We start from the raw sequence: 526,753 nt of genomic DNA on the forward strand, positions 1-526,753 counted from the left end.
CTGAGATCCCCAAAATATTGTATATATAATACGTGGCAGTAGTGGTCACAAAGGATTGTAGAATGAATACATGAATCAATACAATTCAGTAAATACTTTAAAGCAACAATTAAAAACTATTGAAAAGTTAGTACAACCCAAATGGACACATCATAGTGAAATGTGATCTACATAACAAGTTTATTTTTACAAAAGACTTCTGTGCTTCCGGTCTTGCCCCCATCATCCTTTTTCACTCTGCTACCAAATATTCTTCTGACAATGCTGTTGTGTTCACAGCCCTTCATGATCTGTCCTGGATTACTTCAGTTTTTTCCTCCCACTTCCATCCTCCCACACCACACTATGGCCATAGTAATTCACTCACAGTTCCCAGCATACAGTAGGCTCATTCTTGAACAGTGCCCATGTGCAGGAAGTGAAAAAGGCTAAGCATCTTGTGCTGTACTAAAGCTTGTAGATTGCAACCAAACGGGAAAATCTTAATTGCATTTAGGTTCAAAGCCTACTATAGCCAGGCACTGAGTTAAGGACCAGGCGGACAAAATCCAATAAAGCATGGTCCCTATTCTCACAGAATTTACTATCGGGAGTTTTTTAAGATACATAAATATATTTTTTTATTTTTAAAGTCGATGTAGTAAAAGAAAAGCTTGCACAGTTCAGGAAAGACTTCCTAGCAAGTCTTGAAGGATGAAGAAACCTACCAGTTTAAGAAAGGGCACTTCAGGCAAAGAATACAGCTAAAGGCGTGGAGGCGTGACATAGTATGGCATAGACTGAAAAGCTCTAAGTGATGTAAGCAAGAGATGACAGTGGCCTGAACCACAGCAATGGTACTAGCAATGAAGGTGGAGGGCTCAATTCAAGAAATAAATATATAGAGGATCATTGTAGCTTGGTGACTGGTGGAACGTGCAGAAGAAGGAGAAAGAGGAAGGTAATGAAATCATGGAGACGGAGCAGGTTTCTAATAGGATGGGGAAGACAATGAGTTCTAGTTTCAACATGTGGAGTTTAGATACCTGGGAGACATCAAGTCAATATAACCAGTAGACAGGTTGATATAGAAGTAGATATACACAGCAGGAAGTTTTATATACAACCTGATTAATAGCAGGCTCTGTTAATCAGGATGGGAATCTAAGACTCTAAGAGCAAATGGAATTTGTTAAGGAGAGCATGTACTGGGGAAGAAGCTCAGAGAGACAGAGGAGAGGCAAGGGAGTAACAGCTCAGAAAGACGACCAAAGAAGCAGGAAGAAGTTACCCAACAACAGCCGGGAAGGGGACTGAGAGGAGAGGTTCACAAATGCCAAAGGCACAGAGTGTGAAGAAGAAAGAAAATGCAGCAGAACAGTCCAAAAAGATAAAGGCAGGAAAATAACCAACGGGTTTGGCAAGATGAATGCTTTTGATGCTGACGTTGGCAGAGGATTTAGTGGAATGATAGGACTGAAGCCAAATCGAGAGCTGATAAGTGAAAGCAGGTGAGGAGGGGGACACAGTGAGAGTAACAGGACCCTCAAAGGGGCCTGAATGAGAAGGGAAGAAAAGCAGGACAGTGCTGGAGGTGGGCAGGGAGGAGAACTGGTAGTTCCACAGCCAGAGGAAAAATCAAGACAGAGGATCTGTGAGCAGGTTGGAACCTGCAGAGAAGCCACTCACAACAAAAAGATGCAAGATAAAGGAAATCTCACCCATGACCTCCTTGCTGCCTTGGAATGTATCCTTTTCTTGTCTTCTCCCCAGTCTTAATGACTTACCCGACACGTAGGCATCCAATACATGTCTGCTAAATGGATACATGAGTGAATAAATGATGAAGCAACACCACGGAGGAAACTGCAGAAAGTGATCAAGGGACTAGGGTGATAGACCGACCTTCAGCAAGAAAAAAGACACTTCTGGAAAGGTCGGGTAGGAGGGAAAAATGGATTTCCTTGCCAGAGCTCTCTCACATTGATAAATTTTTTGATCTGGTGAATGTGAGTATTTATGAATCTGCTAATTATTATGCGTTAGGGTTTTATTTACTGTTTCAATGCTTCTTAAAAATGAACATTTTCAGGAAGGTAAAATATATTTTGTCTGGCCTTCTGGTCTATTTTACTATCATACTACTCCTTAAAAGATATTTAAGCCCCCTAAGAACATAAACCTTGACTCTTTTTATCCCTTGCAACAGGGGTCGCCAACACCCAGTACTGGTCCGTGTCCTGTTAGGAACCGGGCTGCACGGCAGGAGGTGAGAGGTGGTTAGGTGAGCGATCATTACTGCCTGAGCTCCACCAACTGTCAGATCCGTGGCAGCATTAGATTCTTGTAGGAATGCGAACCCTGTTTTGAACTGTGCATGCGAGGGATCTAGGTTGCATGCTCCTGATGAGAATCTAATGCCTGATGATCTGAGGTGAAACAGTTTCATCCTGAAACCATCCCTCCACCCCCCGTCTGTGGAAAAACTGTCTTCCATAGAAATTGGTCCGTGATGCCAAAAAGGTTTCAGGAGAAAGGCCTGGGCTATATAAATATGGGAATCATTGTCATATAAATGGAACTTAACACAATAAGACTAGATGAAAGCATCAGAGATAAGTATAAATAAACAAGACAAGAGCTTCAAGAGTGAGACCTTGGACACTCCAAGTCTGACATGAGCACTCCAACATTTACAAGAAATGACCTGTGAAGTAGGAAAGTAGGAAAAAAAGGAAAGCAGAGCCTGGTGGCCTGAAAGTCAAGTGGGGGAAGTATTGCAAGGAGGAGAGAGTGATCTCTTTGAGGAAAGCCCATTGAATTTAGGAAATTAGAGAACAGTGGATGTCACTGATAACTTTGATTAAAAGGTTTTAGTAGACTAAAAATAAAAGATAAAAGCCCCGTTGGAGGAACAGCAAAGGAAAATGAGAGGAGAATCCTCAGAAACAGAAAGTGTAGACAAGTCTTTAGAGGACTATTCCTGTAAAGAGAAACAGAAATGGCACAGAAGCTAGAGGGGAATCACCAAAGGCTTTGTTTGGGTTTGGTATTTAACATGGGAGCTACTGCAGAATGCCTGATATTAATAAGAATGGTACAGTAAGAGAGGGTGAAATCAATGATGCATTAGAAAGAACTTGCATGAGGTTCGTAATTACTAGTAACTAGATTATTCAGTTAGAAGATGAGAAATGATGGGATAGATCTAGGAGACATGTGGAAGGGCTGGGCTTAGAGATGCAGAGTAACAGGAAGGAGAGAAGAATATGGACGTGCATAGGCTGATAGGTGCAGAAGCTCTCTTCTGAGTCCTCCTGTTTTCTTAGTAAAATAGGAAGCAGAATCATCAGATGAGAGTGAAGAGATGAAAAAGGTGATGGAAGTTCAAGAGAAGGAAGAAAATGTGAAAAAGTTGCCTAGAACTTTTTTTTTTTAATTCACAGCACATTTTATATCCCAAACTGGCACACACATGTGTATATAAATGTACATACACCTATAAATGAAACAAGCATTTCATTAGTGTTTATCCTTATTTTATGCTGTGTACCCTATTAAATTGTATTCAGCTTTAATCTTTTTAAGTTTTTTTTTTAGTTTTTTTTTAAATTATTATTATTATACTTTAGGTTTTAGGGTACATGTGCACAATGTGCAGGTTTGTTACATATGTATCCATGTGCCATGTTGGTGTGCTGCACCCATTAACTCGTCATTTGGCATTAGGTATATCTCCTAATGCTGTCCGTCCCCCCTCCCCCCACCCCACAACAGTCCCCAGAGTGTGATGTTCCCCTTCCTGTGTCCACGTGTTCTCATTGTTCAATTCCCACCTATGAGTGAGAACATGAGGTGTTTGGTTTTTTGTCCTTGTGATAGTTTACTGAGAATGATGGCTTCCAGTTTCATCCATGTCCCTACAAAGGACATGAACGCATCAGTTTTTATGGCTGCATAGTATTCCATGGTGTATATGTGCCACATTTTCTTAATCCAGTCTATCGTTGTTGGACATTTGGGTTGGTTCCAAGTCTTTGCTATTGTGAATAGTGCCGCAATAAACATACGTGTGCATGTGTCTTTATAGCAGCATGATTTATAGTCCTTTGGGTATATACCCAGTAATGGGATGGCTGGGTCAAATGGTATTCCTAGTTCTAGATCCCTGAGGAATCGCCACACTGACTTCCACAATGGTTGAAGTAGTTTACAGTCCCACCAACAGTGTAAAAGTGTTCCTATTTCTCCACATCTTCTCCAGCACCTGTTGTTTCCTGACTTTTTAATGATGGCTATTCTAACTGGTGTGAGATGGTATCTCATTGTGGTTTTGATTTGCATTTCTCTGATGGCCAGTGATGATGAGCATTTCTTCATGTGTTTTTTGGCTGCATAAATGTCTTCTTTTGAGAAGTGTCTGTTCATGTCCTTTGCCCACTTTTTGATGGGGTTGTTTGTTTTTTTCTTGTAAATTTGTTTGAGTTCATTGTAGATTCTGGATATTAGCCCTTTGTCAGATGAGTAGATTGCAAAAATTTTCTCCCATTCTGTAGGTTGCCTGTTCACTCTGATGGTAGTTTCTTTTGCTATGCAGAAGCTCTTTAGTTTAATGAGATCCCATTTGTCAATTTTGGCTTTTGTTGCCATTGCTTTTGGTGTTTTAGACATGAAGTCCTTGCCCATGCCTATGTCCTGAATGGTATTGCCTAGGTTTGCACAATTTGAAAAACACTTTTCTAGAGAGTGGGAGAATGAACGGACAGTATGATGAAGCAGAACTGCCAGGTAGCCCAAAGGTTCCACTTGAGTTAGTGATAATATAAATTTAACATGGGCCTGGTAGTCATGGCTATAGGTTTTTATCCAGTCACATCCAGCTGCAAGGAGGCAGGCATGGAATAGGCAGAGAGTTAGATGCAACCGGGTTGGGGTTTTCCAGGCACTGTAATAAAGGACGAAGCAAGGCTATACAGAAATATGCAAGAAAGTTATAAATAATGTGAAAGCATAGAATCCCTTCCACATAAGTCTGTAAAGTGAGGTGATAAGGAAGAGCAAGAGAAGGAGAAAAGGTGGTCAAAGCAAAGGACTGAAGGTCCAGTGGAATTGGTGGGAAAGTGAAGACAGGGCATCCGAGAGAGTATTTTGATAGAATGCAATGGTAAGGAAGTATATGCTAGAAACCGAGATGAAGGTAGGTATGTAGTTGTTGGTAAACACAAAGGCAAAAGTTGTGACCATTGGAATGAATGACTGAGGTAAGGTGCGGGGAAGATCCCTAAAGGAGAGGAGGTTAAGAAACCTGGAGCCCATGTTTTGAAATGATCATCTATCTGGATACTGAAATAACCAAAACTTGTCACAGGAGTTTTAGGGGGAAATGGACACTGAGCCAGGATCTAAAAATATTATAGAAATGAAGAGGAGGGACTAGAAGTAGTTGACTGCAGTAGGAAGGGGTTGTGCAATCATTGGAAGATAAAGACTTCAAAGCTGGGGGTTAGAGAGGTGGAGAGGAGAATGGTTGGAGACAGCAATGAGGGGCTGGCTGGCATCTACTGGCCCCCAAGGCCTCGTAGTCAGAGGGGTGTAGGAAGAAAAGCTACATGCAAGACAGCAGGCTTCTCACACTAGAGCCAGGTTTCCATTGAGCAAAAAAGCAAACAGTGTTCAGAGAAGAAATAAAGGATCTAGGAATTCTGCAGATGATAGATTTTGAATTCCGGAGAGCATGGTGGAAATTTTCCAAAGTAGGGAGGAGTGAGAGATGGGCCAGGGTAGCAGATGCACAGAGCCACGTGGGAATGATCTCCTATGTAACTGATGATTCTCTGCAAGAAAGGAATCTAAATTAAATAAGGTAAGACAAATGCCCTGAGCTTACAACGACGTCAGTCCTTTGGGTATAGAAATAATATGGAAAATTGCTTTGATTCTTTTTTCCTTAGACATTAGCATCATAGTTGGCATTCATGTTACATAGCTTACCATCTTTTTACCACTCATTCTATTTTAAACAGATTTTTCTCATTCTTTAACATTTTTAGTTTTTTACCTAGAAATAAGTACAATAAACTTAGCAACCTAATTGAATTGTGTGGAGAGGAAAAACAGTTTACTTGATATTAACTCAAGAACCAAATGGTTTAAATATTAGAAAGTTGTTCATTAAACACGAATATGCCACACTAAAAAGATTGCAGTTCTGTGACAATTAGTGCACTTCGAAGAAAATCCAAACTTATTACAGAGGTACTGCAGAACCACCTAAAATTCTCCCAAGGTCAAGAAAGCATTCATCAAAAATTTTCACTTTACAAAATGCAACGTGGGCTCCACCCACTGGAAATTTTATGTTACTGCAACGTTGCCCTTCCACATTGACAAATACAGATTTGCATTCATTATTATCGATTAGTAGATATTATGTATTGATTGTCTTCTGTATACCAGGTACTGTGCTGGATTTTGCAGATATAGTAAACATATAGTAAACATAAAACACAAAAAATATCTGTCTTCATGGAGTGTATATTTTAGTGTATAAGTATAAAATTTCATATTTTGCTCACTATGAAAAGCTACAGGCCAAATCTGTGTAACGGGTATCCTGGATAAGAATGAACTCTAAGACATCAGAAACTTGATGAATAAAAGCTGAGGGAAAAGCTTGTTAATTACATTATCAAAAATGTTCAGTTTCTAAAGTTAAAAATACCAATTCACCTTTAGGGCGTAATGTTCTCTGTGGCAATAAAACCACACATTCCATGTGACCGCTCTCTGCTTTCATTCTTTTTATACAGTTTTATGAATCTCTATATATGCATAACGTTTCGTATTTTAGTTTTCACTTTTCAAAACTGGTGTCATACTGTGTGTAATTGGGGAATGGCTTCCTTTTTCATTTTCTGTTATATTGTTGAAATTCTTCCATCTTAGAGTTCCTTTGTTTTAGCTGCTCTACAATGTTCTGTGGTGTGAATGTACCACAGTTCTTTTGCCCACTCTTCCACCAATGGGCATTTAGGTTTTCCCTATTATAAGTGTCACTGCTGTGAGTAGGCTGTACATATCCCCAGGTATAGGTGTATATGAGAGATTTTCCTAGATATATACTCAGGGGTGGAATTACTAGGTCACACCCAGTATGCAAATGTTCAACTCTGAGAGAGTGAAAAAATGTCATTTAGAATGACAACAACAAATTACACTCCCTTCAGAAATTTATAACAAATAATTTGAAACCAAAGCCTTTCAAACACTTGGTATTTTCAGATTTTAAAACATTTGGCAGTTAAACAAATGCAAAATGGTACATGGTGCCTCACTATGGTCTTAACTGGGATTGCCAATGATGTCAAAAATGTCATCGTGGCTTTATTTGCCACATGTGTATCCTCTTGTGCGGAATGTTTGTTCATGTTTCACCTCCATTTTTATGTTGTATCATTCATGTTTTTCTTATTATTTGTAAGAGTTCTCAATATATTCTTTTAACCTTTTATTTTAAAATAACAAACTTTCAGAAAAATTGAGAGAAAAATACAAAGCATTTCTGTCTCTATCCTTTACCCAAATTCCACAGCCATTAACATCTTATCACATTTACCTTATAATTCTCATTCTGTTACCCCCCTTTCTCCCTCTCACCCTTTTCTCTTCCTATGTATGCGTGATTTTTTTCTCTGAACCATTTAAGTTTCAAATATGAAGCAATATTATTCATTAATACTTTAGCATATGGTTCCTAAAAATAGAGATGGTCTTCTACACAGGCAAATACAACCATCAAAATCAAGAAAATAACACTGATATAACACTACTATCAAATCCACACGCTCCATTTAGATTTTGCCAATTGTTTCCCTCATGGTCCAGGGTGTAGTCCAGGATTGAACCCTGCAAAGAGTTCCATGTCTCTGCCGGGCGAGGTGTCAGAGCCTCAGCAGTGGAAAGTGACTGACTCACAGGGAGTAAGAATAATTTATCCACAACGGCACAGTTTTGAAAAGGAAAGTTTTGATAGATAGAATGCTACAGAATAGTACAGCCAGGCATCTCAGCAAGAGAGGACTGAGCGCACCATTGCAGATTTTTCCTTAGGGGTATTTATGGACCTTAAAGTGGGAGTTAAGGGTAATTTAAACCATATTAGCCACATAGGTCATGATACATGATTACATTTGTAGACATTTGGGTGCCTTGATGTCATCAAGGATCACACAGTCAGTTTCAACATGGATGCATTCCAGAGATGTATAGAAGTTCTAATTACTTACAAATTTGGGGTGAAAGAAGCCTGCTACCAGATGCCAGCTTTAGATAATAGAGAAGTCTAATTGCTCCTGAATTCCTCAGAAAAGGAGTTTTGCCTCTGGATGGTGTGCTTGATGGCCTCGTGGTGGTCTTTGCTCTTCTCAGTCTTCTTCGCTCTGGAGCAGCTCTTCTGTCTTGTCTTTCATGACCTCAAAGCCTGTGAAAAGCACAGGCCAATTGCTTTGTAAAATGCCCATTGTTTTGAGTTTGTCTGGGGTTTACTCATAAGCAACTTGAGGTTTTGCATTTTTGGCCCCAGAACACTGCTGAAGTGATACTGTGTCCTTCTCAGTGCAGCATATGAGGAGGCACATGACGTTGATTTGTCCCATTACTGGTACAGTGAACTTTTAATACCTGGTTAATTTGGTGTATGCCAAACTTCTCTACTATGAAGTTATATAATAAGAATTTTGAACTTATTACTTAATATCTAATCAATAAGCACTTGGGGAGTACTTTGTTATGATGTATATATCTACCCCATATCTATCCCTCTGCTGTTATCTCACTATCTTAATCACTACAGTGTGGGAGCCAAGGGGGAATCTTGACCCTCTGAAGTTTCACTGAAAAATCAACTTGCAAAAGGCAGAATACACGGGAGTCTTCAGAAGGAAGACCCAACCTCACAATAAGGTACAGAAGCTTATATACCATCTTGAGGTTATAGAAAGAATGAGGGCTCCGAACATGGCCAAGAACAGGTTATGTTGGTAAATCAGGTTTAATGAGAGGTTTTAAAAGGAGATGGCCTGGCTAGCAAAGGTGGCCTTGTTATGTGGCTGAAGCCTCATAGATAGCAGTCTTCAGAAAATAGATGGTACATGTCTCTTTTCAGACCTTTAAAGGTGCCAGACTCAGTTAACCTCACCTAGGTCTGGGAAATGCCTAGAAAGGGAAGGTCTGGCTACATTAATGAGGATTCCGTACAGATGCAGTATTCTCCCAACTCAATCTACTGGCCCTGCAGCAGCCATTTCAAAATAGGTCAAGAAAATATATTTGGGAGTGAAATATTTTAGTTTCCTTCAATAGCTACATATTAAATTCTGATACCTGATACTTCAGAAGCATTCTGGCTACTTTTGACCCTTTACCCTTCCATATAAGTGGTGAAATAAGCATAGAAAAGTTTTATGGTTTTGATTTCAATTGCATTGAATCTATAATTCAAGTTGGGAACAATTGGTATCTTTATTATTTTTTTTCCTTTCCATAAACATGATATGTCTCTCCATTAATTCATGTTCTCTTTTTAAATCTCTTATCAAAATTGTGTAATTTTTCCCGTGGAAATAATCTTGAAAAAAATGCCTCAAGCCAATTGTACAACTGGTTTTAGGAGATCTAGAGCTGAGATTTGAGACAGGAAGAAGCATATGAAAGTAGAATCCTCACTTCCAACTGGAATTGAGCCTAGATTAATCTAGGTTTGGTTCCGCTGTACTTGACATGTGTGTTGAAGTCCCATTTGTACATAATGGGTAGTTAAGCCTAACAGGGAAACATGCTTGGCTTTAGATACCTCAAATAGATTTAAAGCTCCACCACTGCCTCCTCCTCGCCTAAACTGAGACTAGTGTTCAGCTTTCCCTCCTGAGAAGTCAGTAGAAGCTGGAGTGGATACAGAGACTGGTGAGAGCCAGGAGAGAGAAGCCTGAGAAAGCTGAAGGGCCTGGGACCAGAATGCTTTTATCCCTCATGAATGATGTTCTGTGGAAGAAACAGGCAGTGCTGGGCTGGATGTGGTGGCTCACGCCTGTAATCCCAGCACTTTGGTGGCTCACACCTGCAATCCCAGCACTTTGGGAGGCCGAGGCAGGCAGATCACTTGAGGTCAGGAGTTCAAGGCCAGCCTGGCCAACATGGTGAAACCTCATCTCTACTAAAAATACAAAAATTACCCAGGCATGGTGGTGTGTGCCTGTTGTCCCAGCTGCTTGTGAGGCTGAAGCAGGAGAATCACTTGAACCTGGGAGGCAGAGGTTGCAGTGAGCCGAGATCATCCCACTGCACTCCAGCCTGGGTGACACAACGAGACTGTGTCTCAAAGAAAAGAAAAGAAAAAAGTAAAGGGCAGTACTGAGCAATGAGGACTGTGGAAGGGAACCACAAGGAGGACTGTGGGAGGAGATATTTAGGAAACAAGGCAACAATCAGAAGAAAAGATCCGAAGCCAGCCCAATTTTACACTTCCATCTTTTCTCAGGAAACCGATCACCAGGCCTCTCAGATGCCATCGGGAAGCTGAGGCTTTCTAGATCACTGCACCCAGACAATGAGATGCATCTGTTGCCTGTTGACCAATTCCCCTTCTTACCCCTCCCTAATTCCTATTTTCTTATACGTGGTTACAATGAGACGCTAGACCCTTCATTCAACCACCTGCTGCCTGTTGACCAACTCCTCTTCTGTTTTCCTTCCCAGCTATGTAAACCCCTGACCTTAGTTGAGAGGGAGGGATGGATTTGAGACTTGGCTCCCGTCCCCCTGGTTGACATCGCTCATAAAATAATAAAGCCCGTTCCCTGGCAACACACGTTGTTTCTTTTTGTGGGGCAAACAATGGGACCTAGACCAAACCCCTGGCGTTCAGTAACAAATCTTTGAGTAGGTATTCAGAAAGTGGTGGACAACTGTTCCACAAATACCCATTGTCACCAACCCACTTAATGGCAAATGACCAATCAGAGGGAATAACCAACCAGCAGGTGGCCACCAAGACCAGAGAACATAAGACAAACTCCCCTGGTTTCTGCCACTGCCACTGTTACCCACCAAAAGAGTGGCAAAATAAGCTTTATACAAGACAGGAGGAATCTTGCCAGTGGGTATAAATTCAACAGTGATCATTGCACATCTATTTAGTTAGCCCAATGAGATGCAAGAGCCAGAGAATCTGAGATCAATTCAGATAGTGCACTTCGTGAAGACCCACACTATGCTGGTCCTCATGATTTGGCTTGTTTCTGGGATAGAATTGGAAACACGAGGGGAATCGGTGGCTCCTGTCCTCATTGGCACTCCTTTGAGAGTTGGTCATCAGGAATTTGGATTTATGCTTCCTGGCAAAAATAGTTCAGTAAGATTTATCAAAGCAAGGCACGGTGGTGCATGCCTGTAGTACCAGCTACTTGGGAGGCTGAAGTGGGAGGATCACTTGAACCCAGGAGTTCGAGGCTGCAGTGTGCTATGCTCATCCTTGTGAATCGTGGCTGCACTCCAACCTGGGCAACATAGTGAGACCTCTTCTAAAAAAAAAAAAAAAAAGATTGATTGAGCAGCTGAGGAGAAGATAACACAAGCATGTTATCTTGCAAAAATCAAGATGCCAAGCCAGGGCTCATGTTCTTTATGGAGATCTACCTTACCTTTGCACAGAAATAGGCTGAGGGAGTCCCCTGGGCTGGGTCCAGCTTTCCTCAGAAAATAGTTCTGGTGCTGGTCCCACTCACAATTACACAATGAAAGCTCAAGATACTCCTTTAGCCTGAAATTTCCAAAAGTACCAGTTAACAATTTCCCACCACAGCCATTAAAACTTCATAAATGCTTGAAATGTCACATTTTAAACAATGAAACTTTCTGATGAGCTTTTTAACATAATTTAACTGAAAAAAAAATGTACTCCCAGGTAACTGAATATACTGACCAATTATATAAGCCAATTAAAGGCTGCTGACAAAAAATGATTATTTTTGCTTTAGAGTGCTATATTAGGTCATTCTCTTGTCAGAAATTAGATGCAAAACCAGTTGTCTGTGAAGGCAAATTTATGACCGCTCTCCTACACATTCCCTGCCTCAGTTTCAATCCCATTCTGCCACTAACTCACTTTGTAACCTGTAGATGAGTGCAACTGCATGATGCGTTCAGATTTAGAAGCTGTCAGATAGGTTTTTCTTTCATTTAAGCTTGTCAAAAACAGCTGCAGTCTGGAGATATCACAGCAACTACTGCAACCATCAGAAGTTAAACTACAATATTATAGTCAGCAGGGGGCAGGGAAAGTAATACAAGGCAGGGAAGGAAAAAATAAGAATCCCAGTAGAAAATTCAACTTTGGCAGTTAAGAGATTAGAAATGATTTATAGTAGATACAACTGATAAAATATTACTGTTTTCTAACCTAGTCATGTTCTATGGCACTTTACAATTACTTAAGCTTTGTTTTACAAAACTTGATATCCATGGATGTAAAGAAATTAAGATTTGTACTTGTAAACACATGAGTATGTGCCAAATAAACTTGAGAGTTCTTTTTAGACCATGGGTGGGAGAGCACAGAACATTCAGTAAATAGCAATCTGACTTGAGACCTTTGTCTTTAGCTTAATAAATCCAGCTAATCTTTCTAATGACCCGAGGCATTTTTAACATTTCAGGACATGGAAAAACGTACTGTACTGAACTTGGCTAAACTTGAGTAAACAGAGGTTGCTTTATTTTCATTTATCCAAGTGTAATTTCCTTTTTAGTCGGAGACTTATAATTCTGATTTTATGTTTTCCATTTTCAAAGACTTCCATTTCCTCCTCTGTAAGAAAAGTATTCTACAGGCCTCTAGTTTCCCTTCTAGCCTCCACATTCTCTCTCCTTGTTGCCATATGGTACATGTTGGTATGGCAGAAAGAACAGCCACAAACTGGTATCAAAACCCAGTCCCACTGCTTCTTAGCTGAGTGACTTGGAGCATGTTATTAACCAGGCTGTGCCTCATTTTCCTCTCTGTAATATCCATCGTTCAGAGTGGGTGTGAGGATTTGAAATAATACATGTACAGCATCTGGCTCATAACACTCATGTGTGTATCTCTTACCTCATGAGCACTGTCCTCTATGAATGTCATGCTGCCTCTCTCTAGCTGTATTCTTTTGTCTGACTAAACAATGTGGTCATTCCTTCTCATATAGTGTTCACAAGACATTTACATCCGCTATCTGATCAAATATACTGTGTGGATCTTTGACTTCATTTTAAATAAGTAATCCTTGTTCATTTGCTTCATATGTGACCTGGATTTTAATGTCACATCATTATTTAAATGAGCACACAAGGAATAAGCCATCCTAGAGGTTCCTGTAGGAGCTCAGAGATGTACATCACTCACAGAAGTAAAGACGAGGAGATGACAGGAGGCACGGTGGAGAAGAATACCTGGAACCCCTGAGGGGGCTCTGGAAATGGAAGACCCTAGCCCAGTGACCAGAAGAGGGATTTTGGGGTAAGAGAGTTTGGGGCTTCTTTTCTGCTCTGCTCTCCACATGCCACTTGACTTTGACAAGTCATCTTTCTTCTGTGCCTCTGTTGTGTTACCTGAACACTCAATATTATAATACCTACCTAGTGGTTCATTATGAGGATGGGGTAAGATAATGCATGTCAAACATTTTTTCCAAGAGTAAGCACTCAATGAAATGTGATAGCAGCAGTAGTCATGGTCATTCTTGATTCCTAAGATGCTACAGGATAGACGTCATGTTTTTAGTTCATTTCACTCCATTCTTTCACTGAACTGTAGGTGATGGTGAAAATGCGAATTGGCTATCTGTGTGAGGCAGGCAAAGCTTATTCTGTAATGTGTTCTCACTATTAATTGAAAATATCCAGTTCTGTTTTTGCAAACAAAAGCAAGTAGGATGGATAAAATTTAGACCACGTGCTGAACAAAGACAGTGAGTGAGCAGGTGTATGAGACATGAGCAGAATTCACAAGATTTGTTCACTATAGATAGCCAACAACCATTAAGACATGTTAAAGTAGAATGGATTATGTGATTTTTCAAAAGATGGAACACTCGGGAGTATTATAAAGAGAAAAGGTGGAAGGACTAAATCCTGAGGCATAAATCAAGCCACTTCCAGACTGATGGTTTTGTCATCTCTAAACTGGCCAGCCACTGGGGCCCCATTCTGGGCTAGCATGTGCTCTGCCCAAAAGACAAAGTTCAGGCCGGGTGCGGTGGCTCACGCCTGCAATCCCGGCACTTTGGGAGGCCAAGGTGGGTGGATCACTTGAGGTCAGGAATTCAGGACCAGCCTGAGCAACATGGTGAAACCATCCCTACTAAAAATACAAAATTCAGCCAGGCGTGGTAGGGGGTGCCTCTAATCCCAACTACTCAGGAGTCTGAGGCAGGAGAATCACTTGAACCTTTGAACCTGGGAGATTGCATCATTGCGCTCCAGCCTGGGTGACAGAGTGGGATCTGTCTCCAAAAAAAAAAAAACAACAACAACAACAACAACAAAAAGACAAAGTTCACAGCTCTCTAGCAAACTAGTTGGTGAAGTACAGCTGTAGCCAGGTGTTCTTGCTCCCCTGCCTCTTCAATGGAACAAACATGCATTGACTCCAGACATTTTCAGCTTTCTACATCCCTCATTGAAGTTCTGGTCCTTGTAACCACAGCTCCATTAGCAAAAAAACTGATGTGAAGGGGAGTTAGGGAGAGAGGAGAAGAAAAGGTAGAGTTGGAAGGAAAGAAAAAAAAGGGGATATGTGAGCAATTGTATAATACAGGATTTAGTATTGGTCCTTCCATGGTCCTCCCACCCTACCCTGTCATCACTCACCTCATATCTCTTTTCCCTTACACCTTGATAAATGTTCTAGATCCAATCTGCCATGCAATTTGAGCATCTAAATTTAGTCCTTGAGACTTTCTGTCCTGTGACATCTAGGATAGCTTGACTGGAGTAAAGTTGGAGGCTACCATCACACCAAGGTAATTTCCCCTGGGATCTATTTTTCCTTGGCACCAGAATTGCTTTTGAAGAAAAATCACCGGCTGGGCACGGAGGCTCATGCCTGTAATCCCAGCACTTTGGAAGGCCAAGCTGGGCAGATCACCTGAGGCCAGGAATTCAAAACCAGCCTGGCCAACATGGTGAAACCCCATCTCTACTAAAAATACAAAAATTAGGCAGGCGTGGTGATGGGCGCCTGTAATCCCAGCTACTTGGGAGGCTGAGGTAGGAGAATCACTTGAACCTGGGAGGCGGAGGTTGCAGCAAGCTGAGATTGTGCCACTGCACTCTAGCCTGTGCAACAGAACGAGATCCATCTCAAAAAAATAAAAACAGAAAAAGAAAAGAAAAAAGAAAAAAAGTCACCTACAGTTGGTATTCTTCTACAAAAACATTACATTGTAAGCATTTTGCACTAGAAGGGAACAAAGTTTTTTCCCACATTTTTTCCAGTGAGAGCAGTTTTGATACCTGGTAAATGTTTGAAGAACCAGTAATTTTATATGAAATTGCAGCCTTTCTTCTGGGTGACAGTTTCTAGCTATAATTTCTGCTGTAGTCTCTAGCAATATTTTCTGCTGTTATCTGATTTCTTTTTATCATCATGGAGTTTGGGGATGTTTGCTTTTTTTTTTTTTTAACTAATTGTCAGCACTTCTGGGTTCACCATTACCCTGACCAGGCTAGAGACACAGCTGCATTGGGAAAAGCAGCAGAATCTCAACCCCTGAAGATCACTCACACCCAGTCACATTCTTTCTCCTTTCCTTCCTTCCCCACACCTCCCCCTTTCTTCCTTTTTAGCTTCCTTCATTTCTTACCCACAGCCCTTTCTTTCCCATCTCGGGAACCACATGTGAGTCCACATGGCACTGTGCTCTGAATCATGTCTCTGCTCTAAAAATTGTGGTTTTCTTCACTATATCAAGCTTGTTTCCTGGACTTGCCAGAGAATGAGATATCTCCCCTAGAAGACTCTCAGCCCTCTGTGCATGTAAGCTCATGGCAGACCCATTTCATCACTTACTCGGATATCTTTATACTGGTCTGAATCACACTGATGGACAAGTCTTAAGCTCAAGGACCAACCTCTTAATAATGTACATAAAATGATGTCTTGACATCCAGGGAAGCCTTGGAACGGGATTGTGGCTGGGGAATGAATCAGAGGAAGCTCTGGCCCTCCCCACAGTCTGAAGGTCTTTCTCCCTGCTCTCTCAGGCATTAAGCGCCATCTTGTTTTCCCCTCAATAGACCCTGAAAAAGAACGTCAGATTTTTCAGCATGAAATATCTACAAATTAAAAAGGAAAAAAAATTATCTTGATAGTATTGCCTGCTAGAAAGGGGTAAGGGAAAAAACCCGTCAGTCCACAATTAAACTTAAGGATAGAGAATCAAAGTTAATACTTGTGTAAATGTAAAGACATAGAACGAAGCTTTACACTTCTGTTCATCCCCCTACCTCAGCGAAGCAAGCAAGCAACCAACCAACGACCTAACAAACAAACCTACTAGCAAACTATAAAAGGGATCTACTGTACCATGTAGTTGGAAATTCCCTGGGAAAGGCAGGCAGTGAATCTGGTTTGATCAGGACTCTGGCTCCACTTGTCTGCAGCTCTCTTGGCTCTCTCTCCTTCTTATATGGGCTTAGTCTTCAAACTAGCTGCTCTCATGATCAAAAGATGGCTGCCAACAGGAACCAGAACTGCATGCTTCCTTTTTCACATCCACGAAGCCCTAGAGCATCACATAGATTGAGCCACCCATGTGGTCATGGTCATATCATGCACTGATTGGCTCAGACCTGGATTCCCTCAACCAATTTTTGTGTCATGGAAGGTAAGAGTATCCTTCTGGGGTAAGCAGCTGGAGGTGGGTTAATGCAGCAGAATTATAGGGCTACTACATAGTAGGGAGGACAGTGATGCCCCAAAGAGAAGTTTGGGTACTGTTAGAAGGTGAAAGAAAAAAAATTGATGTTGCATAGGCAACAGGTCAACTGCACCCACTGTTGGGGATTGCCCAGAGTATCAGCGCTCAGCATGTCCCTGATGAATGTGGTGTTTCATGAACTTTTGTCAGCTAATTTCCTATAAGTCCACTATTTACTTTCTGAAAGTAAATGTAACTGAAAGTCACCTCGCTCCCATTACCTCATAACAGTATTAATACTTTAAGAGAATGGGGTGGAGTCATTTCAGAGAGAATAATGCAATTCTACATCCTGCCCCATAAATGCACACTGTGAAGAATGATTGTTAACATTTCAGTGTGACTACTGGTTGTTGAATTCAAAGGCATGCCTTTTCCTGAAGTCAAGATCATTTCAGCATCCTCATCTTCAGTGCCTCTCTCTTAATTTTATTTCCGTGTTGTAATTCCTTCAGAGTTAATTTCCTGCTGTAATATGCAATGATGCAGGCTTCTGAAATTCAAGTCCTGACTGTTTTCCACATTTCAAACATACTTTCTGCCCAGAGTCAAGTGGAATCAAAACTCAGGAGACATGGCCTTATCTCCCGAGTTTTTATTGTCATTCAACAAGTCTTTTCCCAGCAGTTTTCTGAAGACTGTGTTGTATATTTACCAGCCTTATGAGGAGGCTTCAGCATTTTAACTTGTAATATTACATTCTGTTGATCACAATCCGTGGTCAGAAGACCTGCAATTTGAATTCCAGTTTCTTGACTAATTCACCATCTGTAAATACAGGAAATTTCTTTTTCCAGAGAGCACTTAACTACCTTTTAGGGTGTGGTTTGTGCCTCAACAGTGAAAGCAGTGTAGTTTCACAAGTTGTGAATCAAATACACAGTTTGTGATTGAATGGAAATCAAATACACAGTTAAATCCATTTTCTCTAAGATGGCAAAAGTTTATGGTTGCTCTTACAACCAAGATTCATCTGAGCTATGACCCTTGGCTGGAGCTGACTGCCACTTTCAATTCCTTGTAGGAATTATAAGAAGTGAGAAGAGGTGATAAGGCATTAGCACTTGCATTGATTATGTAAAGAAGCAAGGCAAGCATCATGCACATGACTCACATCTGTCCTGGTCCACTGCTGAGCTTTTACAATGTCTTTCCTATGTGGTTGTTCCTTCAGCTCCCATACCATGCCACTTTGTTTTATACCAGGTCCCTCTCACAATCAAAAGCTTCTGTTTCCACCAAATTTAAAGCTCGTGTCTGTGGAGATTTTTTTCCAAAGTGGTTTGACCCTGAAGGTAGCTGGTCTTGTGTGAAGGTCACTTTGCTGCCTTCCTCCATCTTTCTGTCAATTGTACTGGACAGAGAAATGGGAGCAAATAACTGTTTGCCCCCAAGTAGCCTCAGCCATTCCATGAACATGAAAAATCTCACCACTTGATATGGTGCAAAAGGGAATGGTGATATTCATTCCTCTCTCTTCCTCCTGTATCCAGTCACCAAGTCCTGCTTTTGTCTTGTAAATATATTTTTAAATTTGTCCCCCAATCCTCATCTTTCCTACTGCTTCGGTGCTAGATTAGACCTTCATCGTCTCTCTCCTAGGTTAGATCATTAACCACATCAATGATCTCCCTGCCTCTGGTCTGGTCTGCCTCAAATTCCTCTCCACACAGCTGAAAAAGCTATTTAAAGTGTAAATCCAGCTATGCTATCCTATTGCCAAATCTCTCCACTTACTCCTTTCCCTACAGCAGTAGCTCTCAGTCTCTTCAATTTACAGACCAGGATAAGTTTTTTTAATATTAAAAACTTACAGGAAGATGCCAAATTTACATTTTGCTAAGGAAGGACTACTTTTTAAAATGTCGTCTTCAATCACAATCCTTTTAGAAAAGATCATTTTAAACTATACATACACACAATGTACAGTACTGTAATCTCAGGGAAAAAATGGCCAGTTTCTTCCACTGAATAAATTTAACTTGGCGAAAAAATACTCTACACATCCGCAAAGCAGTGAAAATGTTGCCTCCCACTGGCTTCAGTCTGCAGAGTCTAGCATAGTACACAAGACCTCCCACGAGCGGGCTCCTGGCTGCTGCCATTCTAGCTGGGTCCCTCCCAGCCTGAGCCCCAGAGACTCTAGGTGGCTTCGAGTTCACCCACACACTGAGACACTGACATGTTTCTCACCTCCCCCTTGGCTCCAACTGTCTCCATGGACTGCACATGAAGGGACTGCTGCCTCCCACCACATGCCAGTCCTTTGCTTGGCTGACTTCATGCATGCTGTAAGCACTCAGAAAACGAGTTCCATCCTCAAGTGGATGGAAACTTTTTTCTTACTCCTCCAGTATTCCTGTCCCCAGCCCTTGGGATGAGGTTAAATAACTCAATAATACCCTGTGCAAGTCAATAACATTGTTCCTAGCACGTGTAGCTGGCTTTTCACCTCTTTCTTCCACTAGTTGGGAGTTCTATAAGCCAGTAGACAGTGATAGTGTCTTTTCATTTTTATGTTGACAACACCTAACATAATGATTCTAACCATACACAATATGTGCTCCAAAATATTCACTGCCTGAAAAAGCTAATGAATAGATTTAAAGGACTACATGATGCATAACCTAATTATGAAGCCATTTTTAATTATTCAGGAGAAAGACAATATATAAATTAAGTTTTATTGGGACTTATTTTTGATTCGGCCTTCTAGGTGGGAAGCACCACCTCACAAAAATAGGACAGTACCCACATTTATTTTTCTTCTACATCTCATCGTATTAAGAGATCATTCAATTCTCTATCTATTCCCTAATCCACAGATATCATACCGTATGGAAAAATTTGAGGATGGGAAAGTTGTGCTTATTTTTCTAAGACTTTCATAGTAAAAAAAAAAAAATGCAGCTGCTAAACATGTTTTTGTTTTCGTGTTAATGCATCCCTTGGTGTAATGCTTATTCCCCAAAGAGCATGTCTTTAAAAACGATCAGCTGGCCACAAGATATTATAATACCCTGGGTAGTAATTACTGTTAACATGTGTATGCACTTTTCTGGGGATATTGTTAATTCTGTTGCAGAGATCCATTGTGGAACTAGATATTTCTAACTCTGTGAACTTTATTAGAGAAAACTGGACCTGAAGAGTATTTAACTTAGTTTCTCCAGCTCTCACAAATATGAGGGTATACATGAAGGAATGACTGAACAAGAGGGCTCTGGAATCAGATTGTTCAATTTGTAATCCTGGATCCTACACTTGCTGTCAAGTGACCTTGAACTAATTCAATTGCTTCTGCCTCAAAAGTCTTTTCTGGAAAATGAGGATAAGATTAGTATGTGTATTACTCTGTTTTCACCCAGACTTGGGAATTTAGAGACATACCCAAGACTGAGCAATTTATTTAAAAAAAGAGGTTTATTGAACTTATAGTTCCACATGGCTGGGGAGGCCTCACAATCATGGCCGAAGGTGAAAGGCACATCTCACGTGGCAGCAGATGAGAGAGCTTGTGCAGGAAACTCTCGTTTTTAAAACCATCAGATCTCATGAGACTCATTCACTATCGTGAGAACAGCGCAGGATAGACCCACCCCCATAATTCAGTCACCTCCCACCAGATTCTTCCCACAACACTTGGGAATTGTGAGAGTTACAATTCAAGATGAGATTTGGGTGGGGACACAGCCAAACCATATCAGTATGTAATCCATAAGGTTATTGTGTGGATTAAATGAAGGACTTTGCTCTCAAAAATATTGCTTTTTTTTACACATTCTTTTTCCTGTCTTCCCATGTGGGACTCCAGCTCCCTAAAGAATTCCACTACCTGCCACAAACAAGTGAAGTGAACTGGCCGTGGAGCTGCCCTGAAGTAGCCTGGGCTTCTTCCTTCTGTTCCAGTTCCTCGACAACTTACTCATTCACTTCACAGTATCCTCCAGACACCACAGTCTCCCATAAGACATCAATGCTGCTACAGTAGCTCCCAGGCATTGCCACCCATTGCTTGGGGAAGTGTGGTAGGAAATATCAAGATGTTGATCCTGGCTCTTAAGGTCTTACAGAATTTCTCATAAAATAGTCTTTCAGGTTTCACTGGTGATATACTGCCGTCACAGTTCTATGCAACGGATCCTACTTAGTCCATAGACTTTTGAGGCAGATGTAATTGAACTAAATCATTCAAGGTCACTTGACAGCAAGCATAGGATCCAGGATTACAACTCGAGCAGTCTGATTCCAGAGCCCTCTCTTTCAGTCATTCCTTCATGTATACTCTCATATTTGTGAGAGATGGAGAAACTAAGGTTAAATACTCTTTAGGTACAGTTCGTTTTCTCTGGGCTGACAGCTGGGGAACCAGCAACACAAAGTGCCCAGAATTACCCCTCCCTTCTGCCTTTCTAGGTCATGCTAGAGGTACCAAGAGGTACATTCATTCCCAGGAGATTCTTGAGTCACTCAACAAAGTGGGCATCTGGGGCCTAATTTTCTGGACATTCTTTACAAGTCAGAACCCAACTGCTGGTGAATAAGCTTCCCTAAAGAGGGGATGCTACCCCTTGATACAAGGACAGCCCGGAGCTCTTTCTTGGTCATTCCAGGCCAAATGCCATCTAAAGTATTTTGCAGATCTTGATTTTCAAATAATTACAGTAAAGATGAAAAGAATCCTTATCAGTTGGCATTTTGGAAATCAAACTTGTTTTTCTAGCAATGGTCCTGAGAGAGGAGATTATAGTTTCTCATATTCTAAGTCCATGGTGAATGCTTTTATGGCCTGAGGTTGGATTTTAGTGGGAAAGGGAAACAAGAGCAAGAGAAGGAAGAGTAAGAGAAGAGTAAGAGGTCAGGCTTCCTATCCAGTAGGTATTTATTCCAGAAAAAACCCCAGCCCTGGGTGTCTTGCTTCCCTTCCGCTGTTATCACCATAGCTCTGACTCAGCCCACTTCCCCCAACTCACTGAGAACCCACACACTCTCTCAGTATCTCCCCTCCTCTGCCTCTAAAAAAAAAAGTAGAGCTTCCTTTCAGGTTTCCCATAAGGATTTTTGGTTTTTGTTTTTCTGGAGACAGGGTCTCACTCTGTCACCCAGGCTGGAGTACAGTGGCGTGCTCTCAGCTCCTGCAGCCTCAACCTCCCAGCCCCAAGGAATCTTCCTATCTCAGCCTCCCAGATAGTTGAGACTACAGTTGTGCACCACACTCGGGTAATTTTTTTTTTTTTTTTCCATAGAGACAGGGGTCTGTCTATGTTGTTCAAGCTGGTCTCAAACTCCTGGGCTCAAGTAATCCTCCCGCTTTGGCCTTTCAGTGTTGGGATTACAGGCATGAGCCATCATCACCACCCTTCCGTGAGTTTTCACTATTACTAATATTGGAGAAAACAAGGAAAATGGTAAAGGTTCAGTATCTTATTAAAGATTCACAGTACAACTTGCCATAGGCATTCCGGGAGAGTCGTGAACACAAGTCCGGATCTTTCTCCCATTACACAACCTTGTTTTTATTAATTTTCTGACTGTTTACCTCCCCTAGACCTTCATTATTCTGGGATACATGGTCCTGAGTCTCTCTCTGTTGGATAAAGAGGGTCCCCTCGAACACTGCTTCTATCTGTTTTCTGCCTAGATTCAGGGTAAATAGAAATATAGGATGGGACTGAGATAAGGGAAAACTTGTCATGTTTACTTCAAAGAAATTTTCACACAACCACTCCATGGATATCTTCCTTTATCACAGTGTTTCTTCATAGATGTTACAAGAACCCTGTAAGAAAATGCCACACAGTTCTCTGGCAGGGGTAAGTGTGGGATGATGTAGAAGATGAGTTCAGGGTTACTATTACTTCTGCTGCTGCTACTACAACTAGTGGTGGTGATGATGCTGCTGTTAGTAATAATATTCCCATTTATTGAACCCAGATGCTTTATATTATTTGTATGCTCATATGAGTTCCTAGTAGGTACTTCTATTATCTTCACTTTTCGGATACAAAATTCTAGTCTAAAGCCAATAAATAGTAGAATCACAAGTTCAGTGCTGTGTTGTCTGTCAGTTACCAGTGGCCGCTGGCTGACTAGAAAATAAAACCAACATGCCAATGAAAAGAACAGAGTAGATGTTGAGGACAGTTTGTTCTTTCTTATTGCCTTCTTTTCCCTTCCTTCTACATTTTCCGGTATTGTCTACCATAACAGTCAAAAAACAAAAAACACCCCACAGCTCAGTAGCTTAAACCAACAATCAGGTATTCTTGTGCAAACATGTGCAGGTCAGCTGGGCTTGGCTGACCCAAGCTAGGTTTGGCCGGGCTTCTCTCCAAGCTCAGGATGGCCCAGGTCACCCCATACCAGAAGGCCAGGGGCATGTGATCTTTACATGGTATTGGCAAGAGTGGTAGAAAACAAGCCTAACCACATAAGCATATTGCAACCTCTGCTCATGTCACATGTGCTGATATCCCATTGGCCAAAACAAGTCTGATAGCCAAATCCAACTTCAAGCAGGGAAGTAGAGTCAATCCACCATGAAGCACAGCAAGCGATGTATGATACTAACAGATGTAAAGAATTATGAGCAGTAGTTTAAGCTACATACCCACCATACCTCAGACAAACAAAGAAGCAGAGGAAGGTCTGTAGCAGCAAGGGATTGGAGTGAAGTGCTGAAAAAGATGGAGTGAGAATTCCCAAGAGAAGCCCGTTAGAAGGAAAACAACTGTTCTTCCTGGGCTGGCCCTGCGTTTTACTCTGGAGGTCCAAAACAAGGATTTCCTTCTAATATATAAGCCTCAAAAGCCTGGCCCTCACAGCAATTTCAGACACAGCAAGCAGGGGCTGAAAATGCTCATTGTACCAAACAGAAAATTAGAAGAAAAAAAAAATTTTTCAAACTTCTCCATTTCTTCAGTGTTTATGTCCTTTGGCTTGGATTATTTCTCTAAACGTGACTAAAGTGAGACTCAGCTGAAGTGTAGCGTGTTACAGCTCCACACTTGCAAATTCAGGCTTTGTTGGTTTCCAAAAACTAAGAGAGTTGTACATTTCCCTGTTACTACATAAAAATGTCATCTGAACAAAACCATGGGCATTTATCAATGCAAAGTAATAACAATAAGCTCGGGAAACTTTATTTTTTTATTATAAGTCACCAAAAGTAGTCAGGCATGAGGCACTATTTTGTTTTCTCTTGCAATGTTTGTAATGAAACGGTGGTTCCTGACTATATTCCCATAAGCCTTCTCTGAAACTTAGCTGAAAACTATTTCCTTTTTGGTGAGTAAATATTTAATTAACTATGTGAAATACAGTACTAACCCAGATATCTGGTGGGCAGCTTCTGAGAATCTCAGATATTAGCAAAAGGGTTGTATACTCTGTTTAATACCCCCAAGGTATCATTAAATATTGAAAGTGGTTAAAAAAAAAAAAAACTTTGGTTCTTAAAGAGGCAATGTGGTTTTCTAAAAAGACCTTTCATCTCAGCTCTTTCATTAACCAGCTCTGAGACTTTGGGAAACTAATTTATGTAGATTTGAAGGCTTTTAACAACCTGGCACTGACCAACTTCTGCAAAAAATATTTTCAACTCCTCATTTTTACCCTTCACTCCAGTCTTTCTCACTCCTTTTTCTCTCCTGCCTTGCTGTCTTTTCATCCAATTATTTTGCAAAGCAGTTCATTTCTTTCTTTGCAGACTAAGTCCTAGAGAGCCTCACTCTTGACTCTCAAAGGGGCCTTCAAGGCATTTTCCAAAACAAAGTGACATCTCTTCTTATATAAATTTTTCTACGGTGCTAGTTATCAAAATGCTTATTTTTAATAGAGCAGCAACTTTTTCTCCTACCTGCATCAGTATAATAATATATTCTTGAGAAGCTTATTGAATAAGAAAAAAATTATTGTTTTTAGGCCTACTATATTTTAACCACTAATTTAGCTTGAGCGTTTGGATAAGTTCTCACTTCATCTTGACTATAACTCTGTTAACTAAGAATATGTGCAAAAAATTGGGCTTAGAGAGGTTAAGTAATTTCTCCAATGCCTCACAGTTTATAAGTAGTAAAATTGGAATTTAAATCCACATCCATCTGTTTTTCTTACCTACAAAAAATGAGATTTAACCAGATAATCTCTGAGGTTCCTTAAGATACAAATTTCAGTGGTTCTGTGTATGCAATAAAGGATTAACTCAGTAGACCCGAGTTGCACAAACCCTGCGTCTTCCAAAGAAAAGTTTGCCCCTTGACTGACTCCTGGACGATAACCTCTAAGAACCTGGAATATCCTGCCTGATAAGACTTTTTTTGGTTCTACCTTGGACCTTGGGTCATCCAGATAGTTTATGCCAATGGTCCTAGTTATGGTGGAAACCTTGGGCTATGCAATATCAGTTTGACCTCTGGAGGAGCCGGAAACTGAGTAAATAAGGTCAGCACGTGAGTTACAGCCATACAGAGTGACTTCTGATTTAATGACTGAAGTCTGGCTCTTCGAATTTTTGCTACTGGCAGCAATTTCAGGAAAACAGAACCTCAAAGAAGAGAATCCAGGATGAGTTCTCTGATTTGAATAGAGTTAAACAATGTAATAGCCTCATTGCTAGCAAAAAAAAAAAAAAAACTTTGTTGGTATACAATGTGCGGAGGCTAAATAATTTTTTAATTTCCACTTTTCGTTTCCTGGAATTATGAGACTATAAGAAAGCTAAGTGTTGAAAGACCATACGACTTCTTCAAGAGAATCTTCGAGCAGAAAGTTTGACAACAGCAACGATGGAGCTGGCTGGATATCTAAGACTGAAACTTACGGAAGGAAGATCTATAAATTCTCAAGCAAGGAACCAAAAAAGCTTCTAGGTTCTGAAAGAACGTTTTATTTCTTGTAGCTGCAGAGCTAAGATTTCTGAGAGCCAAATCTAAAATTGGATCCTATGGGTGACTGGATAACAATGAAAGCTGAACTCACAGTGAGCCTTGTCAAGCCTCTTTCGTAAAAGTTAAAGTGTTGCCTGGAAAAGAATGGGGACATGAAAATTGGAACAGAGCACTTGGGGAGATTCTAAAGGGGAGGACAGGCCATTATTCTTGAGTGGCAGTTGCAGGCAGATGCTGATCAGATGGTGGATACGAGGCACACAGCAGTGTCTGTGTCCGGCAAGGTCTTGAGGACAAGCTACTTCAGTGCTGCTGGCTGAGATTGTAGGTAGTGTGCTTCTTGACCTGCCCTTTCCCTATCCCATTTGATAGGGATGAAACCTTGAATCCCCTGTATTGAAATACAAAGAACAACTTCCATTTGCCTGAATGAACACTGACCAGTACAAGACTAAACATCAGTTACCCAAACAATTAGGAAATTTGTTAATATGAGACACTCACTTCTGAGCAATGTTAAGCAAAAGGGTCATATAGACATGAAAAGTAAGTGATGTCCCTAAACGAAGTAGGAGTGAGTGGATATTAGCGAGTGCTTCCAGCCATGTGCACTATAAATCATATGATAGGGTTCATTCGTATATGTTTAGTGGACAGATACTGAGGAAAGAAATTCTGTCTGAATTAGGAACTTCTGGGTTTTCTTATAGACCAAGTTCTTGTCCTAATGCCTGGCACACCCGAGTGCTCAATAAATGTTTATTTAGCATTTGGATTTGCCTGGGCAGGATGAATCCCTCCCTGTCCAGTTACTATTCACAACTTAATAGTCAATAGTTAATATTATCAACAGTAGTCAAAAATGTATCATTATCACACTAAAAGTCTCAAAGTCCCCCTGTCTCACAAAGACTTTCAGGCTGGGTCATAAATGTGTTTATCTTATTCAGTGTAAAGCAATTCAACTTCCACTTCCTATGTGCAAGTGTGCACGTTTCTAAACAAGAGAATTTTAAAACTTAGATGTGTTCAGTTACAGCTTGTTTACCAAAATGTATGTGAACGTAATTTGGATCAAGAAGAACAGCCTCTTTCTACTGTCAAGATTATTTTTGTTTTAAACATGATATGTCGTGATTTCAAGCTAAGTAGTTGTATCAGGGAGGCATACTTTTTTGTAGAATTGAGTTTCATATACTAAAATCTAGTACTCCCATCTTAAAGTTTTATTGACTATTTTAAAATTACATTTATAAGACTGCTATATGAAAAATGTCAGTGGCATATTTTGGGTACTAAATTTATTTTACACACACAAAGCCTCTCCTGGTGGCATATTTCTTCATCTAGTAGATAATATCTAAGAGGATTTTTGCTGCTATTAAAGTTCAAGAAAGAATATAGGCCGGGCGTGGTGGCTCACACCTGTAATCCCAGCACTTTGGGAGTCCGAGGCGGGCAGATCACCTGAGGTCAGGAGTTCAAGATCAGCCTGGCCAACATGATAAAACCTTGTCTCTACAAAAATACAAAAATTAGTTGGGCATGATGATGGGTGCCTGTAATCCCAGCTACTTGGGAGGCTGAGGCAGGATAATCTCTTGAACCTGGGAGGCGGAGGTTGTAGTGAGCTGAGATTACACCACTGCACTCCAGCCTGGGCAACAGAGCAAGACCCCATCTCAAAAAAAAAAACAAGAATATATAAGAGAAATACCATACCAATCAACATTTCTAGATATGCAAATATAAACATCTTATAGAAACTAGCAAAATTACGAACTTATGAACTATTAGCCAATAGAGCACTTAGACAAAGTCCTACAAAATAACAGGAAAAGCAAAATAAATGTGACATGTCTAAAACACTAAGATAAAATAAAACCAAATGTGATCTGTATATTTTTTCCTAAAGATAGCATTAACCATTTAATCTCAACATTGTGAATTTATTTCCACTGAGAATAGGAAATGTGAGGGTAGGAACTTTCTCTAGTTCACCACTTTAGTCTGAATCTAGAATAGTATCTGCATAGGCGAGACTCTGGATAATTGAATGAATCTATTTGAATGAACATAGGCATAGAGAGATGAACAAATGATTTTTTGCCTTTATTTTACCTTGTTTTCTTCCACTCCACCCTCACTTATTAAGGACTGCAGTGAAAAAAATTAAGTACTCTACGTTTGCTCTAATTACGATTAGCATTTCTCCAACCAAACATCTAATGCTTATTCAGTCTCATCACTTGGATTCTTTCTTACAGGCACCTCAAATTGAATTCGTGGTCCTTCCTTGCTCCTATTCTCTCCCTCCCCTGCCTCATCATTGCTACTACCAATGTGCACAGCCATCATCACCACAATCCACCAGCTATTCAGCCATCTTTCCTTACATCTCCCCTTCCTTACTTCCTAGATCCAGTCACCACCAAGTTCAATGAATTTTATTTCCAAAATCTTTCTCAAATCCATCCACTTTTCTCTGTTTCCATTGTCACTAATCCAAGCCACTCTTTCTCTATCTGGACCTGGCAATAGGCTTTTAACTCATCTCCCTGCATTCCCACCTGCCCCATTCCATTTCATTCTTTGTACCTCAGCCAGGAGGATCTTTTTAGAACTCACACTAGATCAAGTTGGCCTCCTGTTTCAAGCCTTTCAAAACCTAACCCACCTTTCTCAGTGCCGGGACCCTGTTCAACCTCTTTTTATGTCACTGTACCTTAATTCACGACCACTATTGTGCTACATTCACAAAGACAGATATTCAGGATTCAAACTAAGGACATTTAGATAGCCTTAAGGCTTGTGGCCTGGCCGGGAAGGAAGAGCTGAGATGATGCAGACAATAAAGAGATTCGTTTAATTCAATCAAGTGGTGAAGTCACCTGGGTTGAGACTTGCAGACTCAGATCAGACACAAAAATTAGATAATGCTCAATGTGAATCCGGGACATGTGTATTGGAAGATCACACCATTTGAAAGTCACAGAATAAAAAATAAATGGCTCATATAGGTCAGTGACGAGGAGAGAATCATACCTAAGACCAATCCAAAATTATGTGGCCAATGAGCACCTTCAGTGTGCTGGGATAGTTACCTCAATTTGCAAGAAAGGCTAACCTTGTAATTCTTGGAATAACCAAAACATGTCCTTGATAGACCCAGGGCCACCACATGCAATTGTGGGGGAGCTGTGCAGCACCCAACTACAAGATGTGCCTCTTTCATACCAGTTAATAGGAATGTTGTCTCCAGAGTTGTTCAGGAAACCATCTATACAGCCATATATAGCCGACTTCATGAATAAGTACCTTTTTCTCCAGGAAGAATATTAATACTTTTGTGTTAAGATCAAGAATAAATATTTACTGTCAATGGTTTAATCTTGATATAGTTACTACTTAAAGCATTTGTAATATTGAAGAGAATTTGGCATATTAGAATAACTAAAAAATTAGACTGTAAATCAGTAGGAAGCACCTAGCTGACTCACATTGGAAAAGTCTGAGGAAGGTTACTGAATGGGGTCATGGTAAGGGGTTAACAGTACTCTGAAGCTAGCAAGTGCCTCTTCAGGCTTGAAGAGTATGAAGAAGGGGTCATTGCTGAAACCCAGAAGCAGAGGACTGTCTGGAGGCCCCCTGAGCAAAACTGCAACTTTTAAAGGTTGCACTCAGCCAAAAGTGATCCTGAAGAGGGAAGCCAGGAAATAAAGACCCAGAACTCACTCTCTCAAATGTATTGCCTGTTCTCATTGACTGAACAGGAACCTGACACCAGAGGACAGAGAGTTCTTCGTGGTGTAATTTATGCATATCAAGACAAAGTGTATGGTGGAAAGGGGTAGAAAGGGAAAGTGAACAGGCAAACAGAAAGCAGCCAACCTATTTTGCGTCTCAGGATTGGCTCTTGTCCTCCATCTTGTAAAAAGCTTGTACCTCCAAATAGAAAACATGTGAAATATCAGCATATGGTGTTGTTAACTCATGTGCGCCCCCACATGGAATCTAAAACATTTGCTACTATCAATATGCTTCATATTAGTCAGCAGGGAGAGAAAGGGGAGGGGAGAATAAATGAACATAAACAGTAGCTAGTACAGCCCCTGCTTATGCAGCTGCTCACAGACCCAAGGTGGTGATCACAGCTGCCTTCTGTGACCCATTTCATGTTTACCCTACTCTTTGCTAGCACCTTCCCTAAACAGAGTCGCTTGCCTGAGGGATTTGCATCTTTGGTGGTCTTTCTATTGGGTTGGCACCGTATTTTCATGGACCACAACTATCAGGCAAAGGAGGCCTACGAGGTAGTCCAACACTATGCGTTCCCTGGCACTTTTTCTCCCCATGATAAAACAGTAACATGGTGCCCTTCTGGTAGAGGTAAATGGCCCCTTCTTTCCAAGTCTTTGAACAGCTAGCCAATCCACTAGCCACTGCTCATGGATCAATATAGAACCAGGTCATTTTTCTTTCCAAACAAATTGGACAACTAGACATTCTGCTCAAAATTCCGCACAAGAAGTCTTGCCCTCATCTCTGTCTGTCAGGAGCACTGAGAAGCAGTGGTCATCCATTTCTGGCTGGCGCTAACACGTATGAATGGCAACACACTTTTCTTTGGCTGTGAATGATCCACGGGTAATTCCCCTTGAGATAATAGGTAAATGTATAAGTATGGGTTTTCCAGAGAAACAAAATTAATAGGATATGGAGATATATATATATATGTGTGTGTATATATATATATATACACACATATATATAAATACATATATATAAATGCATATATATAAATACATATATATATTTATATCTATATAGACACATACATACACACATGCATGTATGTATGGCCCAGGGGAGCCAATGGTATAAAATCCTGGTCTAAGGGCAGGAGAAAATGAGATGAGATATCCCAGCTCAAGCATTTAACCAGAAAAAGGGGCAGGGTAGGGAGTGGGAATTCCCCCTTCCTCTGCCTCTTGTTCTGTTCAGGCCCTCAACTAATTAAATGATGTGCACCCACATTAGGGAGGGTAGTCTACTGAGTCCATAGATTCAAATGCTAATCTCCTCCAGAAACACCCTCACAGACACACTCAGAAATAATGTTTAACCAGACATCCGGACATTCCTTGATCCAGTCAGATTGATGTATAAAATTAACTATCACAGTCTGCATTTTAAAAAATATGATAAAACGGTAGGAGATTCCATAAAAATCTGAGTATCTTGTATTTTCAGACTCAGCATCACATAGCTGCTGTTTTCATTTATTTAATTTTATTTATTTATTGAGACACTCAAACCCTGTTGCCCAGGCTAAAATGCAGTGGTGCAATCTTGGCTCACTGAAACCTCCACCTCCCAGGTTCAAGCGATTCTCCTGCCTCAGCCTCCTAAGTAGCTGCGATTACAAGCGGGCACCACCATGCCCAGCTAATTTTTGTATTTTTGGTAGAGATGAGGTCTCACCATGTTGGTCAGGGTGGTCTCAAACTCCTGATCTCAAGTGATCCGCCTGCCTCACTCTCCTAAAGTGCTGGGATTACCGGCATGAGTCACCATGCCCGGCCACTATTTCCATTTAATAATGAAATGATACAGCACAATTTACCTTTTCATTTTGTTGAATAGATGACAAGTAGTTTCTGAGGAGCAGCTCAAGTTCATAAGATTTCGTGGCCCTTAGTCAGATATTCAGTCTCTATCAAAGTCCATAGAAAGTTAGGAGCTGCCTTTCACATGGAGAACAGTTGTCTGTAGCAAAGAACAGGCTTTGCTTAAAAGTCCTATGGTTCCCTGATGGGATTATTCTATTGGGACTTGCCAGAGGCTCTATACAGCATCTCTGATGAAGAATATATTTCTAATACCACTGGGTTGACTCATCATCAGGCTTTAATAGAAAAGTAAGTTCTAATGCAGCCTAGGCCTGCAATAGAACCTTTTCCTTCCTCTGAGTCCAATCAAAATATCAGACTTAATAGGCAAATGCATCAGACCATGTTCAAAGTGCAGTAAATCAGCCTCTGAAATCCAAAGATGTTCAATAAGCATTATGACTCTTATTTGTGGTGGGCAATGAATAGTGCAGACTTACTTCATTTTAGAGGGGATATCCCAATGTGTACCAGATCCCTAGAAAATTCACTGATGTGGTGACCCCTGAACTTTTGCAAGGTTTATCTTCCACCCTGTGGTACAAACGTGTCTTATAAAGGCTGCTTGCTACTGCTTGTTCACAAGGTCCAATTAACATGTCATCAATGTAATGGGCCAAAATAATAGGGCATGGGCTCTTAGGACAATCAGTGTTCCTCTAGATCATTTAATAGGGACGAGAGAGTTGACACATTCCTAAGTAAAACCTTAGAGTTAGACTATTGTCACTACCACATCAAAGCAAATTGCTTCTGATTGTTTTGACTGATACATTTGGAGAATGAAAAGCATTTTCTAGGTTCAGATGCCAAAGACCGTATTGATTTGGGATGAAGCTATCCCATCCAAAACACAGCTTTGATAGGCTTCACCCTCTGAGTAAGCGTGAGATAGTCTGCTGCCATTCTCCATAATCTGCTTGGCTTTTGCACTAGCCAAACAGGTGAGGTAAATGGGGACATGGTAAGAATCATCATCCCTGTGTCTTTCAGTTTTTTGATGGTGGCACTGATCTCTCTAATTCCCCCAAGGATGTGATATGGTTTTGAATTCCTATTCTAGTGGGGATGGGGGCAGTTCTAGGACCACTACTTGGCCCTTCTAACCGTAACTGTCACTTCATTGGTCGGAAGACCACTGTTGGGATTCTGCCAGATGCTAACCATAGCTATTCCTCTATAGATCCCAAGCCTAGTTTAATAACTACAAGACAAATTCATAGTCCACTGGCACCACTGTGAAACAGACTCCAGTCACAACTCCATTTATTGCCAGACTTCCACAAGAACCTGCACCAATAAGAAGACTCTCAGAGGCTTTTGGGGCCTCCAAGGATTGTCATCAATTTGAAGCCAGTATAAAACAACCCCTAGAATTCCAGGTGCCTCCTTTTCTCCAGGGCACAGTCCCCATAGTAAATGGCTGCAGATGCCTCTGGTAACATCTAAAGGAAGATTCATGTATGCACCTATGGCCACAGTGCAGGGTTTTGCCCCCGAGGAGACTGACCTTCCCCTCAGCCTGGAGGCTTTGTATCTTAACTACTTTAGAACTAGAAACTGGCAAAAATGTTCCATGGATCACCATTATTGCAACTTGAGTTAGATTTCTGTCCACCAGATAGAATTTTTTTAATCTGTTATGTTAAAGAGCATCTGACTAGCTGCCCATTTTGCTTCTAGAAATCCCATGATTAATTGTTATTTATTTTCCAGTGATCCTTTCAGGTAAGAATACTTTATCACTCTGTTCTTGTAGCTTTTAGGGTGGTTGTGCTCATCTTTTCCTCAAAGTTTAAGTGGCACTACCTGGTCTCCACCATTCTGGGGTCCCATTGTTCCCACTGAGCTCAGGAAACCCAATTCCATTGCAGCATCTTTGTCCATTATCTCCAGGCCCATTTGAGTGCAGGCTTCAATTAGTCAACTTAGGAGACAATTATCACCTTTCCTGGCTGCTTAATTTTCACATTAAATCCCAAATTCCAGGTGAGTGTTCCCATGTTAATATATTCTGTCTCATCAAGCTTTAAATTTTATTCTTTTTGGTCTAATGCCCTTGAAATCCACTCCCAAATATGCTCCCCAGACTTTTGCTGATACAGATTTATAACTACTTGTAACTTTTTCAGTATATAATCTCCGTCCTCCCAGAATAGGCCCATGTTTCACCATTTGGGATATAGTGAAATCTAACTCTCATCATGGGCCTAGAGAGTGATGGAGGTGAATCAGCATCAGCTTGCTAGGCAATTATTTGTAGACTATAATTATACAGGGGAAGGCTATTTCCCTCAGATGGGAGTTGGGGAGGCTGCCTCTGCTAGTAAGGGAGATTCGGGGAGATCCAAGGGTGTGAAGTTCTCAGTTTCATCTACGTAAATTTAAATCTCTTTTCTTCCCTTCCCTTCACTTCCCTTTATGTAAGAGGCCTGTCAGAGCTGAGCATGTGTTGGCATTGCAATTCTGCAACCTTTGTAACTGGGTCTGGTTCTTAGTCCTCAGCCATATCTACCCTGCAATTACAGGAGATAAGGGACTTCTTCAAAGGTCCATGAGGCTTTCTGATTTTCCATGCATGCTCTCAACTAGACAGTCAAAGTTTTCCATTTCTCCTTTTACAACTAGGTTTACTTGCTGGGTTACCAGAAGAAGCCAACAGATGCCTCATAGTGACCTAATGTAACAGCCACTTGATCTTTCAGCACATCAGCTTCCGCCCACATTTCATCTCAATCGTGTTCATTTAAATAAGCATGTGCCATCACATGTTCGGTTTCATTTCACTCCAATAAGGAGATCCTTAAATATATGAGCAACCTAACCCCACAATTGTATTTGAAGGTCTGTTTCCTGAGGGTCACTCTTTGTAGCAATTGCTGTATTAGTCAAGGTCCTGGCAGGAAACAAAGGGCAGAATAGAATAATATGAGGACAGCTTAATAAATAGACTATTTATAATGGCGTGGCTGTGGTGTATGGAACTCAAAAGGATTTGTATAATACTGTAAGGCTAATAATAGAGGAGTCCTGTAACCTTTGAGCCTGCAAAAGCAGCCAAGGGACAGAGAAGGCTTTGTGGAGAGTTCCTCTGATATGATCTGAGATCCTAAGTTGAGGGACCTTCAGTTGAGGAAATCAGCTAGAAGTCACTCTGTAGAGAGAGCTCTATCTGGGGAAATATGTACTCAGACCTTATTCTTCTCTCTAGAGCTGCTCTCCAACAGGTACGCCCCCTTAGTCAAACCTAACCAGAAGCCAGAGGACGTGGCCGCCTAATGATGTAGACCATGCCAGGCAACTTCCTCAGGCACAGAGCAGGGAAGAAAATGGGCCAACTATTGACCAACCACAACCTGGAATTTCTGTATAAAATCTATGGTTGAATCATTAATTTTAGATTTATAATTTTAGTTGAACAATGACCATTAGGCTAAGTTTTAGACAGTTTTGGAAATTTAAGGTGAATTTGAGATTCACCTTTACCTGTGAGCTTAACTTGTTAAGAAATAGTTAAATTCCTAAGCAGGTTTTCATTGTTGAGATAAGCAGTTATGTTACTTACGGAGCAACATGGAATAAATGAAATTTATAACTGCAGTTTGATAATTTAGGGTATTTCAGTCTTTAGGCCTTTGAGGAATCACCACACTGTCTTCCACAATGGTTGAACTAATTTATACTCCCACCAACAGCGTATAAGCATTCCTTTTCCTCCACAACCTCGCCAGCATCTGTTATTTTTTAACTTTTTAATAATAGTCATTCTGACTGGCGTGAGATGGTATCGCATTGTGGTTTTGATTTGCATTTCTCTAACGATCAGTGATGTTGAGTTTTTCTTCATATGATTCTTAGCTGCATGTATGTCTTCTTTTGAAAAGTTTCTGTTCATGTCCTTTGCCCACTTCTTAATGGAGCCGTTTGTTTTTTTCTTGTAAATTTGTTTAAGTACCATTCTACTCTCTCAATTCCATTACTGGGTATATACCCAAAGGAATATAAATCATTGTATTATAAAGACACATGCACATGTATTCTTCATTGCAGCACTATTCACAATAGCAAAGACATGGAATTAACCTAAATACCCATCATGATAGACTGGATATATACCGTGGAATACTATGCAGCCATAAAAAATGAGATCATGTTTTTTGCTGGAACACAGATGGAACTAGAGGCATTATCCTTAGCAAACTAACACAGGAACAGAAAACCAAATACCACATGTTCTTACTTATAAGTGGGAGCTGAATGATAAGAATTCATGGAAACATAGAGGGGAACAACACACACTGGGGCCTTTTGGAGGGTGGGGGGTGGGAGGAGGGAGAAGATCAGGAAAAATAACTAATGGATACTAGGATTAATACCTAGGTGATGAAATAATCCGTACAACAAATCCACATGACACAAATTCACCTATGTAACAAACCTGCACTTTTACCCCTGAACTTAAAAAATAAATGTAAATTGATGGTATTTATTTAAAGTACTTAAAAGCCTCTCTAAAGTAGTAGTTTAAATTCATCAGACTTATATGTCAAATAATAAGATTTTAGGTTGATCATAACATTAATAGGAAAACTGAATTTTCAAATGCTAAATTTAGCAAATTGCGTACAATTTTTTTTTTTGAGATGGCATCTCACTCTGCTGTCCAGGCTAGAATGCAGTGGTGTGATCTTGGCTCACTGCAACCTCTGCCTCCTGGGTTCAAGCAATTCTCCTGTCTCAGTCTCCGAGTAGCTGGGATTACAGGTGCCCACCATCACGCCCAGCTAATTTTTGTATTTTTAGTAGAGACCAGGTTTTGCTATGTTGGCCAGGCTGGTCTCAAACTCCTGACCTCAAGTGATCCGCCTGCCTCAGCCTCCCAAAGTGCTGGGATTACGGGCATGAGCCACCACACCCAGCTGCATACCAATTTTAAAATAAATGCCAAAAAAAGGTTTTCTGCTCCTAAAGGACATCAAATAAATCATACTGCCTTGCACCACTACCCAGTCTTCTTTCAGTCCTTCAAGAGCTTCATGCTTTGGGGCTTCTGACTTCTCACCGTCGGGTCCCACTGCGTGGATACTCTCCACACTCCACTTCAAGAGACCAGTGAGTCTTGTTCAGGTCTCAGGGTAAATATCTCTTCCTCAGAGGAGCCCCAGGACCAGGTCAGGTTCCCCAATACAATGCTCAACAATTAGAGTTAATTGTTAGGTTGGTTAAGAAAAAAAAAGTAATTGCCATTACTTTAAAAAAAAAAAAAAAATGGCAAAAACTGCAATTACTTTTGCACCAACCTGATATTCTTGAGCAACTAGTCTTTTCATTAGACTGTAAAGGAGAGACTTTGTCTTGTTTTTAGCAAAGTGCCTGGAATACAGCAGTACATACTCAAAAATATTTGTCAAGTACCCAAATTACATTATGATAAGACATTTGAAATAACAAAAGAATTGATATTGAAGTAGTGAGTTAAATCAATTAAAATTGTCAAAATTGTATGTACACAAGTGTAATTGGAAGGGAAGGTAATAATTAAACTGATTTTCAAATTTAGTCAATTAATCATTGATGGTTATTGATGATGAATTATCAAATTCTGAAGTCATTTAGTAAAGTTTATTGTAAAGTCACTTCAAAGGTTTTCTTAGCTCACTCTAGATTTTAATAACAGATGCTAAACAGAAATCCCACATCATTGCAGTTTCATTGAAATTTGTATTAAGCATTTGCTACAGATCTTAGGCAACTAACTACTATAGTCTCTAGTCCTAAATTCAAACACCATGTATCAGAAAAGACATTGCTTTTTGCCAAGAGCCGTTATAAAATACTTGCACAAAGCAAACAGTAGAAACAACACGATTTTGGAAATGTTATAAGCAAAGTTGACCAAACAGAACACGTATGAATCTAAAAACAGGAATCATAGCAGAGTTGTTCTCATAGAAGAAAATAACATACTAATATATCACTATTTAAACTACAGTAGCTAAAGTAACACTCTTTAAGCAATGAGAACAAGTACAAATGCGCATACTTTAAAAATGACAGAAGAGCTACCTTGAGGTGAACAAACTTTTTCAGTATAGGACTATATTGTAAACAGTTTAGTTTTTTGCCGGTCATATGCAGTTTCTGTAATATATTCTTTGTTTGTATTGTGTATAATCTTTTAAAATGTTTTATATGGCTTAAAGGTTGTACAAAAACAGGCTGCAAACCAGATTTGGCCCTCCAGCCTTTAGCTTGCCAACCCCTGGTCTCTACCAAAGGAGGCTTTCTTGATTGAGAAAGTTAATCAAAGTAACATAATTTTTAAATTATCTGTGCATTTTGAATGGGGACATTACAATGTTTGAATCATATTGACTTTAGAGATAACCAAAATTTTAATATGTTTTTCAGTTTAACTGCTGTGTATGTTTTGACCTGTCTTTAACCTACTGACCTGTCAAAATGTGGGTAGCTAAAATTCTTCATTTAATTTGCACTTTGTGTTTTTTTGTTGAGACCAGGTATTGGCAAACTTTATTATTATTATTATTTTTAAACAGACAGATGGTAAATGGTTTATTCCTAATGGGCATAAAGGTTTCTGTTACAGACATTAAATACTATCTTCACAGTCAAAACCAGCCATGGATGGTATATAAATGAATAAATGTGACTATGTTGCAATAAAACTTTACTTATTAAAAAAAAAAAAAAAATGACAGAAGAGCTCAGGTGAGCCCGAATCGTCTCTAAGCGTTAATCAGATCATGTCATTCCCCTTGTTGAAGCCCTCCAACATGTCCCTCTACACTTAGAACAAAACTCGAACACTTTGTGATGGCCTTCAAAGCTCAACATGTTGTATTCCTTGCCAAACCCTTGACTTTCCTCCCTGCCATTTTCCCAGCCCCTTGCCTACTGAGACAGTATCACCTCCTTTCTGTTCTGGAATATGGCAAGCTCATTCCTACTTTATAGCTTTTGCACTAAATGCTCTGTTTGCCTGGAATGCCCTTCCAGTAAATCTTCACATGGCTGGCTCTTTCTCATTGATCAGAAATTTTGTCAAATATCACCCTCTCAAAAGCAGTCTCCCCGAATACCCAATCTTAAGGAACCCCTCCAAACCTCTGCTCTTTAATTTCACATCAACCTATAAAGCAGCTATAGCTCTATTTATAATATAAGCTCTATGAGATTATAGGACTTTTCAGTTGTATTCACCTAGGGCCTAGAATACGTGGGTACCTGGATTTTAACAGATATTCAATCAATATGTGTTGCATATATGAATGACTAAGTTAAGCAATAAATAGCCCAGTCTGTTCTTGAATTCAATAGTTCCAGCAGTGTCTCCTGGCTTCCATTTCCTCAGACTTTCCAATAATTTTTAAGCACCTTATATCCTGTCTTAATCTCTTTCTGCTGTAAACACCTAGGCTGATTACTGTTGCCTGCACTAAACACAGACAGGGTTTACCAGAAGCAGTTGCAAGGACTAGACTCTCAAGGATAGAAATGTGGAATTAATTGTCAGATCTGATTGGATTGGAAGACGGGGATTGTCTGGGTACCATGAAAAATGAGACATGTGTAGTCCATGTGTTTGCAAGATGGTTGCTTAAATTATATCACCTGTGGTTTCTTAGGATGACGTGCCTATTGCCAGCATGGCTTTACCAGATTATCTAGCAATTAAAGTGGGAATGGGGAATACAACAACCATCCTAAAGAGCTTAGAAAGAAGACAACACGCTAAGGTTTTTCATTTTCATTTTAAAACATGGTCAGAAAACCAGAGATCTCCTCCTTTGACTGGTCTCAACAAATCTCTTATAACCATAGGGCTATGTACCCAAAAATCAATCAGAATATGATCCTGAAGAGTTAAGAATTAGAATTTCAGTTTAATTTGGAGGCTCATTAGGCTCTTTCTGTGAAATATAAAGAGATTGTTTGGGAAAACTAAAGCTTAAGAACTGGAATAAGATCGCTGGCTGGATTTAGATGACTCTGAGCACTTGGAACTCCCCAAACTTCCTGAGTCTCCTTTAGCAGTTGCATTAGTTATTTACTGATGCATAACAAATTACCCCAAAACTTTGTGGCTTAAAACAACAAGCGCTCATTATCTCGTGGTTTCTGAGGGTCGAGAATCTGGGCCCAGCATAGCTGGGTGCCTCTGACTCAGGGTCTCTTGCAAGGTAGCCATCAAGCTGTAGCTGGGGCTATAGTCATCTCAAGTTTCAGCTGGTGAAGGATTCACCTCCCAGCTCACTCACAAGGCTATTGGCAGGCCTTGGGTCTTCACTGTCTGTTAACCAGAGATACCAGTTTCTTGCTACACGGTTCTCTCCAAAAGGAAACTCAGAACATGGCAGCTGGCTTCCCCTAGAACAAGCCAGCAAAAGAGCCACAGAGGATGTCCAAGACAGAAGTCACAATCTCTTTTTAACCCAATCTCAGAAATGACATTCCGTGACTTTTTCCATATTTTATTATAAGTGAGTCACTAGGCCCAGTCCACACACAAGGAGAGGATGTAAATACCAGGAGGTGGGGATTATTGGGGGCTGCCTCAAAAGCAGCTTGGCATGGCAACAGAAGTGGTCTCTCCTCTCTTTGCTGTGGTTACTCCTGCCTCGCTTGAAGGCATTGTAAGAACCTCATGTGACTTTACTAAGTTAAATTAGGGAGGCTAAGGCAAAGAAGACAAAATTAGGGGAAAGGCGTAGAGATGAGGTCATGAGATCCCTTGAGATCTAATCTTAAAAGGCCTTCAAGGTCAATTTGTTAGTCTGGATCCTGGTTTCAAAGCAGTATGAGTCTATTTTTTTTGAAAATATGATATAAATCCAGTTTTAAGTATATACTTATCTATAGGAAACAAAATTTTTATAAAATAGTATGTCAAGTTTATTATTGCTATTTCCCTTCTAGTAAACTGACAGACAGTGACACTGACATAGTACAAGCTTCTTGTGTACCAAAATGATGACTGCAGTTTAGGCTACCAGTAGTGTCCCCTAGGACATCCGAACAACTTCCCAGCTATACTTAGCCATGAGAAAGCAATGTCATCTTCTTAACTACTATTCAAATCAAGTGTCTTCGGCCATGGATGTATTTGTATTTTTTAAGCTAATTCTACCAGAAAAATATAATATTGGCTGGAGATAGTTCATTTCTCTCCTTATCTGTATTCAATGGGACTATGCTTAAATTATAACCCATGTGATTTGGGGTAAAAATTAGGAGGAATATCCTGAGGAAATATGGTATAAAACATATGGAAATGGTACACATCAGCTTCTGTAGTCATTTCTTCTGTAAAGTTTTAGGAATATGATGGATGGCTTGTTACAATTGACCTAAGCCAATCTAACCACTTCACAATAGTTGGTTTCTCTTTGGTGACTCTGGATGCCTCCAAACATTAGAAGTAGGTGAGAGCTATTATCTCCTCCCTTATATCTTTGCTACCAGGTACACTATAATGAAAGCAAGGCTTAGACTTAATTCTGCTCCATGTACAAACATTTATTGTCAGATTCTTACACCCTAATCACGCAAGAGCTAAGATGCCTATACAGTATTTCCAGCCAACTACATGTCTCAGAAGCTTTCAGATCTCCAAAGAAATACTGTTAAATATCACTATGCTAATTAACAAACTCTATTGCAGATTTAGATAGCAATATTTGAAATGCTGTAGTCAGCCATTTCTCTAGTGTGGATTTCTGGATAGTCTTTTAAATGCCAATTAACCACTTATGAAGTTTGGATTTCTGGTCAGAAATACTCTGACTTATGCACTGTAGTGTTTTCAATAAATTACCATTGATTTAACAAAGGCTCAGCCTAAAATTAACTAAATAAATCCTGCTTGAGAAAAGAAAGTTTGACTAGTTGACATCCTGTGGTCTCCCTCTTCTTGTCTGGTGGTTCTTGACTGCCTTACAACCTAGACTTGGGCAGTTTCCAGAAAGAGCTTTACATTGTCATCTTAAGTAGCGTGACAAAAGTAGCAATTTTAACTCCGGCCGTCAGAGGTCAGTAAACCCCAGCTTATTCAATATTTTCCTTTTGAAGACTTTTTTTAAAACAAGAGTTATAAATTAATTAACATGCATTATTAGGAGAGTTTTCCCTCAATCTTTAAAGAAGTAAAAGAATAACAGTTCTCAAGAGAAACCTGAAGTGTGCTCAGCTCATGAGTAGAAGACATCCCTCACTGCCCCCCATCTTACATAGAAATAGCTTAAAATTTAAGGTCTCCAAAAGCTCCAATAGAGTAAGCCTAGATTTAAAACAGGGATGCAACCATCATCATTTCCATTTGCAGGGAAAAAGAAAAAAACCAAACTAAAGCTTGTAAAAGAATGTAGATTTCTAAGCTAAAATATAATTCCTGTTATGTGTATATGTTACATTAGGTTCTCAACTTTTAGTTATTTTAATTTCACAGTGATCTGTGAGGTGTATAGGAAAGTGTTATTATCTTTATAGACTAGGAAAGCAACACACAACACTGTGTAACTAGCCTAAATCTACTTTCCAGCCCATAGCTTTCAATATATTTACCTTCTCTAGACTAAACACATACTTATAATAAAGATGCTTTATATCTTTATTATACCACACATGTGCTTATTTATGTCTTTTGGCCCAATGACAGTGACATTGTAACCTCCTTTGAGGCAGCAATCCAGTGTCTTACTTCTCTATCCCTTCACCATGACTTGAGTACAGTTAATCAGAAAATTGAATTTGCTAACCAAATAACTAAATTGAATTTGTCTGGGTTTTTTTTTGTCTTCCTGTACACTCTGTAGAACACACACACACACACACACACACACACACACACACGAGTGCAATGGTGGGCATCCACTCCAACCTGGAGAAGCGCCTACTTGCATTTAAATGAAGCCTAAACAACATCAAAGAAACCCACCTATTATATTCTAGGCCACAGCCAGGCATTTTCATGGACTAGAGTAGATCTTCAAACAAGTTGATTTTGTACTCCAGCAACAGAAACATACAAGCACTCATCCCTAATATACAGATACTTTTTATAAATTACAAATATATATATGTATTAATATTGACTGAAAACAGAAAATGGATATTATGAAATGAAGATGAAATTTAAATGTATTTAAATAATTATATATTTTATTTCCTTTATAATGGCACAGAAATATTTTTGATTGCTGCCTTATAATATTTTGTGATTTCAATATGATTGAACATTTATGTCCATGTTCATAATTTATTTATAAATAAGTATTTAGGAACATTTTGAAACATACAAGAATAGAGTTTTAAAAGAGCTAAAGATGTGATAAAAATATTTTATATAATTGTATATCTTCTTTTAATGCCTCAAAAACACTTTTCTTGTTTTCCTATTATTTTTTCTTGGCTTACTGTAATTTAAAGGTCTAAATCTTTGTTGAATTTACTTGGATGCTTGGACTCTTGCTTTTAATGGGTATAATAGTTAGAAAAAGTAACTCCAGAGAAATATGTTGTAATATGTGCATTCCCCTATATTTCAAATAGTGTGTTTAATAATTTTAAATTTTTTAATATTAGATTAGCGTGTCATTGTTTTGAATTTCATAACGTGGAGGGAAAAGTTTGAGTAAAAAAGTGTCAGTGTTACCATTTTCTCACAGATCAGCTATGCTTGCACTATTAGTATTATAGTTGCTTTGTAGGAATCCTTTTAAGCCACTGGTCCACTGAAAAGACTGTTTTTGTTAAAGTAGGTAAAATAATGCATACATCCACTGTACTGGGAACATGTCATCTGGCATGTGTCACGACACACTACAAATGAAGGAAGGAAGGAGTAAGGCAGCTACTGTGAGCCCTCCTCCCTATGGACTTCCACTGGGCTCTAAAAAAGCCCCTAAACCTCCACAATTGGTGGGTTAAATTTCATCAATAGGAGGCACTCAGCCCAGGCTTGAAAGCAGAAGGGAGAAAGAATTCAGATCCTTGCTCCTCGCCAGTGAGGGCAGGTGTCCAGGTTCCCGCAGCTGGGAGGCTCTGCAGCAGCCTCCAGACATTTCCCCTCCAAGCAGGGGGGACCATCCCAGGTTTTTTCCTGCAACTTGCTGAATCGGTGGCATGCCTGACCACTAGTGTCAGCGTTCTCTGATCTTTGCTACTCCTGTCCTTTTTGTAAACACCTACCTGAAATCAAACCCCTCCTGCTTGAATCAACCCAGTAGTGTCTCTCTTCCTGACAGAATCGTGACTCTATGTAAGGTTAAATTCCCTTTTAAGGACCACCGTGTTCATGCCTGCTTGACTTCCTCTCTGACCCAGATGTAAATATTGTCATCATTTTAGTGTCTGTCCTTTTAGATTGTATATATACATATATAGACACAAATACAGATGGTATCTTATATTTTTTAGTATTTTTTCTAAAACACAATGGTATTACTGTGAGTGTTCTGTTTATCTACTGGTGCATAACAAACCACACAAAAGACTGACACTTCTTATGTTGTAAAAAGACTGACACTTTTTATGCTCACAATTCTGTGAGTCAAAAATTAGGGCAAGGCACAGCAGGAACAGTGTGGCTGCTCCACAATGTCTGGAACTTCAGCTGGCTGGCTCAAAAGGATAAGGATGGCTGCGATTGTTTGACTAGGGCCATATGTCCAGGACCTTGGCTATCCTCTACATGGCATCTGCCGGGACCATAATGTCCAGGATGCAGCCTCACTCACATGCCTATTGCCTGGGCTGGGGTGACATAAATGGCTGGAACAGCCAAGGTTGGCTGTCATCCCCTCTCCACATGACATTCTCAGGACAACAGAACTTCTTACAGAGCAGATGACTTCCCCCTAGAGCAAGAGTTGCAATAATGTGTTCCAAGAGACCCAGGTGGAATCTGCAAAGCTTCTTAAGACCCAGAATGACTTCCGCCACACTTTTCTGGTCCAGGAATTCTTTGAAACCAGCCCAGATTCAAGGGAAGGATAGAAATAGATGCAACCTCTTGATGGGGGAAATGGCAAGGGAAAGGATTCATGGTGCCACTCTGGAGATGAGTGATCACGATGAATACCATTCTGTAACTAGGTTTTACACTCAGCAATAAGTCTCGGTGATCTGCCAAGCTAGTCCATACAGATCTACCTCATTTCTTCTCATTCTTGTGTAATATTTGCTAAAATTTTTCCGCAATTTATTTGGACACTTGCTCCTTTATGGACATATACATGGTTATCATTTTTCTGTTTTAAAAACATTCTTGAACATATTTATTTCTGTTTATGTTCCAGTATTTCTCAGGTTAATACGGAGAAGTAAAATTATATTTTTAGCATCAAAGAATAAGAGCATATTTAATTAAGAGCACTACCCAATTACCTTCTAAACTGGCTCATCCAGTTTGTATTACGCCATGACTGTATCAGCACTACTTTCCCTAGTAATCACTTGACACTACCAAACTTTTGAAATGCATGCCAATTTGATTGGTGAAAAATGATACCTTTTTTTTAATTGACTTTTATTTCCCCGATATGGTGAATGCATATTCATCATTGGGTTCGTTCTTCTGAGTTGCGTGTTCACATCTTTTGCCCAGTTTTTCATTGTCATTTTTATGTTTCTATTTGTTTATAGAAACTGTTGTCTACTCTAAATCCTCTTATTGTTACTTATTCAGAGCAACTTTTGATGAAAGCCAGCACCCTAGCTACTTGGTTGAAGCCTAAATGAAGAGAGGGGCTCAGAGCTATGAGGTTTGGGTCTTCGAGTCACTGCACCTACGTCTCAATTTAGCCAAAGTTGTATTCCAGAGTAAATCAGGATCCCATAGATTCCTCAGGCAAAATCCTATCCATGAGGTTACAAATCATGCCTTTGACAGTGTTTTTCAAAATTTGCTTCTCAATCAATGGCCTCAGGATCATGTGGATGCTTGTGAAAAATATAGATTTCTGGGCAATGCCCCGGGTCTACCACATCAGAATTTCATGGAGTGGAGCCTAGTGATCTGCATTTTAACTAGCTATTTACTATTCACCACTAAAATTTGAAAATCACTACCCCGATTACAAGTCAGCAAGTTATACCAAGAGAGGAGGAAAGCAGGAGGTGGAATATTGTATCCCCTCCCTGGGTTGCTCTTGGAAGGAAAAACAGAACCAAAATAACATAGAATCTGAGAGCTAGAGGCATTTCAGAGGTCATCTAACCCAGTGGTTCTTAAACCTGCCAGGCATCACCATCACTTGGAGAAATTTACTTAGACCAATAAAGTCAGGATCTCTGGAGGTTGGATCAGACACCAGCATTCATAAAATGCTATGCTATATGTCATGCACCACAGTCAAGAACTACTAGCCTAAATCAAACCCCTTACTTTACGGAAAAGGAAACGGGCCACCTGAGTTTCCATCACTTGTCTTTTAATTTGTCTCATGGATTCTAATTGGCAAGAACTTAGGTTTTCTGACCATCCGTCCAGTGCTATCTCTAATACTTAACCATTTCTCTAGAAGGGCTGAAGATACTTGGAAAGGGTTAATGCTGAGAATACTCACCTGAGAATAAAGTGTTTTCACAATATGGGTACATGTTATTTCCTAAAACTGAATTCTGTACTTGGTGTCTGAAGGAAAGAGCTTCCACATCTCTGCCTATAACAGTATTAGACAGGAAGCACAGCTATAATTACACAATAAGCTCTTTCCTCAAGTGGTTTTAAGAACCAAACACTCCATGCTTATACATCAGCCACTGATCAGGATCTGGGTATTTGTATTAATTTTACAGCCTCAAACTACTATGTTCTCAGAGACAGGAAGTAACATAAAAAGTAATCAGGCATTAGAATTTTCATTTATTCTTTGCTCTTTTTTTTTTTTCATTTTTTACTTTCCCTTTTCTCTGTGTTTTGTTGTATTTTGTTTGTTTGTTTTGAGATGGAGTTTCGCTCTTGTTGCCCAGGCTGGAGTGCAATGGCGCAATCTCGGCTCATCACAACCTCCGCCTCCCGGGTTCAAATGACTCTCCTGCCTCAGCCTCCCGAGTAGCTGGGATTACAGGCATATGCCACTACACCCAGCTAATTTTGTATTTTTATTAGAGATGGGGTTTCTCCATGTTGGTCAGGCTGGTCTTAAACTCCTGACCTCAGGTGATCTGCCTACCTGAGCCTCCCAAAGTGCTGGAATTACAGACATAAGCTACCATGCCCGGCCTGTGTTTTTATTTTATATTATAAGATTTCTTATTTGTATTACAAGATACCCTAAAATATATCTTTAAAAAGCCCTGCACAGAGAGGCACATAAGCCTAGGTTTGGGAAGTGGAAGTCTTCATTCTAATCCTTACTGTGCTCTAGTGGTGGAAGACAAGACAATTAATTCACTTACCCTCCCATCTTCTTGTCTATTCTACAAGATGGATAAGATAATTCATGCCCTGTTCATCTCACAGGATCATAGTGAGGGGAGATTTGTCAAAGTATTTTATAAACACAAGCATTGTAGAAGCATCATCCATGCTTTTTCATGATGTACTTATGAGAGGGTAGATTTTGGTTTAAGACACATCCATTGGAAGCTACATCCAAAGGAGTTTCCTAAAATTGTCACCTTTAGGAGCTATGCTAGGTCGCACCTATAAAGTTTCCCCAAAGGCAGAATTGTAGAGAGGCTACACAAAACTGGGAAAGGAAAATTCTTGAAGAATATACAAATAGTCAAAAAGTCTTTTCTGATGACTGCTAGTTCCATACATAAATAATTACCACTCTGCAGTGGACTGAATGTTTGTCCCCACCAAAATTCATATGCTGAAATCCTCACCCCAAGGTGACGGTGTCAGTAGGTGAGGCCTTTGGGAGGTGATTAGATCATGAGGGTAGAGCTCTCATGAATGGGATTAGCGCCCTTAGAAATGAGACCCAAGACAGCTATCTTACCACTTCTGCTCTGTGAGGACACAGTGGGAGACGGACATTTGTGAACCAGAAAACAGGCCCTTACCAGCCAGGACCTTGATCTTATACTTCCCAGCCTCCAGTACTGTGAGAAATGAATTTTTGTTTGTTTGTTTAAAAGCCACCCAGTCTACGGTAATTTGTTATAGCAGTCTGGCTGGACTACGACACATTCTTAAATTCTACACCTTTTCCCCTAGTCTTAACAGCCTAAATTTTTGTTTCTGTAACTCTGCCTTGACATCTCATGTTTTAGTTTTTTCTTTAACCCTGTGCCATACACAACATACACAAAAACACTATGCAGAAGGAAATTAGAACTCAAAAGAAATCAATACCTTAGATGTTTATTTTTAGATTTTAAAGTGGTAACAAAATGGCATTTATCAAATAGGGTGTTATTCCTATATATGGCAAGAACTCTTGTTAGCTTTTTGTACTTTGAGGGGTAGAATGAAAAAGTACATACTTTTACTGATTATGAAAGTAGTCTGAGTTTGTAGAAAAAGGGAAGAAACTATGGAAAGAAAATAATATAATTCTTATATAATTTTTATTAATATCATTTATCAAGGATTGTTTTTAACATTTTAATATATTTTCTTCCAGACAGCTTTCTATATAAACAGACAAATAGACTTGCATATATGTTTTAAAATTTGGATGAAATTGTATATATAGTATTAGATCTTCATTTTTTAAATTTAGCGTTTTTATTATGATTATAGTTTTAAACCCTTAATTATTCTTCACAGTCATGATTTTAACTGTTTGTATCTTACTTCATTGTATGGAGTAATTGTGATGTAATTTTTTTTCTCCAGGTGTTGGATACATTAACATAATAATAACTACCATGTATGGAGCACTTAGTGCCTGTGATTGTGGTAATAACTTTAGTTACATTATCTTTTTATTCTCACAGCTGGGTTGAATCATATGAATTATCCAGTATTTGACTGGTTTTGACTTACGAAAGTGTTAATTTCATGTGATTCAACCTCATACATATTACCATTATACAGATACCAAGTTTTAGAGGTTACTTACCTGCCTAGGTTGCACAGCATGTGGGGAGCTGGGGTGTGAACCCACATCTGTCTGATTCCAAATCCTTAATCTTAACCACCACTATGCTATTACAAGTTATTGAATTGGGGTTGTCAAAATTTTTTTTTAATGAATGCTCTCCCTTCTGTTCCTATTAACATACATCTTTCCAATTAAAATAATGTTGCTTTAACTTCTTTAAATATATAACGTCATGATGATCAGAAAGATTTCTTCTTTTCCTGTTTGTTTATCTAATACTTCTATCCTTTATTAGAAATCTACCCTATTTAAACAAATTAAATTACATCAAAGTCTAACCATGGGAACATTGCAGAGCACTTCACTTTCTCTAGGTTCAAGACGCTCCCTCTTTATTCTTTTATTCTCTGACCTAACTCTTCAGATTACACATGTGGGTCACTTATTTTTACCATGATAATGCTATAGGATTGGGCATAATTCCATACAGTCTTCCTGTATGCAGCCAAGATCAGAGAAGTAAGGATAATGAAAAGTCACTCGTTAAGCATGTACTATGGGCGATTCATAATGCAAAGTACTTCACACATTATATTACATTCTCACTGTAATCCTATGGAATATAACTTATCCTCATTTTACTGATGAGAAAACTGAAAATTAGATGTGTCCGTTTGCTTGCAGGTACACAAGAAGAGACAGAGCTAGGATTTTAATCTGGGTTGGACTCCTGGGCAAATACCGGTTTTGTACAATAATATTGGACATAAATATTCATTTCTCTCAGAAAACAGAAACCAACTCATGCATGTTGAGTTTCAATCATCTTCTAAACACATCTTAAACATCCTGAATTCTTGCTTGGATGTTTCTCTCTCAGCACAGAAAAATGTCTTCTTCCGCTGACCTCCACACTTTTCTGGCTCAGGCTCCCCATCTACCAGTTCTTTTGCTAGACTAAGTGTGTAACTTTAATTCACTGAGCTTTGATTTGCTCATCTACAAAAATAGATCCAGTTCAGCTTCAAAACTCTACAAGTCTGTGTGTAAGAAGGAAGAAGACACAGCATCCATTAGACAAAAGGAAACAGGATAACCTTATCAGTAGTTTGTAAATTACAGCATTTTTCTTAGCATTTTCTTCTATGCTAAGAAAAAGCACAAACTCACTGAATATAATCTATTGCAGGGTCATCTGTAAATGCATAAGGTCAAGGTGATGAAATTTGTAATATAGAACTGAAAAATATGCAATGTATCTATAAGGAAACTACCGCACCTCATTGGTTGTTATCGCTTTTGTTTTTGTTTGGTGGATGGTGGGAGGGTTGTTTTTGTTGTCGTTTTGTGTCAAAGAAAGAACACTTGTTCTGGAAGAAGATAAACTTGAATTCTGGAGTCAGATCCAGCCTGTTTTTTAATCTCATATGATCCATGATATCCCTTGTTGTTAAATACATTTTGAAAAAAAAGCTCTGGCGTTGTCATTTAATTAAACCACCTTTTCCTTCTATAGCTATGGGAAAGTAAATTTTAAGTGTCATACTTTTACACAGTTCATGATTATTTTATTATACAGTTTGTGAATCAAAGCACCGTGCTTTAAAGAAAATCTATTTATATTTATGAAATTCCCATTTCTCTCTAAAATAACAAAATGTTGTGATATCCAGGAAAACTATCTTCTCATCATATAAAAAATGATGGGAGGAGAGTAAGAGTCTCCCATTATACATAAATATTCTCTCAGAACAACCTCTAGCTACCTCCACTGTCAGAGCTACCACTTAAACCTTGATAGCTATGAGGCTACCCTATCTAAAAAATAATGGAAACGAGGGTTGAAGAAGATGGAAAATATAGTCTTCTTGCATCTTAAGATGGCTAGAATATTGCCTCTTAAATAGAAGAAAACATGTTATAAAAGGGATGTAGCAGCTGATTGCTTGATCTCTTAACCTTCTGACATTTCATTTTGGAAAAATAAAATTTATGCCACAAGTGCAAGGCTCAGCTAACAGAGTAGTAATGACATGGAGAAAAATGAAAACTGTGGAGTATTTATTGGGCAGAAAGTAACAGAATAAAAGAGCCAAATACAGCATCATTTTAAAGGAACAGTTCTTAAAATAATAAGATTTAAATGGCCTCGTGGCATAAAGAATGTGTTAAATTCCCCTGTACAGTCATTACATCAAGCTGAAAGCCAAAAACCTTTCTTGTTGAATGAGAATATTTATGTTTGGTCTGTGGTTAATCAATATAATCAGATATATGACCAAAAAATATACTATTTTTATTTATTTATTTATGTATTTATTTATTTTGAGTTGGAGTCTTGCTCTGTCACCAGGCCGGAGTGCAGTGGCGTGATCTTGGCTCACTGCAACCTCCGCCTCCCAAGTTCAAGCAATTCTCCTGCCTCAGCCTCCCAAGTAGCTGGGATTACAGGCGCGCACCACCACGCCCGGCTAATTTTTTTGTATCTTTAGTAGAGATGGGTTTTCACCATGTTGGCCAGGCCGGTCTCGAACTTCTGATCTCGTGATCTGCCTGCCTCAGCCTCCCAAAGTGCTGGGATTACAGGCGTGAGCCACCGTGCCTGGCCCAAATGTTTTTATGAGTGAGAAAGAAATAGGACGAAGGATCCTTGGAAAACCAATATGATAGAGGAGAACATAACTGCATATTTCCAAACAGCATCTGGGGGCTTAAAAGGAAAGATACAGCTTATCAACCATAAGGGCTGCCCATCTACAGTGACAGGCTTCTACGAAACCAGGCTTTTGGCTTGGGTGGTAATGCTGGTTATTCTGTGATACAGTTCATTCAAGTAGAATGGAAGGACCCTCATTTAGGAACTTAAGTGCATCTCATTAAAGATAAGTGATAATGAAAAAAGTGAAGACGTTTGCATTTGAGCCATTTGAGGACAGGCTAAGATTACAATGTGAAGGGCAAGATGAGTGTGAGTTACGTGAGTGATACAGCACCTAAAGGAGCATCCAAGGTCAAAACTCCAGAGAAGCAAAAACCTTCTGTAAGGAACAAGAGAGCTTTCCAGGGACCCTTCATCTGAACTGTTTGCCTCATGAGGAGTGGTATGGTCCAGTGGAAAGGGTATCTCCTTGAGAGTCACACCGACCTGGGTTCACATTCCGGTTCGGCACATAATTGCTGCTTAGCTGGGGATAATATACCTATTCTGCAGGGTGGTTATGTTAACTAAGGTAGTAACCATAGACAAAGTACCTAACACGTATTAGATGCCAATGAATCTACATTGTCGTCTCATCAACAATGATGCTGGTCATCATTTCGAAGCCATTTAACTTTTCACAAATACAAGCAGGCTGTCATTTCTGATGCAGACCTTTATCCTGTGCTGTACTCTGTGCTGGAAATCCTAGAAAGGTAGAGGTAGAAAAGAAAATGAGAGAAACTTATTCTATAACCTCCACTCCAAAGGACTGTCATTGGAAATATCCTTTAAAAATGAATATTTCCCTTTTTAAGAACAGAGGTTCTTAAATTGGGTCATTTCTAGGCAGCTGAGTGCCTTGTGAAGAACTACTTTTCCTCTCAGTCACTACCTCTTAACCTTTCTTCACTATGGCCTCCACCTCCCACCAGCCTTTTAGACATTTTTTACTAATCATCACTCTCATAATATTTTAATGCAATAGATATACTGTATATCTGTGCCTATGCATAAAGAATGAGGTATTTTTGCCTCCTAGTTTCATCAGCCAAGTTTCACTCCACTGGAGGCAAGATTGCCTATACATGCTCAAAGTTTCTTCTCCAGTCCCCAACCACCCCTGCTCTCACCATCACGCCCCAAGCCAGGATTTGCCTACATTCAGCTTTCACCATAAGTCAGGGGTGCTGACACCAGTGAATCTGTCTTCACATGACAAACAATAAAAAGAGGAAGATAGGAGAAAAGGCAAGAGGAATTTCATAAATAAAGTTTTACGGACAGACACAAGCCAAAGGGAATGAAATCACCAGTTATGGCAGAAGACTGAATCACTGCTCAGAACTATCAAACCCCAAAACTTAATTCATGCCTACACTTACAGAAACTCATGGTACAGATTGGAAAGGAAATGGTATCTTAACCAATACTGTTCCAATGTTTTCCTCATGTCTTTACTTTTTAATGTGCATGTGCCCATGTGTGTGCATTATAAAACAAGTGTAAGTTAGATATTAGTTGATATTTCCCTCTAACAAATGTTTTTGGACACTTCCAGTATCTTCTACGTTATTAAGCTTGCTCACAATGTGCTCCATTCAATCTAATCTCCAGGTGCAACGTTTTTGTTGCTCTTCAAGCTTACTAATTTCTTATTACTTGCTAAATCTCTAAAACTGATTATTTAGGAAATGCCATAATGAGCAAACCCTCCTTATGTGATAAATTTGCACTTGACATCTGACCAAGAAAATTCAGTGTCTGTATGTGTGTTTGGAAATATTATTATATCGCGACACAGTAAAAAACTCTAACCATAGGTTATTAGTGTGTACATATACTGCTTTTCCTAATGAAGTACCTTCCCAGATCAAACTTTGAGAAAGTTATTTGTAGACTGGCTCTTTTTGGTTGGTATGATATGTTGTGTTAGAAATGATTTTCTCTCATGTTGGCATTTTAACTTGAATTAAATTCTTTGCTAAGTTTTTCTAACAACAGTGTTGTTAGGAATTACTTTGAGGAACGATGACAGGGTAGATTCAGTCAATGCAAGCTATATCCTTAGGCCACTAAATAACAGGATTTTCTGTACGTTCAAAGACTGAGAGAATCCTAAGCCAGGAACCTAGGATTTCATGGTTAAGCAGGATTAAGTTAACTGCCCTGAACTTCTTGAAGCATGAAGTTCTCAGTTTGATTTCTTAGCCCTTTGGTCTACAGTGGGTGTATGGTATATCCCTTGTGAAGTCTGCTCTTCACTGGGCTTTAAGCAATGACTGATGAAGGATCAAAAATAGTTGCAATTTAAGTGGTAAAAAAAGAAAAGTAAAAGAGAGATGGAAATCAGCACTCACAACACTGGTAGGAATCAAAATTGTTGCTACATTTCTTAGGGAAAAGGTGGCAGTATTTATCAAGAGACTAAATGAGCATACCCTATAACCCAGCAAATGGATGTCTAAAAACTTATCCTAAAGAGCTGACAATGAAGGGGCCTAAAGATTTACAATAAGGCTAATAGTTGCAAGGTTATTTATAATATTTTTTTAATGTAAGCCCCTAACTGTCCCACTGTGGGGAAATGATTAAATAAACAATGGCAGATCTAAATATTTCCATACAAAAACAGGTAACAAAACTAGTAAGAAATCAATTATAAGTGAAATATGCCAGTCACAAAAACACAAATACCATATGAGGCCACTTATACGAAGTACCTAGAATCATCAAAATCACAGATACAGGAAGTAGAATGGTGATTGCCAGGGGCTGGAGGGACTGCGGAGTGGAGAGTTGTTGTTCAATGAGTACAGAATTTCAATTTTGCAAGATGAAAAGAGTTTTTAGAGATTGTGTGCAGAACGATACAAATGTACTTAACGCTGCTAAACTGCACCCTTAAAATGGTTAAGGTGGTAAATTTTATGTTATGTATGTTTTGCCACAATTAAAAATTTAAAATTTTAATAACAATTGTATCTTGAAGATGACATTTGGAGTAGTTTTAATTTTCTTCATTTAATTTGTCTAAGTTTTCTAAATATTTTCTGGAAACCATGTATTTTGTTTGTAATAAGTGGGGGATCTAGTTATATGAAAAAAAACTCATTCTTTAGTTGATATTTTTAGTAGCTGATAGCTTTGTGTGATAAAAGAAAGATATTTGGTTATTGTCCTTGTGGAACATATTTTTTTTACCCAGAATGCTCTCACTGCAATATACCCCCATACTTACCTACAGAAGATGTACATACCCTTCAAGACCCAATTTGAGTCCACCCTCCCTAAGAAATATTCCCTTATGACATTAGTGAGAATTCATTCTCATTTTCAATAAGAAAATGAGTGATAGCAATAATAATAATACCTAATGTTATTTAGGTGTAACAAGCACTGTAACAAGCACTGAGATTAGCACATCATTTTGTCTCCTAAAAAGTCACACATGTCCCACCTCTCAAGCTTGGTGTTTGGTCAGTGGGGATCCATGCAGGTTCAACATGTGTATGGAGAAGTGTTATTTCTATTTGGGGCCCATTCACCCTGGCCACGGCATGATGTTCGTCCACAACAATTGCAAGGTGTTCAGATTTTGTAAATCTAAATGTCATTAAAACTTTAAAAAGAAGCGCAAGTCTCGCAAGGTCATGTGGACTAAAGCATTCCAGAAAGCAGCTGGTGAAAAGCTTACGGTGGATAATTCATTTAAATATGAAAAATGTAGAAATGAACCTATCAAATACCAGTGAGAGCTATGGAATAAAACTATTGATGCAATGAAGAGAGTTGAAGAGATCAAACAGAAACGCCAAGCTAACTTTACAATGAACAAATTGAAGAAAAACAGAGCGACAGAAAGTTCAGGATATATCAAAGAAGTAAAGCAAAACATCCATCTTATTGAAGTCCCTCTGGCAGGCAAAGAAAGCAGCCGGAAGAGAAAATGGTACAGCAATGATAACAGGATGTGGACATGGAAGATGCTTCTTAAAAACCTCACTGTAACTATTTCTATATGTACACTTGAAAATGTCCTTTGGAGATTTGGAACTGCTAAATTATTGTTTTTTTTTTTTTTTACATAAGGTCACTTAAATGAAAAGTGATTAAAATATATATTTCCTACATTACTGTCTACAAAACATCAGTTATTATAAATGTTAGATTGCATCTCCATGTTAAATCTTCACTGATAGATATAGTTATGTAAATCATGAAAATTCTGTTTATAACTATAAAAGTGAATTGTGGGTGTAAAATGGTCAGCCATTTGGATAATGTCACAAGGCAGCATTTATACGGTAACTAATGACAAAAATTCATGGCTAGCGAGATATAAAATAAAATATTCTTTGCAGTAAAATATTTCATTTATTGTTATGGAATCAGGGGGATACAACAAGGAACCAACGATTTGTATGACAGAGTTGAATATCTTTTATTTTGACTTCAGTATTTCCTGTTTTGGTTTATTAGCATCTTAGAACAGCATAATGGCATCGTTTGATGGGGCCTAATTATACTGGACTGTTTTGACCTGGTTACCTGGTTTAGCCATTCTGATAGGTAATGGTGGATATTGTAAATGAGAGCTGAATAGTCTCTGCCTGAAATGGCACTATACCCTATAATTTCCACTTTGGAGAATACTCAGTTCTAACTTGTGATTCCTGGTAAAACAGACTTCATTTTTCTAGCCTAGCAATGACCGAGAAGCAGAGGAATCCCAGTGCCTTTTAAAATGTATTGTGTGGTTTTCTTTTAAAAAGCTTCTAATTGTTTTTTGGGAAGTAGAATTTATGCGTAGAACATCTGTTCATTATTTGCAGGTAAAATAAAACCATTTTCAAAGTAAAAAAAAAATCACATATTTAAGTAGGTGTTAGCATCCCCATTATATAGATGAGAAAACTAAGGGAGTGACACAAAATACCTTGAATTGTAAAAAAAGATTACAATCTAGGTCTATCTGCTTCAGACTACATGTCCCTGTATTACCACCTGTATCTTGCAGGGCTCTGAACATTGCTACGCTGGCTTTCTTTCTGTCACAGAATTTTAAACCCATCTTTGGCAGGACAACATTTTTGAAATATTCATTTTTTCCTTTCTCCTCATATTTCCCACTCCATTGGCAGAGATAATAGGTCCTGAACTCCTTGCCACTGGGGAAAGATATGATAGATCCAAAAGGAGAAAATAGCTGAGGAGACTCTCCTGATAGACTGGAAATTCTGTGAACTGCAGGATTGATAGGATATTTGGGACAGGCTTCATGAAATAGAGCAGGTCTTCCCTTCATCAACAACCCCTCTTTCCACTCACCCACTCTTTAAAAGGGAAAGGGGGAAGAAAGAAGGCCAGGAGAGAAACAGGGAGAGCAGTGACCTAGATGGCTATCCAAGAGAGGAACCCTATGTCCCAGTTCCCAGGTTGGAGTTGGAAAGAGTGAATGCTTTGGGTACATAAGGAAGTAGACATAGATCTTAGAGAGTTTCAGAAAAATTACTGTGCCTCAGAGTGTCATGAAAACCTCGATTACAGCACTGAAGGAGAGGTAGACTTTGGTTCTGAAGGGACCAGAGAAGAAGGAGCTTCTCAGAGGCGATCAACAATTTAACCATTACCATCCCTTGGGTTGTACAACTGGGGCAACTCCCTGGCCTGGTACCAGGAGGGAGGTATGGAATGCTGCACCTGAACCCTTGTGTTAGTCTATTCTCATGCTGCTAATAAAGACATACCCGAGACTGGGTAATTTATAAAGGAAAGAGGTTTAATTTACTCACAGTTCCACATGGCAAGGGAGGCCTCACAATCATGGTGCTGGAGGAGCAAAGTCACGTCTTACATGGTGGCAGTCAAGAAAGCTCGTACAGGGGAACTCCCATTTATAAAACCATCAGATCTCGTGAGACTTATTCACTACCACGAGAACAGTATGGGGGGAACCACCCCATGATTCAATTATCCTCCACCTGGCCCCATCCTTGACATGTGGGGATTATTACAATTCAAGGTGAGATTCGGGTGGAGACACAGCCAAACGATATCAACCCTGTTTTCTGAACACCACTAAAATTCAGTGTTATTATATATGATCTGGGATTTAATCTAGTATAGTGGGAGTACAGGTGAAACAAAAATTTATGATTGTTGTATCTGAGTGATGAATTCAAGGCCCTCTATTTTGGCATATGTGTAAAGTTTTTCATAATTAAAAAAACTTCAATTTTAAAATTTCTGTCTTTAATAATATCCCAAAGGTCTTAGAAGACACCAGCAATTTAGTTTCTTTCCAACTGCAATGACCTTGGTCATTACAGGCCACACTGGATGAGTTGAACCAGGCCATATGCATTATTTAGGAAGGCCCTGCCAGCATAGATCAATGCAAGATTAATGATGGAACGATGAATGTCTCATTGATACCTGTAAGATACTGATAATTTATTGCTTCCCCTTTCTCTTTCATCCTATGCTTTAGGCCTTACTACATAAAGCCCCTCAATTTATTGTTATATAGGTACATGAGATATACAGTAACATCATAAATTGATTTTATCAAGGAAGAAGCTGAAACTACAAAAAATCCAAATATCTCGCACAGATAAGATAGCGACAGGGAACAAGTCCAGAGTTTTAACCTAGTTTTTATCACAAAAGTCTTTACTCTTTCTTGTATACCATACTCATTCTCTAGCTCCTTAAGTTTAGGGACTTTGTTTTAACAAATCTTTGTATATCCCACAGTCTAGAAATGGAAACCCAGAGTCAAGGTCCTGAATTTTAACCAGTTGCTTGGAGAAATCACATGACCTCTACAGGCTTCATATACTTCATTGATGGCTAGATAATAATAGTTAACATTTATGGACTACTTTATGGTAGACATTAAGCACATCATATACATTAGCTTAATTAACTCTCATGTCACCCTATACCTATGTAATACCTATAATTAAATCATTTATATAGAAAAAGAATAAAAGACTGAGGGAGATGAATTGTTTGGGCAGGTTCATAGAGCTAAAATTGTGGGATCATGAATCAAATGCAGGCTCTCTGACTCCATTCCAAAGCATGAACCCTTAACTACTTACTGTCTATACAGCCTTCTATAAGACAGTTCCATGGTCTCTTCCAGCTCTGCAGTCTGTGACCCTGTATAACTGCAGACTTTCTCACGTTGAAGAATCTTTTGGATTCCGTAATTTCCCTTATAGAAGCATTTCCCTGTAATTATTTTTAAAAATCAAGTTGAAGTTCAGAATCCCCTACAGTTAGGATTAACTCTCCACAAGTTCACCCTTAATGCTGCTCTTACATGTTTATCCTGTTATTCCATAGTTCCTTTTAGCACAGTTTACTGTCTTCAAATGATTTACACAAGCCAACCTCATGTGTACCATGAATTTACCTCCACCCTTTAAAAAAATATAATGCCTCTTCTTCTGAAATTCCTTTTTAACCCCAAACCTTCTTTTATCTATGGCAGACACACCAGAAACACTTACTTCCAGGTACAGCTTGTACTAATCCACCCAGGGGCTGATCTACAGGGCACTTGTCAGTGCTATGTGTCCTACTCCCTGGAATGCCCAGAGATACAAACGAGGGTGCTGCTGATGGGTTGCTGTTCTTGTGCCATGATGATTCCCTTCACTCTTTCTGGAGAAGCATATGAGAGCATGACCTCCACTGACTGACTAAGCCCGGCCATGGTCACGCCATACAGTAGTGAGAGACCCTTGGCAAGTTATAAAACTTCTCTGTGCCTCATATGTAAAGCAGGTATAATAATAGTTCCTTCGTAAGATTTGTGTGAAGATTCAATGAGTTAATACACACAGAGGTTTTTAAGGAATTCCTGGTACATTGTAAGTGCTTAGAAATTTTATCTATTATAAGGCCATTTAACTCCTTGGGTACCAGCCTTCTGTGAACACTTTACTAGGCTAAAAGCCTGTTTCCAAAACACATGGCAAGAGACAGTATATACCATGGTGGTTAGGAGTACAGTCTTTAAAGTAAAAAAGACCTAGATTCACATTCCAACTCTTTGCTTGCGAGTTGTGTGAATTTGGGCAAGCACACCTCTCTGAGGCTGTTTCCTCACTGTAAAATGAAGATAATAATACTATCTTTCCAGGGTGGACAAGATGATGAGAAAGAATAATATATAGGGTACTTAGCCCAGATTCCCTATGAATTAGAGCCTGAGACAAGCTTGTATACTAACAATTTATTGGAGGATACAATCCCAGGACAGAGAAAGTAAAGAAAAAGGATAAATGGGGAAAAGAAGGAGGGAAAGAAAATATAGATGGTGTGTAATCAATGTGGCCATAGCTTCAGGAGAAAACAACTGGTTGTACAAGGCACCTGCACGTGGGCAGAATTGTCCATCAAGGGAAGGAAGGAAGAGGGATTTATCTACTGGCTCTCTGTGGTTTTCTGCCTCGTATTAGTAAATCTTCAATCCGCATTAACTCCTGTGCACTTTTAGTTGTGTCACCAGGTCCTTCTGGGCTGTTACTGGGGAAGGCAGATCCCATATCCTGTCATGAACCTTCTGAACCTGAAAGTGATGTGAGAAACCAGCACCTCCATGGATCTGATGAGGTTGGGTCTTGCCACTGGGGCTGCCACAGCCATATCAGAACTCAGCCTTACCTCAGGGGAGATTGATACCTGGCTGTGTCAAGAGATGAGGCTGGACCCTCTTTTGAGTGAGCAACCAAATACCCAGGAAGAAAGCTGGGCAAAGAGAATTTGGGGACGTTCACAATTTGTTCCAGTATGGCAACCAATTCAGTGGGTGGTACTTAGTAAATAAATAAATGGTTGCTGACACTGTTAATGGTACCAACACATAATCAGAATGGTATAAATTCCAGAACTGTATGTGAAACCTGGGAATACCTTATTTCCCTGAAAACTAGTTCTGAATTCTCAAGGTGATGGGGCACTGAGGGCTACCCTCACCAGATGCCAGGACTGGCCCAGTGGATAGAAAGTGAATACTGTATGTTATGGTTTTGTTTTGTTTTGTTTTGTTTTAGACAGTGTCTCGCTCTGTCCCCCAGGCTGGAGTGCAGTGGCGCGATCTCGGCTCACTGCAAGCTCCGCTTCCCGGGTTCACGCCATTCTCCTGCCTCAGCCTCCCCAGGAGCTGGGACTACAGGCGCCCGCCGCCACGCCTGGCTAATTTTTTGTATTTTTAGTAGAGACAGGGTTTCACTGTGTTAACCAGGATGGTCTCAATCTCCTGACCTTGTGACCCACCTGCCTCGGCCTCCCAAAGTGCTGGGATTACAGGCGTGAGCCACCACGCCCAGCCTACTGTACGTTATGTTTTAAGATTCTTTGACTCTCAAATCATTTTTTCTCCTTATCAGCCTCACTGTCTAAACTTAGGTGTGCAATGTGTTTCTTGGGCATACACATAAGGGCTTCCAGTGCTCTGAGGGATAGCAGATGGGAAGGTAGACAGTCTCACGGCTTTTGTGTGAGTAGGAATGAGAAAGGGGACAGAATGTTATGCTTGGGAGAGTGTCTTGATTATGGAAGTGGAATTAGGGATTTCTTAGGAAAAGGACTTTAAAGACAAGGTGTGGGGAGGACTGAGACACCATATTGGGAAAAGAGGAATGAAGCTTGGGGGCTGAACACACACTTGACCTTACTTCATGGTTTTAGCTCGGTCTAAACCTTTGGCATTTGGCCCAAAGTTTTGTGAGTCTTAATAAGCCATGTAAATCAAATGTAATTTCTCTGCCCAAAGTTAGTGAGAAAAAATCAAGGTTTAGACCTGATTTAAAATATAAAACATTCTGTTATAATTCTCTATAAAAGGAACTAGTGCTCCCTTGGATAAATGGCTGATTCTAGGGCTGGGACAAGAAGTATAAAATATGAACCTGGAGCATCTTGTAGCACCAGAAATTAAGGAATTGCTCAAAAAACAAAACAAGGATTACATGGCAAAAGGACACAGGAGCCAACAGGAAGAGCTTCTAAAGGCCCAGCCTGGAATAATTTGACAACGAAATGGATACCATTGTATTAGATTATAACCCAAAGCATGCTATAAATATCCATGAGTCAATAATCATATAAATAAATAATTGAATATAGAATAAATATGAGGAAAACAAACAAATCTGTTGTGCAAAAGAATGCCAAATAACTTATTGATATCCCTTTCTCAAAGAGATAGAGCATAACTCCTCCCTCCTTAAATATGGCCTGCACATGGTAACTTCCTTCCAGAGCCAATTGTGTAAAGGAGGGAAAAAAGTAGTTTTACAGTGGAGAAATATGTAAAACACTACCTCAGTGAATCAAGGTTAACATCTACAGTGACAAGTCATGATGACGGGATGATGTGATAAAAGTGGCGCTGTAACTCTATGGCCTTTCTACCCCCAAACCCATAAACCATGTTTAATCATGAGAAAAACTTAAGACAAAACCAAATGGAGGAACAGTCTCCAAAATACCTGCCCAGTACTCCTCAAAACTGTCAAGGCCATCAAAAACAAGGAAAGTTCGAGAAAATGTCACAGTCAAGAGGAGTTTAACGGCCGAGCTCAGTGACTCATGCCTGTAATCCCAGCACTTTGAGGGGCCAAGATGGGCAGATCACCTGAGGTCAGGAGTTCGAGAACAGCCTGGCCAACATGCTAAAACCCTGTCTCTACTAAAAATACACACACACACACACAAAAATAGCTGGGTGTGGTGGTGGATGCCTGTAATCCCAGCTACTTGGGAGGCTGAGGCAGGAGAAGAGCTTAAACCCAGGAGACGGAGGTTGCAGTGAGCCAATTTCATGCCATTGCACTCCAGCCTGGGCAATAAGAGTGAAATTCCATCTCAAAAAAAAAAAAAAAAAAGAGTTTAAGGAGACACAACAACTTAATGTCAGTGCGATATCCCAGATAGAATCTTAAAAAAGAAAAAGGGCATTAGGATAAAATAAAAGAAATCTGAATAAAATACAGACTTAATAGCAATGTAGTAATACTAGTTTATTAGTTGTGACAAATGTGCCATATTAATGAAAGATGTTAACAATAGGGGAAACTGGATACGGTTTACACAAAACTTCTCTGTGCTATCTTTGCAACTTTCCTGAAAATCTAAAACATTCCAAAATTAAAATTGTATTTAAAAAACTACAAAAACCACTTATCTCACTCTATCACCCAGGCTGGAGTGCAGTGGCACAATCTCAGCTCACTGCAACCTCCACCTCCCAGGTTCAAGCAATTCTCGTGCCTCAGCTTCCCGAGTAGTTGGGAATACAGGCACTCGCCACCACACCCGGCTAATTTTTGTATTTTTAGTAGAGACGGGATTTCACCGTGTTGGCCAGACTGGTCTCAAACTTCTGACCTCACGTGACCCGCTCACCTCAGCCTCCCAAAGTGCTAGGATTACGGGTGTGAGCCACCATGCCCGGTCTTGATTTTCCTTTCTAACTTTGGGCTTGATCATTATGTTATCATTGCTTTTGTGGGGGAATCTTTGAATATGTTCCTTTGGCTTTGACTCAAACAGAGGTAAGGCAATTGACTGGTGTTGGCCAATGATAAACACATAAGCTAAATAATTTTGAAAGAATACTTGTCGGGTATTTTAGGAGTGAGCTTTGCTTTCTGGTATCTACCGTTAACACTGTTGACTACCCACCTGGTGAGACAACTCAGTAGGGTGCACGTGAGTGAGCCTTGACATAGTGACTAAAAATATGACCCAGTGCAGCAAAAAGTGTAGTTGTACATGGTGTCAGGAGACCATACCAGAACTCATATTTTTACAATAACAAGCTGTGATGCTGCAACATTGGATTGTGCTTTACAGATGAGGACTACACACCAGAAACAGATGATCCCTTGATGAGCAAGAATCCTGTTTTTATTCCCTCTGTGTTAAAACCATCTGTCATAAGAGAAAAAGCAAACAAGCAAAATAAATAAAAGACTATCCAAATCAAATATTCATTTTTCCCCTTGGTGAATGTAAATATGCTAAATAACATTTTGAATATTGAGGATTCTGAGCAAAATAATAACTTAATATTAGTACTTAAATATTTGGTCTTATTTTTCAGAATATACATGATTTTCAATTAGAGGTGATAGAAATATAAGTAATATTACTTATAAAATATAATATATAAATATTATAAATATAAGTAAATAGTGGAAGAGGAATATCCATAAAACACAATGAACAGATACTGAAAAAATCTCATTGTTGTCAAACTAGCTGTTCGATACCATATATTGAGACCCCTTTGTGTTTTTTATTAAACAATTGAATATCATTTCTTATATTTACGGTGCTTATTTTAATGACTCTTAAATTATAGAGGATGGAAATGTACAAGTATATTCATAAATATACTATGTTGTTTTATTCCTCATTTTGGTAAAATACTGCCTTTTTCTAGAAGCATATTTTAAGTAAATTAATTTGTAGGGAAACATACAGGTAAAATGTCAGAGCATTTGCATTTTGTAAAAAAGAAACTATAGGAAGTGATATTTTATGTATTTATCAGTTTCTCTTATTTACTATTTATCAACTTAAAAATATTGGAGTGAAACCCCGTCTCTACTAAAATACAAAAAAAATTAGCCAGGCGTGGCGGTGGGTGCCTGTAGTCCCAGCTACTCAGGAGGCTGAGGCAGGAGAATTGGTTGAACTCGGGAGGCGGAGGTTGCAGTGAGCCAAGATCGCGCCACTGCACTCCAGCCTGGGCGACAGAGCGAGACTCCATCTCTAAAAAAAAAAGAAAAAGAAAAAGAAAAACAGAGGCTGGGCATAGTGGCTCATGCCTGCAATCCCAGCACTTTGGGAGGCCAAGACGGGTGGATCACTTGAGCGCAGGAGTTTGAGACCAGCCTGGGCAGCATGGCAAAATACAAAAATTACGCAGGCGTGGTGGTGTGCCCTGTGGTCTTAGCTACTCGGAAGGCTGTGGTGGGAGGTCAAGGCTGCAGTGAGCTGTGATCACAGCACTGTACTCCAGCCTAGGCGACAGAGTGAGACTCTGCCTTAAAGAAAAAAAAAGATTGGGAAACTGGCAACCTTGCCTTAATTGGTTTCCAAGTATTTAATATTTTTTAAAACTAGTCTCCCACCCCACGGGAGCATTTGGTAAATGCGCCCCGTATAAATAAAACATTTCAGAAAATTTCCCTTGAGTGAGTGAAAATCAAAAAGCAGATCTGAGCCTTACCCGTATATTTTCTGAAAGATACCAATCCATACCCAGAAAGCTTCTTTTAAGAGAAGTGATGTGTTTTTCTGCTTCAGGAGTTAAAGAGGAGATTTGATTGATGTCCTCAAATACTGGTCAAGTCTAAGGGAACATTTTTAAAGATTGAAGGTTTAATGGGGTTTGAAGAGTTCTTTTTTTTAATCTACATTCAAGTGGATATATTTTTCTTCATCATTTTTCCTGGTTTTGTGTTTTCTGAAATTGCCTGCCTGCTTGTCTCTTGGTATTTCTGAATTCTTTCCAGTCATTGCTTGACTGGGAATACATTCCTTTTCTTTTATACTACTTTATTGAAGCTTTGTTGAAAAAACGATCATGAGGAGAATGAAGAATGCAAAGCAGGTTGGTAATGGTCAGAGCTGCTGACTTTAATATAGAAATAACCTAGGCCTCAGGTGGGGGTGAGTGGGTGAAAGAGAGATTCAGACACTCGCCTCACCACCCAGAGAGTGGAATGTCCCTAGTATCATGATTTCCTGCTTTCTTTGGAGGGCAGCCCCTATGGCTGTTTGGGGAAAAGAAAAAAATCATTCCATTACATTCCTGAAGACTGTGATCATGTATTCCTTTCCCTTGCTGGATTCTTCATAAACTTAACATGGCTCAGAGCCACTGCCCATCAGGCTGGTAACTGCAGGCCTGAGTTCTGAATTCTTATCTTCACTTGTCTGTTCCTGCACCATAATAGCAGAATCACAAGTCTTGGATACCCTGATAGTCCAGTAAGGGGTGTATGTGTGTGTGTGTGTGTGTGTGTGTGTGTGTGTGTGTGTGTGTGTGTTTGTGATCATAAACATAGTAATACTGACCCTCTATGTGTCAGGGACAGTTTACGGGCCATATATGTAGCAGTGATCAAGACATACGAGGACCCTTGCTCACACGAAACTTTCTGTCTTAGTCTATTTTGTGCTGCTATTGACCTGAGACTGAGTAATTCATCATGAACAGAGATTTATTTCTTAAGTCTAGATCCAAGGTTGAGGAGCCCACATGTGATGAGGGCCTTCTTGCTGCATCGTGCCATAGCAGGAGGCAGAAAAGCAAGCGAGCACATGCATGTGAGAGAAATGGGGTCAAACTCACCCTTTTATCAGAAGCCCATCAGCCTTAATCCATTCATGAGGGCAGAGCCCTCATGACCTAATCACCTCTTGAAGGACCCACCTCTCAACACTGCGTTGAGGATTAAGTTTCTAACACATGAACTTTGAGGGACATATTCAAACCATAGCACATTCTGAGACAGGATTTGAGCAAGAGTATAAAAATCAGATGGAGAAAGAGAAAGAGAGGAAAGAATGTAGGAAGGAAAAGAAAGAAGTGTTGGATATGGTAACTATTAGGGTGATGGGACGGAAAGATATTAGTGAGCAGGAGCTCCTGTAGATTGAGTGGTCACCAAGGGTCTCTAGGAGGAGATGAAACTCGAGAGTTAAATGAGAAGCTGTATACCATTATACGAAGAACAATTGGAAGAATATTTCAACAGAGGAAAATGCTAGTGCAAAGGCCTTTGAGTTGGAATAATCTCAATGTGTTTGAAAACTAATTCTATGGCTGGAGTGGAGTGGGCAAGGGAAGAGTGGTAAGAGATAAGATCAGAGACATAAGCAGGGCTGAATTATGGAGGGCTTTGCCAACTATTGTAAGAGTTCAGGTCTTGTTTTAAATGTGATTAAAAGCCACCCAGAGGTTTTCAGGTAGGATAAGAATTGGGGGTGACTCAATCTTAGATACATTTTTATAAGATCATGCACTGATGTACATTTTAAAAGATCACATATTTTTAAAAGAAAATATTGTGAAGAATATTCTGTAGGAGAGCAAGGTACAAGAAAGGCAGAAGGAATCCCCGTCGGGGAGATGTGGCTATAAGAACAGGTGTGAAGGGATGGTGGCTTATACTAGGGATGTGGTGAAATGGATGAGTGGAGAAACGAACAATTATAGGTGATAGAGATGACAGGACCAATAGATGGGAGGGGAGATGGGGAGTAAAGTAGATAAAGGTTTAAGTTAAGTTATACATTTTTGGTTTGAGGAATTAGGTGGATGTTGGTACCTCCTGCTGGGATGGGTAAGGCTGGTGGAAAATAAGACCAGGGAGAGCTGTGAGTCAGGAGTTGTTTTGACCATGTTATTTCTGCAGCATCTAATTGAAGATGTCAAGTTGGCCGTGGATGTACAGGTTCAAGGACTTAAATTTCACAACCAAGATTTGATTTGCCTCTTATATAGATGAGATCTGAGTGGGTTTTGGACATAGCCCTAGTTCACTCCAACATTTAGAGTTCAGGAGAAGAGGAATTATCAGCTCAGTGAAGTAAAAAGAGAACCAAAAAAGTCTGATGTTATGAAAACAAAAAAAGGGAGACATTTCAAGAAGGATGGAGCAGGCAATGTGTTGATTCTTGCTGAAAGAGGAGAAAGAAGTGACCTATAGAGTTAGCAACATGGAGATCATAAGAGAACAATCTTTGAGATATGGTGTGGATTGAAGTGTATTTGGAGTAGGTTAGGTATATGGAGGTAGAGATCTTAACTAGAAATAACTCTTCCAATAAGTTTACAGTCAAGGTAGTTTGTTTTTTTTTTTTTAAATTAAGAGATTAGGAGTATGTTTGTACACTGATGACTGTGTGAAATACAATTCGGTATTTGGAAAACATAGTGAAATATAAGTTTTGTAGAAATACTTAGAAATTTAAAACACCACTTGATCCCTCTTAGTGGATTAATATTTTTGTGGAAAGAAATTCCTCCTTTTCAAATGTGGAAAGTTTGTTAATTCTCAAACATGTTGAAGCCTAAGAATACCTTGTGAGTATTGTACTTCAGGGGCGATGTAGACGTCCACAGTCTGAAGTAGTTTTTTACACAAAGCAGAAAGAATGAAAGGTTCTAGTACTTCTGAAAGTAATGAATGCAGAATTGTAGACAGTTTGAAAAGAAAGAATATTTTCATAAGCAGAGAGTTAGGGAAGTATCTAATTCAAACTTTAGGAAAAGACACAAATCCAATTTATTTATTTTAAAAAATGAACATGTATGTTAGTCATCTGGATCAAATAGGAAAAGCAAAAGTGAGTCATTACAGAAGTAGAGATTATAGGCCGGTCTAGAGGATGAAGACCAATTTCATGAAGCACTTGGGGAGTGGTGAATAGGGTAAGTTCAAACATCTTGGTGGCATGAACAAAGGCAGGAAGACATGAGTAATACATAGGAGAGCAGAAGATAGTCAAGACTGACTGGGACAGGGACTATGAGGAGGTAAGAATATGAGGATAAATTAGGGCAATATTCTATATGGTTTGAATGTTGAGGCAAGGAATTAATTTTGCAAAAATGTACGGTTGGAAGTTTTTGAACAGAATAATGGCCTTTAGTGTTTCCTTTTGATATTAAAATAAATATTCTGGCCTAGACTTTCTCTAAGGATTTCATAATATGAGGCTTTGAAGTGGTCAAGCCAACAAGTGTCTTGGAGAATATGAAAACTAAAACAATAATAATGACCATGTCTTTTTTTTTTGAGAATTATCATATGGCAGACACCGTGCTAGGTGGTTTACAGTTAGCAATCACATTAATCCTGTGAGGTAGGTGTTATTGTTCTCATTTTATAGATAAGAAGAAAGCCTCAGTGAGGCTTAATAGCTTGCTTAAAGCTGCATAAATAAACCAGTATGAAAATTTAGCTGACTCTGTCTAAGAAGCCAGAACCAAATATTTCTTGCTCTTGAGAATTTTATACTCTTGTTGGGGAGATAAAACCTCTCTGTATGAAATGTTTATAACTCCCACGCTTACTGTTTTTTTATTCGTATGTAACTTTGTATGGATTACCTGTGTTCTTACTAAATTATCACTATGCAATGAATCCAAGCTCTTAGATTTTGGTATCAATCTGAAGTTTAAGATAGCAGTTCCTCTATGGATTGGAGTTCTACTTAAAACATTAGTCCACTTGTCTGGAGTCCAGTCTTGTATAGATCTTTTCTTGTTCTCTGTTAATTTTGTGGTTCTGATAACAGAGAACCACAATGCCCAGCCCAGTCCACTGCTTCGCAACACCAGGAGCATCATTCACACTATGGTTGACACAGTTGGCACTAGTTGCGCAGTTGGTTGGCCCTGCTTCAGGTCTCCTATTGTGCTGAAATTAAACCCCTACAGACATTGAGGACCAGATGCCCCAACCCAAGTGTGATGGTTAACTTATGTGTCAACTTTACTGGGCTAAGGGATGTCCAGATAGCTGGTAAAACATTATTGCTGGGTGTGTCTGTGAGTATGTTTCCAGAAGACATTAGCATTTGAACTAGTGGACTGAGTAAAGATCACCTTCACCAACGTGAGTATCATGCCATTCATTGAAGGCCCGAGATAGAACAAAAAGACAGGGGTGGGATGAATTTACTGTCTTTTCTTGAGCTGAAATATCTATCTTCTCCTGCCCTTGGACGTCGGAGCTCCTGGTTCAGGGGTGTTCAGGCTCTGGGAGTTACACCAGTGGTCTCCCCAGCTCCTCTCTGTTTCCCCAGTTCTCAGGCCTTCTCAACTTAGAGTTATACCATTGGCTCCCCTAGTTTCCAGGACTTCAGACTCAGACTGAATTACAGCTCTGGTTTTCCTGGTTCTCTAGCTTCCAGATGGCAGATTGTAGGACTTTCCAACTTCCAAAGTTGCATGAGTTAATGCCCATAATAAATATATTATTAATATATTTATAATTTATAATTTATAATATATAATAAATATATTATTATGGGCATTAACTATTATAAATATACCTATTGGTATTACAAATATATCTATTATAAATATACCTATTGGTTCTGTTTTTCTGGGGAACCCTATCTAATACTTCAAGTTTCCCATCGTCCTGTGGGCCCTATATCATGGACTGTTGACTCCATCTTTAAGGACCAGAGGACTCCTCTGGGCCCATTCTTTGAGCATTTCACCCTTCCTTCATTCCTGAACTACCAAGAGCCTCGTGTGCCTTCTACCTGAACTTCGTGCAATGATTGGGAAAAGGATTTAAGAACCTGAGCAGTGAATTCAGAGGACATGTCAGAAACATATGAAAATCATTAGAAAACAGAGCAAAGAGATGTATTCCTTCATTCACTTATTCACCCATCAAATACTATTGAGTATGTAGGGATAGGTCAGACAAGTCCAGCTTCATGGACGTAGAATGTGTGTAGTCATAGAGGGTCCCATGCTAAGAAGGGCCCTGTGGTTGGTTGAACACAGCGTTGTCACCATCTTGAATTTCTTTATAATTTTATGGTTGAACATATGTTGTATAAGTGAAGTCTAATGGGACAACAGAGCATTGACTGAGCAGAGGGGACATACACAACATGTGTGTCTACCTCATTTCTTGCTTCTCCATTTTCCTATAGCATTTGTGATGCCCATGAGTATTCAAATTCCAGTACGCCCATGGTATGTAGGAGTTTATTGAGACTCAAAATAAGTACAAGGTAAGTGTGTTATGTCTAGGACTGAGTATGTGGTGGTGCTGATGACCCCAAGGGACAGAACTTTCCATTCAATCCAGAATTTGCTTCAAACACAAAAAGGAAGCATTGGTATTCTCAGAAGTAGACAATCAAGGAACCCTATCAATATTCTTTCTTAGTTTTGTTGCACCACAAATGATGATATAGGAAGGGAGAGTTTCTTTTCCTTTCAATCATTCCATACTCATTAGATAGCATTGATAGACTGAATACATATATATATATATATATATATATATGAACTAAAACAGTTGAGTTCGTTTTGTGCAGCATTTGTACTATTCTGTTAAGAATATACACACGTAAGTGTGAGCTACAAAATCCAAACCATAATTTTGATGATTCCACACAAGTTAAATGCACGTGTATTTACATTTAGATCTGGCAATATACAACATAGAGATAAATGACAAAAACTTATGCTAAAAGTTTACAATTTAAACTTTTCTTAGGACAATATTAAGTAGCAAATGCACCATAGTAAGTCAAGAGAGCGAATGTGGAAAGGAATCACTTTATATTGTAATACACTTTCCTGCTTTTTGAAGCAAGGAGCTCTTCATTGTTATTTTGTGTGGGTCCCACAAATTATGTAGTTGGTCATGGGGCCAGGCATTGTGTTGGGAAATGAGGACAATGATGAACAAGTAGGCCACAGACTCTGTCCTCATGGAGTTTACAATTGAGCACAGATAATTACATAAGAACAATTGTTATAAGAGGTACAAAAGAAAGGTACAGGATGCTATGAGAACATATAAATGAAAGAACCTATTTTGCTCGGTGTTGCTGATTGCCTACTCAACAGCTCTTCTCCCTTGCCCACAAAATTTACCTTCTTTAGAGACTAAAACTGCCAGATCCTGACTTTCCCCAGCAGGTATGGGGTATGGATATGTGGCTAAATCCTATCCGGTGTTATTTGAGTGTAAGTCTGCTAGATACAGGGACACTTTTGGAAAAGATTTTCCTCCCTGATAAAGACAGAAACATGAAGAGAAAATCCTTCCCTTCTTTTCTACTTTAGCTATTGTTACATGAGGACCTGATTCCTGGAGCAGTTGTAGCCTTCTTGTGATTATGAAGGAAAGCCATGAAAATGGCAAAAAGCAGACCCAGGGCTCTAACATAACTTTGAACCTCTGAGTCAATCCAGAGCTGTCTGCATATGGACTTCTTGTTAGGTGAGGAAACATAAGTCCTCAGTGTTAAAGACAACTTTAGTTGAGTATTCTGTTGTTTGCAGTCAAGACTTACTAATACATTGATCTAGTTTGGGTGATCAGAGAGGCTTCCCCTGAGGAAGTTTGTATATACACCAGAACAATGAGCAGAAATTACATTTTCAAAAATTTGGGAGAACAGAGTTCTAGGCAGACAGAATAAACATATCTGAAGCCCCTGAATCAGGAAGATACTTGATGTGTTCAAGAAGCTAAGATTCAGAGGTGTACATGCTGGGGAACTAGAGCGGATGTTCAGCATTCTGCAAGTCAGGTTCTAGGATACACCAGCAGACAGACAACCCAACCTTGTCCTACTGGAGGTTGGTGATAAGCTTACTGCTTTTCTATAATGTGTCCGAGAAAGTTCAGGCTCCAGCACTCAGGGTGCCCATCAGCTTTCCCACAGCTCACTGGCAGCAAATGTTATCTTCGCATCTTTGTTGACAATCCCACTTGTAGAAAGTGGATGCCATGCCTGCATGTGCTACACTGAGTGGTAACACAAAGATTATCAGAATTTTTAGCAAACGGTAAACTCTTTGGCACATAACCTTCCTTGTCTTGATAAGTAAGCAACATGATGTGAAGGCAGCAGAGATTAAGTGTAAGATCCACAGAGGTGTGCTTCAGCAGACAGAGTTAAAAATATTTTTATGTAAGACTTGGATGATTCCCCAAATGATAAAAATAATGAGAAGGGCAAAGTCATCAGGAGTGTTTGTATAATTGCAGCTTTAATGGTTAGAATCCACTCAGCTTCCATGACTAAGGTATGGCCTAGGTGTCTGATGGTTCCCACAGATAATGACATCTTCAGGAATAAAGCTGTCAAAGCCATTATCATTATCGTGTTTATCAACATCTCATTATAGTCATCAGATTTGGTGCCAGAAGTGGGAAGAGCTGTGCTTTACAAAACAGACATATACCTCCAAAGCCTGTTTAAACTGCAATTACACAACGGCAGTGATTTTCTGTAATTTGTGGGAGGAAGGAGATGAAACCCTGGGCTCTGTGCTGGAAACAGAAAAAGAAAGAGAAAGAGAGAGACGAGAAGGAAATATCATTTTAATTATGTTTTAAAAAAATGTATATAGCACCTTCAGCATTATAAAAACATCATCTCATTAATCCTCTTAATAGCCATATTAGTTAATTCCACAGTTGAAAGAAGAGGAAATTAAAGTAATGAGATGTCTAAGTGGCTTGTCCCCAGCATGAATGCACTAGAGACATCAGGGAAATAAAACTGGCACTATTAATTTGATGAGTGGCTCTCTCTCATCTTTTGGTTCTTAAACCTTGCCACAGACTGAACAGGAAATTGAAGATCATGCACTGGAGCCAAAAGCCACTGTTGGCCTTGTAATGTTGTGAATCAAGTAGAAAGACGCAGCACGATTCAGTCATGAAATAGTCTGCTGAAAAGGAAGACTTTTGAAAGGGTACTAGATATTTCTGTGGATGTTAAGGAAACTCCATTGGGAGTATCCAACTTAAGAACTTAAACTAGAATGAACATTTACAGTCTTTCTGTATTAGCATTCTGTCTCTAGTTTTTCTGTCTCTCTCTCATTCGCTCATTCAACAAATATTAGTTGAGTGTCTAGTATGTGCCAGGCATAGCTCTAAACGCTGCGAATATAGCAGTGGCTCAACCAGCCAAGGTTCTTCTGCCCTCACCAAGCTGTCTTTCTACAGAAAGGGAATCAGGCAATTAACAAGTAAAAAATAAATGACAAAGAGAATATCAGAGAATGATGCCTGCTGCTAAGGGAAACAGAACAAGGTAAAGGAAAGATGGTGAGTCGGGGGTGTGAAGTTCCTTTGGTTAGGGTGATCAGGAAAGGATCTTTAAAAAGTGAATTAAGAGTAGAGACCTGGAGGAAAATTGGAGACAGATTCCTGGTGGGGAGTTCTGCAAGTGCAAAGGCCCTGAGGTAGGAACAAGAAAAGCAGGAAGAAACCAGTGTGGCAGAATCATAAGGAGAAAGACAGTGAGTGATAGAAGATGCAGTTGGAGAGCCGTTCATTCATTCATTCATTCATTCATTCATGAAAATTGAGAATTACAAGCCAGTTACTGCATGAGGTGCTGCTTCAGAGGAAGGGTCTATGCCTTCCTTCTTTGGTTGGCTCTTGTGCAAGATTCTCCAGAGTTATTTCATATGAAATGGAAGACAGAAAATGCCCTGCTCAGTGGGCTGCAGTCTCTCTCCTGTTTCTTTTATGCCTGTTCTGCACTGAGGCACTTAATGACCTTATTTTGCCTTAATATACTTCCAACTAACACATTATTCCATGCCTATTTTTAAGGTAGTTTATGAAATAGGAATGAATATAGGCACAGTTTGTTCAGTGAGTTTCTAATAATCAAATGCTTCCTTGCTTGGTGTAGCCTGGCTTCCACACAGGGATTCTAATTGAGAGGAGTTTTGCAAAATCAGCATTTAGTATTCTGTGACACTAATTTGGCAAATTCTTTGTTAGTATAATAGGCTTCAATATATAAAGTAATTTGAAGACTGCTTCTGAAAGGAAGCCCAACCAATCTCTGTGTGAATGCTGAAAGATGACACTGCCAAAGGTCTCATCCAGATAGAATCAGCAGGGATTTATGCATTTATGGACTCAGTATCAGCATATGAATCTAAACTACTTTAACAAATCCTAGATCAAAAGATATATATGACTTTCTTTTGCTATGTCCAAAGCCTTGATTATACACTGAATTTTTGAAATAAAAAGATCTACAAATCAAATATTATTTACTTCTCATTTTTATTCCTTTTTGGTTCAGGTTTTATGATCACGTGAGCCTATGGGGTAATGCTAGGTACATCCATATTATTTTAGCCTAGACACATGAAACAGTTGGCTAGGAGGAATGGAGAATGGTTAGCATAGTTGTTTGGTAGCATAGGTGGTTGGTTGGCATAGTTGATTTGCAAATATCAGCATACACTTAATGATTATTTTTAAGTGCTGCTTGAAAACTAATTATGTCTGTCCTGTTGAATTACAGGTGTGAGGAGGGTCACATAATTTAATTATATGGGAAATTTGCTGATTTCCATCTTCTACTACTGACAGCACCTTGAGTTGAGAAGCTATGCCTTCCTGCTGTTTCCCTCAGCATGTAATACAAATATGCACACTATTTGTTCTGACATATAGTAGGTGCTGACTAAATACTTGTTGAATGAGTAAAATTGAATAAAAATAGAAACTACAGTGAATTCATTATAATTAAGACAATTTACTCTTTGTATAAGCTAAGCCAATTAAAAAATTCATACATATTCACTCGTAGAATTTCACTTTCTTATTATTACAAATGGCTTTATATGTATATAATAATTTTTCAAGGGCATAACTGTGATGATGTTATAACACTGTTTTCTTTGTTCAACCAGTCTTTCAGCTCTCCAGGCTTCTACCCCTATCTCCAACTCATGTTAATAACCTACTAATGTGTCTAATTAAGAGCATGGACCTAAGAGGCAATATTCTTCTCATCCCAGTACCATCACTTACGACCTGTGTGACTTTGAAAAAGTTTTGTAAATGTCCTGTGACTCAGTTTCCTCATCTGTAAAATGAAGATCATAAAACCTACCTCAAAGAGTTATGAGAATTAAATGAACTAATATATGACAAGCTCTTAGAAGAATGATTGTTACTTGCTCGTATGCATGTATACCACTAACTGTAGGCAGGAGGCTTTAGTTCCTCACCACTTGGGCCTCTCTGTAGGGTTGCTCACCACATCGCAGCTAACTCCTGCCAGAGTGAGTGATCTGAGAGATAGAAGAGAGGACATTGCCGTGCCTTTTATGACTTAGTCTCTAAAATCTCATCCTTTGTAACACTGTAGCTTTAAATACGTTTATATTAATATTTTAAATGGCTGTATTTTAAAGAAAATATAGGTTGATGCAACAGTAATTACTTTTAATGGCAAACACTGCAATTACTCTTGCACCAACCTAACAACTTAGAGTTTTTAATCTTGATTAAAAGGTAACTGCTTGTTCATATATGTATTCACAAAGAGCTTTAACAAGATTTGTTTTATTTCTTAAAAAACAACTCTTTAGTCTATCTGCAACTCATTATTATTTATGATAAAGATCCTAATTTTATTTGTTCTTAATGGTTAGACAGTTATCTAGCTAAAATAATTTTAGAATCTATCCTTTATTCTACAAATTTGGATCTTTATAACTAACCACTGTAACATATAAGTCCCTCCAAATCTCGGTGGCCTAACATAATAAAAGATTATTTGCTAAACTAGTGGGGGTATTTCTGGGTGGGAAGGTCTTCTAGCTTGCTTCTCCCAAACAGTGATTTGGGAACCTGATTTCTTTCATCTTGTGGGCTCTCCATCTTCAATACAAGGCTTCTAGGGTGGCCCTGGTAGTCATCACTATTCCAACTAGTTAGCCAGAAGTGGAAAAGTGCATGGAGAATCAGGTATATAAGACTTTTATGGGACAAGTCTGAAGGTGGTGTACGTTTCTGTGCTTGTTTCATAAGCCAGAGCTCAGATGTGTGGCCACTCAATGACAAGGGATGATGGGAAATATATTCTAGTTGGTGTCACTGATCTGTTCGTCAGTTTCTATGCTAGTGTCATATTGTTTTGATTATAACTTTATGACTTTATGGTATGTTCTAATATTTCTTAAAGAAAGTCCCCCTTACTGGTTTTCTTTTTACACTTTCCTCCTAAAGTTTGAATACATTTTATCAAATTTCAAAATCAAAGTCAAATAGCCACAACAAAACTCCTTGTTGACATTTTTCATAGAAAATGTATTAAATTTAATATTATTTGTAGGAGAGGTGATATTCCTATGGTATTGTCTTCCCAACCAAGAACATGTACCTTTTCTTTTCTTAAGGTATAGTTTTATGAGTTCTCAAGATTGAATTTATAAAAGAAACTAGAAAAAAATAGAAAGGTTCACAGCTGAGCTTTTTTTTCTTTTTAAATTAAGTTATATTGTACTCATTATGAAAAGTACAGATCTTAAATATACAATTAGATGTCTTTGGACAAGTGTATACACCCCTATTAAGATATAGAACATTACCATCATCCCAGAAGTTTCCCTTGTGAGTCTTCCAATGAATCCCCAGAACCAAGGTTACTATTGTTCTGATTTTCAGCACTGTAGTTTTAGTGGTACTTGTTCTTGAACTTCATATAAGTGAAATTGTATGTATTTTTTTCTGGGTAAACCTTTTTTGTTTCATGTGGTAATTCACTCATGTTGCTACATCAATCAATTTGTCCATTTGTATTACTGAGTAGTATTCCATTGCATGGTTATGCCATAATTTATTTATTCACGTTTTGAATAACATTTGGGTTGTTTCCGTTTATTGCTATTACGCTTAAAGCTGCTATACACATCGATATGCAAGTCTTTGTGTGGACATATGTATTTATTTCTCTTGAGAAGATATTTAGAAGTGGAATTCCTAGGTCATAGTATAGGTGTATATTTAACTTTATAAGAAACTGACCAACAGTTTTCTCAATTAGTCAGCCATGTTTTACACTCCCTCTGGCAATGTAACCTCCACATTAATAGTTGTCACACATTACATCCTCAGAGACACTTGATGTTGTTGGTCTTTGGTTTTAGCCATTTGAGTGGACGTATAGTTTCTCATGTTTTAAAAATATCAAGTTTAGTGCAGTATAATTTACATAAAATGCAAACATTTTCAGTCTACAGTTCAGTGGAGTCTCACAAGTATATACACTCATATAACAATCCCAAAGTCAAAATATAAAACACGTCTGTTACCCCAAAATATAAAACATGCCCTTTATCCCTTATGCCCTTTCCATTCAATTACCACCCCTCATCCCCATTCATTCCAGGCAACTACTGATTTTCTTTCAGTCACTGTAGATTGGTCTTTCCAGCAATTTCATGTGAATAGATAAAGTTAAGTATGTCCTCTTTTGTGTCTGGCTTTTTTACCTAACATAACATTTATGAGATTTATCTACAGTATTGTGCATATTAATAATATGTTTCTTTTTATTGCTGCATAGTATTCTATTATATGAATATACCACAACTCAGCTGTTGATGAATATTTGGGATGTTTCTAGTTTCTGGCTATTGTGAATAAAGCTGCTGTAAGCATTTGTGTACAAATCTTTATATGAATACATACTTCTACTTTTCTTGGGTAAATACCTAGATGTTAAATTGCTATATTATATAGCAAGTGTATGTTTGCCATTTGGATCAAATTATCAAGAGGGGGAATCACATAGTTGCTGCTTAGCTCTAATTTTGCAATTCTCCTTTCCAGTTTGCACAAGGCTCGGCTCTACTTTATGTCCCAATTTTCAGGTCATAGTTGACTTTAGGATTATTCATCAAAACCTGATGATATGCTAATCAAACCTAATCAAACACAATTATTAGGAATTCATCCAAAAGACATTTAGGATTTTTTTTTCTCTCCACTCTCTTCTTACATTTTATTCAAGGTAGGAAAGTTGTTCCCCTGCCTCTGTTTGAAATTTCTTTCCTGATCATTTTCATATAACGGAACATCCTATGCTCGATTTAAATGGCAAAGAAGAGTCTCAAATCTTGCAACTTAGAAGGTCTAGTCTCATGTTATATACAAAGCTTTCACCTTCATTCAAAGTTATTGCTACTTCCTATGAGGGAGACAATTCATCATGGATCTCCCATGTTTCTGCATGTTTTGCTGGAGAGCACTGACTTTCCTTGGTTCTGCAACATCTTTTCAAGGATCCGCATGTAGTGAACAGCCTTAGAAGATAAAGATAGTGTCTACCTCAGGAATAAAGAGTAGACTGTTTACTCTCCAGTACAATAAAGATAATGTCTCCCTCTGGAGAAAAGGGCAGGCATATTTATTACCCATGAAAAAACATTTGGGTTCCCTAAACATAGAGTTCCTCTCCCATTGCACAATCCACTGCATGTACAGGTGTAATGTGGCCCTCTTTGTATCACCCACTGGAAATTAAGGTTCAGGAAACCACCATAAAAATGCTAATACTCTGATCTCTACTATTGCTGTGAGTAATAAACTGTCTTTTGTCTCTGGCTTGGGAATCTTATTTCCTACCAACATCCATGAAACTCTGTAAGGCTAACTTGCAAACAGGGTAAAATCTCAGACCCTTCATAGTTCTTGACACATTTTTCCCTGGGAAAGAGCTTCTGCCTAGAGAAAGAAATAGCAGCGGCCTTTTTACCACTTCTATGTCCTCTTTTATTCATTAGCTACTTTCTTCTATTGGCTACTCTCCAGTTTCTAAAGGGTTAGGGGAATGGGGAGTGGGAAGATGGAGACGTAAAGGAAAAGAATATTCTTACCTAACACTGCTGAAAGTTGGTCTCTCCCTCTCTGGGAGACTGGCATATGATTGAATTACTTTTGTGGGCCCCTTAAAGAACCTGTTGCTAGACATCTCTTACTGAAAGTTCCCCTAGTTCTGATGAATACATCTCTCAACAAAGTGACACCATTTTTTCTTTCATGGCCCATAAGAATCCTGTGGTTCATCTTTAGCCTCCATCTGCTGCATCCCCATCTCCCATTCTGAGGGCCCTGCTGAACGGAGCCTAATTCAACTTCACACTACCGATCTCATGTATGTGGTCCACGTCTGATCCTCAGAAGACACTTGTGCATCTTTGCTGTGGCAAAGCTGAGGCATGCAGCCTAAGCCCAAAAAAGCTCCTCTCATTCTGCTCCTGCAGGAGTCAGACTCCAATGCTGAGCGTCCTCCATCTGCTCTCTCAGGTAATCCTGTTGAAACTCCCTTTCCTAGGCTTAAAAAAAGATCAGACACCACCTACCTCTACCCTTTGAGGGAAGGGAAGGGAAGGAGGGAAAAAGCACCCAGCAATGCTCTAAGAAACACTTTTCACAAATTCTGGTTTCTTACCCCTTTATAAGTGCTGGATTTTACAACTTCCTTTTTTCTGTGTTTTTTTTTTCTTTTCAAAATTTACATATAATAATTGTACATATATATGGGGTACATAGTGATATTTTCATACTTATAATGTGTAGTAATCAGATCAGGATAATTAGCATATCTATCATCTCAAACATTGGTCTTTTTTTATGTTGGGAACATTCAATATCCTCCTTCTAGCTATTTGGAACTATATATTATTAACTATATTCATCCTATGATGGTATGAAACACTAGATGGTGTGGAACTATATACATCCTATAATGGTGTGGAACACTATGATGGTATGGAACTTGTTCCTCCTGTCCAGTTATAATTTTGTATCCTTTAATAAATCTCTACCTGTCTTCCTAGAATTTCCACTTTAACGTGCTGTCATATAATCACTCATCTTTTCACTTGAGCCAGTGAATTTATTTAGTCCGGATTTTACAGCTCTCCTTTCCAGTTTGCATAAGGCTTGGTTATATTTTATGTCTAGATTTCCAGGCCATAGATAACCTTCAGGTTATTCTTCACAACCTGACGATATGAATATGTTAGTGGGTTTCTGATAACCACATGATCCTTGAAGAAAAGATCAACTATGATAAATTTTTATTTCTGTCTACCCCAAATAATATTTATTTGAAGATGACACCACAGGTACATTAACATAGACTTTGTTATAGGTTTACTTCATTTTATAAAATGATCTCTTGGGGCAGTTCCAAGATGGCCGAATAGGAACAGCTCCAGTCTATAGCTCCCAGCATGAGCAACACAGAAGACAGGTGATTTCTGCATTTCCAACTGAGGTACCAGGTTCATCTCACTGGGACTTGTTGGACAGTGAGTGCAGGACAGTGGGTGCAGCACACGGACTGTGAGCCGAAGCAAGGTTAGGTATCGCCTCACCCAGGAAGTGCAAGAGGTCAGGGAATTCTCTTTCCTAGCAAAGGGAAGCTGTGACAGATGGCACCTGGAAAATCGGGTCACTCCCACCCTAATACTGCACTTTTCCAATGGTCTTAGCAAACGGCACACCAGGAGATTATATCCTGCACCTGGCTCGGAGGGTCCCATGCCCACAGAGCCTCGCTCATTGCTAGCATAGCAGTCTGAGATCGAACTGCAAGGTGGCAGCAAGGCTGGGGGAGGGGTGCCTGCCATTGCTGAGATTCAAGTAGGTAAACAAAGCGGCCAGGAAGCTTAAACTGGGTGGAGTCCACCACAGCTTAAGGAAGCCTGCCTGCCTCTGTAGACTCCACCTCTGGGGGCAGGACATAGCCAAACAAAAGGCAGCAGAAACCTCTGCAGACTTAAATGTCCCTGTCTGACAGCTTTGAAGAGAGTAGTGGTTCTCCCAGCATGGAGTTTCAGATCTGAGAACGGACAGACTGCCTCCTCAAGTGGGTCCCTAACCCCTGAGTAGCCTAACTGGGAGGCACCCCCAAGTAGGGGCAGACTGACACCTCACATGGCCGGGTACCCCTCTGAGACAAAGCTTCCAGAAGAACAATCAGGCAGCAACATTTTCTATTCAGCAATATTTGCTGTTCTGTGGCCTCTGCTGCTGATACCCAGGCAAACAAGGTCTGGAGTGGACCTCCAGCAAACTCCAACAGACCTGCAGCTGAGGATCCTGACTGTTAGAAGGAAAACTAACAAACAGAAAGGACATCCACACCAAAACCCCATCTGTATGTCACCATCATCAAAACCAAAGGTAGATAAAACCAAAAAGATGGGGAAAAAAACAGAGCAGAAAAGCTGAAAATTCTAAAAATCAGAGTGCCTCTCGCCCTCTAAAGGAACGCAGCTCCTCGCCAGCAACAGAATAAAGCTGGACGGAGAATGACTTTGATGACCTGAGAGAAGAAGGCTTCAGATGATCAAACTTCTCTGAGTTAAAGGAGGAAGTTTAAACCCATTGTAAAGAAGCTAAAAACCTTGAAAAAAGATAAGACGAATGGCTAACTAGAATAACCAGGGTAGAGAAGTCCTTAAATGACCTGATGGAGCTGAAAACCATGGCACAAGAACTACGTGATGAATGCACAAGCTTCAATAGCTGATTCGATCAACTGGAAGAAAGGGTATCACTGACTGAAGATCAAATGAATGAAATGAAATGACAACAGAAGTTTAGAGAAAAAAGAGTAAAAAGAAATGAACAAAGCCTCCAAGAAATATGGGACTATGTGAAAAGACCAAATCTATGTCTGATTGATGTACCTGAAAGTTATGGGGAGAATGGAACCAAGTTGCAAAACACTCTGCAGGATATCATCCAGGAGAACTTCCCCAATCTAGCAAGGCAGGCCAACATTCAAATTCAGGAAATACAGAGAACACCACAAAGATACTCCTCAAGAAGAGCAGCTCCAAGACACATAATTGTCAGATTCACCAAAGTTGAAATGAAGGAAAAAATGTTAAGAGCAGCCAGAGAGAAAGGTCAGGTTACCCACAAAGGGAAGCCCATCAGACTAACAGCGGATCTCTCGGCAGAAACCCTACAAGCCAGAAGAGAGTGGGGGCCAATATTCAATATTCTTTTTTTTTTTTTTTTTTTTTTTTTGAGACGGAGTCTTGCTCTGTCACCCAGGCTGGAGTGCAGTGGCACAATCTTGGCTCACTGCAAGCTCCGCCTCCCGGGTTCATGCCATTCTCCTGCCTCAGCCTCTCCGAGTAGCTGGGACTACAGGCGCCCGCCACCGCGCCCGGCTAATTTTTTTGTATTTTTAGTAGAGACGGGGTTCAATATTCTTAAAGAAAAGAATTTTCAACCCAGAATTTCATATCCAGCCAAACTAAGCTTCATAAGTGAAGGAGAAATAAAATACTTTACAGACAAGCAAATGCTGAGAGATTTTGTCACCACCAGGTCTGCCCTAAAAGAGCTCCTGAAGAAGCAGTAAACATGGAAAGGAACAACCAGTACCAGCCACTGCAAAGTCATGCCAAATTGTAAAGATCATCTAGGCTAGGAGGAAACTGCATCAACTAACGAGCAAAATAACCAGCTAACATCCTAATGACAGGATCAAATTCTATCATAACAATATTAACTTTAAATGTAAATGGACTAAATTCTCCAATTAAAAGACACAGACTGACAAATTGGATAAAGAGTCAAGACCAATCAGTGTGCTATATTCAGGAAACCCATCTCACATGCAGAGACACATATAGGCTCAAAATAAAAGGATGGAGGAAGATCTACCAAGCAAACGGAAAACAAAAAAAGGCAAGGGTTGCAATCCTAGTCTCTGATAAAACAGACTTTAAACCAACAAAGATCAAAAGAGACAAAGAAGGCCATTACATAATGGTAAAGGGATCAATTCAACAGAAAGAGCTAACTATCCTAAATATATATGCATCCAATACAGGAGCACCCAGAGTCATAAAGCAAGCCCTGAGTGACCTACAAAGAGACTTAGACTCCCACACAATAATAATGGGAGACTTTAACATCCCACTGTCAATATTAGACAGATCAACGAGACAGAAACTTAACAAGGATACCCAGGAATTGAACTCTGCACCAAGCAGACCTAATAGACATCTACAGAACTCTCCACCCCAAATCAACAGAATATACATTTTTTTCAGCACCACACCACACCTATTCCAAAATTGACCACATAGTTGGAAGTAAAGCTCTCCTCAGCAAATGTAAAAGAACAGAAATTATGACAAACTATCTCTCAGACCACAGTGCAATCAAACTAGAACTCAGGATTAAGAAACTCACTCAAAACCGCTCAACTACATGGAAACTGAACAACCTGCTCCTGAATGACTACTGGGTACATAATGAAATGAAGGCAGAAATACAGATGTTCTTTGAAACCAACAAGAACAAAGACACAACATACCAGAATCTCTGGGACACATTCAAAGCAGTGTGTAGAGAGAAATTTATAGCACTAAATGCCCACAAGAGAAAGCAGGAAAGATCCAAAATTGACACCTTAACATCACAATTAAAAGAAGTACAAAGGCAAGAGCAAACACATTCAAAAGCTAGCAGAAGGCAAGAAATAACTAAGATCAGAGCAGAACTGAAGGAAATAGAGACACAAAAAACCCTTCAAAACATTAATGAATCCAGGAGCTGGTTTTTTGAAAAGATCAACAAAATTGATAGACCGCCAGCAAGACTAATAAAGAAGAAAAGACAGAAGAATCAAATAGACGCAATAAAAAATGATAAAGGGGATATCACCACCGATCCCACAGAAATACAAACTACCATCAGAGAATACTACAAACACCTCTATGCAAATAAACTAGAAAATCTAGAAGAAATGGATAAATTCCTAAACACATACACCCTCCCAAGACTAAACCAGGAAGAAGTTGAATCTCTGAATGGACCAATAACAGGCTCTGAAATTGTGGCAATAATCAATAGCTTACCAACCAAAAAGAGTCCAGGACTCAGATGGATTCACAGCCGAATTCTACCAGAGGTACAAGGAGGAACTGGTACCATTCCTTCTGAAACTATTCCAATCAATAGAAAAAGAGGGAATCCTCCCTAACTCATTTTATGAGGCCAGCATCATCCTGATACCAAAGCCTGGCAGAGACAAAACCAAAAAAGAGAATTTCAGACCAATATCCTTGATGAACATTGATGCAAAAATCCTCAATAAAATACTGGCAAACCGAATCCAGCAGCACATCAAAAAGCTTATCCAACATGATCAAGTGGGCTTCATCCCTGGGATGCAAGGCTGGTTCAACATACGCAAGTCAATAAAGGTAATCCAGCATATAAACAGAACCAACGACAAAAACCACATGATTATCTCAATAGATGCAGAAAAGGCCTTTGACAAAATTCAACTACCCTTCATGCTAAAAACTCTCAATAAATTAGGTATTGATGGGATGTATCTCAAAATAATAAGAGCTATTTCTGACAAACCCACAGCCAATATCATACTGAATGGGCAAAAACTGGAAGCATTCCCTTTGAAAACAGGCATGAGACAGGGATGCCCTCTCTCACCACTCCTATTCAACATAGTGTTGGAAGTTCTGGCCAGGGCAATTAGGCAGGAGAAGGAAATAAAGGTATTCAATTAGGAAAAGAGGAAGTCAAATTGTCCCTGTTTGCAGATGACATGATTGTATATCTAGAAAACCCCACTGTCTCAGCCCAAAATCTCCTTAAGCTGATAAGCAACTTCAGCAAAGTCTCAGGATACAAAATCAATGTACAAAAATCACAAGCATTCTTATACACCAATCACAGACAAACAGAGAGCCAAATCATGAGTGAACTCCCATTCACAATTGCTTCAAAGAGAATAAAATACCTAGGAATCCAACTTACAAGGGATGTGAAGGACCTCTTCAAGGAGAACTACAAACCACTGCTCAATGAAATCAAAGAGGATACAAACAAATGGAAGAACATTCCATGTTCATGGGTTGGAAGAATCAATATCATGAAAATGGCCATACTGCCCAAGATAATTTATAGATGCAATGCCATCCCCATCAAGCTACCAATGACCTTCTTCACAGAATTGGAAAAAACTACTTTAAAGTTCATATGGAACCAAAAAAGAGCCCGCATCGCCAAGTCAATCCTAAGCCAAAAGAACAAAGCTGGAGGCATCATGCTGCATGACTTCAAACTATACTACAAGGCTACAGTAACCAAAACAGCATGGTACTGGTACCAAGACAGAGATATAGATCAATGGAACAGAACAGAGCCCTCAGAAATAACGCTGCATATCTACAACTATCTGATCTTTGACAAACCTGACAAAAACAAGCAATGGGGAAACGATTCCCTATTTAATAAATGGTGCTGGGAAAACTGGCTAGCCATATGTAGAAAGCTGAAACTGGATCCCTTCCTTATACCTTATACAAAAATTAATTCAAGATGGATTAAAGACTTACATGTTAGACCTAAAACCACAAAAACTCTAGAAGAAAACCAAGGCATTAGCATTCAGGACATAGGCATGTGCAAGGACTTCATGTCGAAAACACCAAAAGCAATGGCAACAAAAGCCAAAATTGACAAATGGGATCTACTTAAACTAAAGAGCTTCTGCACAGCAAAAGAAACTACCATCAGAGTGAACAGGAAACCTACAAAATGGGAGAAAATTTTCGCAACCTACTCATCTGACAAAGGGCTAATATCCAGAATCTACAATGAACTCAAATTTACAAGAAAAAAACAAACAACCCCATCAAAAAGTGGGCGAAGGACATGAACACACACTTCTCAAAAGAAGACATTTATGCAGCCAAAAAACACGTGAAAAAATGCTCATCATCACTGGCCATCAGAGAAATGCAAATCAAAACCACAATGAGATACCATCTCACACCAGTTAGAGTGGCCATCATTAAAAAGTCAGGAAACAACAGGTGCTGGAGAGGATGTGGAGAAATAGGAACACTTTTACCCTGTTGGTGGGACTGTAAACTAGTTCAACCATTGTGGAAGTCAGTGTGGCAATCCCTCAGGGATCTAGAACTAGAAATACCATTTGACCCAGCCATCCCATTACTGGGTATATACCCAAAGGACTATAAATCATGCTGCTATAAAGACACATGCACACGTATGTTTATTGCGGCACTATTCACAATAGCAAAGACTTGGAACCAACCCAAATGTCCAACAACGATAGACTGGATTAAGAAATTGTGGCACCTATACACCATGGAATACTATGCAGCCATAAAAAATGATGAGTTCATGTCCTTTGTAGGGACATGGATGAAACTGGAAATCATCATTCTCAGTAAACTATCACAAGGACAAAAAGCCAAACACCGCATGTTCTCGCTCATAGGTGGGAATTGAACAATGAGAACGCATGGACACAGGAAGGGGAACATCACACTCTGGGGACTGTTGTGGGGTGGGGGAAGGGGGAAGGGATAGCATTAGGAGATATACCTAATGTAAATGATGAGTTAATGGGTGCAGCACACCAACATGGCACATGTATGCATGTGTAACAAACCTGCACATTGTGCACATGTACCCTAAAACTTAAAGTATAATAATAATAAAATAAAAATTAAAAAAAATCAGATTGAACCATATGAAACTAAAAAAAAAAAAAAAAGAAAATTTAACTCATCATGTTGTTATAGTCACCAGGGGTCCTTTTTAGCAGTTATAGTACAGGGCCCACAGAGAAATCACATTTTCAATAATGAATGGGGCTATAATTTGGAGTCAGAACACCTTATCAACAAAAGAAATGTCTGAAGAGGGAAACATAATCTAAGCCTCCCAACGCACCTATAGTAGATATAATTGATAAAGAGATATAACCAGAATTTTTTTGTAATTTTTCTCAAAAGATTAATCATAATAGTAAAAGTCTCTCAAGCACCTACGTGTGCCTAAAATCATGTTAAATTATGTACATGGAGGATCTTGTTAAATCCTCACTTGAATCCTATGCATGAAGAACAGTCTTCCATTTTACATCAAGCCTCCATTTTACAAATGGGGAAACTGGAACTTAATAGTTGAATCTCACCTGTTGGGACTCAGCAAGCAATACCCTAAAGTATGGCACCTTGGCATGTGGAGTACTTTGAGCTGAAGGACATTAGAAGGACCTCATAAGCAGTTTCTCTTGCCCCCCTATCACCCACCCCTTTTTCTCCCCTGATGTGAGTCACAGAATGCAGAATTCCTTTTCCACATGGTGTATCGTAGAAACTAGAACCTCTCTCCCCAAAAAGCAAGCCATAAAACCTAGAAAGGTCACTCTCTCCCTTATCTCTTCTCTTTTGAAGACTCTTATTCCATGGGGGTCCTGTCCCATACCTGGGAGGGAGGAATGTTACACAGAGGCCCAGAAGAATCAGCACAGACAGGCCATGGTGGATTTCCTCCTTCAGCTATGATCTGTCAGATCATACCTTTTTGTCCAATCACATTTCTACATGGCTGCCCATTCTTCCTCAAACCAAAACATAAAAATAAATAATTTTTCCTCTGAGTCTTTAGGTCTTTATTTCTGAAGCCTCCTGTGTTACATAAAACTTTGATTAAATAAATCTGTTATGCTTTTCTCTTGCTAACCAGTCTTTCATTATAAAAGTGTCAGCTGTGGACCCTTACGACGGGTGAGAAAAGGTATCATACCTTTCTGCCCCTACACACCCAAAGTCATGTACTGGTACATAGCGGGCCAGGGTTTGACTTCAGAGTCTTCTCTCAATCAAAAATGCACCACAGGAATTTAGCTGCAACATGGTCAACTAATAACATTTTCCTTCACATAAGATCATTATTTTCACCATGAGATTCTCGTTACTAAACTGTAGCACCAAGGTGCACGCTAAAAATGAAATAAAAATGTTTGTTTCATGAATAGCTGTGCTCATCTACCTTTTTTTCTCCAACTGAAATTGGAGTATTGGTGCATTTTGTGCATAAATGGAAGCTGGCAAACAGGGCTTGGTTTTGAGAAAAAATACAGGTCAGACATAGGCTGTTCAGTAATTGAAAGAGAAGAGACTGTAGATACTGCAACCAGAAACTTTTCAAAGAAAGCCGAGTACCTCAGTTATTTCCATATAAAAGACGCAGGAGTTGAGATTTAATAGCTTTTATTCATCTTTGGAGAAAATGAATGCAGCTTCCACCAGCTGATAAAAATATGAGTGAGGGAGGAGGGGCCCCTGTGCATCTTCCAGGCAGAAAATAGGTCTGTAACTTGCTTTGTGTTTGAGGTCTTCCCATGTTATGTGGTATGTCTAGCAGATGATGTCATTAGCTTCTAGAGCAAAAGCAACCAAGGGCCCTAGTAGAGTTGCATGGCATGGATGGGTCATTTGTGTCCTCTGAATTTGCATAACTGAAGTGCAGGCCAAATTCTCAGCTTGGTGTTCATTTTGCTGGGTAAGTAGGGCCCAGCTGACAAACAGAGTTTGGAAGCTTCCAAGTTACTAAGGCAAAACACTGGGGCAAGAAGCCACATAACACAGGGCTTATGTGAGCTCAAGTCCCTACCTTTATGGATTTGTATCCCAGCTTCCTCTCTTTGAGGATGTTAATGTTGGAAAGGTCTTTTTCTTCTTCTTCTTCTTCTTTAAATGAAGGTTGGATGTATTAAAATATGTAAAGCAATCAGAATATTAGACAATTCATTTTAGCTTCACGTACATGCATGCATGTACACACACACATTCCAGCCCAAACCATTTAAACATTCTTAGTGTCCTTCCAGATTTTCAAAAAAGGAGTAAGCCTTATGTGATAGGCCCTGTGTAAGAGCTTAACTTGCTTACCCCTAATTCTCAACTAATCATACCAGCCACAGTTTCCCATTCTGCCCTCTCTCCGGGGCTGCCTCATACTATGTTAGTTAGAAATAACACAAAAAATATGGTATTTCTCCACCTTAGAGTCTTTCTTTTTCTTTCCATGTCCCTGGACATGGAGTGTTCATTATAGTTTGGCACCTCTAACTTGCTGGGCATATTTGTTTATTAGAGCTGGTATTTATTAAGCACTTGCTATATGCTAGGTGCTGTGTTAAATACTCTAAATAAATTTATAATATGAGTAGTATTGTGTCCATTTTACCTATGGAGAAACCAAGATCCAAATTAAGAAATCTATCAAGGGTCACACATCTGGAAAATGGTAGAGTGTGAGCTCAAGTTTATGCTGGCATGGCTCCAAATCCTGTACTCATCCTTATAAACCACATTCCAGGTAGCTTTGTTTTGTTCACTGGCGAAAGATTGAAGTGTCAACCCAAGCCAACAATCTTGTAAATACAATCTATGGTTCACATGGAAAATAAGTAAATAAATGTATGTGTGAATGCGTCTTAGTCCATTCTGTCTTGCCATAATAGAATACCACAGACGGAGTAATTTATAAAGAAAAGTAATTTATTTCTCACAGTTCTGGAGGCTGGGAAGTTCAAGGTCAAAGCACCTGCATCTGGCAAGGGCCTTCTTGCTGAGTCATAACATGATGGAAGGCTTCACATAGTGAAAGAGCATGAGAGAAAGCAAGACGGATGGGGGTCAAACTCATTATTTTATCAGGAACCCATTCCCATGATGACTAACCCATTCCCAAGATAACAGCATTCATCCATTCATGAGAGCAGAGCCCTCATGACTTAATCACCTCTTAAATGTCCTGCCTCTCAATACTGTTGAGTTGGGGATTAGGTTTCCAACACATGAACTGCAGGTGACACATTTAAACAATAATAATATGGATATAGCCCATGGCCACTACTGGAGAAACAATTCAAAGTCTACGTGTGTAGATCTGAGTTCTAGAGTGAGACCAGAAGCACGTCCCTCTTTCTGTAAAAACTTGGGCCTTAGAAAGAGTGTGGATCCCCAAGGTACAGGCAAACAAAAGCAAGCTTTGGGGCTGCGTCTTGTCTTCTCTGGACTTAGGAAGAAAGAAGAAAAAATTTAGCAGCTGGGGGTAAAGGGTTAGGTTTCTCACCCCCAGACTAATAGTGCAATAGCAGTACCTGCACATGGTGGAATGGGAGAAGGAGTTGTTCCAGCACCCTGTGGGTCCCCAAGGAAACTGAGAAGACCCCATCAGTCCTCATTCTGTCAGAGGAGTAGCTCTTCTTTCAGCAAGTCTGAGCAGGTACAACAGCAGTCGTAGGTTCAGAATCTGTGCTCTATTGCTCCAGGCTGCCCTGGGAAGACCTCTATTATGGGGTAGCTAGTATTTCTCTGACTTTCATCAAGACCAGTTAGGTATTTAAGGTCTTGGATTCCCAGGCACAAATCACATACCTATCTTTTAAAAATATATAGTTAAAAGCCAATCTCATCTTTTTATCCCAAACATATAATTGACACTTAAATTCAAGTTGTGTCATAATCGGATTGCATCAGACAGCTTTGTAAATAGCCTTAAAAGTTTTAACTAATTTGGAGAGCAATCTAATGACAAAGGTAAGGCAAGTAGCATTATAGAATGGTTTCTGTTTGGTGGAGCTTAAGCCATAAAGGGTATTTTTCCCAGGAACCAGGAACCCTACTAACTCCAAGCCACTTTTAGTGATAAATTAACCACCTCATCTTTGTATGTAAAGTATGATATATATCTACTTTTATTTATATTTGATTGGACCCAATGGAATCAGATATTATCTAGCTTACTATCCACTGGCAGTGTTCAGGGGTCACCTTGAAATATTTGTAGCAAGTAAAAGTTCGAGAGTGTGGGCCCAGGTATAAGAAACACAATATTATTTCCCTTTACTTTGCTTCTATTATGCAGAAAAACAATCTGTCAATTTGTGGTTTCCAACTTCCTCCTAGGATTGTATCTAGGATTGTTACTGTATCTCTCATGTACATATAATGCAGGGCACATGGTAAGTCTTCGATAAATGGTTTCTGTGAAAGAAATAAAATTGAGTTCACATCATGACAGCCTTCTTGCTCTCCTTGTCAAATAGGAAGTGAGGGAGTATTATAAGACATAGGTCATATTTACAAAAATAAGGTTAAATTAAATTTTTTTGGAAACTATTTTCAGGTTTGCATAATCCCTTGAAGTAATAAGTACTCTCAGATATCACAAAACCATGACTAGGACACGCCAATCTCATACAAGGAAGCCCTTCTCAGTGAAAGGCAAGGAATACTGGCCCAACGTGTTGAACAAACATTGCCTGATATGCAGTCACAGCTTGTCATCCCACCTCCAGTCACTGCTTGGCTCCACAACAAATGTCAATAGCTTTGTTATAAGAAAGCTGAGAGCAATAAGATTTTAGATAAATATGTTCAAATATTAAACCTAAATGTATTATTTAATAGTGATATGCTAGTTTGCAATTATCCATGCTAATAGGGAAATAGTTTGCCAAATAATATTCAGATACAATTGAAAAAAGCCTTATTTTAGTTGTTTGTTATTACCTCCTTCCCTTCAAACATTTGTAAGTGCTACTAACAAGGAAAAAAATTAACAAATTTTGACTTTTACCTCCATCTCCTTCTTTTCTCCTCTGATGAAAATGTTCACAAGCAATAAAACAGATACACACTAAAAGAAAATAAGAGGCAAGAAGCAGAAAACATGAGAAGCCATACTAGATTCCTAGACCCAGAAAAAGGCAACACTGGCAATGATAGCAACGTGTCATAACTGGCCAATTCACTCACAGAGAAAAGAGAACATGGCACTAGAAGCTCAGTGATGCTAAAATTTTAGGAAGCAGCTGTTTTTACTCTATCCTTTATATTTTGATCCATGGAGGGTGCTCGCACTGGCTCTCTCTCTCTCTCTCTCTCTCTCTCTCTCTCTCTCTCTCTCTCCCTCCCTCCCTCCTCCTGAGGGTTTCTTGGTAGCTAAACTTTGCATTAATGGTTCTCCTTATTTTTCATAATAATAGCCCAGCTGAGCAGGAAAGAAAATCCAACCATAGTTGCTTTTCTAACAGTGTCAATGGGCTCAATCTTTAACCAGCTGTTTGTGGTTCTCACGGAGCAGTGAATTAAACCAATACCTGTAGGACCTCACCCATTTCCCATTACCATTTGAGGGAAGTTTTCTACCATTTCTTCTTTTCACGAACACAGCCTCTTATATAGCCAGTTTCCCTGACCAGAAAGCATTTCTTTATCCCCTCTTAGCCTGGATTTTCATCTGTACTGATTCTGACAAGGATTTTCAATTTACTAAATGAAACATTTCCAAAATATTCACTGAAAAGAGGAAGATAGTCTGTTAAAAGGAACTCACAAAACCACGGGACTCACGGGACAAGTCACGAGTGGCATCTTGAGCTTTCTTGGGCCCCAGGTCATTTCAGTCGCTAAGGCTGATGCATAAGATGCAGAGAGAAATACGGGCCATGTGATAAACTAAAAAGCAAAACTAGTGATCCATGTAATATGGCTCATGCTTTACAATGGAATGAAACTCACAGGCCCTTTAAGTTGGAAACATCTGATGAGACATTGCTTCTAGGTGTTTTGTGGATTTTAGAATTCTGAAAGTGTGTGGCAAGTGTGTGTGTGACCTTAAGCTATACGTGTCTCGTTTGTGATGACTTATTCTAAAAATGCAGGGCCTTTACGTTTGAACAGTAAGTGCAGCTAGAGGCTTAAAAAAGCAAAGGCCATTATTTTATATAACTTCTTTTTAAGAACATGTGAAGGGGGCTATTTGGAGAATACAGTCTGAGCAATCCTAATGACTCAGTTGTGCCGATTTAAACTACGTAAGTTTTCAAAGTTTGTATTTCCTATTTTTAAACATTTTTCTGCATTTAACTTCAATTATTACTTGTAATATGTATCTGCATGCTAAAAAAAACCAGCACTTTAAGAAGTCAAACAATGTTTACAGCACTCAGAAGACTCTCTAAAGTATCCCATTGGTTTGTTTTTCAAACACAATAAATTTATATAATTACTGGGGTATATGTGTATGTTGATATGCAAATAACATATCTTCCTACTAAACATGCATTTGTTGGCCGGGCGCGGTGGCTCACGCTTGTAATCCCAGCACTTTGGGAGGCCGAGGCGGGCGGATCACGAGGTCAGGAGATCAAGACCACGGTGAAACCCCGTCTCTACTAAAAATACAAAAAAATTAGCCGGGCGTGGTGGCGGGCGCCTGTAGTCCCAGCTACTCCGAGAGGCTGAGGCAGGAGAATGGCGTGAACCTGGGAGGCGGAGCTTGCAGTGAGCCGAGATTGCGCCACTGCACTCCAGCCTGGGCGACAGAGCGAGACTCCGTCTCAAAAAAAAAAAAAAAAAACATGCATTTGTTTCTCTAAATTTTATACCTGAACATAGGACCCGGAAAGCAAATGACTCAGTTTCATCTTTTAGATATTCCTGCCTGGTACCAGTGTTACTGTTGAATAAATGTTTACTGACTGCTGAAACTAAAGCCAGCATTGCAGGTGTGTGTCACTCTAGGAGATCTGCTTTTGCATATTGCTTTCACTTAAAGAGAACACTATTCCTTCAAGCAGGTAAAGAAGTTACTCTCTTTCCCGTGATTATTTCACAGTTACAGTCAGGTAGGTTGTCTTGCTTTAAGCTGTGTTTCAATGAATTTTTAAACCGTTTCTCTCCTCCCTGGCTTTCAATGCCTTAAACTAGTGACAGGCCCAGTGGGGAAGAAATCTGGGGACAAACTACACTAATGGATGACTGCATGCCTTTAAGTGCTGAAATAAATAAATGACTTCAAAGAGAATACAGACAGGGAGGAAAAGGATAGGGCAGGAAAAGAGAAGGAAATGGGGGTAAAGGGCATAGGGAAATGTGAGTGAGTGGCACATGGCTCCTGACATGGAACTAGGGTACACCATCTAATCCAAAAAAGTTCATAAAGCACTTTCACATGCATCATTCCACAGTTATTAGATGAAGTATAGAATATCTTGATTTCAGAGATGAGAAAGAGGATTCAGAGAGGTTGAATATCTGCCCAAGGTCACACAGCTAGTACGCAAGTAGTAGAGCTGGCACATAACCTTCAACATCATCATTGTCATCATCACTGTCATCATCTTCACGCCAGATCATCATGTTTTCCTCTGAGCATATGGCCAACCCCTATACCATCCGTTTGCCCAGTGTTTGCAGACACCACAATTAAACAAATATATTTAAGTGCTGCTTAATAAAAGGTGAATGTTATTGAGGGGAAGGAGAAACTTTGTAAATATAGGGCAAAATGTCATTATTTTCTGAACTATAAATTGTTTATATTAGCCACAAGCTCTGATGGATAAGGCACTAACATTTTGAAATCTCTCACAATGTGTATGTAGATTGTCATTATATAAAATAACAACAATAAAAACGATATAGCATTACAGTGTGTAAGGCCCCATTTATGTCCTTTGCATTCTATGAGGAAAGAACTATGACTATCTTTATTTTACAGATGAGGAAACTGAGGCATATAAATTTCAGTTACTTGCACAGAGTTATACAGCTGTTAAGCAGTAACATCTGAAAGCATCCTGGCTCTGAGTCCTCTCTGAACTATATAATTTTATGTATTACTTTCAAAAGAAAGTAATTCTAGGTGATTATATTATCAGCTCAATCATTTTAAGTACCTGTATCTATGTTATTATAAATTCATTCCATTCTACACTATATTCTTGACATTTTTTAATTGGTAATTCTTGACAGGGAAACCATTTCCTTTATGATACTTAAAATATTTGTTATATACATTTTTTTAATCATTAAAGTAAATAACCCTGGTGTAAAAAAGAAACTAAAACATTACATAAATACATAAAAGAGACAGTTACAGTTCTTTGTAAATTTAGCTCCCTTCCACCACCATAATTACCATTCACATCATCAACTCACTTTAAACCATCTCAGTTATAATTAACTCACTTAAATCCTAAACTTTCAGCAATGCATATTTACAGTTCTCAGCTAATTGTATCCACTTAAAGCTTTTCCAGCAATGACAGCAGGTAGGCAACCCCAGATAAATGCAGACTGTATGATGAGCATTTCACCAAAGCTTATTTATCCTCAGCCATCGGCCTGCCCAGAGGTCCCCTTCTGGGGTCCGGGTCAAAATCAGCACAGCTGTGCCAGGTAACTTCTGGTGGTGGCTTCAACTGTACTGAGAGGAGAGGGAAAGCAGGCCAACTGAGAGGAGCTACGTGGAGCAAGGAGAAAGGAGAGGGAGAAAGGAACACAGCAGGCGGACCAAGAGACAATGCTTTCATGATCTTCAAAGCAAATTGAGAAATCCATTTTCTCTTCGTTGCCGGGAAACTGGCTCCAAAGACAATTCTAGAGGAGAGACTCCCAAAATATTTGGGTGAGGTTAAATTCATCCAAAACATACTAATTATCACCGACTATATGCCAGGTACTGTGTTAGCTACTAGAGACAGAAAGATGAGCCAGCTAGATGTATTTGCTGACTTGTGGTGCTTACAATACAACAGGGAAGACAGCTATTGAATAGTCACAAAATATAATGTAAAATTGAAACTGGCATCATTGTTAAGAAGGAAAGTGATGCAGTGATATTTTGAAAAGGATCTCATGTGGATGACTAAGTTGCTGTGTGCTGTGGGTAGGGGGGAAATTTACCCATTATTTTCAAGACAAACTTCATTCAATCCTTTACATGACTCAGTAAACAAAATAGAGAGTGGTGCTCTTGTTATGCATGCTGTCCAGTTGTAGAAAACACACCAGACCTGTGAAAGACTTGATTTTATAGATTCCAGGCCAAAAGCAATGCTGGGTACCTTTGAATTTGCCCACTTTTCAGCTGTCTTTTTGATATTGATAAATAGCAATGCAGAGAGGGATCAAAGGGTGGAAAATGCATGGCAAATGAGATTTGGATCAGGCAATTTAAAAGGCTGATATGTTTTGCATAACATCAAAGATCAAAATTACACTTCTGGCACTGAAATGACAGTTCAAGGAAGTAGTTGCTGCTAGAAAAACAAAAGGACTAACAATCTGACTTCCAGGGCTTAGATCTCATAGAGGAAAATTTATGGAAAGGAAGACAGCAAAATAGCCAGCAGATCAGCTTCCCAAAACAGCATCAAGGGATGTTATCTGTCCCCTAAAGAAAAACCTTTTCAACAATAACTGTAAGAGTCTACCCAGGACTGCTCGCCTGATTCGCTATATGGAAAAATAAGATTAATGTATTAATAATTTTAAAAGATGATATGATATTCAAATAAGCCTGTGAATGATTAATTCACTGGCTGTTTACATTCACTTGAATTCACTACAGAGAGTTTTGAACTGTGCAGAATATAGGTTTTATCATTTGTACTTTAATTGGCATTTGCAGGCATTTTGATTTTTAAAAGTTGGCGTCAAGTTGTTGGATGGAACAGTAGCCTGAAATTTCAAAATTTTCTATAGGAAAGTCTGCTTTTTCTTATGCCTGAGGTTTCTAAAACGTCACATCATTGGGTATTTTCTTAGAAGAGCTTCCACAGCTTTCCTTAGACTTTCACCTGGCGTCATGACCCAAAATAATGTAGAATCACAGACAATATCATGCATAACTTTTGGAACTTTTCTCAGAGATGTAATCTCTTGTATGTTTAAAGTTTTCTTTTTGCATAGGCATATAGAAGTACATTTTCCCATGCTTGTATGTGTATGTATATGCATACTAGAATGTTATAAATGTCTGAGTAACTGTGTATGTCTAGGTGGGTACATGCATCTACATACAGATATAAGCATGAATAAATTTAAAATAAATGTAGAAATGTATGTCTTATAAATTTTCTCACTACCAACAGGTACCCCCAATAATTGTAAACTCTTTGACAGTGGGAACTACCTTCCATTTGTCTATTATAAACATTTTGCCCAGCATACAGTAGGTGCTCAATAAAGTAATTGTTACAATAAAGTGAGTTACCCAGTACACCCAGTCTAAAGCAATATATCCAAGGAAAAAAATGGAGTTCATTCATGACCCTTTGACTATGATATCAGAAATACATGAGAATCCAGGGTGTATTGTTTGTTTTTGGAGGTTTTAACACTGAACTTTATTAAAATATATTTATAAAGATATAGTCTGGGCCTTTTTAAAAGATTTCTTTTGCTCAACTATATAAGAAATATATTGAGAGGATTAGGAGGTCCGTCATACAGTTTTCACTCCACAGTCCAGCCATTGCTTTTCAATATAGAATTTTACACAAAGAGTTAGTAACAAATAGAAATCATTCACAAGATTTGACTGGGGAGTGGGAAGAAAGAAACCCTTAATGGGGAATATTTTCTGCAAAGAAAGATCTTTGCCCATATTTCGGAACATCCCCAGCCCTCTTCCTGGTTGCTTCCTCTTGCTTCTTCTTTTCTTTTCTCCTTCAACTGCTTCCCTCTTATCTTTCCACCTTGGACTCCTTTTCTTCATCTAGATACCCATGAGCATTAGAAATAAAATGTAAACACATCCAACCTAGTATATTAAATTCATACCAAAGTTTTGGATTGAAAAAAAAACTATAACTGCATACTTGGAAGAGAACTTAAATTTCTCATTTATTCTGCTCATTTAACAGATGAGAAGACTGAGTGTCAGGCATTACCAACCATTATTCAACTAAAGGAATAACAGCAGAAGTTTTAAAATAATCTAAAATGATTATTTTTCCATGATATTTGCATCAATGTGATAAATTAACCAACCACTAAGTGCTGATCGATCCTCTGATAATTATGTAAGTTCTTACATGTGACAGATAGAAGTTTGCTGGAGCTCAAGAAGAAAGAGATTGGCTGGGTGCAGTGGCTTATGCCTGTAATCTTAGCACTTTAGGAGGCCGAGGTGGGTGGCTCAGTTGAGCCCAAGAGTTCAAGACCAGCCTGGGCAATATGGCAAAACCCTATCTCTACAAAAAATACACACACAAAAAAAATCAGCCAGGCTTGGTGACATGTGCTTGTAGTTCCTGCTGCTCAGGAGGCTGAGGTGGGAGGATTACCTGAGCTGAGCCCGGGAGGTCAAGACTGCAGTGAGCCATGATTATGCCACTGTACTCCAGCCTAAGCTTCAGAATGAGACCCCCATCTCAAAAAAAAAAAAAGAATAGGAAGAAAGAATTTTAAAAAAGAATAAGAAGAAAGAAATCACAGGCTGAGTAGTCAGAGAAGATGGATTGGAGGCAGCAGGAGAGACTGAGAAGACAACACTGTCAGCTTCGTAAGGGTAGGACTGTGCTTCTCACCTTCACTTACCAGAGTGAATAGCTCATTTTCCAGCATGCAGTGTACTTTCAATACATGTTGGTTGAATGAATAAGCAGAAAATGAGATTAAGCATGAAAAAACCAATATGATCTAAGTTACAGAGATGGGAATATGCACGATATTTATAAATCAGTCTAGCACAGACGGCTTGAATAAGAAGTAGTGGGAGGTAAGCTGGAAAAGTTGGTGCCCTTCTCTGAACTTCCCCAGCATCCTCAGCTCACTTCTATTACACCTTCACCACATTGCACTGTGAATGATGTTTTGCTTATCTGTCTGCCCCTCCAAAAGGTGTAAACTCTGTTTTGAGGGCAAGAACCATGATCTCCATCATGGAGATCTCCATGATCTCAATTTATATGATCTTGCATAATACTCACAAAGATGGCACACCTTGATGTCAGACTAAGTAGCCTGGTTGTCATCTTGAAGGCAATGGATAATCAATTAATATATTTGAGTGGGAGCCTAATGTTACCTAAATGATGAGGTTTGACATGTTAATGTCCTAGCACAGGTGAGAGTTGGGATGTGAAAATGGTAGTGGGAGCGAACAGAAATGGGCCTAGATATGCAAAAGATACTGCATGTAATCCCAGATACACACTGTAATGGACACCATGCTCCAAAAAACACTAACATTCTTACTCTATTGATTCATTTCCAATTACCTACATTACAAAAATATCTTATCCACGTTGAGTACATAATAATCTTGGCTCTTACCTTTCACCATCTAGACCTTTTACTTCCCAGAGTACTATTATCTAGGGCATATTTACACCATGTTCCATCATATCTTTAAAAAGTCTGATAATAAAAAGTCATCACAATTTTATTCAGAGGAAAAAAGAACCTTATGACTTAACCTTGTAATTTTCATTGATTCTGTCAACAAAAGCATCAACAAACAATAGGAAAACAGATCAAATCAGGTCACCAGACCTTATTTTAAAATGAGAAAACAATGTTCTCGCATTAACTCACCTTAAAATGTTGATATAGAAATAAAAGCATGCTATTTTAAGACGGTAATTAGACACAGATCATGAATATCTAAAATTTTTAAAAAGAAACTTAACTAGAATGGGTTTTTAAGGATCTACACAATAACTTCTTTGCCCCAACAAGAAGCATTTCCATGGACACAACACTTGGTCCTAGAGCTGATCAAATATAAACACAGTTAGCAAGGTCTAGGGAAGAAGTGATGTAAAACCATCAACTTTGCTTTATATACATTCTACTTACCAAGGATAACATGTTCTTAGTAAGTCTAGTCTTATCAAGTACTGAGAATAAAGAGCCTTTCTAGGGAATCTATCTGTTAATAAGTCAATATTTACCAAGCATTTATGATGTGCCAGGGACTGAGTTAAACATGGCTTTATCCAATTATATTTAATCCATAGAACAGCTAAATGAAGTAAGCATTATTACCCTCCATTTTATAGGTGAACAATGAAGCAAATCAAGTGACTTGTCCAAGGTCATACCCTGTAGCCAATGGAAAAAACATGCAATAGTGAGAAAGGATATGAGCCTTAAGAATCCAAAAACCTGAGTTGAAATAATGGTTCTTCTCATTAACAGCAGTGGAAACTTGGACGATTCACTCAATCTCTGCATCTTGGCTTTTCATCTAAAACTTGCAGGCAGTATGTATAATAATTAGACTATGAACCCTGGAGCCAGACTGCCTGGGTCTGAACTCAAGTACTACCACTTACTGGCTTGTGATCTTAGACAAGCTACTTACCTCCATACTTTAATTTCCTTGCCTAAAAAATGTGGATGATGATGATGATATTATTAAGAACTACCTCATAGGAGTGTTATATGAAGTATATGAATTAATAAAATGCTTACAACTATGCCTGGCACATTGTAAATATTGTGTGTGTGTGTGTGTGTGTGTGTGTGTGTGTGTGTGTGTGTGTTGGCTAGTACAATAATTACGACCTACCCCCCAGGATTGTTACAAAAAACACAAAAGAAATATGTGAGACCACCAAGTTCATAGTAATTTTCATTAAATATGAATCACAAAGGTTAACAGTTTAAAATTCAACGACAATGAGACCAAGAGATAATAAAAGACATTAATAAAAGCTATGCTGCCATCACCCTTTTATAGAAATTGTCAAATGTCTGTAGGCACATGGTTCTGAGTGAGACAATGCCCAAAAAACTGACTGAGCTTCTCCAGGCCATGGTAAGAAGTCTGCTTTTGTCAGTGGCACTGGTTTTTTTATTCTAAAGGCAGTGTCAGCTCACCCTCGCATTTGCACACAGAGTAGAGATGCTCAAAGTTTCACATAGGTATGGACAGACAACTACAAGCATCTGGTTCCTTCTGAGCCTCCAGGATCCAAATGTTGCCTCAATTGCAAAGACATTTCTAACACATGGGAGAATTCGGCTCCAGAAAGCTTCTACAGAAGAATTAAGAATAGGATCCCCGCATCTTGGAGGTGGCATTTGTGTTCAGCCGCTATTAACAGAGGTTCAGAAAACTGGCTTAAGCAAATTACTGGTAAGAAATTCAAAAGCTAACCATCCAGGGCTGGTACTGGAGTGTCATTAAGTCATTAGGGGTTAATCTGTTCAGCCATTCTAAATGTAGACAGAAACACTGATTGTTGAGATCTGTTGATGAGAAGACCCCAGGCCCCAGATTCAACCACCTTCAGTCCTTAAATTTTGGTTTATTCACTTAGGTGAGGTTACAAGAGTTCATGTCAAAATGGAGCTTTAAATCTTTCCTAAGTTTTTTCCACTAGGACAATTTCTTCCTATCTAGACCCTGAACATTCAATAAGAACAAGCTTGTATAATCAAGAGACCTGCCAGGACTTGTAGTTGACAGACTCCTCTTGCTGTAGCTCTTTGGAAGTTGGCTTAAATTTAGTAACAAAGCTTCAGTAGTGACCATGCTAGGGTCTAGGGTCTAGAATTTAATAGCGCAGTAAGAGTTCCATTTATTCATCACAAACTACTCTGTCCTGCTCTTTAGAAGCTTTAGTTCTAATATCTGATGCTTGCAACAACATTGTAAGGCAGGAAATCTTCATCCCATTTTTTAAATAAGTGAAGAAATTGAGACTCGGATTAAACGAGGTGTCCAAAATGACAATGCAAATAAAAGCTAAGATTATGATTCAAATCCAGTCATTATCTAGGTTGAGTAAACTGTGTGTGGGGAAGGTACAAACTTCTAGGCAGACTAGCAGTATGTCACTCCTTGCCTTCCCAGCTGGACCTCTGCTGTCAGAAAGCTAATCCCACCTCTGAATTCTCATTCATATCCTAACCTGAAGGGTGACATTGTATTGAACCCCTAACCTCAGTAGGGAAGCCACCAGGTTCAGGAGGCCAAAGAAGAGACCCAGAGCTAGTAAACGAGACATGGGGTTTTATCAGAGGCTAACATATAGGGGAGAGGGTCCAGTGGCAACAGGCTGATCAGGAAAACTGCAACTGCCTGTAAACATCATGCAGTTTATAGCATTTTCACTTAACACCTCCCCCTAACGACCTCCACCTGGCATTCTTCATGTAACTGAAAACTCAGGGCTTCAATCTCCTGTACGGCCCATGTTCCACGGGATGGGATGGGGCTCAGATGTTTATCGTAGATAAGGGATGAATCTCTAGGTTGGCCACTCCCATATTCCCTAGATTAGAAAACATGTTCAGGTGCATCTGCCATACAGAGTAATTCTAAGGGTATGCTTAAATTATTGCTACAGGTGTGTCTAGGGCCAGACCCAGTATGGTTGCAAGCATTTTGCTCATTTATTTTTTATTTGTTTGTGTTTATCTAACTAACACAATATGCTTATGAAAGCAAGTCTGTTGGCACTAAATCCATATGCTTTCCTCAGCTCCAAATATTCCCCCAAATCAATCCATTTAGTTCATATTAAAACACAGACAAACCTTTAGTCAAGTGAGAAGTCTGCTAACTACAAAATATCACTAATAGTATCGGGGTTTCAGTGTCACCAAAGGAAGACCAAGACTGGCCTCCCCAGAAGTTAAGGCAATCGAACCAGAGGTGGCTGCAGAAGCTGGTGGGGCTGAGCCAGGAACCCAGCCTGGCAAGAGTCTTGGGCCTTCGAAGCCTGCCTAGCTTCACACTGAACAATTACAAGCAACGGGAGTACGTTAGGGCTTGGACAAGTATCACCACTGAACAATTTGGTAGGAATAACAGGAAGCAACCAGGTGTGAAGCCTTGACAATCCAATGGCAGGGAAGAAACAGGGTGATGGGCAGGGTCAGGAACCCCTCTGTGGTGGGAACAGTTTAAACAGATGATCTATATAAAGAAGAAAAGAGTCAGGTGCTACAGAGAAAGCACTGTCCTGACATAGCAGCCTGAATCACTTTCCAAGGGTGAGTTGTGCCAATTACACCATGTTGACAGATCACTCATGATTTGCCTTGGTACCACCATCCAGGGATGGACCTTGTGCTGGGTTGTTCTAAAGCCAATTTGATCAAGCTACAAACTACATTTTCCAAATTTCCTGCCCTGTATGCTTCCAGGATACCATTGACTAAAAGAACTTGGGATTTGGGAGACAGAAATAAAGTAGCATCTATTATTTTCCAAAGGTCTTTGCAGTCACATAGCATGACAGACTGATGCAGAGGTGCCTGTCTGCATCAGAGGATCCAGTTTGCTCACACTCTCCTCTGCTCCCTATCCAACTCTTCTTCATGACTGCTGGCACTACTGCTTAACAGAGGCCCCATGCCCACCACCAGAAGCCCAGCTACAGACCCACAGAGGAGGTAGCTACATAAAATCAACACCTCCCATAGATTTCCCCCATGAACTTTCCCTTTGTGTTCCCACTTCAGGAACAGGATGTCCTTGACTGCTCTGTACATCCTGTCTTGTCCACCTGCACCAGGGTTTCAGGAAGACTGATTACTCCTTTAATTCTGATCTCCAACTCCTTCTGGACCCTTGCTTCCCCAGCTCTTCCCACAATTGTGTAAGGTCTTTGATTCCATATACTCGTGGTAATTGTGCTTCCTCAACTAATAAAGTAATTTCTACTCTAAATGGGACCTTGTTCATCTAGGAAGTAGTGATTTCTCCTTTGGTCCGGGGGGCTCCCTTGTCTATCTTAGCATTCCTCCTATATCCATAGAGAGGAAGAGAAATGAAGAAGGCTGAAAAGAAGCTTAATTCCCTAAGCCAATGAGGTAGATAGTTTCTGGCTTTTCCTCTAGTATGCGCAGAACTCTCATGATAGCATGTCCTACGTTTATTTCACCTCCTCCTTTACCCAAAGAGCAATTGGGTCTCCTGAATCTTCAGTGCAGGATGAGCAAACTCTGCCTTAATTTGCTCTGGCAAGCAAGAAAGAGCATGGCACCAGCAAGTGGCATAATGGCAAAGGACAGTGTTAGAATAAGAGGGAAACAAATAGGGTATTTTTCCAGACTTATGGCAAGTAACATTAATCCAATTAAGGCTAAGTTAAACAAAACTGGTAACTATTTCATTCAATTATCAAGTCCAATGATGAGTCCCATTTGAAGCACAGCTGGATCTGGGGGTCCTGTTTCTGACCATTTCCTGAAACTGTTTCTCTAAGAGAAGTGGCTTCATTCTCAAGCCAGCCATCTCCCAGTTGTAAAAAAAAAAAAAAAAAAAAAAGAAAGACAAAGATGGTGTGGATATACATTCTACAAGTTAACTACAAAAAGGAAGAATTCAGCTAGCTTTGGCATAAATATACAAAGAATGACTTTGATCTGGGTTAGGTCCAGTTCCCGGAACATTCATCATGGCCAGCAGAAGTGGGATTATAACTGAGTCCATGTACTACATTTTCCAGAATAAGGCTATGCTTCCATAGCAAAGAGACTTTAAGAAATAATAACTCAATGGCTTCAAGAAAATAGAGGTATACTTCTCTTTCATGTTATAACCTGAGGTGATATTCCATAACAGTAAGGGCTCTGCTCCATGGAGTCATTCAGAAATCTAGGTTTCTTCTACTTTGTTTTCCTATCAGCCCCTAGTGTCCGTGTGATTGAACCTGGAGGAAAGCAAATCCATGCTCCAGCTTCTAGGAAAGAAAATAGAGCACCAACGAAGCATTTCTGTTGTCTTCAGGCCTCAGCCTAGAATTTGTATACATTAATTTTGCTCACTGTCTATTGGTCCAACCTTAGTCACGTGGCCGACGCTAAATGCAAGGTAATTGGGAAAATATAGTCTAGCCATGTGCCCAGGTAAAAAAAAAAGGGAGTATGCACAATAACAGTCTCCACACCATGGACCCAACTCTGTGGCTAAGAAGAGGTGACAAATGTCACATCCAACCCATGTAGAATGAATTCCCCATGGAAAGGAGGATTCAGATACCAGAAAACAGGGAACAGATGACATTCAAGCAAAAATAACAGATGTCCTCTACAGATAAGTACAGAGTGGTACATTCAAGGACATGTTGAAGTCAAGCATGGTCAAAAGAGCAGGTCTCAGAATCAAGCACTCTCTAGCCAACCAGAGCAGTATTTCTGAGAGTGTGTGTTTCAGAACACCTCAGTAGTATGTAATGTAGGGGAGGAAAAATAATTTTATCTCTACCCTTCATAGTTGTTAGTTGGGATGGATCCCTGTAACAAAAGGCAGACTAATTAGAAAAATAAACAGAAGTTTAATAACATGTATACCTCATACATACCTGGGAGACAACCCAAAGAAGTAAATCTCAAAGGCATGGTTTTGAGTTCAGGCTTAAATACCATCATCTGCTGAAACAAAGAAAGGAAGGTGTGGGAAAAGCGTAGTTACGGAGTGATGCCCAGGAAAAGCACAGTAAACAAAGGTGTATTAGTGTGTTCTTATGCTGCTAATAAAGACATACCCGAGACTGGGTAATTTATAAAGGAAAGAGGTTTAAGGGACTCACAGTTCCACATGGCTGGAGAGACCTCACAATCATGGTGGAAGATGAAGGAAGAACAAAGGGACTTCTTACACAACAGTGGGCAAGGGAACTTGTGCAGGGGAACTCCCATTTATAAAACTATCAGATCTCATGAGACTTATTCACTACCATGAGAACAGCACAGGAAAGATCTGCCCCCATGACGCAATTATCTCCCATGGGGTCCCTCCCATGACACATGGGAATTGTGGGAGCTACAATTCAAGATGAGATTTGGGTGGAGTCACAGCTAAACCATATCAAAGGGCAAGGGTAGTTATGCAGATTTAAGTCAGTGCCTTCATCATTGATGAGTCTCCAGCGATTTAGTCATCCTTTTCTTGGTAGAGATAGAGCGACATCCTTACTGATAGGATTTCCTTTACAAATATAAATTTCCCTTATGAAAGGACAACTTCTACTCTGTTTTCAGAGCTTCCCCTGTGTCTGCAGTTTCTCAAATTAATCAGCTCAAAATAACCTTCATGCCAAACAGAAATATTTTGGGGTGGCATATTTTGGTCTCCTACAGTATCTTCATGCATATTTTTGACATATTTTTGGTCTCCTGCAGTAACTTAATGTTATTCTTTTAAAAGAGACTTGTGGTCAATTAAGCTTGGAAAACACAGGGTTAATCGAAATAAAGCAAGTCCTTTTGCTACAGTCGTTTTCAGTTTTTAACACAATAATCTCCAAGTTTGCAACTTGTGCCAAGCTCATGTAATGTCATTAAAGCATTAAGGCATTAAGACTATTGCCAGCAGAACAAGACTGCAAGAAAGTCTGCCCTGGAGCAAGAGACAGACAAGTTTCAGGGCTGCAAAGTGGTGGGCAGGGCCACCACTACTGGGCTGGGCTAGGACAGACACAGCAGGGTGATGACTGGAGCCAGCCACAGAGGTGAGGATGAGATCAGCTAAGCCACTGTCAACAGTGAGGGGCCAGAGACAGAATTCTGAGTGATACTTGAGCAGTGACGCAGTGGACGCCAATTCATAACAAAATTCCCTCTTAGGTTAAGCTTCACTGGTGAAAGATAAACTCTGGTCTCAAATCTCGTGAATCCCATTCTCTAAAACTGTGCTGTCCAATACAGTGGCCGCAAGCTACTGTCCACTGTGAGATTATTTAATAGGAAATCATTAAATGCTACTGATCATTTGCAATGAAGTTACTGCAGATTGACAAATTGAATTTATGTAAATGCATTAAAATTTAAAAAAACTGAAGCAGCGTAAAATATTTTTCTGTTAAACACAGATGTGTTTTGGTAGGTCTGCATTTCTCTTTAATCATTGAAAAATTAACATCTGAATTGAGTTGTGCTCTAAGTGTACAAAACACACCAGATTTCAAAGACTCAATATAAAAAGAGTGTGAAATATCTCATTAATAATTTTTATATTGATCACATTCTGAAATAATATTTTGAATATGTCGGTTTCAGTAAAATTCTTAAAATTAATTTATTGATTTATTTTAACAACTTTTTAATGTGGCTACCAGAAAATTTCAAGTTTCATGTGTGGTTCACGTTACATTTATGTTGGACAGTGCTGCCTTGATCTTGTAAGATCAATTCCCCAAAGCAGGTCCTGTTTCCCCAGATCAGTGATGATGTCCTCAGATGCCCTCCAGATTCTTGTTACAAAGCAATCACAACTAATGAACAGACTTAAGGTAAAAGTTTAAAAAAAAAAAAAAAAAGAAAAAACAATTAGAAAATCCATTAATTTGCATATTTCTGAACTTGAATCATTTGTCTGAACCCATCCTTCCTTTGCCTGCCTCATACAAATTACTACCTGTCAACAAAAGGAAATGTGTTTGAACTTTAGAGGAATGCATAGAATTCCCATGCTGTGTCTTTTCTAATGATGAGACAAGATCAAACAAATTTTCACCCCAAAAAAAGACAGTTAAATCAAGATCTGAGAAACGTATTAAGTTAAAAAGTGATTGCCCTTCAAGCTAAATCTCCAAACAGCACTTTAATTCTTTTGTTGGATTCTATATTCAGACATCAGCCACGTTTCAAAACAAAGAAATCAAGGAGATTGGAAGGGTCTATTCTGTGTAAACTTTGTGAGCCTGACATAGTAAAATCAACCAGTATATATTGAGAAACTGTTCTACGCCAACACTTAGGGACTTTCAGGGGTAAGCACCTCCCCATGCTGATGCCCATATTTGTACCCATGTTTGTAGGACATGACTCTTCTACTCCCTAACCCTGGCTGACAGGATGGGGGGGTCTGTATCTTACCAAAGCTGGACAATCAGAATCTCTTCTTGGAATTTAGAACTGGAACACAGAAACTAGACTGCACTTAGTTTCTGATGAGTGTTTGAGTTAGGAGATCTGGAAATGCAGAGGCTGGGACCAACATGTGCGGGCCAGAGCACAGTAAGATAATCTACAGCAAGACTCAGGAAAAATAAAGTTGATGTACCAATAGGAGCAGAGCCAAGAGATCAACTTTTCTGAAAAAAACAAAGCAAGTAACTTTGGATTCAAATTTTCTGGGTCCTGGATCCAGTACCAAATGACATATCTCTATAATTACTATTCTACAGTTATTAGAGATACCTTCAGGCATTCAATACATTCCCCACCGTTTTGTTTCTGACCTAAGCTGGTTTGAATGAGTTTCTGTTCTGACAACAAAGTGATTCCCCTCTTTATTCAACCAGGCACTGGTACTCCTTGTCCATTATGAGATTATTTAATAAGAAATTAATAAATGAAGTTAATTACAAGGAATTAATGATAAAATATAGTACCCTGATTGAAAAGGGCTAAAGGCAGATTATCTAGAATGGATATTTTAAGTTAAATTTAAACAAATATATGTGGTAGTCATAAATTCCTATTACTATATTAGAAAGAGGAGATAACAAAAGCAAGAGGAAGAAAATAAAAGGGGAAACCAAGGCAGCTCCTGACTTTTAAGTTCTTTCCTTCAGCAGTGTCTACTCTTCCCCTTTTTGTTTTTACAAAATCCTCCAACAAAAGATAAGCTGGGTAAGGATCCAAAAAGTGGGAATGTACAAATTAGCAAGTCGTTTCTAAGCATCTTATAGGAACTCAACATTATATAAGGTTGTTGGGGAATCAGCAGAAAAAAAAGCATTGATCCTTATGTGCAGAGATCTACAACTACAATCTAGTTAACAAGATAACACCAGCACCAGAGTCATTACATGGACATAGAAAATTGAGGTGATTGCCTTATGCCTGAGTCCCAGAAAACATGGGTGTGCCCCATGGTATTCAAGTATTCAAGAGAAATACATGCCACAAGCAGAATCAGATCCACAGCCAAATGGAATACATAGACTATCTTCTAGGGGGAGACAAACTCATAGTAAGGAAGGTAATACTGAGCATTAAGTCTGAAGAGCAAGTTAGAAAGAAGAGAAAGCATGTGTCTTTAGAGTACAATGATTTATAATCCGTTGGGTATATACCCAGTAATGGGATTGCTGGGTCAAATGATATTTCTGGTTCTAGATCCTTGAGGAATCACCACACTGTCTTCCACAATGGTTGAACTAATTTACACTCCCACCAACAGTGTAAAACGGTTCCTGTTTCTCCACATTCTCTCCAGTATCTGTTGTTTCCTGACTTTTTAGTGATTGCCATTCTAACTGGCGTGAGATGGTATCTCATTGTGGTTTTGATTTGCATTTCTGTAATGACAAATGATGATGAGCTTTTTTTCATGTTTGTTGGCTGCATAAATGTCTTCTTTTTTTTTGTATGTACATACTTTTATTTTTACATTGTAGAGGAAATTACCTTTTTACAGCATATAAATGAACATAGGTATAAGCCAGCAAGAAGAAATAGCATATATCTAATGAAAAGAATCAGAATTTCTCAAACACAATAAGTACCTACATCCTACTTTTGGGGAACCAAATGGCAACTACATATATATAACAAAGTAAGTGCTGCTGTATCAGCGGTACCAAAAACACTTTCTTTGGGAATTGTAAATAAGTATCATCCAGCACAGAGATGCTAAATAAAAGAGCTGGAAGACTAAATAAATAGGGAAGTCACTCTACCCACTTTCCTGTTTCCATCTTTTAGGAATTCAAGTTTATTCAAAATTTTGATATATAATCCTGTATCTATGATCTCTTCAATAATTTTGGAATGGTAGTTTTAGACAAATTTAAGGCTCAAGCTCCTTCTGAATTTCCCAAAGTGTTTTTGCACTCTTTTTCATATGGGCCTCCTCTTCAGGGGTCAGCTTTATCTTGATAAGGTTGGTAATACCCTTCTCTCCAAGGAAGGAATAGTGAGGAATACTTCTTCATTTATTCCATAGAGGCCCTTAATTATGGTGGAAACTGGATGTGTTCTCCTAAGATTCTTCAAAATGCTTTCTGTTAAATCAGCTACAGATAGGCCAATGGTCCACGAAGTAGAACTTTTAATCTTAATAATCTCATAGGCACTAGCAATCACTTCTTTGTGGACATTTTTCCATTGCTCCGGATCTTTATCAGTTCCTGTATCAGAGTTCAGATCCTTCAAAAGGACACCAGCTATATTCACTCTACTCCACACAGGAACACTTGAGTCTCCATGCTCTCTGAGGATCCATCCACGGCAGCTTTCAGAGTGGATACCAAGCTTTTGTCCAATGAAGAATTGAAAACGGACAGTATCCAGATTACAGCCGCTTCCAATAACACGGTTTTTGGGAAATGCACTCAACTTCCAGGCTACTTAAGTTACGATATCTACTGGATTGGAAACAATAATTAGTTTGCAGAGGGGGCTGTGCTGGACAACACTGGAAATCATTAACTTGAAGATGGCCACATTTCGCTGGACTAAATTAAGGCACATTTCTCCCTTTTCTTGGCGTGCACCTGCTGTGATAATCACTAGATTGGGGTTTGCTGTGACAAGGTAATCTTTGCTACAAACAATATTTGGCATTTTCATGAAAGGGCTGCCATGTTGAAGATCCACTGTCTCACCTTTCAGTTTGCCTTCATCAAGATTCACAAAGGCAAGTTCATCACTCAAGCCTTTTAATAAGATGCTGATAGCACAGGCCATGCCCGCTGATCCAGTTCCTATGATGGAGACCTTTCTGTGATGAAAGGGCTCCTCGGAAGTGAGGCGCTCAATAAGCTCACGCTTCACAGTCGCCATCTTGCTCATGGGGGTGAAGAGCCAGGTGCCCTTGAGCAGCATGCACGCTGCCTGACGGGGACACAGGGCCATCCCCAGGCACAGAAAATTCGCTCCCGCCGAGTTCACTCTCTGGCTGGCCCACACAACAGGCACGGTCCAACTCATAGCTGGCTCACTCAAGAAGTGGAGGGAGAGAATGGAAAAAAGCTGCTGACCAGAACGTCGAGACGCCAAGAGAGCCGTTGGCAGCACCTTCAGCCCTCTGTGGCGGGTGCGCACGACCTGCCCCCTGGCCCTCTACTGCGGCTGCGCGGGCCTTGCCAGCGCCTCCAACGCGTGCTTTCCGTGGGTGCTCAGACTAAGGCAGTGAAGGGCTGCTTCTCTAGCAAGTGATTTCTGGAGTTAGTTTTACATAGAGTATTCTCATCAATAGTTGACATGCTTAAGAGGCTAACCTAGATCCCTGGAATTACTAGTTTTCTATTTTTAGTATGAATGTCAAGGAAAAATGCTTCTATTAACTACAGATGAAAATCAGGTTACATCTTCTGAACTGTAACCCTGCCGGGAAGGATAGGGCACTGTGCTTTGCGTACTGGTGGCTGCCTGCACCCTCTCCCGGTGTCCCAGAAGTGGTTTCCTGCCTTCTGGTGTATGGCGCTGGAGGCCTATTTATAAAGGATCCCACGGCCTTGGTGCCATTCCTGGCCAGGACCCACATTGGGACAGTCAGCAGGAGCTTGAGCGGGGTAGGGGCCGGCTGGGAGTCACTCCAGCACTAAAAACTCACCAGGCGGGAATGCTACTCCTTTCTCATGCCGTAGGAAAGCCTTTGATTGTGGGTCCTGAAGAAAAACGACTTCTCGGGGAGAAAGTTGGTGATGTAGCGTTCAATTAAAATGAGGATATCTCTTACATGTCACTGTGAACTGCTAAAGCTTTCCAGACTGAGAAGCTAATCACACCAACCCCACACCATGCATACAGTGAGCCCCAGCCCAGAGCTTGAGAGGCAAGGGAAGACCCGCTTTCCGGTAATGCAATCGTGGCCATACTTCCCTTATTGAACCATTCAGGACTTTTCTTTTTAGCCAATGATAATGTAATAAATCCAGCTAGCATTCCTGCTGCAGCAACAGTACCAAGGAAAATTCCACCTTTAACCAGGAAAAGCCGGTCATCCGTGGACCCCGGAGCCTCCAGCAGAGAGGCCGGCTGCCCCGTCCCAGAGCCCGCTGTCTCCATGTTTAGGTCGCCTCTACTGTCTTCTTTGGAGAAGTGTCTGTTCATATGCTTTGCCCACTTTTTGATGGGGTTGTTTTTTTCTTGTAAATTTGCTTAAGTTCTTTGTAGATTCTGGATAGTATGTTTATTGCAGCACTATTCACAGTAGAAAAGACTTGGAACCAACCCAAATGCCCATCAGTAATAGACTGGATAAAGGAAATGTGCCACATATACACCATGGAATACTATGCAGCCATAAAAAAGGATGAGTTCATGTCCTTTGCAGGACGCGGTTGAAGCTGGAAACCATCATTCTCATCAAACTAACACAGAAACAGAAAACCAAACACCACATGTTCTCACTCATAAGTGGGAGCTGAACAATGAGAACACATGGACACAGGGAGGGGAACATCACACACCAGGGCCTGTCAGAGGGTGAGGGGAAAAGGGAGGGATAGCATTAGGAGAAATACCTAATGTAGATGACCGGTTGATGGGTGCAGTAAACCACCATGGCACGTGTATACCTATGTAACAAAGCTGCACGTTCTGCACTTGTACCCCAGAACTTAAAGTATAATTTTTTTAAAAAAAGTAGAAAACATATTCAAGTGTACATGAAATATTTATCAAGATAGCTCATACATTGCACAATAATAAAAGTCTCAATAAACTTAAAAAAAAAAGAAAAGAAAAAAGAGAAAGCAATTCAGTGTAAAGCTGAGAGGATGCAGATTGAAATAACCATGAAAGAGGGGTGGGCCAGGGTAAGCAGCTCAGAACAAAGACCCAGACAAGCAAGAGCTAGTGCGGTGCCCCTATGGTGGCAGAGTAAGAGATCTGGGAATGGGATGGCAGCTCCACAGGATGGTGAGTAATCTGACAACGGACATTGTCTGAGGCACATAAAGTCCAGTGCCAACCCATAATCCTACACACCCTCAAAGGCAAAATCTGCCCCCAACGAACACTTCCTATGTTTAAATTGCAGCTGAATGTTTGCATTTTAGCCATTGTGTCTAGAGATGGAATACGTAGTCCAAGACATTAATTTTAAAGATGAGCCTCTTGAGGGACAAAGAAGTTACATAACTTGATCAAAGCCAAACTGCTAGTGGCAGAGTCAGGACTAAAAATACAAATGTCCTCATATTTAGTCCAAGTTTTCTATTGAAAACTTCCTTTTCCCTTCTAAGCTGCTCTATTAAAAATTCATAGAGAGCCTTATACATACAAATGCTTCCAAACATATAGCACCTTAATGCCCTTTCACTATTTCCAACAATAGACCTGGGGGTTTTATCTCTCCAAGTATAAAGAGAAGTAAAGAAAAAGAGGAAAAGATAACTGAGAACTGAACTGGTCAAAAGAAACTTCAGTGTGAAAGCAAAATTTGATGTGAAAAATAAGTTCAATTTAGATAGAAAGAGGGAAGAAAAAAGGAGATTCCCAGGAAAATAAAGAAGTTCCTCACTGAGTTGGGCACAGTGGCTCACACCTGTAATCCTGGCACCTTGAAAGGCTGAGATGGGCGGATTACTTAACTACAGGAGGTCGAAACCAGGCTGGGTAACATGGTGAAACCCCGTCTCTACAAAAAATACAAAAATTAGCTGGATGTGGTGGGCACACACTTGTAGTCCCAGCTACTTGGGAGGCTGAGGTGGGAGGATTTCTTGAGCCTGGAAGGCAGAGGCTGCAGATCATGCCACTGCACTCTAGCCTGGGCAACAAAGCAAGACTCCATCTCAAAAAAAAAATAGCTCCTGACTGAGAATGTGACTTGTGGAGGCCCATGTCTTGCAACAGGATGAAGGGAAAAGACAGAGAAAGAGGTGGAACAAAGAGAGAGGGAGGGGAGGGAAAGACAGAGAGGGAGATCCTCCAGTCTCAGTCTTCCAGTTACAAAGGATACAAAGAGCTCCCAACATCATAGAGCTGAATAACTATTTGTTTGAGACTTTGAAAGGCAGAAATAGCAATGATTAACGTTGCTTAATCACTGAAATATATTTGAAATTGTAAGAGTCAGGATCTCTCCCGATAGAAGTCCTAGTGAAATGCAATAATATTGTTTTGTTACTTTTAATATTCTTCATGTTTTAAAATCCAAAGAAAATCTTTCATACTCCAATGGTTCATTCTGACATTGGGCATTCCATTCTAGAACCATGACTCCACAGCTCGTTGTTGTGTCTCTCCATTCATCTCAAGGGTTGCCCAAAATTCACCCAGAGAAGTAGTCCAGACATTCTCCTCTCTTATTTTTTAAAAATGTTTGTTTTATCAAATTAATATATGTACATAGTTTTAATTGTCAAGTAGTAGCACAGTTATTAAATAATATTATTTAATAATAATAAACAGCAGCCCTCTGCCTCATTCCTTTCCTCCCCAGAGTTCTGCTTTACTCTAAGTAATATCCTAACCTCCCATTTTTGAAGGCTAAAAACAGAACTTCCCAAGTTCCGACCACATTTCCTGCCTACTAGAGTCTCTCCCATTGCTGTAGAAGAGCTTAGATGAGGCCAGACCCCCACTTCTGCACTAGATCACATCCCCTTCCATCTGCTCAGTTGATGTGCTCCATAAAGTCTCCCCTCTCTCGTAGCATCCACATTTTCCCTCTCTATTGAATCACTTTCATTAGCATATAAACATGACATTAATTCTCCAATTTAAAAAAATAAAGATTTGCCTTGGTGCCACCTGCCCCCATCAGGTTCCACTGCTTTTCTTTCTGTTACACATGTCCACAAAAACTAAGATCACTTGAGCCCTCTGGGACCTTGTTTTCTAACTATAAAGAGAGAAGAACCTCTCGGCACTCATAGCTCCAACAGTTCTCTAACAGACTAGGTACAATGTCTCTCAGACTTAGATGTGTCTATGAACCACCTAGGGATCTTGTTAAAAATACAGATTCAAATTCTGATTCAACAGGTCTCGGTGGCCTGCATGAGCAACTAGGTGATGCCAAAGTCGCTGCCAGACCTGAGTTCCAGTAGCAAAGCCCCAGAGCATTAGCTGTGGCTTGCAGGCAATGCGAACACTCAGTCAAAGTTAGCAAAATGTGAGCATTGAGTGATTCACTTTATAGCAGTGATAACACTGCTTAAAACTTCGTTGGTGGCCCTGCCTGTTGTGAACATTGAAAGCATCAGCACAGATATTAGTGGGGTTTGTCCTTTGTGAAGGCAAGTGACAGATTTAATCCTTAATCTAATCATTAATCAATACACCAACTGAGTTTACCCATGTACTAATACTCTGAAGTGTTACCTAAGAGATTTACCATCAACCATATTTGGTACTTAAAAAGCAATTGATTCTAACTTTTGCTTAGAGCAAATATAAAAGATCACTTTTCATGGTTTTCATAATTAATGTAAACTTCAGAGAATTTTTCTGAGCTGTGGATCAATCCATTGTCCAATAATACCAGGACATTAACCAACAGAATTTAGCTCAGAAGGGCCCTAGGGAAGGACTAGGTTTTCATTTATAGCTATTCAGAGGTAAGTACACAGATGGCTTTCAATAAATAATTAATTATAATGGGACTAAGGTTCTCTAAAGTGGGTTGTGTATAACACTAAAAGTATTAAAATGAGTTTATCTAAGGTTGTACCTACATTAAGAAGTCAAATCCCCATCTAATAAGTTTGATGATGTTTAGTCTACATTAGGTATAATTTTAGAAGTCAAGTACTCGCATGTTAGATATTTTCCAAATTACACTTTCAGATAGAAACCACATCAGAAACCTGAATTGATTGAGACATTAATTACCCCAATCAAATATTCTCCTCCTCTGCTAGCTTTCTTCTGTTCTGTGTCTTCCCACTGGCATTATACTGCTATGCTTTGGGAACACAGAAGACTGGGAAAATCAAATGAGATAATTACTTACAAATTATTGAATAGAATGGTGTTCTGGACATTTTGAGTTATAATTCACCGGAAAGACATGAAGCAGTTGAGTTTTTTCTTCAATCTTCAAAAAGCAGCATTTTGTCCCAAGTGGTAGCTTAGAACCTCAGGTGCCATGTGATACTAGACAGTGAGAATTAAAAATAACTGTAAGGAAATGGCTTCTAAGTAATAAGAGACAAAATATGTGAACACATATTTAATATGACAGGTGGTAATAAGGACAATCTGGAAGCACTCAGCCCAGAAGGCAAGCTTTTCCCACTTAAAGACAGGAAGAAGGGCAAACCCTCTGCATCTGGCCACAGCCAGCATTCTCAGAAGGCTGTCAAAGACATCTATGGCAGAACAATAGAGAGAGTCTGGCTAGAGGAAAAGTGCACCTCCAGCATGTTAAGAGTGGAGAGAGATGTGGGATTTAAAAAGTGTGAAATGCTTACATTATTTTCAGCACAAAATCATATAACAGTGTAAACATTTTCAAACATGTATTTCTCAAAATGCTTTTTCCATAGAATAAGTTTTTTCCCAAAATCAGTTACTGACTTTGTTTAGATTCTGATTTGAACACATCAACTGAAAAAACAAAACCACATTTTTTGAAGCACCTGAGGAAATTCAATAAGGACTGGTTATTAGATGAAATCAAAGAAATGTTAATATTGTTAGATTTGATAATGGCATGGTAGTTACAGGAAATGTCCATGTTTTCTGGAGATGCATATAGGTTGACTGTCACTAATCTAAACATCTGAAACCCCAAACGCTCCAAAATCCAAAACTTTTGGGGCACTGAAATGAGACAGTGAAACTTTCGTTTTCTGATGATTCAATGTATACGAACAGAACACATTATTTTAAATATTGTATAAAATTACCTTCAGGTTATGGGTACAAGATATATATGAAACATAAATGAATTTCATGTTCAGGCTTGGGTCCCATCCCAGAGATAGCTCATTATGATATGCAAATATTCCAAAGTAAAAAAAAAATCTGAAATACAAAACACTTCTGGTCCCAAGTATTTTGGATTAGAGATACTCACCTGTACTAAACTATGTCCGGTGAAGTACCAAGGGATTTATTTAAAATACCTCAACAATAAAAACAATAACAAAAAAGGAAAACTAAAATAATATGGAAAAGCTTGATAAATGCCATTTCTAGGCAATAGACATGGGTGTTAGTTGTGGTCTTCTCTCTACTTTTCTGTATATTTAAATTTTTCAGAGTAAAAAGCAACTTGAAAATCATTTCCATTTTCAGTTATTGTTAAAACATCACTCATATCTTGAATCAAAAACAGATTAAGCACAAAGCTAAGGAAGTTTTTATTAAAAATTGGAAAAATGGACTTCCAGTTTCCAGTCCAGCATATAAAGGCTTGGAAATCACCACTCCATCCTAACAAGTAAAAAGCTGAACAAACTGAAAAATCAGCAATTCTTCTTAGATCCATAAGAAAAGTAGGGCCACAGGGCAAACCACTGCCCCTAAAATTGGAAAGACAGGCAAATACAGAGAATCACAACCTACCAAAGAAGAAACCCATGAACAGAAACCTCTGCAGGAACCATTTCCAAAGTAGGAAATCGTAAACTGTAATTGACAAATTGCTGGAGACTAATGTGGAAAAGCCTGAGAGTTAAAAACTCCAGGGGCACCCAGTCTTGGAGGTGGGGGCACACTTTTGTGAGTTTTACCTATAGTAGCTCTACTGGGTTGTCACAGAGAATAATGGAGACAAAGCTCTCATGTTTTCAGCAAGGGGAGCAGAAGGTAGCCATATTGAAATACGTCATATAATTCTGTTCTTAATAAGGTCTGCCCTTAGACCTTATTGTCAGAGAAACTATTTAACTAGAGCCTAATCTGCTAGGCTTTTCTCAGAACCTAACTTACCTGGAGGGAGGAAAATATCAAACTCTAGCCCACTATAGCAATTCTATGCCATCTGAGAGGGTAAAAATAAAGAAAAATAGTAAAAAGAAAAAACAAAACTGTGATGTACTTGTAAAGTTTACAGTGCAGAGACACAGGCTCATTAAAAGATTGAGATCTAATCAGAAGACTCTAGAACACATTCCCTCCCCCACACCTTAACACCACATTACTAAAGTGCAATTTACAGCAGTACTTTTTACCTAGTATGTTATATCCAGCTATGAAAAAAAATACAAGGTATACTAAAGGGCAACAAAATAAAATTTGAGGAAGCACAGCAGGCATCAGAACTAGCTTCAGATATGGCAGGGATGTTGCAATTATCAGACAGGAAATTTAATAAACTGTGATTAATATGCTAAACATGGTAATGGTTAAAGTAGACAGCATGCAAGAACAGATAAACAACATAATTTCCAGGAAAGAATCAAAAAGATATCTTATACATAAAAAACACTGTATCAGAAAAGAATTCCTTTGATGAGCTCATCAGTAGAATGGACACAGCTGAGAAAAGAATCTCTGATCTTGAATATATCTCAGTAGAAACTTCAAAAACTGAAAAGCAGAGAGAAAAAAGATTGAAAAAAAAAAAAAATACCGACAGCAGAACAGAACACCCAGGAACAGCGGAACAACTACAAAAAGCATAACATACTTACAATGGGAATACCAAAATGAACAGAAAACTGGAAAGAAACAGAAAAAAATATTTGAAGCAACAATGACAAGATTTTCCATAAATCAATGTCAGGCACCAAACTACATATTCAGGAAGCTCAGAGAGCACCAAGCAAGATACATGAAAACAAAAACAAAACAGAAAAAAAAACCCTATGCCTAGAGGAAAAATATAGCTTACCTATACAGGAGTAAAGATAACAATTACCTCTGGCTTCTCTTCAGAAACCATGCAAGCAAGAAGAGAGTAGAATTAAATATTTAAAGTGTTGAGAGGAAAAGAAGCCATCTTCCTAGAATTTTGTACACTGTGAAATTATCCTTCAAAATGAAAAAGAAAATAAAGACTCTCTCAGGCAAACAGAAATTGAAAGAATTTGTTGTCAGTATATTCAACTTGCAAGAAATGATAAAAAGTTATTTAGAAAGAAAGAAAATTATGTAGATCAGACACTCAGATCTACATACGTAAGAGTATCTGTGAATAAATAAATGAAAGTTAAATAAAAGATTTTATTTTTCTTGTTCTTAATTGATGTAGGAGCATTTTGTTTGAAATAATCATAGCAAAAATATGTTCAATTATGTATGTGTGTATATGCTTCCTTATGAGTGAAATAACTGCAGTAGTGATATGATGAGCAGGAGGAAGAAATTAGAATGGTTATCATAAGGTACTCTGACTACCCATGAGGTGTTATAGTATCATTTGAAAGTGGGCATGGATCAATTGTAAATACATATTGCAATATCCAGGATAACTATCAAAAATTGTTTAAGAAGAAGTATAACTGATATGGTAAAAGAGAAGGGAAAATGAAATAATATAAAATGCTCACAAAAGGCAGAAAAAAGTGAAAGACAGAAATAGGAACAAAGAACAAGGGCAGTAAACAGAAAGTAACGAGTATGGTAGAGATCAATCCAACTATATCAACAATCACTTTAAATATCAATGATCTAAATATACCAATTAAAAGACAAAGATTGTCAGAATAAACAGAATAATAAAATAAATAAAAGAATGAAATAATACAAGAATTCCACTTTAAATATAAAGACACATGTAGATTAAAAATAAATAGATGGAGAAATATACATAATACTAACATTAATCAATAGAGAGAGTAGCTATATTTCAGACAAAGCTGACTTCAGAGCAAGGAAAGTTATCAGGGAGGAAGAGGGGCATTACATAATAATAAAGTGGTCAACTCTTCAGGAAGACATAACAATCCTCAACAGGTATGTGCCTAACAACAGAGCATCAAAATATGTAAAGCAAAAACTTGTAGGACTGCATGAAGAAATAGGTAAATCCTCTATTACAATTAAAGGCTTCAATACTCCTCTATCAGAAATGGACAGATCCAGCAGGCAGAAATTTAGTAAGGACATAGTTGAACTCAAAACATAATCAACAAAATATAATTGATATCTATATACTCTTTCATTCTAACAATAGCAAAATACACATTTTTCTCAAGCTCACATAGAATATTCACAAAGATAGGCCACATTCTGGGTTATACAATATGCCTTAACAAATTTAAAAAAAGAGAAATCATACAATGTCTAAGTTTAGGCCACAATAGAATTGAACTAAAAATAACAGAAAGATAACTGGAAAATTCAGAAACACATGGCAATTGAACAACAAACATCTACATAGCACATGAATCAAAGAACTCTCAAGAGAAATTAAAAGTATTTTGAACTAAATGAAAATGAAAACAATTTATCAAAATTTGTGGGACGCAGCAAAAGCAGTGCTTAATGGGAAATTTATTATATTAAACGCATGATTAGAAAAGGGTACACTCTAAAATCAATAATATAAACTTCTACTTTGGAAACTAGCAAAGGAGAGCAAATTAAATCCACAGTAAACAGAAAGAATGAAATAATAAAAATTAGATCAGAAATCAATAAAATTAAAAATAGGAAGTCAAGAGAAAATTACTGAAACCAAAAGCTGGTTCTTTGAGAAGATGAGTACAATCAATAAGCCTCTAGCCGGGTCAACTAAGAAAAGAGAGCACACAAATTACTCATACCATAAGTAAAAGAGGAAACATTACTACAGATCCCATGGGCATTAAAAAAATAATAATGAACTACTACAAACAAGCCCATAAATTTGAGAACTTAAAGTGTATTAATACTAATACTTCAAAAGACACAATATCCAAAAACTCACACAAGAAGAAATAGACCATCTGAATAGGTCTATATCTGTTAAAGAAATTGAATCAATAATTAAAAACCTTCCAAAACAAAAAGTACTAGGCTCACAAAAAGCATTAGGCTCGAAAAGCACCAGGCTCACATAGGTTCACTGGTGAATTCCACCAAACCTTTAAGGAAGAAACTATACCAATTCTCTACAATCTCTTTTAGAAGACAGAAGCAGAGTGAATACTTCATAACTCGTTCTATGAGGCCGTCATTACCCAAATACCAAAAGCAGACAAAGACTTTACAAGAAAGGAAAACTATAGACCAACATTTCTCAGGAATGTAAGATGCAAAACTCCTCAACAAAATACTAGCAAATTGGATCCAACAATGTATAATGAGAAAATATACACCATGACCAAGTAGAATTTATTTCAGGTTGGTGAGCCTGGTTCAACATTCAAAGATCAATTAACATAATCCATCACATCAACAGGTTAAAGGAGAAAAATTACATGACCCTATCAATAAATCAAAAAAAACATTCGACAAAATCCAATACCTATTCATTCCAAATTTTATTTTTAAGATTAGTCTATATATCCAAGAAGCTAAATATAAACAAAATAAGATAAAGACAAAGAGATACACACCTAGACAACATCCTAGTCAAATTATTCAGAGAGAATAATAAAGAGAAAAACAACAAATCTATTCACAAAAGGGAAAGAAATATAATTAGCAGCTAATCTATCATCATAAACAATGGAATCCAGAAGGCAGTGAAATGTATGTCTCAAAATCCCTGAAGTGATATATTCAGAGTGCTGAATACTTTCAACTATTATTTCTTCAATTGTTTTTTCATAGGTTTCCAAGGCTCTATTTATTTCTCTCTATTCTTTTTTTCCTCTGTTCTTCATATTGAATAATTTTTATTGATCTAACTAAAAGCTCACTGTTCTTTTTTCCTGCCATCTGAAATCTGCTATTGAGGCCCTCTAGGGAATTTTTCATTTTAGTTATTGTATTTTTTTGTTTGGTTGGTTTTTGTTTTTTTTTTTGAGACGGAGTCTCACTCTGTCCCCCAGGCTGGAGTTCAGTGATGCAATCTCGGCTCACTGCAAGCTCCTCCTCCTAAGTTGACACCATTCTCCTGACTCAGCCTCCCAAGTAGCTGGGACTACAGGCACCCGCCATCCCGCCTGGCTAATTTTTTGTAGTTTTAGTAGAGATGGGGTTTCACCATGTTAGCCAGGATGGTCTCTATCTATCTCCTGACCTCATGATCTGCCTGCCTTGGCCTCCCAAAGTGCTGGGATTAGAGGCATGAGCCACTGCACCTGGCCAGTTATTGTATTTTTTAACTCCAAACTTTCGATTTGGCTTTTTTTTTCATTATTTATCTCTATTGAGATTCTCAATTTATTGAATCATTGTCATACTTTCCCTCAATTCTAGAAATATATTTTCCTTTGATTCTTAATGGGTGCTTTAAAGCCTTTGTCTTCAATGTCCACTCAGAGACAATTTCCACTGAATGCTTATTTCATACATATGGGTCAAATGTTCTTATTTGTCTCACACTGTTTATTGGTTGAATCTTTTGGGGTGCTGAAATATTTTTAAACTGGATTATAGTAATGGTTGCACAACTCTATACACTTTCCAAAAAGTTTGAATTATATAAAAATTCGGTGGATAAGTTTCGTGGTATGAAAACTATATCCCAATAAAGCTGTAAAAAAAAAAAAAACAGACAGTGGATAAGTGAGAAGGTATACATTAAATCAGATTAGCAATCTACTGATAATTATAGACACTGAATGATAGGTAATGGGAGTTACTATATTATTCCCTCCACTTTTGCTTATGTTAAAAAATTGTTCACAACAAAAAAAGGGAAAAAAAGAATCAATTGGTCTAATAATCAATAAGCTGAAACCATGGCTAGTGTGAGGCAATATTCTTTTAATTTAGTGTCTGGCAATAGAATGTAGCCCCAGGAAAACATAAAATAAGTATTACTATAACCCTAGGGAAAAAATACAACTATGAAGAAATGAATTAAATCCACAGAATCAATGCTTTTGAATGTATAAAATAAGTTTTATATTCATAGAAATAAGTAGTATTAATATTTACCAGTTTTAAATGCTTGAAACATGTGAAAGAAGCTGTTATGTTAGATTGGTGATACTGAAATGTTTAGGAAAGTTAAATGAACATTTAAATGTTTAAATAATTTGATTTATATAAATTATGATTTGATTGATCAGCTGTTTAGTATTTCAATGTTGAAGCATAGTTTGCTTAATCCATTTTTAGGATTAAGACACTGGGCATGAAACTCAGCACCAAATTTATGAGAATTTCTCTCCATGCATATATGTTCCACATATGTTACAGATCTGGGTGAGCTTTCAAAGATCTTCTCTCCTTTTTTCCCAAATGATCTCATATACTCCAGTACTTTCAATCATCACTGCTATGCAGATGATTTCCAAATCTCCAGACTCCTATTTCCAATAGCTAAATAAACATCTCTTCTCTGCTGCCACAAGCCCAAATTTCCTCCAACCAATTCATTTTTTCTGTGCAACTCATCTTCTTCTTCTTAATCCTATCTGCCTGTTTAACTTTCTCCAGTCCATGCACAGTTAGATGACAAGTCTAATTATGTCTTCTTCCTTTCCATTCCCATTGCCAACACCCACTTTCTAACTCATTCTCTTGTCCTGAACTATTAGAGCAGGCATCTCATTGATCTCACCCCTCCCAGTCTCCATTCTTTCAACCCTGGTCAACTCACTCATCCTTCCTATATAACACCTCAATAATACAGTGTTTGCCAAAATGTGTTCCTGGATGCAAGTAGCAAATTCAAGAAAAACATGTTTCATGGACAAGTAAGCTTGGGAAAAGTTTCATACTATAGCCCATTCTTAGACAGTTACAATGCTAGATTATAAGAATACAGAATTTCTGCATTAAACAAACAAAAAACAACCTATTTAACACAATTTCCAAAACATCACTGATCATGTAACTATTTTACAAAGCAATGTGTACTAGCTTGCAGTGGAACACATTTTGGGAAACACTGCCATAAGACAGTTATGGTATTCTCTGTCTAAAATACCTTCAGTGGAGTCCTGTCAATTTAAAGATCCAGTTATTTGGCCCAACATATACACATCCCACAGACTAGCCCTGAACTGTCTCTTTAATCTTCCCATGGTACTGACACTCTTAGTTTCATTAAACCTAAACCCTTTAGAATTTGTGGTTTCCATGAGGTCCTAAATAGCAATTCCTTAAATTGCATCTTTCAGTGTTCTAGGTAAAAACATAATTACAATCATGAGTGGAACCAAGGGTTGCAAAAAATCAAGTTTTGTAAACAACCAGATAGCTGGCTGTTGTAGAGGTGCACTTTCACCTCAAAACCAATATTTAGTCATCATGAGTTGTTTTATAGCTAAAATAAGTCAATTTGTATGAAAGTATGTCAGATGGTACTAAGTAAATATTTAATCTCAATAATAATCCATTATATTTTGAAATCTGTATTTTCTTTGATCCTTACTATTGGTGCTAAAATTAATTAAAAATTATTTATTTTCTCAATGAAATAACTATTAAGTTTTTCTGTTTTTTTTCTGCCTGAAATCCCAGTGCTACCAAAGTTGTTTAAACTTAATTTATTAGTCATTTAGAGTCCAAAGTATTTTTTCCTGTTTAAGAGACAATCTTATTGATCATATTATTTACTAACATCAGGAAGAAGGGCATACAACTTGTGGACTTTTAATAGAACACAGATGTATTTAATTATTTTGTGTTTCTATGGAAGTAATTATTCAATAATCACTCAAAGGCATATTATACAGTAGACCAACTAGTGATCAAGCTTTGATCATTCTAGGTGAACTTAATTTACCAAGAATATGGTATTAACAGAAACAGATCAAATAAGAAAATGGGAAGTAGTTCCTAAAAGTGCTGAGGAACTAAAAAGGAGATACTTCAGGCTTAAGCTCTAGAAATACACATATTTTGTAAATTTTTACTTCTAGATATAATTGTAATGGCTATTGCATTAATGACCAAACTTGAATTATTTTAAATTACTTAGGGTTAAAATTCAGCCAAAAAAAGCATTAATATACACATAGACTCATCATGGAAGTAGAAAACCTTACAATGGAATTTTATTTTTCTCTAATATAAAATAAGACCTGATTTATTTATTTTAGAAAATGTTTCATCAGTACCTATTATATACTAGTTCTCCTAGAGCACTCACTGGTGGATAAGAATTAATTTATCAGTTCACAGGGATATAAGAAATCTTTATATCAGGCCCTAGTTTCGATAGCTTGAAAGAGAAGCCAACAGCTGCAATGTCTGCTCATAAATTTTAAAAGAGAACTATAAATATAAATTTGTGAATCTTTACCACACCTATAATTTGAAGGTAGGTGGCAAAAAAAAAAAAAGCAAAACAAAGGCAGAAAATAAATCGTGTGGCTTTTTGCCATTTCAAATAGAGTAAACAAATAAAAATTGTAAATGGTAGTATACCAATAAAGATCTAGATCATGTTATCACCATAAACATCCCTGGATCACTGATCCTACCCCTCTCTGCTAACTTGATGCTGAAGAAATCGGCACTAGGGTAATTCATTTTGAAGCAGTCTTCCAAAATCTTTTCTCTGGCTTCTACCTGTAGTATATTATCTTTTTTTCCGTGACGTTTTATCTCTTTTGTTCTATTTGCTCCCATCAGCCTGAATTTCTGAATGTTTCATCTTTTCTTGGACACTCCCAGTATACAAACATGTCTTCACTTTGGACATAATCTTAGTGGAATTCAACTGTGAGTTGTATAAGTGTAATAAACAACTTAACTACCATTCTGTAAGGAGGCTGCTTACCTAATCCAGCAGGCTCTTGATGACAGCTGCTCATTGGATCCCCTCAACCCCAAATTTGTATATTACCACATATTTTTTAAAAAGTTATTTAATTCAGGATTTAACTATGAGAAATTAAGCAAGAATGGGCGAACCAAGTATACGGAGTGAGGAGTAAATGAGATAGAATTACTAAACTGACAATTTAAGCAAATACACGCATATGCATACATGCACATGTACTGAGTTTCCAGCCCTACGAAGCTGGAGGAGAAGAACCCATTTGTAAAGTCTGTACTCTGAAGTCCATCTTATACACAAATTAATACTTATAAACATCTATTTGATTAAGTTGCTCCAAGGTTCAAAAACCACAATTTCCATTGCCACACACTGGGGTACACAGTAGTGGGCCAAGAGGGACTTGGGATCATCGTTAAATGTGGTACATTTTTCTAGAGGGTCAGTTTTAATAGAAAATTTTAGAGAACAGCTTGCAATTTCTTTTCTTTGTGATTCACTTGAAATTTTTAAAAATCAAAATAGACACAAATTCCTAAGGAACAGAATGCATCTTCTCATTAATTTTTATAAAAGTTGAGACTTCATTATGTACTAAAGTGAGTTAAGGGATGCCATAAAGTAAACAAAAGAGAAGTGCTATAGAGCAGTGTCTATACTATGTATGTAAAAACATACCTAATAAAGTATGAATAGGAAATACACAAAAATATTAAGAGCAGTTATTATCAGAAACATTTTCTCATCCTAATGTTTCTGGGGAGAGGACTTCTGCCATGTGAACACTAAGACTCTTCTCCTATCCACACTCACTCCTCTTCCCTTTGTCACAGTGAGGTTGGGAGAAAGAATTAGAAATCTTGGTTCAGTGCCTTCCTCTTGCCTCTAATGTGCAAATCAAACAGCTATAGGCCAGCCCTGCACTTACTCAGCCCTCCTTAAATCCTTGCCTTAGTGCCTGGCTTGCTTCACCCTGGTCACATGCTAGTAGAAAGGGGGTCTAACTCTTCCCCGCAGGGGAAGCTGGAGTTGTCCAGCATGGGCCATGACTAAAGGGTAAGTTTAAGCCTGGAGCACAGCATTAGAAAGGCCACCTGGCTGCCCAACAAGAAAATCCCCTTACTCTAATCTAGGTTTCAGCAGTAATAAAGCTGATATTCCTAACTCACTTTATCTGACTCCTGTGTTTATTTTTCATTTGATTTTAATTCACCAAAAAAGTGAGGGCTGGGAATGCTCTTTTTCAGGGCCCTTTTACTTTTACCTTTTTCTAGTGTTTAAAAAAAATTTCATGGCCAGGCAAGGTGGCGCCTACCTGTCATCCCAGCACTTTGGGAGGCTGAGGTGGGTGGATCACCTGAGGTCAGGAGTTCAAGACCAGACTGACTAACATGGTGAAACCCCATTTCTACTAAATACAAAAAATTAGCCAGGCGTGGTGGCACATGCCTATAATCCCAGCTACTTGGGAGGCTGAGGCAGGAGAATTGCTTGAATCCAGGAGGCGGAGGTTGCAGTGAGCCGAGATCACACCATTGCACTCCAGCCCGGGCAACAAGAGTGAAACTTGGTCTCAAAAAAAAAAAAATAGTATGACACATTATTTTTAAAAGTTACTTCCATTTTTAAAAATTATCTGTCATATGACATTCAAAATTCTTTAAAATCCAGGCCTATGTTCCTTGCACAAAGCTATCCAGGGCCGTTCCTCCACTCACCCTACCCGCTGCTCTCGGTTCGTGGAGAACTGGGAGCTGTCCTCTGAAGCCCGTGCCCTTCCAGTTCACCCAGCCAAGCCCTTCACTCAAGCTTCTTCCTGCTCCTTCCATGTCTCTTGTTGTTTTGCTGAACTCCTATTTATCCTTCAAGACTCATTTGAAAGACCACATTCTCCTCAAACTGGTCATTGCTAGAAGACTACATGGAATGGTTAAATAGACCAGGTTATAACCACTGGGGCAGTGAAAGCAAAATAAAAGCTCAGGAATTGTTTTCTTCCTCAGAGACTCCCTTAACTAGTTATAATAACTGATACATTTAGAGGACATTTGAAGTTGAAAAGTCAGGTCTACTGTGGAAAAGCATTACCAATCTGTTGACAGCAGTGGTTCTCAAAGTATGGACTCTGGTCCAGGAGCCTCAGCATCATTTGGTGATGCAGTTTGGATATTTGTCCCCTAAAAATCTCATGTGGAAATGTAATCCCTAGTATTAGGGGTGGGACTTAGTGTGAAGTGTTTGGGTCATAGGGGTAGAGCCCCCATGAATGGCTTAGCACCATCCCCTTCATGATAAGTGAGTTCTGGCTGCAAGTTAACCCGAGATTTGGTTGTTTAAAACTGCATGGCACCTCCCTGCTCTCTCTTGCTCCCACTCTCACCTGTGACTCACCTGCTCCTCCTCTGCCTTCCATCATGACTATAAGCTTCCTGAGACCCTCACCAGACACAGATGCTGGCACCATGCTTTCTATACACCCTGCAGAACCATGAGCCAATTAAACCTCTTTTCTTTGTAAATTACCCAGCCTCAGATATTTCTTTATACAACATCAGAGTGGCCTAATACATCCAGAAACTTGCAAGGAATGGAAAGATCTCAGGTGCCATCCAAACCTACGAATCAGAATCTCTGGTGGTAAGACCCTGGCAGCTGTGGTCAACAAGAGCCCTTCAGGTGACTCTGAGGCATCTCGAGTTTGAGACACATGGGGTTACAGTAAGATGAAAAGAAGAAGTCAAGATGGTAAGGAATGGAATTCATTTTCAGTTGTAAATTTCCTGGTTGAGAGAGAGAAAGTTTTGGAAGCTGAAATATTTTAGTCTGAATAGCAGAAACTATGGATTAGCCACTGCTGTTATGTCAATGCCATGATGACTAAGGAAAGCAGTTAACATTCTGGGTGAATCTTCCTGGAAAAGAAAGTCGAGGCCCCTTCTCTGTGGATGTTAGGCACCTTTCATAAGATGAGTGAATATACAATTTGTAGACCATATCTCATCAGACCCCTGTCTGTCTCTGTGCCCACATTTTACCTTACAAATACTTCTAAGTTGTCATTTATTACAGTGTTGTAGTTAGGTATCTCCTTATTAGACAGAGACCTTTTAAGGGAAAACTCCACACCATTCATCTTTACATCCCCAGTCCCTGACACTGGACCTGGCATCATTAGATCTTACACGTTATTTGTTGAAAGAATTAATGGAAAACAAGGCATTAGAATCAGTGTGAGGTCTGCAGTTTCTGCATCTCCCATCTCCCCAGCAGGTTTATTGCTCACCCTTAGAGAGAAATCGTTAAATGCTATTCACCAGCTCTCTCATCCTAGTTTGCAAAAAAAACAGTGCCCACGTTTAAGCACTCCAAAACATTCATTCTTCATATAACATTATCTCCATAATGCTTTGTTTATTCTTGTCTGGGCCTGATCTTCTATCTCTTGGCCAACTTCTATTTCTCTATATCCTGGAGACCAGAAGATGTCTCTAAATTCAATCTGTTCTCTGGATGTTTCCTATACTTCCTTGCCTCCAAGCTCTTCTCTAAACTCATGACTTTCCTTTTAGCCTTCTCAAGGGGTGACTATTTATTATCCTGTAATCATGCATCACAAGGTTGGGAGATGGGGTTGGTGTCCTACCTGCTCCCCATTATCATTCCAGATAATTAGGTCTGCTCCCTCTTATTAAAAACTACCTCTCTGGGGTCCATGCCACTTGGCTATACCAACTCTCCCTCTCCTCTTTGTTGCCATCTACTGTCAGCCTGTCCAAGCTCCTTCACCCACTGAAGACTGACAGTTCAGTGTAGTTTCCTACTCAAGATCTGTCTTCATTCCTTGACCTTCACATCTCCAAAACCATCCACTTTTAAAGTCAGACTTTAGCCTGTTCTGTTATCTCTATGTGATCCATCCAATTTAAACATTTCTCCTGTGTAATAAGCCCTCTCCCTCTGTATTAGTACATTCTCACGCTGCTATGAAGAAATACCTGAGGCTGGGTAATGTATAAAAAAAAAGAGGTTTAATTGACTCACAGTTCCACATGGCTGGGGAGGACTCAGGAAACTTAGAATCACGGTGGAAGGTACCTCTTCACAGGGCGGCAGGCTGAGCCAAGGGGAAAGCCCTTTATAAAACCATCAGATCTTGTGAGAACTCACTCACTACCATGATAACGGTATGGGGAAACTGCCCCCATGATTCAATTATCTCCATCTGGTCCTGCCCTTGACACATGGGGATTATTACAATTCAAGGTGAAATTTGAGTGGGGACACAGAGCCAAACCATAATCACCCTACATCAGTTATGATTATCAGTTACTATTGTTCAACCATTCTTTGGCCTTATTGGAATCCCCAAATCTATTGCCTTTTCAACTGTCATCAGACCAATTAGCATCCTTTTTCTTTACTTGTCTTTTATCCATTCTGTTTACTCTCCTGTCTCTCTGTCTTTTAGTAGCATCACTCAAACAAAGCCATCAGCTCCTTCCCTGCCTGCACCTAGGCACATATTTCTGCTGGAGAAAGTCATACTGTGAACTCATAATCACCAATTTCAGTGGGCCATCCACAGTGAATAATACAATTACATTTCTCTGGTCAACCTAACCACCCCTACAATAAAATGTTCAAAATGCTTCTACTTTTAAATCTTTGCCCTTCCTCTCCCCTCCTCTTTCTCAGAAAATGACCTTTCTTTCTACTTAACAAATAAAAATCTCAGGTAGGGATGCTGTTAGGGCTGAATTGTGTCCCCACCCCCAAATTCTTATGTTGAAGTCCTAACCCTCATTGTCTCAGAATGTGACTGTATTTGGAAATAGAGCATTTAAGGAGATAACTAAGATAAAATGAGAAGGTATGGGTGGCCCCTAGTCCAATATGATGTGTGTCTTTTAAAGAAGAAATTAGGATACAGACACACGGGGAAAAGACCTTGTGAAGACAGGAGGACAGTCGTCTGCAAGCTAGGGAGAGGGGCCTCAGGAGAAAATAACCCTGCCAACACATTAATCTTTGATCTTTTAGTCTCCAGAATTGTGAGAAAATAAGTTTCTATTGTTTAAGCCACACATTCGGTGGTATTTGTCACAGTAATCCTAGCAAATTAATATAAATGCCCTCTTCTTCCAACAACCAAGATATAAACCTACATAAACCTTAACCCATTCTATGTCTCTTTCCTCTATTGTTATTCTGTAACAGTAGAGGCCTTCCCACTCTTCCTTTTATCCTTGCTTTGGACTTCATCCCGTCCACCTCACCCAGCACCCAAAACTCTTCTCACAAAACGATCAAATATCTCACTCCTCTTTTACAGTCAATCCCCACCCCCACTAGACCTTTCCAATTGCCTTATACATCTGTGAAGAAGGTGTCTCCCATTTAAATATAATAACCTCTTTTAATCTCATGTTTCTCTCCAGGTTCTATTCTATCCTGTCTCATTATAGCCAAACAGAAACAAAAGAAAATAAAAAACCATCTAAGTTTTGTCTTAATTTCCACATCCACCAGTCACAAGTCAATCTATTCCAATTTAGTTCTTATCATGCAACTTGCCAAAAAACACCAATGACCTCCCTATCATAAAGACAATACATATTTTCTAGTCTTCATTTTGCCTGACATCTCTGCTCACCACCTACTCTTAAAATGTTCTGCCTCTTGTTTTCGAAGTCCAGTTGCCTCCTATTTTCTTCCTAATTTTCTGGCTGCTTCTTCTCTTCTTTTTTATCTCATTCTCTTCTATCCACCATTCAAACATGGAGCTCCTCTACATTCTGTCCTGGGTTTTCTTCTCTTCCTCCTCAATAATTATGATAATATTTCTTTTTATATCAAACTTATAACGTTTCCCTGTTGTCCACCATAAGTTATTTAATACCCACCACATTCACCTCCACCTCTCTTCGGCTTTTTTATTTCCTTCACATAACACATTTTTTTCTGAATACCCTATGATTTAATACCTCTATGTCTTTCCTTGGGCTGTTTTTCCTACCTACAAATACCCATCCACTTTCTCCAACTTCCTTATGTCTAATTTCTACCCATCTTTTAAGTCTAAACTCAAATATCACCTCCCTGAACTCCTTCTCATCTTTCCATGAGAAGCACTCTCACTCACTATGATTCACTGAGGATTTTGCTTTGAATTCCTTGCTTTCCTTGTTACATAATTTTCTGGGGGCACACCCACAAAGAGCAGGAGCCCTGTCATTTTATTCTTATCTTAAACAGCACCTTTCAAAATGGCTTACACATAGTGAGAACTAAATGTCTACCAACCTCTTCATGTCAGGCTATGGTGGATTTTTTTTCCACTCTGAAAATCTATAGTATTTATTTTATGGCAGTAGACCATAGGCAGCCCTTTATTATTATTTTATGGGTTCATGTGTGCTGGCTGCCTCCTACTCAATATGAATGCTTCTCTAGGACAAGATCATATTCCATATTTCTCTACACCCTCCACAGGAACACTCTTCATCCAAAGAGCCCTTCTTTTTATAGAGGAATGCCTGTGATGTTGCTGTTTCTAAATGGTCCATGCGGCATATCCAAATGAATGACTTCATGTTGCAGGCCGAGAGAATGAGGGTCGTGATCAACTCAGTATACCACTGGAGGCTATATGAGTAAGCAGCAAACTGTTTCTCATAAATGCAGAATGTTGGCCAACTGACAAACTGCGTCTGCCACCCAGAAGGACTGCTGAGGGCAGTCACGCCCCAAGCGCCGTGTTTCTTGTGATTAGGTACATCTGAAGCCTGTTAGTAATAATATGAACCTGTGCTCAATTAAGCAGCTGACCAATCATTACCTCCTCCTTCCTGCTCTTGCTAACCAATAAATACAATGGGCTGTGGAAGCTCAGGGGCTGGCTTTGCTCACTAGGAGCAGCAAGCTCTCTTCTTCTTCCCCTGGCCCCTTCCTTTAAAACAGTTTCTTTTGTCTTAAGTTTTCATTTCTACGTTCATCCCCCCTTCGTTCAGTCTCGTGATGACGGTCTCAAGTAGTAACAGTAGTAACTGTCATAATGACAGTCTCAAGTAGTAATAGTAATAACTGTCATAGTGACGGTCTCAAGTAGTAAACGTGGCTGCCTGCCACAACTTCACAGCCACATTTGTTGAAGAAGCTATGCTAATTTGCCAAAGAAGTAAAATAATATTGATTAAACCAAAATGGCACTGAACTAAATGTCTTATCAAACGTTGGTTAAACCAAACTAACTATCGTTGATATTTCTATCATTTAAAGGCATTTTCACCAGATTTTCTACATAACGCAATTGTCCTTAAAGCTAGGAAGTTCTCAAAATGGAGCAATACTAAGATCAAAGTAAAGTATTTTAAATAAAAATTGTCTTAGGCCAGGCACAGTGGCTCATGCCTGTAATTCCAACACTTTGGAAGGCTTAGGCGGGAGAATCGCTTGAGCCCAGGAGTTTGAGAATACCCTGGGCAACACTGTGAGATGCAGTCTCCACAAAAAAATTTTTTAAATAAAAGTAGCTGGCCATGGTGGCACTCGCCTGTAGTCCCAGCTTCTCAGGGGGCTGAGGCGGGAGGATCACTTGAGCCCAGGAGGTTGAGGCTGCAGTTAGCTGTGATCATGCCATTGCCCTCCTGTCGAGGTGACAGAGTGAGACCCCATCTACCAAAAAGAAAAAACAATTATGAGTAAGGCTGTAAGCCTCCCACCTCATTTTTGTCCTACCCTTTCTTCCAATCTTTAAGACCTGTTGCAATAACAAGGGAAACTGTCATTGCAAGCTCTGGGCAATGATTTGTCCTGTTGGTGCCTTAAGTAACTGATCTTTTTTGTTTGTTTGTTTTTCATGTGGTTATAAAACTGAAAATTAGTCACAGTGGGAGAACATTTAAGGTAGGAGAAAAAGAGTGGGTGGAAGTCAAGGAATGCAAATATCTGAGAAATGCTACATGAGAGGAACTTACTATAGAATTAGGCCACATACCACAAATTTGCCTCTTGGGAAATTTCCAGGTCACACTGAGAACATCCAAACCTACTGGAACCTAAGATAAGAACCAGGCAAAGCTTCACCAATATAACATACTTTATTTTGTAACCTGGGCATAAAAAGTATATTAAAGAGAGAACTAAAATATTAAAGAAGAACTAAAATATAAAATGCTGTGAAGGAAATAGGTATGATTTAAATGTTAAAGAATTCTAATTGTAGGTATATGTGTGTTTTATATATACGTGTGTGTGTAAAAATCTATATAGAGTTCTAGTATCTTCTGGCTTTATTGTGAATGAATAAAGCAGTGTTTTTAATTTTTTTGCTGCTAATCCATCCAAAAAAAAGAATTTACATTTTGGTTTAATAACAGTTAGCGGTATGATCAAGTCCATGACATTCCTGCAAAGATAATGCAAATTATTCAGGGATACAAAAATAGAAAACTGTGCTTTGATGTCAGAGTGATTTGGATTCAAATCTCACCTCCTCTGTTTACTGGTTGTATGATCTTGGCCAAATGATTAATTTCTCTGAGCCTTAGTTTTTCATCTGCTTCATTAATTATCTCTCATATTGTTGTAGGATTAAATAAGGTAATTTTATAAAATGCCTGGTGCATGTGGTATCATCTGTACATAATAAATGGATGGCGGGGTGTGGTGGCTCATGCCTGTAACAATTTGGGAGGCTGAAGTGGGTGGATCAATTGAGGTCAAGAGTTCAAGACCAGCCTGACCAACATGGCAAAACTCCATCTCTACTAAAAACACACAAAAAATTAGCCAGACCTGGTGATATGCTCCTGTAATTCCAGCTACTCAGGAGGCTGAGGCATAAGAATCATTTGAACCCAGGAGGTGGAGGTAGCAGTGAGCCAAGATCCTGCCACTGCACTCCAAAGGAGCGAGACTCTGTCTCTAAATAAATAAATAAATAAATAAGTTAAATAAATAAATGGAAGATATTTTGATATTAGTGAAAAGAAACAGAGGTTATAATTCCTTATGAATGCCATACAATATTACAATTACTAGAAAACAAAAATCAGTCAAATGTTTAATCCGTGTGATGGAAAATTAGGCTGACTACATTTTTTACTAAATTGCTTAATTTTTATAGAAGTCAATGGATTTTGTTTTGGTTTTGAATAGAAAGTTTCTGTGTTGAAATCAGCCTGATTATGTTAAAATCAGCCTGATTATAAATGCATCAAAAACACGTCTCATATTTTATTGCTTCATAAGAGAAGCTTAATAACTGTCAGTTGATCTTAATGGAACTATTCTCAATGTCAGGATAATACCTAAAATTCATGGTCCTAGGGAAATCGCTAAACTATTACTGAGTCAAACAATTTAGCAATAAATACATACTTAGTTCTCAGAGGTTGTGTGGCATTTTGCCAGGCATTTCTGAGAGCTATTAAAGAAAAGTTACAGTTTCAGCATCCAAGGGGCTTAAAATTCTTTTAACCACCTTTTTGAGATATAATTGTCATACCGTAACTTGAACGTATTTAAAATGCACAATTTGATAAGTTTTGACACATGTATACACCTGTGAAACTGTCTCTAACATCAAGAAAATTAACATATGATTTACCACCCAAATTTTTTCCTTCTGTCCCTTTATAATTCCTCTATCCTGTACCACTCTTTTTATGGACATATGCTTTCATTTATCTTGAGTGAATACCTAGGAGTAGAATAGCTGGATCATAAGATAGGTGTTGTTTAACCTTTAAAGAAGCCACCAAACTGTTTTTCCAAACTTGTTGTACCATTTTGCATTCCCAGGAGCAGCATATGAGGGCTCCAGTTCTTCTATATCCTCCTCAACACTTGGTATGGTCACTCTTTTTAATTCTGATAGATATATAGTTGTATCTCATTTTGATTTTAATTTTCATTTCAAGGGGCTTAAATTTTGATGATCAGATAAAAACTTGTCATGAACACAAATATATGGAAACACAAACTAATTACGAGTGATCGTTAAGGAGCTTGAGTCAAACATACTTCAGAGTATAGGAAGTCATCACGGGAGGAAGAGAAAAAAATAGTGAACATTCATATAGACGAAAGGAAAAAACAGTAGTGGAAAACAGGAGGGAAGAGATTCTTATTTTTAGTAAATTAAAGCTTATCTCTTGGCCTAGAAGTCACCAGAAATAGTGATAAGCTGGAATAAAAGATGGAAAGAAAGTAAAAATAGATACAAACTAAATGTGAGATAAACTCTGAAGTCAGGAACTGTAACTTGAAAAGCCGCTTGAAAATTGGGCAGAACTGTCGTGTTTCCAGCAATACAGAGAAGTTGTGCAGTGTAGTGGGGCAGGTACAGCCCTGAGTTGTAGGCTGAGTTTTACTTCTAAATTCACATACATGTGTGCTCCAGTAAGTCACTTGATTTTTCTATTCTTTGGTTGCTTCATTTATAAAATAAAATAATCATCTTGAAAGAGAAATTTCAAAGTCTCCTCCAAACCCGAATTTCTACGTATATTAAGGTTTGGTGTATTTACAGAAAATTGACACACTTAATCAATTTCTTTAATATATCTGGAATCAGATTTTTTTAAACCTATTATACAGTTTTGAGTTATAGATAAAGTTATGTAGAGGGCAAATGTGTCCCCGAAATTCATCAGGAAAGAAATGATTGCACATATTTGCTTTGTGAAGTTTCAACCTAGACATCGCACTTCACTTTACAAGAAATAGTTATGTTCTGCTTTTTTCTTTTTGGCTGTTTATTTCTAATCATAGATAATGAAGCTACATACTGAGTTCTGAGTGATTTACCTGGTTATGCAAATATAAATATCTAACAAATGTTTATTAACTCTGAATGTCAAAGCAGAAAGAAAGATACAGTTCTAACCATGGCTGTGGATTTATTCATGTAATATTACTGAGGGCCAAACTATAGTCCAGTCAGGCATTGTTCTAGGCACTGAAGATACAGCAGGGAATAGAACACAGTCTCTGCCTTCATGTAACGTATGTTCTAGTGGCAGGAGACACTGTCAACAAATACATGAATAGGTACATGAATTATACATCCAGGTGCCGATAACTATTGGAAAAAAAAGAATGATAGATGGTGTGGGGTGAAAGGAGAAGAGGGAGGTCAGGCCTGATATTTGATCAGAAACCTTAAAGAAATGGGATAGAGAGGTATTTGGATACTGGTGGCAAAGCACACACATATATATATGTGTGTTATTTCTACAGATTCAATTTTTCCCATTATAAAATTTGATTTCAATTGTACCTTTTTGTAAATAACAATGTCTCCTAGGGAAGAATAATATAAGTTATTTACTTCAAAAATTCATTAAGTGTCTGTTTTCTAGAAGCTTAAAATCTAACTAAAACAACAGGGTATATATGGAAAACTTAACGCACCTGCTATGTGAAAAAGTTCACCTTATGCTGAATGTTCAGAATTTCCAGAGGAATGGGATTTGAGTTCAGCAAGATTTCAATATGTAGAGATTGTGGAACCAGAGTCTTCTCCAGAAGAAGACTGGAATTAATCTAAGAATATAGATGGGAAAAGGTTAAAGACATTCAAAGTATTATAGCTGAGAACTCCCTGAATATGAAATCGGTAAAATTGCCATGAATCCCTTTTTATTTTATGCCCAATAGCACCCAAAGCTCTCTCCTGCCTCTTATATCTCTTGGGCCTTGTGTCTGCACAATGCCTCTGTGCTATGCTAGGTAGAACCCAACTTAGAACTGAGCCTCTCCTTTAGCTCCACAACAACCCTCGTTCATACCATGCCTTTTGGGGATAAGCAGATTTTCCTATAAATTGGGTGATGAAGTGTGGAGAGGGTCACACAGTTCCCTGAATAGCCTTCCCCCAACTTGATGGCTTTATCTTACCTCCCTTGTGTTCATCTCTGTCCATCTCTGCTGTTCCCTTCTGCTCCCCACCCCCTATTGAAGCAAGAGTGTCATTTTCTCTGCGTTGTGCTTGGCAGCTTCCCAATCCCCTGAGACCTGGATGCCAGCTGACACCCCAGCCATTGGGGAACCCACTTTTTGCCCTAAACACATATTGAAACATCTCCCCAATATTGACATTTTCCTCTGTAGGAAGAATGTTGGTGCTGGTTGTTAAGATAATACTGTTAGCTCATTATAAGTTTGCTTGGTGCTGCAAAAGGTGATCTAAGAGGACACTAAATTGGTTCAGGATGAAGAGGGCAAAGTATAAACAATATTTGCTTGAGGCCAGGTGTCTCTAACTAATAGGATCATCTGTCCTGCCTACAGGCCTCCAAGCTTGCTATTGCCACCCCTCTCTCCCAGCATGAGCTGGGTGAAGGATAGAGAACTCAGAACTGTCGCTGCCCGCGCAGCTCTCCATGTCACCCACTCCCTTGCTCCTCATGGAAAAGCATATGATTTTAACTTTTCAAAGTGGTCAGGGGTCAATTAAGCTAAAGCAGGTCTTGGAGGACAAATATTAGAAAATAGCTCTGGAATGTGAAAGCTTGCCAAAGAGAAAAGGAAAGCTTTTGGTGGAAGTCCAAACTGAGTCCAAGGCCTGGGGAAAAATCAAGCCCATCATGGATGTCTAGGTGGTCAGAGATTTAAACAGTTGGAAAACAGGCTTCAAAAGTAGAAGACTCTGAGAAATGAAAAGATTGAGGGAGAGAAATGTCATCACTAATGAACTAAGGTTAAAAAACGGAAACATGTTAATGGAAACTGGTGTTCAAGGTAGGTACTGAATAACCAAAAAACACATCTGGAGTCAGCTTCTTGGAGATTTCAGGTCAGATTTCACAGTAATAGCTCAATGTCTTCCTGGGCCACACAGCAATATGATTAAGAAACCCAGCGTTGGCCGGGCGCGGTGGCTCACGCCTGTAATCCCAGCACTTTGGGAGGCCGAGGCAGGTGGATCACGAGGTCAGGAGATCAAGACCATCCTGGCTAACATGGTGAAACTCCATCTCTGCTAAAAATACAAAAAATTAGCCAGGCGTGGTGATGGGCGCCTGTAGTCCCAGCTACTCAGGAGGCTGAGGCAGGAGAATGGCGTGAACCCGGGAGGCGGAGCTTGCAGTGAGCCACGTTTGCGCCACTGCACTCCAGCCTGGGCAACAGAGCGAGACTCCCTCTCAAAAAAAAAAAAAAAAAAAGAAAGAAAAGAAAAGAAAAAAAAGAAAGAAACCCAGCATTTGGAGTCATACAACACTGGATCCAAATCCCAGCTCTTCTGCTTACTAGCTAAATAACCTAGAGTTAATATCTCTCTAAGACTCAGTTTCTGTATCTGAAAAAGGGAGGTGATAATGTAACCTACCTGGCTGTAAGGATTCGTTGAGGTTAAAAAGTGTTAGAGTTGGCTGGGCACGGTGGCTGACGCCTGTAATCCCAGCACTTTGGGAGGCCAAGGCAGGCATATCACGAGGTCAGGAGATCAAGACCATCCTGGCCAACATGGTGAAACCCCGTCTTTACTAAAAATACAAAAATTAGCTGGGCGTGGTGTCATGGGCCTGTAGTCCCAGCTACTCGGGAGGCTGAGGCAGGAGAATCACTTGAACCCGGAAGGTGGAGGTGGCAGTGAGCTGAGAAAGTGCCACTGCACTCCAGCCTGGCGACAGAGACTCCGTCTCAAAAAAAAAAAAAAAAAGTGTTAGAGTCATTTTTGACTACTCTTACACACACTTCTAGCTAACCCTATTGCTCTGTTAGCTTATTTTAAGTTTGCTTGACACTGCAAAGGGTGATATAAGAAGATAGAATATCCATCCAGTAAATGACCAGTTCTCACCAGCTCCACTGTTGGTTACTATTTAGTCTGAATCCTGATTTTCACTCACCTGCATTATTATACAGCAGCACCTAAATTATTATCTTGCTTCCACTTCATGTCCTCCTAGCTAGTGATCCTTTTTTTTTTTTTTTTTTTTTTGAGACGGGGTCTTGCTCTGTCACCCAGGCTGAAGTGCAGTGGCGCGATCTCGGCTCACTGCAAGCTCCGCCTCCTGGGTTCACGCCATTCTCCTACTTCAGCCTCCCGAGTAGCTGGGATTATAGGCGCCCGCCACCACGCCCAGCTAATTTTTTTTTTTTTTTTTTTTTTTTTGGTAGAGACGCGGTTTCACCGTGTTAGCTGGGATGGTCTCGATCTTCTGACCTCGTGATCCACCCGCCTCGGCCTCCCAAAGTGCTGGGATTACAGGCGTGAGCCACCGCGCCTGGCGCTAGTGATCCTTTTTTTTTTAAAAAAAAAGGTCAGCAATAACACCGCTCTGCTCAAAATCCTGCAATGGCTTTCCATTTCCCTCTGAGTAAAAGCCAAAGTCCTTACAATGGTCAAAGGCCCTATAGGATCCCCTCCCCGCGCCCCCACACCCAGCCACAGTGACCTCTTTACTGTTCCTCAAAGTCAACAAACATTCTTGACTCAGGGCCTTTATGTTGATTGCTTCTGCTGGTCAACCTGTTCTTCCTCCAGGTATTCTCACAGTTTACTCGCTCAAGGACTTTTATCTCTTTGCTCAAATATCACCTTGTCAGTGAGGTCCACACTGTCCAAATTAAGGTTTCAGCCCCTCTCTCCTTATATACACACAATCTTCCTACTTTCCCTGGTCTCTTTTTTCATAACATTTATCACCCTCCTACATGCTGTGTAATTTACTTATTTATTATGTTTATTGTTTACTGTCTTTTCGCACCCACAAGTATGTAAGTTCCACAAGGCAAGACTTTGGGTCTGTTTTATTCATTGATATATTCTAAATACAAAGGCACACAGGAGGCACTTTAAAAATGTTTACTGAATGAATGAATAATGATGCATAAAATACACTTGGCAAATTAATATATAGCAAGCACTTAATGTTAGTCTCAAAAAAATAGGGAGTATAGCTTCGATATTGATACTAGGAATGACTGCTGGCATATGTTATAGAATCAGGGATAACGCTGGACCTGCAGACAGGCATTAAATAGGACCAGCATCTGGGCATTCAGTGACAAAAAGCCAGGCAGCCTACACACAGACCGACTTCAGGTAGCATGCTGAATTTTATTTCATTAAGTCTGTCCTTCCTTATTATTTGTATTTTTCCTTTAAATTACTTCAACTTATTTAACCTTTCTTAAAAGACACAGCCTTTAATCTTTTACACTTATTATTCCTCTTTGAGCCCTGTGAAGTTAGTTCTCTCATAGTCCTTGTAAATAAATGTGAAGCTTACAGATGAATATTGGAAACAACCCAATAAAAATAATTCTCCTCGACCAGGCAGGCTATTGCGAACAAAAGCCTTTGTCACACACTGACAAAGAATATGAGTAAGAGCATAGAGCAGTCCTCTTTGTGTAGATGACAAGGTTACCTTAGGAAGATGTGGTCCTGGTTTCTATCTTTTGGAATCCTCAGTCCCTTTGGCTGGAAAAGGATTGAGAAGAGGGCACATTTCTTGGGATTTATAGTTGTAACAATATTGTGTGACAAATGCTACAATCAGATTCCCCCAAAAATGGCTTTCCTAAGAGTGTCTGCTCATCAGTGATTTCAAAGAATATTAACAGATTCTCCTAAGGGAAATAACGGAGGAGGGTAGTTCATCAGTTTAGTTTAATTTAGTAAATGGTAAAACCCACTTTAAACAGATTTCTTTGCTGCAAGGTTTTTGGAGATTTCATCTGCCAACATACAACTGTGAGTATTCAAGAGGATGGCATAATATCCATGCAACTTTTCATAAACTTTTTTAAAAGGCACACATTAAAACTCCTATTTGAAAGTTGATGAATATAATGAAAGGGAAAATATAGCTGCCATAAGAACAATTAAGAGAATAGTGCTTATTAAGATGTACTTTGGAAAAGGCTGATTTGTTTTCATAAATAAATTTTATCTTTAAGTGGTTAATCACAAACTATTTATAATTTACCATGTACATAACACTGTGCTAGTAATATATGGGAAATACAGAGGTATAAGACATGAACCTTGCTTTAAAAGAACTTCTCTAATTGAGAAGAAAGCCAAAACCAAAAGAAAATGAAATAAACAATGCAAGCCAGAATAAAATAACATGTAAGTTTGAATAGTTTAGATACCCATGAAAATGGTACCTATCTTTCCAAGACTAAAGTATCAGAGCTTCTGGGAAGCCTTCTCCGAACTCTAGATCTACATTGCAACTTAGGCCCATTTTTCCAGTACTTGTCACACACTGACCTATAAAAAAGTTATTTGTGTGCATCTCTAATCTACCAAAATAAACAGTCAACTTTGTGGTACAAGCACTGGATCTTTTACATCTTTGTACTCCTCACAGGACATGGTCATTTGCAGAAGCCAGAAAAGTATAATGGTTAAGATAAAAAACTCTAGAGTCATACCAACTGGTTAAATCCTGGCTCTGACATCGACTAACTGTTATGACTTCGGGTACATTTCTTAATCCTTTGGATCTCAATATTTTGTTTGTAAAATGGAGATAATAATACCCATATTTACCTAAATCATGCTATTGCTTTAGCAGAGATGATACATATAAAACAATTTAGTGCCTTACGTGGCAGGAACTCGGTAATAAAAGATATCGTTGTTACTGCAATAAGTACATGTACAATACAGATTGTTGAGAAAAGGTGGAAGGAAGTCAGGCACCAGAGGACATGACCCATCACCTCACCTGTTTTTCACAAAGCCCCAGTACAAAGGAAGATGGAAGAGGTTTGAAAAGATCGCCTGGGTCAGACTCCTTACAGAGGGAGGCCAAAGGGCAGCAAGATGAGGTGAATTATGCTGAACAGGCACGGAGAAGCCTGATGATGGGGTGGAGAGAACTTGAAATATGAGCTAAAATGTTCAGATTTGATTGAAAGACAATGGATAAAAAAGACCAATGTGGAAGAAATTGTTTTCAAGAAAGATTACCTTGCCAACCATGATCAACAGGAACCAGGTGGAGTGAACTACAGCCTAAGAGACCAGTAAGTGACAGCCAAGTAAAGTAATACAGTTGTCAGGTCTAACACAGAGCCTTTCACACTTTGCTGCACTAATGATAATCTTTTAAGTCAACAAAGACCTAAATAAATAGAGAGTTAGAAGGGAAATTACAATGTTATATTCAAAGTTGGTTAGTTGGCATGAACTGAAATGCATAGGCCACAATTCTGAGAGATGAATTCTCAGGATGGCATGCAGCCCACTGTTATAAATAGTTTCCATGCGGCAAAAAAAAATAGCACTTGAATATAAAATTTTCTTTTTAATTCTCAGCAAGGCAAGGTACCTCTATAGAAGGGTGCACCCTTACAGATGGAGGAATGGTGAGTGCACACTTGGACAAGGGAGGGGAAGATGTTCTTATCCCTGACGCATGTGGCCCCTGCTGCTGTGTCGTTCCCCTATTGGCTAGGGTTAGACCGCAGTGGCTAAACTAATTCTGATAGGCTAATTTAAAGAAAGTGACGGGGTGAATGGTTTGGCAGGAAAAAATGGTTATGCAGGGTAAAGAATGAGTCAGGGCAGACCAGGTAGCAGGTAATGGGAATGAGTCAGGGTGAAGCAGGTGATTGAAAAAGGTTGCTTTATGAGGAAGTGAAGTTTAAAAGTAGAAGGCAAAGAATTGAACATACTGACATATTGATTCTTTGTAAAGAAATTTAGAACTCATATCTAACACCACCATGAACCACCAAATACTTCCTCATGAAGTTAGACTTTTCCTTAAGAAAATATCAGTTTTGTCACATAGTTAATTTAGTCACCAAACATGGACATCACTCACACAGTGCGGCATTTTAGCAATGGAACTTGTAGAATTGAATACATTATATGAAAATCAGATGAGAAAAAAGTTAAATCTTCTTCAGGAGCCTCAGGGAAGATTACTCAGATTTCTCTAAAAAAAATTTAACAAGCCACTTTCACATTTATTTTACAAATAAAAAGTAAATACTGAAAATAGCTAAATGAGAACATAATGCTACAATGAACCATTTTAAAAGATCTGTTTTACCTTCCTGAAATAATAAAATACTCACTATTATCTTTTTTATGCTAATGACTTTCTGGATCAAGATAGAAATTTGTAGGTGCAAGGTTTGATTTTTTTTTTTTCAAATACTAGGATTAAAGTCATGAAGACATTCTCTCCCTTTCCCTTCTCTTTCTGCTCCATGCAGTGACCTGGGGAGAGTTGTTCTTGAAGGTCCTAGTTAGAATTCTGGGTGCATTTTCCCACAGAAATAATGCTATAAATGAATATGTATACTTGAAATCTTATTGGTTCTATATACTAGGTGTTTAATTTCCGGCCTAAGAACACAAAAACTAGTTCAAGCATAATATACCTTCTATATTACAAATTAATTTTTGACATACAATCTGTTCATAATTTTAGGACTCTGAACATTTAAAAATTGGACCATCAACTACATGTAAACAATTCCTGTTAGATGAGCAAGTGATTCATAGTAACAAAATTTACACCTGAACTCCTCTTGCATGACAGATTTCTAAATTCATAGATTCACAGGATGCCAGAGCTGGAAGTATCTTCAGAATCACTCAAACCACCTCCTCATTTTACATACAAGGAAACTGAGGCGAGGACGTGCACAGTGGCTCATCACGTCTATAATCCCAGCACTTTAAGAGGCCAAGGCAGGTGCATCACAAGGTCAGGAATCCGAGACCAGCCTGGCCTACATAGTGAAACCCCATCTCTACTAAAAATAGAAAAATTAGCCAGGCATGGTGGTGCATGCCTGTAGTCCCAGCTACTTGAGAGGCTGAGGCAGGAGAATTGCTTGAACGTGGGAGGCAGAGGTTGCAGTGAGCCGAGATCTCACCACTGCACTCCAGCTTGGACAACAGAGAGAGACTTCGTCTCAAAAAAAGAAAAAAGAAACTGAAGCCAATGAGATGAAAGGATTTCTGCACTCAGGTAGTTAGAAGGCAAGCTAGGACTTGAAAACAGTTACCATAGATTCTATTTTCAGCTGAGAAAATGCCATTCATCTACTTACTTATTTGTTCTTCATCATATATTGAAGAAACATTTGCTCTGTACCTTCAGTGTGCAAAATCTTCTGCTAGCTGCTGAGAAAATTCAAAGAACACAAATTGGCATTTGCTCTTAACTAACTAAAATCTAATTGTGCATAAAGAAAGAGAAAGTTGGAAAATTAATTTGCTGCACAAGAGTTACATAAACATAAAAGTTATGTCAGCATATATAATTAAATGAATTGAGTTATTCAGAGAATGTGGATAATATGTTAGGATTTCAGAGGATGGAGAGATCAGAGTGAATCTGAGGGGTCAGGAAAGCCTTCATCAAAAACAGAATTTAGACCCACTCACCCATCAGTTCATTCAGTAGATACTGAAGACCCGTTATTTTCCATATGCTATACCAAACCCTAGGAAAATAAGGATGAAAGACATTGCCCTTGACCTCCAAAGTTAACAATCTAATGGAAAGACAAAGATAAGAGGGCAAGAAACAACATGAAGTAGAAGATCAGCATGTTTGGAGATGATAGTATTTTAGATATGAATAGAGTCAGGACTGGGATTAGTTGCAAAATTTAAGGAAGCACTCACTCTCTAGTCCTTGCAAGTGTAGAGTTGGCACTTGTCCAGACCTGAAAGGGAGTGCTTCCTTAAATCTTGCGAGGGCACCTCATGGCCTCCTCCTAGTCCTATTTAGCTGCCATCCAAAGTAGCAGGATTGTATAAACTACAACAAATCAAAAATTTCAGAATAGGGCCTGAAGAAAACCTTCTGCTCTGTAGGTCATCTTGAGTAAGTTTTTCCATCCCTCTGGGCTTCAGTTTCCTCATCTGCAAAACGAAGGGCTTAACTTAGATGAGTGCTTTTCAGTCTGTGACCTGCATAGCATTTTGAGTCTTCAGAAAAAGCTCAGATAAGGAGGGGCTGAGGGGGTAGATCTCTAGATCCCCCACCCTTCCTTTAACCAAGCTAGCCACCATTTATTGGTTAAATAATCATTTACAATGATGCTTACGTATTTAAGAAAAAAATGTTCACTGATTTATTTAAACATCAGTTTGGGCCACGTGCAGTGGCTCACACCTATAATCCCAGCACTTTGGGAGGCCAAGATGGGCAGATCACCTCAGCCCAGCCTGGGCAACATGGCAAGATCCTGTCTCTACAAAAAATAAAAATAAAAATTAGCCAGATATGGTAATGTGTGCCTGTAGTCCAAACTACTTGGGAAGCTGATGTGGGAGGATTACTTGAGCCCAGGAAGTTGAGGCTGCAGTGAGCCGAGATCTTGTCAGTGTACTCTAGCCTGGGCAACAGAGTGAGACCCCCATCTCAAAAAAAAAAAAAAAAAAAAACCAACCATCAGTTTGAAAAATCAACCATCGAGTTGATCTGAGATGATCTCTAATACCTTTGTCCTTTTGTCTTTTTATGGGGAACCTGGTTTCTGCCAAGGGCCAGTGAGGACAGTTATAACTATAGTTTAAATAACTGGTAGTACAAACTGAGTGGTCTCCAAGGGCATTGAACTCTTGTTAGTCCTGTGATTGAGTACCAGAAGCTGTTCCCCACATGAAGTGCTGAATGAGTCTTGGCAAATTGGGTGGAGAACAAGAAAGGACAGGCAGACTGATACAGCTTGGCTGTGTCCCCACTCAAATCTCATCTTGAATTTTAGTTCCCATAATCCCCACATGTCGTGGGAGGGACTTGGTGGGATGTAATGGAATCGTGGGGGTGGTTACCTCCATGCCATTCTTGTGATAGTGAGTGAGTTCTCGTGAGATCTGATGGTTTTATAAGGGGCTTTTCCCCCTTTGCATGGCACTTCCCCTTCCTGCCACCATTCAAAGAAGGACGTGTTTGCTTCCCCTTCCATCATGATTGTAAGTTTCCTGAGATCCCTCCGGCCCTGTGGAACTGTGAATCAGTTAAGCCTCTTTCCTTTATAAAGTACCCAGTCTCAAGCAGTTCTTTATAGCATCGTGAGAATGGACTAATACACAGGCTGAAAAACTAGATCAATTTGATGTTAATCTAGGGGTGCAATGGGGGTTAATCTGTGAGTCTGTTGACACTTTGGGGTTGAAAGCAAAAAGCACTAATGCAATCAAATTTCATACCTATAAAATGATGCCTCATGAATGTCATAGTACTTTCTATCTACCCTACAGAAATACCACTTAGTCAATGATTGGTTACAAGGTGACACACGTGGTGCTTGTTGAGCAAATCTTAAGCTAACTTTGTGATTAATGGCTAAATATATTATTTGCTCCATTTTAAGAAGCAAGTTAATGATCTCTAAATATCCATGAGTCTTTATAAGAATTCTAAAGTAATAATCAAAAAAAGAGGTATAGGGCTGGGCACAGTGGCTCAAGCCTATAATCCCAGCACTCTGGGAGGCCAAGGTGGGGAGATTACCTGAGGTCAGGAGTTTGAGACGAGCCTGGCCAACATGGTGAAACCCTGTCTCTACTAAAAATACAAAAGTTAGCCAGACGTGGTGGCACACGCTTGTAATTCCAGCTACTCGGGAGGCTGAGGCAGGAGAATTGCTTGAGCCTGGGAGATGGAATGGATGTTGCAGTGAGCCGAGGTTGTGCCTGGCTGAGAGAGTGAGACTCTGTCTCCAAAAAAAAAAAAAAAAAAAGGGGTGTAGTTAAGACAATGGATAAGAAAACGTGCAGCAGTCTGGTTTGTGTCTATAAAGTGGCAGTTATTTAAGTGGTTATTCAGCATCTGAATAAAAAAGCATAGTCATAATCCCATTGATTAAAATAAAAGTGAACAATCTCATGCTCCAAATGGTAAATATGAGGAATGACTTTTAGTTTTAAGAACACAGAAGGCAAAGTTCCCTTCATAATGAACCTCAGCACTGTGCCCAAACTGGGAGAAGTGCCTCAAAAGCAGAATGAAGAAAAAGTCCCGGGAGTTCCCTTGGAAAATACCTACTTCATGTCAGCAGTTTAAAGGCATCATCTCACTTAATAAAACAGCCTAAGCTGGTCAGTGTTGGCCTTATTTGCAGATGAATAAATTGAGTCTCAGAGAGATTAAGTAAATTTCCCAAGTCATAAAGATAATCACAGATGACAGAATTGGTCTTCAAACCCGGGTCTAATTCCAAAGAAAGTGATTTCCAGTATATCCTAGAAATGTGATAGAAAGAGTATTAAAAAATATAATCACTTTCAGGATTAGCCCTGTGTGTGAGAGTCATAAGTCACAAGAAAACACATGTTCGGGCTGGGTGCGGTGGCTCATGCCTGTAATCCCAGCACTTTGGGAGGCCGAGGCGGATGGATCACAAGGTCAGGAGTTTGAGACCAGCCTGACCAACATGGTGAAACCCCGTCTCAACTAAAAATACAAAAATTAGCCGGGCATGGTGGCACACAACTGTAATCCCAGCTGCTCAGGAGGCTGAGGCAGGAGAATGGCTTGAACCTGGAAGGCAGAGGTGGCAGTGAGCCAAGATCGCGCCAGTGCACTCCAGCCTGGGCAACACAGTGAGACTCTGTTTCAAAAAAAAAAAAAGAAAGAAAACACATGTTCACCACTGTATACCCCAACACCTAGCATGAACTTCGATCAACAAATATCAAATATCAGATGAAAGTTGAGGAGATGGAGATACAGTTGCATATACCACTACAAGTTCATTGAAATGGGATTTTAAAGTACACATATACCCATGATATGCATATGAAGGAAAAATGTATGCCTTTTGCTGAATAATGGCCATATTCATGAAGCTCTGCTTTCATTCCGGAGCCAGCTTTACTCATGGACTCAGTAGACAATCCCTGTGACGATTGCTTCTATCCCAGTGAGTCTCCTGCTGCAGTAAAGGCTCCCCTCCTACAAAGTCTAAAACACCCATTATGACAATTGCTTGTTTCCAGTGAATTTAAATATAATTGTAACAGGAAATTAGAATGAGATTTTTTTATCTTATTTATTTTGAGACAGAGTTTTGCTCTTGTTGCCCAGGCTGGAGTGCACTGGCACGATCTCAGCTCACAGCAGCCTCTGCCTACCGGGGTCAAGTGATTCTCCTGCCTCAGCCTTCCCAAGTAGCTGAGATGATAGGCACCCGCCACCACACCCAGCTAATTTTTGTATTTTTTAGTAGAGACAGGGGTTTTGCCATGTTGGCCAGGCTGGTCTTGAACTCCTGACCTCAAGTGATCCACCCACCCTGGCCTCCCAAAGTGCTAGGATTACAGGCGTGAGCCACTGCGCCTGGCCAGAATGAGATTTTTTTTTTTTTTTTTGAGATGGCGTCTCGCTCTGGCACCAGACTGGAGAGTGCAGTGGCACAATCTCAGCTCCCGACTCAACCTCCCAAAGTGCTGGGATTACAGGCGTGAGCCATTGCGCCCGGCCAAGATTATTTTTAACTCAGTTTTGAGTGAGGCGATAGTCATAGTACCAAAGCAAGAGAGAGATGACTCCCTACATCCTTGCAACCATATGTAGATTTACAAAGAAATAGAATGGAGAAATGTTCCACAACCCTTCATCTCCTTTACTAAATGAAATCATCCAAAGGGTTTAGAGTGTGGACATGAGTTGAATTAATAAAGAGATTACTTTGGAAAGGTCTGACTGACACTTCCACCTTGGATGACAGGTGCAAACTTCTATCTACAAGCTTTTAGACATGACCACTCAAATAACTGTGCTCCCTAAATTTGAAGTCGCAGAGTACCCTTGTCTGACTCACATGTGAGAAAGCTTAAAGTGGTACTGGACAGAGATCTGATTCCCAGCTAGGAAATCTAGACAGTGAAAGAAAGGGCTAATCACTTACTGAGGGGTTACTGAGAGGCTCTTCCTGTAGGATCACTCCACATTCCAAGAGTTTTGTGGGGCAAAGGTTAGGCATTTCCAAGGACCAGTGGCTTGGGTTATCATCTTGGCTCTTGCCCAGTAGGACCATCTAGAGTGAGCTGAGATCATTTTAGGAAAAAGCTGAGAGGAACCACCTGGTTGCCCAGGGACTGATGAAGAAATTCAACAAATTTTTATCTGTGCAGATCAAGGAACCTACATGAAAGAAGGGTCTAGCAGAGATGCTGTCAGCATTAACTGTCAGCCCTGTGTAGAGAATACGAAGCCAGTGAGGCAAGCAAGCCCTGGCCAAACACCTTACCTCTCTCCATATACCCCCTTCCCCTTTGATACTGGTGGGATCCAAAATCACAACTCATCTGGTGAGCGTAAGGGCAGTTGAGCAGAACCACATTCCCTGTTCCCAGTGCAGACTTCCATCCTGAGGCAGGCCTCCACTGAAAGAGGAGAATCCAGAATTTTGAAAATTAAATGATATTGGACATTCTAGTTACTAAATTGAAACTGTGTGTACCAAAAGTGACTAGGGGGCTCTTTATTTTCTTTCTGGTTACTTTCTGTAGAGAGTGACCAGAAAACATATGCCTTCCTAAGTCTTCATTCGGGACAGCAAGGTATAATTTTCAAAAGAAAAAAACATGACTCACAAAAGTACAGTATAGGCATGTGTCAAAATTTGTTTAACTCGATGAAAGAACCATTTCTCAAATGCTTTTTGAGAAACTAGGTATTTATAAGGACTGAAGTTAGAGAGGATTGGATGTTGGAAGATTGAGAGATTAGAAACTAAGCTGGCTGAAGTCCTACAGGGCAATAAAACCATAACCTCTGTGTTTTTCTTTTTTCTATCAGACGGAAATCATTTGCATCTCCAATAGACAGAAATTTAAAGGTATCAAGCAATATCACAGAGTGAGCTCTAATTAAAATAATTAACAATGACATATTCCCCTAGAAAACTAAGCAAACTTTGGGTTAGCCTGTGAGACAATGCTCCAGGAAGACACAAAAAGAACACAGAGCCATTCTCTTGCTTTAGTTACAAGTTTTTCAATAATTTTCATAACAAGAAACGGGGAAATTAGAACGCCTCTGCCCCTCATCAGTTTTAAAGGCCCACTATAAGATTGCAATTTTGACCATGATCTGTAAGATATGTTTAACCTACTGCACACACATTTTTCAGGCCTGAGAAGATCACTCATGACTTTTTCTTCTGACCAGCATAATGAAGATGTAATGATCCAATTCAGTGTCAAGGTACAAGACACACAGCTAATAATTAAGTTTGGAGAAAGAAAATGAAAACTTTGAGACAAAGTAAGAATAATCAGGGAACAACCAGAAGACAAGAATCCAGAAAAGGATCATCTCCAGAATGGCATTTAGGGATGGCCTCTGGGGCTGGAAGTGGGTACAATTAGAGAGGTGGCGTGAAGGGCAAACTTGGCCCATTGCACAGCTTTTTGTTTCTAGTATTCTCCAAAGCAAAGATAGAATTTGCTTGTTTTCAACTGTACTGGATGTTAAGTTTCTGTATTTTTCCAAGTAACCTAAGAACTTCTTAAAAAAAAAAAGTCGGCACACTGTCTACTTGATCAAAACAAGTTTAATCTGGTCATTATCAGCTTTAGCTTAATCTGGTCATTGTCAGAAAATTTTAACAAAACAAACCAGTGTGTTGCAATCATTGTTCTTTGTAATTAAGATAACCAAGTGTTCTGCAACAATTCAAAATTATGTTTTGTTTTTCATCACCAATAGACTACCCATTCCAGTATTTCCTCTACACAGTGTTCTGACATTATGTAAATTATTGTGATATCCAATTCAAAGGAACATAGTGGTTGTTTAAGAGGCTGATACTATCTCCCTTTGTCAAACATAGTATTTTTTTCTTCTAACATGCAAATGGTATCCCAGAGCTGGAAGCACCTTTGTTTTGTTTCTGCAGAAAAACTGGTTCACCGTGCAGAGCTTTAGCTAGGCTCTCCCAATTCATGCTCTTTTCTTAAACATGGTCATAAAGAGTTAACTGTTGCCTGTTATGTTCTGCCATCCTCTGTAATCTAACCCTGGAATTGGGCTGCTGACTAAGCAGTGGAGTCTTTCTTACTGACCCCCAAGCTAAGCAAACAAAGAAGCAGATATTTGTTTCCAAAGAAAAGTGCTTCTACTTACAAAATTGTGTGACAGCAACTAGAATAACAGAAAACTGAAAGGAAGGAGAAACCCAACACTATCCCACAAAACAAAAAACAAAACGAAACGAAACAAACGAAAAAAAAAACGGGTGGGTGATTTGCTCCAGAAAAGAGTAGGGTAGGGAATAATCTTAGAATAACGATTTTTTTAACACAGAATAATCAGAACATAATTTAAAAAAAAAACCTTCATGCTTTTGTCTCTAAAATCATAAAAAAGGAACCAGTCTTATTCGATAAATTGAAAATGTAAAAGAATTTCTGAAAGGAAGAACAATGGACAACATTATATGTAGTCTTGAAAAGGAAATTCCTTAAAATTATAAAAAAGTCTTTTAAAAATTTAGTATTTACTTGTGTTTGTTCGTTTTAAAAAATCAGTAAATATTAGCAAAAATTTGTTTGCTTTTTTCAAAATCCCTTCATCTTTTCACAGTGTATATTATGAGAATTAGTAACTTTTAAGTATAGTATATCAAGTCTTAATATTTGCTCCAATATTTTATTACCAGAGAATTGATTTGGTGAATAATAGCCTTAGTCTTTCATATTTGCCAGCTATTGATCTTGCACTAAGATGAGAACATTAAATTTTAAAAAGGTTAAAAACAAAAACAAATGCTTTGATCCCAATTGCCTATACTAACACATGAGGCAGAGCAAGATGCTTGAATGGAAACCTACACCATTTATGGTCTGGCGCAGTGGTTCACGCCTGTAATCCTAGCACTCTGGGAGGCCGAGGCGGGCAGATCACTTGAGGTCAGTAGTTCAAGACCAGCCTGGCCAACACGGTGAAACCCTCTCTACTAAAAATACAAAAATTAGTCAGGCGTGGTGGCAGGCACCTGTAATCCCAGCTGCTTGGGAGGCTGAGGCACGAGAATCACGTGAACCTGGGAGGCAGAGGTTGCAATGAGCCAAGATTACTCTCACTGCACTCCAGCCTGGGCAACAGAACCAGATCTCATCTCAAAAAACAAACAAAACAAAACAAAACAAAACAAAACAAAAAAGCCTACACCATTTATACCCTCTGTAGGAACACCAAATTTTAGCAGCTAACTACACATCCAAAGCACCATCACAAGAATAAAAAATCAAGTGAGCAATCCCAGTGTCTAGTTTTAACTTCATATTGCTAAAAGAGACATTAAAGAGGACAGGAAAGATAGTCTTGAATTGCTGATGCCACCACTCCCCTATCCCCTGCAGCAGCCATGCAGCATGGAGGATCTCTGGGTTTGGTAGAGGGAGAGCACAGAGATCGTGAGCCTTGGCATTGAACTCAGTGCTGCCCTGTCATAGCGGAAAGCAGAACCGGGCTACATTGAGCTGATATCCGTGTATAGAGGGAACATTTGGACTGGCCGTAGCCAGACAGAAATCGCTCACTCCAGCAGGTCCCACAGGCTAGGGTCAGTCCAGATGCTCCCTCCATGGTTGGAGCTTGAGTTCTAGCAAGCTTCGCCATCACAGGCTGAAGTGCTCTGGGGTCCTAAGTGAACTTGAGAGGCAGTCTAGGCCACATGGTCTGCAAGTCCTTGTACTGAGCTGGTCTCAGAGCCAGTGGACTGGCGAGGCACATGACCTACTGAGACACCAGGCAGGTGGCTAAGGGAGTTCTTGCACCATCTCTTCTCCATCCCCTGGCGGCAGCCACTTAGGAGCTCCACTATTTTATTACCAGATAATTGATTTGGTGAATAATAGCCTTACTCTTCTATATTTGCCAGGTATTGATCTTGCACTAAGATGAGAATATTAAATTTTAAAAAGGTTAAAAACAAAAACAAATGCTTTGATCCCAATTACATATACTAACAGATGAGGCAGAGCAAGATGGCTGAATAGAAACCTACATCATTTATGGCAGGGTGCGGTGGCTCACGCCTGTAATCCTAACACACTGGGAGGCCAAGGCAGGCAGATCACCTGAGGTCAGGAGTTCGAGACCAGCCTGGCCAACATGGCGAAACCCTGTCTCTAGTAAAAATACATGTGTGCTTGGGAGATGTAGAGCGCAGTGACTAAGGGACTTTACATTGGACTCAGTGCTGTCCCATCACAGCAGAGACCTGGCAGGATTGATCACTTGCTAAATACAGAGCCCCTGGCCCTGAGTAACCAACAGCAATACCCAGGTAATAAGCTGAGGGTTTTGGGCTCCGAGATGTGCTAGCTTCAGTTATCACCCAAAACATTTCCAACGGGGATGGCTATGGTGAAAGACTCCTTCTGTTTGAGAAAATTGGGGGCGGGGGGGGAAGAAAAGGGGACTCTGTCTGCACCTTAGATACCAGTTTGGCCACAGTGGGGTAGAGCAACAAGCAGGCTAGTGGCATCCCTGAATCCAGGCCTAGGCTCTTGGTCAGCATTTCTGGACCTGCCCTTGGCTAGAGGAGAGCCCACTGCTCTGAAGGGTGAGTCCCAGGCCTGGCAGCATTCACCACAAGCTGACTGAAGAGACTTTGGGCTTTAAGTGAACATCAGTGGTGGCCTGGCAGAAGCCCCCATGGGTCAGTGGTGGTGGCCACAGAGAGAGGATCCTCTGCGTGCGGAAACAGGCAGGAAGAGTGGGAGAGATTTTGTCTGGTGGTTTGAGTGCCGATTTGGCCACAGTAGCATACAACACCAGGTCAATTTCGAATTTCTTTTACTTCAATCCTTGGCTCCCAGACAGAATCTCTGGACCCACCCAGGGCCTATAGAAACTCACTGCCCTGAAAGGAGGGACACAAACCTAGTTGGCTTTGCTGCCTGCTGTTTGTAAAGCCCTAGGGCCTTGAGTGAACTTAGGTGATACCCAGGTAGTGGTTACGGCAAGCCTTGGGCATGATCCAGTCCTGTGCTGGTTTCAGGTCTGAGCCAGTGCAATCCCAGTGGAGGTGGCCACAGGGGTGCTGGTGTCCCACCACCTCCAGTTCCGGGACAGCCAGCACAGAGATACAGACTTCATTTGTTTGGAAGAAAGTAAGGGAAAAGAACAAGAGTCTCTGCCTGGTAATTCAGAGAATTCTTCTGGTTCTTACCCAAGACCACTGTGGTGTTATGATATATATTGATTTTCATCCACGATTCCTGGCTCATAAATCCCACGGCCCTCGTTACAGTCTTTTGTTATAATGTTGGGTGTGTTAGGCCTCAGGGTCAGGCTTCTGGCCTTCTCCTGCCCTCCTTCCACTCTAAAATTCCCCCACCTTTCTGACTGTGGGTCTTAAGATCCTCCCATGAGAGAGTCCCACCCCTATACCTCCGGGAAAGGAACACTGATATCATGAAGCTTCCATACAAACCCAAGAGGACAGGGTTCAGGAAGATTCCAGATAGTTGAATACATGGAGGACTCTGAAGGGTGGTACGCCCAGAGAGAATATGGAAGCTCTATGCCCCTTCCTCATAACTCACCCTATGTGTCTCTTCATCTGTATCCTTTGCAATGTTCTTTATATAAACCAATAAATGTACGTGTTTTCCCAAGTTATGTGAACCTGAATCTAATTTGCTTACAGCAAATTAATTGAATGCAAAGAAGGAGTCATGGGAACCCTGACTTGAAGTTGGTCAGTCAGAAGTTCTGGAGGCCTGCACTTGTGACTTGTGCATGTGTGTATGAGGGGGGCAGTCTTGGGGACTGAGCCCTCAACCTGTGGGATCTGACACTATCTTTGGGTAGACAGTATTGAAACTGAATTAGAGAACACATAGCTGGTGCCTATTGCTTGATGTATGGGAAAAAACTCCACACATTTGGTCACAGAAGTCTTCTTTTGTGTTGATGATTGTTGTAGTGTGAGAGTAAAGGACAAAACATGATTCAAGGAGAGTTTTTCCTATGCAACCACAAAGGTAGTACCTCTATGAGCCTGCAAGAACCACAGAATTATTGGGTTTGGGTCCCAAGTCCATTTGAATACCTAGAAAGCCTTCCCAAGAAGGATGGGCACAAACAAGCCCAGACCGTAATGACTACAATTAATATCTGGCTCTTCAATGTCCAGACACCAATGAACATCTACAAGCTTTAAGACCATCCAAGAAAACATGAATTCACCAAACTGAATAGGGCACGAGGCACCAATCCTACAGGAACAGATATGTGACCTTTCAGATGGAGAATTCAAAATAGCTTTGTTGAAGAAACTCAAGGAAATTCACAATAACACAGAGAAGAAATTCAGAATCCTATCAGATAATTTTAACAAAGGGATTAAAATTATTTAAAAGAATCAAATAGAAATTCTAGAGTTGAAAAATGCAATTGTCATACTGAAGAAAGCATCAGAGTCTCTTAATAGCACAATTGATCAAGCAGAAAAAAGAATTAGTGAGCTGGAAGACTGGCTATTTGAAAAACACAGTCAGAGGAGTGTATAAAGTACCCTTAAGTAGAAAGGATAAATGATGACCCAATTGAAAATAGTAATTACAACAACTCTTCAAGACATAGACAGTACAATAAGCCATGAAGAGAAACAACAACACGTTAAAAACTGGGGAGAGGAAGTTAAAGTGTAGAGTTCTCATTAGTTTTTTGTGTGTTTGTTTATGTATTTGTTTACACAATCCATGTTACACTGCCACCCTCTTAAAATAATGGGTTAGAAGATAGTATTGCAAGCCTCTTGGTAACCTCAAATCAAAGAACATACAACAGATACACAAAAAATAAAAAGCAGGAAATTAAATCATACCAGCAGAGAAAAACACCTTCACTAAAAGGAAGACAAGAAGAAAGGAAAGAAGGAAGAGAAGATCACAAAACATCTAGAAAATAAATGACAAAATGGCAAGGTTAGTCCTTACTTACCAATAATAACAGTGAATATAAATTGACTAAACTCTCCATCAAAAGACAGTGTGGCTAAATGGACCCACTAATCTGATGCTTACAGGAAACACACTTTACATATAAAGACACAAATAGATTGAAAATAAAGAATGGAAAAAGATAACCATGCCAATGGAAACCAAAGAAGAGCAAGAGTACTTATACTATATCAGACAACATAGATGTCAAGACAAAAACTGTAAAAAGAGACAAGGTCGTTATATAATGGCAAAGGGGTCAATTCAGCAAGAGGATGTAATAATTGTAAACGTATGTGTACCCAACACTGGAGCACCCAGATATATAAAGCAAATACTATTAGAGCTAAAGAGAGGGATAGACCCCAATACAATAATAGCTGGAGACTTCAACACCCCACTTTCAGCATTGGACAGATTTCCAGACAGAAAATCAGCAAAGAAATATCAGACTTAACCTGCACTATACAACAAAAGGAACTAATAGATATTTACAGAACATTTCATCCAACTGCTGCAGAATACAAATCCTTGCCCTCGGCACACGGATTATTCTCAAAGATAGACTATATGCTAGGAAACAAAACAAGTCTTTTTTTTTTTTTTTTTTTTTTTTGAGATAGGGTCTCACTCTTTCACCAGGCTGGAGTGCAGTGGCGTGATCTAGGCTCATTGCAACCTCCACCTCCTGGATTCCAGCGATTCTTCTGCCTCAGCCTCCTGAGTAGCTGGGATTACAGGCACCTGCCACCATGCCTAGCTAATTTTTGTATTTTTAGTAGAGACGGTGTTTCACCAAGTTGGCCAGGATGGTCTTGATCTCTTGACCTCGTGATCCACCCACCTCGGCCTCCCAAAGTGCTGGGATTACAGGCGTGAGCCACTGCACCCAGCCAAAACAAGTCTTAAAACATTCAAAAACATGGAAATAATATAAAGCATCTTCTCTGACCACAATGGAATAAAACTAGAAGTCAACAACAAGAAGAATTTTGGGGACTATAAAAACACATGGAAATTAAACAATATGCTTCTGAATGACCAGTGGATCAACAAAGAAATTAAAGAAAAAATGAAAAATTTCTTAAAACAAATGATAATGGAAACATAACATGCCAGAACCTATGGGATACAGCAAAAGCAGTACTAAGAGGGAAACTTATAGCTATAAGTGACTACATCAAAAAAGAAGAAAAACTTTGAATAAGTAACCTAATCACGTGTCTTAAAGAACTAGAAAAACAACAGCAAACCAAACCCAAAGTTAGTAGAGGAAAAGAAATAATAAAGATCAGAGCAGAAATATAATAAATAAATATAATAAATGATTTTGAAATGAAGAAAATAATATGATCAATGAAATGAAAAGTTGTTTTTTTGAAAGCATAAATAAAATTCACAAACCTTTAGCCAGATTCACAAAGAAAAACAGAGAGAAGACCCAAATTAAAAAAAAAATCAGAGATAAAAAGGGGAATTACACCTGATACCGGAGAAATTCAAAAGATTATTAATGACCACTATCAGCAACTACATTCCAACAAATTGGAACATCTAGAGGAAATGAATAAATTCCTAGACACATGCAACCTACCAAGATTGAACCAGGAAGCCAAAACTTGAACACACCAATAACAAGTAATGAGATCAAAGCCATAATAAAAAGCCTCCCAGTAAAGAAAAGCCCTGGACCCAATGGCTTTACTGTAGAATTCTACCAAACATTTAAAGAAGAATGAATACAAATCCTACTCAAATTATTCTGACAAATAGAGGAGGAGGGAACATTTCTACACTCATTCTATGAGGCCAGTATTACTATGATAACAAAACCAGACAAAGACATATCAAAAGAAAAGAAGGACGAAGAGGATGAAGAGGATGAAGACGAAGTAGAAGAGGAAGAGGAAGAGGAGGAGGAGGAAGAGGAAGAAGAGGAAGAGGAAGAGGAGGAGGAGGAAGACGATTGCTACTACAGGCCAATCTCTCTGATGAATATTGACACAAAAATCCTCAGCAATATACTAGCAAACCAAATGCAACAATACATTAAAAAGATCATTCATCATGACCAAGTGGGATTTATCCCAGAGATACAAGATGGTTCAAAATATGCAAATCAATGTGATACATCGTATCAACAGAATGAAGGTCAAAAATAATATGATCATTTCAATTGATGCTGAAAAACATTTGATAAAATTCAACATCCCTTCATGATAAAAACCCTCAAAAAACTGGGTATAGGAGAAACATATGTCAACATAATAAAAGCCACACATGACAAACCCAGAGCTAATATACTGAATGGGGAACAACTGAAAGCCTTTCCTCTAACATCTGGAACATGACAAGGATGCCCACTTTCACCTCTGTCATTCAGCATAATTCTGAAAGTCCTAGGTAAAGCAATCAAATAAGAGGAAGAAATAAAGGGCATCAAATTGGAAATGAAGAAGTCAAATTATTCTTGTTTGCAGATGATATGATGTTGTACTTGGAAAAACCTAAAGACCCCGTCAAAAAAACTATTAGAACTGTTAAATTCAGTAAAGTTGCAGGATACAAAATCAACATACAAAAATCCAAAGTATTTTTATATATGCCAACAGTTAATAATCTGAAAAATAAATTTAAAAAGTAATCCCATTTACAATAGCCACAGATAAAATTAAATACCTAGGAGTTAACCCAAGAAGTGAAAGATATCTGTAACGAATACTGTAAAACACTGATGAAAGAAATTGAAGAGGACACACACACACACAAAATAAAGATATTTCATGTTAATGGACTGGAAGATTCAATATTGTTAAAATGTCCATACTACTCAAAGCAATCTACAGATCCAATGTTATTCCTATCAAAATATCAATGACCTCCTTCACAGAAATAGAAAAACAATCCCAGAATTTATACAGAACCACAAAAGACCCAGAGTAGATGAAGCTATCCTGAGCAAAAGGAGCAAAACTGGAAGAATCATATTACTTGACTTCAAGTTATACTACAAAATCATAGTAACCAATACAGTATGGTACTAGCATAAAAACAGACATATAGACCAATGGAACAGAATAGAGAGCCCAGAAAGAAATCCATACACTATAGTGAATCCATTTTTGACAAAGGTGGCAAGAACATACATTGGAGAAAGTACACTCTCTTTAATAAATGGTGCTGGGAAAACTGGATATCCATATGCAGAAGAATGAAACTGGATCCCTATATCTTGCTATATAGAAAAATCAAATCAACATGGATCAAAGAATTAAATCTAATACCTCAATCTATGAAAGTACTACAAGAAAACAGTGGGGAAATTCTCCAGGGCATTTATCTAGTTAAGGATTTGTTGAGTAACACCATACAAGCACAGGCAACCAGAGGAAAAATGGACAAATGGGGTCACGTCAAGTTAAAAAGTTTCCATATAGAAAAGAAAACTATCAACAAAGTGAAGAGATAACAAACAGAATGGGAGAAAATGTTTGCACACTACCCATCTGACAAAGGCTCAATAGCCAGAATATATAAGGAGCTCAAACAACTCTATGGGAAAAAAATCTAATAATCCAGTTTTAAAATGGGCAAAATATTTGAATAGACATTTCTCAAAAGAAAACATGCAAGTGGCAAACAGGCATGTGAAAACGTGCTCGACATCATTGATCATCAGATAAATGCAAAACAAAACTACAATGAGACATAATTTCACCCCAGTTAAAATGGCTTTTGTCCAAAAGACAGGCAATAACAAATGCTACAGAAGATGTGGAGAAAAGGGAACCCTCATACACTGTTAGTGGGAATGTAAATTAGAACGATCCCTATGAAAAACAGTTTGGAGTTTCCTCAAAAAACGAAAAATAGAGCTACTGTATGATCCAGCAACTCCAGTGCTGGGTATATACTCAAAATAAAGGAAATCAGTATATTGAAGAGATATCTGCGCTCCTGTGTTTATTGTAGCACTTCCAAACAGCAGAGATTTGGAACAAACTTTAATATCCACCAATAGATGATTGGATAAAGAAAATGTGGCACATATACACAATGGAATACTATTCAGCCATAAAAAAATAATGAGATTCAGTTTTTTGCAATAACATGGATGGAAATGGAGGTCATTATGTTAATAATGAAATCAGTCAGGCACAGAAAGACAGACTTCACATGTCCTAACTCACTTGTGGGTGCTAAAAATCAAAACAATTAACTCAGAGAGAGAGAGTGTAGAAGGATGGTTACCAGAGGCTGGGAAGGGTAGGGGAGATGGTAGTGGGGAAGTGGGGATGGTTAGCGGGAATGAAAAGTAGTTTAAAAAGAATGAATAAGGCCTAGTATTTGATGGCACAACAGGGTGACTATTGTCAATAAAAATTTAATTGTACATTTGAAAATAACTAAAAGAATATAATTGGATTGATTGTAACACAAAGGATAAATACTTGGGATGAATACCCCATTTTACACTATGTGATTATCACTTATTGTGTGCCTGTATAAAAGTATCATGTACCCCATAAGTATATTTACTATGTACCCAGAAATTTTTTAAAAAAACTACAAAAAAACCCACCTTATACCAACAGATGATATCAGACATACAAAGATACAAAGATACCTATAACCCAAGTTACCCATATATGTATTTGGAATGAATAAAATTTTACTTCTATTTAAATCACTCGAATAAATCAGTGGATTATAATCACTCAAATAAACAAGTGAAGTTATGCTGAAGCCTTCACAAGGGAACTGTGGTCCACTTTTCCCATTATCTAACCCCATTGTCGGAAGAAAAACATAAGGGCTCAAGTTTCCACACGGACTACTTATACCCACAGCCTAGCTTCTCTCTCTAAGCTTCCTTTCTAGAAATCATCTTCCATGGCCTGTAATGAAAAAGAAAGATGGGGAGGATGACTGGTTTGTTTAAAAGGCTTTCCCAGGTAATTGAGACGGGAATAGGAAGAAAATGTAATGCAAGTTGCTGAATTGAAATGTGGAACTGGCATGGCTATGATTTAAATGTGTTCCTCAACGTTTATGTTATCACGAGGGAGTGTGTTTCTTATAAAAGGACCCCACTTTTGTCTCTCTCCCACCCATCTGATTCCTTCTGCCCTGTTATGACACAGGAGGAAGGCCCTCACAGATGCCAGCCCCTTGATCTTGGACTTCCCGGTCTCTAGAACTGAGAAATACATTTTTGTTCATTAAAAATTATCCAGTCTCTGGTATTTGGTCATAGCAACACAAAATGGACTAAATAGGGACATAGTAAAAGAATGCCTTGACTTTCAAATCTTTAAAGTTTAGTTTCTGCATCTTGGGATACAGAATGTATTCAGAATAAAAAAACCCACAAAAACAAGAAAGATAGTGAGAATATCACAAGAGGTTGGACATTAACTCTATGGAAAAAATAAATCTCAAAATGAGTGATTTGTGTGTGTGTTCTTGTGGAGATCTGATTATAAACGCTATTTCTGGCCAAAATTATAAGTATCCATTTTTGTTTACATAATTAAGGTGTATTGTATCTACTTTCTTTTTCTTCTTCTTTCTTGGTGTACTTAGAGGCTAGAAACAAGCTCTCAAATGGTCTTTGACACATGGGCCTCTCAGTAAAAATGATAGCCATACTACATTAAAACTCCACTACATGCTAGACACACTGTAGGTACTTTATGCTATTTTAGAATGTATCAATGGATTAAACACATCTGAATTATTCTACAAATCTTGAGTGCCTAATAATGATAAGCTTCATCTGCTGCAAAAGCACAGTAATAGATGTGCTCTGGCACGTAAGATCACAAATGCTAGGAAATTTCTTCAGACTTCTCGCCCTACTCCATTTTACAACATGCCAAATTAGCTTTTTTAAAAAAAAAAAACTAAGTTGATTTTAACAGTTTTGATTTACAACCTTCGGTAATTTCTAAAAATATTTTTTCTATTGTTTTCATGAATAATAGAGACAATAAAAAATTTACTAGAAAATTTACTAGGAAAGAAAAGATTGGTGGATGTAATAGTCATTTTCAGGTACCACGTTTCAGAAACCACTGATGGGTAGTAGTGTTCATTTAAAAACCACAATATTGGCCAGGTGCGTTGGCTCAGGCCTGTAATCTCAACACTTTGGGAGGCCCAGGCAGGTAAATCACCTGAGGTCAAGAGTTCGAGACCAGTCTGGCCAACATGGTGAAACCCCATCTCTACTAAAAATACAAAAATTACCCAGGGGTGGTGCCGGGCACCTGTTATCCCAGCTACTCAGGAGGCTGAGTCAGGAGAGTCACTTGAACCCAGGAGGCGGAATTTGCAGTAAGCCAAGATTGTACCAGTGCACTCCCACCTGAGTGACAGAGCGAGACTCTGTCTCAATAAAAACAAACAAAAACAAAAACAAAATTTATAAAAATTGATTCTGAATTACAAATTGATAATTCAGGAACAGATATTTCCCACCTATTTATTTGTGCTTTAATAGGAAGGCCAAAGGCATTCATTATAGGTATTCAAAAAAACATAATATTCAAATTTTGGACACAGTTTTATTGCTCAAATACATCAAATTGAGCGCTTTTCAACATAGAGAAACACCTAACTTGTATGCTGAGGACATTTATATTAAATCTCCTGGACACCAAAATTAGGATGCTATGGATATCAGGCTAGGTTTATGAACCTTTTACCTCTTTTTTTTTATTTTTTATTTTGGAAGCACTACTAAAATTCCTCCAATTTGGCCTTTCAATGAGACACTTACTACTGCCTTTCTTTCTTTGCCATAGCAATTTATTTACTCATTTATTCATTCAAACTTTATTTAACTCATATAACGTATGAAAAGTATTGTAGATTCAAAGAGAAAAATAAAGAGCCCCTGTTTTCAATTATCACACATTGCAGGAATGAGATAATTATAACACAATGTGATTGCTATAATTACGGATAGAGTTATGTAAAAGTGCTCGGGGAATACAGATAAAGAAACTCTTCACTGATGAAAGGACGTGGAGGATATGAAAATAATCGGATTCTGCCACTGGATGTGCAGAGAAGGACAACAGGAAGGGCTTGCAGCATTTCAGGCAAAGGAAAATGGCATGTTCAAATATAGAGGTAGAGGGCAAGAACATCCACTTCTGAGAATGGCAAGTATGTAATTGGCAAGGCTGAAGCACAGAGTTGCTAGGTTGGAGGAAAGGGGAACCTGAGATTCAAAAAGCAACCAGGAGACGGACTATGAAGGCTCATGTTAAAGCTTTTAACCAATTGGCCAGTTGAAGAGTTTAAAACTGGAAAGGAGGTAAGATCACCAGGTGCTCTATTCTGAAAGCTCCTTTTAGCTGTTGTGTGGAAGATAGCTCCACCTGAATCCCAGCAAGAGTCTGCCATAGAAGTCTGAGAAAATGAAGATCTGAGCAAAATTAGTAGCTATGAAACAGACTGGAGGAGACAGACTTGGAAGGTACCCGGAAGGCACAATCAACCAAACTTGATGACAGACTGGAAACGGGAATACGAGCAAGGGCTAGGAGTAGATGATGTCTCCTACATGTCTAGGTTGGACAAGCGGATACTCACGTCATTAGCTGAGACTATAGTCTCAGGAGGAAAAGGAGAAGCATCGTGGAAAGATAATGAGTTCTATTTATGATGTATTGAATTTGAGGTGCCTGTGGGATATACAAGTGGAGAATTTGGAGCCAGATTAAAACTCCAGGCATTGAAAGATTATATCTAGTGCCCTAGTGCCAGCAATTGTACTAAAAACAATAATAAACCACACAATAAAGGAAGATGTAGGGACCCACCTGGAACCCCAGAGTTGGTAAAAGATTATTTTAAGATGAAGACACTTGAGATTCAGCAGATGCAGAAAGGAGCCTTTCCAGAGCTTCCCTTATCTGAGTAAAAGCAGGGAACTTCTGGGAAATGAGGCTAATGATGGGGTTCAGGACATGCTGTTCCAAAATATGGCAATTTGGTATTTGAGAAGACAACAGAAGCAGGAAGGTCACTCTCGGATCTTCTCTTGGCTTTCTTTTCAGAAGCAGGTCACAAAAGAACTGACCTTCCCCTGAAGTAGGTTTTTGACCCTCATTCTAGAGGTGATCTCCCTATATGCAGAGGAAAGGAATGTCCTTATCTCTGAGGACACAAGGATACAGAGAAAAATCAGAAGAAACAGGCTTTGCTAAGTTTCCCCCAGTTTATTATCACTAGACCATACCTCTTTTGTCCAGCCATTTAAAATTATTTATATACAATAAAACTTAATATATAAGTTTATATTTTATATAAGTTTTATTATATATGTTTTTAATATATAAGTTTATGTAAGTTTTTAATATATATTATATATAAATACATTCTAGTAATATATTTTTAATATAATAAAATTATATTAAATAAGATTTTATGCTGTTCTCTTGTCAATCTGTCTTTTGTTTATAGGGGTCTCAGCCATGAACCTAGCAAGGGGTGAGGAAGAAAATTCTCTTCTCCCCTCCACTACAATAAATCCCCTATAGGGAAGAAAACATGTCTTTTTTCATCCATCATTATGTTCGTGACTGAGATCCCTATAACACAAGACATCAAAAAGAGAAAAGCATAAAAATTTACTTTAAATTTTGAATAACATAGAAGCCTTCATAAGGAAATAAAGGCAAGAAGAAATGCGTGAACCTGTGTACTTTTTAGGCTAGGTTTGATGAAGAAGTGGATATTCATGGAGAGCTATGAGGGGATAAAAAGGTATGATCTAATGGTAAGAAACTGGAAGGAACATAGCAAGTCATTTGTTCAGATTCTTCTCTGTGTCCCTGTCTCCAGAGATAAGGACGTCCTTTTCCTCCAGGTATAGAGAGGGTACCTCTAGAATGAGGGTCTCATGATCTGCTTCCAGGGAAGGTCAGAGAATCCTTCCTAGGTTTTATGACCTGTTTCTGGGAAGAAGTGCAGGAGGAAAGTGAGTGAGACTTTCCTGCTTCTGCTGTTTTCTCAAACATCAAGATGCCATATTTTGGAGTAGCATGTCTTAAACCTCATCACCCGTCTCAGGTGCAGTTTCATGGCCATGAAGAAGACAGAAAGACCACTCACACCTGCATAAGTATTATCACAAACTTTCTTATCTTCTGTTTGTTCTCCTGAAAACCCATTTGTCTTTCCTAAACAAACCAATTTGTCCTTCCCATAGATGTCTTTCTCCCCCATTCCTTTCCCCTACTAAGTTAGGTATATAAGCCCCAAATTCTAACCACACTTTTCAGTTACTCATCACGGAACACTCCCACATGTGCGAACATTGCCCGCATAAATAAGCTCTTTTCTCTTACTAATGTCTTTTTTCAGTTTAATTTGCAGGCTCCCATTGAAATAACAAAAGTTGGTAGAGGAAAAAGTTTTTTCTCCCCTACAAAGGCCAAGAACATTTTGGTTTTCCTAATAGTGACCACTTTGTTACTTTTAAAATACATTACCAAACATGTAGTTTAAAATATACGTATATATATAAAGTTTATATACATATTTATATTATAATGTGAATTGATAGACATATATATTTATATTTTTTTTTCTGCCCCTGCTTGGCACGTGACAGAACATGGGCATAGACTGGTTGTTGGTAATCCAGTCCTGGGAGATGATCAGGAGGCAGTACTCAATCCTACTTTCTTCTCTACAGCTTCCCATATGCTAAAGAATTTACATATCTGCCCACAGCAAATGTACTCAGGCTTCTACACTAACATAAGCCCACAGAAATGAAACAGAAAGGGACAGTTCATATGTTTCTGAATAGCTCCAGTTGAATAGTCTCATTCAATCTGAGACTGTTGAACAACAACTGTTGTTGTTCTACATACATTTAAAGTCAGAGCACATGTGTCACTGGTTATTTTTCTTACTTGACATATTCCCCGCATTTCCATGTCTGCCTGTCCTTTAGATAAATAGTACAAGTTTCCCATGTGCCAGTATTTCTCAAATGGTTTACATCAGAATCACCTGGAGGACTTTTAAGCTAGATTGTTGGGTCCCATCCCAGGGATTCTGAATCAACAGGTGTGCGATGGGGCGAGATAGTTTACTTTCCCAACGAGCTTACTAACAAGTTTGCCAGGTTGCCCCAGTTTATTACCATTAGACCATACCTTTTTGTCCAATCATTTAAAACAAATTTTTATATAATAAGTTTTATTTGTATGTAATAAATTTTATTATATAAAAATAAGTTTTAATATATTATATAAAAAGTTGTAATAAATACATAATATATTATTTAATATGATAAAACTTACATTAAGTGAAATTTTATGCTGTTCTCTTGTCAATCTGTCTTTTGTTATCTTGCTGGTGGCTGTCATGTGAGGGACTGCAATCTGGTATGCCTATTTTCCACAGTCAAAGCAATTACAAGAGAATTGTTAAATTACACAGTTATGTCAAGAGATTTTTTTTTAATTCACTAGGGTAGAGATAAGGAAAATGTATTAAAATAGGATATTTTAATTACAAATGCATAACTGGGGAAGGGGTATTGTTTTTGAATAAAATATGAGGTTATTTGCCATGACACTCCACTGTGTTTTGGTTTTGGAAAGACAGACCTAAAAATATTTACAGGCAAGCATAAAAAGCCTCTCTAATTTGATTCAAAATACAGTTGATGACAAAAAGGACAAAGCAACTAATTCTGCATTTCAACATATTCTAGACAGCTGCCATATCTACTGGCATAGAGCAACACTGATTCTTTGAGAGAATAAAAAGCAATTTGAGTTTATAGTTCTTAGCTAAGAGGCTGTCTTCAGTTACTTGATTTCTGAACTTGTTCAAACCACATGCACTACTCTAAGCAAATGCTGATTTTTCTGTTCAGTAAACAAGTTTCATTGGATATTTTACTAAAGCCACTATTATCTGGAAAAAAAATCGTGATAGTAGTGATATATCATGGCAGAAGAGCAGGGGAACAAATCATATTAAAAGAGAAGTTAATATGACAAGGCTTGGGAACAGGTTAGTAATATTATAATCTTTTTTTAAAAGATACTTTCCAGTTGAACAGAATTTAGAATTTCTGTGCAACTTTAGCATGACCCAGACAGCTCCCAACTTAGAAACAAGTTGTAGCTAAAAACCTCACAGAAAAGTAATTGCTTTAGAATTTGAAACAATTTCCAAATGACAGGATTGTACTTAAAACAATCCATCTAAGGTTGCCAAGGGATTGTTTTAATTTCAGATTCACAGAGGCCTTTAAAAACAACCATAACTGAGGTTACCAGATCTTTGCTTGAAAAAGGTAGGGAAAAAATATTTTGTGGTGTAAACTTTCTATATGTTGTAATGTTAAAGAAAGTACCTAATAGGACTGCATTGCTTTGTTACTGCTGTGTTGTCTTGAGCAAGTCATTTATAAACCTCCCAACTGTCTTCAATGGTAAAGTGGTAGCGTTGTTTAAGAGCAATAAAAACAATGTTTACCTTGGTGTTGCTAGAGCATTGGAAACAATGTATGTAAATTCATTCATCACCCACGGTGCAGAGTGCTGTCATTGTGCTTATTACCTGTTTATTGATCATCTATTCTGTACCAAGAAGAATATTAGGAATTTACATGTTATTCTATTAATTATCGAGATAATCCAATGAGGTAGGCATTGTTATCCTGGTTGTTATAAGCAAAGAACAGACAAAAGAAAAGGCTTAAAATTTTAATATTAAAAATTGATCTCTAAGGAAAAACAGATTTAACTAGAGAAGAGTGATAATACCAGCCCAACATTAGTTATAACATATTTACAACTATTATCTCACTGATCCTTGCAGCTATTCTGTGAGATAAGGATAACTATTTTTTTTCTACAATTCGCACATCAGTTACAAAACAGTAGTTTCAGTATAGGACAATGTGGACAGTGTAGGACATTTCCAAATGTTTCTAAATTAGGTGTTTATAATCTAGGGAATGACTGCATTTCATGGATGTAAAATTTGCGAACACTCTATAACTCTGTGCTCAAGCATTTGGTATAAATTTCTTGGTTCATAAGAAACTGTCACTTACAAGTAAATGGTTTTGTTTACTGAAGAGAAATACATGTATCCCCCGACCCCCAATAAATCAGGAATTTCCAATCAGTACCTTCCTGCATACGAAACTGGAATCCAAACTATCTCTGAAGCAAAACAAGTTAGTGTTAACTGTTAAAACTTCATATCCTGGTTATGATATATATATATCAGGCTGTCAGTTTTGTGTGAAGGAAAGACCCACATGACTTGGTATCCATATTATTACCAATCTGGATATTGACTGAAGTTAGCTAAGCCTTATCAGATACCATAGGTTAAGAAAGTTGGCCGGGCGCGGTGACTCACACCTGTAATCCCAGCACTTTGGGAGGCTGAGGCCGGCAGATCACGAAGTCAGGAGATCAAGACCATCCTGGCTAACATGGTGAAACCCTGTGTCTACTAAAAATACAAAAAATTAGCCGGGCGTGGTGGCGGGCGCCTGTAGTCCCAGCTACTAGGGAGGCTGAGGCAGGAGAATGGCGTGAACCCGGGAGGCGGAGCTTGCAGTGAGCCGAGATTGCGCCACTGCACTCCGGGCTGGGTGACAGAGCAAGACTCTGTCTCAAAAAAAAAAAAAAAAAAAAAAAAAGAAAGAAAAGAAAGTTCTGCGTATAGACAACACAGATTTTAAGGGATTAAGTGAGAAAGATCGCAAAGAAAACGGAATAAAAACAACAGATTTGGTGATTCAAACAGAATAGTCTTTCTTCTCTGAATGGGATTTTTGTTTGTTTGTTTGTTTGTTTTGAGACGGAGTCTCGCTCTGTCACCCAGGCTGGAGTGCAGTGGCGCGATCTCGGCTCGCTGCAAGCTCCGCCTCCCGGGTTCACGCCATTCTCCTGCCTCAGCCTCTCCGAGTAGCTGGGACTACAGGCGCCCGCCACCACGCCCGGCTAATTTTTTTATACTTTTAGTAGAGACGGGGTTTCACCGTGGTCTCGATCTCCCGACCTCGTGATCCGCCCGCCTCGGCCTCCCAAAGTGCTGGGATTACAAGCGTGAGCCACCGCGCCTGGCCCTGAATGGGATTTTTAAAAAGCATTAATTGCCCACTGAACCCTGTTACTTGTTAAGGATTAGGCAAAGTGCTGGAAATACAAAGATGAATAAGAATGTTCTTTCCCTGCAGGATTTCACTGTCTAATGGGAAGATATATGTAAAGTACCAATTAGAATACAAGGAAACTAGCACTATAACGGAGGTGTGAGTCTCTAGCTGTGGGAGGGATGAGTCCTGGAAAGGCATCATTTGTCTTTCTTCTGGACTGATTTCCAAAGGAGCATTTGCTCCCTACTTAAACCCAAAATCTCTCTGGTGTGTGTTTGTATTTTAATGTTTTGTTCCTGTATACCTTTTACCCAGCTTTCCTAATGTTAACGTCAAGACTAAGAAAATAACGTTGGTACTACATTGCAGTTGTTGCAGCTCCATTGTCTTCAATCTGTGACAGTTCCTTAGTCTTTTTTGCCTTTCCGGACCTTGACACTTCTGACCATATCTGGTATCTGGTCAGGTACTTTCTAGAACATCTTCAGTTTGGGTGTGACCCATATTTTCCCATGAGCATACTGAGGTATAGGATTTGGGGGAAGAAGACCCATGTCAGGGGGTACTTAATGACTAGTGATGTCAACCTTGGTCATTGCATTAAGGTGATTTCTTCCAAGTTTTTTCACTGTAATTTATTGTTTCATCTTTCATAATTAATAAACATTTTGAGAGGATACCTGATGTTTTGACTGAAGAAATGATTGAGAGCTGCTGCTTCCCCCTTTTTTTTTTTTTTTTGAGACGGAGTCTCACTCTATTGCCTAGGTTGGAGTGCAGTGGTGCGATCTCAGCTCACTGCAAGCTCCGCCTCCCGGGTTCAAGTGATTCTCCTGCCTCAGCCTCCTGAGTAGCTGGGATTACAGGGGCCCGCCACCACGCCTGGCTAATTTTTTTGTATTTTTAGTATAGAGGGGGTTTCATCATGTTGGTTAGGCTGGTCGAACTCCTGACCTCAAATGATCCTCTCAAAGTGCTGGGATTACAGGCGTGAGCCACCGCGCCCGGCCACCGCCACCCTCCCCTCCCCCAGTCCCTGGCTCCCTTTTTTTTTTTTTCTTTGAGACGGAGTCTTGCTGTGTCACCCAGGCGGGAGTGCAGTGGCACAATCTCGGCTCACTGCAAGCTTCGCCCCCCGGGTTCACGCCATTCTCCTGCCTCAGCCTCCCAAGTAGCTGGGACTACAGGTGCCCGCTACCACACCCGGCTAATTGTTTGCATTTTTAGTAGAGATGGGGTTTCACCGTGTTAGCCAAGACGGTCTCGATCTCCTGGCCTCGTGATCTACCCGCCTCGGCCTTCCAAAGTGCTGGGATTACAGGCGTGAGCCACCGCACCCGGCCCACTTTTTTTAAGTCTTACTAATGGCATAGTGTTATTTAATACTCAAAACTATAGTATTATAGACCTAGAAATGAGATTGTGTTGATATACAGAGCATCTAAATATAAGGTCTATGTATCTATCTCCTAAATGAATAAGTCTTCAAACCCACATTTTCCAAGAGAAAAAAAAACACAAGAGAAAATTAAGGGTATCTATTGATGTCTAACAAACACACTGAGGGGCTCTCAGTACCTGATCAATGCCCCATTTGAATTTAGTAACACAGATACTCTCAGAACCTATGAGTACAAACGGTGTGAAAAGCATATAATTTTAGGGGTCCCTCTAAGAGGGATGACCACCCCCATTTTAATCAGAAATTTCATTTCCATCTTTTACTATAGAAATATTTGAAAGAGAACAGGTATGGAATTTCTGTTTTTCTACCGTTTGCAGGGCAAAGTTTGCTAACAAAGCTAATGACGTACCAACACTTTCTCATTACAGGTAATAATTAGGTTATGGAAAAATAGTAGAATAACTTCTTATGGAACACTAGTTCACAAATCTTGCTAATGTTACCAAATTTAATCTTGCTAAATATCCTATTTGAGAAAAAATTTAGAAGCCTACCAAAAATACTAACAGTAGTTATCGCCTGGGGAATTCTTTTGGAGTCTTTTACGTTTTTATTTACAGTTCTGTATATTTGAATTTTATATATTATTTACCATGAACTGTTACCATGTTTAAATTGAAAATAAATCAGACAAGAAAAATTTCAAATTCCTATTTCAAATAAATACTAAAGCTTTCCCATAAAGTGAAATGAATGGAAGAACATAGTAAATGCAACTAAAATGGTCGGGTGCAGGTGGCTCACGCCTCTAATCCCTGCACTTTGGGAGGCCAGGGCAGACGGATCATGAGGTCAGCAGTTCGAGACCAGTCTGGCCAACATGGCGAAACCCCATCTCTACTAAAAATACAAAAAATTAGCTGGGCATGGTGGTGGACGCCTATAATCCCAGCTACTTGGGAGGCTGAGGCAGGAGAATCGCTTGAACCGGGAGGCGGAGGTTGCAGTGAGCTGAGATCACGCCACTGCACTCCAGCCTGGGTGATAAGAGCGAAACTCCATTTCAAAAACAAATCAACTAAAAAAATGTTTACTTACTGGAATATCTGAGAGACAATGATAAAGATAGTTGTTCTACAACAAAAGTTTTCTTAAGACGTTTCTAAGCTTATATCAGACTCAATGGATACCAGAGAATGTGGAATGTTCGATGTTTCACCACCACCCATATAATCAGAGATTTCCCATTCAGGAGTTTGAAGTTTAACCAAGCAAAGGTTAAGAAGACGTATCTTGCATCATTTAAAATCCTGCACAAAATAAGAAGAAAAGGAGCTAAGATAAAATTACATTCATGTTTTGTAAAAAGTGATTTAAAAACTTCATTGATAGGAGTGGTATTTCACTGAAAGTTTAAAATACTGCCATCTTTTACATAATTATTTGGTACCTAGTAAATTAGAATATCTATAAATGAAAAAGTCAAAGGGGGAAATGTCTTTTAAAAAGAATATTATAGATACCGAAGACATCTGTGAGGCTTATCCAGGCCTCACCTAACAGCAAGAACTCCTTGACTCACAATTCCTTTTCAAGAATTGGCTTCTCCTTCAACACCTGGGCCACTCTCCTACCCAGACACTGACTGAGAAGAACAAGGGCCTGTATTGCCTGTTGAACTCAGGGCAAGCTGTTTGGTGCATAACTGCATAAGTAACACCAAATTCTGGCAAATTAAACAGGTAAACATGAACAGGATACATGTTCTATTGCAAAGTTTCCCCTCCCTCCAGAAAGCCAATATTTAAGAAATGTTAGCCCTGATGAAGTATTCAGTTTTTAAGATGTGTTTGCTAACATACGATCACCGAAAATGTTTGATCACTATAAGTATTTATTCATTTTTACTTTAGCATTCGAGTTGCTATGTTCTACTTAAGCTTCTTTCGTTTTATAAGTGCCGTTAGATAATTTTGCAACAATGTTCTGAATTCAAAATTCAAATACGACTGCATTTAAGTGTCTAGATAGTAAACAAGGTAAGCTTTGAAAAGATACTTTTGTTGTTACGTTGGAGGAAAATGCTTGTATAAATTTATTTAACAATTAAGTACTAATAGTCCCTGTTTCTTTTTCTTTTAGGCTAGTCAAGTGAAGCAGCGGGAGTGGAGAAGGAACAAAGAAATCTGTAACTGGTTGTGATCAATTAATTGTAAATACTACTGCCCTCAGACCAGCCTCTGATTTCTTAAGAGATCTTTTTTCTTGTATATTAAGCTTATTCTGGGTTCGAAATAAGGTTTGCTCCATAGATAATGATGCATATAGTTGTAATAAAAAGAAAAGTAAATCGACAAATACCTAGGGAAAAACTTTTAATGATTCTCATGCAATCCGTATAGGCTTGTTTATTTTTAAGTCCTGGAAAGTCTTTTACACCCAGTGACTGCTGCTTTCCACCGCAGGACTTAGAAGCGTCCCACACTGATTGCACCTGTCTCCCCTTTCTCCTCCTGCTCCCAAAGTTTCCTTTCTGGAGGGTGAAGGCAGCATTCCTCAGGAGTGGATTCTTCAATGCTTTTCCCGGCTGCCCAGCTCCACGTGACAGCCGCTAACACCTGTACCGCCTCCAGCTCACAGCGCCCCCATCCCCTCCGCCAGGTACCGACTCAGCCGGTCTCCCCCTCCCCCAGGAGGTCACGATCCCGGTGCGAGTCTCGCTTGGGCCGGCAGGGGAGGGGCTGAGCAACGGCCACCGCAGCAGCCTGAGCCCTTGCAGCCTGATTATCACATGACTCGGCGGCGGTAGCCGTGGCAGCAGCCGCGGCGGCTCCGCGAGCTCGCCGGGTGGGCTCAGTTCAGCGCACGCCGGAGCCGAGCGCAGGGGGCGGGGAAAAGACCTGCTGCAACTGCAGCCGCCTGGGCGCTCCTGGAGCGCGCGGTGACTCCCCCGGCCGGCCCGCTCCATGCCGCTCCGTTGCGGAAGTGTAGCGGGGGGAGGCGGCGGCAGCCGCGGCACGGAGCACGAGAGGCCGGGGCTTGGCCCCCTGCAGCACTAGGCTCTGGGAGCCGCGCGCGGCGCGTCCCAGTGGCCCGGCTCCCAGTGCGTCCGGCGCCCACCGCAGCCTGCATGCCCCGCGCTGCGCCTTACCCGGCCCCCGCCGCCTCCTGCTCGCACCGCTGCAGCCGGGCGCCGGAGTAATATGCTCACTCGAGTGAAATCTGCCGTGGCCAATTTCATGGGCGGCATCATGGCTGGCAGCTCAGGCTCCGAGCACGGCGGCGGCGGCGGCTGCGGAGGCTCGGACCTGCCCCTGCGTTTCCCCTACGGGCGGCCAGAGTTCCTGGGGCTGTCTCAGGACGAGGTGGAGTGCAGCGCCGACCACATCGCCCGCCCCATCCTCATCCTCAAGGAGACTCGGCGGCTGCCCTGGGCCACTGGCTACGCAGAGTGAGTGCAGCGACACCGGCGGCGCCCCTGCTCTCCTCGCGGCCCTTCCCCGCACGGTTCCAGCCCTCTTCTCTCCCTGCTTCTCGGCCTCAGGGCTCTCCACTAGCTGCCGGCGTCCAGGCCTCGGCGGGGAGCTCTTTACTTACACTGGCCATTTCCCTCTTCTCCCCACTCCTTCTTCCCCCAACCCAAGGACGCGGCGTCTCCAGCCCCGGTATGGGTGGTGGAGGGGTGGGTGGCAGCGCTGGACCGTGGGAAAGCTAAGATGAGACAGGTCTGTGAATCTGGGGTCTCTGTCACTTGGGAAAAAGAAAACGGGCAGAAAAGCTCTGAAGTTTGAAACACATAAGGAAAATCTGCTATCTGTACCCCCACCCTCCCAAAATATAGTTGACGCCCCCGCGTGATGAAGAGTTTGTGGGGTGGAGGCTTGGAGGAGATGTCACTGCGCCTGGGAGCTTGTGTCCGATTCCGGGAGGTGGCCGTGTCCGAGTGCGTGGTTGTACATTTCCGAAGGTCTCAGTTTCTCTCACTTTCAGCCCGCGAGTTCCTTCGCTTCTCCTTTAGCAGGTAGTAAAACGCTGCGCGTTCGGTAAATGCCAGTACTATTTCCCTCAGCCCTTGGGGAGGGGGAAACTTATTCCAACTGTCTAATACAACATTTGGGTAATCCGCTTTGGTGATTAAGCTTGCGTTCGACTGATCAGCTATTTCAGGAACCGACTGAGTTAGGTTGACGACCTAGAGTGGAATCGGGAAAGGAGAGGTGGAGGGTTTTATTGCCCTTCCCCCAGCTCAATGGCCACTTTTCCATTGACTATTAATAACCATCTTATGAATGGTAAGATAAGTAACGTTTTCCCTTCTATCTACTACCTCAGTTGTACGAAACGGGAAAACTAGGAGACATTTAGAATAGAATTCGGGGTTATTAATGAACCAGGGTGTGCAAAAGTGCACGCAAAACCTGGTGGCTGGCACACCTGCGCCTTTTCCTTTAACCCCATCCCCTCGGTAATTTTGGCCCTCCCCTATCGGTGCACGGCCTCGCTGGTTGATTGGTTCGTCCGGTAACCAATCAGCTCTTCCAACGCCTGGGCGCCTTGATGCTGACCCTGTTCTGGTGGCCCGGATACCCCGGGGCAGGCTTGGTTCCCGACCCCGAGGGTTCCGGTGGGAGAGACTGCTTGGAATCTGCTCTGCTTATTATCTCTAATTCTCCTTTCCTTCTCCCACCATCCTATAAACGCGTTTCTCCATGGGCTGAAATGGAAAACGTGTATAAATGGGGCTAGACGATTGGAGTGTGAAAGTGAGGAGGCAGAAATGCGCTTGATGGGAGCTCAGACAGTAAAAATTAACACATCATAAAAGATGCGCACGGAAGAGAACGTTGTGGGTGGTGAAGGTACAAAATAGCATTGTAACTTCCAAGAGAAAGCCAAAGCAAAAATAAACACCTGTGTAAGGAAAGACCTAAAGGAGAAAAAAGTGCCTGCCAAACATACCAAACACTGTTTCTTGACTGAAATAAAAACGTTATTTAAAAGCCCATTTGGGCCGGGCGCGGTGGTTCACGCCTGTAATCCCAGCACTTTTGGGAGGCCGAGGCAGGCGGATCACGTGAGGTAAGGAGTTCGAGACCAGCCTGAATAACATGGAGAAACCCTGTCTCTACTAAAACTACAAAAATTAGCCGGGCGTGGTGGCGCATGCCTGTAATCCCAGCTACTCGGGAGGCTGAGGCGGGAGAATCGCTTGAACCCGGGAGGCAGAGATGGCAGTGAGCCGAGATCGCGCCATTGCACTCCAGCCTGGGCAACAAGAGCGAAACTCCGTCTCAAAAAAAAAAAAAAAAAAAAAAAAAAAAAGGCCCATTTGGACCCTTTACGAGACAGCAACTTGGAGGCATACCCCGTCGTATAATTGTGTAGATGGGGGTCCTTGTGCCTACCAAACGCCTGAGACCTGTCCCCACTCCAGTGAGTTTCCCAGGGCGGGGGCGCCTGTCAAGGCCAGAAGGAAAAGCAGGCAATAGTGAGAAAGTTATGAGAGGTAGGAAAGAAGATACTGAAACACTGAAGGTGGAAGCCGTTTGGACACAGTAAAAGGAAAGCCTGAGATAAGCATGAGGGGAAGGAAAGAACGAATTTCAGAGTGTTTGCATGCCTATGGCAGGCACAGGATGCAATAAGACACGCATGAGAGAGTGCTTAGAGGGCTCCCCCCATCCTCGCTGGGCCTCCATTTCCTCATCCCTAAAAAGTTAAATTTTTTTCCTAGAATAAAACATGAGAGATATTCAACTTGAAGGCTAGGAAGGCCACTGTAAAATGTTACAAATTTCAAAGTTAGTGGCAAAAATAATATATGTGTGATAATTCAAGCAAAGACCTATTTAAAAAAAAAAACAAAAAAGTCAGCCCCTCTTCCCCAGCCCTTGCCTATTCCCTAGGAGTAATGAGGATTCAATGTTTGGGTGATATTTTGCTTTCAGACTTCTTTAGATGCCCTCATAAATACATATCATGCGTTTCTTTTTTCTTTTCAAAATAGACTCATACTAAGCATATTAGTCTGTAGCATTTTCACAAACCACTATGTCATTGACAGTGTTCATAAGTAAACACAAATTACCTCCTTCTTCTTAAATATATGCTGTTGGTAATAGCTAACATAGTTACTGCTCACTCTTTAGTGCCTATACTGTTTTATATCATCTGATTTTCACAAAAGCCCAATAGGTAGGCACTCTCATTTCCATATTATAGTTGAGAATACAGAGGCACCGAGTGATTAAGCAACTTGCCCAGGGTCAAGCCTGTGTGTGAACCCAGGCAGTCTGACTCCAGAGCTCACAACACCAAACTCGTTCTCTACAGTAGATTAAATTATGATGTATTCATCTGTACCCAGGAATAGCCACTAAAGTCTTGGCCATCTCTCTCTTCTCACCTTTATCCCTGTCAGATGTTATACTATACCACTTCCTTATATCTTGAACTGTTAGTTTATCTTCCTGCAAAAATGCATCCTGAATGATCAAAATGGCTGAAATAGGGAAGGAAAGAGAAAGACAAGTAGGGACTGTGGCTGTGATCAGAAGCTGGCACCAGTAATGCTGCCCTTTCCTACAGGATTTACTGGGAGAAGAAAATTCTCCTCTCTTTGTTCTAGAAGGTACCTGAGAGGGGTTGAATAGGTAGGAAGATTGCTCAAATTGTGGTGATAAGAACTGCACTAAGGAGCTAATGCCTGAATCAGAAGTGATCTGTTTACCTCTCTAGAAAGTGAGTCAAGTTCCAAGCCTTCCTTGGGAGGAAAAATTGACATCTTTTGGTCAATGAGTTAATGTTGATGACTGACCCTTTGAGATGGTAGAAAAATGAAGGAGAAGTGGTCTAATCTTTTGCCACTTACTGTTAATCCCTTTCAAGAAGAGAGACTCTATAGGCTATAGAACTAGAGAATTAGCCATAAGCAATCCCTGCTAGACTTGAGGTTGCAGAAACTGAAGATGCTCGTTCATTTCAGTATTCATTGGCATTGTCCTAGATGGAATTTTCCAGCTCTTGAAAAGCTTCCTATTACAGCTGAAAAGTTTAGCCACTTGACTAAGGGGTATTTGCAAGGTTGTAAAACTCTGTAAAGCATTGTAGTTATAGATAACATCCACTAAGCTGAAATCTTTCTAAAAACATGCATTAGCAAGTTTTAAGTTTGGCTTTGAAATCAGTGACTGAGCCTGTTTGGTCTGCTCATTTGGTAAAGCCCTTGGGGAGCAACAGTCTGACCCAGAGACCATGGGGCAGCTACTTCCTTTCCCTTAAATATCACCCAAGTGGAGGTTGGTTCATTTTTGTAATGGGTTAGGAGCCCATTTTGGCTTTTCTTTTTTTACTTGTTTGCCCAGTTTTTATCCTGTTGATGTACAGTTGGTCTTAGAGATGCCAGCAGGCCTGGAATTTGTGCCTGAAACTACAGCCGTAGGGAATGCCAAAGAATGAGCTGTGGTTTTGAGCAACAATATTGTGTATGTTAACGCATCATAGTCAGGTTTTTATCAGTGATACATTTGTTTACTTGTACAGAAAGAATACATTAAGTATAGCTAATTTTACTTAGGTTATAGCTATAACTATAAAATTATTTTTTTCCTGTTTCTTATAAACGTACCCCTGGACATAAGTACAAACAAAAAGCTACTTTGAGAGTGTCTGTTAAATGTATATCATACAAGTGTATGTCTCACAGAATTGAAAATTATGAAATTTTTGATGAAATAACCTTATTTATATCCAGCCAACAGCCTACAGGTATTTGGATTTGTTTTGGACTCTGCAGGCTGTCTGTCTCCTCAGTCATTGGCACTAATTGCTTATTACCAATAAATGGCATTAGTTGGCTGGGTGGTGGTGAAGACACAAAAACCACTATTTCTTTCTTGCCCCAAAGCTCGGAAATCCCCTGGCCTTTCTTTTTCCCTTCTAACCTTTTCCTGGCATACCTGCCCCTCTTACTGATTGATACCTCTTTGCAGAACTCCTGCTTGGAAACCTCCTGTTTGACTTTTGCAACTGAAGAAACTTGAGGTTCTCTACTCTTGCGTAAGGATAAAAAGAAGTGGCTGAGGGTATTTGCAGATGAGTTAGAAGTCCAGAGTAGCCTGAGCTTATTTCAGCTACCTTTCTGGTGACTTGCAAAAGGTATTAATTTCCTATTTTAAAGCAGACAGCTAAGCGTTCCTTCATATTTCAGATATAACCTTATAAAGAAATCATCCCCGTTAGGTGGAGCTCCTGGGGATGTCTCTTTTCTTAGGAAAATGCATCAGCTTCTTTCAAGAACTGGTGACGCTTCAGGCAAAGGGTTTAACCATGCAGCGGGGTGTTTACTATATGTTGCAGTCCCAGTTTAGGTAGCCATCCACATCTCTGCTATGACCCCACTATACAGTGCTTTTAATTAAGGTTACAGCAGTACTAGTTGAAAATGTAAAACTGCATACTGGAATTGTTTTCTAAAAATACATTAATGTTCAAGAGTTATTTTTAATTCTCAACGTTTGGTAGAAATAAACTCTGGTGCCTTTATAGTTCTGTGATTTGCCTGATTTAAAGGGAGGATTAATTAGCTTGCTCCCTTGAATTTATGCTATCATTTTCCAGGAAATAATCATTCATCTGCTTCCATTATTTCTCTCAATTGATGAAATGATTGCACTCCTACTATGTGTCCAGGATTGGTCCCATGCTGGGTTCATAATATAATAAGACATAGTCATTATCCTCAAGAAAATGTTATAGCATAATCTTCCCCCTTTTGTACTTCCTTTGAAATTAAATTAAAAATGAAATGGACTATTAAGGTTCAAAGGGACCAGCACCAGGAGTTTTGTTTTGATTTTAATGTCTTCATGCTTCCAGGTAATTTTGAATCTCAGTATTTGGAGCCTTTAAGTCACATTAGGGAAGCAAACTTGTTTTTTCCAACCAGCTTGTGATTAGCTTTGTACCTGAAGGCCCAAGACCTTACCTGCTGTTAGAGAAAAAAAAATTATGCTGACACTTGTTACAATGCTAGGGAAGACTTTACTCAAGTCTGTTGCAATATAGGAAAACAACCCAGCTCAATACCGCATTGACAGCTGGTACTTGTAGGCAAAGAGCAGAGTGTGAGGGGTCAGTGGAATGGAAAGTTACTCAGTGGGGACATTAAACCAAACTCAACTGACCTAGCAGGATTCTTGCTGAAAGCAGAGCAAAGACTTATAACATCAAAGGTGGGGAATGAGGAACTTGAGCAGATCAAGTTTGGGGGATTCTTGCTAACCTGACTTCACAGGACTCTTGCTTAAGGAACAGGACTGGGGACGGTGTGGCCTAGTAGAGAAGAGAGGCCTGACTAAAGTTTGGTAGAGGAGAAAATCTTTGTCATCGTTGCAGATGGGGGAGAAGGGGAAGAGAGTAGGTGGGACTACAGTTGTTTAACTATGATTTTCATTCTGATTTATCTGCATTACTTCTGTGACCTTCCATAATTGACTGTGTTTCCTGCTGACCATGTAAGGAGAGCAGATGCCCTTAATTATGGTGCAAAAGAAGCAGGATTGAACCTAATTATACAACATAATGTTATGGCAAAGAGTTGAGGAGGCTTTCCCATGTTGTTTTTTCAGATAAGTGGTTTTCGCTAGCTTTCCAGTTTGGTACTACAGTAGATATTTGCAAATTATTAGCTTAAGAACGGTATAGCATTTGATTTGTTTGGCCCATCTCCCACATACCATATAGTGATGGGACCATCCATATTTATACTTTATTAGAGGCATTAAAAAATTGCTAAATGCAGTAGTCATTTGTTGAGCTAGTCCTGTGTGTAGGTTCTGTACTAAGCACTTTACGTGTAAGGATTTAATGAGATGAATGCAACGTAGGTAAGTAATTTGTTCAAAGTAACAAAGCTTTTTAAGTGGCAGATCTTGGATTCATATCCAGTTCTGTGGAACTCCTACCTTTCGTGGTTTTTCACTGTGTCTAATGAAATACTTAAAACATTTTTAACCATGAGATACTCATTATAGGAAATTCAGATAATATAGACTAGTAAAAGGTATGAAGAACAGCGTGAAAAATGTTTGTTAATTCATTAGCCACTGTTAATATTTTAGATTAGGTCTCTCAGATTTTTTATATAGGTTTTTTTTAAAAAAATAAGAGCTGATCATATGTTTACATGTCTCCTTCACTTAAGAATATACAATGGACCCCTCTCCATATTTCTATTTCTTTTTTCTTTTTTTTTTTTTTTTTTTTTTTTTTGAGACGGAGTTTCACTCTTGTTGCCCAGGCTGGAGTGCAGTGGTGCGATCTCAGCTCACTGCAACCTCCGCCTCCCAGGTTCAAGTGATTCTCCTGCCTCAGCCTCCCGAGAAGCTGGGATTACAGGTGTCCACCACCACACCCAGGTAATTTTTTTTTTTTTTTGTAGAGATAGGGTTTCATCATGTTAGCCACACTGGTCTCAAATTCCTGACCTCAGGTGATCCACCTGCCTCAGCCTCCCAAAGTGCAGGGACGACAGGCGTGAGCCACTGCCCCCGGCCTCCAACAGATATTCTTACATGTCGACTGCCTAATATTCCACTGAAGGGCTTCCCATCATGAATCTCCCATTGAACATTTAGATTTACTTTTAGGCTTTTAGTGATTATCTTCATATGTTTTTTTCAGCTCATCCAGTTGTTTCCTTATGATTAATTTCTAGATATGGAAAGCTTGGTTAGAAGCTATGCACATTTACAACTGTGATACATATGAGATTGGTTGTATCAATTCACACTGCAGCCAGCAGTGTCTACCACTTTAGTATTAAGCCTTTAATATTTGTCAATGATCTGATAGATGAAATATACTTCGTTGTAATCTGTTTGATTATTGAAGAAAATGAATAAACAGATGTATATACTTATATGTCATAGATATTTATTAGCCATTTAAATATCTTTTTTTTTTTTTTTTAAACGGAGTCTTGCTCTGTCCCGCAGGCTGGAGTTCTATGGCGCGATCTTGGCTCACTGCAACCTCCGCCTCCCGGGTTCAAGCAATTCTCCTGCCTCTGCCTCCTGAGTAGCTGGGATTACAGGCATGCGCCACCATGCCCAGCTAATTTTGTATTTTTAGCAGAGATGGGGTTTCTCCATGTTGGTCAGGCTGGTCTCAACATCCCGGCCTCAGGTGATCTGCCCGCCTCGGCCTCCCAAAGTGCTGGGATTACAGGAGTGAGCCACTGCACCCGACCCATTTAGAGATCTTTTTACGATTCTCCTGTTTATATTCATTTTTCTGTTGAGATAATGTTTCATATTTATAAGAGCTCTTTATATTTTAAGGCTGTTCACCCTTGGCCTATTATGTTATAATATTTTTTCTAACATATTCATTTTTTAACTTCATTTTTTTTCTTTGCAATGCAAAATTTAATATTTGGGTGGTCATACCTAATCTCCTCTATGGCTTCTATTTCATATCAGGCTTAGAACATATAAAGTACTGGAATAACCATCCTACTCCTTTTAGCTGCTTACTGTCCTTGGTTGCAACTCATAGAAATGCCTTTGAGCTAACTTTGGGGTGGGGAGGGAGGGAGGAAATGGTGATTAGATACCAACTGTCTTATAGAACCCAAGTATAGGAATAACTTGGATTTTACAAGGGACTGGAACCCTGAACTAGAAAGCTATCCAGCAACAAAGTGGCCATTCTTTCAGTCTTTCTCCAGGGCACAGGTGACTTCTCCATGCCACCAACGAGCAACCAGACCACATCAACTGTGGCCTCAATTCCAATTTTGAATGTTTGGGAGAGAGACTCCATTTGGTTCAGTTTGTCTCAGATGTCCACCTTTGACATAAGGGATCATGGCTGTCAGGACCCACCCCTGAGAATGGGCAGTTCTTTAAAAAGGAGGTGGTGGTAGTTAGGGCTGGGCAGATAGTTCAGAAGATTCTACTACTGTAGATAACTCAGTCAACAAATATTTGAGTACCTTATTTGTTTCAGGCACATATTAGATGAAATGACCAAATAGACAAATGTGTCAACAGACAAACAGTGTTTGTGTCTGAGTGTGCCTGCTGCCCTGCCTTGCAGCCCTTGGGGAGCTGTCTAGGCTAGGAATTCAAAACTGCCCCAAAAATGCCATAGAAGGGATAAAGCCTCAAGCCAGCTTTGGAACTAAATATGGCTTGAAGGTTTGTACCAATAAATGAGTATTACATGTTAATATAAGATGATGTAGCTCTTCAGCCACAGGGGTATAAACATGGCTAGCATGACACACCAGAGCTCTGCTCATTGTTATTTGTTTGTTTGTTCGTTTGTTTGTTTTTTGAGATAGTCTAGCTATGTCGCCCAGGTTGGAGTGCAGTGGCACAATCTTGGCTCTCTACAACACTTGCCTGCCCAGTTCCAGCAATTCTCATGCCTCAGCCTCCCGAGTAGCTATGACTACAGGCATGTGCCACCACGCCTGGCTAATTTTTTTTTTTTTTTTTTTTTTTTTTTTGAGGCGGAGTCTCGCTCTTTCACCCAGGCTAGACTGCAGTGGTGCTATCTCAGGTCACTGCAAGCCCCGCCTCCCGGGTTCATGCCATTCTCCTGCCTTAGCCTCCCGAGTAGCTGGGACTACAGGCGCCCACCACCGCGCCTGGCTAATTTTTTGTATTTTTAGTAGAGATGGGGTTTCACCATGTTAGCCAGGATGGTCTCGATCTCCTGACCTCATGATCTGCCCGCCTCAGCCTCCCAAAGTGCTGGGATTACAGGCATGAGCCACTGTGCCCGGCCACTGATTATTGCGTTTTTAGTAGGGATGAGATTCTTCATGTTGCCTAGGCTGGTCCTGAACTCCTGGCCTCCAGTGATCCACCCACCTTGGCTTCCCAAAATGCTGGGATTGCAGGCGTGAGTCACTGCACCCCACCTACTCGCTGTTATTTTTATTTCTTTTCCTCATCTCATTTGTCTAGGCAGGTAGGGTAATGACAGACATATTTGATGAATGGATGTTTATTTTATAAAACAAAAGTTCAACTTCTATAGTTTCCCCTTTTTAATTAGTCTAAGATATTTACCTTTTTCCCTTTATTAGACATGGTTTTAATTTGATATTCATCTATTTATATTATTTTTGTAGTTTAAATGCAGGTTTATTGAGTGCATTTCCTTTTTTTGAGACAGAGTTGAATCTTACTCTGTCGCTCAGGCTGGAGTGCAGTGGTGTGATTCAGGTTCAGTGCAGCCTCTGCCTCCTAGGTTCAAGCAATTCCTGTGCCTCTGCCTCCCTAGTAGCTGCGACCACAGGCATGTGCCACCACACCTGGCTAATTTTTTGTATTTTTGGTAAAGATGGGGTTTTGCCATGTTGGCTAGGCTGGTCTCCAACTCCTGGGCTCAAGCGATCCACCTGCCTTTGCCTCCCAAAACGCTGGGAGTGCAGGCATGAGCCACCACACCCGGCTAATTGCATTTCTTGAATCAGTTGAAATCTCACGTTTTGTAGTCTGCTACTTGTATTGTTATCAAATGTCATCTCGGGTTTCCCTGAATATTAGCTTACAAAGAAAATGTATTCTGTTTTTTCAGAATATTCTACATAAAATTCTGTGCCGACCATTTGGCTATGAGAAAAGCTTAGAAAAAATAAGACCAGTGGATGATCGTCTCAAGTGTAGTAAATTTGCATCTCCTTATGCACTTGTATTATGTCACTGTTTACCTATGTTTGTGCAAGCATGGTTGAAGGACTAACATCAAAATTCAGAAACTGATTTCTGTAAGAAATTTACTCTTAATTCTGAGCTGACAGAGATTATGTTCAGAAGACCAATGGCAGCACTGAAAAGTCAGCCATGTGGGTGATTCTTACAAAGGGCTTCCATCCCTGTATGTGTAACCTGGGATTTGTTCCTTGGATAGGCGTCCCGCCTATGATTAAGTGAGTCACCTTTTTAACCCTTTGAGTTGGTGAACTGCCTACAGCTGTCAAGCTGGCTACTGCCTACTTAATCCCACTCTGGGCCTCAGTTTCTTCTTATAAAATGGGGTCATTGAACTGCATTGGTAGTTCTCAGAATTTTTATTTTATTCTGTAACCTTTTATCATTTCAAAAATACTGAGAAGACTGACATGAGGTTATTAACTTTTTATTTTGCCAAGTGTGGACATAATCAAATCTGTCATCTACCATTGCCAGCCTTTCACGAAATAAAGGATTTTTAAAACCAGAAGCATAGAGGCATATAATCTCGGCAAAATAACAGTTTTTAAATCAAATACTTTTAGTTTTATGAAAATATTGTTTCTATTTTTCTAAATTTTCATGGATTCATAAAACCACATATTTTACCTGCCCTAGAGGATTGCCAATGCCCTTTCCATTCTAAACTCCGTGAGTTCCTGGGGTTAGGCCAGGAACCAAGTGTCTTGCCCTCAGGGCTGAGGTTTTTCACAGCGGGGCCTGCTGCCTCCTTTATTGTGGTTATAACTCGGAATTATTTTCTCCCCCAGCATTTTACTATGAAAATTTTCAGCTGGGCACAGTGGCTCACGCCTGTAATCCCAGCAGTTTGGGAGGCCAAGATGGGCAAATCACCTGAGGTCAGGAGCTCAAGACCAGCCTGGTCAATGTGGTGAAACCTCCTCACTACTTAAAATACAAAAATTAGCCCGACTTGGTGGCGCACACCTGTAATCCCAGCTACTCGGGAGGCTGAGGCAGGAGAATTGCTTGAACCCGGGAGGCAGAGGTTGCAGTGAGCCGAGATCGCACCATTGCACTCCAGCCTGGGGGACGAGAGTGAGACTTTGTCTTGTTAAAGAAAAAACAAAAAAAGAGAAAAAGAAAATTTTCAAACATGCAGAAAAGTTGAAACCATTGTAGACTTAACACCCATATGCCTGCCATCTAGATTCTGTAATTCACATTTTGTTAGATTTGCTTTATCATTTATCTGCCTGTGTACACATTTCTCTGTCCATCTATCAGTCCATTCTTGAGTTATTTCTAAGCGTGTTTTTCCTTTAGTGCAGTGGCCTTAATTTATGCTTTTAAGTTCTTTTCCATAGAAAATAAAAAATTAAGTTTGAGTGACTTTGACATCCTCAGTTGAGAAAAACAGCAGCAATTGGGTCCTTATGCATGGAAGGGGCCACCTCAGACTTCAGTTTTATAACATTGGCCCCTGCAAATGCTCACTCAGTTGATAAGCTTCCCATAACTTAGCATCCACATAGTTGAGCTTCACATGGGGTCAAATTTAAAAGTATCTCTTTGCTATGCTCCCATTTAATTAAATTAGGAAATCTGCCTAAAACTTGAATCACTCCTCTTTTCAGCTGGAGGCCAGGCAGGAATGCCCCCTGAAGAGTACTCTTCAATAAAGACTTCAGAATGTGTTACCTGAAAAGTGCTCATGATGAATCAAGACATCACTGTGTTTTCCATACTTCTGAAGTAGAGACTGTCCACTAGACAGCTTAGGGAAAGCAGAGTACCCACTCAGCTGCCCTTTTTCTGGTCTGGGCAGATCAGCTGGGTCCTCTGAAACATGAATCCATAGTGCTTCCTTTGTTATACTATTTCTGACTCAGTTTTCTCTAAATGGCTGTAAAATTTAACTGCCTGGCTGTATTTTCTTTCTGTGGACTTTATGCCCTCATATTTAGGAGAGAGAATAAGAGAACAGCAACTTACATCTCTATAGCTCCGGATGGTTATTAAGGCCCTGGTCTGTAATGCTTAAAGGTAAGCATCTGTTGTGTCTGTTCAATAAAAGAGGAAAATGAACCCCAGAGAGAAATCAAGTTACCTTAGAATCGCAGGCTGTCCCATGACCCTGGTGACCATCACTGAATCATTAAACCTGACCATTCGTTGTGTGAAATTATTAAAAAAAAAAAAAAAGACATCCTATCCCCATAAACAAAATGCCACATAAGGGAATTAAATGCATTTTGTTACTCAAAGGAAACGAATTTTCAAGAGGCTTTACATTGAATAAAGGCATGTTGGCACATCAAGTTTTGTACAAAAGGATACATTTAACAGTACCTTAAAATAGTTGTATTGAGTATAGTAGTCTCTTAAAATTATACTTCCTTAGTATATGTGCATTCCTAAGTATAACAGTCCGAACTTTGTCAAAATTACTATATTTTTGGACTACAACTGCTATTTTAAAATATTTTAATGTTTTTGGAAAGGCTGTATGTCTTAAAAACCAATCTGTACATTTTATGTAGTGATGTTTCTTTTTTCTAAAGTTAATAAATACAGCATGTGTTTTAACATCAGCAGCTACTTAGAAGTGAGGAAATGTACTTAGGAATTCTGAATAATGGGGCTCAAATTGTAAGTGAGGTTTTAGGTGAGTCCCCTTTAAAATTTAATTTGGGAGATTTTTTACCTAAGTTTTACTTAAGCAGAGTCAAGTTTTTTTGTTTGCTTGTTTGTCTTAGAGATGGCGTCTGACTGTGTTGCCCTGGCTGGAGTGAATAGCTGTTCACAGGCACAATGATGTCACCCTGTGGACTCAAGTGATCTTCCCACCTGAGCCTCCCAGGTAGCTGGGATTGTGAGTGGGCACCACCATGCTTGCTTCAGAGTCAAGTTTTAATGGGAATCGTTCAAGTTAGTGAACTTTGGGGCCAAAAAGTGTGACAGCATTCAGTGTAGCATTCATATCTTTGTCTTTGGCAGCGTGGTCTCTCGGGGTGGCCATCTTGAGTGTGTGCATCTACATTGCTGGCTTGCACAAGCCAGGCCTAATGGAGCCTTGCTGGATGCATGGTGTAATTAATCATCCCAGGGATGTGGGCAGACAGATCAATTACTTGCCCAGCTGAGAGGACCAAAGTGGCTTGCGTGCTCTACTTTACTTTCAGGGAGCTGATAAATAGACATTTAAGCTATTAAAAAATGGTGCATCTTTACCCTGTGATCTTTTTTGTATAAGTATAGGAAGGAAAAAAATCTTGTGATAAATTGATTTTTTTTAAATGAAAATATGAACGGGCATGGTGACTCATGCCTGTAATCCTAGGACTTTGGGAGGCCAAGGCGGGTGGATCACCTGAGGTCAGGAGTTTGAGGCCAGCCTGGCCAACATGGCAAAACCCCATCTCTACTAAAAATACAAAAACTAGCTGGGTACGGTAGCAGCTGCCTGTAATCCCAGCTACTTGGGAGGCTGAGGCAGGAGAATTGCTTGAATACGGGATGCGGAGGTTGCAGTGAGCCGGGATCACTCCACTTCACTCCAGCCTGGGCGACAGAGTGAGACTTTGTCTCAATAAATAAATAAAACAAATAAAAATGCTATAGATTATTGAGTTTCTATATTTAAGTGGTCTGCTATGCTGTACTAATAGTCATTATATGCCTTTTTGAAAAGGTGAATGTTGACAAATTGTTACACACAGCCAGTAAAAATAAAAGATGGAGTGTAAATGTTCAGTAGGAAGCAAATTGTAAGGTACAGTGACCATGAACAGCCCATAAGAGGGTGTCAGCGAAAGCAGGAATGAGAAACCAAACTGATATTAATAAAGAAGGGACTATTAAGAGTTTTTTTTTCTTTTTTTTTTTTTTTTGATGCCGGGCGCCATGGCTCATGCCTATAATCCCAGCACTTTGGAAGGCCAATGGAGGTCGATCACTTGAGATTAGGAGTTCAAGACCAGCCTGAGCAACATAGCAAGACCCAGTCTCCACAAAAAAAAAAAAAAAAAAAAAAAAAAAGTCAGGTGCACCTGTGGTCCCAGCTACTTGGGAGGCTGAGGTGGGAGGATCACCTGAACCAGGCGGGTCAAGGCTGCAATGAGCTGTGATCACACTCCCACACTCCAGCTTGGGTGACAGAGTGAGACCCTGTCTCAACAACAAACAAAGCAATTTTAAAAAGAGGATTTTTTGTAATATAAAAGAGGAAATAGCTATAATATTTTGTTGTAAATAAGTAACCGATGAGGATGGACTCTAAAAGATATCTTTGGGACAAACAGTAATTTTATTAGCCTTTTAGGACAGTGTTTCCCCATAAGGTATGGTTTGGAGTGGAGCTAAAGAGTGAGATTAGATGCCCTCTTGGCATCTCTCCCTGTGGTTATTAACAATGAGGCTGTGCCACAGAGGACCATGCTGCTCTGTTGTTAGAACCAGGTGTCCAGAACTGGGCTGGTGACTCAGTGCAGCAGCAAATGGAAAGAAGAGAAGAATTGGCAACTCTGACTACAGCAGCTGGTGTTTATTTATGTATTTTTTTTTTTAATCTTGGTGTTCAGCTGGGAATCACATGGGCCCATACTTGAAGGCCTGCCTGTCCTCTTCTCCCCGTTCCCCTTTCATCAGTTTAGTGCTGTCAGGGACTACCTGGCCACGCTGCCCTTTTGCCCCTTGCACACCACCTGAAACCCTGCCACCTGCCTTGCCATCCTCAGAGGGACCACCAGATGTGATTTGTCTCTGATTCTGGGCTCCATGAGGACTTGTGCTGTAAATTCCTCAAGTCCTGGTTCCCAACCTTCTCAACATCATGAGTCCTTTTATTATTTCTTTTTCTTGGATGAATTCCTTGTGAAAAATTTTGTCCAGCAAGCTGTATTAAATAAGCATTAAGTTACTCCTATTAAAAAAAATAACCAGATACATTGTATCTCCTGATCACGAAGGTGTAGTGAAAATCATATTGAACTGATAACATTTCAGCCAAAAGCAAAGGATTAACCTTTGTTAACCTTGAGTACTTCTTGCCCACAATGTTTGTCATTAGCTTCTCCCCCCACCCCCCACCCCCCAATATTTAAAACAAGTTAGATCTCCTATTGCTACCTTTCCAGGTCTTCAGGGAGCCTGGACCACAAGCTAGGACTCTCTGCCCACAGGTTCGGATTTTCCTGAGTTACCAGCAAACTATGCTCAGATGAGCGTCAAGATCATTTTGTTTGGGTTTCAGAAGTGTAGCACCTTCCTCAGGAACATTATTTTAACGTCCCTGATGTCCTCTTTCTCGTTGAAAACCTGTCTTTAATAGTTTTATTTTCTTGCCTTCCAAAGTGCTACAAGTTGCCCGAGAGGCACAATGCATGTCAGCTGCAAGTTTAATTAAACTCGTGCTGAGAATTTTATTTTTCTAGCAGAATTTGACCCTGTGGCAAAAGTTTCTCTTGTAAAAATTTCTATCTCCACTGACTGTGGATGAGAAGAACTTAAAATTATCTTTAGATGTTTACTAATCTGTCAAAGTGTGGAGGGGAAGGCATTGGTTAGTCAAGAACTTAGAATATAAACTATCCATATATTCGTTCACCTGTAATTAGCTTCAACTGAAAATTTGTGTGCATCTATTAGTACATATCTATTTTCAAACTGGGGTGATTCTACATACCGATTAGTTTTTTCACTTCAAATGGAGTCAGTATCTTCCCATGTAAACAATACTTTATCATTTTTAATAGCTGCGTTGTATTCTATTTATGGTTGTAATACACGTTTTTTTCCTTGATGTTAGCCAAGTTTTTACTATTGAAAGCAGTCCTGGGATGAACCTCCTTGTAGATAAATCTTTGCTAAGCTGCAATTTGAAAAGTGACATTTTTCTGGGAAAAAACACTCAAAAGGGACCTTCCCGATATTTCTTGTGACATTATTTAATAGTTAGAAAAGATCAATGTTTGGATTGAAAATTGTTCTGGGAAATGTTATCTACATACTTTAATGTACTTTACCAAAGTAGTGTTTTGGTGAGCTGGACATACTGATTAAAAAGCATTATTGCTTCACTTTAATATTTAGGTTTAAATTACCCCTATTTTGGTACCATCATGCATTTACTGTATGCCTCACATGTCGTAAGAGGCAAAAGATACAGAGGTTTTAACCTTGGGAGGCTCACACTCTTCTTGGGAACATAAATTAATGAAAAGTTGAGAACCCATGCACAGCATGACAGAGGAGTAGCATGGTGCTGGGGTGGCACCATGATCAATAACTTGAAGGGGCAGCTTGAGGTAGTCTTGGCTCTTTCCCTAGCCAGTCTGTGGCTTCAGCAAGCAGCCTCACTTTTTTTTTTTTTTTGAGACGGAGTCTTGCTCTGTCGCCCAGGCTGGAGTGCAGTGGCGCGATCTCGGCTCACTGCAAGCTCCGCCTCCCGGGTTCACGCCATTCTCCTGCCTCAGCCTCCCGAGTAGCTGGGACTACAGGCGCCCGCCACCACGCCCGGCTAATTTTTTGTATTTTTAGTAGAGACGGGGTTTCACCGTGGTCTCGATCTCCTGACCTCGTGATCCGCCCGCCTCGGCCTCCCAAAGTGCTGGGATTACAAGCGTGAGCCACCGCGCCCGGCCAGCCTCACTTTTTTAATCCTCAGTTTGCATATTCATAAAGTTAGGTCATTGACTTAGCCCCTCCCAGCCGTACAGTGCTGTGGGAGTGTCATAAGAGAAGTTGGGTACTTCTTAATTTCTACTGACTTTTCAGTGGGATATTTTTATATACTTCATTACAAATTAATATTTTTTCGTTTGCCTTGTCTGCTTTATCTTAAAATCTCTGGATGTGCATTTTAACAAAAAGTGGAAGTGAATTGAAAATCTAGTTACATTTGATTTTATGAAACAAATGTCTAAGTCTAACAGCATGAAAAACCAAGTGTGGTGTAGTGGAAACTAATCCCCTTTCTTAGAGGATAGTATCCTGCTCTCCGCACCCTTTACAGCACGAGGAATGAGCACCAAGCGCAGGTTATAATATTGTCTCCAGAAAAAAAAATCAAAAAACAAAAATAAACTTCAATAGCCTATCCTGAATTAAAAGAGACTAAATGTTTAGGCTTTTCTCCCCTAATTCTTTTAAAGTAATGTGCTATGTTACTATATTGTCCAGAAAGGATGATTTGAAATATTTGCCTGGAAGGGGGATATGCTTCAAAATCTTATCAGTGAAGCAAACAAAATCATGGTGGTAATGACAAGCTTTTCCTTCCACTTTGGAATGTCCATTTTGAGACATGGTTCTGTTACAGCCAAATTATAATTTGTAAGGTATGTAGATATCTAATTAGGGCCTACTAAAAGTTGAAAAAATGTAAAATTGAAAGCTCTTACTGATCCTTTCAGGAAAAAAGGAATGAAGATCACAACTAGATCTGAATTCAGCCTTTCCATTTAGCCCCAAGTTGTCTGTAGGTGGGTGACCTGAGGACATCTACATGGCTGTCAGAATTGTGCTGCCACTTGGCACAGAGCTAATGTTCTCCCACTTTGGCAGTTAAATTGCCGCAGAAAGCAGCTGCACTTGATGTAATTTTAATCAATACTTTGTACTTATACGTGGCCCTGCAGCCACGTGTCACTGTACTGCTCTCTGCATCTCTGACCTAAGTAAAGGACGCAGAGGCTTGCTTGAGGTTTGGTTTTGAAAATTCACATAAGTCAAATTATATTTTAAAAGCACCAGGAAGCTTGCTTTGTGACCTATGTCAGTGCAAGATATTTTCATAATGTTCAGAATGGTACTGTTAATCAGTATTGGTTCTTTGTAAGTTGAACTTTCACATGCTACTTTTTTTTTTTTTTTTTTTTTTAAGTAGAGGGTAACTAGTGGTCTGTTCATTTCAGATGTTAAGCGACCGACAGCTGGCATCAATAGCTCCTTGAAGGTCATCAGGGTTAAGTGGCTAAGGATGAATGACTGGGACTCTGCCTACATCAGCTTCCTCCCTAATGTGCTTTTGAATATTCTTCAAGGATTGATTTATTACTTTTCAGTAACTCCATTTACACCAGAACTGCTTCAGCATCCATTTCTATAGTAGTGTTCTTTTGATTTAAGTACGATTCATTTAAAACAGTATGCTCAAGTAATTTTTTTGTCACCCAAGAAAAAATACTCTTGGTGTTTGCACTTAAGTACATATCTTTTCCTGAGATATATTTATTTTTACTATATCTCAAAGCGGTGATTTACCTCATCAGTAAAGCCAGTTTTGCAGCTCTGTTAGGAATCTAAATAGTTTATTCTATTCAGTAAATATCATTGGTTAGGTACTCGTAGACTTAAAGATGAACCATCTCTACTTAACATTCACACTTTTCAGACTATATTATGAGACAGATACCAAAACAGAAGATGTTTAGATTGTGTTATGTTATTAAATGGCTTGATAGTTAAAATTGTTTATTAAAGAAAATAATATATGATCAACAATGCCCATATTTAGCAAGCCATATTAGTTACAAGTAAAACTTAAGACTATTTCAGCTAGGGTGACAGAAAACCATTAAGTTAACTCAGTTTTCAGTCAGCTAACATTTATTAAACCTCCTCATGGAGTGTAAGGAAGGCTCTGAAGGTTAAAAAATATATTTTCTATTTTCAAGGGGTTCACAAGTTAGCAGGGGAGACATTTTGTGTATAACTATAATATAATAAGCTACTGTGATGAAGGAATTGATCAAATGTGAGGGGAACCCAGCAAATGGGCACAGGCTGGTTAATTCTAAGTTTGGAGAAAATGGGAAGGGGTGAGCAAAGCTGACTGTTCGAACCCTGGAGGGACGGGTGTTGTGTAGAGGAGGCACACGAGGGAGACAGCAGCATGAGGAAGGTCATGGCGGTATGAAAGCGGCTATTTCTGGGAATTAGAAAAATCTTTTGTGACTATTTGTAGGCCTGTCAGAATCCCCATGTGGAGCCTGACCCACCTGACACTAGACATATGATGATTCTCCCTTCTTAGGGAAAGAGTGGGTGCTGGTAACATTTGACTGCTCTTTAGGTCTGCCAGCCATGTCCTCTGGAACCTCTCTGTAGCCTTGGTGATTCCCTTCAATCATGTCTGAATGATGCCTCTGTATTTAGGACTCTTGCTGGGCTGCTCTTGGGTACACCTGTATGCTATGTATCCAGGATTGAAGGGGAAGTGGGAGGCACTTTCCTTCTCAGGTAAAACCTGAGATTTGTGATGATTGAGGTCCCAGGTGAATTCACTAAGGACCACAATTTTTGCTACAGAAAAGGTAATAAGCCCTCATTTGCTGGTTTGATCACCTGGAGTTTTCCTGCACAAACTCTGCTACAGCTGTGCCCAAAGCCCTCCAACCATTCCTGATTGAACCACGCAGGGAGCAGAGCCAGTGCTGGAGCAGACAGCAGAACTCCTGAAGGTCCCACGTGAGGCAGAGGACTGCAGGCGCTGCAGGCACTCACTGCATATGCCAAGAAATAAAGAGCCACTGAAACCGTAAGCCAAGTTTCTTTTGTCCTGAGATTTCTAACTCATTGCAGTTAAAAATCATCAAAGTAAGAGTCCGGAAGGCACTAACTCTTAACAACAACAACAAAAAACAAAAACTGCATAGAGGCAGGGACAGGGCTGAAAAGGTAGGTTTGCATAAGATTGTGAAGGCCTTTGTGTGTCATCATAAGGAACTTTATTTACATCATAAGCAGTTAGCCACAGAGAATTTTTTTTAGTAAGCAAGTATTGGGAATGACATGAGGTTTGTGTTTGGGAAAAGTAGCAGATATGGGAGTGGAACAGATGAAAGGTGAGGTACAATGGTGAGATGGGGAAGAGGCATTGTTGGAGGCTTTCTAGATAGTAAAGCTAATAGATTGCGGGACTGTTTGGGAATAAGGAAGAGAGATGTTAGCGACATCTAGTGCATACCCTTCTTTCTCCGTGTGGGCACATGGGAGGCTTACCCTTCTCTGCTCCCTTTGTAGGTAGATGAGTCCATGTGACTAGTCTGGCCAGTATATTTGAGCATAAATGAAGTGTCACTTCTAGGCTGATGCATATAATTGTCATTGGAAGACCTTCCAGTATTGTCTTCCTCTTGAATGATAATGGAGAAGGCTAAATGTTAACACTCCACACAGCACACTTGTGTCTTCCATTTCTTTCATTTGTTGTCCTAGCATCCCGTGTCTTTACCCCTCCATCACCTTCCCTCTCCCACAGATGTGCTAAGTCATTGTTATTGGGTAAAACAACACACTTCCTCTTCCAGGCTGCATCACCCCTTCAAGTTACTGTGTGTACTATTGCTCCCTTTTTAAGAAAATCTTCTCCTCCTTGTCTTAGTTTGTGTTGCTGTAAAGGAATACCAAAGACTAGGTAATTTATAAAGAAAAAAGGTTTATTTGGCTCATGATTCTCCTGGCTGGAAGATTGGGCATCTGGTGAAGCCTCTGGCTGCTTCCACTCACGGTTGAAGGCAAAGGACAGCCAGCATGTGCAGAGCTCACATGGCAAGAGAGGAAAGGAGGTGCCAAGCTCCTTATAACAACCAGCTCTCAGGAACTAACAGAGTCAGAACTCACTCATTGTCATGAAGATGCACCAAGCCATTCTTGAGAGATTTGACCCCATGACCGAAACACCTCCCACTAGGCTCCAATTTCAACATTGGGGATCAGATTTCAACATGAGACTTGGTGGGGACAAACCAAACTACAGCACTCCTTTATTTCCTTCCTTTTAGAAATGTATATTGGGCCAGGCATGGTTGCTCATGCCTGTAATCCCAGCACTTTGGGAGGCTGAGGCCAGCGGGGCACTCGAGGTCAGAAGTTCGAGACCAGCCTGGCCAACATGGTAAAATCCCATCTCTACTAAAAATACAAAATTAGCCAGGTGTGGTGGCGCATGCGTATAATCCCAGCTACTCAGGAGACTGAGGCAGGAGAATCGCTTGAACCCAGGAGGCGGAGGTTGCAGTGAGCCGAGATTGCACCACTGCACGCCAGCCTGGACAACTGAGTGAGGCTCTGTCCCACCAAAAAAAACCCCAAAAAAACCCAGTATATTGAATGCTTACTTTGTCAAAAACTTGTCTGGGTGCCAGGTACACAAAGACAAGACAAACCTCTTTTCCTGAAGTTGTCTAGCAGGAGTCCCACCCAGCGAAACAAGCCACTGTAGGAAGGCTTCCCCAGGACATGAGTCAGGAGCTGAACCATAAAGCAGCCAGCCAGACAGTGGAGGGCTGGAGAGGAAAGCGAGTGTAGGTGCATGGAAGGGCAGAGTAGGATGCGCCTGGGAAACTGTGGGGTGCTCTCCATGCATTGCTTCCACTTCAGTGCTACTTAGGAAAACGCTCACCAGTAGTGGCTTTCTAGGTGCAAATGGTCACTTTGAAAATGTGCGCATCTTCCACATTCTCGCCGCAAGGGTAACTGTCGCTGCTGCCTCTCTATTCCACGAAGTCTTTTATCCTGTAACTTCTGGGGACTCCTTCAGGTTCTTTTTCTAGTTTTCCCACCACATTCCCTTTTCTTCTCAAATCTCCCTTAAATACTGATGTTCTCCAAGCTTTCTACAACATTTCCTGCCTTTCTTCCCCATCTTCATTAACAATTTTATCCATATCACTTTCTTTGGAACTTGAATTTACCTATAGCCTTGCTTCTCCCTTAAGCTCTCCGCGGGGTCCCTTCTGCTGTGATCGTTCCTTCACTCTGCCTGCCCATACCATATGCTTTGCATGAGCCTGCATTTATATTTGTTCAAAATGTGAGTATAAATGATAGTAGCTGTAAAGGACATGGTGGATACTCCATGCCGGTGGAATCATCTACAAACTAATGGTTTTTGACAGTGCCAGGTGGAAGCAGTTGGATAATGCTGAGGCTTCACTGTGTCAATACCTAGGAACAGCTGGGGAACAAATCTGCTTTTAGTTTCTAGAGCTGTGTCAGTCTGTTAATAAAATTCTCTCGTAGGTACTCTGGGAGTATGGATATGTTCCCTTGTCCAATTACATTGTGGTGGATTCTTTTTTTGGTTAATTGCCCTGTAGTGAGTTAATACCTGCGTTTCTCTTAATTAGCTTTGCAAAAGCAAAAAAAAAGATTGAGTCTGTATATTGATTCAGACTTACCTTCTGGGATATCGTAGTAGAAGGTTAACTACTCTTGTGCATTGTGTACATTTCTGCCACGTCTCGTGTGATGGCCATTAAGATGCTGCTCACCAATTCTCAACTTCAAGTCTCCTCCTCCTGGGCGCACTGCTCTTCCCCTCCTATTGCTTCTGCTTCAGCAAGGGGTGACCCTCCAGACTGTGGAAGCCCTGTCCTCCCTGAGAGAGGAGACACGGAGCCAACCTGAAATGGACCCGTAGAGGGAGTGAGAAATAAACCTCTGTTATTGCCACCATAATGTAGCCCACAAGTTTTATCAGTACTTAGAAGAGTAAAGTTAATGGTTGTTTGGGGAATGAAGGTGGTTCTAGATTTTACTATCCTAGGCAGTAAGTTGGGACTGTGAAGAAATAATTTTTTCTGCTAAATGAATGTTGTTAGTTTCACAAGTAGTTTTTCACTGTTACCTGAATTTCTAATTAGAGTCCTTTCATATAATCACCACTTCGTTGCGTTGTAGGCTCTTAAGGGTATTGTGAAATGGATGCCATCTTTTTCTTCTTTAATTGAAAGGGGGAAACAGGTGAGTTCCTCAAAGATTTAATAAGGAATATCAGCAAATGTTGCCAACTGTTGCGGAAGACTCTGGGATTTAACAAGAACCAAAACAAGACCTGAGGCTTTGAGAATTAAATCTAGCAAAGGAGATAAGCAACCTAAGGATCAGGTGATAAGGGGTGTCATTGGAGTACACATGTGTGAGGGACAGGAAGAGAGGGCTACTTAACCTGAGTTCTGGTTTGGGGGAAGTTTTCTTGGGGAGATGACAGTGGTTCATTTCTTCAAACAAAATTTGTTAGACATCTACTTTGTGACAGGTGATGGGGTAGATGCTGGGCATGCAGTAGAGGGAAAGCGTGGTACACAGGCAAAGCTAGGACCTGAAGGATGAGTGATTAGCAGGAATCAGCCAACCCATTCTCTGAAAGTAGAAACCGATGTGCAAAGGCTCAGAAACAAGTACATGCTGGGGTTGAAAGATGAGGCTCAAGAGGAGCTAGGGACTGGAGCATAGGTGCCCTCACACACTGTAAGATCTCCAAACAGACTTGTCAGTTAATGCTGACTCGTACATTTAGGTAATTAAGGTCAGTAAATGAATTGTACAAGACAACAAACATATTTCTTGGGAATCTGATATGCAAGAAAAAATAACAGTTTTGAGCACTACCTTTAATTTAAAAATGTGTTAAAGTGAAAATTGCCTTTTGGGACATTAAGGAGGACTTTTACATCGTAGGGTTTAAAAATTTGACAAACTCGTATAATTTCAGATCTTGTCATATTGTTGGGGGAAATATCTTTCTGATGATCACAGTGCCACTCTGCTCAATTTTTGCTAGCCCTACTCAGACTTTGGAGTGCTGTGTAGGGACCACATATCTGATATAGATATATTTAGACCCCCTGAAGAATGCCAGTAATTTGTATTACTTCCAGCTTTTCAGGTTTTTAGCTCATCCGCTTTCTAGTCCTTGGGAAGTAGGTAGTGGTGGTGAGATTTCATGGCCACTGGAGATTTCCTGTCCCACATTCTCTTGTTTTTGTTCCCAGTTTGGGGAGCCTGCCACGTTGTAGGTGCTCAAATATTTACATAATTTTTTTAGTTTTTATCATGAATCTTTATTTAAACCTTCCATTATTATTTAATATTTCACCTGTGAGTACTTTGTATTCTGAACTGGAGTAAGCTTCCTTGCCAGCAGCTGCTTTGTATACCTCAGCTTTGCTGGCTGGTGCTCCAATGGCTTGGTCTGATTCTTCAGATAAAACGAGTATTGCTAGAGGGAGATAACAGTTGTTAATGCATAGGAGAGGCAGGAAGTGGTGACTATTTTTCTTATCAAGAGATATCTCTAAGCAACTGCTAAGCCCTTCCTTCATCAGATAATTCTCTCAATCATGGTGTGTTAGCCTGGATAAAGTGCCGTAAGTCAGAAGGATACAGACATAAAAGGAATTTTCTTTAAAAATTGTCATCACAGGCATCAGATTTCTGAATCCAATGTGCTAAATTATTTTTATACAAATGACTTAAATATATTGCTTCATTTAAAAAAAAAGAAATAGATAAAAATGTCCAAAGAATTAATATCTTTCTCTCTTTGAATGCCCTCCTGCCAATACCTGCCCCTGGTTATGTTACTGAAAAGTTCTTTTGAGGGACTGGTAATCTTCAGGCTATTCAAACTTTTCCTGAACTACAAAAGAATATGAATAGGCACATCTTAAACTGATTAATATAAATAGACATAAGCATCCCAAATAGACATAAGCATCCCAATGTATTCACTGAATCACATTTTGATAATGTGACCCACAGCACCTCGTATGGTCTTGTCTCTTTCTGATTCCCTTCCATCTTCCCCTCTCTCCTGTGCTCCATGCACACTCATTCTTTTGCATCTTCTTCAACCTGTTGTCATGTTTCTTCTCCACTCCAGGCTTTTCATGCATACTGGTTCATCTGTGGAGAATGGCCTCCCCACCACTCTACCTGGTTAACTCCTGCTTAGCCTCAGGTTTCAACTTCAACAGCCCTTCCTTGAGGAGGCCGCTTCTGAACCCCAGGATAAATTACCACCTCTCTGCAATTAATATTATTAAAACCTCCATAATCTTCATCACAATAGTTGGTGTTATAATTATGTCATTCTTCAATTCCACAATGGTATTCATTATAATACACGCTACTGACTTGCTTTAATAATACTTTGAGATGCATTTTTTTGTTCACTGCCATGTGCGAAGGTGATGTTTTAAGTGCTGGGGAAGCAGTGAGCAAAGCAGTCTGTGCCCACAGAGAGCCTCTATTCTAGTGGGTGAAGCAGATAATTTGCAAATAAATATGTAGCGTGATGACAGCTACCTGTAAGTGCAGGGAAGAGTCCGTAGAAGGAGACAGTCAAAAAAGAGTGCCATGCTCCTTCACAGAGAGTGTCAGAGAAGAGCCCTCTAGGGAGGTTAGTTGTTGACCTGAGTGAAATCAGAGAGTGACACACATCAACAGATAGGGGCTTAAGAGTGTGCTGGCCAGCAGAAATCAGATGTGCAAAGGAGCAGGGGAGAAGGGAGCAAAGGAGAGGGAGATAGGAAATGAGGGTCCAGAGGAGATCAGATGGCTGAGGCCAGTGGCTGCTGAGATGGAAGGTCAATGGGAGGTTTTGAGCAGAGGAACATGGGAAATTGTCTTAGAACGATGGCTTTGGCCACCATGTAGGAGGTAAATTGGAGCTAGCAGGGGCAAAAGCAGGAAAAGCAGTTGAAAGCTTTTGCATTACTCTGGGTACAAGATGAAGTCAGTTTGGGCCAGGATGATAGTAGTGGAAGGAACAAAATGCAGTAGGATTCTGGATACAGTTTGAAAGGAGAGATGACAGGATTGATTGGTGAACTGAGTGAGAAAAAGAGGAGTGAAAGATAGTTCCGGATTTTTGGCCTGAGAAACTGGGTGAATAGTGGTTCCATTTTCTAACAGTTAAGTCAAGAAGCCCAGGGGATAGGGTGGGGTGGGGGACTGGTGGGAACTGGTGTAGTGTTGTCCTTAAAGGAATGGTCTCCAGAGTCCATTGGCCCAGTTCCAATCCCAAATCCACCCCTTCAAGCAGATAGTTAAAGCCAGTTTTCTCGTCTGTAAGCCAGGGATTAGTCATAACTGATAAGGTGCATGTGAGGATTAAATAGATAAGGGAAAATGTTTTTCTTAGAGTTGAGAAAACGTGGTCCATAGTTATTTGTAATTATTTGCTTAATATCTAACCACTCTACCGGAGGCTCCTTCGGGGTACGGTCTCCATCTCTTTTGTTTACCCATCTATTCCTTGCCCTAGCATAGACTTGGCACTTAAGAGGAGTCCATTCCTTCACGTGGTTGCAGCCCCAACTATGATACAAACCACGCTTTGGCCCCTCAGCCAGCATATTTGTGCAGTGGACTTCTACCTAACCTTATGTGACATTCTTGGTTAGTTTTCTCCACTTGCATACTATTCAGAGTACAGAGAGTAAATAACTTTTGATTAGTAAAAATGTGCTTTTCTTGGGTAGGATTTTAAAAATACAATAAAAATAAGCAAAACTTAATTTCCTCAATTTCTTTCTTTTTTTTTCTTTTTGAGACGGAGTCTCGCTCTTGTCACCCAGGCTGGAGTGCAGTGGCACAATCTCGGCTCACTGCAACCTCCGTCTGCCAGGTTCAAGCGATTCTCCTGCCTCAGCCTCCCAAGTAGCTGGAATTACGGGCGCCCACCATCATGCCCGGCTAATTTTTGTACTTTTAGTAGAGACGGGGTTTCACCATGGCTGGTCTCGAACTCCTGGCCTCAGCTGATCCGCCCACCTCGGCCTCCCGAAATGCTGGGATTACAGGCATGAGCCACCACGCCCGGCCGCAAAACTCAGTTTCTAATGACCTGTCATGCACGCGTGATTTTGATTGTAAGCAAGTCAGTAAGGAGGTTGTCCTGTACTCGTTCTCAATACATTTTAATCTTGTGTACTCCATTTTAAAATAAATGGAATGTTAATTTCTTTTCTGCCTTGAGCTTTTAAAAATGATCTTAATTGATGTTGCCCTGATAGCTTCAGAGGCTGGTTTTAAAGCCTTTACACTCTATTCTGAATGTAGAGAGAGCATTATAAGGACAGCCATGAGGGGAGAGGGGTACTCTTTCTGTCAGCCTCTGAGAGCTGCGTTGGTTGTTAGGCACCTTTTTCCAGACCTGAAACTGAAGTACAGGGTGATATGGAGAGCTTGTCACACGTGTGTAACTGGTAGAAAACTTAGGATGAGTTCCTCTTTTTGGTACAGGTACACATTTAAATTCTCCAGGTCACACAGAGCACTATTAAGATTCAGGCTGGAATGATACAGCCTTCTGTGTAACAAGTACTGACTGGATAAACAAAGGAGACTTAGACACAACATTTTTATGTTGCTTTTTTGGGAACTGAGTTTCAGAGTTGAGGTTTTTGACTTGGCAATTCATTTGAGAAAGAACTGCTGACGGGCAGTCCCAGTAAAAAGAGTGGGCAGAGAACCGAAAGGCACCAAGGGACAGTGGAAGAGCGTGCAGGGTTTGGTGGCAGGTCTGAACACAGGTCTGAACACTCAAACTGCACTAATGTCCTTGCGCAATTTGCTTATTTCTGCAGAACTCCAGTTTCTCCATTACTAAAACTAGGGTAATAATATCCAGCTCCCAAGACTCGTGATGATGAAATGTAATGATCATGGGAATCTCCCTCTGCAGTGCCTGGCACATGCTGGTGCTCAGTGAATGCCATTTGCTTTGTTGCCTTTCTCCCGTGAGTGAGCATTTAGATCGCATGTCTTAGATGGGGGGTGGGAAGAACAGGGAGAAAGAATTGTAGAAATAATAATATCAGCCTTTCAAAAAGAAAAACATTAAATTTGCAAGAATAGTTGTCAGGGATAAACCCAAAGATTTGGAGGTGATCGATCTTGTTTGGTTTAATCCCTCTAGGGGAAATGGGTCAGTGGAATCTTGAGAGCATTTCTCAGCTGCACTTTCACCCCTCTCCGCATCTGAAACTTCACCATTGTATTTAATTGTTCTAGACACATTTACATTCTTCATCATTTCAGATTGATTTTATTGCAAAGCTATAATAGAAGGAAAGTGTTGTTATGCTATACATGTCTGATTGCATTTATACAACAAACTGAAGCCAGGTTCTATTGTAGTTCATTTCCCATTATCCCCCTGTCCTACTTTTAATAAGAACTCTTATCAACTGTGTAGCATTTCTATCTCATATCTTCTTCTATTGTTGCCTCTACCTTTTGTTTCCCTTGGGGTCATTGTGATGGAAGAAGTGGAAAACTGTGCTTCTGAATAGTCTTTCATGTGGAGAAATACAGTTTACTCCTCTGGGCATCCTGTTGGTGACCCACTTTATGTGTTCTTTAATGTTCTAGGGGTTTTTGTTCATAGAGAGAAGCACCTGCTAATATTTGTAATTTAGTGCTCAAACTTAAATTTGTATCTAAAATCAAACTTTCAAAATCAATTTCTGAAATCTATTTGAACATGGATTACTGACTTAACTCTTTTAACAACTTCAACTGCAATGATGATTCTTTTGAGCCCCCTGACACTGGAAACAGCACACAAAGATCCAGTGACTATGAAACATAAAACACAGTTAAAGCTGTTGTAAAATACCGATGCCCTGGTGGTTCATTTGTTGTTCTTAAACTTGTCTGTTTACTTTCCTAAGTTTGTAGCAACATATATTTTGATAGTGTCCAGTGTTAGAGCAATGTGCATTTTGTGACTTTTCTGCAGTAATATAGTACTAGCACATTTCCACAATTACAGGAACTTTATTGGAGCCAGAAGGATAGTCTGACCAGCTGATAACTGATCTAGTTATTTTTGGCCATCTCTAGCTTCATCAAATCCAAGCCACTGGTCATCTGGCTAGGCTCCATTTTATATTTGTCCACCATTTTTACATCAGTAAGATTTTGGAGTTATGCCTTCCACACAAGTTCTAGTTTTTTTGCAGCATGGTGCTTCTCCCAGAATGTTTTCTTTTCCAAGTTTTGCTTGGCTGGCATCTCATAGTCCATTGCCCTGTCCTCCTAATCTTTGCCTGGTTCTTTGCATCATCATATGGAAGCTACCATATGATCTATGACTATCTCCATTAGTAAAACACGTAAGGGGTATTATCTCCTAGGATATGAGAGATGAAGTCTGTGGTTAATGCACCTCTTAGAACATTTAGCAAATTCATCATCTTGACACACTTCGATTTTCCTTCCCCCTGGTTTTTAAGTATGTTAAAGCCTTCCTGTTATTGGTCTACTCTGTCTTACCAAGGACTAGTATTACTAAGTTCCTGGTGTTCATTCTTCTCTACTTAAACGGATAAATATTTAATAGAAGAAACAAAACACCTAGCACTCTTCCGTTTATTAAAATAAAGTGGAATGGATACTCTCCTCCTTTCTTTTGTATGATAACACCTCATTGTGTGCTTTATATTAACTTTTTCATGTGTGGGATATCATGAAATCATGTCTTTCACATTTAGATTGCCTTACTATTTTTGATGCCCACATTGTCCCATCTCGGCCAGTGATTTGTCTTTTCATCACTACCCCTGAGTTCCATGAACATCGTCTGCCTTTCTACTAGCCACACGTTGAGCCTTGCCAATCCTTAACTTTCGCCGCCCCAAGATATGGAATTACCATGTAAGAAATCCTGGCTTCTTTCTGTGGAGAACAGTTTGACACCAAAATCTAGGTGCTAGTTTTATTTAGCAAGTACTTACATGAGGCTCACTGTGTAAGATACTGTTCTGAGCTCTCTACCAACACTGTCTCATTTCATTGTTGTAACAACCCTATGAGATGGGTACTGTTATCATTGTCACGGATGAAGAAATTGAAGCCCAGGAGACAGAACTAGCTTGTTTAGGGTCACACCGTGAGTAAGTGGCAGAGCTGGAATTTTAACCTAGGGGGACTGGCTCTGAAGCCCCCTCTTAGCCACTGACTCTGTTATTAGGAGTGAGTGCTGCTGGTGTGGGAAAAGGCTGCTGTGGCTGTTAGGCTACATCTAGGTCAGAGCTGGAAAAAAAAAAATGGCCTTTAAAGCTTATAGGTTTGCACTGATTTTTTCTAAGAAATTAATATTTCATATACTAAGATATTGATTTTGGGCATGCTACTGTTTTATATACTAATAAGGAAAAGAAGACATTGCAGACTTAACTGACACAGTCCACATGCTGATGGTCCTGGTGACCCCTGAATAGCTCACACCAACCTTCGTAGCTTTAAAATGTCTTTATTTCACTTCAAGGATGGAAATTTCTCCTGCCTTTACTTTCATTGCCTGGCATCTGACAGCAATCCTTTTGCCCATATCTCATGACAAAACATATGGCACAGTTCTGTCTACTGGTCAATTTCTTCCTTTCTTAGAGGGGCCCATGAAGCCGTCGGGTGCAGCATTGTAAGAAAATACGGCATTGTGTTCACTGATCTATAAGAAATATTTACAGGGAGTTCGAGGTCAGCCTGGGCAATATGGAGAAAGCCCATCTCTACAAAAAATAAAAGAAAATTAGCCAAGCATCGTGATGTGTGCCTGTGGTCCCTGCTACTCAGAGGCTAAGGTGGGAGGACTGCTTGAGCCTGGGAGGTGGAGGTTGCAGTGAGCCAAGATCATGCCACTGCACTCCAGCCTGGGCAACAGAGTGAGACTCTTTCTCAAAGAAAAAAAAAGTTTACAAAGAACTAATTTTGTACCCCACAGCTCTGTTTGTGGGCCGTTTTGTTACTAGATTACTTTTTTGTTTTAATGCTTTATGTAATGTAGCCTTTTTGAAGGCTTTTTCAATGGTATCTCAGTTCCCTACAAGAAATACCAACAGCGAATGTAATTCCTTTGAAGTGAAGGCAATATGAACAGCCTTAACCATTTCAACTTTGTATTATGTTTCTCTATCCTGTTCTTTTTATGGTATGAGGTTTCATCAGTCACTAAGATTTGCTATTACAGGATGACTAAAAAAATAGAACCTTTCAGAAATGTATTACCCATTAATTAGGTTAAATATGAACATCAGCGTACACCAAATTTTACAGCTGCCTTTCTATTTCTCATTTCTCTTCTAGAAACTGAAGGCTCCCTTACAAATATATTTTGACTGAATGTTCATATATAACCTAGTTATTGAATAACATTTATTGAAATGTTCAATTCTTTGACTCCGCACCCCATTCCCCAGCCCCATGACAACTAGATATAGTACTGGTTACTTAGTACATATAAGGTTTGCAAATCTTAAGTAAAGTTGATTATTCATGTCTTATGTTTTCTGCCATTGAAGGAATTGGGGGTGGGTGGATATTTTCCATCATTTTCTGTCGACTGTATCTAAAATCACAGAGTTCTTGTGCTCAGTGGTTACCCTCAGGCCTAGTTGTTACTTAACCAGAATTAATTTTATTCATCATTGTTATTTTCCTGTCCCTTCCTTCAAATATCACAAAAGCATTAAAATATGGAGGATGAGATTGCATCGAGGGTGGAAGTCTTAAAATAACATTTCAGGGTATTTCTGGACCGTGCATGTGCTTGACTTCCTGTTGCTTTGTCTTTAGCCAAGCTCTGTGTTCTCCTTTTAGAGTTTTTGCCACTGACACGCTTCCACCCCTTCACCAGCTGTTTTATCTTAATCTTAAAAGCATTAAAGAAGCTTTCAGACTTGATGTGGATGGAGGCATGTCTAAAGAAGTGAACTGCACCAGCTACTTCGAATGGGAAAAACTTGGAATCTGGTAATATCTGAATGCAGTGGCCATAAAGCTGGACTCTTGCCAGTGTATTATCTCTTCGCTCCATGTGTCTCAGGAGGGGGCGACAACTCATCTTACATAGTGAGTTGTCCATGTTGGGCAATGTAATTGTGTCCTCTGAAAACCAGCAGTTTGGGTACTACCTAAGTACCTCATAAAAAAGCAGTGATCAAATACTTAGTCTAGTGGTGTTAGTTCAACCCATTTGATGGGGCAGTTTTCCATTTGCCATAGGAGATAGGCCTGTATGATTGTCTAAACTGTGGCTGGATGTTTCAAATCAAAAGTGGGCCCTCCATCTAGAGTAAGGCCTCACTGCAACTATTTCCACTATCATTCTTAGTACTACTCAGAATTATTACAGTCATGAGAGCCTCAACCTATTATTGAGCCCTTCAGTATATGCCAGGCATTGGGCTAAGGGTTATACATATATTATTTTAATTAATCCTTGAAGTAATTCAAAGTCAGGATTGTTACCATGTAGAAGAAGAATAGACCCTTAGAGGTTAAATGACTTGTCCAAGGCCTCACCCAACAAGGGGAAGAGTCAGGATTTTGACTCAGGTAGGCTACCCCCAGGGGCGGGGAGACCCCATGAGAGCCTTATCAGGCTGTGCTAAAGAGGGCTGAGTCCTGGGGTCCAGAGCTTTGTCTGGAAAATGTTCCAGTGTTGGGCAGTCACAAACAGTGCTAAAGTATCTCAACTTTGTAAACTGTTTTAAAAATCCTAAATTTTTTTTAAAAGCTTTTATTTTTATTTTTTATTTTATTATTATTATTTTTTTGAGTTGGAGTCCTGCTCTTTTGCCCAGGCTGGAGTGCAATGGTGCGATCTCGGCTCACTGCAACCTCCGCCTCCCGGGTTCAAGTGGTTCTCCTGCCTCAGCTTCCCAAGTAGCTGGGATGCCCACCACCACACCTGGCTAATTTTTGTATTTTTAGTAGAGACAGGGTTTCGCCATGTTGGACAGGCTTGTCTTGAACTCCTGACCTCGTGATCCGCCCACCTCAGTGTCCCAAAGTGCTGGGATTACAGGCATGGGCCACCGCGCCTGGCCAAAAAGCTTTTATTTTAAAGTGTTTCGTATATTGGTTAGTCATCCCTCTGAATCGGTTTTAGAGGAACCCTTTAAAGTAGGCAAACCATGTTTCGGATAGATTATTTCATATTTGTTTTCTGTTTTATTATCCCATTTTATTCTAATCTTAGAAGCTAATGTCAGAATTAGTAGCTGGTAGAACTTGAAGGCAAGGAGGCTTGCCTTCATTTGAAACCAAGTCCTCCTTGCACTTCCCTCCTGCAGGTTCAAGGACAAATGGCATTCAAAGAGCCCCAGGGATGCCTGGAGCAGAGGCTCTTTCTGCTCAAAGCTACCTGTCAGGGACTTCCTACCATGGCACCTAAAAGCATTTTAATAGTCATTAATTGGCTATCATGTATAGGAAGGATTTTCTTTACCTGTTAGGAATGTTAAGAATGTGTCCCACTTAGAGAATAGCTCTGCTTCTTAAATTTAACTTGATAGCCTTAACAGCAAGTGTATGTGTATTAATATGATTGCACTTTTGTAGAGGCAATTTCTATAAAGACGTATATAATTTTAGAGCAAGTACTATTGGCAGTCCCCCTCAGCACAAAAACATAATTTTACCCAAAAGGCCTCTGTTGCCTGAAGGCACAAACTGCCAACATTTCTCTTTGGCTTGCCTCAGATTTCATCTGTGAAGTGGCAAGCTTTTTATGAAACTAGACAGTAAGTTCCATTATTAATGATATTCAATCTTTTCCTCCAATTCAAGAAACTTAAAAATAGAAATACGAGAATTAATTGGATTTGGTTGATGATAATTGTCATTTCTTCATTGTAAATGTAAGCTCACCTCCCAAGGGTTTTGAAAAAGTGGAGATTGGTTGTTGCCCACTGGGAACATACGGTATCAGTGAATACTAATATTCATTGTGCAACAGAATGCTCTTTGCTGTGATTAGAAGGCACCAAACTTGCAAGACTAGAATCTCTGCTGTGTTCTGAGCAAACGACATGGTGCAAAAATGTATCCGGTTACATGGAAATAGAGGCGGATGACTCTCCAAGTTCTCTATGTTCCCAGAGCTTGTCTGGGTTTAAGTGGTGGTAGCAGTAAGGGGGAAAGGCCAGAGAGTTTAGAGAGGGTGAGATCTCGGATGGGACTTGGACGTTACGTCATAGCCCATGGAAATAGAAATATGTAGGGGCATTGAGAAAGGCGTGCTCCAATTAGTCCTTGAACTCTGGAAACCGAATGTGTAAGGTCAGCATAGCAATTGGGTATAGCCTTGAAACCAGACACCAGGGCTTAAGTCCTATCTGTACTATGTCCCCTGTGACACTGAGCAGTTTCTTCCCCTGGCCTGGCTTCCCTTTTTGTAAAATCAGGAATTAGTATGTGGATTAGGTTAGATGGTATAACGACAATGTTGGCCTGTAGAAGATGCTCAGAAGATGTCAGTACCTCCTCCACCCCCATTCCTTTCCACGTAGTCCTTTCCTTTTTTTTTTTTTTTTTAAACTATTGGTAAGCAAATTCCCATTTCTTCTTCCCCTCTTTCTTTATTATTATTATTATTATTATTATTACATTTTAAGTTTTAGGGTACATGTACACAACGTGCAGGTTTGTTACATATGTATACATGTGCCATGTTGGTGTGCCGCACCCATTAACTCGTCATTTACATTAGGTATATCACCTAATGCTGTCCCTCCCCCTCCCCCCACCCCACAACAGGCCCCTGTGTGTGATGTTCCCCTTCCTGTGTCCAAGTGTTCATGTCCTTTGTAGGCACATGGATGAAGCTGGAAACGATCATTCTCAGCAAACTATCGCAAAGACAGAAAACCAAACATCGCATGTTCTCACTCATAGGTGGGAATTGAACAATGAGTCCTTTCCTTCTTATCCAAATGAGGAAGTCAGTATTCAGAGAAACTAAATGGCTTGCCTGAGTGGCAGAACTGAGACTACAGCTCTGTGTTAGTCCCTTTGAGCTGGTATAACAAAATATTACAGACTGGGTGCTTACAAACAACAGAAATTTCTCACAGTATTGGAGGCTGGCAGTCTGTGATCAGGTGCTGGCATGGGCCTTCTCCCGGGTTGTAAACTGCAGGCTTCCTGTTGTGTCCTACATGGCTGAAAGAGGGTGAGGGAGCTCTCTAGGGTCTCTTTTATGAGGGCAGTAATCCCATTTGTGAGGGCACCACCCTCACCTCACCTTCCTAATACCATTGCATTGGAGGTTAGGATTTCAACATATAAATTTGGAGTGAGCATAAACATTGTCTGTTGCAAGCCTAGACTACTTTAGTTCTACTCTCCAAAGTTACTGTAATGCTTTACAAACGTATGGGGTTGGGCTGGCATGAAACCCTAGTGAGGACTGAGGCTGTTTGAGCTTTGTTGTCTTTATAGTTGAGTTCAGTTGTGTTTCTTTGCAAACAAATAAAGGCTGTGTATCTGTCTCAGCAAAGCTGGCCTGTCCCTACGGTTCTCTGCTGTTAGTTAAGGGGCCCATATAAAAGCTCTTTAATAACTATGCACGTAGATATTTTAAAATGTCAAAGTGCGTCCTTTTTAAAGAGAGGGGTGTGTCTCTGAGGTTTGTCAGTCAGACTTTTGTAAACTTAGCCATTTCGTCATTGATTTACCATCTAGTTTCAGTTATATTGAGTTTAAATTTTTAATTTTTTACACGTTTTTAGGGATGGGGGTCTCTCTTTGTTGCCTAGGCTGATCTCAAACTCCTGGCCTCAAGTGGTCCTCCCGCCTTGGCCTCCCAAGTGTCTGGTATTACAGGTGTGAGCCACCACGCCCAGTTGTCATGGGCACCTATTGCCTTTTTGTTTCTTTCCCAAGGCTGTCAGATAGCTAATAAAAAAAAACATACAAAAGTGCACCTAGGAGTTTTAAGGGAAAAGGTAGTCTTTTGTAATACCATTATGCTATGATATGTCTGTTTAATAACATATTGTATACCCTAGTTTCTAAATTAAGGAACAAGAATATGACTGTAATAACATGTATTACTGTTAATATATGCTATTGTTCCCGGCTTCATATACTGATCTTTGATTACGGTTTATCCCTAAGGGTGATCAACATCCCCTAACCACTCATGAGAAATCTTGATGTACACCAGCCTTTCAGTGGCCTTCCCAGTGTCTGAACCCAATGGATGGCTGCTTCTCTTTCAGTGGAAGGTTGACTTTCCTGTTTCCCTTCAGTAAGGAGTAGAGGGGTACACAAACTTTAATGCATGTAAATTAAGAAAGCAGATTGCCACAGAGCCAGAGATGATCAATTTTGAAGTTTCCATGAGTCATGCAGGCATTCAGTAATATGTTTCAGGAAGTTGTTTGGAGAAATGTGGGTTGGTAATTACCAAATAAATTTCTACCTCTAACTGGCTGCCTTTTTGAGGCTTCTTTGCAAGTATGCCTATTTTCTAAATTTGGAAAATATCTGTGTATTTGAGCCCTGAAAAAGACAGTCTCTTAGCAACAAGTAATAACAAAGAAGAACAAATTAAGAAGTGTGTTGTGATTTGTGTATGTTTGCGCTGTTTTGAAAACCACCCTGAAGGTAAGTATTTTTAAAGCTGTTTATAACATTTGGTAAATTTAACCTAAAAAGTATCAAAACCAGGAGTGGTGTCTGTTCTCTTTTCGGCGCCTTTTTTCCTTTGTCTCCCCACACTGAATATTTTTGGCCACTTGGAGGACATACGTGGGCATTCATAATTAAGAATTAAAGTGTCTGCTTGGAGGACTTTCTGCTCTGTACTTAATTAACTTAAAAAATATTGCCTTGATAAGCAGATGGACCATTTTAAAAGAAAAAACAGAGTTCACCCTCACTTTAGACGTCTACAATAATTCATTTAGTTAACCTTAGAAGTATTTTGTATCTATTATGCATACATTGACAAGGAAATGCAGAAGTGTTTATTGCCACCATTTAAGGATGATTATGTGCTATAGTTTAACTCATTTATGAGGTGTGGGTGGCCACAGAAGGAGAGGACCTATAGTGACTCTGTTCCCCAAGCTGGGCTGGGCTGGGCTATACAGTTGGTACCCTGGCTACTTTAGGCTAAGGGTCAGTTTCTTTGTCCAGTCCTTCCTGCTGGTGATATGCTGTTTCTTTCTGCATCTCTGCACTATTCTCCACTTGTGGTGGACTGGCTTTTCCCCACTCCATTACACCCTCTGTTCCCCACATCACTTCAGTTTGGCAGTAGCCCATCGTGGCTTCTCATGGTGGTCCCCAAGAATTCACTGCTCTCTTGGTTTAGTTCCCACAGCTAGTTGGCAAGACCCTCCTGTATTTCTTGGTTTAGAGTCTTGAAAGAGATCATCTGCTTGACCCAGCTGAAATCTTTCAGCCAAGCCACAAAGTCGTAGGTAGGTTGCCATGCCAAGGCTGGGTGTCCTTCACTGGGATCCCACACCGTTCCAGTTATTGGGGCTGGCACATACAAGGTATACCCATACATGCTTCATCAGGGGCTGAAGTCTTGGCAAGGTTCTTACAGGGTATGGACACCTGCTTGATAGGTCGTTGGAGACGTTGTATTGTCTTAATCGAAGGCTCCAATAACTGTCTATTTCAGACTGTTCACCAAAATCATTAAGTGGTGTGTCTTAAAGATTTGGTGTTGAATTTTCCTTTATTCTTCCATGAAAATAAAATTTAAATGAGTCCCACAGATACTGCTTGCCTGAGGCTGTTATTAGTGTATGTGGCATGAATTGCAAAGGGCTGTGGTTTTATTTTATTTGATTTTTATAATGGGGGAGGGCACAAGGGAGTAGGGAAAAAACACTGGCAATTTTTTTTTATTATACTTTAAGTTCTAGGGTACATGTGTACAACGTGCAGGTTTGTTACATATGTATACATGTGCCATGTCTGTGTGCTGCACCCATTAACTCGTCATTTACATTAGGTATTTATCCTAATGTTATCCCTCCCCCCTCCCCCCACCCCACGACAGGCCCCAGTGTGTGATGTTCCCCACCCTGTGTCCAAGTGTTCTCATTGTTCAATTCCCACCTATGAGTGAGAACATGTGATGCTTGGTTTTCTGTCCTTGTGATAGTTTGCTGAGAATGATGATTTCCAGCTTCATCCATGTCCCTACAAAGGACATGAACTCGTCCATTTTTATGACTGCATAGTATTCCATGGTGTATATGTGCCACATTTTCTTAATCCAGACTATCATTGATGGACATTTGGGTTGGTTCCAAGTCTTTGCTATTGTGAATAGTGCCGCAATAAACATATGTGAGCATGTGTCTTTATAGCAGCATGTTTTATAATCCTTTGGGTATATACCCAGTAATGGGATGGCTGGGTCAAATGGTATTTCTAGTTCTAGATCCTTGAGGAATTGCCACACTGACTTCCACAATGGTTGAACTAGTTTACAGTCCCACCAACAGTGTAAAAGTGTTCCTATTTCTCCACATCCTCTCCAGCACCCGTTGTTTCCTGACTTTGTAATGATGGCCATTCTAACTGGTGTGAGATGGTATCTCATTGTGGTTTTGATTTGCATTTCTCTGATGGCCAATGATGATGAACATTTTTTCATATGTCTCTTGGCCGCATAAATGTCTTCTTTTGAGAAGTGTCTGTTCATATCCTTCACCCACTTTTTGATGGGGTTGTTTGATTTTTTCTTGTAAATTTGTTTAAGTTTTTTGTAGGTTCTGGATATTAGCCCTTTGTCACATGGGTAGATTGCAAAAATTTTCTCCCATTCTGTAGGTTGCCTGTTCACTCTGATGGTAGTTTCTTTTGCTGTGCAGAAGCTCTTTAGTTTAATTAGACCCCATTTGTCTATTTTGGCTTTTGTTGCCATTGCTTTTGGTGTTGTAGTCATGAAGTCCTTGCCTATAACACTGGCAATTTTTTAAATGATTGGAAGCAAACATCATTGCAATAATTAGCCGGTATTCATGTGATCTGAATAAGCTAGTTTGTGAAACACAAAGGGAATAGACATTTTGTTATCAAATGTAGCTGATAATAGAAATGCATTTCCCTAGGCTACTGATTCTCTAATGTGTATCAGAATCACCTATGGGGCTTATTAAACTATTATTTGCTTGGTAGTTCTGGGTGGGTCTGTTAGTCTATTTATTTTGCTATAAAGGAGTACCTGAGGCTGGGTAATTTATAAAGAAAGGAGGTTTAATTGGCTCATGGTTCTGCAGGCTGTACAAGAAGCATGGCTGCAGCAACTGCTCCACTTCTGATGAGGGCCTCAGGCTGCTTCCACTCATGGTGGAAGGCAAAGGGGAGCCTGCATATGCACAGATCAGATGGCCTGAGAGGAAGAGAGTAAGTGAGTGCAAGTGCAGAGGAGGCCCCAGGTTCTTTTCAACAACCAGTTATTGCAGGAATGAAGAGAAGTCACTCACTCCCTTGAGAATTCCACCCATGTATTTGTGAGGGATCTGCTCCCATGCCCCACGTTCAACATTGGGGATCAAATTTCAATATGAGACTTGGTGGGGTCAAGCAAACAAACCCTATTCAAACCATAGCAGTAGGGCACTAGAATTTGCTTTCTAATGAGTCCCAGGTGCTGCTGCTGCTGTTGGTCTGAGTGCTACACATTGAGAACCACTGTCCTGTGCCCCTGGCCTTCAAACATACGCACTTGTAGGTTTGGGCAGTGATTGTCATTGAACTTGTCCATTTAGGGTCATCTTTCCAAAATGAACCACTACCTCCATTGAGTTGCATGTAAAAATCACATTAAAGGGGATATCTCCTTAATTCTTTCTGAGGCTATTGGCTTGCCCTCTCTTCTATATTCAGTAAATATTCAGTATCTCTTGTATACCAAGCCCAGTGCTAAGTCCTGCTGGCTTTAAAGAGGACACATAGTGGAACTGCTCTGGGGATGCCCCGCTAAATAGACGGGGGTGTTGCTGAAACACAAAAAAGAATGGAGTTAGGAAATTCCTCCTATCTTCATTTTCCTTCTTTAGAGCCTGTGCTGACCTTCCTTTCTGAAGATGGAGATGAATAACTAGAATAAGTAACTAATGCTGACAACTTTAACAGTAACTATATAAAAACAATTATGCAGATATACTTAAGTTTTACAAAGTTGCCATGTAGCCCCCGACAATAAAAATTGAATTTTTATATATTGCAATCATATTATTTGGTAGGGCTTAATACCTTTCAAAGCATTTTTGTGTGTTTTATTGAATTTGAACTCCTGGGCTCAATTGATCCTTACTCTTTGGCCTCCCAACATGTGGAGATTAAAAGCGTGAGCCACAGCGCCTAGCAAATTTGAGCTTATGAATAAGCCTTTCAGATAGGATAGGAATTACATCTTTTGGAAAGACTGAAATACAGACAAGGTGGTATGCCTACCATTTGTCCAGTGCTATGCTAAGGACTTCATACTTTTATGTCTAATATTTTTAAATCTGGGAGGTAGGTTGTATTGTCCCTGTTTTATAGATGAGGACACGGAACATCTAAGAGTATAAGTATCTTACCAAAGCTAATTTGAGGCAGAACCTGGATTTTTCCTGGGATTTGTTTTGGGGCTTTTGTCCTTTTCATTGCAGCCACCTACTCTCTGATACAACCCTACTTTCAATATACGTACTAGTAGAGTTCCTTGTTAACACGAGGAGCAACGTTATCATCTAAATACCTTATTGGGTCTTGGCTACTGTATATTCTTGCCCTTACCTTTTATCCCAACTATTCCTTTGCTGTCACCCCTATAAAAAGCCTTTCTCCCTTTTGGTTCCATGCATAGGAGCTCCTATCCTGGGGCCTCTGCCACAGAAGTTATTCCCGTCATCTATTGCTGAGTTTAAAACACCCCCAACTTAGTGACTTAAACACAACCATTTATTTGATCATGAGCCTGCAGTTGGGATGGGGTTCAATGAGATGGCTTGCCTCTGCTCTACATTGTATTGTCAGGACTGATTTAGGTGGCTGCATTTAGCTGGGAGCTTGGCTGTGGCTGGACCATCCAAGGGGGTTTTATTCGCATGTCTAGCTAGCGTGGAGCTGGAATGGCTGATGTCTTGGCTGAGCCTCTCTCTCCACCTGGTCTCTTCTCATTCAGTAGTGTGGCCCAGAGATTGGGAACATTTTCTGAAAAAGACCGGTGTTAAAGGCTGAATTGTGTTCCCCCAAAATTCATATGTTGAAATCCTAATCCCTAGTACCGCAGAATGTGACTGTATTTGGAGATAGGGCCTTTAAAGAGGTAATTCAGATTAAATGAATGCTGGGTGTGGTGGTTCACGCCTGTAATCCTAGCACTTTGGGAGGCTGAGGCAGGTGGATCACTTGAGGCCAGAAGCTCAAGACCAACCTGGGCAACATGGCAAACCTTGTCTTTACCCAAAAAAGAAAAACCACACCCCCTCCCACACACACACACATACACACACACATATTAGCCAGGCATGGTGGTATGCATCTGTAGTCCCGGCTACCTGGGAGGCTGAAGTGGCAGAATTGCTTGAGCCCAGGAAATAGAGGCTGCAGTGAGCCATGATCATGTCATTGCACTTAAGCTAGAGCAACAGAGTGAAACTCTGTCTCAGAAAAAAAAAGGTTAAATGAGGTCAAGTGGGCCCTAATTCAATATGACTCAATATGACTGATATCCTTATAAGAAAAGGAGATTGATACACAGACATGCAGACAGGGAAGACCGTCTTCAAGGAGAGAGGCCTCAGGAGAAATAAACTCTGCTGACATCTTGATGTTGGACTTTTAGCCTCCAGAACTGTAAAGGTACAAATTTATGTTGTTGAAGCCACTGAGTCTGTGGTATTTTGTTAAGGCAACCCTAGCAAATGAATACAGCCAGTTAGTAAATACTTGAGGCCTCATAGCTTTGGGGCCCATACGATCTCTGTCACATATTTTCTTATTTTAAAACTCTTTTAAAATATGAAAGCTATCCTTAGCTCAGAGGCAGTATAAAAACAGACCAGATTTGACCCACTGGACCATAGTTCACCAACCCCTTCTCTAGACTGTAGTCCAAGCTTCTTAGTTCTTGAGCTTAAAGTCTCAGAATCTCACTTCTGCCACGTTCTGTTGGTGAAAGCAAGTCACAAGTGAGGGATCTGGACTTTGTTTCATGATGGGAGGAATGGCATGTCTATACAGAGATGGTGGGAATTTCTGATGTCCATTTTTGGAAATGATTTTTTTACATAAAGGAGTATCCCCTTATGCCTTCCTTTTGAAATGTACATTTGCCCCCACACTTTAATTTCTCTGAAATCAGGATGTATTTACTGTTGATAGCATCTTATCACCATTGACTAGATGGCAATGATAAGTCATTGTCATTACGTGAGCTTGTGCAAATTTGGACATAACAATTGTGTTAATGTATACTGTTGGTAAACACATATTGAGTTTAGTTGCAAATAAAAGGTCTTCAAATAAATCGTGACTCAAAATTTAAAAACGGGTTTATATGCGTAGAAAGTTATAGAAGTAGAGCAACAGGATGTAAATTTGGGATTAGTGAAGCAAATTTTTGTACAAGAATGACCTCAGTTGCTATTTTTGCAAAGAAGCAACCAGAACTGTGGAGGGCCTGAGGCAGAAGACAAGTAGCTGAAGCTGTGTTACAGAGTTATGGCAAAAGTATTGCGTCCTAGGTGACAAATTATGCAACCGAAAGCAGGAAAAATTGGTAGATCTCTTCAAAGAGATGAAAGGAATTTCAAAGCAGTAAGAGGCTGGTATGTCCAATTCATAGGTTGCGCAGGACTGTTGTTGAAGCGTAGAACATCAATTTATCAAACTTCCTGCTGACTTTGAACTGTAGCTACTTATTTCCTAGTGATTTAACTGGGGAAAAAAGTTGAATTCAGACAGATAGGAAATGCTGATAAAAACTCAGTGTTCTTTAAAAGGCTGTAAGTTTTTTTTGAAATGTTAGAGGTACTACAGAGATCAAAGGCATGAGCAGAGGCTGTGAAAAGCATCTGTGACACTGCACAATTGGTGGTGGCTGAAAGTTGTAGCCGTAAGTTAATCATAAACTGCAAAACAATTCCTAAGAGTTCTTACCCAAAGATGTTATCGTTCATCTACACGCCTGCACATACACATGCACACACACACTTCAGCCAAACTGAAGAAGAAATGACTCAGTAGTCTGGAAAAGATGTCCCAGAGCCCCCATATAACTCACCAAGTATGTAGGTTCTTGATCGCTTTCACAGATGTGTATCTGAACAGTAAAGAATATACTCACTGAAGAGTGTAGTGATCCGCTTGTAATTCTGTCGGCAAGACTCAACAACTGCTAACCTTGTGGCACTTTTAGTCACCAAAGATATGAGTCTTAGTTATCCCAAAGGCCCTCCGTCGTGATACTAGGTAAGAACAAAAAAGCACCAGCCTCAAAACTGGCATAGTGAGTATAGGACAGCTAGAAAAATGTCCCAGAGACAATAGTGGAGCATATGATGGAAGAAATGGACATTAGCATCTGAGTTAAAATGATTGAGAAGAGGCAAACTGGGCATGTGAAGATGTGTTGTGAAAATCTTGGCCAACTTATTTTAATTTTCATGTAGGTACATGGTTGATGCATGGAAAAATCTATTTATCTAAAAGTTTCTTCAATAATTGTAAATGAAAAGAAAGCATTGTATGAGTTTACTTGGCTTTCTTAGCAGTCTGTAAACTAATGGTTCATCTTATTGGTTGATCTTAGACTGGATAAATGTACCAGGCACTGAGCCTTAGATTGCTGCTTTTATGGAGTTTCCCATGTAGGTATGATATGAGTATTTCCATTCATATATGGAATGCATTTTCCCAGAGAGAGTGCGTAACAACAAGATTATGAAGAACTTACATCACTTTTATGGAAAAATATGCTCTAGAATTCAAACGGCCAAGTCTTTTTTTTTTTTTTTTTTTTTAAGAGTCTTGCTCTTTCACCCAGACTGGAGTGCAATGGCGTGATCGTGGCTCACTGCAACCTCCACCTCCTGGGTTCAAGCGATTCTCCTGTCTCAGCATCCCAAGTAGCTGGGATTACAGACGCCCACCACCATGCCCAGCTAATTTTGGTATTTTGAGTAGAGATGGGATTTCACCATGTTAGTCAGGCTGGTCCTGAACTCCTGCCTCAGGTGAGCCACCCACCTTGGCCTCCCAAAGTGCTGGGGTTGCAAGCATGAGTCACCACGCCCAGCCTTCAAACAGCCAAGTCTTAAAGGGGTTAAGTGTTAGACATGTTTTCTTGCTGTTTCATGTATATATATGTGTGTGTGTGTGTGTGTGTGTATGTATGTACACACACACACGAAATGATATTATATATATTCCCAGTCAATAAGTGTTGACTCCATTAATCACTTATTGAAAGATTTCAAAATAACATGATGTTTTCAGTTGTTAATAGCTGTTTACTTTTCAAGGGCTGCTAAAACTTATCCTTATTGCTTTCATAACAATGTCTACAGACGGTAAATGTTCAGGAACCCTTTTATTTTTCAAGTAGACTTTATTTTTTAGAACAGGTTTAGGTTCACAACAAAATTGAGCAGAAAGTACAGAGATTTCCCATATTCACTCAACCCACACGCATAATTGGCATGATCTTGGCTCATTGCAGTCTTGACCTTCCAGGCTCAAGCATGCCTCCCACTTCGGCCTCCTGAGTATTTGAGACTACAGGTGTGCACAACCACACCTGGCTTATTTTTTGTTTGTAAGATGGGGTTGCACCTATGTTGCCCAGGCTGGTCTCGAATACCTGGGCTCAAGCGGTCCTTCCACTTCAGCCTCCCAAAGTGCTGGGATTACAGGCATGAGCCACTGGCATGTCCAACCTGGAGCACTTTTTAATATGCTTATATGCCTTCTGTTTATCTTTGCTGAGATGCCTGATAAGGTCTTTGGCCCATTTTCTAATCAGGTTGTTTTTTTATTGTTGAGTTTTAAGAGTTCTTGGTATGTTTTCGATAATAATCCTTTACCAGATATGTCTTTGGCAAATACTTTCTGCCAGTCTGTGGTTTGTCTCTCCATTTTCTTGGCAGTGTCTGTTGTAGAGCAGAAATCTTAATTTTAATAAAGTCTAGTTTATCAATTATTTCTTTCAGAGATCATACCTTTGACATTGTATTTTAAAACTCGTTGCCAAACTCAAGGCCACATAGATTTTCTACTACATTATTTTCTAGAAGTTTTATAGTTTTGTGTTTTAAATTTAGGTTTGCAATTCATTTCAAATTAATTTTTGTGAAATGCATAAAATCTGTGTCTAGTCATTTTTTTGCATGTGGATTTCTAGTTGTTCCAGCACGGTTTGTTGAAAAGATTATCTTGGCTCCATTGTATTGCTCTTGCTCCTTTGTCAAAGATCAGTTGACTGTTTTTATGTGGGTCTATTTCTGGGCTCTCTCTTCTGTTCCATTGGTCTACTGGTATTTGTTCATTTGCCAACAATACACCATCTTCATAAATGTAACTTTACATTATATATATGTATATATATGTGTATATATGTATATGTATATCTATCTATCTATCTATCTATATGCATATAGATAGATAGATTTTTTTTTTTTTTTTTTTAGAGACAGGATCTTGCTATGTTACCCCAGCTGGACTTGAACTCCTGGGCTCAAGTAATCTCTCGCCTCAGCCTCGTGAGTAGTTAGGACTACAGCAAGCACACACCACAGTGCCCAGCTATAAGTCTTGAAGTCAGGTAGTGTCAGCCCTCTTTGTTCTTCTTCTTCCTTCTGTATTGTATTGGCTATTCTGGGTCTTTTGCCTTCCCATTTAAACTTTAGGATCAGTTTGTCAGTATCCACAAAATAATGTGCTGTAATTTTGATTGGAATTGCATTGAGTATGTAGATCAAGTTGGGAATATCTGATATCTTGACAATATTGGGTCTTCCAAGAACCTTTTGATTTTGATTTTGAAATTCTGACTATGGAATGGAAGTGGGTTAAGACTGCAGGTGGCCAGGCAGCTAACTCTTGGGCCTGGTTTCTAAACAGTTTGGGCCATGGTTTCTAAAGAGTCATTGCTAGGGATTCTAGGTAGTTTAGTTTGACAACCATGGGCATAGTTTAGCACAAACCCTCCTTTATGTCATACCCAACTTTTTGAAGTTCCACATTAGTGTTAAAGAATGCGAGCTCTGGAATCTCTCTGGAGGTTCCTAATTCTGGCTTCATCACCTTGCATCACTCACAAGACTTTAGCCAAGTATCCTGTCAATTGTAAAATGGACTTAATTGTGGGGATCAAATGGGATAATCTGGGTAAATGCCTGTAAAGTTGTTTGTATATCCTAGTTTTACTTTATATTCCATTCTCTCCTCTCCCCGACCCTTATCCAGACTTCCTCCCTAACTTGCCCTTGGAACTGCTTTTTATAATGTCACCAGTGACTTCCATGTTACAAAATACAGGGATTCCTTGCACGATTCTTTATTTAGCAGTATTATAGCTCCATGGCCCACTTCCTCCTTGAAACACCCTTTTCTTATGTTGGCATCTCTGACGATAGTTTCTTGGTTTTCTTCTGTCTTCTTGGGATGCTGTGTCTGAAGTTTCCTTTGCTGGTTCTTCCTTTGTCAGAACAACCAGGGCTTGTTTCTCAGTTCCAGTCTTTTTTATTCCATTGTCTCTAAATACCATTCATAGGTAGATGGTGACCAAATGTGTGTCCCCAGCCCTGAGCTCCAGACCCTTGACTGAAACAACTACTGGACGACTCCTCTTGGCTTCCTCATGGGCAGAGCTCTGAATTTTCAGTGCCTTTGTTCTGTTTCCTGTAACTCCTGCCTCTCCCTCCGTTTTATAAATTTCAGTAAATGGTGCCACCATCCATGTAGTTGATGAAGTGGATACTCAGGCTCTGTTCTTTGCCTCATGATCATCCCCCTCATCGGCGTGTTCTTTCGTCTCCACCTCTGAAATATATCCCATAATCATCCTCTTCTCTCCATCTTCACTACAGCCTCTTCTGGACTCCTGACTGGTTTTCCTGCATCCATTCCTACCGCCTTTTCTTCATTCAGCTCCCAGAATGATCTTTAAAAATGTCAGATCATGTTGCTTCTGCTTGAATGCCCTTCTGTGTCTTCTAGGTCCTTGAGCACCTTGAGGAGCATTGCCACCCTGCTGCAGTCACCCTGGCTTCATTTCTGTTCTCTGACCATGCAAACTTGCCTCCACTTCAGACCTTGCGGTTGCGCTCCCCTCAGCCTGGAACACTGCCATTGCCTTTGGCAGTGGGTACCTCCTTGTCTTACAGGTCTGAGTTCAGATGTGCTCTTCATGGCCCTCCATGACCATCATCTATATTTAGTACAAGTCTATCCTTCCCCCCAATGCAGTCGTATCTTCCTCCTTGTCTTCCCTGTGCATACCACTATTTGAAATCACCTTTCTCATTATTTACTTATTTATCGTCTGGTTTCCCACAAATAAAATAAGCACCATGAGAGCAGGGTCCTTGGCTGTCTGATTCAGTATAATATTCTTAGAATCTAAAACAGCCTAGCACTTAGTATAGATGCTTAATAAATACATCAAGTGAATAAATAAATGCAACTAAGGCTCCTAGCATCATGCCTGGTACATTAATAACTGCTTAATAAACATTGGCAATTGTCACTTGAACATGAAAACGTGTTTTACATGTCTGTCATTAGCCTGGCTAGATTCCTAAGGAGCAGCAGGGTCCACATCTTAGATATCTTTGTATTCCAAAGTCTAGTACTGCAACTGACACATGATAGATGTTTAATAAAGATTTGTTTCATACATGAACTTTTGGAAGCTGTACTTTTGTTAATTGGACACACTCTATACAACTCTGTGACCACTTCTCTTACCCTGTACTACCAGTATATTTTCTGCCTTCTTCTCACTTGGCCTGTCTGTGGAAATGTCTACTGTCCCTCTGTGTCAGCCGGTGAGAAACATGGCACCTCCCTCATTCTCCACATCCAGTCCACTGGCTGGGGTCCTTGTATACAGCTTCTTAATGGAGTCCCCATTCGTTCTTTGGCCAGTTCTCTGTCTCACTTCCTGTCCCCCTGTACAGCAGTGCTTCCTCATTTCTGGCTTAGAGAGCCACTTTTAGGTAGGCAGGCTGGTCTTCCCATTGCTTTCCCCTCCAGCCTACCTGCCACCGGCTTTTGCTTTCTAAATGCCAACATGATTCCATCGTTTACTGAGTTAAAACCACGGTGGCAAACCCTTTGTTTCAGCAGTTCCAGCCCTTACCAGGCTTTCTCATGCCTTTCTCTCTGCATAAATGGAGTTTTTAAAGATTTGAAAAATCCCAAATATTCTGTACGTGACAACTATTTAAAGACATTCCTATGATGAAATAATTGTGTTGAGCTGCTTACCCTGATTTGTCACTTCTGATAATGAAATACTTTGGAGTGAAATTTTAGAAGTTTTGTGAATTACTTAAATTTCTTCTGATTGATTGACATTTCTGGTAACATCTTGCAGCCAGCAAGGTTAGAAAATAAGGTCTTATGCGTTCATAGATATTCTCTGAGGAGGTGTAGACATTCCCAACAGTGACTAGATGCTTTCAGTGCTACTGTTCAGTTTCTGCTATTTATTGTTAAAAAAGAAAAATACAGCACTTTTCAAACCATAGAACTTTAATCAGATAATCCAGTTATATGAGATTGTACGCATCCAAAATACACAAAATAACTTGGATTAACACCTTATTCTTTGAGAGCATAGTACGTAGTTTTGTAAATTACCTATAACAGAGGGTATCTCCAATTAACAGAGATTTGGTACTCAGAAGTTATATAGAGACTGTGTGTGCACATGTGTATGATGTGATGCTTGCTTGCTAAAGATAGTCATGGTGTAGAGTGTCAGAAACCATATGAGATATAAAGGCTCAAAGACAATAGTGATGGAACGTTTAAAAAGCAACTGGGCTAACCAAAGGCAGTTCACTGGTGAGAAACTTTATACTTGAAAAAATATTGACTGTAGATGTATAATAGCCTGTCACATAGACTTTTTATAAAGGTTATTTTAAATTCTGGACTATTCACCTTTAACGTAAAGTAGTAGCACTGTGGTGTTCTGTAAGACTTATCTCACTAATTTGATTTGATGTGTGACTTCAGAGAAGTTTTATATCCCTGATGTTACTATAAGCAGGTGAAATTATACCTGGTATTTCATGAACTGGCAAATTCAACATAGCAACATAAGCCAGAAGAGAAGATGGCACAGATATGCAAATTACTGTGTTAATTCACAGCACATGAGTATTCCATGTTTTAAAATGTTTCAGTTTGAGATACAGAAAAATGACAAATCAGTGTTTTCCTGTTTCCACGGTTGTTAACATCTTACATAAACATAGTATAATGATCAAAACTAAGAAATTGACACGAGTACCTATGGTAGGCAGAATTATAAGTTGACCCCCAAGATTCCAGCCCCCTATTGTGTGTGCCCTGTGTAATCCCCTTGAGTGTGGGCAGGACTTGTGAATATGATGGAGTAGCACACTGTGATCATGGTACATTGTATGGTAGAAAGGATTTTGCAGGTGTAACTAAGGTTTCTCATCAGTAGACTGAGTATTCAAAAGGGAGGTTATCCCAGGTGGGCCTGACCTAATCAGATGAGCCCTTATAAGAGACGAGAAGCAGCAGCCAACCCTCTTTTGCTGTCCTAGCAACAGGGAAGAGCCCTGTTGTGAACTGCCTAAGGAAGGAGCCAGGTGTCCTCTAGGAGCTGAGACCAATAGCCAACAAGAAAATAGGGCCCTCTGATATGGTTTGGCTGTGTCCCCACCCAAATCTCAACTTGAATTGTATCTCCTAGAATTCCCATGTGTTGTGGGAGGGACCCAGGGGGAGATCACTGAACCATAGGGGCTGGTCTTGCCTGTGCTATTCTCATGATAGTGAATAAGTCTCATGAGATCTGATGGGTTTATCAGGGGTTTCTACTTTTGCTTCTTCCCTATTTTCTTTTGCCGCCACCATGTAAGAAGTGCCTTTCACCTCTCACCATGATTCTGAGGCCTCCCCAGCCATGTGGAACTGTAAGTCCAATTAAACCTCTTTTTCTTCCCAGACTCGGGTGTGTCTTTATCAGCAGCATGAAAACAGACTAATACACCCTCAATACTGCAACTGCAAGGAACTAAGTTCTGCCAGCAGCCAGGATGAACTTGAAAGGGGACCTCAGTCTCCAAATGAGAACCTTGATGTGCCAACACCTTAATTTTAGTTTTGTGAGATTCAACTCAACCATGCCCAAATTTCTGACCTACAGAAACAAGATAATAAACATGTTGTAAGTTTGTGGTAAATTGTTACCTAGCAGTAGAAAACCAATACACAATACCATATTACTACTATTAACTAAAGTACGAGCTTTGTTCAGAACCAGCTTTTCCACTGTCTTGTCTTCTGTTCCAGGATCCACCCATTCCTAATAGGTCTCTTATTTTTAATAAATCAAGGTGAAATTACACCTGATATTTCTTTTTTTTTTTTCTTTCTTTTGTGATGGAGTTTCATTCTTGTTGCCCAGGCTGGAGTGCAGTGGCACGATCTCAGCTCACCGCAGCCTCTGCCTCCGGGGTTGAAGCGATTCGCCTACCTCAGCTTCCCAAATAGCTGGGATTACAGACACCCGCCACTATGCCTGACTTTTTTTTTTTTTTTTTTGTACTTTTGTCGAGACAGGGTTTCACCATGTCAGCCAGGCTGGTCTCAAACTCCTGACCTCAGGTGATCTGTCCGCCTCAGCCTCTCAAGTGCTGGGATTACAGGCATGAGTCACCGTGCCCAGCCTATACTTCATATTTCATGATAAGCAATCAAACAGTACAAATTCAGTATCTGTAAGAGATTTCATCTCACTGATGAAATGGGATGGGGGTCACCAGGCAGTGTAATCTGAACATTTGAGTTCAAGTTTGGTCACATTAATAGCGTGTGGTGTGATTCCCTCTGGGACTTTTGTCTGTTTGTTCTCATCTCTTGTCTGTTTGTTCTCATCTCTGTCAAACGGGCCTCTCCAGGTGACTTGTCACGTGCATGCGAAGCTGTAACAGAATACTGAGAATCTAAGAAATAGGCCTCAGACTCTGTTGTCTTTTTTCTTCTTCTAATGACACAGAATCCAGCTGTCTGAGAAGGATGCAATTATGTGAGGAAATGCCTCCTGCTGCCACTAATTCCTGAGCTTTGAATTGTTGGTTTGGGTCCTGGCAAGGTATTTTTGAAAACTCAAACTGCCATATAATCAGGATAGTTGACTCTGTCCTCAGTGCATTCATTTTACAAGTGACAAAGTGGAGACTGTTAATGGTGCACAAGTTTTCCACGATCAGAATCTAGGCTTTCTTGCTTCTAGTATGTTCTTACTATAAGCAGGTTAGTGTTTTCAGACATGGTTTGTCATATTGCTCATGTTAGAGATCAATGGTCAGGTTTGGGTGCTGTGTTGATGTAATTTATCCAAGGGCCAGGAATGTTTATATTGTGCCCTGCCAATACTTCATGCCCTGCCTTGAGGTTCTGGGAGGCTTTCTAACTTGGGACTCATGATCTACTTCATGAAAAGCTTCAAAAGCATCTAGTACTGCACCCTAACTCGGATTAAAGGCCACCGAGTCCATTGATCCACTCATGGAGCTCGGGGTAATGGATGGGGGCAGTACTGGTTCAGCTGGGAGTCCCGAGTTCCTGCTTCATGAGACCCCACTACTCCATGGCTGGTTACAGTGGCCTGTCAGCATCCCATGTTCAGAGGAAGCAGATGAACAACTTCTCCCCATCCCTTGTATGTCTGAGAGGTGAGCTGCAACTAGGCAGAAGTGAGCAGGATGGAGGCGGGTAGTATGAGAAGCTCCTTTCTTCTGTAATACCAGATTCAGGGCTAGGTGCTGGGCTAGTAAAAACAGTTTCTGACCTCAAAAAGTGTACATTTTAGTGAAGGTTACTCACAGAAACAAATAAATATACTACAGTGATTGTTTTCTGAGGAGTGAAAAATTTCACAGGAGAGCTGTTTAAGCCGAGTTTCAGAGGTTGAACAGGACTTTGCCAAACATGGGGATGGGGAGTGGCAGTGGGGGTGGAGGGTGGCCATGCCAAGCAGAAGCAGCTGCACGTGCAAAGGCACTGAGGCATGAAACCGCACTGGGGGTATATGTGAGACAGTTCAGAAAATTGCTCAGTATTTCTAAGGAATTTTTAAACAGGAGTGACATCAGACTTGTATTTCTGAAATAAAGCAATATTTCTATTATAAAAATACATTGCTTCTCGGCCTTTTGCTAAGATCAAGTGTAAAAATACCAGAAAGCACAGAAAACAACAAAGAAGAAATACTTGACCCAGGTTTGGGTTTGCCCTTCTGTTGGCTCCCTTAGGGACCCTGCAGGACCTAGCTTACCATTTTGGAATGTGGAGCAAGGAGAATGGTGCTTTGTCCTTGCAACGAAACGGATACAAGTGGGACAGCCCCACTCTGCCCCTGTTTCCAAGGACTCTTTGGCTGCGTCTGATCCAAGTCTCTAGCTCTGTCCATTCCTAGAAGCTGCTAGAGGTGCATCTGGGACTGGAGGGGCTTTAAATATGTGGTTTGTACAATTACATGTTATCTGGCTTTGGGGTTCTCCAAAGGTCAGTGCCCTGGGGCAAAGCCTTGGCTGCCTGCCCCAGCTCTAGCACCTGTTATACCTCTCACCACACAGGATAGACTTTGCATAGCTACTTAATCTGGTATGTAAAGCCTCGGTAGGGTGGCAAGACAGGGACTGTCCGGTCTACAATCTCCAGACTCTAGCAAGCGCCTGGCACATAGTGTGTAGATGCTTAGCAATCATTTATTGAATGAGTTGAAGAGTTTCAATACACAGAGTTAATCACCATAGCTTAATATATTCCCTCATCTTTTGCATATGTATAGATTTACTTTCATTTTATTTATTAGTACTGTTGGACATTTTCCAGTATTTGACTTACTTTGTTTTTGAGAAATGTCTGAATTATTTGGCATGTTTCTTGGATTTTTTTAGGACAAAACCCTGATAGTCTAGAATTGTGCTGTTAAATATGTAGCTGGTGGCTACTATATTGGACAGGACAGATCTAGAACATGTCCATCGTAGAAGCTTCTATTGAACAAGGCTGATCTGGAGGGTGGATTGGTGAAGAGGGAAACCAGAGGCAGGGAGACCAGTGTAGGTGGGTTTTGCATTATGCCAAGCAAGCAATGGCAGCTGGAACTAAGCCATTGACCGTGTTTCTGGAGAGGAGGGATTGAATCAGAAAACTATTGAAGAGATGGAATCAACTTGATTTGAGCTGAGGTGAGGAGGCAAGAGGCAACATTGATGTCGGGGTTTGTCAGGGTTCAACCAGAGAAACAGAACAAGTAGCTACAAAGCGAGTAGGTGGGTATCTAGATATGTATGAATTAAAGGGATGTATTGCTAGGAATTGGCTTATGCAATTGAGAACTGGCTGGGCAATTTGGAATTCCGTAGGCTGAATCTTGTTGCCCACAGGTAGGAAGCAATTCTTTTTCCTCCCTTTCTCCTGCAACATTCTTTCTCTTTTTCTTCCCCCCTCCCTCTTCCTTCCTTTCTTCTTTCCCTTTTCTCTTTTTATCTCTCTCTCGTCTGCCTTCCACTGATTATCAGCTCGTTGAGGATAATCTCCTTTAAAGTCACCTGATTAGGGACTTTAATTACATCTGCAAAATCCCTTTACAGCAGCACCTAGACTCATGTTGGATTGCATATTTCATTGAGTATATGTGGGTGCTACAGATGGCCATGCCTCCCTTCCATCTACCAACTTTCAGGAGGTTTTCCTTGTAGCCCACCCTAACCAGAAACATACTAGAAAGGGAATTATGAGGATATTGTTTAGCCTGGCCAAATTGACACCACAAAGCCATCAAAGATGATGCCCAGTTTTCTTACTAGGGCAACTTTGTGCCTTCTTATGTTAGATTCACTGAGATTGGAGTTACAAGGGGACACCATTCGGGGGTGGAGGGGAGTAACTGATGAGTTCTGTGGCTTGCTGAAGTTCTGAAGTGCCTGTGGACCATTATGTATCCTGATCACGAATGTGGGTCCAAGAGCTCATTAGGAGTCTGGGCTGCAGACACAGAGGATGGTTCCCCAACATATGCATGGTAGTTAGAACCAGATGACTCCACTCGGTGGATCATCTGGGGTAGCAGGGCAAGCACCTGGAGAAGGGAATGTTCACACATAAGGGGTTGAGGAAGGAAGAGAGAAAAACAGGCTGAGCTACTTAGAAATGTTTTGAGGTGGAGCTGAGCACGGGACAAATGAAAGAATTGTGGTGGCATAAGTCTGCAGAATGACACAATTTTCTCTTCCCAGCCTGGGGAGGAGCAAATGAGGCCAACTTTACAGCTGATTGCCAGTCAGAGGAAGACACAAGGAGAATGGAATCGGGAGTGCTGATGGAGGGTAATCACGGCCTGCACTGGGGGAAATCAGATTGTCTCCCCTCAAGTGTATAAGTGTGCATGCCTTTATGGTGCAGCTTCCAGGCTGGGGGTTGCAAACTCAAGTGCCTGCTGGGTTCTGGCAGGCAGGGGAAGCCCCCCGATATAGTCTTGGGGCTCAGCAAAGGTTTCATAAAGAAATAACGGAAGTTACAATCTCTGAGATGTGTAGGAATTGGCCAAATGAAGAGGGCGCCTAATACCCTGCCTCCACAATCATCCTGGCCAAACTTGATCTTTGCAAATTAATTCCTTGACTTCGTTAGAGCAGTATTTCACAATCCAGTCTGCTCTTAATTGGGAAGATGTCTGTTTTCTACTGAATTACATCTAAATTATATCAGAGAGGTATTTTATGTGTGTGTGTGTATATGCATATGTATGCACGTATAATTGTTCCATTTTAACAACTTTTTTCCCTCTCTCCTTTCAATGAGCGTGCTTAAGTCAGAGTAAAATTCATTTTCCAAAGGTCAGCTTTTAAAGTTTGTAGGTTTTGAAAAATAGAGATCTTCATAATTTGGCAGACATGTAGACATTTGCCTGTGGCATAAATGACTTTAGAATAGTGTCTAATCCAGGCTGTCTACCCTAGTTGCCCAGTACAGTCACCTGAGGCATATTTCAGAAATGCCAAAGCTGACCCAACTTCCCAGAGATTCCAATTTAATTAGTGTGCAGAGGCGCCTGGCCAGCAATACCAGTTTTAAGCACTACAGAATATTCTTTTTTTATTTATTTTTTATTTTTTATTATTATTATACTTTAAGTTCTAGGGTACATGTGCACAACCTGCAAGTTTGTTACATAGTTATATATGTGCCATGTCGGTTTGCTGCACCCAACAACTCGTCATTTACACTAGATATTTCTCCCAACGCTATCCCTCCCCCAACCTCCCATCCCCCAACAGGCCCCAATGTGTGATGTTCCCCTCCTTGTGTCCATGTGTTCTCATTGTTCAACTCCCACTTATGACTGAGAACATGTGGTGTTTGGTTTTCTGTCCTTAATGATATTTTGCTGAGAATGATGGTTTCCATCTTCATCCATGTCCCTAAAAAGGACATGAACTCATCCTTTTTTATGGCTGCATAGTGTTCCATGGTATATATGTGCCACATTTTCTTTATCCAGTCTATTTTTGATGGACATTTGGGTTGGTTCCAAGTCTTTGCTATTGTGAATAGTGCTGCAATAAACATACGTGAAGCACTACAGAATATTCTAATGTGCAACCAGGGTTGAATCCCTGGTTTATTCGTATCATTTACATCTGTTTTGAGGAGGAGAGAAGATCCACCACAGTCTCCAGAGGAGGAGAGAGAAGGAAAATAGTGAAAGAAACACTTCCTGCTAAATGGTGACTCATTGGGACCTCCTGCCCCCGCCCCCACCTAGAGGGCAAGACGTTAGTACAAATTGACTAGACCAAGCCTATATGGTGAAAATGGACTTCTGTTCTAAACATCAAAATCAGCTTCCAACAAAACAGAATCCACTTGCCATCACAGGTGCTCTGAACGAGGGAAAATATTTTTATCTCACAGATACCTTCAAGCAGTGGTTTTCTTTTTCTTTTTCTTTTTTTTTTTTTTTTTTTTTTTTTTTTTTTTTTTTTGAGACAGAGTCTTGCTCTGTCACCCAGCATGGAGTACAATGGCGTGATCTTGGCTCACTGCAACCCCTGCCTCACGGATTCAAGCGATTCTCCTGCCTTAGCCTCCCAAGTAATTGGGTCTACAGGCGCGTGCCACCACATCTGGCCAATTTTTGTATTTTTAGTAGAGATGGGGTTTCGCCATGTTGGCCAGGCTGGTCTTGAACTCCTGACCTCAAGTGATCCACCTGCCTCAGCCTCCCAGAGTGCTAGGATTACAGGCGTGAGCCACCATGCCTGGCCTCTTTTTTTTTTTTTTTTTTTTTTTTTTTTTTTTTTTTTTTTTTTAAAGCATAATCATTGTTTCAAACCAAATCGTAGAACTCCAACCCCCACCCTCCAGCCACCATCCTCCCCCAGGACCCTTTTTAGGACTGGTAGGATTCCTTAAAACACAGTTTAAAAACCAAACCATCAAGTGTTAAAGCTATTTCTGTCTTGAGTAAAAACTAAAATTAGCAAAAAATAGTATCAAATTGAAACCAGCTGTTCTATAAGAGGAATCAAACCATGGTGTATTATTTCCTCCTGAGGTTTTCTTCTCAGATAGTGCCCTGGGTAGATTCTTTCCATCTCCATCGTGTGCCACACCCTGATGGGGGTCAAAGCGGGGATAAAGAACATGTTTCCTTTTCAGTATAGGTAACATTTTAAAAATAGAAACAGGCATTGAGAGCAAAGTAGAATTTAGTATTAGACATTAAAATAGAGGGCTTCGGGCTGGGTGCGGTGGCTCATGCCTGTAATCCCAGCACTTTGGGAGGCCGAGGCGGGTAGATCACGAGGTCAGGAGATTGAGACTACCCTGGCTAACATGGTGAAACCCCATCTCTACTAAAAATACAAAAAATTAGCCGGGCGCGTGGTGGTGGGCGCCTGTAGTCTCAGCAACTCAGGAAGCTGAGACAGGAGAATGGTGTGAACCCTGGAGGTGGAGCTTGCAGTGAGCCGAGATTGCGCCACTGCACTCCAGCCTGGGTGATAGAGCGAGATCCCATCTCAAAAAAGAAAAAAAAGGGGGCTTCTGCCTTACCTCTTTCTTCTTCTTTAAAATGTCTGGGCAAGCTTTCCTGCAGATACAAAATAATAGTAATTGACTGGGAGTTGAATGTCTAATAGTGCAAACCTCTGAATCATTCCTGTGTGTTCTCCTGGTTTCACTCAGCAAATGTGGATGTGAACCATTCATTCACCGACTGTGGCTGTGCCAGGCAGAACAGAATGCTTTAAGATTGCAGGCAGTCCGGGGTCTGAGAGGGGACTTCTGCTGGGCCACTTAACAGCCATATGACTTTTTTGGTTTGCTTCATCTCACAATGAGGAAAATCATATATATTTCATGGGGAGTTCAGAGAATAAAGAGAGAGAGTACATCTAGTGTTTAGCCAGAGTTGGTAAGCTCAACTGATGTTAATTACTATTACCGTATCGTGTGGTACCTTGGAACAAAATGGTTTTGAAAGAGCTCAGGCAGTGATGCTAGAAGCAGATGTTGAGCGCTCAGCCGAGAGCACTGACTGCTCCATAGGTGAGGGGCCCCCAATCTCTGCAGAAAGTGCTTAGTGCCTCACTGCAGGAGCATGCCTTCATAGTATCTCCTGGTCTGTATTCAATATCAGGAAGCCTTTGCAGATGGGCCTGGGGCATCTGCGGACACAACAGCCTATAATAGCAGGCTGCTCACACAGTATAAGTCCTGGGAGGAGGATACTGCCAAGATTTTTAAAGATCTGGCCAAGAATACGCCTCCAGAGTGGCTATCTCAGACTGAGCTTAGACTGTATTTCTAATTAGAGCAAAATATGCACACCCTAGGTCAGGGAATACAATAACTTTTTCTGAGATTAGAGACTGCAAGAAATAAATTGGGCAACAGTGTGTTTGTAGGGGCAGAAAGAACTGAAACTTGTACGTAAGATGGGCATAAGTGCCGACTGGAGCCTGTTCCAATGCTTGCTGAAGGAAAGCCATAATGTGGGTGTGTGCTTAAAAAATAGTATGTGGCAGCTACATCATTGGATTCAACACCTTCGGCAACTGGGTACGATGGAGAAAACTGATCACTGAACTTACATAACGGGATGTTGGGTTTGTAAGGGACTACTAAGGTGGCTAAATTCAGCCAGTCTTTTCCACATTATTTCTATGAAGTGGCACTCAGCCCCCCTTGGAAGCCTCAAATGATGGTGAACTCAGACTTTGGGGCAACCCCGTTTCACCTTGCTCAGCTGGTTTCCACTCTTGGGGCCAGTTCGACGTCCTAGGGACATACAGGTAGTGTACTGTACATACCCTCTCCCATCTGACTGCATATAATTTCAAAACAGCTCTCCTGCACACTTGTGTTTTCTTTTCCTAAGTTGAACATCCTCGTGTGTCATGGTTTTAGGTCTTTTTACCATCTTGATTACTTGCCTCCATAGGTTGGTTTTTCTCTACTCCTTTTATGGGTAGCATTAAGCACTGAATGCATCATTAACAAATGGCCTGATTTTCCATGAATAGAGCAAAATTATGGATCTCCACCTTCATCTTCCTAAATCAGGCTTCCGTCAATGGAGCCTAAGATTTGCTAGAGCTTTGGGTGACAGCATACTAAGCATACTTGTCTGCTGACACCTGTAGAGATGGTTCTGTTTTGTCTTTCTGATAGTTTAACTAGCATCTCCTGAATTTCTGCTGTCCTTCGTGTATTTGTACAGTTTGTTTTTAGATCTCAAATCCATGCCTTTTATTGATCCTTATTTTAATTTTTCAGCATGTACAGATTATCAGATCCTGATGTGGTTGGACAGGAAGTTCACTACCATCCTGGGCTTCCTCCTAACCGGAGATGTGAAAATCTTGCCTTCTGTGTTACCATTCAAGCTGCAGCTTGTGCCTGCCAGGCAAGAGCTGAGTGAAGGGGTCTTTGGCAAGGCTTGAGCAAGCCCCCATCTTCATTAGCATGCTGTGGACATGCTCATTATTCGAACAATTCTCCAAGTTGTTCAATCCCAATATACCATCTAGTCAACAGGAATATCATGAGAACCTTCACAGAGGCCTTAGTGATGCCCAGTTCTCCCTAATTCCTTCCTTAAATTTCACCAACAATGGATCAGTAATAAAATTTCCAAGTTGTTGAAAAGAAGCATAAAACCATGCCAGGTGACATGAACCCATTTTGAACCAGCCCAGTGCTCTTTTATAATCTTTTGATTCATCTTGGACTTTCATTCTGCCTTACCAGTGTTCATTTCTTCCTTTCTATCTAAAGAAAATTTTCTTATAAGAAGTTGATTGTAAGTTTCCTTAACCCCAAGCACCAGAAATACTCCATCCTTGATTTGCTGTATAGAAAAATATTCATGGTATTTTAACAAGCCCATTCCTAAAGCCTAATTTTGTTGTCTGAATGATTTCTGTAATCCTCAGTTCATTCTTGTCTTTGGGTTTCTGACTGAATGCGCCTTTCCTCACCATCCTCTTTCTTGCATTCACCCCGTAAGGGTGAATTGAAGTATTTCCTTCGATTTGCCTTCCTAAGGTTTAGTGTGACCTTTTAAGATCAGAGCAAGCTCATTGGTTTCCACAGCAACACTCACTTTTCTTCTGATTAGGATTTTTGGGGGAATTGCCTAGTAAGAGCTTCTAAGCTTCGTGAACACTCTTGTTTTAGAATTTCATGTCCCAGAACCATGTCCCTGTTGCCTGAGAACTTCCAACCTAAGCTTTACCACTCACTGGTTGTGTGACCCAAGATGGTTCCCTCTAAGCAAGGAACAATAAGACTTCTCCCAGGCTTCAATCCATGTATAAATATAAAAGAGGGTCCCACCAATGCTTGGGTACTGAATGGCCATCTGCTGCCCTGCAGGCAGTGCCTGTTGGAACTCAGCTTTGGCCAAGAAAACCTTTGCCCTTTGGCAGAAGACAGGCATCAGAATAGCTGCAATTTGGCAGTGAGTTTTGCGACTCTCCCCTACGTGTCCCTTCCACTCCTCGGTTCTCATGTTATAGAAACCCAAGGGTGAGTGTTCAGTGTTACACAATTTGGTATTGAGACTGAAAATGGCGAGACAGTTTGTTTTTCATTCTTACATTAACATAAAGCACGGAAGCTATATAAACGTGTCTGGGCTGTTTTTAAGATAATGTCATCTGAATTTCCGTTGAAAGAAAAAGACATTTGAAATCGCGCCTATATGGATGAGAATGTTTATCACTTTGGGTCTTGGACTTTCCTAAACAGAGAATAATCTCTGACCTTAGGAAATGGTTCTCCGCAGTCTTGATTCAGCTGTGTCCTAGTTTCTTAGATCCCAATTCTTGGTGTAATAGCTTAGGAAGGTTGTTGCAGTGGTCTTTGGGGAGTGCCTTCTCTATTTGGCTCAAAGTAATGTGGAGACAGCTAACCACTAAAAAAAAAAAAAAAAAAAAAAAAGGTAGCTGGCTGCCACAACAAGCTGGAGAAACTTACCATCTCTTGACTTTAGATGTATGCCCTGTTTTTAAATTTTCTTTGAGGGTAAGATGTTAAAGGTGTATCCTGGGCCTCTTGGATCGTGATACAGTCTCTGGATCCTTTGGATTTAACAACCAAGCTTTGTTCTCCTTTGAAAGTCACCCTTATCCATTTATATTTCCACTCTTCTGTGCCAGCCTTGCCTGGGACGCTGTCATGGTCTAAGTGTCATTCACCTGTCACTCTTATCTCCCTGCAATTTATATTCTGGACTAGACAGTGGCTGAAATGTACTTTTAAGAATGTAAGTCAGATTATAACATTCCCTTGTGAAAACTCTTCAGTGGCTTCTTGCATTTTGGGATAAAAGCATTCTTTACGGTCTAGGGCGGGGCTCATGATCTGCCTGTGGAATATCTCTTTAGCTGCATCTCCTAGCACACTGTCCCTCTGCCAAGTGATTTTTTTGCCTCAGGGCCTTTGGGTATATTTCCCCCTGCAAGGACCCTCCTCTCCTTCCTCACTTGATTGACTGCATGCCTAAGCTTAAATGTAACCTCCTCAGAGAAGTTCTATCTAACATTCTCATCTAAGTTAGGGCTCCTTGTTACATTCTTTAATAGTCGTTATTTTCCCTTAGGCAATTATCATAATTTGTAATTATCTCCTTAAACTTTGTTCTCACAAACTGGCAAATTTATAGGGCTAAAGACCATGTTTATTTATTCCAGTCCCCACAAACTTTTACACAGCCTGATGCATCATATATAAATAAATATTTGCTGAATGAATATATAGGTGAATGGGTTAGTGTGAGTCCTCTCACCAAATGTGGTAAAATGGAACCTGCTCTGGCATTGCAGTAGTGACGTGGATCTGGGCTCTGACCTGCCATTCAGCAACTTTGTAACTTTTACCTCCCTGTGTTTCAGTTGTCTTTTGCTTCAGTGGGGCATAATTACCTTGACTTGCCTTGGGAGATGTTGTGAAGATTAAATGAGTTATTTTGTAGGTGAACATTCTCAGGACTGCATGGTAGAGTGCCTTCGTGTCCTTAATGTCATTGCTTTGCCCTGTGATATTCCAGATCATGACTAGCAGAAGATAACAGGAACTGAAGAATCTGGAACTAGGCCAGCACAGAGGCTTGGGGACAGAGCAGGTGCCAGCACAAAAGGTGCGCATGTGTGTAGTTGAGGATGTACAGAGCTGTGGGGTTATCCCAGGCAGTAGCCTGTGCTAAGGTCCCATTTGGGATGTAAGACAGGTACTAATGCTTAGTCTTACCAATTATTTTACCATTTCCATGTGGAGGCCATGTGACAGAGCAGGAAAACACCTAACTCAAATGAGTTATATCAAAATAGAGTCCTAACGCTGCCACTCACCAGGTCTGTGGCCTTAGAAACATATTTAACTTCTGTTTTTTTGCTTCCTTATTATAAAATAGAAATAAAAAAAAAGTAATATTTTTCTTGCCAATCTTAAAGGGTTGTTATGAGGAAGTATTGAATGAAATTTATAATGAAATGTATAAACATGCTTTGAAAATGTATAAGGTATTATATGCAGAAAGTAGTATTTAAATTCAAAATTGTGGAAGAACGCATTTAACTGTCTAATGTACCTTCTTTGCACATACTTTATACATAAATTTCCTGGAAATACATTTTAGTTGAATAATTTCATTTGCAGTTAGAGTAGCTATGAATGCAGTAAATATTATATGTAGATTTGTAAAAGAATTTCCACACATCCTGATTGGTCTAAGGGTAGTATATTTTGATCAACATTTGCCAGCAAAAGAGCCACTGTTACCATGTTTGCATGGTGACTGCTAAAACATATGCAAATATAATTATTCTTTCGACACAGAGAAATCATGCATTTAGAATATAAAATCAATTATAGAGAGATTGAGCTAGAAAATGTGCCTCTAGCTAACACCATCTGAGTAGACTACCACCTACTGACATCGATTTTAAGCTATACCAGAAGTTAGTATCTTAGTGAAAAAAATGCCATCACATTCCATCTATGCCATTTGTAAAATTCATTGTGATTTTAGGAGAATTGAAATGCTAGAAGTAGATCTTAGAATCAAGAACACATCCTGTCTTGTTCTTCTGGTTAGTGTTATATCTTGGTTGCTTGAGCATCACAGGCTGTAATGTAGCATCTAGAACCATGGGCACGTCTTACTTTCCTCAGAACACCATTGTTGTACTCTCACAATGCTGTCAACGCTGCAGTACTTCTGTCTCTTGATAGGAATTAAAATGCTTTCCTTAGATATGTGAGATTTCAGGCTAGAACAGAAAATGGTTGATGTTGTCTTCTTCTAATTAACATGTTTATACCTCATCTCAGAAATTCTGACGTGATTACAAAAGCCATACTTTAAACTTTAGGTTTATGGAGAAACATTTGGCTAGAAACTGAATGCTGTATTTATTTTCATAGATCCAGGTTACAAAAGCTTAGTGAGAGCTTAGAGCAGGATTTTGTAAATCGTGAAAGTTAATATTCTGTGCCCCACTGTAAGAGTTACAGATGCCATAGAACTGCCCTGTGCCATCCATGTGTTCTTTTTTGTTTCTAATTGAGATATAATTTACATACTGTACAATTCACCCATTGAAGATATACAGTTTTGGCCAGGCATGGTGGCCCACACCTGTAATCTCAGCACTTTGGGAGGCCAGGGAGGGCGGTTTGCTTGAGCTTATGAGCTCGACACCAGCCTGGGCAACATGGCAAAACCCTGTCTCTACCAAAAATACAAAAAATTAGTCAGATGTGGTGGCACATGCCTGTAGTCCCAGCTACTTGGGAGGCTGAGGTGGGAGGATGGCTTGAATCCAGGAGGTAGAGGTTGCAGTGAGCCAAGATGGCACCACTACCCTCCAGCATAGGCAACAGAGTGAGACCCTATCTCAAAAAAAAAAAAAGAAAAGAAAAGAAAAAAGAAAGTATACCACAGTTCGGTGGTTTTCAATATATTCACAAGGTTGTCTAACCACTGCCACTAATTCTAGAACTTTTTATCACTCCAAAAAGAAACACTGTATTTATTAGCAGTAACTAATCCCCATTCTCTCCCTCCCCTATGCACTAACCACTAATCTACTTGCTGTCTATGGATTTGCCTATTCTGAATATTTCATATAAATAGACTCACATAACATGTTTTTTTTTTTGTCTAGCTTCTTTCATTTAGCACAGTATTTTCAAGATTCATCTATCTTGTAGCATGGATCTGTACTTCCTTTTTATGGCTGAATAATATTCCATTGTATGGATATATCACATTTTATTTATCCATTCACCAGTTGATAGATATTTGGGCTGTTGTCACTCTTTGGCTGTTGTGAACATTCACGTACAAGTTTTTGTGTGAACACGTTTTCAGTTCTCTTGGGTACATACCTAGGAGTGGAATTGCTAGATCTTATGATGTATATTTAACTTTTTCAGAAATTGCCAAACTGTTTTCCAAAGTGGCTGCACCATTTTACATTCCCACCACCAATGCATAAGGGTTCTAATTTCTCCACATCCACACCAACACTTGTTATTGTATCTTTTTTTATTATACCCAGCCCAGTGGGTGTGAAGTGGTATTTCATTGTGGTTTTGATATGTATTTCCCTAATGACTAAAGATGTTGAGCATTTTTCCATGTGCTTATTGGCCATTTGTATGTTTCTTTGCAAAATTATCTGTTCACATCCTTTGTCCATATATTCTATAAGAGTCTAATATTAGCATTAAGTCCCTGGGTGTTCCAGTCTAAGAACCAACCTGTCACCCTCTCATATTCCCTCCTAATCCATTAAGAGAACCATTCTGTCCTGTCGACAAAGCCATAAACCAGAGAATCTTCTCTTCTCCCCTATTCAACATGTCTAATCTGTGATTGCGTCCCGTAAATTCTTTCTCTTTAGTATCTTTCAAATCCATCCTTTTCTCCATTTCCACCCATTTCTGCTGTCACCACGTTGCTTCAGGCTGTCGATTTCTCTTGAAAAACTGAAATGACCTCTTCGTTGATCTCCCTACTTACAGTCAGCCTCTCATCTCTCTTCTGCTTTGTCTGGAGCAAAATCTGATTGCTAATGGTTACCCAAATTCTGTAGTCTAATGGCCAGCCTCCTAAAATGAGCTTGCAAGGCCCTGGCTCCATCCCTTTTTACTAGTGCACAATTTCGTCAAATTTGAGTTCAAGATTAGATTCTTCTCTGGATGCCCTCCATGACTCAAGGCATCTCCAATCTCAGCTTTGCTTCCTCTCCCTTTCTCCCACAATACCTCCCCATATTTTTGTCATAGAGTTTATTTCACCGCACTATGTAATTATTGTGGATGTCCTACCCTCACTTCTTCTGCTTTTGATAGTTCCTGGGATTAGAGTAGCACTTCAAGTGTTTGTTCAACAAGTATCTGTTGAACATCCGCAATATGCCAGGCCCTGTGTCGGGTACTGGGGGCATCTAAACATGGTCCTGCTCCTAGATGAAGGATTGGGAAGGCCTCTTTCTGAGGCACTGTAAGGCAACCTGTAAAGAGTGAACGGAAGTCAGCTGAAAGAAGAGTTGGGGGTAAGAGTGACTCACACATGGTACAGCATGTTTGAAGGCCTTGAAGTTACAAATATTATGATGTGTTTGAAGAAAAAGACCAGAGAGTAGATTCAGAGGAAGCATTCTTGAGGCTGTGATGGAGGCAGGGGTTAGCTCATACAGGGTTTCAGGCCAGGTTACAGAACTTTGAATTTTATCCCAAGTGCATTGAGAAGTCATTGCAAGGACTTTGAGCAGGAGATGGGATGTTGTCATGCTCCTGTTTTAAGTTAGAATATCCACAGAGAGATCTTTTATGTGGTAGTGGTTTTGAAGGACAGCAAGGCTTGGAGGCAGGGAACTAGCTAAGAATGTAGCATAGAGGCAGTGTGTCTAGTGGCTAAGTTGTAGTTTCTGGAGTCACATTTGCATCCAAATCCTCCCTCTGTTACTCTAGGACCTTGGGCAAGTGCTTCAGTTCGCACATCTATAAAATGGTACCATTAATATTACATGCCCCTTTGAATTCTGAGGATTAAGTGAATTAATATGTGTAAAGATTTTAGAATAAATCTTAAAATGAATGGTGTCAAATATAAAAACATTTGAAAGTAAAAGATTTTAAATGACTTTAGTAAGAGTACTAAAACATTATTTGTAATACATAAATAAATGATAAAATGAAAATACTGTGAAAACAAATCCATAAGAGAAACTCCAGGAAGATGGTTGTTTTCATTGCACTGTACCTTTATACCCTTGTTCTTAATATCTAAAGCCACATATAGGGTATTGGTGAATCAGTGTATGACATCATGTACAGCAAGGTGTACCTCCAGAGGCACAAGTCATGTTGTTATCTGTGTGACTGTGTGTACTTTGCAGCATGTAGTAGGTACAGCACACAGTGGCTACAGTGAGTGGTTCAGACCAGGCCTGGGAGTCATTTACACCTGGTTTTTATCCAGGTTCTTCTAGTTTTGGCTGCATAACTCTGGACAAGTTTTACAGGCTTGGGGAACCTCAGCTTCTTAAGTGAGAAATTGGGTATCCTGAGGAACTCATTGGAGATTGAGGGTGTTAGATGACAATGCGCAAACAGCCCTGTGTGTAGTGTTTGCGCCATCGTGCGCGTCCACATGTGTGGCAGTGGCTGCTGCCATGATTTTTTATCATCTCTGGAGCAGTTCTTTTCCCCATTGGCACTTCCGTATCTCAAGTTATGCATCTTCTCCTGTGCATATTTGTACAGGATATTGTAATGTTCTTGAGGTAAGTGTAAACAGCTCTTAAAAGTAAAAATTAAAATTCAAGCTCATTTCCTGCTGAGAATTAGTTGCTACAGAAACAGTGAATGTTACAGTAGTGGTCAATAAGATGGTGTCCAGTGGATGCCTGCCTAGTTTTTAAAACTCAGCTATGGGTTTATCATTTGAGGGAGGGGCAAGGGTGGGATCTGCTGTTCTTTAACCCAGGTTCTTCTTCACTGCCAGAGCAGAGCGAATTCAGCCTGAGTCGCCGAGGCAGGGAAGGCTTTGTGGATGGCCCTAGCAGGAAGCGGACTCCAGCTTGCGATCTGCATGTTGTGCAGGCTCAGACGTTACATGATCTTTAGAGGGAATCTATAACAAATCCTTAATTTCCAGATTCTGTTAAGGGGGATGTAAATTGAGCAGAACAGACCATGGTTTCATACACCTGGCTTGTAAGAAGTCTGATTGGCCTTGAGCTGTTCTGGGTATTAAGAAAACTGCTTTCAATCCTTGGTAGCACACTGCAGGTTTAGGACAAGCCAGGGCAGGAAGGCAGTTGTCATGCATTTGGCAGCCTTTTGGTAACCTACACTGCTGTCAACCTTGTGGAAGTCCCACAGTGCTATTACACCTTGTTAGATGTGGTGAGACACTGAGACCATAGTGACAAAATGAAAACCATAACCAACCCTCCGGAAGCACCCCGGAACGTAATATGGGCATTTACACCAGCTGGTGTGATGCCCATGAAAAGACAATGCATTTTGCTCCTAACACTGTTTTTTGGGCATCATAAGCAAATTCCAAAAGAACATTTGCTTTCTTTGCTGGATAAACGTACTCATAAGTCAAGACCATCCTGGCTAACAGGGTGAAACCCTGTTTCTACTAAAAATACAAAAAAAAAAAAAAAAAATAGCCGGGTGTGGTGGCAGGCACCTGTAGTCCCACCTATTTGGGAGGCTGAGGCAGGAGAATGGCGTGAACCCAGGAGGCGGAGCATGCAGTGAGCCGAGATCACACCACTGCACTCCAGCCTGGGCGACAGAGCCAGACTCTGTCTCAAAAAAAAAAGTGCTCATAAGATGTTTCCAGGAAAGGAAGCTACTTTAAAGTCATTGTATCAGCTATGATGAGATCCTAGCCTGTTTTGTTTCCCTGCGGTTATATTTAGCGCTAATATGGGTCTATGGGAGGAGGCAGGAAGGTGAATTCAGACGGAAAGTAGGTAAGAGGGCAAAACAATCAAAAGGGAAAGTTTAAAGATACAAAGTTTGAAGGACCATTGCTCTGGTGTAAAATAGAATTTTCACCACTTCTAATGTGCAGTAAATGCCTGATAAAGTAAATGACTGATTATCTGAAGTGAGGACCGTGGAGATAAAGGCATTGAAGCTATGACTTAGCATTAGATTAGCATAGACAGATGAAAGTGTCAGCCAAATTTAATGCTCCAAATCCAGATCCTGTATTAATAATAAACTCTTCATAATCAGGAGGCAGGTGACAAATTACCATGCACTGTCTTAAGTTCTATAAGCATTCGAGGATCAACTTAGCTTTTTGGTACATTTTTCTGGGTTGTGAATGAGCCACAGGAAAGGCTGGAACTGGAGGTATTTCTTGAATAAACATTCGTGGAATGCCCGCTGTATGTGAAACCTTGAGGCAGGAGGGGGAAAGCATGGGGTGTGGGGTGGAAGGGAGCAGGGTAGAGGAATACTGATTAAGACTGGCCTTGAAGGAGCTCATCCCTAGGGATGAGCATCATGGACTCAATTCTAAGTGACAGAATGGAGAAAGGGGAAGAGTCCTGTACTAGTTATCTATTGCTGTACAGGTTTTCCCAGTCTCAGTGGCCTAAAACAAATATTTATGATGTCACACTGTTTCTGTGGGTCAGGAATCTGGGAGCGGCTTATCTGGGTATTTCTGGCTCAGCCTCTCATGAGGTCGCCATCCTGATATTAGCTGGAGTCATAGGCATCTGAAGATTTGACTGGTGCTGGAGGATCTTATCTGAAATGGCTCACCCCTGTGGTCGGCCAGTTAGTGCTAGTTTTTGGTAGGAAACCTCAGTTCTTTGCCGTGTGCCCTCATGACATAGTAGCTGACTTCCTCGTGGCGAAAGATCCAAAAGAGCAAAGAGGAAGGCTTGGTGTCTTTTATCACCTGTTTACACACTGTTACTGCCACCATATTTTATAAACTAGATGCAAGTCATTAAGTCTTGCCCACACTTAGGAGGGAGGGAATTAGGCTTCACTTTTTGAAGGGATGGATGTCAAGGAATTTGTGAACAAACTTTAAAACCACCAGAGGGGCTAAGTGCAGATGTCAGGAAGTACCAAAGTCGGTGCTCCAAACCGTAGTCCTGGAGGAATTGGACAGGCTGTTTATCTCCCAGTGGGATAGCAAGACATCAGAAGGACAGGGTCGGGGAGCCCTGCTGAGATCAAGGGACACAGGAAGAAGAGAGTAAAAAAACAGCTTGACGCAAGTCTCTTGGCTTTCCCTCTTAGCAGTTTCATACTCCAATGACACCTCTCCCACATCTGACATAACTAGACTGCTTGGAAGAGGATGCTTGGAGTTCACCACAGACGTTGGCTTGTATAAATGCATGCCGAGAAAAAGCTCTTTTGCTGAGTTGGACGTTTAGGGAATTTATAAACTGAGCTGGGACCCAATAGTCATTGTGGTTACTTATGCATTAAGTGGTTACTACCAGTCAAGAACAATTTGCGTCTTATAGGGAGTCTGAAAAATATGCTTTTTAATATTCTGTCTACCTAGAAAGAGAAACCTGTTAGAAGTGAGACCTTTAGGCCAGGCATGGTGGCTCACGCCTGTAATCCCAGCACTGTGGGAGGCCAAAGCAAGTGGATCATTTGATCCCAGGGTTCGAGACCAGCCTGGGCAACATGGCAAAACCCCATCTCTACTAGAAATACAAAAAATTAGCAGGACATGGTGGCACATGCCTGTAGTCCCAGCTACTCAGGAGGCTGAGACATGAGAATAGCTTGAACCCGGGAGACGGAGGTTAAGTGAGACCTTTAATAATCTAGAAGAGATAAAAAAAAAAAAAAAAAAAAAAAAAAAAGACAAATGGCTAGAAAAAATGATCCAGAGAGAATGCAGTTGGAATTCAAGTGAGGGTGAAGTTCATAGTGGGAAGGTTTGAGAGCAGGGAGGTCAAAACTAGGAGCTGAACCCTGAAGGGCACGTGGAGGCTAGAGAGACAGAGGAGGGGAGGGTATTACAGACAGTGACGGTGATGGGGTGGAGGGAAGGAACCACATGAATAAATGTGTCTCTGGATGGCAGTTCGTGGGATGGTTGGAAGCCAGCTGCTTGGACAGAGAGTTATTCTGGGGAGCTGAGGAGATCTGGTGACGTGTTTCTGAAAAGCTTGGACCAGATCCTTGTCAGGCTACTAAATAAAATGAAAGGACACCTTCTTAGGAGGGCCTTCTTTGGAATCCCTCTCTAGTGACAGACATCGTCTTCACTCTTAATTGGAGAGAACGAACAAAAGGAAAAATAATCATCCACAGGATTTGGCCAGCCAGCCAAGTGCTCCTTCCGTCTGCCGAGAGAGCATTCATTTGGCCCTAATGAGGAGTGGGCATTTTTCTGCCGATAATACTTTGTATTATTGGCAGTTTATCATTTCTCATTGTGAGTGCTCAAATTATCATCTTAAAGCTTCACCTTTAAAAAATAATAATCCTAAAATAGTCTATTGAGGCCTTTTGGACTTCAAAAGTATTTTCAAAGGTCATGCAGGGGAAACAGTTTACTCAAATTTGTGCCATTTCTTGTAGGCTTAGCTTAAGGGAACTTGAGTTGCATATTGAAAGCATGTTTGTCATAAAAACATGCTACTCATATTGTACCTGTGTGTATGAATCTGTTCCACTATTATTATGTGATAATTCTAGTTTTAAGAATGACTGATTTAAGAAGTTCTCAGTGGGAGGATAAAGTGATTAAGGGTTAAAGAGAGGTTTGGATTTCCAAATCTAATTTTCCTGCATGAATTTCAATATTAAAGAAGTTTTCATGTGTCTATATATATTTTGTTCCTGCAACATAAAAGTAAATTGGTTTTTCTAAACTGACAGCAATGCTAAATATCCTGCAATCCTGCAAAGCTAAAATTCTACATAGCAGACAAAACTAGCAAGTGCTTATTGCACAGTTCACAAATTCTGGTGGCATGAGAATTTCAGCTAAGTGGCCAGTCACTCTAGGTTCATGTTATCTTACTTCTTTAAATATAATGCCTATTTCTGATTTTTTTAAACCAATATTAGTTCTTACCTTACAAGTTATGTACCATGCTTCAACAGTAATGCCATACCCAACTTCATTACTGCAAACTTGCTTTGTAGACGAAACGCCCACCTTCTTACATTACCTGTAGACCAGTCTTTTATAGCCTTGGCACTAATGACATTTTGGGTGGGCTAATTTTTGTTGTCAAGGGCTGTCTTGCACATTACAGGATGTTTGCCAGCATCCCTGGGCTCTACCCACTAGATGCCAGTAGCACCCTAACCTGGCTGCTGCAACCAAACTGTCTTCAGACATTGCCAAATGTCCCCTGCAGTAGAACCACTGCTCTAAACTTAAAGTGTTGGTGCTAGCAGATAAATGTGAAAATGAGATTATAACAATGATGTGGATGAATGGATATAGAAAAGATGCTTATGTCTCATGGTTAGATTTATTGCTTTGCCAGTTTTTATCAAGAGCCTCAATAATGGAAAAAGCATTGGGAATGAAATTAGGATACCTGAATTCTGCTGACTAATTGGGTAATGGTCTTAGTCATATTTAGTGACTGTGTTTCCTATGTCTGTCAAATGAGAAAATATCCCTGAACTCTTTTCCAGCTTTAAAATTAAACCCACTTTTTTCCTGAAATCTCAGTTCTCCTTTTTCATTCAGCTTGATGGTACAGCTTAAGACAATAGCAACCCTATAGTGCCTATACTAAGATTTAACAAGCAGATTAAAAAATTTCCGAACTTAGGCTTATGGAGAATGACAGTATTGCTTCTACACGTTTTCTTTCTTTTGGGGAACACTAATGGTTATATTACCTTAAGTGTGAAAGTGAGTCTATTGAAAATTCACTTGTGGGAAATGGAATACAGGCGATCAACAATTTAGCCATAGTATTGACACTCCTTTGCATTTTGAATGAGTATCTCTGAATAGGAATATTTGGACTATAAAGTCCACATTTGTGAATAATGGGGTGTGGTTAAAGTAATAATCATTTTTAATTAAACAGCTCTGGGCCAGGCACAGTCGCTTATGCCTGTAATCCCAACACTTTGGGAGGTGAGAGCAGGAGGATTGCTTGAGCCCAGGAGTTTGAGACCAGCCTTGGCAACATGGTGAGACCCCCATCTCTACAAAAAGTCAGAAAAATTAGCCAGGTGTGGTGGCACACACCTGCGGTCCCAGCTACGCTGGAGGCTGAGGTGGAAGGATCACTTGAGCCCAGGAGGCGGAGGTTGCGGTGAACTGGGATCTCGCCACTGCACTCCAGCCTGGGTGATGAAGTGAGCCTCTGTCTAAAAACAAAAACAAACAAAAACAGCTCTGTAAGTGGAATCAATGTTATATAATATAATTTCTGTGAATTTAAAACTCTGAGTGATTCTTAGGGTTGTTTGATATTATTCTACCCTGAAGAGCAAAAATCTTCATTTAAAAATGTGTTGAATTTTCACTAAAGCATTTTAAAAAGATAGAAATGATGTCTGTTAAATTAGATGATAAAGGATAAATTGGTGTTTTACTATATCTCTGCCTTTCATATATAAAAGAATGATTGGAATCTCTGACTAATGGATTTTCTCAGCACACTTTTTAAAGTTGATTATGCCATGAGTCATATATTTCTAAATGTGATATTAAAGTGCTGACTCTCTTTACTACTTCTAGGTTTGTTTCATCAGAGAAGATAGATGTCTGTACCTATCTGTAAAAGCTGTACACCAAATTCACAAAGATGCTTTTACATTCTTTTTATTCCAAGTTTCTTTCAATTTCACCCCCCTAGAAATGACATTCAAAGAGATACGGGTTATGTCATCAAAACAAAGTTTTTGAAAGAGGCCTAAGAATCATATATCATTCATGCATCTGAAAGCCTTGAAGATTCGATGGATGCTCAGAAGTATTCAAGTCAGTTTGCCTCTCACAGACATTCAAGTTTATTTAGGTCACAGTCTTATATGTAGTGAAAAGCCTTTATATCTGTTTTTTCATGCAAAAACCTCTCTCAACGGCCTTGTTTTCCAGCTAATCACTCACTATCATCTTCTGACCATAAGAACTCTTGCCTCTCCTGGGGCCAGCAGCCATCTTATATCCTAACCCCCGACTTCTCCATCTTCCTACTTTCCAATGGATTCTGTTTAAGATTTCATCCTTTTTAGGTCAGCAGCCCGCTCTCTGGGTCTGTCATGATCTTTGCTCTCTGCACAACTTTCCAGGTAGAAAACTCCAGGGCAGAGTTTCTCTGCAATTTGGTATATTAGATCTCAGAAGGCTTTAGGGTAACACAGGAAATGTTGGTGACCAGATTTGCACATAAGCATTATTCGCACATAAACATTATTTTGTTTGGGCCAGATTAGCACATAAGCATTATTTTGTTTGGCCCACATTGTATTTTCAAAAATCTAGAAGTTTTTCGTAATACAGATTCTTGCCTTTCCTTGAAATTCCCGGAGACTTGGTAACACTGAGCCATATTCCCAGGCAGCTGGAGCTGTGTACAAGCTGCCCCTTTAGAAGGGACACATGCTCTCCAGCTTGCTGCAAGCACCACGGTGCCCTAGATACAGCATTCTGGCCCAGGAAGTGTTTGGGTCTGTGCCCTGCTTAAGGGAATGAGACTTACCGATTCCTTCCAGGAAGTCTTAGCGGTGAGGGTTCTTTTCCTCACCTGCCTCTTCCTCTATAACCATATGGCTTCTCTTCTGGAATTAAACGATCTATTACTGGGAGTAAAATGGAGAATAAGACATGTATTTGAATATACAAAGTGTGCAATGTGTCTGACGAGGAGAAAGCAACCTGCAAAAAGTCATAGAAAGTCAATAGAGCCAGAAATAATTGAACAAATAGAAAAGGGTATGGCTATAAATGTCAACTGAAGCTAATCAACTGTTGTCAACTCCATGTCTGAAGATTCTGTAGTTCAAATGAAACGGTTAGTATTAACTACTTACAGTTTCCAGGACTTGAAACTTGTGATTTGTTGGAATGTTTAATTTTAGTGCTTCCTAATGCTAGCCGGCATTTGCTGAGAGACTGCTGCTGTGCCAGGCATTTTGCAGAATCTCTGTCTAATCTTCAAAAATGCCTGGAAGGAAGGTGGTTATAGTAGCTCCGATTCAGAGGAGAGAAATGAGGCCCGTAGCTTATTTTGCTAGTAAAGAAGCAAGTGGGATTTTAACCTAGTCTAGTTCAATTTTTAAGTTGATGCTAGTCTCAATAAATCTCACTGCCTGTCTTAGTTTCCAATATCATGTTACTCGTATTCTATTTTGTTGCAGTTAGGCAGGTCTGAGACTCAGTTTTCTTATCTAGAAGAAGGGAGGTGTAATGCCTGCTCTTCCTGCCACGTAGGATTGTTGAGTGTGAAGGAAGATGATGCATGTGGAAGTGCTGGGTAAATGATAAAACACGAAATAAGAGACAGTGCAGTAGCCTGTTGCTACCGACTTAGCTTCTGACTTTACAGATTTTTTAGCTCATTTGTGTTTGTACATAGTATGAGGCAAATAATGAGAAATTAATGTGTGACAATTAGAATAAAGGAAGAAATAAAACCTTTAAAATGGGTTTTAGATTGTATTCTCTTGAAATTCTGTGAATTAAAAAATTTTGTCCCCCCTGACTGTTCATCTTCCTTATCTGGCAGAGAGTGAGAGGTATTTAAAGCTCCTGTATTTTCCCACACCCAGTCAGTGTTGAGCCATGTTCGTCCAACAGCCCCATCGTTTCTGTGGCCAGGAAACTTAATAGCAGCAATTCAAACTGCTGTAAATCGGAGCAGGGGATATTGGAATATGATTCTTTAGAAAGCAGAGGTTATAGTGATGTTGTGAATTTAATCTTTACGCTTGGAAGGAAGAGCACCAAGGCATGCTGAGCCTTTCAACACTGAGTTGTAGGAGATGCGTCAGGGATTCAGTACGTCGTAATCAGGGTCATCATGTGACCTTGGACAACTTGGAGAATTTTCTACAGTTCATTTTCTTCATCTGAAAGATGAAACAGTTTATATAAATCATTTTCAAAGTCTGAGTTCTGCTTTTCCCATAATTATCAGTTTAGGTGACATGGAGCTTTGTGCCTGTTTTCTTTCTTGATTTTTTTTTAAATGGTTATATATTAAGATCTTTAGGCTTGAAAGGTATACTTTCAAAGGTTTTGATTGTTGATTCTTTTCAACATCCCCTCTAATATGGTTTGGCTGTGTCCCCACCCAAATCTCGTCTTGAATTGTAGTTCCTATAATCCCCATGTGTCATGAGAGGGACCCGGTAGGGTAATTGAATCGTGCGGGTGGTTACCCCCATGCTGTTTGCATGATAGTGAGTTCTCACGAGATCTAATGGCAGTGGTTTTATAACGGACTTTCCCCGCTTTGCTTTGCACTCCTCCTTCCCACTGCCATGTGAAGAAGGATGTGTTTGCTTATCCTTCTGCCTGGATTGTAAGCTTCCTGAGGCCTCCCCAGCCATGTGGAACTGTGAGTCAATTAAACCTGTTTTTTAAATAAATTACCCAGTCTCGGGTATTTCTTCATAGCAGCAAGAGAGCAGATTATCTTCACCTCTTCACCTCCCCAGAAGACCAGCACACGTGCATACTTTCTCTTTCAGCCTCTTGGGTTTATGATGTTCTGTGTTAGCGCATGCTGTATTCCTTTTTAATTCTGTGCTTCTAACTCTTGAATGTCTCTTAAGAAGTGAAAGAGAAGTCTCCTGAGGAAATTCTAGGCAGAAGGTGGCCCCCACAGCAACAATGGATGTGCCCCCCTCCTTGGGTTATTTCCAGGCAGGGGCTTTGTCCCTTGGGATGTGAAGGGCCTCGTGGCAAGCATTGGTGTCAGATGATAGCTTTGTTTCTTCTCATTCAGGTGATCTACTTCCTAACTTGAGATTTTTGAATGCAAAGCCTTGAAGGCTTTGCATTTGTGATTGTTCCATAAGACAATAGCAGTATAAATTTGGAAGAGGAATTAGGCCCTTATTTGACTGACTGATGTGAATGAATCACTATTCAGAGCTTAGATTGCTAGCTGCAGATGTGAAAGGATCATTTTCTGTCATTTGCTGAGACAGTTAACTTCCTCCAAAATGTGGCCATTTATTAAAGATAATAAATGCACCATGCTGTTTAAAATGCAAGTCACTGCAGGGTTCATTTTGAAAACAGACATTTGAGTATCTTGCTTTACCTGTGGAGCCGGAAAAGGCACAAAAATGAACAAATTATTGATTCAAGAGCTAGATGTGAAAATGTAACATCCACCTATTTTGAGATCTGACCTTGCTTTTTACACGCTATTTCCCCCTTGTTTTTTGGATGAATGTTAATGAGGAACTAGAATTGAAGATCGCGTGCTTCCTAGTGGCTTGTTTCCTAATACAGCTACTTCCTTAAGCTACCCCTCCCCTGTTTCTTCCAGGGATAGCATTTGCTGCTGTTACTGAAGCTGGATCAATGTATATGGTTATGGAATTCATATATATCCATTATGATAATTGTCAGCCTGTTGCTACCAACTTAGCTTCTGACTTTACAGATTTTTTGGCTCATTTGTGTTTGTACATAGTATGAGGCAAATAATGAGAAATTAATGTGTGACAATTAGAATAAAGGAAGAAATAAAATCTTTAAAATGGGTTTTAGATTGTATTCTCTTGAAATTCTGTGAATTAAAAAATTTTGTCCCCCCTGACTGTTCATCGTCCTTATCTGGCTGAGAGTGAGAGGTATTTAAAGCTCCTGTATTTTACCAAAGCAGTTAAATTATAAAGAGTGTTATAGCTGAGGAATAAAACTGACATTGAATAATAGTCATGTTTACCCATATCTCCTTATTTGCTTAAAGCCTTAAGAAGATTTTGATGACCAGCATTTCACTTTTCCTTTCAATTGAGTATTAGACACAGTGTAAAATTTGACTAAAAAAGTTTGAGGACAGTTTTGAAAGCTTAGGCAGACCTGCCGGGACACTATAGGAATGGCAGTTTACTCACAATTTCTGCCCTGTGGAGGTGTGGACAGTGGGGGAGAGAGATTGCATACTTGCAAGTGGTTTCTGAAAAGCAAACTTTTAGGAAACGTGTAGAGTTATTTATGAAAAAAACAATGAACAACAACAACAAAAGCATTTCCTCTTTGCAATTCCACTTGCCAGGGCTAAAAAATGAGCCTAAATTAGCCTGTTAAACTGGCTAGAAACCCTAGGAAAAGGCTTAGCCAATCTCAATTGGTGCCTGTAATCAATAATAGCATAATATAATTATTTGTACCCCAATCTCTGGGCCACATCCTGCAGGCAGCACAAAGATGAATACTACTGAGTTCTGACTCTGGATTCTTGTCAATTTAATAGGGTAGAAAGATACCTGATTATGTAATTATAAGACAAGGCTCTCTGTGGTAGCTACTGAAAGATGTAAAATCAAATGGAAGTGAAAGCAATGGAGAGATTATCTGGGGAGTGGTAGGGGGCGTGGTGGGGTGATGGGGTGGTGGTGGGGTGGTCGTGATGGTGGTAATGGTCCATTTGGGGATCCATTGCAAATGTGGACTAGGACTTATTTTTGACAGATGGGTCAAAGAGGAGCCATAAGAAGTCTGAAGCCTCATGACAAATAGATAAGGGTATATACATTAAATAATTATGCAAGGTGCTGACCTGGGTGCATGACTGCCCTCATGAAACCCTCACAAAGAAAACTAACTGTGCCTTCAAATGAGTACAATAAAATATAATGTGCACAATATAATAAATGTTTAATATAAAGTTCAGAGGTATGAGGGGCTGGTATAAATAGCACGCAAGGGTGGTCTAATTTGGAGAGGAGAAGGTTGAGTAGAACCTTCAGTGACAGCAATGTGATAACATGAATTTCAGCTTCAGCATGAAGGGCTTAAATAAAATTTAAAAACTCGACGTGCAGTGGACTTGAACCCAGACCCAAAACAGCTGAATCTGTTCCTGAGGCATCATCAGGAAGACTAAAAGAGAACTTTCAATTTGGACTTATAAAGCGCATGTGAGGCTGTTTTATAAGCAGATACCATTTCTTTGGGGTGATTTATAATCTTACCTATTATGTGAATAAATAAAATAATTTTTTTTTAAAACTAGGATTAGTTGGGTAACAACTACAAAAACCAGTTATCTGTGTTCTCACTGATCACAACCACCATTCTTCTTCCCTTTGCTTCTAACCAAACCAGGAGGACAAAGGAGGTTATATATGCTTCACTCAAGATGCGTTGGAACCACTGAAAGCAGTTCGAGTTCATGTTATGTATTTAACTGGCCAAAACAGTAGTAATCTTTCCTTCCTTCCTTTGTTTGTTAAAATATTTGAGTGCTGTCTTTGTGCCAGCCCTTTGCTGGGTTCTAGGGATGTTGTGGTGAATAAGATACATCCCTCCTTTCTCCACCACACGCACACACTGAAATCTGGTCTTCACTGAAGGTGAAGACAGTAGGGAATTATATGATTCCAGGAGATCCTTCCACACCTTTGAGTCTGATTCATAAACTACTATAATGATCACATATACACATTAGACCTATGTATTACCCAATTTAAGAAAAGACAATTCTTAGGTAAATTAATATCCTAGCATAGCTAGGAGGTGAAGTAGATTATTGTGACAAAATGACAAGTGCATGGTACCCTGTGAAGCTGTAGGGATCTTTCCTGCTCTTGTGATCTCCCAAAAGGTCACAAGATCCCATCCATTGTTATAAATACTGCTTCACTCTCTAAAGTAAAATTTTCAGTGCAGTACTAGATACAGTGTCAGATCCTGTTTGGCATCAGTTCATTTTTAAAATGTTGACAAAGATTCCCTCTTTTAATTTTTAAAATTGACACATAGTTATACGTATTTATGGGATACATAATGATGTTGCAATACATATAATATAGTGATCAGATCAGGGCAATTACCATATCATCTCAAACATTTATCATTTTGTTGTATTGGGAACATTGAATATCCTTCATCTAGCTTGAAAATGAACCTGGGATATTTCTGCATCCAACCAAGATGAAGTAACAGTATATGTATATTAGATGTACCATCTCATCTGACAAAATAAAAGAGACAACAAATACATGAAACAATGGTTTGTGGGACACTGGGCATCAGGCAACAAAAGACAGTGATCTCTGAAAGACGGGAAGGAAATGGGATGAGCCCTGTGATTGTCCCCACTTTGAGAGATTGCCCCCTCTTTAACTTATGCTCATTTGAGAGGTCCCCACCCAGGCAGAACCAAGCAAACCCTCTGAGTTGAAGAGGAGTTGAGAGTCTGAGGATACCAAGAAGGCTAGATTTCATAGAACAGTGTTCTGGAGAAGACATAGTTGCACAGAGGGAGAGTTCTGGAGATCTGCAGAGAGTCTACCTCAAGTATACACCAAGGTTCTGATCAGCACGTTCACATGAGGAAACCAGCTGGAGAAGAAGCCATCCAAATGCAGTAGAGGGAACAGTACCCAGTGCTTGCACAGAGCCAAGAATAGTGCCTCTTCCATCAACCAAATGGGAAAACCTCATTCACAGTGCATTTGGAAGGGTCTTGCCTTAAATAGTAGGGGATAATTAGCTGTACTTAACACAGTCTCATCCCACATAACACATCTTAAAAGGAAAACCTGAAAGGATCAAACTCTTTCAAGGTAACTATGTCCCTTTGTTTGAGAACACAGCTCAAGAATATGGGTATACAAAAATATCCAGTACCCAATAAGCTCAAAGTCAGTGTCAGGAATCTAATTAAAAATTGCCAGACATGCAAAGAAGCATGAAAATTGGACTCAGTTGTTGACTTTTCACTTGACAGTTCATTCACGGGCCCAGAGACCTGGAATAACATGAGTGCTTTAGATGGAAAAGTCTTGAACTTTCTACTGATAACTGGAAGATTGGATTCGTACAACTTGAAATCCCAGGGATCCAAGGAATCAGCCCCAAATGTAACACATTAGCCCAGTGATGTTGGGTCCTAAGAAGTCATCTTTTCTCACTGCTAATTGAAACCTTAGCACTTTTGGCACCACAGTGTTCAAAATCTGTTGTGACTCTTGGGCTTTATGCCATGACAACCTGTTTCTGCTCATTGCCTCAGAGATAATCCTCTCTGGGTTCTGGGTGTGTCTGTATAGTTTGCCCCTTTCTGCCTTCCTCAACTTTAGACTTAGTAGTTTGTTGGATGTACTGTCTAATATCTATGTCAGTTTCCAACTTAAAAAGTCTCCAGTCTGTGTTGCTTGGAGCAGTGTTTTACATGAAGAGCAAATTAGCTTTAAGGAGGGTTACCAACATCGTGGTTTGCCAGGAAGCAAGAGGATGGGAAAACTTTCAGCACTAAAACCAGAATAGTGCCAGGCAAGCTGGGACAGCTGGTCACCCTACATTTGGCCTATTATTCTACTATTACTGGGATCAGTACATTCTTTATCACATGGGGAAATTTTTCAAGAGCATTCTAACACGGTGGCTTTTGCTGACTCTCCTTCTATGTTTGACTCTGGGAAGTGGCTGGTTTAGAGGAAACTATGTTAGTTACCAGATGTCTAATCCCTGAAGCTTATGCTGAGCCTATACTGTGGGTGAGGGTCAGGGTTATAGGAACTATCTCTTGACCATTAGAAGAAAATTTTGATCTATCCTCCGTCTTCTTTCCCAAAACAAACATACTTCTAAATTTTTTATTTTTATGTTTTTTAATATTGCTTTTGTGTTACTCTGCCTTCCAGAAGACAGTGACAAACATTTACCTATTTCTGAAGACTACAAAATGATTTAAGAGGCACATTCTCTCAATGTCTGTTAGATAAAAGTAAAGCTTTGATGTGATACTCATGATTTCATGGCTATTACTTAGGATGAATCTACCTAAAAAATAAGTGTGCTAGAACATTTTTGAGGCCCTACAGTATGCCAGGCTTTCACAGGTTGTTATAAAACTCATTTGATCTTCATAACCCTGAGAGGTTAAATACTAAATTGTCCTCATTTTTAGGTGGAGAAACTGAGCTATCAGTAACTTGCCAAGGTCACTCCTGCCCACCCCCACCCCTGTGACTACCCCATATAATTAGAAGTAGTATGCGCATAAGGCAAAAGGGTAAAGCTTCTGGAGAGTGATCAAAGTGTCAGATGTGTTACTTTTCAGCATTAAATGTTAAGATTTTCTAGACTGTAGATCATTCCTGAGTTGCAGCAGACCAGAGTAACTTTTAAGAAAAACTCTGGCTATGTGCAGATGGGGTGGCCATCCATTGCGGTGAGAGTTGCCTGAGTTATCTAGTTTTTCCAGGAGTAATTTCTACACTGTTTATACTTGTCAGAGTTCAACAGTAAATGTGCTGCTCAGCTTTAAAGAAAAAGTTGATCTCTTTTCAACAATACAGAAATCAATCTTGTTTCCATATGTGAGCAACAAACAGAAAATGACGGTTTTTGTCGTTTCTTTCATGTTTTGTTTTGTTTTGTTTTTTGGTCTGCTGCTCAGCTTTTTATCAAAAGACTTTTGGAGCAGATGGCATCTATGGAAGTTAATTTGAATGACATGCAGCTTGGCCATCTCTGTAGTACTCTGTGAATTTTGTCTTTATTCTTCATCCCTACCTACCTCTCTTCCCAATAGGGCTTTCAGTGCACTTGACTTTGGAAGTACCCCCTTATCTTCTGTAGAGAGATAGACAATAGAACTTCCTTATCTTCTATAGCAAGACAGACAATAGAAAGGAGTAGGCTCCCTTCCCCTTGCATATATTGCGGGGGTGATGATGAGGATGTTGTTCCCTTTATCAGTGAGGTTTTCCCATAGGAAACCCATGGGAAGAAGCATTTCCTCTGAACCAGCTCTAGTTTCCCTATAGAACTAGCAGTGTTGGCCTTTGGATGATGGAAAGTTGCGACAGTGGCCACAGTTCTGATGTGGCAGCCAGGAAACCGAGAACTACATTTGAGTCTTGATTTTTAATAAGTATCTGAACTGTGGTTAGTATATGTGCATTGAAACTCCTTCCATTCTTGATATTTTCTTTTAGTCCTCTTTCTATAATTTTGAATTTTACATATGTTTTCACATTTTATCGTTAGTATTTGTAAAAACTTTCATTTCCTCATAGGATTAAAGCAACATGTAGATTCTTCTCTTAACCTTTTATTAAACATTTCAAACATGTAGAAGTGTTGAAAGAATAATTTAATGTGTACCTGAATATCTTTCACCTAGATTCATGTTATTAACATTTCGCTAGTTTGCTTTATCTCCCTAAATACATTTTTTCCTTTGAATCCTTTTCAATTATCTAACCTTTAAATATTTCAGTCTGAATCACCTAAGAACAAGCACATTTCTCCTACAGAAGCACAAACCACTATTGCCCCCAAGAAACTTCTCATTGATTCATGACATATGGTCCATATTTGCATTTCCACCCCCCCCATCCCAGAAATGTCTTTTAATGGCCTTTTTATTATAAGGTTGACCTTTTGAAGAAACCAAACTAGTTTTCTACCGACTATCACAATGTTTTAGTCTTTTCTAGTTGTTTCCTTGTGATGTTTAGCCCAATTCTCTATCTCCTTTGTTTCCCATACACTGGGATTTATGCTTAAAGGCTTAGTTAGATTGGGAAGAATACTTTCTAGGTGATGCTGTGCATTTCAAGTTGCATCACATCAGGAGGTGTATCCCACTCATGCAGTGTCGGGTCATCCCACTCACAGGACCCATGTTTGGTCACTGGTTTCACCATATCTTTCCCTTGTAAAGGTATGTTTGTCTCCATGAAATTAGCAAGAAATCTGTGAGGTGGCACCACGTAACCACTCTTTTGACAATAATCTTTCATCTAAGAGATTTAGCATCTGTGGATGATCTTTGCCCAAACCAATTATGTCATTGCAGATTGCAGAATGACTATTTTCCAATTATCAATTCCTCTACATTATGGTATTTTTCTGTAAAAAATAACTTTATTATTTCTTAGTCTGGGCTGCTGTAACAAAGTATCACAGACTGAGTGGTTTATAAACAACAAATTTACTTTTCACAGTTCCGGAGGCTGGAAGTCCGAGATCGGGATGCCAGCATGGTCAGGTTCCAGTGAGGGCCTGGTTATAGACTGCCACCTTCTTGTAGCCTCACATGTAGGAAAGAAAGCCAGAGAGCTCCCAGGGGTTTCTCTTACAAAAGCACCAACCCCATTCACCAGGGCTCCACCTTCATGACCCAATTACCTCCCAAAAGCCCCATCTTTTTTTTTTTTTTTTTTTTTTGAGACAGTGTCTTGCTCTGTCACCCAGGCTGGAGTGCAGTGGCATAATCTCGCCTCACTGCAACCTCTGCCTCCCAGGTTCAAGCAGTTCTCCTGCCTCAGCCTCCTGAGTAGCTGGGATTACAGGTGCCCTCCACCACACCCAGCTAATTTTTGTATTTTTAGTAGTGACAGGGTTTCACCATGTTGGTCAGGCTGGTCTGGAACCCCTGACCTCGTGATCCACCCACCTCAGCCTCCCAAAGTGCTGGGATTACAGGCGTGAGCCACCGCGCCCGGCCATCCAAAAGCCGCATCTCTTAACAGCATCCTATTAGGGGTTAGGATTTCAACATATGAATTTTGGCAGCGATACAAACATTCAGTCCCTAGTACTTTATTAACTAGGAAAAAACTAGTTTTTTTTCTCAACAAGATAAGTCAATGTTTAATTTCTCTCCTTTAATTATCAATTTTCAGAATAAGTAACTAGTATGATAGTCACCTCCAGTTGTAACAATTTAGTTTTTTGTTTGTTTGAGATGGAGTTTCACACTTGTCGCCCAGGCTGGAGGGCAATGGCAAGATCTCGGCTCACTGCAACCTTCACCTCCCGGGTTCAAGTGATTCTCCTGCCTCAGCCTCCCAAGTAGCTGGGATTACAGGTGCCCGCCACCATGCCTGGCTATTTTTTGTATTTTTAATAGAGACAGTATTTCCCCATGTTGGCCAGGCTTGTCTTGAACTCCTGACCTCAGGCAATCCACCCACCTTGGCCTCCCAAAGTGTTGGGATTACAGGCATGAGCCACTGTGCCCAGCCCTAGCAATTTAGTTTTATTTTTCCTTTTAATTAGCACTGTAGATTTAGGGATTTCTTTTTTCTCTGTGTTAACGTTTGTTTTTGATGTTAATTAACTCAGAATTAACCAGTGATAGCCCCTTCAAACATACTCCTGTGTCCTTCTGAAATGCCGTATTATCTTTGAGCGCTTTTATGCTTTCTGGCCCTACAAGCTGCCTCTGCCTCACCTTATACTTTTACTGTCTCATATCTGGAACCACCATTTTGCCAAGAAACGCTGGTTTCTTTCACTGGGGAGTAGTATTTGGAAACCAAAGTCTGGGTGTTTAGAATGCTCACAGTCCTGGGATGTCCTTGTTTCCAGGCCGTTTGAGTAGACAGCATTAAAAAATACATGTATTTAGCAGTTGACTTCATATTGATATCTCCAATTCAAATTTAACATTACAAGGTTTTTCTTCAATTTAATTTATATTTATTGCCTTACATTAATGATTATGGCTGTTAATAAATAACATTTATTCTATATCCCATTCTTACCTGGCAGAGGAGATAACATGATCACGAAGGTGGTTTTCCCAGGGCGAGGTTTATCCATTGCACTCTGGATGTGCTGACCCCTGTGATTTCACCAAAAGCGCGAAACTCGACTGCATAATTTGTGGTAGTGGGGGACTGCATTCATGCTTTCCCCTAAAAAAGAAAAAAAATATATATATATATATTTTTTTAACATATATATGTTACTAGAATATATATTTTATATAATATATATTTTAAAATATATCTTTATATATCCGTATATACATAGTTTCAAAATGTCAATACCAATATTTCTAACAGTAAAACTGCCAAGGACATTTTGGGATTTTATTTTTTTTGCATTTTTCCTCTTTAGATTTTTGTCCTATAGTTGTTTAAAAGTCACTTGCAATTTTTGATTACTAATTTGTATTATTAGATTACCAATTTGCTATGCAGTTAACTTTTTAATTATTCTGTGTGCTTTTAAAAATTTTTATTTAATTTTCAGGAGTCAAAATTATTTTTAAAAAATAATTTGAAAGTTTAAAACTAAATTATCAGTAAATCTTTAACTACATATATATATATATATATAATAAAAACATATATATTAAGTTTTGAAACGTCCATGGAATTTGGAACTAACTTAAAAAAATTGTTGCCCAGGCACGGTGGCTCACACCTGTAGTCCCAGCTCTTTGGGAGGCCAAGGCAGGTGCATTGCTTGAGCCCAGGAGTTTGAGACCAGCCTGAACAACATGGTGAAACCCTGTATCTACAAAAAGTATAGAAAAAAAATTAGCCAGGCATGGTGGCACACGTCGGTAGTTCCAGCTACCTGGAGGCTGAGGGAGAAGGATTTCTTGAGCCTGGATTGCTTTAGGCTGCAGTGAGCCATGGTCACTCACCACTGCACTCCAGCCTGGGAGGCAGACTGAGACCCTGTCTCAAAAAAATTAAAAAGTAAAAAATTGTTATTTAATTACTCTGTAAATTGCTATTTATAATTTCTAGAAACTTGTGACAGCATTTTAGAGCAGTTGTTTAACAGTGTCACCTTTGGATTAGAGCTAAAATTTGTGTAGAGGCATGGATGCTGTTTCAAGTTTTTAACTTATTCATAAAAAGGAAGCAGATAAGTGAAATACTTCCCTGGAAATGAGTGCATTCCATCTCAGACTTAGTGCATTTTATCATCTTAAAACTTTTCTTTCTCTGGGAGGGGAGAGTATTTTAGTACTTTGAATTTTATAGTCCTTACCAGTGGCCACTGATAACCTCTTTGCCATATGTAGTGGGCACTTGAACTTTTCTTAGCACCTGGCACCTTTCCCTCTTAAAACCTGACACTTGGCTTGTATGATACCAGTGGACCCTTCGTTTTCCTTCTAGATCTGAGAGCTGCTCGGCTTCCTTTCTCTGCTGCGTAGGGTAGTGGGTGAATAGGCTTTGGAATCAGGTGGGATATCAGTCTGATTTTACCACCCAATAGCTATCTGACCCCAGGTCAATCAGCTTTCTGGATTCAGTTTTTATAGAATGGGGCAGATAATACCTTCCCTATCTATCTTCTTGTTGGGAGGCTCAACTGAGACATATGCAATTAAATCACAAGTATTTACAAGTGTTATTTCAGTCCTTTTTCTTTCTAGTAAAAGTGTGTTGTAATCGATAATTTAGATAGTGTATCATTATCTTTGATATAAAAAGAGTTGTCCCAGATGGTCATTCACCTTCCAGGTTGGATGTGCCGAGCAATCCAGATGCCCTGTACCCCTTTGTATGGCAACCACTTCCGCCTTGGGAAACAAGCTTCCTGTGTGTCCCCTGCCCTCTCCCACCCTCTGTTACCATTTCTTTTCTATTCCCAACCATTTCCTAACAGGAATTCCATGTGAGGTAGTCTCTCATTCACCACTATTCCCACTCCCTTCCCCTGCAGCTAATGACCTGCCAGTATTTTTGTTCCCAACTTTTTTGGGAGTCCCCATTATCCTAGTCCCTAGTCCCCCTTGTCCCACTCCCAGTGACTGCCCCCCAACCCCACCAGGTTTATGTTCCTATTACCATAATTCAATGCCTCACTAGGATCCCCTTTCCATCTCTAGGAGTCTCTTGAGCTTCTGACTCTCGTAGTACCAGCCACCACCAGTGGATTATAAACTAAGGGTATATCACATACAATTCTCCAGCTCAGTGGAATGAGGCTGCGGATGCAGGGGAATTCCAGTGCTTGGTGAAATCAAAACGACCATGATTCATCCAGGCCAGTGCAACTCAGTCATCATCAGTAAACCCAAAGTGTCACCGCCACTTGGGAGCTTTGCTCAGATCCTACCTTAGATCTACTGAGTTTGAATCTCAGAGAGTGGGGCCCTAAAAACAATGTTTTAAGAAGTTCTCCAGATGACTCATAGGCACATGAAAATCTGAGAACCATTCTACACAACAGAGCTTGGAATCCTAAATATAGCTTGCCGTGGAAAGTGTCCTAGATTGCATTTGTAGTCATTTAGTATTGTGTTTTATTAAGTTGTGGTTTAATAAAATTTTCAGGTAAGCCTGAATCTAATGGTGATTTGGTGTTGGTTTTGGTTAATTCATATATCAGATTTATCAGTCATCTTATTAATGAACTTTTTGCACATTATTTTAGGAATAAATTAATGAATTAGGAACTATTTTGAAAATGTAGGCTGTAAGAATTTTATGTATTTACTGATTAATTTCTACTTCATGTCAATACAGAAAGGATGTTTTGCAACCAGCATACAAAAGTATATGCAATTTAGAAATGTAATGAAATGAAAATTAACCTCATGGTCCTTTTTATGAAGAAAAATTCGTCCTCCTGATTTCCTCCCTTATGCTTCTGGTTCCGCTATTAAAATTTATTCTCAGCCATTGAGAACTTATTTCTTACCATAGGCAGGATTCTGGAACAATGAGATCTATTTTAATCTCTAGATTAAAATGCACTAAGGAAGGTAAACAGTTACCTCATTTTGAGTCTGTGGAATTTCCAACAATTTCTGAGTCCTTCCGTATCCCAGGCCATGGGAGTGATGATTTTTTTTTTTTCAGTTGCTAGATTTCTGAACAGCTCACTGTCTACTCTTGGTAAGCTTCAGTAATAGTTATCTATGTAAGTTTAACAGCTTTTTTTTTGTATCCTTAAAATAAACTTTGATTTACTCAGTTGATAATAAATCAAAGATATTCAGAAGATTAAATATGCCTGACCAGTGGCTATCAGATGTTTACCTCACTGGCTTGCTCTGGTCATAACTGGCAAAAATTTGCTACTTCTTGTTGTCTTTTACCTCTTAGCACAGGATGTTAGGTAGAGATCCTTGAGCTTGTGATATAAATTTTAACCCTGAATTACAATTTCTCCCCTGAAGTCAACAAACCTTTCATTTAGTAGGTATTTGACTGCCTGCAGTATATCAGGCACTATGCTAATCTCTGAGAATACAGAATTAAATAAGATTCTACCCCTACCTTCAAGGCGCTTACAGTTTAATAATGATAGTATAGTGAGGGTGTATTGAGAGTTGGGTCTTGCTGTACTCTAGCTTGCAATTGACAGCCATTCAAGGGGAATTCATTAGAGAATATTGGGGTTACCCAGATATTACAAAGACAAATGGGTCTCGGGAACACCTAGAACTAGGGACTCTGAGATTCTATTTCCAATATGTACTCTTCTCACAAATATGTACTCTTCTCCGCTTTGTCTCTCCCTCTCTTCCCCCTCTTGCCTTCTGCTGCCTTTTTCTTTCTTTCATTTTTCATAGAAGGGCCCTAATTGGCTCAGCTCAGAGATCAGGTGGCCATCCCTAGACCAGTCACCTCTGGCCATGGAAAAACCGTATGAATGGGATGGAGGAGGGTGGGAAGGAAAGGTGATGTCTAGGAGAAAGGGAGTCTGGGCAGATAAAAACATGTCTCTGACAAGTGTATGCACTTTACATTTATGCATTCTCTTAGTCCACACAGTAGCCCATTAACCTCCCCAAGACACATAACTAGCCAGTGGCAGAGCCAGGATACCAATCCAAGTTTCTGGTGATTTCCATACTGTGAGCACTGTGCTACTTACTGGTTACACTGCAGTCTTTAAGAACAATAAAGTGCATGCAAAACAGCCTTAACAAACTGAATACTGAAGGACAAGGGATGTTTGTCAGACAAGAGGAGGTTAGGTCATTGCAGGGGGTGGAAAAGGCATGTGAGAAGGAATCGTGGTATGTAGCAACTGGGTGCTTTTTGTAAACCACAAGCTGTTTATTATGGCTAAGGATGAGGGGGTGTGAGGAGACCAGATGGGGGAAGCTGAGGATATGCAGAGGGCCCATCAGGAAGACACTGATGTGGTAAGCTAAAAAGTTAAAAAAAAATTTTTTTTTTGAGGCGGAATCTCACTGTTGCCCAGGCTGGAGTGCACTGGCGCAATCTTGGCTCACTGCAACTTCCGCCTCCTGGGTTCAAGAGATTCTCCTGTCTCAGCCTCCTTAGTAGCTGGGACTACAGGTGCCTGCCACCATGCCCAGCTAATTTTTGTATTTTTTTTAAATCAGACGGTTTCGCCATGTTGGCTAGGCTGGTCTCGAACTCCTGACCTCAGATGATCCGCCTGCCTTGGCCTTCCAAAGTACTGGGATTACAGGCATGAGCCACTGCGCCTGGCCCAAAAGTTTAAATTTTATCCTGAAATCTTCAGGGCCCATTTGGAGATATTTGAGCGTGGGAGGGACATGGCCACATTCACGGTTGAGAAAGGTCAGTCCGGCCATGCTGTGCAGGATTTACAAAGAAGAGACGACAGGTTAGGGGGTTTAAATATTGGTGCCTGCTGGATGTGACAAGGGCCTGAACAAGGCATGGAATTGGGGATGTAAGTCATAGTTACGACTTAGCCCCACAGGCTGAGAAGCTAGATGTAGGGAGAGTAGTAAGCTGGGAGGACAAGGATGCTCCTTGGAATTCTTGGTCCACTAAGACAAAGAACACCAGAAGGAGGATCGTATTTGATACAGGAAGGAGACAGCAGAAGGAAGGAGAAATGAATATAGGGTTGGGCAGCTTCCATGTTGTGCAACATGCAAATGCATATATTCTAAAGGTATTTGGAAACACGGGCCAGGCACCCCAGAGATCTGTACTGTAGACATGATTTTGGCAGTGCTTAGTGTTTGGATCTTAAATGAAGCCTTGGGAATAGAATCTCCCAGGGAAAGTTGTCTGAGGAGGAAGAACAGCAAGCCACATTTGCAGCCCCCAAGGAACAGCAGCACTTGAGGTTCCCTTGTACGCCCGTATTAAAGGTCTAGTTGGGGATAGGAAGTCAAGTCAATGAAATTTCCATTTTTACAGAGACTTGCCATACCTCAAATATGGTCTACCAGGTGTGAGAGAATTGCCTCAGCAAGAAGTACCACTCCACTTTTCTAAAACTATGTTCCGTGTAAATTTTAGCTCTGAAAGAAGTACAGATTTTATATTAACTACAGATGGAGGCAAGAAGAGGATGGAGGTATAGGCTCAACAGTTGGAAAAGAAGCCTTAGGAACTTCCCATTCCATGCAGAGACCCTCAGAGTATCCCTGGGAGGTCATAAGCCAGCTTTTGGACATTTCCAGTAAAGGGAATTCTATTTTTTGAGGTAACTCGTTGCATGGCTGGGTAGCTTCAGACCGATAGTGTCAGAATTGCCTTTCTGCTACTTCCAGGTCCTGCTTAGACCTTTGGAATTTCCCTCCTTTGCAGTAGTCTTTTGATGTTGTGAAAGAGCCATCCTGGCCCTCCAGGGCCTTCTTGGTTGGCTATAACTGTTAATAGGGTGAGAACTTATTTATAAGGCAGAAGCCAGAGGTGGAATTTGGATGAAGAGGTACCCTAGGCTCTGACATCTATCAGCCACTTCTTTGCTGGAGAATGTTTAGGGGTCACTTTAACATATCCTACTCCCAAGCTCATTTCCTAGTAGAAGTGCTTATGATTAATTTTTTTCTATGGAATGCAGAAATCAAATGAGGAGAAACTCCAAATATTGTAAGCTTTAAGAAATATATGGGCAGGCTTAGAACACCTTCATTATTCTAGTCTCTCTCCCATGGGGTGTTATGGCAAAATGAGTTAATTTGTTTATTCATTCAGTTAACATTTATTGAGTGCCTACTCCATGCTATGTGATTTGAGATAGGGAGAACACAACTGAAATAAACACACAACATTTTGGAACACATCTACCCTTGACTAATTGAAATATATTTGTAGTCCACCTTGTCCTTTTTAGTTAAGGATGGTATTAAGCATCTAATTTAAAATAGCTTACATTCAGTGCATTTGTCTCCCTCAAAGTGTGAAATTAAATAATCCAAACTTAAAGCTGTTGGAAATTTAAGTTATCTTGAGCCTTGAGAGGAATGTGGCTATGTAGCCTGAATCATGTAGCATGCGGTTGCAATTTCTGCCTTTTCCTGTAAATGATTAGCAATGAAGAAGCAGCATCAGAGATAAGACACCCCCCTTGCCCCTCAGAACATTATTTCTTAGGAATGCTAAAGCAATCTTCCTTGGAATGTAGCAATCCATACTAAGCAAATCACTGTAATGTTATACACTGGCTTTGTACAGAAAGTGCTGAACCCTGCTGAAACTGTTTCTGCCTATATAAGTGAAACCTTAGCTTCCTCACTTTGGAACACCAACCCCATCCATTTGGAGTGTGTGCTGCCCAGGTGGCTATTCTTAAGCTTTGCACTGCCCTGGAATAAGCTCGATGCTTAGTCATAATTTCTGAATCTCATTATTTAAGGCTGACAAAGGCCATAGCAAAGTCTTATTGTACTTTCTAGCTTTCTTAGGGTAGAGAAATCAGTTTGCCTAAAATGAAACTCAGATTGGTTATTCTGAGACCTCAAGGGCTAAATTAGCATGTTCTTTCCCTTGTAAATTAGGGAGACTTGGATTGTTAACTGAGCTTTGCCCTGGGTCTGGGGACAAAGGTAAAAATATTTGATCAGATATCAACTAGTTTTCAAAGGGCCACTTGATGTATTGTTCAGTCTTTAATCTGGAAACAAACTTTCTCTGCAGGTTAATTAACACTAGGGTAAAGATTTTTCAAAGCAGATTGTTTTCAGTTAAAATACTTTTCTCAAAAAGTACTTTTTAAAAAAGACGGAAGTAGTAAGGGGAAAATTAATTATCACTTTTAATGTACATTTGCAGTAATACTGTGCTTGCCTTGGAAAAAGTATACTGAAGTACTGAAACCATGCGACATGTCACAATTCCTTCTTGTGTTACCTGTGTTTTATTTATAGTCTGTTGTGCAACTAATTGCAAGATTGTCATATGTGTGAGCACAGTACATAATGTGAAACCCCAGTTGCTATAAGAAGATATCAGAATGGCTCACCTAGGACATTTACCTAAATAAATCATCATGCATATGACGTTGATGGGGCCAATAAAATGAGGATACTAACAACACCTTTCTCATGTTTACAGTTAAAAGCATTAAGTTGTTAAGTATAAAACACTTGTAGTTTTTTTGCTTGTTTTTGTTTTTGTTTTTGTTTTTGTTTTTGTTTTTGTTTTTTGAGACAGATTCTCCCTCTGTTGCCTAGGCTGGAGTGCAGTGGCGCCATCTCGGTTCACTGCATCCTCCGCCTCTCGGGTTCAAGCAATTCTCGTGCCTCAGCCTCCCAAGTAGCTGGGACTATAGGCACGCACCACCATGCTCGGTTAATTTTTGTATTTTTAGTAGAGACAGGGTTTCACCATGTTGGTCAGACTGGTCTCAAACTCCTGACCTCAAGCGATCCGCCTGCCTCAGCCTCCCAAAGTGCTGGAATTACAAGCATGAGCCACCATGCCCAGCCTATGAAACACTTTTAACATTTCTTTTTTCACAACAGTCAGACAGCTACCATATGAGAAAAATACCGTTCATTATCCCCATCTTATGAGAAACTGAGGCACAGGGAAATAACTTGCCAAAAGTCATGCAGTTACCTACTTGCGGATCCAGGATTCAAACCTAGGGAATCTGGTTCCAGAGTCTCTCTGCTCTTAAAAGCTATATGAGACTGCGTCTCGAATTTCTAGCAGAGAAAAACCTGTCTACCTGCCCCTCCCATGTTTCCTGCTCTGCTGTGTGTTTAGGTGGAGTGGCCTCCTATGTGAAGGTGGATAGCACCTCTTTAAAGATAACTCCCAAGTTAGGGTGTAAAACCCTCCTTACTACATAACAGTCCCCTTCTGTATAACTTTATTCCTCTTGTGTTACTTTAAGGTTTAAAAGGAAAATACCAGAGGTCTAGATAGTCCAATACTTTCTTTCTTTATCCAGCAACAAGGAGAAAGCCTAGGTGGTGTCTGGGATTTTTGAGGACCTGTCAATTAAAAATGTATATGTTTTATCTGAAGTCTGTTGAGATTAGAATACTTCTGTCTTTTGGTTTCATATTTTATTAGTTTCAGGCTTTTTAAAGTTTGGGTTTTTAAATTACACATTTGAAACTGACTTTCAAAAAAAATTTTGTTTAAATTACACATTTGAAACTGACTTTCAAAAAAATTTTTTGTTTAAAAAAATTTCTCACGTTGCTGATAGTACTGATATAGCTGGTAGATAAAACAAATCTGATCTTTAGAAAAGCAGAACTTTGCTTTTTTTCCCTTAATCACCAACAGATGCAAATAGCTATATACAAATAATATTGTTCTAAACCTGCAAAAAGCATTTTTCTGCTTTATTTTATGCAAAACTTCAACACTTCAGTCTTATTTGGATTGGCCTTTATTTTGATTTCACTTGGGTCCAACAGAGCAGCACTGGGGCCTTGTACGGGAATTGTTCCAGCATCTGACAGAGCACAGACTTCCTTATTTAAATAAGGAAGTTGGACATTGGTGGTATTAATGGTTTTGCCAAGGGGACCCAGAGGATTATTGAAAGGAAATACACGAAGATGACTTTCTGATTTTCATTTTTACTATGTTAAATGTTCATTTCTAAACAACCAATATGAAGAAGCAAACGCTGATATTTATGTGGGGAAATCTATGCGGCAACATTATATCTTCTTTTGATCTTTATTGTTTGTTTTTTCATTCTCAGTTATCTAATTATATTGGTGAAGGGGATAGAAGTTAGCGATGGCCTCCAAATGGTAAAGCAAAGTATATCCACAGCTAATGTTACTAATAATGCCAAAATGCATGTTAAGTTCTACCCAAACCTGTATCTCTCTCTTTTGCTTCACCTATGTATTACGTGTAACCATGTGAAATCATCAGTATTCAACTGTTTTTGATCTGCAAAAACAATTTCAGATAATTCAACCTAATAAGTTCAGGGGTCAGTACACGTTTTCTGTAAAGACCCAAATAGTAAATATTTGTGAGCCAAATAGTCCCTGTTGCAACTACTAATAACTCTGCCATTATAGTATGAAAACCACAAGAGACAATATGTAAATGAATGAATGTGGCTGTGTTGCAGCAAAACTGAAATTTGAATTTTACGTAATGTTGACATGAAATATTCTTTTTTTCCCCCAACTACTTAAAATATAAAAATCATTCTTAACTTGCAGGCTGTGTAAAAACAAGCAGTGTCCAGCTTTGGCCCATGGGCAATAGTTTGCCAGCCATTGTTTAAGTTGAACTTGGCAGCTACTGACTTCGAAATTTCTGGTACCTTGAACTCTCTGTTCACTGACCTAAAACCAATTGCATTATCTGACCCCTCAGAACTCCCCACCACCAAGACTTGTTTCACCTTCTCACCTCCCTTCATTATCAGTGGCACCTCATTCTCCTCACTCTGCCATTTTGGAAACATGGGATTCATCCTCTTCTCTCTTCTCCATAACCCATGTCCACCAGGTTTCATGGGACTTCTCGGTTCATTCGCCCCCTCTCTTCCCTTCCACCGAGAGCCATTGTTTGGTTCACAACCTCTTTGTCACTAGCACTATTGTAAGAGACCCTGCCTGAGTTCTTCCTTTGTCATTTGTCCTCTAGAACCCATTTTCTACTAAGCCACAAGTGTTCTTTTTCTAAAGTAACTGTGATCATAGCAGTCCCTAGTTTAAACAGTCTTAGATTTCTGCCATTGGTTATAGGCTGAATAGAATAAAGCTCCTATAGAATTTCGTGGTCTAGTTCTGATGTAGCTCCCTCACCAAGCCAATACTTAGGTCACACCCTACACCTCTTTATAAACTTCACGAGACCTTCTGTTTTCATAGGCTGTTCCTCTGCCAGGAGAGCCTTTCCTTACCTTTTCTCTGAGTGTTGATTTCCTTCATTCCATAACACTGAGCTCAGATGCCTCTTCATCTGTGATACTTCCCCTGACTCTTCTTTTGTTGACTTGTCTCCCCTGTGTTCTCAGATGCCTTGCGACATAGGCCTTGAGTATGGCATTAATTCAAGCAAATTGTAGTTTTTGTGAGAAGGGCCAATGGACTAAATGTGTGCATCCCCCACCCCCAATGCATATGTTGAAATCCTTACCCGCAGTGTGATGGTTTTTGGAGGTGGGGGCCTTTCGAAATTGTTTAGGTCATGAGGATGGAGCCCTCATGAATGGGATTAGTGCTTTTAGAAAAGAGGCCCCAGAGAGCTGCTTTGTCTTTTCTGCCATGTGAGGTCACAGTGAGAACACAAGCATCTATGAACCAGAAAAGGGGCCCTCACCAGACACAAAAACTTGCTGATATCTTGAACTTGGATTTCTCAGCCTCCAAAACTGTGAGAAATTTACAAGCTACCCAGTTTATGGTGTGTGTGTGTGTTTTGTTTTTTTTTTTATTTCTTTCTCTCTCTCTCTCTCTCTCTCTGTCTCTCTAGAGAGACACGGTCTCATTCTATCATCCAGACTAGAGTACAGTGGCACAATCATAGCTCACTGCAGCATCCAACTTCTCCTAGGCTCAAGCAGTCCTTTCACCTCAGCCTTTCAAGTACCTGGGACTACAGGCACATGCCACCACATGGGGTGTTTTTTTTTTTTTTTTTTTTTTTTGTAGAAACAGGATCACACCATGTTGACCAGGCTGGTCTCAAACTCCTGGCCTCAAATGATCCTCCTGCTTTGGCCTCCCAAAGTGCTGGTATTACAACAATGAGTGGTATTTTGTGTCAGAAACCCAAAAGGACTAAAACTAACATAAATGACTATAGGCTCCTTGAGAGTAGAAAGCATCTCCTTGCCATCTTGACTTATCCCTATGATTACACAATAAATATTTTTAAAATTATTTTCATCAACAAATACTACGTATTTTTTTTCTGGATTTACTCATAAAGTCACAGAGATCTAATTGCAAGGTTACAGATTCAAATGCCCATGAGGCCGGGATGGTCACTTCAATGACAAAAGTGGACAGAGTAAGATCTGGGGTAAACTAGCAAGGACATGTCCTATCTCGTCGGGGGCAGCCTCTCCTCAGGTCCAGCTGATTATAGTCACTCAAGATTGTGACGTGTGTAGCTGGATGTATTAATTTTCAAAAGAAATTGGAAAATTAAGATTTTAATATAAATATCCCAATTTAAAAATATTGGCAACTAATTTACCTTTTAATGAACACTTTGTGGGCAAAAATTTTAAAATACCAATCTGATTGTGGGCTGAATGTGGCCCTTGAGACCCCAGTTTGCAACCCCTTGTTGGTCACTGCTCTTAGCCACAGACAGAGCCTGGGAGCCAGAAGGTCTAAGGTTGTGGGGGTACAGAAGGACCTCTTCCTAGCCTGTGTTTATTCTGCCTTTACATGCGGCTTCCTCCACAAGATGGCACTTAGACTGCCCAGCCACACTACCACACAAGTCATAAGATGTTACTTAGCCACCTTCAAAAACGTGAAAGCCAAACACCACAGCAAATTCATTTTATACCATCCTTTCTTCTCCCTGGTCATGGATTGTGAACAGGCTGAGATGATCTCCTGTCCCCCTGCCACCTAGAGCCAGGTGAAACCCTCTGGGAGAAGCTGTTATTCTTGATGGATGTTTTGACTGGCCATCCAGCTGGATTTGCTGATGGCTGTTACCAAATGCTTAGGTTCCTGGTCAGAGCTGTGGTTTCTTAGTACCCCAGGAATAAGAGGTTATTACTGCAGCTAGGAATTAAGTCGTCCTTATTTTCCAGCCCATCTGCGTGGCCAGTAACCACTTGAGAGAACCACATGAGACGTTGCCCAAGAGGTTACCTGGAAAAGAGAATTTTCATCATTGATAGCTTTATTTGGTCTTCCATAAGTTACTTCTCCCCCCCACACACACACACTGTATTTTACTGTCTACCTCCTAGTTATATATAAATCCCACTTCACCTGATGGCCCTCAGGAGACACCTGCCCTTAAACATTTGTCAATACTGTCTGCTAACCAGTATGAACACTTAGTGTGAACTTTTTAGCCTAAACTGTCAAGGCCTTGATATTTCCTTGAAAACAAAGCAAGACAACAATAACCACAACACAAGATTCTCTATTTGGCCTTTTTCTGTGGTCCTGAGACCTGTGCTTCTGAGTCCAGGAGCCTGGGGGCCCAGAGCTGATGTGGGTGGGCAGATCTGGGTGGGAATCTGGAAGCAGCATGTTCAGAACCATGTGGATACTCTCCTGTGTACAGAGCATGTGGCTTGAGAAGAGGGCTCAGAGGAGGTCCCTGTTCTGGGAAGCGTCATGCCTTGTCCCCGAAGGCTCTGGATGTCTGGCCATGTGTTCCTGAGGGAAGCAGAGGGATGCTGATGGAAAGGCGTAGAAAGGAGGAGATGCTCCTCTAACTCGCATGGCTGGATAACATCCTTGGGTCCCGACAGAAGAGGCAGCTAGCTTTGCATTTGGTGTATTATGATTAAATAACATATTTTGAGTGCTTACTATGTACCAGGCACTCATCGAATACTTTTCATGCTAGAGCATTTAATTCTCGTAACTCTTTTCTGATGGGAAGTGACTGTTCTTATTTTAGGGGAAAGAAGTACCTTGCCCAAGAACACATAGCTGGAGATAGTAATTAACAGAGACCAAGTTTGAATCAGTTGTCTCCGACCATTGTCCCTGTGTCTGCCTTCTGCACTATGCTGAGTGCCTCATGGTGGGGAGGGAGAGGGAGTTGGTGTTGAGTGACTTTGCCACCTGTGAAGTATTTAGCACCATACGTGCCACATGGGAAACCTTCAAAAATGTCCAATCTGTCCTTTGTTGATTGGCTATCTTCTGTAAATCTGTTGAAAACTGTTCTGGGGCCAGTGGCCTTTGTGACAGGACCACTATGTGAGAATACTTGAGGTACTTACTTTGTCTGTGTTTAGCAATAGGGATGTTTTCTAAGTGTCATGTCATCAAAGGAGTGTCCTTGAAGTCAGGTTTATAAGGTGAGAAGGCAGATAACTTGACAATTTAACAGTCATGTAAAAGCAAGACTTTTCTGCTGAAATTGAGGTGGTGATTACAAAATAAATTGATTAGAGTATTTCACAAATAGAAGAAAAATGAGTATTCCAAGTGTGTGTATCATGGTAACAGAGAATGAATCGTTTGCTCTTCTAAGTAGATTCTGCTATTGCTACGATCTCATGCATGTTCATGCCTGAGATTTAAGTAATAATTTCAAGGTGTGTCTGATACACATACAGGATTTTTTACTTTCAAGTTTGTAAAGCTTTGTGTTTACCTATTTTTACAAGGGGAAAAATCTTAGGGGTTTTGGTTAAATTGAAGGTAGGCTGGTAGGTTAAAGCAGTACATAAATAAATTTAACTTTACCATGTCTCTCTCCCAGGGCAGATGTGTCTTGTTGTTCTTCTAAGAGTTGAATAAACTGGGTATAAACTTTCCATATTGAGGAGACAGTAGCTATGCTTCCCCTTCAACCTCTAACATTTTTCCTACTTGAATTTAAACCTAACTTCAAAATTACCCATGTCTTTAATTATGATGACTAAAACGCCCCTCCCCAACACACACACACACACACACACACACACACACACACACACACACACACACAATCTTAGTAAGTCATAGAATTTAATCCATGAAGTACAGCTAAGGAACTGAGATTGGCAAAAGTTAAGTAACTTGACCAAACTACTCTGCCAGTCACTAGCTGTGACTTCGTTTAAAAAGGGAGTAACAGGGTCGGGCGTGGTGGCTCACGCCTGTAATCCCAGCACTTTGGGAGGCCTAGGCGGGCGGATCACGAGGTCAGGAGATCGAGACCATCCTGGTTAACATGGTGAAACCCCGTCTCTACTAAAAATACAAAAAATTAGCCGGGCGTGGTGGCGGGCGCCTGTAGTCCCAGCTACTCGGGGGGCTGAGGCAGGAGAATGGCGTGAACCCGGGAGGCGGAGCTTGCAGTGAGCCGAGATTGCGCCACTGCACTCCGGGCTGGGCGAAAGAGCGAGACCCCGTCTCAAAAAAAAAAAAAAAAAGAAAAAAGAAAAAAAGGAGTAACAGTGGCAGCTACCTTATAGAGTTGACAAGAGGATGAAATGAGTTAATTACTTTCTACAAAATACTAACAGCAGTCTCTGGATCATACATAGTTCTCAACAAATGTGAGATACTATTATCTACATCTAGGAAGTAGCAGAGTTGATTTCTGTCAGATTCATTCATTCAGTAAACATTTGTTGAGCACCTGCTATGTGCTGTATTCTAGGGAGATAGTTTTTATTAAGAACCACCATGACTTATTACCTCCAGTTTAATTTCCAGAAAAATACTTTCCCTCTTTGTAAACTGGAAAATAATGTGACCAAAGGTATGATGCTTCATGGTCCACTGGCATTTTTTTTTAAAGCCTTCAAAATAAGCATCATGGGTAAGTACTGTTTAGGCCAAGAATGTAGATAGTATAGTCGTCTTTCCTGTTGACCTCAAGGTGGTACTGACTTTACGCTGGAGCATATAGCAAGGGAGTGGGGCCCCTGGTCCACCTGCTTGCCTTTAAGGAAACTGTTGAATCTGTTAACAGCGTGCTGCTCCTCAGCTTGTGAAACAAAGTTTTTCTCAATTACTTTTTATAAAATTAAAGGTTTTGTTCACATACAGTTAACAAAGCATTTACTTTTGAAGTACAAAATAAAATATTTGATACTGGTCAAACTTGTTAGCGCCAAATGAGATTGAGAAGAATGAGGCCTTTCTACTAAAGCTGTGTGAAGTAGGGGAGTTGAAATAATATTAACTAGGGGATACGAGTTGTGGCGTTTTTTGGTTTTTTTTTTTTAAACACAGTGACTTTAAATTGATATTTAAAATTTAATATTTAAATTAATATTTTATCATCTTAATGGTAATCAGAGTTCTGACAAAACAGGCTTACAGAGGTGGGACCGCCATCTTCCCATTAGATTGACATTTCTGACTGTCTGATACTTCGTTAGTGTTATTCATAAGCTACGTTCAAATGAAACAGCAAAGTAAGGGCACCAGTAATTGTTCTTTCACAGTTCTCTGGGTTTGAGTCATTTTAGGACAGACCTCTGAACCAGGCACCGACAAGAATAGATGCACAATAGGAAAATAAAACAACCCGAGAGCTGAAGCAGAAAGCTCTCAGAACTAAAAAGTGTGTTCACATTTAGCTGTGTGACCTTCCTTGCGCCAGTCATGGTCATCCAGGTCACTGGTTTCTCATATGCATGCAATGAAGTTTCTAAGACCTCTTGCTGAAGTTAGGTCAACTTTAGAGTTTAATAACCACTCAGAGAAAGACAGGAGACTAAGCACGTTAAGGGGACAGGGATTCGTGATTTATGTAATTATAGTAGCTTTGTTGTCTGTTGGAAACAGCAGTGGTGGATGAGTCAGCCTGGCATGTAGCTATTGGAGATCAGCGATGCTTTTTTGGTTCAAAAAACAAAACCAAAGGAAAAAACACCTTTCTACAGCCCAAGATGATTAGGTGCCAGTGGTCAGGGTGATGCCAAGTTCTGGAAATAGCAGCCAGGATCTTGTACGGACGACAGTATGGAGGGATGGTTGTCATGAACAGGTTTTCCCAGCTGAACCTCCACTTGAGCTTTCCCCAGGGAAGGCGCTCGTTTGGGACCCCATGGTGGTATAACATCACCCAGTAAACAATCCACCCCAAACATGTTGCTTAGGAAGTCACCAGCAGTGACTGAGAGGAGGCAGGTGGTATTTTGGACCTCCTTCCTCTGCCTGGTTTGGTTCTCTGAGGAGAGATGTAAAAGGCACGTGCCAGACGAATGCATGTTCTGTACTATGAGCTTCAGCAGCAGGTCCCCTAGTGACTTGGCCTGGATAGCATGAGCTTCTCTAGGGACAGACAGATCTGAGCCACCTGTTCTTTCCTCTTTCCTGGGCCTTTTCCCAGACTCCTCCAATAGCCACAGACGCTGGGAAAGGCCCGCCCTCTCAGGCCTGGACCAGACCTTGCCTGATTTGTTTATTCTATGCTTCCCCACAGTCCAGCTCAACCTGTCACAGACTGATGTCCCCAGGGCACAATAGGAAGAGGTTGGGTTAGGGGTCAAGATAGGCTCATTCTGAATCCCAGCTGTGCCACTTCCTGGCTGTGGAGCTTCGGGTAAGTTGCTTAGCTCAGGCAGTAAATGAGGTAGGATTAACCATCATGCAGGTAGCCTCATTGTGTCCTTAATATTTACATTTTATCCTTAAGCCATATGAAAATGTCTTCCCTTAGAGGAGAGAGGAAATGCCTTTCCTTGAAGGTGGGGCAAGAAAATACTCATTGAATCCTCCCTTTCCCCACTGCTCAGCCCCTGAGAGTGTGTGATAAGCCCCCGAGGCCAATTTGACCTCAGATCAGCAAGGATGCCCACCTCCTTGCACAAGCCCCAGGACAACAATTGTCAAACTTTGTACAACAGTCTACTTAAAGACAAACCTTAGGAAATGCTGTAATATGTGAAATAAGTAAACATAGGCTTTTGTTTATAAAAATATGCTAAAGTTGAAATTCATAGTAAACCTGATAGGACCAGCGAAGCCCTTTTTATTAATACAGAAATTTGAAATTGAGGAAATAGATGACTGATATGATCTTTTTGTTAGAACTTTCAGATAAGTAATTGCAAATAGTAATTAAAAAAAATCTCCTTCCAATCAATGATATGGTCAATTGAAAAGATAGATGGCTTAATATGCTAAAGCTGCCCAAAATATGTCAACTGGCATTTATTTGATCACATGTACAGATGGGAATGAACTTTTAAATTATTGCATTTTTAAAAATGTATACATTTTAAAAATAAAGAAAATGTTAAAATGTCTGAAACACCTCCATAGAGTTCCAGAGTTTGGCAGAAGCGTGCTTTGAAACACGCTCGCTTACATCTTGTGGCACTCAAATCTCAATTTGCTTTCCATTTCCTATTTGGTTGTGGCATGTGTGTGTTGGCTTATGGAAATTGATACCATTTTTAGTACTAAAAGCTATTTGATGTAAGAACTGGTGAAATTTGAATAAGGTCAGGAGTCTGGGTGAGAGTATTGTATCAATGTCATTTTCTCAGTTTGATATTGTACTGTCTTATATAAGATGTTACTGTTTGGGGAATTGGTCAAAAGCTACATGGGACACTACTATTTTTGCAATTTACTCTGAGCCTATTAATTATTGTAGCATGGAAAGGTTTTTAAAAAGTCATTTGAAAATAATGATTTTTAAGTGTTAGGCTGTTTAACTCAATCAATAGAGCAGTGTACACACCACACTTATAGAGCGAATTTTTATTTAGCTTACCTTAAAAAGAAAAAACAAACACCTTTTCTTTCCTTACTACTGAGTTCCATAAACTCCACACTCACTCTGTCAGGACTGTGACACTATTGAAGCTTTAGAAAGGAAACACAGCCAGTGGCAGATCAAGGGGAACTCTTTAAGGAAATCTGTTTTAGCTGCTGCTTAATTACTTAAGAAGAAAGCGGTGTGGAAACCCAAGAGTTGAGTCTATAGTCACTTGATAGAGAAAAAGGTGCGTGAATGATGCAGCATGTTTTCCTGAAGCATTTCTGTGCTTAAAACATGTAGTAATTCGAGCAAAGCAGTGTCAACATGCCTTATTATGTGTCTTGGTGTCCAAATCAGAGTGCCTATAGCCCAGTGTGATGAGTAGTATTCTATATGAAAAAAAGACAAAGAGTTAAAAATAGTTTTAAAAGAGTAAACCTTTGATCCATTTGCTTGCCTTTGTGTAAAGCAAACATGGGTATGGCAGTAGTGAAACATCGTTCTCTGTTCTCTTGGATTTTTACAACACGCTGTAAATTACTGCCATGTACCTTGATAAGATTGATGGTGGTTTCGCTGTTTATCACTTGGAGAAGTGAAACAGAATTCCCTGAGCTAGATTATCTGTCTTCATTGTAATTGCCGAAACATTCGAGTTCCTTAACCTGAAAGAGTGATTGCCTCATGTGTTTTGACTAAAATGGATTAGTGTAGTTGATCACATCTATCAGACACTTGTGGGTGAACAAGTCTCAAAACAACTTCTTTGGTAACTATTTTAATGGGTGCTAACATAATGCCATTAAAAAATTTTTCATTTATTTGGGAACATAAAATACCAAGACCATAATGTTCTTTGCATTAAGAGGGCTGTAGTTCTGGGCCAGTTGTAGAGACTGTCTTGGCTGACCCTTGACAAGGGACTGTGCCCTCAGCTTTATCCGTCTGTCTGACCAGCTTTTCCGGCCTCTTCTCCAGGGTTATCAATGCCGGGAAGAGCACACACAATGAAGACCAAGCCAGCTGTGAGGTGCTCACTGTGAAGAAGAAGCCAGGGGCCATGACCTCAACCCCAAACAGGAACTCATCCAAGAGACGGTCCTCCCTTCCCAATGGGGAAGGGCTGCAGCTGAAGGAGAACTCGGTAAGACCCTTCTTGATCCTTGGTTTTCAGGTGAGAAGAACGGCACACACTTTGGTCCCACTGGAAGACATTAGGGCTTCACCTAAGTCTGGAAAGGAAGTGAGAAAGCAGTGTCCCCAGAGTTAGTGGGATGGCAGGCCTATCGTCATGGCATCACACATACCAAGCTGAAGGCGACACATGTATGACCAGCTGTGGTTAGGTTTTTAACACAAAGTAAATGAAACACCCACATCATATGTATCTAACTCTTGTTGCAGTAATTGATACACACACACCACACACACACACACACACACACACACAATGTTTGATGGTTTCAAAGGAGCCACTTCTAGGTCTTTGTAAGGAAATAGTCCGAAAGCCTCTCATGAGGAGTGGAAGTAACTGGCTGTTGCTTTGAGCCCTGCCGTGACTCTGCCCCTTTCTCCTCCTTGCCTGCCCATGATAGTTGTCCATTTGCAGCCCGTGCCTGATGTTCTTCCAAATAAATATATTTCAATCGGCCCAAAACTCTTGCAGCCCATGGGGTGGCCTTGCAGACTGAACACTGTTGAAAAACCACAAAATATTTCTCCTGTCTCCAGTTTCTGGGGAATAAAGCAGTCATATCCTCAGAAAGCTCTGAAGAAGCTCTCAGCAAAGGATGGGGAGTCATCGACACTGTCTGCCAGCAGATGATGTGCTTTATAGAGAGAGATGTTTCCTGGGAAAATCAGGAGACACAGAATGGACTGACCCAAATGTGACTATTCATTCTGATCATCTTGAGGATATTTTTGTGTAAAAATTTTCATAGGATTTTAAAAGATCTAGGAATCTTTTCTTAGTTTTAGAAATAGTGTCTCGTTGCAGCTGGGCGTGGTGGCTCACGCCTGTAATCCCAGCACTTTGGGAGGCCAAGGTGGGCAGATGACGAGGTCAGGAGATGGAGACCATCCTGGCTAACACAGTGACACCCCGTCTCTACTAAAAATACAAAAAATTAGCCGGGCATGGTGGCGGGCGCCTGTAGTCCCAGCTACTCAGAAGGCTGAGGCAGGAGAATGGCGTGAACCCAGGAGGCAGAGTTTGCAGTGAGCTGAGATCGCGCCACTGTACTCCAGCCTGGGAGACAGAGCGAGACTCTGTCTCAAAAAAAATTAAATAAATAAATAAATAAATAAATAAAATAGAAAGGAATAACAGCAGTAACTACCAAATGGTAGAAGGAGGCTGATTGGAAATATGAACTCCAATAGTCCGTGGAAAATGTTGAGCACGTGTCTTAATAAATCTGTAATAAGCATTAGTGATTATTATCCTGAGGTCAGTCCCACTTCGTTTTTCTCTATGAGTGAACTTTGTATGTTTCTTCGCTTGTGAATTGGAGATTACACAATTCCTTTCCTACCTACTCGACAGGATTGTTTTGAGGATTGTTATTATGGGAAAGGGCTCGGAAAGTGTGAGGTGTTCATGATCATTGAATACGGGCGCCAGTGACTTACTGTTGCTCTTTCCACTGATATTTTCCCCCTGCCCCTGGGATATAAAGTGATCTCTGTAAAAATCAGTCAGTGTTAACATATGTGGCCCGAGGCCAGTTGGTGATGGCATTTTTCCTTTTTCCGAAGTTCCTTCTAGAAATGGAGCTGGGGTGACTTTTTAACTTCTTGTCCTTAAGAACAGTGAAACTGGTGCATAAGCACTTTGGGATGGAGCTGTGGCCCCCCCTGTGGTGGTTCCCAGTATTTGTGGGGTCCGTCCTCCAAGAGCAAGGGGCCAGCAGAGTGGAGACACCCTGGTGCCCCAGTCCTGCTCTGACCACGGCAGCTTCACTTCTATCTGCTTTACCTATTAGGCTTCTTACTGAGTTTAAGACAAGAGTTGAGCTTCTTTTTCTTTTTTTCAATTGTGGTAAAATATACATAACATAAAATTTACCAATTTTAGGCATATAATTCAGTGGCATTATGTATATTCACATGTTTGTACAACCATCACCTTCATCATCTCCAGAACCTTTTCAGGTTCTCAGACTGAAACTCTGTATTCATTAAACACTAACTCTCCATTCTTTCCTCCCTTGGTGCCCACCATTCTATTTCCTGTCTCTCTGAGTCAACCACTGCAGGTACCTCACATAAGTAGAATCATATACTATTTGTCCTTTTATGCCTGGCTTATTTCACTTAGCATAATGTTCTCAAGGTTTTACCCATGTTGTAATGTGAGCCAGAATTTTTTACCTTTCACCTATTCTGAATAATGCTGTCATGAACATAGGTGAACAAATATCTCTTTGAGCCCCTGCTTTCAATTCTTTTGGCTATATATGTAGAGGAGCATTTGATGAATCGTGATAATTCTGTTTAATTTTTTGAGGGATTACCACAGTTTTTCACAGTGGCTGCTCCATTTTACATTCCTACCAACAATGGAGAGGGCTTCCTATTTCTCCACGTCTTCACCAGCACTTGTTTTCTGTTTTTTTTTTTTTTTATAGTAATCATTCTAATGGGTGTGAGGTAGTATTTCACTGTACTTTTGGTTTGCATTTCCCTAATGATTAGTGATGTTGAGCATTTTTTCATTGTGTGTTGGACCTTTGTGTATGTTCTTCAGAGAAATGCCTATTCAAGTCCTTTGCCCATTTTAAAAATTGGATTGTCTGTTTTGTTGTTTTTGTTTGTGCTGCTTTTTAAAAACTTGAAAACCATTACCTAGTGTGGAAGATCAATCACTGAGCACCTGCTATGTACTGAGAACTGGATGCTGGAGATTTGGCAGGGAATGAAATAGAGAAAATCCCTACTTAGAGGGAGCTTCCATTCGTAGAGGGAGACAAATATAGTGTGCCAGATGACAGACGCTATGGAGATACAAAACCAAGTGGGGAACCCAGAATATAGGAAGTCTGAGGGTGCCAGGGGTAGTTAAAGAAGGCATCACTGAGAAGGTGACATTTGGGCAAAGATCTGAAATTGCAGCTATTTGAAGGAAGAGCATTTATCGTTCTGGGCAACTGAAAGACCCCAAGGCGGGAACCGGCCCTATGTTCTCAAGGTTTAGGAAGGAGGTCTGTGTGGTTGGAGCAGAAATATTGGAAAGCCTGGATTGCAGGAAATGTTGTCAGAAAAGTCATAGGAGTGGAGTGAGCCAGTCGGGAAGGATGTTGAAGGTCACTGTCAAGACTTTGGCTTCCACTTCTGTAATTTACTAGCAGAGGACACTGGACACACTGGTTAAAAGAGGCCAGTGATTTTTCCCATCTAGTAGACATTCCCTTAACAGTAAAACTCAAATATGGTAGCACTTAGGAAAGGATGGTGAGAGTACAGGGCTCAGGGCAAGAAAACATCTGCAGAGACAAGTAAAGCGGATTGTACCCACCCTTCCTGTTCCTTCACCCACTGAATATATTGAACTCTGAGTCTGCATGCTGAGCTTTGGGATAAGGAGATAAAACACAAGATAGTTCCCATCCTCCTAGTGCTGAGTCGAGCGAGGAGAGTCACTGGCAGTGGTACTACAATGGAGTGAGTTTTCAGAGGCAGATGAAAAGCCCAGTTTGTAGGGAAGTCTGACTCAGATTGGTCAGTGATGATTTGGAGAACAACCAAGGAGAAGGGGATGGGTAAGGTTAGGAAAGCCTTCCTTGAGAAATTGACATTTGAGCTGGGATCTTGGAAAGTGAATAGGAGTGAAGCAAGCAAACAAAAGAAATGGGGGTTTCTTATAGAAGGAACATGTATAGGCAAAGACAGGTTGGCATGAGAGCACATGAGGCATGTCTTCCAGTGTTTTGGAAAATATGTGGTCTCTTGGAGGGTTGGCAAGACAGGAAGAGTAAGCAGGCATCACAAAGGTCATCACACACCATAATAAGCTGGGATTTTTACCAAAGTATTTTAGACAAGGGCAAGATGACTCAAGACAGTGATGGCACTGGGAAGGCTGACTTGGGAAGGCCAGGAACCCAAACCTAGAGGCTAGGATGCTAGTTAGGCTCGTGCAGAAATATGGGTGAGAAATGATAACGGCTTAAAATAAGGCACTGATCAGTGCAAGGGACAGGCTCAGAAGAGATTAAATGAGAGATACAGTTAAGGTGAGCAGATGACCAACTGCTTGGAACAGGGAGAAGATGAAGATACCAGGCTCAGCCACTAGGTGCTGGTCATTGAAAAGTGGACCATTGGGTGGTAAGGGGATGGACAGAGATGATGACTTGCGTTTTGAGTATACTGATTCTGATTCTACCTTTCCAGGTGAAAGTGTTTTGTAGGAAATTAGAAATAAGGGTTTGGAGCTCATGCACAAGCCTAAGGAGGCTTAGATTTAAGGAGTTACAAGATTGAAAATTATAGCTGAAGCCATAGAAGTGGCTTGGGTGACACAGAAGGTATAAAAGTGTGTAATGGAAACATGATGACAGTGGGGTTCTAGAAGCTCCAAGAAGAGAGGGGTACTGTGAAGAGGGAAGGTATCTATGGCATGGGCCACACAGTGATAAGAAAGATAAGGATGGGAAAAGTGGACATATAATGTAATAAGTAAAAAATGGAACAACAGGATAAATAATGGCATCATGGTTTTATCTGCAAACAGAGTTGACAGGCATGAAGGATGGCAAACCAAAGATGCATGAAGTCCCTCTGGAATACATATGTTTAATTTCTCCCTCCTTTCTTGACCTCTTTTGTCTCCTGTAAATTTAGTAAAGTCAAAATATGTGTTTTCAAAAGATTTCTTTCATGTATAATGTAGCTTCACCTTCCTTGGAGATTAAAGAAAACCTAAAATTTTTATTAAAATAACATGAAATTTACAATGAAAACATTATTATAGGAATTTTTTATTTGTTAGAAACATCAGTGATGTACAGAGGATTTCAATAGAAGTGTGGCTTTATATTTCATGACCTTTCTTATCTTGAGTAGCCATATGGTAGCTGGGAAGCAACGAGATGACCTTTTCTTTTTCTGAGATGAAGTCTCACTCTGTCGCCCAGGCTGGAGGGCAGTGGCATAATCTCAGCTCACTGCAACCTTTGCCTCCCAGGTTCAAGCTCTTCTCTTGTCTCAGCTTCCTGAATAGCTGGGATTACCGGCAAGCACCACCATACCCGGCTAATTTTTGTATTTTTAGTAGAGATGGGGTTTCGCCATGTTGGCCAGGCTGGTCTTGAACTTCTGACCTCAGGTGATCTGCCCACCTCAGGCTCCTGAAGTGTTGGGATTACAGACGAGAGCCGCTGCACCCAGCGAGATGACCTTTTCTACTACAGATAATTATGAATTGGTATAAAGATTTTAAGACAACTCTTACCCATCCCAAATGCCAATTCATAAAGAATTATTTTATCCTGTTAATACACATAATCTTTCAGCCTCCCATTTTAAAGCAAAGCTTAAAAACTTTTTTTTTGGTAGAGAAAATAAATAACTGTTTTCTTCCTCTCCCAGCTTCCATGAGGCATTTACTGAAGGAATGTCATTTCCTGTGTTTGAGCTCTTTTTTTTTTTTTTGATTATAATGTAATTGGTGGTAATTTGGCATTTTATTTTTTTTATTATACTTTAAGTTCTAGGGTACATGTGCACAACATGCAGGTTTGTTACATATGTATACATGTGCCATGTTGGTGTGCTGCACCCATTAACTCGTCATTTTCATTAGGTATTTCTCCTAATGCTATCCCTCCCCTGCCCCCCACTCCGTGACAGGCCCCAGTGTATAATGTTCCCCTTCCTGTGTCCAAGTGTTCTTATTGTTCAACTCCCACCTATGAGTGAGAACACGTGATGTTTGATTTTCTCTCCTTGTGATAGTTTGCTCAGAATGATGGTTTCCAGCTTCATCCATGTCCCTGCATAGGACATGAACTCATCTGTTTTTATAGCTGCATAGTATTCTATGGTATATATGTGCCACATTTGCTTAATCCAGTCTATCACTGATGGACATTTGGGTTGTTTCCAAGTTTTTGCTATTGTGAATAGTACTGCAATAAACAAATGTGTGCATGTGTCTTCATAGTAGCATGATTTATAATCCTTTGGGTATATACCCAGTAATAGGATGGCTGGGTCAAATGATATTTCTAGTTCTAGATCATTGAGGAATCGCCACACTGTCTTCCACAATGGTTGAACTAGTTTACACTCCCAACAGTGTAAAAGCGTTCCTATTTCTCCACAACCTCTCCAGCATCTGTTGTTTCTTGACTTTTTAATCGCCACTCTAACTGTTGTGAGATGGGTTTCTCATTGTGGTTCTGATTTGCATTTCTCTGATGGCCAGTGATGATGAGGATTTTTTTCATGTGTGTGTTGGCTGCATAAATGTCTTCTTTTAAGAAGTGTCTGTTCATATCCTTTGCCCACTTTTTGATGTTTTTTTCCCTTGTAAATTTGTTTCTTTGTAGATTCTGGACATTAGCCCTTTGTCAGATGGGTAGATTGCAAAAATTTCTCCCATTCTGTAGGTTGCCTGATGGTAGTTTCTTTTGCTGTGCAGAAGCTCTTCAGTTTAATTAGATTCCATTTGTCTATTTTGGCTTTTGTTGCGATTGCTTTTGGTGTTTTAGTCATGAAGTCCTTGCCCATGCCTAGGTCCTGAATGGTATTGCCTAGGTTTTCTTCTAGGCTTTTTATGATTTTAGGTCTAACATTTAAGTCTTTAATCCATCTTGAATTAATTTTTGTATAAGGTTTAAGGAATGGATCCAGTTTCAGCTTTCTACATATGGCTAGCCAGTTTTCCCAGCACCATTTATTAAATAGGGAATCCTTTCCCCATTTCTTGTTTTTGTCAGGTTTGTCAAAGATCAGATAGTTGTAGATGTGTGATGTTATTTCTGAGGGCTCTGTTCTGTTCCATTGATCTGTATCTCTGTTTTGGTACCAGTACCATGCTGTTTTGGTTACTGTAGCCTTGTAGTATAGTTTGAAGTCAGGTAGCGTGATGCCTCCAGCTTTGTTCTTTTGGCTTAGGATTGTCTTGGCAGTGTGGGCTCTTTTTTGGTTCCATATGAACTCTAAAGTAGTTTTTTCCAATTCTGTAAAGACAGTCATTGGTAGCTTGATGGGGATGGCATTGAATCTATAAATTACTTTGGGCAGTGTGGCCATTTTCACGATATTGATTCTTCCTATCCATGAGCATAGAATGTTCCTCCATTTGTGTGTGTCCTCTTATATTTCATTGAGCAGTGGTTTGTAGTTTTCCTTAAAGAAGCCCTTCACATCCCTTGTAAGTTGGATTCCTAGGTATTTTATTCTCTTTGTAGCAATTGTGAATGGGAGTCCACTCATGATTTGGTTCTCTGTCTGTTATTGGTGTATAGGAATACTTATGATTTTTGCACGTTGATTTCATATCCTGAGACTTTGCTGAAGTTGCTTATGAGCTTAAGGAGATTTTGGGCTGAGACGATGGGGTTTTCTAAATATACAATCATGTCATCTGCAAACAGGGACAGTTTGACTTCCTCATTTCCTAATTGAATTCCCTTTATTTCTTTCTCTTGCCTGATTGCCCTGGCCAGAACTTCCAACACTGTGTTGAAATAAGAGTGGGGAGAGAGGGCATCCCTGTCTTGTGCCAGTTTTCAAAGAGAATGCTTCCTGTTTTTGCTCATTCAGTATGATATTGGCTGTGGGTTTGTCATAAATAGCTCCTATTATTTTGAGATACATGCCATCAATACCTAGTTTATTGAGAGTTTTTAGCATGAAGGGCTGCTGAATTTTGTCAAAGGCCTTTTCTGCATCTATTGAGATAATCGTGTGGTTTTTGTCATTGGTTCTGTTTATGTGATGGATTACGTTTATTGATTTGCATATGTTGAACAAGCCTTGCATGCCAGGGATGAAGCCCACTTGATCATGGTGGATAAGCTTTATGATGAGCTGCTGGGTTTGGTTTGCCAGTATTTTATTGAGGATTTTTGCATCAATGTTCATCAAGGATATTGGTCTAAAATTCTCTTTTTTGGTTGTGTCTCTGCCAGGCTTTGGTAACAGGATGATGCTGGCCTCATAAAATGAGTTAGGGAGGATTCCCTCTTTTTCTATTGATTGGAATAGTTTCAGAAGGAATGGTACCTCTGGTAGAATTTGGCTGTGAATCCATCTGGTTCTTGACTTTTTTTGGTTGGTAGGCTATTAATTATTGCCTCAATTTCAGAGGCTGTTATTGGTCTATTCAGAGATTCAACTTCTTCCTGGTTTAGTCTTGGGAGGGTGTATATGTCCAGGAATTTATCCATTTCTTCTAGATTTTCTAGTTTATTTGCATAGAAGTGTTTATAGTATTCTCTGATGGTAGTTTGTATTTCTGTGGGATTGGTGGTGATACCCCCTTTATCATTTTTTATTGCATCTCTTTGATTCTTCTCTCTTTTCTTCTTTATTAGTCTTGCTAGCAGTCTATCAATTCTGTTGATCTTTTCAAAAAATCAGCTCCTGAATTCATTGATTTTTTTTGAAGGGTTTTTTGTGTGTCTCCTTCAGTTCTGCTCTGATCTTAGTTATTTCTTGCCTTCTGCTAGCTTTTGAATGTGTTTGCTCTTGCTTCTCTAGTTCTTTTAATTGTGATGTTAGGGTGTCAATTTTAGATCTTTTCTGCTTTCTCTTGTGGGCATTTAGTGCTATAAATTTCCCTCTACACACTGCTTTAAATGTGTCCCAGAGATTCTGGTATGTTGTGTCCTTGTTCTCATTGGTTTCAAAGAACATCTTTGTTTCTGCCTTCATTTTGTTATGTACCCAGTAGTCATTCAGGAGCAGGTTGTTCAGTTTCCATGTAGTTGTGGGATTTTGAGTGAGTTTCTTAATCCTGAGTTCTAATTTGATTGCATTGTGGTCTGAGAGACAGTTTGGTGTGATTTCTGTTCTTTTACATTTGTTAAGGAGAGCTTTACTTCCAACTATTTTGGAGTAAGTGCTATGTGGTGCTGAGAAGAATGTATAGTCTGTTGACTTGGGGTGGAGGGTTCTGTAGATGTCTATTAGGTCCGCTTGGTGCAGAGCTGAGTTCAAGTCCTGGATATCTTTGTTAACCTTCTGTCTCGTTGATCTAATATTGACAGTGGGGTGTTAAAGTCTCCCATTATTATTGTGTGGGAGTCAAAGTCTGTTTATAGGTCCCTAAGGACTTGCTTTATGAATCTGGGTGCTCCTGTATTGGGTGCATATATATTTAGGATAGTTAGCTCTTCTTGTTGAATCGATCCCTTTACTATTATGTAATGGCCTTTTTTGTCTCTTTTGATCTTCTTTGGTTTAAAGTCTGTTTTATCAGAGACTAGGATTGCAACCCTGCTTTTTTTTGCTTTCCATTTGCTTGGTAGATCTTCCTGCATCCCTTTATTTTGAGCCTATGTGTGTCTCTGCACATGAGATGGGTCTCCTGAATACAGCATACTGATGGGTCTTGACTCTTTATCCAATTTGCCAGTCTGTGTCTTTTAATTGGGTCATTTAGCCCATTCACATTGAAGGTTAATATTGTTATGTGTGAATTTGATCCTGTCATTATGATGTTAGCTGGTTATTTTGCCCATTAGTTGATGCAGTTTCTGCTAGCCTCTATGGTCTTTACAGTTTGGCATGTTTTTGCAGTGGCTGGTACCGGTTGTTCCTTTCCATGTTTAGTGCTTCCTTCAGGAGCTCTTGTAAGGCAGGCCTGGTGGTGACAAAATCTCTCAGCATTTGCTTGTCTGTAAAGGATTTTATTTCTCCTTCACTTATGAAGCTTAGTTTGGCTGGATATGAAATTCTGAGCTGAAAATTCTTTTCTTTAAGATTGTTGAATATTGGCCCCCACTCTCTTCTGGCTTGTAGAGTTTCTGCCGAGAAATCCACTGTTAGTCTGATGGGCTTCCCTTTGCAGGCAACCCGACCTTTCTCTCTGGCTGCCCTTAACATTTTTTCCTTCATTTCAGCCTTGGTGAATCTCACAGTTATGTGTCTTGGGGTTGCTCTTCTTGAGGAGTATCTTTGTGGCGGTTTCTGTATTTTCCTGAATTTGAATGTTGGCCTGCCTTGCTTGGCTGGGGAATTTCTCCTGGATCATATCCTGCAGAGTGTTTTCCAACTTGGTTCCATTCTCCCTGTCACTTTCAGGTACACCAGTCAAATGTAGATTTGGTCTTTTCACATAGTCCCATATTTCTTGGAGGCTTTGTTCATTTCTTTTTACTTTTTTATCTCTAAACTTCTCTTCTTGCTTTGTTTCATTAATTTGATCTTCAATCACTGATACCCTTTCTTCCACTTGATCGAATTGGCTATTGAAGCTTGTGCATGTGTCACGTAGTTCTCTTGCCATGGTTTTCAGCTCCATCAGGTCATGTAAGGCCTTCTCTACACTGTTTATTCTAGTTAGCCATTCATCTAATCTTTTTTCAAGGTTTTTAGCTTCTTTGCGATGGGTTCGAACATCCTCCTTTAGCTCAGAGAAGTTTGTTATTACTGACCTTCTGAAGCCTACTTCTGTCAGCTCATCAAAGTCATTCTCCATCCAGCTTTGTTCTGTTGTTGGAGAGGAGCTGTGATCCTTTGGAGGAGAAGAGGTGCTCTGGTTTCTCCCCGTCTTTGTGGTTTTATCTACCTTTGGTCTTTGATGCTAGTGACCTACAGATGGGGTGTCGGTGTGGATGTCCTTTTTGTTGATGTTGATGCTATTCCTTTCTGTTTGTTAGTTTTCCTTCTAAGAGTCAGGTTCCTCAGCTGCAGGTCTGTTGGAGTTTCCTGGAGTTCCACTCCAGATCCTATTTGCCTGGGTATCACCAGCAGAGGCTGCAGAACCGCAAATATTGAAGAACGGCAAATGTTGCTGCCTGATCGTTCCTCTGGAAGCTTCGTCTCAGAGGGGCACCCGGCTGTATGAGGTGTCAGTCGGCCCCTACTGGGAGGTGCCTCACAGTTAGGCTACTCGGGGGCCAAGGACCCACTTGAGGAGGCAGTCTGTCCATTCTCAGATCTCAAACTCCGTGCTGGGAGAACCACTACTCTCTTTGTAGACAGGGACACTTAAGTCTGCAGAAGTTTCTGCTGCCTTTTGTTCAGCTGTGCCCTGCCATCAGAGGGTGGGGTCTACAGAGGCAGCAAGCCTTGCAGAGCTGCGGTGGGCTCTGCCCAGTTCGAGCTTCCCCAGCCGTTTTGTTTACCTACTCAAGCCTCAGCAACAGTGGACGTCCTGCCCCCTGCCAGGCTGCTGCCTCGCCAGTCGATCTCAGACTGCTGCGCTAGCAGTCAGCAAGGCTCCATGGGTGTGGGACCCACTAAGCTAGGCGCTGGATATAATCTCCTGGTGTGCCATTTGCTAAGGCCATTGGAAAAGCGCAGTATTTGGGTGGGAGTGTCCCGATTTTCCAGGTATAGCCTGTCGTGGATTCCCCTGGCTAGGAAAGGGAATTCCCGAACCCCTTGTGCTTCCCAGGTGAGGTGGTGCCCCACCCTGCTTCAGCTAGCCCTCTGTGGGCTGCACCCACTGTCCAGCCAGTCCCAATGAGATGAACTTAGGTACCTCAGCTCGAAATGCAGAAATCACTGTTTTCTGCATCGATCACACTGGGAGCTGCAGACCAGAGCTGCTTCCAATCGGCCATGTTGGAACGGACTCATGTTTGGGCTCTTGACAGTGGCACCTGACTTATAAGAAAGAAAATACAAATTAATTTCAGATTCCATCTGCATATAAGTAAAAAGTCAGGAGCTAAAGAAGCAATGTTTGAAAGAAGTAAAACAACAACAACAACAAAAAAAACAAAAGGCACACAAATTTAAATGTTTTAAGGTGTTCTGCACTGTAGTATTTTAGCCTGAAGAAATGTAAGGGGATGTGGTTGAATTTTTCTAGGCTCCATCTCCAACACTCTCTAATGGATCTAGGTTTTGTTTTGTTTTTTAATTAAGAGTTTAGTGATATAACTTGTAATTCAGAAACAATAAACATTTCTCCTTCGGGGTTAAGAAAGCAATGTTTTGGCCAGGTGCGGTGGCTCACGCCTGTAATCCCAGCACTTTGGGAGGCCAAGGCAGGCGAATTCCCTGAGCTCAGGAGTTTGCGACTAGCCTGGGCAACACAGTGAAACCCCGTCTCTACTGAAATACAAAAAATTAGCTGGGCTTGGCTTGAATCCGGAAGGTGGAGAGGTTGCAGTGAACCAAGATCATGCCACTGCACTCCAGCCTGGGCAACCGATGACACTCCGTCTCAAAAAAAAAAAAAAAAGAAAGCAACATTTTGAGATATGTGATGAAGTGGGTATGTAGTACAGTAGAGAAGGACATTCTCAATGACAAATGAAGGTGGAACTTTTCTTGTGCTTGGATCATTTTGGGATAGCTTAATGTGAACAGCTGTAAGCCCACAGTCTGGCAGATAGCAAATAGACACTCTGTGGCAATGTGCAAGCCTCTTAACATGCCTACCTCTGAGTACTGATTTGGGAACATAGGATGGGTGGCCAGGAAAGAAGGAAATCTACAATTCTGGCACTTCCAAAATACACTTTCATGAGACTGTCTATTAGGAAAACTGCTGTAAGCTTGTTGAGGACAATACCTATACCCAGCGGCCTCCTGATTCCCATGGAAGGCTTTTTAATTAACCAGCTCAAGATTTGTGGACATGAATCACCATTGCTAGGTTTTCTTTCCTTTGATTTGGAAGGTTATAAAGAGTCTTTATTTATCATACTGATTGCCATCCTCAGGCGAAAACACAGCTTCTCCAAGAGGTTTTGCTTTTCAGTTCCCAAATATTTAGTCATTCCAGGAATGAAATAAGAGGAGGAGGGTACCAGGTGACTTCTCTGTGGAAGGAGAAAGAGATCACTCTGAAAGGCGTGTCATAACCTGGTATTAAGATAAGAAGTGCATGTACTTACATAAGATGCGTGGGTGGGAAATATTTAGGGTATTGTGGCCATAACCAGGACATTTTTTTGCCCACATCTGACTCCCTATTTGGAACAGATTGTTTTTGGCTTGAGACTAGACTTCTGAACACATGCATTCCAAGTCTACTTCCTTAGGAGCACCCTTGTGTTGTTTAATTTAGCCAAAACACATCAAAGTGTGTGGTTTCAGTATCTGCTAGTTCAGTGTCTAATTACAATAACAGGAGATGGCTGTGTCAGCATCTCGGCCAAGACCATCAGCAGGGGAGAGGAAAGCTGATTATCTTTCTCAGCAGAGGACGGGGCAGCACTGTGGGAACTCCAGGCAAATAGGATCAAAATGGGGCAGGGAGAGGAAAAAGGAACATGAGAAAGGGACTATTTCAACTTTCTGAACTGAGGTTTTGCCATTCTTTTTATCTGTTTTTTGTAAAAAGTACTCTTTCACCCCCAAAACATGGAATGAAGGTTGCTTCTGGTTCTACAACAGCAGCCCTTTGGAATATTTGGCCCTCATCAGGCAGTTGGCTCCCTGCAATGTCAGCTATAAAAATGCAATGGGAGCAGCCTTTTATGCATCTCATTTTATTATGCTAAAATTTTGTTCCTTGTTCTGCACATGTGAAGAAAATAAGAATTTTCTTTTCTTCTTAGATTTTTTTTTTTTTTTTTTGGAGACTGGGTCTCGCTCTGTTGCCCAGGCTGGAGTGCAGTGGCACAATCTTGGCTCTCTGCAAGCTCTGCCTCCCAGGTTCACGCCATTCTCCTGCCTCAGCCTCCTGGGTAGCTGGGACTACAGGCACCCGCCACCATGCCCGGCTAATTTTTTTGTATTTTTAGTAGAGACAGGGTTTCACCGTGTTATCCAGGATGGTCTGGATCTCCTGACCTTGTGATCCACCTGTCTCGGCCTCCCAAAGTGCTGGGATGATAGGCATGAACCACTGCGCCTGGCCAATTTTTTTGTTTGTTTGTTTGTTTGTTTTATATCAGTAATGCAGTGGTTTCCTTCAAAACTCTTTTAGTTCTAGGGACATAGAACTCTTGCCAGTGATTAAGATGGATGATTTTACAACCAGGAATTGAGGAGGCTGATGTCAGCTAGAATCCCTTTAAAGGCCCCTTCTTGGTGGGTGTTGGATTACTCTGAAGACCAGGTTTGACCAAGATGTACATAGTAGCTGAGAACACAACATGGTTTCGCTATAGTTTCCCACTGTGGCAAAATGTAAGGTGCAAGGAAAATAAATCATGTTGAGATGGAAATTTCTTCTTGCTTCACTTATACTCTGACTTCCCACAGCTTTAAGTGGGAAGTACATTGTCAAGGGCAATAAACTTTATTTTCTTCTAAAAAAAAAAAAACGATAAATAATATTCAGCATTCGTGTACCAGACACTGATTTTAGTGCCTTGCTGGTATTAATTCATTTAACCTCATATAGGCTGAGTATCCCTTATCCAAAATGCGTGAAACTAGAAGTGTTTCGGATTTCAGATTTTTTCAGATTTTTGATTATTTGCATATACATAATGAGATATCTTGGGAATGAGACCCAAGTTTAAACACAAAATTCATTACTGTTTTGTATGCATCTTATATACATAGCCTGAAGGTAGTTTTATTTTTCCTTGGGGTTGCTGAATAAACCAGATGTAGTGTGCCTGTGTTTCTACCATGACCCACTGAGATCAGGTGTAGAATTCTCCACTTGTGATGTCAGGTCCATGCTCAAAAGTTTTGGATTTCAGAGCATTTTCCAGACTTTTGGATTAGGAGTGCCCAAACTGTAATATGTGCATAAATATGTATTATTATTGCCTTTTTTTAACTGATGAGGAAGCTGAGGCACAGAGCTAGAAAGTGTAGATCTTGGTTCAACCCAGGCAGTCTGGCCTCAGCGTCTAGACTTACACCATGCTGCATCTGTATCCATTAGCAGTTGAGATATGGAGCAGGAAAATCTCTTTGGGAAAGTCAGACATCAAGGAAGAATAACTCCTAATGTTGACATGTATAATTTCAATAAAATTTGACACTAAATATTTTCTCATTTCCATTATGATTTCTCTTTTGATATGGGAGTTAGTTAGCAGTGTCCCCTGTCAACTCAGAAAGTGTAATAGCTCTTACTCAGATGAAAAACAGAGCTAAAATGAAATTACTGTCTTCTCTTTATAGTCTATTTTCTTGCTAAATTATAGAAAGACCATCATTTGCGTAAACCATGGGAAGAAAAAAGCCTTCTGATTGGAAAAGCATGAATACCTGCGTTTGAATCCTGTCTCTGCCCCTTACTAGATGTGTTATCTTGTGCAAGTCAGTTGGCTTCTCCATACCTCAATTTTCCCATCTATAAATTGGTCATAATAGGTGCTATTTCATAGGCTTATTAGAGCGAAGTGAGTTAAAATATGAAAAGTGCTTAGAATAGTGCATGGGGTAAGTGCTCGCTAAATATTATCTATTGTCGTTGTTTCTAATGGTGGATTGGCAACTGCACTTCAGTATTATTTCGTAGTACTTATGTTTTTTCCATAAACTAATTTAGGGAGAAGTTGTTGATGTATTAACTAATAGTTTAAGAATATTCCTGAGTTGATGCTAGAATAAATCACAATGCAATTTAGCAAAAACTGTTATAAACTTTGTACTTCCTTTTATAAATTAGTATTTTAAGACAGGTCTAAGTTGCCATTTAAAAACAAAAGCCAAACTTACTAAACCTATCCTGCACCTTACTGCCTCATTATGTTGGAGGAATTGAACCAAAGAAACCTGCAATTCATATTGTCATATCCTGAGAAGGAAGCAGCATATTCATTAAAGTATATGAAATTAAGCGATTTTTTTCCTCCACTGCAGAGCAGAGTATCTGAACAATTTAGTCAAAAAAAGAGGTATGGTAAAAAGCAAACTACGCTGTAGGGTCATGGCTCCATGTGGACAGCAATAGAACATGGGCCCTAGGAAGGTCTTTCATGAAGTCACTCAAATGTTCTCTCATCTCTACCTCCTCATTGGCTTATTCTTCTCCCTTTCACTGTGGTACTGTGAGGATCAGATGGAAAACTGGACATTGAAAGCCCTGTGGATGGAATGCCTATAGCAGATACTCTGGACTGTGCATTATCATCTTCACTGTGATTCCTGGAAAACTGGCCAGGAAGTTTACGGAAATCAAACCAAATAATCACACATATAGTGGGGAAACAGAAGAATATGGCAACTCTGTTTCCCCAAGGGGAAGTGATCAATCCCTTTTCTTTGGTAGTGGGAGAGACGGGGTAGAAAGTGCATTCTGTGCTCATACAGGGCATTCTGTAAAATCAACGATGAGATGTCACTCAAAGTGGGATTTCTACATTTATGATAGGCCTTTCCTGCTGTTGATATGGCCCCTCCACCGGTTGTATAAATACCTGAATAGTTAGGGTGGCAAAGGGAAGAATAATATTAAATAAGCTAAGGACTTGTGAATGCTACCAGGAGGATACCACTTTTTCCCTTCAGACAACTATTTCTAAATTAACAGTCTCCAAATCGTAAGTTAAAAACAATTTTTTTGGCAGTGTGTGGTGGCTCATGCCTGTAATTTCACAGCTTTGGGAGACCAAGGCAGGAGGGTCACTTGAGGCCAGGAGTTTGAGACCCAGCCTGGGCAACATAGCAAGACCCTCTCTACAAAAAATTTAAAAATTAGCCAGGTGTGGTGGTACATGTCTGCAGTCCTAGCTTCTTGCGGGGGAGGATAGCTTGAGGCCAGGAGTTCAACACTAGCCTGGGCAAAATAAGGAGACCTCATCTCTACAAAAATAAAAATAAAAAATAGCCTGGTGTCGTGGTGCGCCCATGGTCCCATCTACTCAGGAGGCTGAGGTGGGAGGATGGCTTGAACCCAGGAGATTGAGGCTGCAGTGAACTATGATCATGCCACTGCACTCCAGCTTGGGTGACAAAGCAAGAACTTGTCTCTTAAAAAAAAATGCACCCCCAATGTGTTTGTTCATTTATTGACATATAACCTACTACTGTGTATCCGTAAAGTATATAATTATTTTAAAACTATAAAGATACATTTAAAATTTTTTAAATGTTTTAATAATTTAAGGGCAATAAAGATGAAAAGGCAACGTTTTAAAATAGCTAACAGTGATACAGTGTTAATTCTATGCCAGGCATTGATTTAAGTGTTTTTCACACAGTAACTCATTTACAGTCTTGCTGAGAGCAAAGACTTCCTGCTATCATTAGCTAATATCTCAAGGCAAAATTCATCGTTAACAATAGCGAGTATAATTCCATATTTCAACTCTCCCCTTGAGCGTTTCAGAGTATTTTGGCTAGATATGATGATGATGATTGTCAGATATGACTGGATTGTCATTCCTGGGAATATCAAGTGCCAGCTCTGATATGTTCTTATTTGCTCATGTTTCCTATCTGTAGTTTCTTTGCAGAAATTTTTTTAACCTGTTGTCTACTATGTGAGGAATAATTTTAATTTAAAATTTAGTAGTATAATCACCACTTAGGGGCACAGGTCCCCTGCCATGGGTTGCCATATACCAAAACTAACAGGCATGGAAGAGCGCCAGCATCCCATGCACGCGGAGGATTGACTTACCTACCACGCGAGGGCGCCAGTGTCATCCCGAATGAAAACTAGGAAAGCATTTCTAAAGTGTCTCTTACATGCCGACCGATTGTTTTTCAATTCCCCCTCACGTTCATGTGCTTCGTGTGGAGAGCACTCGTCTCAGGGGAAGAGGGATGAAGAGATTTGCAAAACTCTAGAGCTCTGTGCAGTGAGTAAAGGAAGGCAAAACCGTCGTTTCCTTAAGCTGGAACAAATACCTCAAACCCCACTCCTTGGCTTTGAGTATTTCCTCTCCTACATCTGGGTATTTCTGTTGGTCTCCACAGGAAACGTCTGAGGTTATTATGTCTAGAACCTCTCTTTCTCAGTTGGCACCCCATAAGAGGGGATGGGTACCTCACAACCACCCAGATGGCTAACGCTGGCTGTTTTAGTCTTGGGATTCCCCGGAATTCAGGTGCACGTCATGTGGCTCCTGTTCGAGTAGGGCTAAAATTTAAGCTGGTCATTCTTGACATCTTTGGTTGGCCCTGGGATCAGTATACCTGAAGCTGAATGGACACCACCTGCTTGTTTCTGAAATGACTTCAGCTCCTCGTTTAATAGATAGATTTCTGTTGGGAACAATCTTACATTTGTTGAAAGGCCCAAGGAGTCTTTTCCAGTTAGAAGTCATTAAGTTCTGGCATACTAGATTTTTTTCAAAAATGGGAAAAAGAAAAAATTATTAAAAAGCAGTTTCCTTTGCAAGAAGAGAATGTAATAGTGAGCCTACTGTAGAGAAAGTCTAAAAGAGAAACTGAATTTTCAAGCTCTCAGTTTTTCACCTTCTGGAATCTTCCTTCATCAGGCATCAGATATATTCCTGAATAGAGGTAGGTAGGCATTTGTGTGTTATAAATTGCATATAAGACTGATTCTTTGTAAATGAAATAATTTACAGTGCAACTGGAAAACTGCCTCAAAGTTACTGTTTTGTGAGTCAGAAGTGATTTCTGCCAAATTGAATTATATGGTAAGTCCGGAAGCGGCTTGATACTGTTTTTCTTCAAGTGGAGTACACATTTAAATCATGTTTATCTCGAGCAAAAATAAGGTTAAACATTTGTTAGAATGAATATGAGTAATTTTAAAGTGTATAATGTCAAGAGCTAGGTTACTGTAATTATGAAGGGTCTGATTTGCATCCTGTGCTGGTGCCCCATCAACATTTTCTGAAGCTTCTGGAAGAGTAATGCAGAGCCATTGCCGAAACATTTTAGCAATCAGACACGTATGCAATTACTAGTAAGCAATAAACAAATTAAAATAATGCAAGCAACCCCGAAGTGCAAAGCCACACAGTAACAGAAGCCAAGGAGATTAATTGCACAAAGTTGTGTGACACTGGGGAGATGGAAAGATCCCTTAACTTGGAGTCTGAAGAACTAGGTTCAAATCCTGTTTCTGCCACATACCAGTAGAGTTATTTAAACTATCTGTATCCCAGTTTCACTGTTGGCAAAATGGAGTGACACCCATTTTATTGTCACGTTGGGGGATTAAACATAGGTGCTTGATAGATTTGTATTAGTTTATTCTCATGCTGCTGAGACATACCAGAGATTGGGTAATTTATAAAGGAAAAAGGTTTAATTGACTCACAGTTCAGCATGGCTGGGGAGGCCTCAGGAAACTTACAATGAGGGTGGAAGGGGAAGCAAACAAATCCTTCTTCACATGGTGGCAGAAAGGAGAAATGCAGAGCAAAGGGGAGGGAAAGCCTGTTATGAAACCATCAGATCTCGTGAGAACTCACTATCACAGGAACAGGATGGAGGTGACCACCCCCGTGATTCAATTACCTCCGACAGGGTCCCTCCCACAACACATGGGGATTATGAGAACTACAGTTCAAGGTGAGATTTGGGTGGAGACACAGCCACACCATATCAGATGTCCTTTGAACTAAGACTTCCTTTAGAGGAAATAACTTAAGAAAGGTGAACAGAAGCAACAGGAGTTGCACAGTAGAGTGAGATGAGTACCCCATTTGGCAGAATTGGAAGTCAGGAGCTCAGATGTGCAGCCTGGTCTCCCAACCTGCTCAGTGTCCCTCCAGGCTATTTAATAGTATAAGTAATTACCATTACTTCTAGAGTTTTTGCTACTCCTATGTGCTGAATACAGTGCTGTACATTTTATCATTTTTAAAATATACAGTACAATTAACTTTTTCCTTTTGGTTATATAGTTGTATGAATGTTAACACATGCATAGATACATATCATCACTGCTGCAACAAGGATTCAGAGCAGTTTCATCATGACAGAGAACTTCTTGCTATCCCTTCATAGCCATACCTCTTCCCGTGTGCCCCCATACCCCATGGTTAGCTGCACATTTAATACATGTTATCCACTCGCGTGATGCCATGCGCTTTGTTTTTCTAACATTCATCACACTTGTAATTACCTGATCATATTCTAGATTGTTAGTTCAAGAGCTTGGGAACCATGACATTTTCATTTTCTGCTGTATCCCTAGTGCCCAGCATGGAGCCTGGCACACAGGAAAGGAGGCTCCAAGACATGTATCATTGCATGAAGTAATCTTACTGTCTGTGCCACCATTTTGCCTTGTCCTATATCTTCTTCTTCAAATAAGGAAATGGAGTTGAGCGAAGTTAAGTAACTTCCCCAAGGTCACATAGTAGTAAATTTCAGAACCCAGATTTGTCTTGATCTAAAGCCTGTGGTCTTTCTATGTTAAGACATATCATGGTAGATAGCATATGTTTGTTTTAACCCATTTGAAAATGTGTAAGTAAATATCCAGCATTTAAAATAACTAAAATTGCCCTTGGACTATTAAATAATGTAAATGCTTAAACCTTGTTTATTTGCCATATAAACACAAAATCTTATACTCAGAGTTAATATCAAACTGAGGAGATGTTCCTCCTTTGCCAACAGTATGAGGGGTGGATGTGCCCTAGCTCAGAAGAGATTAGATTGAGAGAGAGAGGGAGACAGTGAGTTTCATACTGGTTAGGTAGGACCACGAGACTCAGCAAATCAAGTACAGCCAGAGATGGCAATATCTCTTCGGTTTCTTTGGAGCCCCTCTGAGATTCCCAGGGTCCTAGATGCAGGCTCCTTATTTGCTTGGCACACTTGGCCTCAGGGAGCTGAGAGGACACAGTCCTGGGTAAATAAAGCAAGATCAAGTCATCCCCAATCCTGGAGTAGGGTAGGGTTATGATATTCTGTTGGTTTTACCAATGTGAAGTGTCTTATATAAAATCCCTATTTGCCAAGCTACTGTATTGCTTTGAAAAAAGAAAAACCATTCTCTCCTTTTCTTTCTTTGTATATTTAATAAGTATTTATCGAACATCTATTCTGTACCAGGCACTCATTGGGAATACCAGAGCAAATGAGACGCACCTAAGTCTCTGTGAGCAGGGCTGGTGCATACTGGTACAGAAAATGGGATGCAGAGGGCCTGAGGTGATCCAAGCAGGCTTGATGGAGTAGGTCACACTTCCACCAAAAACTGAAGGATAGTTTTCCAAGCAGAGAGATAGGGATCAGTGTTTCAGGCAGAAGAAAAACATGATGGTCATAGTTCCAGAGGTCACTGAGAGTTAGAAGAGAGGAAATGAGAGAAGTTCAAGACCACTGAAAGAAGCAAAAGATGTGCTGAAGAGTGAATAGTAACTACATCATTCAGTGTCTGTAAGACATGTCAGCATCTAAGAGAACAAAGTGGCATTTTAAGGGCAGTAGGGAGTAACTGAAGATTCTGAGCAGTGAAGCAATACATGTGTATTTGCAGTGAAATCGCAGGTTTCAGATGCTTTAAGAGCATCACCTTCATACCACTTGTGATTCCCCAGGCCTATCTCTTAGATTCACAATTGTATTGCCCAGGCTACCTTATTCCTGGCTTAGACCCCTAACCTTGATGAAGGCCCCTCACTGCTCGTGTGACATTGAGGAGACATTCATTCCTTCATGTTCCCAGGTCTGACTTTATGCATCAAACCATCCTGCTTATCTTACAGCAGTTGATGGCATCATTTTGAGGAGAACCAGGTAGGAAAGAAGGGAGAATCCTCATATCCTTCTTAAAATAAGTGTACAGGCCGGGCCTGGTAGCTCACCTCTGTGATTCCAGCACTTTGGGAGGCTGAGGTGGATGGATCACTTGAAGCCAGGAGTTTGAAACCAGCCTGGCCAACATGGTGAAACCCTGTCTCTACTAAAAGTACAAAAATTAGCCTGGTGTGGTGGTGTATGCCTTAGTCCCAGCTACTTGGGAGGCTGAAGTGGGATAATCACTTGGGCCTGGGAGGCAGAGGCTGCAGTGAGCCAGGATCGCACCACTGCGCTACAGACCAGGTGACAGACTCTGTCTCAAAAAAATAAAATAAGGGGACAGCAAAACCTGTTTGATCATTCCACCTTTGAAAATAGATCTTTATTCTCTCTAATATTTTGGTCACATTTCAAACACATGTAGCCCTCTCTGGCCTCATATTGTTCTTTGAAACACCTCTTGCAGTCCTTCATGAGCCTTTTAAATTCTAGTGCTTCTTTCTTGCCACGCAGCTTTCATAGCACTCCTAGGTACAGAGGAATTGCAACTCACTAGTACCCGCCAGGTGGTAAATGGAGGCTTCTCAGTCTGCCTTGCCAGACTGGAATGTCACCCTAGCCCTCAAGGCCGCTGTCCAGATGGTGCTCAGGGTGAAGTAGGGGTTTCTGGAAGGAGGTGATATTTAAGCTGAGTACTGAAAGCCAGGTGGGAGTTATGTAAAGGAGGTGGTGATGGTTAGTGGTTTGTGATGAGCTGCAAGTTCTGTAATTTGGTGTGGGTGGGATTTGAGTAAGGACTAGAATGTGGGGAGATCATCAGAGATTCAATCAGAGATGGCAAACTCGAGGCTCACGGACAGGAGCCAGGCCACAGAGCAGGCTGTTAGACTCATAAAAGAAAATGACCAAATGTTGTGTTTTAGGAAAAATCACTCTGGTTGCAACTCAGGTTATAGAGTAGAAAAATGGACTATGGCACTATATATAAATTAAGGCAACCTTTCCCTCTGGGGATAGGGTAGGGGTGGTCACCTTAGCATAGAGGTTGATGGCTGAAAGCATAGACTCCGGTCCCCTCTGCATAACTTAATAGGTGGTGACCCAGAGCGGTTATATTCTCTGTGTCTCATTGTCCTACAGTATGAAATGCAGATAATTACCACACCTCTCACAGAGGACTGGAGTAAGGATTAAACGAGTTCATATTTGTAAAGCATTTAGAGTATTGCCTGCTATATAAGGTTCATTAAATGATGGGATGGGTGGCCAGACACGGTGGCTCATACCTGTAATCCCAGCACTTTTGGAGGCTAAGGCAGGAGGGCTGCCTGAGCCCAGTTCACTAGCCTGGGCAACATAACAAAACCTCATCTCTCTGAAAAATACAAAAATGAGCTGGATGTGGTGGCACATGCCTGTAGTCCCAGCCACTCAAGAGGCTGGTGCTGGAGGATCATTTGAGCCTGGGAGGTTGAGGCTTCAGTAAGTCATGGTTGTGCCAGTGCACTCCAGCCTGGGTGACAGAGCAAGACCTTGTCTCAAAAAATAAATAAATGAGGGGAAGGTTTCTCTGGATCTGTAACTGGATGTGTTTCTCTGACCTTAGGGTCTCTTACACTTTTAACAGCTGAGCCGAACTCTAAGGACATAGCAGAGCCCACGATGTGGTTTTATTTCCCCAAATAGTATATGCCTTTTTACATCCCCTTAGCATAGGAGGGCATTGAGGATTTTAAAATCTCATTCTAAACTTGTTTTTATCTAGTTCAAGGGATTAAAAAACAGCAACAAACCATGGCGTAGAAATGTTAAGCAAAAGGGACAACCAGCTAGTGGCCCAACACCTGTCCTGCCGCCACTCGGCTGATGATTGGTGTTGAAGATGGGATTAGAATCCAAATCTTCTCATCTGTAATCATTGTTCTTTCCACTTTCCTATGAGTTAGAGCTCTTACTGTTTATACCTCTGTTTTATGATGCTTTTCATTGTTCATATGTGTTTCTTATGGCCTGAATGTGACTGAATGTTATTTAGGGCAGGATTTACCTCCTACCTTAGCATCATCACTTTCACCCTTATTTCCCTTCTAATCTCACAGAATAGCTTGGGTGATCTTTTAAAAACATAAATTGACTTTGTCCTTCTTACTTCAGTCAATGGGTTTTTTTTTTTTTTTGCACTTATGCTAAAGCCAGGATCCTTCATGTGTCCTGTAGATATTGAGTGGTCTAGCTGCTACCTCTCTCCACCCTCATCTTGCTACTCACTCTCCCACTCAGCCACATGGCCATGGTTTAGCCTATGCTCATGCATCATGCCCCATTCTACCGCAGGGCCCTTGCACCTGCTGTTGCTACTGCTTGGCATTCTCTCCCCTCCCCTCCTTCTCTCATGAACTTCCATGCATCCTCAGCCTAGTCCTCATGTCCTCAGGAAGCCTTCTCCAATGTGTCCTGTCCCTCTGTAGGCTGGCATTGTAGTACTAAGAATTTCTCCTTGTCCTCTCTTTGATCAGACTTGTGATCTTATGTTTATATGTATGATTATTTGATCAGTGTGTTAGTATGTTCTCTCACTTCTCAAGAAATACCTGAAACTTGGTAATTTACAAAGAAGAGAGGTTTAATTGGCTCACTGGTCCACAGGCTGTACAGGAAGCATGGCTGGGGAAGCCTTAGGGAAACGTTCAGTCATGGTGGAAGGTGAAGGGGAAGCAGGCACGTTTTACATGGCCAGAGAAGGAAGAGAGTGAAGAGGGAGGTGCTACACACTTTTAAACAACCAGATCTCGTGAGAACTCACTCACTGTCACAAGAGCAACAAGGGGAAATCCACCCCCATGGTGCAGTCACCTCCCACCAGGCCCCTCCTCCAACATTGGGGATCACAATTCAACCTGAGATTTGGCAGGGGACACAAATCCAAACCATATCAATCAGTGTCTGTCTTCCCCACTGGACTATTAAGATCAGGCCATGTCTGAAATCTCTTTCAGCCAATCTTTTATGTCTACTGCCTACTCTACAGCCTGCTGCATAGAAAGTGCTCAAATCACATATTGGTTGAATTAAAAATCAACTTTTATTTCTTAGCACCTAGCACAGAATTGAATGGAAATCAAGTTTTAAAGAGCAGAGTAATGGCTCATGTCACCATACCTACTCAGTGTCTTCTAGCATTATACTAAGAATTTTATTTAATGGTTTCAGTTAAAAAAAAAAAAAAAAGCCTTCTGTATTTATTGCTGTAGGGTAGATAAGCCAAGTAGTCAGAAGTGGACGTTATATGCATACCTTACCTCTTTGTCCCTCGATTTTCTGAAAATAGAGATCCCAAACATTTATTTTTCTTAGTGTTTTATATCCTACTCCTCTAGTTACATTTTTTCAAATGTAATGTTTTATTTTTCCCAGTTTTATTGAGGTATGATTGACAGAAATCATGTATTTAAGGTGTGCGTGATTTGACACTCAGGTACATTGCGAAATGACCGCCACGATCAAGTTAATACATCCATTCCCTTACATAGTTACCAGTTTTTGTGTGTTTGTGCTGAGGACACTTAAAATCTACTCTCTCAGGTAATTTCAAGTATACAGTACAGTGTTACTAAAGTCACTGTACTGTACCTTGGATCCCCAGAACTTAACTCATTTTTATATAACTGAAACTTTGTACCCTTTGACCATTATCTTCCCATTTTCCTCAACCCCAGCCCGTGGCAACCACCATTCTACTCTGTGCTTCTACGAGTTTGACTCTTTTTTAGATTCTACATATGAGATCAAGCGGTATTTGTCTGTCTGTGTCTGGCTTATTTCACTTAGCATAATGCCCTCCACGTTCATTCATGTTGTTGCAAATGGCAGAATTTCCTTCTTTTTGTGGCTGAATAATATCTTATTGTATGTAAATAGTATACACCACCTTTTCTTTACCATTCATCTGTCGATGGATGCTAAGGTTGTTTCAGTGTCTTGGCTGTTGTGAATAATGCTGCAATGAGCATTGGGCTATAGATACTGATTTCATTTCCTTTTGTTATATAACCAGCAGTAAAATTGCTTCATATGATGGTTCTATTTTTAATTTTTTGAGGAAACCCCACACTGTTTTCTTTTTTTAAAAAATTATTATTATACTTTAAGTTTTAGGGTACATGTGCACAATGTGCAGGTTTGTTACATATGTATACATGTGCCATGTTGGTGTGCTGCACCCATTAACTCCTCATTTAGCATCAGGTATATCTCCTAATGCTATCCCTCCACCCTCCTCCCACCCCACAACAGTCCCTGGTGTGTGATGTTCCCCTTCCTGTGTCCATGTGTTCTCATTGTTCAGTTCCCACCTATGAGTGAGAATATGCAGTGTTTGGTTTTTTGTCCTTGCAATAGTTTGATGAGAATGATGGTTTCCACTTTCATCCGTGTCCCTACAAAGGAAATGGACTCATCATTTTTTATGGCTGCATAGTATTCCATGGTGTATATGTGCCACATTTTCTTAATCCAGACTATCATTGTTGGACATTTAGGTTGGTTCCAAGTCTTTGCTATTGTGAATAGTGCTGCTATAAACATACGTGTGCATGTGTCTTTATAGCAGCATGATTTATAATCCTTTGGGTATATACCCAGTAATGGGATGGCTGGGTCAAATGGTATTTCTAGTTCTAGATCCCTGAGGAATCGCCACACTGACTTCCACAATGGTTGAACTAGTTTACAGTCCCACCAACAGTGTAAAAGTGTTCCTATTTCTCCACATCCTCTCCAGCACCTGTTGTTTCCTGACTTTTTAATGATCGCCATTCTAACTGGTGTGAGATGGTATCTCACTGTGGTTTTGATTTGCATTTCTCTGATGGCCAGTGATGATGAGCATTTTTTCATGTGTTTTTTGACTGCATAAATGTCTTCTTTTGAGAAGGGTCTGTTCATGTCCTTTGCCCACTTTTTGATGGGGTTGTTTGCTTTTTTCTTGTAAATTTGTTTGAGTTCATTGTAGATTCTGGATATTAGCCCTTTGTCAGATGAGTAGGTTGCAAAAATTTTCTCCCATTCTGTAGGTTGCCTGTTCACTCTGATGGTAGTTTCTTTTGCTGTGCACAAGCTCTTTAGTATAATTAGATCCCATTTGTCAATTTTGGCTCTTGTTGCCATTGCTTTTGGTGTTTTAAACATGAAGTCCTTGCCCATGCCTATGTCCTGAATGGTATTGCCTAGGTTTTCTTCTAGGGTTTTTATGGTTTTAGGTCTAACATGTAAGTCTTTAATCCATCTTGAATTAATTTTTGTATAAGGTGTAAGGAAGGGATCCAGTTTCAGCTTTCTACATATGGCTAGCCAGTTTTCCCAGCACCATTTATTAAATAGGGAATCCTTTCCCCATTTCTTGTTTTTGTCAGGTTTGTCAAAGATCAGATAGTTGTAGATATGCTGCATTATTTCTGAGGGCTCTGTTCTGTTCCATTGGTCTATATCTCTGTTTTGGTACCAGTACCATGCTGTTTTGGTTACTGTAGCCTTGTAGTATAGTTTGAAGTCAGGTAGCATGATGCCTCCAGCTTTGTTCTTTTGGCTTAGGATTGACTTGGCAGTGCGGGCTCTTTTTTGATTCCATATGAACTTTAAAGTAGTTTTTTCCAATTCTGTGAAGAAAATCATTGGTAGCTTGATGGGGATGGCATTGAATCTATAAATTACCTTGGGCAGTATGGCCATTTTCACGATATTGATTCTTCCTGTCCATGAGCATGGAATGTTCTTCCATTTGTTTGTATCCTCTTTTATTTCATTGAGCAGTGGTTTGTAGTTCTCCTTGAAGAGGTCCTTCACATCCCTTGTAAGTTGGATTCCTAGGCATTTTATTCTCTTTGAAGCAATTGTGAATGGGAGTTCACTCATGATTTGGCTCTCTGTTTGTCTGTGATTGGTGTATAAGAATGCTTGTGATTTTGGCACATTGATTTTGTATCCTGAGACTTTGCTGAAGTTGCTTATCAGCATGAGATTTTGGGCTGAGACAATGAGGTTTTCTAGATACACAATCAGGTCATCTGCAAACAGGGACAATTTGACTTCCTCTTTTCGTAATTGAATACCCTTTATTTCCTTCTCCTGCCTGATTGCCCTGGCCAGAACTTCCAACACTATGTTGAATAGGAGTGGTGAGAGAGGGCATCCCTGTCTTATGCCAGTTTTCAAAGGGAATGCTTCCAGTTTTTGCCCATTCAGTATGATATTGGCTGTGGGTTTGTCATAAGTAGCTCTTATGATTTTGAGATACGTCCCATCAATACCTAATTTATTGAGAGTTTTTAGCATGAAGCGTTGTTGAATTTTGTCAAAGGCCTTTTCTGCATCTATTGAGATAATCATGTGGCTTTTGTCTTTGGTTCTGTTTATATGTTGGATTACATTTATTGATTGGTGTATGTTGAACCAGCCTTGCATCCCAGGGATGAAGCCCACTTGATCATGGTGTATAAGCTTTTTGATGTGCTGCTGGATTCGGTTTGCCAGTATTTTATTGAGGATTTTTGCATCAATGTTCATCAAGGATGTTGGTCTAAAATTCTCTTTTTTGGTTGTGTCTCTGCCAGGCTTTGGTAACAGGATGATGCTGGCCTCATAAAATGAGTTAGGAAGGATTCTCTCTTTTTCTATTGATTGGAATAGTTTCTGAAGGAATGGTACCAGCTCCTCTTTGTACCTCTGGTAGAATTCGGCTGTGAATCCATCTGCTCCTGGACTTTTTTTGGTTGGTAAGCTATTGATTATTGCCTCAATTTCAGAGGCCGTTATTGGTCTATTCAGACATTCAGCTTCTTCCTGGTTTAGTCTTGGGAGGATGTATGTGTCAAGGAGTTTATCCATTTCTTCTAGATTTTCTAGTTTATTTGCATAGAGGTGTTTATAGTGTTCTCTGATGGTAGTTTGTATTTCTGTGGGATTGGTGGTGATATCCCCTTTATCATTTTTTATTGCATCTATTTGATTCTTCTCTCTTTTCTTCTTTATTAGTCTTGCTAGTGGTCTATCAATTTTGTTGATCTTTTCAAAAAACCAGCTCCTGGATTTATTAATTTTTTGAAGGGTTTTTTGTGTCTCTATTTCCTTCAGTTCTGCTCTGATCTTAGTTATTTCTTGCCTTCTGCTAGCTTTGGAATGTGTTTGCTCTTGCTTTTCTAGTTCTTTTAATTGTGATGTTAGGGTGTCAATTTTAGATCTTTCCTGCTTTCTCTTGTGGGCATTTAGTGCTATAAATTTCCCTCTACGCACTGCTTTGAATGTGTCCCAGAGATTCTGGTATGTTGTGTCTTTGTTCGTGTTGGTTTCAAAGAACATCTTTATTTCTGCCTTCATTTTGTTATGTACCCAGTAGTCATTCAAGAGCAGGTTGTTCAGTTTCCATGTAGTTGAGCGGTTTTGAGTGAGTTTCTTAATCCTGAGTTCTAGTTTGATTGCACTGTGGTCTGAGAGACAGTTTGTTATAATTTCTGTTCTTTTACATTTGCTGAGGAGAGCTTTACTTCCAACTATGTGGTCAGTTTTGGAGTAGGTGTGGTGTGGTGCTGAAAAGAATGTATATTCTGTTGATTTGGGGTGGAGAGTTCTGTAGATGTCTATTAGGTCTGCTTGGTGCAGAGCTGAGTTCAATTCCTGGTATCCTTGTTAACTTTCTGTCTCATTGATCTGTCTAATGTTGACAGTGGGGTGTTAAAAGTCTCCCATTATTATTGTATGGGAGTCTAAGTCTCCTTGTAGGTCACTCGGGACTTGCTTTATGAATCTGGGTGCTCCTGTATTGGGTGCATATATATTTATGATAGTTAGCTCTTATTGAATTGATCCCTTTACCATTATGTAATGGCCTTCTTTGTCTCTTTTGATCTTCTTTGGTTTAAAGTCTGTTTTATCAGAGACTAGGATTGCAATCCCTGCCTTTTTTTGTTTTCCATTTGCTTGGTAGATCTTCCTCCATCCCTTTATTTTGAGCCTATGTGTGTGTCTGCACATGAGATGGGTCTCCTGAATATAGCACACTGATGGGTCTTGACTCTTTATCCAATTTGTGTCTTTTAATTGGAGCATTTAGCCCATTTACATTTAAAGTTAATATTGTTATGTGAGAATTTGATCCTGTCATTATGATGTTAGCTGGTTATTTTGCCCATTAGTTGATGCAGTTTCTTCCTAGCCTCGATGATCTTTACAATTTGGCATGTTTTTGCAGTGGCTGGTACTGGTTGTTCCTTTCCATGTTTAGTGCTTCCTTCAGGAGCTCTTTTAGAGCAGGCCTGGTGGTTACAGAATCTCTCAGCATTTGCTTGTCTGTAAAGGATTTTATTTCTCCTTCACTTATGAAGCTTAGTTTGGCTGGATATGAGATTCTGGGTTGAAAATTCTTTTCTTTAAGAATGTTGAATATTGGTCCCCACTCTCTTCTGGCTTATAGAGTTTCTGCTGAGAGATCAGCTGTTAGTCTGATGGGCTTCCCTTTGTGGGTAACCCGACCTTTCTCTCTGGCTGCCCTTAACATTTTTGCCTTCATTTCAACTTTGGTGAATCTGACAATTATGTGTCTTGGAGTTGCTCTTCTCGAGGAGTATCTTTGTGGTGGTCTCTATACTTCCTGAATCTGAATGTTGGCCTGCCTTGCTAGATTGGGGAAGTTCTCCTGGATAATATCCTGCAGAGTGTTTTCCAACTTGGTTCCATTCTCCCCGTCACTTTCAGGTACACCAATCAGACGTAGATTTGGTCTTTTCACATAGTCCCATATTTCTTGGAGGCTTTTTCATTTCTTTTTATTCTTTTTTCTCTAAACTTCTCTTCTCACTTCATTTCATTCATTTCATCTTCCATCACTGATACCCTTTCTTCCAGTTGATCGCATCGGCTACTGAGGTTTCTGCATTCATCACGTAGCTCTTGTGCCTTGGTTTTCAGCTCCATCAGGTCCTTTAAGGACTTCTCTGCATTGGTTATTCTAGTTATCCATTCGTCTAATTTTTTTTCAAAGCTTTTAACTTCTTTGCCATTGGTTCGAATTTCCTCCTGTAGCTCGGAGTAGTTTGATCGTCTGAAGCCTTCTTCTCTCAACTCGTCAAAGTCGTTCTCTGTCCAGCTTTGTTCCATTGCTGGTGAGGAGCTGCGTTCCTTTGGAGGAGAGGCGCTCTGATTTTTAGAGTTTCCAGTTTTTCTGCTCTGTTTTTTTCCCACCTTTGTGGTTTTATCTACCTTTGCTCTTTGATGATGGTGATGTACAGATGGGTTTTTGGTGTGGATGTCCTTTCTGTTTGTTAGTTTTCCTTCTACCAGAGAGGACCCTCAGCTGCAGTTCTGTTGGAGTTTGCTAGAGGTTCACTCCAGGCCCTGTTTGCCTGGGTCTCAGCAGCGGAGGCTGCAGAACAGCGGATTTTTGTGAACTGCGAATGCTGCTGCCTAATCGTTCCTCTGGAAGTTTTGTCTCAGAGGAGTACCCGGCCATGTGAGGTGTCAGTCTGCCCCTACTGGGGGGTGCCTCCCAGTTAGGCTACTCGGGGGTCAGGGACCCACTTGAGGAGGCAGTCTGCCCGTTCTCAGATATCCAGCTGCGTGCTGGGAGAACCACTACTCTCTTCAAAGCTGTCAGAGAGGGATATTTAAGTCTGCAGAGGTTACTGCTGTCTTTTTGTTTGTCTGTGCCCTGCCCCCAGAGGTGGAGCCTACAGAGTCAGGCAGGCCTCCTTGAGCTGTGGTGGGCTCCACCTAGTTGGAGCTTCCTGGCTGCCTTGTTTACCTAAGCAAGCCTGGGCAATGGCGGGCGCCCCTCCCCCAGCCTCGCTGCCGCCTTGCAGTTTGATCTTGGACTGTTGTGCTAGCAATGAGCGAGACTCCGTGGGTGTAGGACCCTCTCAGCCAGGTGCAGGATATAATCTCCCGGTGTGCCGTTTTTTAAGCCCGTTGGAAAAACACAGTGTTAGGGTTGGATTGACCCGATTTTCCACGTGCCGTCTGTCACCCCTTTCTTTGACTAGGAAAGGGAATTCCCTGACCCCTTGCTCTTCCCGGGGGAGGCGATGCCTCGCCCTGCTTCAGCTTGCGCACGGTGCGCTGCACCCACTGTCCTGCACCTACTGTCTGACGCTCCCCAGTGAGATGAAGCCGGTACCTCAGTTGGAAATTCAGAAATCACCCGTCTTCTGCGTCACTCATGCTGGGAGATGTAGACCGGAGCTGTTCCTATTTGGCCATCTTGGCTCCCCTCCATACTGTTTTCTGTAATGGCTGTACTAATTTACATTCCCACTGACAGGACAGAAGGTTCCTTTTTCTACACATCCTCACTAACACTTGTGTCGTTTTTTTGATAATAGCCATCCTAACAGGTGTGAAGTGCTATCTCATTGTGGTTTTTATTTGCATTTTCCTGATGATTATTGATTTTGAGCACTGTTTCATATACCTGTTAGCCACTTGCTTGTCTTAATTTGAGAAGTGTCTATTCAGATCCTTTGTCTGTTTTTTAATAGAAAAGAAAAAGATTAAAAAAATAGTGAGTTTAATACATTGCAGTCGAAATTAACAAAAATGAAGCATTAAAAAAATGAAAGCACCCTTAATGAGCTATGGGACAACCTCTAGTGACTACTACAGGTGTAATTAGATTCTTCCGAGGGGAGAAGAGAGAAGGATACCAAAAGAAATTTTTTAAGGAATAGTGGATGAAATTTTTCTAAATTATATGAAATAACTGTAAGTCCACAGATGTAGAAAGACGAACTGCAAGCACATGAAACATGAAGAAAATGACACAGAGTTACATCATGCTCAAATTGCTCAAAGCCAGGATAAATGCAACTTTATTTTCTTTTTTTTTTTTGAGATGGAGTCTCGCTGTGTCCCCCAGGTTGGAGTGCAGTGGCGCGATCTCAGCTTACTGCAAGCTCCGCCTTCTGGGTTCATACCATTCTCCTGCCTCAGCCTCCCGAGTAGCTGGGACTACAGGCGCCCGCCAACACACCCGGCTAATTTTTTGTATTTTTAGAAGAAACAGGGTTTCACCATGTTAGCCAGGATGGTCTCGATCTCCTGACGTCGTGATCCACCCCTCTCGGCCTCCCAAAGTGCTGGGATTATAGGCGTGAGCCACCGTGCCCGGCCGCAACTTTATTTTCTTAAACAATGTTTGTTTGTTTGTTTTGAGACAGGGTCACTCTGTCACCCCAGCTGGAATACAGTGGCAAGATCTTGGCCTCTTGCAGCCTCCTCCTCCTGGATTCAAGGGATTCTCCCATTTCAACTTTCTGAGTAGCTGGGATTACAGGCGTGAGCCGCTGTGCCCAGCTATTTTCTTATAATCTTTAGGCCTTTTCTTTTTTCTTGCCTATCTAGAACCCTCCATTGTCATGTTGAATAGAAGTAGTGAGAGCATACGTTTTTTTATTTTGCCCAGTGTTATGGGAAAGCATTCAGTATTTCACCATGAAATATGATATGAGCTATAGGTTTTCCCTAGATGCCCCTTATCTGGTTGGGGAAGGTCCTTAATTTCAGTTCACTGAGTTTTATGAAAGGTATCGATGGTGAGCATCTTTTCACAAGCCTGCTGGCAATTTATTTTATGTCATCTTTGACGAAATGTGTCTTCAAGCCCTTTGCCCGTTTTTTCATCGGCTTGCTTGTTTTGTTTTGTTTGCAATAGAATTGTAGGAGTTTCTTGTGTATTTTGAAGATTAACCCCTTATCACACACATGCTTTGCAAGTGTTTTTTCTCATGCCGTAGGCTACCTACCTTCTGGTTTTGTTGATTACTTCCTTTGCTGTGTAGAAACATTTTAGTTTAATGTAGTCCCACTTGTTTGTTTTTGCTTCGTTGCCTGTGCTTTGGGTATCATATCTAAATAATCACTGCCAAGACCAATATCAAGGAGTTTTTTTCCCCCGTGTTTTTTTCTAGGAGTTTTATGATTTCAGGTCTTACATCTAAGTCTTTAGGCTATTTTGAGTTGGATTCTGTATATGATGTAAGAATGGGGCCCAATTTCATTCTTTTGCATGTGGATATTTACTTTTCCTAATACCATTTATTGAAGAGACTATTCTTTCCCTAATGTGTATTCTTGGTACCCTTGTCAAAGATTAATTGACAATATATATGTGGGTTTATTTCTGAGCTCTCTATTCTGTCAGCTGTAGCATAATTGAGCTGCTTTTCTCTAAGATCTAATGCATGTGTAGTTCAAACATGGGTTCAAAAGTGCTCATCCCGAAGTAGTCTAGAAATCCACCGGCAGCCACTAAACCCAACGTAGATGAGGGAACACGGGTTGCATGTAGCTGTAAGGCAGGAAGAGGGAATGGAGAGACAGAGAGTGACATCAGCTGGAGAACTAAGGGAGGTGGGAAGTATAAAGAGGAGATATGAATTGGCTGCATCTTGTGAGGCCTGGGCTAGACTAGGTGTCTAGGGTGAAAACATGTTCTAAAAATTTAGGATGTAGACCAAAAAAGATGGGACAATTATCCCAGCATTTAAGGGCTCTAAAAGGGGAAAATGCGTCTACTTATTTCCTGTTGGAAAACCTGAAAAGGGGCGTTTTTCCAAGGCCCCATACCAAACCTACTCTGGGATTGAAATAGATGGGAGGTTCCAGGCACGGTGGCTCACGCCTGTAATCCCAGCACTTTGGGATAATCTCAGCACTTTAGGAGGCCAAGGTGGGCGGATCACTTGAGGCCAGGAGTTTGAGACCAGCCTGGCCAACATGGTGAAACCCCGTCTCTACTAAAAATACAAAAAAAAAAAAAATTAGCTTGGTGTGATGGCACACGCCTGTAGTCCCAGCTACTCCAGAGGCTGAGGCATGAGAAGGCTGAGCCATGAGAAGGCTGAGGCATAAGAATCGCTTGAACCTCGGCGGTGAAGGTTGCAGTGAGCCTAGATCGCGCCACTGAACTCCAGCCTGGGCCACAGAGTGAGACTCTGTCAAAAAAAAAAAAAAAGGACGGGAGTTAAGGAGTTAGATGTTCAAGCTGGACTCATACAGACTTGTCTGTTTTTAGGAGAGTTTTATGCAAACACCTACACTTCAAATTAGAGTAGATCTCACTGGTAGTAGCTTAGTGTATGATCATTTGGGCTCCCTTGCTAAATGGGGAGGCAGGGACCACTTCATCCTTCTGGTGCTAGTAACAACAGTGGCTCATTTGGGGACCCTTCCTTGAGTGTTTTTTTGTTTTTCTTTTTTTTGTTTTGTTTTGTTTTGTCTGCTATGTTTTGACCGCATTGTTTGCAGACGACAGACAACCAAGTGGACCCTCAGTCCCGTAGATGTCCCACAATCTGTATGACCCTGAGACAAAGGCCACAGCCGTTCTCACTCCTCCCTGTCGTCCTCTCCCACAGGAATCCGAGGGTGTTTCCTGCCACTATTGGTCGCTGTTTGACGGGCACGCGGGGTCTGGGGCCGCGGTGGTGGCGTCACGCCTGCTGCAGCACCACATCACGGAGCAGCTGCAGGACATCGTGGACATCCTGAAGAACTCCGCCGTCCTGCCCCCCACCTGCCTGGGGGAGGAGCCTGAGAACACGCCCGCCAACAGCCGGACTCTGACCCGGGCAGCCTCCCTGCGCGGAGGGGTGGGGGCCCCGGGCTCCCCCAGCACGCCCCCCACGCGCTTCTTTACCGAGAAGAAGATTTCCCATGAGTGCCTGGTCATCGGAGCGCTTGAAAGTGCATTCAAGGAAATGGTAGGTATTCCTGGGAGTCTGGGGCAGCAGGGCCAGGCTGGCATCTGCGCCAGGTCTGTCCGTCCTTCCTGGAGGGCTCCCAGAAAGCGCACGGTTTTGCCACCCGGCTCCACCCGGACGGCCCCCTGTGATAATGGGGCTTCCATTCCCACTAGAAATTGGCGGCAGACAGAGTTCATGGCATCAAGCGCTGGCAAAAATGTAAAAGAAGGCTGAGTGCGGTGGCTCACGCTTGAAATCCCAGCACTTTGGGAGCCCGAGGCGGGAGGTCAGGAGTTCAAAACCAGCCTGGTCAACATACTGAAACCCTGTCTCTACAAAAATACAAAAATTAGCCGGGCATGATGGCGGTTGCCTGTAATCCCAGCTTCTCGGGAGGCTGAGGTGGGAGAATTGTTTGATCCTGGGAGACAGAGATTGCAGTGAGCCAAGATTGCGCCACTGTGCTCCAGCCTGAGCAACAGAGCGAGACTGCGTCTCAAAAAGAAAAACAAAAAAAGTAAAAGAAGGTGAAAGAGGGGGGCAGTGCATGAGGTCATAGGCTTATTAAATACAGGCCTTATTGCTTTTATTTCCTATATTCATATTGATGCCAGCGGGTACGATTGCACTTAGATGTAAGCATGATCACCATCTGTTTTACAGATGTGTATAAAGTCCAGCGTTGGGGGAAACAGGGTTTAGGAAAGTGCTCAAAAGTCCCCATCCTATACAGATGTGATCTAAGAACGGCTGTTTTACCACAACTGGGAATGTGGTTCACACTGCAGACAAAGCCAATATCCAAGAAGTCTTAGTCTTACCCAGGCGTGTGGATTTGTCTGTTCGTTTCCATCTGAATGGGTCTGATCAGGAGTTCATCATCCTTTGCTGTTGGCCTCACTCCTGAGCATGTCCTCGGGAGAGTGCCACAGCTCTCGCTGTCCCTTGCTGCCCCTCTGCCTGGCAGGAGTGCACATAGAAGCCGCCTCTGCTTTGTTCTATGCCAGCTCTTTCCCTCTCTGAGCTTACTTTATCCTGAGCCAATTATTTTGGTTTTAAAGATTTTATTTCTTGCTCGGCAGCCTGCATACAGATAAAGAATAAGAGATATTTAAGGATATTTATAAGGGCTTGAGTTAGGCAGTGGGCAGTCATGGCCTTAAAACCTGGAGATTACAGGCCGAGCGCCGTGGTTCACACCTGTAATCCCAGCACTTCAGGAGGGTGAGGTGGGTGGATCGCAAGGTCAGGAGTTCGAGACCAGCCTGTCCAATATGGTGAAGCCTCGTCTCTACTAAAAATACAAAAAAATTAGCCAGGCGTGGTGGCACATGCCTGTAATCCCAGCTACTTGGGAGACTGAGGCAGGAGAATTGCTTGAATCCAGGAGGCAGAGGTTGCAGTGAGCCGAGATCGTGCCACTGCACTCCAGCCTGGGCAACAAGAGTGAGACTCCATCTCAAAAAAAAAAAAAAATCCCTGGAGATTACAAAGTGACGAGAAGCTGTTAAATGAAGTCAAAGCAGCTAGAAGCATCTCGCCAGAACCGGGTAGGCACATGGTGCGTGTTCCAGGATCTCACGGCATCAGGTAGTGTGCTAAGAAGGAAAGTAAATAATGACAATACATATCGTCATCTGATTTGTTCGTAAGACAAAAATAGTTCATATATTCACCCCTTAAATTTGCATCCTCTTTTTATTTAAATGTGTCCCTTCTTTGGTCTCAGCTTTTTCTCTCCTTGTTACAGAGATAACATTTACCCTTTGACTAGCAGGTGGTTTAAAATGCACCTTGCTGGGCATGGTAGTGGTGCATGCCTGTTGTTCCAGCTACTCAGGAGGCTGAGGCGGGAGGATTGTTTGAGCCCAGGAGTTCTGAGTTGTCATGTGGGTTCAGTGTCAGTGTGGTGACCTCCTTGGAGCAGAGCACCACCGGGATGCCTGAGGAGGGGTGACCCGGCCCAGGTCAGATACACAGCAGGTTATATCTCCAGTGCTTTTTTGTCACTGTATTCCAGCTTGTGCAACATAGCAAAACCCCCTCTCTTAGAAAATAAAATTAAGAATAAAAATGTGAAAATAAAATGCACTTCTATCTCCAGACTGTCTGATAGCCTGCAACCCTGCAATCCCAATAAAAATACCAGGAGGCTGGAAAAGATTATTTAGGAAAAAAGGAATTAAGGTAGGAAAATTGACTCCCACTCAGTCATGGTGTAAAATCTCACTCTCTGCCTCTCTAGAAGCTCTGATGTCAATAAGTGTTTCTAGACGCTAATACTCAGAATGCCAAGTATTGAATTTATTTTTTAATTATTTAGGCAAAAATTTGACAATGGGCTCTCCTTGTAATGTAATGTAATGTAATTCAGTTTGCATGGTAGAAGTGAAAAATAAAGGAAACGTTGGGATTTTCATGTCCTTCAGTTGTGGCTAGTGCCACAGGACATCTTTTACCTGGAGCTGCTGCATTCTCAATTTTGTCCACTAGAGGCCAATGTCACATTGACTCAGGGCTCCACAGGGGTCTCAGGCTGTTCCTGCCCATTAATGGCTCAGAGTTGCTCTTAACAACTGTGCTGGCAAAGAAAGCTTCATTCAGAAAAATACCTAAAAGGCTCATTTTAAAAATATTTCAACTTTTAATGAACCAATTCATTACCTCAAATTTTTCTTGGAAACTTAGTCACCAGCAAAAACAAAAACTGTTTGCTTCATTTTCATGTGTAATTCATTCAATCAATAATATTTGCTGAGAACCAACTAGAAGCCAGGCCTGACTGGGAGAAGAATATGGAGCCGATTAGGCAAAGATGGGTGTTAAACAAGTAAAATATAAATGGGAGGAGCCTTGAGAGGGGAAATACAGGGTGACGCAGGAGTCTGGTAAAGAGATGAAGGGAAGGGTTCCCTGGGGAGGTGATGCTGGGGTGTGGGGGCTCAGGAGTAGAGCAGACATGTGCAGGGCAGGGTCGGGAGAATGAATGCCCTGGGCTCAGGAAACCTGGGTAACAAACCGAGCCTGAGAAAAAACCCAGGTGGGCAAAGGCAAAGCCAACATTGCTGTGGTGGAAAGACAGATCTTAAATGTAGCAATGCCAGGTGAATAAGGAGGAAGGCTGGAGCGCCCCTGTGGAGACCCAGGCCCAGATGTGCATATCATGAACTTTTAGCTTTAAGCCATGTCTCTTCCCTGTTTGTTCCTTTCAGGTTTACCCCATGCCCTAGTTTCCTCTTCATACTTTTTTCTCCCACATTATCTGTCTAGGTCCCCAACCTGCCTACAGCTTACCAGGGCTTTGCACTGTGAAAGGAAAATAAAAACTGAGCCCCCAATCCACTGCGGAAATTGGAAATTACTAGGAAGAAAAATTAAGCTGAAAGCTGAGTCATGGAAGAAACTGTTTCCTTTTGTATCTGTACAAAAGGATCTGCTTACCTTTCCTAAGCAGATACTACAGATGAATGGTTGAATATCTCCACAGGTAGCTACTCTGTGTTCACCTTATCTTATGCAAAGTGTCAATTTACTGATTTCCGGAGCCCCAGACTATCCCTTGCCTGCTCCTTTTCTCTTGGAATATATGGATGACCATACCCTCCCTCTTTTCTCTCCGGCCCACTTTTCCCCTTTAAATACTGAAGCCTTCAAATTCATCTTTGGAGAAAGGTACAGACCACAGACTGTCTCTGTTATCTGTGTTTTTTTTCCTTCCAGGCATGTCCTTACCCTTGGCAAAATAAACTGAATGGATTGAGACCTGTCTCAGATACCTTTTGGTTTATAGCACCTTTCTGGTTGGCCTTATTAAGCGAGAAGCTCACCCATTCTTTGGTCCTCATGGCACCTGGAACGGTGACCATACCTTGTGCTTTGCTGGGGACTGGGCCAGTGGGTGCCTGCTGTCTTAATTGTTAATACTCTCCCCTTTCACTCTTCAATGTGACCCTCTTTGGATGATAAGTCTTCTGTTTAATCACAGATGCTCTTGTTTTTCTTTGCTTCATCAGAGATTTCAGAAAAACTGCACTCCAGTTTCATAGAAATAATACCTGTCTTAACATTATTAAATTGCTTAAGGTGAGCTTCAGAATCCACAGCACAGAAATTATACCAGCTTCAAAATAATAGCTGGAAGGCCATTGCCAACTCCTTTTCTTTCCTCCCCCTCTCAATATTAGGTTTTTGAGAGTCATTGTCTCACGGTGTAAACCTTTGGTTTTTTTGAAATGCCCACAAGCTCCACGCTATGCCAGGCAGCCCGAGGACAGCTCACACAGCTGTCTATAGCAGGACAGCTTTGGATTTTCCAGATCATTCCTAAACTTTTTTTTTCACTGCAATAGCCACCCACTCTCTAATTTTCCTGTTTCTAGATGTCCTTTAGGTATTGCAGGTTTTGTGCCATTCTGATTTTCTGTAATAGGAAATTCAATATTAAGTAAGAGTTGTCTTATAGGCATTTCGGCTTTGTGGCTCTCTTGCCTTCTCTTCCACTTTTAATCCCTAAAAGTAAAGTTCCCCAAGCCTTGCACTTAAGCCTCTAATTTGCCTCACTGATGACATTTATGCAGCTGTCCCTCTGGAGATTCCGAGTGTCACGATATCCTTAAAAGCAGAGCTTCTCCTTCACTGGGGGTTTTTGCTTTATTTATAATAGCTCAACAATATGGAATCAGAATTTTTTGGACTCTCTTTCTTTCTGTCTACCTGCTTGTCTGTCTCCATCTGTTTGTCTTTTCCCTCAGTGGAATGCTGTGATATTATGATGTTCTGTCTTCAACTCCACGTCCTGACATACAACTCCTAAAATCCTTGAAATCTTCAAAGTGATAAGTATCTTTTTGTATCCTAATGAGATGACTGGTGGCTGGCAGCCCCTGGGTAGCTTCTGGATGGGGTCTGTTCATCAAAAAGACCAAGGCAGGATTAGAGGGCTGCACAACTAAGTAGAATCACACAGTAAGCTGCCACTGATAATGTAGATGTCAGGTGTATTACAGTGAATAAAATGAAAGAATAGCCTAATTTAGATTTGCCCCAATAATTCCTGTGTGTGTGTGTGCGCACACACGCATGCATGCATCCTCAACCTCGTGGGAGGGGAGAAGGGCTGAAGGGTCAGTTGATCACCAAGAGCTGATGATTTAATCACATGTGCCTATGTAATGAGGTCTCCATAAAGGCCCAGGAGAATAGGGCTCAGTGAGCTTCTGGGTAGCTGAACACGTGGAGGTGCCTGGAGGATCATGTGCCAATAGAGGGCATGGAAGCTCCACACCCTATGCATCTCTTCATCTGTATCCTTTGTAATATCCTTTATAATGAACTAGCAAATGTAAGTAAATTTTTCCTGATTTCTGTGAGCCACTCTAGCAAGTTAATCGAACCTTAGGAGAGGGGAGTCTTGGGAACCGAGATTTATAGCTGGTCAGTCAGAAGCACAGGCAAACCAACCTGGGGCTTGTGACTGACATCAGAAGTGGGAGTCAGTTGGGGGACTGAGCCCTCAACCTGTGGAATCTGATGCTATCTCCAAGTACGTAATAGTGTGGAATCGAACTGGAGGATGCCCAGCTGGTGTCTTCTGCAGAACTGATTGCTTGTTGCGTATGTGGGGGAAAACTCTCACACATTTGGTCACAGAAATCTTCTGTATTGGTTGTTGTGGGATGAGAACAGAGGAAAAACAGTTTGTGTTGTTTCCACTAAGAACTGCTCTTCTCAGTCACTAGTATTTATTGAGCTTACATCGTAAAATCAGTATTCTTTTAAACACCACTGAGGAAGTAAAAGATAAGATCTTATGGTCAGGCACTTTGGTCCACACCTGTAATCCCAGCACTTTGGGAGGCCCAGGTGGGCAGATCACTTGAGGCCAGGAGTTCAAGACCAGCCTAACCAACATGGCAAAACCCTGTCTCTACTAAAATTATAAAAAATTTAGCCAGGCGTGGTGGTGCATGCCTGCAATCCCAGCTACTTTTGAGGCTGAGGCATGAGAATCATTTGAACTTCGGAGGCAGAGGTTGCAGTGAGCCGAGATCACACCACTGCACCCTAGCCTGGGCAACGGAGCAAGACTGTCTCAAAAACAAAACAAGGCTGGGCGTGGTGGCTCACGCCTGTAATCCCAGCACTTTGGGAGGCCGAGGTGGAGATTGAGACCATCCTGGCTAACATGGTGAAACCCCATCGCTTCTAAAAATACAAAAGTATTAGCTGGGCGTGGTGGCGGGCGGTAGTCCCAGCTACTCGGGAGCCTGAGGCAGGAGAATGGTGTGAACCCAGGAGGCGGAGCTTGCAGTGAGCAGAGATTGCGCCACTGCACTCCAGCCTGGGTGACAGAGCGAGACTCTCTGTCTCAAAAAAAAAAAAAAATATATATATATATATATATATTTTATCTGGGGGCATTTGTAGTCCCACATTATATGAATATAGAAATATGCAATATCTTACTTATTTTGATATTCTAAATAACAAAAGGAGGTAGTGAAATGTTGATACCTTTCCAAAAGGGAAACACTGTTAAAAATGCTCAGAAACACTCAAGTCAGAATAAATAGTACCTATTTTTGGGGAAAAAGTAGGTACTAGTCACAAAATACAGATGAACAGGAGAGAAAAAAATGCTTCCAATGAGGGGAGATGGTAACAGTTTCATCAAATACTGTAAGCTTCTTTGAGAGCAGTGCTTTTCATCTTTGGTCCTCGGATTGCCTGGCACAGCGTGGGGCTTGTGGTGAAGGTGACCTATGACCACTAGTTTTTAATACTTACTGTGTACACTGTCAGAGGTAGGTGTGCCCCTACAACCCCCTGATTGTATCTCAGATCTTCCTTCATAGTGCGAAGGCTATGTAGCGAATCCCTCCTGTGTCCACTATGAAAAGTGAGCCATGGCTTCCTAAAGGACCAAAATCTCAGGAATTTTCTGACTGACTTCAATTCTGATTCCCAGCAAGGCCTGGCTTAACTCTGTTTTGTCACCTATTATATTTATATTGTCACTTGGCCCAGGACAATAGGTATAAATAAGACAAGTGTCTTCTAAGTCCTGATTTCAAACCTCCTCCCTACTTCTCCACCCTCCCAAAAACATGGTTGAATAATCAACATTTCAGACTCATGGAGGAAGTCGATTCCACTGCAGGGTTAGTTACAGGAAGGCTTTGCCCTCCTAGGGATCAGAACCAAGTTAGCAGTGATTACCCTTTTAACCTGTTAACCACGGGATTTGAGCTGTGGACATAGGCGGGAGGATCTCAGAGTTCTCTTTCCTTTTAAGAGTGGGTCTAGATTCCCCGCCAGAGTCGGTTCTTAGGAAGGGAAGAAAGTGACGATATTTTAACTTAGGGAACTACTATATGTAATTCTGTCACTGGGTAAATGATTGGAAATACCAAGCAGCTAGGCTTTGTTGGTAAAAACCGTACAAATACATGGTGACATTGTGACGAAAAGGGGGCAAAGTTTACGGTTTAGAAATCTATAAGTTAGTGTTTATAGATTAATTATAATAAATAAATTAGTGTTTTCCAAAATTAGCATATTAATGGTAAATTGGGAACCCATATAGCTGTCTTTATTTAAGTTGGTTTTGTTCTCTTTGTTTTTGTTAGAACAGGAAGTTTCTCTGGGACGGAATAAGCATGTGATTCCACCAGCAGCCGGCAGGTGGCAAGAGTAGGCAGTAGAGTGCTGGTTTTTCTTCCCCATTGCCTAGCTGGCAGATGGCCTTGTTCTCAGAATAAACCGGGATCAGATTTGGATACTAAAACCATGCAGAATTTTGGATACTGAAACCATGCAGAATCTGATTATTTGTGACTGACACTATTAGCAATGTGCTCAGAGCCGTGTTTTAACTCAGCTAAGGGGAGCTGCCAGGTCCTATTGAAACTACCCAACACTTGCTCCTTTCTGCTACCGGATATTGCTTTCCTTTTGCAACCTGAAATTGGTAGGAAACAAAGAATGACCTTGGAGTTGCATCATCTATGGGACTTTCAAACCAAATTATTACCATCCTGGGCAATATTTTTCTCTTGCACTTCTTTCCTGATGAATTAGTCTCATTGCACACACATCTCTGTTTGCTTTTTTTTTTTTTTTTTTTTGAAACGGAGTTTCTCTCTTGTTGCCCAGGCTGGAGTGCAATGGCGCGATCTTGGCTTGGCGCAATCTGGGCTCACCGCAACCTCCGCCTCCCGGGTTCAAGCAATTCTCCTGCCTCAGCCTCCCGAGTAGTTGGGATTACAAGCATGCACCGTCACACCCGGCTGATTTTGTATTTTTATAGAGACGGGGTTTCTACGTGTTCGTCAAGCTGGTCTCCACTGCCCAACCTCAGGTGATCTGTCTGCCTCGGCCTCCCAAAGTGCTGGGATTACAGGCGTGAGCCACCGCGCCCGGCCCTCTGTTTGCTTTCTTGGCTCCCGTTTCTCCTTGTAACAAGGAGCAAAATAAAATCCCACATCTTAAAAACTGGATCCATTGTTTGATTTAAAGATTAACCTCGCTTAAATGTAGTGTTTAAGCAGACAAAACAGAAGATAACTCAGTCCTGCTGCCTAGAAAGTTGCCCTGGAAGGTCTTCAGGACTATTGATTAAGCAGATAAATCAATTGTCTTGTTAATTGAATCTTATGAGTCATTTAAGTGATCCTTTTAGACCATACTTGAATGATAGTATATGCATGTGTTTTGCTAGTCAGTTTATTCTAGACACATGGCTCAGGGTTCATTGACAGCTAAAACAGGGAGATATTCTAAATCAGTCCTTGCTTAGCACAAAGCAGTAAGCAGTTTTTCCCATGATTTCATTGATTTTTGTAAAAATACCAAAAACTTGAGGTTTTTAAAAAAGTAGTCTATGTTTTTATTTATTATGTAGAATATTTAAAAAAAATCTAATCTGAAAGGCGAGGATTTGAAGAAAAAAGGTAGATAATGCAATGGTAAATATATCTTTATTGACTTAATTTGTCGTGTTTGCTCTGATAGTAAAAGAACCACCCAGATGGTCCTTTAATGTTCCTTTCAGTACTAAGATTTTGTGAAACATCTTTTAAAGAGGAGTAGGAGGTGTATGTAGGGAAAAAATAAATGTGCTATTTTGGCTTCTAGGGAGGAGGGGGAGGGAAGACATTATTTTTAGAATATGTTCTAGTTGCACACGGTTTTAGAAGAAATAGAAGAGTGTGTTTTAACGACAGTGAGTCCTTCAGGGGGATGAAGGCTATGGAAACACGTCTTTCAAATCCTTCCCACCATGATCCCAGAGAGGACACTTGTAATTAAAGTGTGTGTGTGCACATGTGCATGTATGCACACTTATGTTCCCACACAAATGTGGGGGAGGGAAGTGGCAAACGCATGCACATGTTAGCAAAGTTTCTTGGATTAAAAAGTAGTTAAGTTCACTCTTCGTGAGAAAGTGCTGCCAAATTTAGCATTCCTTATTCAGGGGGAGCTATAGAGGGAATGTAGCTGAATGTAGAAAAAGGTGAAAGAAATAATGAAATCAATTAGAAAAAAATATTGAGTCACACTATTAATATAATAGCAAGGGGTTAAATGGGTAAGCTGACTGGAATGTTTCCCCCAAAGTTAAAGCAGAAAAGTTTTAGTGTTGAGCTCTTTACCTTGATTTTTTTTTCTAAGGATTAAATAATTTTCTAAGCAGAATTTCTTGTGATAGAAACCCTGATAAATAATGTACCTACCTGTGGTGTAGCCCGAACTTGCTTAACTGAGTCCTAGAGGAATTTGTTGCCATGGACGGCCCTGTTACATGGACTTTTTGCACCATAACGTTTCTACCTTTTGGATCATACTAGTGATTTGATCAAGTCTATCAAACAAACATCGTTCACGTTCTAGTCTATAGACAGTATACAAGCAGTAGGTGTTCAAATAATTTTTTGAGATGAAGTCTCGCTCTGTTGCCCAGGCTAGAGTGCAGTGGTGTGGCGCGATCTTGGCTCACTGCAACCTCTGGCTCCCGGATTCAAGCAATTCTCCTATCTCAGCCTCCCGAGTAGCTTGGACTATAGGTGCACACAACCATGCCCGGCTAACTTTTTGTGTATTTTTAGTAGAGACGGGGTTTCATCATGTTGGTCAGGCTGGTCTCAAAATCCTGACCTCATTTGATCCATCTGCCTCAGCCTCCCAAAGTGCTTGGATTACAGGCATGAGCCACCACACCCAGCATTTTCAAATAATTTTTAATAAATATTGTGTTTCAGCCTTTTAGGTATTCAAGCAAATATTGATTCTGACAGTCAAAAAATAGTCTCTGTAGCTGAGCAGTTCCTTTTGATGTATTGGATGCAGACTCTTTATCAATTTATATGTTAATTTAGTAAAATATGTATCTATCATAGTATCAACTTTATATGAGTTCTTTAAATGCAAAAAAAAAAAAATGAGCAATTCCATCCACAAACCCCTTTGTCAGTAGGGTTTGGGGTTCTGTTTTTTAGGGGTTTTCTTGGAGGTTAAACAGGCATCTTGATGTTTTCCTTCTCCTCTCTTGGACTTCCTTGAGATAATTCTTCCCACCTGATACCCATGCCCCTCCTCTTCATCCTCCAGCCTTCTACCAGTCTTGTGTAGGTTTCGATAACCATTCTTGTCAATCGAGCGTTTTAATTGAAGCATGGGTTTCTGCTTAATTATTATCTCAGCGAGCGTTGGCATTGTAAGCTTTTCATTTGTGAATTATGGAATCCATTTCTCATATTAAGGCAGAGGTAAGGGGACAGGGAGATAAAAAAATTTAAAATTTATTTCTTCATTTGTCCATTGAGTGGACATTTATTAAACTACCATTTACCTGGCCTAACCTAGGTGTTGAGGGTCTAAGGTGAGCAAGAAAGGCCACCACTCTCAATGCTGAAGCTTCTGGGCTGCAGGAAGGGTCTAGATATCCTGCTAAGCCCCTCACACATGCCAGCTAATTTAGCCTCATGACAGTTCTTTAAGAAAGCTAATTTATACACAGTTGAAGTAAATGTTAAAAATCCCACATAGTCCTTTGAAGTTTGCCCCATGCTTGTTGCTTCTGCAGCTTTTACTGCTGCTGTTCACTCCCATATTGAAGTGTTTCCTCACTTGTTTATAAACCACTGCATCCCCCAACACATATTCCTACCTCCTCCCTGTGGCTCCCCAGCTCCCCTCCCCCAACCTCTTACCCAGCTCACTCCCAGTGTGTTGGTCTCTCCCAAGTCCTGGCTTTGTGTGTTTTCTCTATTTACTGGTTTTTGTTGTCATTTTGTTTTTGTTTTTGAGACAGGGTCTCGCTCTGTCACCCCAGCTGAAGTGCAGTGACATGATCATGGCTTACTGCAGCCTCAAACTCCTGGGCTCAAGAGATCCTCTATCCTCAGCCTCCCAAGTAGCTAAGACTACAGGCATGTGCCACCACAGCCAGCTAATTATTTTTTATAGAGATGGGGGTATCAATATGTTGCCCAGGCTGGTCTTGAACTCCTAGCCTCAAGTGACCCTCCTGTCTCTGCCTCCCGAAGTATTGGAATTATAGGCGTCAGCCACCGTGCCTGGCTTCCACTTACTCTTTAACCAGTATGATATCCCTAAGCTCAAGCTCTTCTTTTCCAGTTTCCCGTTGGTGATTTACCCTTTTGATGTTACCATCTCTGGCCCCTACAGCAAAGTTGCTGGCAAATGCTGGAGTCTTGACTTCTCTCCCCCTTTTCCATGAGGAGTCTGGTTGAAGCAGCCGAGCTCTAACTTTGTGGGATTGTCAGGATTACAATAGTGGCCTGACCCTAGATCTGCCAACAACAGCATCAACATCACCATTTCTTCCTCTTCCTGTAATTTTTAGCCAGCCCTCATTTTCCTTCCCTCTCCACCAAAAGTAGTAGATTACCACTGGAAGATTTGGCATTATTTTAGCTGGGCATTCAGTGTATCTTACTAACGCAGATTTTTCTGAGGTAACAGAACCTTTGCTTCTATCGCTAACATAGAATTTCACAGGTTTCTGTCTTGATGATGCCACTGTTGGTCTATTTTTAATATTAATTTCTTGGGGAGGCCTCATTAGGTGGCAGATTAACAACACAAGCTTTGGAAGAGTACCAGGTTGGAATTCAGACTCTAGCCAGGTAAATATGGGCAGGCTACCCCACTTCTCTGCAGCTAAGCAATGAGGTTCATAGTGATGGTCGTGAGGACGATATGAGAGTTTGACTATAAAGTGCTCAGCACACTGCGTGACGTAGAGAAAGTTCTCAGTGAATGTTTCTAAGTATTATAAACGTTTTACCATTGTAAATTGGTGGCCGTGGGAAGAGGAAAAGTCAGGTCAGAGTTCAGAAGCCCTATAAGTCATTTTATGTCATTTAAGTCATTATAAGTCATTTATAATTTATTTAAGTCATTTTAAGTCATTTATAAGTCATTGTAAGTCTTTGCCCTATAAGTCATGGCTTGACTCCTGCCTGTGTTGAATAGAAGACATCTTTCTATAATTTATCTGTAAAAGAGACTATTTATCCAAGATTTTGGAGTTTAAAACATTGATCATGTCTGGACTGGGTATGGTGGCCCAGCGCTTTGGGAGGCTGAGACAGGATTGTTTGAGGCCAAGAGTTTGAGACCAGCCTGGGCAACATAGTGAGACCCTGTCCCTACAAAAAATGGAAGTTAGCTGGGTGTGGTGGCTGCACAGACCTGTAGTCGCAGCTACTCAGGAGGCTAAGGCAGGAGGCTTGAGCCCAGGAGGTCAAGGCTGCAGTGAGCTATATGATCACACCACTGCACTCCAGCCTGGGTGACAGAGCAAACCTTCTCTCTAAAAAGACAAGGCTGAGCGCAGTGGCTCATGCCTGTAATCCCGACACTTTGGGAGGCCGAGGCAGGCAGATTGCTTGAGCACAGGAGTTCGAGACCAGCCTGGACAATGTGGCAAAACCCCATCTCTACAAAAAATACAAAAATTAGCCGGGCATGGTGGCGCACACCTGTGGTCCCAGGTACTTGGAAGGCTGAGGTGGGAGGATTGCTTGAGCCTGGGAAGCAGAGGTTGCAGTGAGCCGAGATTGGGCCACTGCACTCTAGCCTGGGTGACAGAGCCAGACCCTGTCTTCAAAAAACAAACAAAACATTGATCGGGTCCAAGTCCTTGCCATCCTCAGCCTCTCTAGTGTCTGTTTCACACGGTAGCTCGTGCAATCCACAAAGACTAAATTTTCCATAAACCGGGATATTTGCTGAATGCAACTTATGTTTTATTTGCATTTTTATCTGATTGTTTCTGTTTGCCGTCTATTGTTTCCTGTCTCTGGTTCACAGATGGTCTACTCTGTGGCAGTTTTATGCCAGTGTCCTCTCCAGAAATGCTCATTAGGTGGTAGGGAAGCAAGCATTAAAGATTTTTCTAGTCCCTTCTTGAAGCACATTCAGAGTCTGAGGACTGTCAAGAAAATGAAAATAAGAAAGCTTTTGCTACACATCCTGCACGATGCAACACTAACTCTGTTTTATTCTCCAGGACCTACAGATAGAACGAGAGAGGAGTTCGTATAATATATCTGGTGGCTGCACGGCCCTCATTGTGATTTGCCTTTTGGGGAAGCTGTACGTTGCAAATGCTGGGGATAGCAGGTAAGCAGATGAGCTGTCTGATTCTTGCTAATTTCTAATGCCTTCTGATGTTTTTATTTTGTCTCAAAAATTAAATGATCAGAAATAATTAAAGACAGGCCTTCTACATCAGAATGAAAATGCATTTAAGAACAATCAGGTTGGTATTACAAGGTAAAGGCAGTCTCTTATGCATATAGCAGTTCACGTACATGTCTGTGATAAATCTAAACCAGTAGTATTCAAACGTTTCTTGACTTCAGAACCTGTTTCTCAGTGAAAACTTAGCAGGAGCATAATATGTGAGAGCGATGAGGAGGAAGGAAAGGGATTCGAGTGCCCTGGGTATTTGGAAGGGGGCCTGGGATGACTCCCCAGTTGACTCCACTTTTACTTAGTGACTTTGCAGTGTTCTCTCCCAGAAGCTTCTCCTTTTATGCACATTCCCTTAGAAGCTGCAGTTGCCTCACGTCCGGGTTCAGCTAAAGGAAATTTGGGCCAAGAGATCATTGTTAACCCTTCCTTTATCCAGCATTGCCAGGGAATAAGATACATTTATGTTTTTATTTGATTTATTTTTTAAAAATTAGACACAGGGTCTCACTATGTTGCCCAAGCTAGACTCAAATTCCTGGGCTCAAACAATCCTCCCACCTCAGCAGCCTGGGTAGCTGGGATTACAGGGTGCACCACCACCTGGCAGTTGTGATTTTCTTTTAAATAACTGATGCTTCTTCGCTTTTGGTGTGGGGAATTTTTAAATTACAGATTTTGCAACAAATATTCTAACGTGTATTACACACTTCTCCACCGCTTCCATAACAAAATATGCTGGCTTGAGAGTGGGGCCTTTTCCAAAGAACTGACTCTTTATTCTGAAAGTAGTAAAAGTACAAGACTTTTCCCCCCAAAGGGCTGTGAGGACTCTCATTCTTCTGTCCCCTTCCTCTAGGTCACATGGCTCTTGTGGGCTCTCCTGCTTGCTCCGCCCTTTTTGAGGTCTGATCCCACCCCTCCCCTTTCCCCTTCCCTGTCTCCAGCTTAAGTTGCTGTTGCCTCTGCAGCCCGGAACACCAATTCCCTTGAGGCAATCAAGAAATTCACCTTAATTTTACTTCCATTTACAAAGCAGACTTAGGCTGAGGCAGCCTCCATTCCTCCTAGTAAAGCGTCCTTTCCCAGGGAAGATCCTAGAGAACAACAAGGAGCCGGACCGACCTGGCAGCGGTTTTGGGGGCTTGAAGATTGGCGTTTGTTGAAGGTCTGTTGATTTCAAAAGTGTATATGTGGTGACATAAACGTATATATATACGTTTTACAACAAATATTCTAATGTGTATTACATGAAATGTAATTACATGTTCTAACATGAAAGAGGTGGAGAAGTGTGTAATACATGTTGTAAAAACGTATATATTTACGTTTCCTTGTAAAATTCTGCCCAGTAAATGGAAGTATGTGTAAGATGCTATGTTTACCCCATGGCTGCTGTTCCCGTGCGTCAGGTCAGGGTTCTGACAGGAGACAGACTCCAACTCAGATGGGTCAACTGTGAATGAAGGAGGTAGAGAGAACCGGCCAGGAGTGTTGAGGTCCCCAGGAAGGAGTTGACCACCCTGAGGAACCAGGGAAGCAAACACTGTAGCAGAGCCAAGGAGAGTGGGAGCCACTAATGAGGGACCACTGGGCAGGAGCTGTTGGAAGGAATGGGAGGAGAGACGCTGACTTCTCTCTGCCCGCCCTCCCATCTCTTGCCTGACCTTCCCATCGGCTGACCCCAGCAGGAAGCCAGCTGACCAGTGGCCCAGGGAGGTCAGCCTGCCAGGACACAGACACAGACCAGGGCGGTACCTCCAGGATGGGGACAGATGGAAAAGAACCAGCACATCTGCTACTCCTCCTTTCCTCTCCCGCCTCAGGGTTTGAGCAGCTTCAAAGACAGGAATCTACGGTCTTCAGGGGCTTTTAAAACACACTGAGGGGCCAGCCCCTGGCCTCTTGTTCAGTTCCTGATCTTGAGCTGGTTGGGAGACAGAGGAGAGCAGCAAAGGAGGCAATTCCTCTTTGTCTGCTCCAACTGAGTAAGACTGAGGGGATGATTCAGCTGTTGCACTCACGTTCACCTTTTGCCTTTATGTCTGGTTTCCTGTCCTTTAAAATGAGTTTGCTTCCTGGCCCACTCAGGGACTAAGGAAGTGACTGAGTGCCTTGTTCCTGGAAACAGGCCCACCCTACCTCCCAGGGAAGTGCCTTTCACCAGATGACCTGAGTCAGAAGTTAACTCAACTTCCCGGCTGGAATACCTTTATGTTACACTGTTCTTCGAGACTCAACTCCTCCCTAATGCCTTTTTCTCATTTTTAAACATAGTTTCCTTCAAAGCTCCAGGCTCCTTAAAAGGGCCACCTACCTAGCCAGGGCTTCTAAGCCTGCATCCCAGAAGCTCCAGTCCTTTGTCCAGGAACCTGCCAGTCCCAAGAGTTCATCTTCTGGGCTCTTGCCTTCTGTTGTACTTAGGGGCCAATTTCCAGACCAGACTTCGATTTAATCTATAAAGGCAGTGGTATTGGACTAGATCATCTCTAAAAATTATCCCATGAGGAGTGACACTTTTAGAAAGTAAAGTTGTACTATAAAGGTTTATCTTTTGGTTATTTTATATTCCTTAGAATTTGTTTTAGAAATGTTAATATAACTGAAGTTCTTGTATTTCTAAGTGTTCATAAAAGTATGATGTTTTGGCCAGGCGTGGTGGCTCACGCCTATAATCCCAGCACTTTGGGAGGCCAAGGCGGGCAGATCACCAGGTCAGGAGATCGAGACCATCCTGGACAATATGGTGAAACCCCGTCTCCACTAAAAATACAAAAAAAATGAGCATGTGTGGCGGCGCGTGCCTGTATTCCCAGCTACCCGGGAGGCTGAGGCAGGAGAATCACTTGAACATGGGAGGCAGAGGTTGCAGAGAGCCAAGATTGTGCCACTGCACTCCAGCCTGGGCGACAGCAGCGAGGCTCCGTCTCCAAAAAAAAATAAAAAGTGTCATGTTTTACATGTTGTATCCAATCATTTGAAAAGCCTAACAGATACTTTTATCCTTAATAAAGCTGTAAAACATTAAAAAAAAAAATCAAAAAAGCGGTATCTCTAAAACCTAATAAGCTTAATGATGAAATACTACCTCTAAAACCTAATAAGCTTAATTATGCTTACAGTATTCTAGCCCCAGTATCCAGATATAAATTTGGGGTTTTGTAGTTGATTATTTGGGTTTGCTGTTCACATATGGTCATACTTCAGGAAACCTGAGAACAATGTGAGTTGGTATTTTTATGTGCTATCCAAAGGATCGTTTATAGGATACTTACTGGAGTGCTATTTGCAGCTCTTTTATAAACAATAGATACTGATGTCATCTTATAGGATCATTGTCTAGTTTGCCATACTTATAATATAGGTGTTTGAGCTTACAGAAATATTCAGTTATTCCCAAGAAACAACAGCTAAGTGAGCTTTGATCATATCTGTGGAAATGTAGGTCCATTATCACTGATTGACGAGCAGTCAGGAATCCCAGGGCTCAGTTTAAAACAAATGCGTAGAGCCGCAGAAGGTTCTGGCAACAGGGCCCTGATTAATGAAGTGCTAAGTTTTCTTCTTTATTGCTAGGTATTAGCTGTCATGTGCTTTCTTTACATCTTGACAGTTTCGAGAGTAAAAAATATTTGTTATATGTTCACTGCCCCCATAATTATTCATGCTCAGGAAAAGAGAAGCTTTGCCCTGGTTTGATTTGGAAGCTGCCAACGGTCAGGAACTAAGCTGTGTATCATCTGATTTACCATCAGGCATCTGCACACTTAGGGGTTGTATTCAGGAAATGTTGCCTGATGCTGTTTGTGGCTTTATGGGTTTTTGAGTCAACGACCATCCCACTCAGAGGACATAGGACCATTCACGTAGGATGCCCACAGTGACGTGAGGACCTGATCCATGTGGTCTGGTCTCTGCCCTGATAGAACTTGCCCTTCTACTCTGCCGAGCTAACCGGCCACAGAGGCACATGCAGTAACTGCTTGATTCATGCCAGTTGCTTTATTTTTCCCCGGCAGAGGCAGCCAACTCAACACCTAGGGGATCATAAGGGACCAGGAAAGAAGCAGATGGTGGGCGGATTTTCACTTCAAGCAAAAAATGAACCAGTAGCTTGCAAATGTCATGCAAAGCAATATGCAAACTATAACCCATTGTGTTTGAGTCATCAGCTCCTTAGGGCTCTGACTGATTCTTCAGTTTAGGAAGGTGCTTTGACTCCATTTTAGAGATCATTTCATTTCATCTCTAGAGAACTAAGTCACTGAGGACGCAAAGCCATTACCATGTATTTTAAACAATGTCTACAGGTTTAGCAACTGAGACTGGGTGAAGTCACTCAGTTTTTTAAAAAGCATTTAAGATTTATTAAATTCATAATTCTACTCTTGCCAGACTTATAGTAACAGTGGCATTAAAACAGCTAATAAGCGCCAGGCACGTATTAAATACTATAACGAAGGATCACATTTAATTTTCTCAACAATATAGTGAGAAGTAGGCACTGTTGATACAAGTTAAATACAGTTTACCAATAAATAAACTGAGGCCCAGTGAGGGGAAGTGGTTTCCCCAGGCTTCGACAGCTACGGAGGAGCAGGGCCACCACCCGCCCGAGACTGGGAGTTGGATCTTATCCACAATCTCTGCACTGTACCCTGGGATTTCCCATCCATGCTGAGACTCAGAGGTTTTGTTTTTCTCATTTTAGCATTTCTAAATAAAGAAGTTCTAATTAACGTTTTTTTCTTCCTGTTTTTATGTGAAATAGTGGCATACCTTATAATCAATGGCATCTTAGTTTTCACCTAAAATGAATTATGAAGGGAGTGGAAGGCTGCCTTCGAGGCTATTTTAAATGCACTGCAATTGTTGACAAGATAAGCTTTGGATGGTCCGATTCATTCATTTATAATATAGAAAAGGATTTTTTTTTCTCAACATGAGAGCTCCTGTCTCCTTCCAAGGGTCCCAAAGTTCTGAGACTATTTTAAATGTTGTGTTTTTGGCCGAGTGCAGTGGCTCATGCCTGCAATCCTAGCACTTTGGGAGGCCGAGGTAGGAGGATTACTTGAGCATAGGAGTTGCAGACCAGCCTGGGCAACATGGCAAAAACCCATCTTTACAAAAATATATATATACATTAGCTGGGTGTGGTGGCTCACACCTGTAATCCCAGCTATTCAGGAGGCTGAGGTGGGCAGATCACCTGAGCCCAGAGATGTCAAGGCTGCAGTGAGCTGTGATCACACCACTGCACTCCAGCCTGGGTGACAGAGTGAGACCCTGTCTCAAAAAATTAAAATTAAAAATAAATGTTGTGTTTTCATTTAGATCATAATCTATTGAAAATAATATAAGCATTTTCTGATTCTATAAATGATTACTACCACAAATTCAGACTTCCATTTTGTTGTGCTTATAACTTCTTTGGAAGCAAGTGTCTCACTGACTTTTTTGAATTGAGCCCACAGACTCCTGGGAATAGAGGGTCATCTTCTCGTGCTTGAGAGTCTCCTAGGAAAGCGTAGGGAAAGTCGAATGTGTTCGTTCACTAGCTCTGTAGGACGGGAGTAAACGGCATTCCATGAATTGTCACTGAAAGAAGCCAGTGATGGTTTTCTTTCATTTATCTTTCACTCCTTTTTAGTTTTCTGCGATTACCCCCCTTTAGAGTTAAAGCTTTCTCTGTTGGTTCAAAGGTGAGTTCCTTTGACAAATCTGAATGTTCCTGAGGACAGGAGTTAGGTATTAAACAGGACTTATGTTTCTAAATTCAAAATCAATTACACATCTGTGGTGTCTTCTCCCCAGGTTTCTTCCCTTTGCTGGTGGTAAAATACTGAAATATTACATAACTGCCTCCAAGCCAAGGGAATGCAAAGAACTATTCATTTCTTCTTATGTTCATGGATTTCACCAACGGCCGGTACAAATCCTTTCTGAAACTCCTTTTTGCTAATAAGTGGTTCATCTATCCACACATGCCAGTGAGCTCCTGCTCTGTTAGTAGCCTTCCTCTGAGTTCAGAAATATATTTGATCTTAAGCCATTAACTATATTAAATACACTATTCCTCTCACTTTCTTTGACATGCATTTGAAAAATAACAGAGAGAAAAACCAAAATCAACAACTCCTCTCCACTGTGAAAGCTGAATTGCCGTTTCTCCCTTTTTTTCCGCAGAGCCCCCTCCCCCATCTTTTTAATGTGTGTTTCATGTAATCCCTTAGCTATACCCATAACGTGTAGAAGGGATTAGCAGAAAGAAAAGAATGCTACCAAATGATCACAAATACAGGCAGAGACACAGAAACCAAGTGATGGCTCAAAACAGTCTCTACTTTTCCCATCAGGCCACTTGCCGTCCACACAGAGGGCACCCGAGAGGCCCTTCTCTCTCTGACCTTCCTCTCTCAGGTACCTCTTGCTCTGAATGAGTGGTTTTGAAAGTGTGATCCCCAAACTGGCAGCAGCATCACCTGGGAACTTGTTAGAAGAGCAGATCACTGCTCACTGAAACCCAGTGGGTGGACCCAGCAGTGTGTGTTTAGCAAGTCCTACAGATGACTCCGATGCATGCTCAAGTTTAAGAATTACCACTCTAAAGCCTACCCCTGGGCATCTGAAAGAGCTAGGAAAGATTGAAACATTTTAGCTGTTCCTGGCCTGAGGGCCAAAGTGTTAGACTGCAGGCACACTATAAGGCAGTCTCAGCAGTCCTGCTGCAACCGGACACCACACGCAGGGCAAGCTCCTGGAACCCGTGTTTCCCCTTCCACTCTGCAGCCTGCTACCTGCAGTGGGGTGGTGGGGCTCCCTGGACCTGGGCCGGCTGGCTGCAGATTCCTTTCTGCCAGCCTGACATTCTAGCACTTAGGCCCTGTTCCTCTGAAGAGCAGAGTTGGGTGAGAATTTCTAACATGATCCAGCTCCACATGTCAGCCTGCCCTTCCTGCTGGGTAGTTCTGAAGCCCGTAGCTGTGAAGCATCCCACCCTATCCCGGCCCTCCATTCCCTTGTCTGGGATGGGTCAGACATGCCCCCGTGCGGACTTTTCATCTGTCATTGTTGGGCCCCTGGGACAGTGTAGTTGTTGTAGTTCCCCATTCCAACCAAGCTATGCCTTTAAACATGTCCCGTTTCTCTTAGCCCACCGAAAGGCTAAGCTGGGAAGTCTCATGAAGTTGGTAGAAATAGAATATTTGCACTTAGAAATGCTGGCATGAGATTATTGTGATCGAGATAGTCACCTTTTCTATGCCTGGCTGCTGAGCTAGGGTAGAACAGTGGATCAGTGTCAGGAGGAAACTTTCTAGTAGAGAACCCAAGGCCCTGTGTTTGCCCACTTGAGCCCACACCAGGATAGATTTCCTGGGCCTAATCATCTAATTTGTAGGTGATATGAATGAAACCAAGTAAGATGAACTAGCAAGATTCAAAAAGTCTTTTAGTGCCTGGGAAAGTGGGTAAATGCCAGGTGAAGTTTAACCACAGTAAAGGTAAAGTATCACACCTGTTGAAAAGAGAAAAATCAGCCTGGCAGTCAGGTACAGTGGCTCATGTCTGTAATCCCAGCACTTTAGGAGGCCAAGGCGGGAAGATCATTTGAGCCCGGACTTAAAAGACCAACCAGGGCAACAAAGTGAGACCTTGTCTCTATTAACAAATTTTTGTTTCAATTAGTCGGGCATGGTGGCCCATGCCTGTGGTCCCAGCTACTCAGGAGGCTGAGGCAGGAGGACCACTTGAGCTTGGGAGGTTGGGCTGCAGTGTGCCATGATTGCACCAATGCATTCCAGCCTGGGCGACAGAGTGACACCCTGTCACCACAAAAAAGAAAGAAAACTAGCAGGATAGGGGAGACAGCTTATCAATGGCTCACATTTTTTTTAATGTATTTAAGTAGACAGTAAATTTAATCTGGTCAGTAGTGTGATAAAGACACCAGAACCTAATCTAATCATAGGCTGCAGTATTTGAGCTATAAGGCAAATAATAGCTAATGTTTCTGACTGGCTGGCTTACTTTGTCCATAGTAAGTACTATTACTAGTGTCTAGGGCTTTACATGAATTTTACATAAATAACCTCATTAATCCTAACATCAACCCATTTGGGGAAGTACTATTAATGTCATTTTACCCATGAAGTCCCTTTCTAGGTGATATAATTCAACATGTGTATAGATGAACAGGAACCTTCAAAAGAGAGACTGGAGTGGTGAAGAGATTGGAACTGTTTGAAAAGATGAGGAAAATTCAAAAGAGCTAGAGTTTTTCAGCCACATGAAAAGATAACTTTTGTTGATGTAAAAGATCAGGTATTTGTCAGATATGGGGTAAGATGGTAAGGCTAGCTGTCCATGAGCCTGGGATAGAAGTGATAGCCACAGGCAGGCAGGATGGTGGTTAAGAGCAGGGACTCTGGACTCAGATGGCCTGAGCTGAATCCTGGCTCTGCCGCTATTGTGTGTGACCTTGAGCCAATCTCATGTTTTCTGTACTGAGTGTTGTCAACTGTAAATGGAGATAATGATAGTACTCACTCCTCAGGTGAGGATTAGATGAGCAGATGCCTGGAAGGCCCTTAGCACAGAGCCAGGTGTATGGCAACTGCTCAGTAATAGTTAGCTGCTATTATTGTTATCGTACTGATCAGGAGAACTGTTTGTAGATGCGACAAGCCGCTGAAGAAAGTAGTGGGTTCTGCTTAATGAAAATAGTTGTGCATCAACTGCATTCTACCTAGCAAGGATGCTGTGCTAAGTTTTTCAAGGTGCCCATGAAATATGTTTGAGGCCCTGTGCAGTGGCTCACACCTGTAATCCCAGCACTTTGGGAGTCCAAGGCAGGCAGATCACAAGGTCAGGAGTTCGAGACCAGCTGGGCCAACATGGTGAAACACCGTCTCTACTAAAAAAAAAAAAAAAAAAAAATACAAAAATTAGCCAGGCATGGTGGCATGGGCATGTAATCCCAGCTACTCGGAAGGCTGAGGCAGGAGAATTGCTTGAACTCGGGAGGTGGAAGTTGCAGTGAGCAGAGATCATGGCACTGCACTCCAGCCTGGGTGACAGAGCAAGACCTCATCTCAAAAAAAAACCAAAAAACGACAAACAAAAAGAAATATTACGTCTGTCTGTCTGTCTGTCTGTCTGTCTTTCTTTCTTTCTTTCTTTCCTTCCTTCCTTCCTTCCTTCTTTCTTTTTCTTTCTTCCTTCCTTCCTTCCTTCCTTCCTTTCCTTGCCTTTCTTCCTTTCTTTTCTTTTCTTTCCTTTCCTTTCGAGACAGGGTCTTACTCTGTCACCAGTCTGGAGTGCAGTAGCATGGTCATGGCTCACTGCAGCCTCAAACTCCTTGGCTCAAGCCATCCTCCCATATCAGCCTCCTGAGTAGCTAGGATTACAGGTGCATGCCACCATGCCAAGCTAATTTTTATTTTTTGTAGAGATGGGGTATCACTATACTGGACCTGTGCTCAAGCCATCCTCTTGCCTCGCCTCCCAAAGTGCTAGGATTATAGGCATGAACCATCACACCCAGCAAAGCATTATGTTTCTGTGACGTTGAGGATCTTAAATAACGTGACTATTTTCGTTTTTGTCTCTTTCTTTTAAGAGTCTAATGAAGCGGTGCCTTTGTCCCTTGCGGGCACTCGAGGACCTAGGCTGAAGGAGGCTCTGTCATTTTTAACTCTTGGCTTCCAAGGGCTCTTGAGGCATCTCCGTCCAGTGAGACACAAGGGGACAAGAGTGTGGAGGAGCATTCAAGAAAGGGTGTTAGCGGCAAGGCCTGGTAGAGACACACAGCATTTCTGGGTGCATTCCATTGGCTAGAACCCAGTTATGTGGCTTTACTGAGAAGCAAAGAAGGCTGCTGGGAAATATAGTCTAAGTCAAGTACCCAGGCCCAAGGGAAGTGATTTTGGTGGACAGTTAGCTGTTTGGGCCACCGGTGGCATTGAAAAGGGAATTCATATTGGGTTCAATTAGTAATAGTGTCTTTATTCAGTTTTTGATACATTTTCCCTTTTGTTCTGAGGAAGTTACAACTTGGATATCACTATCGTTTTTAAAGCCCAAAGACCGATTGCTTCTTTTGTTACCTGAATTTTGTCACTGTTAGTTGTAGGAGAGATGCAGTAAGTTCAGCTTTAGCTGTCAAACATAGTGAAGAAAGAGCTGACTCACCAAGATCCACTTTCATGTTGGAGAAGAACACATCTGAATAATGAAAAAGCCTACAAGTAAACAGCATACCAAATATTTGTCTTTGCAAAGTTCATCATAGAAAGCAAGGATTATTTCATTGCTAAAGGAGAAAGATTACATTAATCAGGTAGGGTGTGACCATACTGATGTTTTAACAACTTCTGTTCTTTGGCGGTTATTTTTAAATTGTCATAGTTATGTTGTAAGGATTTTTAAATGATATACCAGTTCGGTTTAACAGTTTCGTTTCTTATCTGCTCTCAAACTGCAGTTCTTCGGTATGTTTTTTGAGTTCATTTCCTCCCATTGATGTCATCCTTAATATAAGATTTGAAATAACTATTATGAATGGATTACTTATATATACACCTCTATCCATCCTTGGTTTGCATACGATAAACTTTTACAGTTCATTGTGCATACATTACATAGTTAGAAGATTAAGTGTAAGCAGAGTAAAATGTCATGGTAGGAGCAGGATTCAACAAATATTTATATGCCTTCCATGAGCCAAGCATCTGCTGGGCACTGTGCTGGGGAAGCTACCGTGAAGTAGGCAGACGAGGCCTCTGTCCTCTTGTACTTGTAGTCAGCCCAGGTAGGCAGGTAGTCAGGCATCCATTTACAATGCAGTGTGACAGGCAAGGCAGGTGTTTCAGGAGACACATGAAGCTCTGGGCTTTACTGAGTGGAGGCCGCCTCGGGTTAAAGGCACACATTTGTAATCGTGTTCTTTGGCCGCAGAAATAGCAATGCTGGTACACTGCATCAACAGAATTGCCTCACAGGTCAGAATCCATTGCAGCAGGGTTCTACAGGCTAAGCCCTATGCTGTATTATTTCACAGTGTCACTGTTGTTGTGAATAGTGCTTCAATGTTTGGCACTTGGGGTCATTTTGTGACATAAATGTTGGATGGGATCATACTCGTTTTTGTGAAATATAACCCTCATTGAGCCACCATCAACAGACAATGGTTTATGAAGGTCTTGTTTCCTGATGGGATGTTGATGTTCACTGAGCAGTCCTTACAGGTGTGTGGTGTACAGTTACCAAATGATTTGTTTGCTTCAAGAAGTTAACTGAGCAATATGGGCATTTCACCTTCAACTCTAACCTGTCTTGTTTAAGCAAGGTAATAAACTATCCAGGCCCAAATATGGTTTAGCTGTTAGTACAGGAAGGGAGGGAGAAACATGTCAGCCCTTGGAAGTGAGCCAGGGTCGTGGGAGGTAGAGTGGTGAAATGCGATGATCCCAGGTGCTAGGGTCTGGAAAAGCTGGCCCTCACCCTCCAGAAAATACCTTGCTTTCCCATTTGTGGAAGGGGCTGGTTCCTGCTCTTGTAGATTGCCATGCAGGTTACAGATGATGTGCTTAAAGCACAAGCATGGTTCAGCCCTTCATTCTTTCACCAAATATGCCCCATGCCAGGCACTGTCAAAGGCACTAGGAACGTAGCCATGATCAAAAAAACCCTGCCTTCATGGAGCTTGCAAACCAGTCTGGAAAGACAGATAATAAGCAAGGCGCATAAGTAAAATGTTGAGTATGCTATTGGTAATAATTTCTAAAGAGAAACATAGGGCAAGGGAAGGGACTTAGTAGTCAGGGGTGGGTTGCAGTTTCAGAGGTGGCAGCAGGGGAAAGTGTCATGGGGGAGAGAGTCTTAGAGTAAGGTCTGAAGGAAGTGAGGCAAGACGTTCTGGCAGATGAAACAGCCAAGGCCTTTGATATGATTTGGCTGTGTCCCCACCCAAATCTCATCATGAATTATTGTTGCTATAACATAATCCCACGTGTCATGGGAGGGGACCAGGTGGGAGGTAATTGAATCATGGGGGAGTATTTTTCCCATGCTGTTCTCGTGATAGTGAGTAAGTCTCGTGATGTCTGATGGTTTTATAAAGGGCAGTTTCCTTCACGTGCTATCTTGCCTGTCATCACGTAAGATGTGCCTTTGTGCCTCCTTTGCCCTCTGCCGTGATTGTGAGGCCTCCCCAGCCGTGTGGAACTGTGAGTCGATTAAACCTCTTTTTTGTTATAAATTACCCAGTCTTGGGTATGTCTTTTTAGTAGCATGAGAACAGACTAATACAGCCTTGAACCAGGAATGTACCTTTTATAGTTGAGGACCAGACAGAAATGGACCAAAGAAAGAGGGGGTAGTGGGTGAGGCAGAGGAGGTGCAAACAGGGCCCAGGCATGCTCAGTGGCAGCTAGTGCTGTGGTGACCATGGCAATGGCCATGAGGTCTGAGCTTGAACTTGCCTCTCTTGCTTAACTCTTATAATAACCAAGAAGGTGTGTGTGTGTGTGTGTGTGTGTGTGTGTACATACTCATAATATTTATATATAATATTTTTAAAGCCTTCGTTCCATCTTGCACACCAAACCTTAAGTAATTTTGTAAATTCATAAACAGTCGGATCTATGTAAGGCCTTAAAACCATCTTGTATACATTAAGCAGTGGGTCCATTGTCGGTACACTTTCTGGTAGAATCTTATACAAATTCTCCTGTGTATAAACAAACAAGGTGGAGCTGCCCAGACTAAACTCTAGAACAAGGCTGAGGTTTGCACCAGCTCCCTTTTCCCAAGGTGGCACCTGGGGCTTCTCTGAGGGACTGTGAAGCCCCCTGAACTCAGTCTGAGGCTGGCATCTGGTCCAGAGGATGCCAGACTTGCCTGTATGTCAGAATCACCTGGGGGACTTTGCCAACATATATAATAATTGAGTCACTCTTGTATTCCTACTACCTAGATCCTGCAATTAGCAATTTTCATCAAATGTATCTATCCATCCTCCCGTCCCTCTATCAATCCAGGGCAGACATTCATGTATTCACCTGTGAGATTTAAAAAAATAATAATAAAAATTGCAGGGCCCCTATTCTCAGGCTTACTGAATCAGAATCCTTGAGCTTGGGGCCACTGTGGGAACCACTCATCTAGTCCAGATTCCCTTTTCTACTGATAAGGGAAGTGAAGCTCACAGAAATTGTCTTTCTCAAGTTCCCACAGATAGCCAGTGGCAGGACTCGTACCAGACCCTGGGTCATCACCTGTTTTTGGAGGACCCACCTCCTCCCTTTCCGAGATTTTGCTTGGTATCTGCTTAGCAACATCGCTTCTTTCTAAGATCAAATAATACTCTGGACCTACTCTTTATCCATGAACAGTTTGCTGAGCCTCTGCTATTTTGGGGGATTGCTAAGAATGTATTTTCTCCTTGGTCAAAACTTTCAATCATTATCGTGGAAAAAAGGAGTATAACTATAGAAACAGGTGTTTCCTGGCTGGACATGGTGGCTCACACCCATAATCCCACCACTTTGGGAGGCTGAAGCAGGAGAATAATTTGAGTTCAGGAGTTTGAAATCAGCCTGGGCAACATGATGAGATCCCATCTCTACAAAAAATTTAAAAATTAGCCAGATGTGGTGGCACACACCTGTAGTCCCAGCTACTCAGGAGGCTGAGGTGGGAGGATCGCTTAAGCCCAGGAGGTTGAGGCTGCAATGAACCTTGATCACACCACTGCACTCCAGCCTGACAAAAATATCTCCAAAAAAGGAAAGAAAGAAAGGTTTCCAGAGTACAGGTGTGTGTCTTTGCTCTTAGCTGCCTCATTTCCAGCAATGGAAAGAAACACTGGGCTGGGAGTCCAGAGATGAATCACAATCTTGTCCTGTAGCAAACTGCATAACAGTGGGAAATCCACTTCATTCTCTGAGCCGGTTTCCTGCTTTAAAGAACAAGTGGAGTTAACAAGATCTTACTAATTGATTTCAATGGTGTTTTCCAGCTCTGATATTTGGGAACCACTAACTTAGTGTCTGGCCAAAGACTGACCTGGTCAGCTCAGCTTCCTGGACTCCAGCAGGCTATGATCCATTTTCTTCCCTTCAATCTTGTTAGGTTAGGCATAGATGGCAGAAGACAGATAAGATGCTCCAAACCTAGAGCATAAAGAAAATTTTCAGTTGCCAGCTCCAATGGGACTTAGTTCCCTCTGAGAGCTGTGCTTCAGCAGTTTCCCCAAATCTAAGCTTCCCAGGAAGCCCCCACCCTGCTCCTGATGTTCCTCTCTGTAGCTTCGGAAGAACTGTATGGCACTGACCTTTGAGTTCCTTCTGGCTCTCAGAGGTCCCGGTCAGCAGGCTGCAGACACAGCGTCTGCCACTTGGATATTAAGGTTGCCTGTATCACTCTTCAAAGCCCAACCCATCAAGAAATGAGTTGAACTAGCAGCTCATGGTTTAGTGGCTGCATGTGGGCCTGAGTGGTGACCGCCACCTTTCCCTTGGTATGACATCCTGCCCTTCAATGTGAGAAGTGGATTCTTTCATCCCTTTATTTTTTGAAAAAATTTTTATTAAAAAAAATTTTTAGAGACAGGGTTTGAGTCCGTCACCCAGGCTGGAGTGCACTGGCGTGATCATGGCTCACTGCAGCTTTGACCTCCCAAGTTCAAGTGGTCCTTCCACCTCAGCCTCCCAAGTAGTTGGGATCACAGGCATGTGCCACCACACCTGGCTAGTTTATTTTTATTTTTACAGAGAAGGGGCTCCCTACATCACTTAGGCTGCTCTTGAACTGCTGGATTCAAGCAATCCTCCCACCTCGGCCTTCCAAAGTGCTGGAATTACAGGCATGAGCCACGGCACCCAGGCTTCATGCCTTTGTGTTTTGTTTTGTTTTGTTTTGTTTTTTGAGACGGAGTCTCACTCTGTCGCCAGCCTGGGGTGCAGTGGCGCCATCTCGGCTCACTGCAACCTCCGACTCCCTGGTTCAAGTGATTCTCCTGCCTCAGCCTCCCGAGTAGCTGGAACTACAAGCAAGCACCACCATGCCCAGCTAATTTTTGTATTTTTAGTAGAGCCACAGGGTTTCCCCATATTGGCCAGGATGGTGCCGATCTCTTGACCTCGTGATCCGCCTGCCTCGGCCTCCCAAAGTGCTAGGATTACAGGCATGAGCCACCGCGCTCAGCCCATGATTTTGTTTTAAATACTGCCCACTCTTGGCGCCTCCCACTACTCCTGCCTGCCTGTCAGCTGACAGAGCCAAGCAACCTGGCTGGGATCAGTTTCCTGTCTTTAATCCTCCCCAGCCCTGCAGGTGCCCTTTGACTCATCCCTCTGGTATCTTCCCAAAGGAAAGGGTTTTTCAGAATCCCTTCGTAAGGGTTTCAGCGCATCACAGATCTAGAGTTGCAGCTGGCACCACTTCCTCCTGTCATGGCCTGATATGATTCTGATGGCCGTGGTTCAGTTCACCTTCACCCCTCAGACTGGGGGTGCTGCTCTTTCACTTAATGATAGTCCCTTTTAGTAACCCAAACTTTATATGGGTTATGAAAAAAGATAGTATGAACATTTTAAAATTAGATACAAATCTAAATAAAATTTTTAAAGAGTAGCGAAGGGAGACCCATAGCTAAAGTGCACAGTAACTCTCTACGTGAAGGATGGCTCAGGACACAGAATGGGGCAATGGTTATGAGCATGCACTTGGAACTCACGTGGGCCTGAGTTTGAATTCTAGCTGCACAACTTAGCAGAATGACTTTGGTTGAGGTAGAGGATCCTTCTAAAACGTGTGAATAAAATAATAATAGCCTCCTTTGTAGAACTGTTATATTAATGAGAGGGTGCACAGAAGGCAATGTGGTACCTGGCACATAGTAAGCACTTGGTACATGTTAGCTATTGTCATTATTAAAATAGAAATGCTAGGGATTCACCAAAAGTATAGGGTTTGGAGTCAAATGGCCCAGGATTGAATCCTAATTCTGTCACTTACTGTGCAACCTCCAGCCAGTTACTTAACCATTCTGTGCCCCAGTTACCTCGTCTGTAAATTAGGAATTCTAACAATCCCTATCCCTTACAGTCATTGTGAGGATTAAATGAATTAATTCAACTCAGAAAATACTTGCATGCCTACTGTGTTCTGAGAACTGAAGGCTTAGTTAATAATGAAGACAAAAACCCATGAACCTCTGCCATTATGGAACTCACATTGTAATGGGGTGTGGGAAGGAATGGTGGCAAAATTAGTAAAATGTAATTCATGCAAAAGCATTAAACATTATGTGTGAATCGAGTGCATTTGAAATGTTTATACAAGTGCTTGCCTGCCTTATGGAAAGCACCTAATAAATGCTAGTTATCGACAGTGATTATCAATATATTATTCCTGCTACTGCTACTACTGCAGATAGTAAATATATTTAAGTTTATAATAAATACATGATGCAAGGTAAAATATAGTTTGCATTACAGCATAGATGGCTTGCATATGAAAGGGCTACGTGAACTTTTGGGCTGATGTAAAAGCGTGTGTTGTGAACTTTTCTGATAGCGTGAATGAGCTGCTTTAGGACTCCACGGTGTAATATAATTCATCGTAGCCAATATTGCTGCCAGATATTAGCTCTGGACCCTAGAACTGTATTCTTACCAGATTAGATGTGGAGAAGATGCTGAATTCAAGTCAGCACACTCCAAAGGCCCGTGTGTGTGTGTGTGTGAGTGTGTGTGTGAGTGTGTATGTGTGTGAGTGAGTGTGTGTGAGTGTGTGTGTGTGTCTTCACAAAGTTTATAATGATAATTTAGTTGCTTTGGGACACACTGGGCAGCCTGTAATATTCTTTCCAGTTCTTGAATTTTGTGATTTTTTTTTTTAACCTAGTATTTTGGCAAGCAGCGGTTGTCTCTAAGTAACACAGAAAAAGTCCTTTTTCAACAAAGCCTTTAAAAAAGCCTCCTGGCTCTCAGGCATTCGAAAAACACAGTTGTGTGGGTTTTTTTTTTTTTTTTGTTTTTCTTTTTCTTGCAAGACTTAGCCGTGAAGTCAAGGTCACTGCTTCCTAGGGAGCTCAGCTGCACAAGAAGCCTAGAGCTGCATTGCTGGGCCTGGAGCCTGCCCTGACCCTCTGTGCTGGACTGTGCTTTCCCACCCAGCTCCTGCACCCTTGCTTTTCTTCTCCAGTGGTATCCCAGGCAATAATAAAGAGGCTTTTGAAATCGCAGAGTGGGAGCTCTTTCCCTACTGTGGGCCACCAGGCCTGCCTGCAAAAATTGGATTCGTGCAATCCATTTTCACACTGATTCATCTCTCTGCTCGCTTTTCACTCCTGTTTTGCTGCTTTTCTGTGTCAAAGTTTTTGTATAGTTGTTCCCCCACCACACCCTTGTCATGTTCTTCATTATTCTGAGCTGGCAGGTCATCATTGCCACCAGCATTTCAAAGACATGTGGTCCTTCCAAATGGACTGCACCAATTTCTCAATGTTAATAGATCATCTATAAAAACAAAGCTGTATTTTATACTTTCCAGACCCTTTGTTTAAATGAGACCTTACAACAGAGGCCCAGTATGTAGAACAGATAGGAACACTTGTGATGGAGAACAGGTTATATACTGATCAATAGCACAGATTCTGGAGAAACACAAGCTGGATTCAGGTCCTGGCTTCTGTGACTTACCATAGCGCTGTGGGACCTTGAACAAAATACCTAACCTCTCTGTGCCTTCTTTATCAGGGAAATGGGGATAATAAGAGGCCTTATCTGTGATAAGGTTAGTAGAAGGATTAAATGATTTAAAGTGTGTAAAATGTTAAGCACAGTTCCTGGCATATAATAAATGCTCAATAAGTGTTTTATTACTATACCAATAACCATAATAATTATCATTAGTAATATTATCCCCCAGGTGGAAAAATAAATAAAAACTAGGGACCCCAATTTATTAAGCCAAAAAGGAAAAAAAACAAATAAGCTGAAAATTGAGTCATACAAGAAACTGCCTTTCCTTTTGTTCCTAAGCAAATAGCTGCAGATAAAAGGTTAAACATCTCCACTGGTAGCTACTCTGGGTTCACCTTATCTTATGGAAAGTACTAATTTACTGAGCCCCAGATGAATAGATAATCTACTATTTCCCTACCTGTTGCTTTTCTCTTGCAACACGTGGGTTACCATACCCTCCCTCTTTCCCCTCCAGCCCACTTTTCCCCTTTAAATGTTGAAGCCCTCAAATTCATCTTTGGAGAAAGGTACTTACCACAGACTGTTTCTGTGATTCCATGTTTTTTTCTCCCAGGCCTTCCTTAACTTAAGCAGGCAAAATGAACTTTTAAATCAATTGAGACATGTCTTGGATACTTTTTGGTTTACACCCATCAACAGTCACTCAGGGTTTCCCATGGAGCTGTTAAAAACAGCTGTTCAGTATGGTACTTTCAATGCCATGCTTTTCACAAATTGCCTTTGCCCATAGAAGACATTGAATGAATGTCAGAAGACCAACAAACCAATCTTCATATTGTTTTCTGGAATGGATACTTAATTCTTTAGCTTATGAGCAGGCTCTCAAACAGGCTAATTTTGTTCAGGCCACGAGGCTGGTTTTGTCGGTGATTGGGCAACTGTGCCCTTTCTCCCTCTGCGTGAGGACCAGTTGCTCACACACAGGCCACCTCTGCCTGTCACAGCCATCAGGATTCTGCCACTTAAAAGGGTAAAGCGGTATTCTGTTTAGGGACACCACCTTTTCTGAATGTGGGCTCTGCAGACAACTTCCTTACCCCAAGTGGTGCAGGTTTGTGGATCAGAGCCTCTTAGGGCTAGTGGTGCCACAGCAGGAAGAGCTAGACTAGCCCACTGTTCTTTCTGCAGCAGATACATAATAACATGATGCTAAAGTATTCATTACCATTCTAGTGCATTGCCAGCAAGCAGTCTTCTGGTTGACCCAACATTTCTGCAAGAACTCTCAGGATTAGCACATTGGGAATGTGCTTGGAAGAGAGATGTTCCTAACGTATCTGTGTGTAATGTGTGTAGTGTAGGTATATGAATATATACAATAAGCTGTGCAAAACAAACCTGTCTCAGGTTAGGCCTAAAAGAAATCAGGTAACAGGCTTAAAAAGCCAGGCAAACCCCAGCTGTCTTGTCTTTTATCATTTGGTATTTCACGGGCTTTGTGCCTCTCCATACTTCACATCAGGGATGTGCTGATTTCTTCCACCAGTGTTCTTTGTTCCACCTCCTCTAAAAAGTCTCCACCCATCCTCCCTGCCCCCACATATCTGTATTTGCTCCCTTCCCCTTGGCTTCTTATCTGCCTGCAAACATACTCAACGTTCTCTCATTTCGCACAAGCTTCCCCTTATCCCTGTGTCTTCCTCTTTTTTTTGAGACACAGTCTCACTCTGTTGCCCAGTCTGGAGTACAATGGCGCGATCTTGGCTCGCTGCAACCTCCGCCTCCTGGGTTCAAGCCATTCTCCTGCCTCAGCCTTCCAAGTAGCTGGGATTACAGGCACCCGCCACCATGCCCAGCTAATTTTTTGTATTTTTAGTAGAGACAGGGTTTCACTAGGTTGGCCTGGCCTCATGATCTGCCTCATGATCTGCCCACCTCGGCCTCTCAAAGTGCTGGGATTACAGGCATGTCTTCCCTTTAACTTGGTTCTCTTCACATCCAGGATTGTCCCTCAGAGCATGCATTCCCTGGCTGCATTTCCCCCTCATGAGAGCCTCGATTCTGTCCCAATGTGCTCCCCCATCTCCCTTCCCTGTGGTATGGTGGAGCTGACTAGCTGCCCTCGTGCTGCCTTTTTCTTCTGAGCATGGGGAACAACCTTCCTCGGCCTTCGGTGTATTGCAGGTATAGCTACATGACTCAGTTTCAACCACGGGGGTGTGGGCAGAGTGATATGTGACCCACAAAAACCTCACACATACTGTTGTCTTGAACTGTTATGTTCCCTCAAAAAGTTATGTTCAAGTCCTAACCCCCAGCACCTGTGAAAGGGACCTTACTTGGAAATGGGACCTTGGTAGATATAATTAAGATGAGGCCAAATTGGAGTAGGGTAGACCCTAAATCCAGTGACTGGACTTAAGAAGGGCATTTGTAGACAGACACAGGGAAGATGACCCAGTTAAAATGGAGGAAATGGAGGTAGAGACTGGGGTTAAGAAGACACAAGTCAAGGAATACCAAGGATTTCCTGAAGTCACCAGAAGCTGGGAAGAGGCCAGGAAAGATTCTGCAGAGTCTTCAGAAGGAGCATGGCCCTATGATTTTGATTTCAGGCTTCCCGACTCCAGAACTGTGAGAGAAGTCATTTTCTATTGTGTTAAGCTGCCAAATTTGTTGTGACTGATATTACATGAATCCTAGGAGACTGCCACACATACCATCCTCACTCTTCTCCAGACTAAAAGTTGACAAACCAGGATGGCTTTGGAAGTGCATGCTGAAGCTGGCAGAATACCCCTGCGACTATGCCCAAGCCAGTCAGACCTTGTATTTCATGTGTGACATGAACACACACTGTATGAAGCCATTGAGATATTTAGGATTATCTGCTATAGCAGCTAATAATACCTTATTAGCTTACAGAGAGGTTAAAGGCAGCTACCATAAGTACACACCAACTGCTTTTGAAACAATCTCTCTGCTCAGCTTCTAGGATTTCCCCTCCCCCTCCCTCCCTTTCACTGGTGGAACCTCTTCACACCTGCCACTGGAATGCAAGCTGCCCCAGGGTTTGTCTTCAGCCAGCTTCTCCACATCCCACCCTGAGCCATCTCATGCACCTTCAGCATCCACTCACATCCCGATGTTGCCCAAGTGTAGAAGTCCAAGGCGCACTTCCCTCCCACACTCCAGGCCCCATGACCACCTTCCTCCAGTCATCTCTCCCCTCTTGTCAGCCTCCCACCTCTCTGCAGAGCGTCAGGAGCTTTCCATGAGGCACTGGCAGGGTTCAACTTGAACTTCCCTCACACTTGATCATTCTGCTTCCCCCACAACCCTAACCAACTGAGCAAGCCGATTTATTGTTTGGCTGGTGGTGTAACTGCTTTTTGGGTATTTATTGGGCTGGGTGGCCATGAACTTGCTGCCTTTTGGTATTTCTGAAAGAGTCTGTTGAGAGAAACAGTATATAGGAAGGATTTCTATTCCTCGCACCCTTCTAGAAATTCTCAAATCTATCCCTGGATGAAGCCTGAAGCTCACACTTGTGGCCCTGCACAATGGTTTCCTGAACGGCTTGCTTATGCCATGCGCCTCCATTGGAGAAGGTTGCAAGAAACAGCTGTGTGAAATGTGCTGTGGCATTCACTGAAGGACCCTGCTGAAGAGCTTGCTCATTCTATCACACAGCCTCCTCTTTTTTCAGGACCACAGAGGACTTTTCTCTCATATGCAATTTAGGAAAAGCCCGGGGACTGAGAGCAGGGTAGTTTTTTTTGTTGTTTCTGTGGCTTTTTTTAATTCATTCTGGGCCCTGAGTTGTGTAAACTGATCCTGGTTTGTATCTGTGTTACCTGTTAGGAAGCATTTGTGACCCACTTCTAATAAGCACAAGGGCCTTACAGTACGTGTTTTTTGTATTAACTTAATTCCTACCTTCCTGTGATCTTTCTAGTTTTATTTTCCACACATATTTTTATTTTATTTTGTGTGTGTTTATGTAATCACCCTTTCAATCAAGGGTAAAGCTAAAGTATGGGTAAATAAGATGTCCTGCAAATCTCATACTTCAGATGCCCAGAACTAGCATAGTTTTCTTTCCCCAGTAGAGCCCTCTCTCCTGTGTTCTTAGGCCACTAAGTGCCTAAACTTAAACCAAAAACCTAGGATAATTTACCCTGACCTGCATTCCCCCTCCCCACCCCTTCTGACTTCAATCCCTGTTAATCACCAGCTGCATCTTTTGTAGACTCCATATAGAAGCCTCACCTGGGCCCCTTACAGGGCTGGCCACTGCATTGGCACCCATCTGGCAGACCCCAAGATTACTACAATGTGGGGTGGCCACACCACTTCTTTGTTGAAAGTCCTTCAGTGATGTATCTTCAAACTGAAGTCCAGATTCTAGCCTCTTTCTACCTTCACCTGTCACTTTTTATCCTCACATCCTGAGCTCTGGCAATGCCAGACCAGGTACTCACATCTCCCTTGTCTTGACAACATACTTCCCTCCTCCTCTGTCAAGAACAGCCCTGGGATATCTTCTAGAAGATTCAGCTTCAGCATCACTTCTTCCCTGAGGTCTTCCCTGACTCCTCCATCCCATCCCAGGCAGACATCTGTTCACTGATGCCTCTCTGTGTGCCGGGGGCCCAAGGGTTTCCCCTCTATTTCTTTTGCTTCACTTTTCACACTGCACTGTAACTGGGTGTCTCTCTCTCTTCCCTAATAGACCAGAGCTCATTTATGGCAGGAATCAAATCTTATCTTTGTATTCTCTCAAAACTCTTCTAGAAGCAGGCTCAACTCTGCTTAGGTGCTTCAAAAATTGATGATGTATAGTATTGCTGCTTGAAAAGACCGTGACAGCATTGATACCATTGCAGGCTTTTCCATATTCTTTAAAGACAAGTAGGTGCAGTCAGTCCAGGGGACATCATTAACAGTGGGTGCTCAAGGACCTGGCATATGAATGACAGAGATGGCTTCTTTTGGGGAAACACACTCTCCTTACGCCCAGCACATGGAGGCACCTAGCAAACATGGCCTCCACCTTACTGTGCCCAGCTCCCAGTCCATCCTCACACGTCAGTTCTGATTCCAGATGACATCTGGTGGACATCAGTTCTCTTTTTCACCATTGCACTGCTGTTGGTCATGTACTGTCACACACCTCATTGAACTTCGGCAACAGACCCTGGTTCCCTCTCTCATCTCTGTCCTGTACCAGTCCAGTTTCCACACACAACAGGGATAACCTTTGTAAAAGATAAACCCTCCTCTCAAAGCCCTTCAGAGATGACTACTGAGCTCATCTGAACTTTTTTGATGACCTGCATGGTCCTTCTGACTGGCCCCAGCCCATCCCTCGAGCCTCCCCTGAGCCTGTCCTCTTCCTAACTAAGCGGCACGCATGACTTTGTCCAGCTCCTCACACAGGCCGAGCATCTGCCACCATGCGGCCTTCACACATGTGGTTGCTTCTACCTGAACTTCTCTCCCTCCATCCTTCTCCATGGCCCCCTGTGCCAGTCCTTTCAGCCTCAGCCTCACTGTCCCCTTCTGGACCTCCCTGACTGAGGCATCTCCCACCTTCACAGATGGATCACGGCTCCTCCCTATATTATGAGCTCTGTGCAGCAGAAACTGCCCTCTCTGCTTCCCCATCTGATCCCAGTGGCTAGCACAGTGCCTGGCATGAGGTAGGAGGTGCTCGAGGAGTAAACTCTGAAAGAAAAAAAAAAATAGGAGAGGAAGAAAGGTCTTGGAAGTTCTGATTTGATTGGTAAAAGTGTGTTGTTCCTGGGGTTCCTGTTACACTCAAGGTCACATGGATTTAATTTGAGACCTTTTTATAGTTAAAAATGTCAAGCTCCTTTGGAGGCTGAGCCTTCCATATGCACAGAATGTTTTTATTCAGTATAGCTGTTACTCAGCATTTCAGACAGATTTGCTTCAGAATGGTGGTTTGGCTCTGTCTAGCATTTGCAGCCATGATCTCCACTCGCTAATTTAGGGCATACCTAGATTTCCAGCACACATTTCCCCCTCCTGACAATATAGGACATAAGCCAGGGGACGTTGGTGTCCCTAGACGGTGCCTCCACATCCTGACTCCAGAGTCTGTGGTCTCTCTGGGTGCACTCTGTCTTCTGGGTCACTCCCATTTGTTCTCATTTCACTATTTTTGTCCCTGGCAATTGTCTGGACGGAAATTCACCAGAGTTCAACATTTTTAGTATTATTGGATCTTACAAAGGAGAGGAGAGAGAGGATGGTCCCCCCCGGCATGGAGCAGAAACCAGTGCAGACAAAGAAAAGGCAGCAGCTGGATCGAGGCAGGAATCCAGGACTGAGAATCACCCTGGCCTTCACTGGAGGGGGCAAAATGCATCAGGAGCGTTCCTCTGTCTTAGGACGTTGGCTCTCTCAAAGCTCACCCCACGTGTTCAAAAGCAACCAGGAGTGGAGGTGAGAATTAATAGTCCACCATGAGTGTGGTAGCAAGCACAGCAAATGGAATAATGAACCCCTCAGGTTTAGGTCTGGCCAAACCACTAGCCTGTTAAGATTTTGGTTGCTTCACCCCTAAAATGAAATGATTGAAGATTTCTAAGCTCAACAATTTCTGTGAAGAAATGTCATTTACCACATCTCTGCATTATGCACCTCTAGTAAATGTTTAATGATCTGCAATAAGTTTTAGAGTCACGTTAGTGATTTCAACTTTCTGTATTTGACAAGTGTTCTAATTACCCATCAAGTGAGGAAGAGCTGAAGAAGAAATGAGCCGAGGACTGGCAAGAGGTTGTAGCAATTTGTGTTGTACTTTGACCTGCTTTGTCAAGTTGTGAACAATTAGTCTCACAGCTGAAAAGCAACTGCTGCATGCAAAGTAGGTGATCTGAAATCAGGACCACTGCTCCTGATGCCCACTCCCTCTCGTACACATTTACCCTATCTGGATTTGGTGCTCAGCCCTGACTGATGATCTTCATAGCATGGTGTGCGGTAGATGGCCATGGTTTATAGAGGGAAGGGAGCCGAGGCTTGGCCTAACAGCCAGTCCAGGGTAACAGGGGACAAGTGGAAAGGCCAGCACGCAACGCTGGTCTGCCTGATTCCACCCAGACAGCCCAATGTGGGCAGGTAAGAGATGACCTTGGATGGATTCACAGACCTGAAAAGACCATTTGCTTGATCTGGGAGGCAGCACATATTGGGAGCCAGGTAAATCTGCTTCTCAGTCCCTGCTTGGGGACTTCAGGACCATCACTTAGAAACTCCTCTTGCCTCCTTGCGTTGTTGAAGAGAAATTAGACACAGTACCTGCTTCTTGGCAGGTGCTTTGAAAAAAAATAGTTTCTTTCCCTTCAATAAGAGGAAGGATTGAATCATGCAAAGTTCTTCAGGTCCAAAGGCATTTCAGCCTCCTCCAGGTTTCCCTGCCAGCCTCTCCCTTCTCGGTCATCAATGAAGTGTTCTTTATTTCTTAACCGGTATTGCCCCTATTTTTATCTTATTTCATCACATGTTCCTCTGTCATGCTAGATCCCTATTAATTTCAGTAGGGATGACACCACGTTCAAGAACCTGAAGAAGAGACCCAAAGCCAACAAACAAGACACAAGGTTTTATTATGGGGAACTTACACACAGAAATGGCCCAGTGGTGGCAGGCTGGACAGAACTGCAACTGCTTGTAAAAAGGACGCAGTTTGTATAGCGTCTTCACTTAGCATCCTCCCCCTAGCACCCTCCACATGGCAACCCTCATTTCTTGAGTTACTGCTGTCAGGTGTGTCTGCTATAAGGATCATTTTCGGGGTATGCATAAGTTACTGCTGTCAGGCGTATCTACCATGCCTCTTCTGAGCCTCCAACAGAGTCTACAATTGAATGAAAAGCCAAGCCTTGGAGGAAGGCGAGCTTCTGAAGTTTCCTGTCCTGCTGTGTGGCTTTCTGAGCATGGGGCTGCTCCTTGGCTATCCGGAGTTCCCAGAGGAAGATCAGGAAGGCCTTTGCTGAGGCCTCTGACGCTCATGGCCAGGCACTGCTACAGACTCCATGGCAGTGAGCCCCCTCTGGACAAGCACACATCAGGTGTGGTCACCACAGGGTCTGATCACAGAGCTTTGTGCACACTCACCTGACCACCTGTGCAAGACAGAAACCTCTCTAAGGAACTCCTAAGATGGGCCATACATAGTTAGGGGTTAACCCGAAGGCAAACTTGGGGCTTGGCAGATTCTCTATAACAGTGACTCCCAAGTTGTTGGCACACAGCAGGGCAGTACTACCAAAAGAGGAGCTGCAGACGGGGCACTGACTGGGCCTGTGCTGGGAGACCCTCTGCCTGGCTGTGGGTCTCTGGTCTCAGGCCACAGATGGCAGGTCCTGAGAGTGGGAAGAGCCACTGCTGGGAGCCACGTCCATCTCCCTCACACCAGTCTGCAGAGGTCAGTCTTCATGTCGAAGCCTTCCAGCTCCTTGCTGTGTCATTCCCCATGGGTAAAATTAAGGCAGATCATGCCCACGAGTGCCGTGGCCTAGAATGACTCTCACCGCAGCCTATTTATTACACTAAGCCGGCCAGCTCCACTGTGTGGACTCCCCAAACTCTTGCAAAACGCTCCTATAAGTGGCTACCTTTTATAGAGATTCTCAGTACCCTTCTCCATCCCTTTTTTTATGGGGAAATGAGGGCCTACAAGGCTGGGGCGATGAGAAGCACTAAACAGGCCTATCTCTGCCTGGTGTTTTGTGGTAGAGATCTCTACCTTAGTACAAAACATAGACCAATTTTAGCAGGGAAATTCAAAGATTTGTTATACAGTTTTTGCTGTAGATATATGTCATGTTTCTTGTAGAAAATGTAAACAGGCAAAAAAGAAAAATTGCCTGTAATCTCCTCCGCTCCCCAACCACTGTTACCAATTAGGGGTATATCTTTCCAGCCTTTTTTCATACATAATCCCATTTTCCCCCCAGGGAAATTACACTCTGCATACAGGTTTGAAACAGCTTTTCCCCTTCCTCCTCAAACACAGAGTAATGGAAAATAATCTAAACATTTCTTAATGCTTCCAAATAATGGATATGAACTTCTGATCCCTTGTTCCTCCGTAACTGTGGAGTCCTTAGGACCTTACTTTATAGTATTAATATTTATTGTTGGCTGTAGTCTTCTTTGAGATTACGGCTTTTTATTTAGTTTTTTTCTAAAGCCTCCTGTGTTGTGGTTTTGTTATCTCTTGCTGCTGTTAATGAGCCTGCATGAAATAGAATTCCTTCTCCTTTCTGGATTAGTCCTTATCTTTTCTGACTTGAAAATCATGTACGCCCTGGTGTTTGCACTGTATGTAAACTGAAAGTAAACAACATCTAAGTTAGGGACAGAAGGTCACAAGTACTTAAGGTTTTTCATAGAGCAGAGTATGACTGGTGTGTGGTTAGAATGTAATCTTCAACCTGGGACTCAGTGCTTACCCTTCAGAGCTAGTCTAGGTCATTTGGCTATTTTCTCACCTTTTATAGGAAAAGTTATTTTTCTTTAGTCATTCTGGGAATTGGCCTGTTAGGATGACATTTAAGTTGCTCCAGGTTAAATTGTAGGACAGAGTTAGGTATTGGAATTCCTGTATATATTTAGTGGGGTCTGATGAGAAAGAGCCTAAACACTGGCTGATTTGGGAAAGGTCTGATAGAGAAAAAGGCACATGTACCCTGACTATGCCTTCAGCTCCAGCCACCTCTCTAAGAGGAAATTGTTGAGCAGGTGGGGGAAAGCTAGTTGCAGAATGAAACTGTAAACCAGACTGGGTGTGAGGAGGGGAGGTAATAGAAGGGTTATAGGGTGGGGGAGCAAAGGCTGAAGAAGAGTTGGAGCCTGATTCAGCCTGGTGGGGAGTGACCTGAGGAGGAGCAGTCTGGGGAGGAGGTGAGAGGTCAGATGGGTTAGTAAAAAAGGAAGATTCACAAGACTCAGTGACGCTTGGGGTTGGAACTGAAGGGACAGGCGGGAGGGAAAGAAGAAAGATGTGGGACGAGTCTCATTGAGAGCAGAGACTAGGGAGGGACCAATGTGTAAAAGAATGCCTGGACGTCAGGCACCTCAGACCATTTGCCCATTTTTCAACAAAAATTATCTAGATCTTGTAAAATGGAGAAATCAAAAGTGCTGATTTCTGGCTATTTAGAACCATTGTCGAGTTTGTATTGGGGCCAAGCAGTATTGCAGAAGAAAATAAGACGCTTAGATTTTAGGTCAGGCGAGAGTTGAAGAGGTTTTAAGTTCTTGAGAACACAGGCTAAGGGAGAAGAAGGAAGAATGGAGGGTGGAAGGTTGCCCATAGTGAAGGAGGCAAGTTTAAAAAAAGGGTAGAGACATGGAGAGAAGGGGTGGGGGGTGCTTGCCCCCCAGGAAAGTGGAAACGGGGTGGGAGGTGCTTGCCCCCCAGTAAAGTGGAAACGGGGTGGGAGGTGCTTGCCCCCCAGGAAAGTGGAGAAGGGGTAGAGACACGGAGAGAAGGGGTTGGGGGTGCTTGCCCCCCAGAAAAGCAGTGCTTGCTGCTAAGGGTGAAAGACCAAGGCAGGTGTCCCCACATGGTCAGACACCTCTGAAACATGGGTGAATAATCAGGCAGGCGTCCCCACAATGATTAATCACCAAGGGAAGGCTGTCTTCCCAAGTCCGTGACCAGCGCCAGAGTTTTGGGTCCACAGATAAAATGTGTCTCCTTTGTCTCTACCAGATAATGAAAGGAATTGAACTTAAGAGAAGGGAGAGATTGAAGGGTGGTGCCAAGATTGAAAGGAGAAAGAGGTTGAGGGATAGAGAGATTGGAGAAGAGAGTAAAAAGAGACCTCTTACCCAATTTAAAATCAGTGAGATGTTCCTTGGGCTGGTTGGTCTGAGGACCTGACGTCATAGGTGGATCTCTTCATGGAGTGAGGGCGAGGACAGGGGACTGGTATCCCAAAGGAGTCCCGCTTACCCAAGTCTTCGGCACCAAATGTGTCACACGTTCATGTGAAGAGATCACCAAACAGGCTTTGTGTGAGCGACAAGGCTGTTTATTTCACCTGGGTGTAGGCGGGCTGAGTCTGAAAAGAGAGTCAGCAAAGGGTGGTGGATTATCATTAGTTCTTACAGGTTTTGGGATAGGCGGTGGAGTTAGGAGCAATGTTTTGCAGGCAGGGGGTCGATCTCACAAAGTACATTCTCAAGGGTGGGGAGAATTACAAAGAATCTTCTTAAGGGTGGGGGAAATTACAAAGTACATTGATCAGTTAGGGTGGGGCAGAAACAAATCATAATGGTGGAATGTCATCAGTTAAGGCTATTTTCACTTCTTTTGTGGATCTTCAGTTGCTTCAGGCCATCTGGATGTATACGTGCAGGTCACAGGGGATATGATGGCTTAGCTTGGGCTCAGAGGCCTGACACTAACCACCACAGCATTTCATGGAGAAAAGAAATTCTCTTAACTCTCAGATAGTTCCTGTCTAGATGACACCTGTCTTGGGTTAGATGCTTCTTTGTTTTCCTCCACAGTTTGAAGGTTTAAATAAAATGTAGCCAGTGTGGAGAGTGAGATGATTGCAATTATGGAGGCAGAAGGATAAGAAGTTTGAAGTTTAGGCAAAGCACGTGTCCCACCACCAAGATAAAACAGTGATTCAGTCAAGAATCTGAGTTTTGGCTTAATTTCTCATGCATGTGCATTGTAGGTCATCTTTAAATTTATTTGACTTGTGAAAACAATTTTAACTACAAATAAACACACAAGCAGTATAAATACAGAAACTCCACACAGGCAGGGACCTCCCTTTGGTGAGAACTCTATAGGCATAGATGAATCATGCTGAGATAGTTTGCATCTGTGAGGTTCATGTGAACTTAGAGGCCACCAGACCTCAAGGCAAAAAATAAATACCCTTCAAAGACTTTGTAGCTTCCAAGAATTATTCATGTGGAACCCAAATGAAGATGTTGATTTCCAAGAAAGAGATCTCACAACTACAGTGGATGACTGAGTGATTCCAGCCAAACACAAGAAAGTATTAACTTTTTAAATCTATTATTGAAGGAATGTAATTGTAATTATGGTACATTACCTAAGGGTTCTGGGGTAGTTTTAAGCACTTAGCTTTAAGCACTCCAGTTGAGCCTTTTGAATGGCAAATTCATGTGTCAAATTACAATGAATGTCTCTATTAATGCGCTTTCTAATTCCTTCTAAACCTCACTCCTCAATTGCACCAGGCTGGAGCCATAAAGGGTTGCATGTGGGAAGCCTCCATCTGCTTTTCTCCTTTGAGAGGTGGTTGTGAATGAGACCAGCCAATGGGAATAAGATAATAATTGTGTGCTAAGAGTCTCTTGTTCTGTGGAGTGTGTGACTTAGTGACTGATGCTAAACATTTGAAATTGTAAATTTGAATAAGTCCATAGAAATTGGGACACAGAAACATGGGTCTTAAATGATACAGCTGCTTCCGAGTGTTTTCTGCAGTGGTGTTATGGTAGGAAGTGCCTCTCAATAATGCTATTGTAAAGACAACCTTACAACTTGAAACTTGCCCCCAGAAAAACACTTGAAAATAGTAGATCTATGATGGTAGATTTCTGGTGAATTTACTAGAGTGTGTTTTCTTCCAGTTAATTTATCTCTTCATTGATTTTATTCATTCCTGTGATCTGAGGGTTAACTGGTCTATTTTCATTTTACAATTTGAGAAAGAAGTTAAATCCTAAGTAACTATAATAGTTTCTGTAGAACTTAAGATATTTTTTATGCACCTGAAGATTTTTTCAGCCTTACCAGGCCATGATATAAATATTTCTCCTATTTCTTGTGTTGAAATGGGAGGTATCTCAGGAAGCTGAGTTTCCACTTTTGGCATAACTAATCCCAGCAAAAACAGGAAACAGTTGATCTATCAAAAATCACACTCCTGATTTTATCCATGATGTTCTTCCTCCTTTCCTGTTCCCTACTGTCTACACTCAAGATAATTCAGATTCATAACCCAGCCCTATGAGAGCATGAGGGAATATGGGGATAAAAGCCACCCCACTGAGGCTTCTCACGAGGACCAAACAGTGCCTCTCAGTGCCTCTTTGGCCGTGGGTTTCTGTCTGCAGACTCTCATCATTGGGGGTGCCATTTTCTGGTCATCCACCCTTTCCCCACCCTCATTTTCCAACTGGACCAGTCATAGTATTGAGTGTCCCTTGTGAACTCTGGAAGGAGAGTTTTCCCCTTTGAGCCCTTGGAGATGCTGTCTTTGGCTTCGGTTAAATCTTTGCTAACATCACAGGTGCCTCTCAAGTCAGCTTTCCCAGGTCCAACTGGTTCCTGGTTAGATATCCTGCTTTCTCTCTCCCTCTCATCTCTGCAGCTTGCTGTAGAGGCTGCTCCCACAGTTCTTTAGGCTTTCATGTGCCATCATCTTCGGCCGTTCAATTGGCTCCTCTGAGATTCAGCGCCCTCCTTCTTTTCCCCTCCTCTACTTTTTCCTTGTATTTCTCAGTAAGTATTCTTCACCTTTTCAGGACCACATTCCCAAATGTCACCAGCTCACCTGAGTTTTAGTATTCCCTGGCCTGGACCACCTCTTTGTGGATGATGACTCTCCTCCTCAGGAACGTACATGTACGTTCATGTACATGTTTCCTTCATGAAACATGTTTAAAAAAACTGTGATTACATATGTAGTATATGTTACTTATGTACAATTTTTTCTTTTGGCTGAGTGCAGGGGACTTTATTAATGGCACACAACAAGGTGGAGCTCTCTAGGCCCCTCCCTTTTCAGGGGGTCTACCTGGAAACTTGAGAAAGGGAGATTCTTAGTGTTCTGGGGGACTGAGTGTGGCAGGGACTTCCCAGAAGTAAGGGCCTCTCTCTTCCTCTCGCTGGGGTTGGTAGTCCAGGGGTCTTACTCCTTGGAAGTCATGTGGGCCATGAGGTCCACCACCCTGTTGCTGTAGCCAAATTCATTGTCATACCAGGAAATGAGCTTGACAAAGTGGTCATTGAGGCCAATGCCAGCCCCAGCATCGAAGGTTGAAGAGTGGATGTCGCTGTTAAAGTCAGAGGAGACAACCCGGTGCTTAGTGTAGCCCAGGATGCCCTTGAGGGGGTCTTGGATACCTGCTTCACCACCTTCTTGATGTCATCATATTTGGCAGGTTTTTCCAGACAGCAGTTGAGGCCCACGACTGACACATTGGCAGTGGGAACACGGAAGGCCATGCCAGTGAACTTCCCATTTAGTTCAGGCATGACCTTGCCCACAACCTTAGCAGCACCAGTAGAGGCAGGGATGATGTTCTGGAGAGCGCCGTGGCTGTCACACCACAGTTTCCCAGAGGGGCCATCCACAGTCTTCTGGGTGGCAGTGATGGCGTGGACTGTGGTCATGAGTCCTTCCACGATACCAAAGTTGTCATGGATGACCTTGGCCAGAGGCACTAAGCAGTTGGTGATACAGGAGGCATTGCTGATGATCTTGAGGCTGTTGTCATTACTTCTCATGGTTCATGCCCATCACGAACATAGGGGCGTCAGCAGAAGGGGCAGAGATGATGACCCTTTTGGCTCCCCACTGCAAGTGAGCCCCAGCCTTCTCCATGGTGGTGAAGACACCAGTGGATTCCATGATATACTCAGCATCAGCATTGCCGCATTTGATTTTAGAGGGATCTTGCTCCTGGAAGATGGTGATAGTATTTTCGTTGATGACAAGCTTCCCATTCTCAGCCTTGGCAGTGCCATGGAATTTGCCACAGGTAGAATCATACTGGAACACACAGACCATGTAGTTGAGGTCAATGAAGGGGTCATTGATGGCAACAATATCCACTTTACCAGAGTTAAAAGCAGCCCTTGTGACAAGGCACCCAATACAACCAAATCCATTCATCTTCACCTTCACCGTAGTGTCTCAGGGATGCAGCTGGCAATGAGAGAGAAGAGGCGGCTGTCTGTCAAATGGGAGGAGCAGAGACCTACTTATGTGCAATTTAAATATACAAATAAACAAGATTAAGAAAAGAAAGACATGATATTCTTACCATCCAAAGACGATGACTGGCTTGAGCCTCTCATCATCCAGGTCTCTCCTTGGCCTGTTCTTGTGTGATTTCCCTGTTCACATGTGGCACCTCTCAGAACTGAATTGACCTGCATGGTAGAGAGCTGAAGGCCACCCACCTTGTAAAGATAACATCCTTAAAATCTACCCTCACTCTCCCGACAGGCATGCCACAGAGCTGAATCACAAGTGTCTCATGGATGGAAACTCTTCCATTTTGTTACATTTCAACTGTTTTTAATTTGCTTATTTTTACTTGTACTAACCCTTCCTCTTCACTGTCAACCAAAAGATCATGAAAGACTGTTGATTTCTAAAATCCAAGTAAAGACTATGGCTTAGTGTTTCTTTTTTTTTTTTTTTTTTGAGACGGAGTCTCGCTCTGTCACCCAGGCTGGAGTGCAGTGGTGCAATCTCGGCTCACTACAAGCTCCGCCTCCCGGGGTCACGCCATTCTCCTGCCTCAGCCTCTCTGGTAGCTGAGACTACAGGCGCCCGCTACCACGCCCGGCTAATTTTTTGTATTTTTAGTAGAGATGGGGTTTCAGCATGGTCTCGATCTCCTGACCTCGTGATCTGCCTGCCTCGGCCTCCCAAAGTGCTGGGATTACAAGCATGAGCCACCGCGCCCGGCCTGGCTTAGCATTTCTTTTAGCTGGACGAGGAAGGAGTTTGGGAGAGAAGCACTGGGAATGAGGTGACTTACTCTCTTAAGGAACCCAGGTAGACCACCAGTGACTGCTGCTTTCTTTCACTAGCCCTCACAAGGCTTTCTTTTATGATCTACTCTAGAATCTGTTTTTGGACAGTGTCTGTCTCTGTCACCCAGGCTGGAGTACAGTGGTGGCTTGATCTTGGCTCACTGAAACCTCTACCTCCCGGGCTCAAACCATTCTCCCACCTCAGCCTCCCAAGTAACTAGGACTACAGACATGTGCCACCAAGCCTGGCTAATATTTTGTATTTTTGCTAGAGACGGGGTCTCATCATGTTGTCCAGGTTGGTCATGCACTCCTGCACTCAAGCGATCCTCCCGTCTCAGACTCCTAAAGTGCTGGGATTGCACTGTCCTCAGCCTACTCTAGAATCTTATCAAGACTGGATACCAACCCTCTCCTTCTCACAGTGCAGAATCCATAGTCTTCTATGTTAAAAATTACACCTGATTTGCCTATCTCTAATCTTTGGCCACAGCCACATCTCTTCTTCAATGCCCTTCCTTCCAGATCCCTAACAGTACTGTGACAGCCTCATTTTTGAGGACTTTTGGGGCCCTAAAATATAATCCATTGAAGTCAGAGGATTTGATCCCTTTTATTGCAGCAAGATTCTCCTCTGTAATATTTTTATCTGTTTTGGAGCCTTAGTTTTTCTTGTGGTTTTTCTCCACCTTCTCAGTGTGAGAGGGAAAATAATACTTCTAATCCTGGTGATGAGGGAAGGTCATTCCAGAGAAGCAGCAAAAACAAAAATCAAGTAAGAATCAGAACAAGAAAGCCCAAGCTTCAAGTCAGAACTAGTGGAAATGAGGTTAGTGGGAGCCCGCCCTGATCCCCCTTATCTGGAAAACTATTTAAGAGAATAACCAGAATGGAGAAAGCCAGAGAGAGGGGGAGAGAACCTGGCATTCTCCCAGGCAAGCCCCCACCAGTCTCAGCCTCTTTACCTCTGCCTGTGCATCTCAAAAAAAAAAATGGAAGCAGAGAGAGTTGGTCTGTCGTGGCCTTTTTCCAAGAGGGAACAGAACAGTTCTGATTTTACATCCAACAAGGCTTCAGGAGTAGGGGGTGAGGATCCAAGACTGAAGCCCACTGTATCCCTAAGCTATAGCTCAGTCAAGTGCTTCCATCCCTGAATCTGACGCACACATGGTAGAAAGGCAGAAAGATGTTAGATGTTCATCCCGTAGTTAGATTTGGGCATTGTTACAAAGGAACCTGGTTTTGGAGAACGACAATCCTCATGAGTATATTAAAGACTCGGAAAAGTCCCGTGACAAAGAAGAGTGTTTCCTGAACTCTTTCGAGCATGAGGAATCTTCATTTGGTGGTCCCGTTTTCATTCAGAAGCGGGTTCCATGGGAAATGTTGTAGAGGCCAACCTAAATTAACTGATTTATTCTGTGAAGAGGAGTTTGCCAGGTAGCTGAGATTAGAAGGTAGATGAGAGAATGGACCTATTTTTCTGTGTTTTCACTTAATATGTTAGTTCAGTTCTCGGCTTTGTTTTTCTCCCCTTTTTCTATATGCATTCCCTAGAACACTTGTTTCAATTTTATAATTTAACTACCATATAGACATGACTATTCACAAATCTTTTTTAGCCCTAACCTCATTCCCAAGAACCACTCCCACATTTCCACCTGTGTCTTCACTAGCCCCTCCACCTGACATCAGACACATGCCCCAAATTCATGTGCCCAGAATGCAGTGTCTTCTGTAGACCAACTCTGCTGCTTGTCTCTCCTGTGTTAATAGCATCATCGTCCTTCATTGTCCAAGCTGGGAACCTCAGCAGATTCGCAGGCATTTTCTTCTTTAATTCCCACATAATTTTTTTAAATTATGTATTTTATCTCTAAGAATTTTCTGTTTCCTCAGACATAGTTCAGACTCATTTTTTACTTGGACAGTTGTAAGAGCCTTGGATAAATTATGGGTTAAGTAGAATTTTTGCAGGAAAAGGGGATTTGGTGTGGGAATCCTTTATATATATCTCTTTGTCACAATAAAATTAAAAATTATGGATATGCTTGGAAAAATTTTAGGAGACTCTAATAGTAATGAACAGAGTGAGGTTTCAAAGCTATTGAGCAAGAGAAGCAAAAATGCCCCCAATCCCCCTGTCAATCTTCCGTCTTTTCTGTGGAATGTTGGGGGGATCTGAACACATGAACGGAAATGACAATGAGAAATCTTCAAAATGTTAAATTTTTATTTAACGATAAAATGTGGGATAACCATTTTATTCTTAAAGCCTAAGCGAGGTCACAAAATTTTTTTTCTTTCGTACAGTTCCTTAAGATCCCATTTGTAGACACTTATCATTCCACAAAAATAACGAAGTTCCAAGTAAATTACTATTCTACTGACTCTTATATGTGAGTTTAATTTACTCATTCAGCATCACTAATAATCTATAAAGTCCCTTCATACATATACTCATTTAGTCTGAAGAAAGTGGTATTTATCAAGTGGGGAAAATTGATTCTCAGAGTGGCTAACTCACTTTCCCAGTATACTTAATTCATAGCTTGAAATTAACTTTGGACTGCAAACTTTGATCACTTTTCATTTCACCACAGCCAGCTCCCAAACCCAACTTAATGGGTTATGTTCAATGAATGAGAGATGGGCTTCCCAGGCCTTTGCTTGTAAGGAACTGACTTGGGGTAACTGTTACCAGGCAGAGCCAGAGAGGCCTTACAGGTAGGGGTGGTGTGCAGCATCTAGACCATATAACCTAACCATGAACCACAGATGAGCCTCCCTGCCCTGTCAGATGAAGTAATGTAACTTATTTTGAACAGGAGCATGTAGCAAAAAAGAGGTCCTGTTTACTTCCACAGTGCACACTGCAAGACATTCTCAGTACATTATACAGTCTAGATCTTATTGTTTATGGGTCTGGTTTTGCCCTCATGCTGCAGACGTAGTTCCTGATTTATAACACTGTAAAGAAATTACAGTGAAGGATGCCTCAAGATTCTTGGCAGGCAAATATAGACAAATCTCCTTTACATCTTTTTTAAGAATTCCAGGGATGGAGATCCATGAGCTTTGGTCAGATGTATAATGTGAAGATCAAGAAATTATTTTCCCTTTTCCAACCATAGAATTTTACTGATTTGATGTGATTTCCTCCTGTTTGTTTCACTCTGAGCAGGAAGAACTGGTCACCCACTGTTCTCTGAATAATCCCATTTTAAATGCATGAAGGCGAGTGTGATGAGATTGTTCCTCATTCTTTCCCTCAGGCTAAAATACCATTTTTGCTTTAGCCTCTTCAAAGCTTCTATTTCCCCCCCCTTGAATTGTGTTTACTCCCCTTCTTGGGGCCCTGCTCAGTTGTTCCGTCACATTGCTGTTTTTTAAGTAAAGAGGTCCGAATCAGACACAAATCAAACAAGGGTGTGACCAATGCAGGGTATTAGTGAAGAAATTGCTTCCGGGGCTCTGCAACTCCTACCTGTCTTGGCACACAAATAGTGAGCCATTGTAGTCAACAGTCATCTTTAAAAAGAAGAGAAAAGTTCGTCCCATTCATAAATAGACTACTGTAGAGAGAAAAATAAATGCCTCTGGTGGCTTCACCCAGTCTGGTTACTTGCCATGAGGAAGAAAGTGTGCTTGATTTGGCACTTAACAAATGGTTGTACACATTTGTGCTGGGGAACCATGCAGTATTGCGAATTTTAGATATTGACCCTGCACTAGAGAGAAGCAGAATACGTATCCTGTGATGCAAATGAAAAATAAAGCATTGTGTGGTATACACATTGAAACCTAAACACGCAGGCAAAACTTTTTCAGCAAGGTGCCTTTAAAAGGGTACTGAATAAGAAATCACTGAGATTTTCAAATCTGATTCTAGTTTGAACTCTAGAGCCCTTTAAGAGAAAGTTCTAAAACCCACCAATTGGGAATATAAAATTGTACAGTCACTTTGGAAAGCTAACTGGTGGTTCTTCAGAAAGTGAAGGTTACCATATGGCTCAATAATTTCACTCCTGGGTATATGCCCGAGAGAACTGAAAACATATATTTACACAAAAACTCGTACACAAAGTAGCGGTATTATTCACTGTTTTAAAAAAAATAGAAACACAAATGTCTGCCAGCTAATGAATGGATAAACAAAATGTGTTCATGTGATGGAATATTATTTAGCCACAAGAAGGAATGAAGTATTGATGCATGCTGTAACATGGATGAACCTTGAAAACATGTTTAGCAAATGAAACCAATCCTAAAGACCATGTATTGGATGATGCCCTTCATATTAAATGTCCAGAATAGATTAATCCATAGAGACAAAGTAGATTAGTATTTGCCAGGGCTCAGAAGGAAGGAGAGATGGGGAGTGGCTACTAAAAAGTACAGGGTATAGGGAGTCCTTTTTCAGATTTTGAAAATGTCCTGGAATTGGATAATGGTGATGGTTGCACAACCCTGAGAATGTACCAAAAAACACTAAATTGTATCACTTTAAGGGGGTGTATTTTATGGTATGCAGACTCTAATTCAAAAACAGAAAACAAACACATAGACCTCTTTTTTTGAGAAATGATAAGCACCTTGAAAACCTTTCATTAATGACTGAGGCATTTACCTGATCTGGAAAATTTTGTGCTGGTGCACTGGGTTTCATGAGTGTTGCTGGTATATCAAGATGGTGGACTAAGATGTTTCTACAGAAAGTGGCTGAATATGACACTGAGAAATTATTCTCGGTGGTATGAATACAGACGGGGCTGGTTGTGAAGAAAGCAAGGAACATGGGACTCAGCTATGGCTCTATGAGTGGCCACTTATTTTTGCTGATACTTAAAGATCTGAAATATTTTTCCCTTGACCGTCATTTGTGAATATTTTTGCCTAGGAGCTTAATTGCATAGTTGGGGTCTTGTTAAAGGAATCATCGTATTTGCAGACTTATTTAGTAGCTTCCATTCTGAAAATTGAATGACAAGAAATACACCCAAACTGATTCCAGGCTGTTAAGTTTACTTTTTTCCTTTCAGCTATTTTTCGATACCATTAATTAGCATCTACAGAGTAGCCATCCTCTGACGACGGTAAGGTAACCCTGGCTTGTCCCTCAGCTGCCCTGCTTTCTTTCCCAACAATGCGTTTCTAATACTTTTGAAAGAGAAGAACACTTCCACTGCGTCCAAACAGAATCCACGAAGTCCGATGCTTTTGAACAAAATGGATGTTTCCTCCCTGTGCCTTGAAATTGATATACACTGTCAAAAAGGGTTTTCCGAATGGTTTCTCTTCGTCACCTTGTACCAGATTTTCTCCTCCATTCTGGAAATGTGCAGTTTAATGTTGCGTTTCGAATCACTTTCAGCTGAAAGAGTGTGTAATGGAATCAGGGCATCCCATGAATACTCTTAACAGTGTCAGAGATGCCTTTTTGTTTGTAGCTCTGCGTTCCAAGGGGACTGATGACAACAGTGAAATTACACTGGGGGCCTTGCTCAATAGTAGGTTCCTTGTCTGTGATGTTTTAAGAGAAGTAGTAAGGGTGGCTTCTCCCATCTTGGTGCTTCTGTGTTTGGTTTATATTTCTTAGAATCTAAATTGTGGTGGTTATCACCTCCTGAGAAGAAAAGTAGTAACTGGAGTCCTTGTCAGTATTTTCCTACCCCAGTGTGTATCAGACTCTTTTCAGAAGCATTTCACTCTAACCCTGAAAGTTGCCTATGAAATCACCTGATTCTGACCCTTTTTGTTATCAGCAAGGATGCCAGGGCCCAGAGTTAAAGACAATTAGCAGTAGCCCACTGTGGAGCTGGCACCTATAATTTCAGATTCCCAGGCCGGTGCGGGTGCTGTTTCTGCCACAACACACAGGCTCCTACCACCAATTACTCACATATATGTGAATTTCCTCCAAAGCCATGAACCTTCTGAGCTGGAGGAGGGCTTGACAATTAGCCTTTGCCCCACAGTCTTTATCATTTCATGCTTTGGCTGTCACAGTGTAGCCTTTCAGGTTAACTGTCAGAACCTAACAACCCAGAAAGGGTAGATGATGGCAGGCCCTTCCTCACACGTGTGTGTGTGTGTGTGTGTGTGTGTGTGTGTGTGTGTTCTACATTGAAACACATTTAACTACATGAGTGGGTGGATTCCATGCTACAGGGCTGTCTGATTGCTTAGGAATTAAAGATGGGAATGAATTTCTGCACTCCCAGGACTTTTTTAAACTAGAGCCTCAAAGCACTTTGCTTTGCCATTCAGCAAGTTCCCTTGCTGCGGAGAGAAGAAACCAAGGTATAACAAAGTGAAATGACTTGGTTTGGAATTGGACTTCAGATGTGAGCTTGATCGCTGCCCTTTGTCTTACCTGGAGGACCTTTTTTTTTCTGTCGCCCAGGCTGGAGTGCAGTGGCGCCATCTCGGCTCCCTGCAAGCTCCGCCTCCCGGGTTCACGCCATTCTCCTGCCTCGGCCTCCCAAAGTGCTGGGATTACAGGCGTGAGCCACTGCGCCCGGCCACTTGGAGGACTTTTAATACCTTTTACTCCATAGAAATTGGACTCCTGGACACCATTACCTGCTTCTCAAGTCCAGCAGCTAGGGGATTTTGGATTTCTTTTCCGTTTCTACTCTACAGAGAGATGCTACCTTTATTTTTTAGCTTGGCTATATATTTGTGTGTTTGCGTGTGTATAATTTTTTTCTCTTTCTCTTTCCCACCTCATGTTATAGGTCGTTGTTGTGTATCTAGAGCAGAGGGAGTACTCAGTGGGTTCTGCCACATGGGCAAAGCTTTCTACTGAGGCTGAAAAACTCTATGCCTATTGTCTCCGTGCCATGTTTACATAGCACCTATTTATTATTGGACTGTGAATTTTGGGATTTTGTCTGGTTTTAAGACAAAAGGTTTTTACCTTGAGAGGGCAGAAGGGCTGAAGTGTGCTCTGGAATGTACCCTGGCAGAACATGGGCTTTTAGGCTTTCTGAGGGTTACACGAAGAAGGTGCTGACAGAGTGTTCCTACATTTGCCCTACTTGATTCTCCAAACTTTGTCTTCACCTTAAAACTTAATTTACGCTGGGCATGGTGGGTCATGCCTGCCATCCCAACGCTTTCGGAGGCTTAGGTGTGAGAATCACTTAAATCCAGTACCCATCTCTAAAAACTTTTAAAAAATTGCTGGGCACGGTGGCTCATGCCTGTAATCCCAGCACTTTGGGAGGCCGAGGCGGGTGGATCACCTGAGGTCGGGAGTTTGAGACCAGCCTGACCAACATGGAGAAATCCCGTCTCTACTAAAAATACAAAATTAGCCAGGCCTGGTGACACATGCCTGTAATCCCAACTACTTGGGAGGCTGAGGCAGGAGAATCACTCGAACCTGGGAGGCGGAGGTTGCAGTGAGCCAAGATCGCGCCATTGCACTCGAGCCTGGGAGACGAGCAAAACTCCATCTCAAAAAAAAAAAAAAAAAAAAAAAAACTTTTTAGAAAAATTAACCAGGCATAGTGGCACATGCCTGTGGTCTCATCTACTCAGGAGGCTGAGGTGGGAGGATCACCTGAGCTCAGGAGGCCAGGGCTGCAGTGAGCCACGATCGTGCCACTGCACTCCAGCCTGGGCAACAGAATGAGATCCTGTCTCAAAAAAAAAAAAAAAAAAAAAAAGGAAAGAAAGAATTTGTTACTCGTTTGCATGAATCTGAAGCTTTCTCTATAGCTGTAGCCAGTGACAAAGTAGCTCTGCAGTGTACTGAGGCAATATCATTTCCTATTAGGAAATTTAGAAGTGAGGGGGTGTGAATGAGCTTCTACTATTCAAACCCAGTAGCACCCTGTGTGTTGGGGCTCCATGAAGGAAGAACATTTCTGAGACCATCTAGAAGGAAAGTTCCTTATTCTGCAGGGTGAAACCACGCCACACAACACTGTAAGTTGAGTTTTGCTTGCCCCGGAATGAGGGAGATATCTCCCAGGCAATAGAAAGCGTAATTGGCTGTTTGCTGCCTCACAACAAGGACATCCCCTACTCCATTTACTCCTAGTAGTGATGTATGAAGGGGAGGTGGCTTTCCCATCCTGCTGCTACCTCCAGACTCCTGGGTAGCTGTCTGGGCCTGGAACTCTGGCAGTCCGTGGTGGTAGGTAGCCCATAGGCAATGAATATGGTAATTGAGTTGGCAGTGGTGTTTTGCTTTGTATTGGTTTGGTTTTGCTTTATCAGTGTTACTGATTGAACACATTGAAAATTTCCCTATGGCCACTGAATAAATCACACCTGGATGTATACTGTCAGAGCCTGTGGGCATAGTTTCAAGTCAGTTCTTGGGTGCCTAGTGAAATACATGTATCAAAACTGGTACAGAATGCCCAGGCTGTGGGGGAAGATCACACCTTTTTAAACTTTTTTTTTTTTTGGAGACAGGATCTTGCTCTGTTGCCCAGGCTGGAGTGCAGTGGCATGATCATAGCTCATCATAGCCTCGACTTTCTGGACTCAACTGATCCTCCCATCTAAGCTTTCTGAGCAGCTGGGACTATGGGCATGTACCACAACGCCTGGCTAATTTTTTCTATTTTTTGTAGAGATGAGGGTCTCAGTATGTTGCCTAGGCTGGTCTCAACTCCTAGGTTCAAGTGATCTTCCTGCCTTGGCTTCCCCAAGTGCCGGGATTATAGGTGTGAGCCGTCACGCCTGGTCTAAACTTCTTTATATGGCTAAGATTAACAAGATCTAACCTTCAGTCGAAGAGCTGATGAATTCTTCAGTCGTGCATTTAATCCCTCACTTGGAACCTCTTCTTATACTTTTATTTTGAATGTAATCGGTAGTTCTAAACCTATTTTTCTGGGTCCTTTCCTTAAAGCACAAGTGATATAGAAATGTACAGACATTTTTAGGCTTAACCAGTTCTTATTTTTATAAGAAGATTCAGTCACTGGCTTCTCATTTAGTGGCTCCTGAAACAGATGCAGGATAGTTGTGCTGCTGTGCCTGAGCTCCAAATAATGGCCTCTGAGATGTGGTTGGGCCACCTAGTAGAACTTCATGGAGACGTGCTTGAGGCACATGGGGTTCATGAAGGGTGGTAACATTACAAAGATGAATCAGCATTCAGGAAGGCTAGGTCTTCTGTGACTGCATAGCCAAATCTGGGCAAATCAGTTCCTCTTCAAACCTACAAAAGGAGCACACGTTTCCTGTAACAGTCAAATAATACAAAAATATATAACGAAAAGTTAACCAGGTGCGGTGGCTCATGCCTGTAATCCCAGCACTTTGGGAGACTGAGGTGGGAGGATTGCTTGAGCCCAGGCATTCGCGACGAGCCTGGGCAACATAGTGAGGCTTCGTCTCTATAAAGAAAATAATAATAATTTAAAAAATTAAAAATAATAAAATTTTTTAAAAAGAAAAATTAACTTTCTCTCCCACTTGGATAACTTCCTTGCCACTCACTCAAACATAATTATATGTTATCAAGCTGCCAGGTGTCAAAGTGGTCCGTTAGGACAATGAACCAAACTGAAAGTAACAATCAACCCTTTCTTCTCTTACTGCAGCAGTCCTGGCAAGAGGCAAAGAGGAAAGTGCTCTTCCATTTTTCCCCATAGGGTGGCACCAGGTGAAGGTCTGGCAGATGACATGCAGCGCTGGCAGGAGGGAGTCTCACTGCCCAGAGCTCTGAACTAAAGGCTTTGCCATTTTGTGGACCGAGGGTTGGAAGGCCAGGGAGAGAAGGGGAAGGGCTACAAGAAGACTGAGTCAGAGCAGAGAAGTGTCTCAGTGGAGACTCCTAGGCTAGTGGGGTATGAGTCCTGGGCTGCAGCTGTCCCGGCGGCTGCAGTGCAGGGACTGTGCACCACATCCGGTATGGAGAGGGCAGCTTCCCCCATGAGGCCTGCTGGACAGAGCCTTTGTAATGGCCTGTGGTCAGGCCTGAAACATCGCACACAGGATTTGGGCATTGAATCAGACTCTTCACGTCGATGGAATATCTATATATAGTTTTTGTTTTTACAAAAATGGGATTGTACCACTCATTACTCTGCAGTTGACTTTTCTCACTTACTGTATCATGGATAATTCCAGGTCACAAAATAGAATTTCACTCCTTTTTTTTGTTTGTTTGTTTTGAGACAGAGTCTCACTCTGTTGCCCAGGCTGTAGTGCAGTGGCGCAATCTCAGCTCACTGCAACCTCTGCCTCCCGGGTTCAAGCAATTCTCCTGCCTCAGCCTCCCAAGTAGCTGGGATTATAGGCACCCACCACCACGCCCAGCTAATTTTTATACTTTGAGTAGAGACGGGTTTTCACCATGTTGGCCAGGCTGGTCTCGAACTCCTGACCTCAAGTGATCCACTCACCTCGGCCTCCCAAAGTGCTGGGATTACAGGTGTAAGCCACAGCGCCTGGCCTTTTTTTTTTTTTTTTTTTTTTTTAATGACTGTATAATGGCTTATAGAATACAAGCCAATCCATTCAACAGTTCCCCTTTTGACAGTCATTCAGGCTGTTTCCAGTCTTTGCCCCAGTGAATAATGTCAAAAGTCTGAATTGTATGTGTATATCCTATGTCCTGAGTCTTTTATTTCTTTAGAATATATTCCCAAAAGTGGAATGACTGAACCATTGGATATGTAATTATAATTGTAATCAATGTAAAAGGTGTAACAATTCTCATTCCCATTATGAAAGTGACTTTTACTCTATAAAAACTATATATTGGCCGGGCGCGGTGGCTCACGCTTGTAATCCCAGCACTTTGGGAGGCTGAGGCAGGCGGATCACGAGGTCAGGAGATCGAGACCACGGTGAAACCCCGTCTCTACTAAAAAGTACAAAAAATTAGCCGGGCGTGGTGGCGGGTGCCTGTAGTCCCAGCTACTCGGAGAGGCTGAGGCAGGAGAATGGCGTGAACCCGGGAGGCGGAGCTTGCAGTGAGCCGAGATTGTGCCACTGCATTCCAGCCTGGGCGACAGAGCAAGACTCTGTCTAAAAAAAAAAAAAAACTATATATTGTTGATTTTTTTAATGTTTCCCAACCTAATGAGCAGAATTATATATTGCTTTTACTTTAGTGTGCATTTTCATGGACTAGTGAGATTGAGCATCTTTTCATATCTTTATTAAACATTGCATTTTTCCTTCTGTCAGTTGCCTAATCATATTTTTTATCAGCTTTTTTTCTTCTGCTCGTTTGTTAAATGCCTGTTGGCACATGTCAGTCCTGCTCTGAGAACATCACAGAGTTGAGATTTAACAAGAGTTAATATGATCCCTTTAAGAAAAATTGTAATATCAAGTTAATATTTGAAGTGAGCATCCTGTTTTACCCTCCGTTTCTCTTAATCACTTAATATTTAGACTAGGGGAATAAAGGTATGTGTTTTTAACTCCAAAATATAACATTAGAGGAGAGAAGTAGCGAGATTTTCTAGGAATTAGTCTGTAACTCAAAATTCTCATTGGTTAGGAATAAATTACCTTTATCCTCTCATGTAGCTAATATTTGGGGCAGGGACCAGGGGGAGTTTTGTTTTTGTTTTTGTTTTTGTTTTTGAGACAGGGTCTCAATCTGTTGCCTAGGCTGGAGTGCAGTGGTGCAATTTCGGCTCACTGCAACCTCTCCCTCCCAGGTTCAAGCAATTCTCCTGCCTCAGCCTCCCAAGTAGCTGTGACTACAGGGCCCGCCACCACACCCAGCTAATTTTCGTATTTTTAGTAGAGATGGGGTTTCACCATGTTGGCCAGGCTGGTCTCAAACTCCTGATCTCAAGTGATCCATCCCCCTTGGCCTCCCAAAGTGCTGAAATTACAGACATGAGCCACTGTGCCTGGCCTGAGTTTTTTAAACTATTAATGTCCTTGCTTTACCTCCTTTTCTCCCATTCTTGCAGTTGACTCATAAGAACACCCTAAACCTTACTGTTCATTGTATCACAAATAATGCCCCATCGATTTTACTGGAATTAATGTCATATAAATTTCAGCTGTAGTCTTTAAAGGAAAGGCTAACCTTAATATTGGATAATATGCTGAAAACCCATCCCCTATGTATGGGAATGGATAGTGGGTGGGAGGTGATTGCCAGTGGATTAAATCACCTCAACCCCAGCAACTTTCTCATTTAACCTCTGGAATGTTACTCAAATTCTGGTCATGGTGGTATCCAGAAGTCCAGGCCTGAGGCCCCAGAAGGAAGGTCAGAGTGTGTACATAGCTCTCCTGCACCCTCGCAGCCACAGCGTTTGGTTTTTGTTTTTTCTTAATTTTCCTTAGGAAAAGCATCTCATAAAATAATGAAATAGAAGCTAGGAAGTACAGGGGTCCTGTGATGACAGACTGTAGCTTTAAAGGCATTTCTCTACTTTATTGATTGTTTAGTATGAGGTTTGTCAGCTCTCACATGCACTTCGTTCCCTTTGAAACCCCTTTCCTCTCATTGCCCTACTCCAGATTGGAGACCAGCACTCTGACAAATTGATCCCAAGATCAGAGTGATGAAAGAGAGAAAGATCAAAAGGAAGCCAAGGATCACATAGGAAGAGGCATCACGATGTAGGCACTGGGAAGGTTGGCAGTCGAACATGCTGTCATCATTAATCCATGGATGCTTCTTAAAGGAAGAGCTTGGTAGTTCAAACGGAAGTGAAAAAATGTTCTGTACATAGATGGATTTGGATATAATTACCTATTTAAGAAAGTAATAAAGTAGGCTTGCCCTGGCAGTCATATTGTAATACAACACAGATACCTCATTGTGTGTGAATTTGAAATTAAAAAACAAAGTAAACATGGTGGGCTGCTACCATTGCTGCCCCCTCCCTGCCTTGCTCACTAAGGAGAGAGGCACTGCCTTGTTTCCCCTTGTATTTCAAGGCACTTCTCGGTGGCGACTCAGCCAGAACACTGTCCTCTTAGGCCTGCTGTCTTGTTGCAAAACCAACAAAAAGGCGTATGGATTTTTAAGGGCTCAGACTATAAGTTATATAATATTGCTACTAAGAAAAGTCTTACGTAGGGCCCTCATTTCTGGATTCTTCTGTTCCTCCACTCAAGTCCGGCTCCCTCTTCATCTGTTTAGCCCCCTACCCATCAGCAAGCGATTGTTGCACGTCTGGCACGTGCCAGGCACTGAGCACTGGAGATTGAGAGACAGCAACATAGACTCTGCCTGGAAAATATCCACGGGGTGGTTCAAGACAGCCATGGAAGCCAATAGTCATGGCAAGGACTGGTAAGGGCACAGCTAGGCATAGACACCACGGGGTCACAGAGAAGGGGCATGGAGGGTAGGCCGGGAGGACAACAGAAGGCATTCATCAGCTGACTCAGAGAAATGGGCTGATCATGAGAAGGAAGAAGCAGATGTGAAGGGAGTAGCAAGAGTGAGGCTAAAGTGAGAAATACAGGCAAGAACCAGATAATAAAGAAAACTGGAAAAGCTGGGAAGCCATGACGGGGCTTTAGGTAGGAAATGTGGCATGATGAGAGCGGTGCTTTAACATCACCTTTGTGACCCTATGAAACACGGGGCAGAGGAGGGCAGAACAGGGGCTGAGGAAGCAGTGGAGAGCTCCTGAGTCACGCAGATAAGCTCTGATGGAAACCAGAACCAAGGCACTAGCAGGAATCAGGGAAAGAGAGGGATTCCTGTGCTGCTGAGGAGGTGAAATCTACACACCTGGGTGCCTATTTGGACATGTGGGGTGAGAAAAGGGAGGAGTCGAGAATGGCTGGCTGTCTTCGGGATGAGCAACTGGGTGGAAAATTGTGTGGTTTCTGGAGATAGAGAATGCTAGAAGACAGATTTGGGAGGGGGCTGGGGACAGGATCATTAATTTTGAACCTTATTAAGTATGAAATGCCAGTGAATATATCGAAGTGGATATATCTGTTGGCAGTTGGCTGTTCCAGGCCGAGCACAACAGAGATATGTGGGCTAGAAAGGTTGTCTGGACTCAGCAGCGTATGTCGTTGTTGGAGCTATTTATCCATTCAGTAAATATTAAGAGTGTACATTCAGGGCTGTCTTTGTGAGCATGCAACCTGTGCACCACACAGGGCCCTGCTCTCAGAAGGACTTCACATTTGGTGTAATGCTCTGCTGCGGCTGTCTTGAAATTCTCCATTTTTTTATCAGGGGGCCCTGTGTTTTTATTTTGCACTGGACCCTGAAATTACATAGCCCTGCCTACAATGGCCTGGCACTGTGTGCAATAGTAGGGCTGCAGTGTTGATCAAGACAGGCATGGTTCTTGTCCAGCTTACAGGCTAGCATGGAAAGCAGACAGTTAAGTAATCAATTATAACATGTGATGAGTTCTGTATTAAGAGAGGGACCAGGCTAAGGGAACACGTATGGAGGGATAGGGATCTAACCTAACCTAACCTTGGCGGCTGAGGATTTAGGGAATGAGAGCACCCAGGGAGAATAGTGAGACAGAATCATAGTCCACAACACCAAAGAAGGGACGGAGAAGTTGGAGAGAGAATGTCCTGGGAGTTGGGAAGGAAACCAGGAGAAGAAGTTGTATCCCTGGTGCCAGGGTTAGTAGACAGTCAGATGCTGCCTGGGAGATCAGAACGATGGCATGCCCAAGGGATGTAGCAACAAAAGGGCCATTTGTTGACTCAGGTGACAGCAGCTGGGTGTAGAGGGAGGCAAGAAGTTAATTTACCTCTGTTTGAGGGATCCATGGGAGGTGAGGAAGTAGATAGACCCTGAATGTAGATTATTATCAATTTCTGAGGCTTAGGTTCTTAGGAAAGAAAAAAAGGACATTTCGAAGGTGGAGTTTGGATTAGGAGAGTATCATCTGTTTGGTTTTGGTTTGACTTTGATTTTAAACAGAATGCTTTAGCGTGGTTTTGTTCTATGGGCAGAGATCCAGTGGAAAGAGAGGTCAGAAATACAGGAGTGGGAGTAACTGACGTTGGGAGAACCCCAAGGTGTGGGAAGTGACAGAGACGAGCTCCGGTCAGGAAGAGAAGAGGCAAAGATAGCTGAGGAGCAGTGAGTGTCTAGCTGAAGGCCCCTGTTTCCTCTGTAAAATCTACCCCATGTGACTTGGTTAAGTGAACATCTGCTGCCTTTTAGTTCTTTTCTCTTCCTGCCTCAAATTCAAGGAACAGTTTCTTCTAAGTTCTTTCATCTGCTCCTTTAATCAGCAAACATTCACTGGGGCCCTGCTTTGTGACAGGCATGACCTAAGCCTTTGGGGTTACCAGGTCCCTGAGCTCCTGACACTCAGGTCCTAGAGGAGATGCTTCCATGGCCTGATTGGGCATCGCCGGTTCTTCCTAGTCCATGCCTGGGAATTCAACTGCAATTCAGGGGCCGTGCAGAAAAAGAGGAAAAAGTTAAGAGTAGCTTTAGGCAAAATCTTGAAAGAGGAGATTACCTTTGGAATTTATCACATAATAACTTTCACACCAGCTCCCCAGATTCTCAGGGGCCCTCTAGATCCTGTAAGATTAGGCCCAAACCTAGAATTTCCTGACCCCGCCCCCTTTCAAATTCTTCTGTGTTTCTCCATCCTGTCAAAACTCCTGCTCTCTTATTATAGTCATACTCACCTGGTAATTAGAACAAAGACCATTGGAATTAATTCACACTGATTTGTGAATGGTGGGTAACACCTTAGTGGGGGTGGGGTAATAGTGATTGCATTTTACAAATGGCTCCTATTTATAAGAAGGAATCTTTAACTTGTCTATTTCAGACAGCATAATAAAAGTGATAAGGAGTATTATAAGAGGCCTCATCTTCTCACAGTCAGTTCCCCTAAACTTTTCCATTTTCTCACAGCTTCCACTGTTTTTTTTTTTCCTAGAGTCAGAAGTTCTCTAAAGCCCCTAAGATTTTTGTCATCACTCCTTCCCTTCCTGGATGCACTGACCCCCCAACCCGCCGCCGCCGCCCCCTGTCCCCCGCTCCGACCCCCCACTTTCCCGTTTCTATGACAGCAGCAACTAGGGCACAGGTGGTGAGGGGTTGGGGGTGGGGTCATGACAGCTGCAGCCATTTATAGGGATTGCTTCCAAGTCAGGGACTGCCTCTGCAGTGGGAGAGAGGGATGCCCAGAGGCTTCTTGGCACAAAGAATGCAGCCTCCCTAGAATGAAGGAGGCATCCACTCAGATCTGAGCTGATCGATGTTGGTGGCTCCTCACTGAGAAGCATGTCGGGTCTCAGGTCTCTAGCTCCCTGATGCCTGGGAGCTGTTGGGTTCATACAGAATGCAATTCCCCAAGCCACTTCCATTTGTTGTAGAAATGGCTACATTCTGCCACAACCGATCGATAGCTGAAAAGTGGCTGTCAGGAACCACTTTGGAATCAGAAGTTCTGAGAACAGGAGGCACCGCTGGGAATAGGCCCAGGAAAGGTTGCTCATGGTTATTGATCCTGCAGCCTCTCCTATAGGCATCTGCTTTGGGGACCGCTGTTCCCTCAAAAGTCCTTGACTGGGCAATAGCTCTTAGATACGTTTTTTGGAGTGTATGAGTTTCCTGAGCCTTGAGATGAGTGGTTTTGTTTTTTTTTTTCCCCTGGACCCAGGATATCACCCTAGAAACTCAACAGTGTAGGCCACACATTGTCAGACATTGATGTGCTTATGAATCACCAGGGGATCTTATTACAATGCAGATTCTGATACAGTAAGTCAGGTGGAACCTGAGATCCTGCATTTCTAACAAGCTGCCAGGTGAAGCCAATGCTGCTGGCCCACAGCATCATTTGAGTAACAGGGATCTAGAGCTGCACTGTCAAATACATTCAACACTAGCCATATGTGACTGCTTAAATTTAAAGCTAAGTTCATTAAACTTCAATAAAATGAAAAATTCAGTTCCTTGCCTGCACTAACCACAATTTAAGTGCTTAGTACCCACATGTGGTTAGTGCCTGCCATATTGGACTGCACAGACAAAAACATTACCATGATCACAGAAGGTGCTATTGGATAACCCTGGGCTAGAGCAAGACTCTGTTGCATCATTCATTCATTCATCTATCCGTCCATTTATTCACTGAGCATTTGTTATGTGCCAAGAAGTGTGCCAAGAAGTATGCCTGGGGCTGGAGCATTAAGGCACACTTCCAGCTAGCAGAAAATGTAAACATAAGCTAACTAGAATGCAATGCACTTAAAAGAGAGATGCCTCTCCTATGGAGAGGGATTCAGAGCTGGGAACGGTGAACTCTGCCATGCAAGTGGGAAAACAAAAACATCTCTTGGCATTTCATGTGTGATCTGAACCAAGCAATGGTTTTAACAGAATCAGAGCATTTATGAGATTGGCTACTGACAATGCATTTTCACCATTTCAGGGCCATAATCATCAGAAATGGAGAAATTATCCCCATGTCTTCAGAATTTACCCCCGAGACGGAGCGCCAGCGACTTCAGTACCTGGTAAGAGTCATCTAGGCTTGGCAGAGGGCAGTGGCATCGGAGCTGTTCTGGAGGAACACGTTGCTACTGACATGGGAGCAGGCTCACCGCATTCAAATGACATATGGTATTAACTCCCCCCCACACACCTTCTGGATCACACATCCTGGCTCCGTGTGTGACGACACACTCCACCTCCGTGAATTTATTATTGCGGCTGATTTTCTCCCATCTGTGACCAATTGAAGACATGGTGTGCTCTGGTTTTTTTTTTTTTTAATGGTTTCTTATGTACAATGTGAAATGCAGTTTTGAAAAACACAGATACCTTCTTCCATGGCCCGCTACTCACTTTAACTCAAACAGGGAACTTGGTCTGATTCCCGTCGTGAGGAAGAATCTGCCCACATGGCAGCTCTAAGGTCTCTGCTGACACACGACTACTTCATGCTCAGATATGAAGTCTTACAGGCCCTTTGGGAAAGGTGCAGGTGTCAGAAAATCTGTTTCTATCCTGAAAATAAGTTCTCTATGTAGATTATTCTCTTTGGAGTGAAATTATGAGCCGGCTCGGTTTTCTGGGAAACGGAATAGACTCACTTCCTTGTCTTCAGATTCCAGGGGCAAGGGTATTAGGCTTAGAATCTTGGTTTAAAGTGACTCTGGTAATCATCCCAGGTGACCTTGGGGCAGATACCTCTAGGAACTAACCCTGTGAATCATAGTTCTGTGGATGAAATATTTTCTCGCCAACTGGATTTCTTTGTAGACAACACAGCTAAAGTAGTGCCCATCTGCTCTTAGGAAAGACTTGATCCAGGCTACTCAAAAAGGACTTTGTTTGCATCTCTGCATTTCAGTGTGTGTGGTCAGGATTTAGTTAATTTGGTCGGTTTAGAAAGTAGCTCTGCACTTTCCTTCCATTCCCGTGTCTGTGTTTTCGTTCACTTTATTCTATGAACTGTGTCGCTTTAACTACTTATTTGGTGGGTAAGACAGCAGGAATCCGAAATGATTGTAAAACAGTACTTCAGTCTTTCACCTACTGTTGCTTTCTAACCTTTGTGGTGGTGTCTTAAGCTGATAAACTTGAAACCACTACTAGGGAATCCAGGCTTCAGACCTCGTCATTTTCTTTGGTAGTCTAGGTCGGTGGAAAGGACCCCACCGCAGCCTTCAGATCTTCATTCTGGCCCCAGCTGTGTTACCAGCTGGACAGTTTTGTGCAAGTTTCTTAACCTTTCCTGACCTCAGTTTATCACTTGTGAAATGGAGAGCTAGACGATAGGGTCACCAAGGGCCTCTGAGCTGCAAGGGTCCCTCCAAGTAGAATTCATTACAGCTGGCCTGTCTGCCACCTGTCTGGCTTTCTCCACTCTATTATTCCACAAGGCTATCCAAGTGACCTTATTACACACCTTGTCACTCCCCTGTCTAAAAGCCTTTGGCTCCCTGCAATTTACAGAATGCAGACTGCCCTTCTTGGCCTTCCCGGAATCCTGGCCCCTGCCCACATCTCCAGTCCTATCTCAATGTTGCTGCCACCACCACTGCCACCAGGCATCCCATGCTCCAGCCACAGAGAACTACCTTCCATTTCCAGGACATATCATGATTTCTCTGATCTCTGACCCTCATGCCTTTGGAAGTATGGTCTGCCTGGATGGCCTTTTCTTTCAGGAAAACTCCTCTTCATTCTTTGAGACCCCAGCACAAATATCACTTCTTCTGCAAAGTGTCCCCTAATCCTCCTAGGGAGTCAGTCCCTACAGCTTCCAGATCCCTGCAGTGTGGCTCTCAGCATATGGTATTGCTTGTTTAGGTCTCTCCCCCTCTTCAGACTGAGTTCTGGAGGGCAGGCCACTTACCTTAGGCACCTCATATTGCCAGTATTCAACACAGCACCTGGCACAGAGGAGATATAGAACCAGTATCTGTTTACTGAATGAAAGATTAAAAACAGGCTGGGCACGGTGGCTCATGCCTGTAATCCCAGCACTTTGGAAGGCTGAGGTGGGAGGATCGCTTGAGCCCAGGAGTTCAAGACCAGTCTGGGCAACGTGGCGAAATGCTGCCTCTACAAAACAAATCCAAAAAAAAAATACGCCATGCATGGTGGTATGTGCCTGTAGTCCTAGCTACTCAGGAGGCTGAAGTGGGAGGATCACTTGAGCCCAGGAGGCAGAGGTTGCAGTGAGCCAAGACTGCACCACTGCACTCCTGGGGCAGCCTAGGTGACAGAGTGAGACCTTGTCTCTTTAAAAAAAAAATGAAAAACAATATTCGTATTGACTTCTAGATCATTACCAAACAATCCTTTCTCTTCTGCCCTCCGCCCAAACATTTCACAGCAGGATATGAAGCCTTTGTCTCCCTTGCCTCTGTTATATGCTATCCTCACCTTCCGTTGTTTTTTTGTTTTTTGTTTTGAGACAGGGTTTCACTCTGTCGTCCAGTCTAGACTGTAGTAGCACAACCATGGCTCACTGTAGCCTCAACCTCCTAGGCCCAACAAATCCTCCCACCTCAGCCTCTGTTTAGCTAGGACCACAGGTGCACCACCATGCCTGGCTAGTTATTTTTTTCTTTCGTAGAGATGGGGGGTCTCACTGTGTTGCCAGGGCTGGTCTTAAACTCCTGGGCTCAAGCAATCCTCTCGCCTTAGCCTCCCAAATTGCTGGGGGTTACAAGCGTGAGCCACCATGCACAGCCCACCTCCTGCTCTTTACTGAAGCCCATTTCCTATTCAGGTTTCTGTTTTCCTACGAGAGGCAATGAATAATAAGTTAACTTTTTGCACTTTCTGTTTTAAAATGATTTCATCTTTTCATGTTACAAGAATGGTCCTGGGAGGTTAACTTGGTTGGGGGAAGTATAGGAATGCTGACATTTTCAGATTCCCAAATGTCAGCGGTATATTTTGGGATGGTTGAAATAAGATGCATGTGGCTTCACATCTCAGCTTTGTCACATAAGTGTATGTAATTTCCACAGGGAACTTCAATGACTCCCAATTTCTTCAACAGTAATGGGATAGAAAACTTCAGAAGGCTGTGTAAGGACTAATACATGCCACACTGTTTTGTGACACACAGTACTACTCATTTAGCTATTGTTTGAGGAATTAAAGTATTACCACTACAAATCTGTCTTCATCTGTTTGGGCTGCTGTAGCAAAAAACCATAAACTGGGTAGTTGATAAACAACAGAATTAATTTCTCACAGATCTGGAGGCTGGGAAGTCCAACATCAAGGTACTGGTAGAGTCAAGGTCTCGTGAGGGCTCTACTTCCTGATTTGTAGACGGCTGGCCATCTTTTTTTTATTTTCTTTAAAAAAAAAAAAAAAAATTCACGTGGCAGAAGGGACAAGGATGCTCCCTGGAGCCTCTTTTATAAGGGCACTAATCCCATTTATGAGGGCTCTACCCTCATGACCTAATCACTTCCCAAAGGCCCCACATCTAAATACCATCACACTGGGGATTTGGCTTCAACATGTGAGTTTTGAGGAGATACATTCAGTCGGTAGCAAAAATCCCACTGGCCTGCAAACCATGGTAATTTTTTTCTTGTTTTTGTTTAACAACCATTTCTAACGTTGCTAAGATTAATGCATAATTTGGTGTCACTCTTAAACAATCAGTGGGACACTATTAGTCCACAGAACCAAACCTAATGTCTGAATTTTTAAAAGGTGAGAATGCTGTCCATATCCTTTTAAATCCTTACTCCTAAATCAAATGGGTTACTCTAGTTTATAACTAAAAACGTTTCTCCTCAGACATCAGGAGTTTAAAAAATCAGAACGTAAAAGACCCTGAGTTAGAATATTCATAGCATAAAATAATCTTATGGTGAAATCTGTATGGTAAAATATTTGAGGGAATTAGAGATTAATAGTGTAAAATCTTGAAAATAGTATCGGCCAGGCATGGTGGCTCACACCTGTAATCCTAGCACTTTGAGAGGCCAAGGTGGGCAGATCACAAGGTCAGGAGTTCAAGACCAGCCCGGCCAACATGGTGAAACCCCATCTCTACTAAAAATACCAAAAAAAATTAGCTGGGTGTGGTGGCACGCACCTCTAATCCCCGCTACTCAAGAGGCTGAGGCAGGAGAATTGCTTGAACCCGGGAGGCGGAGGTTGCAGTAAGCCAAGATCGTGCCACTGCAACTCCAGCCTGGGCAACAGAGCAAGACTCCATCTTGGCAGGGAGGGGGTGGAGAAAATAATATCAACTATGAGAGGAAAATAGGAGTGTGATGTGGATTTCTCCCAGCCCAGCCCAGTCATGAGTCATGTGACCTCTAGCTTCCCCTCACACTATGTCTCTGAATCTCCTTTCTTCCTGAATGAAATGGGTGGCAATACTTCCTTTTAGGTACTCATAACATGCTCAGAAATTAAAATGACAAGTAATTGCATGGTAATATAAAATACAGTATACTGTGTTATAATTTTAAGTGCATGTAATCCTACTGATTCATTATTTTAAACATTCATTCCCTTGAATGATTACAAAATAGTTTAGTACAATGATAGTTGTGTCATCTTCCTTTACGTGGCCTCACCAGTTAGTAGTCACTGAAAAATTAACAGTGTATTCCTTGTTCTTAGGGTAAATCAGATTTTATATTTAGGGTATATGAAGAAACATCTATGATAGAGTCATTAAAACTTCTGGGTCCCCATCCTGGCTAACACGGTGAAACCCCGCCTCTACTAAAAATACAAAAAAGTGAGCTGGGCTTAGTGGCGGGCACCTGTAGTCCCAGCTACCCGGGAGGCTGAGGCAGTAGAATGGCGTGAACCCAGGAGGCAGAACTTGCAGTGAGCCGAGATCGCGCCACTGCCCTCCAGCCTGGGCGACAGCGAGACTCCGTCTAAAAAAAAAAAAAAAAAAAAAAAAAACTTCTGGGTCCCTAGCCACTTGCATTGAGCAGATGTCTGCACTCCCAGGTCTATTTGACTTGTAGAAATGGTTAATGCTTTTCTTGCTAGTGAAGAAGGTGGTCAGAGTCCTTTCTACATGAACCATTTTGATCCACATCAAAGAGGAATGTTCAGTGTTCTTGGTATGCACAGTCTGGTCATTCGGGGATTATGGAACTGGAAGCAGATTACAAGATGATGGATGTCGCAGGCACATTAATTTTGTTTGGTCTTGCATTCTGACCTCAGAGGGCCCTTCATGTGGCTCTCTGGGTAATGTGAACTTTGTTTCATAGATTCTCAGGCAGGGTGATTAATTGAGCAGGCTTGAGGGTTTGACGTGTTCACACGGAATGTGGCAGGTGTGTGATGAGGAGTTCAAGGGACGGGCACTCCTGCCCCAGCACCAGGGAGAGCTGATGATCCTGCTATCGTGACTAACCCTTGCTCTTCTGTTGCTGGGTTTTGTTTTTAAGGTTTCCATGGTGATTGAAATAAAATATTTAAGGGGCTTCACCAAGCTGGACAGAATGTTTTGGTGGAGTCAGTGCTCAGATAGGAGGGAAGGGCGTCTGGTTGATGGACATTTCACAACAGATTTTACTGTTCTGATGGTGTGGCCTCAAGGAAATCACCCCTACCTTTGCTTCAGGTCACGGCCAGAAATGGATCTCCCTCAGGAGACATCCATAGCCCTGAGGTATGAGAATGATGGTTTTCCCTCCATTCTGCCGGGACATATTTATAAACTCTGATTTGATTACATTAAGTTGTGCCGGTGTCATCATATCTTCAAATAACGTACTTCTGTCCTTGGAGAATAATCCAAGTTTGCAGCTGTTTTTCATCAAGGGCAATGTATAGAAGAGATGAATGTGGGTTTCAAGTACATATTTGATGAACACAAGTGCAACATTATCTGAGGTGATTTCTTGCAACGTCCTTGGAGCTACCCCCAGCTCTCAACCCCGAGCCGGGTTCTGTTTGTCTGCTGTTTCCCTGGTGCTGCTTCGCTCTCTGGGATTTTTCCTGCTCAAGAGTTGTCTCCAGAAAAGTATTCCTTAAGCCTGAACCTGCTTTGAAGACAGGAGGCTATAACTGGGGAGGTTCAAGTGTGCTGGTGGGTCAAAATGACAGGTGCACCACCTTGGCGTCCCACCTAACCTTGAGAGCAGGTGGCTAAACCCGGCAAGCCTGGCTTTATTCAAAAAGAGACAGTCTCACCATCTCTGTGCTTTGCTCCTCAGGAGAATGTCTGGGTCATAAAAAAATCCACTCCAGTCCCACCTACTTCCTCATTTAACCCCCTTTCATAAAACGGCATATGAGGTTCAAATTTTCTAATTATAAAATGGCAGACTAAAAGCTATTGTGGCATTTTTTCTGTTTACAATAGGTGCCCTGGATCATGTAGAAATTTAAATGTGAGCTTCTCTTAAAATCTTCATAAACCAGGCAGAATTTTATTCGTATTCAATTCTGTAATAGCTTATATATATAAGCTTGGTTCTTGTTACTTTGAGATTTTTGACAACAAATTAAGAACAGAGTTCTTTATGAAAGAATCCAACCTATACATATTTGGGTCTCAGCCATTTCACATTTTTTCTAACCCAAACCAAAATATTCTATTCCTGCACTGTAAATCAGGCAGCCAGCCTTGGCTCTGGAAAAGCTGTCTCATTTGACTGTTAGCGTGACTGTTAGTGATCACCAGTGGCTTGGCTGACATTATTAATTTCATTTCATTCTTGACCTTAGACTTTCTATCTTGATAAATCATCTTGAATTGCAAGGCTTCCAATCCTCTTCTCATATAATCTGATGAGATGTTCCCCCTCTAAGGGCAAGAAAAAGGAGAGATTACTCAATTAAAAAAAAAAAAGATTTGGCCAGGCGTGGTGGCTCACGCTTGTAATCCCAGCACTTTGGGAGGCCGAGGTGGGCGGATCACGAGGTCAGGAGATCGAGACCATCCTGGCTAACATGGTGAAACCCTGTCTCTACTAAAAATACAAAAAATTAGCCAGGCGTGGTGGCGGGCGCCTGTAGTCCCAGCTACTCGGAGAGGCTGAGGCAGGAGAATGGCGTGAACCCGGGAGGTGGAGCTTGCAGTGAGCCGAGATAGCGCCACTGCACTCCAGCCTGGGTGACAGAGCGAGACTCTGTCTCAAAAAAAAAAAAAAAAAAGATTTGTATTATAAATGGAAAATTCTCATTTTGATTACTTTCTCTCAAATGCTGTGAGGTCTGAACATTTAAAAAATTAATTAATGTAAAAGTTTTAGGTAGAGGATTCTAGCTTTTAGTCAGAGAACTTTACAAAAGATTTTCTGTTGTGGAATCTGCCATCTCATTTATCTTATTTAACACATGAGTATTCTTACTTTCCACATTCTGCTGATGAGGGTGGAAATTGGAACAATTCCTTTGAAAAAGAGTTTGGCAGTCTCCCTAAAGTTGAAAGTGCTGTGGTCCAGCAGTGTTACTCCTAAGTGTGTACCTAACAGAAATGTCTACGAATGTTCACCAAAAGACCAGAGCGTGTGTAGCAGCACTGTTTGTAACAGCTTAAACGGGAAACTTTCATGCGCGTCTGTGTGAAGAGACTACCAAACAGGCTTTGTGTGAGCAATAAAGCTGTTTATTTCACCTGGGTGCAGGTGGGCTGAGTCTGAAAAGAGAGTCAGCGAAGGGAGATAGAGGCGGGGCCGTTTTATAGGATTTGGGTAGGTAAAGGAAAATTACAGTCAAAGGGGGGTTGTTCTCTGGCGGGCAGAGTGGGGGTCACAAGGTGCTCAGTAGGGGAGCTTTTGAGCCAGGATGAGCCAGGAGAAGGAATTTCACAAGACAGTGTCATCAGTTAAGGCAGGAACCGGCCATCTGGATGTGTATGTGCAGGTCACAGGGGATATGATGGCTTAGCTTGGGCTCAGAGGCCTGACATTCCTGTCTTCTTATATTAATAAGAAAAGTAAAACAAAATAATGGTAAAGTGTTGGGACAGTGAAAACTTTGGGGGGTGGTATGGAGAGATAATGGGCGGTGTTTCTCAGGGCTGCTTCGAGTGGGATTACGGGCGGCGTGGGAACCTAGAGTGGGAGAGATTAAGCTGAAGGAAGATTTTGTGGTAAGGGGTGATATTGTGGGACTGTGAGAAGAAACATTTGTCATTTAGAATTATTGGTGATGGCCTGGATACGGTTTTGTATGAATTGAAAAACTAAACGGAATAAGAGAAGGAGAAAAACAGAGATTAAAGGTCTAAGAATTGGGAGAACCTAGGACATCTAATCAGAGTGCCTAAGGAAATTCAGCATAGTCCTCCCAGCAAAGATTATTTATTTACTTCAAGAGTTAAGAGTGGCAGTTTGGGGATAGCACCAGGAGATACCAGCTATGATGGCTTGGAGAAACAGTGTAAACCAGCGAGTAAACAAGAGCGCAGGGCATGTATGAGTAGTTGAGAACAGTGAATAGGAGTATGACTAGACAGAAGATAGTAGGGATGACAGGTTTTTTGGGGGCACAGTCTAAGTCGGTCTGGTTGGTGTCTGAGGAGCATCTATACAGGAGCTCAAATGGGCTGTATCTTGTAGCATTCTGAGGACAGGTCTGACTTCTGAGAAGGGAAAGTGGTAAAAGTATTGTCCAGTCCTTTTTAAGTTGGTGGCTGAGCTTGGTGAGGTGTGTTTTTAAAAGACCTTTAGTCCGTTCTACTTTTCCTGAAGACGGAGGACCGTAAGGGATCTCAAGGTTTCACTGAATACCAAGAGCCTGAAAAACTCCTTGGCTGATTTGACTAATAAAGGCTGGTCTGTTATCAGACTGTATAGAGGTGGGAAGGCTGAACTGAGGAATTATGTCTGACAGAAGGGAAGAAATGACTGCGGTGGCCTTCTCAGACCCTGTAGGAAAGGCCTGTACCTATCCAGTGAAAGTGTCTACCTAGGCTAAGAGGTATTTTAGTTTTCTGACTCGGGGCATGTTGAGTAAAGCTAATTTGCCAGTCCTGGGTGGGGGCAAATCCTGGAGCTTGATGTGTAGGGAAGGGAGGGGGCCTGAATAATCCTTGAGGAGTAGTAGAATAGCAGATGGAACACTGAGAAGTTATTTCCTTGAGGATAGATTTCTACGATGGAAAGAAAATGAGAGGTTCTAAGAGGCAGGCTTGTGGCTTGTACTATAGCATAGCCTGCCTTTGCTGGTGAGTGGCGATTAGGCCTGGTGGAACTGCCATCAATAAATCAAGCGTGATCAGGGTGAGGAACAGGAAAGAAGGAAATATGGGGAAATGGGGCGAATGTCAGGTGGATCAAAGAGATACAGTCATGAGGGTCAGGGGTGGTATCAGGAATAATGTGGGAGGCTGGATTGAAGTCCGGGCCAGAAGCAATGGTAATTGTGAGACTTAACAAAGAATGAGTACAGCTGAAGGAGCCAGGGAGCAGAAAGTATATGCGTTAGGTATGAGGAAGAAAATAGATTTTGGAAGTTATGAGAAATGTAGAGAGTAAGTTGAGCATAGTTTGTGATTTTGAGGGCCTCTAAAAGTATTAGGGCGGCAGCAGCCGCTGCACGCAGACATGAGGGCTAGGCTAAAACAATAAGGTCAAGTTGTCTGGACAGAAAGGCTACAAGGTGCGGTCCTGGCTCTAGTGTAAGAATTCTAACCGCACTAACCATGCCTAGGAAGGAAAGGAGTTGTTTTGTAAGGGATTGAGGTTTGGGAGATTAATTGGACACGATCAGCAGGGAGAGCACGTGTGCTTTTATGAGAATTATGCCGAGATAGGTAACAGATAAGGAAGAAATTTGGGCTTGACTGAAGTAATGGGGGCTGTCTGTGAAGCTTTGCAGCAGTACAGCCCAGGTAATTTGCTGAGCCTGATGGGTGTCAGGGTCAGTCCAAGTGAAAGTGAAGAGAGGCTGGGAGGAAGGGTGCAAAGGAATAGTGAAGAAAGCATGTTTGAGATCCAGAACAGAATAATGGATTGTGGAGGGAGGTATTGAGGATAGGAGAGTATATGGGTTTGGCACCATGGGGTGGATAGGCAAAACAATTTGGTTGATAAGGCATAGATCCTGAACTAAATTGTAAGGCTTGTCTGGTTTTGGGACAGGTAAAATGGGGGAATTGTAAGGAGAGTTTATAGGCTTTAAAAGGCCATGCTGTAGCAGGCCAGTGATAACAGGCTTTAATCCTTTCAAAGCATGCTGTGGGATGGGATATTGGCATTGAGCAGGGTAAGGGTGATTAGGTTTTAATGAGATGGTAAGGGGTGCATGATCAGTCACCAAGGAGGGAGTAGAGGTATCTTATACTTTTTTTTTTTTTTTTTTTTTTCTGAGACGGAGTCTCGCTCTGTCGCCCAGGCTGGAGTGCAGTGGCGCTATCTCGGCTCGCTGCAAGCTCCGCCTCCTGGGTTCACACCATTCTCCTACCTCAGCCTCCCAAGTAGCTGGGACTACAGGCACCCACCACCGCACCCAGCTAATTTTTTGTATTTTTAGTAGAGACGGGGTTTCACCGTGTTAGCCAGGATGGTCTCGATCTCCTGACCTCATGATCCGCCCGCCTCGGCCTCCCAAAGTGCTGGGATTACAGGTGTGAGCCACTGCGCCCAGCCTAAGGTATCTTATACTTGTGGGTTAAGGTGGGGGAGTACAAGAGGAGGACGCAAAGGAGGCTTTGGATTGGGAAGAAGGGCAGCAATGAGATGTAGCTGTAATCCAGGAATAGTCAGGGAAGCAGATAATTTAGTTAAAGTGTCTTGGCCTAATAAGGGAACTGGGCAGGTTGGGGATAACTAAAAGGAGTGCTTAAAAGAGTATTGTCTAAGTTGGCACCAGAGTTGGGGAGTTTTAAGAGGTTTAGAAGCCTGGCTGTCAATACCCACAACAGTTATGGAGGCAAGGGAAACAGGCCCTTGAAAATAAGGTAATGTGGAGTGGGTAGCCTCCGTATTGATTAAGAAGGGGACGGACTTACCTTCCACTGTGAGAGTTACCCGAAGCTCGGCGTCCGTGACGGTCTAGGGGGCTTCTGAGGCGATTGGGCAGGGTCCGTCTTCAGCCGCTAAGCCAGGAAGATCTCGGAAGGAGTCAGAGAGCCTTGGGCCAGAGTTCCAGGGGCTCTGGGAGTGGCTGCCAGGTGAGTTGGACAGTCCGATTTCCAGTGGGGTTCTGCACAGATGGGACGCGGCTTAGGAGGAATCCTGGGCTGCAGGCATTCCTTGGCCTGGTGGCCAGATTTCTGGCACTTATAGCAAGCTCCTGGGGGAGGAGCTTCTGGAGGAACGCCTGGCCGCTGCGGTTCAGGCGTTTGGAAGTTCTTGTGTGCTGGAGATGTGGCTGGGGTTTGTCTCACAGTGGAGGCAAGGAATTGCAACTTTTTTCTATTATTGTACACCTTGAAGGCGAGGTTAATTAAATCCTGTTGTGGGGTTTGAGGGCCAGAATTTAATTTTTGGAGTTTTTTGTTTTGTTTTTGTTTTTGAGACGGAGTCTCGCTTTGTCGCCCAGGCTGGAGTGCAGTGGCGCAATCTCAGCTCACTGCAAGCTCTGCCTCCTGGGTTCACGCCATTCTCCTGCCTCAGCCTCCTGAGTAGCTGGGACTACAGGTGCCTGCCACCATGCCCAGCTAATTTTTTGTATTTTTTTTAGTAGAGGCAGGGTTTCACCATGTTAGCCAGGATGGCCTTGATCTCCTGATCTCGTGATCTGCCCGCCTCAGCCTCCCAAAGTGCTGGGATTACAGGCGTAAGCCACTGCACCCAGCCTGGAATTTTATTTAATGTTGGGAGCAGATTGGGTAATAAAATGTATTTTGAGAATAAGACAGCCTTTTGACCTTTTAGGGTCTAGGGCTGTAAAAGTGTCTCAGGGTTGCTGCCAAATGAGTCATGAACTGGGCTGGATTTTTATATTTGATGAAAAAGAACCTAAACGCTATCTGATTTGGGATAAAGAAAAAGGAGCATTAACCTTGACTATGCCTTTAGCTCCAGCCACCTTTTTAAGAGTAAATTGCTGGGCAGGTGGGGGAGGGCTAGTCACAGAACAAAACTGTAAGCCGTACTGGGTGTGAGGAGGGGAGGTGATAAAAGGATTATAGGGTGGAGGAGCGGAGGCTGAGGAAGAATTGGGACCTAGCTCGGCCTGGTGAGGAGCAGCCTGGGGAGGAGGGGAGAGGTCAGATGGGTCTGTAGAAAAGGAATTTTAGAAAGACTCAGCAACATTTGGGGTTGGGACTGAGGGGACAGGTGGGAGGGAAAGAAGGAAGATTTGGGATGAGTTGCATTGGGAACAGAGACTACAGAGGGACCGATGTGTAAAAGAATGCCTGGACGTCAGGCATCTCAGACCATTTGCCCATTTTATGACAAGAATTATTTAGATCTTGTAGGATGGAAAAATTAAAAGTGCTGTTTTCTGGCTATTTGGAACTACTGTTGAGTTTGTATTGGGGTCAAGCGGCATTGCAGAAGAAAATAAGACACTTAGATTCTAGGTCAGGTGAGAGTTGAAGAGGTTTTAAAATCTTAAGAACACAGGCTAAAGGAGAAGAACGAGGAATGGAAGGTGGAAGCTTGCCCATAGTGAAGGAGGCAAGCCCAGAGAAAAGAGTAGAGACACGGAGAAGGGGTGGGGGTGGGGGGTTCTTTTTTTTTTTTTTTTTTTTTTTTTGAGACAGAATCTCGCTCTTTTGCCCAGGCCAGAGTGCAGTGGCACTATCTCGGCTCACTGCAAGCTCCGCCTCCTGGGTTCATGCCATTTTCCTGCCTCAGCCTCCTGAGTAGCTGGGACTACAGGCACCCGCCACCACGCCTGGCTAATTTTTTGTATTTTTTTTTAGTAGAGACAGGGCTTCACCGTGTTAGCCAGGATGGTCTCGATCTCCTGACCTCGTGATCCACCCGCCTCGGCCTCCCAAAGTGCTGGGATTACAGGCATAAGCCACTGCACCCGGCCGGGTTCTTGCCCTCCAGAAAAGCAGAGAAGAGGTCGGGGTGCAGAGATACGAGGTTGGGGTGTGGAAATAAGGGATCAGGGTGCAGAGATAAGAGGTGGGGAGAATAAGGGATCAGGGTGCAGAGATATAAGAGGTTGGGGTGTGGAAATAAGGGATTGGGGTGCAGACATATAAGAGGTCAGGGTGTGGAAATAAGGGATGGGGCACAGAGACACGAGGTTGGGGTACTTGCCCCTCCCCCAGAAAAGTGGGACTTGCTCCTCACGGTGAAGCAGAAGGGGTTGGGGGTTTCTTGCCCCCCCCCCCCCGAAAGGCAGAGAAGGGGTAGAGACATGGAGAGAAGGGGTTGGGGTACTTGCCCCTCCCTGAGAAAAGTGGGACTTGCTGCTAAGGGTGAAGGACCAAGGCAGGTGTCCCTGCATGGTCTGACACCTCTGAAACGTGGGTGAATAATCAGAGAGGCATCCCTGCAGTGATTAAACACCAAGGGAAGGCTGCCTTCCCAGTCTGTGACCAGCACCAGAGTTTTGGGTCCACAGATAAAACGTGTCTCCTTTATCTCTACCAGAAAATGAAAGGAATTGAAATTAAGAGAAGGGAGAGATTGAAGAATGGAAAGGAGAAAGTGATTGAGGGATAGTGAGAGAGGTTGGAGAAGCGAGTAAGAAGAGGCCGCTTATCCGATTTAAAATTGGTGAGATGTTCCTTGGGCTGGTGGGTCTGAGGACCTGAGGTCGTAGGTGAATCTTTTTCACGGAGCAAAGAATAGGAGGACAGGGGATTGATCTCCCAAGGGAGGTCCCCCGATCCGAGTCATGGCACCAAATTTCATGTGCATCCGTGTGAAGAGACCACCAAACAGGCTTTGTGTGAGCAATAAAGCTGTTTATTTCACCTGGGTGCAGGTGGCCTGAGTCTGAAAAGAGAGTCAGCAAAGGGAGATAGGGGCGGGGCCGTTTTATAGGATTTGGGTAGGTAAAGGAAAATTACGGTCAAAGAGGGGTTCTCTGGCAGGCAGAGTGGGGGTCACAAGGTGCTCAATAGGGGAGCTTTTGAGCCAGGATGAGCCAGGAGAAAGAATTTCACAAGACAGTGTCATCAGTTAAGGCAGGAATAGGCCATTTTCACTTCTTTTGTGGTGGAATGTCATCAGTTAAGGCAGGAACCGGCCATCTGGATGTGTATGTGCAGGTCACAGGGGATATGATGGCTTATCTAAATGCCCTTGGAAAGTAGAATGGGCAAATAAATAATGAAATAGTCACAGGATGGAATTAACATACAGCACGGAGAATGAGCAAGTTGCAATTACACACAACATGGATGAATTTCGCAGACTTAATACCCAGCAAAGAGGGCATCCTGTAGGATTTCAGATGAAGCACAGAAACAGGCAAGGCCAGTCTTGAAGGTGGAATAGTGCCCCTTTGGGGCAGTGGCAGTGATTGGATGGGGTCCTGATGATGAGGCACTGGTCCCAGGATGCTGGTAATGTTCTTTCTTGAGCTGGATGCCAGCTACACAGGTGTGTTCAATTTGTGAAACTTCATCAGCTTGTATGCGTATGAGAGGACCTTACTACATATAATTCACTGAAAAGTTTAAGTAGTTTCAGTTTATTTAACTCTATGTATCCTTTCTTTAACTGTACATTACCCTTTGCAGGAGGGGCCATCTTTGGTGCCAATGTCTGCACCCCTGCCTCCTCTCTGCCCCACTCTCTTCTCTCCTAGGAATACCTCCAAATGCCGTGCTGTCTCCCACTTCCCTGCCTTTGCTGTGGCCACACTTGCCATAGAGCTCTTGCCTGACCAACTCTTAAGCTCCTTTGCAGATTCTCTCTGATCCTCTTCAGTGTGTGACCCACTGTGTTCCTTGGTCCCTGTGAATGGCTCCATTTCTGCCTGTGAGCCGTCCTCAGCCTCCCTCACTCGTGTGTGTCAGCTCTGAGCAGAGGGGCCTCTTTTTGTGTTCTTTGAGCCCCAAACCCCTAGCCCCTGGTACTTAGCATATGTAAGGGCTCAAATGTTAGTTGCATGAATTTCTTTGTCGGGAATTCATGCAACCCCAAGCCCTGGGTCAGTCTCCTTCTTGGCTGACACTACTCACTGGCCAGCTGACCACAAAGCAACAGGAAAAAAAAATTATCAAAAGGAGGAAGAAAATGAGGAAGCATTTTGTATTCCCTAGCAAGCAATTTTGAGTAACCTCAAAGCCCCATCTTTGTGTCCATTGGAAGGCTGGTGCTCAGCCCTCCGCTGGAGCCCTGGTCACCTTAGACTCCTCCCATAACCAGGGCTAGTTTCCCTCCCTGGGGTCTGAGTTCCCTTCTTCCAGCTACCCTTTTCTCCTTGCCCTGCTGAGGTGCTCAAAACTCTCCCTGAGCCCAGGAAGGTGGAGCTCAGGGCCATGTGATCTAGAGTGAGACAGCCTTGGGTTCAGGTTGCTCACCTACTCTAGACTTCTGGCCTCCCTCTTCCCTAGTGAGAGGCTTACTGGAAGGTTCTGGAAGGTGCCTCTTCTTTAGGCTTGTTCCCTCTTATTATGCCTCCATCCCTCAGGGTACTCAGAGACTTTCTTTGGGATGGAGTTGTTGTATTTTTCCACAGTGCAATGCTCATCTCCCTTCTCTTCCTTTGAAACCAGTTTCTGCTCAGGACTAGAGAGGAGAGTGGCCATAAAAAGACGTCCAATTCCCCTACTCCAACTCTGGTGTCCTGCCCTGACACAGTCAGTTATTCCAGCATCCTTTCCTGAGAGGTGTCCCTGTTCCTGGCCAGATATAACCATGTTTGTAAGTTTCCTTTTTTTAGCTGCTCAGATCACTAAGTGACGAGGATATGTCCTATTCTCTTTTTAACAAATCTCTGCTCTTTAGAGTCCATAAGAGTCTTGGTTACCTGCATTTGGTCTTGCTAGGGCAGAGGTTATCAAGCTTTTTCCCCCAGGTGATATTTGTGGCACACACATGAACTTGGGGTATACCTCCACCTTCTCCCCTCATTTAGCAGCATTCTGTTGTGTTTCCTTGAAGGAAAACCTCAAAATTTAGAATTAAAATGGAGGTACAGGAAGAGATCCTTTTTTTTTTAATCGGAGGGTGGGCTGGTACACTTTAAATTGCGTTTTAAGGCTGGGCGTGGTGGTTCACGCCTGTAATGCCAGCACTTTGGGAGGCCGAGGGGAATGGATCACCTGAGGTCTGGAGGTCAAGACCAGCCTGGCCAACATGGTGAAACCCCGTCTCTACTAAAAATACCAAAATTAGCCGGGCATGGTGGCACATGTCTGTAGTCCCAGCTACTCAGGAGGCTAAGGTGGGAGAATCACTTGAACCTGGGAGGCAGACATTGCAGTGAGCCAAGATTGCATCACTGCACTCCGGCCTGGGCAACAGAGTGAGACTCCGTCTCAAATAATAATAATAATGATGATAATAATAATAATAATTGCATTTTAATATCAACTGCTAATTTATAGGTTTCTCATCTGCAGGCTTATTAAGTAAAGAGACAAAGCATTATTATTTAGATAGTCTTAGGATTGTAAAATAACATCATGGGGTTTTAAAAACCACGTGCAGCCATGCACGTGTGTTTTTATGGGAAGACATCTATCATTTTATAAGTTAACTAAATCCAAACTACATGGGTCCAAGATGGTTTTTATACAATATAGGCCTTGGTTTTAACTTTTTCAAAAGATTGAAGGCTGTGTTATTTTATATTTAAATAATCACTAAGTTGTGATTCTGTAGAGCAGGTCAGAATGTCCTGTATTCATTCTTCTAGCAAATACTTATTTAGCACCTTTACTATGTTGGGTGCTATGCTGGGCACTGGAGTGTCAGTTAAGGTTTTAAAAATGATGAACACACGGCCGCGCATGGTGGCTCATGCCTGTAATCCCAGCATTTTGGGAGGCTGAGGCAGGTGAATCACCTGAGATTAGGAGTTCTAGACCAGCCTGGTCAACATGGTGAGACCCTGTCTCTACTAAAAATACAAAAATTTCCTGGGCATGGTAGCGGGCACCTCTAATCCTAGCTACTCAGGAGGCTGAGGCAGGAGAATTGCTTGAACCCAGGAGGCGGAGGTTGCAGTGAGCCAAGATCAAGCCATTGCATTACAGCCTGGGTGACAAGAGTGAAACTCTGTCTCAAAAAAAAAAAGTCAGTAAATTATTAGCAAACTAACAAATTCCTGCCCCCAACACTTTACAGACTTTGGGCTTATTGCTTGTGGTAAATCCAAAGTAAAATCATTTTGAAGACTCAGGACTCCAGAATGCTAACTTGAGCAATGCTTCCAGAGGCACAGACCAGTACAAATGAAGTAATTCTAGCCAGTCATGGTCACCTGAATTCTGGGCAGGCCCTAAGAAGTTTCCAAATCCCCAAGTTGTTTGGCCACTCTGCTTTTGCGGACAAAACATCTCTGTCCTGGCCTGATGGGAATCTGCGGCTTCCACATCCCCACATTGGAGCCAGGCCCCTGCCCTGCTTGCCTTTTCTCCAGGATTTTGGCTTTCCCTAAAATTATTAGAACAAGAAGCAGTAACGCTTTTCTCAACAATCTTTTAAAACTTGCCTTAAACACTGGGTTCTCAAAAAACTAATTTTTAGAGGGTTTTTTTTTTTTTTCAAATGAAAGTAATCTGTGTCCAAAGGTCAAAATATCCACAATTATGGGTACATTAAAAAGAAAACCCTCAGATAACTTTTTTTAATATTTTGATGACTGTACATGTGTAAACATGTGTGCATATAAGACTATATACACTTTTATGATTGCATAAATAGACTAAAAAGCATAAATGTTTTCCTCTGAAAACCAACAGGTTTTTACAAATTGTGTGCAGCCATGTATTTTAGCGTCTCATTTTTCATTAAGCAACCATATGTTTGCTCTGTTTGTACCAAGTTCTTGAGATGAGTTCCTTTAACACCATTAACTCCATAGGGTTTGACATATGCAACAGCAGTAAGTATTGAATGTGCTGGTAAGGAGGTGGGTGGTGATTTTTTAAAAAAGAGAGAGTGGTAAAAATACATCACAGGTACACACGGAGTACTTATAATTTCTATGGTAAGCATGATTATGACAGAAAATGAATCATGCCACCTGTGCTGTGTCAGTTAGCAACAGAGGAAGAAAAATCAGAAGGACGGAGAAATCTAAGAGTGTGGCATCAGTATCAGTGGGGGGGTGAGTATGACAGTATTTCCTCAGAACTAAGACACCTGTTTGTTTTTTAACATATCCGAATTTTATATTGGATTTTTGCTGCCAGCCAGGGGACAGGCATGACATGTCATCTCCTGGACATATGTGAACATCAAAAGGGCAGACACCTGCAGGGGCGGAAAAGATTTCCTCACCCATCACAAGGTCCCCCATAACAAAAGACAAGATAAACGAGAGAAAAGCATACAAATCTATTTAATATAAGTTTTACATGACACAGGAGACTTTATGAGAAATTGAAGACCTAAAGAATTAGGTAAACTTTGTATATGTTTATGCTTAAGTTTGAGGAAGACTGGACAGTCATGGAGAAATATAATTGGATAAAGTGGGTATGATCTAATGGGAATAAACTGGGGAGAATTTAGCAAGGCTGTTTGTTCAGGTTCTTCTGTATCCCTGTGTCTTCAGAGTTAAAGATGTTTCTTTCCTCTGGATATGGGGCGGGCACCTCTGGAATGAGGATCCTGTGACCTGCTTCAGGGGAGAGGGACAAGGGGAAGTTGAGAGACTTTCCTGTTTCTGCTGTTTCCTCAAATGCAAGGTGCCATATTTTGGGGTAGAATGTCCTGAGGCCCAACACACCAAACTTTTGTGGGATGGGTGTCCAGCAGCTTGGAAGAAAATCCTGCAGAGAAAAGTGAAGGGCTTGTTAAGCATCACTGGATCCAACTAATTGTGTGGAGGAGTTTGAGGAGGTGTGAATCAGACTTGTTTAGCCACATTCCTGAAGTGGGAGTCAGAGGTAAGCTGGCTCGATTGTAAAGCTGGCTGAAGAACTTCTGCACCCTTAGCTTTGAGGCTTCCAGTGCTGTTGTGGATTACTTAAAAAATGCTGCGTCACTGGTGCTCTCATGAAACACACAACACTTCTGTGTGGAAAATTATGAACATTCATGATTCAGAGTTGAAAAATGATGACAGCAGTTGGATTCTAAATGTAAAAGTTTTGGAAACCTTAGCCAACCTACTTCACTTCTATATCCCTTATTAAATATATACAATAGTGATAGATAATAAAAATGTGTCTAGGTCTCAGCTCTTATGAAAAGGATAAAATTAAAATTTGGAGTGTTAAGAAAGAATTATGCATATTTTAATTGGCTGCTTTTTTTCTTCCTAGAAGTAATAAAATGATGGTGCATCTCATGGCATATATGTTTGATGAAATATCATACCCTGTTGTTATCCTGGGAGAAAGCAAGCAGTTTGTGGAAATTATGAAAGGCTCTGTGTGTGAAGGCACCTCAGAGTGACACAATGTTTAAGGCCCTTTCAAACCTGCACATCCTCAGAGGGAGAGGGTAGGTGGCCCCTGCAGTTATCAAAGCCGTTGAGGAGTTCCCAGCTAACCCGCAGACATCTGCCTCAACAGATCTTCTGACACAGCTGCCCAGGCAAATGGATACCAGCCAGAAAGAGCCCAAGGGTCCCTGGTTTAAAGCACCATCAAAGGGCTCACTCATCCTCCTGTTAGGAGGCAAAGCTCCTGAAATCTCCACACTTACCCTTGTATGGGGAGAAGAGATTTCTTACCCATTCATGGCTGATGCCCCTAAAACAAAAGACAGATTAACAAGAGAAAAGCAAACAAATTGATTTAATACAAGCTTATGTCACACAGATGTCTTCAGAAATAAAGCCCCAAGGAAACATGGCAAACTGGATTTTTAGGGACAGTCATACAGAAGTTTGATCAAAGGACAAAAGATCTAATGGTAATAAACTCAGGGGTAAGGGTACTTAGCAAGGCCTGTTTGTTCGGCATCATCTTGGCATCCCTGTGTGATATTTCTTTCCTCTGGGTATGGTGCAGGGCCCCTCTGGAATCAGGTCTTAATGATCTATTTTCCGGGGAAGGTGAGCTAGGTCTCATGGCTTGCTTCAGAGAAGGAGTAAGCGGAATTCTTCCTAGTTTCTATGGCCTGCTTCTCCTGTTTCCTCAAATGCCCAGGTACTATGATTTGAGGTAGTGTGTCCTGAACACGCATCACCTTCTTAGACACAGGGTTTGTTAAGAAATGTGCTCAGGAATGTCCTTTGGATTCTTACCTGTTTGTTAATAATATATATGCATGCCACGTATCTGTATTTACACACACACACAGCCTTAGTCTGTTTGGTGCTGCTATAACAATACTAGAAACTGAGTAATTTATAAAGAACAAAATTTATCACAGTTCTGGGGGCTGGGAAGCCCCAAGATCAAGACACCAGCATCTGGCACGGGCTTTCTTGCTGTTTTCACATAGCAGAAAGTGGAAGGGCAAGAGAGTGAACTCACTCTCACCAAGCCCTTTTTTATAGCAGCATTAATTCAGGAGGGTTCTACCTTCATGGCCTAAACACCTCCCAAAAGGCCTGCCTCCCAACATTGTTGCATTAGGGGTTAAATTGCCAACACCTGAATTTTAGGAGACACATTCAGACCATAACATGTTCATTTGTATACAGACGGTTCCCAACTTACATTTTTTTTTTAATCAGGGCAGCCTTCATTTTACAAAACAGAATGGAAGCACCGCTACTTTTTCTTTTTAACTTTCTGATGTTGTGAAAGCAATATGCATTTGGTAGAAATCATACTTCAAATTGATTTTGAATTTTGATCTTTTTCCAGGCTAGGGATATGTGGTATGATACTCTCGTGTGATGCTGGACAGTGGCAGTGAGCCAGCAGCTCCTAGTCAGCTTCACAATCATGAGGGTAAACAACCTGCACTCTGCAGTGGACTGTGTTGCCAGATGATTTTGCCCAACTGTAGGCTAATGTAAGTTCTGAGCACATTTAAGGTAGGCCAGGCTAAGCTCTGATCAGTAGGCTAGTTGTATGAAATGCATTTTGACTTGCAATATTTTCAGGTTACGACGGGTTTATTGGGCTGTAACCCCACTGTAAGCAGAGGAGCATCTGTATACATATGTTTGTCTTCTATAAAGATCTCTGCATATATGACCCAGCACTCACAAGTTCATGCACACACACATATTGTTTGATGACCTGCTGTTTTACACTTAACGCAACTCTGTGTCATTGCATATTCTGTATAGCGTCATTGTAAGTGACACCATAGAATTCTTTTGTTTGGGTTTATGCTAGTTTATTTAATGAGTTATTCATTCAATGATTTCTTCTAGTTATTTAATGTTATAAATAATGTCAGAGACACCTTTGTGTCCATACCGTGTGTGGCTTTGTGTGTGTGAGTTCTTTTAACAAGGTTTACTGATTCAGACTTTGCATGGTCTAAGTACAAAGGATCACAGGCCTCTTATGGCCCCTTTACTATCTTTTGTAAAAATGTGTATGTAGGTTAAAGGCCCAACATATGGTTAGGATGAGGGTTATAACCATGATATTAAGCTCAGGCTCAAGATCTACCCAGTCTTGGGCGAATGACCTCAGGTTAGGTCTTAACCTCTCCAGGATGTAGTGTTCTCATTTGTAAATCGAGTCTACGACTCCTGCTTTGTAAAATTGTTGGGGAGTAAGATCAGATGTATCAACTACCTGGTATGGGGCTGGCACATGGTAACCCCTAAGCCCATGTTAGTCCAGCTTGGGTAGTGGATTGTATTCATGCTGATACAATCTGAAAGTTCTGAAAGATCATAAAGGGCTTATAACAGATGCTGCTGTCCATTGCCCACTTATGCCTTTGTTCCTTAGTTTTCATGGGTGGACCAAAATAAAAGGAATAAAATGGTATGTACCCAGTAGGCATGACTAGCTTCATGGGCCTGTGACTTGTGTGGTCGTGGAGGGTGCTGTGCTTAGTTTAATGCTCTGCTGTCCCTGTCTTGAAATTCTTAATTTTGAACACAGTCTGCCTGTTTCTGTTTTTCACTGGGCCCACAAATGATGTAGCCAGTGTTGTCCAGAAGATTGTTAAGAGGGTGAAATTAGAACTCTCAAAGCACTGAGTGTAGTACTCAGGATATAATAGGATTCAATAATTACTGAGTGACTATAATGATTTTTTGAAAGCAGAAACAACTAAGATAAGTATATTAATAGACATTACATTATGAAAACAGCAGTGTGAGATATATAATTAATCTCATTTACAGATAAACTGAGGCCCAAGAAATTAAATAACCTGCTAAAACCACATTGCTTATGAAAGCAGAGCTTGGATTCACACCCAAATTCTTCTCACCCAAAGCACCACTGTTGACCTGACCTATTAAGTGTTAGTTCCCTTCATTCCTTCCCAGGAGAACCTCTCTGTAAAACCTCATATTTAAGCTTCCTTGATACCCATCAGCACCCCAAGGGTTACTCCCAGCAGGATTTTCAGAGCCCCTCAAAGTGATCCAGAATTCCCACCAGACCTAGAAACTGTTGAGGCTACAGCAAACGGGAAGCACAGTTTTCCTGCTCACCCTCAGTCACCCTGTCTCATCTCATCTTGTCCTGTCCCCAAGCATGCCCAGAATTACTTGCTCAGAGTTCCATATCTGGGCAAATATGACCAGCCTGGTGACAACTTAGCTTGCTTCGTTTGGTTCCTGAAAAACTTAGCATCGGATGACTAACATCTAACTAATACCTCCAGACCTGCATGAGAATCAGTGGGAGATCTGCCGGCATTGGGTCCTAGCAAAGTAGCTGTAGGAGGTGCCTATGACCCATACGCTGAGGACCTGACCATCTGCCTGGTGGCAGGGATCCCTTGCTTTCCTACACTGCCAGGCTGTGATTTGCTCTGTCCACTCTTCCCTGACAGAAAAGAGAGAAGATTCGTTCCACCATGCTGCTCAGAAGCAGGTGGACAGCTTCGTGTGGGGAAGTTCTAGTGCAGGTCTGCTTGCGGCATGTGGCCTCTGAGTAGAGAAGTTAATACATGAGCATTGCATCTCTCGGATTGCTAGATTTGAATTTTGAATGTGACAATGAGACTGTTTCAAAGCAATTCCCTAAGTGGCTGTTTGCTCAAGACTCTTGTAGTGTGAACAGAGATTTGGGGGAGGGGGAGAAGCCATCTGCTCCAGAATAGTCTTCGAATGACATGATCAAATGACTGCAGAGCAAACTGGAGGGATTCCAACAGAAAGTTCCTGTCTGCTGCATCCAGCCCTAACCAGCACTCGAGCCATTGTGTTTATGTGGAAGCTCACACGCAGGTTTCAAAGGCAGGGCCGTGATAACCAGGCGTGTAAGTGAGATGAGTGTGGAAAAGACCACGTCAGGGAGCTTTCTCACCCCGTATCTCACCAATATACCTTTTGGAAAACTAAATAGCCAGTCTTTAGAGAGAAGCTCAGTCTTTTTTCCCGATGCCTTCAGCTATGCATTTGGTTACAATCAATGTATCAGATCAAATGAAAAAGTTACATTCCTTTGTAAATTCATTTTTACGTGCTCATCTTCTATTAATGTTTAAACTCTGAAATCTATTTACTTAAAATATGAGGCAATTTTCTTGTTTTTAAAATATGGCCTGTCTCAATTTGCAAAACATCGTTGATTCTTATTTTGTTTCTCTAAATACGTGTGTGTATGTGTTTTTCCTTTTTCTTTTTGCTATTAGGCATTCATGCAGCCTCACTTGCTGGGAAATGAGTTCACACATTTGGAGTTTCCAAGGAGAGTACAGAGAAAGGAGCTTGGAAAGAAGATGCTCTACAGGGACTTTAATATGACAGGCTGGTAAGAACATGCCTTCCTCCGCCTCGGCACCACACAGTGTGTGTGAAGGAAGCATCACCATCATAAACAGCCAAGTACACAGTTTGGATCAGGAAGCACAGCCAGAGACCAGGATTTGTGGTGAAAGACAAGAGGGTACACCTGCCTCTGCTATTTTTGCTTAGGACCAAATCACAAGCCTTGGTTTGCCCCTCTGCTTCTTCGAGGCCCTCCTTGGGGATGTTGGACCCCATGAAACTGACCTGATTTCTCACTTAACATGCAGCAAACATTTGAGGGCTTTAAAAACACATGAAGCTTTATGTGTTTAGGTCAGGGTTATTAAAGAGGTAGAATGGCCAAAGGTTTATTGAGCCAGACTGACTTGGGTTTGAATCCTGATCTGATTCTTCTAAATGAGCAAAGTTGGTTAAATTGCTTAACCTCTAGAGCCCATTTTTCCATGGATAAAGTGATAAAAAGATACATCCTTTGAAGGTTCATTATCAAGGCTAAAGTTAATGAGCTATTCTCATTAATATCACATTCAAATTGAAACAAGAACTCTTGTCAAGGGAGTTGTCGTATTCCGAAAACACAACTGTGTAAGCATCGAGACCATTTCTAGAATGGAGCAGTGGCTAACGTTGACTAAGAACTCATCTATTTCTTTTATCTGACTGATAGATAGGATGACAAGTACTTATACACTATAGAGTTAATGTAAGGATTAAATGAGAGCGCAGTGCCTGGCACTGTTGGGTGAAGATTTGCTCCTGTGCCCTGGGGTCCTAACAAGCGAGCTTCCTGCCAGTCTGGAGACCATATGAGAATGAGACAATGGACCCTTTCTTCTCCATATCTCCAAAAGAGTCAAAGAGGTAGATTAAGTAGATTTTCTTATCTCTTCCCCATTGACCAAAATAGCAATAGCAGATGCTCACAGCCCAAATTCCCATGGTGATGACTTGGCCAGGGATCTACTGCCAGGGTACATACTGTCTTCGGGGAACAAGTTGAGCTACCCAGAGAAGATAAGGGGCCAATCTAAGGGGCTTCTGGTTGTCCTTTGCCAACCAAGAGAAGTTTCTCACCTGTATCCACTCTTCTTCCTCTACAACAAGGTTAGCAAACTATGACCTAAGAGTCAAATTCTGCCTACCCCATCTACTTCTAGAAATAATTTTTAAAAATATAGCTACACCCATTTGTTTGTTTGATCTGTGACTGCCTTCACACTACAACAGGGCAATTAAGTAGTTGCATCAGAGACTGGTTCTCAAGCCTAAGAATTTACCCCTGCTCTAAAATATGAATGGATTTATCAGAGCTTTGCAGCTCTGAGTTCTGGAGTTTTGATGCCCCAGGGTCATCATACCAACCCTGACTGGGTTTTCTTGTGAACCCATTTTTATTTAGTTAGCAAAATCAGCACTTGTACAGGAAAAGTTTAAGGTGAGAGCTAGTGTAACTCAGCATGGAATTATGGGGTTTAGTCTGGGAACTGTAGAGTTTGGGAAGATGGAAGGTTAGGAACCCACATGGTTGTAAACACATAAAAAAAAGTAGATCTAAAAGCCAGCAAGGAATATGACCAAATAGAGGAGGAGAGACTATGGGAGACAGATGGGGCTGGTACTGAGGGAACGTGGTAGGGAACATGGGATGCCAGACAAATTTAGATTTACTGGGAGGCTATGGGGTGCTCTTATATATTCCTGAGAAAGAGAATTAAATGAAAGTGATGTTTTTGGAAGGCCATTCTAAGAGAAGTTGGAATGAGATTGACTAGGAGAGAAAGCAGATTCAGATACCCAGAGAAAAACTATCATAGCAACATTTATGTGAGGTCTCAAGGCCCAAATAGAGGGATAGAAGCAGAAAACACAGAAGGAATGAAAATGAATAAGAGACTAAATGATTTAGGCCAAGGGATAAAGGTAAGAGGTTAAGTCATTGACAGCACCAGTTGCCTATTTAAATATGTCTCTTCAACAAGTCTGTAGGCTCCTTGAGGGGGACACCAGTGCCTAGTCCTGTGCCTGACACATGGTAAACAGGCAGCAATTATGTATTGGCTGAAAGGAAGAAAGGAGGTATAATTGACAGAAGTGGGGAGATCAATGTTGCAGACAGTTGATGTGCACTTTTAAAACAGATTGAGCTTGAGGCAAGGCTGTACCTATGTTCTTTCTATGCCAGAAAGGCAAATTAGATTTAAAGTAGTCAAAACAAATGATAAATAGCTGCCTAGGATTTTGTAATAAGGAAAAGCATCTTTGTTGCAGATGCTTAGTATTGATTCAAAGGGGGAGAAGAACAGCTCATTGTTACTAACTTTGAAAAGCACTCCTAATGAGATAATAGGCATCATCACTTTAATGGGCAAGATGCTTTCAAAGGCTGTAAAGGTTCCACTCAAACCTCTCTTTGAAAGTAGAATGTGTGATGAGGTTAGTTTTTTTATGTTTCTTTCTCCAAACCCTGGAAGCTCTGCTTTTTGTGTTTTGTTTGTTTTTTGTTTTTTGTTTTTGTTTTTAGTGGCTTGTACATTTTAATATTTAGCAAATGGCTAAAGATTGTCCTGGTTTTGTAATTTAAAAAAAAATGTAGCTAAGTTCAGGGACTAGATTATATCCAACTTTATATGCACACAGTTACTTTCTTTCACTCTTGTGTGCACACTTGCTCTTGTTCTCTTTCTCATTTTCTCTCTCTCTCTCTCTCTCTGTCTGCATTAGCATGGTCCTAAGCAGATAAAGAGTCCACAAATGGGCTATTTTTAATTGTATGGAACTTCACAGAAGGTACTGAATAATGAAGGAGCCACAACTGAGAATGGCTTTAGTCAGATGTGATTTGCTGATTTGTTTTCAGCCTAATTCCCCAAATGGCTGTTGGCTCACAACCTTGGCTACAAGCAGATTTATGTGCATCTTTGGGCATTTCCTACCTGTTCCGACTTTTGATTTGAAAATAGGACTTCAGTTGAAGAAAAGCCCTTTATGTCTTTGTCAGAAGAACCTAAGAAATTGAAAACCAGTTTAGGCCAAGCACAGTGGCTCATACCTATAATCCCAGCATTTGGGGAGGCACAGGTGGTAGGATCAGTTGAGTCCAGGAATTCGAGGGTGCAGTGAGCCAGAATCACGCCACTACACTCCAGCCTGGGCAACAGAGCAAGACCTCATCTCTAAATAAATAAATGAATCAGTAAATCAATCATCCATTCAATTTAGACTACTGCCTACGTAAAGCACTCCCCCCAACTTCAATGAATTCCTTTTTAAAATGTTTTTACCCTCTAGCAGAAAGCCTTAGATCTAGCAGTTATTTTTTAGGACTTAAAGATGGGAGGCTGGGCACGGTGGCTGATGCCTATAATCCTAGCACTTTGAGAGGCCGAGATGGAAGGATCACTTAAGCCCCAGGAGTTCAAGACCAGCCTGGGCAACATAAGGAGACCCCATCTCTATAACAAATTTTTTTTTAATTAGGCAGGCATGGTGGCATATGCCTATGGTCTCAGCTCCTCAGGAGGCTGGGGTGGAAGGATTGCTTGGGCCTGGGAGGTTGAGACTGCAGCGAGCCATGGTTGTGCCACTGCACTCTAGCCTGGAATCCGTTTTTCTGAAACCTTCTAACAAGTAAAAGGTCCACCTACTGCAAAGCTGTTTAATCCTTGTAGTAAATGCCTAGTTGGGGAATTTTTTTTCTCCCTCATCTCCCACTAATCATCATGGTAATGGGGCTGACAATTACTGGAAGAGCTAAGGGCCAGACACTGTGATGAGAGCTTTACTTAATTCCTCATACCTAACTCTTAAAACAGTCCTATGAACTAGGTACATTTTACAGATGAGGAAACGGAGGCACAGAGCTAAGTTGCTCAAGGTTACGTAACTCGTAAGAGGAAAAAATGGGATATGAATCCAGGCAGCGTAACTTCAGAGTGTGTGGTGCTTACTAAGGTGCTAAACTGCCAAATGTGGAATGACTCCCCCTTATTCCCATTTTGCAGGTGAGCAAATTGAGACCTAGAGGTATTAGGCGGTTTGCTCAGCTTCCCCTGAGGCAAATGTGTCAGAATAAGGACTAGAATCCAGGTTTCTGACTCTTTGTTGGGGTTCTTTCTAATATAGTGTTCCAGTCAGCTTTTCTTTAGGATAATTCGACATGATCATTCAGTTTCGAGCTTCGGTGTACATTTAAGCAGGAGCCCTCTATCCACCAGGACTGGTGTCTTGACGATCCTATAGGGTCAAGAGGATGGAATGAAGATTTTAGGAGCTGCTGAGGCCGTCTCTTTTCTAGTCCCCAGTCTGACCCTGTAGACCATTGCTCAAGTTAAACTGATGCTTCACACTTCTCACTAAGAGCTTGTGTCATTTGGGGGTGGGGGTTCTGGGGAAGATCCCAAAAGAACCAGTTCTTAGAAAAATTGCCTGCTCTCATTAGAGGAGCACCACGCCGGCACTCGGTGGTGTGTCTGCTGCAGGAGGAAGTGTGGGAGAGGATGTCAGTTCTGGGAAGCCTGGTCTCATAATTAAGGATGAGTCTGTTGCCTCTTTATGGGGATCCTTTTTTTCCCACCCTTGTGCTTTCTCGGAGACTGTGGAGCAGCTTGGCAGGCCCAAATTGTTTTGAGGACAAAAGGTTATTGTCACCAGGACCTTCATAATGCAGTTGGCCTCTTCCCTGGCTCCCCCACCTCCCCTTCCCCCTCTCCTCAGATAGTTTGCACAGTGGCTCTATTTACAAAGCCGCTCTCTTCGCAGTGCCCCCAGCGCTGAGTTCATTCCTGATGGAGTCTTCCCTTGCTCTCCCTATCACCCCCTTGGCTCTCACCTCCTGTGCATGGTGTCATTGGTCCCGGTGCCAGAATCCCCAAGCTGGGGCCCATCCTCCCCATCCCTTTGTGTTGAGCTGCTGTTGCAGGATGCACACTGTAGCTGGCATTGTGTTGCCTTGAGAGCCGTGTATCCCGACCCGCAGCCCTCTGAGATGTCTCAGGCCATAATTTACTGGCAAGTGTCTATGTTACCGAGTTGAAACAGCAGTTTCTCACAGCTGGCTTTGTGGCACCAAGTCTCTGCTCCTGTGACCGCTGGCTATTTCGCTTTCTCAAGTAGGATCAGCGTACTTCGTGCCATGTCAGCCGCATGGGGTGGCAAGCAAGCCAGGGACCCAGAAGGACATGTGTGTGGGAGGGGGCTGAAACTTCACCCCTGGCGCCAGGCCAGATTCTCCAGCAGCTGTTCCTGGGCTGATGGGATTTGTAGAGAGAGCAAGGGCCAAAGAAGAAAAGTCCATCTTGTGAATGCTAGATTGCTTCCAGATGGTTCTGGTCATGAGCAAAGTATACCAGAATTCTTCCTTTAAGCAAAGCCTTTCTAACGTTATGATGGTCTCATTTCAGGGGCAGGCTGGACTGGTAACTTGACATCACATGCTTGACTTGGTAAAGAGAGTCCTGATTTGGCGATAGGCACCTTGTGTACTTTGTTCTGCCAAGCTTCTGGGGCCTTGGGCAAATCCTGGCCTAAGTCTCTTGTATATACTTCCTCTGACCATTGCTGCCAACCTCTAAGTGTGGTGGCAGCAGGGGTGGGCTTTGCTCTGCTTTTAGAGCTGCCGAAAAAGACAGATCCCATTAGAAAGATTCCAGAGATGGCAATGTTTTATTTTGCCCCTTAGAGCCCCTAACTTTTTATAATTCTAACTTGATGATACATCACGATAATATTCCCTCCTCCGTTTCCCTTAAAACTATGAGCAAATAGGGGATTTTCCACTGGGAGCAGAGTGGAGTTAGCCCATTTTCTCCTTTCAGCACTTTCTACTTTTATTGAGGCAAAGAGAAATTTCCATTCTCTGTGCGCTCGAGCACAGTAGCCACTAGCCACATGTGGCCATTTAAATTAGTTAAAATTACGTGAAGTTAAAAATGTATTTCCCGAGTTGCCCTAGCCACATCTCAGCTGCTCAGTAGCCACATGTGGCTAGTGGCTGCCGAATTGGACCATGCAGCTATAGAACGTCTCCATCATCACAGAAAGTTCTATGCAGTGGTGCTGGGGTCTACGTAGTAGAAGAGCGTGGGTGTAGTTGGGAATGGGGTGGTGCAAGGAGCTCTCTGTAACTCAACATCCCAACAGCAAAGAGTTTTTTGTTTTGGTTTGGTTTTTTTGTTTTTTTTTAAAGACAGGGTCTCACTCTGTCACTCAGGCTGGAAGGCGGTCGCATTACCATGGCTCACTGCAGCCTCGACCTCCTGGGCTCAAGTGATCTCCCACCTCAGCCTCTTGAGTAGCTGGTACTACAGGTGTGTGACACCACACCCTGCTAATTTTTGCGCATTTTATAGAGACAGGGTTTTGCCATGTTGCCTAGACTTGTCTCAAAATCCTGGGCTCAAGCAGTCCTCCTGCCTCAGCCTCCCAAAGCGCTGGGATTACAGGAATGAGCCACCAAACCTGGCAGCAAAGAGTTTTTTCAAAAGGTGGGATGGGTACTGATAACTGTGGACAGGGAATGGTGTAGCCACACCGGCCTCTGGTGCCTCTGCTGCCGGACTCTGAGTCAGCAGATGGGTGGGCTTCACACCCCTTTCCTGATCCTCAGAGGCATCAGTCATTGTGCTTAGGAACAACTCACCTTATAGCCAGTAGTCACTTTTGGGCCACCAAGAAGCTGCATCCAGCTGGCCAGACTAAAGGGAGACCCATTTCATCAGCTGTAGTCAGTAGCGCACCTGCCCTCCTCAGGCAGCCCAGCAGCCTTCTTTCAGCTCTCTCTGCTGTCTCCTGGATGAGGACCAGCTGTTGGCACTCTTGTCCCTCTTGCTTTTCCTTTGATTTCTTGGGGAGTAATTCAGGCCCTGAGAATATGATTTAAAAGCAGCTTGGCTTCCAACCCTTTCCACTGTGTTTGGGGTGACCTTTATTCTCCATTTATAGCCTGGAGCTTGGCTCGGGGAGGAGAGGCACAGCCCCACAGCATCAGGCTTCTCACCAACAATCCAAACGCTTTCTGGAGAGAGAAACTCACTGGAGATAGTTCCACACATGGTCTGGAGCTGCCAGGTTGGGTTTTACAAATATAGATACAGCTTCTATCTTATTCTTTATTGCTCTCTTCAATGCCCTCTGACAGTGCATTCAAGCAGGCTGACAAGGAAGTGGATGAGCAGATTGAGAAACGCCACAGAATGCTTTATGAAGCCAATTCCAGAGCTGCACCCGCATTTAATATAAATTGATTTATTGAATCAAGCACAGAAGCCCTGTTACAGAAACCCCAGGCTTTATCCTCTTGAGGACCACCTAATAAAGCAGCCCCAACTGACACTCCTCATTAGCTTTTCCACAGATCCCGAGGCGGTTTTTAAAGGGACAGTGTCCCTCTTTTGGGCCCGAATTTATATGTTGGCCATGCCTGTGGGTCTAATTAGCTCAGCGTTATTAGCCTTCCTTGGAAAGCCTGCGTTTTCGAACAGCTTGACTCTTGAGTTTTACAGAGTAATTGAAAAATTCAAACTCAGTACTTTTCCCTCTTTCTGCTTTTAATCACTCTTAACCCAGTCTTCGGAAATTTACCTGCAGATGTCTCTGGCATTTTGGGGACACAGAAGGATCTCTCAGTCCCACCCCAGTGTAAATCCTGATGTTGCTGTCATGCCACAGACCTACCTCATGGGGAGGCTTTTTAGACTCACCAGAGAAATATCACATTTTAATTTTATAATTACTTCACAAGAAAGCAGGCCTTTCCCTAGTGAAACCTGGTATTCATTTCCTCTCAGCAACTTGTATTTTCATAGTTTAATGATTACGGGCCACCTTGGCAGCAGTCTGATTGCTGAAAGCACTCTGAAAATCTGACATTGGAGAGAAAGGGGCAGGGGGGATCATTTCAGAGAATTTTAACCCCAAACCTCAACAGATTATCCAGGATGGGGATTGGCTGGGCCAGGGATTAGGCACCTGAAAAGTCCCTGTGTTCCAAATTCCAGTGGGGCTGGAGTCCAAGTCAGAATGGGTCAGCCTCACATGGGGAGGGGCCTCTCCCGGGGCTTCCAGAGATGAGATGATGAATGGTTATTTGCTATATGCATGTTCTGCATCTTTTCAAGATTTGCAGCTCTAGCTGCAGGAGCAGCAGGGAAGAAAGCGGGCCCTGCTGTGTGCAGCACATCTCTTGACAGTGATGAATGACTCCCTGCTCCCTGTCCTCCTGCGCAGGAGGCCAGTGGAAGCTATGGGGTCTTTACGAATGGTTGCAAGCCAAGACAGACAGGCTTTGTCAGACCACAGGGAGGAGAAAGAAAAGAGATGCCCCACCAGCTCGCTCCCCATTGATCGTCACTCACCCTGCACACGCATGCACGCATGAATGCACTCACACACGTCTCTCTGCTTCAATGAGTAAAAGTTTATTGTCCTAAAGTGGCTGAACTATTTCCAAGCCTTTCTTCCCCCCTCAGACCCTTCAAACACTCACAGCATTTATCTCTATTATCCACATACACTTAAGCTGAGTGTGTGTACTGCGCTTCCCCTGTGACTGGTGTTTGGGGTTGTACAGTATGTATGTGATGAGAACATAGCTGCAAGTCATCTGGGGAAGTTTGGGGATGTCAAGTGCTTACAAAAATCTCTCTTAAAGTAGTGTCCTTTTAACCAAGAAGGCCCTGTAGGCACTTCTCGTATATTTGACAGACTTGTATTGTACACCTACTACACAGTAGATGTTGAGTAGCAGTTAACAGCAAGGATGCTGGAGCCAGACTGCCTAGCTGGGCCAATCCCCACCTCAGATCATTTTACCACTGTCAGCCTTGGTTTCCCCATTTGTAAAATGAAGCTAATAATGGTACTTGAGGCCAGGTGTAGTGGCTCATGCCTGTAATCGCAACACTTTGGGAGGCTGAGGCAGGTGGATCCTTTGAGGCCGTGAGTTCAAGACCAGCCTGGGCAACATGGGGAGACCCTGTTTCTACAAAAAATAGAAAAATTTTCTGGGTGTGTTGGCACGTGCCTATAGTCCCAGCTGTGGGGGGCTGAGGTGGGCAGATCACTTGAGCCCAGGAAGTCAAGGCTGCAATGAGCTGTGATGATACCACTGCACTCCAGCCTGGGCAAAAGAACAAGATCCTATCTCAAACAAACAAAACAGTACTTGATAATAGTTGGGATATCATGGGTTAGTAAGGTTGAATGCGTTGAACAAAGCCTGGCATATAATAGTGCATGATAAATTTCTGATACTATAATCATTAGCTATTATGGAGAGTGAAAGGGTCAGCAAGAGCTGCTGCTGGCCTCAGGAGGTCTACAATCTATTGCTGAAATGCTGCCTCTGCAAGGTAATGAGAAGCTAGAACAAAAAGACAAAGGAAGGCAGTTTGGAGAAGAAACTAAAGTCAGATCAGGTCTGCTGGCTGCCTCTGCCTAGCAGGTCTGTCCTGCAGCATGGCAGATGAAGATGAGTTTGACACAGAAAAGGTAGAGCTCTTGTCTGTCAGAAGAGGCATCGTCAGTACAGCCAGGAAGCCCGTTGTCAGCCCCTCTGTCCTAGGCACTATTTGATAGGATGTTTTTTGGTTTGGGGACTTTTTTTTTTTTTTTTTAAATAAAAAAGAGACAGTCTCACTCCACTCTGTCGCCCAGGCTGGAGTGCAGTGGTGTGATCTCGGCCCACTGCAACCTCCGCCTCCCAGGTTCAAGCGATTTTCATGCCTCAGCCTCCTGAGTAGCTGGGATTAAAGGCATGCACCAATGTGCTGGGCTAATTTTTGTATTTTTAGTAGAGACAAGGTTTCACCATGTTGGCCTGGCTGGTCTGGAACTCCTGAGCTCAAGTAATCTGCCCACCTCGGCCTCCCAAAGTGCTGGGATTACAGGTGTGAGCCACACTGCACTCAGCTGATGCTGGACCTTTTAATGTACTCCTGTAGTCTTCCAAACCATACCCAAGAAGGTGGAAGGGTCAAGGCCATCAGTGGTTAAAGCATGTCCTTGCATAGGAAGGATTTCATCATATAGGACTATGTTAGCTTTAAAGAGATTGCCACGTGGCCCAAGACTGGCTTTCTGGAATTTTTTTTTCTTTTTTTTTTTGAGACGGAGTTTCACTCTTGTTGCCCAGGCTGGAGTGCAATGGCGTGATCTCGGCTCACTGCAACCTCCGCTTCCCGGGTTCAAGTGATTCTCCTGCCTCGGCCTCCCGAGTAGCTGGGATTACAGGCATGTGCCACCACGCCCAGCTAATTTTGTATTTTTAGTAGAGATGGGATTTCTCCATGTTGGTCAGGCTGGTTGTGCACTCCCGACCTTAGGTGATCCGCCCGCCTCAGCCTCCCAAAGTGCTAGGATTACAGTTGTGAGCCACCATGCCCGGCCTTTCTGGAAATTTATTGAACAATGTCATTTCACCTTTAAACCTATTCTTCAAGTTTCAGCAGTGGGGGAAGTAGATCTGTTGGGACATATGTATAAATAACTAAAGCAAGACAAAAGATAAGAGTTATACAAAAAGGTGTGAAGAAAATGCCTGTGGCTGTGGTGGAGGGAGTAGTTGTTTTGAGAGGAGAGATTGGGATTGGGGAGGACTTCATGGAGAAGATTGTTTGAACCAAAGATCTGGATTATGAGAGGGGTTTCAGGAAGGTTGGAGAGAAGGACATTCGGAGCAAAGGGCGCTGTGCTAGCAGAAGCCCAGAGGGGTGAAAATGTGATGTGTGTTTTGGGAATTTGGAAGCCAGAGATAATATTCAAAATATTTGGACAATCAAAATGGACAAGTAGGTCCCAGCTGGGCTGCAGCAGGGTCCTAGAAGCTTCCCTGCTGTGCCAGGCATTAACTCTTTATTTACTGTTACCTCTTGCGGATTCTAGGGGAGAGTCCAGAGCAGCAGATGGGGGCATTCATGGAGAGTGAGACAGCCATTGTTTGCTGACTAGCATGGAGTGTTTCAATGTTTTAGTCCTTCGTGTGCAGTTATGTTGGTGTGTATCAGCTAGATAACAGTCCTGGGAGGCTCACATAAGTGACATGTTGGAGGGAGCGAGAGAGTGTAGAGCAGTGGTGGGCAGTGAAGCAAACCGTGAAACTAGCTAATTACATTGGAGTCAGCTCATGGGGAACTTTGAATGCCAGGCTAAGGATGCCAATAATGAACAGAATTTTATTTTCCCACCCTTAAGACCTCCACACCTTAAGGGTGGAATATGAAGTATGAAAATTACACACAAGGCAGAAATGTAGAGCTGACAATATGTATATCCAGGACATATAGGGGACTACTAGGAGAAGAGGGAGGGGGCGTGAGCTGAAAAACTACCTATAGGGTACTATGCTGACACTTGGGTGATGGGACCATCTGTATCTCAAACCTTAGCATCACACAATATACCAGTGTAACAAACCTGCACATGTACCTCCTGAATCCAAAATAAATAATAAATGAATAAAAATACAATTTTTGTCAGTGACTTAGAAGATGATTTCAGGAAAAAGAAAAGGGCCTATGGGCCAATTCTCAGCCTATTTTTAGGCTCCCATTTCTAAGGAAATTCCAGAGAAGTAGGTACACTACCACTCCTGAAATTTCCCAGGTACTCACAAGCCCACCAAGGAAACATTTTCCTGTGTCCAGCCAACACTCTTCCAGTTATAATTAGTTCACTCTTACCAGAGCTTGATAAATTTTCTGCTTTTCCCAGCTCCCCAGGTTTCCCAGCAGGAAATTGGCACAGCTGGTTTCGAGCTGATAATCCTATGAAGATGTTCACCCGCGGTGGCCTGGGGGCATCTTCATCTCAGTCAGCTGCGGTGATGGTTTAAAACTCCTTGCTTCTGGGCTTACCCTAGTAATCCACACACAAGAGCTGGAGAGCCACCACTGCAAACCCTGAAAAATCTCATCCTACCACCACTGTCCTCTTACCTTCAGACAAGTAAATCAAGGACTTATTAAGAGAGAGGCTAAAGTTTTGTGTCTGTTCCTTGCTGGAGAGCTGAAAGCAGATCTCTCTGTAACAGCCAGGAAGGCTGATAACGAAGATGCCAGCGGTGTTTCAGGGCTAGTGTGTTGTCAGTTGCCTGTCTCCTTTGTTGTGATCAGATCATAAGGAAAGCTTCAGAAGCCTCATGAGGGGCTGGAACACATTCACTTTTTGTTCTTCACCTGGTTGCTCTGGCAAAAGCAATAGTATTCTGCCATATTCCAGGTTCAGATTCTGCTGAGATGGGATCAGCCTTGTCAGTCTTCCAGGGTAAATCAGATGCTATGTGTCACTCTCTGTACCTAAAGGACAAGGCGCAGAGCTTCATCTCTGGGGGACAGTCAGTTTCAACTACTATTCATTCAGTGAACCAGGTATTAGGCTGGGCATTGAAGATACAAAGAAGAAAAAAACAGTGCCGACCTTCATGGTGTTTACAGTCTAGTGTCAGGACAGGGCCATATATGGATGATTACAGTTTCATACAAAACTGATAGACAAAGGTTTATCTACAGTGAAGCTTTGTCATCTGGGGCAATTACTGAAAACATTCCAGGGTCTACTTTATCTGCTGAATTAGAATCTCTATGGATTCTGCATTTTTTAATAAGCACCCGAGGCGATTGCTGTATATCCTTAAACATTGACTTCGGGCAGCCCTAGACTTTGTTACAATGGATATGAACAACAGTTTGCAGAAGTGGTTGGTTAAAGAGCGCTGGGCAGCCTGAGCTGTCAAACTATTGTGACTCCTGGGCTGCTGGTGGTCTTTGCCCCTGGTTATCCCCTTGCTATTGCTTGGGAATGTCTTTGTCCACCTGCAGTGAGCCAGTGACTGTTCATAAGGTGCCAGTAGACTGGACTGGCAGTGGCTGATAAGGGATGGTAAAGCCTTCAGGTGCAACAGTGGGTCAGGGTCAAATTAGGCCTCCTCTTTTTCCTTCTTGTGCCCATAACCTGGATAGTCCAGGCTTCACGCATAGTATAAATACATGGGATAGGTCAGGAGACCGTGCTGCCCAGGGCGTTTAACTTAATGGTTTCTCATTGCTGCTCATCCTCAGTAAATGCTACACACCCCATCCCCAAGGCCTGATCCTCTGGGTCATATTGGATCACCCTATGGAAAGCTGGGCACCTAGGTATGAAAATTTGGAGTCTCAGTTTATTGCACCTGAGCACTTTGAGCACCAAAGCTCAGGTTAAATCTAATTCTATAGTGACCCTGTACATCTGCCATATTGTTAAGAGACAACCCTAGTTTTCAACCCTAGGAGTACTGGTATGTTTTAACTTCTATGCAACTGACCATTATTAAAACCTAGAATGTGAGAATGAGCTTAAATTTTTTTTTTACAATTTAATTTTAGGAAGAGAAATTAGCAATTAAACATTCTTTTGCATATCATGCCATTTTGTGGTATTTATGCAGATTCCTAGCTCTTCACAGAGGCACAGAGAAGTGTGGTTAAGAGTGTAACACGGTTGGGACAGACCTGAAGTGAGCTTGACCCCTATTTCCCCCCAGGTATACGACCTCTCTTTTTCTTATTTGTGTAATGAGGATAATGTCTCTATCTACCTTACAGTGTTACAGTGAGGATTATGTAAGTTTTTAAAAATATAAATCCTTAGTGCCTGGAACAAAAAGATTGTATAATAAACATTGGGGTATATGAAAATCCGTTAACTGCTGGGCGTGAGGTGACAGCAGAAAATTTAGCAATGGCTGCCTTTGCTCTCCATCCTCTGAAACAACAGGGCCACCTTGATGCAGGAGCTAAGAGTGTGGTATTCCTCCCATTGGTAAATATCAGCAGCTGTTACGCAGGCCTGTGCTTCTTCCCTTGGGGGCCTGAATAATGTGGGGGCGTTAGCGGAAGATTTCAGAAGAGTATGGGAAGCTACAAGATAAGCCTCTATTTCACCTGAAAATTTTGGGAGTGAGGTAGAAGGACTTCATGTGTAGGCTTGTGCAAAACTCTCATGGTTTTTAAAGATAAAACAGAAGACTCAAAGCACTGATACTTGAGCTCTGCACTGTGTAATGTTATCAATTCAAAGGCACTTGGGTGGAAAGCCTTGAAATGATGTCGCATAGGTTAAAGTCCTTGCATGCGGCTTCTCCCAGGGGACACTGCAGGACTCTGCTCCATGATATGAATATCCCATCTGACCAGAGTGGGAGAAGCTTCGTGAGGGAAAGCCACAAGGGCTGACACAGAGGAACTGCCTGTGCAGCAGAAACCCTCTTCGTAATTAATAATCTGTTTGCTATTTTCACCCCACCATTTGTAGCTATGGGGTCAATTTTGTTCATATCCTGATTTGTATATATTGACTTGATCTCATACAGTATAAAGGGACTGTCAATGAAATTCATGTTTATTTCAGAATAAGTGGTCCCTGAGAAAGCTGAAATCACTCCACATTTGTGTGCTCATGAAGTAAGGGTCTCTGATTCATATCGGTGGAGAGAGCTAAATGTTATTGATTAGAATGTGAAGCTATTACGGCCAAGTGTGAATGCACACCAAGTGGATACTGAATCAGAAATAATTTCCAAATCTGGAATTTCCTTAAGAGTCATTCATAATGTTTTATCCTGAAATATTATTAGTTCTGTTTCATACATACACATGATTACTTTTTTAAAAAATACTGATTGAATCATTGTTTTCCAAGTGCATCCTTTTCTGCTGCTGAACTCGGCCTAGGAATCAAAAGGTGACTTTCACTTTGTTTACTTTATTCTACTCCATATACCCAGCACCTGTGCCAGTGCCTGGCACCTACTAGGTGCTCAGTAAATACTTGCAAATGAATCCAGTAGAACCCATTGTTTTTATCTGGTCAAAGCCTGAGCTCCTAATTTGGAAGCTACTTAGGGCAGGTTCTGTTCTTCTACCAAACTTTGAGCTGTGGGTAGGGACCCATTCACAGGATTGTGAAATCAGTTTAGTGTGTGGAGAGCAGCATTTTAAACAAATTGAATAGCACAGGATAGAAAGAAAATATCGGTGTATATCACATAGCTTGGGTAAATGTTGTTTTTTGCAATGTGTTTGTGCATACATTGGGTTAACAGGATTGATACATTTCTTACCACCGGTGAAACCTCTGCTGTAACCCAGTAGACTCTCCCAAAGAACATTGACCAGCAAAATGAGAGCAATCTCTGTTGCCTCTTGCTATTTTCCAAAGGCCTGGTGAGAAGAAGAGTCTTTAGGCCAAGAGAGAGAGACGGTTACCACTCTCAGAACTCCAGGCAGGGTCTGGCTCAGGCGTGCTGATGGGGAGAAGTGGGGAGGTAGGCATTTTCCTAGGAACTGTTGGTTAACCCTATCAATCAGGTGATTTCCTCCAAGGCAGTTGCATTGTCGGGGACCAGAGCTTGGGCCCCATTATGGAGAGTTGTCATGAAGAAAAAAAGCCAGCAGCCTTTCATGTGGCTAAGGAGATGAGCAGGTGGTAGCCAGGTATGCACAAGCTAGGCTGCTACCAGCCCTCTTCTGTTTATCGCCAAATATTAATCACACTTACAATTCAAAGGTACTATCTGTGCCTGAATCTAACTTGCACTATATTAGCAGAAGTCTATCAAGTCGTTCACAGCTTAAGGCCTGTAGGCTTCAACTAATTTAAAGAACACCCCAAGGACCAAAGAAAGAAAACAAGGTAGCATTTGTTCAGAGAGCCTCCATCCCACAGGGTGACATTCCCAGGGATCATATCATTCAGATACCTACTGAAAATATCGTCCAACACATAAATTCAGGAACCCAATGAGCCAAAATATGACCCCCAAAACTAGATTTATGCATACTTAAAGCCTGCTATACAATGATGAGCCTGGGGTGAGATGTTGGGTCCATCTCCAAACATTCTAAGCCCCAAAACTCCCAGCTGGATAGAGGGTGTTTCGCAGCCTCTTCAGACTCACCCTGGGGACTGATCCTTGCTCCACAACTCTGACTTGAGCCTGCCGTTGTTAAGCGTGCCTTAGATTCACTCTCCTTCGCAGTGCAGCTCTGTCTTTCCAGCAGACAGTTTCCATCCAAAGGCAAAGTGAATCTTAGAAACCTGGAAAAAAAAGACTCTAAAAGATGACATTTAAAATATAATAGTAAGATCTAACCAAACATCAAACTCTTCTTGTGTTGCCTAAAAGGAAACACACACACACACACACACACACACACACACACACACACACACACACACACACACACTCGCTTTCTCTCTTTCATGTAGTGAGGGGGGAAGAGCTAGCTGCCTGCTGTAAGGCCGCTTGAAGGATCAGAAAGCAGCCTCCATTTACTGAGCACTGTGGTTAGGCTTAGGGCCTGATTCCTTTGGACATACAGATGGCTGGCAGAAAAAAAGGAAGCACGAGGTGGTTGCCAATCCTGCATTGCTTTTTGCAGGAAGGTCTCAGGAGAGTGGGTGTGGGGAGAGGGGAGTCAAGGGAGCCTCTGTGGATTCCGGAATTGCTTAACTGGGGTCATGCCAAGCTCTTAAAAGCCACAAGTAGCATTTGGGCTCCAGGCTTGTGTCTGTTCCTGTCCAGCCAGGCCTGGGTGGTGTTTCATCCCAGGCCTCCTGAGATTTAAGCTACTGCTGAGATTTTGTTATAGGAAGGCAAGAAGGGGGACCGAAGATGTTTCTGTGCTCCAGCCTCCTCCCAAACCCAACCAGCCCCTATGGAATGTGCCTCTGCTGGGCTAGGACTTGGTTTCTAATGAGAAGAAAACAAGGCTGCCTGTGGCTTTCTCCTCCCTCCTGGAGGGGCACTGAGCTCCCAGCTAAGACAAAAAAAAAAAAAAAAAAAAAAAGCCACCTTTTATGACTATTTCAATCTAACCCAGCTATACCTTCTTTAGATTATTATCTCTGAGGCATCCTTCTGAGTATCTGGGTCCTCATTTTAGAGGAGAACAATGGACTGTTCTGGATAAAGTTGCACAGATATGCTCCTTCATGCTTACAACAGAAAAAGTATCAATTAGGTGGCTTGATCGCTCAGCAGGAAGTGATTTTTCCTATGGGGATGTGCTGTGTCTTCCTGCTTACGGTTGTCTGTTAGCTCCATATCGGCATGGAAGAAAGAATGAGGCTCCAAAGACCTTAATAGCCACAACTGATGGCTAAATAGCACCTTATCCTTCACAAAGGATGTTCCCAGACATGTTTGCCCTTAATCCTTGCAACCAGCCTATGAAGTGTCCAGCTGAAGAGGCAGATTCAGTGAGGTCTGAGGGATTTTCCCAGGTTCATATAGCCAGTTCACATGACGATTGAGATGTGACTTCAGAACCTCTGACTCCAAGCCTGGTGTGCTTTAATACCACAGTGGGCTCTGCCAGGAGGGAAGAGAGACTCCAGGAAGGAAGATCCCCAGGGGAGAAGAGGCAGCCAAGGCAATGTCTAGAGGTTAGTGGAAGAATGTGACTCACTGGTGTATGTCATTGGAGCTGCACAAGTGAATTGTTGAGATTATGCTGTCCCCGAAGGGAGAGGGTCCTGTTATGCCCCCCAGAGGGGATCACTTTCCTCTTAAATGACTTTGAAGTCTTGCTAAGGGAATTAAGACTTAGGGAAACAAATGGTATTTCTCTCTCTCTCTCTCTCTCTCTCTCTCTCTCTCTCTCTGTAGCTCAAGGTCATGACTTAGAAGAGAAGGGAGATCGTGGGAAGTGATTTATGTGTGAACTCTAGGTTCCTGGCCCATGGGTTAAGCAATCAGAGTAGGGGCTCTTCCTGGAAATGGAGGAATCCAGCAAAGACTAGGAAGAACTTTAAAGGAGGAACTTGTCTTTAAACCAAGTTATAAAATTGTCTTGTTAACACCATACACACTGGTGAATAGCTGTGACAAAAAAACTGCCATTCTGACGTGGTACTAAGGAACTGAGAAAGGAATAGACAGAGAATCATAAATGTTATTTTTTATAATTTTATAACTATTTGTATATATACTAATAATAAGGGGAACTTGAAATTTTAATATAAATAGGTAAGCATATGTCAGAGGTATCACCGATGGGAACGCAGCCATGAACTTTAGCCATGGAAAAGCTAGCTATTAAGGCAGAGTGAATGGGGGATATCTTTAGAGGGAAACTGACATGCTAAGGGAGACATACCAGCCTTCGTTCATTCATTCATCCATTTGGCTAGTGTCTACTTTATGTCTACCGTGTGCCTGCGCAATTGTGGATACAAAGATAGACAGGTACATAGGAAGAAAGTCTGTGCCTTTATGGAGCTAATGTGCGGGATATGGGGACAGAAGGTAAACAAATTAATAAGAGCATTTCAGGTTGTGCTTGAAGCACTGAAGCAGGATGAGCAGGAGCAGAGAACGCCGGACTTCTAGATGAGTGGTCAGGGGAGGCCTTTCCGAGTGATGCCCAGGAGCCAGCATGGCAGGATCAAAGGGAAGAATGGCCCAGACAGAAGGAATGACCAGGCCCCCTGGCATGTCAAACAACAACAACAAAAAAAGAAAGCCAGTGTTACGAGGTGTAGCAGAGTGATCGAAGATGTCAGAGTGCAAAGGCCACATCATGGAGGGCCTCATCATTGGATTCTATTTTAAGATGACGGGAATTCAGTGGAGAACTTTAAGCTGGAGAGTGATGCTTGTGGATTAAAAGAGAAATGTGGGAGATTTGCTAGCAGGCCTCCCAGCCGTAAGAACAGTGTGAGCAAAGCTTTACTGAAGGGATGTATAAAATTGCCACAAAGACAAAGTATGTTTATGGTGGAGAAGTCCTATAAATGCTGCTCATTAGGGTAAAAGGGCATCGGTGTGGCTGCATGGGGATCTCAAGTTCAGGTGTTCATAGAGAATGTCTCAGCCTGTAAGGACAGCACCTAGCCCACTAGGGCAGAGGTGGGAAAGGGGTGCTTGTGAGTGAGCATCAGCCAGAACAGCATAGCCAGACATAGAAAGCAGCCGAACAAGGAGGCTTTTTGCTTTTGCTTTGCAAATATATTATGGAACAAGAAAATACGAATAAAGCCTCTGCATAGGGAAGGTAGTACTAATTTGCTTGCTTAACCAAATATTTATTGCGTACCCATTATATGTTGAGCGCTCTTCTAGGTATAGGAGATGCCATAGGTAGCAAAACAAAAATCTATCCCCATAGAACTTAAAGGGCATGAAAAAGCAGTAGAAAAAATAACCATAGTAAGGAAGTAAAATTCTTTAACTGTTAGGTGGTGGTGGATGCTATGGAAAAAAAATAAAGCAGGAAAGGGGACTAGGAAATTTGGGGGACAGGAACAATGTTAAAGAAGACCATCTGGTTTTCTTGGTTACTTGGCTTTTATTCAGAGTGCAGTAGAAAACCTTTGATGGGTTTGAGTAGGGTAATGATATGACCTGACATTCTAAAATAATTACTCCAGTTGCTCTGAAAACAGGAGTAAGGGACAAATCAGAACAGTTCTCAACACTATCACTGCCATCCACCTGGTGACATCATCCTAGCACCATCGCCTCTTGCCTAGATCATTGCACAGAGGACTGATGGATCCGTCCCAATAATGTAGGCAAGAAACTATGGTGCTAGGGCTCTGACAGCAGGGAAGGTGTTGAAATCTGAGGATTCTGGATTTGTTTGAAAGGTAGAGATGACAGTATTTGGCATAACGTTAATAGACAAAATACTCAATCCTTGTTGTGTTACTGGAAAATCGAGAAGGTGACAAGTTCTAGCAAAGAAGAGTCTCAAAAAGCTTTGCCACAGGTGGAGACAGGATCAGGAACATGTTTAGCCAGAAGGTAGGAAGAATAGCAGGACCAAGGAGAGAAACTGGCTGGAGAGCCTCAACAAGGGAGTGAGAGAGGAAAAATGATTGAGAATTGGAATCTCAGAGGTGGGGGGTGTTCTTGCTGCAGGCCACATGACCAGGATGATGATGGGGAACAGAGAAGAAGGTCAGCAGGCGGTGGGCTAGGAGTTGTAAAGCCAGGAATCCAAAAGCACCACCAAATTCTAAGAAAATGCTGAGAATCCCATCCTAGGAAAGAGTGGAAAAGACATCTGAACCTAGGCTGAAGTCATCAGGGCAGGTGGGAGAATGTCCTGAAACGCTGGTGGGTAAGGGAGGGGAATGTGAGGCAGATGGAGAGGCTGACAGAAGGGCAGTGAGACAGCCTCAGCCTAGAAGGATGGGGTTGATGTGGGAACTATGAGCATCACTCACGTGCCTTAGGAGCAAGAGGGATTTGAAGGAATGGCGTCCACTGGAGGTGGTATGATTAGGAGAGCCAGCTTAGGTTCAATAAGGCAGGCTCAATTAGTAATCTGTTCTTGTTGGGTAAGGTTCCTAGATTGGGTGAATACCGTATACATAGATATATTCGGAGTTTGTAAGAAATCGGATTGTTTCTTCTCTTAGCCTTTTGGACAAGATGGAGAAATACTGAGTGGATAATGGTTCAGTGAAGTTGCTTCATAGACAGCCCAAGAGCTATTCCATTAGAGTTGAAATCCATGAGGACAGTGTCTCTCTGGATCAGTGTTGACAGCCTTTTAAAATCCTAAACACCTGCTCTTTAAACATTAATATCTCATTGTCCACCCTCTACTATTGAGTTTGTCTTCTGTGCTTCTCCACCAGCCAAGATTCTGCCGAGCTTTATACCATCTGGTTTTTGTATTAAAAAGGAAATTGCCCGGTGTGGTGGCTTACGCCTGTGATCCCAGCACTTTGGGAGGCCAAGGTGGGTGTATGACCTGAGGTCAGGAGTTCGACACCAGCCTGGGTAGCATGGTGAAATCCCGTTTCTACTAAAAATACAAAAAATTAGCCGGGGCTAGTGGCGCACGCCTGTAATCCCAGCTACTTGGGAGGCTGAGGCAGAAGAATCACTTGAATCCAGGAGGCAGAGGTTGCAGTGAGCCGAGATCACACCATTGCACCTAAGCTTGGGCAACAAGAGTGAAACTCCATCTCAAAAAAAATAAATAAAAAGGAAATTGATAGGTTCTTCTCATTTTCATGAAAAAGAATACTGCTGAATTTGATTTTTTTGAATTGCACAAACTTTCCTTCACATGCCTGAAATGTTGCCACCCCCCTTGTATGGTTAGCTTGGCCAGGAGGAAGGTCTCTAATGATTCCACTTAGCAATTTTTTCAGTGATCTGGATGAAGATGGCAGGGCTGCTTATCAAATTTAACATGATATGGCATAGACAGCTGATATTTTGGATGGAAGGATCGGAATTCAGGATGTTGTGAGTGAGTTGGAACAATGGACTAAAACTAATAAGATAAAATTAATAAGGGCAATGGAGTCCTCCCTTCAGGGTAAAATATCTATTGTGTGTGTCATTATAAACTAGAGGAGACCATGAGCCAAAAAAACATTCTCAGGTCTTTTTTCTTGTGGACTAGGGTTTTTCATTTGTTTTCATTCAGAGTCTCCATATGTAACCCTAAAAAAAATACACATAATGGAAATAGCTTCATTAATTTTTAAAAAATGCAAGGTCCAAATCAAAAAAACTAATAATTTTTTTTTTCTTATTTGGACCACATCTTAAGTGTTTTCAGTTCCGGGTACCATTTTTTGAGGACACTGGCCAACCAGAAAGACCCTAGAGGGCCACTACCACAGTATTCAGTGCTCAGTTAATGTTTGTTGGATGCATGGGGACTAGAGTGGTTAGCATCCTCCATGTCCTGTGAAGAATAGTTGAAAGAACTGAGGAAAAGGAAACTTTTAGTTCTCTTTAAACAATTGAAGAGCTCTCAAGCAGAAAATCGTCTGGATTTATTTCATGTTTTTCCAGATGGGCCAATGGGTTTGGGTCAGTTTAAGAAAGAATTTCCCAGAGCTGTTCTCCAATGGAATGGGCTGACATTAACTACCGTTAAACTCCTAGGACGGTGACTATCTGTGGCAGTCCATTCAGGAGAGGCCAGGAACCAAGGTTAGGTGTACTGTAGAAGGGATTCCTATACTTGGGGTACAGCTGACTTGGTGGCATTTCAGTCTTAATGCTGAACTGCTCCTTCCAGGAGGTCCAAACCAACAGTGGCTTGTTTTTACAGCTTTGCACAATCTACATTACAAAGGAAACTATTACTTTAAAAAAGTATTTAATGGAAACTTCTGAGAATAATGTCTCTCAGTTAGGGAAAGCCAAGAATTTAGCAACCCTTTTAAGCCTTGCATTTTTTTTTTTCTCATCTAAAAAAATGATTCAGTTGGCCTCATAAATACTCATTAAGGAATTGGCCCAAAATATTAATAAGAGTTTGTCTAGAAAATCTTTTCTAAGCCTTTGAGTTTTGCTATCTCGTAACAAATAATATAATCTCTGGTCAGTCATATTATTGTAAAACTAGCGAGTGATTTGTTTGGGGGGCTGGTTCTTAAAAATTTAATTAGGATTTCAAAAATCTTAGGATGTGGTGTAGAAGAATTGGTTCTATGACTGGACACTCTCTATTCATCTCAAATCCAAAGTACCTTCATTCTTGGAGCTCTCAAGCTTCACTCTCCTATCTTCCCCCAGATGAGAAAGAAGGAGGCCAAGGACAAGCTGGAAGCATAAATTCAAGCCTATAGCCTTGACATGGACTATAATATAAAACAGACAGGCCTTCCAAGGGGGCCAGAACTTGGATGGCCTCCTTAAACTGAGAGCAGTTTGAGGAAGGTCTGTTCTCTGTGGGAGGGGGCTTGGTTGACTCTGTGGTCACTCATTTCTGGTGAGATGGCCAGAAAAGCAGCTGCAGGTCTAAGAACATGGATCAATCCCAGCATTTTGGGAGGCCGAGGTAGGCAGATCACCTGAGGTCAGGAGTTCAGGACCAGCCTGGTCAACATGGTGAAACCCCATCTCTACAAAAATATAAAAATTAGCCGGGCATGGTGGCACTCGCCTGTAATCCCAGCTACTCGAGAGGCTAAGGCAGGAGAATTGCTTGGACCTGGGAGGCAGAAGTTGCAGTGAGCCGAGATCGCACCATTGCACTCCAGCCTGGTCAACAGAGCGAGACTCTGTCTCAAAAAAAAAAAAAAAAAGAACACAGACCATCACTTCTGCTGACTTTCCTCTCTTCTCCCCTGTAGACCCAGTACTGTAGTAGCCACTAGTTTTGTACAAACATGATCCCCTTTTGTTCTTTTGCCACTCACACAGAAAATTCCCCTTCCTCTTTTGACAAAAGTCTTCTTTTCTTCATCAGATATCAGCTGGTCACCCAAAGAGAGTGGACAATAATGGTCTCATTTCAGACTGTGGGACTAGAATGAGAAATTCCCAAAGCTGAGTCCTGATAACACATTTCTTTGTGATGTTTTCTGGAAAAGTCCAAATCCAGTTTTAAGGCCACTCCACCTTTTTGATCTAGGAGGAGTAACTTAAGCTCTCTGGGCTCAGTTCTCTCCTCTGTAAGACAGGACATTATAAGGCCATTGAGAGATTTTAGATACTATAAGTCAGCACAGAGCCTGGTGTCTGGCATGTAGAAGATGCTCAGTAAATCATAGCTGCTGTGATTACTATTAGCTATTATTATACAGAGTCTAATGAAGTTGCCAGTTTTAACTCTTGAGTACTATATTTTATACTTTATTACTCAAGGCTTTGTAACTATGGATGGAAGTCCACTTAACTTTATATGATGATCTGTGCTTAGGATTCAGAAAGATGGAGGGGGAGAAGGTGTTGTACTTTTCCTCCTCGTTGGTGCTATTCCCCCTTGTCATTAGTTGCTGGGGGAGAGGGAGTGCTCATAGTTGATTGAAAACCAACACTGGCGGGGCAGAATAAACCTTCCTTTTCCACCAATGTTTCTGTTTCTAATGTTTTGTCGTTCCTGAAGATAAACAGAAGCTAACATATAATATTAAAATTTGCAGTTGGTTTGGTCCTGTGGGTAACAACTCTAAGTGTGTGTCTTTCAGAGTTGTGGAACATGGACTTCGTGCTCCTGCAACACTCTGCCATGTGAGAATTCAATGATCTGGCTTGTGATAGAGCAGTTTTCTTACTACTACTTTTCTAAGCCTGTTAGGAGTGCTCTTCGCCTGTCTATTAAGCTCTAGGTAATACCCAGTCATTGGTTCTAGAGCTGCAGCCTTCTGCCTCTATTTAATTCTAGCTTTCTACCTCTATTTAATTCCTGTGAATGTCTAGTCATAGACCCAACTCTTCTACACCAGATCCAGGCTCCTCCTGTGCCTGGATCTCCAGGCCCAGCCCCTTTCTACATCTGGTCTCCGCTGCTGCCTCCTCTCTGTGCGGGCCTGTCTCCTCACTCTCCACGTGTCCCTCTCTACATAGGGTCCCCAATCTCTGTTCATGCTCATCTCAGGGCCTTTCTCAGGCCATTTTCCTCCTCTCCTTGAGCCATGTAGTCTGTCTCTTAAGGGTCAAGCTGATAAGGGGCTAATTGATGAATCATTTCGAATGTTCTTGGTCTACAGTAGTGGATCTCAAACTTGGCTACACATTGGAATTGCCCAGAAAGCTTTAAAAAATCCTAATTCTTCTAATAATAGCTTTATTTGTTCCCCCAAAAACTCATATACCACAGTGTTTAAAATAGCTCATGTGAGTATGTAAAAACATCAAAGTGGTTATTTCCACTTTGTGTTAATTTGGTAGATTTGGGGGAAGGAAACAGTATACTGTTTCCTTTTTTGAAAATTGAATTCCTAGAATACCTCTCGGCTCACTCAACAGCAGCAGCATTTGTTGTGCCAGGCACAGTGCTAAGTACCTCCTAAGCTCTCCACATTCATTTCCCTATTTTAATCTTGCGATAATCTCACGAATGAGCCCGAGATTTTGCCCTAATTGATTAATGAGGATCCTGAGGGCCTGAGAGCACATCTACTTGTGCAGGGCTATACCAAAGGCAATGCTGAACTCCAACTCAGGCACACCTGGTGCCAAAACCTCACTGATTCTCCACCCCATGGGAAGGACACCTTACCGAGTAACTTCCTGAGGATGGACCTGCTTTAACTTTGGGGTTGCATGCTTTTTAAATTTAGTTACATTCTTTTGTACCTCAAGAGCTTCCATAAATTTGATTTCAGACTCACTCCCAAGCAGCCGAGGTATCTCCAGGAATGGCAGGCCATTTAATCAATTAGGATTTTTAATGCACTCAGGAGACGTTACTGTAGAAAAGCATCTACTTATAGCACCTAATTCAGCAGAACCTACCCTACCTTTTACTTAGTCTTATTTTAAATAACTTTGAAGTTATGAGCAGTGCTATCCCCATTTTGCAGAAAGGGGAATTGGCATGCCAAGTGTTAATTATCTACTAAGTATTAGTAATAACTGCCACTAAGTGGGCTCTTACTAAGTGCAGGCTCTGTACTGAGCTCTTTGTATCCTGTGTATTGGCCTCATTGTACAGATGAGGAAACTGAGACTGAAAAAGGTGAAGCTACATGCTCAAGGTGATAAACAGCTATAACTGGGCTAACAATTGTTTGTTCGCTTGTTTGTTTTTTAACTTGGTTATAAGCAAAACTGCAAGACATGGTCTTCATCAGCTCTGTCCCTTTCATTTTACCCGCCTCTGCTGTGTAGGCCGTGGCACTGGAGGACCCTATCTGGAATAAACCACTGAGGCATAAACTGAAGGTTCTTTCTGTGTATTGAATGGCTACTTAAAAGCTATTGTGAAACAAAGAATGTTGCATATTATATAGAGGACAAACAGGCTCTAAAGATTTCTTCCCCAGCCATCCCAATACAAGGCTGTTTTGGTATAAACAACCCCTGAAGGTGAGAACTGGCTCTCGAAGCAGTTTCACACTCCATTCATCTCTGAGCTCTGCTGTTTCTCACAGTTTTGGATTCGTGATGAGAATACTGTTGCTGGGTCACTTCATTATTACACAGACCCTAAGGCCAGAAACCCATCTCCCCTTTTTGCTAATTATGCATATGCCAACTTATTTCCTCCCTCTTCGAGCATATAAAGACAGTATTTTCTGGTTTGGTAAAAGACACACACACACAATTCTGTAGGGAAAACATTTCCCTATAAAGAAAGAGGTAGTCAGTGTGGTGAGTGGATGGGGTCCCAGGGAAAATGAAATCCCCAGCAGTCGGTGTCAGGGCAGCAGGTCACTAATTGAGTGCAAACCTTTTTTAAAATGTTGTTTATCCCCTACAGGGCATACAAAACCATTGAGGATGAGGACTTGAAGTTCCCCCTTATATATGGAGAAGGCAAGAAGGTAGGCACGTGTGCTTCCCCTGGGTAGAGAGGACAGGGCTCTGTCCTGCCTTCGCTCCACATAGCCCGTGGCAGTCCATGTGTCCCACTCAGCAGCTTGTGATTTTATAGCCTTGACAGCTTGAAAGCATATCCCATCCATCATCCTTCAGGCCTCCTGTCTTCAGGGTCCAAGGAGTAGTGGGGGTGGAAGGTGGGCGGTGAGCAGAAGGGACTCAAGCCAATTTTGTGAAAATAAAGTCCCCCTTCCCAATCCATTTGAATAACTTTTTACAGTGTTTAAACATGAACCACTTTCACACACATCATCTCATTTATATCTGACAACAAGCAAGGAGGCAGGTCAAGCTGGCTGTGTTATATCCATCTGGCAGACGAGGCAGCTGGGACTATGAGGTGAAAACAGCTCAGGCAGATCACGCAGCCAAGCGAGGGGCAGCCGCGGACGTGGCGCTGTGGCTTTCTATCTGCTTCGCGCGGTCTCAGACTCCACCATGGAAGTTCAGACTTTGCAAGTCTGTTTGCCACTTGCCCCGTGGCAGAGAGTCCAAAGCATCACTGTAATTAGACCATAGGGTCACAGCAGCCAGAGCCCAGACTAAGGTAACAGAGACCATCATCAGCTCCCAGGGTTGCAGTCAGAATCCAGCACTGAACAGCACATTGTCGAACCAAAGAAAAGCTGTGGATCCTAAAGTGGTCTCTGACCAGAGGCCTGGAGGAGGTTGAATTCCTGGAGTGGAGAGCAAGAAGCTTGGAATCTATTTCCTAGTAAGAACAAACGCCTTCTGAATCATTGCATTCTTCCTCGGAACGCTAATACATTTCAACTCGGTGTGAAGCATTCCAAGTGAAAAATGTGGTCACACCGAGAAGAGTCTTCAACTGATATTTTTTCCAGCGTTCGATACGATAGTTTTTATCAAGAAGAACTGACTCACAGGAAAACCAAAGGATGCCTTCCATGGGCAGAGTGTGTGTGTGTGTGTCTGTGTGAGAGAGAGAGAGAGAGAGAGTGTGTGTGTGTGTGTGTGTGTGTGTGTGTCAGAGCAAAAACACGAGAACAAACATGATTAGGTTTTGGGCTCGGTGTAGACCAGCAGTGATTTCAATGCAAAAAGACATCTCAACAGAAGGAGGAATACCAAACACAAATATCTGATCCATGTAGGAATCATTTTTTAAACGAACATATCCCATTCATGAAAATGAACACCTTTCAAATCACCGTCTCTGGTTAAGAATCATGTCAGGGCTAATAGGTACTGTTCTGATATAAATATTTGTGCCTTTCGGTACAATGGGCACCATTAATGAGTATCATTCAGCCCAATGACCTATGCCTGCAGCTCCATTTCTTTGTGGAGCTGAGATTCTCTGTATTACCCTTTAATATCCAGTGAGTTCCAGTAAACTCAGGAGCACATCCTCTTATCCCTGTATCTCTAGTTCCTGTCTAGCCTGGTACCTGACATAAATGCATAAGTATTAAATAAGCTGTTCAGTTATGTTCAGTATACTTTCCTTAGTACAATAGGAAGATGGAATGATGTATTCTTGGAAGTTTATAGCAGTAAGATTTGAAGGAGCAAGAGTTTTCTAATTTTAGTATAAAGTTCAGTTCACCAAAACATCATGTTCCTCAAGCATTTCAGGTAATTTAAGCTTGATGGTCTTGTGATGGGCAGGTGGCAAGTTCTGTCCGTGTACCTGTTGGTCTATTTAAAAGCCACCATGTCTCCATTTTGCTTTTGTTGGTAGATACCACCCCTGTCTGAGGACTCCATGAGTTCTTGGAGCTCCTTCTGTATCCTGGACTGGGATTTTCCCTTTCTTCTCTGCGTACACATACCCAGAAGTTTCAGAGTACTTCTGTGGCCATTACTTCTCATTTTCTTTCCTCAGATGCTTTTAAAGACTGGTGTGGGTAACACCTGGATACTTTGTAAACAAGGTCGGTCACTAGCAGAAACATCAGATTTCTTTGGCTGGAAAGAGCACACAGAGAAGCTGCCATTTCAGGGAGGAGAGCAAGAGAGCCACAAGGGACTCAGAATTTTTCACATTTAGAGTTGAGCACTTCTTGGCTAGAAGGGAGCCAGTCCAGCCTCCCAGCAGGGCTGAGGGCCCCAGGCTTTGCTTTGCATCACTTTTTTTTTTTTTTTTTTTTGAGACATGGCATCAGGCTGGAGTAGGGTGGCACAATCTCGGCTCACTTCAGGCTCGACATCCCGGGATCAGGTGATCCTCCCACTTCAGCCTCCTGAGTAGCTGGGACTACAGGCACGTGCCACCACACTGGCTAGTTTTTGTATTTTTTGTAGTCAGGAGGTTTCACCACATTGCCCTGGCTGGTCTGAAACTCCTAGGCTCAAGTGATCCTCCTGCCTTGGACTCCCAAAGTGCTGGGATGTGTCCGGCTGTGTCTCGTGTCTTTATCCCCTCTGACCCTTGCCCTCAAAAAGGTGTCATGGTTTCATTTCTGCTTAATGTGAACTCTGCCTACCTTCTGAACCAAGGCTAGCTTCAAAATTCACAGCTCTGTTGAGAGTCTAGGATGAAGATGAAGACAATATATTAAATTGCAGTATTTCTTAGCATTTATTTACTTCATCCCCACTCATAGGAGGTAATTACTCTTGTCACCCAGGTAATAGAGTGAGGATTCAAGCTCAGGTCTTTGAACCATTTCACTACACTGGATATATTTTTTTTGATTAAGGGTTAGGACACTGCTTTCTTCCACCCAGGATGACTTTCACTCCATCCCTCTGTGTCGCCTGTTTTGATGCAATCCACCTTTCTGTGCTAAGTGCCACCTCCTCCGTGGAGCCTTCTCAGTAGAATTTTTACCTCCTCTAAACTGCATAACCCATTGTCTATGTGTTTTTCAGTACTTAACCATATTTTATGTGTTATTAATTAGACATATCCCTCTTATCTCCGTTACCAAGTTTCTTTTTTGTTTGTTTGTTTGAGACTGAGTCTCGCTGTGTCACCCAGGCTAGACTGCAGTGGCATGATCTCAATTCACTGCAACCTCCACCTTCCAGGTTCAAGTGATTCTCATGCCTCAGCCTCCGAGCAGCTGGGATTACAGGTGCCCACCACCATGCCCAGCTAAATTTTGTATTTTTCGTAGAGATGGGGTTTCACCATGTCAGCCAGGCTAGTCTTAAACTCCTGACCTCAAGTGATCCACCTGCCTCAGCCTCCCAAGGTGCTGGGATTACAGGCATGAGCCACCACACGTGGCCCCAAGTTTCTTTATAGTAGGGACGAGGCCTTAGACATTTGTGCCCCCACTACATGATGTAAGTACATAGTAGGTACCCAATAAATGTTTGGGTAAATCAGATCTTCAGCATAACAGGAGATATTTAAGCTGACTGTGTAGGCATTGGTGTAATAGTGTTGCTTCCTTGCACCATTCGAAAACAGTTCAGGATGAGATCTCAGCCCTGAGGTCTCTGTGTAGCTATGTCACAGCGCTGGTGACATTTTGTTCCTTTCCACCCAGAGGGAATTTGTGGAGATGTTAGCAGGATAGGTTATAGAGTTGCTAAGTTTCTTTTCTCCAGCCATAAAACATAATAGGTGAACTCTGGGAGGGCAAGAGCTACTTCTATTTTTACATCTTTTACTAGTACATATCACAGGACTAAGGACATAGCTGGTGTTGAGCAAATACTTGTACAGTGGATATGTAACAGAAAGATGGGTGGGTGTGTGGATGGATGGATGGATGGATGGATGGATGGATGGATGGATGGATGGATCCTATTAGGTTTGATATGAACTGATTTCTGCAGCTGTAGACATCATGCATGCATTGGAGTTAGTTTATTGGACATCCTTCCTTCCAGTCTCCAAAAAAGAAAGCTGAAAAGAAACAGCAGCAACCTGTCAAGCTTAAGATAATGGATAGAAAAAGCACTCCTCAAATACAGAAGTGATTTTGGTGAGCCCTTTCTTGGTAAGAGCTATCCACATATGTTAGCAGCAAGGGGCCTGGAAACATATCTGGGCAGGAGGAACTGGAAAATTGGTTGTTCCTAGCCCAGGCACCTGCACTGGGATGGGATGCTTTCACTGTGTGCATGTTTCTGATGACCCTCTGCTTATACTCCTAGGCCCGGGTAATGGCAACTATTGGAGTGACCAGGGGACTTGGGGACCATGACCTGAAGGTGCATGACTCCAACATCTACATTAAACCATTCCTGTCTTCAGCTCCAGAGGTACCGCATGAGGTTTTTGTTTATATTTTGTACAAGAAAACATTTTGGGCATTATGCCTCCTGTGACTCACACCCCATATCCAGACAGTAGCCAACTTGTATTATATGTACTTCCACTGTATCTCTCACGTCTGTGTCTTTTTCCCACTCCATTCTCACTTTGACTCTTCGGGTTCACACCCTCATCACCTCCTACCCAGGTGGCTGCACAGCCTCCTCCTGACATTTTCTAAGTCTGCCAATCCATGCTACATATTGCAGTCAGGTAAATTTTCCTTAAAAACTGACTCCTGGAAACCTTCAATGGCAGCGCAGGCATGGAGAGTAAAGCTCAGATTCCCATGCACTTGGTGTTCAGGGCTTATTATAATTTGGTCTGGACTTCTGTGATCTTTGTTCGTCTGCACCAGCCAAAATGAACTTGCTGTTTCCCTTACATGACCTTAGGTTTCCCATATTTGCTTAAACTATTCCTTTTGCCAAGAGTGCCCTTTCTCCCCAACTCCAAACATCCAAATTCTTTTTTTCTCTGGAGTTTAGCTTAGATGCTTTTTTATGGAGATTTCCCTGATTTCTTCCTTGCCCAACCAGAAGTAATGTCTCTCCCTACTTGGGATATACATAGAGCACCTTCCACTTACAGTGTTTTCACTGTCTGCCTTCGGTCACAGTTGTTTTGTTTTGTTTTGTATTTTGAGACAAAGTCTCGCTCTGTCGCCCAGGCTGGAGTGTAGTGGCATGATATCAGCTAACTGCAACTTCTGTCTCCTGGGCTCGAGTGATTCTCCTGTCTCAGCCTCCCGAGTAGCTGGGACTACAGGTGCACACCACCATACCCAGCTAATTTTTGTATTTTTAGTAGAGACAGGGTTTCTCCATGTTGGTTAGGCTGCTGTTGAACTCCTGACCTCAAGTGATCCACCTGTCTCAGCCTCCCTAAGTGCTGAGATTATAGGTGTGAGCTACCACACCCGGCCTGATCATAGTTATTCATGTATACCTTATCCCCTCGTTAGACTAATTACCTGAAGAGCTTCTGTCATTCAGCTGATGTTTAGAGAAGTTAATTTACAAACAAGTTGGTCATATATTTCGTTTAAAAATAATCATGTGTCTTACCATATAGGAAACAGTATCAATTTGTATGTTGACTTTCTGGATATATCATTTAGAAATTTTTTTGCTTCCAAATTATGGAAAAGTCTAACTGATAGTATTAGGTTGGTGCAAAAGTAATTACAGTTTTTGCCATTTTTAATTACTTTTGCAACAGCCTAAGAGTTTAAAGGTAAATTTTTTTCACTCAGTAAGAAGGCTGGAATCTGGTGGCTGCTGGTGTTGGTTCAGCACCTCCATTGCGTCAGGGCTGTAGCATCTCTGCATTTCTTTGACTTGCCCTTCATGGTTACAAGGTGGTGGCAGTAGGTCCAAGCCTGACATTTCTATGCAAAGATGGAAAGGAGGGGCAGCCTCTGTCCCAACAGATATTCACTTGCCTCTCACTGGCCAGAATTATGTTACATGACCTTCTAGCTGCAAGGGAGTTTGGGAGAGCAAGAGTTTTAACTCTCCCAATTTCGATAGTAGAAGGAAATCAGGAAGGCATAAGTCAGGAACCAACAGCATTTACTACAATGTGTAATTAAGGTTTTTTTTTCTTTTTTTTTCTTTTTTTTTTTTTGAGATGGAGTCTCACTCTGTTGCCCAGGCTGGAGTGCAGTGGTGCAATGTTGGCTCACTGCACCCTCCACCTCCCAGATTCAAGTGATTCTCCTGCCTCAGCCTCCCAAGTAGCTGGGATTACAGGTGGGCACCACCATGTCTGGCTAATTTTTGTATTTTTAGTGGAGACAGGGTTTCACCATGTTGGCCCTTGTGCTGGGATTACAGGCGTCAGCCACTGTGGCTTGCCTGTAATTAAGTATTAATTCCTTGGACTGGAAATGCTCAGAACATTTAGACATAACTCTATTTGCATGTACTTCCCAAGAGCAGGTGCTGTTTTAACAAAGACTATTTTGGTCAGAGGAAACAGAAACTTACTAGAGCTAACTCAAAAAAAAACAAAAAACAAAAACAAAACAAGAAAAAAAAACTGCAAGAAGGCTGGCTATGGTGGCTCATACCTGTAATCCCAGCACTTTGGGCGGCTGAGGCAGGAGGATCGCTTGAGACCAGCATGGGCAACATAGCAGGACCCTTGTTCCTACAAAAAGTAAAAAATTAGTTGGATGTGGTGGCACATGCCTGCCCCAGCTACTACTCAGAAGGCTGAGGTGAGAGGATTGCTTGAGCCCAGGAGCTCGAAGTTGCAGTGAGCCACGATTGTGCCGTGACACTCCAGCCTGGGAGGCAGAGTGAGACACTGACTCAAAAAAACAATAGTAATAATACTAGAAGAGATATTTATGGTGTCCATAAGCAGAACGATTGAACAGCCAGGCTTTATGGGAGAGTGATTTTGAAATCAAGGCAGCCCCTGCAAAGCCTCCACAGCAGAAAGCTCTCAGCCCTCACATGGAGTTCTGCCACTGATGTGGCCATCTACATTCTATATGGCTCTGCTACCAGTCAGCCCAGTTTCTCACTCTCCCAATTCCACATTTCCAGAGAGGAGTCTGGTTGGCCCAGTTCACCTTTTATATCAGACCAAAGTGACTTCCCAGCCTGTGTATTTGTCCCTTCAGATTGTATGTCCATTTCAGTACCCTTGATGGGCACAGTCACCTAGACCCACCACTTTGGCAGAGTTGGGAGCAGGGAGTGGTTTCCTTAGGGGTTTTTAGAGCTGGGCTGGCATCCATAGTACATGTAGATAAAAGGGACTAAGAAGCCACTGAAAGAGAAAACTCTAGTAAATGTTGGGCATGGAAGATACACACATTTCCTGGTATCACCCAGGATTTCAAGTGAGGTCAGCTCGGTAGAAATAATAATTACCATTTGTCAAAATTCTGCAAGTGTTCTCTCTTGAGTCCTCATAGCAATTCTGCATAATGAAGACCATGACTACATTAGGTGTCCAAAGTCCCTCCTAGAAGCTGGTGGATTCCTGGCCAACATCAGGATCCGTGAATTACTGCTAAAACTACTTCTCACCAGAGAAGAGCAATAAATGTCGGACCTCCAGCTCTCTTGTTGAATGCCACTGAGCACAGGGCTTGTAACTGGACTCATGGACTTTTCTATTTTCCCCCTTACGAGAGAGGCATTTGTCAGATAACTTAAATGTTGCCTTCACCTTTCTACTTTCCCAAAAGCATCCGTAAAGGTCTTGATTTTGCTCCTTAAAGCAAAGTAAAAACCTCCTTCTCCACCTCCCTTTCTCACATATACTTTTTATATAAAATGAGAAGCAGCAGCTCCACTTGGCTTGAAGGAGAATGCTCTCTATGCACTAGATTTGAGATCTTCCCATCCCTCTGCTACCGCAGATCTCAGGAAGGGACTGTAGGTTTAAAACTTGGGCCTGCACGGAAGACTCCCTGAGAACTCAGTAAGAATCCCAGGAGGTTGGTGAGAAACCTTATGTCACCTCGCTGAATGATACTGGTTTGTAGGGCACTGAGTTGGTCACTTCAGCATTCGTGGGAGTGGAGAGGATTTGGAAGGAAACTGTCAACCTCAGCAAAAATTTAAATGCTCTTAGAAAAGTTGTAGAGTTGAATAAAGTGTGGCAGTTTCAATAATAATAAAACTAATTGTTATTAACTACTTAGTCTGGGTGAGACAACATACCAAGTTTATTTTTAATTGACAAATATGTATATTGATGGGATATAGTGTAATGTTTTGATATATGTTTACATTATGGAATGACTACATTAGGCTAATTAACATATTCATCACTTCATATACTTAACATTTTTTGTGATGAGAACTTTTAAAATCTACTCTTAACAATTTAAAAATATACATTATTATTAACTGTGGTCATGATGCCATGCAATAGATCTCTAAAACTTATTCCTCCTGTTTAACTGAAACTTGGTATCCCTTGACCAACACCTCCCTATCTCCAGGCAACAAATTAAGGGTTTTACAGGACACATCTCATTTAATCTTCACAACAACACTGTGAGGTAAGTATAGCTATTATACCCAATTTACAGATTGGGAAATTGGAACCAAGAAAGTAAAATAACCCCCAAAGTTATACAGTTAATAAGTAGCAAGCTGGTACTTGTACCCAGGCCTATTTAATTAGATCAGCGTCTGTAGGGGAGAGAAGCCAAATTCAAGGAAATTTATCTGGTCAGTGTTTAGGGACCTACCAAGTACTGGTTCAAGGGGCTCTGATGAGGGCGCATTTGTCTTCAACCTAAGAGAGCAACTTTGTCTTGGGACCTTGGGGACCAGAGTTTCCCAGAGAAATACTATTGGCCTCAGACTGAAGTTGTGGAAAATGATGGTATAGTAGAAAGGGTAATTGGGAAAGACAGTAATGGCCTTTGTTGTGTGTGCAAACCCAGACCAGACAGAATTGTGCAAAGTAACACTGTGCACCTATAATTTAGCTTAATGGGTATGTAGTGCGTCTAAGATTCTCTTGCACAAGATTAAAATTGTTGTACATGTTAAATGTTTCCAGATGGAGTGGCCTCCACCAGAGCCACGAAGGGGTGGCTGGGGTGGGTGGAACTGTTAGAAGGGAAGCGGAAGAGCAGCTTGAATTGGCTACTATGGAGGGGAACACAAGGAAAGGAAAATAGGTACAAGGAACCCCCTGTCCACAATTTTTGGAGCAGGGAACCCCCTTTCCCTGGGTGGTAGTGATAAAAGCATTCACATGAGAAGTGGCCTCTGTTGGGAGCCTAGAAAGCTCGACTAACGTATTGAAACCACCTAAGGAAGAATAACTGACCCACTTCCTCTCTCATTCTCCCATCCCGAGCCCACCTTCTTTCTGTGACTCCCTAAGAACATTCCCCTGCTGTGCTCTGTCTCTGCCAGGCATGGATCTTCATTTCACATTTGGGTTCTACATTTCAAACCCAGCTCAGTCTGGTAGTTTTAACAGTTGTGGGGGTCTGGGGGTGGAATGTGTTTGAATTCTAAGAAAAAGGGCTCAAAAATCTTCTTGGAAATCAGCATTGTTCCCATTCATCATTGTGGCTCCTAATTCGATTTGATGAGTTAAATATAAATAAATCAAAAACATGTGGATCAAATTTATGTTAAAAAAAAAAAAAAAAAAAACTCACAGGGGTTTAAAAATTAGTGAAGGGTTTCTAGCCAAACACATTTTCAGTTTCGCTGAACACAAGGCGCTGGAAAAATCTCGAGTTTGCCAAACCCAAAGAGCAGCCGCCAGGTTTGCTGAGCTTCCCTCAAACCTTCCCCAGTCTAAGGCAGGGATTTGTGGCCAAGAACTGAATTCCAAGAGAGGCCCTCACCACCAGTCGAGCACAGGCCTGTTCTCTGGAAGTGTGGGTTGAGTGTAGGGGATGTTTTGACTCCCCTGTATCCTACAGTACCTGTTTTTTTCTGCCTAACAGCATAGGGTGCAGCCTCTCCCCCAGCATAAGGAAAACGGTCCCAGCCGGGTCCCCCATCCTCTTGCTTAGTGAAGTTTGCCATTCAACTTTTTTATACTGTCCTAAAAGAGTTCAGTGGAGAAGGAAAGGACTTGTTAACTCAAACGCACTGGAGCCCAGGCTCTCCTCACATTCTTCTTTCTCAGCAATTCTCCCACTCCCAGTCCAGCACACATCTCATGTTCTGTAACTCAGACAGCCCAGCACAGGCCAGCAGCCCAAACCTCCAGATGTTCTCTGTGCCACACCCCTTCTTGGCCAGTGACAGGCCCTCCGTAGAGCTAGGATTCTTCTTAATTTCACCCTTCTTTCTAGCCTCCACTCAAAGACTGTGCTGTTGCCTTTAGCCCCATTTTGGGCTCTTGGAAAAACAAGGCCTTCTCTATTTGGGGCCAGTTTGCGGAGCCAGCTCACTCCTCAGCTCAGCAAGCCCCCTTCCCGCCCCTGCTAGACTGAACCACAGGGGCCCAATTTTATTTCTGCTTCATTTTTCCTTTCCTTGGTTATCAAGATTCCTATCAGCTATTTTTTATAACTCCAGATCACTTATTTAGCTCACTCTTGATTTTCTAAAATCTAGATTTTCTTTTTCTTTTATCTGAAACACCTTTAAAAGAACAAAGACCTGAGACTGTAGTATCTGAATTCCAACCCAACACCAGTGTTACCAGAGCAATCACAGCCTGTCTTTTCTCTTCCTTAAGGTGGGGTAAAAATCCCTATGTTGACAAGTAGTTAGGAAAAGCAAATGAGAACATCAGTGAAATTGCCTGGCACAAGATGTGGTACATGGTCAGAGATAGTAAATATTAGTCTTCCTTCCCCACCGGCTTCTGGAAGTCTTCACACTTAAAGATTCCTTGTATTCACTTTCATATGAATAGAGAATGGGCCAGGCACAGTGGATCATACCTGTAATCCCAGCATTTTGGGAGGCCAAGGCGAGAGGATCATTTGAACCCAGGAGTTCAAGACCAGCCTGGGCAACATGGAGAAAACCTTGTCTCTACAAAAATAATAATAATAATAATAATAATAATAATAATAATAATAATAATAATAAATTCTCCCAAATGTAGTGTCTATAAATAATAAATTTATAAATAATAAATTAGTGGTACCTGCCTGTAGTCTCAGCTACTGGGGATACTGAGGTGGGAGGATCGCTTGAGCCTAGAAGGTCGAGGCTGCAGTGAGCCATGACTGTACCACTGCGCCCCAGCCTGGGTGACAGAGAAAGACCCTGTTTCCCACCACCCCTCCCCATGAAAAAGAGAGAGAATGAAGGCCAGGCACAGTGACTCACGCCTATCATCTCCACGCTTTGGGAGGCTGAAGTGGGAGGATCACCTGAGCCTAGGAGTTCAAGATCAGCTTGGACAATAAAATGAAACCCTGTCTCTACAAAAAGTTTAAAAATGATCAGGGCATCGTGATGCACGCCTGTAATCTCAGCTACTCGGGAGACTGAGGCCAGAGAATCACTTGAGCCCAGGAGTTCAAGGCTGCCTTGAGCTGTGATCACACCACTGCTCTCAAGCCTTGGTGACAGAGTGAGACCTTGTCTCTTAGAATTCCTACGTTTTTTGGGATTCCCCCATTTTCTCCCATGAAAACATGAACAATATTTAACACGTTTACATCTTAACATTTATAGTCTTCTGATTCTGGGTGACTTTTTATGCCCAAGCCAAAATCCCATTTGGAGAAAGAACATATTTTGTTGTATTTTGTGCTTTCTACAGTCTGGCCCATTCATCAGAAACAATATTGGTGCATACTGACATGGGAAAATGGCTGTGCCATCTGAAGTGAAGCAGAACGTGATTGTTCATACAGAGTGTGATGATATGCAGAAAAAAGCGTATATGCATAGCCGAAAGTCTTGAAGTTTTAAAAAATGGTAACAGTAATTCTATTTGGAAGAGGAAGAAAAATTTGTTTTAAAGAATTCCCTGGACCCCTCAAAAAAACCTGGAGGCCGTATAATATGGTGGTTAAAAAACTTAGACTGGTAATCAATCTTGACTTCAAGCTCTATCGCCGCACTTACTAAGTGACCTTGAAAAAGTACTTCCCTGGATCTCAGCTTCCTGTTTGGTGAAAAAGGACAATAGAGTTGTTATACTAGGGAAGCCAAGGAAAAAACTAAATGACATATGAAGTACTTAGCACAAAACCTGGCATAATAAATATTGGTTCCTAGCTCCTCTTCCTACTCTATCACAACCACAAAATTTCATTGGTTCTTTCCATAGGTATCATGAGTCCAGTGGTGTTTACTGAGTAGAGCACTGGGGAACGTATCTTCAAGGAATTCAAATTTGTGGCTAGTTAGATGGTTAGCCAAAGAACAATGAGCCACAAAGCATGTGTTTCTTGCTTTCTAAGGGACTACAGGATTTGGATATAGGAGGGAGAACTATATAATCTAAAGAAGAAGAGATGAGATAGGACAATTTTTTTTTTAAAAGAAAGGAAGAAATCGTCTAGTGTGAAATAAAATTTGCCTTATGGGGTCATTTGAGTTTGAAAGATTAGCTTGAAGGGCTGTTAGCTCTAATAAAGCTAATTACCCCAGAGGTCCTTGAACTGGACCTAAGGCAGTAGATAATGTCTTCAGCAAGAGGAGTATCTTAGCCATAACCACGGGAGATGGGGGAGCTGCAGACAGGGCAGTCATTGCAGGACTGAGACTGTGGCAGTGAGGAGCTGAACTGGGAAAGGGACCGTGGAAACTAAAAGGTAGCACAATGAGGCAGCCTGGATTTAGAGGATGAAGCCAAGTAAAATTTGAAAAACAAGACTTCGCTTTCCAGCCTATGTGAAAGGAAGAATGGTGGTACTTGTTGAGGTCTAAAGAGGAAAAAATAGGCCTTTTTTGCTGTAAGTTTTCTGAACCAATTAAAAAGATGGACACTGGAGTCTGGGGTCAAAATAACTTTATAACTAATAACTAGTATAAAGTTAGATTGGTTTGGTTAAAATGGTTTGGATTTGAGACCAAAATGGAGTTCTCATTCCTCTCCTCTAGCCCCCAAATCAAACCCGTGGAACAGCTGTGGGCTCTCATCTCCCAATCCCAGAGCGGGAGGGTCTTCCTAGTATTTACCGGCTGGAGGACAGGAGCAGAGGGAACAAGCACCACTTACAGACAAATAGGGACCACAGAAATAACTCCAGGGAGGTCATTGTCCCATGTCTCATCTTTCCAGTCTTATTGGGATAGAGGGCATGCAAGACTTATATCCCAACACAATTCCTCTGTGCCTTTTTTGATTACAAAACAAACCTCCTCCAAAACTTAGAGGCTTTGCAGACCAATTTCTGATTCTCTTTCATAGTTCTGTTGGTTGACTAGGCTCAGTTGGGTGGCTCTCCCTTAGGACCTCTCACATGGCCAAAGTCGGATGTGAGTTGGGGCTGGGGTTGTCTGAAGACCTGTCTGGGCTGGAAGTCCAAGATGGCTTTCTCACGTGTTAATGTTGGCTGTCAACTGGGAGTTTAGCTGAGGCAGCAATACGTGGCCTCTCCAGGTGGTTTTGACTTCCCAGAGCATGGCAGCTGGATTCTGAGAGGAAATATTCTAAGAGTGGGTGGTTCAAGAATCCCAGATAGGCATGGTGGCACGTAGCTATAGTCCCAGGTACTCGGAGGCTGAGGTGGGAAGATTGCCTGAGCCCAGGAGCTCAAGGCCAGCCTGAGCAACATAGTGATAGCCCATCTTGAAAGAAAGAAAGGAAGAAAGAAAGAGAAAGCAAGAGAGAGAGAGGAAGGAAGTAAAGGAAGGAAGGGAGGGGAAGGAAAGGGGAAAGAGGAAAGAGGGAACGAGAAAGAGAGAGAGAGAGAGAAGGGGAGAAAGAGAGAAAGGGAGAAAGGGAGAAATGAATATAGTCTCAGGCAGAATGAGCAAGGCTTCTTAAAACCTAGCCTAAGAAGTCCCAGAACATCATCACTGCCACATTCTGTTGGTCAAGGAAATCTCTAAGGCCAGTCCATGTTTGAAGATAGGGGAATTGGATCCACGTCTTGATGTAAAGAATAACATGCTTGTACAGGGAGGGAAGGAATTGATGGCAGTCATCCTGGAGACAGACACTCTATCACAGGCTTCCTGTAGAATTGCCCTCCCTGCTGTGCAATCTTGAGGGTGAAACTAATAATCATCTGTCTTTCCAGGACTAAGTAATATAAGTTGATGAGTTAGCTGTTTAGCTAATTAAGAAAGGAAATCTAGTTTGCAGTGTAAAGGCAGATTTACAAAGAAGCTAATTAAACTTGAGTATTGGGGACCTTCGCCCTGATCAGCCCCTGTGAGTTCTGATTGTTGCCGGAAAATGTAGACAGGCTGTTTCCGATGAAGAGGAGAAGCCAGGTTGCAATCAGGAAACATTTATGTAAACATTTCTCAAAGGAAAGGGACCTCAGCTTCCAGGATTCCAGTAATATGTTGTAATTTTTTTCTCATTAATAAACATTCACATTAGTACCTAAATTTGTATTCATAATTACTTTTGTATTCTTAAAGAGAGCCCCCAAAATTACATAAACCTCAGACCTCACAAAACATGTATCCCCCTGCAAAAAGGGAAAATGAGGAGTTCTAAGGATACTTTGTTAGGCTAAAGCATTGATATTAGACAGCCTTCTTGATCCACTCTCCAGTATTGCATATCTGTAATATCTCGTACTTCTGTGTTCTCAATTAGCATGGCACACCCTTGGGGGCGATTTGCCCCCCACCACCACCGCCACCACTTTGAATATATTTGGGGATGAAATCACATTAAAATTTACAAGCGGCCAGGCATGGTGGCTCACACCTGTAATCCCAGCACTTCGGGAGGCTGAGGCGGGCAGATCATGAGGTCAAGAGATCGAGACCATCCTGGCCAACATGGTGAAACCCTGTCTTTACTAAAAATACAAAAATTAGCTGGGCATGGTGGCGCATGCCTGTAGTCCCAGCTACTCGGGAGGCTGAGGCAGGAGAATCACTTGAACTCAGGAGGCAGAGGTTGCAGTGAGCCGAGATCTCGCCACTGCATTCCAGCCTGGCGACAGAGCGAGACTCCATCTCAAAAAACAAGGAGTATACAGGCTGGGTGTGGCAGCTGCTGCCTGTAATCACAGAACTTTGGGAGGCTGAGGCGGGCGGATCACCTGAGGCCAGGAGTTCAAGACCAGCCTGGCCAACATGGTGAAACCCTGTCTCTACTAAAAATACAAAAATTAGTCATGGTGGTGCATGCCTGTAATCCCAGCTGCTTGGGAGGCTAAGGCACGAGAATAGCTTGAACCCAGGAGGCAGAGGCTGCAGTGAGCTGAGATCACGCCATTGCACTACAGCCTAAGCAACAGAGTAAGACTCTGTCTCAAAAAGAAAAAAAAAAAGTATGCAGAAGCTACTTTCTTTGATTCTGGTATATTCTCACCTTACATGGGAGAGACTTCATGATGTGACCTGTCCATCTCCATCTCTAACTCTCAGGTCTGGCTATAAAAATCAGTTGTGTGCATCTATGTGTCATTTACATGGCTTGTTCTCATTTGGCCAATGACTTGAGATTTGCCAACCAGCTATTTGAATAAAACTTGAGATTTACTCTGACACACACCAAAAAACTAACTTAGCAACTCACAATAATTCATGGTCACACAACAGAAACCAACCTGTATGTGTCAAACATTTCCTGTCATTGGAGATTGTTGCCCTCTGATCCCCTCCTGAAAAATAATAATTTCTTTTTTTTTTTTTTTTTTTTTTTTTTTTTGAGACAGAGTCTCACTCTCTCACCCAGGCTGGAGTGCAGTGGCATGATCTCGGCTCACTGCAAGCTCCGCCTCCTGGGTTCACGCCATTCTCCTGCCTCAGCCTCTCTGAGTAGCTGGGACTACAGGCGCCCACCACCACGCCTGGCTAATTTTTTGTATTTTTAGTAGAGACGGGGTTTCACCGTGGTCTCAATCTCCTGACCTCGTGATCCGCCCGCCTCGGCCTCCCAAAGTGCTGGGATTACAAGCGTGAGCTACCGCGCCCGGCTGAAAAATAATAATTTCATCTAGATGTTTCAGTTAAATATGCTATATCTTTTTTATATTTATTGCATTAGTGTGTATAAGAATATTTAGAAGTTGGTGTCAAAAATGCAAATCCTGGGCGTGGTGACTCAATGCCTGTAATTCTAGCACTTTGGGAGACCAAGGCGGGAGGTTGGCTTGAGCTCAGGAGTTTGAGGCCAGCATAGGCAACATAGTGAGACCGTATCTCTAAAAACAACACAAAACTTAGCCAGGCATGGTAGTGTGCACCTGTAGTACCAGCTACTTGGGAGGCTGAGGTGGGAGGATCGATCATTTGAGCCTGGGAGGTGAAGGCTGTGGTGGGAAATTGTGCCAGTGCACTACAGCCTGGGCAACAGAGCAAGACCCTGTCTTTGAAAAAGAAGAAATGCAAATCCCTGGAATCCACTTCCTGAAAATCTGAATCACTAGATCTAGGATGAGTTCTAAACATTTTTACATTTTGGATAATTCTGAAGCAAGTGATCCAAAGACCACTGTTTGAGAAACAGATAATGTCACAGGATCTTTAGCGTATTGCTTCACTAGCCAGAAACCACTGTGGCTGGTGGCGTCTTTGCCCAAGTTTTGCTTGGGCCCACTGGGCCTGTTCTGCCCACTCAGCCTGGCAGGCTGCACTCAGCTTTTGCTACCAGCCCAGACCCCATGCCTGCCAAGAGCAAGCCAGGCACAGAGCAGTGAGGGGTGTGTGAGCAAGTAAGCAAGTATGGGGTTCAGCCACTACGCACATCCAGACATACCACCTGTGGCACCCCAGCACAGGCACCGGCTCCCTGCCATGGCTGAACCAGGCATACCACTGTGGCCGCCAGGAAACATGGTGGTGCCTGAAAGCTTGGAGGCACCAGGAACTGTAGAGCCCCAAAGAGGGGTGTCACAGTCCTGGCTCGGGGGAGCTCCTAAGTCTGGGTTCCCCGAAGGGCCATGGCTCTTTCCTCCTCTCTTCTCTCCTCCTCATTGCCTGCAGTGTGGCAAGAGGGAGGTGTGTTTCAGCCCTGTTTGTGTTACAACTCTTTCAGTCCCACCATTCAGTGGGTCCTGAGTTCTTGTCCCACGTCCAGGAAGAATGAGGTACATGGGCAACTGGAGGGTGAGCAAGGTGAAGAGGTGCTTTATTGAGTGATAGTACAGAGCTCAGGAGACCTGAAGTGGGTAGCTTCTTTCTACAGGCAGGTCATCCTGATGAGTGCAGCCCTCAGTGGAGAGGAGACCCAAAATGGGTAGCTCCTATCTGCAGGCAGGTTGTCCCATTGTCTCTGTGAGTCTGGCTGAGTCTGGGGTTTTTACAGGCTTCAGAAGGGAGGAAGTGCATGCTGATTGCTTCATGGGTGGCCATGAATGGGCCAGAAAAGCACCGTAAGTTCTCACTCCAGGCCGTGGACTCCACCTGGAACTGACAGCCTGGCTCCCATGCTTCAAGTCATCCCTGGCTTGAAGGTGCTGCTTTACTGGGGACCTGCCCCTTTCCCACCTGGAACCTATGTGCTTCCTGCTGCCATCAACATGTCATCCATGACACCCTGGCTGTCTGCATCAAGAGGTGCCTGCAGGCCCATCTTGAGCCACCCTCAGCCCTTCCCCTCGGCCTCCCTCCCCTGCTCGGTGGTGACCAAAGTCCAGAGGTGGCTGAGGTGGCAGGGGACTGGCGTGTCAGTGCTGCCCCAAGCCCCCACACACCCGGCCGGGTCACGACAGTGACCAGGCTCAGCGACAACTTTGCTCCACACTGGAGTAGGCACTGGGAGCTGAGAAAGGCCAGGCAGCAGGAGCAGACACTTCCAAGCCTGCAGGGGCAGGGGGACTTCCAAGGCACCCAAGAGCATAGGGATGCCTGGGTCTGCAGCCATGGTTGGGTGGCTGCACCTGCACCCAGGAGGACAGGGCTCCTGTCCCACCAACTTGGGAGATCCCACCTGTTCCCAGCTCCCACCAGCTCCATGGAGCACACAACCCTGGCTGTGCCACCCCTGCTACAGCCAGCATCTTTGCAGCGGCTGCTCCAGACAGGCTGCTACTGCCATCAATAAGCTTCTTCACTGTGCTGCAGGAACTTGCTTTACAGTCCTAAAATGGGTTTGTGATACATCCATATTGTAGTCCCAGATTGTGTGAAGCAGCACCTTCAAGCCAGGGATGACTTGAAGCATGGAAGCCAGGCTGTCAGTTCCAGGTGGAGTCCACGGCCTGGAGTGAGAGCTTATGGTGCTTTTCTGGCCCACTCATGGCCACCCATGAACCAATCAGCGTGTACTTCCTCCATTCTGAAGCCTGTAAAAACCCCAAACTCACAATGCATGTGGCTCATGCCAGGCTGGTGGGTTAAGGATATGATATACCTCATTCTGCACTTGAACAGCTGTGTCCTGGGCTTCTTACTACCAGAACAACTGCAATCAGCGGGATTGACTTTGTCACACAGCAAATATCCCACAGTTTACCCGTGGTGATTGTATCTCCCTTTCTAAGGCAGCATGTATAATAGCTTGCTCGCTTGCTCTTGAGATCTCTGAAAACCCTCTGTGGCGAAGAGTCCTGTGAAGTAGTGACACTGATTCTTTCAGTCCCAATGGCCAGAAGTAGCGGTCATTTTATTATTTGTCAGGTGACCATCTTAACCCCTCAACCAAGAATTTTCAAGAATCAAAGGGGGCACTATTAATAATTATGCTGGAAAAACAGGCGCAAACCAAAACTGTTGGAGCAAACAGGGATGTGTGGTCACTCTCTGCCTCACCTGCCTCCTGGGTGGACTTGAGGCAACTGGGTTCATCTGTTCTGCACCGTCATGTTTGCATTCACAGGCTGGGATTTCTTCTGATGCTTATCTTTGCAAATGGGCATTTTTATGAAGATAGACTTAAAATAATTATTGAGCTATGTTGAAGCCCATTCATTCACTAATTCATTCAATGGTCCTTTGGATTTAGTGGTGAACAAACCATTGGAAACCCAGAGAATTGTTAAGGTGCCAGGCCTTGTGTGTAAAAAATGTAATGTTTATGCAGTAGCAGCTAGGCATTGGTTATACCTTCAGGCTCTCTGCACAATGCCTCATATTTTAGCTGGTTTAGAAAGAAACTTTTTGAGCTATCCTACCGTATTTACCCTCCAAAGTCAAGTGTTTGGTCTGCAGACTCCAAAAAACAAACTCTCAAGAATATCTATGGCATATTTCAAGTATAAATTTATACCTGCAGCCAAAACAGCTCCTTTTGCATAGTAGGAGCAGCCAACATATTTGTAACACTTCAGTGTCACTGGATTCACTTGCAGCCCAACGTTCTGAAGTCCTGTGGTCAGTCACATCAAAGCCTGATGCTGTGATGAGAGTCAGAGGATCTTGGAGCCATGAGCAGCCCCAGTGGCCACCTAGGCCTAACCTCTCATTTCACAGAGACGGGAGATTTGAGAAGTCCAGCCTCACCCTCCCTACTCCCCAGGGGACATCCGGTACTGTAGCCAAACCAAGCGAGTTAAAGCTGCCCAAACACACCAGCCCTTTCTCACATCCCCAGGCTTTGGCCCCTGCAGCTTCCTCTTCGTGTAAGGCATACGATGTCCAGCTCGTCCATCCAAGGAATCGGTACCCCACTTACCTTCGGTATTCCCAGCAGATGGTCTGTAAGCTTTGAAACTGAATGAATAAAGCGATTTTGCCTAATGCAGAGGTGGGTTTCAAACCCAAGTCTTCTGCCACCAAATTCAGTGTTTGTTTCATGACATCAAGTAAAGTAGATAGAATACTACAGAGAATTTGGGTGTAGTCTTGGTGGCCTGCTGGAATGCCAATCTTGAAATGATCTACCTGGTTTATAGGGCTGCAGGAAGTGTGCTGGTGTTTTATTTTCTTCTTGTCATAAGTGTCATATCCAAAGATCGATAGGTTGAGCTGTTGGGTTGGACACATGAAATAGAGGGGATAAGATTTCATCTCTTTATTTCCCACCAACTATTGGCAGCCTTTACCTTGGGAACCACCTTGGCTATTTCTGCCAGGAAACACTATTGAGAGCTCCAGTCACTGCTATTTTAAATGAGACTTTGGGCATTGAATCCTCAGTTCCCCTGAGCCCACTCTTAATCCTTTCCTTCTACCAACTAGATGATATTCAGATGTGGTTGCCCTGAGATCAGTGCCATAAAAGAATTAAAATTGGCAGTTCCCTTCCACAGTATTTGATCTTAATTACAGCTTTGTGAGAGAAGTAGAGCAGTTGTTATAATATTTCCTTTTTCTTGTGTTTTTCAGTTTTTAAAAAATGATTTCAGAGATAGGAAAATTGAGCGCTAGGCCAGGTGCAGTGGTGTGTACATGTAATTCCAGCACTTTAGATGGCCAAGGTGGGCAGATCTCTTGAGCTCAGGAGTTTGAGATCAGCCTGGGAAACATGATGAAACTCGTCTCTACAAAAAGTAAAAAAGTATAGGTAGTGTGCGCCTATAGTCCCAGCTACTTGGGAGGCTGAGATGGGAGGGTTGCTTGAGTGTGGGAGTTTGAGGCTGCAGTGAGCCAGAATTGTGCCACAGCACGCCAGCCTGGGCGACACAGCAAGACCTTGTCTCAAAAAAAAAAAAAAAAAAAAAAAAAAAAAGACTGGTTCTTCTCAAGTCACAAAGCTTGTTAGAAGCAGAGACCTGAAGGAAGGCTTCTGATAACAAGGGCAAGCCTCTTTCTCTTCCACAAAGCCAGTCCTGAGCTGCAGGAGCTCATTGTCCTACATTGAGTACTTAAAAGGGAAAAACCAGTTTGGAGAATCTGCTGAACTGATCAAGACATAAAAGCTGTGAGGGCATCCTAGAGAAGCGGCGGAGATTTGGCAAATGGAAGAATTGATGGATTCTTTTTAAAAGTAGCTTTAAGAAGCCAGAGTCAGCTTATAGTGGTATGAGCCCTCCTAACATGCCACCGAAATATCATCAGTAATAAGGCAAAGATGGGAGCAAGTATTACACAAACGCTGAAACAGCAGCCTGCAGCCGAGCCCTAAGCAGAGGTGCTGTATTAAAGAGTTGCCTGTCACAGGCTCCTGTGTAAAATAAGCGCCCAATGTTGACATTAAGGACATCTCTAAGTGCTCTGAAGCTGAGGGCTGCGTGAGAGCAGTCAGCACTTGGCTCGTTCAGAGCACATTAGTCAAGGTTCTTGTTTGCCCTCAGACTTATTCCTGCTCCTCCACGCTGAATGTTTATCGGCAGCTCCACTGAAAACAAGGGAAGAAAAGGAAAGAGTTTGCCACTTCTGTTATGTATCAGCACATTACATTTTTGTGACGATTTGGAAGTGTCTCAGTTAACAAACTAAATCTGTTGGATCACCGTGAAATGAGGGGGTCTTCTGAAAGTACCTTGTAAGTTTAATTTGTTTCTTTCTCTCTCCTTCCCCTGTTTATGCTTTGCCTCAGCAAGTATGTCCTGAAGACCTACTGTGGTTTACACTATAGAAGATGCTGCTAGACCCACTGAGAAAATACAAATTGGGATTTCTGGGCCTTCAGAAGTTGAATTTTTTTTTGTTTTGTTTTGTTTTTTTTTTGAGACAGAGTCTCGCTTTGTCACCCAGGCTGGAGTGCAGTGGCACGATCTCGGCTCACTGCAAGCTCCGCCTCCCGGGTTCACGCCATTCTCCTGCCTCAGCCTCTCCGAGTAGCTGGGACTACAGGCGCCCGCCACCACGCCCGGCTAATTTTTTTGTATTTTTAGTAGAGACGGGGTTTCACCGTGGTCTTGATCTCCTGACCTCGTGATCCGCCCGCCTGGGCCTCCCAAAGTGCCGGGATTACAAGCGTGAGCCACCGCGCCCGGCCTCAGAAGTTGAATTTTGGTGGAACAATAAGATGACTAACCCCCTGGGTGTTCATTGTAAGCTGGACAGGGGTAAATACCCAATAAGGAAATGCTTTCTTCGGTTGTGAATTGAGTGCTAGGCACAGTGCTCTGTTCTGGGCACAAAAACAGATAGGATGAGAGGGACCTTACCCCTAAAGGAGTTTATCGTCTGTTACAGATTTTCAAGGTGAGATTACCCCCACCACTTGCATCAGAATTCCCTGGGGTCCTTGTTGAAGTATGCAGCTCAGATCTGTACAATCAGACTCTTAAAGGTAGGATCTTTGAATCTTAACTTGGTTAAGGTAGCACTCCAAGTGATTCTAAACACATTTAGGTTTGAGAATATCTAATCTTTTAGAAGAGACAGAAAAGTGGGCCCTGAAAGGCTGATAACAAAGATGCCAGCGGTGTTTCAGGGCCAGCGTGCTGTTTGTCAGTTGCCTGTCTCCTTTGTTGTGATCAGATCATAAGGAAAGCTTCAGAAGCCTCATGAGGGGCTGGAACACATTCACTTTTTGTTCTTCACCTGGTTGCTCTCGCAAAAGCAATAGTATTCTGCCATATTCCAGTTTCAGATTCTGCTGAGACAGGATCAGCCTTGAGAGTCTTCCAGGGTAGATCAGATGCTATGTATCACTCTCTGTACCTAAAGGACAAGGCGCAGAGCTTCATCTCTGTGGGACAATCAGTTTCAGTGATTATTCATTCAGTGAACCAGGTATTAAGTTGGGCATTGAAGATACAAAGAGGAATAAAACAGTCCCAACCCTCATGGTGTTTACAGTCTAGTGTCAGGACAGGGCTGTAAATCGATGATTACAGTTTCACACAAAACTGATAGACAAAGGTTTACCCACAGTGAAGCATATAGGTAAATGGTATATTAGTGGGTGTGAAAGGATTGTGCCTGCAGAGGACCAGGGAAAAAGATGACTTCTCTTTGGTCCTCCTTAGGATTGCTTTGGCAGGAGAGAGTGGCACCCGCCTTTCTCAGCACCCCCTTCCTCACCACCAGTCTAACAATGAGTAACAGGATTCCAAAGGAAGGTTGGGGAAGTGCAAGAAGGGACCCATGGGAAGTTGACTCGCTCAGATGGTACCTTTCCAGAAAGGCCCACCGTGACCTCATCTTCTAAAATGACTCTATTGTTCTCCTTACCATGCTGGATTTTTCTTCAGAGCATCTGTCATCTTCTGACATTGTAATTTATTTGGGTGTCTATCTCGTCTACTAGTTTAGAAGTTGTGAGAGGCTTTGTCAGTTCTGTCCACTGTGTCGTGCCTGGAAAACGAGTTGGCACACAGCAAGTATGCAATAAAAGTGTACTGAAGGCAGCAGAAAGGCAGGTCCACACAGGTCCCATTTTTCAGCTGCTCAGATTATATTGTTCTGAAAATCTGCAAGAATCTCAAGGATTCGTGTGGCTTTTCTCTCCCTTTCTTGGCAGATGGGAACCCGGGAAGGAGCCATTAGAAGGTCTGACCATGTTCCCCAGTCCCACTTCAAAGGCGTTTCTGTAGCACACCTGTCCCCTCCAGGGCTGCAAAGACTCTTCCAGATGTCTGAGTCCTGGGGAGCTTCAGAGCCCATTAGTTTGATGTGAGGCTTCCAGGAACATTAAGAAGCTATTTAAGGAATTGAACAGGGGAGCTTTGAGGATGTGAGTATGGTCCGATTGAGTAAGGCCAACAACAGCTTCAGGGAGGGAAGGTCAGGACTCCGGAGCCCAGTGGAATCCTTTGAAGCCTTTGCTGCTGGGGAGGATGAGCACACAGTGGGATGACTTGCACGGCAGTCCAATTCTTCTGAAAACATTTTTGCAAAATGTTCTGCATCACAGGTTAATGTATAAGACACAAGTTGTAAGTGGAAATTTAGCAAAGATTTTTGGAAATTGGCTAAAGGGCAGGAAACAGAGGGTGTTTGTAAAAACCTCAAAAGATGTTAATTGGGGAGTGCTTCACAGACCAGGGTTGTGATCAGCTTTTTATTATTTCCATGCAAATTACATGAAGAATGGTCTTGAGAAGGATTTTCATGTTGGCTAATTAAACTACATTAGGGAGCCGAGCATAGAAATGGGAACAGTAGAATTAGGGAAAGATTACATTTATTGATGGAATTGAAGAGTAGCATTTTATAATGTGTGTATGTATCAACCCACACCCATTCTGTTGGCCAGATTTCCATTTGAGTGTGGACAAGACAACTTCAGCTTGAATAACACAACCTGTCACATTTCTTGGGTCAGCAGGAAGCACTTTAAAGAGGGTTTGGCACCCTACTCATAAGGCAGACTCTGAAATTAAATGGATGTTATCTACAGACCTGAACCCTCTCTTTTAGAAGAAGCAGCAAGGCAAATGGAATCTCCTGTTTAACTACAAGCATAAGATTCGGACATCCACATCTCACCACCTCTTATGACTCAACATTGTCTATCATAAGGAGTTCAAATTATCCCAAAAATTTATTGTAGGTATAACCCAATAAGAAGCTAGGAATCGGCCAGGCGCGGTGGCTCATGCCTGTAATCCCAGTAATTTGGGAGGCCGAGGCAGGTGGATCACCTGAGGTCGGGAGTTCAAGACCAGCCTGACCAGCATGGAGAAACCCCGTCTCTACTAAAAATACAAAATTAGCCGGGCATGGTGGCACATGCCTGTAATCCCAGCTACTAGGGAGGCTGAAGCAGGAGAATCGCTTGAACCTGGGAGGCAGAGGTTGCAGTGAGCCAAGATCGTGCCATTGCACTCCAGCCTGGGAAACAAGAGCAAAACTCCATCTCAAAAAAAAAAAAAAAAAAAAAAAAAAAAAGCTAGGAATCAATCCCCTAAACACTATTTTTTTTTTTAAGACTGGTTCTCACTGTCACCCAGGCTGGAGTGTAATGGCACAGTCATGGCTCAACACAGCCTCAAACTTCTGGGTTCAAGCAATTCTCCTGCCTCAGCCTCCCAAGTAGCTGGGACCACAGGCACACACCACCATGCCCAGGGTCTCACTGTTTTCTTTAATTTTTGTAGAGATAGAGTCTCACTATGTTACCCAGGCTGGTCACGAACTCCTGGCCTCAAGCGATCCCCCTGCCTTGGCCTCCTATTAGCAGTGTCTCTCAAGAAAAGTTATTGTATACTGAAAGTAACAACACAGTGAACCAGTACTTTAAGCTAGAAGCCCAGGAGTGACATTTACAGTCTGTCAATAGCCCACTCTAAGGAACAGTCTCCACAGTCATCATAAAGTCCACTGAGCCGTTGATTCCCTTGTGTGTAAATCTGGCCCAGTAGGAATCCTCTCTGGCCTTGCTACTCAGGGCCCAGCTTGTGAACCTGCAGCATTGGCATCACTTGGGAGGAAGTTGAACCACGGCTCTCAAGCCCACCCAGAACTGAATTGTAATCTGGACTTTAGCAGGATCCCTAGCTGACTTCTGTGCACATTAATATTTGAGAAGCTCTGCTCTAACACACCGAAGAACCATAGAAAATAAAGCATAGGAGGGTTGCTTGTTTCTGATAGAGTGAAAATTGGACCACATTCGTCAGTGACCTGAGGACAGAATTCTGACATTTGGGACTTTCTGGTCTGCTGGAAACTGAAGCTTTCCTGTTTTCTTTAATTTGGCTTAAAAGGCTGAGTGCTTTCTCTGGAACATAAGTTTAGCCTTAAGTGAGCATGCCTTTTGGAAAGAAGATGTTAAACACCAGTGCAGTATACTCCTGAGTGTTCCTCCCTTGAGTGCAGCTCATGTGCTGGGCCATTAGCTAATTGTTACCTTCTTGTTCACAGGCCACAAAGGCCTGGCGCCTGGTGGCTGCTTTTCATTTGAGCTCGTTCACCCAGGGCCCTGTGGGTAGACATTTGGTTGTGTTCTGCTGCTGGGAATAGACTGTCAGCCCACAGGACCAGCCCCATGCCAGGGCATCACCAGCCTGGACAAACTTTTCTAAAACATAGGAGGCTTGGCTTCCAAAGACCTAAACAGGTTTAGTCTCTAGGCTGAGGTGATATGGTTGTCTCTAGATCTGAGGTAACATAACAATGGCTGTGCCATAGGACACGTGCCCTGACCTATCGCTTTCACTCAGACTTGCGTTTAGAAAATACAGGAATGGGCTGGGCCTGGTGGCTCATGCCTGTAACCCCAGCACTTTGGGAGGCTGAGGCGGGCAGATCACTTGAAGCCAGGGGTTCCAGACCAGCTGAGACCCAGCTGGTAAAACCCCATCTCTACTAAAAATACAAAAATTAGCTGGGTGCAGTGGCATGCACCTGTAATCCCAGCTACTTGGGAGGCTGAAGCAGGAGAATCACTTGAACCCTGGAGGCGAAGGTTGCAGTGAGCTGAGATCACGCCACTGCACTCCAGCCTGGGCAACACAGTGAGAGACTCCATCTCAATTAAAAAAAAAAAAAAAGAAGAAAATAGAGTAATAAGGGAGGCCGAAGGAGATTGATTAAATTGACTTGCTTTTGTTCTCAGTTCATGAGATGGTATAGGCAGGGATTGATTCTGCCAAATTAGGAGGGAAGAGCAGTGAAACCCCAAACCCCTCCCCACACCTCCCTATCCCTCCCCACCCACATTGAAGTAAGATGGACATAGAACTGTGGCCTAGCCCAAGTGAGGCTTGATTTTTATTCTTACCAGTTTTGCCTAGGCTGCCCCATTCTCTTTCAAGAGCTTAGGTGGGTGTTGAAATATGCAAGTCATGTAAGGTACTAGACATGAGGAAAGACTTAAGTCCGTCAAGACAAAGACATACTTTGGAGGTTCAGAGGGAGCATGTATCTTCTGTGAGCCTCAGTTGAGGCTCCTGAAACATGAAGGTAGTGTCAGAGCCCCATCCTTATGTGAGAGAAGTTGGCTGCTTGGGCCTCAGAGCAGGTAATGCAAGAAAGGTTTCAAGTGAGTGCATTAAATAGAATGTCTCCTTACTCCTAGACAAATACATGTAGAGCAGCTACTAAGAATCCTGAATTGGTTTTCTCTCCCCCACAGACTGAGACCTCCTCTGAAGCAGAAAAATCAGATACTTAACTTTGCGTTTATAGCACTTCGCACAGGGTAGACCCTTAATAAATGTTTGCTGAATGAATACGCAAAGACAGCAAACAAGCTCACTGCTGATCTTCTAGCTAGCATAAAATCCACTTGTAAATCATCATTCTGACTATACCTCAGGTATTACATTTTCAATTAATTTCTTCTGTGTCAATTACTAAGCCCATCTCTTAGGCTCATTCACAAATGTGTATTAGGCCCCATGTGTCTATAAAGCAAGTCTCCAAGGGAGACTATCCCTGGCCACAAAGCTTGCTGTATAATCAAGTACCCTACAATGCATATCTGCAAACCTCTAGTCTGGGCAGGAAAAGGGAAGGGGGATCAGAAGTCAATTTGTTAGGGAGAATAATATGCTTCCAATTTCTTAAGCGGTAGTATTCCTGTTTTTTTTTTTTTTTCAGGTAAGAATCTATGATCTTTCAAAATATGATCATGGATCAGATGATGTGCTGATCTTGGCCACTGATGGACTCTGGGACGTTTTATCAAATGAAGAAGTAGCAGAAGCAATCACTCAGTTTCTTCCTAACTGTGATCCAGATGATCCTCACAGGTTTGTGCATTTCTACAATTGTAGAGTTGTTCCTCAAGCATTCTTCCATGACATGCTTGAAATAAATAATAATCATGCAATTTTCATAATTCATGACTCAGAGGCTGATATGGATGGTACAGTAACCAAACTGCAGAAGGGATTACCTTTCTTGTAAGAGGTACTTTCAAGCCAGGCGTGGTGGCTCATGCCTGTAATCCCAGCACTTTGGGAGGCCAAGGCGGGTGAATCACGAAGTCAGGAGTTCTAGACCAGCCTGGCCAACATGGTGAAACCCTGTCTCTACCAAAAATACAAAAATTAGCCGGGCATGGTGGTGGGCACCTGTAATCCCAGTTACTCAGGAGGCTGAGGCAGGAGAATTGCTTGAACCCAGGAGATAGAGGTTGCAGTGAGCTGAGACCACACCACTGCACTCTAGCCTGGGCGACAGAGCGACCCTCTGTCACAAAACCAAAAAAAGAGGTACTTTCTCTGCCAAATAAAAATCCCCCTTAAGTTGAACGTAGATACAAGTGGTAAAGAATTTGAGTGTTTAGGCATTTCAGCAGCATACCTTTCTCACATTTTTACTTCCTCTATCCTCTGAAGTAGAAATAATCCCATTTTTGATCCTGTTGATGAGAGTGATGGCAAATGCACCCCAGCACTGATAGTCATCTGTTGGAGAATTGTTTCTTTTGAGAAATATTTGGTAAGAAGAGAAAGATCCAAGTTAAGTATTTCTTACAGTCTAGCAGCAGCGTAAATAACGTAAACATCCTTAGAAGACTCTCGGAAATAAACAGAAAGTACCTCTTGAGAAAGGCAGCTTTAACTAGAACACAAGTCACCATGAGTAAAAGCCATCAGGAATAACAGAGACATCAGAATTGGACCTGTAAATACTTCTTTATTGGATTTAGCAGTCAAAAATATAAATATTTTTAGCTGGGCATAGTGACACACGCCTGTAGTCTCAGCTACTTGGGAGGCTAAGGCATGAGAATCGCTTGAACCCGGGAGGCAGAGGTTGCAGTGAGCCAAGATCGCGCCACTGCACTCCAGCCTGGGTGACAGAGCAAGACTCGGTCTCAAAACACAAACAAAGGAAAGCCAACAAAAATAAAAATATTTTAACATGCTTCAGAAATTTTTTTTTAGCCAAGCATGGTGACTCACACCTGTAATCCCAACACTTTGGGAGATAACGCAGGAGGATCACTTGAGCCACAGGAGTTTAAGACAAGCCTGGGAAACATGGTGAAATCTCATCTTTACAAAAATTAGCTGAGCATGGTGGTGCATGCCTGTAGTTCCAACTACTCAGGAGGCTGAGGTGGGATTGCTTGAGCCCAGGAGGCAGTGGTTGCAGTGAGCCGAGATCGATCGCACCACTGTACTCCAACCTGGGCAGCAGAGCAAGACTCTGTCTCAAAACAAAAAAATTTAAAGCATTTAAAATATGAGTCTTAAAAGAGACTAAAAAAATGACTAAACAATTTTTAAGAAAATGGAATTCTAGAGATGATAAATTCAAAAATAGGAATTAAAAATTCACTGAATTAAACAGATTAGAGCTAGTTGAAGAGAACACTGGTGAACTAGAAAATTGATCTAATAAATAATCCAGTAGATGGCTTAGACAAAGAGGAAAGACAATGTGAAATGAGATTAAGAGACTAAAAAGTAAATGTAAATGTAAAAGTAAATGTAAATGAGATAAGAGACTAAAAAGTAAATGAAAATGTAATACCTGAGGTATAGTCAGAATGATGATTTACAAGTGGATTTTATGCTAGCCAGAAGATCAGCAGTGAGCTTGTTTGCTGTCTTTGCATATTCATTCAGCAAACATTTATTAAGGGTCTACCTTGTGCGAAGTGCTGTAAATGCAAAGTTAAATATCTGATTTTTCTGCTTCAGAGGAGGTCTCAGTCTGTGGGGGAGAGAAAACCAATTCAGGATTGGTTAAAAAGATGGCCTAAGGTGCTCTAAAAGAATTCCAAAAGGATAAACTATAGAAGATGGGAAGAAGTTCCAGAATTTTTTGACAATACTCAACCTAAGATTCAGAAAGCCTGACAGATCTCTGGAAGGAGAAATAAAATAGTGAAACTGAAGAACAGCTGAGTGCTGTGGCTCATCCCTGTAATCCCAGCACTTTGGGAGGTGGAGGCGGGCAGATCACCTGAGGTCAGGAGTTCAAGACCAGCCTAGCCAACATGGCGAAATTCCCATCTCTACTAAAAATACAAAAATTAGCCAGGCATGGTGGTGCATATGTGTAATTCCAGCTACTCAAGAGGCTGAGGCATGAGAATTGCTTGAACCCGGGAGGCAGAAGTTGCAGTGAGTTGAGATCACTCTCCAGCCTGGGTGAAAGAGTGAGACTCTGTCCCCCCCCAAAAAAAAGAGAAATAAACTGAAGAACTTTAACCCCTTTGCCTTCCAAAAATATATTAAAAGCAGCCAGGAAAAAAAAAAAAAAGACATTCAGACTGACAGCCAACTTTCAAAAGTCAACAGTGCCAGTGGTGGGATTATATCTTCAGCTGGCTAAGAAAAAAATAACTGTCAATCTAGAAAGTTTAGATGTAGCAAAACTATCAATAACAAGGATGAAGTAAACAAATTTTCAGGCAAAACATAAACTGATACATATTACTGCCAACTAACCTCTTCTGAAGAAATGTCTACAGGGTGTGCTCTGGTAAGAAGAGGAAATGATCCCACAGGAAATACCTGAGAAGTAAAATGGATTATTAAGCTAAGGTATTAGTAAACATGTGGTCATATTTAAATATACATTGACTATATAAAACAGTAATAAGAATGTCTAATGTGTGGGTTAAAAATGATAGAACTAAAATATTGCATAAAAATAGCATACAAATTTTCAAGGGAGGGGTGTTAGCTCACATACTATGCTTCTTTTGAGAAGTTAATGGTGTTTAACTTTAGGCTTTAAGTAAACAAGTTTAAATAGCTAAGAAAACTGTTAAAATAATAGAAAGGGTAACTTCTAAACTAGTAAAGGAGAGGAAACTCACATGGAATAAAAACCAAACTTCTAAACAACTTACAAATCAAAGGAAAAAATTGTAATGAAAATTAGAAAGTACCTGGGCCTGAATAACAATACATATCAAAACTGTAAAGGCTGAAATTGTAGCTTTTTTTTCTAATTTAATAAACTAAGCATAGATGAAGACTCCATTCACTTCTGACCTGCCAGAAATGACTATTATCCCTCTATGCCATGAGCTAACTTTATCCAAAGCGTCCCCCTGTGTCACAGGGAACCTCTGACCACAAGATCCTGCTTTCTGAAAATAGAGAAGAAAAGGAAGAGATCCTTAACCACAGAGAAAGGTATTTCTCAGAGTGAGGCCCTAAGGGCTGACTTGTGTTACTTGGCTAGTTTGGTCTATATTCTTTGCATAAATGTACACAAAATAAGTTTTGTTTTTGAGATGGAGTTTTGCTCTTGTTGCCCAGGCTGGAGTGCAATGGCGTGAATCTCGGCTCACCACAACCTCCACCTCCCAGGTTCAAGCAATTCTCCTGCCTCAGCCTCCCTAGTAGCTGGGATTACAGGCATGTTACACCACTATGCCCGGCTAATTTTGTATTTTTAGTAGAGACGGGGTTTCTCCATGTTGGTCAGGCTGGTCTCGAACTCCCGACCTCAGGTGATCCACCCACCTCGGCCTCCCAAAGTACTGGGATTACAGGCATGAGCCACTGCTCCCGGCAAGAATTCTTACAACTTAAAGGCTCTAAGGAGCCAAAGGAGTGAAGCTGCCTACCTAAATTGAACCATAGAATCAGTACAATTATAACCAAAATACCAATGGTGTTTTTATGGAGCCCAGCAGTTCCACTCTTAGGTCTGTACCCTGGAGTGGTGGTTCTGAAAAGCACGGTCCTTTGAGCTACATGGCATCAGCAGCACCTGGGAACTTGTTAGAAGTGCAAATTTTGGCTGGCATGGTGGGTCATGCCTGTAATCCTAACACTTTGGGAGGCTGAAGCAGGAGGATCACCTGAACCTGGGAGTTCAAGACCAGCCTGGGCAACATAGTGAGACCCTGTCTCTACTTTTATATATATATATATATTTTTTTTATTTTCACTTTTTTAAAATTTTATATATATATATATTTTATAAATTTTTTTTTAAAAGAGAGAATTGCGGATTTTCAGGCCCCACCTGAAATAAAAACTCCAATGGTAGGACCAACCATTTGTGTTTTAACAAACCACGCAGGTGATTCTGATGCTGCTAAAATTCGAGAACCGACTCCCCTGGAAGAACTCTTGCATCGTCGTTCATGCAAGAAGATATTCACAGAATTGTTTTTATTACAGAAACTGGAAGTAACTTGCATGTCCAGTGGTGGGATGGGTAAACAAATATTGGGATACCTTATAGCACCTCCCCCACCCCCAAAATGAGCCAAAGCTGTGCTCATTAACAGGGAAGAATCTCACAAACATAATGTTGAGTTTAATAAGCCATAGAGAAATACATACATTAGGATTCTATTTACATGAAGTGAAAACTACCAATATATTGTTTAGGGATATAGACATTAAAACTAGAACAAAAACCAAGAAAATTGGCCCAAAATTCAAGATAATGGTTACTTTGAGAGGAGAAGAGGCAGGTACCAAGGGGAATATATGCTGAGGCCTGTTGGGTTTCTAAGATATTTACTGATAATATTCCGTTCCTTCAAGTAGATGGCAGGTACATTGTTATTTTTAAACTATAAATGGCATATACATCTTTTTATATGTAAAATATGAGAGGCAGGGTAGTCTAGTGGTTAAGAGCCTGTAACCTATAATTACTTCCCAAATTGAATTTTGGCTCTTCCCCTGCTAGATTTAGGACCTTGGGAAAATTTCTTAACTCTTCTGACTCTGATTCTTCATATGTAAAATGGAGATTTCGACAGTATTAACCTCATACATATATATTATTAGGTGAAGTGCCTAATAGATAATAAGTACTAATAGACGTGTGTGTTGTTATTGTTATGTCTCATATATTTCACAACAGAAATTCAGGAAACGTGAAGGTAGACTGTCTGTCTCCTCCTCGAATTGTTTGATATAATTTAGCTCAGGTGTGGAGGAATTGATGGCACTATAATTAAATATTCCTTTATTTGAATTTGAATGTGTTTTTCGGCTTTCAAGTTTCATGTTATGTATCCCACTTGTTAGCAACATTCTCATGTTGATTTTTCACTACTATGATTACTTTTATAAAGCTTTGCAAAGCCACCTGCCAGTTATGCACTAAAAGGCACTCAGCACTTTTTTTCTGTGTCTAAGCTGGCTTGGTCTTGCTTACCAGCCTGTCTTTCTCCAGGCTGATAAATCTGTATGCCAAGGAGTGGTAACCCGTGGGCAGTGTGCACATGCCTGGTCAGAGCAGGCTCCTGGGGTCCACGAGAACTGTTGCCTATGGAGGCAGGGTTCACAAGGATCTCTTTGGAACAAACAGGATGGGAAAGAAAAAATGTTTTCTGTATGCCTTTCGGGGAAGATGGCAAACCAAAGCAATAGAAAGAATCCTATATCGGGTGGATGAATGAAAGGGAAAATTGCAAGGGGAACACAGTTTATCGGCAAGAAATAGACTATAGTCTGCAGATGAGACAATTACGATTGTAAAGACAGGTGCAATGGTACGTGCCTATAATCTGAGTGACTCCAGAGGCTGAGGCAGGAAGATGGCTTAAGCTTGAGTTCAAGACCAGCCTGGACAACACAGAAAGACTCTCTCTCTAAAAATAAGAAAAAAAAAAGTGTTTTAAAAGACAGAACTGGCCTGGGCGCAGTGGCTCACACCTGTAATCCGAGCATTTTGGGAAGCCGAGGCAGGGCGGATCACTTGAGGCCAAGAGTTCAAGACCAGCCTGGCCAATGTGGCAAAACCCCGTCTATACTAAAAATACAAAAGTTAGCCGGGCATGGTGGCCCCTGTAATCCCAGCTATTTTGGAGGCTGAGGCATGAGAATCTCTTGAAGCTGGGAAGTAGAGGTTGCAGTGAGCCGAGATGGTGCCACTGCACTCCAGCCTGGGCGACAGTGCGAGACACTGTCTCAAAAAATAAAAAAAGGAACTGAAGAGTCAAGGTTTTCTTCTTAACAAATAACTCCTATTCTGATTTGTTCATTTGGGAAATACCACTAAGGACCTATTTTGTGAGCCAAGGCCTGCTAGACACTTGTGAGGAACACAGACCTCAGCTCTGTCCTCTTTGAGTTTAAAGTCTGGAGGGATTACAGCAGCATTAACCTAAAGCAAAGGATGTCTACACTTAAACCTGAAGAATAAACAAACAGGAGCGAGGCAGGGGTCAGGGGAGTTGGGGAGAAAAAACATGGCACATTCTGGAACCCAACAGTCAGTGTGGCTGACTGGCCTTGGAAGTGGGGAGCAGAATGTCAACAGATGAGGTATGAGGGGTCAGCAGGAGCTCATGATCTCATGAGATCATGAATGTGAAAATTATTTGTCTTAAAGGAAGTCTGTGGTAACAATATGGAATTTATGTAATTTGTTCATTATGATTCACAGCCAGGAAGCATTCTGCAAAATCTGATGGTAAGAAACAAGATGAGGATTGTTTTCCTACCCCTGTGTGTTCCTTAGTAACTACACCATATTGGGACATCAGAGAAACTTAAGACTCACAATTTAGGTCTTAGCCAAGAAACCTTTGCTCAGACCAACGTCCTAAAGCATTTCTCCAATGTTTTCTTCCAGTAGTTCCATAGTTTCAGGTCTTATATTTGTCTTTATTTTTATTTGATTTTTGTATATGGTGAGAGATAGGGGTCTGGTTTCTTTTTTCTGCATGTGGATATCCAATTTTCCCAGCACCATTTATTGAAGAGACTGTCCTTTCCCCAATGTATGTTCTTGGCACCTTTGTTGAACATGAGTTGGCTGTAAATGCATGGATTTACTTCCGGGTTCTCTATTCTGTCCCATTGGTCTATGTGTCTGTTTTTATGTCAGTACCATGCTATTTGGGTTAATATAGCTTTGTAGTATATTTTAAAGTCAGGAAATGTGATGTCTCCAGCTTTGTTCTTTCTATTCAGGTTTGCTTTGGCTATTCTGGGTCTTTTGTAGTTTCATACAAATTTTAGGGTTGTTTTTTCTATTTCTGTTGTCAAACTCATAATTTAGGAATATGTGAAATGGTGTTCTCTTTCATGTGTTTGACATCTTTGTACATACCTGTGTGTAGTTTGGTAGGAGGGCATGACACCCACACACCAATTTAGGATGTCTCCTTGGGAGGCTCATGGACAAAGAGCTCAGTCCCAAGAGCCGGTGCCCTCAGCTGGCAGCTGTTCTAATCTTGTCGTGCCAAATGGAAATATGAGTGGAAGTCACCAAGTCATAATTTCTGTGATGAGGAAAGGCCCACACTGTAATTCCAGAGGCTCTTTTAGCCCTTCCTTAGCCAGAGAGTTCCTATCTCTCCATCTGTAGTGTGGGACTACAAGTTTGCCTGTTTAATTTTCAGTGGAGAGTTGCTGAGTTCAAGCCTGAGGGAACTGACCAAAGGAGGTCAGCCTATTGTTGGACACAAAATGAGAAGGGAAAAGTTCTCCCCAGGATGGGAAGCCTGAGGGAAGGGGAATGGAACAAAGCCAGTGAGAAGAGTAAGGTGTTTCTGCATCTGAGGTTTTGAGTGGGCCTGTTGTACTTTGAGTCTTACCAGGATCTCCCAGTTCTGTCTAGAAAGGAAGCAGGACAAAAAGAGGCAGGGAATGAGGCCTGAGACAGGCAAGGCTGGGGCTTTCGCCGTTTGATTGTTGGGCTTTTGTTTCTGTTGCCTGTGGGTTCCTTTTCTTTTTGTTTTTCTTTTGCCTCCTAGTGACAGCCATTCTAAACAAATTGCCAGCATTGTCTTCCTCTGTTGACATCCTTCCCAGCAAGGAATTTAAAATAGCATCTCCCCCTCCAGAATGTGCTGTGAGGGAAGAGGTGATTAGCATAAAGATGTGTTCTGACCCTCACACCATCCTCTCAGGCAGAGATGGGAGTAAAAATGAGCTGTGTGATCCTTCTGACCCCGGTGTATCTTAAGTCTTTTTGCTCTTTTTAACTGTCTCAACGAAGGAACCAGAAAATTAAAAGGCGGCTTTATGGATGAGCCAGAATATGAGTGCAGTAAGTTTTTCTTTTTTCTTTTTTTTTTTTTTTTGCAGTTTTTACAGTTTTTTTAGAACACAAAATGTGCACATGAGCTGTCTACCCATTTTCTTCGCTGCGCAGCCTGGCACTGGGGTTGGTGACTCTGATGGCCAGCTGGGCAGCTCTTTCCACAACGGCTTTGCAGTTCTTGGAGGAAACATCGTGAAGGATCTCAGCACAGTAAGATTTGTTGCACATCAGCAGCACTTCCAGCTCCTTGACGCTGTGGATCAGGAACTTCCAGAAGCCGCTGGGCAGCATGTGCTGGTTTTCTGTTGCTCCCATAAGTAATGTTGGGCGTCAAGATCTGGCCTTTGAACCTTCTACGTGCCCTGTTGTCAATATCTCTGGGTTTCCACCAGTTATGCTTAATTTTGACATATTGGTCAGACTGGTGCTGGATGAACTTCTTGGTTCTTTTTTTTGACAATCTCGGGCTCCACAAGGAGTCTGAAGGTGGCCATGATGCCGAAGAGGAGATGGCCCCTCTTTCTTTCATTTCATCACAGTTTGCCCTGAATTGTAGGGAAGCTGGCAGTTCTTTTACTCTTGTGGGGTCATGAAATGAACTGTTCCTAGGAAATGCATTGCGCTAACATTCTGGAGTGGGGTTGCTGCAGGTCGTGGAGGTTGGGCTGCACAGTCCTCTGGTTCCTTATAATTCCAGTAAGGTTCTCTTTTAAGCCCTAACGATCCTGCATGATTGGGAGAAGGCACTCAAACCTGGAAAGCGTTTTCTGATGCAAAATATCTGCAACTGACTGTCCCCTCTGTAAGGCTGGAGGTTCAGTGGGGGGGTCTCCTGGGAAGAATATTCAAACACTCAAGAAGACGCTTACCATTTTGTCAGAAAGGAATAAATTGTTAACATTACTGAAGGGGAAAAGGGAGTGGGCAAAGCCAAGAGGAACTGGGGCCAGGGAATAGCTAACCAAACTTGGAAATGCACATGGATTCACATTTCCCAGTGCCCAGGCAAAACTGTGCAGGCTTTGCTCTAGATATTCATTTCCCCAAACCTGTCTGTGGAAACTTCTTTTTCATTTTTTTTAAAAAAAAAAGAAATTCACTGTGTTACCCAGGCTTGTCTCAAGCAATCCTCCTGCCTTGGCCTTCCAAAGTGCTGGGATTGCAGATATGAGCCATCATGCCTGGCCCCACCTCATTTTTTTTTTTTTTGTAACCTGGATTTAATGATCCTCAGTCTCCCTGCCATGACCCTTGAAGGGCTTTTTGTGCGGAATTAAATCTGTAAGTACCAGTATACCATAAACCCTACAGAATATGTCTCTGATGAGAGAAAGCTTCCTGATCTCCACACTTGTCAGTCTTCACATCCACGCTCTCCGTGGCTCAGATAGCTGTGTGCCTTGGAAGGAAGAGATTAATCAGTGAAAGGTTAATAGTAAAACACCAACACTGACAACAGGCATTAAAGCAAGTATTAAATGCTAGTTTGCGCCGGGCGTGGTGGCTCACGCTTGTAATCCCAGCACTTTGGGAGGCCGAGGCAGGTGGATCACGAGGTCAGGAGATCGAGACCACGGTGAAACCCCATCTCTACTAAAAATACAAAAAATTAGCCGGGCGTGGTGGCGGGTGCCTGTAGTCCCAGCTACTCGGAGAGGCTGAGGCAGGAGAATGGCGTGAACCCAGGAGGAGGAGCTTGCAGTGAGCCGAGATCGCGCCACTGCACTCCAGCCTGGGCGACAGAGCGAGACTCTGTCTCAAAAAAAAAAAAAAAAAAATGCTAGTTTGCATTACCCTAATATGAAATTTATTTGGGGAAAATATAAAGGTTCTTTCTATGAAACCTTTCCATGAGTTAGCTGAACTAATTTCTAGCATGCCACAAGGTTTTCAAAAACTATGCCTTAAATGCAAAAAAGAAGGGTTTCCTCCACTTTTCACCATATCAATTACTGGTTTTAAGAACAAATTTATGAGTGTTTGATCTGGTGTTTGAAGACTAGATAAAATCTGCAATTTTCTCTCTTTTGCAATGTTTAGCTCACTCAAATCTCTGGGAATTCAGAAGTCAGCCTGAGGTCCTGGCTGTGGCAGCCTCTAACAGCACACAGCCAGCCACCGTCCCATCCTGTTTAGGGTGTTTATGTGGCAGAGCTGTGTGGCCACATCAGGATATTTTACAGGGCTTGCCAGGGAGGATTGAGAAGGAAATAGTCTATTATGCCCCCTCGTATTGAAATGTTACTGTTTGGAATTTGAACTAAAAACCTACCACCTAAGAAACCAGGGAACCAGTGCCAGGGTACATAGAGGTGGATGAGGACTGGCAGGGCTTCTCACCCTCTCTCATGGGGGTGGGGAACTCTCTCCAGTCTGCAGCTTTGTGTCTGCTGGCAGCACACAGACTCCCAATGAGCCCAGTGACAGCACTGCAGACAACAGTTGTCATTATTCTGGTGTCTCAGGGTATTCTGCCTGAGTGGAGTCCCCATAACCTGAAAGGGGACAGAAGCTGGCATGAGCAGCTTCACCTGCTTCAGAACTCGGTTCCAGAGCTACACAAGGGGCATCTGTGGACCAGCTCCCAGCAGTGAATCTAAGATGTGTGCCTCCTCCCAGGATGAGTTGCCTAGTTCTGGGCACAACAAAGGCCATTTCCTAAGCCACCCCTGACCCTCCACCCACCAAGACGCCACTGCCATAGACCCCTGCCAACATTCCAAAGCTGGGAGAGCTTTTCTACCTCTTAAATTTCTGAGGCCTGCTTAGAATGCAAAGGGGATTCCTCCTCCTGTTCCCATCACACTGTATTACTGCGGGTGTCAGCAGATGGAGGCTGCCTTTTATATGCAAATATTTGGAAGCCATTAATTCCCCAGTTCCTGCCACTACTCACCCTCTTATAAGACCCTGCCTGTACCATCCAAATGGCAAACTGAAGTTCCCACCCAACAAGAACTATTAAGAACTTTAAGACATGGTGATAGCCTGCAGCCTGAAATTATTTATTTTTGACACTCTTATGCTGATTCAGATGCTTCAGATTCAGAAAACAGACTATAAGACGTAGATGACTTACGACAAAACTCCTGGGGAGGAGAAAGGCATTTAATATCTAATAATGAATATAACTAACAAACATTTATTGACCTCCGATTGTGTGCCAGGCACTGTGCTGAATGCTTTATGGAAAGATCACATGGCTGTTACAGGAGCCTTGGAGGTGTGCACTGTTATTAAGTAAGGAGAGAGGGGCTCCAAGAGGCTAAGGACTTTTTCCAGAGCCACCCATCTGGATGGTGGGAAAGCCAGGATTGGAACGTGGGCAAGCCACGCTCACACCCAGAGCCCTTTTCTGGTCCATTAGGAGGGAAAATAACTAAGGACAGCAACAGAATCTGCAAGGACAAGAGGACAATCAAGGATTTATGGCCTCCTTCCGCCTGACTTTAAGAGTTAGTGGTTATGAAAAGAGCTTTGGCCTTCCCATCGCTCTTCAGCCCCTCTTCCTTTTTGTTTTCCATGCCTCCCCTGCTGTCCTTTCTCTGCTCCCTCCCCCTCGGAGCCTGAGCCCTGTGAAGTTTGCCAAGTCTGATCCCTGCCCAGCAGCCATTGCTTTCAGCAGAGCTTTGCTGATAAATATTGAAAGCTTCAGCTAGAGAAGAAAAATGTTCTCAAAATTCAAAACATGTCTCCTGGGGAGACTCTTCATTAGGAGTGGGCATTTCAAACTCCTCCACAGTTGTCTAATGCAGCCTGGCCCAGCATTCAGTGATGGCACTAGGGCTGCTCCACACACAGCTTCCAGAAGCATCAGGCTCCGGCTGCCACACAGTCCCAGTTGGTGTGTAGCAGAATCCACTACCCATTGGCTGTCTTCAGCTGTACCATATTCTTCTTGGCTGCTCTCTTGGATATTTGATGCTTATACAGTATGTGTTGACTCAAATTTTCTCCTACTACTTTCTACAATTCTCCTTTTATGGCACGTAAATGCCCTTGTGTTCAGCCTCCGTAACAAAACCAATAAAGCCTTCCTGTTTTAGTAGCACCTTAAGCACTTTCACTGTCACCGACCCAGGGAGCCCTGATGTAAGGTAGAAATTGGAGAATACGATGGGGGCAGGAGAAGCAGTTCTTTTCCTTCAGAGAAAGTTGTTTGTTCTTGCCTCAGTCTTGACATAAAGCAGCCTTGCAAAGGATTTCATGCATTTCATATGGCAAGGTGGCTCCGAAGATGGATGCAAATGAGCTCCGAAATGGCCACCAGCCTGGCCCAATATGGTGGCTGACACAAAAAGCCTTCTCCCAAGAGCTGGGTCCCCGGGATTGTGTTGAGTTAATGAATCTATGAGGAAAGCTCCTACAAGTGACTTCATCTTCCCCGAATGCTGTTGCTGAGTTTCACTGCAATGCTGGGTCTCAGGAAGCTGGTCCTAGAGCATTTGCACTGTCACCTATGGAGTGCAGCATCTAACGGCCCAGTTGTCCACGCACACTGCTCTTGGACAAGGAGGGATAGACATGCACTGGAGAAGCTGGCGGAGAGAAGCCGTGTGAAGGAATCCGAGCTCCTGGGAACAGGGTAGGAAGAACAGGTCCTAGGAATCTTCCCTAAACTTCTCCCTCAGGCGGGGCTGTCCTTACGCTTCTGAAGCATATGGATACATGGAGGAGGGCAGCTGCCTGACAAGATTGAGGTTTTATGAGGAGGAGGAAATGGCTGGGTAGGTTTACCACACAGGAAAAGTGTGAAGTTAAACCTCATATGGTTAGCAGCGGCAAATCCGTACAGGTCTGCAGCAACTCAGTTCTTGCTGCCTTGGAGGAAAGAAGAATTCAGCCCAGGGACAAAAGGCAGAGTGAGAGACTGAGGCAAGTTTTAGAGGAGGAACGAAGGGAAGTAAAGTACATTTGGAAGAGGACCAAGTGGCTGACTTGAGAGATCCAAGTGCCTCGTCCGGCCTTGACTTGGGGTTTTATACATTGGCATGCTGTGCGTTTCTTCTCCCCTGATTCTTCCCTTGGGGTGGGCTGTCTGCATGCACCGTGGCCTGCCAGCAGTTGGGAGGGGCTGCATATGCAGTGTGCTTACTGAAGTACGCATGCTCATTCATTTTTCCCTTATCTGTTGAGTGTTTCTGGAGGAAGGCCATATGATAAACTCTGCCATTTCACCTCCTAGTGCGTGTGCTTGCGCCCACTCGCCTATCTCCTGAGACCTTATCAGGAAGCTGCTGATCACCTGCTTCAGGTGTTGCTTTTTTTTTTTTTTTTTTTTTTTTTTTGAGAAAGTCTCTCTCTGTCACCCAGATTGGAGTGCAGTGGCACAGCCTCGCTTCCCAGGCTCTAGAGATCTTCCCACCTCAGCCTCCCGAGTAGCTGGGACGACAGGCACGTGCCCAGCTAATTTTTGTATTTTTTTGTAGAGACAGGGTTCACCACGTTGCCTAGGCTGGTGTCTAACTCCTGGGCCCAAGTTAATCCGCCCGCCTTGACCTCCCAGAGTGCTAGGATTACAGGCGTAAGCCACTGCACCTGGCCAGGTGTTTTCTATTGGGAGACTGCATGTCCCTGGTGCCAGCTGTGACCAATTGTTATTTTAGAGGGTTTAACAATGGCCTGACTATCACCTGATGGTCGCCAGACATTCCTGTGGGAGGGCCCTCCCCTGTCCTGATCATGTCTACCTAACTGCCTACTCTAACAATACTACTCCTGTGGTATAGGGGATCCTAAGCCAAAAAAACTGAAATGAACATGTTCTAGCACTACAGAAACCCATACTGCCCCTCAGTAAAGGCAAATTTTAAATCTCTGTGGATAACCCAGGGCACATAGTGAACAACCCCTTCTGAAGAAGCACTTATTCTTCCCTTCACACTCACCATGAGAAAGAATAACCAAATACAATACAGCCTTCCCTCCAGGCCCTCAAAGAAAACCTGGGTGTAACAGAACAAGTGTAGAAGAGAGTTAAGTTTATGCATATAGAATCGTAAGGTCAGAAGAGGTCAATCTGGACAAGAACCAAATAGAAATTCACAATGGTGAAACATTGTCATTGAAACAAACTAATTGACTAAATGGACAGTAAACTGCTAAAGGGAGTTAGTGAATTGAAAGATATCACAGAGAAGTTGAAATCTGCAAGGTAAAATAAGATCTAATAAGAGTTTATGGAGAATACAACATAGAGGAGAGGCAATATCCAAAAAGCTGATGGCTGAGAATTTTTCAGAAGTTTTCAGTTTGAAAGAGTAAAACTAATTTCTTACCATGATAAATAAAAAGCTCCTTTTTGTTATGTCTTAGTGGTACTTCGTATCAGCAACAAAAAAACAAAAACATGAAAAGCTATCAATGACAAAAGCCATCTACCTATAAAGAAATGATAAAAGACAGACTTCTCAAAAAGAGTAGAAGTCAGAAGTAAGCAGAATAATGCCTTCAAACTGCTGAGGGAAAATAACAGACAATCTAGAACTGCATAACAATAAAGCTATCAGCCAAAATCAAAGGTAAAAATACAGATTTTCTTAATCCAAAGACTAGGTGAGCTTACCGCTCACAGACCATTGTTAAAAAAATTACTAAAAATGTAATTCAATAAAAGGAAATTAAATGCAGAAGCAAGGAATAGTTTCATAAAAAGCAAAGAAGTTAGTATGTTGGTTTATTTATGTAAGTGTAGATTGTAAATGATAATGATTAAGGCAGGCTCAAAAAAAGGTGAATTAAAATAATAGGCAGTAACATGGAAGATGAAAGAAGGCATTCTAAGGTCCTTTTATTTTCAGGAGGAGGACAGAAATATGATTAACTTATATATTAAAAATTTAAGCATAACTGATAATAGAAATAACACTTCCAAGCCAGTTGGGGCAGGGGAATATTAAAGCTATCAACCTGACAGAAAACAAGAAAGAAGGAAAGAAGCACATAATAAAAAACACAAAATAAGTTTTCATATGTGTGTGTATATATGACCGCAAAATATAGGTACAGATCTACCAGTTTTTGCAATAAACAAAATTATCATCTTAATGACTATATAGATTTTGTTTTAATTAGCCATGTGCAACTAATAAAATACACTTAAAATAATGCAAAGTTTATTAGCTGGGCATGGTGGAATATGCCTTAGTCCTAGCTACTTGGGAGGCTGAGGTGAGAGGATCACTTGACCCCAAGACTTTGAGGTTACAGTGAGCTATGATTATGCCACTGCACTCCAGCCTGGATGACAGAGCAAGACCCTGTCTCTAAATAATAATAATGCAAAGTTTAGAAGTCCTACCCTGCCCTGTGGATTTCATAATTGAACAATATCAGGGTGTGAAAGTGGCACTGAAAAACAGTATGATTTCTTGCCTAAGAGACCAGGATACCATTAACTAAGGATGATACCTGGGGATGTTCCACTGTGGAAGTAAAAAGAAATTAATGATCATTGAGTTCTTCCTAAGTCTTAGTTAGGGCCTACAAAGGAAATTAAGGAGCATCAGAGAGAAGGACTTGTGCTGTGTGTCATGGAAGCCCAGTCACAGGAGAACTTGGAGTGGGTTATGGCATGGGAGCCCCAGAAAGAAAGGAGAATTCAAGAACAGGGATTTTTAAGGATAAAATAGTCAGCAGTATTTGTGCTGAACACAAAGGGTTAAGCAGAATAAGTATTGAGAAGCCACCCTTGGATGAAGCTTTAAGAGGACAGATTAGTAGGGTGTTGGGCCTACTGGTAAGAGACAAAGGAATAAAATGGGAAGTAATAAATTGAGAAAGCAAGAGTGGATTTTCCCTCAGGAAGTTCAGCACCTAAGGGAAAACAGAGTGGATGGTGAAGAGAGAAGCAATCTCAAAGGAAGTTATCTTGGAACAGGAAATAACCATATCGAAGACTGAAACCTTAATTATCTACAGCCCTCAGGGAAGTGAGTTTCCTGGGTAGCCATCTTTTCTAGGTGACCTAATGCTTCCTTTTTAAAAATACCAAGCTAATTTTGACCATTTAAAAAATATGCAAAGTCACTAGTAATAGCAGCATCAGGGTGGTCTCTTGGTCATCTTTCATGACTCTAATAAAGCCAGTCATTTCTCCATGACTGCAGTACCTGTTGAGGCCTGTTTGGAGCTTAAAATAGCCATAAAGAGTTGTGTTTTGAGTTCTCGTATCTGTTTTTTGACATCTTTGAGTGTCTATCTTTTTTTTTCCATGTCTCATGGGTAACGTGCTGACGTAGTAACAAGGTCTAAGGGAGGCACATTTCACACGTAAGTGTGAAAACTCAAACATCAAGCTTATGAACTACAAAAGGATTGAGTATCTTATTGTCAGGCATATTTTCTCATAGCATACCATAATTTTCTGTCTAGTCAGCTCATAGCTGGGTTAAGGTGTGTTCAGGCCTGATAGGCAAATAAACTTAGCCAGGTTTCTGAACCTAAAAAGCTCAGGTGCAGACTGGTCAATCACCAGGATAATAAATGTCACTCTGGTGTAGCTGGTGACCTCTCCCCATGTGTTTATGTCTCATATACAATTTAATATAAAACTAAGAGTAAGCTGGGGTGATATGGTTTGGCTGTGTGTCCCCACCCAAATCTTATGTCAAATTGTAATCCCTACATGTCAGGAGAGGGACCTGGTGGGAGGCAATTAGATCATGGGGACAGATTTCCCCCATGCTGTTCTTGTGATAGTGAGTGAGTTCTCACGAGATCTGATGATTTAAAAGTCATTTCCCCCCTTCACTCGCTGTCTCCCGCTGCCATGTAAGACATGCCTTGCTTCACCTTCACCATCGGTATGATTGTAAGTTTCCTAAGGCTTTCCCAGCCATACGGAACTGTGAGACAATTAAACCTCTTTTGCTTATAAATTACCCAGTCTCAGGTAGTTCTTTATAGCAGTGTGAGAACGAATTAATACATGAGGTGAGCAGCTGAGAGGCTTTTCTGATTATAGTGTATGAGCTGCAATATGTCGATTTTGAGATATTTACTTAGCTCTTCAGCCAAAGATCTCTTTGGAGGCCTTTGTTTATTTCCTGATCTCAAGAGGAGGAGAACCTCAGGACGAACTGTTTGCCTCTTCTCTCAAGAATAGCTTAAAGATTTCTGCCTCAAAGATGATAATTCTCTCAATACAGATAGATAGAAAAAAATTATTCACCTACAACCCCATCCTCTAGAAGGAAAGGTATTTATTTTGTATTAACTATAATATCCTTTCTGCTATAGTGTATGTTACACTTCTGTCTGTTATCTGGGCTGTACAAATAGACTTGATCCTCAAAGACTGAACAACTTGGAATCTTCACAATCCTGGGATCATTTGCTAGAGCACTTGTTCTTAAATAATGTAACAATGATGCAGTTCTCAACATGAAAGTCTGTGAATTTTAGCAAAAGAAATGGAGAGGCTTCTGGGGTTCTGAATTCCATAACTCACAGCTCTGAGGGCGAGACTACTGAGACATTCCAAGTAGAGAAAGGTCACTAGCAACATCAGGGTGGTCCCTTGTAAAAGGCCCACAGGCTAGCTTCCAAGAGGACTTATATGGTGACATTTATCATCTTGATGATTTACCAGTCTGGCTCTTAGCTTTTCAGGTTCAGAAACTGATTTAATCAAGATACAAAAAAGAGATTCATTATCAGAGTTGGTCTCGCCTTAACCAAGCTCACAAGATTGATCTGTAAACCAAAATGCCACTTGACATTTAAGCAGAGAAATATAACTGATGGATATTCTTAAAGTAAAAATGACTAGCTCATTCTTTCCTGTAGGCAGGCCTACACAGGGAGGCAGATCATAATCAGGTGGTTCTTTGGTGAACACGAACTCAGAATAAAGCTGAATCATATGCTTAATGGTATAGACTAAGAAAATAGTCCATCCCACACCAAATATGACCCTGCCAGTGGAACTAAGTTCCTCTGAAGGCTGTCAACTGTGACTCCCTCTGCTCTGGTCAGTGTTTGGATAGACACCTGCCAACGTTTTGTCTCATTTTTTTATGCCTCAGGGCTAACCCAGGCCCATACCCACCCAAATCACCTCCCAAGTTAGTCTTTCTCCTAGACGTTAATACTTTCCATCAGCTTATAGTGTCATTCTTTCTCCTTAAGCTTACAGTTTAAATCTCAGCAATCTTATTTTCAAGTTCTTAAGGGATCCCTTGCTGAACTTACATTGGTCAAGAGGACAGGGTGATACTGACAAGTAAGCAGCTCACTCACACCAAGGCTTATCAGTCATTTACCCAAAAAAAAAAAAATTAATTAAAAAAAAAACTTCACATTCTTGCTATATGCTTATGCCACGTTGAATTAATTTTAATATTTTTCCTTAACTCACTGTGAAAAATTTATTTTAAATGATTTTTACCATAAATAGAAAATGACTATTCTTTGTCACAAAAGCAACATAACTCTAAAACTAAATATACTGAAAACAAAAGTTCTGATTTTTCCCATGTACTTTTTAAGCTAGATAACCATTTGTCATGGAAAGCTCTGAGCTTGAGCAGCTCTTTGAGATATACTAGCAGCAAACTGAGACTCCCCTTAATATAATCAAAAACATCAAAAGAGAACTGAGCAGGTGAATAACGTAAGACATTATCTAATGTATTTAGTGCCTTATCCCACTACCATGTAAACAGTCATCTCACATTAGGTGTCCTACATTTTGGGAAAAGATGACCTTGTCTTTTTCTTATTGTAAGTGTATTTGAAACTTATTTATACAACTGGAGTGATGCCTCCCCCTTCCCAGCCTCACTTGACCCTGGCTTCTGTCTGATGCTCTACTGACTGTCTCGTTCCTGCCTCTCCTGCATAGGTACACACTGGCAGCTCAGGACCTGGTGATGCGTGCCCGGGGTGTGCTGAAGGACAGAGGATGGCGGATATCTAATGACCGACTGGGCTCAGGAGACGACATTTCTGTATATGTCATTCCTTTAATACATGGAAACAAGCTGTCATGAAAATGGCCCAGGGGATTGGGAGGACAGAGGGGAACAAAGCTGGGATGCCTCTTGGCAAGACAGAACTGGGAAGTGCCCCAGCTGAGTTCCAAGTGATGCAGTCTCTTCCCAGCCCAAGTGGGGAGTTCAAGCCCAAAAGGCTATGCTTCAAGATGACCCTTTGGTTTCCATTTCTTTAGTAACAAGTCAACTCAACAAGAGCAAAACACAAAGGCTGCTACCAAGTGTTGTATTTCAGTTCCTTTCATAGGCCTCCGAGGTGGCCATTGACTATTTGGGGTATATATATCATATTTATTTTATCTAGAGTAGCTGGGGCAGCCATTTTCAGGTGTAAATGGCAGAGGACTCTTCAGCCTGTCAAGCTGCCAGCTTATCTACGGGTTAAAAAGTGCTGCATTGGAAAGTAGGGGGTCATGCCTCAAAATGTAAGTGCCCATCTTCTAGGAAGCCTGAGGTTTATTTCAGGGATTGCCGTCTGCCCCTCGCCCCCTTCTCTTTTTTTCCTCTCTGTTTCTATTCTTTTGTGGCAGTGGTGGAGTGAGGCAGGGATTTTTTTTTTTTTTTTTTTTTTTCGTTTTTTTGACATTCCTTGAATCTGGTTTTTTTTTCCCCCGTCCATAGAACAGGCCTGGGACTTTCCAACACCCTGCTGAGGAAATTCTGTGTCAAAGTCCCACCCAGGCTGGGTTGTCCCCACCTCCTCTAGCCCACACAGCCCAGGCAGCATCTGGGCCAGTGCCCTGCATGACAGAGGGTCTTTGTTGTGTAATGTTTGTTCCCAAGTTGCATTTTCTCACCAAATCAGTGTGTTTTCATGAAACTATGAGTGTTTCTGTGGACCAGCAGTTCCTCTGTTGTCTTTAGTGGCCTCCCTGTGTGGCTCAAGGGTTCTCTGTGAGAGTCTGGATTTTCATTTCTGTAGTGGCTGGCCCCATCCCACTTTTCTGTATCATGGGGACACATATAAAGCAGTGTTTAATAGAGCAGTTTAAGAAGTTCCTTGCATCTGTTGGTTCACCATGGCTCATCTGGGGACCATTTTGGATTCACGTTTCATGGCTTATGACTGTCCCCAAGCCCACTCCAAACAAAGTGTAAGGATCAGAGTTCTGTCAAGGAGCAGCAGTTCTGCTCTCCCCATCATCTTTGTGCAAGGCCCCCCAGGGGGGACACTTTAATAAAAGAATTTGAAATGGGTTGACTGGCCATTCTCATGCTGTGCTCCTTGTCCCTTCTCTAAAGAATCGTGTCCCAGCTCCTCAAGGTCCCTCTATGGTTCCACATCTGAGTGTTCGCCATAAGAGCAGCAGCAGCAGCAGCAGGCACAGTGCATGCCATATCTACCTGCTGCTTCTCTGCTGGGAGGAATGGCCAAGTAGATTATACAACTCACTTCTGTCTCTTAGGCAGACTTGTACAGCCACAAAATTACCTAGTCTTCTTCCTGTTGAGCTACTGAGGTATTGCCACCATTTTGGCAACTTTGAGTAATTAAAACACTCTTCTGACCCAAGAAGGAAAAAGGTCACTGATGTGAGCCCCCAGAATGCTAGAGAGCTAATTCCAGTTCTCATATTTGTTTGAATTTCTTCCCAGAGGAGAGGATAGAAACCTCTCCTCCAGGGCAGTAAATTACCTGCCATTTCTAGAGTTGTTGGTATTGTATTCGAAAAGGCCTGGAATGAACTCCTACTCAGGAATGAACTCGTTCCAGGGTGTGGAGACAGTGCCCTGTCTGGCAGGTGAAATACTGTGGGAATTCATGCCACCAGGTGTTTGTGGAAGTGTTGGCCTGGGAAGAATGGGACTTCGGCCTTGTCAGGAGTTGTCTTCATCTGACAGCATGTTTCTTCCTCCTGCAGTAGATCTTAGCTACCCCAGATACCTCTGTGGAGAGAAGTTTGTGGAAAATGCTTTGCTTCGGGCAGAGTCTGATGCTGTAGGAAAACCTTCAAGCACGTGACAGCAGTGTGGTCCACTCCCTGTTCTGCCCCGGCGCTCAGAGTCATGTGTAAGAAGGAAACCTGAGCAAGTCTTCTCTGGAGGACCCTGAGCTGCTGTCTTTCTTTGGGATCCTTCCTGTGTCCCCACCATCTTTCATTTCTTTGCTTTCCTGGGCCTCTATCTGGGCCCTACCTTGAGCTTCTCCAGTTTTATTCAAGCCACCAGAGTAAGAATTTGGGTGTAGATGTCACAACTACCTTCTACTCAATTCACCAATTCATTTACTGCTATGGCACGTCTCAGGAAAAACTCTAGAAACCTCTAAATCGAAATATTATAAAATCTTGAGCATTTAGTCCTGCTGGTTTTAGTTAGAAAGGCATCCAGGAATTGTTTTCATACGCCCCCTTGAGTGGAAAGATCTTAGTTATAAGATAAAGTCATGTTTGTGTTTAGGAGATGGGAGGAAGACTATAAATGAGATGAAGAAATCAAAAGTAGGAAACATGATGTAAACGAAGCGTGGCAGATCTGCCCAGCACTGATATGGCTCTATAAATTGAGCTTACTCAGTTTTGGCCTTATTTTTTTACCCAGGCCCCATGTCACCCCGTCCTAAAACAGTGACTGTGTCTACATAACAGGTTGGCCCTTGGTGCATTCCTGGAAAAGTCAAAGGACGCACACTTCAAAATTCCGCAGAACGTATTTATACATGGTTCTGAAATCTTGCGTATCTGACTTATAGCCAAATCTGCTTGCTCGAATAGCCTCAGAGGAAGTCTTGTTTAATAAAAAGCTTTTGATTTCCTAGTCAAGTCTTTATGGTTGTCTTGAGGGGTGTGTGGCTACTTTAATGAAAGGCTTTTCTGCTCTAAATCTCTTTGCTGGGCTGGGCCTCTTCAGACGATCTGGCGAAACTCCTTTCCTTAGAACAAACTCAGTCCATCCGTACTCTGCGGCATTTTGCTAGATGATAACCAAAGCCTTATTCCTGTAGCCAGTGTCGGCAGTCAGAGAGGTGGAGGGTGTGTTCTGCTGTGGTTGTGCTTACCTATCTGCTGTTCTTGAGGTGTAAAAGGAAAGGTGAAAATCGGGCTAGGCCAAGTACTCAGCTGTCTCAATAGGACAAAGCCTTAAGCAGTGGAAATTTCAGTTATTTTCCACAGTATTCCATTTTGGAGGATTTGGGGTGTTTACTTTTTAAATTCTTGAACAACTTAACCTCCGTGAGGCTTTGTGAAGTCAGCTGTGACCACCCTCCTCTTACTGTGTTCTCAGTATTCATTCACTTCCAGCCACAGGGAGATGATGGTGGGCAAGAATGAGAGTCCCAGGATCCAGATTTAGCCTCAGATCTTCCCCATTCAGGCAGGGTTTTCCATTTAACAAGAGCACTAGTATGAAAACATTAGGGACAAATCTCCCATGTCTTTAAAATTCTGATTCTCCTCTTGATATCCCCTTCCTCACCTGCCAATCAATCAACTTTATAAGGCCACAAGTGGTCACTGGTTTTCCTTCCACAGGTTTGAGGTTCTCAGCTTTCCTTAAGCGACCCAGCAGCTCCGCTGTTTTCAGAGTGAATATGTTAAGCTTTGATGAGATTCTATTTTCAGTAAGTTAGTGCTTCTGGGACACTTGGAGAAAGCTGTGAGAGTCATTGTCTATGCAAAGAACAACCAGGCTGATCCTAAAAGTGATCCAATCTAAGAAGATGGTAAAACAAGCTCTGGCCACAGCACAGAATTTTATGTGAGGAACTCAGATTTTTGAAGACTTAACAATTGCAGAGAAAGGTTACAGCCTGCCCACCATAGCCCACCTCTCTGAGCAGACTTTGGTTTTGTGTGGTGACGTGGCACATGTTTGTACACTGGGATTTTTCAAAGGACGCTACGCGAGCAGCCTGACTTGCCTCTCCTGTGAGCACTGTGGCTTTTGTCAGATGGAGTGCCGGTCTGCAGAGGACTGCTCTTTCGAATCCACAGTGTTATCTGTGTAAATAGCTTTAATTTTTCCTCTGTGTCTTAGGTGAAGTTTTGTTCATGTAGCAACCAGGTAGACAGTGACCAAATAAGGCTGTAAATGTGCTGTAGTTTTCTACTGTGATGTACTTGAAGGAGAACCTGTGTCCTCTACTTTTCTGATCTCCCACAAGTATTTTGTGTTTCTTTCCTGAGTCCTGAGGTTATTACTTTACTACTGTTTTGCCCCCAGTTTTGTTTTTTCTTTTCTGGAGACCCAGGGAGGCCCATGGTGGAGATCATTTGTAAGGAATGGATCATGGTCTGGGTTTCCAAAACTACCCTACGTACAGTGAATGAGAGAAATCTGCCTGGAAATGGTTTCAGAACCATGTACCTTTATGCTTTGTGATTGTGAAACACTGACTTTTTTGTAACCCAAAAATGAAAACTGTTTAGTAAAGGGGATCTATTTTGTGTGTTTTGAAACTTAGGTGCAATGTCCCCTGGAAAAAGCTAAAGAAATGTATATGTTCAATGACATTTTAAAATAAAATATTATATATATGTATATAGGACATATTCAGCAAAACTTTTTTCTGTCTTTTCTATGAATTCACTGTGAAGTTTCTTTATATCAGGTAATGGTCTGGTTTCTTTATAGCAGGTAATGATAATGATACAAAGAGTATCATGGCTCAATGTGAGGTTATCAACTGTGAATACCGACTCAAAATCCAGAGGGAATGGATGCCAACACTATAAGCCTTCACAGGAATAACAGTAAAGGCTAATACATTTCAACTATGCCTCTAGAGGAGCTACCATGGATACCATTAGTAAACACATGAATAATTCAGAGAAAAGAAAGAATTACTCCCAAGAGGTATTCTTAAGTGAGAGGGCTAGAGCCTAATCTTGCTGAAGACAGTAAGAATCAAGACTTCCCTTCATCGCTTAAGCATTTTAAGTATGTACTTACAAAGGGTTAGTAAAATGTACCATTTTATAGAGAAAAGTTACTGTGACAGGTGGGATAAGGCATCAGAGCATGCTAATTCTGCTTAGTTCTAAAATCCAGGAAGTTAAAAGTAATCTGTAAAATACCAACAAAATATTTTAAATGACCAGCCATGGTGGCTCATGCCTGTAATCCCAGCACTTTGGGAGGCCAAGGGGGGAGGATTGCTTGAGCCCAAGTGTTCAAGACCAGCATGGGCAACATACCAAGACCCCATCTCTATAAAAATTAGCCAGGTGTGGTGGTGACTATAGCTGTGCCTATAGTCCCAGCTACTGAGGAGGCTGAAGTGGAAGGATCACTTGCACCTAAGTTGGGGCTGCAGTGAGCTGTGATTGTGCCACTACACTCCAGCCTGGGGGACAGAGGGAGACCCTGTCTCAAAAAAAAAGAAAAAGAAAAAGAAAAAACTATTTTGAATGATCCACGGTCTTGATTCACAAAAGCAAGCTAAAAGTGGAAGCTTGGGAAGAACAGAATGGAAGACAGTCATATTAGAATGCTATTATCGTGAAACATCCTCAGCTGTGTTCACCTTCACTTGTACCCTAATGCTGATGCTGCCTCCTTCTCCCCCACTCAGTAGTGGAAAACAATGGAAAAATCCATCCTTGGATTAGATACCAAGAGATTGGGACATTTCTTCTCCATGGAAGATGGAGGAGTCTTCTAACATTCTGTCATGATTAGCTCTTGAAAGGTGTGGCAGTTGTCTCCCAAAATGGCTGCCAACAATGCTTCCTATGTCTGTATGCAAGTGTTCCTTTTCCCATCAAGAGGTGGAGTTTGTTTCCCCACCCCTTGAGTCTAGTCTGGCTTGTGACTTGCTTTAATAAAATGCAGAAGTGACATTCTGAGACTTCTGAGCTGAGATCTCTGGAAGTCTCCTAGCACCTGCTTTTTCACTCTTGGAAGCCAGTCACCCTGTAAATGTCTGTCAGACTAGATTAGTGAGTGAGTAGAGGCCACGTGGGAGAGAACCACAGTGCCCAGACATTGGGAGTGAGGCCCCAAATGACTCCCTCCAGGTGATAACATAAGGAGAGAGAGGCCTAGCCAGCTCTCAGCTATTTGGGTCATTCCGCTTGAGGCCACAAACATTATAGAGCAGAGAACCATCCCCACTTAGCCCGGCTCAAATTCCTGGCCCACAGATCCATGAACAAATAATAAGGTATAGAGAACCTGGCTCTCAGGGTTTGGGAGTAAAATGGTTAAAAATGTAAATTTTTTAAAGAGAAAATGGCATTGAGAAAATACACTTCTGACATGGCAAATAATCTTCCATATGGAATGTGGTAGGGTGACTGAAATGGGAGAATCCGTTTTTTAGCAGTAATGCAGGGATGAACTGATAATCCCTACATTCACGTGTATGCTTTTGCTGCTGCTTGCGGCTGGTAATGAGCCTTACTAAGCCAGGAAAGTGATGGCCATTTGGAGGCTATGAGCCTAGAAGGGGAAAACGAAGGTCGCTAATTTAACCACAAATTTATGATAAGACCATCCTATGTTGTACTACTTATGACCTTTGGTACAGTCAAGTGGCTCTTTGATTCCAAAGAACTTAACAGTGTTAGGGAAAATAAGACCATTTTTAAATTGTGTGTGTATATTTAAAAATACTCATTTAAAAATCTCAGCTGGACATGGTGGCTCATGCCTTTAATCCTAACCTCTTTGAGGCCGAGGTGGGCAGATCACTTGAGCTCAGGAGTTTGAGACCAGCCTGGGCAACATGATGAAACCCAGTCCCTACAAAAAAAATACAAAACTTAGCCAAATGTGGTGGTGCGCACCTATAGTCCCAGCTACTCAGGAGACTGAGGTGGAAGGATCATTTGAACCCGAAAGATCAAGCCTTCAATGAGCCACGATTGCATCACTGCACTCCAATCTGGGTGAGAGAGCGAGATCCTGTCTCAAAAAAAATCCCTATCTACAAAATACTTCACACTTATTGCCATCCCAGTTGTTTCCTTTAAATGACAAGCCAAAGAATGAATTACATTTCCTAGCAATTAGTCTGCCTTTTTAATTGTGTTCTCTATCATTAGAACCCTGAAAAGACTGCTGCTCACTCAGTACATACCCTACATTTTCAGTCTCTTGTCTTTCACTTCTGACAAGATCCTCCAGCTAGCTAACCCTTTTTGCTTTACTGATTTCAATTAGGCTGCCTGGGACACATTCCAAGTATGACTGAGCACAAGGTGGGGGCAGTGTGCACCTCGGTTGTCTTCCGGGGACTGGGTCGGATCAGTTTGTTGATGCAAGTGGGGCCGTGGACAGGGCTTTGGAAGGTCTGAATGCAGACCTAAAAGACAGCCCTTCCCTGAAAGGGGCATACAAATCTGAGCTTTTTCTTTAATCCTCTTTTTAAAATTTGATATTTGCAAATTTAATCACTATAAAGTAAAAGTAGGTGAGCTCATTCAGAATTGTGGGTGGGGGTGTAGGAATGGTTGACATGAAAGTGAGAGAAATGTGAAGTTACAGCAGCAAAATGTCCCAAGCTGAGTCACCTCACACCCTTTAAACACTACAGGAAGTGTAGGCTTAGTAACCAAACATCTTTGATTTAAACTAAATAACTGTAAAACCTGAAAATAGTGGTCTCAGCAGTTCTGAATTAGATATTACCTCCCTATTGAGTTTGGTCAGTGAAAAAAAAAGTTGGGAGAAATTTCTGGAGAACTGTGAAGTTTCTACTATTACTGTCTTGGGTGAAAAAATTAAATTTCTCATTTTGGGATTTTTTTTTTTTTTTGAGACAGGGTCTTGATCTTTTGCCCAGGCTGGAGTACAGTGGTGCAAACATGGCTCAATGCAACCACAAATTCCTAGACTCAAGTGATCCTCCTGCCTCAGCTTCCTAAGTAGCTGGGACTACATGCATGTGCCACCATGCCTGTAGAGACAGGGTCACGCTACGTTGCCCAAGCTGGCCTCAAACTCCTGGGCTTCCACCTCAGCCTCCCAAAGTGCTGGGATTATAGGTGTAAGCCACCGCACCCAGCTCATTCTTATCATTTTTAAATACAAGTCAGAGAACATTTGGCCAGTCTACCAATTGCACCGTAGAATTTGAAGGAAAATTAGCAGTGTGGTTGTTCTGATATTTGCAAAAAAAGATAAATGCTATCATAAGTATTACATGCCTTAAAATACAATGCAAATAGACTTAGATATTTGTAGATAAAATATTACCAATGTATGTCTTGGATTTGCTTCAAAGTAATAAAGGGAAGGGAGGGGATGGGTTTACAGATGAAACAAGATTGGCCATATTGAAGAAAGTTATGCAAACTTGGAAATAAAAGGATGACTGCATGTTTTCTTCAGTGTCTTTCCTGGAATATCATCTGCCAGCGCCACCCAAGGATTATTTATTTAGTTCTTAAGGTTACGGTTCTGCAAACTTTTTCTGTAAAGGTCCCAATTGTAAATATTTTAGGCTTTATGAGCCATTTGGACTCTGTCACAGCTACTCAAACCAGCTATTGTTCCACGAAAGCAGCTATAGATAATCTGAACTAAGATCTGTTTTAAGACAGTATAAGGTCAAGCTTTATTCCTTGACTAGAAGAATTAACTCTTATATAAGAGTGTGGCCTGGCCGGGCGTGGTGGCTCATGCCTGTAATCCCAGCACTTGGGGAGGCCGAGGCGGGCAGATCACAAGGTCAGGAGATCGAGACCATCCTGGCTAACACGGTGAAACCCCGTCTCTACTAAAAATAGAAAAAATTAGCTGGGTGTGGTGGCGGGCGCCTGTAGTCCCAGCTACTCGGGAGGCTGAGGCAGGAGAATGGCATGAACCCGGGAGGCGGAGCTTGCAGTGAGCCGAGATAGTGCCACTGCAGTCCAGCTTGGGCAAAAGAGCAAGACTCCGTCTCAAAAAAAAAAAAGAATGTGGCCTGATCTTGCCTCTCTGGTGTGAAATGAAGAGAGTCAAACATATGAATGAACACTCATGGTTTATTGCTAAGGAAAATTCAGCTAGATCCATAATCATTTATCTTGTTTTATAAACACAGGGCAATTTATAAATTTGCCAGTTTGTATTCTAAGTTAGTCCTACATTCAGCTTTTAGTCATATTGGTGGTAGTCGCATCAGGGTTGTAATACTGTATTTTCTCAAAACTATAACACTATCAATTTTATAATCTGCCACAAATTGAAAATGGTTAATTTTTTTTCTAATTTAAAAGGAGGAAGTTAACCCATCATTTGCCACACGCTAGTCATGAGGCAAAGGAAAGCATACATGTAATCTGTTCTTACAATAAACAAAATATCTCATAATAAAAAAGTTTATTATGCCCCATGCTGGCTACTTGGGATTAATTCTTTTATCGTCTGCTCAGGTAGATGTTATCATTTTTTGCAGATGAGGAAATAATTTCATTCTATTGTGATCCAAGAACATACTTTGTATGATTTCAATCCTTTTAACATATTGGTTTGTTTTGTGGCTTAACATACAATCTATCCTGGAGAAGGTGCCATGTGCACATGAGAAGAATGTGTATTCTGCTGTTGTTGGCTGTTCTGTAGATGTCTGTTAGACCTAGTTAGTTCATCATACTGTCCAAGTCTTCTATTTTCTTACTGATCTTCTACCTGATTTTCCTATCAACTATTGAAAGTAGGGTATGAAAGTCTCCAACTATTACTGTTGAGTTGGCTGTTTCTTCAATTCTGTCAGTCTTTGCTTCATGTATTTTAGGGTGGGGGCTCTGTTGTTAGGTGCATCTGTGTTTATAATTGTTTTCCTGATGGATTGGCTTTTTTTTTTTTTTTTTTTTTTTTTGAGACGGAGTCTTGCTCTGTCGCCCAGGCTGGAGTGCAGTGGCGCAATCTCGGCTCACTGCAAGCTCCACCTCCCGGGTTCACACCATTCTCCTGCCTCAGCCTCTCCGAGTAGCTGGGACTACAGGCGCCCGCCACCACGCCCGGCTAATTTTTTTGTATTTTTAGTAGAGACAGGGTTTCACCGTGGTCTCGATCTCCTGACCCCGTGATCCGCCCGCCTCGGCCTCCCAAAGTGCTGGGATTACAAGCGTGAGCCACTGTGCCCGGCCAGGATTGGCCTTTTTTAATTGTAAAGTATCCCTTGTCTCTGCCAGCAATTTTTGTCTTAAAGTCTATTTTGTTACATATTTGTATAGCCACTCCTGCCCTTATTTGGTTACTTTTTGCATAGTACATCTTTTCCCATCCTTTCACATTCAGCCTGTTTGCATTTTTGAATCTAAAGTGTATTTTACAGAGAAATATAGTTGGGTCTTTTTTTTTTAATTCATTATGCCAATCTCTACCTTTTGATTGAAATGCTCAGTCCATATACACTTAACCTGATTAACGATAAAATAGGAATTACATCTGCCATTTTGCTATTTGTTTTCTGTCTTGTCTTTTTACTCCTTTATTTTTCCATTACTGCCTTATTTTGTGTGAAATAATTTCTAGTATACTATTTTGATTTCCTGTTGTTTCTTTATATTTTATTTTTTGCAACTCACTTTTATTGTTTATTTATAAACTTCCTCTCCCATGGAGGAATATATTGTTATAGTCATTAGCTTATTTCTTTTTTTTAAACTCTATGCTAACAGCAATGGAGCCAAGAGGAGGGAAAACATAAGTTACAATAGAAAGGCACTTAGAACCTGTTAAAATACTGATATCCTGGAATGTGCAACAACAAACCAACGACAACAATGAAAAGTACACTGGCCCTTCCAAACCTGGTCCATCACCGAATCACATGCTGAGCTCACTTCCAGTGACCTGTTCCTCTGCTCTGCTGGAGTCACAAACCCATAGCCGCCCCCCAGGGACTTAAGGCCTGGGGCCCTCACAGGGGTAGGGGGTGCTCAGGTCCTGGGTGGGGCCCCAAAAAAGGAGACCAGCTCCCTCCTACCTTGCTCACAGCCCCTTCGAGGGGCAGAGCCAGCACGGCCAGGCCTTTTCAAGACTGGGGTCCAAAGCCCAGCAGCAAGGTGGGTGGGGTCAGGGTGACCCCTCTGGGACAGAAGGGCGGTTCAGGAAAGGGTGGGGTCAGCAGAGCTGCCTAAAGGATCCATACTGAGGACCCCACTGCTCGCCTAATATTTTCTTAATGGCTGTCCTGAAGATTACAATAATATCTTAAAACAATATAGTTTGGATTAATACAAACTTAATTTCAGTAGTAAACAAAAACTTAGCTGCAATATATACTTCCATTTCCTTCCTTCTCTTCTGTGCTATTTGTCATACAAATTACATCTCTCTACAGTATAAGCCTGTCAACAGTTTAGTAATTACTGTTTTATGTAGTTGTCTTTTAAATTATATGGGAGAAGAAAAGAATTAGAAACAAAATACATTTCTACTGCCTTTTATGGTTTCTGTGTGTTTACCTTTACCAGCATTCTTTATTTCTTCATGTGGATTCAAGTTACTCCCTAGTGTCCCTTCATTTTGCCTGAAGGACTCCCCTTAGTATTTCTTGTAGGCCAGGTATATGGCTCATGCCTATAATCCCAGCACTTTGGGAGGCCAAGGCGGGAGGATCACTTGAGGCCAGGAGTTCAAGACCAACCTGGGCAACATAGTGAAACCCCATGTCTACAAAAAACTTAGCCAGTGTGGTGGCTCATGCCTGTAATCCCAGCACTTTGGGAGGCCAAGATGGGTGGATCACTTGAGCTCAGGAGTTCGAGACCAGCCTGGACAACATATCAAAACCCCATCTCCACAAAAAAATACAAAAATTAGCCAGATGTGGCGTCATGCACCTGTAGTCCCAGCTACTTGGGAGGCTGAGGCGGGAGGATCGCTTGAGCCAAGGAGACAGAGGTTGCAGTGAGCAGAGATCATGCCTGCACTTCAGCCTGTGTGATAGAACGAGACTCTGTCTCAAAAAAAAAAAAAAAAAGTTTAAAAATAAACCAGGTGTGCACCTGTAGTCCTGGCTGCTTGAAAGGGTGAAGTAGGAGGATCACTGAACCCAAGAGTCTGAGGCTGCAGTGAGCCATCATTACACCACTGTGCTCCAGCCTGGGCAGCAGAGGGAGACCCTGTCTCCAAAAAAAAAAAAAAAAAAAAAAAAAAAAAAGCATTTCTTGTAAACAGGTCTGCTAGGGCTGCAAAGCTATTCTGCCTCACTGTTGGCTGCTAGTCTGCTGGTACTCAGAGCTGTCATGGTTGAGAAGCTGTTAAGTGTTCGAGCCTACCACAGATCTGGAAAGAGGGGTAAGGAGACTGGTCAAGTAAAAATGTTACATACAGGTGAGGTGTCACATGCCTGTAATCCCGACTACTCAAGATGCTGAGGTGAGAAGATTGCTTGAGCCCAGGAGTTTGAGACCAGCCTGGGCAACTTTAGAGGCAAAGTCTTGCCTCTAAAAATAAAAAATAAAAATTAGCTGGGCATGGTGGCACGCACCTGTAGTCCCACCTACTCAGAAGACTGAAGTGGGAGGATCATTTGAGGCTGCAGTGAGCTATGATTGCACCACTGCACTGCAGCCTGAGTGACAGAGACCCTGTCTCTTTAAAATAAAATGTCACAAAGCTCCCTATTTTTATTGAGATTCAGCCATTTTTCTTGAATACACATTGCTCAGATTGTTGCAGTCCTTTGGTTAATTTCTAGAGTTCTGAAAAAGTTGGTTCTGGCAATTTTTGCCAGAATTTTCTTTGTTTGGAGGAGTAGATTTTCAGAGGTTTTTATTCTGCCATTCTGAAAGCCCTTTTCCAGATGAAAAGAGAAAAGTTCAGGTAGGTAAAGTAGTTGCCCATGGACACAGTGCCAAGCAGCACCAAAGCCAAGATTTCAAATCCAAAGCTTATATGGAGTCGACACCCAACTGCCAATTACCACTCCAGTTTTCTGTAACTTCTCATTAGATAATAAGGGGTAGTCACAAAACCTCCATTGTGTACACCCTTATTTGGATGGCGTTTTTAACAAAGCCCTTTCACATTGAATCCCCATCCCTGAACTTTGCACTGAGACATACTAACTAATCAATGTCACATGCTGACCCACCAGCACCATTTTCTATAAAATGTGTTTTTGTCACAGGCATCTTATTTTCCTCTCATCTAGTTTTGACTCTTGCTCAGCTGTAGCTCTGCCAACAGCTCCTTAGCATGCACTGTGAAGGTGTATGTCGGCAAGGCTTGTCTTCATGGTGACACTGAGTACCAGACCCCATTATAAGGCCCTTACACAAGCAGAATGAATGGTGTGTTACCCCGAGGATTTTAACCATAGTACCTGAATCTTCTAACTTTTCAGTAAATAGCGAGGAGCAAGTAAGATTTGGCTCTCTATAAATGCCAACTAATAGTCAAAAAGGACAGATAGTCAGGGTCTGGAAGAACTGAACGAAATTATGGTCAAATCCTCTTGAAGTATGCTTAAAACAGATCCTACATTCTTGAGCAGTGGTCTGTAATAAAAGTAATGGTAAAAGGTAAATCTTTTACCAGGGTGCCTAGTTGCACTATTGGTTATAAAACCTAAAGTCTCTGGATGGAAAGTCATTTGCTGCGGTGGTATCAATATTACAGCTCTTGACATCTCTCTATGGGCTCAGTTGACCTGAAATAAGATGACCATTTCACATACTAAAAGGGCATTTTTCGATGATCTGTTTGACCTTTGCCTCTGGGCTCAGCAATAAGAAGAGTGATAAGATGACATTTTTAGCAGAACAAAGGAACAAGAAACCCAAAGAATTTAAGCTTAAGGGAGCTTAAATACAACAATGAAATAGCTGTGAACATTTAGTTAATACCTGTCCCTTCCTGCAGTGCTTCTGTAGCTCCGCTGCACGTTAACATCACCTGGGAGCATTAAAAAACCCTGTCTACCAGATCAGACCTCAGACCAATTAAATCAGAATCACCCAGGGAGGGACCCAATCAGTATCTTTTGAATGTTTTGGCCAGGCGCGGTGGCTCACACCTGTAATCCCAGCACTTTGGGAGGCCGAGGCGGGCGGATCACCTGAGGTCAGGAGTTTGAGACCAGCCTGGCCAACATGGAGAAACCTGGTCTCTACTAAAAATACAAAATTAGCCAGGTGTGGTGGCGCATGCCTGTAATCCCAGCTACTTGGGAGGCTGAAGCAGAAGAATCGATTGAACCCAGGAGGTGGAGGTTGCAGTGAGCTGAGATCACACCACTACACTCCAGCCTGGGCAACAAGAGCGAAACTCCATCTCAAAAAAAAAAAAAAAAAAAAAAAAAAGTTTTCTAGCTGATTCTAAGGTGAGAACCACTGTGTAAAGATATTAAAGACACACCTCTAAAGTAATGTTGGCAGACTTATCAGACAAAAGATACAGGACATCTACTTGGATTTGAATTTCAGATAAAGAATTTTTTTAATGTAAGTATGTCCCTTGCAATATTTGGGTTGTACTCATACTAAAAAACTATTTACTGTTATCTGACATTCAAATTTAAATGAGTGTCTTCTATTTTATATGGGAATCTTACACAGGACAAAACTGAAAAATCAAACAAGAGGGGTAGAAATAAAGACTCAGCAACAGGGAAATTTCACTGGGTATAGGTTCTTGTCTCAAAGAACAAGATCACCTGGAATATAACAAAAAGAAAAGTTGTGCCAGGCCAGTACCATCCTGAGGGAGAGTTCCCAGGTCATGGAGGAGGAGGGAAGACTTCAGGACTGACTTCTGGACAGACCTCCTTAGTACCTGTATTCGTGTGCCATAATAATATATCACGGACTGGGTGGCTAAGGTGCCAGCAGGTTCAGTTTCTCCCGAGGCTTCTTTGGTTGGCTTGCAGATCGCCTCCCTCTCGCCATATCATTTCTCCGTGTACACAAATCCTCTGTCTAAATTTCCTTTTCTTCAAAGGACACTAGCCAGATTGGATTAAGGCCCACCCATGTGACCTCATTTGACCTTAATTACCTCTTTATAAAGGCCCTATCTTCAAATACAGTCACATTCTGAGATACTCGCAGTTTGACTCGCATATAAATTTTGAACACATTTCAGCCCTAAACAGTGTCCCTCACTGGACTGGAGTCCTGAGGGGCTATGAGGCGGTTAGGTTGGTAGGGCAGTCAAGTATTATTGTTCTGATATCCTCTTCCCAGGGCCACCCCAGCCCAGCTACCCTCACCCCATCCCCTGCCCTCAGGCTGTGCAAGGGAGTGACTATGCCCCTGAGCTACTAGGGAAGGGAAAATGGTTTTGTTTTTTGTTTGTTTTTTTAGACAGAGTCTGAGTCTTGCTCTGTCACCTAGGCTGGAGTGCAGTGGCCGGATCTCGGCTCACTGCAACCTCTGCCTCCCAGGTTCAAGCAATTCTCATGCCTCAGCCTCCAGAGCAACTAGAATTACAGGCATGCACCACGACGCCCGGCTAATTTTTGTTTTTTGTTTTTGTTTTTTTAGTAGAAGCAGGGTTTCACCATGTTGCCCAGGTTGGTCTCGAACTCCTGGCCTCAAGTGATCTGCACCCCTCGGTCTCCCAAAGTGTTGGGATTACAGGCGTGAGCCACCGCGCCCGGAAAAAGGGCATTTTTTATGGAAGTTACAGAAAGGAGGGTTAGGAAGGCACATGTGGAATCCGCTCTTTTCTGGGGAGGAGAGGGGAGCGGAGGAACATCACCAAATGGGAGGATGATAAGGGTAAAATGGAAGAGCATGTTACACCAACAGAGACCACATGCAAAAGAAAGAATATTGCAAATGATACCCACTTCTCCTGAGGCTGAGGAAACTAACAAAGGGAGGAGGTAGGATACAAGAAACAAATCACGATTTCTACAGCAATGGGAGAACTATAGACAACCTCTCCACACCACTCCTACAGCTGACTTCCCCCCGTTTCTTTTGTCCCTTTCAGAAAAAACAAAAATGCCTTAAGTGTTATGAGACTTCGCTCAGGAGTTGGAGAAAAGACAGCTTCGTCTTCATTTTATTGAAGTCACGGGCTTGGTCAGCTTTCAAGAACTCGATTCACTGTCTCCGAGCAGCTGACCTGAGTTTACTGCTCCGGGGCATGAATATGCATGGCTAGGGGACCCAGATGTGTGAGGCTGCAGGGGGATTTTCAGGACATGCAGGCTCACACGCACACACGCGGGCCTGCCCGCGGGAGTTTTGAGGTTTGAGGCGCTGCCAGCGGGAGGAGCAGCCACGAACCTGCCCTCCCGGGAGTTGTTCTGCGGTGTCCTTGGCCCCTGCCTTACCCGGGGCTCCCCCGGGCAGGGGAGGCGCGGGCAGGCGTGCAGGGCCTTCTTCCCAGAGACCTGAACCGCAGGTGAAGGGTCTGGGGGAGGACTGGGTCTTTACCTAGGGTTTTAGACGGAGGGGAGAGCACATCACTCTTTCCGTTTTGTCCTATTCTGTATTTACAAAGAGCGTGTGGTCGGGCAAAGGGGTGAGCCGAACCAGCTACCAACGAAGGGAGAAATGCAGCCCCCAAGCCGCTCAACTTTCCGGGGTGGTAGAAAGGCAGAGGTCCCGTGTCTGCTGCAGAGCCGTGACCCAGGCTCCCCGCGCGCCCTTGTCCCCGCACGCCGCCCACGCTCCTCTCCCCACAAGGTCGCCGCGCAGGCGGCCGCTGTCGCTCCGTCACGACCCATTCGGCCGCCTGGCCCGCAGCCTCTCGCTGCCATTCCAACGCGAATGAAAGCCTCCTTAGTAAGAGTGTAAATAAAAGCTAAGCTGAGAAATGAGTTTTCCGTCCCAGCAATCACCGGCCTAACCTCAGCTGTAAATAGTCTCGGGGAGCCACCTGATGGGAGTCCCCGCAGCTGGGGGATCCAGGCCATCATCTCAGCAGCGCCGCCAACAGCTGGGAGCGGCTGGAACCCGGACCCCGGAGGCAGCGCCAGTCCCGCTCGGGCACTGTAGCAGCAAATCACTCGCGGCCTCCCCTCCCCCGCGCTGGAGGACCCTCCACCCTCGCTGCTACTCCTTGGGGGCCCGAGTGAGGCCGACAGAATAATCTCAGTCTGCGGTGTCCTTGGGAGGGACGGCGGCCAGGCCCCCTAATTTATGGTCATTGGTGGAATGGCTTTAACATGATTTATCTGACCGCGGAGGAGATGGCAAAAGCCTCGAGAAGAATGATTGGCCGTCCAGGCTTTGTGCATTTCTGATTGGCCTTATTAATTTAGAACAGAGCCGAGGAGCAGCCTCCTGGCTGAGCCAGAAAAATCAACCTGGCAACAGCCTCCACGTAGAGTCGGTTTTGGGGCTGGCAAAGGTTTAGCTTTTGCCGAAACTGAAGGAATAATGTATTGCTTTAAGCAGTCGGGGAGTTTGACAGAATGTGCTAGCACACTGATTAAAGCAGATTTAGTCTGAAAGAGAGTGAAGATCATTTGGTTTGACTGATTCCTTTTTTTCTTCTTCGTGTTTGTACAGACCAAAGACATCAGTGTTTGGTGGGTGGGAGGGAGGAAGAGTGTTTTCTTGTTTTTATTGTTAATGTTTGACTACTGGGGGAGAAACACAACACTTATGGCTTAGAAGGGAAGAAATTTGGGAAAAATCAGGAAGCAAGTAAGTATTGGAACATGCTTTTTTAAATGATACATTTCACAATCCTTTGGAAAAATATTTGCCTTTTCAGTTCTCTTCATACATCATAACTAATATTTATGGAATCTATAAATTATTGGATAAGCACACCAAATACACCACACTTCACAAGGTCATTATTCTGTGTTATAGTATTAACTGTCATTTAAATGTCACCATTGAGTGATGCAACTTTAGTCCCATGAATAAAGGACTAAATAAGAATTTTAGGGAGTTATCATATTTAATGGAAAATATTTTCATATGAATGAATGATAAATTCAGTAGGGGTGGATATGTAATTTAAATGTATATCCATTCATTTATCATATTTATCTGTGTGTGTAGGACTCAGATGTAGACATATAGCACTGGGCTATAATCCTTAACACTGTTCTTCAGGTGGACCAGAACAAAGCCAGAGAGAGCAAGAGAATGTGATTGCTTGAGGGAGGGGGCAGGTTGTTGTCACACATGCAGTGGCACAATCATTTCTTTTCTTTATAGTTCTAACCAGAAAAATAGACTGGGAGCAGCTGAGTACCAATTTATTTTGCTGCCTGAACCGATGAGTGGTTGCCTTAAATGTCACTGAGTTGGAAGGCTGTGCATTTCATTCGCTGCCAGGTTACAGGAAGCTTTGAAGCAGGTCTAGAAAGCGATCAGTAATTGTCTTGCCACCTATCAAGGTGGGCAAGTGCAATACTGCCGGGTGGAATTGGCTCAGTAGGGGATGAAAGCTGCCTGTCATCGCTGACTAGTCTCATCAACGCTGCTTGAGAAGAAACAAAGGTGGCCCATTTAGTCTCATTAAAGAGCAAAGTGGAGCGGAAGGTAAGGGTTACCTCCCAGGACAACAAAAACAGATGTGGAGGTTGTTTGGGCCACAAGCCACAGCATGTGCATACAACACAGAGGTCCTTTGTCCAGTTCCCTAAACGTGTAACACTCACGTGAAGTATAATAATAGAAGTAAGAAGAGAGTGCTGTGGAAAATCAGGGGAGAGAGCATTTCAGAATCTGTAATGGTCAAAGAAGGTTTTCCATATATGCTGGACGCTGCACTGGGTGAAGGATGACTAAGAGTCGGCCAAGGAAAAAAGGCAAAGGTCGTGCTTGCTATGGTGGAACACATGGCATAAAGGAGAGGAGACAAGAAGGAGATGACCCACACTGCCCAACCCTGTGTAATGCCAAATGAGGATCCTCAAAGTATGACTTCAAGATGTGTCTCACCTCTTTGTGAAACTACATGTTTATCAGGGGCCAGAAATTTCACTCCCTAATAAAGATCAAGTCAGATGTCTCCTCTAATTTTCTAAGAAAAAATAATGCGAAACTCTAGATGTTTCTTTAAGCACAGCTAGCCATAATGATCACAGGACAAGCCAAAATAATAAAAGAAAACTCAACACTGAAATCCTAGTATAATTGTTTTAGCTTACAGTAATCCTACTTCATTAATATGACACATGACACAGAAACAAATCAGAATACTGCAAGCAGTCTCCTCAGCTCTCCACACCTTGAACTCTGGTGGTTTTCCTCTAAGGACAGACAAGCTGGCAGTCACCAGCAACATTCCCTAGATCCGGCACAATGGTCCGGTTTTGCCCCTCTGCTTTGTCCTGCTGGGCTGCTCTCGGGACCCTGCGGGAAAGTCATCTGTCATCACAACAAAAATCAGCTCAGTTCGTTTGCATTCATCTGCTCACTGGGTAGCTCCCTCCCAGGCCACTCACTGGGTGCTTCTCTTTCTTCCTTTCTTCTTTAGCCTCCTCCTCCTCCTCCTCCCTCATTGTTCAAATCATTCTCGAGCATCAGAATTATGGCTGGAGAACTGACTGTTGCCCTCAGTCAAAACAAGAAAAAAACAAAGAAAGAAAAACACCTCTTTTGTCTTACTTCAGTCAACCTCATGGCTATGTGGATGTGTTTCTAGCAGCCCTACTTTTCTCTATAAAGATGTAATGCTACTAATTTTGTCTTGGAAAATGCACATTCTTTAGTCGTGGATTCTAGGCCATCATAAACAGCATTTCCGAGACCTCTATTCTCATATACTGCCTATCTTACCCGAAAGTACTCCTTCCCTTTTTGGCTGTGTTATTCAATACCTCTCTGTGCGATTTGGAATTTAGCCTTTGAGGAGGTTTTCTTGGAGGACTCACAGTACTTGTCTATCAAGGGCAGAAGCCTGGATAGCCCAGGGGCTTGCCAAGGGATTCAAGATGTGCTCATAAATAGTAGTTCTAGGTAACTCCGACAGGATGGGTGTTTTTATTTATTCATTTTGCAAACATTACAGAAGCTCTTCCATATATTTCAAGGGTTGTGGAGATGAATAAAATGATTCTACTCTAGGCAAGCAGACACCTAAATTTGTAATGCTCACATGAGTTGGTACAATAATAGAGGTAAGAAGAGAATGCTGTGGAAAATCAGAGGAGAAAGTGTTTAAGAGTCTGCAAGGATCAAGGAATGTCTCCCACAAACGTTGATGACTGCACTGGGTCGTGAAGGATGAAGAGGAGAGCTGGTTAAGAGAAGGAGTGAAAGGTTGGCCATAGGTAGAAAAAAAAGGCTTAAATGGGAGGAAAAGTAGGACAGGTGGAGAGGAGAGGCAAGAAGGAGAAGTCTATGGGCTGAAAGAATGAACAAAATGGAAAAAATGGGCCAGGAACGGTGGCCCACACCTGTAATCCTAGCACTTTGGGAGTCCAAGGTGGGCGGATTACCTGAGGTCAGGAGTTCGAGACCAGCCTGGCCAACCAACATGGTAAAACCCCGTCTCTACTAAAAATACAAAAATTAGCCAGGTGTGGTGGTGCGTGCCTGTAATCCCAGCTACTGGGGAGGCTGAGGCAGGAGAATCACTTGAACCCAGGGAGGCAGAGGTTGCAAGTGAGCTGAGATCATGCCATTGTACTCTAGCCTGGGTGACAGAGCAAAACTCTGTTTCAAAAAAAAAAAAAAAGGAAAAAACGAACATGGACAAGAGTGAAAAAAGGAGCTAGACCAGGTGTGGTGGCTCATTCCTGTAATCCCAGTGTTTCGGGAGGCTAATGTGGGAGGACTGCCTAAGGCCAGGAGTTGAAGACCAACCTAAGAAATAAAGCAAGACCCTCATCTCTACAAAAATTAAAATTAAAATTAAAAATTAAAAAAACAAAAGTAGCTAGGCTCACTCCAAGGGCAAACACTACTAATCATCTCACCACTATCTTTCTCACAAATGATGTTGACCTCCAGGAAATGAGTGACTCAGTGTTCACAATATGCTATTAAGAGCTTCAGACAGGTATGGAAGGGGGAAAATAACACCCAGGCATTGAAAAAGTTTGGAATACATTGAAATGATATTAGCTGTTATCTGTTATTATCTATGGGTAGTGGGATTATTAATGATTTTAATTCCTTCTTTTTACTTATCTATATTTTCTATTCTATGGTGAATGTGAACACTTGCAAATAAACTATTTTAATGGGCCACTAGTGATCTTTAATGAAAACACATTGTATTAGTCCATTTTTATACTGCTATATAGAACTGCCCAAGACTGGGTAATTTATAAAGGAAAGAGGTTTAATTGACTCACAGTTCAGCATGGCTGGGGAGGCCTCAGGAAACTTACGATCATGGCAGAAAGCAAAGGGGAAGCAATGCACCTTCTTCACAAGGCAGCAGGAAGGAGAATGAATGCAGGAGGAATTACCAAACACATAAAACCATCAGCTCTTGTGAGAACTCACTCACTATCACAAGAACAGCATGGAGGAAACTGCTCCCATGATTCAATTGCCTCCACCTGTTCTCTCCCTTGACACACAGGGATTACGGGGATTACAATTCAAGATGAGATTTTGGGTGGGGACACAGCCAAACCATATCACACATTCTAATTAAAGGGTTCCTAAAGTTCTTGATAATTACATTTGATCCACATGTGAAAAGGTAAAACTGAAAGATTAAGACTATCTTATTCAGTAGGCAGGTTTTGCAGAGATAGTGTGGGCTATGTCTCATTTCTATGTATGTAAATATTACCTCCGCCACCCTCCTCCAACCCACGAGGGCAGAAACAAACCTACAGTCATCTTAGTAGCTCCTGCTCCTAGCACATTATCTGGTACAAGTAGATGCATGTTTAATAACTATTGTTTAATGAAAGAATGCATATTTGAGAAAATAGAACCCTCACGCATAGCCCACATAAAAAAGGAGGTTCAGCATTTCCTCGTCATGTAACTTACTTCATGACCTCAGAATTTGGGGGATTTGGGGGACTGTCTAGATGAAAACGAACCCCAGGATAGAAAGCCTTTTGTGGGAGGCAGCTTCCGATGTGGCTGCCTGTGATCCTGCCTTCTTATATTCACTTCTTTGTGTAAATCCCTTTCTTTTGCCTATGGACTGGACCTAGTGACTTCTTTTTTTTTTTTTTTTTTTTTTTGAGATGCAGTTTCACTGTTTTTGCCCAGGCTGGAGTGCAATGGCACAATCTCGGCTCACCACAACCTCCACCTCCCGGTTCAAGCGATTCTCCTGCCTCAGCCTCCCAAGTAGCTGGGATTAGAGGCATGTGCCACCATGCCTAGCTAATTTTGTATTTTTAGTAGAGATGGGGTTTCTCCAAGTTGGTCTCAAACTCCCGACCTCAGGCCATCTGCTTGCCTTGGCCTCCCAAAGTGCTGGGATTACAGATGTGAGCCACTGCGCCCGGCTGTGACTTGCTTCTAAGAAACAGAATACCCAAATAGTGATGGGCAATTACTGCTAAGATTAAAACACAACAGACCTTCACTTCCATCTTGCCAGCACTCTCTCTTGCTAGCACTGTCTCTGGTCCTCCTGCTTGCTTGATCTGATTAAAAACCAGCTGCCATGTTGTGAGATGCTCAACAGAGAGGCCCAGGTGACAAGGAATTGACCAGCTGCCCATGATAAACTGAATCGTGCCAGCCACCATGTGAATGAGATGAATACCCCATTGAAAGAGACCCAGCACCAGCTGCTTGCATTCCTCTCCCTCAGAAAACTGCAAGATAACTAAGCGATAGGTAACTAAGATACCTTTCTTGCTGTTTTTTTTTAAAGCTATAGTCCTTACTTTTCTAGTGTCGACTGTGCAGTTAGTTACTCAGAAAATTCACTCATCAATTTATTGTGATGTGAGGGAATCACTGGTTTGCAAACTACATACAGGGTACAATTTTAGATACTCTACAGCAATGTCCACTTCCGTGGATACTTCACGTAAAGGGACAGCCTCTCTCAGGCCCCACTGCCTCTCATTATTGAAGGCAGGTGGCTCCTTCCTTAAACTGTAACCCTTTTTATCCGGCTTCCAGACTCAACCTTTTTATCTCAGGGGTGGAAAAACTTCAACCCTCGCACTTGACAAAATGAGTATAATGAGGTTCAGAAAGTGGAAATGGCTTGCTCACTTTCATACCACTAATCAGAGTCGGAGTTAGGAGATGAAACAATAGGTCTCGCCAGGCATGGTGGCGTGTGCCTGTAGTCCTAGCTACACGGGAAGCCGAGGTGGAAGGATCACTTGAGCCCAAGAGTGTATCTTCCTGCTCCTGGCCCAGGACAGATGTCTGACCCTAATTCCATGCTCACGATCTGTGAAGTGAGAAAACATTGCAAATTGAGCAACAGCTTCATTCATATCTCTGACCGGAACTCCTAGGTTACCTCACCCTACAGAGCAAGGCTTGCTTCTGTTTGGGTGCCAGGCTCACTCTTTCCCTGTGGACTTGCTGTCTTGAGGCTTGGTAAACCACAACTCAGAAACATTACCCTGAATCCTCCAAAGACTTTTCTTCCACGTAGTCAGCCTCTGCCTAGCCATGCAGAACTGCCTGGGATCTCAGAGCATGTTCACTGCTCTGTCCAACTTGATACACACTTAATACATTTACAGTTTGCTTCACCTTTAGTTCCCCTTTATTCCACCAGATTTATAATTTGGGGACAATACTTCCCATGTAGTAAATTCATCTTCACTAGTTGATATATCAAATGAATATGGTTTGATCTTGAATAAATACTTAAACTCAATTTAAACTTGGTTTGTTGGCTTACATTCTCCTGGTTAAGTTTTACCTTTATTAGTGAAGCTATCAAACATATTAGTTTTAACAGTTGACAGGAAGCTTTTCAGTTGCATTACTGTGAAATTACTTGGGTTTTAAAAATTACATGGAAGGCCGGGCGCGGTGGCTCACGCCTGTAATCCCAGCACTTTGGGAGGCCGAGGCTGGTGGATCACAAGGTCAGGAGATCGCATCCTGGCTAACACGGTGAAACACCATCTCTACTAAAAATACAAATTTAGCCGGGCGTGGCGGCATGTGCCTGTGGTCCCAGCTGCTGCGGAGGCTGAGGCAGGAGAATGACGTGAACCCAGGAGGCGGAGCTTGCAGTGAGGCGAGAGCGCGCCACTGCACTCCAGCCTGGGTGACAGAGCGAGACTGTCTCAAAAAAAAAAAAAAAAAAAAAAAAACAAAACAAAATACATTGAAGCCAGCCATTGCTAAGGGAGATAAGTCTATACAGATAACCTAGCACCTGACTTGGGAATATTACACAAGCCACTGCTCATGAACTTGTGAAATCAAAGGCCTGCCAAGCCAGATAGAATTATACTGAGTCCACAACAGGAAGGAAAAGGGAGCAAAATAATTTAAAATGAAAGCATTCTTGTCTGTGTTCAATCCCATTCTACCTTGTGAATGAAGAAACACCTATCATTACTTGTGACTTTTTTTTTTTTTTTTTTGAGACAGGGTCTTACTCTGTCACCCAAGCTGAAATGCACTGGCACAGTCACAGCTCACTGCAGTCTCGACCTCCTGGGCTCAGGCAATCTTCTCACCTCAGCCTCCCGGGTACCTGGGACTAGAGATGTGCACCACCACGCCTAATTTTTTGTAGAGATGGGGTTTCACCATGTTGCCCAGGCTAGGTCTCAAACTCCTGGGCTCAATCAGTCTTCCCTCACCTAGGCCTCCCAAAGTGCTGGGATTGCAGGTGTGAGCCATTCAGTTCAGCCTAATTGTGACTTTCATCACTATACTTTTACAGGGTTTTTGTTTGTTCTTTTTTGTTTGTTTTGAAACAGGCTACTCTGTCACCCAGGCTGGAGTACAGTGGTGTGATTACGGCTCTCTGTAGCCTCAAACTCCCAGGCTCAAGCAATCCTCCCACCTCAGCCTCCCAAGAACTTGGGCTACAGACATGTGCCATCAAGCCTGGCTAATTTTTTGTAGACACAGGTTCTCCCTATGTTGCCCAAGCTGGTCTCTAACTCCTGGGCTCAAGCAATCCTCCCACATCAGCCTCCCAAAGTGCTGGGATTATAGGCATGAGCTACCACTCCTGGTCCTTTTACAGCTAAGGATGAGTCATAAATATGATTTCACGGCCGGGCGCGGTGGCTCATGCCTATAATCCCAGCACTTTGGGAGGCTGAGGCGGGCGGATCACGAGGTCAGGAGATCGAGACCATCCTGGTTAACACGGTGAAACCCCATCTCTATTAAAAATACAAAAAAACTAGCCAGGCATGGTGATGGGCACCTGTAGTCCTAGCTACTCAGGTGGCTGAGGCAGGAGAATGGCGTGAACCCAGGAGGCGGAGCTTGCAGTGAGCCATGATCCCACCACTGCACTCCAGCCTGGGGGACAGAGCGAGACTCCATCTCAAAAAAAAAAAAGAAAAAAAATGATTTCACTTGACTCTCTGACATAGTTTGGATGTTTGCCACCTCCAAATCTCATGTTGAAATGTGACCCCCCATATTGGAGGTGGGGGGAGGTGTTTTGGTCATGAGGGTGGATCCCTCATAAATGCCTGGGTGCCTTCCCAACAGTAATAAGTGAGTTCTCACTGTATTAGTTCATGTGAGAGCTGGTTGTTTAAGAACCTGTCTGTTTTTGGCCGGCTGCAGTGGCTCACGCCTGTAATCCCAGCACTTTGGGAGGCCAAGGTGGGCAGATCACGAGGTCAGGAGATCAAGACCATCCTGGCTAACATGGTGAAACCCTGTCTCTACTAAAAATACAAAAAATTAGCTGGGTGTGGTGGCGGGTGCCTGTAGTCCCAGCTACTTGGGAGGCTGAGGCAGGAGAATGGAGTGAACCCGGGAGGTGGAGCTTGCAGTGAGCCGAGATCGGGCCACTGCACTCCAACTTGGGGGACAGAGCGAGACTCCGTCTCAAAAAAAAAAAAAAAAAAGAACCTGTCTATTTTTTTTTGCTCCCTCTCTTGCTGTGTAACATACCTGCTCCCTCTTTGCCTTATGCTATGATCGTAGACTTCTCGATGCCTTTGCAGAAGCAGATGCCAGCAGTATCCTTCTTGTATAGTTTGCAGAACCATGAGTCAAAACAAACCTCTTTTCTTTATAAGTTACCCAGTCTGAGGTATTCCTTCACAGCAACAAAAAATGAACTAAGACACTCCCCCATCTCAGGGTTAGGATTATCGTAACACAGATGAGGAAGGAGAGGCTCAGGGAAGTTAAGTAACTTTCTCATTGATACGTAAGCATCAGGACCAAAATGTGTTAGGACCAAAAACTCCTAGACCTTCTAACCTTAAACCAGGACTCTTTCCACTACTAGAATGATTCTCATCCTTTAATATGCATCAGAATTATCTGGAAAGCTTGGTAAAACAGAATGCTGGGCTCCACCCCCAGGACTTCTCATTCAGTAGGTTTGGGGTGGGCCCAAGCATTTGCATTTCTAACAGTTCCCAGGTGCTGCTGCTGCTGCTCCTGGTCCACGTTTTGAGAACCACTGCACTGTCACAGACTGTCTGCAGGGGGAAGGATCCTAAGGGCTGCCTGCTGCCACACATGCTTTTTATAACCATGATTTGAAAGAATAAGCTCAAAGATACTGTGAAGAAAAGTCAAAATAATTGGCAGAGAGCTAAAATGGCCAAGAATATTTTTACTTTTAATCCAATTCAACAGCCATTACGTTTTTATTCAGTACTAGGATTTGTTGAAGGGATTACAAAAGATCTATTTCCAGTATTTGGTATCTTCGAAGACCATATAATTTGGTCATGGAGTTCATACTGGCATTCAGGAAAGGGAAAGTAATAATACATACAGTTGGATAACAAAATGTGTGGCATCAACAAATTTCTATTCCCACAGAACTTTAGAGAAGGAGGAGATCAGTGTTAACTAGACTAGCAAGGTAAGGCTTCACAGAAAATGTAGGTTTGGGACTTTGAAGAATGGTATTGAGGATATCTATTGCCATATAACAAACCATCCCAAAACTTAGTAGCTGTAGTAGCTGACATAATATTTTTTTGGTAGTTTCAATAGAAACGCGAGATTCTATTATTGAAATTAGTCACAGGCCAGACCAGATTCCAGGGGGAAAGAAGACTCCATCTCTCAATGCGGGAGTGGCACGTGTATACAGAAGAGAAGACATTGATGGCAGCCATCCTAGGAGACAAGCTACTACAGATAGGCAGGCAGAGGAATCAACCCACGGCATAAAGATGCAAGAGCCAGATGAGAACCAAGAGATCTGAAAGCTTGTATAAAAGAAAAACCAGAGGAGTTGAAAACTGAAATGAAGAGTCTGGGCCTGATCTAATAAACACTGAGGAATCTGTACATTCTTAGGTAGCGAATTAGCTTTCAATCACTCCACACACCTGCGTGTACTGTTTGCTTCCTAGCACTTGGGTTAAGTGGTTTACATGCAAATGTACACAAGACAGGCATGGGCCAGCCACCATGGATCAGAATTCAGTGGGAGATGCAGATGAGTAAACAGGCAATCACAATTCGTTGTGATGACTGCTGACAAAGGGGAAGACGCAGGTGTTATGAGAGCCTCTAACTCAAATAAGGAGTCGGGAGGGAGAGGGAGGAGTGGCTGTTAGTGTTGTGTCGTCCTCTAATCAAGGTTCACGGGCAAGACTGGAGGAAGGAAAGAGAAGCCATGGAGACCAGTTAGAGAGCTGCAGAAATAGGTGATTAGAATTACACATTTTAAGCCGTCTCCTCCTCTATCTCTAATGAATGAAAACATAACATCAGCAAGGGGAGGAATTCTGGCTTTGATGTTCTTGTGTAAATTAGGTGAGCTCACATCTTTAAGACAACACCTCAAATTGCTTATATGCTGTACTTACAACAATACCAGAGATCACTCTCTCTTAAAAAGCAGGCTCCACTGGTCCTATTGCTTGCTGCCACCACCACTACCTATATCTGGTGCACTGCCAAATATACAGCAGTCTCAATAAATATCCATCTTAAAAGAGCTTATCAAATTTTGTACAGATTACAGACAGTGATGGGGCTAGGTACACTCAGAATAATTAACTGTGTTCTAAACTCTACCAAGAGCTCTAAGTATGCAGTTAACTAGAGAAATGGAGGAGATTCCACTATACTACCAAGTACATAGGAAAAATATTTAAACCCAGGGGTGTATACTACAATGGAATAACTTCTCTATGGAAAATGGTGGCAGCTGTCAATGAGGTGGCATCTCCTGCCTGTCACCCGTCTGTGACTATTTCTGTTCTGTTTTCAAATGCCTCTTTTCCTATTTGTTCTTTTCTAGCTTTCATTCAAGGCTTCCCCAGCAGCTGTGTAGGTGTTGTGAGGAAGGGAGGGAGCTGGTAGGTGTGTCCTTTTTCTTCTAGCTTGGGCCACTGCTATAGTATTTCCTATCAGAGTAGAGGGGGAAGAAGTGAAGAGAAAACAACCGGGGAAATGAAAGAAGAGAAGAATGAGAAAGAAGGGGATCATATCAAGGAAAAAGGAAATGGGAGAGAAGTAGAGGCAACCTGCAGACTGAGGGAATAGGAGAAAGAGTCCTCATTATCTCAGGCAGGGCATGTGATACATATTAAGATAGGAATTGAGTAGAGGCCACTGTAATCTGCAGTCAGCGAGGCATTCCCTTTTGCTGGTGCTTTCCTCTGCTTTGCTTTTGCATTGTCATTTCACTGTTAGCACCTACCTTGTAAAGGGAGAGAAGAAATGAAATTGGCTTCACCATTTTAGAACTTAATAGGTTAAAACAACACAAATGTATTATCTTCGTGTACTGGAGGTCGGAAGTCTGAAATGGGTCTCACTAGGCTAAAATCAAGGCAACAGCCGAGCTTTCTGTAAGTGTAGGGGAGAATCTGTTTTCTTACCTTTCCCAGCTTCTAGAGGCATCCCTTGGTTCATGGCTCCCTTCCTTCATGTTGAAAGCCAGCAATGGCAGGCAGAGTCCTCACATCTCATCACCCGCTCCTCTGTAGCCACGTCCTCGCTGACTCTGATTCTTCTCTGTCTTCCACTGTGATTATATTGGGCTCACCTGGATAAATTATGCTACAGTTCCTATCTTAAGGTCAGCTAATTAATCTTAATTCCACCTGCAGTCTTAATTCCCCTTTGCCCTGTAACCTAACATATTCAGATTCTAGGGGTTAGGACATGAACATCATTAGGGGGCCCATTATTCTGTTGACTGCAAACACTGTATAACTTTGCGGAAACTATACTATTTTCATTTTCCCCCAATATTCTTAAAAAACAAGAACTCTGAATGTCAGTAATTTATTTTTTCCCTTTCTGGGTTTGCTAGAAACAGAAGTAACAATCCGAGCCATCTGTCATTTAAACAAGGGAAGATTTATTGCCTTTGACTAAAATGGCATTTGCCACAATAGCAATACTAAACACTTCAGCAAAGACAGAGTCTGTCTGGCAGAGGCAACAACAGCAGCATGCCATCAGCACCTCTTCTTACCAGCGCGGCACAGTTCTCAGTGGTCTTGCATCCTTACCCTGGAAAGCAGTCAAGGGGATCTGGTGCTCTAATGATTGGCCAACAAGAGAGTGAGAGATTAAGACTGGGATTATATGGGTGTATTAAACATTTGAAAGAGACCTTTTAGACTACTTCAAATAGCTACCATTTATGGAACACCTTCCTTGTGTCAGGACTTTGTTGGGTACTTTAGGTATAGTATCTGTGATCCTCAGAACAACTTCTCATGATGGGTATTACAAACAAGGAAACTGAGATTAAGAAATTCACCTGAGGTCTTACAGCTATTAAATAGCAGAGAGAGAAAATAACTCCCCACCTACCTGACTCTAAAGCCTTTGCCCCCTCATGCACAGAATAACTCACTGCAGAATTATCTAATGCCCGTAAGGTAAGTGGTGGCAATGGAAATAGGTAGGAGTTCTGTTGCTGAGGCCCTGAAGTCACCAGGTTTTGTCCTCACCTCCTCAATCAACTAACTAAACAGCATTAACACCCCCAATTTCCTGATTAGTGGTTTATCTAAAGTCCCATGAGTCAGTGGGCTCTAATTGTGAGTCTACTCTTTGTTTCTGATGTTACATCACTTCTCCTCAAAGATAGCTATATATTTACTTAGGAAGAAATTAAGAAAGTAGGCAAATAAACAAATGAAGAAACTGAGCAAAGAAGAAAAAAATGAAAATTAGAACACTTTTTTGTGTAAGAGGGAGTAGCTCAATTCTGTAGAACACTGAAAAAGTCATGGAACTACTGAGCTTTGTTCTGCGAAACTTGGAAACTATGATTTTCTATTATTTCCTTGGCCTCTTTAGACTGCATCCTCAGAGGAAATGTATCTTTGAACTCAAATTCAGTATTTGATCAAACCATACAACTAAAAATGTTAATTAAAAACAAAGCCAAAACCAACAACAGCCTAAATATTGGGGAAAATTCCTTTTGTGAATTAAATTCACTTAGTAATAAATTCATTTTTTTAATTAAGGCTTTGCAAGCTTTTAGTTTATGAAAAGATGTTATTATTGATGGAATTCAGTTTTCCTGACAGCTTGGTATTATTTTTAAATCTAAGAATGCTTATCATTGTAGTAAGAGACGTGGCCTAGTATCATGCAAAGACCTTTCCTAAGGTATGGCAAATCAGAGGATTTTCCCAGGCCCCATACAGTGCACAATGCCAAATTGTTGTTGGAATCCTTCAGAATAAGGAGTTTCTGAAATTTATCTTACATCCGTGGTAGCCAGCACATTGAGGGATCACATAGTGATAATAACAATGGTTAAATGTGTACTTATATACATGTGTTAATTGACTCACAGAATCACATGAACAAATTTATTTTCTAAAGTAAAACAACTCAGGTAAAATTGTCGTCTTCTTTTCTGGTCCCCCACTCTTCAAAAACTCTCTTTCTTTTAGGCTTTCCCTTTCCACACTGTTATTGACATTAATTTTATTTAGATTAGAAATCTGTACAAAAATGGCAGCAAAGAGGAGACAACGCATACATTTGACCTAGACTCCAAAGCTTTACAGATGGCCCACAGCATGGAGAGAAGCCAGGACAAATTTTAGCATAGTCTTCTACACTGCATGAATGTCATTACTTGAGTATCAACTTAAGGATCCTTACTCAAAATAGACTCAGGTGGCCTAGAAAAGTGCTTGAAATTTTCTGCCTATTCCATGGGGTAAACATTGAAGTTTGCTATTGTAATCATTCAAGTCAAATTTTTGGGTTAACACTGGCATTATTTATATTAGCTATCTAGTCACTCTGTGTTTTTTTTTAATAAAAACTAAGTAGGTAAGTTCAGAGTTTGGATAATGGTAAAAAGCCAGAAAATGTCTGGAACATAGAGGCCTGGGGTGGGGATTGGAGAGGACTGTAGAGGTTAGGGACTTTGGGGAACTAGAAGTCAGCATGAGGGTGCTGGATTCCATGGGTAAAGATAATACCACTGACAGGGAAAAAGAATGATAAAAGAGATTAACATTTAAAAAAAAAATTATGTGCCAGGCAGGCCTTGTGTTAGATACTTGGCATATACAGACAAGAGAGTCACAGGAAGGAGAACTTTTGTGCTTATTTACAGTCATTCAACCTACATTCAAATACATTTTTGTGTTGTTTTATTTTGTGATTTTTTAAGTTACAAAAAAAAAAAGAAGGAAAAGCAATAAGGCGAACTTGCCAATAGGTTCATGAACAAAAGTCAATTATGGAATGTGGCAGAAGGCAAATATAAACGTATTCAAAGTTTTACCTTTAACAATTACACTTGTGGTTCCAGTTATCTGTTGATAATATAAATTACTCCGTATTTAGTGACTCAAAACGACAATTTTATTTCTCTCTCATGGGTCTGGAGTTTGGCTGGATTTAGCTAGGTAGTTCTTGCTGAGGGTCATTCATGGGGTTGTCATCAGATGGTGGCTGGTGATGGAAGCATCTGAAGACTTACTACTTGCAGCCGGGCACGGTGGCTCATGCCTACAATTCCAGCACTTTGGGAGACTGAGGTGGGAGGATTACTTGAGCTTAGGAGTTCAAGACCAGCCTGGGCAACATAGTGAGAACCCATTTCGATTTATTGGAAAAAAAAAATTAAAACCAAAAAGAAATGAAGGCTTACTACTTGCATGTTTGGAGCCTGGACTGGGAAGGCTCACACATTTGGTCCTCTTCTCTCTGTGGTTCTTCCGCATGGTCTTTCCAGTGTTGTGGCTTCAGGGTAGGTGGTTTTCTTCCACGGCAGCTCAGGGCTCCAAAGGCACATGTTCTGAGAAAGAACTAGGTGGCAGCTGTATCACCCCTTATTACCCTGTCTCAGAGTTCACACAGCATCCTTCTGCTGCATTTAATCACAAAGGTCCACTCGTGTCCCAAAGGAAGAGACACAGATTCCACCTCTTGTTGAGGGTAGTATCAAAGAATTGGTGGACACATTTTCAAACCACCATAATCTGCTCTCAGGCCACATATTATTTACATCCTTCCCACATGCAAAATATACTCACCCCCTCCCAAGACCTTCTGAAATTCTCATTTATTAAGACACTGGGCTCAGGCTTAAGGTCCAGGACTTTATCAGTGAAATCAGGTCATGTGTGGATAAAGATCCTTGTGTGTGGTCCTGTGAGTACAGCTCAAGTGGCATTCCTTGAGGTCTGAAAATCTGTCAGCTAGTGAGACAAATTATCTCTCCTTCATACCCAATATACATAGTGGAGTAGGTATGGGGTAACCATTATAAATAATCCCATTCACAAAGGGAGAAAAACGATGCATGTGGCGACCTCCATAGCCAAGTCTATTGTCTTTCATGGTTCTGGGGCTTGACTAAGCTAATCTAGATGGTTTTCGTTTAAGGGGTCGCATGAGCTTACAGCTAGATGGTGGCTGATGCTGGAATCATCTGAAGGCTTGCTCACTCATATGTATGGCACCTGGTCTGGGAGGACTTAAATAGCTGGGATTGGGAACAGCTGGGATTCCTCAGACACCTCTTTCTAACTTTATGTGATTTCCCTGTGGTCTCTTCAGCATGGTAGCTTCAGGGTAGCTATTCTTACATGGCAATCCAGAGCTCTAAAATGCAGGGGCATGGGGAAGCTGTTCACCTTTTATGACCCTGTCTCAAAGTCACATAGTGTCATTTCTGTCATATTCTATTTGTTGAGGCAGCACAAAGGCCACTTAGGTTCAAGAAAAGGGAACACAAGACTCTATATTTTTTACTGGAAAGTGTCAAAGATTTTGCAGACATGTTTTTAAACCACCACAACTGGAAGAAGGAAAAATAACAAAAAGAAAAGCTTATGAACTGTTGCTGAAAAAGTATGCTATATCCTATGGCACCAAATTGGTTGGTGGTTGCAGCCACAAATCTGAGTGATGATGGACAAAAATAGGTCAAGGGTCATATTCAAATGCATGAAATTATTTCAGCTTTTTGTTCCTCAAGAAAGACCTATTTCTTACTTCACTTACTGAGAGAGAGAGAGAGGGAGAGAGAGAGAGAGAAAGGGAGAGATAAAGAGAGAGACCCAAATGCTCTTTCAGGAAAGCTAAGTTCTAAAACGGAGGGTCAGCAAACTATGGCCTAGAAGTCAAATCTGGCCTATGGCCTGTTTCTGTATGGCCCAAGAGCTGAGAATGATTTTATACTTTGAAAGAGAAAGAAGAAGAAAGAGAAGAAGAAAAAGAAAGAAGAGGAAGGGAAGAGAAGGAGGAGGAAGGTGGAGACCCAGCAGCATACGCAAGAGGCCATCTGTGGCCCGCAAAGCTAAACATATGCTGGCCCTTTGCAGAAAAGTTTGTTGACCCCTGTTTTAAAGCACTTTCAAATGTGTTTTCAGATGGTTTCCACAGCTAGAACAGCAAATATATCTTTAAAGTGCTTCTAATATATAGATTTTCCTCATAAAATGTAGTAATAACGCAGGACTTGTCCTATCAATTTTTTCTATTATATATTCAATCTCACATATACATATTCTCTCTCATTTATCCTCTACCCACCTACCAATATTCTCATCCCTCCCATAAAAAACATAATCCTGGCTGGGCATAGTGGCTCACGCCTATAATCCCAGAAGTTTCAGAGGCCGAGGCAGGAGGATTGCTTGAGTTCAGGAGTTCAAGACCAGCCTGGGCAACGTAGTGAGATCTCATCTCTCCAAAAATAAAAATAAAAAATAAGAATCCTTTCTTTTCCCTTGTGTAATTTTCCTTCTCAAAAGCCATAAATGTTTCTTATTCCAAAAGAATAAATCAAAACTCCTAATGCTTATAGGTCACTCATGATCTAGCCCATAACCATATTTCCAGCCTCTTTGTCTGTATCACTTATCTGTCCCTTTGTCCCCAGATCCCTATACAGCATCTACATTAGACTACTTGCTCTTCCTTAAAGAGTCCATGCCTTTCCATATACCTGTGACTTTTCTCGTTCTTATATCCAGAAATGACCATTCTTGTCATATTGAAAATACGCTTATTTCTCATGTTTCCTGTGCCAATTCGCTAGTTGAAACTGTTGCTCAGTGTTCAGCATTCCCATGGCATGTCACTGTATGTAGATCTATATAACACTTGTTTTATTCTGTTTGCAGTTATTTATATACATGTCTTTTTCCTCAAATAGAAAAGCTCCTTCAGGGCAAGTGCTATTTCTTAGTCATCTTGATATCCAGTAAATACACGAATAGGTCCAGCACGGTGGCTCATGCCTGTAATCCCAGCACTTTGGGAGGCCGAGGCCAGCGGATCACTTGAGGTCAGGAGTTTGAGACCAGCCTGGCCAACATGGCAAAACCCCATCTCTACTAAAAATACAAAAAAAATTAGCCGGGTGGGGTGGCATGGGTCTGTAATTCCAGTTACTTGGGAGGTTGAGGCAGGAGAATCTCTTGAACCTAGGAGGGAGAGGTTGCAGTGAGCCGAGTTCACACCATTGCACTCCAGCCTGGGCAATAGAGCTAGACTTCATCTCAAAATATATATATATATATATAGACACACACACTAATAATTGTTAAATAAATGATATAGTAAATGATCATAGATCCTTTTTTTCTCTGAAAACATACCCTTTCCCCAGAGTTCATCCAAAGGCGCAGCTCTGGTGTTCAAGCTGATCTCTTTCTGTTCTTACTCTTCTGGCTTCCTATTCCCAGAGCCTTTAAATTCTGGAAGAAATCAGCCTACATTCTTTCTAGCAATTTTATGGCCCCAGTTTCATTAAATCATTCTCTTAGCACTTCAAAACTCCATCTGTTCCCCAACATGACTTTCTACTGAGCCTAGCTCCACTGCATGCATTTCATCATCATCCACTCCTTTCAACAGCTTCACAGTGCATAAACCACATATGTACCTGTAAGACCACCACCATTATTTTTCTTACCTTTTCTTACATTAAAAAAAAACAAAAAACAAAAAACAAGGCTGGGCATGGTGGCTCACATCTGTAATCCCAGCACTTTGGGAGGCTGAGGTGGGAGAATCACTTGAGCTCAGGAGTTCAAGACCAGCCCGGGCAACAGAGTGAGACTGTCTCCACAAAAAATTTTAAAAATTAGTTGGGTGTGGTGATGTGCACCTGTAGTCCTAGTTGTTCAAGGCCCTGAGGCAGGAGGATCACCTGAGCCCAGGAAGTCGAGGCTGCAGTGAGCCATGATCATGCTACTGCACTCCAGCCTTGGCAACAGAGTGAGACTCTGTATTTTAAAAACCACAAGAACATGAAGTTTCATTACCAACTACCTTAATATATCTAACTGACCATGACTTTTGGAGAAGGGGAATATTATTTTTACCAGTCACACAGAAAGATATAAAAATTATTCTTTAATAGGAAAAAAGAGTGACATGATAAAGGAAAAAGATGGACCTCGAACCAAAATGCCTAGAGGTCACTTGAGAACTTGCATACTACCTTCTGGAACAACACGTTGTTTTTCTCTCTTTTTTTTTCTTCCTAATTTCCTTGAAGTGATAGAGGACCTTTCCGCTTCTTGGAACCGTGTTCATGGTGTGACTTGACTATTGGAGAATGTGGAAAGAATGGTTCTGATTCCTTTTAACAAGATACTCAACAAGGGAGGAGGCCATAAAGCAGAATCAGAAGGGTTTAAGGAATACACAGTGACTTCCAGCATAATGAACTCCACAGGGTTCATGGATAGTCAGCAGAGAATACTAAAGATATTAGTGGTAACATCTATACATATAGCAATTATCATTAATATTTCTAAGGCAACTTAAGTCCCAGGGTCAATAACAACAGAAAATGCCCATGTATGTAGTAGATAAGGTCACAGCTAAGTTCAACGTCTAACTAATGAGTCCAGATAGTGATTTACTACGTATATACAGAATAAGATATATGAAGTTAAAAAGTCACTAGGATATATACTTCAAAATAAAAGCCATTTAATAGTGATAATATTGGTAAATTTGAAAGAATTCTCTTGGCCAAGTGCAGTGGCTAACGCCCGTAATCCTAGCACTTTAGGAGGCTGAGGCAGGAGGATCACTTGAGCCCAGGAGCTTGAGACCAGTGTGGGCAACAAATTGAGACCCTGTCTCTACTTATTTTTAAAAAAGAAAAGAAAAAAAAGTATCTTATATTTGCAATAATGTTTCAATGTGTTTATTCCTTCAACCATATATATATATATTTTAGATGGAGTCTCACTCTGTCACCCAGGCTGAAGTGCAGTGGCGTGATCTCAGCTCACTGCAACCTCCACCTCTGGGGTTTAAGCGATTCTCCTGCCTCAGCCTCCCGAGTAGCTGGGACTACAGGCATGCAGCATCATGCCTGGCTAATTTTTTGTATTTTTAGTAGGGACCAGGTTTCATCATGTTGGCCGGGCTGCTCTCGAATTCCTGACCTCAAGTAATCCACCTGCCTCGGCCTCCCAAAGTACTGGGCTATAGGCGTGAGCCACCATGCCCGGCCTCCTTCAACCTTATTTATATATGTGTGTGTATGCCTGACATATGTGGTAGACATTCAGAAACATGATAATTTCTGTGCTTAGTAAAATGCGAAATCATTGTTTCTTTTGATCCACAGGTTGGTTATATTTTTTTACCTTTGTAGTGTGCTAATATATTCAAAGCAATAACAGCACTCAAATATTTAAATTAGATTAATAACATTGGTAATATGTAGAAGCACAATGAACTAACTGCTAAGTGTTAACATATATTGATGGGGGCCGGGCACGGTGGCTCATACCTATAATCCCAGCACTTTGGGAGACGGAGGTGGGCGATCAATTGAGCCCAGTAGTTTTGAGACCAGCCTGGGCAACATGGCAAAACCCTGTCTCTACAAAAAAATACAAAAATCAGCCAGGGGTGGTGGCGTGTGCCTGTAGTCTTAGCTACTTAGGAGGCTGAGGTGGAAAGATCGCTTGAGCCTGGGAGGTGAAGGTTGCAGTGAGCTGTGACCATGCCACTGCACTCCAGCCTGGATGATGGTGAGACCCTGTCTAAAACACACACACACACACACACACACACACACACACAAAGAAAAAAATTAAGGAATCTAACTGGAAACAAAAAACCGAATAAATTGCTAGAACAATTATTAGAGTTGACCATTTAAAAGGACAAACATTCTATTATTTGTAACAACATGTTTAAACTTGGAGGACATTACACTAAATGAATAAGCCAGGCATAGAGAGGCGAATACTACATGATCTCATTTATATGTGGAATATAAAAAAGTCAAACTCAGAGAAGCAGAAAGGAGAGAATAGTGTTACCAGGGGCTTATAGACGGAGGGGGTAAGGTACTGGGGAGATGTTGGCTAAAGGGTACAAAGTTTCAGTTAGACAGGAGGAATAACAAAATAAGATGAAAAGAGGAAAAACAGAACTAAGCTTATTGAGAGCAGTTAAAGCCAAACAAATTTTTTTAGTGAGCTCATTTTGCTTAGAGTACTTGTTTAAGAATTTGAAATAAGGCATACTTCTAGAAAAAGACTATGGAACTAGCGAAATAATATTTAAAATGGAAAATTATTAAGTTTAATAGGGTAACATTAAAGCAAATACTTTATACATACAAAGTACTTAGTACAAGTTCTTGACACATCTCTTATTAATTCTAATTACTAGTTTTAATTATAATAGATATATTTAAACAATGGTATCCTTGTTGTGGGTATGTGTGAACTTCCATTATATTAGTCAATTTATTTGCTCTGGAGTATAAGGAAAATGGACTGATCCTCTGACAGACTTCAAGGTAGTATTTCAAAGTGGCCTGGGAGGATACCGTAAGAACACTTAGCTGCACCTTACTGACCTTCACATGGTTTTGTATGTGTTCTCACTTTGCTTTGGTTGTCTCTCAACCACAGGAATCTTTCTTTCTCGTTTTACGTGTTTTTGAGTTTTTATTACGGAACATTCTAAATATACACAAAAGTAGAATAGAATAAAAAAACCTCATCTACCCATCACCCATCATCAATACCAACACTAGGACAAGCTTCTTTCCTGTGTACTCCCATATATGCTTCCCATCCCCCATGGATTAAAGTATGAAGCAAAGTCTGATCATATCATTCATTAGTAGATTATTTAGTATGCATATACCAAAAGTTTTAAAAAATATAACCACAATACCATTTTCAAAAACAATTCTTTAACTTCCAATATTCAGTCAGTTTTAAAATTTCTCCAATTGTCTCATAAATGTGTTTGTGGTTAGCTTTGATCAAATTAGGATCCAAGCAAGGTCTATACATTGCAATTCAAACGATAAATATCTTTAAATTCATTTTACTCTACAGGTTTTCCTGCCCTTTTTTCCTTAAAAATTTTTTTTTTCTTATATCAGATCATTTGTCCTGTAGAATTTCAGTGTGGATTTTTGCTACTTGCACTCCTGTGGTGATTTAACAATGTTCCCCTATATCTTAAATTTCTAATAAACTGCTCATCAGATCTAGAAACTTGATGAGAGTCTAGAGTCTTAGTAAATCACTATCTAGTTCAATTATTTGAACTAGAATATCTAGTTATCTGTTTTTGTAATGTTAAAATTGATCAGTGAGTTTAAGTGTGGTTAGCCTGATCCATGAATTAAATACTTCTCTACTACTGATTCATTAATCAAATACTTCTCCATCAGCATTTTACTTAATGGTTTCAACCATTGTTAGCCATTGAAGAGGGCTAGCTTTATTCCATGAGCTATTGTAAATGTTAACATTCTATTTCTATCAGACCTTCTGCACTGTGAAACTGGAATCATTCTGTAATGAGGAAATCTCCCTCACAACCATTTAGTTACCCCGAGGTATAAATTATATAAGGAAGGTAGGATACTTGATTCTTTCTTTCCTGTTCTCAGGCGCCACAAGGCTCACAATCGCTCTCCATAGCTTATACTGTTAAAATAATCTGACATTTCTGCTCCAGAGAGATGCATTCTCTACCTACTCACAGTGCACTCCTGCTTCTTTGAACTTTTACCATGCTTAGAGTGTACATCATAAAATGTGATGTCTGGCTATGTGGTCTAGATTCCTCCACAAGGTAGTTGGGCACTTGCTACAACATTGTAAGCTCTTGAAGGTGAAGTGCCTCCTGCACTGTCATCCTGTTGAGGAGATAAAAAACAGCCCTGGCAGACCAGGTGCGGTGGCTCACACCTGTAATCCCAGCACTTTGGGAGGCCAAGGTGGGTGGATCATGAGGTCAGCAGTTCAAGACCAGCCTGGCCAACATGGTGAAACCTCGTCTCTACTAAAAATACAAACATTAGCTGGGCGTGGTGACGGGTGCCTGTAATCCCAGCTACTTGGGAAGCTGAGGCAGAACTGCTTGAACCTAGGAGGTAGAGGTTGCAGTGAGCCGAGATCATGCCATTGTACTCCAGCCTGGGCGACAAGAGCAAGACTCCGTCTCAAAAAAAAAAAAAAAAAAGAAAGAAAACGGCCCTGGTGAAACTAAATTACCATCTTTTTTCAAAAAAAAATACAGGTACAATTATAACAAAAATGAATGGGAAATGGCTTTTTTTAAACATACAACTGCAATATCAATAGTGGTTTTGGAGCAAGGGCTCTAGAACAGGTGTATGAGTGGAACTCAGGTTTGAAAACAACTCAGGTGGCCCACGGATTGTCCTCACTACATGTCTGTAATTATTACTATAGGGAAATGTATTCCTTTTACAATGTGAATTCCACAATGTGGAGGGGGTTTTTTTGTGTTTGTTTTTGTTTTATCTTCTGTATATTCCCAGCACCTGGCATACAGTAGGTATCCGATTCACCTGTTGAATTTATCTGAACTTATTTATTCTGTACAAGCTCCATTCACTACAAAAAGAAATGAATGGCAGATAGGATTCTTATTCTTAGGTTTTTCGTCTAAACTCTTTTTTTTTTTTTTTTTGAGGAGTCTCACTCTTTCACCCAGGCTGGAGTGCAGTGCTGCAATCTCGGCTCACTGCAAGCTCCGCCTCCCGGGTTCGCGCCATTCTTCTGCCTCAGCCTCTCCGAGTAGCTGGGACTACAGGCGCCCGCCACCACACCCGGCTAATTTTTTTGTATTTTTTAGTAGAGACGGGGTTTCACCGTGGTCTCCATCTCCTGACCTCATGGTCCACCCGCCTCGGCCTCCCAAAGTGCTGGGATTACAAGCGTGAGCCACCGCGCCCGGCTAAACTCTTAAAAACTATGTAAATTTGTTTTTAAAGCAGAAAAATATTTTTAAATTTGCTTATGTATCTGTTTTTAGAGTTTAGTCAGCTCTTTCGGCCATCTATTATGGTGACATTAAGTCAGTGTTACTATTATGACTAAAACTAGCCCATGCACTGTATCTACATAATACTTCTGTTTAACAAGGGCTTTAAAATACACTATGTGTAGAATATTAAAACAGCAATTTCTGAATCTTAATACCTTTTTGGTAGTTATGTTCAAAGTGAGATAAAACACCCATTAATTATTACTCAACCAAAGAGCAGTTAAGGGATTTTTCATGTATAACAGAAAACACATTACAACTACATATATGATCTAAACTGTCAATGTCTGTGGACAGTTTTTAGTCCTTAATTTACTTGAATTTTCTGTGACATATCACACTGTTTGGCTTTCTGCGAACTCCTGACTTCCATGATAAAATACTCTCAATTATATTATAATGGAACTAACGGAATTTGTAAACCTGATTCGAAGAAAATAACATATTTTCTGCAAGTGTTGTTTGATGTTGAATAAGAGGAAAGAACTAGGAACTTATCCTTAAAAATACAAGATTGTATCTTAGGTTTGTTCATATCTGATATAACTAGAAGACTAAAGTGACACTATCGGGTATCAATAGTATGCCTTTAAAGGACCCTATTCACAAATTTCGTGGCCAAAAATCCTGTGTAGGCACAATTCCATTACATCTAAACAAAACAGCACTTTTAAAGAAAGGTAACTGTAAAACAAATTTAACCAAAAAAAAATTTTCAACTTGAGATAAGAAAACACATAAATTCCATGTAGAACTGCTAATATTTCTTTTAACTGATGACACTCCCAGCGTATTTGTAGCAGATAATACAAAAGTAAACTGTAAATCACCTAGAATATCATTATCACTGCGATCGTCATCTGCAAGATCTCAGGCAACAAACATAACCAAAAGAACTCCCTAAATTACTATACTATTTGAAGTGTTTCATACTTCCCTTCCCTTAGCTCATTCAATCACTTTTCTGCCAGGTCTCAAAAGTGAAGTAGGTCACCAATGTTTTTCTCACCTGCCCACATTTTGATTATTTAATTTCTTGAGGCAGAATCTCAACCATTTTATCCAAGCAGGTCTCAAAACTACTGGGCTCCAGTGACTCTCCTGCCTCAGCCTCCGGAGTACCTGGGATTATAGGTGCACATCACTGCACTGAGCTCACACTGATTTTTTTTTTTTTGGACAGAGTCTCACTCTGTTGCCCAGGCTGCAGTGGTGCAATCATGGCTCACTGCAGCCTCAAAGTCCTGGGCTCATGAGATCCTCCCACCTCAGCGGGGACTACAGGCATGCACCACCACACTCAGTTAATTACATTTTGATTCTTAAACACTTCATGTAACATCTTTCCTGTGTTTTCCTTTGGGGCAATGACCTAGCTATACAATTACTTTGCTTTCCCCATGGTGCCCAATAGTGATAACCTAACAAAAACACTTAGTGAACTTCATTAGACAATCTTAGAAATAATTTTCAAATTTCTGCTTAATTATCTAGATATCAGTAGCACCAACAGCTTTTCAGAGTTTATGACAATGGACATTAATTCTCCTTTTGGGTACTACCAATCTGGCCTAATTCATTTTTGAAGATGATTGTCCTATTTACCTTTTGTTGTAGAAATTACAGACGGGATTATTCAGTGGGAAACGAAATTAATAGTACCTCCTTTGTCAGTTTCACCATGGAGCGGGTGGAGTGTAATAAACTAATAGTAGGAGAGAGCATGTAGCTAGGAAGAAATCTCAGCCTTTTTGGTGCTTTGTGCTTATACACTGAAGAGCTAATCTGTGCTGTCAGGTGCCTCTGGCAGGAATTCTTTGGGGACCACTCCACAAGACACAATGTCTTGAGTGCACCCTTGCCAGTCAGTCTTGCCTACCTGCCAAAAGGTTATTTTAAAATAGCTTGTAAACAAAGCTTTTCTATGTAAGATTAGTAATCAGGAATTTTGAAGTATGAAGCAAAACTGTGTTCTCCAAGAATCTTCTCCATATGGTGTGTCCTATATACCATAACACCGTCTCCATTTCCAACTGAGGATGGCATTTATTAAAATGTTATTACCATAACCCAGATTTCCTTTGGTTTAGTATGTACTTATTGAGAAGGGCACTCAAAATACTGCCTTATTACTTTCCTTCAGTGGCTTTTTACAACTAACAAATTACTTAAATGCTTGACAACAGACCTTTAACAAAAAAGTTAATTGCACCAAGTAAATGTCAATAATACTAAGTTCAAAAAGCTGTATTTTTGATAAAGGAAATTCATCTTGTGGGAAGCTGTCAACAAGGAAAATGTTCAGTTGGTAATTTTCAGTTGGTGTGTAGAGAAATGTAACTAGCAGATTCATTTTTAAAATTGGAGATTAGAGCAGAAAATAGCTATGGGACTAAAACAAGTCGGTTGGTGGCAGTATTTTCTCTTGTAACTTAGGAAACAGTTAACCTCTCAAAGTACCTTTACATCCAGTAACTCAAAAATGTTACTACTATTTAGGCAATATGTAGTTGTGGATAAAATTTACTTTAAAAGCACAAGATATAAAGTATGAATAGTTTATCTGTATAGGACATTGAGCATTTCTGGTGTGCTTATCCACTTAAAGTTTAAATTACCAGCAGAATTTGTTATACTTTGGGGTGCAGATTAACAACTGTTGATTCTCCATAAAAACGTTAAGAGTGTAGTGGGTTGGCTGATTACCTCGGTTGGTTGAATGAAGTGTTTTTTTTTTTTTTTTTTTTTTTGAGACGGAGTCTCGCTCTGTCGCCCAGGCTGGAGTGCAGTGGCGCAATCTCGGCTCACTGCAAGCTCCGCCTCCCAGGTTCACGCCATTCTCCTGCCTCAGCCTCTCCGAGTAGCTGGGACTACAGGCGCCCGCCACCACGCCCGGCTATTTTTTTTTTTTTTGTATTTTTTTAGTAGAGACGGGGTTTCACCGTGGTCTCGATCTCCTGACCTCGTGATCCGCCCGCCTCGGCCTCCCAAAGTGCTGGGATTACAAGCGTGAGCCACCGCGCCCGGCGGTTGAACGAAGTGTTTTGGAAAATAACATCATAATGCAATTAGCATGTTATGATTACTTTCTCCATAAACCAAGATTTGACATAGCAACGCAGAGGTTTTCATTATTTAAGAAAACAAGCACTTAATAAAGCCTTGAATTTACTCTGCTTTGCTATGAAGAAAAGCAAACTTCAAGAGCCAACATTCAAGTATTTTCTGCATCTTAAGATTCAAGATAAGGTTCTTCACCGCCCTTCCCACAATGAGGCGGCTCCATCCTAATGAGATCAGATTAAGTAAGGTTATTCTCAAGGCTAAACCAAACCCAATCAAGGTACATATATTAGATCACTTTTGAATGATAAAAGCATCAAACTCCTGCTGAAAGGTTTGGTTAGTTTAAAGAACTGCCTTATTTTTTTTTCAACTTGAGCATCAGAAAACCATAGAAAATGGTGATTACATTATATTCAAAACTACCTATTCTGTACAAATACAGATCCGTTTTCAAAGAAAAGTACTAAAACTGACCACCTATTTCCCTCAGTGAAAATAAAATGTAAAAATACAAGCATCTTGTTTTCCACGCAGACTTCAGGGTATTAGACCACTGAGTATTTTCATTAGTTATCCAAACTACCTTTTTTCTCTATGAAAAGGTATTTTCCTATTAGGAGTAGTGGCCACTCAGGAATCAAAATGAGTGTTAGCAGATTTTAAACTCAAATCTAGAGACCATTTTCAATTCCTAGTCCTCTTCTCCCATACAAAACCTCAAAGATGTAAGTACCACATAACATTAGAATCAAAGGCCATAAAAACCAAAAAACCAACCCACCACACCAGCAGAATCTGAGCCCCAAGGTTAAACTAAAAAGAAAAAACAAAAAACAAAACCATTCACAGCACACTGTACATAGAATTTATTTGTTTGCCTCATACATTAAATAATCGGAATAGTGCAATTACCTACAAATAATTTCAATCTTCTCATTCGCGGAGTTGCAAAGTTTAAAGAGAAACTTTAAATTGCTTTGGGTTTACGTTTTTAAAGACACGCTCAGATTTACTGAGAGAGCATATCAGAAACCAGATCTAAAATGTTAAGGCATAAACTTTAATTATCAGGTCTACTTCTTCTGCCCCTCTAATGCCAGTTCTGCAGATCGCTCACACCACTCCAACCTACAGCTAAAGAATGAAGTAAAACAGGTACACACTAAATTTGGCATTTAACTGCTGAAAGAAGTGTTAGAATTTTTTAGGGTGGAAAAAGTTATCTGTATTATCTTACACAATTTCACTACTTCCTTCAAGAAAAGGAATCCAATGGCTTAACTCTTTCCCAACCTTTAAAATGGATCGCGGTCCACCCCACTCCCTTCAATTCCTTCTCGGAAAATGTGAAACTAACGGTTTCCGTGGTGGCCGCGACGGCCGGGCGCCGAGGCTTCGCGGGCTGTCCCCAGGCAGCGCCCCGGAAAACAAAGGGGATTCCCAGCCATTGTCCTCCGCGGCGCTGAGCATCACCAGCACTAGCAAGGCAGTAGCTTGCGCAGTTATCTCCACAGCGGGCAATGTCACAACCCGACCAACAGCACAAACTACTACCTCAGCCAGGGCCATGGTGTCGGGGAGGCACGGGACCACGCGGAGGGCAGCAAAGCGGCTCCGGCGCTCCTCCGTCCTTCCTCGCCGCCGACGTCGGCCCGCCGCCCCTTCTTTTCCTTTGCCTTCCCCACCGCGCCGCACCCGGAGACCCCGCCCAGCACCCAGCGGCTCGGCTGCTCCCGGCGCGCCCCGAGAGCTACGGGGATGAGAGGCGGCGCCGGCGCCCGGGTGTTACAGCCGGCTTTCTCTACGTCAGCCACCGCTCTGAAGAGAGAAAGGCGGCGGTGTCCTGCGGAGAGAGCCGCTTCCTCCACTGCCCGAGGGGAGCGCGTCGCCTCAGCCGCTCGAAAGCAGGAAATGGGCGGCAAAAGCGCAGTCAGACACCAACTGGTTCTGGACTGCCCCCGAGAGGCAGCGAGCAGCGCTCGCGCGCTTCGCCCGCTAGGAGCTGCCGCCACGTCCCGAGCTGCGCCGCTCACGCCCCTCCCTGCTCCGAACCCCGGTGGGGGCTGGGCTGCAGCCGAGTCCGGCACCCGGGCCCCCACCCGCGCCGCGCTGTCGAACCCGCCGCCGGCCCGCTCTCGGCACCGATAATCGCCGGGGCGCATCCCGCAGAGGCTGCTGCCGGCTCCGCCAAACAGCAGCCAAAGCATAGCCGGGAAGTCCCTAGGCCACCCGTTCCCCAGCACCCTTCGGGGAATTCCCGTTCAGCTCTACAGGAGGCGAAAACGGAACAAACGAAAACCCCTTAACAGTGAAACCGGGCCCGGCGATAGCCCGGGTGGCGACGGCGACGACTCGACGCGTGCGGACACAAGACCCGTCTCGCGCTCCGCTGCTCCTGTGCGTCCGGACGAACCTTAGAGATCACTTAAGGAGGCTCGCGCGCTACTCCTCACCACGTGACTGCCCCGCCAGGCCGCCCCCCGCGCAGCCATCTTACATCCGGGACAGAGGCGGCGTCCCCTTTCCCCGCCTCGGCAGGCTTCGACGTGCCACCAGAAATCAGCCCTGAAAGAGGGGACCCCGATTCCACGTCACCGGAGTGCTGAGGCAGCGGGCGATGCCCTCCATCGGCTCAGCGGAGGAAAGTGGAGTCCCAAACTTTTTTCGGCCTTTGCCCGCAAAGAAGATGGCGGCGCATACCGCCGCCTAAGCGGACACGTTGTACCCTGGCCGTGGTTTGAAGTTTCCGGCACCTCCTTTCCCGTGCAGCAAGGACACAACCATACGAGCCCCACCCACGCGGGGTGGCTGCAGTGCTACATTCCACAGAAAACAGGCGGGAAAGCTGCGGCACAGCTCGCTTTAAACGCAAGCTTTTGGGACTTCTGGTTTTGGCTTTTTCTTTTTAAGCCAAGTTAGGGAGGAGGCTGACTGCCATGGAGCCACTTCTGCTTTTGGCCCAGACAACTTACGGGATTTTTTTTTCCTTCCATTTAGAGATTTTTTGTAGGAAGTTAACAAATTATTTTAAAGAAGTTAGGGCTTGTCATATAAAATACAGGACGCCCAGTTAAACTGGAATTTCAAATAACCAGTGTTTTGGCATATGTCTGTTACATATATTTTTAAAATTGTTTATCTGATATTCCAATTCAACTGCACATTCTCAACTTTTAATGACTATATCTGGCAACCCTATCAGCCTTACCCCTGAAAATCCAGACTGCTTATGACAAAAGTAAGGAATGGAGGGAAATGAAAAGCATGTTTATCTACAACTTGGAATTGTCTTTGCCCAGACTTTGATCCTTCATGGAGGCCAGAGGGCCGTGGTCTAGAACAAAATTTGGCAGCAACTCATAAAGATATCCTTGTATAATTCCCTTTCTGGCAAAGTAAGATTTTTTTTTTTTCTTAAGCTATCACGATCTAATTTTGGACAACAGATCCTCTTGGCCAAGAGTTTAGTTGCAAATTAAAAATTAAATAACTGGCTTTTTGTTTCTATTCTACATGGTATAGGCGATGGGACGCAATTTCTTAAAGTACAAGTTTTCAAGTTAAAAATCAGCCTGCCTGACATATTTCATAACATTTTTACGTGCATATTCAGAAACTATTTCCAATTAAGAATATTTATTTGTGTAAACATAATGCATTTGCAATTAAATGCTTTACTTGACAAAGCATAAACTCATCTATCAATCACTTACCAGAAAGTCTGTAGAAACTTCACACCATCCTTCTTTGATAAGCAAAGATTGGACTGCCATGGGAATCAACCCTCACTGCTCATTCACTGCACCGTAGATCAGATTATTCTGTACCAAAGCAAATGTGCTTTGCCATAATGGCACAGATTTTTAAATGGCCAGTAAACACCTGTTTGTTCTATGGTATAAATTTGTTACAGCAGCAGTTTCCAACTAAATTTAGTCATTATACTACTTTAATTATCACTTAGATTCCTTTCCATAATCTGTTTTTAACAGTGCTAACACCAATATACTCATCATCCACATATAATGTACTGTTACCATCAACTTTTTCTCCCCCCTCCCCGCATATCAGGAATCTTAAGTATCCTTTCTGAATATGACCACCGTTAGTGAATCAATCTTTTATCATCACCTTGTAGCAAGAAAATTGCAACAGCTTTCTAGCTTAGCTTTCCATACTGTATATATCCTATCCTGCTTATGATTGCAAGTTTATCCTCCTTGGTTTTATAATTTATTCTTAAATCACTCCAGACCCCTGCCATCTCAAATCTAAACTACTCTCCTTGGCTTTCAAGGAATTTTATGAAGGGACCCAATCCTTCACAACCAACCTTGTTTCACACAATACACCAAAATGTACTGTTTTCTATTTCACAGATATGCCTTGCTCACATTATCTTGCCTGAAATCCCTCCATATATCCTTTGAACTCATCCAAAATCTAGGTAGCCATCAAGACTAACTTTAAGTTCTATCTTAACCACTGAGCTTTTTCATTTCTTTAAAAAACTTCCTTCTGACTACTAACAGCACTATTAACCTGAACCACAGAAGACTAGGCTAAGGTTCCTATTTTATGATCTCATTTTAATCTGTACTTGTCTTTTACTGTACATACTTGTTAAAAGGTCTGTATTCCCTATAAAACTGTAAACTCCATGAGGGCAGAGACTAACCCAATGCCTAACACAAAAACAGGGTCTAAAGAGTTGTTAGTGATACACCAGTATTTAATTGTATAGTCTTGTATCCAGTATTATTTTATATATGCGGTTTCCTTGACTAGCTATAATAAGCACTTGAGAGTGCTCCAAATAGCTTCTGTCACATACAGCAAGGACACAGTTATTAGCACACAGTAGATTCTTAACATTCAGTGGTTGGTCTGGTGAAAGGCAAAAAACTGGTCCCTATTGTGGGAAGACATGGATTTTCTGGCCATTCTTGAATGATGTGTGCCAAATGTATTTTACTTCCCTAACTACCTAGTGGTGATGATGCTCCAGGCACAGCGCTTTAGAACACACTACATTTTAAATTCTGTTAAATACCAGGATTAACTCCATTTCACAAAGGAGGACACCAAAACAGGTTAATTAACTTGCCCAAGGTCACACATTTAGTAAATAACAGAGTCGGGATTTGCATCTAAGAAGTCTGGCCCCAGACTCTGGGCTCTTAACCACAATGCTGTTATTTAACATAACTTCTTAAAACACACAACATATGTTTTAAATAGATAAAATGTTTTAAACCTGGACCAATAATAAAAACCCAATGCAACTTTCAAGGTCATCGTTAAGTCTTTTTCTCACAGTATTTGAAGTTCTTTGTTATGTTCAAGTATATTTGTCCCAATGCCTATCATAGAAATAGTAATTGCCTCAAGTATTTTTAGTTTATAAGTCTTGGATTTTAATGGACTGTAAAACATGAAACTATTGTACTGTAGTAGAAAGAACTGCTTTTGAAAAAGCAAGACATAGTGATCCACCTGGACTTTAGGTATGTGACTCTAGGCAGCTCACTTCAACCCCCTAATCCTTGACTCTTCTGTAAAATGAAAATTACTTCTTTGCAAGGCTACTTTGAGGATTAAAGGGAATAATATAGGCAAAGCCTTGGCCTGCACATACTAGGTACTCCAGAAATGGTGGTTAAAATTAGGCATTAGAAAAATTATTTTAACTATATCTGACTGTAGTACACACTGATTAATGTACAAATTCTTGTTTTATACTTTCATTACATAACAAAAAAAGGAATTTTAATGCAAATTTTCTTTGAGCGGTAGAGAGATAGTCTGGCATTGATATGGGCAGGCTGTTTCAAAACAGCTTCACCAAATTAAAAAAAAAATGCTCATAAGATTGAGAATCTAATTTACATCAGGATTACATTTTTACTTGACCTAGCATTTTTACTTAAAGTTCCAAATCTTTCTTTCTAAACTGTTGAGAGACACTTCGTGTCTTCTGTTTATTGTTTTATTTCTTCATTTTATATATTAATGGTTTTAATAAAACCCTCAAGAACATTTCCCCTTTACTGTATAATTTTTTTTTTCCAAAGTGATCATCCTAAATATGTGACTCACTACTCATAAAGTCTTTAAACAGAGTAAGTGATGTGGGGTGTCAATAATGTTTCAGACTTAACGGGGTGAGAAAGCAAACACAAAGTAAATTCAAGAAAAAAATGAATCACTGGTCAGATCCAAAGGTAAATTATCAAAGTGGTCATGATTTTGTTATAAAGAAATACTAGTGTTGCTGGAACATAATTAAAAACCTGGAATCATGCTTAATGTTAGCTGTAAAGCAAATAAAGAATCTATACACAATCATAGTTATAACTATATAGCTTTCATGAAAAATCTATCCTAGACTACAAAGAAAATTTGGGTTTGAGGCCAATACAATTTCATGATTATAATACATAACTGATATATCTCAACAACATAAAAATTGTAAGGAGAAAGAGTAACAACAGTGGTATTACTTTCAAGAATTGTGTTGGGAACTAAAAAAGAATTTCACAAAATTAGATAAATATATCCAGTCTGACATAAACACCATATGGTAGCTGCCTTACGAGACAGGAGTTGTATGTTATGTGTTAAATTATGACACAGAGGTAGTAGTAAGAGATGGAAAGCAAATGAAATTTGCACAGTTGGGTCTGAAGCCTAATATTTTTTCTAGATAAACATAAAATTGCAATATAGGTATGGAGTATTTTTCTCCCATCTAGTAAAACATCATAGAAGGAAGCAGTTGTTAATATATTGCAATGATTTTCCAAATAACGGCATGGTTTAGCAGATCTTCCCTGGCTGCACTGTTTATTGAATTTTAGTTTAAAATAAAACTTAGTGTAACTACATTCACAGCAACTGAAAATGGTCTCAAAATTTAATTTTTTCATACTTGAGGGGATAGAATCAATACCATAGTATAATTAGGAAGGTTTCAATTGACCCCTGGGTGACCTCTGGGTGAACCAAGCACACAGACACCAAATACACCCCAGAAAGACTCAGATATGAGAACTGTAAGATTCCGGGTCTTCCATCAAAGACTGCTTTGCAACAGAAAAATGAAAACAGTTGAAATACATGGGCAATATGCTGCCTCAAATCCTTCTTGTAAGTAGGCAATGTCAATATTATAAACCAATAAATATTAACATGGGATAAATCTAGAAGTTTAAACATCTGCCTCAAAAAAACAAATTATCTCCCTCACCCCCCAAAATCATAAAAAACCAAAACCCTAATTAAAAAATTTTTTTTGAACTACAGACAGGATCTTGCTGTGTTGTCTAGGCTAGTCTCAAACTCCTGGCCTCAAGTGATACTCCCACCTTGGCTTCCCAAAGTGCTGGGATTACAGGTGTGGGCCACCACGCCAGCCAAAACCCTCATTTAAATAGGTTTTAAATACTTTACTTTGACAAAAGATATATAATCTCTTTACCCACGTAACAGAAAAGACATGATTGTTCCAAATTTAGGTGCTGAATCCATCATATTTATAGCAATCCCATTTTGTGAGCATCTTGGCTGCTGAATCCCGTGTATTCATAAAGACAGTAGGAGTTATAGTCACAATTTTTTTTTTTATTTTTAGTTTTTTATGGCACTTCTAGTTTTGGGAACATATTACTTTAACTTGTTCAGCTATTTCAAAATGGCAGGGGAACTTGACCTTGGCAAAAATGCAACAGTGGCCAAAGTGGAAAGTATTTCTAGAATCTCATTTAATAGAAAGGCAATGAGCAGTGGTTCTACCACTAACAGCTCCACTTCTTATGAACAAGGAATAGGCACAATTTGAGAAAGAGCTGAAAGAGAAGAGGCAGAGAGTGAAAGAGGAATTAAAAGAGAAAAATCAGGGGAAAGTATGAGAAAGATGGTAACATAAACATAAAATTTAACAAGGAAAAAAACATAAAAGAGAGAAGGGGGAGGGAAGAAAGTGATGTCCAAGAAAAAGGAAGAAAAATGGTCAAAGATCTCTCTTATGATATAGTAATAAATTTATCAAACAAGTTGAATTACCCTAATGTCATTACAAAATCAACTCCACACTCAAATTATGCATTTTTTCCTCTAAAGAATTAGTAACACATTGATCATCATCTCTGTTTAAAAATAAGGAAACCGCTTTGAAAAGTCAACATGCCTAGAGTTAAATAAGAGGTAGAGTCTCTGTCCATCATTGCCTCAGAATTAGTCGAGATGACCAAGAATATTCATATAGAACTTGCCACATGTTCTTTTAAATAGCCAACAACGTTAAGAGCATTAGAAAGTATTGGATTTGTAAGACATTTAACCTCCTCTGAAATGGTCTGTATATAAATCAAGATACAAAGACATTATCTCTCTTTCTGAATCTATAAACACTTTTCATTCAAATGAAAGCACTATTCTACTTTCCAGAGATACAAAAACTTTAATTCAAGTGATCATGAAGTATTAAAGACTTTTCCCACTTTATATAAATTGGTAAAATACTATGTGGCATGAACTCCCATTCTTCTCATGAATGATAATTTTTTAAAATAAAAATTCGCTCTAATAACGTAGATAAATACAACCCAGGAACACTAAGCATAGTAAAATGTAATACTTTATACAAGATTAGCTTATCTGCCAAAATGCCAAACCTAAGTGGAAATCTAAGGAACGTACCTGGCTGCTGGCAATGCTTTCAGAGATCATTTTTGTCTACGTTTGTGGTAGTTTTCTCTGAAAAACTGTAATCCACAATATTCTGAGCCTGCACACTAACCTGTTCCAAGGGTGGCCCTGTTAGGAACTCCTGTAAGTGTTCTGCCTTGGCTAGGCAGACTTCACCTACAGCAGTCTCTTGAAAACTTGGTTGCCCATCTGAATTATTCTGTATTTGGGGAGAAAATATTAGTCATTATAAAATAACTACACTGCCCTTCATTGACACAAATGTAATAATGACCACCTCATTAATAGAGAATATACTTTTGAGTTGTTTTCTAACACTGTTCCATAACTTATGCTAATTCATCCTTAACTGTTTCTTAACTGATCCTTTGGCCCAATGGTTACCTGGGACTAGTGGTACCAAATTGTGACAATAAAACAAAATGCTCTTTAAAATTATACTGAGAAAGGACAAATAATCTAGTTGTTATCGGCCTGCTGTAGAAATAATTTAACTGAATATTATTCTCCAGAATAAAATATCTACACTAAATTGTTCATCTCCTTCTTCTGATGATACATACAAATTTAAGGAATATAGGAA

General features: G+C 41.6%; 2 protein-coding genes, 2 non-coding genes and 4 pseudogenes across 7 annotated transcripts; 4 read left to right on the top strand and 4 right to left on the bottom strand.

The window, feature by feature from the left end:
* The first annotated feature begins 54,779 nt into the window (after positions 1-54,779).
* LOC100585520 lies at positions 54,780-55,270 on the top strand (annotated as a pseudogene).
* Positions 55,271-108,826: 53,556 nt separating this feature from the next.
* Positions 108,827-110,499, bottom strand: LOC100603331 (annotated as a pseudogene). The gene has a single exon (XR_001116485.1). The product of XR_001116485.1 is annotated as an L-lactate dehydrogenase A-like 6B (transcript).
* A 62,724-nt stretch (positions 110,500-173,223) lies between these two features.
* PPM1H (protein phosphatase, Mg2+/Mn2+ dependent 1H) lies at positions 173,224-478,247 on the top strand. 3 transcript variants are annotated; one of them, XR_004032267.1, is made up of 11 exons: positions 173,224-174,069; positions 277,097-277,262; positions 312,244-312,588; positions 326,108-326,220; positions 377,163-377,247; positions 400,918-401,036; positions 427,201-427,264; positions 431,397-431,504; positions 449,130-449,226; positions 454,428-454,579; positions 473,611-473,914. XR_004032267.1 is itself a non-coding variant. In XM_030822307.1 (10 exons), the coding sequence occupies exons 1-10, from the start codon at positions 174,476-174,478 to the stop codon at positions 473,756-473,758; spliced, it is 1,464 nt and encodes a 487-aa protein (XP_030678167.1). In that variant the 5' UTR covers positions 173,224-174,475; the 3' UTR covers positions 473,759-478,247. The 3 variants fall into 3 exon arrangements, 2 of the variants coding, with proteins under 2 accessions (XP_030678167.1, XP_003252778.2); XM_030822307.1 differs by lacking the exon at positions 449,130-449,226 and having other exon boundaries at positions 173,224-174,639; positions 473,611-478,247; XM_003252730.4 differs by lacking the exon at positions 449,130-449,226 and having other exon boundaries at positions 473,611-478,247.
* Positions 258,360-258,523, top strand: LOC115837386. Its single transcript, XR_004032434.1, has one exon. It is a non-coding gene; the product is annotated as a U1 spliceosomal RNA (small nuclear RNA).
* Positions 357,776-359,062, bottom strand: LOC105740473 (annotated as a pseudogene).
* Positions 462,816-463,608, bottom strand: LOC105740418 (annotated as a pseudogene).
* On the bottom strand, positions 470,978-471,081 carry LOC115837432. Its single transcript, XR_004032473.1, has one exon. It is a non-coding gene; the product is annotated as a small nucleolar RNA U13 (small nucleolar RNA).
* Positions 478,248-519,219: 40,972 nt separating the features above from the next.
* LOC100586176 (putative uncharacterized protein encoded by LINC01465) lies at positions 519,220-519,992 on the top strand. The gene is given in 2 exon segments (XM_004093281.3): positions 519,220-519,508; positions 519,511-519,992. Coding segments are annotated over 2 exon segments (546 nt in total). The 3' UTR covers positions 519,768-519,992.
* Positions 519,993-526,753: the final 6,761 nt, after the last annotated feature.

The sequence above is a fragment of the Nomascus leucogenys genome, chromosome 11 (genome assembly GCF_006542625.1).
Source record: "Nomascus leucogenys isolate Asia chromosome 11, Asia_NLE_v1, whole genome shotgun sequence".
Taxonomy (NCBI): Eukaryota; Metazoa; Chordata; class Mammalia; order Primates; family Hylobatidae; genus Nomascus; species Nomascus leucogenys.

Excerpts from the sequence above, each read along its gene's own strand:
- PPM1H (XM_003252730.4), top strand. The coding sequence starts at position 173,822 with ATGCTCACTCGAGTGAAATCTGCCGTGGCCAATTTCATGGGCGGCATC. Across the intron at positions 326,221-377,162 it reads GCAAATGCTGGGGATAGCAG|GGCCATAATCATCAGAAATG; the intron begins GTAAGCAGATGA and ends TCACCATTTCAG. Across the intron at positions 377,248-400,917 it reads GCCAGCGACTTCAGTACCTG|GCATTCATGCAGCCTCACTT; the intron begins GTAAGAGTCATC and ends TTTTGCTATTAG.